The sequence below is a fragment of the Saccopteryx leptura genome, chromosome 2 (genome assembly GCF_036850995.1).
Source record: "Saccopteryx leptura isolate mSacLep1 chromosome 2, mSacLep1_pri_phased_curated, whole genome shotgun sequence".
Lineage (NCBI taxonomy): Eukaryota > Metazoa > Chordata > Mammalia > Chiroptera > Emballonuridae > Saccopteryx > Saccopteryx leptura.
The window spans coordinates 240,602,620-241,089,553 of NC_089504.1; the positions used below are offsets into that span (position 1 = coordinate 240,602,620).

At 41.8% G+C, this 486,934-nt stretch overlaps 1 protein-coding gene and 1 non-coding gene across 3 annotated transcripts; one reads left to right on the forward strand and one right to left on the reverse strand.

Annotated features, from left to right (window-relative positions):
- Positions 1-159,830: 159,830 nt before the first annotated feature.
- MED13L (mediator complex subunit 13L) lies at positions 159,831-437,066 on the forward strand. 2 transcript variants are annotated; one of them, XM_066370827.1, is made up of 31 exons: positions 159,831-159,963; positions 197,270-197,507; positions 302,536-302,620; positions 319,143-319,226; positions 382,144-382,289; positions 384,833-385,024; positions 385,407-385,595; positions 389,535-389,700; positions 391,535-391,639; positions 393,955-394,683; positions 395,489-395,714; positions 396,702-396,807; positions 397,122-397,246; positions 399,824-399,923; positions 403,165-403,385; positions 403,691-403,896; positions 408,349-409,286; positions 412,847-413,026; positions 413,582-413,805; positions 415,705-415,897; positions 416,890-417,316; positions 417,884-418,103; positions 419,424-419,612; positions 422,984-423,207; positions 423,386-423,528; positions 425,056-425,214; positions 426,476-426,652; positions 428,352-428,506; positions 431,803-431,964; positions 434,521-434,633; positions 435,472-437,066. In XM_066370827.1, the coding sequence occupies exons 1-31, from the start codon at positions 159,892-159,894 to the stop codon at positions 435,602-435,604; spliced, it is 6,627 nt and encodes a 2,208-aa protein (XP_066226924.1). In that variant the 5' UTR covers positions 159,831-159,891; the 3' UTR covers positions 435,605-437,066. The 2 variants fall into 2 exon arrangements, with proteins under 2 accessions (XP_066226924.1, XP_066226925.1); XM_066370828.1 differs by having other exon boundaries at positions 403,168-403,385.
- On the reverse strand, positions 184,326-184,401 carry TRNAA-GGC (transfer RNA alanine (anticodon GGC)). The gene has a single exon. It is a non-coding gene; the product is annotated as a tRNA-Ala (tRNA).
- Positions 437,067-486,934: the final 49,868 nt, after the last annotated feature.

Genomic DNA, 486,934 nt, shown 5'->3' on the forward strand with positions numbered 1-486,934 from the left:
GACAGACCCATCTGGGTCAGGTCCCCTGTGAAACTTACACAGCTTCCTGATTTCTGCTTTGTAACACTTATTATTCTTTGGATTAATTATTTAATATCTGTCTTTCCATTTTGACTGTAAGTTCCAGGGAGGTAGAGTCCATACCGTTTAAAAACTCACACAGCGCTAATAATAGAAATATTACATGAGCATGTATGCAATTTAAGTTTTCTTAACAGCCACGTTCAGAAAGTAAAAAGAAACAGGTAAAATGAATTTTATTCCTATATTTTATTTGACTCGGTAGATCCAAAATATTATCCTTCTAAGATATCATCAATACAGAAATGTTAATTAAGATTCTTTACATTTTTTTTCTCATACTAAGCCTTCAAAATCAAGTGTGTATTTTATATTTCAGCATACCTTAATTAGGATGCAAAATTTTCTTTGGTAATACTTGGTCTTATTTAGATTTCATAAAATGTATGGGGAGAATAGATTTATTTACCCAAGTTGTTTCAAACCTACGTAAAGTTTCCCAGTAGTTGAATGAGTAGCTTTTAACTTTGGCTTTAAACGAAATTAAATGAAAGCTACAGTTCCTGAGGCACACTATGCCTGTTTCAAGTGCTCGGTAGCCCATGTGGCGAATGGCTGCCACACTGCACAGCAAAGACGTGGAGGATGCCCGTGCTTGCAGAATGAATAGATTGATAAACCCCGATTTTACCATTTGCCAGTAAGCATGACGTGGGCCTTGGGTGGTTTTTAAATACCCGCAAATTCTTTAATACTCCTCCTTCAAGAGGTGGAACCTGATTTTGCTCCCCTTGAGTGTGGATCAGGCTTAATGACTCACTTCTAAGGAATGGAATGTGGCTAAGTGACAATGTGTGGCTTCCGAGAGTAGGTGATACAGTGCATTGTGGGTCTGTCAGCCTCTGCCCAAGCGCCCACCTGTTCTCTGTCTTAGCCTTAGTCCCCCCTCCGAGAGGAGTTCTAACAGCTCACCGGTCCCTGTGTAGTGAGCGGAGGACACCTCTTTTGGGCAGTGATTGCACACAAGCTCACCTCTGAATCTTGGTGTTTGGGTCCAGCCCATGTCTAGTCCCGTCAGCTGAGGTCAGGGTGGGAGGTCCTGAGGTCACGCGGTCAGCTTTCCTCAGACGATAGCTAAAGCACGGAGTATATAACAGTCTTGTCTCAGTCGTGAACCCTGGGTACGTCCACCAATGAACGTGGGTCTGTTTCTTCGTCTGTCAGATGACAGATGATAATTGTACTATTGTACTTGGATCACCCCTATTCCTCGCTTCCAGGACCCAATGAGGTGGCTCACAGGAAAGCCCTTTTCTAACTGAAATGTCTCATTTCAATATTATTGCTGCGACAAAGGCGACTCTCTGTGGATGTGACGCGGAAGAGCTAAGATTCTTCCTCTTCATCAGGACTGTCCAACTCCAGGAAGCCACAGAGACGTAAGACACTGGGCCCATTTTAAACACCAGCGAGATGAAGGAGATGGAATTGAGTTAAAAAAAAAAAAAAGAAAAAAGAAAGAAGCTGCTATTTCTTGCCTGTGGCATTTTTAGCTTGTGTATATCGTCCCTGTAATATTTCTCCTTCCTTTCTTGTTAATGGCTTGGGGGTTTGAACACTGTTTTGTTCAGCCACATGGGGAAATGCTTAATGAGTCCTTGTGAATATTCATTAAATGCTGTTAATATTTTCTGGGGGGGAGGTCCCGCTGCCCATCCGGTGGGTCTCTGAACAGTGGCAGGGGAAGCAGCCCACCACTGGATCCATGCTATTATTTGTTTTCCGTTTCAATTGCCCTATTTTCCAAGACCTCGGGTGGTTTGCAGGGTCAGAGACAGCTTCCTCATCTTCTTACCTCAGACTCACGCAGGCGTGTTAGAGAGCAGTAGTGTTGAAATGTGTGCACCCTACACCCTGGCAACCACATTCCTCAGGGTGTACCTTCAAGAAACCCTCATGCATGCATAAAGAAATATGCAAGGAATGTTTGTGGCAGTTCCGCTTGTAATAGGGAGAAACTATACCAACATCCGTTACCGGAAGAATGGAGAGACGTAAAACATTCATTCTAATGGATTACTATGCAGTAGTGAAAATGAGTGACCAGGAGTGAATCTTTTTCTTTTTTTTTTTTTTTTAGCGAGGGGAAAGGAGATAGAGACAGACTCTCACATGTGCCCCAACCAGGATCCACCCAGCAACCCCCATCTGGGGCCAATGCTTGCAACTGAGCTAGTTTTAGTGCCTCAGGTGGAGGCCAAGGAGCCATCCTCAGCACCCTGGGTGAACTTGCTCCAATCAAGCCATGGCTGCAGGAAGGGAACAGAGAGAGAGAGAGAGGAAGAGAGAAGGGGGAGGGGGAGGTGGAAAAGCAGATGGTGGCTTCTCCTGTGTGCCCTGATCAGGATTTGAACGGGGGACTTGCATACACTAGGTTGACGTTCTACCACTGAGCCAACTGGCCAGGGCCTGAATAATTTTTTTTAAAGACATAGTTCAATAATTCACATGTAGAAAATTCACTCTTTGAAGTATACAATGCAATAGGTTTTTCTATCCGGGGTGGGCAAAAGTAGGTTTACAGTAGTTATATACTAAATAACACAATAATTGATAAATATAAAAAGAATAAACTCAGTATTTCATGTACTCGCAACTATAAACCTACTTTTGCCCACCCCTGTCTTCACAAAGCTGTGAGGTCATACTACTATCTAATAATTCCAGAATATTTTTATCACCCCAGAAAGAAACACCATGTCCATGAGGGGTCACTGCCCATTCCTCCCCATCTCCAGCCCCTGGCATCCCGAATCTATATTCTGGGTCATATATGGCAATCCTATGTTTAACTTTTTCAGAACTTGCCAAACTGTTTTCAAGAGTAGCCACTCCATTTTACGTTCCTACCAGCAGCATCTGAGGGTTCCAATTCCTTCATATCCTCATGAGGTTGACTCTTACAGACATACTGGAGAGAGGAAGCAAGTTGCAGAAGAATCTATTCAGTGTGACTCCATCTCTACAAAGTTCAGAACATGCAAAACAATACCCTATGTTATGTAGATTGACATGGTGTACAGTTAACATATAAAGTCATGGGAAGAAAAAACACTGAACTATGGATAGTGTTCCCATTATGGGGTGAGAACAGTGTGCTCAGGTGGACATGTGGGGCTTCCATTACACAGGCACTTTTCATTTCTTTTTTTTTTTTTTAATGAGAGGCAGGGAGGCAGAGAGACAGACTCTGGCATGTGCCCCGGCCAGGATCCACCCAGCACGCTCCCAATGGGGTGATACTCTGCCCATCTGGGGCTTTTACTCTGTTGCTCAGCAATCGTGCTATTTTAGTACCTGAGGCAAGACCATGGTGCCATCCTCAGAGCCCAGGGCCAACTTGCTCCAACCAAGACATGGTTGTAGGAGGGGTAGAGAAAGTGAGAGAGTGGGAGAAGGAGAATGGGGGGAGAGTGGGGTGGAGAAGCAGATGGGCACTTCTCCTTTGTGCCCTGGGTGGGAATTGAACCTGGGATTTCCACACGCCGTGCTGACGCTCTACCACTGAGCCAACTAGCCAGGACCTACTTTTTCACTTCTTAAGCTAGGTGGCAGTTCATGGAAGTTATTGAATTATTCTTTGTCCTTTTTTTATCTATATTTTAAATATTTCCTAATGCTTATGTTTAAATTTATTTTTAGGTAGGACATGTGTTTACAGGAAGACCTATCTTTTTTTTTCTTTTCTTTTTTTTACAGAGACAGAGAGAGTCAGAAAGAGGGATAGATAGGGACAGACAGGAACGAAGAGAGATGAGAGCATCAATCATCAGTTTTTCGTTGCAACACCTTAGTTGTTCATTGATTGCTTTCTCATATGTGCTTTGACCGCGGGCCTTCAGCAGACTGAGTAACCCCTTGCTCGAGCCAGCGACCTTGGGTCCAAGCTGGTGAGCTTTGCTCAAGCTGGCGACCTTGGGGTCTCGAACCTGGGTGCTCCGCATCCCAGTCCAACGCTCTATCCACTGCACCACCGCCTGGTCAGGCACAGGTAGACCTATCTTTAAGCAGCCCACTCTGAGGGTCTTATGGAACTGGACAGTTGCCAAGTTGGAAAGCCTTCTGAGATTTTCAGTTAGCCTCACTTCCCCTGCACAATGTCCCCTGCACAAGCTGGCAGTGTCGTGTGGTGTCAAGAATAGTGGCACTGGGACCTTTTATTTTTTTATGTAAAGAGGACCCAACTGCAAATAGCTGTAGAAGTTTTAAATACAAAAATTCTTTAACATATCTTTTTAGAGGCGATGCTCAATTTCTCTCCCTTTGAGGGTGGGGTAGCCTACATGACTGGCTGTAAGTGACTAGAATAAGGCAGAAGTGATGGCATGCGACTTTAGAGACTAGGCTGTTGAAAGCATGTGTCTTTTTCCTTCTGCTCTTGGCTTAGCTATCCTGGAGAAGGGCCAGCCACCATGTTGTAAGGGCACTCAAGCTGCCCTACAGAGGGACCCACGTGGTGAGAGGAATGGGGCCTCTGGCAAGTTGCCATGTGTGAAGCATCTTAGGAAGGAATCCTTCAGCCCTGGGCAAACCTTCAGATGGCTGCAGCCTTGGTCGGCACCTTGACTGCAGCCTCGTGAAAGAGTGTGAACCAGAACCTCCCAGCTAAGTGCGCCTTGGTTCCTGATTCTCCTGACTGTGTGAGATAATAAATGTTTGTTGTTTTAAGTTGCTACATTTTAGGGTAATTAGTGACATAGCAACAGATAACTTAAATAATAAGGGATTTATTATGTCACATGACAAGTTTCTTGAGGGAGAATGTTCCAGGGTGGATAATTCAGTGACTCATTGATATCCTTGAGAACCACACACTCTTTTCATCTTCTTACTCTTGAGTGCATTTTTTTAATCTTTATGTTTGTCCCTTCATGATCTCAAAGTGGCTGCCATAGCTCCAGACATCACATCCCTGTACCGCTGCACTGAGTGGAAGAGGCAAAGACACCTTCCCTGCAAGTGCCCCAGTAGACTTCCCCATATGTCATTGGTACGGGCACATCACATACTCCTGCCCACTGCCAGGGGGAGTGGAATCACTGTGACTGACCTGATCTAGTATCATGCACCTATGGCGGCCACGGTGGTATGCCACTCTGGTCTCCCTTCCAGAGAACTTGCTGCAATAAGGGTAGTTGTCTGACAGCTTGCAGCTGCTACAGCTTCAGATCCACTGCTGTATTCTTCTAGACACCCTGCTCTCCCTGGGGTGGCTCCAAGATGGTCACTGAATATGGTCGGGGCCCTAGAGCTGGGCAATTCCTGTCCAGTGTAGGACTCTAACACCATGTGAGCCAGGCTGAGGCTTTCTCAGAGTTGCACTACTGTCTGAGGCTCCTCCTCCCCAGTCTTCCTCCCTTCCCTCTCTCCCTTCCCTGGTGTCAGCCCGCATTGCAATCTGAAGGCTCTCCTTGCCTCCTCCTGTCCCCCTCCCCCACCCACTTTGCCCTTCAGGTGTCTCTCTAATAAACCTCAAGTTATATCGGCATGGCCTCTGCTTCCCAGAGGACCCAAATTTCCACATATCCCAGTGGGACTAGAAATAGACCTCACTCCCCACACATGGGACAGTGTACTTCCCAGATACAATCAGGAGAGAGGGGTCTGGAAGGCGTGCACCACCTCAGTGGGGCCTGAGAGCCAACCCCAGCTCCTCTTGGACTGCTCGTGGAACCTGGACAGTTACTAACCTCCGTGGGTTCTACCTCCTCTTCTGCAAAAACCACGTTCCAGGACCGTGGACCTCTTGAAATAACGTGGATAAAGCTCCGAGCATATAATAATAACAGTAACGGCCATTTGAGTGATTACTAGTTTAAGGCACTTCACATTATGTAGCTCTGTTTATTTTTATTTTTTTCCCTTCGAGACCTCAGTCAAAGCTGTCGTTACTGAAGATCAAAGAGGTTAAGCAGTTTGTCAAAGACCCACATGAATATGTGGCAGGATGGCGACGGGGCAGGGACGATCGATTCTAATGCCCGCGGGTGATGCTCAGGGTGGCACCGGGCTACCCTGCACATGGTAGGTACTTGACAGATGCCACCGTTGGTATTGCGAGTTCCGTCACAGATGCAGTTCAATATGATGAGTGCTAACATTTATTGAGCGCTAGCTGTGTGCCAGGTGCTCTAAGTAAAACCGTCCCATGGAAACGTCACCGCAGTGTGTCGAGAGAGGGTTTTTGCAGCCCATTGTACCACCCAGGAAACAGATGCACGGGGAGTAAGGGGTGAAGTGGGGAGCCTGGCCAGGCAGTCTGACCTCAGCATTGACGGGCAGCCTCTGCCCTGTGTCCCATCGTGATCCGGGGCTTCCAGAAAAGGGTGGGCAGTTGGCATCTCTGCTCTACCTCTGATCTCTGTGTTGGGCAGGTGACCAAATATCCCAAGCCTCAGCCCCACCCCCCACACTCTTAAACTGGAGTTAAATAACACCTAACTCAAAAGGGGTGTGTGTATATGTGTGCGATTTCAATGAGAACACATCCTTAAAGCGAGGACAGTGCCTATAATGCTGGGAGACACCTAATTCATCAGCACGGGATTCCAGGCATTGTTGACATTTATCTCCGATTTTGATCTTTACAGAAATCATAAATCTGGTTCCGATTATCACCTCATGCACAGATTCCTCCCAAGGACTCAGAGTCTTATTCTTTTATCTGGTCTCTAAAATACGATCCAATTTACGAAACTCTGACTTATGACTTCTTTAGAAGTCCAGCTGGTGTGTAAAACGATGCTCTCTGCAGCCCAGAGCACGGCGGAGCGCCGGCCCCCGGGGACCTGGCCAGGAACGGGCTCTTCAGTTCTTTTGTACAAGAAAGCATCCTTTTGTAAATGAGTAACACCAGATCCCCGTATCTGTCGAGGACAATCCAGATTTTCCTGTGTAAAGCAGAGCCCCCAGCATCTAATTCCCACCAGGGAGGCCCGGCAGAACGGAAAAGCCAGGGGCCGCACCTCCAGCTGTCTTCCAGACCTCCTCACAGACCCGGGGCTCCGGTGCTCGCCCCTCACTCAGTTGCTTCATCTGTTAAATGGGCATGAATATTCTTCTCTGGTGTCCCACCCCAGGATAAGTGGACCCAGGCAGCGGAAAGTCCTCAGAGCCGTCCGCTTCTGTAGAATCGGAACCGATTTAGTCATGCACGTCACTGCATGAGGGCGCTTTGAGCAGTTCCTTGGATGCAGAAGAACCCCCAGACGTGATCCCGCCCTCCCAGAGGGTTCTGTCCAGTCGGGAACACACTCTGTTACATAGACCAGTGTTTCTGAAGGCTTTGGTATAAACCCCGGACCCCGGCCTTCTCTGTGTGTACTCAACTCTTTCACATTCTTTATTTCTGAATAAATGAAACCTGGCCGGGAAGAAAAAGAAAAAAGGAAGCAGGTAGAGCAGTGAATACTTTGAGAGAAATGAAAATATACGTCCATGTAAAAAAATCATACCCAAATGTTCATCACAGCATGATTCACAGTAGCCAAAGGGTGGAAAGGACCCAGGTGTCCGTCAGCGGACGAACAGATAAACAAAATGTGGCGTGGGCATACAAGGGAATACTGTTCAGCCATGAAAAAGGAATGAAGTTCTAACACCTGCTGCCACTGTGGATGAACCTTGAAAACATTATACTACATGCAGGGAGCCCTGTCCCAAAAGATCGTGGGTTGCACAATTCCATTCACACCAAAGTCCAGAATAGGCAAATCTACAGAGACAGAAAGTACATCGGTGATTGCTTAGGGATGGGGCATGTTGGTGATTGGAGAATTAAAAAAAATAATAATAAAAATTTGTTGACAATGCGTGTCCACCCCTCCCCCCATCATCCATTCCCTGAGACCCCTGCGCCCAGGGACCACCACTGAGCAGGAATGCCTGTCCCAAACATGTGAGGGTTGCCGGAGGTGCTGGAGAAGCTTGCGGGCTAAGGGGAGGCCGTGGGGAGGAGGTGGTGGGGATGGCAGAGAACGGAGGCTGCTCCCCTGGGAGGGCAGAGGCAGGTACAGCCCTCGGGGAGGAGCCAGGGAGGAGGAGCCCTGGAGGAGGAGCTCACCCCAGGAGAGGTTTGGGTCTGAGAACCACAGACCGAGGTTGGCGGGATGTTGAAGGGACCGGTCTGGTCGGAGCGGCAGTTCATTTTAGGAGGAAACTGGCAGATAAGGGCAGAGTGCTGGATGCGGTGGGATCTTGGGGGCCTACAGGTGCCATGTGAGATTTCATCTTGTAGTTCTGGGGGCTTTCAGAAGCTTCTGAGCAGGGGACTGACCTAATTTCTTGATTTAAGATTCAGTGAGGTTGTCCTTATGTCAGCAAGGCTACATGCACACACACACACACACACACACACGCACACACACACGCACACACACACGCACATGCACACCAGCAGCAGCAGCGAGCCCCTGGGCTTAAATACCCAGGCCAAGGAAGAGACCAATGGCCTCATCAGAGTGAGCAGTCCTTGGAGGTCCATTTCCAGGCCCTCCTGTCTTCAGAAATAGACAAAAAGATTAAGTTCAGCCCAAATGACTCCATCTGGACCCCCTGCACAAATAAATTCCACCCCTCCCCCTCAGAGCTGCCGCCCCCAGAGAGCCCTTGGTGCAGCGTGGGGAGGTGGAGGAAAAGCCCTACTCCCACCCTGCCCAGTGGACGGCTTGGGGAAGAGGAAGACAGGGGACTGGGCCCAAGTGGTGGCGGGGAGTGAGCAAGGCTCACCCCGGAGGCTCCAGGCAGACAGGAGGGCACAGCACCCATGGGCCAGGTGTGAACGCTGGGCTGAGTACTGAGCGCTCCTGCCGCCCGGTGAGGCCCAGGCTGATTGAATAACTGTGCTAATCTGTGCACATCCCGAGGGGCAGCCCCTAGGCTCTGTCTCTAATCAGGTCGCTACTCTCATTTAGAGGGTTTAATGTACCGTCCTTTGTAGAGGGACACGCGGTGTCAGCCCATCAGCTGCTCAGAGGAGCTGCTTTCCTGTTCCCTCCGTTCCCTTCCCTCTGCCTCTGCCCGGGAGTCCCACCTGAACCCTGGCCTTTGCCCAACCTGCCACAGGGCTCTCCCTCTCTTTTCTGAGATGCCCTTCCCTGAAGTTCTAGGGTTGGCATCCTACAGCATAAATCTGCCCCTTCCTCAAACTCTTCTGCCTCCAGGCCAGCTCCACGCTCCACGCCCCACGCTCCAAGCCAATGCCCACTTGGACCTTGGCCAGCCCGCTCCCCTGGCTTCAGCTCCTGCTCTGTTCTCCCCAGCTCTCCAGCAGGTGCCCAGCCGAGCCAGACAGCCTGTTCTGTGCAGTTTCCCGGCCTTGGCACTGTTGACATTTGGGACTGGATAATGCTTTGTGGTGGGGGCTGTGCTGTGCATTGTAGGGTGTCGAGCAGCACCCATGGCTCCTACCCACTAGATGCCATAACATCCCTCTCCCCGCCCCACCCCCCACCCCCGCCTCCTGTTGTGACAATCAAAGATGTCTCTAGATATTTTCAAATGTCCCCTGGGGACTAAATCACCCCTCCACCCACCTTTGAAAGCCACTGCTCTGTGGGAGTGGATGAAAGGGTCAGGGCCACCTGCTCTCAAGCCAGATAGACCTGGACCCATTCCTTGGCCCCTGAGCTGCACAGCACTGGGCAAGTCACTTTAAATGAAGGTGAGACAGTACTTGTCTTATGGAATCAGGCCATCGTCAAACGAGGCGACCCATAAAGAATCGCTGCACGGCCAGCACATAAGGGACGCTGCCTGGTGTTCGGATGTCCTGTTTCGTTCCATGTTCTTGGCATCATCTCTCTTCCTCTCAGCCAGCAAACTTCAGTTTGTTTGTAAGGACTCGGCCCTCACATCCGTTCCTCCAAGGAGCCTGCCTGAACCTCTCCCAAACCCGGGCCTTTTCTCCTCTCCCATGGTGCTTTTCTTATTGGACCGAAGTTGTGTGTTTAGTAGCCTGTCTCCTGCACCCAGCTGTGAGCCCTCGGGGGCCGGGGTGTCTCACCCCAGCTCCTGTATGCGTGCTTAGCTTCTGTTTTGGATAGAAAACTATATGCCAGTGTGCCGGTGGGGACACCTTCTGATGTGATGCGATCTGCTCTGTGGAGACTGAAAACCCATGTGTCTGTCCCAGGTTAGGAGCAATGAGCCACAGTCACCACACAGAGGGTCACAAGTTCATCAGCTCCCAGAACGTCACCGAAATGCTTGACCTCATCAGTTCCAGGCAGTGGTGATGCAGATAAGGTGCCCTGTCCCTGTACCTCAGGCTTGATCTCTGCAGCAGACAGAGCCAGTTGACTGTTAAAGAGTCTCAGTTTTTCCATCCATAGAATGGGGGTGATCACGGCTACCTCCCGGTGGTTCACTCTGAGGATGGGGGTGATGTGGTGAGAGCAGTTCACCTGTGACAGAGACATGCGCCAGACAGGAAGCATGCTGGCCTGGCAGAGGAAAAGGACTTAAAGAGCTTTTTCTCCCCACTAGCCACTGAAGACCAGGCCATGGTGGTGGTGTTGGGTGGTTTGTGTTTTCTCATCAGGGAGAATTTCTTCCTCCTTTGTTTGTGGTCTTAATCCAGGAGATTGAGGGGACGTGCCATGTGTTTTTCCTGTTGAGATGTGCAGCAGAGTCTCTGTGTCCACAAAGGATCCAAGCCAAAGAAAGCCACTTACATTCTGGTAGCCGATATCTAGCTTGGAATCCAGGAAGAATTAATTGATAACAAGGGTCATTAATCCCCAGAGCAGGATGTCACCAGCACAGATAATAGAATTTCAATTACTGGAGGGTTTCTTGTCTATTAAAGCCCTCCTGTTTCTACAAGGCAGTGTTTAACTACCACAGCCCCCAAGACACCTCATTGCATGCAGTTCTTATCATCTTTTGACCTCTAGAAGTACTGACTGCCGTGCCTTTTGTGTGTGTGTGTGTGTGTGTGTGTGTGAGAGAGAGAGAGAGAGAGAGAGAGAGAGAGAGAGAGACCCCAACTAGATCGCAGAATCCCTGAGGGTAGGAATCTGTGTCCTATGCTATTAAAATGCCCTTGTCAAGTATTCCATCAATACCATCCCTCTCACAGTAAAAAGAAGTTTTCAAATTGCACAGGCAGTCCATGTTCATTGCAGAAAAATTCCAACAAGCCACAAGAAACTAAAACAGCCCCCCTCCCACCACACAACGTCTCTACCCAAAAAGACCCAATGTTCACATCTTTTCTGCGGTTTATCTTTGTTTATTTCTTAAATCCAGCCGAGTATTACGTGAATACGTGCAAACTATGCCAAAGGGGGTAGACTATGAAAGAAGAAGTGTTCTTTCTTTCTCTCCCAACCCCTCTCCAGACATAACTCCTGTTAATTGTTCAGTCTGAACCTGTCCAGCATCTGTTCATGCCTTTGTAGACATGCATGTATATAGAGAGATATATGTGTCGTATTTAAAACAAAAACCCAACAACATAGACAGGAACATGCAACGTGTATGTTCCTTTGATTTGCTTCTTTTCCCCACCTAACAACATGCCTTTGGAGAGTTTTCTGTACCAACCCATTTAGATCTTCCTTATTCTCTCTGACAACAGAGTAACATTCCATTACATCAACAAACTGTAATAGATAGACCCACTCCCCCACTAACGGGCACTTAGGTTGTTTCCAATTTATCACGAACACAAAGTGTACATCTCTGTCCACATGTGCAAGTATTTTTGTGGGAAAGAGTCATAGAAACGAACTTGTAGAGTTACGTGATTCAAGGTTTGATCGAAACGGTCAAATTCCTCTCCAAAAAGGCTGCAACAAATTATACTTCTCTTTCTAGTGCATGAGAAAAGTCTGCTCTCTGGACCCTGTGCCAACACGGGAAATTATCAATCACTAATATTTGGGGCGGGGGGAAGTCGATTCCACGGCTCAACATGATATGTTATCTCAAGATGCATTTTCCTGAGGACTGTGAAGCGAGGCCTCTTTGCATATATTTATTGGCCACCAGCCTTCTTTCTATATACATGTGCAAACATAGGCATTTTTAAAATGCATTAGACTGCTTTGTCATAATCTGCCTTTTTTTCCTCCACGGTGCATCGGGGATGTCTCTCGATGTCAGCATGCCCTTCCGTATCATTCTTAATGCCTCTGTCACATGTCACTGCCACACTTTTCAATCAGTTCCTTATTGTTGGGCTCTTGAGTTGGTCCCCATCTTTTGCTGTTTTTGCCCAAACTGCAGTGATTATCCTTATAGCTGAGGGACACGTGGAACAATTTTTGATTTTCTTGGTGTGGACTCCTAGGAGCGGAAGGGCTAGCCAAGGGAGACACATATTTTTGGGCCGTTGATACTTTTGCCCAAGTGCCACCAGCAGGTTTATGTTCTATCAGCAGCTTCTGAGAGTGTCCATAACCAGATGTTGCCAAATGTCCCCTGGGAGGGCGAAATCACCCCCGTTAAGACTCACTTCTTTAGAGAAGGAATGGTTTGAATGCCCAGGCAGCTGTGGATAAACAATCTTATATATTCCCTCCTATGACTCAGTGGTTCTCATACCTGAGTGGTCTATACACAATACCATATAGATTCTACATTATGGGCAGGGAATGTTCAAGGGTAATTTGATTCCATCCATTTTTGCCTGATGTGCTAACATGAGAACCTAACCCCACCCTTAAATTTAACCTCACAGGTCCCCCAGAAAGCTCTGCAGCAGTCACAAAGGTCTTTCTGGCACGGAATCTATTGCCATTGATGCCGACCGCCTCCCGCAGCGCCGGGAATCTCGCTGCGTCCTCATGCCGACACAGCAAGTTAGGGACTATTGCTGTTCCATTTCACAGGGGAGACACTGAGGCTCACACAGGTTAAATGACTTGCCCCATATAACATCCCTCATCAAAGGTGGAACCTGTTTGACCCCAGGTTGTAGTACCTTTCAACAAAAAGTGTGCACCAGCTGTTAGAGGAAATGTCCATAATCAGCTCTCGTTAATTGGTGAGCACGCCTGCCTTCCTGATCCCCAGGCAAGTAGGTGAAAGGTAGAAGGTGCAGCCTCCGTGACTCCTTGCTGTGTGTGTGTCTGCGAGGGGGCAGAGATTGGCGTGCACAGGCTGTGGGCAGTGTGAAGGCATCCGGCTTTGCTGGCGTGGAACCAGCCATGCCCTGAGGCGGGTCACTGAGCCCATGAGCTCTTAAAGTGCCATCTGAGCACAAGATGCCGTGTGCTGTTGGAGTGATTTCCAATGTAAGATTGTGTTGACATTTTGTAAGTTGTGAGAATAAATCTTTTTCTGCGACCGAGGAAACTGCCCCTTGTTCTCGTCCCTCACCTTCAGAAGCAGTCTTGACTCTAATAAGGGTGAGGCCCTTTGCACTTCTTGCGGGAAGGTGTGCCTACAAAGCCAATGGTGTGATTAGATTAGTCAAGACCTTCCTGTTATGACCAACAGGACCAGTTGGATGATCTAACGCTGAGAACCTTTTTCTGTCATTCAGACATTATATGATGCTTGAAGCTGCCCCTATTATGTACCTTGATGGGGACAATGTCTTCTTCTAAGTCACATAGCAAAGTAACATAAATTCCCTTGACAATCTAGGAGTTAATGGTGCTGCACTCATTTTGCTGCTGGGTAGAGTGAGGCAAAGCATGGCCAGGGGCCTGCCTCACCTTACCTCAGCAGGGAGACTAGTCCACTGGGCCCATGGAAAGCAAGGGTCTTGTTTCCCACGCTGTCTGTCTGAAATACGGGCTACAGCAGAATTTCCCCAAAATGTGTTTGGTGGGGAACACTAGTCTCACAAGTTAACTCTGTGATAAGCTTAGAAAATGCTTCATTTGTAGTTTTCTATGGTATTCTTAAGAGTCGTTAGCATATCAAAGCCTCTGAGAAGTCCTGCAGTGCAGGCATCTTTTTCATTGTGATTACCCAGATATATCCAAATTTTACCTGACCAGAGAGAATCCTGCTTTCATGTAAGAGCCCATAACATCCCCTGGCTGCCCCTCTGGAAATTCTGTGTTTGATTCTTTATCTAAATGACCTCTGCTGGTTCAGAAGCTTTGCAGAGAGGCCCTTTAATCGGGTATAAGGAAACAGAGACCAGCCCAGGAGAGCAGGCTTGGTGGACAGGGTAACAAGGCAGCTGCTGGGGAATCTTGCCCCCACCCCCACCTCTTTAACAGACTTCCCATGCCTGTGAACTTGAAGCCCTAGACCTTAAAGATGCCCTAGCCCACATCAGGCCAGACACAGCTTCAGCAATGGCATATGTCAGTGTTTTCCAACCATTTTCCAACTGGGGCAGAATTATTGCCTGGCCCTGATGTTGATGCCCGTGTGACCTTGGGGACAGCGTTGGGTTGAACTGAGAAGGGTCCTAAGGAGGAAACAAAGTTGGAGCCAGGAAAACAAGGAGTGATCTTGCCCCCAGGAGTGCCAGGCGGAGTAAGACAAAGGCTCTGAGGAGCTTCTGAGACACATCTTGGGTTCATGCCAGACTGGCGCTGCTGCTATGGAAGGAGCCAAGTGTCACCTGCATTGAGGCAGTATGGCAGCACGGATGTCTGTGAGTCTGTGTGTCCACCACACCTCCTTCCGCAATCATCTAAGGCAGCTCACTGGGCTCTGAGAAATATAGCCACGTGACGGTAATGGGAAGGAAGTGAAGGGAGAAGTCAGGATAAATAGAGATGAGACAGAATGGAGAGCAGAACAAGGCTGGTACAAGGACGATGGCCACAGCGTCCTCAGCATTCGCTGTTTTGGATCCAGCCACCTATTGATTCTCACGTATTAGGTATTTGTTTGCCTGTGACTAGCCATTCATGGAGTACCTCCTATGTGTCGGTTCCTGGGCTAACCACCCATTTTTTTTCCAATAAGGAGACTAACCACATTGTATATTTTCCCCTATGAGGAAGGCTTTTCATTTTCAATACAGAGTTGAAGAAACCAAGAGACCCAAAGGCTAAGCAATTGGTCCAAGCATGCACAGCAAGTAGGGACAGAGCTGGGGTTTGAACTGGGGACTTTGTAATGCCAAAGGCATTCTGTGCTGTTCTGCCTGAGCCACGTGCACAGACAGATGACCCCTTCCCTCCCTCTGTATTATTTTACTGAGATAAGTGACCTTTATATAGAAAAGGTCATATAGAAACATGCACATCAATATAAAAATAATTGTAAATTGAGCACTCACGTGTCAACCACCTTGGGAAACAAAGAGAACACAGCCAGCATCTCAGGGGCCCCTTGCTGTATACTTCTCCTCCAGAAGTATCCACCATCCTGCCTCTTTAAATGTTTATGTGTAACTGTTTGGCCACATAAGTTTACATCCCTAAACTATTTCGCTTTGTCTTGCCTGACTTACAATTTTATATAAATAGATACATGCTTGTAAAATTCTTTCCCCCCCTTACTTCTTTGTGCTCAGCAAAACGTTTGGAAGATTCAAATGTACTTTTGGATATAGCATCATTCATTTGCTTCTGTTGCTATATGGCATTCCATTGTATGAACATGCAGCAGACCGTCATTTCCACTGTTGATGGACATCTAGGTCATTTCCAGATTTTGGCGATCATGACAGTGATGCATCGTTACACACCTGTGAGTGCATGTGGATAAGAGTTTCTTTAGAACATAAACTTAGAGTGGAATTGCGCGATCATAGACTGTGTCTATCTTCAACTTGACCAGATAAGCAGTTGTACAAGGGCCCCTGTTCCTCCACATCCTCACCAGCATTCTTTGCTGTCTCTTCTCTTTTATTCACCATGATCATCTGTCATCTCTGTCTTTCACCAATCTGTTCATGAATTTGCAAAGGCCACTGGAAAAGCTCAGCATGTGCAATGGCTGTATACGCAGTGGACCCCGTATTTACTGAATTGGAATCACCAAGGCAGCAGCCCAGAATCTTGTGTTTTTCACACTCTCCCCTGGTGGTCCAGATAATCAGCCCTGTCTGAGGACAACTGATCAAAAGCCTTGACACAATTTTTTAAGTCCTAGGGTTCTTTTTTTAAACTAAATCTTATGCAACAGGAAATATATAAATTAGATAAAATTGGAGCCGCCCTGCTTGGAGCAGGAAGTCCGAGTGGAGAGCTCCCCAGAATGGGCTGGCTCTTCACTACCCCTTCTTCTTCCTCCTGCAACAGAGCTGGACTACATTTCCCAGCCTTCTTTGCAAGCAGGTGTAGCCATGTGACCGGGGCTCTATCCAATGAATGTGGGTGGAAGTGATGAGGGGCATTTCACGGCCTGGCCCATAAAACACTGTCCCATCTGTAGTCTAACGGCAGAGGATGCTGAGCCTGAGAAGTGAACCGAATCAGAAGCTGGAAGAAACTGGGGGTTTCAAATGATGGTGTGGACGGCTGCCTGCCAACAAGCAACACCCATTTGGAATTTCACATAGCGAGACATAAATCTCTGTTGTGTTAAGTCAGAGGTATTTGGGGGTCCATTTCTTACAGCAGCTGACATGGCCTTAGCCCATTCCTGCTGACTGCTCTCAGGGCCCCTCCATGGCCTCTCAGTCCTCTGTGAAGCCCGCGTGGAAGACCGCAAGTACAGATCAAAGCGGTTGCCACGTACGGTCACAAGAATCTAGGCCTTGAATCTCTGTACTCCTCATCAGCGGAGGGAGAGAGGACCCTACTTTCCCTGGCTTTCATATGGATTTAATGAGATAATATATTTGGAAAGCACTCCGGGTGCCGCGCAAGGCGTTTCAGATGTGAGTTATATTTAGTTATTGATACCGCGTTCCTGCGGGTGTTGCTTTCACTGCAATCTCCAGCCAAGCTTCTCTCCCGTGGCTGCTCCACAGAAGCAGCAGGAGCATTAATGCAGTAAATCCCGCAACTCAGTCCCTCACTCCCTCCTCCAGGCAGGGCTGGGCGATAGTCCACAGAGCGGGTGACCCCGAGCATAATGCAAATACTGTGTTCCTGCTGGCTATTTTAGGACCGGCAAGGCGTAGGACTCCCGCTCATCCCATAAGAAATGTAGATCCTTTCCTGTTCTTTAATTTCCTTTTGATTAAAAAAAAAAATCAGCCTATCTGTAAAATATCGGCTATCTCTATGGTGAGAGAAATGAGAATTAAAAAAAAAAAAAAAAGACAAATATGCCTTCTGGCCTTCAGAGTCACAGGGACCATTTAGGTCTTTTTGCTGTAAGAATTGTGTGGATTTCTTTCTTTCTTTTCTTTTCTTTTTTTTTTTTTTTTGGTGAGTGATGAGGGTGTGGGGATTTGATTTTAATAGAGTGTCATTTAGAAGTATCTTCATTCGTTGGGCTGGAGAAAGAGGCAGGTTCAAGTTCTGAAACGTGTGATGGAGGTTATAGCCTGCAAATTAGCTGATATCTATGTGATGGTGAGGGAGAGAGCCGAGAGGGCAGTCTCTGCTTTTCTTTCCTGGCCCCTAAATCTTGACCCAGACCGCTTTACCTTCTCTCATGTCCCTCCTTTCACTCAGTCTGGCCCCAAGGTATTCACACTCCCGTTCATAGATCAGCGCTTAGTAGCACGGACAGTTCACATCCCTGTAGGCACAGCCAGAGCTACTACTGTGTGCTGGGCCCCTGCACAGCTCCAAGGACTCAGTCGCTGTTCAGGAAGCCCTGATACGAGCTCTGAGCCACAGCTGGAGGGAGAGTTTGTCCTCTGCCTCTTTCCTAGCTTTGGGTGGCTCCCAGCAATCCTTGGTGTTCCCTGGCTGTAAGGACACCACTTCTATCTCTGCCTCCGTAGTCACACCGCCTCCTCTTTTTTTCTATGTCCTCTCCTCATCTTTTAAGGACACCAGTCATTGGAGTTAGGGCCCATTCCTAACCCACAATGCTTCCATCTTGAAATTCTCAACTAGTTCCATCTGCAAAGTTCCCATTTCCAAATAAGATCACATTTTGGGCTTCCAAGTGGTCATGAATTTTGAGGGACACTACTAAACCCGCTACAGTCCACCCTTCTCCCCTCCCAATTCAGCTCCATCCCATATGTGAAATACATTCACCCTATCCTAACATCTGGAAATGAAGGGCTGGAGAGTGGAAAATGGAGATAAATGTAAACCTCCCACAAGGTATCATTTGGACAACAAACTAAGGCATCAACAAGCTTACCACAGTGCCAGGTGGATAAAGAAAGAAATGGGTGAATGAAGGGTAGTAGTAGCATTTTTTTTTTTGTATTTTTCTGAAGTTGGAAATGGGGAGGCAGTCAGACAGACACCCGTATGTGCCTGACCGGAATCCACCCGGCATGCCCACCAGGGGGCGATGCTCTGCCCATCCTGGGGCATCGCTCTGTTGCAACCAGAGCCATTCTAGCACCTGAGGCAGAGGCCACAGAGCCATCCCCAGTGCCCGGGCCAACTTTGCTCCAATGGAGCCTTGGCTGCGGGAGGGGAAGAGAAAAACAGAGAGGAAGGAGAGGGGGAGGGGTGGAGAAGCAGATGGGCGCTTCTCCTGTGTGCCCTGGCCGGGAATCAAACCCGGGACTCCTGCACGCCAGGACGATGCTCTACCTCTGAGCCAACCGGCCAGGGCATACTAGTAGCATTTATAATTATGGTGGTGAGGTACAAAAGGCTGGATTTTCCCAAGACACTACTTTCTTATCACTTTCGTTCTTCAGAACCAACCAAGGTTTCCCACTGCCTGCAGAACAAAGCCTGAGCTTGTTCTGTTGTTTATTAAGGGCTTTGCAATCAGTCCTTCATCAAAATTTCCCCTCTCTTTCTCTCTATCTCTCACTGCTTGCCCTGAAGCCTAACTGGCACCTGAATTCTCCCAGCTTTTTCTTCACGTGTCCTGTCTACTTGCTCCTGCCAATATTCCTCCACATCTGCTTAGCCGTGCCTCCTGGAAGCCTTCCCTACAGTGATGCCCACCTCCAATGGGCTCATGTCACTCATACAGGTGCTCCTTTGGGGCCATCGACCCTGATTTGTGGTTCAATTTTCCCCATGTGTGTATTTATCCGCTTCACCGGAGCCCTTGGCTTCCTGTGGGCAGGGCAGTGTTTCTGTACCAGGGGCCCCAGAGGAAAGGCTAGGGGCTCTGGTCTCACAGCTCTGCCCCTTTGACAAGAAACTGACCATCTCTGAACCTCAGTTTCTGAATCTAGAAAGTAAGGGTCACTCTCCTTGTTAGGGTTCTTGGGGGGGGGGTGTTAAGTAAAGCAACACAGGTAAGTACCTGGAATACCAGGTAAACTGTCAGTAAGTTGCCCATTGCAACTGGTACATAATGGGTGGGTGGGGTGGGGTGGGGCTTTGTAAATGTTTGTGGGTGACGGTGAGCACCAGAGGGGAAGGGACGCATTCCGGCATGAGTTAAGGCAGAGGTCCCCAAACTATGGCCAGCGGGCCGCATGCGGCCCCCTGAGGCCATTTATCCGCCCCCCACCGCACTTCCAGAAGGGGCACCTCTTTCATTGGTGGTCAGTGAGAGGAGCATGGTTCCCACTGAAATATTGGTCAGTTTGTTGATTTAAATTTACTTGTTCTTTATTTTAAATATTGTATTTGTTCCCGTTTTGTTGTTTGGTTTTTTTTTTTACTTTAAAATAAGATATATGCAGTGTGCGTAGGGATTTGTTCATAGTTTTTTTTATAGTCCAGCCCTCCAACAGTCTGAGGGACAGTGAATTGGCACCCTGTGTAAAAAGTTTGGGGGCCCCTGAGTTAAGGCATACATTTTTAGCCTAAATAACAACCGCGACTAGTTACTATGGGTCAGGCATGGTGCTAATGCTTCCCTTGCATTATTTAATCATCCTGTTTGACCAAGGAAGGTATGTCACATGCCACACCCAGTAGAGGTCCTGCTATGTGATGGTGGTCCATTGAGACAGACCTGGGAAAAATCGTCCTCGTCAGGATTGAATGGGGGTCTCCCGCCTCCCCTGTCTAAAGCCCGCTTCCACCCTGTAAAGTAATCTGCCCACCACCACTGCCAAAGATCCTTCCCTTCCCCCATCCCCAGTGCACCCTAGAGGAGTGGGCTTGGACCTTGTCACCCCCGTCTCCCAGGTGCCAAAGATCTGACCCAGGGCGTTGGGGGAAGCGGAGGGGGAAGGGAAGTGCAGAAAGAGCTTCTAGAATGGACGGTGCTGTTCCCACTGTCTGCTCGCAGGTTTCTGAATCAGACGCACTGTGTAAGAACTCCTCCGCCCCAACCTCACCGGTAGTCTCAGGAGGGGGGCAGGGAAGCTAAGACACATGATCAAGGAATGCAGCACCAACAAACATAAATGGAGTCACAATTTCTTCCATTCCTCTGGGGCTCTGTAATTGCACAAAGTGCTTTCCGGTGGAGGGCCAGGGAAGTCTGCCGCGCTGGCCTGAGCGAGGAGCTCGCCAGCCTGTGGGATCCGAATTTGGAATGTGGGCGGGACTGCTTTTTAAAACAATCCCAGCTGCCCGCCAGGTCGGTGCCAGAGTCCTTCCTGGGAAACATGCATTTTCACATCAGCCTGCAGGAGATGGCCACACGCTGCCGTTTGAGCACATTAAGGTCAAATATGGGAAGCTCAGGCCACCCTAGGCCAGCGGGAGGGACAGCTGGGGACACGCGAAGCCTTTTGCGTCCTTCAGACGCATCATTCAGATGGCCACCCTTGAGTCAGCCTGAGCCCAGGCCTGCTGATAACTGGCCCAGCTACGATTCACGGCGTTAATATTTACGGCTGGCAGTGTTTGCACACCTCGCACAAAACGCTCCCAGCAGCAGACCTTTTACTGTGCATGCAAAGGAAAATTATCGCCTTCCACGTGAATAGCTCCCCTTCCCTGGGCAGCTCTAAGGATCTGATTTAGTAAATGTTTCAACCTACTGTTCTAAGGATATAGGAAGCGCTGAAGGTAGGGTTGCTCCTTTATTGCAGAATAATCCAGTTCGTGAGAGGGTTGTGGTGAAGGGCTCAGTTACCTGAGAAACACAAACCTGAGTTTGAAGGCCCGCTCTGTTCACAGAGCTGCCACTAGCCCGTACAGTGCCACTGTGGGAATTGGGAAAGAATGCCCATTCTCCAAAGGACACTGCTGAGGTCAGCCCTCCCTCACCCTCCTATTTGACCTTGACTAAGTCACTTAGCCTCTCTGAGCCTCAGTCTCTTCATCTCTGAAATGGGTATAATCCCAGACCCTACGTTATTGGCTGGTTGTAAGGACTAAATGGCCTAATATATGCCAAGCACAAGGTGGATATTAATAAATGCTAGTAAAAATTATATTATTGGCCCTGGCCGGTTGGCTCAGCAGTAGAGCGTTGGCCTGGCGTGCGGGGGACCCGGGTTCGATTCCCGGCAGGGCACATAGGAGAAGCGCCCATTTGCTTCTCCACCCCCCCCCCCCCCCGTTCCTCTCTGTCTCTCTCTTCCCCTCCCACAGCCAAGGCTCCATTGGAGCAAAGATGGCCCGGGCGCTGGGGATGGCTCCTTGGCCTCTGCCCCAGGCGCTAGAATGGCTCTGGTCGCGGCAGAGCGACGCCCCGGAGGGGCAGAGCATCGTCCCCTGGTGGGCAGAGCATCACCCCTGGTGGGCGTGCCGGGTGGATCCTGGTCGGGCGCATGCAGGAGTCTGTCTGACTGTCTCTCCCCGTTTCCAGCTTCAGAAAAATACAAAAAAAAAAATTATATTATTATTATATCCTGCCTGCCTGGAGAGTGACCAAGCATCCTAATTTGTCCGAGACTCAGGAATTTCCTGGGACTCACAACATTTGGTGCTAAGACTGGAAGTCCCAAGCAAATGGGGGGAGTCGGTGGTCCTACTGCTGACGTGATGCACAGGAGAGTCAGGAAGGCTGTCCTGGCTCGGGCCTATACTGAGGTCTCGCATGCTGGTACCCAAGGGCTCAGTTTTTGTGTGAGGGCTCCACTTTCTGCATCTGGCACTTGGCCCCAGAAGTGGGTGCAGGCCGGGCCAAGGTGCCCATGGAGAGGTCTTGGTTGTGTATTAACACTCCTCCCTGTTCCTGTTGGGGGCCTCTCCCAGAACAGGGACTAGGTCTGTTTTGCTTAGCATGTAGTGGTTGTTCCAAAGAGTTGCTGAATTGAGTCGAAGACTGTGGATCTTACAAACACAAATCCGTTCTGTACTATCCCTTAGCCATACCAAGTCCCAGTCCATAGACTGTGTGCATTTCCTTAGCACTCCCTGCATGACCTCGGGCAAGCTCTCTGGACCTCAGTTTCCTCACCTGTGAAAGAGGGATAAGATCTGGTTTACAGGATGATTGCACGGATTGAAATTTAATAAATGCCAAGTCCTGGCATAGCTCCTAGGTGGATCCCAGTAGGTAATAATCCCCATCTGCCGAGCGCTGCCTTGTTCCTGGCCACTGGCCTCCGCTCTCTGTAGGCACTGTCTCGTTCATCTTCACAACAGCCTTGGGTGGGGAGCAATATTATTAGCAATAGTTCACAGGTGGGCAGGGAGGCGTGAACTCTGGCATTTCCAGTAAGAGTCCGCTATACTTAAGAGGATCATCATGTACATCAAGCTGTTTCTGTCTGAGGCTATGTTCAGAAGACACGTTCTGTCCTGGGGTTGGCTGGACATGGGTGGCAAAGACTCAGCTAGCTGGTGTCCACTGATGGGTCCCCGCCTCTGGATGCAGCAGCATGAGCCTGACCAGATGTCATGCCTTGAGCCTTCACTTGAAATTTCCCCTTTGACCCCAACAACAACCCTGTGACTCTATCCCTCTTACCACCTTTTGACATATGAGGAAACTAAGGCTCAGAGAGGTGAAGTCAGTTGCCTAAGATCACACAGCAGAGTGGCAGAGCTGGGATTGGAACCCAGATGTCCTGCCTCCAGAGCCATGATTGTGACTTTGGACTAGGTCAGGGGAGATTTGGTGGGTTTGAGGGAGTGTCTTTGTGCTTTTAATAGCCTTCATTTTTTTAGAACAGTTTTAGACACACAGAAATTGTGATGACAGAGAGAGTTCCCATATGCCCCACACCCATTTCCTTATAATTCACACCTTACATTACTCTGGCACGTTTGTCTCAACAAATGGCTGAATATTGAGACATTATTATTAACTAAAACCCATTCTTCATTATTCAGATTCCCTTAGTTCTTCCCAGGTATCCTTTCTCTGTCCCAGGACCCCATCTAGGACATCATGTTACATACGGTTGTCAGGTCTCCCTAGCCTGCTCTGGACCACATGCGCTCCTCAGACTTCCTTTGTTTTAGATGGCCTGGCTAATTCTGAGCAGTCCTATTCACTTATTTTGTAGGCTGTCCCTCTATTGGGATCTGTGTTGTTTTTCTTATGATTAGCCCGGGGTCATAGGTTTTGGGGAAGAATACCATAAAGGTAAAGTGCATTCTTATCACATCATATCACATCACATCACATCAAGGGTACATACTATCACCTTGATTTATCCTGCCGATGTTGACCTTGATCACCTGGCTGAAGTAGTGTTTGTCAGGTGTCCCCACTGTGAAGTTTTCCCCTCCCTAAGGATTAAGTTTTTAATCATTTACAAGTTAGCATTCTTGTTAGCTAGGAAATCTTTCTTTGTTTCCACTATATGAACTCTCATGTAGGATCACAGCTGACGAGACCCACAGCAGGGGCCGGCTGCATGGACACGTGACAGGTGCAGTCACACTAGGGCCCACACTTGGGGATTCACGCTCTGCTGTCACTCTGTTGAAATCCTTCGTAATTTTCTCTTTGGGTTTGTTTTGTAAGTGAAAGTGGGTGAGAAAACACAAAGGCACACGGGCTTGTCGCCTCAGCCTCAGGGTACGGCTCCCCAGGATGGGTTCCCACTGCCTGCTGCCCAGCCCCAACTCGCCCGGCCTCCATGACCCCTGTTGCTGCTGCCCTCTGTCCCTGGCAGACACCTGCCTAAGAGCTGGGGGGTGCATGCATGTTCTGCAGCATTGCAGGGCGCGATGGTGACCATCCATGCCCCATACCGGCAATGCCATGGTGCACTCAGCAGGCAACTCAGGGTATTCAAGCCTTGTGCCCACACCCAATCCAGGTCCCTGAACAGAGGGTACAATACTCTTGAGAGTCACCCCTCCACCATGGCTGGATGGGGATGGCAGGCTTGTGGGAAGGGAAGATGTCTGGCTCAATTTCCCCGCCAGAGCATGGAACATTGATCTGGTGACTGGCAGGAGGGGTAGTCGAGCAGCCAGTGGGCACCGTGGGCATGCCAAGACTTGAGCAGGACCCTGGGCATCTGTGAGGGTCTGCACTTGCCCCCCAAATATCCCCGTGCCTGAAAGAGCATGATATTAAATAGCAGATAAAAGCACTGACAGGGAGAGAGAGAAAGAGAGATCGTAGAAGAAAGGAAAATGTTTTTCACATTTTATTATGTTTAACAGCAACACTCCTCCCTTTTGAGCAGGACCCCACATTTTCATTTTGCACTGGGGACAACAAATCATATAAGCCAGATGTGCCCTCACTGCTCCTAGTGTCCCCACCCCACACACGCCCTGGGTCTCTCCAGAGAACCCTGCATCTCTGTGGGATGGAAGGGGAAAGCCCAGGGTGGGCGCCCTCTTGGGCCCAGCTGGCTCTGACCTGAGGCTGGCCACAGACCCGGCTGGCTCAGCTCTTCTGGGCCATTCTAGCTCAATGTCATCAAGGAGTGGAAAGCTGGAGAAACTGAGGCACAGTGAGGAAGAATGATTTAACTTCCTCCACACACAGCATGAAAGCTAGGGTTGGATTATGGGTCTCTTCCAGTGCAACCCAAGTTGGCTGACCGCTGTGGACCGACTGAGATGACCTGAGACAGTGGGGAGAGCGCTGTGTTAGGAGAAGGACAGACCTGGGATCCAGCTTCAGTGTGGCCACCTCAGGCAAGAGCTCTTTCCTCTCCAAGCCTCCACATGCTCATCTGTTGAATGGGCGAGGAAGCTTGAGGTAGGTAGGACTAAGCTCCATCAAGATCATGCCCATGGGATTCCTGGGTGCTGTCACGCCCAACCCGGACCCTACACAGCCACCAAGCATGCTTGAGTATGTCTCAGCTTCACGCTTGGGTATGTTTCACCTATTAGTGGCTGTGAGTGCCCAGGGGGTCTTTTTAAGTCCCTCTGGGTCCGGGGCCACCGAGACTGCATCTTACTAGAACCTGGGGCGGGAGGGAGGCGGAGGTTTTCTGCCTCACCTGGAGCAGGCTCCCCGGCTTCAACTCCATAAACCGGGCAGGCGACAAAGCCCTTTCTGTATTTCGTGAGAGATACAGTTTGCAAATGATCTCATTACCCCTGCAGCCATGAACAGAGCTACGTCGGGCCTGTCTAACAAGTGGCAGTGAAACATTTTATAGGCCCCTCTGCCCCCCTTTCTCTCCCCCACCGTGTAACTCGCTCTGTTTGGGGTTGGACTCCGTGTTTCCCTCTTTCCCCTCCGCTTTCTCCTTGCACTTTCTCTCATGTTAATTACATTAGTTGCCATGGAAACAGTGATGTCATTGGCACGGGAGCACTCAATGACATCCAAAAGCACAGTTTATAGCATGGCTTGAAATTTATTCCATGGCGCGAAGCCTCAAGGGGGGCGATACGGCGACTAGATCACGGGCACCATCTGGGCTTGAGGGTGGGAAGTGGTCAGAAAGCAGCTGAGTCGTGGGGTGCTTCCCAGAACCCCAGACACCTGGGGACCGTGACACTTGGACATCGTGGAGGACACTTTGGGTACCGTGAAGAGCTGTCACTCACCGCCTAATAGCACCATGCCCCACGTTTGTCCTCAAATTAGGATTTCAGAATCCTGCGTAGAGTGGCGCTTAAAAGCGCTTAACACCAAGGGGTTTGTGTATGTGTGTGTGTGTGTGTGTGTGTGTGTGTGCGCGCGCATGTGCTTAATGCACCCAAACCATGCTGTCAGTATGAAAATGAGATTGGCAGCACGCAGCACACGCTGGTTCGCACACGGAGCTCACACACACTTGCCCATCTGTACTTCATTCTAGAAGGTGCAGTTGCATCCACCTTAGTGGTTTTTGTGCCATGCCCCATTGCATTCTCCACGGCTCACTCTTTGGTGAGTTGTCCTTGACCGAGCTCCAGGGGCCGGTAAAGGCAGGACTGTACAGAGACAATGGGGTTGCCGTGGAAGTCGAGCGCCCTGTGCACCGCCTGGTGGGAGCATGTGTAGGAGTGGGCCCTGTGAGCTAAGCCCCCACCCAGGCCTTCCGTTGTTCTGTGAGAGGCCCATGTGTCTTGATCTGACACCAAGCAGACATACCCCAAGGTAAGAGCCATCTAGCCACCCCCTTTTTCTCCCTGGGGACCTGTGGATGGCTTTTCAGTTCCTTCACTAAGCATCACCCTGAGTGTGCCGAGGGAGCCTGACAAACAGTGCAGAGCTAAGGGGACCCCGGGTGTTCCTCATCAATTCTGGAGCTCCTGTGTCTGAGGTCGGAAGGATAAAGAACTCCCTCACGGGCTGGCTTGGAGGAGCAGGGTAGCAGGCACTGTTGGGCAGAGGGCACTGGTTTGGGAATCAGGGAACAGGACGTAACTGGACAAAAAGCTCCTTCTCGACAGCTTCAATGAAATAGGCAAATTATTGGCTACGGAATCCACTCTTGTGGGTTCAAGGAAGAAACTTCCAGCACCGCCTGCCCTAGGGCCTCAAATGGTGACATCCGGTCTCTTGCTGTCTTTCAGTCTGTCCTCTCTCATTTTTGATTCAATAAGGAAACACCATTGGGTTGACCTTTAAGTTCATTTTGTTCCTCTATCAAGTGGAGCCAGGTGCCCATCCATGAACCAATGACTATGGCGGGGGCGTGGCTTCCTCTGATTGGCTATGCCTAGGTCATGTAGCCACCTGGCACCCAAAGAGAGGGCAGCTGGACCATTTGGAGCAAAATGGGGTGAGGGGAATTGGAGCTGGGCAGACAGAACTCAGAACTGTCCCCATTGTAGGCCTCACCCCACCTCCTCTTATCCAAAGCTTCAGCGGTCACCAAGTCCCAACCCTGTCAGCCACTAGGACACAGAGATGAGTCAGCCATGACCTCTGCCCCACCCACCCCCAGAGTTGGGTAACAGCGGGAACTGCTCAAGTAGAGATAGAAGGCTGGGTGCAGGAGCTGGAGGGCACCTGGGCCCTGAGGAGAGTTTTGAAGAGCCAATCAGATCAGAGCCAGGTCCTGGGGCATGAGGAGGAGGAGGTGGCAGGGTGGAGAAAGGGGGCAACAGCAGGTCAGTGCGTGCAGAGGGAAGGGCAGGTACAAACGCACAGAGGCATGAAAGGGTGTGGTTTAGGGAAACCAAGACACGCGTCCGGTAATAAAAACGATGACAACCGACTTAGCATGGGGCTAAGTGGGATACTGCTTTATCACGATCAACTTAGGACAGTCCTTTGAGGTAGGTGCTGGGAAATTAGTTCCTATGTGTACACAGCATTTAACCCTGTCCCTGGCACATAAAAGGCCCTGTGTAGATGTTTGCTCTGATATTAATGATAGTCATAATCATCATTATAATAATAGGGAGCTATGGGTGATTTTAGCAAGGGAGATCGTGAGTGTGCAGGACCTAGGTAGAAGGAAACGGAGCAGAGATGGATTAGAGCAGTGGATATCAACCAGCGGAGCCCCCCCTCCAACCCACCCACCCAGGGGACTTTGACCATGTTTGGAGACATTTTGGGGAGAGTGATGCTATTGGCATCTAGGGGTGGAGGCCAGGGGTGCTGTTATAAACACCCTATAGTACACAGGACAGCCCCACCACAAAGATTTATCCAACCCAAACGTCAGTAGATCCAAGGTGGAAAATCTGGGTTTAAGTTAAAAGTGCTAACTGATGCAGAACACAGTATGGGTCATCAGAAGGAGGCTCTGGGCAGGGCAAAGGCCCTGGGGTAGCTAAAGACCAGAAGAACACCGCTTTTGTGCTCCACTCTCTGCCAAGTGAGCATCGCCTGTCCTGATCTGTCATGTGCTGGGGTGCCATGGCTCATCAGAGAGATGTATGCCACTGAAAGGTCTGCAGGCCCTGGTGGATGCCAGGCCATAGTGACCCTCTCTCCTGCTGAGTGCACAGCTCCCAACATGTCCTGTGACTGGGTGCAGATGTCCTGCGTTGGGGATAGCTCTAGTTCCTTGGAGCCCCCAGCCTGGAAACATGGACCCCTTCGCCACTCAGTTTGCAATCACAGAGCCCGGGCAGCGGGACTTCCTTTCCATCCTTTGAGTCAGAAATGTTGATTTGTTTCAGTAACATGAGAACAGGGGAAAGAAAAGAGGAAAGGGAGAGAGTCAAAAACAGTGAAACTGCCCGAGACAGAGACTGGGAGAGACAGACAGACTCAGCAGGAGAAAGAATCATCAAGAAAGAAAAACAGAGAGACTGAGGCTGAGAGAGAGAGATTGAGAGGGAAATGGGAGGGGACAGATTGAGAGTAGTGGAGAAACCCGGGGAAGCCAGACTGAGAGCCAGACAGATTGAGATGAAAGGAAAACAGAGAGAGAGAGAGAGAGAGAGAGAGAGAGAGAGAGAGCAGAGAGAGAGATTGAGGACAAGGGAAGACGGAGGGTGTGAGCAAGAGAAACATGTCCTCGCCAACCCCATGGTCAGTAACGCGCCAAGGCTTTGCCATATTTCCGCCAAGAACCCGAGCCGTGGGGGAAGTTTTCCTGCTGCAGGTCCGGGACGAGCAGGCATTGTTCACATTATTGCTGCCATTCCCCACTCACTGGACATTAGCCAACAGGAAATTCCTGGGACAAATCTTTCCACTCAGAGTCTTTTAAAACTTTTATTTATTTATTTTAATTTTCCTCTTTTCAGGGACTGGGTGGGGGGGGGGGGAGGAAAAAAAGGGGGGAAAGATAAAGAAACAAACCACCTGGTATAAGTAAAACATATCTAGCAACAGCCCTAGCCAGGCCAGGGGAGGCTTAGCATCCATTGTGTCCACGATGTCCCATTCTTCCTCTGGAAGGATTTATGACCTCACACTCCCATGACATCACAGTGTGTTACCATGGCCCCTGCTTGTATTATCATAAACAAAGGGCTGTTCCTTGGGACACTGGCTGTCTGAACAGGAGGGGCGGGGGGAAAGGGCTTGGTGTAATGTGTTTTCTTGGGAAGGCAGCTTGTTTGGAAGTCTGAAAAGCTGTGAAAATAATTGTACACACAGTCCCCTCCGTGTGGCCCTGTAGCCTCTGGACAAGGCTGGGGACAGGAATAAGGGGATGAAGTCAGCTCCCTGCAGGAGGACCCTCTGGATTGGCATGTTCTCACTGCTGAAGAACAGCTTCCCTGGGCTTCCCTTGCTGCTCCGAACAAGGTTGTCATTCATTCAGCAAGAATGCATCAAGCACCTACTATGTGCTAGGCACTGCCAGAGCTGGGCTATGGATTGATGTGAAGCAGAGATGTAGGCCTTGTTTCACCCCACCCCCATTCAGAACCTACTATATACTCAGTGAGTACTCAAATCAGTCAGCAGAAACATGTAAAATTGTAATCTGGGTTAAGTGTATTCAAGGAAGAAAGCCAACAGAATACAAAGATGAGAAGACTAGAGAGCAGATGAGCAATCTGGGAGGGCCTCTCTAAGGAGGTGACATTTTGTACTAGAAGGAAGATGAAGGAAGAGAAGGAGTCAGCTGTGAAGAGTGGGAGCGGGTGGCAGGAACTGAGCAGGGACAGCCATGCTATGCAGAATGACCGTGGGAGACTTAAGCTCCCACCAGCGGTCCCTTCCCACATGTTCTGCAGTATTTGACAAGGCCTGTAGAGAGGACTAGTCACCGTGAGTCTCACTGAGTTGAGTTTGTGGACTCTGATGCAGCAATGCCAGCAAATCCCCATCTCAGATCGTCCTGGGAGACAACAAATTAGTCGGGAGCAGAAACACCCGTGGAACCCCAAGTTAGTTGTGCAGGAAGCAGGGGATGCCTTAAGCTGAAGGAAGGGGAGAGAGGCTGAGGGAGGGAGAAAGCCTGTGGGACAATTGTGGGCACTACCAGCTATTCAAGAGGCTGGATGACAGACAGGTGGATAATTCACCCCCACCCCATCCAGGAGATGGACCCCCATGGGAGCTGTGACTCTGGACATAGCACAGGATGAGATATTTCAGATCATCAGTCCAATGAGGGGGACACAACGGTCCAGACAGGGCAAAGGCCTGGACTGAGGTAGCACAAGAAGTTAAGTGCAGACCTCTGCCCTTTGCTTACTATGTGACCTGGGGGAGCTCACTTTACGTCTCTGAGCTCCCATTCCTAGTGAATCTACTTTTCCAAGAACACATTTTTTTAAACCCTGCCAGGCACAGTGCTGTGGACTTCTCCTACAGGTAGCTCATTTATTACTAAGAGGCTGTCCCCATTTTATAGATTAGGAAACTAAGGCGAAGAGAGGCTGGGGTGGATAGAAGTGTTCTAAAAGTTGATTTTGGTGTGGGTTGCATGACTGTATATATTTTCTAATAGTTTCAAATTACAGACTTACGATGCATGAATTTGTTTATATAAATTATATCTTGATAAAGTTCTATAAGCAGCGGGAAAAGAGGCAGCAGATCTGGCCCACAAGCCAAGGCTTGCTAACACACCTGGTCTAAATGATGGGCATATCGGGACTCTTTGGATTTGCAAGTAGGCAGTGACACGAGTCAAGGTAGTTTTGGCAAAATGAGGAGTTTGTTGATGTACACAACTGAGAAGTCTAGAGAATAGGTGGGTTTCAGGTACTGTTGGATCTAGGAGTGCAAATATTACTGAAAATCCACATTGCTTTTGTTCTCAAATCTCTAGAAAATGGTGGCCAACAGCTCCTGTCACATTGTTCCAGGTTCAAATCCAGCAGAAAAGAGAGTAGTCTTTTTTTTTTTTTTTTTTTTGTATTTTTCTGAAGCTGGAAACAGGGAGAGACAGTCAGACAGACTCCCGCATGCGCCCTACCGGGATCCACCCAGCACGCCCACCAGGGGGCGACGCTCTGCCCACCAGGGGGCGATGTTCTGCCCCTCCAGGGTGTCACTCTGTTGCAACCAGAGCCACTCCAGCGCCTGGGGCAGAGGCCAAGGAGCCATCCCCAGCGCCCGGGCCATCTTTGCTCCAATGGAGCCTCGCTGCAGGAGGGGAAGAGAGAGACAGAGAGGAAAGAGAGGGGGAGGGGTGGAGAAGCAGATGGGTGCTTCTCCTGTGTGCCCTGGCCGGGAATCGAACCCGGGACTTCTGCACGCCAGGCCGACGCTCTACCACTGAGCCAACCAGCCAGGGCTGAGAGTAGTCTTTTTTAAAGGTTGTAGCAAAAAAAAAAAATCATTGTGTCCCATTGGTTTTGTTTGGACTGCGTGCTCATCTCTGTCCAATCCTTGTAGCCAGGAGAATACAATGTTCTGACTGGTCACTTTAGTGTCACATGGTACTTAGAACCGAAGGATGCATTTACTGTTGCCCAGAGCTCAAGGACTGTGCATGGGGATGATGGGAGAGAGGTGGCTCCCTAGACAAAAATCAGGGTGCTAGACCAGGGGGAGCCAATAAAAGAATTCAGGAAGCATTTCCTATGCCCATATTTTTGCTTAGGGCTTAGGCAGTTCCAAACACCAAGAGAGTTAAATAAACATGGTTAGCATGTTCCATCAGTGACAAATTGAAGGCCCCAAGAGTGAAGACAGCCTATAGGTCACTGGCAAAGCAAACCCTGCGCACCCCCCCCCACACACACACACACAGCCCTCAACTATTTCACCTTTGCTCTCAGCATGAGGTTTAACTACCTGCAAGTCAAGACAGAAGGGGTCATTTATTCAACAGACGGTTATTACCGCCAGCCATGCACACCGCATCTGTAAAACGCTGTTAGATCAGGAAATTGAAAGGCCTGGAAATTAAGGGGCAGACGTGAAGACTGTAGCAGAGCCCAGGCTGGCCCTTGAGCTCAGGGGGTATTGCCCCACTGCGGAGACGAGCCAGACCTTTATCTGGGCAGCCTCTTCCGATGCCTGCAGAGTGCTGTCTCCACCTGCCCAGAAGGGGAAGCAGGGTCAGATCAAGAGGAAATCAGAATGTTGGGGTCCTGGTCCTAACTTCAGCTCTGATGCTGACAAGCTGTGTCACCGTGGGCAGCCTGTTTCTCTGGGCCTTGGTATCAAATGAGAAGGAAGCTGTTTTCGTTCACCTTTCACCTCTGCCAGGCTTGATCTGACCCTGGCCCATGTCTATACCTGTGTTGCCTCCCACCTGCCCTGATCTCCCACCCTATCCACCCAGTTCTTCTGTTCCCTGCATAAAAGCTGCTTGTTGTCACCTCTGGGTGTTTGCACATGCTGTTCCCTCTGCTTGGAACTCTCCTTCTCTCCCTGCATCTTCCCAAGACTAGCACTTCTGAACCATGGGGGGGGGCAGCGCAGGGAGACCTTAACTCACTACCTGGACCCCTCTTGGTCCCCCAGGTCTCTCTCCTTCACATATCCAGCTTTGCTTTATGACAAAGGGACCCAGCTCCAAGATGCTCAAATATGTATTTGTTCATTGGATGGAAAGAGAAGTAGGATAGTAAGTAGGCCCCGTGTCCGTCTTTGACCCAAATGCCAAGGAAGACTCAGCATAGCTGTACCATCCCAAAGCCGGGCCCGAGCTTAGACAGTGTCCATCTGGCCAGTTACAGTTCAGCCTAGCTTTTCCTCTTCTTCATGTTGAGGCTGAGCATGTGTCTCCTGCATTGCTCTGTCCCAGCAGGCCCTCAGTCCTGCCCTTGACTGCCAGCCAGAACAACAGCTGCCTTGCCCCCAGCCTGGTAGGCACGGGGGCTTAACACCTCCCTTTAGTCAAGACCCCATTATTCCTCCACAAATCCTGCCAACTCCCTCTGTGCCTTTGCAAACCAGACTTCCTCCCTCCCTCCCCTCTCCCTGCCCATCCTGGTCTGGGCCACCTCCCTGTGGCTGGCCGTGGGCCCATGCCTCTCCACACCACAGCGCCATACCTGCATTTCCTCTGGTCGCCCTGCCTGGCTCCCTGGTTCAGGCTGATCCTTTTGTCTTAGCACCCTTCCCTATTTCTCTGACTGGCTTCAGAGTCAGCTCAACACCACCTCCTTCCAGAACATTTCCTGCCCCTCCCCAGGGCGGGTTTGGGAGTCTCCCCCCACCCCTCGCTCTCTCTCTCCCCAGGGCCTCTCCACCTACCAAGGGCAGCAACAGCCCTTCCTACACTGTGGAAATTGCTGCCCCCACTTTCTCTTCTTCCCCACTAGATTTGAGCATATTGAGGGAAGAAAAAAATATTATCTGTCTTTGCCTTTACTGCACCTAAGAGTGCCTGGCACACTGTAGGTGCTCAATAGATGCTTTCTTGAATGAGGGGATGAATGCATGCAAGTATACATGTGAGTGCTATGGGGACAAGAGCTGTGTCCAGTGTCACCAGTGCCCAAAAGCATCTGGCCTATAGTAAGCTCTAAGTAAATGTTTAGGAATGGATGGATGAATAAATGATTTCTAGAAGCAGTTGCCTCCTCCTACTGTCCCAGTTTGCTCGGGATACAGGACTTCCAGTGCTTCCCCTGGACAAGTCCAGGAGGAATTGGTCCCTGTAGTCATGACACCCTGTAACACTTGATCCTGGTTAGGCTGCACTAATCCTAGTCACTTGCTATCATTAGGTATTTTGTGGCTTCCTAAAGATTCCATATACCGTAGTTTCCCATGTATAAGATGCTCCCATGTATAAGGCAGACGCACCTTAATTTTGGAGCCTGAAATTTGAAAAAAAAAAAAAAAAAATGTATTGCATAAAGTTACTGAACTCAAGTTTTATTCATCATAAAATTCATACAATTCCTCATCACTGTCAAAACTCCCATCCATTTTGTTCTCATCTGTGTCTGATGAAGAATCACTGTCTTCATATATTGCCTCGTCCTCAGTTCCATCTATTGCATTTGAAATGCTACAACCACTGTACAAGATACACCCAGTTTTTAGACCCCAAGTTTTTTGGAAAAAGGTGTGTCTTATACATGGGGAAATATGGTATTTGCATCTAGTCTTCCAACATTGACAGAGGACATAAACCATCTTTCTTTGTGGCCCATAGTCACCTTTCAAAGTTAGACAGAAACAGGCTTGGGAAGGTCTTCATTGGCATCATTTACTGAGACCTTGTCTAAACTCCACGTGTGTGTTTTCTCCCTTAACTTTCCCAAGGACTGCACGAGCTAGGTATTTTTTATCTCATTTTGCACACGAGGCTGCCAAAGCCTAGAATTAAAGCTCTCACACCTAGAATGTTGCAACATTTGAACCCAGGACTGTCAGAGGCCATGGCCTATGCTTTAGGAGCACCGAGGGTAGCCCCTTTGCAGCACCCAGGCCCAGGTCCTGTAGGGCCTGGCAGTTTCCTGAGGCACTTTTGCCTCTAAATGTGTGGTGGGTTGAAAGCCCCTAAAGGCTTCTCCTCCTGCCACCCACCCTAGGACCCGAGCTCTGGAGAGAAGAAACTAAACATGGCTCTCAAGTAGGGAAGGGACAAGCCACTCTCCACCTCTGGAAATGTAACAGGACCGGGTTTGTGGGCCCGGGACCCTCCCTCAGTTCTAGCAGTCCTGGTATCATCCTGTCAGACCCAATAGCAGGCAGCACAGGTCCCCAAGGCCAGGAGGCTGTAGTCTTGTCCTGGGGCTGCCGTAACAAATCCCCACAAGCTGGGGGGTTTAAAACAGTGAAATTCTTCTCCTATAGCTCTAGAGGCTGGAAGTCCAAATTCAAGGTGTCAGTTGGTAAGGTCAGTTCCTTCTGGAGGGAGGTGGCAGAGAAAGGTCTGCTCCTTGCCTCTTTCCAAGCTTCTGGTGGCTCCAGCAGTTCTTGGTGTCCCGGAGCCTGTAGCCCTCACTCTGATTGTCAGATGGCCTTTTTCTCTCCTCATCTCTGTCTTCCCTTCTTATAAGATACCAGTCCTCGGATTCAGGGCCCACCCTAATTCCAGCATGACCTCATCTTGAGATACATAATTGTTTACATCTGCAAAGACCCTATTTCCAAATAAGGTCACAGTCTGAAGTTCCACGTGGACACGAATTTGGAAGGACACTCATCAACCCAATGGTTCCTGGGCTTGGGTCTCCCCTGTGCCGGCTGACGACCTTCCCTGCTTTCACCGGCCCTCCCTCTGCAGGACAGCCCTGCACCAGCTGCTGTCAGGGAGGCAGCCACATGCCTGTGCCCCCTCCCTCCAGCCCCATAGACCCTCCCAGGCTCCTTGAAAGCCTGACGGCCTGTGACAAGGCCACAGAAGCAGTGCAGGGAAAACCACAGTTGCAGAATCCCAGCATGAGGAGGAGAAGGAAAGTGCTGACTTAAAAATTGAAACCCTGACAGATGTAGCACTTTTTAACTCTGCGATGGGCCTGTTGGCACTTGTCAGATCCCAGCACGTTTGCTAATGTGCATTTTCATCAAAGGGATGAGTCTGCTCGGGCGCCCATCACTGGCCTAACCTTTCTGCTTCTGCTTCCTTTGCTTGGTAGGTCCTGCCTGTTCCCTCCCCGCACCCCCATCCCAGTTAGCCCCTCCCTTTCTTTATATTACTGTTTATCCTCTCCCCATCCCTCCCCTCCTCTGCCCTCCCTTTCCTTTCTCTGTCTCTTCTCATCATCCCTAGTCTCTCTCCCCCACCCCAGCGCCCCCCACCGCCCCCCACCGAGGCCTCTCTTCCTTCTGTCTTCTTTCCCCTCTGACCGTCTCCCCTCGCCTCGCCTTTCGGTTCAGCAAGGTACACGTCTGCGGAGCCACACTGAGTGCCGGGTCTAGACTAATGGAGGGATATGGAGAAAAAAGAGGCGGAGCTACCCTCACCTCTTCCTGCCCCACCTTTTTACTCTCTTCTCCTACCTCTTCCTCCCCTCCTCCCTTCATCTTCCTCCTCCCTCTTGGAATCTTCTTTCTCCATATTTTTCAGGCTGGGTCACCCAGCTCCTCCCACTGGGCTGTGGATGCAGACAGGTCCCTTGGCCACGTCAGAGTCTCCGGAGCTCTCGGTCTCTCTCTTCTCCTTCCTGTGTCATCCCTCCCTCTCTCTCCCTAACCCTCATGGCCATTGTCCATTCCGTCCGCCTCTGCCCATCCTCAGACCCCAGCCTCCCGAACAGGAAAGGCAGTGTGCTAATTGCCTGGCCCCCTCTGGCGTCCTCCACCGCCAGGGCCAAGCCTGGCCACGTTGCCAGGCGGCGCCGGAGCCGCGAGCCCGGAACAGCTGATGCATGTGGACAGACAGAGGATCTGAAAGGCCCTCGCCCCTGCGCCCCCGGCCCAGAACTGCTGATCAGCCGGTTATGTCTGACCGAACGGGAGCAGCTCTGAGAGGCCTCAGCCCTGCGGGCAGCCAGGAAAGGCTGATGCGGGTGGACACATGATGCGGAGCAGAACGAGACGTTCTCTGGCCCGGCTCTGAGCGGGCTCTGGGCAGGCTGATTGGAATGGACGTGCAGGTCACTGGTTAGCTGGACGCAGGGTGGGGCCGGGGGATGAGAGCACATGGAAGGCAGGTGAGGCGCAGGTGCTGACAGTCATGTTAATAAGGAAGTCGGGAGTGGGGGGAACTGGGCTAGAGATTTTCAGGACAAGCCTTGCGGGGGCTGCTTTCCTGACTACCCAAGGTCAAGGGGAAGGCAGCTCGGGTCCAAACCCTGGCCCTGTTCATTGTCGTGTCCCCAGTGCCTATTCTACCCAAATGATGACTGCAGGCAGGGCACCCCTATTTCCCTCGCCAGTGATTGGGTCACTGGTAGTCACATGACCCACTGCAGCCAAGGCGACTCATCGATAGGTCTGTCAGGGCTTCTGGAAAAGCGTCTCCTCACTTGTAAGAAGGAGATGCTGATGATCTCGCTGTGTCTGAATGTTACACTGGGCATCTTGCCACCTGAGACACAGCCAACCCCAAGGACAACAGGTCCCAGAAGCGGAGAGCTCACGTGGCTGACGGTATACTGTAACTGCAAGCCGCCCACCTGGATTTCTTACTATGTGAAATAATGGTTTTTCTTATTGTTTAATAACCATAAGAGCCCATCTAGGTTGTGTGGCCTATCGCTTACAGCCTAAAGCAGCCTGAATAACAGACGCGCCTAGAACTTCCCTGAGCATCATTGCAGATCCTAAGGCCTGTACCCCGGATTGCCTTGAGAATTCGTGAAATGATGCGTTGCGTTCAGTGACCGGCCTTTAGGACGCACCCAATAGGGATTATTGTAATTCTGTTTTACATATCAATACATTATAGTCAATACCTTATTTTCTGTCAGTCATACGTGGTAGTCCTTAGTGCTGTCTGTCAAATAGTTCTGGGTCTCTCTCTCTCTCCTCTTCCAAGCATAATGCAGTTGTATTTCTTGGACCCTTGGTTGGGGGGAGAAGCCACGTGACTATTCATGCAGGCTGCTCCCACCACCTCCTGGTACCTGCGTGGCCTCTCATTCTGTCAGCATTGCCCTCTGTCGTTGGTGCTCTGGCAGTGTGAGCAAGATGCTGCCTCCCCTCCCATGACACCTAGAGGTGTCCAGGGCAGTGCTGCCCAGACTCCAAAGGACCAGGTCCTCTCTTAACTCACACACAGCTATTTTACCCCAGGGCACCCACATGCTACCCAGGGTCAGTACAGCCCAGCAGTACCCGGCTCTTCCGATGAGATCTGTTCCTTCTAGATGATCCCAAATGGCCTGTCCTGTATGTTGGCTTTCCCAGGCCTTTCCTGTGAGTCTGGAAGACATGGCTGGCTCTGCATCTGAGCTGCAATGGCAGGTGGGGCTTACTTCGGCCCCTGTGAAAAATCAGTGATTGCTTTTTAAAAAAACAAAGTAAGTACTGGTGAGGGTCTAGAGGGCTCAGAACCCTTGTACATCATAAAATGGCACAACTACTATGAATAACAGAAAAATTCAATATAGAATTCCATCATACCCAGCAATCCCACTCATAGAGAACTGAAAAGGTATGTCCACACAAAACCTTGTGCACAGATGTCCATAATGTATTCATAAAAGCCAAAAAGTGGAAACAAACGGTGACCATCAATGGATAAATGGATAAACAAAACAGGGGAAACCCACACAATGGAATATTATTTGGCGATGAAAAGTAACAAGGCATTGATACATGCTACCGTGTGAATGAACCTCAAAAACACCAGGCTAAGTGAGAGAAACCAGGCCTGAAAGGTCACCTACGATATGGTTCCATTTATAGGAAATTCCCTGGAAGAGGTGAACCCATAGAGACAGGAAACAGATCAATGGCTGTAGGAGGCTGGAGGGGAGGAGGCCATGGGAGGGGGTAAGGGTACAGGAGTGACAGGTTCAGGGTGTCCTTTTGGGCCGATGAACATGTTTTGGGACTTGATATAGGTGGTGGTTGCACAAGACTCTGAATGTACTAAATGCCACTGAGTTGTACACTCGAACTTGGTTAATTTTGTTATGTGAACTTTACCTCAATTTTTAAAACATCACTAATTAGATGTGTATACGGAGCAGAAGAGGAAAGAAGAGCAGGCAGGCAGGGGAGAGGAGAGACATCCAGCCCCTGTTCCCCTGGCCCTGAACCCCATTCACATCATATTAGTCAAATGCAGGCTCTAACGCATAGAATATGCTGAAAAAATGTTTGTTCCTCCCACCACCAACACACACTGCCTGCTCTCTGTCAAGGGGGAAAAATTCTCTTAACCATCATGTTCTGCACTTGAACCTCTAGACTGAATCCTGCCTGCCCTTGGGGAGGGTCATGTTTACCTTTGTGCCCTGACCACAGCCTGCTCGTGGGGGTCTGTGTTACCCCCAGCATCGCAGGCTGGAGAAAACTGCGCCCAGCTCCAACTCCAACCAGCGTAATTACACGTTAGGCTGCCACTGTTTACAGAGCCGACATCATAATTAGCTGTTTATAAGGGTCTTTCAGGTCTGGCTGGATTTCCCCCAGTTGCAGAAGCTGTAACATCGCCTGGCTGCACCTTCCTCTCTATGTCAGGTCTGGAAAGACCCGGTTTTGGTGGCCCCTGGCCAGAGCCCCTCCACACTTTGGGGACAGCTTCCTTCTCCCAAGTTCCCGAGGCTCCCAGGACGCTTCTCCAGGTGTGAGGGGAAGAGGGGGCAGGGACAATAACTGTCCCTCTGGCCACCTCTGTCCCTCCTGGCCAGAATGTGAACTCCTGTGACCTGCTGGGCATGGACTCCGGTGGATGTAGAGATAAGGTAGCTGTATCCTAGATCTTAAGGAGCTCAGAGTCCAGGGAGGGTGGGAGAAAGAGAAGTAGAGATTCTGGGGGCAGTGGTGGGGGTGGGGTTCCCCCAAATCCAGATGGTGAAGGAAGACGAAATTGTAACCTAGGCCTTGGCAGAACACTCCCGGGATCTCACAGGAAAGGCTTTTTCTGACGGTCCCCTCAGACTCTATGGGTTCTCATTGTAAAAAAATCCAAAACCCAGCCTCGCCTTCCGAGAGTGAGCAGGGGTGGAGGCGGTGAGCTTGGCCCTGGCAGAGATCCTTCCCAGATGCTAGGCCGCCTGTGGGACAGTGAGCGGCAACCCAAGCTGGCCAGTGGCTCTCTCTCACATGCATGCCACCGGAGGGAGATACAAAAGGGGCAAAAGTCACTCTGAGTCAGGAATTTCCAAGAAGAGCCTGACTAGTTCTACCCCAAGGCGGATGGTTCAAACTCTTTGAAGACAACCATGCACACACCACAATTGGCTTCTTTCTTAAAAAAAAATAAATAAATAAAATAAATTAAATTGCTTTTTGCCTGACCTGTGGTGGGACAGTGGATAAAGTGTCAACCTGGAATACTGAGGTCACCGGTTCAAAACCCTGGGCTTGCCTGGTCAAGGCACATACGAGAAGCAAGCACTACAAGTTGGTGTTCCCTCTCCTCCCCCCAACTTGCCTCTATTTCCCCGTTCTGGAAATCAATAAATAAAACCTTTTTAAAAATCACTTTTTGTTTTAATATAACTTCAGATTTACAAAAAATTTGTAAAAACAGTGCAAAGAATCACCATATGCTTTATACTTTTCGCCCAGATTCCCCAAATATTTTTTAAATTTATTTTTCAGTCACAGTTGACATATAACATCATGTTAGTTTCAAGTATATAACAGAGTGATTGGGCATCTCTAGAACTTACAAAGTGACACCCCAATAAGCCTAGTACCCACCTGGCACCGAACATAGCTATTGCAGCATTATTGGCTACATTTCCTAGGCTGTACTTTATATCCCCGTGACTATTTTTATAACTGGAAATTTGCACTTTTAATCCCGTTTACCTTTTCACCCATCCCCTTGGCCTTTTCCCACTTGGCAATCATCAATGTGTTCTCTGTATCTATGGGTTTGTTTCTGTTCTGTTTGTTTGTTTATTTTATTTTTTAGATTCACATATAAGTGAAATCATATGGGACTTGTCTTTCTCTGTCTGACTTATTTCACTTAGCATAGCACCCTCTAGGTTCATCCACGTTGTTACAAATTGTAAGATTTCATTCACTTTTTATGGCCAAGTAATATTCCAAATGCATATGAAGCTATAAAGTATCCCCTAATGTTTGTGAGCAGTATATATGTACCACCTCTTCTTTATCCAGTCATCTGTCAATGAGTACTTAGGTTTCCTCCATATCTTGGCTATAAATAATTCTGCGATGTACATAGGGGTGCATATATCTTTTCAAATTAGTGGATTTTTTTTTATAAATACCAGGAAATGGAATTGCTGGGTCATATGGTAGTGTTATTTTTAATTTTTTGAGGAACCTCCATACTGCTTTCCATAGTGGCTACACCAATTTATAATTCCACCAACAATGTACAAGAGTTTCTTTTTTCTTCACATCCTCGCCAACCCTTGTGCTTGGTGATTTATTGATGACAGACATTCTGACAGGTGTGGGGGGATATCTCATTGTTGTTTTAATTTGCATTTCCCTGATGATTAAGGATGTTAAGCATCTTTTCATATGTCTATTGGCCATCGGTATGTCCATTTTGGAGAAATATCTCTTTAGGTTCTCTGCCTATGTTTTATCCAGATAGTTTTTTTAGTGTTAAGTTGTATGAGTTCCTTTGATATTTTGAAATATTCACCCCTTACCTGATGTAACATGGGTGAATTATCTTCTTTCATTCCTGTGGGTTGTCTTTCCGTTTTGTTGATGGTTTCCTTTGCTGTGCAAAAACTTCATAGTTTGATGTAATCCCATTTGTTTATTTTTTCTTTTGTTTCCCTTGCCTGAGGAGATATATCCAGAAGATATTGCTACAAGAGACGTCAAAGAGTTTATTGCCTATGTTTTCTTCTAGGTGTTTTTTGGTTTCAGGTCTTACCTTTAAATATTTAATCCATTTTGAATTTATTTTTTGTATGTGCTGTAAGAAAGTGGTCTAATTTCATTTCTTTTTTTTCACTCATCTGTCTAGTTTTCCCAGCACCACTTACTGAATAGACTGTCTTTACCCCATGTATATTCTTGCCTCCTTTGTCATATGTTAATTGTCTCGATAGGCGTGGGTTTATTTCCGGGATGTTTTTTCTCTCCCATTGCTCTATGTGTCTTGTTTTATGCCAGTACCATGATGTTTTGATTACTATAGACTTGTCGCGTGCTATCTCCAACTTTGTCCTTTCTCAAGATTGCTGTGGCTATCTGGGTTTTTTTTTGTGGTTCTCTATAAAATTTAAGATGATTTGTTCTAGTTCTGTAAAAAATGCTGTTGCTATTTTGATAGGAATTGCGTTGCAGATTCCCCACATTGTTCACACTTTACCATATTTGCTTTCTCCTTTTCTTTTTGTCTCTCTGTGTAGATAGAAATGCATAACTAGAGAAGGATGTATTCTTTTTCCCAGAACCATTTCACAGTAAGTTACAGACATAACACCTCTTTACCTCTAAACACTTCAGTGTACATTTCCTAAAAACAAATGACACCTTTTTTAAAATATATCTTACAATATTATTATCCAAATCGGGGAGTTAACAGTGGTACAGCATTATTGTCAAATCAAGAAACTTTATTTTGACCTCGCCGTCTGCCCCACAATGGCCTTTATAACAGAAGGAAATTATAGATCATGTATGTATCCTATTGTCATGTCTCGTCAGCCCCCTTTATGCTACAAGAATTACTCAGTCTCTCCATCTTTCATGACATTGACTTTTATTTTTTTTGGAGAACAAGTCAGCTATTTTATGGAATGTCCCTCCATTTGGATTTGTCAGATGTTTTCTCATGATTACATTTAGGTTGTACACTTGGACTTGGCAATGATCTATACCTGGCTGGATAGTTACATCTTATCAGAAATGTGCCGTATTCTTCTCAGTGCAGCCCAATGGGTGGCACATGCTGTCAACTTGCCCCTTTCTGGTGATGCTAATTTGATGTTTTAAAGCTAGTAGCCACCCTGGCAGGATGGCTCAGTTGGTTAGAGCATCTACCTGAAGCACATAGGTTGCCCGTTTGATCCTGGCCAGGGCACATACAGGAACAGGTCAATGTTCCTGTTTCTCTCTCCCTTCCTGTCTCTCTAAGCAATAAAATAAACATTTAAAGAAAGAAGAAGAAGGAGCCCCAACTGCTTTTCTCTACTACCAAGAAAAGAGAGATTGTTCAAGACCCAACCCTCCTCTGGCCATCATTAAAAATAAATAAATAAATGAATAAATAAATAAATAAAGCTAAAAGCCCACAAATACATTAACACAGAAAAGCTTGAATTCTAGTAATATCCTAACTTCCAGCTCAGAAGCCACAGACACCCCCTTCACCAATTATTTTTGCTCATACAGAAAAATAGTCAATGGATGAGTTATCTATTGCTGCGTAACAAAGCATCCCTAAACACAGTGGCTTAAAATAACAACTGTTCTATTGCTCGTGGACCAGGTAGTCAGGTTCACATGACGTCTGTTGGATTTGCATATGGGGCTGCATTCTGGGGCCAGGAGCCCTGAGATGCCCTCGCCCACGTGTCTAGGAGTCAGGGGTGGCTGTCAGCCGCAGTGCCTGCTTTTCCTTCACATGGCCTCTCCAGCAGGATAGCTTGGGCTTCTTTTCGTGGTAGTGGGCTTTTAAAAAAAAGTAAAAATAAAAGCTCTTAGAGCCAAAGCCTGGAAGTGAGCAGCCTCCCTTCTGCTGCCTTCCATTGTTCAAAGTAAGGCACAGGGCCAGCCCAGCATGGGAGAAGTGACAAGGTCTATTGCAACAGAGCATGTGAGATGGGAGTGATTTGCGCGGCTGTCTTTCGAAACCATCAACCCCAGTTCTCGGAGGTAGAGCACACCAGGGGTGCCTGCTTACTCCCCCAGAATGTACAACACCACTACAAATAAGGGACTGGGGAATCGGCCTTGGCCAGAATGCTCCCAGAATGTTTCCTTATCACTCTTGTTTTCAATTCGGAGCCATTCCAAAAGCCTTCCTCAGGCATCTGATATTTCTTGAGCACCTAGGCAGAGGGGTGAAAATGCGTGGGTCCTTACCCTCTGGGAATTCACAGCCTAGAGATAACACTGACCTATAAACCAACCACTGGAGATCATTGTCAAGAACTGAGGTATGGAGAGGGTGGGATCTAGACGCTAGGGATGGATACAGAAAGGACAGTGCTGGGGAACTGCCTCCCAGAGAAGTCTGTACATGAGCAGGCTGGGCTGGTGTGCTGGCTGTGGAATTACCCCACCTGGGAATGGCTACCAGCAAGGCAGGGTGGGGCCCAGGGGCAGAGTTCAAAGACAAAAGACCAAGGAGAGGAGTAATCGTGGATTAGAGCTCTACAATCGTCTATTGCTGGTGTTTCTAACTATCTTCCCTTTCTGCCCTGGGAGTCTTCACTTCTCAGCCTTGTAGTCTCCAGGCAATTCCCCATGCACTCCGGACAGACAGATGGACAGACGGGTGGTGAGACCAGGAACTGGGCCTAACAGAGGGGGGACAATGCCCTGTGGGAGTTTTGGTGTTGGGAAGGGGTGGTGGTGGGGGAAACAGGGAACAGGAGGGCAGGCTTGTGTTGCTGCAGGGTTTGGACAACAATCGTGAGCCACAGAGCAACAGTTCTGCCAATGACAGACCACATGTGACAGAGTGTAAAAATTCCCCCTGATGTCACAGCCACCCTCAAGTCATAGAGCAAAGCATTCCTCACGTGTTTGTGGCAACCCTGGTGTAAAGAGGCCCGTGCTTCCAGCCGTATAGAAGGATAGCACACACACTTATGCACAGCCCCCTATATTTGATAGTGATCAAAACAACTGTGTCACTGGCTTATGTGCGTATTATACTAGACTATTCATCTTTATTTTAGAGTATGCCCTTTCTACTTATGAAAAAGTTTGCTGTAAGACAGTGTGCCGTGTTAACGCCTCAAACGTCTCATGTGTGCCGCGTCTCTTAATCGCATCATCTTGTCTTGTGCTTGATTGAATCTCGTGTTGTTTTATACAATCACGTGCTGTACAGATGCGTAGCCTAGGAGCAATAGGCTATCCCATATACCACCTAGGTGTGCGGTAGGCTAGACCATCGAGGTTTGTGTAAGTGCACTGCATGGTGTTTGCACAAAATCACCTAGTGATGCATTTCTCAGGACACAGCGCCAGTACTGAGTGGCTCATGACTGTACACACAGTGAGAACTGAGTTACTATTTGATAGCAAGACTGCTGTTCTTTGCCTGCAACTAAGTCTATAGAAGAAACCATGTGGGGACCCATAATTTATATGACTTACATATTTTTATACACATGCACCCACAGTCACAAGGGAGGTCACAGTTTTAAAAAGGAATGTATTCTCTAAGATCTTTACATAATTAAAACCTCAAGTAATCTAAGCACACCCCGAAACGGGTGGTGAGCATGTCTCTCTATCCATTAACATGTTGCTAACACATGGCCGTAATGTACCACTGTTTAAACTTTGCCCGGGCCGCTCGGGTTTGAAACATTGCAGTTACCGATGTCTCCTTTAAAACTCGGGAGATGTACATCATCAGTCCACGTTTTGTACCTGAGGGAGGCTTTTACTTCAAACATAGGTTCATACTGCACTCTTTCCAATTTGCTGTTCTCTCTTATTGCATATTGTCTCATTCCCACATGAGACCCGCTCTCAGATAGGAAGGGAGTCACTGTGGGAGGTCGGGCAGCCTTGGGGAGACTCCCGTGGCTGAGATGAGAGGCGCAGAGTTTTCCGGTGTGGCGCTCTTGGTGAAGGAGACCACAGAGGCTCAGAAGGGTTTGCTTCTGTCCTAGATGCTGCCCTGAAAGGCAACAGGGGGAACATGCCCCTCTCTTGAACTCAGACATGTGGCCCGATGGTTCAGTTCTATCTAAACAATGGAGCCGTTGAGAACTTGGATTTGGAGTCTCTGCCACCTGTTAACTTTCTGACCTTGGGCAAGGCGTTTTTCCATCCCTCTGAGCCTCAGTTACCTCCTCTGTAAAAACTGGTTACTAATAGTCACCCCCAGGGTAGCAAGGACAGAGGACATTTTTAGCACAGGAACAGGTAGCCATCACAATGACAACATCATTGCCAAGCGGCCCTGGCCCCTCTGCGCCTGCTTTATCTGTTTATGTTTAGTCTCCCAGGGGGACTGTGAGTCCCCCCAGGGCAGGGTGTGCTTCTGGGTTCACAGACCCACTGACTACAGGATGGGTAGGGGACCCCACGAAGCACTGTGCACAGGGAAATTCAGTATGCCCTCAGGGCTCTTTACCCTCTTCCTTCTGATTCTAATTCTAGTTTTCTCTCTTTCTCTCCAGGGGCAGAGGCAGAGAGCCCCTTCCCTTCCCTTTTCTCCCCTCCCCTCCTTCCTAGATTAAGATGCACAATTTATGCGCCTCTGCACAACTTTTCTCTCTACCCACTCTTCCACTCCCAGTTATGCTGATAAAAGTTGCTTATCCCCAGCATAGGGGACACAGAGGGGCAGATTTGCATTTTAGAAGACCACTGAGGAGCAAGGGCAGTGCTAACACCCTGAAAATGCTCACTGATGCTAACACTAACCAGGAAGCTGTGGGGACTTGGGCCAACTAGCTAGAAGGACTCAGAAATGAGAACGATCACCTCCATGTACTCAACCTACAGAGAGCTGTTTCTGTCAGTACCCTAATTCTCGGTCTCTGTCTCCTCTACACAAAAGTTGACAGAAGTCAGAACTTGGAGAGGAAAGAAAATAACTTTCTCAGCTCCTATTGTCTCTGACTTCACACCTTGCCCAATCGCCAGCCCCCCCAGCATGACTGTGACCTCCCTTTGGCAGATTAGGAAACTCCTGCTCAGAGAGGTTCAGTGACTGACTAGAAATCACACAGCCTCCAGGCTGCAGAGCAGGGATCCAGACCTCAAGTTTGCGGATCCTAGGCTGGTGTTCTTTCTGGAGTCTTTCCCTCAGGCACAGACTGTGAGGCCGACTCAGAGGAATGGAATGTCTGACATTCAGTGGGCCTCTCCGACTCCCCCAGAAGCCCCTGGGGGACCTTGATTCATGCACAGAAAATCAGTCCCCTCAGCCCCATTGCCCCCAGCCTGCCAGCCTCCTCCCGGAACCCACCAGATGTCTCAGCATTCACCGAACGTACCTTGCACTCCTCGGAGCTTTGGTACACACGGTTCCTGAGTCTGGTACTGCCTTTGCTTCAATGCCCCCCCCCACCTTCTTAATGATCCAGATCAAATGTCTCCCTAACCCTAAGCGTGTAACTCATGTCTTTATTTTTCTCCCATAAAGCAGAGTTGCCACATACCGTCGTACAAGCTGTGGGCTGCAGAAACCAGAGGCGTCCTTTCGTAGACCACAGAGGCGTGCTCTACTAGTTCTTTCTTTATTAGTATTGTGCTAAAGTCAGTTTATGGCTACAAACCTGAGGGTAGGCGTGATGTCGTGTTCAGCACCATACCCCGTACCCAGCACTGGGCCAAATGCTCAATAAATGTTGAATGAATGAATGAGTGAATCCTACTAGATATGACCACCGCATACAGAGACTGCAAACAACCTAGGGCTTGCCCTTCCAAAGAAGTGTTTCCCCTGCTGTGGTCACCCCTCGGAGACCGAAGTCATTTATTCCAGCAAAGCTCCCATCGCGCAAAGCCTTTTGGAGCTTCTCTCTGAGGATTTTCTTCAGAGCCAGGTTCCGAAACACACGCGTAACCCTTGCTCATTATTTTGCAATCATAGTTCTTTGCTCACCCAAAGCGAGCCCAGCCAGCTTCTTATCCTGCCCTGTTCACCAGGCCTGGCTCCGTTTCACTTTGGGCTCTGTCCAGAAATCAAGTCCACTCTCCAAGGATGAGAAAAGTCAGGAGAAAAAGCCGAGGCACCAAAGGCTAAGCAGCGCCTGCCCCCCAGGATGCGCTGCACCATGGCAGCCCCAGGGGCCCCCGGGGAAGGACCATGCTTACTTCCATACGTATGTCCTGGTGTGTTACTTTTCAAACCTTGACTCTTAATTCTACAGTCAGACCTGCAAGGAACCAAATATTAGTTGCTGAGCATTTACCAGGTGCTCCGTGTTATGTGAAAACTGTTGCATTTAATCCTCCTAACCGTGCAGTGGGAGGAGCTAACACCCCATTTTATAGATGAGAACATTGAGGCTGGTGCTTTATTGGGTCTCTGGTGAGCTGCGGCTGGGATCCTGATCTGGCAGCCTTCAAAGCCAATGTGTTTCTTACGACAAGCACTAGCATCGGCTTCTTGCCTCGCAGACTCCGTTTTCTGTGTGGTTTTGCAACCCTAGAAGTAGAAATTGGATTTCATGTGACCTGCCCGTCATTGCCAGCAGGACATGCTGGGTTTCTGTCCCCATTCCTCCTGTAATGGGATTACTTTGTAGAAATTCCTCCACGCTCTTTTCTGGTCCTCCTTGTGACCATGGGCACCTGTGTCTCTACTTGGTCAAGGGTGCTGTCACTAGGTATGAAACCAGGGATCAAAATCCAGGCCACATTAGCCCTAGGCTCAAAACAGGTAAAACTCATCTCATAAACTTTATTTTTTTGTTTGTTTGGTTAGACACCACAATTCTTTACCTCTGTATAGTTTTTTTCAAAAGTATGGGTCACAGAGCATTAGCATGAGTTTTAATTGTTCATGATTTTCTGCTCTAGCTTGGTCCTTTGTTTCTAAGACATGGAATATTGAAGACTCAACCAACACATCCTGAGTCCTCAGGCCGTGCGGGGCTCCTTCGTGTTTTGGAACGGGAATTAGCAGTCTGCAGGCCCGGGGCCAAACCTGTTCCGACGCTGTTTTGTAATTGAAGGTTTATTGGAATACAGACACCCCCGTTCATTGTTATAACGCCCATGGCTGCTTCCCTGCTCCAATGGCAGAGTCAAGAGGCTGTCACCATATGACCTTCAAAGCTAAAAAAGAATTGCCCTCTGACTGTTTACAGAAAAAATAAAAAATCTGCAGCTCCAGTTCTGGAAGACATGGGATGCTTTTCTCTGACTGCCCAGCCTCCAAGCCCCTTCTTGTAGTTGAGGGACCCTGTTCAAAGGGGTGGCACTTGCTTCCTACAAAATGCACATATCAACGCAGTGGGTTGAATTACGGCCCCAAAAAGTTACATCCATGTCCTAAACCCCAGAGCCTTTGAATGTGACTTTATTGGGTAAAAGGTCCTTTGTAGATGTAGTTAAGTTAAGAATCTTGAGATGAGATCACCCTGGATTATCCAAGTGGGCCCTAAATCCAGTAACCAGTGTTCCTGTAAGAGACACACAGAAGAGAGACTGCGAGAGAAGAGGAGGAGGCCATGTGAAGATGGAGGAGGAGATTAGAGTGATGCAGCCACAAGGAATGCTGATGGCCACCAGAAGCCAGAGGAGGCAATCCAGGATCCTCCTCTAGCACCTCCAGAGGAAGTAGAGCCCTGCCAACACACTGATTTTGGACTTCAGGCCTCCAGAACTGTGAGAATAAATTTCTGTTATGTTTCAAGCACCTGATTGGTGGTAATTTGTTACAGCAGCCACAAGAAACTAATGCCCTCCCTTTCCCAGCTTCCCTTGCATCAAGGGTGCAGACATGTGCCTCTGCTCTACCAATCAGATGCATCGTCCTAGATAAAATGAGAAGCTCATGTTGGGAGGAATCAGGACCATGCCTTCCTGTGCCTTCTCCATGCGGATGAGGATGGCAGCTGTGTGGTGTTTTCAGAGATGTCAGCGGCTGCAGCTGTAGTGACACTGACCAGTGTCCAGAATTGTCAGTGATGATGGGGCAGATGACCGTATCTGTGCCCAAGGGGACAGCGGCTGCATCTTCAATGTTGGACAACATCTGGGGTGATTTGGGCTGTAACTCCTGGCTGCACAAACACCATATCTAATTTGCCAGCTGGGACTCCTGCCAGCTATGCCACATCCATTGGGTACGTTTCTTTCCTGATAAAAGTAGCCAGAGTGGGTGTCTCGTCCTCTCAGCTGTGAGGGCGCCAGCTCCCATCAGCTCAGGAGAGCCAGTCATTCACTCCTCTTCCCAGCTCCTCCTGCAGTGATGTCATGGTGGTAGCTTCAAGTTGGCCACAAAGGGAGTGTTTACACCATGGAAATCGGCGAGTGCTCTAAATCAAAGCTTTTTGTTTTTGAAGAGTCGATTTATCAGCAATCCCGCAGGCTGTTTCCATGTGAAATTCTGACTGATAGCCACAGAACATTTCATTTCATCCTTGCATCCAGCTGATGAGAAAGGTTTTATATTCATCTTGCTACCGTGAGCAAACTAAAGGAGGCGTAGGAGTTAGGTCAAGTCGCGCATCTCTGAGGGAGAACTCAGGGTCGTGAGCTGCTGCTTTCATACCCGCTAGGTCAGAATAAGGCTAATGACTTCTTTTTCTTTTTTTTATTTTACAAGTGAAGACTGAAAGACAGACTGCACCAAAAAACAAACAAGCAACAACAACAACAAAACTGTGCAAACCTCCCCAATACCCGAGCGACACTGTTCATTCGGCCTACACTGATCAGGTCACCTCGTGTCTTGCAGAGAAAGGGTCCTCTGGCAGAGAGCAGGCAGACCAGAGCTCAGGTTCAGAGGCATTTAGACTGGATGCAAAGCACAGCCCACTCTGCAGTTACACCTCCCTTGACGCTCTCAACACAGAAAGAGACAGCCTTCCACATTTGGAGGCGAATAGATTGCAGGTGCAATTAACAGGCTTGAGGGAGGCAGACAGCCTCACCTTGATGCTCTCTGAGTCCAGGGCTGGTGCTGTGGGCACTGACAGATTTACCATTAGCAGGACATGCCGAGAGCCTCTGCGCCTCGTCTCCAGGAGAGAGATTTATAATGCCTGCACAGATGTCTGTGCGCAGCCCCAGCCAGATAGCACATTCTGGGAGCAAGGCTTCCTGTCTGAGGACACAGCCTCGCTCCTGCCTGGTCAGCCCGGGAGCCTGGACATCGGGGATGACAGAAGGAGTCCTGTGGCTGTTCCCCGGCTGGAATCACACCTCTCTGTGCCCTTGGCTTTCCTGGACACATGCTCTCTCCTTCTGAGGAATGCCATTTCCTGACCTCTGCCCAGGCATCAGGCAGGTGCACCAGGGAAGCTGGTGGCGATGGCAGCAGGAGGCCAAGCATGTGCCCACGAGGGGTACAGGAACCACTGGTGTGTGTCTGGGTGGAAAGACCAGGTGCAAGGGGTGGGCAAGATCCAAGATGGATTCCTACAGGAATAAAGATAAAGACCCCTTCTGTTTCATGAAAACTTCTATGTGTTCAAATACATCATCTCAAATCCTTGCAATAGCTTTGCTAGGCATGCCTTATGCTCCCATCTTTCTGATGAGGAAACAGAGGCCTGGAGAGGTTAATAAAGGTACCCAAAGTCCAAAGCTTGTACATGACAAAGCCAGGATTTGAACCTAGGACTTTTATGGCTCCAATGCTTGGGTATTAAACAGGCTTGAATCATGTCCCTCCAAGTTCTTATCTACCCTGAACCTATGAATGTGACCTTTTTCGGAATTAGTTTCTCAGCAAATGTAATTAATTAATATGAGCTCATCCTGGGGTAGTGGTGGACCTAGATCATCTGATATCCTTATAAGAAGAGGGAGATTTGAACACAGAGAGCAGACACACACAGGGAAGACAGAGGCAGATAGCGGAGTGATGTAGCTACAAGCCAAGGAGTGCTGGACTGCCGTCACCACCAGAAGCTGGGAGAGGCAATTAAGGATCCTTCCCTAGAGACTTCAGAGAGAGCCTGGTCCTGCCAACACCTTGATTCCAGCCTTTTATCTTCTACAACTATGAGCTAAGTTTCTGTTGTTTTAACACACCCCCTCCCTGCCCCCAGTTTGTGGTACTTTGTCACAGCAGCCCTAAGAGACTAGTACAGGTACTTCGGTAAGATGGGCTTTCATGCCAGGGGTGGCTGGGGGAGGCAGGGAGGTTGTTACACACACTGTGTCCTCCATTGTGGTACCTTCATCCTGCTCGTCTCTCTGCTAAGACCAAACCTAGGAAGCTGTAGACCAAGCTTCTTTGGCCCCTGAATAGAGAGAAACCAAAGAGAACGCTCACTGGGCTCAAAGACCCAAGGGTGCAATGACCAGTTCTCCTTCTTTTCCTCAGGAATCTGTCCTCAACCAACCCTAGGGACCTCTGTAGCTGCAAGTTGGACTCAGGAAAGTAAAAAGCAGCCTGTTTCTGTCAGTAAATAACACTGAGGGCCTCTTGACTGGCAGCTGGTAACCCAGTGACCCTCAAGTCCATTTTGTGTGATGCTAGGGGAGTCATTTTAACTCTGAGAGGCCAGGTGATGCCATGTGCTCTCTGGGCTCCTGAGGAGCTAAACTTCACTATTCCAAATGCAACTCTCTGTCCAGGGACACTCTCCCAGCCAACAGCTTGGCAATATTTTTCTTCTTTTTTTCTTTGTTTGGGTTGGAAAACCCTCTGTGACATCTCCAGGGACTGTCATAACCATTCCCTCAAGACTCTGTGGTTGGGCCACCTCCCAGGAGGCCCATCTGCTAGGGAAGCACCTGAGAGGAGCATATTAGCCTCTGCTCGTGAGAGTGCCTCTAGGAGAAGCAAGGTGACAGATTACGTTGTCCCCAGTCAGTGGCATTCTTCTCTCCTCACTAGACAGTGGCACTGTGGCATTTACTGTTGGGTTCCCAGGAGCTGGCATGCAACTGGTTCTTTGTAAATGTCTGTGGCCTGGATGAACCCCCAACTCACAAGAGAGAATCATTTGATTGTCTCAAAACCAGTCCATTCATTCATGGAATTGATCCAACTGACAGAGCCGCCATTTTGGATCTCCTACTATATGCCTCATACTTGTCATTCCAAGATAGTATGTTGCTATGGCATCCTTTACCAAGGTCCATGCAGCTGAGATGGAGCAGAGGTGGGATTTGAACCCAGGGCTATAGAACTCTAGGGTCCCCTCCAAATTCAGTCCCTTCCCAGGTCACTTTCTCCCTCCGAGCCTGTCATCTATCTGTGGGCTGTGGACACGGAGCCAGACTTTCAGAGAGTAAATTAGAAAGCATTCCATCTTAAAGTCAAACATTCTTTTTAAAAAAAATTTTTTTTTTACAGAGACAGAAAGAGTCAGAGAGAGGATAGACAGGGACAGACAGACAGGGACAGATAGGAACGGAGAGATGAGAAGCATTAATCATTAGTTTTTCGTTGCGCGTTGCAACACTTTAGTTGTTCATTGATTGCTTTCTCATATGTGCCTTGACCGCAGGCCTTCAGCAGACCGAGTAACCCCTTGCTTGAGCCAGCGACCTTGGGCCCAAGCTGGTGAGCTTTTGCTCAAACCAGATGAACCCGCCCTCAAGCTGGCGACCTCGGGGTCTCGAACCTGGGTCCTTCTGCATCCCAGTCTGACGCTCTATCCACTGTGCCACCACCTGGTCAGGCAAGTCAAACATTCTTGACACCGGGTTACTTAGAACCTCTTCAGTCCCTTTTGCCAAGATTCCCCTGAAAACCAGGGGACAGTGACTCCTACCAAGAAATCTTGTCACGGCTTCTGCTGAGTTGATCTCATCCATCAGCAACACTGGAAGGCTCCAGGAGTGTGGGGGTGTCTTCTTAGATCTTTGAGCTTTGAGGCTCTCAGGATGCCCATGCTATAAAGTCAGCTTTTTCATGGAGAGATGGTGATAACAATATCATAACTCTAATGTTGACCGCTCTGTGGGCTTGTGCCATGTACTGTGCTCAATGTTCCCATACCTATTTAGTGCTCAAACAGTGCCCCTGTGCAGAAGGGCCCTACCCCCATTTTATGAGCAAGGAAATGGGGGTCACTCTTGCAGGACTCAAACCCCATTCTGAAATGACCAGAGAAGGGTCTTCTGGACTGTTCTAAAAGTAGCCTGCCTCCTAGGCCTGCAGATATCAACAAGAGGCTCAATTTACTCCTGTCCAGGAGCCAGCAGGGCCTCCTTGTGCCCTGACCCCAGGAAAGGGGGACCAGTGTGAGGCTGAGGCTTCTGTGACCCCTGGGGTCACCTTGGTGGGGAGGCAACAGCCTCCCTTTGACCTGTCAGTGGAATTCCTTCAAGTCACCCCAGTTTTCCTGTGTTTAAAAGGAGACTAATCACAGCTAAGCAGTTTGAAGTCCTTGTCTGAAAAGCATCATTATTACTTGCTCGAGGGTCTTGGCATCTCAGGGCCTCAAGAAGAAGAAGAAGAAAAAGAAACCCACATTGATTTCTAATGCAAATTGGGTTTGAAGAGGCTTGCTGGGCTCTCTGGAGTTCCCAGTCACCCACAGAGGAGGGCACACACCAGGGGGGATGGTTGCCTTGGGCAAAGAATTTCCTCTCATCAAGACAGAATCCAGATCCAGCCATCTCCCCCCCTCCCCTTTCAGACCCCACCCACCTCGGCCCCTCCATCCAGCTGGGACATGAAGCCTGGACGCCTGTCCAAGCAGAATTCTGTCTCCGAGCACCGGGCTGCTTCCCATTACCTCCTCCCCCATTCTCTCCTGTTCCTTCTACCACTACACATCAGTGCGGGCGCACACACACACACACACACACTCACACCTGTGTGCCCACACACAGTTCTCACACGTGCACACAAAACATTTACAGGTGCTCACAGACCCACACCCACGCTGACACACATCCACGCATGGACACTCCCGCGAGACCCAGGCACGTGTGCACACAGGATGCTCTCCGGCCCTACCTGGTCGGACTTGGTTCCCCTCTGGCATCGTTTCCCTCCGCGTTTTCCTTGTGGTGTTTGTTGCCTGCTTCGCAACCCCTGCCTCCAGACCCTGGGGTCCTCCGCCAAGATGTCACAAACCTGATGCATCCTGAGCCCTGAGTCTTGGAGATTTGCTCCTCCCAAGTCGGCTCTGCACTTCACCCTGCCCCCACCCATGCCACCTGCTGAAAAACAAAGCAAGGGAGGTAGCTTCTCAGGGCTCTCTCCATTGCTGGCACTGGGCAAAGCTCTGGCATCTCCCCCATGCTACCCCCAGAGAGAGTACTTTTCCCATGTCTCAAATGATGAAATCAAGGCACAGAAGAGTTCAATGGCTCATCTCGGAGGAATCAAGTCTTTCAAACAATATTTATCAAGTCTCTGTTGTGTGCCAGGCCCTGTTCCGGTGGCCAGGGATGCAACATTGAACAGGACAAAGGAGCTGGCCCGGCGCTCCTGAGTGGAAGCCTGAAGTCCCCCCACGCTTTTCCTCACTCCGGAGTCCCTGGTTTTTCTATGTCCCTCCAGGGACACGTGTGTGCCCCAGGCATGTTTGCCTTCACGGGCCACTTCCTCCGTAATTATATTTTATGGCTGCGTTGATATAAAGACAAATATAATCCAGGTCAAATTAAAAATTAAAACATTTCCTTGGACCCTAAAAGTCTTTTTATTCCTCTTCCTTTTGAAAGAAATGAAGACATTTCTGTGTGTCCATAATGTGTATTATGCCTGTGCCCCTAAACACCGATTACCTTAAACACCAGTTACCTCCCCTTAAAAAGGAGACCTTGAGACCATTCATTAGACCCAAGAAGTGGAAACACCCAAATATTCATCAAGGGACGGGGAATCAAAATGTGATCTCTCCCTACAATGGACTATCACTCAACCATAAAAAGAAGAAAGTATCGATTCGTGTACAACATGGATAGGCACCGAAAACATTATGCTGAGTGAAAGAAACCAGGCAAACACACACACACACACACACACACACACACACACACACATTATAGGATTCCATTTATGTAAGACGTCCAGAACAGGCAAATCCGCCGAGACAGAAGGCCCACTAGTGGTTGCCAGGGGCTGGGGGAGGGTAGGAGGGGGCGGGACTGCTAAAGGCTTCCGAGTTTCCTTGGGTGGTAATGAAAATGTTTTGGAAACTAGAGAGGGGTGATGCTTGCACAACCCTGTTCCTGTGCTAAATGCCACCGAGCTGTACATTTTTAAATGGTTAATTATATACTGTATGAATTTCACCTCCATTGAAACCAAATAATAGTGAGCTACGGGGTTTCCTGAACCGGCCCTCCGGAGGTTCAGGATATGAAGCCTGGCCTTTCTCTCTGAGTTTCCAGTCCCATTTCCTCCCTCTGGGACTCTCTCCTTCCTCCCACTGGCATGACAGAAAGCACCTTGGCCCGGAAAACCTGGCCATGCTTCCAATGTGCTTGTGGGGCCACCGGCCAGAGAGATTGCACACTGGTGACCCGTGGGCCGAGCCTGGCCTGCTGACATGTTTTCCTTGGCCCACCCATACAGTGTACTTAAGATATTCCAATTAGTTGCCAACATCTCAAAACGGGAGAGATTTCAGGTGACACGCGCAGACATCCAGTTTCTCTGGAGAATTTCAGAGGCGCTGACCAGTCTGGGTCCTCATACCCCCATGGGTGTGGGAAACAGGCTCTGCTGTCCCCTCAGAGAGGCCCCTTCTCCCCAGTTTGCCACAGTCCCCACCATTTCTTATTGCCTTAGATTAGCATCTGTTTCTCCTGGCTATGACCCCTCTGTGTTTCCTAGCTGCAAACTTGATTTCTCTAACTGTAACTTTGCTGGTCCCAGCAATCTACCTGATGTGAAAGTTTGGGGGCAGGTTGTGGGAAGTTGGACAAGGATGTTATTGGTGCCTCACCTAGGACCCCTTTACAGGGCCGGTGCCTCTCCCTTTTGGAAGTGTTGGCTGCTCATGGTTCACAGCTGCACACTGCTTGGAGAATGGTCCTCAGCCAAAGGGGGTCGCCTCACCTGGTCTGTGTCACCCAAGAGCAGCCAATGACTGACTGACAAGGGTGTAAAAGGCCCGCCCCCTTACCTCAATGGCGGGAATAACTTGTAGTGTAACTCACACTCCAGAGCTCCCTCAGGACCAGGCTGAGACCTCTCAGTACTATCCCCCAGACCCCCAGGAAGAGTGAGGGGATAGTGGGCATTAAGATTCAAGTTCAATAAAAATTGTCGAACAAGGCAATGCAAGGAGCTTCCAGGTTGATGCGCACACCAAGGGGCTGGCAGGGTGGCACGTCCCAGCTTCACAGAGACAGAAGCACTCATGCTTGGGATCCTTTCAGACCAAGTCCTGTGTACCTCTTCCACCCACTGTTCATCTATATCCTTTATAATAAACATGAGACATAAGTTAATGTTTCTTTGAGTTGAATGAGCCAGTCCATCAAACCATCAAATGAAAGGAGGGGCTTGTGGCAACCCCTGGTTGGCAGCTGATTGGTCAGAGGCACAGATGACAGCCTGGTTTTGGGACTGGTGTCTGATATTGGGGTAGTCTTATGGGGCTGAGCCCTAAACCTATGGGGCAGGCACTAACGGCAGGAAGATAGTGTAAGAACTGAATTGAATTGAATTGTAGGGTACCCATGTAATGGCTGAAGAATCAGGGAATCAGATAGAGGTGCTGAAAAAACATCCCAAAGAAGTCACTTGCCCAAAGTCACACAGCCAGTGATGGCTATGCCAGGTTTCAAAGGCAGGTCCTTCTAACTGAAATCCTGGCAGTTCAGACATGGCTAAGCACATTGTCGGCACTGGCGTACCACCGTCTCTCTGCACCAGACCCCGACCTGCTTTACTTTATATCAGGGATCGGGAACCTTTTTGGCTGAGAGAGCCATGAACACCACATATTTTAAAATGTAATTCCGTGAGAGCCATACAACAACCCATGTACGTTACGCATTATCCAATAAAAATTTGGTGTTGTCCCGGAGGACATCTGTGATTGGCTCCAGCCACCCGCAACCATGAACATGAGCAGTAGGAAATGAATGGATTGTAATACATGAGAATGTTTTATATTTTTAACATTATTATTTTTTTATTAAAGATTTGTCTGCGAGCCAGATGCAGCCATCAAAAGAGCCACATCTGGCTCGCGAGCCGTAGGTTCCCGACCCCTGCTTTATATTATAATTACTCTTCTCTGTCCCTCGTCTCCCCTTCCACTCTCCTCCTCAGCTGCCACCCCCACCCTCAGCACCCATTTATTTAGTACGTGTTCTTCCAATCTATCCAACCGCATGCCAGAGTCCAGCCCTCTTATGTGTTTATTTACCTGTGAGTGAAAATCTATACTGTTTTGTGTGCATTGACTTTACGTAGACATTACGGAGCAATGAATCCTGCTTCGTTGCCTTTTCCATTCAACACCACGCCCTTGAGGGTCATCGGTCAGGAAGCATCTCCGTCTCTGACTCTCGGTTTGCCAGAGTTAGCGAGAAACCCAAACCACAAGTGCCCAGTTCAACTGGGATTCCAGAGGAACAGTGAGCAATGTCTATTAGTATAAATGCATCCCATGCCAGAAGTGGGGTAGACTTATCCGAATGAGGCAGCTTATGTTTTATCCGCCAGCACTTCCTTTTACAGACAAGGAAAGAGAGACTGGGAAGGGCGCGTCACTTTCCCCAGGAAGCAGGGAAGCCAGGAGCCAAAGCGGGGTCAGTCCAACCCTGTGGCTTCTAAGGCTATGGGAGCATTGAAGTGGTTGACACACAGGAAACATTATTTAAAAATAGGAAACCCTACCCAGGTAGGACAGGTGGCTACTTGTTTCTTTATCTCTGTTGCTCTCCAGACGTTTCTGTTGGCTTTCCTTCCGTAGGCGCCCAGGCAACATTTTATCCCAGCCCAGCCCTGGCATCTAGCACATGGTGGGTGCTCATTAAGTGTGTGATGACTGGGTGATCGTTTTTACAAGGACAAGTGACACTTCCCTCTCTGACCACATGTCAGAGGCCACCGTACCACAGGAAGCCCACGGTGTCTGCTCGCTGAAACCCCTACATCACCGCGCACAGCATCAGCTGCGCCACCACCAACCTGTCTCTCTGTAACTTGCGAACGTTCTCTGAAACTCACTCATAATCATGACTGAAAGCAACATGTTCCCGATTTCCATATTATTAGGAAGAGGTGGAGCTCGCCATAAATGATTCAAGACGTGTCAATCAAACGACAATCCAAATGATGCATTTATTTATTTTCGCCTCTCCAAGCTGGCTGGCTTTGTTCCAGCTTTCTCCTTCTAGGGGGGAGGGGCGTTTCTTGCACCCTCCTTCTCTCTTTGAAGTGTGCTGGCTAATATTTTATTCATTATGGAATTTAACAAAGCCTGCATGGCAAGAGAATTCAGGTTGGTGTCTATAAAAAAAGTGGTTGGCAGAACTATACAGAGACCTTAGGGCTCCATCCGTCTCAGAAAATTCTGGTTCTTCTAAACAGATTCAGTCATGCGGGAGGCAGGAGGGATACAGCAGTGAACAGGACACAGACACCACACCTGTCCACATGGAGCTGACATTCTAATGGTGACAATTATTGTGTGCCCTGGCAGGAGGCTTAACCCTTCTGGGCCTTTCCCAAAGGAGAGAGGCCCCATGGCCACAGTTTTAATTCCAATTCCTGCCTCCACAAAGGTCCCAGCTAGCCCGTTTCAATCAGTTTCCCGACTTGGAAAGAGGAGAGCAAAGCCATCAAAACAGGCATCCTTGTCCATGCTAGTGTTGCCGTCCGGAGAATTTGTCCTTAAGAAACGATTAAGAATGTGCTCAGAGACTTAACCACAAGGGTCTCCCTCTCAACCCCTTTCACAGGGGAGGAGAATGGAGAACCTCTGTCCATGCGACAGCCGTACACAGTGGCTGCTATTGTTACCCTCAACGTGCTGATGGGGAAGCCACGCAAAAGAGGTTAAGCAGCCTGGTTGGTTGGCCCCAGAGTCTGAATTGGTGCATCATGCGATCTTTTATTTTTATCTCTTTGACAGCCAATGTTCTTTTATTTATTTACTTCCCTTATGCTTGAAATGAAGTATTATTTGCTATTAGTTTCAGGTGTACAGCCTAGTGGTTAGACATTTATATGATTTACAAAGCAATCCCTCTGGTAAATCTGGTACCCACCTGGCACCATCCATGGTTATTACAATAGTATTGACTGTATTCCCTATGCTGTACTTTACCTCCTGTGACTATCTTGTAACTACCAACCTGTACTTCTTACTCCCTTCATCTCCGCCCCCCTCCAGCCCTGCAGCCCCCTCCTATCTGGCAACCATCAGTCTGTTCTCTGTATCTACATGTCTGTTTCTGTTTTGTTTGTTCATTTACATTGTTCTTTAGATTCCACAATTAAGTGAAATCCAACTGTGTTTGTTTTTCTCTGTCTGACTTATTTCACTTAGCATAATACCATCTAGGTCCCATCCATGTTGTTACAAATTGTAAGACTTTATTCTTTTTTTTTACGGCTGAGTAATATTTCATTGTGTATATGTATCACTTCTTTATCCAAATCATCTAGCAATACGCACTTAGGTTGATTCTATATCTTGGCTGGTGTAAATAATGCAGCAACGAACATAAGGATGTGTGTATCTTTTCAAATTAGTGTTTTGGATTTCTTTGGATAAATATCCAGAAGTGGAATTGTTGGGTCATATGGTAATGCTATTTTTAACGTTTTGAGGAAGCTTCATACTGCTCTCCATAGTGGCTGCACCAATTTGCAGTCCCACCACCACAGCACAAGGCTTCCCTTTACTCCACATCCTCACCAACACTTGTTGTTTGTTGATTTACTGATGACCGCCATTCTGATTGGTGTGAAGTGATACCTCAATGTGGTCTTAATTTGCATTTCTCTGATGATTAGTGACCATTGAGCATCTTTTCATGTGTCTTATTAGCCACCTGTAGATCCTCTTTAGAGAAATGCCTATTCAGGTCCTCTGCCCATCTTTTAATCAGATAGTTTCTTTTCTGGTGTTAAGTTGTAGGAGTTCTTTACAAATTTTGGATATTAACCCCTTATCAGATGTATCATTAGCAAGTATCTTCTCTTAATTCCAGTAAGGGTAGGTCATCTTTTCGTTTTGTTGATGGTTTCCTTTGCTGTGCAAAAACTTTGTAGTTTGATGTAGCCCCATTTGTTTGTTTTTCTTCTGTTTCCCTTGCCTGAGGAGATAAAGCAACAAAAATATTGCTGAGAGCAATGTCACAGAGTTTACTGCCTAGGTTTTTTTCTATGAGTTTTATGATTTTGGGTCTTATATTTAAGTCTTGAATCCATTTTGAGTGTATGGTGTAAGAAGGTGGTCTAGTTTCATTTTTCTTTTTGCATGTATCTGTCCAATATTTCCAACACTACTTATTGAAGAGACTGTCTTTACCCCATTATATATTTTTGCCTCCTTTGTCGTAGATTAGTTGACCATATAGGCATGGGTTTATGTCTGGGCCTTCTAGTCTATTCCACTGATTTACATGTTTGTTTTTAGGTCACTACCAGCACCATGCATTCTTGCTACCAGCTTCTAGAAAAGTCTGAAAGGATAAAGACAAGCGTGGTGCTCTCTGATGGTTGGACTATAGGTGGTTTGATTGTTTTTTTCTTTTGGCCTATGTGTGTTCTAAGTTTGCTACCAAGACCATCCATTACTTGTTAGCCCAAATAAAAAAGCAAAAAGCCATGGCATAAATTTAAATCAATCAATCAATTGACTGTGCTATTTCAGTGTGTCTTCTGTTGTGAATGAATCATTCTATGTTGCCACCAAAGCCACTCGTCCCCAGGCACTGTGGCCGGAGGGGTTCACCTAGGGCAGGGGTCCCCAAACTTTTTACACAGGGGGCCAGTTCACTGTCCCTCAGACCGTTGGAGGGCTGGACTATAAAAAAAACTATAAAAAAATCCCTATGCACACTGCACATATCTTATTTTAAAATAAAATAAAAAACGGTAACAAATACAATATTTAAAATAAAGAACAAGTAAATTTAAATCAACAAACTGACCAGTATTTCAATGGGAACTATGGGCCTGCTTTTGGCTAATGAGATGGTCAATATGCTCCTCTCACTGACCATCAGTGAAAGAGGTGCCCCTTACGGAAGTGCAGCAGGGGCCGGATGAATGGCCTCAGGGGGCCGCATGTGGCCCGCGGGCCGTAGTTTGGGGACCCCTGACCTAGGGCATGCATCTATCTCAGTTCATGTCCTCCTGGTGCAGTGTGGGGCTTGTGAAATCAAGGTAGGTTGCATAAGGGTAGCTTGTCCTGAAGATGTGGGGCTGTTTTCACCCTGAGTTATTTTTATTGGTGTGTAAACCGAGCCGTCCTCCTTGGGAACTTCCTGGGGCTGCAGAGAATCCCACGGCCTCTGCTGAGGGTGTGCGATGTTGGCCAGAGCAGGACAGAGCCTTGGCCTGGGGTTCCACAGGGGTGTCAAAAGGAGCTTGACACCTGGCCTGGCATCCTGGGTGTTTGCTGGTGATGGTGGTGGTGGTGACAACGATGTTACTGTTTATGTTACAAATAAGACAGTCCTTGCTTTGCACAGTTGTGCAGATTGTAAGAATGACTTTGCAAGCTGAAACTGTGTGAAATGATCTCAAAAATCAATGGGATAAAACAAAATTATTCTGTGACCTTTAAGGTGTTTTGTCAAAACATTGAAAACTCTCTTACTGCTGGTTAGAAATGTTTAAAGAAACAAAATAATAGTAAAACGAACATGTATTTTAGTATACTTTAATTTTTGCGCATTGGTAACATTGAGGATGGAAGTGTTGTATTTCTTTGTATAAAAATGAGCAAGGCTAGTTTGAACAGTGCTTGCCTTCTTCTGGTTGTTTAACTAATAGTACAAGAGGGAGCATCTTTTATATGCCTTGGCAAAATGTCATACTCCTTTCTAAGACCCGATCACTTTCCAACATTCTATCCTTTGCACTTTCAACATTGTGAAATATCTTCAAGAGTTCCCGTTGGCTTTACTTCCTCTGGGACATCGTCATCCTGGTCGTCACAACTGCTTCTTTCGCGCATGTCAATAAATCTGCCTCCCCTTGGCAGCTGATCTAGAACCACTTAAACAGAGAATATGTCAACATTCCCACGATCATCTATTTCCTCTATAAGGCTATAATCAGTCCTCTGATGGTGTTTTATGTCAGCTTGGCTGGGCCACGGTGCCCAGATATTTGGCCAAAATTTTTTCCTTTATTATTAATTTTAATGGGGTGACATTGATTAATTAGGGTACATAGATTCAGAGAAAACATCTCCAGGTTATTTTGACATTTGATTATGTTGTATACCCATCACCCAAAGTCCAATTGTCCTCCGTCACCTTCCATATGGTTTTATTTATGCCCCTTCCTTCCCTCTTCCTCCCCACCCCATAACTACCACACTCTTGTCCATGTCCCTGAGTCTCATTTTTATGTCCCACCTATGTATGGAATCATATAGTTCCTAGTTTTTTCTGATTTACTTATTTCACTCAGTATAATGTTATCAAGGTTCATCCATGTTGTTGTAAATGATCTGATGTCATCATTTCTTATGGCTGAGTAATATTCCATAGTATATATGTACCACATCTTCTTTATCCAATCATCTATTGAAAGGCTTTTTGGTTGTTTCCATGTCTTGGTATTCGGCCAAATTTTATTCTGGCTATTTCTGTAAAGGTATAGTTCAGATGCAGTGAACATTTAACTTGGTGGACTTTGAGCAAAGCCTATTAGCCTCCATAGTATGGGTGGGCCTCATCCAATCAGTTGAAGGCCGCAGTAGAAAAAAACTTATCTCCCCTCCCCATATGCTTCTGCAAGGAAGAGGGAATTCTGCCAACAGATGTGTTTGAACTCTAATTGCAGCATTAGCTGGATCTCTAACCTTCCATCCTACCCTGCAGATGTTGGACTTAACCAGCCTCCACTATCTGTTGGTCTGTCTGTCTGTCTGGAGAGTGTGTACAGGGGTCCTCAGGTTATAACACAGTTTTGTTCTTATGACAACGATGTAATCCAAATTTTGGTGTAAGTCAAAACACACCCTAACCTAACACAAATGGAACACTTGCACTTTTAACAGTCCAAAATGACGTAGGGGAGCATACCAGTGGACGCCAACTCCCACACTCATACATCATATTACTGTGTATTCTTCTGCAACATGCAATCAAACTAGCTCACCCACATAGTCTGTAAGTACGACGCTAATGGCGTAAGATGAAACAATCACATCTCATTTTCTTTTAAGTTTTTATGGGAGTGAATGTAGTAAACTCGAAACATCATATGTCCAGACTGTCGTAACCTGAGGACCCCCTGTATACATATTATATATGTGTATCATAAATATGTGCATCATAACTGGCAGATAGAGGGATCAATGGATGGATGGATAGATAGATGGATGATAGATAGAGAGATAGATACTATAGATAGATTGATCTATTGGTTCTGTTTCTCTGGGGAAGCCTGACTAATACAAAGCCCATTGACCTTCCATTCCAAGTTCATTTCCAGCATCACTTTGTCTTTCCTTTGCTGCACCACACTTTCCTCTGTGTCGGCCAGTTCCTCCTCTTTACTCACTATTTGTGTAAAATGTCACATGGGTTATCACTGAGAGATAAGGAAACAGCTCAGCTCACACTCAGCTGGCTGCGTGTGAACCAAATAGCAGACAGATGCTCGGTGACCAACCCAGCAGACTTTGAAAAAAGTGACAAGATCGGTCACTGATCATGACACTCATCCATTATTTATGTAGCGATCTGTGGGCTGAGGAGCTCACAGCAGAGTTTGCACTCTATGTTAAGTACTCAGGCTTCCCAGGCTGAGGGCAAGGGAAATTCGAACCGTGGTGTTAGGGGCTGCTGTTACTTTGTCAACAACATGGTAACTGAAATGCATGCCTATCAGGACCACACAAAGGCCAGGACTGCTGTCACACTGAACAGTAGTTCACACTCCCCAGGCCTGACTTTGTGCCAGGCATCAACCCAAACCCACAGCGAACCCTAATCCTAAAGCTAAGCGCTTCGTGTCTATTAACTCATCTAATAAATGGAAAATGCTTAAGGCTGATCCGATGTGAGGCCAGAACTTGAGAGCTGGCTGCTTGCTTCACCCTGGTGGCTGGGCTTCCAGCATACTTGGTCTGCTGGGGGCCCACCGTTCACGGCATTTTCTGTTTCACCCATTCTGACTTCACCATCTCGCAAACCTCCACAACTTTGTTTTCACTGCACTGTTGGGTGAACTCTCATTTATCCGAGACTGGAAGCCCTGATTTGCCGCCTTCGGGCCACGTGACCTTGGGCAGAAGACATGGGCTCTCAGAGCCTTCCAGAGCCTCAGCTTCCCCATCCGTACAAGGAGCGATCGAGTCGGCCTCGTAAGGATCGAATGAGATAATAACACGTGCACAGTGCATCATAACTGGCACAGGGAATGTACTTAATAAACGTTAACCAGCCTCATCGCCACCGAGCAGACGTTCCAATCCTCACACGGAAATGGGATTGTTTACACGGCTGCCTCCCAGGTAGAGCCGGAGCTACTTAAGGAAAATGAACTTTGCAGTCTCTGGCCTGGGCTCCCTGCGCAGTGCCTGGCACGGAGCAGGTGCCCATTAAATGCTTGTTAAATGAATGGATAAAAACTAGGAAGAGCTTTGTTCCCAGCCTGCCTGTGTTGAATGTGGCTGCAGATAATGGTCAATAACATTTATTGAGGATTCGCCATGTGCCAGGAACTAATGGTGCCAGGCCCTTTATGTGCATTATCTAGTTCACTATCCAAACAGCCCGGCAAGGTGACTGTTAATATCCATGCATTTAAGCTTCAGAGAGCAAGGCTGGATTTCAACCAGGTCTGTGGGACTATCTATGTATAACCTCTGACCTGCAGGGGGCAGTGGGCTAGCAAGTGGTAGGGGGTGCAGGAGGGGTCAGGGAGTGACTTTCAAAGTGCGAATCATCAGTGGGATGCAACCTGCAGCGATTGTGGGGGCATACCTGACTTCGGCACTGCTCTCTGTTTGAAGAAGTTTGTTGCCGCAATCCTGCGCCTAGCAGGTCCTTCCCACCTCCCACTGAGTCCCTTGCTTCAAGCCTCCTCCCTGTCCAAACTTGCCGAGCCCAGGTTTCATCCCTCCGGGCTCCTGTTCCCTGTTGCCAATAAATTGGGTGGTGCTGGGTTACCCAGATAAACAGATCCACTCTCCCTTGACCACCCAAGTCATCGCCGAAACAGTTAATTAGGGAACCAGATGCGACCGTGGGACAGCTCATCGATGGCTAGATTGAGCCGTTATTTAATTTTAGTATATGTTCTTCAAGTTTCCACAAGTGGGTTGTTTTGTAAACTCCTCTTACACTCCTTGAAGTGATCCTCCCCCACCCCACTCCAGGCTTGAAGCACAATTGGTATTCAAGAAATTCTTGTTTGGTTTTACTGTTGTAGTATTTCCCCTGGCAAATTGAACACTTTGCACCTCTAGAGACAGAAGAAAAGGGAGAAGGTCTATCTGGTTGAGGTGTGTGGAGAGCCCAAGACCCAAAGTCACCGCCTTATCTACCCTCTCCCACCTCCCAGCACTGAAGGGACCCCTAGACCACCAGGGAACCAAGTTTGAAAAGCCCTTGACCATTTTCTCGATTGGCTGACTTGTCTGTTCTCTGTAAACTTCTCGAGAGCAGCCAGATGAACAGAAAAACACCAAGAACTTGGAGCTGGACTCAGTTTGCTTTCTGACTCTGCCACTTACTATACACTTGATCTTCAGGAAGCCCCTTAACCCTTAACCTTCTTGGGCCTCAGTGCCCCCCCCCCTGCCCGAAAATAATGGGGATAATCATAAAAACCCCTACCTCACAGCATGGTCGGGATGATCACATTAGCATTTAAGATATCTTGTCAATATGAGACAGATGTGTGTGGGTCTTTTCCCCTCAATGGTCTGTACACATTCCACACTAAACAGATGTTGGTTGAGTGATAAGGGGATTAATAGGCCATATTTCCTGGGGAGCATTTGGACGGTGGCAATCTCAGGAATGATCATGCCACTCTAGTGTCCTCAGTTGTGTGACTCCTAGTATGTTCACACATTAGACTAGTTCCATCTCCGATGACTCTTTGGGTTTGGGCATCAGTTATTCCCTAAGAAAGAAAAAGAGGAACCAGGGACTTCTTAGACAGCATCACCCCACTTCCCAGGCTCCCCCAACCCCAAGCTTCCTCCTCTTTCCCGCATATGTTGGGTGGAGTCAGTTTCCTGCAGCCCCAGGAAAAGAAAACCAGATTCCAGCCTACGTGACCTTAGCTGTCTGGGCTTTGCTGGCTTACACATAGGTGATCTTTCCCAATATGTTTTTCTCGTGAGCGGTATGAACTGAGCATTGCCTGCGTACTAAATATTTCACATGTGTTCATCAAGCCTCACAACAACCCTGCAAGGTAAGACTCATTATTAACCCCATTTTACAGCTGGAAAACTGAGGCTTAGCAATGAAAGGGAACCAGGAAGAGGCCAAGTCAGGCTCTTTGGCCATATCTCACGATGCCAGAGTCCCTTGCACTAACCACTGCCATCCACTGCCCCTAATGCCAAATCTGCCATCAGGAACTGGCACACCCCTATGCTTGCAGCATCATGGTCTGGGTGAGGCTCCCTTGATGGTTCTTATAAGAAGAGACAAAACAGGCTACTTTAGGCCCAGACTTTTTTCCGAGGAACTTAAGGCCCATCTCAGGGTGCTTTGCAGCTGGGTTCCCCTGACCCTCTGGGGGGCCTTGGATCTCACACAATAGTTTAGCATTTGACACAGTAATGGGTCTCCCATGCTGTACCACACACACGCAGTAGGAGTACTGACCTGGTTCCTGCCGGGGGGGGGGGGGGGCATGACATCGAGGGGACAGAAGAGGCAGCTGATGATGGTCTTTGGGACCAGGCTCTCTGCTGTCTCATAGGGTGGAGCCCAGGCCCACTACAGGAGACCCATGGAACCTGTACGAGTTATCTGTTGCTACATAACAATTTCCCCAGCTTAGAGGCCTCAAGCATCATAGTTTCTGTGGATCCAAAGTTCACACAAGTCTTATCACGGCTCTCTGCTTAGGGTCTCTCACGTGGCTGCCCTCAGGAGGCTAGCTGGGGCTGTGGGTCCATCTGGAGCTCAACCAGGACAAGATTACAGCTGAAGGAGAGGGGGCGAACTGCTCATGGGGTCCGACCTGGGAGGGAAGAGCTAAAAGGTATACTTTTCACTGAGAATGCTAACTCCCTCTGGCTTTCCTACACCTTACCAAGTGAAAAGGGTGTCTCTCTCCTTCCTGGCCTCGACTTACTTGACAAAATATCCTCCTCAAAATGCAAATTAAGAAACAATGAGAGGCCCTAGCCCATTAGCTCAGTTGGTTAGAGCATCCTCCCGATACACCAAAGTTGTGAGTTCGATCCCCGGTCAGAGCACATACTAGAATCACCTAATGAATGCATAAATGAGTGGAACAGCAAACTGATATTTCTCTCTCTCTCTCCCTTCCTCTGTCTCTAAAATCAATAAATAATATTTTTTAAAAGAAAAGAAACAATGAGATACCATTTCATACTCATTTGATGACCAAAAATGGACAAAAGCTGATGATTCCAAGTGTTGGTAAGAATTTGACACAATTAAAACTCTATTCATTGCTGGTGAGTTGGCCATTAGAGGTTTGGAATAGTAAGTGAAAGTAAAGATACCTTTTACCCTGAGCCTCAGCAGATACATTACTATAGGTGTGCCCTGGAGAAACACTCATGTGTGTACACAGAGACATGCACAAAGATGTTTGAGATCGATGGCAGAAATTAGGAAACAGCTGTCTCTTGTGAAGACCGTAGATTAATAAACTGTGGTTATTTACACATTAGAATACTACTCGGTGATTAACATGACTAAGCCTCAACATATAAAAAGGTAGTTATGAGCGGACAGAACAAATTGCAATACATACACAAAAGCATTTCCAGAACGGGAAAGGACTTTTCAAGTGGTGCTCCTCCGTACAGGCAATGAGAACACCAAGCAAAAATGGTCAACATCCACTTTTTCAGGACTCTGAAATTAACAAAAGGCTTATAACAACTCAAAGATAACTTTCTTTCCAAAAATAAATAAATAAGTAAATAAATAAATAATATTGCTGAGTCTCAGTATTCTCAGTGGCAGTGATGGTTCTAGCAAATGTTTGTTCAGGGTGCATGTCACTCAGTTCAACACTCCATGGGGAAAGGGTTTTGTTTGGTTGGTTAATTTTAAAAAGATGGCTTCTTTTTGTTATATTTCCAGCCAACACTCTCTCTCCAAGTGAATCTAGTCATGTATTTGAGGGTGTCCCTTGTTTATGGTCTGAGTCAGGCTGGGGGCTTGGGGCTGTTCGTGCCATCCGTGCTGAGACCACGGGGCAAGTTCTCAAAGCCCGTTAGGTTGCAGGTGGCAATCATGCAGAGGGCTTTTTGTGGCAAGCTTGTTTTGCTTGTTTTCTTGAAAAGTTGAAGATCTCCAGGCTCCAAAGGATCCGTCATAGGGAAAAATGCCTTCTTCTCTGGCTTATTTGCTCAGGGTTTAAAAGGTATTTCTGGGCTTTGGCTGAGAGGAAATTTAGCTTTCGAGCAAATCCTCATGCACTGGTTTTCTGTAAACATCTGAACACAGTCAGTGAGCTTGGGGCCTACCCTGCTTGGCTTTTCCTGGATTTGACAGCCAATCGGGATGGAATGAAGTCAGCTTGATATTTGTATAGCAAAGTTGGGTTTGACAAGCAGGTTCTAGATGTTACTGCTGGGGTTGTCACCCTGGCGCCGTCCTGGGGACATGCGGGGAGGTGGACGAGGTTTAGCTGGCGTGAGCATCTGGACAGGATGGAGGGTTAAGTGGAACGATTAAGACCTTCTTTCCAGCCCCAGCCTGTTGGCTCAATGGTAGAGCATCAGCTTGGCAAGAGGATGTCCCATGTTCAATACCTGGTCAGGGCACACAGGAGAAGTGACTATCTGCTTCTCCACCCCACCCCCCCTTATTTTTCTTTCTTTCTCTTCCTCTCTCCCTTCTGCAGCCATGGCTCCATTCAGTTGAGCACATCGGCCCTAGGTGCTGAGGATGGCTCCATAGAGCCTTTGCCTCAGGTGCTAAAAATAGCTCGTTTGCAAGCATTTGCCTAGATGTGCAGAACATCAGCCCCAGATGGGGGTTGCTGGGTGGATCCCAGTTGGAACACATGCAGAAGTCTGTCTCTCCATCTCCCCTCCTCTCACTTGGAAAATAATAATAAGAAGAAAAAAGACCATCTTTCTGCATCACCACCCAGTAAGCTTCCCTGTGAACCGAGGACCTCTGAGATGGGAGGTTCATTTGATCACTTTCACAAATATTTACTGAAGATCTACTGCATGCCAGGCCCTGCATTTGACACGGGGGACTTAACTTTTAGGAAGCTTGAGTTCTGGTCAAGGTGAGCCATTTCCCAAGGAAACCCTAAACCAGAATTTCATTATTTGAAAAAACCCTTCTGAAAACATCTGCATGAGTGAAGGTAGGCTAACTGCTGTAACAAACAGCCCCATTTTGCTGTGCACCCCAATAAAGTTGAGGTCCATATTACAGTTCAGCACAACTCAGTTGGGAGATTGGAAGAACTTGGCTCCATGTAGTCACTCAGGGACCTAGGCATCTTCCATGTAGTGGCACCTCTAACCTCTAAGGCCTCAGTCTTCTATGTAGCCTCTGCATCTGGCCAGCAAATAGAGATCATGGGCTTTTCTCATGGCCGGCCTGGAAGCCACCTTCATCATTTACGCCCTCGTTCCACTGGTCAGAACTCAGTCACATAAACCCACCTAACTGCTGCCTCTGAGACACATTTGTGTGTCTCAGAGAAGGAGGACATGGGGTTTGCTGAGTGCAGAACAGTGTCATTGTCATAGGATCTGTGTTCACAGGACCATGTGAGGATACCCAAGGGGTGAGGGCGGCTAACAAGAACAGGGCAGTCACATCCTATGCACAAGGCTCTCCATTCACACCGAGGATGGAGTGTCTTCCTGGCCCAGACTACATGCTCTCCACTCCGTGCACAATGGCCATGCCTCCTCTGGCAAGTTGCCTCATTTCTCCAAACTCCAGTTTTCTCAGCCGGAAAACAGAGATGCTAATCGCAGTCCCCACGTCACAATTCATGGGAAGAACAAGGAGGAAGGGAAAGGAGAAGCAAGTTCTAAGTCCAGTGCCTGCTATGTGCTCAGCACCTTGTAAATACGGGTCACGTTAAGAGGAAGCCGGGCTTGACTTCCCTCTGCCTCTTATCAACTGGGTAATGACTGCAGCCAGGTCACCTTGACCCCTCTGAGTTTCAGTCTCTGAATCTCTAAAATGAAGATAATAGTCATCCCTGCCCAGATAGCAGCATTAGTATTAAAGGCAGTAAATAAAGCAGGTAAAAAGCTTCCCATGCAGCCTGGCACATAATAAGGGCTCAGAAAGGATTAGCCATTTATGATGATGATGATGATGATGATGATGATGATGATGATGATGATGATTTAACCACATTTACATACATTTTCTTGGGGAACCCTCACCTCTTCTCTGGGAGATAGAAAACAACAGGCGAGGTTGCCCACGTGTACATGTGAAAGAATCAGGCACGCACTCTGAGAATTAAGGAAAGAATGGAGGAGTGAATGAATCCTCAGGATAGCTGTGTCTTCTGCGGTGGTAGGTAGGTGCACAGTCTCCATTTCTCAGAGCAGTGCTGAAGTCTGCCAAAATAAATTAACTTCCCCACATCAGTGACTCATTTGGCAGGAATAACAGCCTTGCAAACTGAATAGAGTGTAGAGGGAGGAGGCCACAGGCAGTGGTGAAGGGTAGGGGGAGGGATAGGAGAGGAGCTTTGTCATGACTCAAGATATAAGAACTAATTTCTTACTCTTTCTCTCTGTTCACTCTTGCCCTCGCTCTCCCTCTTTCTTTAACCAAAATGTAGCATTTAACCTTTTGGAGTGGGAAGGTAGAGGCTCCGAACTATTAAGTGGCTTTGGCAATTGGGACCAGCGAAAGGACGTTAGGGTCAGCCCCACTCTGGGGACAGAGTTCCAGGGCTCACCATGGTCCCGTCGTGTGTGGCAGGGGCCAGCTGGGGCCCCAGGCCACTTCGCCTGCAGCCAGCGCCTCTTCCTTATCCCACCGGTTCTCTGTCAGTCCTGGGTCTCCCAGAACACACTTACCCTGGCCCAGTGATTCTCACACCCTGCTCACACCTCCTTCAGCGGCTGGGGAAGCTTCAGGGCCAGGGAGGGGAAGATCAAAGACTGAGACCACAGGTCCAAGAGAGGAAGGGACTTAATTACCCACTTCTTGTCTGCAGGGGGTTTTATGAGGAGGCCTCTAGGAGGGGTTCAGCCCGTCTCCTAGAAAGCAGGCCAGAGGCAGTGAGCCCGGGATAAAAGAGACTGACAACAGGGGGTGGGTGGGGAAGGAACTTTTTGATCTCAGAAAGATGACTGTTCCACCTGAAACATGGCTCGGGTGGGCTTACTCTCCCGCCCAGACTTTCCCCAGCTCTGGACTGGCCACACAGTCCACTCCAGCCGTGGGGAAGAGCGTGGTCTTCAGGGAGAGCCCTGGGCTGGAGACTGACTTCACTTTCCCAGTCTCACTCTGAGAAACAGGGTACCCATTTCTTGGGCTGCCCTAACAAAGGACCACAGAAGGGGTGGCTTCGGTACCAGAAACTGGTGCCTTGCAGCTCTGGAGGGAAGTCGGAAATCGAAGTGTCTGCAGGGCTGCTTCCCCCTCAGGGCTGTGGAGAGAAGCATCTGTTCCAGGCCTTTCTCCTTACTTTGTAGATGGCCATCTCCTCCTGTGTCTCATCCCATTATCTTCCTTCTGTGTGTGTCTGTATCTGTGTCCAAATTTCCCCTTCTCATAAGGACGCCAGTCATATTGGATGAGGGCCCACCCTAATGACCTCATCTCAACTAATTGCATCTGCAATGACCCGATTTCCAAACATGCTCATGTTCAGAGGTGCTGGGTGTTAGGACAAACTCATCAACATATGAGATGGGGCACATAATTTAACCCATAAAATATAGGTGCATAGTAGAAGCTATCTCATGGGGGGGATGTGCAGAGACTAAATGAGATAGTGCTTGTGAAGTGCTTAGTCTAAAGCCTGGTGGCTTGTGTCTATAAGATGTGGCCATAAGAGAATCATCATTGTGGTCATGGACGCTCTTGGTCACTCACCCAATGTTCCCTTTTTTCTTCCTTCTTGACCAAGTCCCCTGAGGTTGTTGAGGATACCAGTCTGTCTGGGCCCAGCAAATCGGTCATGTTTAAATGGAAAAAGAAAAAGACAAAGAATGGTAGTGTCTCAGGTCTTTGCTTAGACCTGGGTCCCATGTCCACCACCTATGAATTATGGGTTACTTAGTCCAAGAGCCCCAAACTGAGCAGTTTAAAACAACCCACATTTATCATCTCATAGTTTGTGTGTGTCAGGGATGCAGGCACAGCTTGGCTGGTCCCTCTGCTTTATATCCTCTCACAAGGCTCCTACAAAAGTGTCAGCCCTGAGCCCATGGTCTCATCTGAAGGCTCGACTGGGAAAGGGTCTGCTTCCAGGTTTACCCAGTGATTGTCGGCAGGATTTCAGCTCCTCGCAGAACATTGGACGGGAGCCCCAGGTTCTCGCTGGCCATTGGCTAGAGGAGGCCTTTAGTTCCTTGTCACATGACTCTCCCACCTGGCACCTTACTTCAACCAAGTATGCAACCCGAGAGAGGAATAGAGTCTATGAACAAGATGGAAACCACAGTCTTTTGTAACTTTGTCCCAGAGGTGATACCTCATTACTTTGGCTGTGTTCTATTGGTTAGAAGCCACTCATTAGGCTCAGCCCCTGCTCTGAAGGAAGTGATTACAATGGGTGTGAACACCAAGAAACAGAGGTCCCCAGGGCCATCTTGGAAATGTCTACCACACACCTGTTCAAGCTAGAAAAGAAGTTAGCTCCTCCTCCTTACCTACAAGGATGGAGAGTGGAGGTATAATCCCCCAAGGAATACCAGGATGCTTTCATCAGAAGAAGGGAGAATGGGTCCAAGATGGACAAACAGCAATGGTGTCTAACAAAGCAACTGAGCTTTCGTAGAAAACATCATCATCTACCTGGCTTGTTTCTAAATGTTGGTACTATTCACTTTGAATGAAAAATGTCTGACTCACCAAATTCTCACCAGCATTGAGTGTTATTGGGATTTTCCCCCTCTCTCACCTTTGCTAGCTTGAAAGTTTATTTAAAAAATGATTTCTAAGTGTTGTTTAGCTTGCATCTCTGTAATATCAGCTGTTGAATGGCCCTCTCTGTTTGTTTAATATCTGCATTTCCTCTTGGTGTTCTATAACTAGTTAGCATATGCTTGCCTCCAAAGCCCCGACAAGATTATAAAATTCCCAGAAGCAAGGATCATGTCCCTCTAGGGCAACCTGGCCAAGTCCCCTGCCCTCCTGAAGGCTGAACAAGTGATATTTACCAACCGATGGGTTTCAGGCTTTTCTGATATTTGCTGAGCTCACAATTCCTTGACAAGAGGGACTTTGAATCTATAGAAAAATATGCATAGTAACGGAAAGAAGCAACGCATAGCGCCAGGCCCGCAGGGTTCGCAAGAACTGCAGTTCAGGTCTCCATTAATAAGGTTAATTTAACAACACTCCTCGTCGTTTTGAAGAGTGGCTCGATTTGAGGGGGAGGTGGGAATGTCACTTTATTCTTGGGATCAGTGAAAGATTAATTTTTAAGTCTTCTTTAAATAACCCTCAAAGAGGCGCTAGAGATGAAATTACTTTTAATTGGCCAACTTAGCAGTAGCTCTTGAATACACAAGTGAGTGGAATGAGATTTTCGTCTGTTTAAAACTTGAACTTGTCTCTCTTTTTTTTTTTTTTTTTGCTAACTCTCCCTTTTTCTCAGGCTTAGAATTTACTACTCTTCCTGTCTGAATCGGAGGCCTTCTACGTGGTTGGAGTCTCTGACGCCTGAAGCTTCTACTCATCAGGTATCAGGCAGCTGCTGAAAGTGAAGGTAGGTTGGAGAGGAGTGAGTTTCTGGATTGTTTTACCCCCGTTTTTAGCAGATACGAAGGTATATCAGTGCAGCAAAGATGGCGTAAATTGGGGTTAAATCCTGACCCCATCACATTTTAGCAGTTGACCATGGGCAAACGACTTAGCACTCCTGAGTTCCAACTGCTTTCTCTGTTCAAAGGGAGTGATAATAAATACCTCCCACAAAGGTTATGATCAGTGACGTGCAGGTTAATGTTTAATACTTGACTCTCTGGAAGAAAACCCTGATTTGTAGCATTTGCCGATGACCATGGTATAAATACTCCTGCCATGGCCAATTTCAAGCTATCAATGTGAGGCCACTAAACAGAGATGAGAAGAGGTTTGTAATAGTACATACCACTGTATAGGATCTTTACCACACTGACATAAGAGACAAATCATCATCTCAAGGGCATAGATAACAGAAAAATGTGGAAAACTGAAGTGAGGACTTTTAAGTACTTATTTTTTTTGTTTTTAATTTATTGAATTATAAGTTTATATAATTCTTTAAAAAAATAATGGTGGTACCTCTCTGCTTTCTCAAATCCTATACCTTGAGGGACATGGGGACCCAAAGTTGAGATGAAGGGGACAAGTCTGCAGGTAACTGAAGTACACCATAGCTTATTGGGAAGTTTAGGGCCCAGAATGTGAAGTCAAACAGACTTGTGCTCAAACCCTGCTTCCCCCTATGGATTAGCTTGGTCAGGTAGCTCACCCTCTTGGTAGAATAATTCTGTTGTGTAAAATAAATGTCTTAGGCTTGTCCGTAAAGTAATCCTCTTCTCTTCGAGTTATTGCCAGGTCTAATGAGTCACGTGGGAAAAGCTTTCAGCACAGCGCTGGGCACATAGTAACAGCTCAATAAATAGTAGACGCTCTCAATATTAACGTGATAATGGCGCTAATGGAGAAGCGTGAATGTCACATGGGGAGCGTGGCACAGGGTCTGGAGAAGGCGCTGGGTTCACGCCAGGCACAAGGAAGCAGGCAGGGGTGGCAGGGGGAACTGGGAAACCGAGAGGGGCTGCCTCAGGCAGACTAAGCAGCCCCAGCCTTACAAAAAAAGAACCCCAAATAGGAACTTTGAGCTCGCCCTTTGTACTGGGGGTAAGCCTCTCACTGGGGTGGGAATGAGGGTCAGGAGAGCAAATGGATGAGCTTAAAAAGTAAAAACAGGTAAACTGAGGTGAGGCACCATCTGCCCTCTTCATCAGGCGGGTGGCGGGTGTGGGTCCTGGGCCCGCAGAGTTGTGAACCCGTGGTGGCGGCAGCGAGCAGAACCACCTGCATGACAGGGGACCAGACCACAGCTGAACTTCAGAAGTCATCCGGTGCTTGAATAAGGAGCAGATTCAGTTGCTCAACCCAACCCGTCCTTATTGCCAAAGGTCAAACTCAATGTCCTCTTGGGCTCAGACAGAGCATGGGGCACTGGGAGGTGACCAGCACCTGTCCCCAGATCTGAATCTGGGGGGCAGTGTAGGCTCTGTCTCCAGTACTCCTCTACCAGGAGACCTTCCCACTGGTGCCCATAGAAGCTTAACGGTTCCTGTGCAAACAGGGGGAAGAGGCCAGCGAGTGTGGCTCCCAGCAAAGGGCTGCACAAGACTCCTGAATGGCCAAAAACCCACCGCCACCTACTTCCTGCCTCGCCTTTTGTCGAAGCCTGGGGTTTCCCTTTTCTTTTTCTTTTTATTGACTATATTGGGGTGACACTGGTCAACAAAATTATGCAGGTTTCAGGTACACAATTCTATAACACATCATCTGTAGACTGTATTGTATGTTCACACACACACACACCAGAGCCTGGGGTTTTCTTAAACAAGAAACTCCCAGTTATTGTTAACTCTGACAATACACCCAATTGGCTCCTCCCCTTGGCTAGCTGCCTTTGATCCGTTCCCAGATGCTGCCATGACTCACCTCTCTATCCCCTCACTTCCTCCTCCTGAGCTGCCACAGATGACAACAATAGTTAACTTTGCCGAGTGCCAGGCTCCCTGTGTGCAGACTCCCATTCAGTCCCCACAGTCACCTATGAGGTAAATTTCTTTCCACTGTCCCCATTTTAGAGATGAGAAAACTGAGCTCAAATCAGAGACTAGACCCATCCATGGTCACCCAGTTAATAAGTGGCTAACGGCAGGATTTGAACCCAGGTCTGTGTGGCCTTGCAGCTCACTTGCCACCAATGGCCCAGGATGCCCATCGTTCCTCTGATAAATTACCCCTGGAGCAGCCCAGGACCAGCATGGGGCAAATAGGTGCAGAATTGAAGGAGGTGCTCACCCTTAGCTTCCGCAGTCCCGGGCTGGGCACTTGCATGACCCTGTGAGTGAGTACGTGCCTCCTTAAATTTCGCACCCTAGGTTGCCTGCCCCATCCTTGCTTCCAGGTGAATAATCAGTGGGTAACTTGTTGCCCACACCAAGGTCAGGACAGCTTCCAGATAGGAAGGACCCTCTGGTCAAACCAGAGTTTCTCCCGTTTCCACATGGCTCTCCTCTGCTCTCTGCTTGCCCTGGAGAGCAGGAGACCTAAGAAGCTGGCTTGGAGGGGGATAGTGAGCTTTGAGAGTTGGTAATGACACCAGCAAATTTTCAGAAGCCCTCCATGGACTCTTAGCCCAGAAAAGGCTGATGAAGACAGCGGGTCCCGTGTCCCTAACCTCTGGCGGCCGCTTTCTTCACAGCCTGTTTTCTGGCAGCCGAGGATGCCAGTGCTTGTCTTCAACCATGTGTCTGTCACTCCTGCAGAAATGTCCCTGCTGGGTAAGCTCCCGCGGGGGTATAGACTCTGGACACTGGAGTTAGTCAGGCCTGACTTGCAACCCTGCCTTCACTTCCAACTCCCTGTGTGGTTTTGGACACAAGACTTTGCCCTCTCTGTGCCTTGGTTTCCCCATCTGTAAAATGGGATCGATAATGCATGCTCTGCAGAAGGTATTAGTTTCTTGTGACTGCACTAACGAATGGCCACAAACCGGATGGCTGAAAACACCAGAAAATTTTTCTCTCACACTTCTAGAGGCCAGAAGTTCAACATCAAGGGTGTCAGGAGTGCCTCGCTCCCTCCGGTACTCTAGGGGAGAACCCTCCCTTGCCTCTCCCAGCTTCTGGCGGTCCCGCGGGTTCCTTGGCTTGTAGTGGCATCCCTCCCATCTTGGCCTCTGCCTTCTCCCTGTGCATCAGTGTCCTTTTCTGTCTCTCATAAGGACATTCTCCTGGGATGTAGGGCCCATCCTGCTCCAGTAAGATCTCATCTCGATTCTTCTTTAGTTATACCTGCAAAGTCCCTCTTTCCAAATAAGGTCACATTTCGAGGTTCCGGTAGATGTGAATTTTGAGGGACATGATTCGCCTCATTCCGCAGAAATGGGCCTGCCCTTGACTCTTGAGCACTGCTCCTCCAACTCCCGCTCGCTCCTCTCCTACGTAGAGGCTGTAGTGTATAATTTAATATGCCAACATGACAGGGCCACAGGGTGCCCAGAGATCTGGTTAAACATGATTTCTGAGGCATCCATGAGGGTGTTTAAGGATGAGATTAGCATTTGGAGGGTAGACAAAGTAAAGCTGATGGCCTGCCCTGAGCCGGTGGGCACTGTCCAATCCCTTGAGGGCCAGAAGAGTAGAACAAAAAGATGGAGGAAGGAAAATGTGCTCTCCTTGCCCGTGTTTGAACTGGCACCTCCGTCGTCTCCTGGGCTGGCGCTCCCGCCACCAACCCTCCTGGGTCTCCACAGCTTGCAGATGTCAGAATACAGGAATCCTCTGCCTCCATGATGGCCCAAGCCAATTTCTTATAATAAACCTCTCCTTCTATACATAGGTATAAGTATAGGTGATATCTATATCATAGTTATATCTTTATATAGATTTATATCATATCTCTATATAGAAACATCTATAGAGATGTAATATATATAGAACTCTCTCTCTCTATGGATAATGGTTCTGTGTCTGTAAAGAGCCCTGACTAATACAGAGGCTTCCCCACCCCCCACCTCACCCCCCCATGGAAAGAGAAAGGCGGCTTCCAGAGCAGAGCACAAACCTGTGCTTGTCACCAGTTCTGTCTTCCTCCTCAGGCTGCGCTCTGGTGTCTGAGTAGATATGGGGGAAGGCCACTCCAGGCCAGATACTCCTCTCCTCTGACCTGGCTTTACGTAGATAGAAATAAACTTTCCCAAGGAGGCTCTCTGCCCCCTGCAATCCTTCGTCCAGAACCTGGGTACACAGCAGTGCCCTGGGAACAGGGGAGTTGCCGCTCATGCGGGAGCCTGGCACCTGTGGCGTCACATCTGGTCACCACAGACCCACTGGGAAAGCCTCGTGACGGTAATGGCAGCTTGCATGGCGAGGGCTGAGGGTCCGGGGGGTACAGCAAGGAGCAGGGGGCCCGCAGCTTTAGGGGTGGCCCATGTTTGAAGGCAGTGCTGGTGGCACTGCGTCCCAGCCCTCGCCCGGATCATTCAGGGTGACACATGCTTTGTGCCAGGCTAGGCACAGTGAAGTGCATCAGCTCACCTCATCCTCGTGGCCACCTTGCCAGGCTGTTGGCCTCAGCCTGCAAAGTGGGCTCAGAGAGGCTTGAAGAAGGACAGGCCTGAAACTGTGATCCGCTGCCATCAGAGCCTGGGTCCGACCCAAGGCTGCCATCCCCAGGCAGCCCCCAGCCCCGCCCCTCTCCCATCTTACACTTTTGTCCTCCTGATCTTTCCCTGCAGGCAGGTGGGGTCAGGGGTGGGAGGAAGGTTTCCCAGGAGGAGGAGGCCAGACAGATGGGTTACCTCCTTCCTCTGGTCTGCATTCTGCAGAGTGAGAGAGCCTGGGTGTGTGAGTGTGTAAATGGGTGTGACTGCATGTCTGTGTGTGTGAGAACTTGGGTGTTTCTGCACATGTGACTGTGTAAGCATGAGTGTGTATGTGACTGAGTGTGTGTGTGTGTGTGTGTGTGTGTGTGTGTGTGTGTGGTTTTACAGGGGGGCAGGGTGGGAGCAGACGTTTCTTGGAGGTTGGGCCAGGGCCGGGGGAGGCATCCTGCCCTCCCAGTCCGTCCTCCCTGCACTCCCACCCTGTCTCCTCCCCTTCCCCTCTCCTCCCCTCTTTCCCAAGGAGCCTTTAGGCGGCCAGGGACACAAGAAAGGAGTGCAGCTAGGGGCGGGCACATCGCAGGGGTGTCATGGGGACTAGCAGGTCAGGGTCCTGTCTCTGCCTCCCTGGGTTCCTGAGCGCTGAGGATTACAGCCTGGACTTCTGCTGTTTAATCAGCTGGTAGCAATTTAACCATTACACCCCAGTGAGAGAATCCAAGACATTTCCTACAGGAGGGGGAAAGGAGAAGACTAAGATGGGAGGAATGCAAAAAGGGGGGGGAGTGGAGACACAAGACAGCTTTATTAAAAAGAAAGGGGGGGAGGAACATGATCTGTAATTGTATCTCAGTTTGAAATAAAGCTCCCTGGACTGTGTGGGGAAGCAGACCCCCGGGGTGCTTGGGAAAGGGAAAACGGGGGGGGGGGGCTGAGACCTGGAAGGTGGGTGCCAACTGGGGGCAGGGGGCATCAGAGGAGCTTGGACGTGGGATGTGGGAAGGAGTTGTGTCTCCTGCAATGAGGGGCAGTCTGGGGGCCGGGAGTGGCCCTGCCCCTCGCAGGCCATGCTGGCTCCGGCCCCTCTGAAACTTGAAACAGCGGCCCAGTTAAGCAAGGGCTGCCGGATTTGCCTCGCTGTGCTGGGTTATGGCTAAGTGCTTGGAAAACGGGAGATTCTTTATCAAATGCATTTTCATTCTTTACAAAAAAAAAAAATTCTTCCCTAGCCCACTCCCTTTTTTTCTGTGTCCCTATGCACCTTAAGTGTCCATACCTGAACTCAGGTGGCTCTGTGACCAGGTGCTGTTCTCAGCTATGCCAGGCAGGGAGCCTCCTGGGTGGCCTGATGCAGGACAGCAGAGAACATTCTAGAAGAAAGCACCCTGGCGTTCAAGGCACAGAAAGAGCACCCAGCTTGAAATCTGGGGTTCTTCGTTTGAACTCCTGGGCCGTGCTCGGCTGGCTGAGCTGACTGGGGCATGTGGCTAAACCTCTCTGAACTTCAAATCTTTGTCTTGATTTATAGAGGCGGGCACACTTTTCTCTGTAGAAGGTCTGAATGTCAATATCTTTGCGGGCCATACCATCTCTGTGGCAACAATTCAACTTCGTTGCTGCACCATGAAAACAGCTGTGATCACGTGTGTGTGGCTGTGTCCGGTGCAACTTTGTTGACAAAGATGGGCGGCCAGCCAGAGGGCTGTAGGTTGCTGGCCCACGGACTTGTGAACAGGAACGATGGTGCCCACCTCCTGGGGTTCCACTTGGCCAGGGTCTGAAACACAGTGGCTGACTGTCATCCAAGAGGACTGGGCAAGACAGCTGAGACTTCTCTGACCAATAGGTCTCCCACTAACTTTCCAGCATTTAGTGGCAGGCGCTGGGCATACGCCACGATGAAGTAGGCAAATAAGTATGGTACCAGTGGAAGTCTAAGGACAAAAGCTTGGACACTGAGGAGCTGGGCTTTGCAAGGTGAACAGGAGTTTTCAGAGAGAGGATGAGGCAGGGAATGGGAAAGAAATGACATTCCTGCTCAAGGGAACAGCACATGCAAGACATAAAGGCCAGAGGACCCCGGGGTGGGGGTGTGGTGGGGCTGTGGGAGAGAACGGGAAGGAGAAAGGCAGGTGTCAGAGATCAGGCCTATCCCCACACCCCACCGGGTCAGGAACAGAAAGGACTGTTCCACACTGGAGGGGGTGTTCAAAGCCCAGCAACCAGAGGGCTTCTTAGCTCTGTCCACTGACCATTTATTTTTGAAGCCTCGTAGCCCTATGTGACGCTCCATTCCTTCCAGGGCGGAGGGTCTTCAGTAAATGTCTTCACCTCTCTGAGTCTCTGTTGCCTCATCTGCGAAGTGGAGGCTACAGTCTCGCCCACCCAGCAGCGATTCTGCTGGAGGATTAAATGGGATGGTGGAGTACTTAAGAAAGAGAAGCTGTTTTCATTGTAATAATTACCATTATTATTATTATCATTATTATTATATCCCCCATGCTCCTCAGCTCCCACTGCAAAGGGTCTCAATGGACTGTGGGGACACATTGGTGCCCATGTCTAAGAGGTCTGGGCAGTGGCCTCAGTCCCTCACTCTGCCACAGGGCATGGGCACTTCAGAGGCACCCAGAGCAGCCCCCTCATTGTTGGGTTGGAGAATGGGGAGCCTGCATGCTGGGCCTTGCACACACAGGTCTTCTTCTATCCCTCACATCAGTTATTTGCAAGATATGCTCTATCAGCTCCATTTTCCAGATGAGGAAACTGAGGCGTAGTGAGGGTTTAAGTGGCTTCCTCAGATTCGAACAACTATCATGGTATTGGCAGAGCTGGGGTCTGAAACTAAAGAGAGCTTTCTAGGCCAGGCTCTTTCTAGGCCACACCGAGACCCCTCATCTCCTACGAACCAGTCTGTCCAAGTATCAAACCTGCCATCTTGGTAGGGTGACCAACCATCCTGCTTTGTTCAGATCTGAGAGGGTTCAGGGCTGCCAGACTTTCAGGGCTAAAATGGGGTAGAAGCCCTAGGCAAACCCACGGTCCCCTTACATCTTGGCGTTCTTGAATACCAGGACCTAAGCCACAGTCCTCCTGGAACCCTCAAATGCCATTTGAACCCTCTTTCCTCTGTGCCATGCTGTGTGTGGGTGGGTAGAGCCTTCCACCACCATGGCTGTGAATCCCTGCCGATTTTCCAAAGTCAGTCTTTGTGAAATCACCTTAGGGCACAACGCACTAAAATTAAAGCATTAGTTAAAATACATAAAACATGAAACAGCAAAAGCAATGGAAACAGCTGAAATAGTATAATAAAACATGTCATTACAGCAGATTAGGATAAAAAACAGTTCTTGCATTATGCCCCGAAGGTTGGCAAACTGGGACTTCGTAAATATGTCAAGAAGTGTACACACAAGCGCACACGCATAGATATTTATACATGAAATCTCAGAAGCAGTGGGAGCAGCAGAAAAGGGTGGGATTCTGAGCGTTTCGCTTGTGGAGGTGTAGTGCGCATTATTGCCTGGTTTATAGAACGTGCCCGGGTCTGAGTTGAGGAGGGGACAGAGATTCTGGAACCTGCAGGGTCGCAGGGCTCCGCCAGGACTCGGCCCTCTTCCTCAAGCGCTCTCTGGGAAGTTCAATGCTCTCTGCACAGGATCAGCTTTCGTCCAGGCGCCTTCGCCTATGGGAGGTCTCTCCGGACTTTACCTTGGTTCCTGTAGCTCCCGCGCAGGCGCCACGTGACACCGCATTCCTGCTGCTAATGGGTTCACAGTCTGTGTAGCCATATGGGGCTGAGGTAGAATTTCCTAAAGGCAAGCCGCTAGCTAACTTTTACCCACCATTACTCCCGCTGGGATACTGACACTCACACTTGGGGTCCCCGGGAAGAGGCCCAAGTAGGGTGACCAGCCACCCCCATTGGCCCGGGACTAGCACTGAAAGTCCTTCATCCTGGAAATCCCGTGGTGTCCCCCAGGCAAATGAGGACAGTTGGTTGGTGTCCCTACAATAGGGTCCCAGTCCCATGGCTGTCATTATCCAACTTCCTCCTCAAATTAAAGAAGAACAAAGCCAGCGAAATCACCTCCGCCTGTTCCTGAGCCGTCCTTTCCCCCACTGGATGCAAAAAACAAGCCTGTAACTCAAGTTCCAAGAATTAGCAGAAGGACAGGAATGGTTGGTGTGTCACAGAGCCCTGGAGCCCTGCTGTCCACTGCCCATCAGCAAATGAGCCAATTGCTTCTGGGTTGATCTTCCTGGCGGGTCTTCGGGTCTGTTTTATTTAACTGACGGCATCTGTCTCTGATAGCAAGGCTCTCGCAGTGATAAATTGCGTCCATATTTACTCTTCCTCCTAAAGCTAATTGTTGGGGGTTGTGTTTTAAATACCTTTTTGATGTGCTAAGGGCTCCCTGTGAGGTAAATAAACAGACCTTTAGGTTTTGCCCAGAAGTGTCTTGCAGAAGCGAGGCTCCTAATTTGGGGTAGTTAATGGACATTAACCTCTCAGGCCTCCCTCTCCAGCTCAAACCGTCATCCTATAATCATTGTCATTACTTATAATAACATTTTACACTTGTAGGTCAGCTTTTCTTCCTGAGTGCTCAAGTCTCGCCTAATGAGTAGCTTTTGAATCTAAATAATGAAGTATTTGCCCTTCTCAGGTTTCTGCGTCTGGAGCTGGCGGGGAATGCTCTTATCCCAACCTCTGGTTGGAGTGTGTGGGCTCACACACACACACACACACACACACACACACACACACACACACACACACACACTCTGCTTTACGAACGAGAATTAATATCTCTTGTCTTCGAGATGCAAATAATCATGACAGCTACCATTATTTCCAGCACTTAAAATCTGCCCCGTTGCTGTGCTAAAGGGCCTCAGGCTGCCTTTTCTTTGTATAGCAACCCTGTGAAGAACTTACTGAGCCCATTCTACAGACAGAGAAACTGAGGGTCTAAGAGCTGCAGTCACTCCGGGCCACACAGCTGATAAGTTGTAGAGCTCTATCTGACAGTCATCAGGGGCCACACCCTTCACAACCACTGACCCAAACAACCTCAGCTGACCCTGGTCCTTCAAATGCCCTTGCCCAGTGTCCCTGGGCAAACCCCTGGGACAGAAGAGTGCCCAGGAGCCCTTTCCGATGGGTGGTGTTTTACAGCTACAGGGAACTGGGTTCTGGTTGCCCCGTCACAGGAACTACAGTTGGCACTGTCTTCCTGGACCTGGCTGAGTGTCAAGGCCGTCTGGATCTGGAGCCGCCATCACCCCGTGGAGGCTGAGGTGTGGCCTGGCTGCACCTTGCAGGCCTGGCCCAATCGCTCTCCGGTCCCCTGCCTCCCTCTGTGGATGGATACAGCACTCTCCCTCTTCTCTGCCAGGAAAGGGAAGAATGGAACTGTGGCCCATGTCACAGCTACCACCGCAGGCTAGGGACCTACAGGACAGAAGCCCAGGCTCTTTTTCCTTCCAGCCCTAAGGAGGCAAGACCATGGCAAAGAGAGGAAGATCTGGTCCTCTCAGCATTCTTTATGCCGGCAGCTTGAAGCTATTCGAGGTGTCAAACATCCCCCCTTTGGTTTTGAAGCAAATGCCACTTGGCTGGGGAGGGGCCCCATTTTCAGCAAGTGTTCTAGCAGAATGCCAGAGACCAAAATTATATGCCTTTCCCTCACGGCTTAGAAAGCAGCCTTCCAGGGGGTTCTGCCCATGTATAATTCAAGAAGCGCCGGAGCTGGAAACTGCAAACACAGGTTTTCCTTCCCCGGGAGGATCTTTGTCTCAAGCCACAATTGTTTAAGATTGCAGTGTCGCATGCGTGGAACGAAGTGGCTCTGACCCCTTGTGCAGGTGACACTTGTCAGGCCTTCCTCATTGAGGAGCCTGCAAGGGGACACAGAGCTAAAAAACCTGAGTGGCTTTGGTCTGCGTCCAAAGTTCTTTATCTGTCTCTTTCCTTTGTCCTTTTCAAGAACACAGAAACACGAAGCAAATAGCAAGCTGCTCTGCTGGAGTTTGGTGCTCCACATCCCAGAGGCTCCAAGGACACTTTGCTACCTGGAGGTGACAGCCTAAACGCCCAGAGACTCTCAAACAACCAGCCTGCACCTGTCTCCCAGCCCCCACCCAAATTGGCAGGTGACCAAGAGGCCAGGACACGGGGGTCCTGGTGATGATCACTTGTGCCTTATGGTCCTGAACATAATCGCAGTTTCCATCGTAGAGGGACAGGCTTGCTCGGGGTTTGGCAGTGGTCTCGACTATTTTACTTCTCCACGGGCGGGGGGGGGGGCAGACTGCAGCAGCAGGTGGATCTGGGTTCAAATCTCGGCCTCACTCCTCACTGGCTGTGTGATCTTAGCAAGTGGCTGAATGGCTCTGGGCCTTCGTCATCTATGAAATGGAGCTAACAATGCCTGCCTTGTGGCATTGTGATGGTTGAGCACTCACCTGGGATGCCCAGGGCGGCCTCTCTGTTAGGCACAATAAGTTCAGTCTCTGCCGCTGTACTTCTAGGAGCCCACAGAAATATTTCACTTCTTGCGAAAAGCAAGACGCAGCCCCTGGCTGGGTAGCTCATTTGGTTAGAGTGTCGTTCCAATACGCCAAGGTTGTAGGTTAAACCCCTGATCAGGGCACTTAAAAGGTTCAACCAATGAATGCATAAATAAGTGGAACAACAAACAGATGTTTCTTTCTCTCTCTCTAAATTAAAAAATAATAATAATAAAGCAAGATGCATACCTTGACTGTGTTGGTGGAAAAGTATATAATTAGGGCTGGATTGCATTCATTATAAGTATGTGGTCATAAAATATAATTTATAGTAGGTTGGTTTGTTTTTTTTAATAGGGAAAGGGGCCCATGACAGTCACTCTGTGGCCCTGCTGTTCCCTGCTCAGTGCAGGATAATTGTCTCTTGTGAAAATGGCAGCCCTTTGTAGCAGGTATGTGAGCTCCATTTCGGAGGTGAAGAATTTGGGGCTTAGAGAGGGTCGATGACTGTCAAGGCGACACTTCTGAGAAGCTCTGGACTTTGCTTGTTAGATACCTGTTTTAAATCAGAAGTCACCTTCATACAGCAAGGAACAGAAGTTAACCTGATCTTGCCTTTGCCGAAATACCCCACTCCACCAGGGTCCTGGTCACATCCACAGACCTATGTTGTTATTTACTCAATAAATGTCTTCAAATGAACTTGGTTCTTTATGTATTATTAAAGAAAAATGTTATATCCCTACCACGAATGGAAAGCTGGGATCACTTGTCATAATTTAAAAAATCAAAAACTTAAGTATGAAAATTTTAAAAGTTCGCCTAACTGGTGGTGGCACAGTGGATAGAACATCGACCTAGGACACTGAGGTCACAGGTTTAAAACCCTGAGGTCACCAGCTTAAGCATGGGCTCATCTGGCTTGAGTACTGGCTCACCAGCTTGAATGGCGTTGCTGGCTTGAGCCCAAGGTTATTGGCTTGAGCAAGGGGTCACTAGCTCAACTAGAGCCCCCACCCCATTCCAGACACATATGAGAATCAATCAATGAACTGCGTGCAGCAAGTAAGGTGCTGCAGTTACAAGTCAGTGCTTCTCATCTCTCTGTCTCAGTCTCTGTCTCTGTCTCTCTCATTAAAATTTCTTTTTCTTGGCCTGACCTGTGGTGGCGCAGTGGATAAAGCGTCGACCTGGAATGCTGAGGTCGCTGGCTCAAAATCCTGAGCTTGCCTGGTCAAGGCACATATGGGAGTCGATGCTTGCTGCTCCTCCCCCGTTCTCTCTCTCTCTCTAATAAAAATGAATAAATAAAATCTAAAAAAGTAAATAAAAATTCTTTTTCTTAAAGTTCACACGTGAACCACCTAAAATTATCTTGCATGAAGGATCAAGGCTGGGACTGTAGTAAGATGAATGAGCATTAATTAAGATCAAGTGAATGGTGGCCTCTGGTGATGCAGTGAACAGAGCATCAACCTGGAATGCCAAGGTCACTGGTTTGAAACCCTGGGTTTGCCCTGTCAGGGCACATATGACAATGAACTAGGGTGAAGCAATTGTAAGTTGATCATTCCTCCCCCCTCCTTTCTCTGTAAAATCAATGAATAAAATCTTTAAAAAAAAAGATCATGTGAGTGAGCATCAGGTCTTATGAGGATCAAGGTCAAGCAAAGAGGAGTCAAGGTCATTCACGTGATGGTCAGAGTCTGATGACTGAGGATAAGATCTTTATTGTCAATTTTGATATTTGTTTGACGTGGATGTTGTTTATTAATCTTAAATGTTAAAAATGTTGTGTTCAATATTTTATCTTGATTACTGAGTGTATTTGGCAACCGCTGAAACGGTGGCTCAGAGGCCAGACCTCAGGCCTGTCCCAGCCTGTGTTGCATACAAAAGGAGTGTGTTCCCCACTTTGAGAAACCCTGTCCTAGGTCAATGACTTCCTGGGTCAGGCAAATGGCCGGCAGACATGTGCTAGGTAGGGATGTGCAGGTGGGGTGTGAGGATCAGTGCGGGCCAAAGTGGTCCACAAATGGATTTTGAGAACTATTTTCAAGGCCGAATTAACTTCCAGGCCTGGAGGGACCATTAACTTCTGCTCTTAGACTCCCCTTAATGGACTGTGTGCTCACTCCCTACCCAAGGTAAACCCTCTCCTCCTCCCTGCTTGCTGGCCCTAGGCCTGGTGTTTATAAAGCCATTTGCACTCCCAGGAGAAGGGAGAATATATGGTGATTGTTTCGTCATTAAGTTAACTCTGCGACAGCTCAGACACAGCATGGGGGGGTGTCCCCTGTCCTGTCTTCCCGCTGACCCGCGAGTGTCCCCTGTTTATAAATACCACCCTATGCAGTGAACAGGTGTAAGATCTGCCTGAGTGAGCCCAGGCTGGGGCTGGAATGCAGAATTGCACCTTGAGTTTAGAGGGTTCTCAGGCACAGAGTTCCAAACATTTCACAGGCCCTTTCTAGCAAAGCTAATTAACTCCCCACTCCCCCGGGCACCAGTGCAGAGCAAGGCGTAGGAATTATTGATGTGACCGAGTTTCCTAACAGCTGGTGGGTTGGGGCAGCCTTCTTGCACTGATCCGAGGGGGCACTAGGACTTCGAGGTATGCACATGTGCATATGAGCGCAGACACACGTGGGCCTGAAATCCCACCATTTGATATTGTAAAGTTTGGGGGGGCACTTTCTGAAATGTGCTGTTCAGATGCAGTTCTCCTTGAATGGGCGCCCTAAGCCTTTGAGCAGACAACCTCACATGGTTGGGGTACACTCTCAAAGCTCAGGCTTGGAATGAATGGGACACCAAAGAGAAAACAGAAAGCCTGGGGAGGAAAGAGGTGCTCAATAAAGAAATAGAGTATATACTGAGAGTGTAGGCAGCAGTGTGGTAACAGCCAGTATTGACTGAGTGCCTGCCATGGGCCAAGCACTAGAGTCTAGGGATACAGACAAGGTCTGTGCCCTCATGGAGTTGGAGTTCACAGTTTAGTTGGGAGGAAAACCGTAAGCAATGTACCAACTCCTTATCTCGGTCTCGAAAGCCTTTTAGGATCTGGCCCCTGGCCTTGTCTTATCTCCTACCATCCTTTCTTGGATGCCAAGCTCCAGCCACTTGGCTTTCTTTTATCTCTTGAACCACCAAACACATTTCTACCCCAGGGCCTTGGCACATGCTGTGTTCTCTACCTGGATAACCTTTTCCCTGGATTTGCATATGACTCTTTCCTTCTCAACTCTCAGATTTCATCAAAAACATCACATCCTCACATGGCCTTCTCTGACCATCTGTATCCAAATCTCCTTTCTCTTCTCTGTCACTTTCTAGCCTTTTGCTTTATTTTCTTCTCAGCACTTATCACCATCCTGGATAAAACTTTTTGTTTCTAGGTTCAGTGCCTTTCTTCTCCATGTAAATGTGAGCTCCTTGAAAGTAAAGCCCTTGTCTAGATAAAGGTGAGCAAACAAAAAGTTAATAAATGATTGTAACTTGTGACGGCATTGAGCAGCTCCGTGAGAGAGAATAACACTGACAGGTGTGGCCTGTGGGAGCAGAGGGGATCACAGAAGGCCTCCTCAAAGGGCAATGTTTAAACTGGAGCCCGCAGGACAAGGAGGAGCTAACCTGGGGAGCAGTTGGGGGCTGGGGAGAAGGCTTCAGACAGAGGAGCAGCACATGCCCAAGACAGACAAACAGTGGGCATTTTCTACAGAACTGGAAAGACACCTCTATGGACAGTCAGGCCTGCCTGGGTTTGAATTCCGGCTCTGCTGCTTCCCAGCTGTGTGACCCTTGGGCAAGTCACCTCCCTCTCTGGGGTTTAATCTTCTCCTCCATAAAATGGTGATTAAAGTGCCTTTCTTGAAGTATATTATAAAAATGATGTAAGATAATATATCAAGAGTTTAGCAGTATTCTTGGTCAGTTGGCCTAGTGGTAGAGTGTCAACCTGGTGTGTGGATGTGCCAGGTTCAATTCCCGGTCAGGGCACACAAGAGGAGCAACCATCTGTTTCTCCTCACCTTCCCCTCCCCCTGCTCTCTCTCTTCCTCTCTTGCAGCCATGGTTCGATTGATTGAAACAGTTGGCCCTTGGCACTGAGGATGGCTCCATGGAGTCAGGCATTAAAAATAGCTCAGTTGTGAGCATGGCCCCAGATGGGCAGAGCATCAGCCCTAAACGAGGGTTTGCCGGGTGGTTCCTGGACAGAGCACATGCAGGAGTCTGTCTCTCTATCTCCCCTCCTTTCACTTAAATTTTAAAAAAGAGTTTTAGCAGAAGCTTAATATATGTTGATTTTTATTATTATTTTTTGTATTTTTCTGAAGTTGGAAACGGGAAGGCAGTCAGACAGACTTCCGCATGCGCCTAACTGGGATCCACCCGGCACGCCCACCATGGGGCAATGCTCTGCCCATCTGGGGCATCGCTCTTTTGCAACCAGAGCCATTCTAGCGCCTGAGGCAGAGGCCACAGAGCCATCCTCAGCGCCCAGGCCAACTTTTGCTCCAATGGAGCCTTGGCTGCGGGAGGGAAAGAGAGAGACAGAGAGGAAGGAGAGGGGGAGGGGTGGAGAAGCAGATGGGCGCTTCTCTTGTGGGCCCTGGCTGGGAATCGAACCTGGAACTCCTGCATGCCAGGCTGGTGCTCTACCACTGAACCAACTGGCCAGGGCCTATATGTTGATTTTTACCTCCCTTCTCTTCACGAGGTTGCCAGGAGACACTCCAGGCTGCTAGGACTGACCTCATTTAAGAGAGGATGCTGTCCATCCCTATGCCCTGTGCCTACTCCCTCTGCCCCTCTCCTGGATCTGAATCCCCACCTGCCCAGTTTCTTCCATGTGCACAGCTGGCCTGGCCCTGTGGGTCTTTGTCTACAATCCCCTCATTGACAGCTGCTCAGAGAGGGCAGTGGCGGCTTGTCCCACATTGACAGCTGAGCTGGAACCAGACCCTAGATCATCTAGGTCCAAGACCAGTGTCCCCTCCATCATACCAGATTAAAGTTTAGAGCTAAGAGGTTCTGACTGATCAATGTCAAGGATGCCCCCCCTTTAGTATAAGACCCAGGAAGTGGTAGAGCCGACCTGCTCATTCAAGCCAAGATAATAATTCCTACCAGCAGGATAATACTCACCATCAGTTACCAAGCACCATCAGGGAAGTAGGTATGCTGCTAAATTCCTTACAAGCACGATCTGATTTTGCCATCACACTAACCCCTGGAGATCAGTATTATATTCCCACTTTATAGATGAGCACATTAAACCTCAGAGGTGAAGTGACTTGCCCGAGATCCCATAACTGCAGAGGCACAAAGTTTATGATCTGAGCAGGGGCAATGTTGAAAATCTTTAATAACGGGCACAGCATGGCCACTGGCCAGTCAGAACAGACACCAGCTGTGAACCCACAGCTTAGCATACAAATACCTACCAGTTGAACATCGGCCCCTAAGAGGCTGACTTCAATCCATTATGCTGTGGGCACCCCCTGGGGAAGTTACTGTACTTGAGGTAGAAATGAGGGTGCAGACAGGACCTCTGGCCCCAGCACCAGGGTGTAGAGAGAACATTAGGCAGCCAAAAGGTCACCTCCATGAGACTAGTTAGCATACCATTGAGGGACAGGAAATCCCAGAAGTGTGGGACACATTGGCATGGTGAGCCCTGGTAGACAAGTTGAGGTTGGTGTTTAGGGAACCACGTGGGCCTGGGGGAACTAAAGCAAGTGAGGTCTGACCATCTAGGCCAAGGTTCATGTAGCTGAACCCAACCCCAATTCCTTCATGTTATTCGGCCACAACTCCTCTCCTTCCATTCAAGACAACAACCCTTTGGTCGTCGAACTGCCCGGACTCAAAGTTCAGATCCACTACTAGTTAAGCTTTGTAAACCTTGACCAAGTTGCTTAACCTCTCTCTGTCTCAGTTTCCTCATCTATGAAATGATTATATAAATTAAACTTTTTAAGCTCCATGAGCAGTATTGAAAAAAACCAATCATTTCCCCAGGATGGTTTTATTAAAGACCAATCACATGGAACCATTAGCTTTTCTTCTGACACTTTTACGCCTTGTATTGGTTAGGAATGGTGTTTGGCTGCTCCAGTAACAAGAGGCCTAAAGTGACGACAGTGGTTTAAACAAGGTAGGGGGTGATTTTCTTCTCACTTAAGAAGAAATGCAGGACTAGTGTGGTAAGTCCCCCATATTATCAATGTCCCGTGTCTCTTTTGTCTTCCTCTGTTAACCTTGGTACATGGTTTCCATGATCACAGTCACAAAACTGCTGCTGCAGCTCCAACCATCATGTGTTCATTCCAGGTATGCAGAAAGAGGAAGAGGGAAAGGCAAAAACATAAGTCAGCTGAGTCAACCCCATTTTTTAAGGTGCTTTCTGGAAGCTCCACCCAACTAACTTCCCAAATATTGGTCAGAAATGACTTGGCAACAGTATCCGCAAAGGAAACTGGGAAATATAGTTTGTTCTTGGTTGATTTACTTCCACTCCTAACAGAAGTCAAAGTTTAGTTGCTAAGGAAAAGGGCATATGAATATTGGGTGGGCAACCTGGCTCTTTTTATGTCTGTGGAGGTTTGTGTATTTGACATATTCCCAGCCTTTGAAAATCATACTGATTCTCTGAGGCTTGGTTCAAATGCCTCCACTTCCCTAAAGCCTAACCTGGAACCGTCTGTGTAGCATGCATCTTTTCCTACTTGTGTGGCTCAGCACAATACCTAAATGTGGCCACTGGGCACATAAACATGGGTAGGGTGACTAAACGAATGTTTAATGCTGTTTAATTTTAATTCATTTAAATCCAAGTGAAAAACACTAATACCACATTCACTTACTGAAAAGTATATTTGGACATGCAGATCTATTTTTTCCACCATAAATTTTATGAAATCAAAATCCAGATCAAGTATTTTTAATAGATATTTAGCATCTGAATTGAAAGGTGCTACCATTCGTTAACACACTGATTTCAATGATGTAGTCCAAAAAAATAAAATAAAATTGTAAAATATCTCACTAATTTTTATATTAGGTATTGAACTAATACTTGGGGTATTGGGTTAATAACATACCTTATCAAAATTAATTTTATCTGTTCCCATTCACGTGTTTGGTATGTCCGCTAGGACATTGAAACTACATTTGGGGCTACCAGTTGGTTTCAATGGCACACCTCTGCTTTCCACATTCTTCATTCGAGTTGATTGTTGGTATAGCAGTCTCCCTTACTCCATGTTTGGTAGGATTTATAGCTACTATTTACAGAGCACTTATTACATGCTAAGCACTGTGCCTTTCTTTTAACTTAAAATTTTATTAAATAATTATAGATGCTCAGGAAGTTTCCAAAAAAAAAGAAAAAAAAAAAAGGAACGGTGAGATCCCATGTACTCTTTACCAGTTTCCCCCAGTGGAAACATCTTATGTAACTATAGTACAATAGCCAAACCAGTAATCAACATTGATACAACTGACCAATTATTCCAAGCTCACCTGTTTGGGGTATACTCACTGTGGGTACGTGGTGTGACCACCATCATAGTCAGGAGACAGAAGTGTTCCAGCCCCACCAGGCTCCCTCCTGCTGCCCTTTATAACCATAGCTCCCCTCTTCCCGGTCCATGGCAACAATGAACCTACCTTCCACTTTGTTATTTTGAAATGATTATATAAATGACATCAGACAGTATGCAAGCTTTTGAGATTGGCTTTATTTTTTTCAATCAGCATTATGTCCTTGAGCTTCATTTGGGTCATTCTGTATATCAGTGGTAACATCCTGTTCTATGGCTGCAGAATATTTCATAACATGGATGTACCACAGTTGTTGTTGTTTTTTTAAAATCCATCTTCCAGTTAAGCTGCTGTAAACAATCATATACAGGTTTTTGTGTGAACATAGTTTTCTATTTTCTTTTTCTCTAGGATAGCTTCACACTATGCTTTTAACATAACATCATTTCATGATGTAATCCCCGTTGTGGTAGACAGCATGTTAGAGGCAAGGGAAGAATGCGGGCTTTGAAGAAACACGCCAGGGTTCGGATTGGACTTTGCCACCTGCAGCGCGCACTGCTCTCCATTCATGGCTCTGTGTAATGGGTGTGTTTAACACAATCTCAGGCTTTGTGAGGCTGGACCATGTGCATAGGCAGTGCCCACCGCTGGCGTAGTGTAGTTGTTAGTACAGTATCTAGGACAAGGAAGGCAGCAGATCAAGGAAGGAAGCTAGGGGCGGGACGTGGGACCAGCAAAGAACGGAGTCCAGCTGGGGTTTCAGAACAGATGGGCGAGCTCACAGACTCTGCATGCAGCCAGAATCTGGCCTAGAATGGAGACCGCCTCCTCTGGCTGGATTGGAATCTCTTTATGGGGTGGCAGGTGGCAGGTGTATGCTGCTTGTTTGGCAGGTGCTTGTGGCTGGCAGTGTCCACAGAGGCTCAGAGTTATTGGTTACAACCTCAGTGAAGGTATTCAGAGCTCTCCCCATTGTCCCTATATTGCACCAAAGGCAAGGAAAAGAGAACTCAACTATTCTATGGTGGGTTGTCTAGAATTAAGCGAATGGTCTCTATTTTGTAAAACGTTTACTACGCACCAGACACTTGTGCTTAAAACCTCCACAGCACACCAAGAGAGAAAGACTGGCATTCCCCCCATGTTCCAGGTGGGAGAAGTGAGGCTCAGAGAGATAATATATATTTAGTTGCTCAGCACTCTCTGATCCCAATACTCCTCATTTGATCCCTGTGTTATGCTACTCCAGAATAACCAATCTCCCCTTTCTGTCACCTATATGCCATCACACCAACCCTTCTCCTCCCCTACCAACCAAGCAGAAGGAACCAGTAAGAAACCACACAGGAGGGCACTAATGTAGCCTAAACCCATTGAGAGTAAGGCTTACCCTGTGGTTGGGTGTACAAGTGAGAGCTCTTTTACTGAGTTAACAGAAAGTCAACTCAATCTGACTTATATCAAAATGAAAATGTACTGACTTCATTAATTAATATATACACTATCTAGTTTCAGGCACAGCTGGATCCAGGTGCAATGTCAGAATCTGTCTCTTTTAGCTCTCTCTCTCTCTCTCTCTTTTTTAAAATAGACTTCGTTGTTGGATAGCCTTTTTCTTTGTAAGGACAAAGATGGTCACCATCAGCTCTATGGCTACCTCCCATCAGCTTAGCACTCTCAGTGAGAAAAGAGAGTACCTATTCCCACAGAGTTCTCACCAAAGTCCCAGGATTGACCATCATTGGACCATGTGTGTCACATGCTCAGTCCTGATCCAGTCACTGTGTAGCCAGAACTGGATCAGGTTGACCAGGCCTGGGAAACATGTCCACCCCTAGATCTGGGTCCAAACAAAGTCTGACAATGAGGGTGGGATGTTGTCCCAAAAGGGACAAGTGAATGCTATTCTCAGGAGGTAAAATGGTATATGGGCAAACCAACCAACCATACAGTGTCAAGTGTCACCCCACCCCAATCCACCCCGACGAAATGTCCCAGCTGTGCTACATCTCTGCCTGCATGATGGGGAGAGGGGACTCTATGGTGAGAGATGTTGGGAACATTCTTGGTGGCTTTAGGAGGCCAAACAGGCAGTGTCATATTTGCCACCAGACATTACTAGGGCAATTGTTTGAGAAAGACAGGCTTTCAGGGTGTGTGAAGCTTGACATGATCTATTTTGTTATCTATTAGCTTTCTTTCCTGGCTCTGAATTTGATTCTGTCTTTAACTTGAACCTGGCAAAGGGAGGTAGGAAATGTCAGGGAGGCTCCCAACCTCCCATGCCTGCATTCCTTTAGGTATTGGGTCAAAATCACAGCCAAAGACTTCCACCAGCTGACTCACAGAGTTTGGGTCAGTTTGGAGCTTCTTGGAAACCACTAAGCTGAAGAGGTTCACGAAGTCCTCATTGCTCATTTAGGATTCACAGCTTTCCCTTATGTCATTTTTGTTCAAAACATAGGTCAATCCTCAGAACCAACCAACACAAGAGAGCCAAATGCTCTTTGGCCCTGAATCCTTCGGCTCTTGCTGTATATGAACACTTTTTTTCCCCTCCCTAACACAGGAAATGCAGGAAACCAGCACCAGCTGATTTTTTTAAAAAGGTGGGGGATGGGAACACACACACACACACACACACACACACACACACACACACACACACACACACACACCACCACCACCACCCCCAACAATAAAAGCTTCTCAATTTGTCCACAAACTTGCCCACAACACATCTAGATACGTTTGGGAGGGGCCTTTGTGACGTCATACCAGCAATGAACCAATGGATGGGTGGCTTTGACTTCCTAATCTGCATATTGCCGTCCATTGGTTCAATTTCAGGGTTATTTGTATTGTGGTGGTTTCTTTACATTCAAGGTTACCCACGTCAGGCTGTGGACAAACTCCATTTTTGGCCTTCCTGACCAGCTAGATTTAAGGATCGGGATTGGCATTGGTGCAGCCAGTCCCTTCTGGGAATGGGGCCTCCTGGAGGTTATGAAACCCAGCAGGGTTTGGAATGAAAAAGTGTTGGCAATCCAGAAAGGATGGAGGCAGAGGTTGGCTCTGGGCCCCACCTTTTCTTTCTCGACCCCACCAACATCTCTACCAGTGCATTTCCTAAGCGATTTAATTATCTATTTTTAATCTCAAAAAACAGCCAGCCCTGAAGTTTGGGTGAAGAGACGTCGGACACAGGTTACTTGAATTATTATACTTGATTTTATCTTGCAGACTGGCAGCTCAGGCTTGTGAGTTGAACATGCAAATATGTGCACAACCACATGCATAATTGAAGACCCTCAAATTAACAAGGGGGAAACAATTGGGTTACTTACTGTTTTTCTCTGAAGTATGGTTTTCTGAGAATGTTGTAACTTTTCCTTTTTTTTTTTTTTTTTTTTTTAGCTGTCTGAAAGGAGGACTTGGAAAGTGGAAGGAATTTGAAGCAGAAGGGTATATGTCACTATTAGCAGCAAGAAAAATGTAGGGAGATGGTGATATTAAAATATAGCCTGACTTCACTTGTTCAGGTATCCTTTGATTTGGGTTTGGTGTACCTCCCTCAAAGGGGCTTTCCTAGACCTTGGTGCTATCGATAAATATGGCATCTATTAGAGCTTTGGTTCTCAATGCCCAAGGCTTTGATTTAACAAGTCAGGACAGAAATAAAGACATTTTAACAGGTTTCTCAAGTGTATCTGCCAGGAGAGAGCTATCCTCAAGAGATTCTGCCTTGATTTTAAAATATTTACCCCAGTGTTCTTCACAAACCACTGGACTACCTTGGCAACTAAACTATTTTAGTATGCAGACTTTATCTCCTCCACTGGCTCCTATGCCCAAAAGATGTGCAGAAGCCGTTAATTCAGACACACATGGATTTTGACCTTGCAACTAGAGCCACTGTAACTATGATGAGAATGGAGGATCCATGACAATGTGCCTGGGGGACCTCCTACCACAGGGGGGTCAATGATCAAGGGCCTGATATCCTCAGGGCTGCTGCTCCCAGCTAATGGGCAAAGCAACAGAATGCCAAGGGGCCTGCAGAGCCTTCCTTAGACTGCGTGATTACCTGGGATGCTGCCACTAGACTTCCCTTTTCTCTCCTCTCATCCAGGCGCTGAAGGTCCTCCAAACCTTCTCTGACTCCCTCTCTATCCTGTCTCGCACAGACCCTTCCTGTAATAAAACCCTCCTGTTTTAAGTCCCATTGACCTCCTCTGGGAGAAGCAGGACTAATAGAAAAGGTTTTGACACAGAGTGAATAGCGTTGCAGTGTAACGGATCGCATTTTGGACTTCCTTTTATTGAGAAGCCACTTCTCTTCTTGCACCACGACCACCTTATGTTCCAGGGGAGGGGGAGAGTAGAGTAAGTGTCAGCTCAAGAAAGCAGAGCATGTGATACAGGGGAAGCCCATCGAGGCAGGAAGAGGAAGGGAAACCACTTTTTTTTGAGGACTTTGGGCATCATTTACATAAAAACAATTATGTTTACCGGATCAGCCTTATATTTTCATTAAGTAGACTCTCCACCATGGTCTGACATGACTTTTGCTACTCTACCTTTTTTCTCCAGGTAATCACATAATTTCTTCCCAAATAAATTCTATCACTTGAGCCACTTACTTTGTTAGACTTTCTCTGCTCACACAGTTCCCATTAGTGAGTTCAGATTTCCAGATGTCATGCTGTGAGTATTAGCTAAAAATACATATGTGGGGGGGGGGGGGGAAAGAGAGCAAACCTTACTCTTAATGCATTTCTTTTGCCCTTTACTCTGACACTGTCTTACTCTGGGACTTCCATACGGTGTGTGTTTCTTGGTTTCTCATCTCATGGAGATAAGAAACCAGTTTCCTTTTAATTTTTATTTAGAATCAGAGTTCTTCTAAATAAAAGCTCTGTCCCCATTGTTTTGGGGCAGAATTTGCAATCGTGTATTCAGTAATCCCTCCAGCTCTTGCCTTTGGGGCAGAAGCACCACATTTGCTTTGGAGCAAAACTGCCTTCCAGAAGAGGGATTTAATCAAGTCTTCCTCTGTGCAGAGAGTGCCTGGCTGCCCCTCCAGAGCTTGGTTATTGGAGCAGCATGTTGCATTCCTAGTAGCTAAAGGCAGGGCAGGCCTCTTGGGCCCTCAGCACCCCCCCGCCCCCCGAGGAGAAGTGGGCCTGGTTGCCAGTGTAGGGCCTTGGGGTCATCAGGTCCCTGGGGTTTCCATTTGGAACTCATTTGGTACCTGGCACCATTTTTACCTTCCGCATTGTAGTTCTGACTTTTCCTTGTTGGGGGGCGGGGTGCTGTTATAAGTTCACAGAACTCTCATACCTCTGTTCTGGCTCTTAACATGCTGCAGTGCCTGTTGACATGTCTGCCTGTCCAAGAGGTTTTAGTGTAATGACTGTGAATGTCTAGGTTGCCATTAAATCCCCAGTCCCTGGCAAATGCCTGACACATAGTAGGTATTTGATGTATGTTTGGTGAACGAAAGCTTCCAAGAGAGATTGGGAAAGACTGGTGTTAGCGATCCAAGCAGTTCCACAGGTATAGACATCTGGCTCTAGATCTTGAGGCAGATGGACCCAGGAGACAGAAGTCTACAAGATGCTATGGATTTAGGGTCCTGGATTTGGTTAACTGTGAACCCATAGCTGCCAAGAGTAATGTAATCAAAGGCACTGGCATCAACCTTCATTGAGGAGGGAAGGCAGAGTTCAGTGACCCTTTGTCCAGGAGGGAACCATGAGATCACAGCCAATGCTGAGGAATTATAAATCAATCTGGGATTACCACAGGGATTGGAGCCAAGATACCTAAAGAATATTAGGAACAAAAGCCAAGTTATCTAGGTCAAGGCCAATGGTTCAGGACAAAGGCTGTGAATGAGTTGACAGTGTCAGTGGTTCATTTGTATTGAATGCTAGCCCTGTGGCTGGGGTGAGACCTGCCAGCTTAAAGGCACATGGCCAAGCCAGGCCCCATCAAATGTCTAAACATTGAAACAAGCCCAGAAATCAACCACCTCAGGTCCAGGCACAGAAGGCCAAGGAACCTGAAGACTGGTTGGGTGCTTGGGATCCTTTCCAGGGGAAGGTAGAGCTTATTAATACCAAAATGAACCCCAGCCCCAGTCTACACAGAAGGGTCAGTCAGTGGAGATCCAGGTGGACAGATGGTACAGGAGTCAATACATAGCAGTTATTCCTGGAGAACTGAGATTTGAGATTGGTTACCTATTATATGAAGAGTTCATGCACCCATCTACCTTTCCTTCTTTCCTTCCTTCCTTCCCTCCTTCCTCCTTTCCTTCCTTCCTTTCTTCCTTCCTTCCTTCCTCCCTTCCTTCTTTCTTTCCTTCTATTCTTGTTTCCACTCATTTTTTTATGTACCAGGCAAGCAGAGAATCAGTGCAGTATCCAGTCACTGGTATACAAACTTGGGAACCTAGTCCTCGGCATTGAGGTCCTAAAGTCTGAGCAGGGCCAAGTGTAATGTACGTCACTGCTGGATCTTTGAAGCTATGGACTATCTTGTGACTCTCAGAACAGTGACAAGATAGGTCAGAAAGTCTAGGCCAAGGCTGAGCTGGTAGGTAGGGTATTAAGTAGACCTAGTTTCCATGGGATGACTGATGCAGAAGCAGAGAACCAGGTACACATGCACATACACTCCCCATGCTTCAAATATCAGTCTTGTCGACTTTCCTGATATAGACAATTCTTGACTGCCAATATGTGGATTATCTGCTTAATGATCCCGACACTTAGCAAACTTGCCCCACTATCACTCATTCTAGGCAACGTAATTTCTGTGGCAGCCAAAGAAGAACATAATTAGGAAGGTAAATTTGCAGAATTCAAATTACATAATGCTTTCCTCAGTCAAATAGAAATTATTATGGATTAACACAGACAGCAACAGGGTGGAAGCTGTGGGGTGGCTGGTTTGTGCATTCAGTCTCTCGCTCAGCGAATGATCACATACATGGAGGGAATGGGACCCCAGCCCCACGGAATTTGAAGCCTGATGCCCTCACAGCTTTCTATCTTATTCCGAGCAGCAAGTGAACAAAGGAAGAAGGTTATAGAAATAAGACTCATGAGAAAGAATCAGAGAAACAAGATTCTGGAACCCGTTGAGGAAGCTAGGAGGGTTGGGGAGGGATAGGGCATGTAGTGGAGGGAGAACCCCAAATCCAGTCAGGTGCCAGGTTGAGCCATTCTTGTGCCTGCAGGAGACCCATTCTTCTCGCCCCAACAAGCCCCAGCCTGCCAGGTTAGATGGAGGCACTTCCTCCTCCTCCAATGAATCCGCTGCCATGTTTGTGGTTTAGCAAAGAGGGCTCAGCTTTCCTGTACCGGTCCTGGTCCCACTCCCAGGACCTAAGTTCTAAACTGCTGATCCCACCTGGTAACCTGATTTTAGACCCCAAACCCCCATGACTTGGCGCTTTGGTTGGGTGCTCTTGGCTCTGAGCCAACGCCTGTCTATGATCAACCCTGCTCAACTGGTCGGCATTACCTGTGGTGCTGTCTGTAACCAAAACCAAAACAGTGGCAAAACACACAAGGGTATATCTTTTCATCAAATAAAAACTGTGCTGTTCGTTGAACAGCTCAGTCATGTCATGACTACTGTCTCTGAGAGTCTTTGGACCACTTGCTTATGATCGCACCGTGGCTGCCACAGCTCCAGCCATCACTTTCCCAACTCAAGGCAGGAAAATGATGGCAGAGGCAATGCCAGCTGTAACCTCATTTGTCAAGAGAGCAAAAGTTTTCTGCTTAAGCCTCATTGGCCAGAACTACTAGGTCACATTGCCAGATGGGCTTAAACCCATCATGACCCAACCTCGGAGGCGGGCACATTGCTACCTCAAACAAAACCACATTCTATTAAGTGATGGTCTGACCTGACAGATTGAAGTGGAAAAATTTGGGGACTTGAAAGATTAGGAAGGGGAAGAGGAGGAAAAGGTCTGCATCAGTAAGAATGAATGAAAACTGGAAGGCTCAACGTGGGGGTTTGCTCCTCCCAGGGAACAGATGCGTGCAACAGCAGCGCAGCCGGTAGAAATTTCAGAATTCAGGGGGAAAATGCAGTGAGCACAGAGGCAGAGCGATAAGGAAGCAGCGGAGCCACAGGTTTCATTGAGTCAGGGGCTTGTGGTCACATCTGAGGCATTCGCTGCCCAATATTTGTTTTTATTTCCCCGCATGGTTAATTATCGCAGCCGGGGTCTGATAAGGCAGCGGCCCTCCTACCCAGAAAGCCAGGATTATCTGCAGTTTCACAGCCTGGTCACGCAGTCATGAAGCAGATAAGCTGCTAGGTGCGGGTGGCTGGGACAGTCATCACAGACTCTGCCGAGTAAAAACAGTGAGAGATGGGCACTATCAATGACAGAAAGAGACCAAAGAGTGATGGAGCGGAGGTAGTGATTCAGACTGATCCAACAGCCCCTCGGACCTTGAGAGCCACGTGCCTGGGACCTGGAGAACCCCAATATTGACATCCCAAGGGAAGGTTTCTGTCCCAGCTGTGTCTCCCGCATCCCCTCTTCACCACCCCAAGTAGAAGCAGCCTCAGAGAGGCCAGTAAACTCCTTTTCAGCTTAAACTCTCACTTGTCGGGTTCTGTGTGAGCACATCCCATGTCGTAACTCAGGAGCCAGAAAATGACAGCCTGTGGGCCAAATCAGGACTGCTACCTACTACATTTCACTAGTGAGTGAAGAATGGTCTAGACACCTTATACATGGGTGGAAGAAAAATCGGAGAACAATGTTTTGTGAGGCATAGAAATTACATACAATTCCAATTTCAATGGCCACAAATAAAGCTTCTAAGCAGCGTCCCTGAGGAGGGATGCACCTTATGTAAATGAGATCACATGGTGCTTGCTGTTTTACAAGGTGCCTTTCACTCGCCACCATGTCACGAGCATCTTACCATTTCTGTTAATAAGAGTCACCGCACTATTTTTAATGGCTGTGTAGTACTCCTTTATAAGAATGCAGCATTTATACAATAAGCTACCTATTTGGTTTCTATAAGAACTTTTTTTTTTAAAGAAAAATAAATCACTTCAAATTACTCCCAAACACCAGATTTCTTTTCCTTTTGCCTCCTTTTCCTGTCTGTGTGCACATGACGTATTTTTACGTGGTTGATGTCATCCTGAATGTTCCGTTTATATTCTGCAAAGCTTAATGTGTCATAAACATTTCCCCATGTTCTTTTACAGTTTCCATCCACTTTTCTCTTACTCCAGGGTCAGCGAATGGCACATATCCTTTGTTTGCTTGTTGGTTTTAACAACCTGTCAAGAATGCTTTTAAAAAAAATCATTCCTAGCTTGTTGGCCATATCAAAACAGGACTTCAGCTGAAGTTGGCCTGTGGGTTTGCCAGCCTACAGGTCACCCTGCCACCCCGTCTCTGTGCTGCAGGGAAGGTCTCTATGTACACAGCTTTTTCCTTCTTTTGAGCCATTTCCTTTGGATGACTTCCCAGGCATGAGATTACTGGATCAATGGAGAGCAATGTTTTTAATGGCCCCTGATGGACATTGCTGTATTATAAAATCGTGCCAGCCGACGACTTGTGAACATATAGGCAGGCCTCTTACAACCTCCCCAGCATTTGGTATTATCACATTTTATGCTAATTTGGCAGATATAAAAATATCCTGTTTTCATTTCCATATCCCATTGTTCTCGGAGTAGGGTTTTCTCTCTCATGCGTTTGATTGCTCTTTGTTGAGTAACTTTAGAGAAACTGGATTGTTAGGATCAGCTGAAAAGGGGCAACCCTGAGCCCCTTTCTCCAGTTCAAAGATGAGATAGATGCTCCTTTGGTTCAAACGCAAGTTTGCATGTAACTTCTCAGCGAGTTCTGCCACATTAAAATGACAGAGAGAAGCCCAGCGAGGCCTTATCACTCTGTGGCAGCGAAAAAGGACTGGAAAGTAGGTCGAGGAATTAATCCTGCTGGTTCCAGTAATTAGAGTAGACAATGGGGTCGAAAGTTCAGGCCGAGCTGGGGAAGGCAGAGAGTGCCTCTCACCAGGCCTGGACACACTGACCCTTGCCTGCGGCAAAGGCCCTGGGACCAGGCTTCCCCATCCTGGTGCTCCCAAAGTGCATTTTCTTTTTCCCTCCTTTTCTAATTTAAAGAGACATTTTTGGCTTTTCCTCCCAGGAGGAGTAAGATGGTCCCAGAGGCAGAACTGATCCCACTGAGAACCTTCTTCCCCTCCAAAGGGAATTCTTCAAGTTATTTTCCAACTCAAGCTTCAGCAACTGGTGCGAGGCATTAGTTCTCCATCTCTCTCTGAGTCCAAAACCACACGAGATGCTCCTTTTATTTTCAGTGCTGGTTTGCACATTAGAAGCATTAACATGATGAACAGGTGCTAATAAGGCTAATGAAGGTGGGACTCTGGTCGAAAGACTTTCATTGTGAGGTTAAGATTGCTCTGACTGATAGATCCTTCCTAACCCTATCTTACCAAGTGTTTCACATAAAGCACAGATGACAAACTCAATTGGCTGCAGAAGCCTGCTGGGTAATGTGACTGAAGTGAAGGAAGCTATTTGATGTGTGGCAATAGGGAGTAGTGGGGACTATGGTGCACAAAAATGTGCATTCTTGCCTCAAAGCATTTACACTCAAATGTTTGATTTTTCATGAGTCCAGCCCAACAAAACACGTTAGCCTACAAGGCTGAATTTGACCCCCAGGGACCCCAACTTGTGAATTCCAAAAGGTCCAGCAGTTTCTTCCATCTCTCAGTCCTCCTCCAATTTCACGTTACCATGTCTACACTTCCCTGTCCTTCCTCAGTACCTCTCTACCCAGGCCACCTTGACTCCACTACAAAGAAAGCCAAACCTCCCAAAGGATCGCTTTGGGATCAAGGGTGGCACTTCTCCAGATAACCACCCTATGGTATCTACTAGATACCACAGCCATGGGAAAAATTCAGAGCAGGTCCAAACATCTTCAGCTATAAGAAACAGAGATCCACTCGGGTTCCCCCAAGCAAGACAGGGTTTATTGTAAAGACACCAGCTTTTTAGATACCAAAACGGGGACTAAGATGCCTCTCAGATGATGGAAAGTTCTGGGAAGCTTTCCAAGGCTGTGACGGAGGCAGTTTCTCAGTCCTGGGACCCCTGTGCAGGCAAATATCTTAAAATGGGTCTGTTTCATGGGGTTCAGGAGCCGATACATCATTCAACTTAATAAGCTTGGGGTTTTGACTGTTTTCAACCAAGTAGCCAATGGGTGCTCATCAGGAATGCAACTTACCACAGAGAACCGCAAAGACACACCCACCCATCTGTTTTCCCAACCAGCATATAGACTTCAACTTTTCACCAAGGCATCAGAAATGAGTTGATACAGCCTCATTAATTAAGCTTAACAAGCTGTCTGTGGCCACCCATCAAGAAGTGGAGGGATTCCTGCTTCTCTGGTGCTGGACTGGAGCACCCCCCAAAATGAACCTGGGTAGTGAGAATGGGAGAAATCCCATCTTGTCTGATGCCTAGCCTTGTGTTTCCCAGAGGTCTAGGCTGGGTCCAGGCTGGTATTTGGTTCCTGGAGTCAGAGCTGGAATATTGATTGGCAAGTAGGATACTCCAGGTAGCTAAGGGATGCATGCAAGCTGAGTCCTTTGAGAGATGAATGGTCAGGGACAATGAATCTGAGTTGAATCAGCAGGTCCAAGGAGATGACAGTGGCACTAGAAACATGAGTACAAGACAAAGGATTGGGCGCAGAGAGAATGGGAGGGAACATTGTAAGGAGTCAGTACAAGGGTGTTCCAACCACGCTGATCTCCTTGCACTTTCTTAAACATGCCAAGTGAGTCGAGCATGTGGTTCCCTGTCCTAGAGTACTCTTCTCCTGATTCTTGGCATGGTGGCTTATTTTTCAGGGTTTATTATTATTTTCTCAGTAAGGCCTTTAAGAATTAATACTGATTAATTTTGTCTACCCAACATCCATACCTTTTTTTTTTTTTGGTAACAGCACCATTTTCAGTGTATCAGTCAGCTTTGCCACAGTAACAAACAACCCCCAATTTTGCAGCTGACAACAAGACACATTTATTTCCTGTTGGTCACATTTCAGCCGTTACACCTCTGCTCCATGCATTTTTTTAAAATTCTGGAACACAGGTTGAAGAAGCAACCCCTACTTAGGACAAGTTGCCCTTGTGGCTGATGGAACACAGCAGGTGACAGAACTGTATTGCACAATCTCTTTGCAAACTTTTGGTTCAGCCTTAGCATACAAATGTGAGCCATATCTGCTGACATTCCAGTGGCCAAAACAAGTCCTAAGCCCAAGTCTGTCAGGGAGGGGAAAGGCCACACCACTCCTGAGGGGTGCTGTAACTCATACGGCAATAGACAAGGTGTGTAATCCCATTATAGAGAAGGGTGCAAATAGTTGGCAACAATGATATAATGGCCCATAATGACCTAAAAAGTGGTTGGCGGCAAGTAATAGCAGAATACCTGACCAATAAAGGCTTTGAAAAAATAAAGACTTATTTTTCTCACAAACGAGGTCTCTGGTGATTCCAGAGTTCATCCAGCCACACGGCAATCTCCAGAAGAGTGTCGCTCTGTAATTCTCTTGGGCTTTCTCTCCTCATTATAAGAAGGCTGATGGCCGCCATGCTAGGCTTTATATCCAATTTCAAAATAAGAAGTGGGAAAGTGGTGGTGGTGGCCACGTTTGTCCCTTTTATTCAAAAATAAAGGTTTTTCCGGAACAACGTCCCACCCCCGCACCCCCAGCAGCTTGTCTTACTGGCCAGACCTGTGTCGTGTGGCCACCTCTTTTGGTGAGGGAGGCCAGGAAGGCAAGGATTTTCTTTTTCTTAGCCCTGACAATGGAAGTAGGCAGAAGGGAAGGAGGTGGAAATGTATATTTGTTCTGCCAGCCAGTGTGATCCCTATTTCCCCTCATTCCATGTGGTCTTGGAGGGTTGGTCAAGGTGCCCTGCCCATCCACTCCCCTCGTCCAGCAAGAGAGGGGTTCGTGACCCAAAGGAACCAGGTTGGGGAATGGCTGGCCTTGATATGTTCTGAGTATGACACATTTAAGACACTCCACTCCTTCTTATTCCCCAGTCCCCCAGGGTTTCTCTAGTTCCTGTACCTTTGCTCCTTTCTCCATGGCTTCTGTAAGCCACGCCCCATCTTTCCCGCCAATTCCCAGCATCATTTTCTGTTGCTTGCCTCCAGAGAACCCTGACTAACATGCTTTCCTCAACCACTGAGTTTAAATAGGCCCACCCCTGCTATTCTCCACTGCAGTGCCTCATTTGGTTTCTTATGTGCCTAGAAGTGTATCACAGCCATGACTGTTTGCTTGTGTTGTGTCTTTTTCTGACACCCAGTTGTAAGCTTGATGCAGGCAGGGAATGCGACAGACTTGATCATCAGGCTATGCCCTAGGTCTGACATGGGCCTGGTATGAATATTCATTAAGTGGGCATTTGGAGGTCAGTCCTGGAATCTGAATGTCATTTATGGATACCAGTCGCCTAAAGTCTGTTGTGTGGGGAAACTCATTGTGGTTTAAAGGTATGGAGTCAGGATAGTGTCAGAGCGACTTAAATGGAGAGGGTAGAAGAGTAAAGCACCCCAGAGAGAAGATTTCTGAATTTGCAGAGCCTAGAACATTGGCTCTCAAATTCATTTGCTCTTTGGCTCACTTAGACAAGGCCTAAGACCCTTGTTCCCACTTTCTGAGGTTGCACAGGAGGAGCTCCACAGTGTCGGCAAACCTGGAGCAGGAGCCAGATTTCCTGCCGCTGAGTTCGTGGCCAGCTCTTGTAACATTACTAATTTTAGTTATGACTAGTAAGTTGTAATAACTCAGTAGCTTCCTAGAAAGTGGCACTTAGTCATGCATAACGCTGGAAATCAACGGATGTATGTGGTGTTACTTGTTCCTAAGAATCAGAGGAAGAACTTTAGGCTCACTTGGTGCCTTTAGGAGGGAGCTAGTTGCCCACTCAATGGGCTGGAGGCCCAAAACAGAGAACTGCTCCATTGTGACCTGCAGACTGCAGAGGTCTGAGGGGTTGGGCTCCGGAGTCCTAGCGAGGGCTTGCATGCCACAACTGCAGCTGGAATTGTCCACAGAATGAATAAACAATACCTCCTACACAGAGACAGATGACTGAATTTTCAGCGTTAGTGCAATCAGGGGAAAAAAATGCAAATTTCTTTAAAAGCCGAGAACACTTCTTAGTGGCTTTTTGTTGTTATGCCTTTGCTCTTACAGGTTCATATGTGGGTTGGTGAGATTCGGGGAGGGTTTTAAAAGGGCATCCTGGTGCTCACAGTGGGATGGTTGGGAACCTTGGTTTGTGCCTCCCTCTGCTACGGAAGCCACCAAAGTTCAAATTCAGCCCTCACCTGTCCCGGTGGCACCACCTCCTGAGGATTGCACTTACTGCCACATTACCAAGGCAAGCAGGTAGAGTTGAATTTGCATGCGTGTGTGTTGCAACTTCATGGTTATATGTTTTTAACGCTATTTATTCAAGTTATATATATTTTTTTCTTTTTTTTTTAAATGTCATCAGGAGCCCCTTGCTGTCCATGTCTCAGTTCTGCCTTCTTTGGTTTGGCTTCCTTTGCAGGCAGGACCACCCACAGGTGGCCCCCAGCAGCTCCCGGCTCACATTCTACCAGTCTCGAAGTCCTATGAAGAGAAGAAAGCCTCTCTCCCCATGGCTTCAGCCAACAAAATAGCTGCCATTCACTGAGAGCTTCTTCAGAGCCAAGCCCCCCTCCGGAGCACGTCATGGGATGCTCTCATTATGCCTCACAATGACTCTCTGATGCCGTTGCTATTATTATCCCACTTTAAAGTGAGGAGACTGAGGTTACATAAACGAGCCCAAGGTCGCAGGGCTCCTAAATGACAGCTGGAGCTGCCGAGGCTCTTAATAGGGCACACTGTACTGACTGCTGCGACCTGGGACTTTTCCTGCAGCTGTCCGCTAAACCTCTGTGCGGTACAACAGTCAGTGAGTATCAGCACTGTTCCAGCCGCTTCATCTTATTTTTGTCCCCATTTCCCAGATGAGGAAACTGAGGCTCAGAGAGGGGAATTCACTTTCCCAAGCTTACACAGATCGAAAGTGGAGAATTAGAGATTGGAAGCCGAATTTGCAGGATGCTGAAGCTCCTCGCTTCGAGCCTTTGCTTTGGTGGTCCCTGTGCCTGGAACACCTTTACGGTTGGGATTCTGTGATAGCAAGGAGCCAGAACAGAGTCACTTGGACAAGGAAGAATTTGTTGGAAAGTTATAGGGTAGTTCTGGAATTAAGGAAGAGATGAGCACCCCCCCCCAAAAAAAACCCCAAAACGGAAAGAGGGTGGACCAAGACAGATCCGCAGCTGTTGGCTGCAGCAACTCATGACAGATGAACGCCAGCTGACTGGGCAGGTGCCCACCCTCTGCTCACGAGTCCAGCTCCTGGGTGGATTCATTTACTGGCCTTTCTTTGAGTCTCTACTGTGTTCCAGGCTCTGTTCTAGGACCTGGGAAGGCAGCTATGAGCAGGACAGACAAAAATCTCACCCAAGGAGCCTTATGTTCGGGGAAGGCGAACTATAATCAGATAAAAGGTAAGGAATTCTTAGGTCCTGACCAGTGCTTTGAAGAATAGGTTTGGTCAAGAAGAAGTTCCTGGAAGAGGTGGCATGCGGGATGGGCCTTGTAGGATTTCCATGGGAAGAGATGGAAGGAGGAATGCCCTGGACTTGAGAGATAGCAGAGTATACCCTCCAGGGATGCTCCCAGAAGGTGCAGGGCGCGTCCTGGGAACGGAGATAACTCGAGGAGAAGTGGGGGTGTAGAAGCAGGGAGAGAACGGTGGTGTCACACATACAGAGGCCCCAAGAGCTAAGGAATTTATATGTCACCTCTCAACTCAGGCAGAGCAAGTGTACAGTGTCAGCTCCCACAAAGTGGACCTCTCCTTCCCATTCTTTCAGGAGCCTGCCTTCCCTCTCATGGAATTACACTTTAGAATTACAGTTCCCGCCCTGGCCGGTTGGCTCAGCGGTAGAGCGTCGGCCTAGCGTGCGGAGGACCCGGGTTCGATTCCGGCCAGGGCACACAGGAGAAGCGCCCATTTGCTTCTCCACCCCTCTGCCGCGCTTTCCTCTCTGTCTCTCTCTTCCCCTCCTGCAGCCAAGGCTCCATTGGAGCAAAGATGGCCCGGGCGCTGGGGATGGCTCTGTGGCCTCTGCCCCAGGCGCTAGAGTGGCTCTGGTCGCAACATGGCGACGCCCAGGATGGGCAGAGCATCGCCCCCTGGTGGGCAGAGCGTCGCCCCATGGTGGGCGTGCCGGGTGGATCCCGGTCGGGCGCATGCGGGAGTCTGTCTGACTGTCTCTCCCTGTTTCCAGCTTCAGAAAAAATGAAAAAAAAAAAAAAAAAAGAATTACAGTTCCCATCGGAATTCCCCCAAGGAATGGGGTGCTGCTACCAGAAGACGGAGGACGGAATGCTGAACAGAGCAGAAAAAGAGAGAGCCGCTGCCATCTAATCCATCCATTCATTCAACAACGATGGATTGAGCACCTACTAGGTGCTAAGCTTGTGTTTGACCTACAGCCCTGCGATCTTGGGCTACAGAATCTTTCCTTCAATGCTCCCCTTCCCACTGACAGGTTAGGATTAAAGTTAGGGTTAGACGTTGAGTCCACTGATGGACACAACTACTCTCCACTGGCCTTTGATTGTTCCCATTCTTCAAGTTCAAATTCCTAAAAGAAATCTGACTCTCTGTGCTTTAAGTCCTGTCTGATCAGGGCCCACCATGAGATACAAATCAGCTGACCAAGGTTCCCCAGAGCAGGGTGGTTTCCATACTACCAGAAATTTGGTGGACAGGCTCCGTGTCAACATAACTGCTTATAGTCACAGGTGAGGATCATTACCGCAGGCCAGCCTTATACTGTCCTTTATTTAAGCCAACGTGCCACTCCTGACTTGTACCCATGGTACTGGCTAGAGGCCTGGGCCAAGGTTGTGGAATCAGTCCCATGGGCCAGGGAAAAGAGGTTATGAACTCTCCCAATTCAGATGGTGACAGGGATAGGGATGCAAATTATTACTGATAGATTTTTACCACTGCATTTGCATTACACCATTAGAATTCTGTTAAGTGATGTGTACTTTGAAAAGGTCCCCATTCCCCATTGCAGAGGACGGGAGGCATAATTAGCTAATGACTAATAATCTCCGAGGAAGAGGCAGAATGGGACAGAATGAAGAAGCAGAAATTCATGCCTTGCTGTGGGATTGTTCACTGGGCCTACTTTTCTGAAGAACGATTTAGTAATAGGTATTAAACACTAAAAATACACAGTCCCTTTGATCCAGGAATTCTAGGAATTTTCCTCAGGACATAATCAGAGGTACATGAGAAAATGTTCCCCCAAGGTGGTTTGCTGTAGCATTAATACTAAAAAATTAGAAGTAACTGAAATGTCCAACAAATGGGTACTGGTTACATGATAGATACAATTGAATCACAAAAAGTGAATAGAAATATATTAAATGACAAGGAGAAATGTAGTATGTGGGAAAAAGCAGGTCATAAAACCTCATGAACAAACTGTCATTTTTGTAAGTTTAATTTTGGAAATCTCTCGGCAGAGTGGAGGAATACTAGAGAGGATGAGGGAAGGGCTTTGAGGGCCGACAGACAGGAATTTAGTCCCTAGGTTCACCACTTGCCAACTTGAATGCGCTAATCCTCAGCTTTCTCATCTGTAAAATGGGCCTAGGATAGTACCTGGACAACACCTCAGGCATGGTGCTCACTGAATAGATGTCTCTTAACTAAAATGATGGGTGACAGTGTGTGTGTATACATGTGTGCATGCCTGTGTGTGTGTGTGGTGCTTACACAATGCATTCAGATCTTTCTGAATTGGGCAGGTATTGTGTTTTCTAATTAGGAAAAAAGTCCTTAACATAAACAAAGAGAGGCGGAGAGGAACCCTGAGAATATTATTCGACATAAAAAATGTCATCAGGACAGAAGAAATGTCAACTGTGTGATAATTTGCCATCTCCGCTGCTCTTGGAGTCGTCTGTTTCGAATCATTCTGTGGCATTGCTGTTCCTCTTTCTCTTAAGGACTTGTTCCAAGAATTTAAAAAGAAAAAAAAAAGAAAGAAAGAAAGAAAAGATAGACAGAAAAAAATCCCAAAACTTCAAGCCATGTGGGTGAGTGCAATCTGCAGAAAATATTTCCAAAATGTTGTAGCCAGTACAGGCCATGTTTATACCTCAGATATCTAAGCAAATATCTAAATTATGCTTGTAAACCACACGAAGTTCCTCTGCTTAGTAACACCTTGCCTGTTGGAAATAATTTAGACAGAAGGTCCCAAGGACTTCCATTGGTTTTGCCTGTTCAGCATCCACCACCCCTTACTCCCTGCCCCCATTGTCTGGCATCAGGGTCTGGATAGTTCTCTGGGAAAATGCTTCTCTCTCTTGATCTTTGTGGTTCAAGTGGGCCTGCTCATATCTGCGTTTTAAATGTGGGCGTGACCCAGACCTAACTAATGAGGGTACTGCATTGTTCTGGCCACTGGGATTGGCTCAAGGATGGGCATGTGGCCCCAGTAGGGCCAATCAGAGCCCAAGAATCTTAGTCCTGGGATTTTTGCTGGAACCATTAAGATACAGGTGCTCTCTTTTGACTGGGGTGCTAAGCTGGTAGCACGTAAGGCAGAAACTGCCAGGAACAGCTTTCACACCATTTTGGGGAAAGCCTGCTTGAGAAAGGAGTGAACACAAAGGAAATAAAGCCAGAAAATGGACAGATTCCTGCTGACATCCTTTAAACACAGGGATTCAGCCACGCCTAACACTAGCAAACATTCTTTTCTGTCTCAGCAATGACTTGGAGTTGGTTGTCCGTGTCTTGCTGCAACAACAAAAACACCTGCCAACTACAGGAGATCAGTCTGAAGTGTCAGATACACTCATTTTGTTATAAGTTTTAAGAGTTTACAGTGTTTATAGTATTTTAGGTGCTAATGACTCCTTTAGTGTTTTGTAAGTGGTGCTCCTCCAGGACTGGCTGTAGAGAACACCTAAGAAACCTTTGTAATTAGCTCATTAAAGAAACCCTGGCAAAGTGGCTGTCAACTTGCTTGAAAACCGTGGTCTCAAGCAGGCTAAGCCTTCCCCCTTGCTACCACGCCTGAAAGAACTGGGTTTCACAAAGTATTTTCAGAGTCGAGACAAACACAGGTCCGCATGCTACCCTTGGCCCAATTAATAGAATTCTCGCTCCAGTATTTAACTTTCTGTCTTGTAATCCTTTCACACGAACAAGCAGGAACACAAACAAAACATTGCAAAGCGGTTGTGTTTTCTATAGAGAGTCACCAGCCACTGTTATGCATTATAACACCCTCTGCAGATAATGGCGAGGCTATTTATATTTTGTTTTATCACCCCATTTCCACTCTTTTTGGCAGGTTTACCAGTCTATAGATTGCCTCAAAATGTTGAACTGTCCCTTTCCTCCTTGTCAGAAAATTTTAAAGGACTATCAACAATCTAAGAGGTTGATTCACGTCAAAACAAATCTTTTATTGAATTCCCAGTGTTAACAGGACACAGCTGGGTCTGAGGGAGGTGGGAAAATGAGGGACACTAACCCGAGTCTCCTGGGGATTGCCACTGGTTGAGAGATGAGCATGTGGTTTAGTGTAGGGGGGCTTCATCTTCTTGAGTTCAAATCCTGGTTCTGCTACTTTCTATTTATGTCCTCAGGCAAGTTACCAAATAGGCATATTATGACGATTAAATGAGTTAGTATATAGGAACTTTGTGGAACCATGTCTAGCACTCAAGAAAAAGTCAAAATGGCCTTTCTTTTGTATTTTAATTTATGTCTTTATAAATTAAAGACTGGTTTTGACATTTTTTCAATAATTCTCAGTTGTATCTTGGGATCAATTGGTGATGGTCACATATACCCCTCAAAAAAAATCCCTTAGAGTCCTGGCCAATAACTCCTTCGGTTAGAGCATCGTCCCATAACACCAAGTTTGCAAGTTCAATCCCAGTCAGGGCACATACAGCAAGCAACCAATGAGTGCTTCTCTCTCTCTCTTTCTCTCTCTCTCTCCCTCCCTCTCTCCTTTCCTTCCTCTCTCTCTGTCTCTCTAAAATCAATAAATAAAAATAAAATCCTTTAGGAAACAGGTACATTGTTTATCCATAGACCATCTCTCAATACATTGAGTTCTGCCCAGCCAGAATCCCATATTATTCTTTGGTTGAGAACCAGAGGAAGCAATCTCCTTGTATTTAGGGAGCAGACTGTATGAGGAATAATGGTTCTTAAACACTTTAAAGACATTTATAAACACTAGACTCCCACTCAGGCCTGCCAAGGTCCACAGATGAGAAGAGGCTGGTGATTGCTGAGTTGGCAAAGGATCAGCTAGCCCCAGGTCTCACCCAGAACTCACAGAGACATGCACACATCCCACAGGCTGCTATGTGAACTACCTGTACTTATTACATTGTTCCTCTCTCTCCCCAAGCACATGTGGCTGATTCCTTGTACATTAAAAGCTTGTAGGGTGCAATATTCCTATATGTAACCTGCTTAATAATAAGACAGTCCAGAAATGTTAGACATAAAGGCCAAACCTAGCACCTGAGGTCTCCAACCCACCTTTGCCTTGGAAGCCCTTGTTGTAAAAAGCATGAGATCTGGGGTTCAAAGGATGAGACCCAAGTTCAAAGCCTGGATCCATGATTCACCAACGGTGACCTTGGTCCAGGCACTTTATCTTTCTCACCTTCAATCTCTGCCTATGAAAAAGAGGATATCAAAAATATAGACCACCCACAGTTCCTGAGAATGGAGACAAACTCTGCGTAAGTATTAGGTTAAAAAGTGCATTTATGTCTTATTCACTAACTCAACACATGTAATAGAACCTAGTAATTATGAGTAGGTCAGTCCTTGACCCCAGGAAGCACCCACCCACATGGGGAAACGTATGCAGTAGCAAATGTGTAATACTACGATGATGTAGCAAGTATGATGGTGATTATTTTCCAGTACCTGCCAACACTCCGGTCTTTTTGTGGCTCTGAATGAAATGATCTGTTTTGTTTTGACAGTTGATGATGTTTGGTTAGCTTCTGTTTTGTGTTTAGGAAAAGAAACACACTTTGAGGTATATATATATACATATACATCCTGAATATCCATATCCTCGCTAGCTGTGATGTTGGGAGGATTGGACAATTCAATCAGTCTCTTTTTGATTCAGGGAAATGATTTAAAATAACTGCTCATGATCAAATTAGACAGATTTGTTTCCCACTAGTAAACTATTAACTAACTGTTAATAGTTATTGAGTGTACACTGTGCATATTTTCTATTGAAAAGCAATACAGCTTGGCATCCAGTGGGTTCCACCATTTACTCTCTGTGTGATTTGTGGCAAACCTTTTAACCTGTGTGAACCTCAGTGTCTCCTCTTGAAATGGGAGCAGTCATAGCACCTACCTCACAGCGCCAATGTGAGAATGCAGCAAGATGGCCCGATGCAATGGGATGCGTTCAAAAATGGCGGTCAGCAGCATCGGCTTCATGGGAAAAGCCCAGGTGTGAGAGAGGTTCTATGCTGTAAATACCTTTGTGACCACTGCAGGGCTCTCCGGGGAGGCCAGTGGTGTTAAATTTAAGAGAGAGTTTAGGTTCTCATGTTCCAATGTAAGGCAAAAAATGAATGGAATCAAATTCCCCTTAAAAACTCCCTGCCCCTAAAGTAGAGTATATATAGTATAGACTCTGAGTGCATAGATCATTCAGGTTTGAAAACCACCAAGTCAGACCATACCATACGAGAGAACAAAAGAATGTTTATCTATGGCTGCCTGGGCATTCAAACCATTCCATCTCTAAGGAATAGGGTCACAACTGGGAGTAATCTTGCCCTTCTAGAGGACATTTGGCAATATCTAGAGACATTTTTTCATTGTTATAACTATGGGGAGGGATGCTATGGACTTCTAGTGGGTAGAGGCCAGGGGTGCTGCTTAAATGTTATGCAATGCACAAGACAGTCCCCAACAACAAAGAATTCTCCTGCTAAGAATGCCAACAGTGCTGAGCTTAAGAGACCCTGCACTGGTAACTATCAGATCCACACTGAGAGTGGAGAGATGGGTGGAACCTGCTAGGATGTTTCTGCTTGTCATGGGGGTTTAAGAGATGCCCTATGTGAGAGCCCTCAGCACAGGGCCTGGCGCATAGTAGGTACTTAATAAATGTTTTCTGGCTCTAAAGTTAATTTTGCCCGATGGGGCCCACCCCATGTGCTCTATTTTTGAGATGTGGTGGAGAAGAGCTCAGCCACCTGCTTCCTGCCTTTCCAAGCTGGCACTTCCTGTTTTGCCCCGCTCAGCAGCGCTGGGTCCCATGGCAGTGTCTTCCATGAGGGGGAGGTTCTGAAACCAGCATCAAACTCAGTTGCGCTTCTGCTATCCCACTATTACCAAAAAAAAAAAAAAATGAGATTCAAAGTTACTGACCTCTCAACTCTACGTGGAAAGACTTCCCTTGTAGCCACATGATTAAAAAAAAAAACTAAAACGGGAGCTCTCACACACATACACCCCACTTCCCCACTAAACATGCTGGATCTGAAATAGGAGCCCATGAACCCAAAGCAAAGAAGGAGGAGCATGATTGTCACAACCTAGGAAACTCTTGAGGTCCACAAAGGCAAGAAAATTGCTTTTAAATGAAAGAAATATTTCCATTTCATTTCAACCCTTAATGTATCACATAACTCTAATATCATTCCTTGTCCTTCTGAAATATTAGAATCCAAACAATTCTTAAGTCATTTGGACTCTATTCAAATGTGAATTCATCTCTTTACTCATCCCTCTCCTTATTTTTGAAATAAAGAGGAAAATTGAAAGTTAAGAGTCTATTTGTGGATTTTTTTTTCACTGTGAGTTTTTCTTATTTCATGGTCACAGTTGCTCTTTCCCCATCATTACTATCATTACTTATTCATCAGTGTCTTGAAGATCCTCAACTTGTCCTTTTCTTTTTCTTTTTTGTTTCCTTTCATTTAAATATTGGGGACAGCAAGCCAATGAATAATGATGAATATGATTAATATTCAGACTTAGTAAGTCTTATGGAAAGATCTTTTTATGCCAAGGAAAGAAGATGTGTTGTTTTGATTAGTATATGATGTCATTGTGACAGAGTCAAATGTCAAGTCACTACATGGGTGTAAATGGTATGTTCTGGCCATGCTCACCCTGAGAGGGAGTCACACCTAAGGTATCCTATTCTGGTATATTGAGAGAAGGAAGGGAACGGCATTGTGTTTTTGTGTCACATCTGTCTTGGGAGGTTTCTTGAATTGAAGTGCTGACTTGGTGTGTCTGTAAAATGGAATGAGACATGTTATGCCTTCTCCTTGACCTTTTCTTTTTGCCTAGGTCACTTATGTTAAAGGAGAAAACCATACCAGGATCCAGAATGCAAAACACACAGCTGTTCCACCACTATCCACTTCCCTGCCTCTGGCAGACTTAAGCAATCAATCATAGTACTCTTCCAAAAACCATGCATACAGCTACTATCGGTGATTGCAAACTAGACAGACAAGGTAGGAAAGATTTTCTGCCTCTACTAGGTAAAGAAGGATACACTTAGAAGAGCATTAAAATGTCACCACCACCATATTCTTTTCCAGAAGCCTCTTCAGTGCTCCAAAACCTATTTGCCCAAATATTTGGAAGAGAAGAGGGGAAAGTCTTCGTTTTCTACACAGAAATTTGGATTGAAAAGTTTTTTTCTAGTCTCTGGGGGTGCAGAAATAAGCAAATTTAATGAATTTTCCTTGTTTTTATTTTTTTAAATATTTATTTATTTATTTTAGAGAAAGAGAAAAGGGGAGAGAGAGACAGAGAAAGAGAGAGACAGGAACATCAATCTTTTCCTGTATGTGCCCTAACCAAGTATTGAACCGGCAACCTCTGTGCATTGGGATGATGCTCTAGCCAACCAAGCTATTCGGCCAGGGCTCACCTTGTTTCTTAATAGACCTTGAGTCCATCCATAGCTTTGTAGCAAAGTGAAGATTCATTTCTATTTGACATTTTCCTCTTGAAACCATATAAGATTTATCTGCCCCCCAACCCTACAACTACTGTTTTTCCTTGAATTCCTGGTTTTATTACTATAGAAATTAAAAGGAAAAAAAAAGCCTCTGATGCTACTTTATCCATGAGGCCTCAGTCTGAGGTGGAGTTTTAGACACAATCTAGAACCAAAATTAATTCTACCATTTTATATTGTAATATGCCCAGGCAGATGCAAAAAAAAGGTATATGATCTTCAAGTACCTTCTACATTTGAGACTAAAAACAGCAGTTTTCTTATTTTCTTTAAGCAAACTCAATCCTCTGGATACTTACTGTAAGAGGATTTTAGTCATTGGAGACACTTAAAGATCTCCAGCAATAATCTTTCTTCACATTTTTTTAAAAGAAGGATATTTACTTTGAAAAATGCTACATTTTTAGAAAAAAAAATGTGCCTTGGATGACAACTGGCCCACAAGCATGATGGTTTTTTGAGGGGAAGAGTGGAGCAGAGAAGGTTGGAGGCTGTGTGACTGCCATTTTATTCACCTCACCAACCAAGCAGTATTTGGGAGTTCATTTTCATTCATTTATTTTCGTTCATTCACATACTCAAATACGTATTGAGGGTCTGCCATATGTGGAGCAGTATGCTAGACAATGGGATTACAGTCGGGAACAAAGAGAATGGTGCCCTAAAGTCCTAAGGCAGTGGTCTCCTTGGGGGATGGGGGTGTTGCCTCCCAAGTGACAGTGAGCAATGTCTGGAGACATTTTTGGTTGCCACAAGTAGGGGAGGGAGCTACAGCACTGTCATTTAGTCGGTGGAGGCCAGGGATGCTGCTAAGCACCCTACAATGCACAGGACAGCCCCCAGCACAAAGAATTACCTGGCTCCAAATGTAAGCAGTCTGGAGGCTGAGAAACCTGACTTAAGGCACCCAAGGTATGTAATGAGTTAACTTCTGGTTAATGGTTCTAGTTCAGCTCCATCCTTAGGAGCACTGAGGAAATAGTAGCCCAACTCATTCTCTATCGGACTGTTTTCTCTCATGGAACCCTGACTGGGAAAGGTTGGCACCATTGCTCTAGGGCAGTGGTAGTCAACCTGGTCCCTACTGCCCACTAGTGGGCGTTCCAGCTTTCATGGTGGGCGGTAACAGAGCAACCAAAGTAGAAATAAAAAGAGAGATCTAACTATAGTAAGTTGTTTTATAAAAATTTATTCTGCCAAACTTAGTGAAAATTCGACATAAAGTACTTGGTAAGTAATTATTATTATGTACTTTAACTTGCTGTAACTCTGCTTTATAAATTTTATAAAGTAAAGTTACTTCCCTACTTTATAAATCACCATGACTGTGGAACCAGTGGGTGGTTAGAAAATTTTACTACTAACAGAGATACAAAAGTAGGCAGTAGGTATAAAAAGGTTGACTACCCCTGCTCTAGGATGTGGTCCATGGACTTCTGGTGTTAGCGTCACCTGGGAGTGTGTTAGAAATGCATAGTCTTAGGCCCCATCCCAGACCTGCTGAGTCAGAACCTGAGTTTTAACACAACCTCCAGATGGTTCACGTGCATAAGCTTTAAGTGACAATTTTCATAAGTAATACTTCTATAGCCTGAATTTTGTGGCTCCCTCATATTTGTATATTGAGATCTTAACCTCAATGTGATGGTATTAAGAGATAGGACCTTCGGGAGGGCATTAGGTTCTGAGGGTAGACCCCTCGTGAATGAGATCAGTGCCCTTATGAAAGGGAACCCAGAGAGCTCCACTGGGGACAAAGGGAAAAGATGACCATCTAAGAACCAGGGCTCTCACCAGATACCACGTCGTTGGTCAGTGCCTGGATGTTGAACTTCCCAGACTCCAGAACTGAGAAATCAATGTTTTGTTTAAAGTCACCCACCCATGGTATTTTTGTTATAGCAGCCTAAGTAAACTAAGACAATAACAGAGGTCAAAATCAGCCTGTAAGCTGAGGGCTGGATGAGAGCCAGGAATCAGCCAGGAAAAGAGGGTTCCTGGCAGGGGGAATAGCATGAGCAAAGGCTCAGAGGTAGAAGGAAACAGGTCCACTGTAGGATCCGAAAGAAGATGCTTTGAGCAAGAAGTAAGTGCAGCTGAGACAGGCGAGGTAAGCAGAACATGTGGGACTTCTTTTCCAGGAGCAAGTGGTGATGGTTCACCGGGCTTAATCCCCAAGCCCTTGTCTGGTGTGGCACAAGTAGCGATGCCATTCATGGCCATGGGACAGGGTGAGGCTGACTCCTCAGCCCTTTCACATGCTGTTCTAAGCAGCTGAGCCAACTGGTCAGACCAGGGTTGGAATCCCATGAATGATAATTGTCCCAGGTGACCCACATCCTTCGTGATGCAGAGCAAGAACAATGCTTCTGGGAAACGCTGCTCCCCGACCCCTCTCACTTAGGGCTACAGAACCATTATGTCGATATATTTTTGTACAGATTTTGTGGTTTATGACACATTCTGGCAACATTGAGATGCAATTTCAATGAGCCAGAATGTAGTACTGTAAACCTAAAACTGGATAGCCCTTAAAGCTGCTAGAATCTGGCAGAAGACCTGCTCCCAATTACAAGAACAGTTTCCAACTTCACCGTTCCCGTCCTCGAAGCATTGAAAACAAAATCCATTTTTAATGAGGGACTACTAAACACTTTGTGTTCTATTAATGTCCCCTCTGGGCTTCCAAGCTGCAGTATGCCTTACAACACAAGGAATGGCCCCCACTTACTGACTGCAGGGACAGGGGTATCCCAGGTAGGGGTGGGAGGGAGGGAGTTGTTGCCAGTGAAAAGATGGTTACAGAATGAATGCCCATTAAGTCACTGTCCTCATCCTTGTTGGCTTTCTGTTTGCACGGGGCTAGTCTCTCGGGCTGTGTAGGGAATCCGGATCAAGAGAAGTCATTTTATCGCATAGATGGGACACACTTGGCTGGCCATCTCCTCCTCATCCTTAGCGTATTACTAATCTTACAAACCATCCATTATCCACTCGGTAACTGGCAAATGCGAACTTGGCCCGTGTCAGCGCCGAACGATGAGATCCAAGTTAGAAGAAGTGGGAGAAAGAGAGAAAGTACAAAGATGAGCCAGACAGCTTTCCAACCTGTATGAACATGTTGTATTTACCAGGCCGGGTACAAAAGCCAAATGCTGTTCCCGCTGTTTGTCTTGTGCTCTGGGCCTGGGTTATGTTTGGTGCAAACAGGTCAGCCTCCCCCCCACTTCCATCTGATGATTGGCGTATTGTTTAGAGACGATGAGGGATGATCTTGTGCTCTGGAGGAAGTTGGCAAGAAAGTTTAATTCTATAAAAAGCAACGCGCGGTCAGGATACAGTTTCCTATTCTGAGTCAAGGCAGAGAAGAGAGTCAGAAATTCCAACCCAGAGGGTCAGGACGGGCTCCAGGACCTCTTGAATCACATCTGAAACATGTTCCCCCTGCTCCCTTCTCCTCCCTGTTCTTACAACTGGCCAACTGGGATTACACAATGCACACTCACTTTATTCCACATGTGGCTGTTTCTCATTAGGAGCCTGTACCTTATTTTTTCCTGTGCCATGTCATCTCTCCCAATTCAGGTGAGTAATTCCATTTCTTAACAGGGGGATTCTGTTCACACTCTTGGCTGGACTCAAAAAAAAAAGGGGGGGAAAATGTGTACTCAAACTTTTTTATTTTTATGTTTTATTGATTTTAGAGAGAAAAGAAGGAAGGGGGAGGGAGAGGAAAAAGAGAGAGAGAACTTTGAATTGTTCCACTCATTTATGCATTCATTGTTTGATTCTTGTATGTGCCCTGACTAGGGATCGAACCCACCACTTTGTCATATCGGGACACTCCAAACTTTTTCTTAAGGTGAAAACCTTTCTATGCTTTTTAAATCCTGGAGTCTTCCTTTCTCTGTCTGGACTGTCCTGCTTCCCCATTTTGAAAAGCGCTCTCCTCAACAGGAACCGAAGGGAAAGCAAACATTTGAGTCCATCAGTGGAGTGGTTTGGGTCACCCAACACCCAACAAACTCTTTCTAGAGGCTTTTGTGTGTGTGCCTCCCCCCCCCCCCCCCCCCCCCCCCCCCCCCCGCCAACGGATGGGTACATATTCGTTTTTAAGTTGAATTGCACCAGATGTTTTGGCGGTGCAGAGACCCAGCTCTCCTGTCTTCCAAGCGGATGAAACAAGATTCAAATCACAGCACGGTGCCCCGGCTTCTCCAGCCTGGTATTGAACGGTCCTCGAGAAGAATGTTAGGGCTTGAGTTCCGTGTTCTGGAGGCTTGGGGCTCTCGAGCGAATCCAGATGTTTGCTTTTTTTTTTTTTTTTTTTTTTTTTTTTTGTGGCCTTTAAGGTCTCAGAATCGTTCTAGGGAAACCCCATGTCATGAGTAGGAGTGGATTTCCCCACAGTTACCTTTCTCCATCACTTTTTTTTTATGGCCTTGTATCAGACACTGTCATACTGCCACCCCGACAAGCCCCCACAGAGGGTGAAACGTGGGAGTGACACTCATGGGATTCGACGGCATCTGGAGAAAAACCTCCATGCATTGCCCTCTGGTCTTTGCAACGACAGCCCCCCACCCCACCCCTGCAACCCCCCACCCCAGGAGCCAAAGGGAAATAGGACTCCTGCCTTGGCCTCCCACTCCCTCCGCCTCCTGCTCTGTTTTGCTTAGAACAAGCCTGAGCATGCCATGCCACCTCGCCAGGCCTTGCCAAAATCCACGAATGGCACAGAGCGCACATTAAACAGATGGAATGCAACATACATGTAAAGAAATAAGTGCTCTGCCAGGAAAGTTGGCGGCAGCCCTGGAATGCTTTAAACAGCGTGTGTGTGGGTAGAAGCGAGTGAGCCCAGAGTCTGCAGGGCTGCCTGGCTCTCAAGAGCTGTTTCTTTTACAGCCATGACCTGTTTTGCCAGTCAAAATAAATACGGTGTTAAATGCCCCCTTTTACTGGCTCCCCGATACCTGGGCGATGCAGTTTGAAATATGACCTGGTCTCATTAGAAAAATGTCCTTTTAACTGAGTGGAGAGGATGTGCCCCTTCTAGGCAGTAGGTAGGAGGGTCATGGATGCTGGAGCCTCCCGAACACAGACACACTCAGGAATAGGAGCAGGACTGGCCATGGAGTCACAACGGCTCGCTTAGAAGTTGCTGCCCGGAGAAGTTTCGTTGCAGACTGATGTCTCGGAAGCAGGGAGCTGATTCACAAGGCTTTCCATCACTGTTGGCATCAGCAAGGAACAATAAGGCGGCAGCCGGAATGCCTGGCTATTTCACAAGGCACCCCCAGACAGCCAGGCGTTTCCTTCAAAAGGAAGAGAGAGCAGTGCAAGCCAGGCGCGACCCTGGGCTCAATCCCTTCCGCCCCTTCAGCTTTGCGGATCCCCCACAGCCACAGGCTGCTCTGTACCCACATGGGCATCTTGCCACACGTGCAGAAAGGGAAATGGATTTGCCCCAAAGAGTCACTCTAGCAGCCGTTCATCAAGCATTTTCTGCATATCAGACATATCTTCTGAATCATCCCATTATCTCCTGAGAGAGGGGTGTTACCACTCCTATTTTACATATGAAGGAACTGAAGTTCAGAGAGGTTGAGTCACTTGTCCAAGATTGCACAGTGCTTAAAAGGAAAGCTGGAATCTAAACCCGAGTCTTTTGGCTCTTAGTGATCACCTGCAGAATCATCACCTTCATCCTCACACAACTGTCCAGTGGAGGTAAGCTGTCGCATCCCCCTTGGAAGATGCCATGGCATATGTTCATTTTCTGGGGTGGCTGGAACAAATGATTTGGGGCTTAAAAAAACCCCAGATGCTTAGTCTCCCACAGTTCTGGAGACCTGCTGTCTGGAATCGAGGGCTATGTTCCCTCTGAAGGCTCTAGGAGAGGGTCTTTCCTTGTCTCCTCTGACTTCCGGTGGTTGCCAGCCTCCTTGGCTTGTGGCCACATCACTCCAGTCTCTGCCTGTCTTCACATGGCCCTTCCCATGTGCAGGTCTTCTCCCCTTCTCTTCTCCTGCAAGGACACTTATGTGGGGTTCGGTCCCCCACTAATCCAGGATGATCTCATCTTGATGCTTAATTACACCTGCAAACACCATTTTTTCCCCCAATAAGGTCACATTCCCAGGTGCCAGGGATCTGACTCTGGGTCTTTCAGGGGGCCCAACGACATGTCCGATAAAAGTCTTTATCGGACTTGCAGGTCTTGCAGGTCTACGTGGTTTATTATAAAATTTTAAAATGTTTCTGCTGTCTCCTATCCTCTCCTTATAACAATGAGTATAATGACAACCAACATGTAAGGAATTTGCACCAAGTCCTGCCACTTGGCCACGTCATGTAGTCCTCAATGATACTCTGTGATATTGACCAGTGATTTTCAACCTTTTTCATCTCCTGGTACACATAAACTAATTGCTGAAATTCTGCGACTCACCGAAAACTACATTTTTCATCTATCTATCTGAGAGAAAAAAATAGGTATAACTTCGATTCCTTCACACCAGATGGCTCTTGTTCTGTTGATTGCTGTCGCTTTTTTATTTGACAATCTGAAGGAAAAGAGGTCAGTGCCCCTGAATAAATAGTCAGGGATTGCATGTTTGAAAATTTCTTGTGGCACACCATTGTGCCACGGCACACCAGTTGAAAATTGCTGATATAGACACTGTGTTTTCCCTTGCCGGACAGGGTAGGAAAATAAAATATGAGAGGTTAAGAGCCTTGTCCAAGATCTCACAGCCAGGAACCGGTAAGGGTAGGATTGGAGCTCCACTATGTCTGACTCTTAGGCAGAACGCAAACCTGACATTTCTTAGATATTTAGGATTTGGTTGGGAGGCCTTGGTTTGGAAGGAGATGGAGGTATGGGGCAATGGGACCACTTATCCCATGGTTATCCAAGACTTAATCCTGGGCAGAAAATCCAGAAAGGCTGAAAATGAGGCATTCCAATAGGGATGGCAATTGACAAGTTAGTTGATCTGGGAGATTGAAGACCTCTGTCCTCTCTCTCACGTGACTGATATTCTCGCAGAGAAACAGGAAGAGGGAGGCAGATTTTTTTTTTTAATGCCCATTTTTATTGTCTTCTGGATTTCAGTTTAGTAACATCTGCCAATGGTTATTTTCTTATTGCCGGAAAGCTTTCACTGTTGTCGTGCAGTCATCCGACCCGGAAGACCAAGTACATCATGGAGACCAAATGCAGAGAGGCAAGAGTGGCAGCAAATGGCAAGTGACTCCTTTTGCTATAGACCAGGGATCCCCAAACTACGGCCCGCGAGCCGCATGCGGCCCCCTGAGGCCATTTATCCGGCCCCCGCCGCACTTCTGGAAGGGGCACCTCTTTCATTGGTGGTCAGTAAGAGGAGCATAGTTCCCATTGAAATACTGGTCAGTTTGTTGATTTAAACTTACTTCTTCTTTATTTTAAATATTGTATTTGTTCCCATTTTGTTTTTTTACTTTAAAATAAGATATGTGCAGTGTGCGTAGGGATTTGTTCATAGTTTTTTTTTATAGTCTGGCCCTCCAACGGTCTGAGGGACAGTGAACTGGCCCCCTGTGTAAAAAGTTTGGGGACCCCTGCTATAGACTGTGACCACATCTACTGATTCGGGCGCCCTGGTGAACATGCTCCAGTTTCTTTTTCAAGCAGAGCTGCTGGTGGTTAAGTATGTATTTTGTCTCATTGGAGCTTCTCAGTAACCCTGCGAAGCCAGATCAATAATGATCTGATCTGATGCTCAGGGAGGTCGAGTCACTTGTCTGAATATGCCAACCAGCGAGTGCTAGGACCTCCCCAAGTTGCCTGAGTCTAGAGTCTAAGATCTTAGTTGCTATAATACTGTAACAAAAATCTGCACTGTCTCATGAAAGGAAAAATAGATAAGGGAAAAAGGAAATTTACTCATTCACTTGTTCCCTCATTCATTCATTCATTCATTTGTGCATGTTTGTCTGTGTCTGTCAGCACCACATGCGGGAAAGCCCAACAAGAAAATCCCTTCCCTTATATGTGTGCACCCAGGTACTCTGCTGGACTCAGAAAGGAAGTCATAGTCTTAGCCTTAAAGAGATGGAGAAGACAAGAAGGTATATTGATTAACCTAGGACAGCATGGTAAATGTTATTATAGAGGTATAGAAAGAGAAATCAGGAGAGAAGAGGGGCCTGGCCTGTGGTGGCACAGTGGATAGAATGTTGACCTGGAGCACTGAGGTCACTGGTTCGAGGCCCAGAGCTTGCCTGGTCAAGGAACATACGACAAGCAATCAATGAACAACTAAAGTGAAGCAACTATGAGTTGATACTTCTCATTTCCACCCGCACTCTGTAAAATCAATAAATAAAATCTGAGAGAGAGAAGAGGGAAGCAGGAAAGACTTCCTACAGGAGAAGACCCTTGAGATTTGAAGATGGAGGAGGGAGGTGTCACTCAGAGAAGGAAGGGCTGGCCTGAATTTTCAGCAGTGGGTTCAGCAGCATATACTAATGCAGCAGTGCTGGGTTAATATTTGGTTATGTCCATCTTTGTTGGTTAATAGCCAGGGCCAGGGCCTGGGACCCACCAAGTGCCCCTCTCCCCACCCTCTCTCACCTGGGACTCTGTCCATCACTCTGTAATGCAGAAGCTAAAGGGTTAACACCTGGTACAGCAGGCAGCTCCAGGGCTGGGCTCCATTCCAGCTCTTTGGTCCTTTCCAGTTGGTTCTGTGATGCTATACCAGTTGTTGTGTATTCGATTTTTCACTCCTGGGCCAGGCATCACTTGAGTAAGAAGGCACGAAGGTATGGGGCATGCTGGCAGCCAGCAGGGCTAGAAAACAGGGAGCCACGGGAATGCTGGAGGTGAGACTGGAAAACTAAGAATGGGGTCCTGGGAAAGGACCTTGTGTGCCATGTGACCAAGGATGGACTTTATCTTGAGGCTAATGTGGAGCAATTGGGTTTTTTTGTTTTTGTTTTGTATTTTTCTGAAGTGAGAAGCAGGGAGGCAGAGAAAAAGACTCCCACATGCGCCTGACCAGGATCCACCCAGCATGCCCACTAGGAGGTGATGCTCTGCCCATCTGGGGCGTTGCTTCATTGCAATCAGTGCCATCCTAGTGCCTGAGACAGAGGCCATGGAGCCATCCTCAGCGCCTGGGCCAACTTTATTCCAATGGAGACTTGGGTGCAGGAAGGGAAGAGAGAGAGAGAGAGAGAGAGAGAGAGAGAGAGAAAGGAGAGGGGGAAGGGTGGAGAAGCAGATGGGTGCTTCTCCTGTGTGCCCTGGCCAGGAATAGAACCTGGGACTTCCACACATCAGGCTAACACAGCTTTCTTTAGGCATGCTATGTTTTAGCGATAATGCATCCTCCTAAAGCCTACAGGCTGATACGGTTTGAAAAACGTTTACCACCCCTCCCCCGTGACCACTACCCCTGCAACAATAGAGAACATTTCTGTTTCTCCAGAAAGTTCCCTCTGTTCCATTCACAGGAGGATTTTAAGCAGAGGAGTGACATGGTTACACTTTGCAATTTTCAAACGTCGTTTAGAAAATCCTTTTGCTCATGTCTTGCCTCCTTGGGTGCCGCACGCTTTTCTAGCCATAGAGAGAGGGCTGGGGCACATCCTGGTGGGACAACACCTTTGGGGAAAGGGAAAAGGCGATGAGAGGCACGCAGAGCTGGCTGCATGGGCGTGCGACCTATACTGTCACACGGGACCTGCATTCGGCTTAGTGCTCACTGTCACCATTTTGAAATTCTTAAATTTTGAATAAGGGGATACACATTTTAATTTTGCCCTGGGCCCCACCAATAATGCAACCAGGCCTGATGGTAGAAAGGTAATTAACAGGGAGCCTAGAGAGTGAGAGGGTATGGAGGGTCTGACAGAGAAGACCCTCTTAGAAAAGAAGCTGGACAGGTAATGAGTCAACGCCACAAGAAGGATCCGAGACCCCAAAGATCTCTTTCTCTGGATCTGTGCAGGGTGGTGGAGACATTTCCCATTTGCCACTGTTCCTGTAACTCTATCCACAGCACCCGTAATGTAGATGGGCTCAATTAATTACAATGACTAACACATTTGACAAGCCAAATATTAGCTCTGGAGACCTGAGCACACTTTTAAGTATTAAGTACAGATACAAACAATTAACAATAAGCTCGCTGGCATTATTATCTTCTAATTAACTGTAACAACAACAAAAAAAAAAGATCACACCTTAATCCAGAGCAAAAGGAAAGCAAGACTTCTGTCAGCTCAATGCTCAGGTGATAGAACGGAGAGAGAGATGGGTGGGTGGGTTTCAATTTGCACTAATGATGAGTTAAATCAGCCTTCCTTCGCTGACGTCAAAGCTTAAATCAGCGCCTTGATCCCTAGCTCTCTCCACTGGGGCCAGATGTCCGATGGGAAGAGTTTAGCAGAGGACTTACAGAGGCGGGAGGAGCCACGTTGGCATTCCCCTGGAAAAATCCATCTCTATCAGCCTTAGAAACGACCTCTTGTCTCCTCTCTGGAATGTGGAGCAAAGAGAAGGAAGGTGAGTTGAAAGGAATCCAGTTGTCTCTTGGCGATCAGTTCTTCTTCCCGACAGGACTTCCGGAGTCGAGCAGTTCAATCGAAAACTCCCAAATAAATAAGTGGGCGGTGATGGTGTCGCCAGTGAAGATTGCCAAAGCCAGGGATTCTAGAAGCAAACGTTTTCGCGACGGAGGGAGGGTGCTTTTTCTAAGCTAGGAGAGAGAAGCTTTTGCAATTAATTAAAAAACTTGGCCCTAAAAATCTCTATTTTGGTCTGACTTAATAGAGTTAGTCGGTGTTGCTTTGGGCTTCCCAGCTCTCTGGAAGGCGCCGAAACCCTGGTCTCCATTGTGTTAAAGCCTCGTTACCTTGGGTGGCCTCACAACTCACTGTAAATCACACGGGAACCTTAATAGCTCCCTCGCTCACTCGCTCTTTAGCTGCTGATCAGCCCCTGCAGGGGAACACACTACACCCACCTTGATAATAATCGTGGCTACCATTATTTTGCACTAAGTACATGCAGGCTCTGTGATAAGAGCTTTGCCTGCATTATCTTATTTAATCCTCCCAACAGGAAACTGTGTTGGCTCTACCTTCAGAATATATTCAGAGCCCAAACCTATCTTACCACCTCCATGCAACCACCGTGGTCCAAGCCCCCATCTTCCTTCACCTGGATTACTGCCGTATGCTCCTAATTGGCCTCCCTGCTGCTGTGCCCTTGTCTGTCTGTGGTCTATTTTCAACACAACAGATTGAATGATGCTTTTGAAAAAGAAGTCAGCTCAGGTCAAAAAACCTACGAGGGCTCGTTATTCCTCTCAGAGTAAAATCGGAAGTCTTCGCCGTGGCCCACAAAATCAGCTCCTCTGTCCTCCCTCGCAGATACTCTAGTCTGGGCACAGCGGTCTTCGTTGCCTTCTGTGAATGTGGCAGGACATTCTGGCCCTGGGCCTTTACATACTACCTGTTCCTCCTCCTCCTGATATCCGGATATATCTTACCCTCTTTCTTCCTTCAAGTCTTTGTTCAACTGTCACCTTCTTGGTGGGGTTTATGCTGATCATACCATTTAAAATGCAGCCCTTCCTTCAGCCCTCCTGTTCCATCATTTTCCATGAAACTTCTTACTGGCTAACTACCATACAATTATTTATTGTTGATTTTTTATTGTCTGTCTCTCCCCACAAGGGCAGGGATTCTTGTCTGTTTTAGTCAGTGCTGGTAAACAATATTGTTGCACAGTAGTTATATAATAAATGTTTGTTGAATGAGTAAACAATCCATGAAGTATGACCTATAAGCAATCCTGTATGATAGAGAAAGAGACTGAGAGAGTCAGAGAGTTAAGTGGCTTTCTCAAGGTTATGTTAATGGCAGGGTTGGGACTTGAACCCAGGTCCTTCTTACTGACCCAAAGCAATTCACCTAATATATTTTACTGAATCTAAGGTATCCCACCTTAACGCAGGCTGACTATTGCCAGCAACCATTCACGAACAGCCCATCTAGAAGGATCTGGTCTGCAGTTGGACAATTCAGGGTTAGTATCATTGTGCTTCCAAATAGTCAGAATTGTAGAATTTCTACACGTGTAACAGAAAGTGAAACTTACATGAGAAATCCCAGATGAATCATTTGAATAATAGTAGTTCCCCAATTGCTCATGTAATAGCAATATTTGGAATAGTCTAGAAGGAGCACGATCTTAGCGGAGGGTTTTTTAAGTCTAGATAAGGCAATTATATCTTATCTATGTATTTCACTGCCTAGACTCAGGGGATGTAACAGAGAAACTCGGGGGGGAAGATTTTCCCATTCATGGCGTGTCCTCCATGATCAGGGTTTTAAAAGCAAACCTTGATAAGGTTAAACATATGACCCCACAATTCTACTCCCATGTACACACATCCAAAAGAATTGAAAATAGATGTTCAAACAAAAACATATCTAGGAATGTTTATAGCAGTGTTATTCATCATATCTAATAAATAAAAACATCCAAAATCTCCATCAACTGATGGATGGATAAACAAATCATGGCATGTCCATACAATGGAATATTACTCAGCCATTAAAATGAGTGATGTACTGACACGTGACACCACATGAATGAATCTTGAAAATGTTGTTAGGGAAAGAAGCCAGTCACAAAAAGCCATATATAGTATGGTCCCACTTATTTGAAATGTCTAGAAGAGGCAAATCCATAGAGAGAGGAATCAAAATAGGGTTTCCAGGGATTGGGGTGGTGGTGGAGGGAAGAATGGAATGTGATGCTGATGGGTATGGGGTTTCCTTTCAGAATGATTAAAAAGTTTTGAAACCACATACTGCTGTCTTAACACTGTGAATGTACCCAGTGCCACTGACCTGTACACTTTAAGATGGTTAAAATGATACATTTTATATTGCAGATATTTTTTTTATAAAAAAAAATCTACTTTTTTTTTTAAAGTAGATTTTACAATTCCTATCTTCGCCAAAGGATGTTTTGGTTCGATTCTGATTGGATAAGCAAGTGGCTAAGGATGAAGTCCCTTTGTGGCAACATAGACTAAAAAGAGCTATGACCCTATACCATCAGATTGCGTTACAGACACATCTATGACTTAATGGGATGATAAGCACTGTGGCATGGAGCTCTGACCTTCCATATCCTCAGAAATAGTGGCAATCCTAGCACAGTGCTAGTCACACATGCCAGAAAGCCAATTCTTTATTTCTTTTTTCATTGCCAAAGCTATATACCCTTGTTGTAAACAAACAAAAAATCAAAATAATGTAGAAGGGAAGTTTCCCCTCTCACCTGCACCATCCCCATCCCTGTGTTTAGCCACCACCATCTACATCTTGGTGTATATCCTCTCAGGCCCCTCTCTACTCATGTACAAATATTTACATATAAATATGCACATTACTGTCAAAGAATTTTTTTTTACAAAAATGAGCATGCACTATTGCAAACTCTGCAATTTGCTTTTGTTTCCACTCAAGACCATATCACAAACATCTTTCCATATGAATGCATACAGGTTTACCTCTCTCTTCTTCATAGCTACAGAGCATGGATGCATTGTTATTTATTTAACCCATCTCCTCTTGTCAGACATTTATCTCGCCTCCAATTTTTCACCATCACAAAGCGGGTTGCAAGGAACACCCTGCTCGTATGTTCTTGCATACTCGTGGGAGTTTTATTTATTTATTTTCTCTATGGGAGAGATTCCTAGAAGTGAAATTGCTGGGTTGAAAACGAGTCCTTTCTGCTCTGTGACTTTTTTGAGAGCATCTCCATTTGGGACATGAGTATATATTGTCTCTGGCCTTAGGACAGAAAAGCTAGAGCTCAGAGCTTGCTATCGGGCTTTGCTTAGCTTGGCATTCCACCCTGCATCTTGCAACTGTAGCTATTTTCATTCATTTTATAGGCTCACTGTCTCCAGATTGACTCCAGCAGAGGGAAAAGAAATCAGGTCCTTCTGTGCCATTCTTCAAACATTTAGAGGAAATTGATTTTCCACATGGGCTGTAGCCAAGCAAGGGATGTGACGGTACAGAAGTCCCCGCGACAGGCTTTTACTACTAGTGGTTGCAACAATTAAACTCAACCCAACTTGAGATATTTTATTAGCAACTGTAATTCCTCATCAGGCTAATATTGAAGATTGCCAAAAGCAGCAGCAATTCTAAAATAGGATTTCCTCCATAATCCCTTATAAAAGGGAGAACTTGTAGAGACTTGAAGTGTCTGGAGAAAGAAAGCTCTTATTCTCCTGAGCAAGGACAAAGGCAGTTGGTCCAAGAAGGTGATGGCTTGCTTTTTCTTTCTGGTTTGATCTTCCTAAGGTGCTCCCTCATGGCATCTGCTGGGATGTTCTCACCTGCGAAGTACAGAAATGCACTCTCAAACTGGCTTCGATAAATAAGCCAGTTGGTAAATGGTAATGTCATAGTCCTCTTTAAACCTGGAAGTCCCAAGGTGAGGCAGGTTTAGAGCTGGTTGACTGAGCAGCTCCACAACATCATCGGAAATCCAGGTTCTTTCTCAGGGTGGTTAAGAGCACTGGCTCTGGAGCCAGACTGTTTGGTAGTGAATTTCAGGTCCACCTCGTAATAGCTGTGTGACCTTGGACAAATTACATAACTTCTCAGAGCCTTCGTTTTCTCCTCTGTGAAAAACAGGATGATAATGCTACACCAACTTATAGGGTTGTGAGCACTAAGCAAAGGTGGTTGGCAAGCATTCTCTATAAGGGGTCAGATAGTGAATATATTAAGCTTTTATCTTCGCAAAATGGTTGGCAGTCTCTAGCTACTCAGCTCTGCTGTTGTACCTCGAAAACAGCCATAGACAGTAGGTAAATGAATGGGCATGGCTGTGTTTCAGTTTCCATAAATACAGTTTGAGTTTCATATATAATTTTCATGTGTCGTAAAATATTATTGTTCTTTTGATTTTTATTCAACCATTAAAAAATGTAAAAGCCACTCTTAGTTCACAGGCAAGCAGAATGGTTTGGACCACCCCCCCCTGAGCTAAAACATGTAATACATTTTAGAATGGTATCTGGCAACCTGTAGAAGCTCAATATATGTTTGCTACTTTTATGGGTGGTGGAGGTGGTCGTGTTATTACCATCCACCACCATCCTCTGTCTGCTCTTCCCCTCCATGTGTTGGCTTCATCCACCAGTCTGGTAGTGAGATGACTGTTAAACTTCAAGGTGAGGAAAAAGGAAAAATATCTCTTTCTATGGTATTTTGTTAGGCACAAAGGAGTGTTCTCTTTTCCCACATGTCTCAGTGGTCAGAATAGGGTCACATGCCCTCAGCTGAGCCAATCACTGACAAGGGGAGGGATTATTCTGTAACCAATCAGGCCTACCCCTGGAGCTTGGGGGTGGGATCAGTTTGCCCTGAGTCACATGATGAACTGGTGAATACCCGACAAACAGGGCTACTGTTAGGATCAGGGGAAGTAGATCATGTATACTGGGTAAGCAACCAGCAAAGTCTACACCCACTCTTTCAAATTCCCATGAATTTTTCACAAGTAATGGACCCATTAATCCAGTTTTTATACATCATCTTATAATAAGAGCCAGCCTTATAGAGATTTGGGCTGGGAATATTGAGTCTGCTCACCTTTAAATCCTTTTAGATAGCTACTGTGGTCAAAACTCATTGGATTGTAAGAATTGCAAACAGCTTTATGGCACTTTTGAGTTTATGACACACTTTCCCAGTCTGATCCCTCCTTTGACCTTCACAGTTCCCTGAGGCAAGGATGATCATCCTTATCATCAGGAAAGAGGAGAAGTGACATGTCTAAGAGCACGTAGTTAAGACCTGAAGCTGAACCTTGAACCTTGGTTTCTGGCCTCTAGATTCCTGGCCCTTTTCCACCCCACCTCCTGGTTGCAGCAACAGCTGCTGCATCATAGAAAGAGTTGGTGGTGAGAAGGTACAGACAACAATGCAACGAAGGGAATTTTGCTGAAAGTCAATGCAGCCCTAACACCTGTGCTTTGAGTGAAGACATTTAGGTATAATTCAGGATTTTCTCTGGAATATCCACAACTGTCATATATTATGAAATCTTAGGAAACATTAAAATAACAGCAATAATTATTCAGATGGAATACAGACATGCCTTTTTCTGATCTTGAAATGCATAATTGCCCATGAATCTCTTTAGATTTAAGTCTTAATTATATGTGTGCCTCTTTACACTGAAATCCTAATTTGGGCTCACTTACCTATGAGGTGAAAAAAGAGAATCCCTCACAAACAAAAGAAATTTGGTTGAGTAAACAGGGTGTACCCAAGTGAAGAAATATTATGCCACCGTTAGCTTATGAAAAAAAATTAAATGCCTAGAAAACATACTCCCCCCCCTCTATATATATATTACTTTTTCTCACTTGAATGGGGGAAGGAAAGAGAGAGAGAGAGAGCACCAACTCGTTCCACTTAGTTCCATTTAGTTGTGCACTCATGAATTGCTTCTCGTACCTGAGCAGGAATTGAACCCGTGACCTCTGTGCACCACATGACACTCTATCCACTGAGCAACCTGGCCATGGCTGTAAAACACTTTAAAGGTACAGTGTTAAGGGATAAAAGTGGGCACACAATTATATACAGTTATGATATCCACTCTGTTTTATGATAGAAAAGATTGGCAGTAAAGAAACCAAAGCATTAACTGACTTGCCTCTGGATAGTAAGGTCATGTGTGGTATTTCCCCCCCAGCTTCTTTATTCTTTCTACACTCTCCAGTCTTTCTATAATACTCATTTTTTTTATGATCAAAGAAAAACAAAGTAAAAGCCAGAGGAAGACTGGGCAGTTTTGCCGGCTAGGGTTTCCTATTATATAGACAGATCCTGGCAATAAAGGACGAAGTGAGGCAAACCAGGGCCGTTTGCGGAGTGAAGGGATGAAAACCACATTTTGAAGAATGCTTCTCCTCCCGAGGTGGCTGTGCAGGCTCAGCACAGCTGGCTGACAAGGAGAAAATGGATAGAATCCTCCAGATATGCAGTTGGAAATTCACAATCTACATGGCTTTGAGCAAATGAACCACTGTGACCTTCAGTTTCTTCATCTGTTACATGAGGACAATAATGCCCAGTACACACAGTTGAAAAATCTTTCAATCATACAACAAATTTTTACTGAGTGCCTACTGTCCTAAAGGCTGGAGATGCAGCAGTGATCAGAGAGACAAGGTTCCTTACCCTCCAGCACATTTATTCTAGTGGAGGGTTAGGGCAGGGATTTGAGTTGCTTGAGTTGGGGGAATGGCAAGTGGTCCTGGGGCAGGCAAAAGCTTGGCACTTGATACCAGAGATGGGTCTATGTGTCCAGAGCTTAGCGAGTAGGTAGAAGGTGAGAGCAGATGCAGAAAGGTAAGCACGAGCCAAGCCTTGCAGGCCAGGGCAAGAAACTTTGACTTTATTCTAAGTACAATGAGAAGCCACTTAAGGGTTTTTAGCTACAGACTAGCATGATCTGATTTAGAGTTTATGTCTTAAAAAGGCCACTTTGCTGCCATGTAGAAAATAGATTGTAGGATTGTGTGAGGCGATCAATACATGAAAGCACTTAACATGGGGTCTGGCACACAGTGTCTTAATAAGTGGTAACTGTTTTTCATTATTATTATCATTATCCGCATTATTATTCTTACGCTTTTGTCTACCTAAAGCTGGCTCACAATTCCTGGACATTTGGTTTCACACAATATTAATAAAGCATTCTGATGAGCCACTGACTTTTTAAAATTTGTTTTCCAGGTGTTTGCACATCCTCAGAGAGGCGATGGTTAAAAGCCAAGTACAAGCTGATACCTGCAGCAGAAAAAAAGCTATGGACACATTCCTGAACCCAGTCTTCTTTCATCCTTCTTTCGGGGGTGAGCTCTGGTTATCTCATAAGCTCAAAGGAGACCCTGGGTCTTGATTACAGGTTTCAGCCTCCACCCAAGTTCTGGCTGAGCAGAGGCTCTATTGTGAAATCCAGCATATTTGGGTATATTTAAAATTACCTGCCCTCTTGCCAACTCTTCTTTCCTCAGGACTCAGCTTGGAGATGACTAGCTCTGGGAAGGAAGTCTCCTTTGACCTTGTGCCCGGCCGCACCCAACACCCAGTCTGTGTTCACTGCTCTTGGGCAGAGCCTGGATTAAGGTGAATTTTTAAAAAAATTATTGAATGTATTGAGGTGACATTGGTTAATAAAACTATATAGGTTTCAGGTGTATAGTTCTATAATGCATCATCTGCATATTGCATTGTGTGTTCACCACCCCAGTTGGTTAAGGTGAATTTCTTCACCTTGATTCTGAATTCCTAGAGCTTTGCTAGTTAATGCCATAGCCACTAGGCATGTATAGCTGGTTCAATCTACAATGAAATGAACACAAATTAAATAAAATTTAAACTCCACATTTTATGTCCTCAGTAGCCACCAGTGGACAGTGCAGATATGGACTCTTTCTTATCACTGCAGAAAGTTCTAGGGGACAGAACTGCCCAAGGAGGCAGGGGTGGGGGTGGGGGGTAGAAATCACGTGTCATTTCTTAGTTCAGAGATAGCAGAGTGCTTAATTCAAATGCCAGCTCCCAACCTCACCTGCTGTGTAACCTTGGCCAAGACAGTGACTATTATCATCCTCTGCAGCAAAATAGGCAGCACACAGTAGGCCCAGTTGAATGTTTGTTGATTGTCTGAATAAGTGACTGAGAGACTGATGCACTGAACGGACTTGACTTTTGGCTTTAAGGAGAGCAGGATACCTCTTCCGAAACCAAATATGATCACTGTTAATAATAACAGCTACTTCTTATTCAGCACTCACTGCATACCAGGTGGCCTGCTAAGTGCTTTACACACATGCCTCTCAACAGCCTGTGAGCAAGGTTCTATTATTACCCGCCTCCTTTTTACAGATGTGGAAACTGAGGTTCAGAGCTAGGAAGGCAAAGCCTGTGAAGACAGGAAGATGGGAAGCTGCATCTCCCTGCCTCAGTGGCGTCATAATAGCTTCTAGAGTCCTGGCTGCCACGGTTGCTTCTAAAAGTGTGTCAGTCTCACCCTCCTGGGTTCTGCTGGCAGAGGAGAGGTGGGGGCGGTGATGTGCCCACCCCTCCCGCCCCTCGGGGAGGACGGCGGCTCCCCATTGTGAGAACGCACCTGCACGCAGGAAGGCAGCCTGCTCAGTTTTCTTTCCTGTTCACAGAAAGACTTTTGACCCCGGTTTCTCAGATTCTTTTCTTTCCCCATCCATCCCCAGGGCGCCGGCCCTCTGGCCGTGCCCACCCCTCCCACCGCCCCACGCGCACCACCGAGCAATGGCGAGGCAGCAGACAAGGGCGCCTTTCTTCAAAGTGGTTCGCCTTCATCTCATAAATTCTCAGCCCCGGCCTGATTGGCTGCGACCAAAAGGAGCGAGGCCCCCGCTGGCTCCTCAGATACAAAGTGAGTTGTGTGCAGTTTGCCCACGTGAGGCCAATCACAGCAGCCGCGGTGCTCAGAAATCCCAAAGGACAAAATACCAGAGAGTCCCAACACAGCGACTGCCCGACTGCCCGGTCACAGGATCAAAATTATCTGTGGCAGGACAAAGGAAAGCAGATAGCTGGGGAAGCCAAGACAATGAAGAGGCACTGTGAACAGATCTCAGAGATCTGCAGTCATTTGGAAGCCGCAGACTTGAAGGACAGTTAACCCTTTCCCTGTCCCCAGCCTTTTAACTCCCAGCCACATAGAGTCTGTGCACAGATTGGGACAGGGTATTGTCCCCAATTTCAACCAGTCCTGAGGGTCTCTTTTTGCCACTTTCAAGAACTTGCCTTGCCCATAAAGCATGTGTTCAATGTTTCCAATTTTTAGGTGCTAAAATTAGTCCAACTGTGCCTTCTAATTCTGTAGACACAACCCAGCTTGTGCAAATGTCCCTCTCTTCCATTTCTGGGTGAAGTTTTGCATAGCACCGGCTGCCAATTTTGTAGTGTTCTTGGAGGAAGATAGAAGTTTAAAATCATCTCGCTGCTTACCATGAAACAAATGTTATGGAGCCCAAAGTTCTGATATAGAGAGAAGGCTGCATGGAGCACGCTCGTGAAAAGAAACCCACAGCCAAATGCCCACACGGATCACTGCTGAACGCAGCTGGAAGAATGGGAACTGGAATTTACTGAGCAAGACTTACTATGGACCTCCACATTCCCCAGGTTTGCCTTTATTTGACAGGATTTTCTCTGTCCTCACAGCAACCCTCCCTCTGAGGTAGGTAAAACTGTGACCCCATTTTACAGATGAGAAAAATCAGGCCCAGCAAGATTAAGCAACTTGCCCAAAGGAGCAGCTCGAAATTGAGCAAATTTTCGAACCCAGACCTCTCTGATGACAAAGGCTGAATTCTTTACCTCAGTGCTGAATGAGCGGAAGTCATTATTGTTAATGTCATAAAGTGCGAGGCATCATCTGCAGGAACGGCAGATGCCTACAACGTGAGCATGGAACATACAGGCGACAAGATGACACATTGACACTATTAAATAAAGACAGAGAAATTATAGGTAGGCAGGTAGAAGGAAAAAGACTATAAGAATCGTCGCCAAATACTTGAGTGATTTTCTCTCATAATTTTTCTGCTATCCACTGCCCTCATCCCAAACCACCCTATTCCTTGTTGCTTTTTTTTGTTGTTTTCCAAGTTTTTCATGAAGCATGTATAACTTTTGCCATTAGGAAAGAGGGATGTGTGTGTGTGTCTCTCTCTCTTTCTCTCTCTCTCTCTCTCTCTCTCTCTCTCTCTCTGTGTGTGTGTGTGTGTGTTAAAAGCAAGAGGGAATAGAGAAAATGTCAAACTAGGTCAAGGAAGCTGGAATCTCAGTTATTTAAATCCTGCCCAAAATTGCAATTTGGGGAGTTCAAAGTAGCTCAGAACGATGAATCAAAAGTCTGAAGCCATTGGTCCCCTAGACCAAGAGTAGCTACATGACAGTGTCAGTGAGAGAGCCCTTTAAAAGAATGCCCCAGAGGGTGTGTCTTAAGAGGGGAACATGGAATGAGGAGGAGCCATGGAGCTTACCTGGCAAAGGTCAAGGTGTGCTTCCTAAGGGGCCCTCCAGAGCCATGGTGCCAGCAGCTGTGACTCAGTTAGCTCCAGTTTTACCAAGACTGCCGGAGTGGTCGGGGGAGGGAGGGCAGAGACCTTCAGCCTGGCCCCCAAGACAAAACCCCTCTGAGCCTGGCAGGAGACAGCTTTCCTGATTCCAGGCCTATATTTTTCATTTCTTGTTTTAACAGTCATAAACGCCTTCCGATGCCAAAGCAGAACATGACTTTAATCCAGATAAAATAAAATTCCTAAACCCTGAAAATTATACGGAGATTTACAAGCCAGTTTTCAAAAGCAAGAGCCTCGGTTCCAAGAGCGACACAGTCCACGTGGCCTGCGCTGGGTGCTGCCCCGTGGCCCTGCCTCCTAGGGAAGAGACTCCCAGGACACATTGCACAGCCCCAGAACCCACAGCCCCTTGGCAGAGAGAACACAGGCACATGCTGCCCTCAACGTGGACTCTTGTCAGATGCCTGGGCTCTGGGGTCCCTTGGCTTTTGGGAGTCCTAGTATATGTTCCCGCTCCCCTCTCTCCACCTCCCCTTCACCCCCAGCTGTTGCAGAAAACCACAGCCAACCTCTCCTTGCTCTCAGCAGCCAAGTTTTCTCTAAGTAAACACGGAATGGAGATCAGCTCAGTTCCACTCCCAGCCCCGTAGGGTGGGTCAAGGCTGGTCTGGAACCAACCTTGAGACGCCAGGCTAGGGTGGGTTCTGGGGTAACCATGGACTGCCACTTTGCAAAGCCCTACTCTGTCCTAAATGCCTATGGATGTGATCTTGGTGAATGCTACTGAGCCTATGAGGTGGGGCCTTTCTTTATATGTTGGATCGCATCTCTTTGCCTTGCTAGGTCCACTCACCACTTTATCCCCATGCTCTGAGCCCAGGAGGCTGCCCTGGGTAGATGCATCAGTGGCTCTGGCCCCTGTTTGGGATTGTCCAAGAAGAGGAGAGATCAGAGGAAGGAAGACAATGACAGAGCCATTAATCCCCCCCCCCCCCCAGGTTCCTCCTTGCCCTGTTGGTGTGGGCTGGCTGTGCCTTCTCCCAAAGCCACAGCTCATGTTGGGTGACTGTCTTCATACGACCCTCTTTCCAGGTTCTGGAATTAAGCCTACCCCTTGGTCCTGCAGTCCCAGGGCAAGAACAGTGCCCTCCTTCGCTGGACCTAGGTGCTGTATGCTACCCTGTTGATCTTCCTAAACTCTGCCCACACCTGTGCAAATAATCTCTCTATTAAACTTTCCTCAAATTACCCAGTGTGAATGTGCCCTCTGTTTCCTGCCAGGCTCCTAACTGATGCATTTGTTATCATCTCCGGTTAATAGAGGAGGAAACCAAAGCTCAGAGAAATTAAGTTACTTGCCCATGGGTGATTATCTTGGATTTGAATTTGGGTTAGCCTGACTCTAGAGTCCAAGCTCTTAACCTCTTAACTACTATATACAAAATAAAATAAAATTAAGCTTTATTTGGTGCTTGCTGTGTGCCATACAGGGTGCCAAGTACTCTCTGCCTTTATTTCATGAATCCTGACACTGTTGTTATTATGTGCTCTCCCCATTTCACAGATAAGAAAACTGAGGCTCAGAAAGGGGAATTCACCAGCCCAGAGTCATGAAGTTAAAGGGAGGCAGAGTTGAGGCATGAACCCAGGGCTGTCCTAGTCTCTTAACCACCTCTGATAACTTGCATTCCACAGAGGCTGTGGGCATCAGCAGGTATAAGAAAAGAGAACAGACTCAGATTTAAAGAAAAGCTCCCAGGGTGGGGCTGGAGATGCAGATTTGTTCAGTAGGTCCAAGAGATAAGCTTGAGTGAAGACAGAAGGCAGAGCCAGAGGCAAGAGGGTTATGGGAATGGAGATGGGCATTAGGCCATCAGTGGGAAGGTGGTCCAGGTCTTTGCCAGAAGGAGGGCAGGGGTCCCTGGGTACCTGTATGTTAGTGCTGTCTGGGCGGAGCTTAGGTGGAGCCTGTTCATGTTGACAGACATTTACTGAGTGCCTACTGTGTGCCAGGCACAGTGTTGGGCTCTGGGGCCATCTTTGTTGAGGCAGACAGCCAAGAACAGGCCCATCCCATCCTGTCCATGGGAAGCCCGTATGGCTTAGGGCTCAGTGTGAGGCCGTTTGCCCTGCCCATCTCCTCAGCCCTGGAAGCCCTATTACCAGGGCTACATCTCCATACTGTGGGGTCCCCCTGGAGTTTATATTACAATGGACTTTCTGCCTTTCTCCCCTGTCCCCAGCCCAGTGGCACCTAAACCAGTCTCTACTAAAAGGAAATCTTTTCTCTTGTCCATGGTAAAATGACCCCCCCAAATGGTCTATTATATCTACATTATAGCTTTATTAAGTTATAATTGACATACAGTAATCGGCACCTATTTAACATGTACAATGTGATAAGTTTTGACATGTGTGCTCAACCATGAAACTATCACCACAGTCAAGATAATGAATATATTGTCACTTCTAAAAGTTTACTCGCCCTCCTTTGTGATCCTTCCTGCCCTGTGTCCTGATACTCAGACAACTGCTGGTCTGCTTTTCTGTCTTGGATTTTATATCCATGGAAACATACAGAAGTCTGGCTTCTTTCATTCAGCATTTTAGTTTTAGAGTCACTCAAGTTGTTGTGTGCATCAATACTTCATTGCTTTTCACTGCTAAATAGTATTCTATTGTACAGATATACCACATTTGTTCATTTGTTTTACCTCCCACCCTCCCTATCTTTGTCCCTCCTCCCTCCCTCCTTTCTTTCCTGCCTTCCTTTCCTTCCTTCCTCCCTCCCTCCCTCCCTCCTTCCTTCCTTCCTTCCTTCCTTCCTTCCTTCCTTCCTTCCTTCCTTCCTTCCTTCCTTCCTCCCTCCCTCCCTCCCTTCCTCCCTCCCTCCCTTCCTTCCTTCCTTCCTTCCATCTGTCCAACTATCTACTATCTATATATCCATTCATTCATCTACCTATATATTCACTTCCTATAAAAGTGAACCTATTTGCAAAGATGTTCATCACAGCCTTTGTCTTTAATACAAAAAGCACTTATAACAACCTCCACATCTGCCTATCAGGGAAGGATTACCTAAAGTCTCATGCTCCCCCACCATGGAACATGACACAGCCAGTTAAAAGGATGAGGCCATTCTCCATGGTATCAAACTACAACTGTCTTGCGGCCAGCCTCCACATGGTGTCACATTCCAAAGAATCACAGCCAGCCTCCACATGGTGTCACATTCTAAAGAATCACCAGTCCCTGATCCCCAAAGTATTGGGAAATTGAAATCTTAATTGAAGTCTCATTAAGACATCCTTAAGCTCTTAAGTCTCCCTGATCACAGCAGCTACTTTTGCAAATGCTTCTCCTTACTTCCTCCCAACCTCAGCCCGCGTTTTTTTTATCCTCAGGCATTCCTTCCTTCTTACTCCCTTTCCTCTCCCACTTTGGTCCGCTGTGTTCTAGCCCAGGTAGCTTGTGGTCCTTAATGATGCGATTAGTAATGCCCTCTTAGCTTTTTCCAGTCCTTGATGAGCTCCACAAAGCTCTAGGGATTAGGCAGGCAAAGGTGAATCCCCTTTAGAAAAAAAGAGTAAGGGAAAAGGAAGATGAATATGTAAGGAATATTTTTATCCCTGATATATATAATTTTTTATATATATATATAATTTTTTTGACATGGGAAGATGCCTGTGACGCATTGTTGAGTGCAAACAGCAAGTTACAAAATACTGATCACCCTTGCAATCACTCCTGTAATTTGTTTCCTCTAGCAGATTATGAAGTCCTTAAACTCAGGAACTATAACTGTACTTTGTTCCCTGTATCTTCATAGCCTGGTCCCTAATAACTCTTCTTTAAATGTATTGTTTTTATTGCCTAATTAGATATTCACCAATATGTTAGCAGTGGATATCACTGACTGATGGACTCATAGATAATTTTCACTTGCTCAATAATATCTTTTTTTATTTTTTGTTTTTAAATAAAGAGCTGTGTGTACTTTTCTCTCTCTTCCATTTATCATACTTAATTTTTTGGTATTATTTTTATAATCAGATAAAGAAAAAATGTTTTAATTTTTAAAAAAATGTGAATGGAATGGTAGGAATTTGAGGCACTTCTGGGAAGGAGGAGGAATTTGGTACCCATTAAATGACAGCCATTAAGGAATGCTGTGGTAGCAAAACCAAACTCAAGCATCATGGAATCAAACCAGTCCTTCAAGTTAGCAGGACCTCGAACTTAGCACACACAGCTGCCCCACTGAACCTTTCTCCAGCCTCCGTCACTGATTGGGACCCAGGCTGCTTGGTTCCTCCTGTTGGTGCCCTACAGCCTTGGGATGTTGTTGGAGGAGCCCCCAAAACAGAACTGTATGCCAGCTTGCTGTGGTTGCCAGGGGCTCTGTATTCTTGGTTCACCACTAACTTTCTAATGTGTCATGCTATAGTTTTTGATTGGCTAGAGAGAAAAAGCATTCATTTACACCTGGCTAGCATGCCCAAAGTGCTATCTCTCCCTGTTTCTTTGTTTTGTGTACTTTTTTTCATCCATCCATCCATCCATAGTTTCTATCCATCCAACTATCAGCTATTGTCTATTTTTCTATTTATGTATATTTTCCTCCTTTTCTCTCATCTGTCCATTGATACCAAAAAGGCCAATAGATGTTAATATCCTCCTATAACTAGAAGAAGATACAGATTGCATTTAAAGTAAGTGTGACCATCTACTGAGAACTCGCTAGTTGCCAAGCTCAGTGTAACAAAATCAGAAAGTGCTTAGCACACGGCCTGATGCATATGTGTCATGGAAAAAAAAGAAAACTTTATTTTGAGTTCCTTCCTTTGTTAGTGGTTGTAATTACAGATCTCTGCCACTGCTTCAATAAAACCTCATTCATTCATGACAATTGGTATGAAAGGCAGGTTAAAAGATCCGTCTGTATTAAAGGGGCTGTTTAGAATCCTTAAACAAAATGAACCTTTATTTCTTTTGAGAACAGAGGAGAACTTGACAAAGAAAGGGTTCCCAAGTAGCATTACTTCCTGTCTACTTTAATCAACATTTAAAACTCATCTGGATTTGGCAGGAATTTACTTGGGCAAGAGTGAGGAGGTGCTAAAAGCCTCGAAACAGTTTATTCTTTTAAAGACATGTAACACGCCTTCCACAGCCTTTACACGGCAGCTCTGACCAACTTTTCTTTGCAGGTAGGCGAGACGTACACTGTAGCTTAGACCAGGTTGAATTATAACAAATTCCATTATTAGCACAGTTCAAATTAATGAGATTTTCCTTTACTTTGGTTTCAAAAGAGGCTCAAGGCCACTTAGTAACTTGAGACCTCTTGTGAATCTCATTACTAGAATAGTTTTTTTAAAACGCATTTGGTCTTTGGTTACCATAGGAAATTGCAAAGGCCCAATGACTGTATTCTATTTTGGATCCAAGTTTTATGCTGGGCCATTCATTTAAGCTTTGATGATTTTTTAATTTAAAAAATTCCTCACCAGTGCTAAAAAAAAAAAAATCTATTAGCACACAGTGAACACATGAAAGGGATATTGACCAGTCAATTTCATTGTCCAAGTTCTATGCCAAAACAAACAAACAAACAAACAAAAAATCACACATACACAGAAACAAAAACCAGGATGAAAAGTCAACAAAACTTTCAAACTTTACAACATTTATCTTTCAGCTCTTAGTAGCCGCAGATGCAAACATTTTTCCTTGTGTTTTATGTCTGGCAACCTCCTAAATTAGGTTGGATTTGTCCCAAGGACCAAATAAGAAAATTAATTCATGAACTAGGGCCCTCTGGAATCTTTTTTCTTTTTTTTTCTTTTATTTTGTTTAGTCATTTTTATAGTCCTTTCCTTCTTCGAAGTAATTTGGATTTGATTGCTTCTTCGTGAAATTCTAATGTCAAGACTGTGTCTAATTTCTGTTTTATGAAGAAATCTGGAAACTATACAAAGGAATGAATTGAGATGCAGAGTCAAATAAAATCTGTAATGTGATAACTCCATCAACTCTGCCTAGAAAGACCCTGTATTTCAATTAGATCTTGAGACATGTTCTTACATAAACTGACAGCATCGGATTGACAGTGTTCATCTTCCCAGAAAACACAATTTACAAGGACAGAGTGGTTGAATTTGGTGCGGATTCCAAAGGTATGCTGGGTTTTTTTGCTCACTCAAGGCGTGATTTAGAAGCAAACAGGCTCACTTTGAGTGTTAAATAAGAATTGCAAACATATTAAAAATTCTCTCTCCACCCCCAAAAAAGGCATTTAAAATTTAAAGTAATAATAATAATAATAATAATAATATGGCCCTAGCTGGGTAGCTCAGTTGGTTAAAGTGTCATCCCGATACGCCAAGGTTGTGAGTTTGATGCCTGGTCAGGGTACATGCAGGAACCAACCAATGAACACATGAATAAGTGGAACAGCAAATCGATGTCTCTCTCTCTCTCCCTTCCTGTTTCTCTCTCTCTCTAAAATCAACTTAAAAAATAAAAAAATAAAATACTTAGCATTTAAACAGTACTTTACATCTTCAAAGCACTCCATAAACATTGGTTCCAATTCTCCAGGCATGCAGTGGTCTTTGATGTGGAGAAGAACTCTGTGCACAGTGGGGGAGATGCAGCCACGTTCAGAAGAACTGAGCCCAATTACCTAATTGTAACACTTTCATTTCTCACCCCCACCACCTCAGGCCCCTGTTCAGTTTAGTGTTTTTCTTTTTTTCCAGCTACCTTTTGTTGTTCTCATTTAGAGCCTTCTCAGGGTCACCTACGCAGGTCTGCTGGTAGAAACCAGGCTCCCATCCAAACCCATCCACGAGACTCGGGCGGTGTGCTTCTCTCCAATTCACAGCGAACTGGAAACACCAAGTCCAACTCTATTCCAATTAGATTGATTGTATTCTCGGAGTTTGCCTTTCAAATTTCTTAACGGATGAAGCATCCTTTTCTGTGGAAGACCCGTTGAAGCCCTAGGTTTTGTAGATAGTGGATTTGTTTTCGCCTTGATTTATCCGTCTGTTCTTAGTGAAGCAAGAAGGGGGTAGTCTGATGTCCGTCTCCACCATTCCTTCTTGGAGATTGTACCCCTGTATGGAACCCAAAAATCAGGGAGGCACTGGATTTGCTGACCCTGAGACTCCAGCAGTGTGGACTTAATGCTGGTCCCAATTGGTAGTACTCAGTGCAGGTAAGGCTGTAGATAAACAGGTAATCTCCTAACTCAGGCTCTCTCCTGCACTTTGGGTGGAAGTATAAATTGGTATGTAACCTCCTTTTGCAGTGTCTATAACCTTGCTATTTTTCATATTCATTGACCCAGCAATTCTACTTCTGGAGCTTTGTTTTAATGAAAAGCTTGCACAGGTTTGCAAAGGGCTGTGCAAGCCCATTGGTACAGCTTTGTTTTGAAATGAAAAACTGGAGAGCCCCTAGGACTCCCCCAGTAAGAGACTGATGGAGAAAAGCGAGGCACAGCCAGACAGCAAAACATGTGACAGGGATCTGTCTGCCTTCACATGGAAGGAGGTCTGTGGGGTTCAATCATCTGACACACATTTGTTGAGCACCTACTATGTGCCAGGCACTGTTCTAGGCAGAGGATGCAGCCGTGAACGAAGGAGACAGTGTCCTGGCCCTCATGGAGCTTACATTCTAATTGAAAAGTTTTTTACATATAAATACATGTTATTAGGTAATAACATATCTATTAAGTTAAATACCAAAGCAAGGTGCATGAAAAAGCCCCTTTGGAAAAGAGGTTGGCAGTTTCTTATCAAGTTAGCTATATCTTTACCGTATGACCCAGCAAGAGACATGAAAACTTACATTCACACCAAAACTTGCGTGTGAAAGTTTATGGTGGGTTTATTTGTAATTGCCCTCAAGCTGGAAATAATCCTAATGTCCTTCAATAACCCTAATGTCCTTCATTGAGTGAATGGATAAATAAACCGTGCTGCATCCACACAATGGAATATTATACAGCAGTTAAAAGGCATGGACCACTGAGTCATGTGACCCTCTAGAGAATCCTCAAATGCTGGATGCTGAGTGAAGGGAACCAGAAGCAAAGGGCTACGTACCCTCTAATTCTATGTATTTCTTTTAAATGACATTTTGGGAAAGTCAAGATACAGGGACAGAGAACAGATTAGTCATTGCCACAAGTGGGGGCATGCAGGAAGGGGTGGATTACAAGGGGGCACAGGGGAATTTGAGAGGGTGACAGAACTATACTACCCTTTATTGTGGTGATGCCTCCCTGAGTAACTGTTTTGTCATAACTCACAAAACTCTGCACTGAAACCATTGAATTTTACTGTATGTAAATTATACCTCCATAACCCAATTAAGGAAAAGAGAAAAATACAAAAGCCGTCTATGCTGTGATCCCAGTTTTTAAAATAAGAATAAAAATAAATGGTAGAGTATGTATGCTTAGAAAAAAGAAAACACTTCTAGATGAATATCTAGTATGCCAAATTAGCAGTAAATTATCTGGGTTGGGGGAAAGGGGTGTTTCATTTGCTAGGTTACACATTTCTTTGATGTTTCTATATTTTGTAGGGCATGTGTTATTTTTAAAATTAAGGGGGAAATCGAATTATACAGAATGTAATCCTCTGGGCTGGCCAGGCTGCTGTGCAGAGGCGCAGAACTCCCAACTCCGGCTCTGGGAGATGTTTGTCCACTCATGTTGTTGACGATGCACTGTGACTTTGCAGATCCTTCTAGAAGCCAGGAAAATCCCCTCCTCTTTGGCTTGGGACTTTCTCCTTTCTCTAGGCAAGAAAATATTGCTGTCCCCTCTAGGCTGCTACTGGGGGAACTATCCGTCCACGTCCCTCCCACAGGGCCGATTTTTCTGGATGGAGGTGACATGAGGCTCTGAGTGGACATGACCCTTGTTCTCCTGATAAGAACCACCTGTGGCCCAAGGTGCTTTACTGCCTCGGATAATCACAGCCAACATTTATCGACACTTGTTCTTGGCTCGTCACTAATCCCTTCATTTAACAAATATTTGTTAAGCACCAGCAATGTGCTAGGCATTGGAAACACTGTAGTGAACAAACAGGGGGAGAATAACCAACAACCCTGGGGCTTATATTCTAATGGGGGAGAGAGAGACAGGCAAAAAGAGATAAAACAGATATATGTTGGGTGATTTGAGATGCCAATAGAAACTTAAACAGAGTGAGGGGTGTGAGAGGGAGGGTTGGGGCATAGTGTTTTAGGTGCAGTGGTCCGAGAGAGCCTTTCTAGTCTGGGGACATCTGATATGAGGGCAAAAGGCTTTGCCAGGGCCGTGGCCCTGAGGGTGGGTATGTGAGCAGAGCCACAGAGAGGTCAAGAGCCTGTAGCAGAGTGGGCACTGGGTACACTGGCAGGACAGCAAAGAGGCCAGGCCACACGGGGTTCTGCTGGCCGAGGAGAAGTGTTTGGCTTTTACTTTGAATGAGGTGGGAGCCATGGAAGGCTTTAGAGCAAAGGAGTGACGTGTTCTGACTTAGGTTTGAATAGGATCCCTCTGATGCGTTATGGACAGAAGAATATAGCGGGGCTTGGGCAAAGGGGTGAGAGCAACAAGAAGACAATGGCTTAGGCTAGGGAGGAGAACATGTTGGGTATTTCCATTTCATCCTTCATTTTCCCCATCTGAAAAATGGGATAGTAATAGTATCTCCCTCAGAGGATTGTTGGGAGGATTGAACAGGAACATGATATACAATACCCGGCCATGTGCCTGGCACATGGGAAGAGCTCAATAAATATGCCTGTGCTTATTATTACTATTAGCAACCTCCCTGTGAAACTGGTATAATTATGCCCACATTATAGATGAGAAGACTGAGGCTCAGAGCAGGTGAGGCTGCTTATCTAAGCGGTCAGTGGCAGAGCCACATTACCCCAGGACCCCATAAGACATTTATGAGGAGACACACTTGGCCAATGAAGAAGACAGATGGGAAGGTCAGAAAAAGGGGCAGAGGATGTCTAAAGCAAGGAGAGGGGCTGAGCTCTAATGTCATCTTAGTAGAGGCAGTCATGGCCAAGATTTAAATTCTGCCTTACTCCTCTAAGATGGGCGACCTTAGGCAAGTCAGTTCACCTCTCTAAGCCTCACTTGTTTCATCTGTAAAATGGGGACTAGGATAGGACCAATCTCATAAGATCATTGTGACAACTAGATGAGCCAGTCCTAAGATGAACTTATTAAACACACTCAGAAAACAGCCCCCTCCTGAAAAGATGGTACAGTGAGGGGAGGGGTAATGGGGTATGTGGTGGTGGCACGTCTTACTGGCCTCCTTTGGGCTATGCCACACAGCTCTGCTGGGGATGGGGGAAGAAAGCTTTCCTTTTTGTTGGGGTTTCGAGAAGTGAGTGATTAGATTATAATGAACAGGCTGGTTGGGCACACGCATGCTACGTACCCAGCGACCTGTCCAGAAAAACCACAAATAAAGAACAATGCAAAGTGTGCTTTGAGTTATTGCAAGGTTAACACGGAATAAAGTCGGCTGGTTGGAAATCACTTTAAGGGTCTATTATTTCCTTAAAATGAGGGGAATATTTACCAAGGTATTTTGGTCGACTAAAGAAGAAGCTCTGTGTTCTGTAACCGCTGTGAAAATGCTGGTGGCAAATCCCCATAACACAACTTGCTAACATTTACAGAAGCTGTTGTGATTAAGTGGGAACCAAGCTACCGAAAAATCTACAACAAGAAGTCAGCAAAGTAAGATCAAGAGACTATAAAGTAAACAATATATAGAGAATGAAATGTAATTTATTTCCTTGGGGAAGCGATCTGTACCGACAGCAGCCAGAGAGCGACTCCATTTCCATCCGCGATAGACTATTGCAGTCAGCATATTTGAAAATTGAGAAATTGTGTCCGCAATTTGAAAATACCAATTGATTATAACTCACCAGCAGCCAAAGAGGTTGGCAAGCCCATGTTATTATTATTTTTTTAGTTTTATAAAATTTTTATTTATCGATTGATTTTAGAGGGAGAAGAAGGAGGGAACGAGAGAGAGAGAGAGAGAGAGAGAGAGAGAGAAACATTGATTGTTGTTCCACTCATTCATGCATTCATTTGTTGATTCTTGTATGTGCCCTGATGGGTGGTCACTCCAACCACTGAGATACCTGGCCAGGGCCAGCAGCCCATTTTGAAAAGGAAACACTAAGACTTAAGCCGTAGAGATGTGTTGCTTGCCTTGTTCTTGCTGAGAACACATAACCCAGCTGACCGGAGAAGCCAAGCGAATCTGTTGTGGGGACAAATGAAGACAAAGACTCAAGTTTCATGTGTGGTGTATTTTATTGCCTCCAAATTGTGGCTCACTCTTGGAGCCACACTCTTTTCAAGGGTTGCTTTTTAAATAAAATGATCTGTTACAGAAAACAAGTCTGGGCCCAGGGTGGAGAACCAGTCAGCAGGAAGACAGGACACCTGCGCTTGGGAGCAGGACAGTGACCTCTCAGACTTCAAACTTAAAGTGTCAGACAGTTTGGAGGGACCGGGTATGATCCCTGGAGGATGGCGGCCTTTGTCTAACATGCCGGGACCTGGATGTCAGTTCTCAAAAGAGCCATACCCCAGAGGTAGGTTGGTAGATCAGTTGCTTCTCACCTACCCAGACCTCAGCAGAAGTCACTGATGTAGGCCACCGCTGAAAAGACATTTGTCTTCTTTACAAAACCCCTGGATGCTCAGGTCTAGCCTGCAGCTCAAAACAGAAAGGGCGAGGTGTGTTGGCAGAATTACCAGAGAAGCTGGCATCTCCCCTCCCAGAGCCCAGGCTGGCTCGGGGCCACCCGAGCAGGCCGTTTCTTTCATGAGCATCGGATTCACACTGGTACACCCCTGGGGAGAAGGAGTTAGAGAATCCACACTCTCTTCTTTTTAAAATGGTTCTGCTTCCCCTCACACCCAAGTTGGCTGCTATATATTGAGGCTGATCAGGTTTTGTGTGCGTGTGTGTGTGTGTGTGTGTGTTCATCCAGAGGAAACAGAATTTAAGTTCATGTGATACATTTTGCTACCTGCCATGGGTACAGCTTGCCATATGTAAACTTAGCAGAGGCTGAAATATTGTGAATATAGTCAGCTGTCTTTGGTCAAGCAGCAGTGTAGTCACAGAGGAATATTAGGGGACATTGGTCACATATTTCTTTATTATTGGCTATCTGAAAGCATTTCATCGTGGGCCACTAAACTTATTCTAAAATCAGCATTACCAGAAGCAAGAGAGGTCCTGGCCAGTTAGCTCAATTGGTTAGAGAGTCATCTCAAAATAGCAAGGTTGAGGATTGATCCCAGGTTAGGGAACATATGGGAAACGACCAATGCGCAACAAATGAATGCTTCCCCTGCCCTTCCTCTCTCTATCTCTCTAAAAATTAATCAATCAATAAAAAAATTTTAAAGCAGGAGTCCTTTTTATGTGTGCAAAAAGAATAGGTAAAATACCACTGAATACCATTAACTTCAGCTCATTGGCATTTTTAGCAACTCTAATTATTGCTTAAATGACCTCTTAAATGATTTCTTATAGTTCAGTCTCCGCCTATATTTTATTTTATTTTTTAAATTTTTTTCACTGATTGAGAGAGTGGGAGGGGAAGGAGAAGAGAGAGAGAGAGAGAGAGAGAGAGAGAGAGAAGCATCAACTAGCTGTTCCACTTGGTTATTCCATTAGTTGTGTATTCGTTGGTCGCTTCTCATCCATGTCTTGACTGGGGATTGTGCCCTGACCAGGGATGGAACCTGCAACCTTGGTGTACTGGGACACTTTATCCACTGAGCCACCTGCCCAGGACCTCCTCCTGTATTTTATAAAAAGAGTTCTGAGTATTAAGAAGAGTAGCCAGCATTTATTAAATGCCTACTAAGTGTCAGGGAGGGTGCTGACTACTTTGTGTGCTGTAACTCACTGAATGTTCACAGTAGCTCTGAGAGGCAGAAACAAGGATGACCCTGTTTTAGGAAACTGAGGCACAGAGAGGATAAATCACAGCCCCAAGAGGTCAGGAGTGTTAAGGGGCAGAGTTGGGATTTGAACCAGGTTTTGTCCAACTCTAAAACTCTGGCCTGACCTGTGGTGGCGCAGTGGATAAAGCATCGACCTGGAAATGCTGAGGTCGCCGGTTCGAGACCCTGGGTTTGCCTGGTCAAGGCACATATGGGAGTTGATGCTTCCAGCTCCTCCCCCCTTCTCTCTCTCTGTCTCTCTCTCCTCTCTCTCTCTCTCTCTCTCTCTCTCTCTCTCTCCCCCCCCTTCTTTCCTCTCTAAAAATAAATAAATAAAATTTAAAAACAAAAAAAAACAACAAAAAAAAACAACTCTGGCCCTTATGCCAGACTTCAAGCCATGCTCCAAGCCGGCCACAACGGCTCTTGTTTTTACTTCATCCTCTGCACTGTCTTAGGGGAGAGGTTGGAACAATTAGGAAATCCTTGGGGCTTATGAACAAAGCTGTTATTGCCCAAGGCAGCGCAGCATGTTTGGTCTAAGACCATTCTTTCAGAGGGAACTTAAAACATCAACTTAAAAATTGAATGATGAAAACGAAGGAACGAAAAGGAAAGGGCTGCCACACAGAAGCACCCAGAAACACTGTTATGGAATCATGGAGTGAATTGCCTTGTCCACACCAAGAGAGAGTGACCAAAGACCAGCCAGTGTTTTGTCATTGTGCCAAGCCCCACACTGGTCTCACTGGGACTGCATTTAGCTCTCTTTCATTATAAGCTGCTGACTTGAGCCGTGAACGACCCAACAGGAAAGGCAGATGTCAAGACAAGGGACAGAAAAGCTCTACCTCACCAGAGTTCTGGGAAAGCAAATTTGAATGACAAGAATGTACCCTTTTTCACCATCAGTTTGGCAAAGAAATTGAAAAAGATTTGGCAACATCCAAATGCTGGCATGGTGGTGAGGAAGTGGACAGTGCTTCGTGTTGCTTGAAGTAGTGCAAATTGCTACAGTCTTTAGAGATAGTCTTCCGGCTGTATTTATTCACAATAAAAACACACATTTATTAACCATAAAAAAAAGCAATCCTATTTGGGGGGCTTTATTTTACAGAAATAAAAGTGTCAGGACATAAGGATATATGGATAAAAATATTTACAGCATTCTTCTTTAGAGGAGAAAAAATACGAGAAACCACTCGAATGTTCAGGAATAAGGGAATAATTGGATAAATTACAGCACAGGTGTTCTAGGAAACGTTATACAGCTAGTAAAAGAATGAGTTCGATCTAGATATATAGGCCTATAGGTATATCTGTGATAAATTGTTAAGTGAAAAGAAAAGCCGGTTGCAAAATAATATGCCACACAATCCCATTTTTGTAAAAAGTTAAAAAATATTTCCTTAGAAATGTGTTTGTATTATTTGTCACGAGCATGGAGAAGGAGAGTGAGGATTGACAACAATTTGTTAACTTCGGCAATCTCTGCAGGGCAGAGAGGAGATGACTCTGTTTTTCTTGGCGTCCACCTGTATTGTTTGACTTGCCCTAGCTAGTATTGTGTTACTTTTGTTATTTGTAATTAAATAAATCTAATAAAGCTTAGGGTAAAGGGGAAAAAACCTCCAAGTGATGTGACTGTGTGATGCTTTCTTTTTCCTTTCCTTTCCTTTCCTTTCCTTTCCTTTCCTTTCCTTTCCTTTCCTTTCCTTTCCTTTCCCTTCCCTTCCCTTCCCTTCCCTTCCCTTCCCTTCCCTTCCCTTCCCTTCCCTTCCCTTCCCTTCCCTTCCTTTCCTTTCCTTTCTCTTTCTTTCTTTCTCTTTGAGAGAGAGAGAGAGAGACGGAAATATGATGGGAGAGACATGAGAAGCATCAACTTGTAGTTGCGTCACCTTAGTTGTTCATTGATTGCTTCTCATACGTGCCTTGACCAGGGGGCTCAAGCCAGGCCAGTTACCCTTTGCTAAAGCCAGTGACCTTGGGCTCAAGCCAGTGACCTTCGGCTTCAAGCCAGCAACCTTTTGGGCTCAAGCCAGTGATCTTGGGATCATGTTGATGATCCCGTGCTTATGCTCATGACCTCATCCATGCTCACTGAGCTGGTGAGCTTGTCCTCAAGCCAGAGGAACCGGCTCTCAAGCCAGTGACCTCAGGGCCTCGAATATGGGACCTCAGTGTCCCAGGTCGATGCTCTATCCACTGCATCACCGCCAATCAGGCTGGATGATGCTTTCTGTTGTACAAGAAACACACAAGTGAAAGTGTGTGTTTTTTCTTTTCTTTTTTTTTTTCTTGTGTGTGTATTTTTCTGAAGCTGGAAACGGGGAGAGACAGTCAGACAGACTCCCGCATGCGCCCGACCGGGATCCACCCGGCACGCCCACCAGGGGCGACGCTCTGCCCACCAGGGGGCGATGCTCTGCCCCTCCGGGACGTCACTCTGCCGCGACCAGAGCCACTCTAGCGCCTGGGGCAGAGGCCAAGGAGCCATCCCCAGCGCCCGGGCCATCTTTGCTCCAATGGAGCCTTGGCTGCAGGAGGGGAAGAGAGAGACAGAGAGGAAGGAAGGGGGGGGGGTGGAGAAGCAAATGGGCGCTTCTCCTATGTGCCCTGGCCGGGAATCAAACCCGGGTCCCCCGCACGCCAGGCCAACGCTCTACCACTGAGCCAACCAGCCAGGGCCAAAGTGTGTGTTTTAACTTATTGTTTTAACAGGGCCAGGCTCTGTGCTAAGAACTCTCCCTGTGTTACCAGTTACCACTCTGGGAGGTCAATGCACAGGAAGCAATGGGGGTGGCTTGAGGTTAAATGACCTGCTCAAGCCTGCATAGCTAATGGGCGTCAGAACAGGCACTGGAACCCAGGTGTGTCTGACACCGAAGCCACACTCTTTAACTCCTGCAACCCGCTCCCACCCTGCAGCTATGGCTGCTTCCTGTGGTTCCTCTCTGGCCATAGTTTTGCTTCCATTTCTCTCTGCCATTACATTTGGTGACCATGAAAGGGAACTAACCTGTCATTCTCAGAGTAAGATCTGAAGTGTGTGCAGGGTGGAACATCTGCTTCCTGCGTGGGCACCAGGCCCATTCTGACAAAGGGGGAAACTAAGTCATGAGGGGGCCTCTCATGAGTCCCCCACGTGAGGACCTGGACTCCACAGTCCCAGAACCTTGCTGTGTCCTAGTAGTCAGTTGATGGGTTTTGTTTTGTTTCATCTTACTCCTCAGGCCTCTCTCATCAGCTCCCTTTGCTTTCTCTGTTGAGTAAGAAAGCTGCAGATCTCTATCAGTCATCTCAACTGTGCAGAGTCAAAGAGTTTCGTTGCTAGAAATGACTGAAGGATGGCCCGGGCTGCCCTTTTCACACATGAGGAAACTGAGGCCCAGAGAGGTAGAGTGGCTTGTCTAAGATAACGATGTTGCTCAGCGGCCCGTGTGAAACTAGAACCTGGTGCCCCTGGGCTCTCGTGCTGTACTCCCGTTGCCAGGGCAATCGCATGCCAGACTTCTGGCCTTTACTCTCCCACTCTGGGGCTTTGCCTATGACAGCCAAGGAAATCTGCCCAAATGAGGGTTGTTTTGTTTTTTTTTTCATTTTGTTTTGTGTTATTTGCTGTTAAATTTACTTTAAAAAATATTAATTTTATTTTTAGAGAGAGAGGATGGGGAAAGAAAAAGGAAGGTTGGGAGGGGAAGAGAGAGAGAGAGAGAGATTGATTTGCTGCTCCACTCATCCATGTATCTGCTGGTTGATTCCTGCATGTGCCGTGACTGGGGATCGAACCTGCACCCTGTTACATTGGAGTAATGCTCCAATCAACTGAGTTACCCAGCTAGAGCCTGGTAACCCAAGTGTGTCTGACACCGAAGCCACACTCTTTAACCCCTGCAACCCACTCCCACCCTGCAGCTGTGGCTGCTTCCTGTGGTTCCTCTCTGGCCATAGTTTTGCTTCCATTTCTTAAATGGTGCCATTTGATTATTTTGTTTTCAATTTTATTGATTTGTGTTGTTCATTACTCATTGTATTGAGTGGGTAATATACACATTTGGGAAGGAAGGAAGGAAGGAAGGAAGGAAGGAAGGAAGGAAGGAAGGAAGGAAGGAAGGAAACAGTATAGTGAAAAACAATTCCTCTCCCCACCCTGACTCCTGTCTGTGGATGTAACTGATGCTACTAGCGTCTCCTTAACTTCTGTTTTTGAGATTATCCTATATAAATTGGTACACATAGTGAAAATTTGTTATTTTTAATGGCTACCTGGGATTAAATTATACTAACTACTCCCAAAATGATGAACATGTAGGTTGCTTTCAGTGTCTGCCCTGCAAACAGTACTATGGTTCATGTCCTTGCACTATAGATCTTTATATATCTGTGCAAGTATTTCTGGTGGGTTAACTCCTAGAAATAGAATTGTTGGGTCACAGGGTATGTGCATTATAAATTTTTATATTCTTCAAATTGACATCCAAAGCTGTGGTGCTAATTTATATTCCCACTGACAGTGTGTAAGAGTTCTGCTTCCCTCCACGTTTGCCTAAGCTTTTAAAATATTGTCAATACTTATTACGCTTTTAGTTTCTGTTTTTCTTACGATGAGTGTCTTAGTGTTCTTGGGCTGCTGTAACAAATTACCATAGACTGGGTGGCTTACACAACAGACATTTATTTCTCACAGTTCTAGAGGTTGGGAAGTCCAAGATTGAGGTGCTGGCTGACTTGGTTCCTGGTAAGAGCCCTTTTCCTGGTTATGTCTTCGCATTGGGGATGAGGGAGAGCAATCTCTCTCTTGTCTCTTCTTATAAAAGCACTCATCACAAGGGTTCCACCCTCATGACCTGATTACCTGCCAAAGTCCCCATCTCTAAATACCATTACACTGGAGATAGGGGTTTCAACACACAAATTTTAGGGGGACACAAACATTTAGTCCTTAGCAACGAGAGACATTGAGCATCTTTTAATATATCTGAAAGCCTTATGTCTTATTTATGCTCTAAACTGTCTATATCCTTTACTCATTTTTCAATTAGGTTGCTCTGGAAGACTTTTAGTGTAGAATGAAGGCCTCCTGGGATGTAAATACACCCAAATATGATGGACCATAACACTGTCTTATTGCTCAGGCCTAAGCAACACCATGCATGTTGATAAAGCGCTTTGGCTCTTCTTTTCTTTCCCCTAAACATCATCACCAATACCGTCTCTTAACAGAAATGCACAACATTGGCCTAAGGTCAGTGGGTCAGCAATTAGGATCCCTTTTTTAGAGTAGGATATGAACCTCAGAGACTTAAGCAACAGTAGTCTCTTCCTTCATCCACTGAGGATACATTCCAAGACCCCAAATGGATGCCTGAAATCACAGATAGTATTGAACCCTAAAGATACTATGTTTTTCCTACATGTACATACCTGTGATAAAGTTTAATGCATAAATTAGGCGCAGCAAGACTTTTTTTTATTTTTTTTATTTAAACACCTAAAGGTCCATTTTATTTATTTATTTATTTATTTATTTATTTATTTATTTATTTATTTTTAGAGAGGAGAGAGAGACACACACACAGAGAGAGAAGGGGGGAGGAGCTGGAAGCATCAACTCCCATATGTGCCTTGACTAGGCAAGCCCAGGGTTTCGAACCAGCGACCTCAGCATTTCCAGGTCGATGCTTTATCCACTGCGCCACCACAGGTCAGGCAGGCGCAGCAAGACTTTAACAATAATAATAAAATAGAGTAACTCTACCAATATACTGTAATTTAACATGTCAGTGTGGTCTCTCTTTGAAAACAGATCTGATAACCAGGTTGACATCATATACAGCACAGATATGATTCATGTTCTGGGCAGGACGGAGTGGGGGACAAGAGATTTCACTATACTCTTCAGATTGGTGTGCAATTTAAAACTTATGAATTGTTTATTTTCAGAAAGTTTCATTTAATATTTTCAGACTGTGGTTGATAGTGGGTAATGGAAACTGCAGAAAGTGAAGCTGCAGAAAAGGAGGGACTACTTACTGCATGGGTCAAGGTAACCCAACCATGGTTGCCCAAGCCTGCTCACGGAGTCTTCTGGATTCAGGCTTGAGTTCTGGAGCTAGATAGACCCCGTTTGAGCTATGACCTAGACAGCTGGGAGGTATCACTGCACTTCTGTGACTTGAGGTATTATAGTGTAAGGACAAAAACAGTATCCTCTCTATGTGGTTGTTCTGAGGGTTATTTGAAATAATGTATGGATATTTATTACATCAGTGTCAGCAGGTAGAACACAGTGTCAGTCATGATAGTAACACACATTATAACATGCTGCTCACGCGTTTTGCTTTATCAGTTATTTGTGGTAGTTCCAAAGCTCAATTAACAGGGTAAGCCTTCTGTCTTTTTGTTACACTCCGTCTTTGTCCTATTTTCTACTCTCTTAGTCCAACCCATCTAAAACAGCTGCCTCTTCCATGACAGGGTATTGTTCGTAAAGTTGTCTTGTTCTCCCACCTTTGCAGGGAGCAAGAGCCCTGAGTGCTGGTTGAACCTCTTCCTACTGGCACTCCTCTGGACTCCCAAACCCATGCTCTCAGGAAATGTTTGTTACTGAAGGAATGAAACCAAGAGGTAGGGTCTGCTCCCAACACAGCCCTGTACAGTGCCTGGCAATTACAACACATTCTGGCACATAGTAAGAGCTCAGGAAAGATTTGTGCAACGAATGAATGAATGAATGCACACTGTGCCTAGGAGTAAGGGCTCGAAAGCATGCCTGGATTCTGTGCATAGTGCCTCCTACATAGTAAGCGCTCACCATACACATCTTTGGGCGAGGCTTCTAAAACCTAGTGCAAGGGCTCGGCTTCACTGTGCACGGATGCAGGGGTTCGAATTCCGCCTCCTTCTCGTCCCAGCTGTGCGACCCCGGCAAGTGGCTTAATCTCTTTGTGCTTTAGTTTTCTTACCCGCAAAGCGCGGACAACGTAGTGCGACCTCCACGAGACACTCCCCAGAACACTTGGACCGGCTCCCTGGCCCACAGGGAGCCCCCCGCCACGCCAGCCGGCCTGTGTCGGTCGGGGGAACACGCGAGGGAACCCGAACCTTTCTCTGTGGCTCGCCACCGGCGTTCTCGGTGTTCACGATCGCGCCCCGCAAAGAACTGTGCCCACCGAGGGGGCGGGGCGAGGTGCCTGCGCGGGGCAGCTCTAGGCAGCTTCAGGTCGGTCCGCCGCCGCCCGCACTTCTTTCTCTCCCTCTCCGCCTCCCTCCCTCTCCGGGTCGGAGAATCTGGCCCGGATCGGCTCAGCAGCGCCGCCCGCGAGCCGCCGCCGCCGCCGCCGCCGCGCCGCCGCCGCTCCGGCCCCTCCCCCGCTCACCCCTCGCCCCCCCGCGCGGCCGGCGTCCATCACGTGACGCGGCGCCAGCCAATGGCGGGCTGAGCCGCGGTCGGCGGCCGCCATTGCTGTCAGAGCGAGCGAGCCCGGGGAGGGAGGAGAAGCGAGGCTGACTGGGGAGGAGGGGGGGGTGGGGGAGGAAGAGGAAGGAGGGGACGTCGCTCGGCTGCCGGGGTCGCCCGCTGGCTTCGTCCGCACCCCCCCCTTCGCGAGTTCGCGCTCCGCGGCGGCAGCGGCACCGAGGCGGCGGCGGCTCCGGGGCTCGCCTCCCCTCACGCGCCGGCGGGGGCTAAGGGGGAGTCGGTGGCTGGAGATAAACAAGGCGGCGGCGGCGGCGGCTGAGGAACAGGGAAGGCGGAGGCGGCGGCCGGCCCGTAGCGCCAGCCCGGGAGGCAGCGGCGGCCCCGAGAGGCGGGGAGGGCGCCGGGCCGCGCGGACAGCGCCCCCCGCCGCCGCCGGAGCCGCGGGAGCCGCCGCCACCGCCGCCCGAGCAGGAAGGAGCCGCGCGGCCGCCGCGGACCCCCCCGCCGGCCCGGGCCCGCCGCCCCCGGCGCGGCGTCGCCGCGGCGCCTCCCGCCCGCCCGCCGGCCCTCGCGTCCTCCCCCGGCGGCGGCGGCGGCCCGGCCGCTCCGCGCTCCCCGGCGAGGCGCCGCCGCCCGGCCCGGCCTCGCCTCGGACGCCTCGCTCCGACATGCCCCGCTCTGGCGGCCGGGCTCGCGGAGGATCATGACTGCGGCAGCGAACTGGGTGGCGAACGGGGCGAGCCTGGAGGATTGTCACTCCAACCTCTTCTCGCTGGTGAGTAGCGGGGCGGCGGGGAGGGGGGCTGCGTTGGGGGGGGGGTCCCCGACCTCCGCCGCCGACCAACTTTCTCCTCCCGCCGCCGGGACTTCGCCCCTCCCCGCCGTTCGCCTCTTGCCGATTCTCCCCCTTTTGGATCGTCTCTCCCTCGCCTTGGATTCTATCCAGTGTTTATTTGGCTCTTTAAAAATCATTTGTGAGCGCGGCGCTCGGCGTGGAATTTGCATGTGGAAGTCTCAAAGCTGCTGATTCTGGGTCGCACTTCGAACGCCCACCCTCTGTTGCAAATCACAGCCCCCTTCCCCTCCCCTTTCCCCCCCTTACCCCCCCTAAATGTGAAAGGCTCTGCCTTGTGCTGCCCGCGCCTGCGATAAGCAGCCTGCTCCCCCCCTTGTCGGATCGGCTGCCCGCTCGCCCGCCTTTTGAATTAAAAAAAAAATTCCATAATGACACCTGCAATTTCGCCCGAAAACAGTTGATTGAATGCGATTGTGTCAGTAAAGGACTCTTGCACCCGAAGCTCCCGCGATTGTAAACATCGACAGCCGCCCGCCTCTCGGGGCTTACTACACTGGAGAGCCGTAAAGCCATTGCACCGAGCCGACGGAAGGTGGAGAAAGCTTTTTCTTCTTTCTCTCCCCCTGTGTCTTTTAAAAACTGTTTTCTCTCTCCTAACAACGAATCCACACACACACACAAAAGCAACAAGCTGGGCGGTTTGATAACATCGCTTTTATCTGCCTTAGCCTCTCTCGCGCTCCCTCTCTGATAATTGACAACTTTTCCTTTGGATTTGGATCGCCTCCCTTAATCTCGAAGCAGTTAGGGTGTCAATTGTTCTCCTGGAAGCCTGGTACCCGACGACGGCGTCTAGATTCACCGAAATTAAAAATGTATAGGGCTCCAGCAACTCTTCCCTGGCGGTGGCAGTGACATTTGGTGGTAAATGCCATCTTTGCTTTTTATTGGGTCGTATTACCTACCTCTGAAAACATTCACGTTGTTAAACCTGGCGTTTAGGCTAATAATTGCAGTGCGTGGTCTTTAAATATGTGCTTTGTGCATGAGTTACTGTATGTATAGCTATGTGCCCGGGAGACTACGAATTTGTTTAAATATTGAGCAAAGATTTGTAAACAGATGTAAGGCAATTATGTTTCAAGCGTAGAATATAATTGGAAAATTGGTTGAACGGTTTGTTTAATTTAGCCTTAAATAAAAACGCAACTTATTTTAAGTTGTGTGCCCTTTTTGAGGGAACTGCCTTTTGGACAGCGTGCATTTTGGAAATTGTTTTTGTAACCTTTGCTGTAGATAAAAACATTATTTCCTCTTAATCCTTGTTTACGCTGGATAAATAATTTAGTGTTCAAATTGTAATTAGTTACATTTAATTATGGGTAGCATAGATGCCTTTTTTCTTTGAGACTAGTGCAGAAATACAAATTCTTGCCAACTTTTCAAATGTGTTATTTTCTTAAATATGTTTCATTATGCAGATGAAAAAATCAAAACAAAAAATCAAAACGTGATTTTTATCTATTAAGACTGAGTGACACAGTATCCCTGCTTTTTACTATAGTGAAATCAGGTCAATTTTTCCCCAACATTTTTATTCAGACATTTAATCTTAAAATTCAGTTATAAGTTGTGATTCCTCCTCAGTTCTGTGATGATTTTTCTTTGATCTTTTGATGTATCAGAAGAAAACTCATTTTGGCTCCTCTTTTCTCCCCCACAGTCTACCCTTTCCTATCAGTCAGGTTCAGGGACTTTCATAGATTAGCAAATGTATTGATTAAGTGGTATTTAAGATGATTTTTGTTTGGCGGCTGGTGACCACATTGACACTTTAACAGGTAATTAAAATAACCAAGTTAGACCAGTATTAGTGAGGAAAGATCCTCCAAATTACCATATATCATGCTGACTGGTAATGTGAGTTTTTGTAGACGAATGAAAGTATATGTGTAGCCAGTCTTTAGGATATATCGTTTCTTAATTTCTGGGTTTTTTTTTGTTTTTTTCTTGAAAGTCTAAGTGAGGATGATGTTATAGAGATAAGATGTTTGAGATTCTTTTGGAGAAACCAACAGTTTTGTAGGAGAGGGTTCTGTACTTTTTGACCAACTAAGGGTTTGTGCTTTTGGGTATTCCTTTCCTGAACCTCTTTAAACTAGGAGTTGATTTTTGAATATACTTTAAAAAAATTACTCTTTAGGAAGCAACTTGGAAGTGCCGAACTGCGGGAACACATGGTGTGAATTTTTTTTAAAGGACTAAAATGTCTACATTCTTTTCTATGTGAAGTGAATAAGGTGCTAATTTAAAAAAAATTATGCATCCATTAGAAAGCTGCTAATTATAGCTTTCCTTCAAATTGAGAATTTTTCTTGAATATTGCATACAGCAGCAATCTAGAGTATTAAAAATATGTTGCCTAAAGTACATTGTATAGAATATAATTCTAAAGAAGATAAAATCATCATCTGTTCAAAATAAAGTATGCATTGTAAGAACTCTATGTACTTATTAAGAGCATATATTTTTCTTTTTGACCTGCAGATTTTTTTTGAGCAAAGTATTGTTTATAGAGATTTTAACTAGGTACTCATATTAATGTGGATTGAAATATAAACTAGAGATTAAAGTTTTCTACGACATTAATCCCCCACCCACTTTCTATTACCTTGAGGTGCCCATTATGGTTTAGCAAAAGTTGATTTTGCAATCAGGTGCCTTAAGGTTTTTATTAGACCTTTACTTATTTGGCTTTCTGATTTTTCTACTGCATTGGTTTCTCTGGCATCAGATTTCCTAAATTCTGTGTCAACCCCTGCTCCCCCCTTTCTAATGTGAAAATGCTGTTGTGTATATATGATATGGGTCATTCTGTGTGTTTCTTATTCTTACTGTTGTGAGATTTGTAGCTATTGCATTAAATGCATGCAGAGCTGTGCCTTTGTGACTCAAAACTATTTTCTCATGATGTCCATCACATTTCTGGGAGACTTGTTATATGGTCACTCAATTATAATTCAGTTAAATGTTAAATCTGCCTTTTTGGAGAGTCTAATAGTGCACCCTATGGTATGTTAAGTGATCTTTGTGGGAAGACAATTTCCAGATGTAAGTGTATCTTTAGTTTTGTTTCTCTATTGAGATGATATGGAGAAAAGCAATTTTGTGTTCCTTAACTAGATTTAGTATGTACTCTCACATGAGGCAGTCTAATTCTTGGGTAGGTTGTTTTATTTGCTTAGAATCTCCCTGACTAGAGGGTAATTGGGTGATGATATCAAATTTTTCCTCCCTGAATTGAAACACAGAATTGAAACACACATAAACACATTAGTACTTAATTCCTATCAAGGACCTATATTTTAAGCTGTTGTTGACCTGGTTCCTTTTTTTTTTTTTTTCCTTAAGAGGTTTATTTTTTTGCAGAAAGGGAATGTAGTTGTAAATGTAGAGACTGAGATCTGCTATATTGAGCTAGAACCGAATGAAGAGGACTATCAATTGGAAATGAGAAAAAGGGAATGATTTCGCTAATCTTCTCAAGTGCCAAAATACATATACAGGGTATTTTTCTAATACTACTTTCCAATTTTAGTACTTAAATTTAAAGCATCTCTTTTCCCCCACGATAGTTCATTTTCTTTCTTGAAAATGTTTATAATTTGCTAATGTGTGTTTTCTGTTTAGCCTTTTGTTATTAGTAGCACATGGTGTTACAGTATTTATATATTTTTAATAGCAATAATTGCCACCCAGTAATAGTTGCCATATTAACCTCCAATTGCTAGTAAATATTTTTAAGTACATAATAGACAGCAATTCAAGGCATAGTGTAGCAGTTTACTGGACCATTTTAAAGAGCCATTTGTAAGTGTGATGAGTTCATAATTTTAAAGAGAAAATAATGTGCCCAAGACTTGTATGCTACAAAATATGTTGCTGTGTTATTGCTTGAAGTGCTCTTTGAGAGGAAGTTAGGGTGAGTCTGTTCTTTGTGAGAATAAAGGTAGAGGTGCCTTTAGGACGATAAGTGTTTATTGAGTTTACACCAGCTGCTTAGGTAGCTTATTTAGCACTTTCTTTGGAATGTTTTGGTCATCTTTTTCATAATTGTATTAGATATTTATTAGGAAAAAAAAGTCTCTTAAGGCATTCCTTTGAGTAACATTAAGGTATAGTGTGGATTATACTAATTATGTATGGGAAAATTGATTCACCTTTTTTGTTCACTGGCTAATTTAGCCTAGTTAATTGTGAGTTAAATGTATTCATCAAACATTTTCAGAGATCTCTACTCTTGAGATTAATAAAAAAGACACTCTGTCACCAGTTTGTACAATATGCTATAAATTATAACCACTTGCAAAAATAAGTACATTCTATAGGGAGACTAGACAAAGTTTATGAGAAAAAGCAATATAGTTGAATATTAAGTGTTCTTACTGAGCTGTGCACTGCAACCATTTGTTAGAAATGGAGAAAAAGAATTTCTTCAACATTGCTGTTAGTGTCATTTGTTTAAAATGTATTGTGTGCCAATCTGCTTTCTAGACTACGTGTGGTGTATAGTGTTGGTTACCAGAATTTCGATTTTGTCATTTTGTAAACATTCCTATTTTGAGAAATTACGTTTAATGCAATGAGAAGTGAGGTATTTAGGTAGTCTCAAAATGTGCTGTGGGGAATAGTTTAAAAAAGAATTTACACACGTGCACATTTGTTTCATAGGACTTGCTTAGAGTTTTTTAATTAATGAATCAATATTTGTAATATGTTCTTGGAATTTAGGACTTTTTTCTCCTTTGAATCATTTAACTTCTTTCTGATCCTGTTCAGATAATTTCCTTTTATAGTATATGCTTTTATTGTTTATTTGAAAGATTTGAAGGTGTTAGCTTTGTTCTGTTGGTAGAATTCACTTCATTACATAGGGGAGATGATTTTCCATTAATCTTGGTAAATATTAGCATAAACGAGGAATTGTCAATTCAGGCTCATTTGCATGAATGAAATATGTATGCTTGCCCAGTTTTTGGTTAGTATAAAGTCACTTATATATAACAGCATAGTTTTCTATATTTGTGTTAGTTGATATAAAAATACTTTTAAATTCTGTAAAAATGTTATGATTGGTGTTTATTTCAGAGACAGCTCCCCTACTCTACTACATTATTTTGTTACTTAATTTTTGAAATCATCTGTAGTATAGAATAGAGTCTATTCTCATAAATTGGCTATAGCAGTCTTTCTTTATAGGAACTCCTGTTTTACTCTCATTTATATTAGTGTGTTTTATTTAGTTTTGTTGGAGTAGAATTGTTTTCCTTTTTTAAGCTGATAAAGTATCTCTTAGAGTACATTTAGATTCAGTCTGAACAAAGGAGAAAGGTGACTTTTTTTTCTTTCTTTTTAGGTGAGATTTAGGAGAATCAGTTGTGTCTAAGGGAAAATGTCTTGTCATTGGCGTTGCCATACTCTGGTTTATTATTTCTGCATGTTTACTTTCTCATTCTAGACGAATTGTTGTAGAATCTTATTAAAACTGTACTTTTACTACTGTGAAACAGCACAGAGCCCTGGTTGACAGCTCTCCACATTTTTCTAGTACAGTGAAATTCCATTACTGTTAAAGTACCTCCTGAGTTGATTATATTAAAATTTCATTTGTGTCTTTATTTTGCATACTTTAAATTTGTGATGTTAACTTAAAAAATGGAAAGGGGAGGATAAAGAAAACAAGGTAAATTTGCAGGTAAATATTCTTTTTTCTCAATCTTTTCTAGACCTTTTTACTGTAATAATTAAGTCTTAATTTGTATTAAATCATTGCATGAATTGGATACATTTAAGACATTTGGTATTAATTAAATTTGAGGTAATGATTTGTTTCAAATAAAATATAATTAATTGTGGACAGAAATTTTATAATACTGAGTGAAAATTTCAAAGACTGATCCTCTAAAAGGGTGTTAAATGGTTAAACTGTGAGAACTGTGATTAACCCCCCCCAACCCAAGAACATAAATTTCTGAGGAAGTATTTTTTTGCATAAGACACCTGAAGTTTCCTCACATAGTTCTACATTATTTAATTAAATAGTAAAGATGATTGAATCTATCTGGGCTTAATTTGAGAGCTAATAAGTGAAGTATTCAAAAAAGTATAATTGGTGTGTAAAAACGTTTTGTGTTGGCAGTTCTCATGGTTGAACTTTAATGTCCTAAAGAGAAATAAGGAAAAATACCTCCTATTTGTTTTTTTAATGTGTATATGCCTGGCATGATCCTACTCATCTTTTAAGTAGGTCAAATGTCACCTCCTCTGAAGCTTTCCCTGACTCCCACAAGTAGAACTAGTCACTCTTGCTCCTTATGTGTATCTCCTTCTATGTGCCTCTGATAAGCAGATGAGCAGGGACCCTGTCTAAGTCATCTTTGCATTCTCTTTATAGTTAGGTGCTCATTAACTATTTCTTAAATGGATGATTGCTGGACAACTATTCTCCATCTTACTCTCTATGGAAGTTCTCATTGCCCATTAGATCCTCCTCCTCATTATTACTATTAAAATTTTTTTATTTATTGATTTTTAGAGAGAGCAGGAGAGAGGAGACAGAGAAGAGAGAGAGTGAGAAGTATCAGCTTGTAGTTGCTTCACTTTAGTTGTTCATTTGATTGCTTCTCATACATGCCTTGTCTGGGTGAGCCTGGAGTTTTAAACTGGCGACCTCAGCGTTTGGGGTCGAGGCTCTATCTGCTTTGCCACCACAAGTCACACATAATTATATTTCTTAGAACTTAGATGTTTAGTGCTTGTGTTCTGAATATATACTGTCTTAGATTTATGTACAGTGACTTGGTAACATTTTATATGACTTCTAGAAAAACTTCAACTGATCAAGAGATGTATGCTTATTACACCTCAAAGGAATAGGAGTTAGTGTTTAGATTTTCTATAGTGTTAGGTAACCTGTAGATTTTGGAGTCAGACGCGCTACTGTTGCGCCACGAGGTCCTAACCTGTAGATTTTGGTTGGAGATTTTGTTTGGGGCTTGATTCAGAATTCCTTCATTTCCATTCTTTAAGCTGTATAGAAGGGCTTTTGCTCAACCTGCAAGTTTCAAGATTAAGTTTCCATGAGCCAGGTGATATGGGCAGTGAATTGGTAATAAGGAAAATAGAAAGGTATTCAATTTTTTTACTAGTGCCTATTCAGATCAGGTTAGTTACATAATGTTTTTTTTGGCCTCAGTTTCTCCTTCTGTAAACTTGATAGAAATACGGAGCGCAGGAAGTGTGAAAAATCACTTTGAGTACCTTTTAAGGAAAGCACTTTGGATGACTATGTAATGTTCTTTAATAGGAAGAGACTTCTAGCAAATTACAACTAAAGCTGTCGAGTAGCCCTAGGCAGTTAACCAGGAAGTTGGAGTGGCAAAATTACTTGTGTTAAGTGTGGTAGTTAGGTTGTATTTGTTCTTTTTGGGGGCAAGCAGGAGATTAAATTGTTTTTCTTGTGTCTGACCTCATAAATAAGCCGTGATTGAGAAGAAAAACTTGAAATTCATCTTTCGATGTTATGACTTCTCATTTGTGTGTGATTCATAGTTGTGTGGTGTCTTTAATATGCTGGGTGATTTTGCTGTACCAACTCTGAGCTATAAGTGGCTGAGACTGGAAATTGAACTGTGGCTCTTATTTGGTAGTTTAAGCTATTAATTCCTTGGCAGCTCTGGAGTGCTCTTTGAACTTTAAATAGCAGTTCTATTAACATTTTGAGATTTGTCTCAGGGAATGTCAGAAATAGTACTTAATAAATATCTTTTTCTTCTTAAAGACTAAATCACTTTTTAGTGTGACATACATGTCACAACCCTTACTATGTTTTGAACAAAGTATGTATCCTCAACTACTGGCTAATTTCTGTTTTCCATTCAGTTATGTCACAATATCTAAAAATATTATTTAGACCTTGTTGAAGGAAGGAAAGCTCCTCCCTCCAACCCCACAAATCTAGTTTTTGTATTAGTCATATTGAATGTGAATATAGTATTGTATGTTTTTATCCAGAAATTTAGAATTTTACATGGAGGTGGTCTCCAGCATTTATAAAATAAAAATTTTACATTGAAATCTAACTCTTCTATTGCTACAAATGATAGTTAGCCTATTTACACTGTATTGTACTTAAATACTTGTGCTAGAAAACTCAGATGCTATTTATGGCAGCATTTCATGGGATTGAATTTACATTTATTGTTCCTGTTTAGCATGTCAGGAGCACCTTTCCTCTGACTGTGCAGTGCTGGCAGGCAGAGCAGGCACTCCTAAAGCCTTTCTTGGCTCCAGACAGTGGGAGCGAGGGCGGCCCAGGCTCTCAGCCCTCTTCTAGGCCCAGGAGAGGATTGCTCTCTGATGGAGAGTCTTGAAGAGAGTTCAGAGGTGAGGATGGCTCCCTTTGGGAAGTGCAGCAATTTTGGAGGAAGGATTGAGGCAGATTTTCCCTTTCTTTCCTACAGGAATCTATTGCTGCTTTCTCTTTGCTGATACTTTTATTAAAACCTTGAGATAGTGGCAGGCCCTATGATGTCATCAGGAAAATATTTTGTATTTCTTTGCCTTTTAGCTCTTTCCTTACCTTTTCTTCTTCACGTACCACCAGAACAAGGTTTCTTTCTCCTATTTTGTGTAGCAAATGAGGGCTTCTGAGGCCCAGTGAAATAAGAAAGGAAACGGTTGGTGGCGCTTGATACTGGATGGGATAACCAATAAAATAATATTTAGAAATGTTAATCTTTTGTACGTTATGTTTGAGAAACTTAGGACATACAATTCATTTTCAAATAATATGCATGCATCAGAAATGGTTAAACTCTGGTGTAGGCTTACAAAAGAGCTAAGGGACTTACATGTGGAAAAAGGACCTACATATACTATTTAATTTCTGTGATGCTATGTTGTAAGTGCAGAGGGAGAGAGAGCAGCATGGACAGATAGTGTAGTACTTTGTAGGCATAAAAACTCAGAAGGGGAGTTTTAAATTGGGTCTTGAAGGAATGGATGGATGTGGCTTGCTAGAGAGGATTGGAAAGGACATTATTTGGAAGCTCAGTTGACAACGCTGAGTCTGTCCTTGAGAATAATTTACTAAAGTCGTATGTAGGAGAGCACTTCTGATTTATGGTCTTGATTTCCTTTTAAAAAATAGTACAAAAACTTATTGAAATCTAATTTTTGTTAGGTGGAAAATATGAAGTGGGGATAAGCCAATTTAGATTAAGAAATGGTGATGTTAAAATCATCAGTTTTCTAAAATAATTCTGTTCTGAACTTTAAAAAAAAACAGTGCTATATTACCCAAAATGCTAATGACTAAAGTGACAAATATTTCAGAAACTGGACAGACGTGAATCTTAAATGAGCAGATGGGATATGAAACTCAAAGCGGGAGATAATCCAAGATGATATAGAAACTATTACAAGAAATGAATTGAGGAAAAAGAAGTGTGTTAAATGCTTTCACATTTAATAATGTGTTTAAAAGCCTTTCTGGGATTGCTCTCTTACATAGACAAATTAGAATTGTTGAACTGTGTAACCCATCATTCTTTAAATTTTGTGATTTAAAACAAATTAAATTTTGATCCAGGATTACTTCTCATGAAGCCTAGGCATTTAACTCATGAATGTATATGCTGTATGTGCTTTAAATAGGCAATATAATTTTGCTTTCTTTGAAATAAAAGTATAGGGAATAATTATGGTTTTCAAAGGCAGTTGTGGTGGACATTGAATGGGAGAGGTATTGAGTGAAAAATGAGGACATTTGCTATTTAGACTGCTTGATACTTAGTTGAAATCATTACATTTGACTTTTGAAGGTAGACTGGATTATAGTGGGTTGTGGAATGAATGAGTTGGTATACTTTTCAGCTGAAGGTTGATTGTGAAGCAAGCAGGGAAGTAGGAGTGGGGAGGGTAAGAGATTGAAAGGTAGATTGAAGGAAATTTTGTAGCAGGCGAGAGCCTTTTTTAAGTTTGTGGGCTTATGAGTAACAATAGTGGAGAAAAAGAAAGAAAGATGGAAGATATAAGTTGATAGTTGATTAAACAAGTTTAGCTGGAGACAATATCAAGAATACCAGCAATGGGGTTATAGCAGTGAGAAAGAGTAAGATAACCTCTTAGAAATAAAAGATGTGAGCATGTAAGAAATGAATAAATGTGAAGGAAGTAGGGACAATGTCAGTTGTAACTTGAGTGCTTTTTAAATTCAAAGATTGAAGATTTGAGTTTGAGCCTGAATAAACATTTAAACAATTTTTTAGCTAAAAATTTCACATTTTACTTGATGTGCTGTTGTAATCAACCATTTTTATTTTCCTTTAAGGGTCGTTTTAAGTAGGTCAAATGTTATACGTTTAACAGTTATAAAATTGATTTTGAGCTAGTAATACCAGAATTAATACATGTCTACCTAAATAAGAAATATTTTTCTTTTTTTTTTCCTTTGTTTAGCGCGCGAGAGAGAGGCAGGCAGGCAGACAGGCAGGCAGACAGACAGACAGACAGGGACATAAGGACAGGAAGGAAGAGAGATGAGAAGCATCAACTCCTAGTTGCAGCACCTTCGTTGTTCATTGATGGCTTTCTCATGTGTGCCTTGACTAGGAGGCTCCAGCTGAGCTAGTGACCCCTTGCTCAAGCCAGTGACCTTGGGCTTCAAGCCATTGACCTTGGGGTTTTGAACCTGGGTCCTCAGCATCCCAGGCTGATGTTCTGTTATCCACTGTGCCTCTGCCTGGTCAGGCAAGAAGTATTTTTCAAAGGAATTCCCCTTGAAATGGATCAAATGCCAGGGTCCTTGTTCATAATATTTTTTGGTCCTTTTCTTTTGAAAATTGCTTTTAGACAGTTTAGTCAACCACCACAGAAAAATCTTATTATTTTTAGGGTGATTTTTCAAGACTTTATTTATTTTAGAAAGAGAGAGAGAGAGAGAGAGAGAGAGAAAGAAAGGGGGGGGGAGGAGCAAGGAGCATCATCTTCCATATGCACCTTCACCGGATAAGCCCAGAGTTTTGAACCGATGATCTCAGTGTTCCAAGTCGATGTTGTATGCACTGTGCCACTACAGGCCAGGCCGCAGAAAAATCTTATTTTAAAGGATGCTTCTTTGGTCAGTGTCATGTCTTCTGTCTTTGTAAATTTATTTTCTTAGTTCTATTTTTGCTCTAGGTTGTTGCCTAAATCATCATTTTAGTACCTCCTGATGGGGTTCTTACTGATGATGAGCAAAATCCCTAGGAACTCTACTTTTGGATATAGTGGCACACATACATTGTAGATGTATGTGTGTACGGCTGATTGTACGGCTGCCTCACAGATTCTGGGTATAGTGCCTCAGTGTACTTTGTTTTCATAGTTTCATTGGAGGTAGATTTAGTGGTCCATTGATTGGTAAGACTAGCTGTTGGGACAAATTAAATGGGGTGTCATTTTCACTTTCTGGAGATTGAGGCAATTATAAAGGAGGAGTAAAATAGTAAGTCGTACCCTGTGTCTATCCAGCAAATAACAGGTGTCTTGATGTCCATTTTTGGCGAGACTGAAGTAATCATTAAGAAAAGCCCTGGGCCCTGGCCAGATAGCTTGGTTGGTTAGAACATTGTTCCAAAGCACAGAGATTGTCCCTTTGATCCCCAGTCAGGGCACATACAGGGCCAGATCAGTGTTCCTGTCTCTCTCTCACTCTCTCCTTTGCTCTAAAATCAGTAAAATAAATATATAAAAAAAATAAAAATGAAAGAAAAGCCTTAGAATAAAAAACAGTATTCTATTGAGAGAAAAATTTTAGGGAGTTACAGAAAGTTGGGTCTGTGAGACCAAAGTTATTACCTTGGCCCACTTAGTGTTGCTCTTTACTCATTTGAGACTGTGTAAGCCATTTAGTGTCTGTCCCATTCATGTTCTTTCAGCAAATTCTTCCATAGTTGAAGATTAGGACAATGCAGTCATATATTTAGGGTTTTACTCTATTGTGGTCTGCCTTAATAGTGTTAGAAAGGTGCAGAGGATGTTTTACTTACAGCAACCATGCCTATATATTTTTTGTTTAGATTAAGAGTTGCAGTGACAAATATTTTGTTTTTAAAAAAATATTTTATTATTATTATTTGTATTTTTCTGAAGTGAGAAGTGGGGAGGCAGAGAGACTCCCACATGCACCTGACCAGGATCCACCCCAGCATACCCACCAGGGGGTGATGCTTTGCCCATCTGGGGTGTTGCTCTGTTGCAACTGGAGCCATTCTAGTGTCTGAGGCAGAGGCCACGGAGCCATCTTCAGCGCCTGGGCCAACTTTGCTCCAATGGAGCCTTAGCTGTGGGAGAGGAAGAGAGAGAAAGAGAGAAAGCAGAGTGGGGAGGGTGGAGAAGCAAATAGGTGTTTTCTCCTGTGTGCCCTGACCGGGAATCAAACCTAGGATTTCCACACGCTGGGCTGATGTTCTACCACTGAGCCAACCGGCCAGGGCCTAAACATACTTTTTAATTTAAATTTTTTTTAAGGTTAGAGGAGGGGAGATAGAGAGGCAGACTCTTATACGGGCTCTGACCGGAATCCACCCAGCAACCCCATCTGGGGCCAGTGCTGGAGTACCAAGCTGATTTTAGCACCTGAGGCTGATGCGCTCCAACTACTAAGCTATCCTCAGTGCCTGGGGCTATGCTTGAACCAATTGAACCACTGGCTGTGGGAGGAGAAGAGGAAGAGAAGGGGGAGAGGAAGGAGAGGAGAAGCGGGTGGTCACTTCTCCTGTGTGCCCTGACTGGATTGGAACCCAGGACGTCCATACGCTGGGCTATCCATCGAGCCACTGGTCAGGGCTATTTTCTGTTTTTTTTTGAATTCAGGAATATAATGAGATTTTTCTTAGCTTTGTTTCTCTATTCTTCAGATTACGTAGAAGATTTTATAATTTTTTTAGAGGTACAGTACTCACATTGAAAACGAATTGAAATCCTATCAAAAGTGTGGTGATGTAATTCTTGATCTGTAGATATTTCAGGAAAATTTACTTATATGATGATTCTAAACAAATTACAACAGACACTTTTTTATTTTATAGGTTTATATAACAGTTGAGTAGTTTAACATTGAGAATTTTTACCAAAACATAAATCTACATCTTCTGAAATACAAGTTCTTAAAGTTTGTTATTAAAAACATTTTTAAAAGTATATTGGTTTACATATAAAGTGTAATCACCTGCATGGATTGATTTAAGTGTTGGGGGCACAAGTAGACTAAATTCATTAGTTGTCTATAAATTACTTCAGAGATCTACGAAAGTGATACTTGTTGCTGTTTGGTGATAATCGTGGTGAAACTGAGCTTTGTAACCCAGACAGATGGTGCTATTCTTGAGTCTGTCGGCAAGATCCTATAACATTTAATTAAACAGTGTAATGATTCTCGCGTGAGGATTCATACTTTGATATGTGTAAGCTAATAAACTGGCTTTCTTAGTAAAATTTACAAATTTGATTTAAAAAACAAGTATTGTTTTTAGAAAACTTTTCTAATGAGTTTGTTAAGATAAGTAGCTTGTTCTGGTAGTTTATTAACTCAAAGACTATTCTAGACAGAAATTGAATAGGACTCAGCTAGGTGGGCACTACCTTCTAAAGTAACTTTGATTTTGTTGCCTGACTTTCTCTTATAATAGGTGTGGTATACTGTTAAGAACCCAGATAACTAACAATTTCAAAAAAACTGAGAAATTTGGTGATACATGTAAACTAACACTCATTTTAGAAAATAACTATTGATTTAGATTTCTTGTGACCCACCTTTCATTTTAATATTGGAATTAAAAATAGAAATAATTTATTTTTTGTTACAGAGACAGAGAGAGGAACAGGTAGGGACAGACAGATAGGAAGGGAGAGAGATGAGAAACATCAGTTCTTTGTTGTGGCACCTTAGTTGTTCATTGATTGCTTTCTCATATGTGCCTTGACTGGGGAGCTTCAGCAGCGTAAATGACCCCTTGCTCAAGCCAGCGACCTTGGGCTCAAGCTGGTGAGTTGTGCTCAAACCAGATGAGCCTGTGCTCAAGCCGGCGACCTTGGGGTTTCAAACCTGGGTCCTTTGTGTCCCAGTCAGATGCTCTATCTATTGTGCCACCCCCTGGCCAGGCAAAAAAATAGAAATATTTTAAACAGCCCAATCCAGTTTAATACATTATATGGCTAGATCTTTGTTTAGCTATTTTGTAAAAATCTGAGTTTGGTGATAATATTGTATGTTAAATTTAACAGTTTCATAAATAATACCTTAGTAAGTCATACAACAACATTTCTAGACATCCTGGGAAATTATCCCTTTGTAAAATATTTACTTACCTTTTATTTAATGCCTGTTCTTTAATAGATGGGAGACAAGACTGAAAGGTGATGTTTGATGTTAGATTGGATAACATGAAGGAGCTGGAAGTTTATTCTGTATGAAAAGGAAAATGCCTGAAGGGTTTTAAGGAGGATAATGACATGATCAGATTTATGATTCAAGGAGAAAACTCATGTGGATTTTGTAAAGTGTGTATTTGTGTATTGCAATAGCAGAGAAACCAAAGGCTGAGAGAAGGCTCTGGAAGGGGTACAGTAGTTAGAAATTATGCGGGGCCAGTAGGAATGAAGAGCAAGAAATGGATTCAAGTAATATTTTGGAGGTAGAACTAGCAGGACTTGGTGACCAATTATATATATCATAGAGGAATCAAATGCCAAACAGATGTTTTTGATTTTGTTATTTACATTGTTGCATATGCAAAATGAGAACAATTGACAGCACAGTTGTTAGCAGAAGACTTATGCTTTGATCATGGGAGTGTATATATGAAAGTATTCACTGAGCCTGGGTTCTTGCTGGTAAAGCCCTACAGAACTCAGTTTTAAAATTAAACATTGGCCTGACCTGTGGTGGCGCAGTGCATAAAGCGTCGACCTGGAAATGCTGAGGTCGCTGGTTTGAAACCTTGGGCTTGCCTGGTCAAGGCACATATGGGAGTTGATGCTTCCAGCTCCTCCCCCCCCTTCTCTCTCTCTGTCTCTCCTCTCTCTCTCTCTCTCTCTCTGTCTCTCCCTCTCCTCTCTAAAATGAATAAATAAATAAATAATTATTTAAAAAAATTAAACATTTATGGGAGCTAGGGGCAGACAAGACAGGGCATAGTAAAAAGGAAGTACAATCAAACATTAACACTTGGAACTTGCCTGTTTTCAGAAAATACATGAGGCAGTGAGAATAAGATTTGTCTCCTAAGTTGAGAGAATGATTTGTAAGAGAATGGAGGAGTGGAGAAAAAAGGTGGGGAAGAAAGACAGCAATACTGGTGGTGTGCATGATGGGAATCAGAATATTTTGACAGGGGAGGAGCTCATGAAATTTTAATTATTAGAAATGGACATGAAGAAACCCTGATATGAAGAAAGAAAATGGGGGAGGCTCTGTAACAGCAACTGGCTCTTCCCATCAGCCTTTGTTACATAGAGCATCTGCTTTTTTTTTTTTTAGATTTTATTTTTTGATTTTTGGAAGGAAGGGGAGCGAGAGAGAGGGGGAGGGAGAGAGAGAGGGAGAGAAAGAGAGAAAGAGGGAGAGAGAAGCAGGAAGCATCTACTTGTAATAGTTGCTTCCTGTAGGTGCTTTGACCCTGCAAGGCCAGGGATTTGAACCGGGAACCTCAGCATTCCGGGTCAATGCTTTATCTGCGCCCCCACAGGTCAGGTTAGGCCTCTGCTTTTAATACTAGTTAACTCAGAAAGAGTACATTTTTTTCTTTACAAGTCTGTTTTGGGATGTTTTCATTTAGTTTTTTCTGTTTTTAAAGGTTTGGTTTATATTCATATTGGTGATATTTTTGATAGGAGGATGAAATAGATTTTTACTCTTGTTTTTCTTCTTACCTTTGTGGAAATTGCCATTTTTAGGAATTGGCATAGTGGATAGAATAGAAAGGACACTTGTAAAGACGTAAAGACTGCAAAACATGTCTTGGTCCCTGTTTCTCATTTTGATTTTGGATTCCTTTAAATTTTCATTTCTGTCCTTCTATTCTTTGTTCCCTCAACACTTAGCTTTCCAATTATACAATATTTTTATAGGTATTGAGAGTGTAATTGCTATGCCATGCCATATTTTCTCTCACATACAGTATTAGGAGAAGTTTCCCTGCCATCCCTTTCTGCCTACTCTTCCATACCCCTCCTCTTTCCAGCACATTCCTGGGCTCCCTGTGCGCTGGAGCCTTCCTTGCACTTTTTCTTGGCATTGCCAATTCTCAGTTAAGTGCTAAAATGTACATGTGCACTTCAGAACCTTTTGATATAATCTCCTTGGTGTGTTGGGGGATCCTCTCCAGTTGTTTTGAGTGCACTTACTGGCACAGCATGTATTATCTATTGTCAATTGGCTGTAATTCATTCAGCCTTCCCATGTGGGTAGATTTTTCACTTGGCTACCCTGAAGGTAGAGAGTTGGCTTTCTTGCAGTTGTCATTTTTCTTTAATTTCTCTCCAAGTGAGGTAGTGCTAATGAAATACAAAATATTTCTAAGAAATGAAACTTCCAAGAAATTAAAACTATAAAAAAATTACCCACAATCCAAACTCCATTGGACTAGATTTATCCCAACTTTTCTATTCTTGTTAACGTGCTTGTTTATTGTACATAGATGTAATCACAATGTAAACATGGTTCTTTATTTAGCCGTACACACATTTTCCATGTGGTTGCAATTTTCAAAAGTATAATTTTAAGAGAAAAGTCTAATTTTTTATAAATTTAATAAAATGTAATTATTTTCAAATTTAATCAATATTGAAGGATGAAAGGTCCTTTCCCTAGGGGGAGTTAACTGCCAGTAGTTTAATCTTTATCATTCTTGGGGTTTTTTTCCTTGCTTTTGTGTATATGTTTGCTTATATACATACACAGTTTCAAAATTGTTTTTATTAGATATGGAGTAGATAAAAATAACATGTATAAATCATACATAGGTAGAAAGAATCACAGTATAATGAGTGCTCATATACCTAATGCCCAGAGTAAGAAAAAGAATATTTTCTCTTTTATGAAGTCCTATGGTACCCTTCCCTTTCCATTCTTTCTTCTCCCTTCAGAGGTAACTGTTATTCAGAATTGTGTGTTTTTTATTCCCTGTTAAAAAAGTTTTAATCATGAGTGTTTAGTGTATTTGTGTATATTTGTGTGTGTGTGTGTGTGTGTGTGTGTATATATATATATATATATATATATATATAGTTTTTTGTTTATGAACTTTTTAAATGGAACATATATTCTTTTGCACCTTGCTTTTTTGGTTACATATTAATGTTCCAACAATGTGCAGTCGCAATTCAGTTTTTATTTAAAAATTATTTTAAATTTAGTCATTTTAGAGAAGAGAATGAGAGAGAGAGAGAGAGAACGAGAAAGAGAAAGAGAAAGAAAAAGAGATAGGAACATGGCTTTGTTCCTGTATGTGCCCTGACCAGGGATAGAACCGGCACTCTCTCTGCTTCGGGGTGATGCTCTAACCCAGTGGTCCCCAACCTTTTTTGGGCCACAGACTAGTTTAATGTCAGAAGATATTTTCACGGACTGGCCTTTAGGGTGGGACGGATAAATGTATCACATGACCGAGACAAGCATCAAGAGTGAGTCTTAGATGGATGTAACAGAGGGAATCTGATCATTTTAAAAAAATAAAACATCGTTCAGACTTAAATATAAATAAAACAGAAATAATGTAAGTTATTTATTCTTTCTCTGTGGACCAGTACCAAATGGCCCACGGACTGGTACTGGTCCGCGGCCTGGGGGTTGGAAACCACTGCTCTAACCAACCAAGCTATCCGGCCAGGGCTATACCTTTTTCTTTATTATTATTTTTTAACAGTTGAATTCTGTTTAATATGGTGGAATGGACTATTGTTTATTTAACTATCAACTGTGACAAACATTAAGATTAATTTTTTCTGTAATGGTATAATTATACATCAAATTTTGATAGTTCTAGCCATAAATTCTTTAAAATGTTGTCAGCTTACATTTCTATGGGCAATACATAAATGGACATTTCTTCTAGGCTCGACTGTAGTGAAATTGATTCATTTTAATTCCACTCTGAGCAAAAAAAAAAAAGCCCCTCAGTATTTTAATTTGTAGTTTTTTTGAATTTATAATGAGGTTATGAGCACCTTTTCATACATATGGGTATACATATACAGTGAGTTTCCTTTTTTCCCCCAAAATATTTAATCTCTAATAAGTCTTTTGTTTACTTTTTCTATTCAAAATTTCCAGCCACTCACTGATAGAAATCTTTATTACAAGTCAGACTTTTGCATGTTCCATATGCTCAGTTTCACCTCAGACCTATTTCTTTTTTATTTTTTTGTATTTTTCTGAAGTGAAAAGCTGAGAGGCAGAGACTTCCCACATGTGCCCAACCAGAATCCACCCAGCATACCCACTAGGGGGCGATGCTCTGCCCATCTGGGCCGTTGCTTCATTGCAACTGGAGCCACTCTTGCTCCTGAGGCGGAGGCCAAGGAGCCATCCTCAGCGCCCAGGCCAGCTTTGCTCCAATGGAGCCTTGACTGCAGGAGGGGAAGAGAGAGACAGAGAGGAAGGAGGGGAAGGGTGGAAAAGCAGGTGGGTACTTCTCCTGTTTGCCCTGACTGGGAATGGAACCCAGGACTTCCACATGCCGGGTGATGTTCTACCTACCCGGCCAAGGCCAGACCTTCTGGTTTTTCTAAGAGTGCTTACTGAATGCCTGGAATTACTTCATTGCTTTACAGCTATGTGTATTTTTCCATAAAGGTTCTGTTCCCATTTTTTAGGTAAGAAGACTGAAGACATTTAAGTACCTTGTACAAGTTCACATAGCCGGCAAGTGATGGAACTGAGTCACTGACTTCAGAGCCTGAACACTTAACCAGTGCATTGTATTGTATGCTCTTCTTTCATCTGTCTAGCTTGGGGCTTCTGTGAAGCTCCCCATAGCTATTCCAAACTTTGGTCTCTTTTTTTCATGAGCCTTTTAAAAATTAACAGTGTAGACCCTTATAATTTAGCGTAAGCATGAAGGTAGAAATCACTGGAGCATATAGATTTGCTGGAGATTAATAGAGTGATAATACAGTTTACATTTTTTTTAAAGTTTCATCAGAAATTAATGGAGCAATAATGCAGCTTAAAATTTCTTCTCACAGATAGGCAAGTCGATCTTTTTTCTTTCTTAGACTGTTTTATTCCAAATTGAAGAATCGTTTGGAAATGAAAAGCTAGGGTAATTTATTTTTTTTGAACAGTGACTGGGGCAAGGTAAAAACCTGAGTAACTGTAACTGCAGAGTTAAAAAAAAATTCATCACCTCATTCAGTCTTCTTGTTTTTAAAAATAAAAAGCCAGTTGCTGAAATGCTTTTATAAAATGATTTATTATGATAACATCATATGCTTATTAAAAATAGACATATAGCTTAAACAAAACAAATTTATATTTTATATACAAGCAGCTTGGAGGGAGGCATTTCAGAACTGGTTTAGTTACTTCTCAGTCATCAAGGGACCCAGTTCGCTGGCTCTTGTTCTCCATCATCTTTAGTTTATGATAAGTAACACATTGTCCATTCAAACCCTAGTTGTCATGGTGGCATTCTACATAGGAAGGAAGAGGAACTATAGGAGCCACACCCCTCTTTTTAAAGGAAATTTCCAGGAAATTGCTTACAACACATATGGCCGTGCTTAACCTCAGGGAGGCTGGGCAATGTAGCTAAGTGGGCATATTGTTATCCCCAGCAGTGTAGAGTATAAGTTTCTGTGTAGGAAGGAGCCATTTATGTTTGACTGAACAACTAATAGTGTCTGCTATGCAGAGAAAAGAATATAAATTTCTTCTTATGCTCTGTTAATTGCATTGGATAAGAAGTCATGCTGATGTCACCAATGAACTTCATTAAATAGTTCAGTGTCCAGCACAAGTATTTTCTTTTAGTTAAGGTTAGGAAATGTAAATTATTAACCAGCATTTCGGTGTTATTAGGTATGAAAATAAAAATTTGAAAATATTATATATTTTGTAAGAGATTCAGTTACCTTGGAGATGGGCAAAATGATACTTTGGCTGTATTAAAAATAGATTTTTTTGGCCCTGGCTGGTTGGCTCAGCAGTAGAGTATTGACCTGGTGTGTGGAAGTCCCGGGTTTGATTCTGGGCCAGGGCACACAGGAGAAGCGCCCATCTGCTTCTCCACCCTTCCCCTTCTCCTTTCTCTCTCTTCCCCTCCCGCAGCTAACGCTCCATTGGAGCAAATTTGGTGGCGCTGAGGATGGCTCCATGGTCTCACCTCAGGTGCTAGAATGGCTCTGGTTGCAATGAAGCAACAGCTCAGATGGGCAGAGCATCGCCCCCTGGTGGGCATCCCAGGTGGATCCCAGTTGGGTGCATGCAGGAGTTTTTCTCTCTTCCTCCCTGCTTCTCACTTCAGAAACTCTCACACACACACACACACACACACACACACACACACAGATTTTATTTTTTCTTTGAGAGATTTTTTTAACATGGATTCTTCCATTAATATATAAAGTTTTTATTATCTTTGAGGTACAATTTGCATACAATAAAATGTACCTATTTTAGGGAAATAAGTACAGTTTCATGAGTCTTGACAAATGTATGTATTTGTGAAACTGCCACAACTCCAAATAACCATGCTGTTATAATAGATTCATTTTACCTTTTCTATAACTTTTTATAACTGGAATTATATAGTCTACAGTCATCTTTATCTGGCTTCATATTGTTGTTTAAGTGGGTCATTCCTTTTTATTGCTAAGTAGTAGTTTTTTGTATTGATATACTTCAATTTGCTTATCCATTTTTTATGATTATGAACTTTTGATGTACTGGTTTTTATGTGGGGCATTTGTTTTCATTTCTGTAAATATAGGAATGCACTTGCTGAATCATGTGGGAAACTGAGGTTTCACTTTAGAAAACACTACTAAACTTTAAAAAAATGGTTGTACCATTTTCTTCCCACCAGCTACATATGAGTTCTAATTGCTATTCTAAGGTAGTGAAGTCCCACAAGTTCCTGAAACAATTTACCCGGCAAGCCCACTAGGGTGTGATGCTCTGCCCATTTGGGGCATTGTTCTGTGGCTCAGCAACTGAGCTGCTCTTAGTGCCTGGTACAGAGGCCAAGGAGCCATCCTCAGCACCCAGGGCCAACTTGCTCCAATTGAGCCATGGCTGCAGGAGGGAGAGGGGGAGAAAGAGAGAGATAGAAAAGTGAGAGGTGGAGGGGTAGAGAAGCAGATGGTTGCTTCTCCTCCATGCTCTGACTGGAAATCGAATCCAGAACATCCACATACCAGGCTGATGCTCTACCACTGAACCAATCAGCCAGAGCCAATTTTCTCTTATTTCTTCCAGAAGTTTTATTATGGTACTTACTGGATTTTGGCCTGTGATTAAGTGATCCATTTTTATTTTATTTTATTTTAAAATATAATTTAATTTAATTTTTTTATTTTTTATGGTGTGAAGTGAGGGTTGAAATTTTTTCTGCATGTGGGTATCTAGTTCCAGGATCATTTGTTGAAAAGACTATGCTTTTCTCATTGAATTATTTTGATATCATGGTCAAAAATCAGTTGAATGTATTGATGTCTCTGGGTATACATGGATTTATTTCTGGGGTCTGTAATTCTGTTTATTTGATATATGTCACTTATGCCAATACCATGCCATTATGACTACTGAAATTTTATAGTATCTCGTAAAATCAGGGTAAATTCTCCAGTTCCCGTTCTTTTTTAGAATTGTTTTTGGCTCTTCTAGATACTTTGCATTTCAATATACATTTTAGAATTAACCTGCCAATTTTTTAAATCCTGGCGGAATTTGTTGTGATTTTGTTGAATCAGTAGATCCCATTGGGCAGAATTGACAATATAACAATTTTAGGTCTTCTAGTCTATGAATATGGTCTAGCTTCTATTTCTTTAGATCAGGGGTCCCCAAACTATGGCCTGCGGGTCGCATGCGTTATCAGACCCCCGCCGCACTTCCAGAAGGGGCACCTCTTTCATTAGTGGTCAGTGAGAGAAGCATAGTTCCCATTGAAATACTGGTCAGTTTGTTGATTTAAATTTACTTGTTCTTTATTTTAAATATTGTATTTGTTCCCGTTTTGTTTTTTTACTTTAAAATAAGATATGTGCAGTGTGCATAGGGATTTGTTAATAGTTTTTTTTTTTATAGTCCGGCCCTCCAACGGTCTGAGGGACAGTGAACTGGCCCCCTGTGTAAAAAGTTTGGGGACCCCTGCTTTAGATGTTTAGTTTCTCTCAACATTGTATGTACCGTAGTTTTTGGAATACAATTTTGGAACATATATTATTTAATTTTTCCTTAGTAGTTTATATTTTTCAATGCTGTTATAAGTGGCATTGTTTGTAAATATTATTTTGCAGTTGATTTAGAAATACAATTAAGCTTTGTATATTTCTCTTATATACTACAACATTTCTAAACTCAGCTACTAGTTTTGGTAGCTTTTCTGTACAGTCATTTTATTTTTATAAGTATACATGATGATGTCTGCAAATAAAGATGGTGTTATAGCTTCCTTTCCAATCTGTATGCTTTTTATTTCTTTTTCTTGCTTTACTGCACGAGTTAGGACCTATAGTACAAAGTTTAATAGAAACGGTAAGAGTGTACATCCACTTTGTTCCCTATTTCTTTTTACATATGTAAACAAATTTTTAATGTTCTTCAATTCTTTACCTATTGAATTTTTTTAATCCTTTTTTGTTTATAAATGATACAGTGTGATCATTTAAAAAATTCCTAAATTACCCATGAGTAATTTCCCACAGATATTCTTTCTTTCTTCTGTTTAGCAACCAAGGCCACAGTGTAACCAAACTCACTTTGTTCAAGATTTGGCAGTGTTCAATCTTCCTTCATTAATAGTTGTGTTAGCTGTAGGTTTTTGAACATTCCCTTAATCAGGTTTAGGAATTTACCTTTAATTCCTAGTTTGCTTAGTTTTTTACCATGAAGAGGTATTGAATTTTGTTAAATATCTTTTCTGCATCTATTGAAATGATCATAGGTTTTGTTTTGTTAATATGGGTAATTGCATTGATGGGATTTTTGATTCAAATTAATAGACTTTTGAACTAATTCAACTAAGTTTCAGTTCCCAAGATAAACTCCATGTTAGATTTGATTTGCTAATATTTTGTTACTGACTTTTATATCTATGTCATGAAGAATACTGGCATGTAGATTACTTTTTTATTAATGTCTTTGTCTTGTCTTAGTATTATTGGTTTCCTAAAATGATTTGGGATGTAGTCCCTCTTCTGCTTTCTGAAAAAGTTTGCGAGTAGAACTGGTAGTATTTATTTTTTAGGTGTTTGATAGAATTTTCCAGTGAAGCCATCTTGCCTTGGAGAATTGTTTGTGGGAAGATTTTACATTATGAATTCCATTTCTTTAATAGGTACAGAGCTATTAGATTTCTTCCTATTTTGTGTGTGTGTGTGTTTGGTAACTCATAGAATTTGTCCATTAGTCTAAGTAGTTATAATTATTGACATAAAATTGTTTATAATAATTCCATTATCTTTTCAGTGTCTTTAGGATGTGATGTAGTCCCTCATCATATTGTTCCTTATATTGCCTATTTGTTTTCTTTCTCTCTTGATTAACCTAGTGAGAACTTTGTCAATTTTATTGATCTTCAAAAATAACCAGACTTTCATTTTGTTGGTTTTTTCTTTTGTTAGTCTTTTATATTTCATTTATTACTTCTATGTTCTTAATATTTATTTGACTTAATTTTACATTTGGCTTAATTTACACTTTTTTAGCTCCTGAAAGAAGATTCTTAGAGCAACATTTACCTTTCTTAAAATTTTTTTTTCTGTATTTTTCTGAAGCGGGAAACGGGAAGAGACAGTCAGACAGACTCCCGCATGCGCCCGACCGGGATCCATCTGGCACGCCCACCAGGGGGCCACACTCTGCCCACCAGGGGGTGATGCTCTGCCCCTCTGGGGCGTTGCTCTGTTGCGACCAGAGCCACTCTAGCGCCTGGGGCAGAGGCCGAGGAGCCATTCCCAGCGCCCGGGCCATCTTTGCTCCAGTGGAGCCTCGGCTGCGGGAGGGGAAGAGAGAGAGACAGAGAGGAAGGAGAGGGGGAGGGGTGGAGAAGCAGATGGGCGCTTCTCCTGTGTGCCCTGGCCGGGAATCGAACCCGGGACTTCTGCATGCCAGGCAGACGCTCTACCACTGAGCCAACTGGCCAGGGCCTACCTTTCTTATATTTTATATTTCATAAACAGTCAATTCAAAATATTTTTTTAGTTTGCCTTATAATTTTTTTGGGGGGGTGTCCTACTAAGTTATTCCTAATGTATCCTAATAACTTCTAAGTTATTTAGAAGTATTTAATTTCCAGATTTTTTTTGTGTGTGGGGATGTTCTCAATATTTTGTTAATTTCAAATTTTATGTTCTTCAGAAATTTCAAATTATTATTTTATTTTTTTATTTTTCTTAAGTGAGAAGCAGGGAGGCAGAGAGAAAGAGACTCTCACATGTGCCCTGACTAGGATCCCCCTGGCAAGCCCCATATGGCAGTGGTCCCCAACCGTTTTTGGGCCACGGACCGGTTTAATGTCAAAATATTTTCATGGATCAGCCTTTAGGGTGGGCTGGATAAATGTATCACGTGACCGAGACAAGCGTCAAGAATGAGTCTTAGACGGCTGTAACAGAGGGAATCTGGTCATTTTTTAAAAATAAAACATCATTCAGACTTAAATATAAATAAAACGGAAATAACGTAAGTTATTTATTCTTTCTCTGCGGACCAGTACCAAATGGCCCACGGACCAGTACTGGTCCGCGGCTTGGGGGTTGGGGACCACTGCCATATGGGGTGGGGTGATGCTCTGCCCATTTGGGGCCACTGCTCTGCAGTTGAGCTATTTTAGCACCTGAGGTAAGGCCATGGAGCCATCCTCAGTGCCTGGGGCCAACTTGCTCCAATGGAGCCATGGTTGCTGGAGGCAGAGAGAGATAGGAAGAGAAGGGAGAAGTGGAGAGTTGGAGAAGCAGATGGTCGCTTTTCCTGTGTGAACTGACTGGGAATTGAACCTGTGACATTCACACACCTGGCTGATGCTCTTCTGCTGAGTCAACCGGCCAGGGCCAGAAATTCCAAATTTTAAAACTATGTTGATATTGTTTTATGGCCCAGCATATTGTTTCTCTTGGTGAATGTTTCATGTGCATTTGAAAAAAAATGTGTGTTCTGTTGTTGAGTGTAATGTTTTATAAATGTCAGTTTGGTTATGTTGGTTGATAGTGTTCATGTTTTCTATATCCTTATTGATTTTCTGTCTACTTGTTCTATCAGTTGCTGAGAGGAGGCCTGTTGAAATCTCCAATTATAATTTGGGGTTTGTCAATTTCTCCTTTTAGATATATCAGTTTTTGCTTCATATATTTTGAAGCTTTGTTATTAGGTGCCTACACATTTGGGATTTATGTCATCTTGAAGAATTGACATTTTTATTTATACCAAATCATTTTGTCTTTAACCTAACTTTTCTTTATATTTAAAGTGCATTTTTTGTGGGAAGATATTGTTGGGCCTTTTAAAATTATATCCATTCTGAGAATTGATGTCTTTTAGTTATAATAGACTATTTCTATTTAGTATAATTATATTGATATGATTGGATTTAAGTCTACCCTTTTCCCTTATCTGTCTCATCTATATTTTATTCCCTTTTTTTTCCTGTTTGTTTTTGGATTATTGAAGTATTTTTTTTTATGATTGAACATTATGTTCAAATTGGCTTATTAGATGTCTTTATATTACTTTTTAAGGACTGGTCAAGGGTTTATAATATGAATCTTTAATTCATCACAGTTTACCTCCAAATAGTATTACATTTCTCCATTTACAGTGTAAAAATCTCAGAGCAGTATACCTTTTGTTTTTTCCTTCTGGCCTTTGTGGTATGATTATTACATATTTTTCTCCTAATTCTGGTAAACATTTCACAATACTTGACTACTTTTGCTGTAGTCAGTTAGCTTTTAAAGAAATGTAAGAAATAAGAAAACATGTTTTATACTCTTTTTTGTTTTCCCTTCATCCCTTTTTTTTACATTCTGGGACCCTAACTACATATTTTTAGTTTTATATTTTGTTTTGTTTTTTAATTCATTTCTGTTCTTGTTAAGTTTGTGTTTTCAGTTACACACTTGACCATACTTACAATAGCTGTTTTAAAGTGATTTTTAATTCTCATAGTCATTTCTGGGTTTTTCTCAATGATTTTTCTTCTGGCCATGGGCCTTCTTTTACTACTTCTTTGAATGTCTGGTATTCTTTTATTGAATACTGGACATTGTGAATATTATATTGTTGGAAGTCTGGATATTATTTCTTTCCTTGAAAGAATTGAATTTTGGTTTGGCTGGCAGTTAATTTACTTGTAGATGATGATATTAATATTATTTTTTTTTATTTTTGAGGTTTAATTATTAGGGTGGGTTAGAGCGGTCTTAATACTAGGCCTAATTTTCTTCTTTTGAGGCATGACTCTTCTTCTATGGTCTCTGTTTAGTGCCCAAGGTGTTTAACAGTGTTTTTCACTCTGATTCTTTAGAACTAGACTCGTCTCTCAGCATTGTGTGAGCTGTTAGAACAATAACTCTCTAGCCATTTTTGCCTGGCTTCGTTGAATTTTGCTTGAATATGCAACTTAGTACAGTCTCAAAAAGAACCCGTTGATCTGTGGAGGTCTTCTTCTGCGTAAACTCTCTCCGCTCTAGTAGTGATCTGTTTTCACAAAATTCAGCTGCATCAGAGACCCTAGCTCTGTGCTTCCTGTTGTCTAATGTCTGAAAACAGTTTTATATTTTTTGTGTATTTTCCTAGTTTATGGTGAGAAGACCATTCTGGTGCTTTTGATTTATATTTTAAGTGTTGTATTTGCCCGTGTTTATCATCTTAGTTCAGAATTAGAAGACTTTCTTGTAGAACCAAGGAGTAATTGTTTCAGGCTGGGGGTCCTGAGCCTTAGGTGCATCTACTCAATTCTGGTTGTAGCATGGAAGCAGGCAAAGATAATATGTAAATAAATGGGCATAGTTGTGTACTAGTAAAACTTTACTCACCAAAATAAGTGGCCTGTCTGTGGGCCACAATTTACCAATCTCTGAGCTAGTTGACAGATACAAATAATAGTAGAGTTATGAAATCTTATGATTGGAAGGAAGAATCTTTGAGATTCATATTTCAGATTTGAAAGGAATCTTATAAATCAGTGGTTTTCAACCTTTTTACACTTGGGAACTATTGAAAATAGTATTATTTAGGGGACTGCTAAGGCAGAAATTACCCTGAGCATAAGTGAATTTGACTAAGATCATTGGGTCTATAATCTTCATATAATATCAGGAGGTCAACTCTTACAGACTGGCAGGAAATTTCTGGTGGACTGGTATACAGTCTGTGCTTGAAAAATACTGTTAAAATCATATTGTCCAACCAACTCTTTGATGTTTGAATCCACATCTGGTATTAACCAGCTTCTCATTTTCCCCCACCCCCATATCTATGATTCTCAGGGATTTCAGTCAGGGCTTCTTCTTGAGGGAGCTCTCACTGTTGTTTTACTGATCAGTTTCTCCATTTGATTCTCTGCTACCATTTGGATCTGGGCTGAGCAAATCAGTTTCATTTTCTACACATCTGTCTTTCATATAATTGAAGACATCAGATTACTTCAGAATCTACTTAATGCTATATTAAGTTTATTCAACTGAATTCAACTGTGGCTTTATTATTTTTGCTGCCATGTTTCTTTCCTTGAAAGGATTGAATGAAGTCATTATAGCCTCTAACCAAATGCGTTGTTCAGGTTCCCTCACTTACCTAGTCCTTCATCTGTTCATGTGTTCCACTTCACCTAGATTCCTTTCAAAGTATGAAGCTAAGAGCTGAAAGTGTGATATTGACTAATACTAAGTAAGATCTGTTGTGTAGGAACTAGATACTATACATTTTTTAATGTAGCTTAAGATGGCAGTAACTTTTTTTGTAGTTACTTCATATTGTTTACTTGTAATTCAAATAAAACTTCTTGAGTCCCTTTCACTCATACTTCTGTTATACACCAGTTCTCCATTTTTTAATCTTTATATTGTTAAATTAATATTAGTAAACCGAGGGCTGAAAACAAAATTACAACTGAGGGGAAAAGTTATGAAATAGCAAATATGTGTGTAAACACATGGTGCATACATACATACACATGCAGGTATACATATGTTGAAAGCATCTTTGATATACAACTTTATTGCATGGAGAGTTACCACTGCATTTCTCACAACATGAAAATAACCATGTTGATGAGAGTTTCATGAGAAAATCAATGTTCTGTTGTCCTCAGCCCCTTTGAAGAGGGAATGCCTGGCAAACCCCGTAGATTTGGAAGAGTTTGAGCAGAACAAGGTGGGAGGGAGCTTGTAGCTGGAAGTATGTCTCTGTGCAGCTGTAGTTTTAATAGTCTAAAAAAAGGAGAAAAGAAACAGACAACAGCAACATACTATTTTAACACATGGTAAATAACCTTTTGACTTTTGCAACACAATTTATGGGATACTAAGTTGTTCTTAAGCTTAGGAATTTGTCTAGAATCAGTCTGTAAAATGGTGCAGGTTCTTACGTTAGTATGCATTAAATATATAGTATTTTGTTAACACATTTTGATTAGTTCTGTTCTATTTTTGTCTTTTCTTTTTTAAAATCAAATTTGTACTCTTACCAAGTTAAAGAATCAAATAGTTCTACAAGGTCTGTAACTAATAGCATTCCCTTGTTTCTAGCCTCTATTTTACCTCCTCCAGACACACACTTTAACCCACTTTTGTTGATTATCTTGATTCTTACTTACATGTTTCTAAACACTAAAACTTACAGAATTACTTTAGGTTTTTAAATGCTGAATTTTCCACTACTGAAGATGAGGATTTAGCTCTTTCTGCTTCTTACAAAGCAAACATACCTTTTCCATCCTTCCGTTTTACCAAAATGGCTATATAGTAATTTTTCAATATTCATTGTTAGCATTCTTTGATTATGTTTATGTATGGCTAAATCATCTAGTAAACTTTGATTACTTTTTCTTTTTGTGTTACTTGAACATGGTAATTATCTTTTTTTTTTTTTTTTACTGTTGACTTTTCTGTGTATTTTTAACTAACTCATACCCAGACTTTTTGCCTATTGTCTGAATCTCCTTTTATGACTTTCAGATACTTCAGGTGTTTTATCAGTTTCATCATCTTGACAAGAGTCTTCCCTGGAGCCATCTGATCTGTCATAATCTGGATTGGTTCCCTTCTACACAGGTGCACAGTAGATAGCCTAGAATAGTGATTATTCCTGGTAATTTTAGGGATTTATTTTCTCCCTCCTGTGTTGATTGTTTTCTAAGTCTCATCTCATGGCTTCTTACTTGGTTAATTTCTTCTTTTGGTAGGGCACACGCCTCCAGTAACTTCTTGAGAAAAGGCTATTTTTTAAGACCCTGTGTATTTAAAAATGTTGTCTACTTCTACACTTGATAATGTGGATTCACTAGATATATAGTTTGGAATAGTTTTCCTTTAGAATTTTGGAGTTATTGCACCATTGCCTTCTTGTTTCTAGCATTGCAGTTGAAAAGTCAGAAATCCTAATTTCTGATTCTTTATCTGTGACCTCTTTTTACTGTCCGGAAACTTGGGTTTGTCTGCAGTGGGTTGAAAGTTTATAATAGGCTGTTTATGGATCTCTTTTAGTCTATTGTTCTGGAAACCCAGAGAGCCCTTTCTATCTAGAAATGCACATACTTTTTTTTTTCCTGGGAAATTTTCATGAATTATTTTATCAGTCATTTCCTCTTTTTTAAAATGTATTTTCACTTTCTGAAACCATTTTTTAAAAAATTTATTTTGTTTTGGAGAGAGAGAGAGAGAGAAAGGAGGAAGAGAGAGAGCCCAAGAGAGAGAGAGAGAGAAGTATTCATATGTTGTGTGGTGACTTTCCATATGTGCCCTGAGGGTTGAACTGCAACTTTGGTGTTTCAGGACAACACTTGAACTGACTGAGCTAACCGGCCAGGGCCCTGAAATCTGTTGTATTTGGTTTTGAACTTCCTGGGCCAGTCCTATAATTTTATCTACCCTCCTCCTCTATTTTTTATTTTTGTTTATTTGCTTTGCTCTCTGGGTGATTTCTAAAACTTCATCTTCCAGCCCTTCGATTGAGTTTTATCATTTCTGGCATCATTATTTAAAAATTTCCAAGAGCTCTCTTTTCATTCTCTGTTCTTTGTTTGTTTGTTTGTTTGTTTTTTTTGTATTTTTCTGAAGCTGGAAACGGGGAGAGACAGTCAGACAGACTCCCGCATGCACCCGACCGGGATCCACCCGGCACACCCACCAGGGGCGACACTCTGCCCCTCCGGGGCATCGCTCTGTAGCGACCAGAGCCACTCTAGCGCCTGGGGCAGAGGCCAAGGAGCCATCCCCAGCGCCCGGGCCATCTTTGCTCCAATGGAGCCTCGGCTGCGGGAGGGGAAGAGAGAGACAGAGAGGAAGGAGGGGGGGGGTGGAGAAGCAAATGGGTGCCTCTCCTATGTGCCCTGGCCGGGAATCGAACCCGGGTCCCCTGCGCGCCAGGCCAACGCTCTACTGCTGAGCCAACCGGCCAGGGCCTCTCTGTTCTTTTTTGAAAAAGTGTCCTGTTCTTTTTTTAATGTTTGCACTATTTTATCTCTTTAAGAATATTAATGATAGTTTTTTTAAAAAAGTTTTCTTCTCTCAGCGTAGCCTGTTTCCTTCAGGTTACTTTTCTATTTGTTTTTGTCTCTATAGTTCCTCAGTGGTTTCCTGTAACTATTTAGTAATTCCTGCTTGCCTATTCATGTTTAGGAATGGTGGACTAAATGCTACTTGGAAGTTCTGAGAATGTGAGTGGCGTTTCTTTACTGTGCACTTTGATCTAGGTGGGCTATTTATTTGGGGAACCTCTCGTATCAGTATCTTGAGGTCTTTTCTCTTGAGCTGGTCAGATATCCCAGAGAAGACTCCTTTCTGGGGAATGAAAGACTGGCTGCCAGCTTTCTGGGTGCTTAGAGGGAGAGAGTGGGAGAGGGTGGTTTTTGAGCTTCGTTCTGTAGATGCTCCCCTAGTGCACTGGTTTTACTTTGGTTCCCTGCCTTCAGTTATGCCTGTCTCCTAGCCCAGACACTCTGTCCTACTGGACTAGAGAATAACCTTTTTTTGTGTGTGTGTATTTTTCTGAAGCTGGAAACGAAGAGGCAGCCAGACAGACTCCCGCATGCGCCCGACCGGGATCCACCCAGCATGCCCACCAGAGGGCGATGCTCTGCCCATCTGGGGCATCGCTCTGTTGCAGCCAGAGCCATTCTAGTGTCTGAGGCGGAGGCCATGGAGCCATTCTCAGTGCCCGGGTCAACTTTGCTCCAATGGAGCCTTGGCTGAGGGAGGGGAAGAGAGAGACAGAGAGGAAGGAGAGGGGGAGGGATGGAGAAGCAGATGGGGAGGGATGGAGAAGCAGATGGGCGTTTCTCCTGTGTGCCTGGCCGGGAATCAAACCCAGAACTCCTGAACGCCAGGCCGACGCTCTACCACTGAGCCAACCGGCCAGGGCAAGAATAACCTTTCTTAATGGTTGCACTATTTTATCTCTTTAAGAATATGAAATTATATGCTGGCGTAAGGATAGGCAATGAGAGGGTATCTGATTTCTGAGTGCCATCTAAGCAGGCTTTCAACCAGTTTTCCTTATTTTATCTTTCTGCCTTTTAACCCTACTTCCTGAAGTTGAGGGGATTTTGTATAAATTGGGTTGTCTCTGTTTTCTCTGCAGCTGGGATTCAGCTTTCTTAAGTATTCTGTGTCTTTACCACTTGAGCATCTGCTTCTTAGTTTTCAAAATCTTGAAATGTTGATGCTCTCATATCCTCTCCTATCTACTATTGTTATTTTATAATTTAAGGAAGAAAAATTCCAAGAAACCAAACTTCTTTACTGATGGTTTTTAGAGGGATTTAAGTGATAGCAGAAGCAGATGTGTATGTTTACTCTGCTGTCTTTACCTGGAGCTGCTGAGTTATGTTTTAACAGAAGTTTTCTATTATCCTGACTTTCCCTCCCTCCTATGAATTAAGTTGAGAGGTGACTTAATATGTTTATTGTATGTTTTCTCTGATCTACTAAAGCTATAACCCTACCGTAGGAGGAAGTGAGGTGGACTTTCTTAGTATACTCAAGTTAGACCCAAATGATCACATCTGCCTTTTCTATACACCATCCTAGAATCCTGCCCAGGATTGACATTAAGCTAATTGCTCTGTAGTTTGAGAAATCTTTCAGCTTTCTTGAAAATTCAGATGTCTTCTGGTAAGCAGCCTATTCCTGCTGACCATTCTAAGGCATCTAATAAGGATTCAGTCTCATTTACAAGTTACCTTTGTGAGTGGGATGTAATTAGCCTGGGACAGGAGATTTGAACTCATTATAGTATCTAGGTCAACCATATCACTTTACCGGTTAGGAAGCTGAGGTGCCCTGAGATGGAATAGATTTCCTAATATTATATAGGTAAGTGGTTGAAAAAGCAGGACTTTAATCTAGATTGCCTGACCTCCAGCCAGTGTTCTTCCCATGGTGCTTGCTATACCTGGATTCATTGTTATTAAGGCCTTTTAGTTTGACTCTGTTCTCTGATCTCTGAATACAGTTTTAACTCTGGAGAGCCACATTGCAAGTATAGTATATATAGGCTCTTGGTCATCAGGGATCTGATTGCAGTGGTCAGTGCAAATAAATGACCTCTGTTGGGAGAATTTATCAGCCCATTTCCTAAGTGTAGTACCTAAAGAAGAGGACATTAAGAATCAATATAAAATTTCTTTAAATATACTTATTCTGTTAGAAAGTGCACTTATCCTGATTCTGTTTTAATTTATTTAATTCGAACCATTTTGAGCTGACTGCAGTGACTTCTCTTTAGGCCAGGGGATTCTCTGCCAGTTCAGTTCAATTTTCTGAAGACCTTTACTACCTAACCTGTATGACAGATAGCAGACATTGCTGAGGAAACTTCCTTCCGGTCTCGCTATTAGAATAAAATCTTGGCTTGTTATACATATCCTCTAAGAATTAGGTTGTGTAGATACAGTCTTAAAGTGGTAACATGTAAAAGAAGGCATATAATTATCTCAGTGAAATAAAAATATCTGTTCTATTCATGGGATGGTGTGTGGGCACCCTTATACTAGTTTTCTTAATACCTCAGGAAGACTAAAGAAAGATTTATGAACTTTCTTAAATTAGAAAATATGGACATGAGCTCTTGTCATTGCTAAATTGAGTTGATGACAGTTTCTTTGTACTATTTTATAATCCTCTAGAGCTAATTTTTACCGTTAGCCCTATGAAGCAGCATGGCAAGATGGAAAGAATTTATGCTTTAAATTCAGTTATATTTGGGATGTGCCATTTGCTACTTGTGTGGTTATGGGAGAATTATTTAACCTTTCTGAGTCCTAATATTTTTAGTTGTCTATGAAGTTTAGAAATTATATGTGAAGACCCTACTATGGTGCCTCATTGTGAAGACTGTCATATGGTGCCTAGTATTAAGTTGTTGATGAATAAATGATAATGGTAATATTCATTATATATATGTGCGTACTTTTTTTGTCTATAAGTACCATGTAATTTTAAATCCATATATTATGGATTGTTCAATTTTAACAATGAGAAATATTGCACTTTTGGGATAATTTGCATCTAGAAATATTTTAGAGGGTTGCTTTATAATTTTGAAATTATTAAAGAATTTTTTTTGGAGATATACATTTGTCAGAAATTGGGTCAACAGAACTTGAATTGATTTTACATGTAAATGTGATCTTAGTATATGAGGACATATTTAGTGTAATTAAATGTACACATCCGTGCTAACAATTTTTTTCTTGGACAGTTTTAGTAGAACCGAGTTGTCTTTCCTCTAGCAACATTAAAGGCTAAGTCTTCAAACATTCATTTTATATCCAGTTACCTCTGTCAGGCTTTAATGACGGTTTATTGTTACCTTTTCCAATGAACACTAGTATAATGATACTTAATTTTAGCTTTAAGGTAAAGGAACTAAACTGTTTTAAAATAATTGGACATTTTCTATTACTTTGACTGAATTAGTTATAAATGGTTAAGTTTGTAGCCTTGCTGTTATGTCACTTATAAGAGTGTCATCTCACTTGCTAAAACAATTCCATAAAGGATATAGAGCAGGTGGCAGCGGCTTTCCTTTACCACTGAGACCATAGAAGCACTGGTAGGAAGTCAGTGGAAGTGCTAGGATTAGGAAAACATTCTCCTGAGTCAAAGCCAAATACTTTGTTGAACGTGCCGGATATTACAGGTGAAAGTATTCTAGTGGATACATTTCTGTTCATAGATTTTCTTGGGAACTGACTCACCTGATGTTTAAATCTCTGATATATCTTAATTTTCTGACCTTTTGAATATGGAAGAAGTATTAGCAATTCATATTTATTGGTATCGTTTTATTTCCCCTCTTCTTTCCATTTCTCTTTCCCCCCAATCCTTAGGCACAGAATGCTAACCTGGACGATAAGAAAAGTTCATCTTTTACTTAACTTTTTTTAAAAATTGATTTTAGAGAGACAGAGAGGAAAGGAGGGAGGAGGAGTGAGAGAGAGAGAACTAGGGCGAGAGCACAGCATTCATTTGTTGTTCCCACTTAGTTGTGCATTCATTAGTTGCTTCCTGTGTGTGTGTCCTGATGGGGGACCGAACTCTCTGGGATGACACTCTAACCAACTGAGTTAACCAGCCAGGGCCTACTTAACTTTTCTGGGTTCTGCTTCCCCTTTTTAGTCTTTTTATTTAGTTTCCTTTTTGCCATTTACTTCAAAGTTGATGCTAGGCTTTTTGATTAAAGCACACATAGCTTTTATTTGAAGAAACAAAGGAACTTGTATGGCAGAAAAACATACAAAGAAAATGAATAGACAAGTCAAAGGACAGTAGTTCTACTAGTACTACTACTACTAGTAATGATAATAGAATCATTTATATTTTTTGCTGTGTACCAGGTACTGTCCCCAGGTCCTTTATATGTATATTAACTCATTTAATCAACTCTGTAAATACTGTTACCCTCATTTTACTAGTGAGGTAACTGAGAGACAAAGGTTAAGTAATTTGCTGAGTACATGCTAGTTACAGCTATGCTAGTACAAGGATTCCTTGGATTACTATAATCTCGGCATACGATGTTTCGCGTTTACGACGCTGTTAGTGTTGCACTTACGGACTATGTGGTTGAACTAGTTTTGTGTTGTGGAAGAATACAGAGTAACAGTGTATGAATGAGGGAGTTGGTGTCCCCCATTATCTATGCCATTTTGGAGTGTTAAAAGCACAGGTGTTCCATTTGTGTTAGGTCAGGGTGTGTTTCAATTTACACCAAAGTTCGGGTTACATCACTGTTATAGGAACAGAACTGTGTCGTAACCGGAGGACCCCCTGTAAGTACAGAGCTGGGATTCAAACCTTGGAAGACTGGCACAGAGTTATGCTTTTGATCAAATAACTGATAATGATTTCTTCTAAGCAGAACAAGGACTACGAATTAGTACAAGGCTATATCATTTTATTAAATTGGCAGGTATTTTAAAAGATACACAGGTAGGGAAGAGGTTATTTGTATTGGTGGGAGTAATAATCGAAATGCAATATGGTAGTCTGAGACTTAAAATATTCATGATTATTGACTAGTAATTCTGCATCAAGCCATCTCAAGGAAATAATCAGGAAGTTCACCGATTATAAGAATTATAATAGTGAAAAAAATGAAAGATTGTCTAGTTGTTATGGAATAAATTATGGTTTTTTCCCAAACAGTGAATAGACTATTGTGTAAACATTAAAATTGTTTTTGAAGAATAATTAGTGGTTTATAGAAATATTTATAAGTGAAAGAGCAGGTTATAAAATGATGAAATACAGTCCAAATTTAAAAATGTATGTGTACAAAAACTCAGGAAGAACATAATAAAATACGATTATTTTTAATGTGATTATGGAAAATTATTATTTCTGGTATGATTGAGGTTTGTTTTTTATTTATATTATTCATTTTATTTATGAGCTTTTTGGCATTGGCCATGTAGTTGTAATCAGAGGAAACCAAGTGGCATAAATAAATGCCTAAATGATGCCAATACCAACTTTTACTAAACATTCATTAAAGGTTAGCTTTGCATGTCTCATAGTGTAAAAGGATAGGTTTCTGAACTTCAGATTGTTTTAGTTTGTCATTATTTTTGGAACCATACTTTTTGAGGATCAAAGGAAATTGAAATTTTTCTTAAATGCGTTTATTACAGTGATCGATTAAATTTGTTTCGGTTATGTTAGTAAAGGAAATGGTTATTTTTCTACCCTGTGGTACTTATCTTCTGAGTAACAGCTTGTTGACGAAAATTATTGACTTGGTGGTGGTGGTGATTCGGGAGTGGGAAAATGAGTAAGAATTGGTTGCAAGGGGCACATGGACTGTTTGAACAGAATAATATTACGAATCAATTTTACTGTCAGATTTGATTACATAGTTGTCGTTTATAGCCTATTAAATAAGGAATTCAGCTGTCATTTGTTTTGAAACATCTTTGACATTTATTCCCTTAAACCTAAAATTTAAGAACTTTTAAAAACAAATCTATATAACAGAAGAAAGATACAGGTTCTGCTCCCTGCTGGTTTAAGGTTCCTATGTTTTAAAATATGTTTAAAAAATGAAAGACCAAACTACATTAGGGAATTGTTATAGAAACAAAGCTTTTCTCTGTGTTGCATGTTAAATACCATAAATAAATTGTTGATAACTTTGCATCAGTTGTGTTAGCAGCTTATTTGTTCATAATGAAGCACTGTGATACTGTACTCATACTGTGTCCTTGACTTAAAAGTATTTGAACTATAGTTTCTGGATGGGAAAAAATTGAGGAAATTCTTAGAAATCAAAACTACTGTAATTGTCTTTTTGCAGGCTGAACTCACAGGAATCAAATGGCGTAGGTACAATTTCGGAGGGCATGGGGACTGCGGACCCATCATTTCAGCCCCCGCCCAAGATGACCCAATCCTGTTAAGTTTCATCCGCTGTCTGCAAGCCAACTTGCTGTGTGTATGGCGTCGTGATGTCAAACCAGATTGCAAAGAGTTATGGATATTCTGGTGGGGAGACGAACCCAACCTTGTGGGCGTAATACATCATGAACTGCAGGGTAAGGTTTTTGTTTTTTCTTAAAAATTAATACCATCATATCTTTTTAAAACAGTGGTAAATTCCAAAGAAGTTATTAAGACTTGGTAAGAAGAAAAATTCAGGTGTTTAACAGGTGTGTCTCTTAAAGAAACATCCTTATTCTCAACCCTTTCGTTCCAAATCCCCCTTCCCCCAAATTCTCATCCTCTTCCAGTCTTGTTGGGAATCAGAACCTTGTGAGCCACTATTATTAAAGGAGAGTATTGTGCCTTTTGGATGTGTTGAGTTGGGAATGAGGCTAAGATTCACTGTTTTAAAATGATGGTGAATTGTAATTAGCAAATCTGAAGTGGACAGAGTTGTGTTTTCTTGGGCTATGGCTGTTGTGGTTCATTGCCAGCAGAACTCTGGTGGAAAATTGTAAAATGATAATAGAAACTTAATATAAGCTCTGGCCAGGTAGCTCAGGTAGCTTAGTTGGGTAGAGCATTGTCCCGATGTGCCAAGGTTGTGCGTTCAGTCCCTTGTCAGGGCACATACAAGAATCAAGCAATGAAGGCTTAAGTAAGTGGAACAACAAATCGAAGTCTCTGTCTCTCCGTCTGTCCCTTTCTCTTCTTTCTCCCTCTCTCTCGCCTGTTCCCTCCTCCTCCCGCTCTTTCTGTCCCTCCCTCTCCACATCTTTTCTCTCTAAAATTAAACAGTTAGTAAAGAAACTTTGTGCACTCCTGTTGGATAAAAGTAGGAGATGACATTGGCTAGTATTTTGAAGAAGGATTAAGTATATATAGCACAAGTTTTCCTCTGTTTTGTTCCTGTGTTTTATTTAATTAGGTGATTTCAGGAAATGTTTGTTCCAGTGTTGCCTGATTTTTAACTTCAGACAGATTATATCTGATACCTAGAAATTTTGAATAAATGTAAAGTTTCATATACTAAACTCTACCTTTTATATGTACAGATATAACTAGAGGCAAATTTATCAACAGTTTTGCATTTTTGATAAAACTTTTGCCTCTTTTCCTAAATGCTTCCCTCTGGTATTGCTAATCTGGTCTGATTATTTCTGACCTTTAGTTGGGGGCAGGGCATTAACTGTCTTTGACTTGGTCTCCTAGAGCTACCTTTTATGTCCAGACTACTCTATATTTTATAATTTGTGGTTGAAAATTTTCAGATAGTGTTTGTAATGATTTGTTAGTTAATATGTTTAATTTTTTTTAAAGAAGGAGTAAAACTAACTTTAATGATTTTTGAGACTCTATCCTGAAGCTTCTAAATTTGCCTAAAGGATTTCCTGCGAAATTTTCCTGGACCCCTTTTAGCTTTCTGTGCAGCCATTTTTATCTGTGATAACTCCTGCCACAACAGCCAGAGGGCAGTACACCACAGAGACTAATTGACCTTATGGTTTAACTTATGGTCCATTTGTCTATTCATGTCAAACCTTTCTCCCCATATTTTTAGAGTATTTGGTTTGTAAATATAAAAACCTATTCTGGATAAATTGCTAACTTAGATGGTTAATCAGCAGAATCTCAGAACTTACGTACTTCTTAGAGCTTATTTCATGTAGTTGGCAGTGAGCTCAGGTAAAATTACCTTTTAAAACGGTCTGGATTCCATTGATCACAATTTTTAAAATAAGGTACCCCCTAGAAGATAGTTCTAACATTTGTATTTGTTCATTGAAGTGTCAAAACATATATTTTAGTTGTTTAGAAAAATTTTACACATGTAGCAGAGTAATACAGCATTTGTTTACTATAGTATTTTTGTCTTTCTTTTTCATGATTGTTTTCTGACTCTTAATCTCCTTTCATTTCTCCACTCCACATTGATCCTTTGTGTTTTAACTTTTTGGTTTGTTTTTTTGTCAGGAGCACAAATTACCGTTTTATAGTGGTGATGAAACCAAATCTGTTAATTAGGCTTATTTCGTTGATGTATAAAGTTATTTATTCATACCAAGAAAGCATATGATCACGGTTCTTAGAAATAAGTTACTGTATTATTTCTCATGGACTTTATTTCTGAATTAACAAAAAGATTTTGGCTATTTTAAGTTATTTATAGTTGTCTTAGGTTGCATATGTAGATTCACTAATGTAGTAAGTACTTTTGGTGTAAAGAATTAAGCAAAGATTACCTTCTTTTAAAATTGTTTTTATAAATTACAGAAGTAGTACATTTTAATTAGAAAATTAGGAAAACAGAACTGCCAAATGAAGGGAACAAAGAAACAAAAACTCGGACTCCGATGTCTACACCAGTTTTAATAGTTGGTGTTTTTATATTTAATTGAAATTGGTATCATACTGTTTTGTAACTCACTCCTTTTCTTTAACAGTATATTGTGAATGTTTTCTCATGAGAATTTATTTTTCTTTTCTTTCCTATTGAGTCCCAAAAACTGTGTAGAGACTGTTTATTTCTTTGTGAGCTACCAGGAAAGTATTCCAGTGACGGAATAGTCATAACTTTGTTAAGTACACTTATTCTTTTTAATGTTGAATTTGTGAAGGTTATTAGATTGAAACCTCTGGAGCATCCAGTTTTATAGATGGAAGTGGTTAAAAAAGGAATTTTAAATGGTCAGCCTACTATTAGAAATTATTTGAAACTTAATTAGAAAAATGAACAGCATAAAGACAACTTTGTTTCAAGTGAGGGAGAATATGACAGGTAGAACGATCATGGAAAAGTGAAGGCTGCAAAGGTAATATTTTAATTGCTATTCATAAAATTGGGCGTTTTTGGTATCTGTTTCAGTCTCTACTAATATATGTAAGAGTCATTTTATTTTGGGTAAAATAACTTTAAGCAGAACTCTGTTAACATTAAGCAAGATGGTACCATTGTATTTTTAAGTTTCTTTTTTATAGGGGTATTTTACTTTTTCTTAAAATGTGTTTTGGCTATATCATTAGGCATTTCACTTTGTCTTTATAGTGTGCTCAAAATAGGACAGTAAAATATAATACTAAAGCAATCATCTTAAATTTAAATGTATAAAATATCTCTATAGAGAACAATCCTAGAATACACATTTGCATTGGTTTTAATATTAGACTTTTTGTTTAAATGCTTGAAATGCCTCTGAAATAGCTTGAGAGAAGGTTAAAACACATTGATAACCTGTACCTGTCACTTACTGCTGTTTATATTGTATGCATAGTGGTACATGGTTGGGCTTGAATCCTTGCTACCTGTGTATTCTTGGCTAAGTTATTTAATTTAGCAGTGCCTCAGTTTCTTCACTATAAATTGGGTTAATAAGGATACAAAAGTTAAAGTACTTAGACTGGCACAGAGAACAGTTAACCAATAATTGTAACTATTATTGAAAGTACTACTACTCATACATCAAAATTAAAACATTTTGGTATTTTTTAAACAATTGGTCTGTTTTGTCTGTATAACAGTGTTTGGTAATGTTCATCAAATACTGATTTTTAAAATATACTTTTAGGCTGAAGTACTCATATTTTTGAGTTTGAATTTTAATGTTTGTGTGAAATAACTGGGAATAATAAAATGTTAGAGCACTGAAGATAACCCTGCTCTTATGAACTTTGTCTAGACTTAGACTGTAAACAAAGTTTAATAACAAATGTTAAGTTGTGTTACAAGAGGTCAGAATTTAAGATTTAACTCTCCTGGATTTTCTGTAAGGTAGATTTGTAACTTTACTGACTTCTCCAAGTGGTGATGTTGAAGCAGGACACTTGCTGAACATTAAATACATGTATGTGTCCTTTCTTGTGTCGTACGTGGGTCCAATTATAGGGGTTTGATATAATCTCTACCCTTGAAAAGTTTATAGTCTAAAAATGGTGTAAGAGAAGCACACAAATATCTATAATGTAGAGAACACTACTCGTAAGTCTATCAGAGAAATATAGTAGATTAACTACTTTCTAAATGAGCAGACATTAAGTTCCATAAACTTCTAACTAGAACAGTGTGAGTCTTAGTGCCAAGGTTGAGAACCTTCTTGGTTTCTGGTTTGTCTATTTAACCGGTTAGGCAAGTGCTGTGATAAATCCTGGGTATGTAAGATCAGTGCTTTAAGGAGCTCATAGTTTTATTGGGATAGCTAAATGAATCCTTAATTATGATACAATGCAGTAAGCTACATGATTAAGTTATGGGATCCTGTGTAACCATGGGATTCAGCCTAAGGGCAAGAGGACAGGGAGAGGACTGGGAAGCAGTGAGGGAAGGAAGGGCAGGAAGAGCAGGTTTGCTCAGAGCTTGGGGCATGACTGAAATAATCAGGGAGACTGAAAGCCTGGGAAGGGAAGCCTAGTGTGGAGTACACTGAAGCAAGTGTGAGGAATTTGGGTTTAATTTGATACGTTTTGAGGAATTGTTGTACGTTTCTGATCAGAAAAATAGAGAATTAGGATGATTATACGTAAGATGACTATGAACAGGAAGACCTTAGTATTGTAATAAATTATTTTATACTAAATTAAGCTGTGAACTTAAACTTTCTGTTTAGGATATAGATTTATTTAAATGAAAAAATACCAGTGATTATATACTAAACTTTATATTAATAGTTTTGGCCAATTTTGTTTTAACTTTGCTCTTCTTTCTTGACTAAATTCTTTCTCACATTTTCAGTTTGAATTTTAGAGATTAATGTAGTATGCTGAATTGATTTCTTCTAATCAGTGAAGCAAAATAATTTTCTAAACACAATCTTCTGGCTATTTCATTGCCTATTAATCAGTGATAGGAAAGATATGCAGTCCTGAAACCCCAAAATGTTACAAAGCACAAACAAGAACAGACTTCTTGGGACTGGCAGTGGCTTACCACTTTAAATCATTAGGAGTCCCCAGTCCGCTTGACCAGGCGGTGGGGCAGTGGATAGAGCGCGGACTGGGATGTGGAGGACCCAGGTTTGAAACACCAAGGTTACCAGCTTGAGCGCGGGCTCATCTGGTTTGAGCAAGGCTCACCAGCTTGAACCCAAGGTCGCTGGCTTGAGCAAGGGTAGCCCCCTGGTCAAGGCACATGTGAGAAAGCAATCAGTTAACAAGGTGCCACAACAAAGTATCAATGCTTCTCATCTCTCTCCCTTCCTGTCTGTCCCTATCTGTCCCCCTCTCTGTCTCTCTCTGTCTCTGTCTCTCTGTCTGTCTGTCTCTCTCTCTCTCTCCCCCCCCCCCCCCAGTACGGAAGAAGTATCATATAGCGTCTACTTAATAATGAATGTTGAATGAATGAATGAATGAAACCTTTCTTATATGGTTCTAACAGAACATACCTCTCAGAAGGTTGACTTACAAATATACTTAAAAATTTAAATAATGTGAAGATGTTGAAATCTAGTTAAAATTGGCATTATTGCACTGTTTTTAATTCCCAAGGAGGTGTAGATATATATTTTATTTTGTTATGTTCTCTAAAGAAATTTAGCTGTTAATGTTCACTGTTTTATTTAAAATTTAATTTATATGTGCTATCCTTTTTCATTTTGATTAAGACAAATTAAAATATAATGGGAAGACTCTGCCTCTAAAAAAACGATTGTCTAGTATTAGTATTAAGAGTCTTAGGAATTGGCTTTACTGTCAGTGTAGGGACAGAATGGCAGTTGTTACTCTTTGTTGTTATATTGAGAGTTGTAAAGTATTGCATTTTTCCATTTTCCAGAGTGCTGTCATCTATGCTGGGAGGTGTGGGCCATTGCAGAAACCACATTAGACAATATAGAGGAAAAATGGATCTGGTTTTCTGTGACCAATTTAAGATGCTCTAATACTATTGCTTATTCCACTGAACTGTGTGCCAGCTTCTGGAAGGAGATGTGGGCATTTTGTAGGGATGGAAGAGGGCTGAGAGAAGAGAGTGCAGAGCCAGTTTGTTAATGTTACAATCTGTATATATAGATTATAATATATAATCTCAAATGATAGGATTGATGTAACCTTTGTTTAGATTATCTCGAAGAACTCCCTCTCCTTATTTTGAAAAATATTTTTATGCATCTATACATTTGCCTTTTTTTCTGTCTAAACCATTTGAAGATAATTTCCAGACTTCATAAATCATGCACTGAATACGTGAGCATGTAACCTTAGGAGAAGGTGGGACATTTTCCTACATAACCATTACGCTATCATCATACTCAAGAAATTTAACATTGATATAATAGAGTTATATTTAGTCTCTATTCATATTTTTTAAAGATTTTATTTTTATTCATTTTAGAGAGGGGAGAGAGAGAGAAAGAAAGGGAGAGAAGGGGGGTGGAATAGGAAGCAACAACTCCTTTGACCAGGCAAGCCTGGGGTTTGAACCATTGACCTCAGTGATCTCAACATTCCAAGTTGATGCTTTTTCTGTGCCACCACCGGTCAGGCTCAGATTTTTTTCAGTTGTCCTTATCCTGCCTGTTTTAGCTTACTTGGGAAGTCAAAGGTGACATGTTGCACTTAGTTACCTTGTCTCACCAGTCCCCTTACTTTAGCATATTTTCCAGGTTGTCTTTTGTGTACGTCCTTCAGCAATGTTGGTGTTATTTGAAGGGAGTGATTGGCCTATCAAATGTTCCATATTCTGAATTTGTCTTAATTGTTTTCTCATGATTAGATTCAAATTAAACATTTTTGGCAAAAATATTATGTAGGTGATATGAACTTTCTGTCGCATCACATGAGAGGCACATGTCATGCTAATTTGTCCCAATATTGATCCTACTAAGTTTGATTACTTGGTTAAGGTATTATCTGCCAGATTTTTCCAGTGTATACATACCCTTTTATAATGATTAAGTAAATTTTGGGTGAAACTTTTGGGACTATGTGAATACCCTTTCTCCCTCAACAAGTTTTCACTCTGGCATGAGGAAAAACCTAACTTTGAGCTTATTTGAAGACAACAGAAAATGTCTTGAACCTCTGCTTTTATAAAAGCAATTAAAAGGTCAAATGAAGACTACATTCTTAAGTCAAGAAAGTAGGGGAACAGAGGAGAAGAGAATGGAAGAAAATATTGTAGATGCAGCGAAGATGAATTTTGATAGCAAAGTCAAACTCTCAGAATGAGTAACCTCTTAATGCTTAGCATACAGGAAAGAGAGATGTTGACATTTGAATTTTGTAGAAATTATAGGAATATACTACTGTATATCTTAGTATAGTCTGAATTTTTATAGTTGATTTCTGGTATTTCTAGTTATCTTTGACTAAATGAAATAATTTTAATTAACATTGGATGAGCATTTATTCTCAATTGAAATGAAAACAATTGTTCTGTGAAAGTAATGGCCCTTTTACATATACAATTAACAGAAGTGAAATTATCTCTAGGTAAGATATTATTGAGTTTGAAAATGCCTTCTAAAGAGAAAAATCTGATCCCTAACTTTCCACCCTGGTTTTATGTTTTTTTTTTTCATTATTGGTGGTCAATTTGTGATTTGTTGAAATTAATCTCTGACCAAATTGGAAAATAATTTTTTTACATTAGATTAATTCATTCTTCAAGTATAAAATTCTGCTGATTTAAAAACCAGGTGAATTATAGCATTTTACAGCATCCAGAGTTGTAGTATTTTATATGTCAGCATTTACATGATGTTATTTTACATGGTGTTAATAATTTTTTAGATTGTTAGCACCATGCACCTGAAATTTTACTTTAACTTTCATATTTGTTACTTTGTGGGTAATAATAGAATTTGCATTTCACGAGAAACAAGCGCTTACTTACAGGGTAAATGTGCCCATTGGTAAATGGTAGATAGTTTAAAATAGTTTATAAAGTAAATATTCCTTGTTTTTACTGAGATCTAAATCATTCAAGTTTTGATATAAAATTTCTGACTTTTATAGCAACGACGATGCTATGTTGTGTTTCTCATGTTTAGTTTGAAAGAACTAGTTTGCTAAAGCTAGAAGAATAGTGTGATCATTCTCCAAATGATTGTAATGCATGTTCACTGAGATACTAGGTTTAGTAGAAAATTATAAACGATATCCTTAAAGGGGAAAATTAAATACTTATTAAGATTTTGGTAAGCAATAAATTTATATGTACAATTATGCTAAGATAATGACTTCAGAATTCTTTCATATGAAGAATAGAAAAAGATCTAATGGATTATTATTAACTAAAGTCACCTCAATAAATTCAATAAAAAATATCTAGAAAAAGAAAAGATCTAATGGATTAGATGGAATTATTAAGCTAAATGTGCTTGACATTGAGAGAACAAGCTAAAATCTAACTTTTGAATGTAAATAAAATCGATGTGTTACCACAGGCAACTTACTGAACCATGTAATTAGCTTTTTCTATGAAAAATGAGACATTTATACTGAGATTGTAGTGAAATAGCAAGTAAAAAGGCTTATGTTCTAATGAAATGAAAATTAAACAGTTGGTAAAAAATTATAATTTGAAGATTGCTGCTTTAGGGAAGAGTTAAATTTAATCAGTTGATTGGTGGAGGAGATTTATGTTTTGGTAAGTATAGTCATTATGATCCAGTGTTTTTTTCATTGATATAAAGTCACCTAACTTGTATAAAGTAAACCTGAGTAAAAATCTCAGTAGTGGAGCACTTAGTGTTGAAAATGAAAAATCTGTTATTTGGTGTAACACAGTTCTTTTTTTTTTTTTTTCCATTGATATGTAAATAAATACAAGTATTTTAGTTTAGCAATTTTAAAGATAGCCTGTTTGATTCTTCCTTTCTTTGTATATATTTTATTTCAAAATTTTGTTCTTTAATTGATAACTTTAAGATTTAGTAGAGATTCTTGTATATGGAGGTGGTGTAAAGATTTCTTTGCCCAGTAAGACTATTTCTTTGTTTTATCTCATTCAGGGAGGTTGATGTAAGAATCTGAATGTAGTTAATTGGAGAAAATGTCTAGGTATTAGTACAATTTAAGGACTTAATTAGTTCAAGAAAAGACATATTTGAATATTAAAATTGAATGTTGTAGAGATACAAAATTACATACACAGAGAAAAATACCTTTTGCTACAAAATTTACAAGCAAATTTATTGCTGACATATTCAGATGGCATCAGATCAGTGTTACTGTTTATTTTATATAGGAGGTGAAATAAAAATTCCCTAAAATAAAACTGTAATCTTTTTAAAGGAAGGAAGCAATTGGGATGCTCTCAGTGGGTCATCACTGAGAAGACTCAGTGAGGGTCTCTGCCATTTGTACTGTTGCAGTTAGCATAGCCAAAGAAAAACGGAAGCTTAGAAGAAGTCCATGACTTAGTCATGTTGCTGCTAATAGTAGAACCCAAACCCATATTTTGTATCTTTCAAAGTGAAACTTGGCTGCAAAGCTATACGTAACATGAAACTGTGATTGTGCCGTATAAAATGGGTAAATCAACTTTACTGGACTTTTAAAAATAAAGCCCACATGCTTGTTACAATTCTAGTTATGTCAAATCAGATCTGTTTTCGGTACTTACAGAAAGAACACTGGTTTGCATAATTCTGTACAGAAGACTTACCTTTATTTGATTTCAGTGTTTCTGTCACCCTTGGCAAATGTTGATTTCAATGTCAGCTCATACACTTAGTCTAGATCCTCTGAACTGAGCTCACCAAATTGATAACGGGGAAATAAAATTAAATAATAGTTTTGGGGTTATAAAAACAACACATACATTTGATATTTAAATGATAGATTAGCATTTACTTTTATGAAGTATCTTATTGAGGTCACTGAAAAGATAGGCTTACGTATCTGTTGTCATTCGAGTTCTCTTTTCCCTTAGTTTTCTTTCTATAGATCTGTTATCATAGTTCTAGCTAGATATTGAAAAATCAGAACTATATAGTGAAAGAACAGAGTAACTATGGGTGAAGCAGGGGGTGGTCTTTGAGGCTGCCATTTCGTTGAGTGATGTGGGTTTTGGACCTATTTAAAGTGTAGTAGGCTAATTGATTTGTGGATGTCTGTGCTTAAACATTCATGAATAATTGTTTGAAAAAGTATTTACAAATGGTTTCCATTTTGTTTTGTTTCTATGGTGCTTGAGCATATAGAAAGTACAATTTGATATAGAGATAGTATATCAAATATACAAGCATCACTAGGAGCTAAGATTTTAAAATTCTTTAAAAAATTTTAAAGGATGAAACGCACAAATATGATACTCGTCTCCTCTCTCAAAAGGTCCCAACAGTTTAGGAATTTGTTTTTAGCAATAGAGGATTATGAAATTGGATTCTGTTACTTTAAGTATTTCATGCCTGAGCAGCTGTCCTGATGTTACCCGAGAGATTCTCGTTGAAAATATATGTTTATATTCTCTCCCCCCCCCCCAAAGTTAGAATCAGGAAGGCAGACAGACTTCTGTACGCACCTGACCAGGATCCCCGCCCTGGGATACACCCCTTGCCCACCAGGGGGTGATGCTCTGCCCATCTGGGGCATTGCTCTGCTGCAATCAGAGCCATTCTAGTGCCTGAGGCAGAGGCCATGGAGCCATCCTCAGCACCTGGGCCAACTTTGCTCCAATGGAGCCTTGGCTGCAGGAGGGGAAGAGAGAGACAGAGAGGAAGGAGAGGGAGAAAGGTGGAGAGGCAGATGGGTGCCTCTCCTGTGCCCTGGCCGGGAATCGAACCCTGGACTTACACACGCTGGGCTGACGCTCTACTGCTGAGCCAACTGGCCAGGATCTCTCATTGAATATTATTATGGCTAGTAAGTGTTTGATAATTTTCTTTAAAGTTCCATCTATGTAAATATTTTTGAACTATTTTCCACAAGTACTGGACCACATACCTATTTTTTATAAACCTGACATTGATAAAACGTACTCTTTGTATAATTGGGTCTTGTTTTGATCCTGGCTCTTTCATATTGTGATTTGGCAGTGAGTTCAACAGAATAAGCATTATCCTCTTGAGGCCCATCTAGGACTGAACTAAAGGGCTTCTACAGTATCCACATGATCATACAATTAGTTCTTTTTGTGTGTGTGCGGTAATAGTGTAACTGAATCTGAGCTGGTTGCCAGGGTATTGTGGCAGAATAATACCCTGCAGTTTATAGTTAATCATGAAGCAGAACTAGCTTGATTTAAAAAAAAATTAGGTAAAGATGAAGTTTTTTTGTGTTGGAAAAGATTGTACATTGGTAAGATGAAGCTTAGAGCATTTACAAATCTGTTTGTTATTAGTAATTTCTTCCCCCTATTTCACATAATGTGATATGTAAAATATCTTCCATTTTACAAATTACATTTATTTGTGACTTTGGCAGCCTTGAATGGGGGCAGGTAAGACTTTTTTGCTGATCTTCTTGAAGGCTTACTTTCTGACACTAGTAGGAAATAAGTATTTGTGGAATGAGTGCCTGAAAAGGAAAGTATGAACCTCATAAAGATAAGATCTCTTCATTAAGGTTATTTTATTTTTTCACAGGTAATCATGGATTTGTTTGAATGGAAGTGATTTTGATGTTTGCTGTTATTAGAGGGAATGTTATTCACATTGAAATATGTTTATTCTGAAAGAAAAATTTAGATACTCTCAGTTCAGTTTTAGGTAGTGTATTTTAAATTTATTTTACAAGTAGTCTAGCAGATATTAATAATTGAAAGGATGCCTGCCTTGATATTTTTGAGCAAATTAAATACACCTCTGATTGTTTAGGAAGGAATTAACATTTGTTGACAACATTATGGGAAAATTTATCATGTCATTTATTGGTTTCATGAAGAGTGCAACAAGGAAAGAGGGGCTTTTGATTTGAGTGGCAAATGTGGCTGGGGCAATTATCCCCATTGCTCTAGTGAAGGCTTCATTAACCAGAACTAAATTTGAGCCCTCAAACAGATTTAAATGTACATCTCCCAGTTCCTCAACTCATCCTCCTTAAGCACATACCATTTTACAGAAAAAGGTTAAATGACTGAAATATACCATTACCAGTGATTAATTAGTCCAGACATGCACGAATAGCGATTTGTCTCCCAGTATGGTTGGGGCAATGAGCTAGAAGATGTGAAGGGGGTAGGTGGAGTGCAAAAGCATTTTCATGTGATGGCCTAGGGTCAGTACTGATTCAGTTCCAGTGCCCACACATTTAAATTTGTATTATTGTATAACTGTGATAAAGCAATGTATGAAGAATGTTTTAAAAGCATTTTTTGAGCTTTATAAAGTGTTACCACTGTTTTATAATCTTTTATATTACAGTTAACCCTGTGTATTCATTCAGCAGATAGTTATTGAGCCTACATTATATTAGGTGCTATGTAGAATAGAGAGAATCAGAACCATACTCTGTTTTTCAGAAGCTGACAGTCTCATAGAGGAGATATCATATGTACATAGACCATTATTACAGATGTCTTAAGAGAGGCACACAATATGATTGAAGTTATGTGGAAGGAGGCTGAGCTTTGAAGTAAAGTTCATTCTTGAACTGAGCCTTTAAAGAATGGGTAGAATTTTGGTATTTAAATAAATGACTATGTAAGGGCAAGCACATTTTGCATATGTGGAATTGTGTGTGGAAGGATATAGAATAGGAAAGCTTGGAATATTTATTGGAGAAGAGTTAAAGATGAGAAGTTGGTTGAAAATGCATGTTTGTCTCATGGTGATAGAGCTTGAAAAGGGCTAAGAAGTTTGGAATTAATAGGTAATTGGGAATTTTGAGAGTTTTTGATAGGATTCTAAATGGGAAACCCCCTGCAGACTATAAATAGCATGGAGGGGCAGGACCTACATCTGACTTTGCCCATCATTGTATTACACATATTTGTTGAATAAATTAATTAGTAAGTAAATTAGTATACTAGAAGTTTGTATAAAGGTTATCAGGCTAGATCTATTGCATCCCCCAGTATGGAAATATGCTGTTGTTATAAGAGACTGTTTTAGTTGAGTACATGACCACATTTGAAGATTTTCTTGAATTGATTTCTTTTTAACTGCAGATTGAAAAGAAGTAATATAATTTTTTTTCCTTTTTTGCAGTTGCTTTTTTCTATAGTCTAAAGCTTTATTAAAATTAATTATTTGTCATAAATTATTTTTATTAATGTTGTAGGTAGCAAGTAGATTGGGTAGTTGGCAAAAAGCTTGTGTTCTAATTGTCCTGTAGAACAGGGATTATGGAAGAGAGCCATTTTTTTGGGTAAAAGAGTGTAATGATATTTGTATGTCACAAGCTTTGTTAACTTATAAGTATAATGTGTATTGAATGACCTTGGCTTTCCTACTTACATTATAAATCTCCAGCCCAACACTAGAGTTGGTATTTGCTGCATATGAGTGATTAGCTAAGATTACTTAGCTGAGGCTCTTGGGGAACTGCATGTTTCACCATAGAATCAAATGACCGAAACCTTTAATTAAGCTTTCTCTCTCTCACCCTGAAATTCCAAATTAATTACTGATATAACATGGCTACTAAATACACTACATTATAGACTGAGTTAGTATATGATTTAGGCAAACATTTTCAATGAAATCCTTAATAGACATTTTTTTAGTGCTGGTATACTTTTTTGTTCTATTGTTACAAAGATAGCCTTTTGGTTTCATCTACTTTCTAAATATTTAAGATAGCAGGTTTGTGCTTTGCAAGTTTTGTTATTTTAAAATGGCATTTTCAAAGACTGTTAGCAAAACTACCTGTCCCTTCCAAAGATGCTTGCAAACATGCTTGCATATATACCTGCAGTAGCTGAAATTTCCTGTATTGGGTGTAATTTCTGTTTGATAACATGTGGAATGCAGCCATGTCTTCCAGAGGATACTTGAAGAGTCCTTCTATCATTAGTGAATCACACGTTTGTGCCCAAGAACCATCTATCATTCATTTCTCCATTGGTGATCATAGCTCAGCTGGCTTTCAGTAGAAGTATAGGTCATAGATTGTGCATTACTCTCTCCTGTTCACCCTCATGTATACAAAATGGAACAGAGGACAGGAAGAGATTTTCCATTCTTTTGTTACCTTTTACCTTTGGAGAGGTAGATACATACGTACTGTGAGAATGGTAAGTAAACTAAAAATAAGATCGAGTGTTCATACTATGCTTCCTGCAATATGTCATCATAGAGAAGTCATTTAGATTAGCTCATCTTTTGTTCTTATCTCTAGAATGGGGATTACAGTTATTTTATGATATAAAGTGAAGTGAGTATGAAAAGCTCATAGATTCTAATGCTGTGTAAATGCATTTCATAGTCATGCTTTTCCTTTAATGAACTCCACTGTCAAAATACTTAAATCTTCATCAGTTTTTTTTTACAATTCATAGTTTTGGTCATAATTTCTACCAGTAGATACAGTTTGGATCTTTTTCACCTGGGATTACCAGTATCATCTTAATTAAATTATAGGCAATTGATTTTTTTAAAAGTGGTCTCTTTAGCCTGACCTGTGGTGGCACAGTGGATAAAGCGTCGACCTATAAACATTGAGGTCACCAGTTTGAAACCCTGGGCTTGCCTGGTCAAGGCACATATGAGAGTTGATGCTTCCTGTTCTCCCCCTTCTCTCTCCTCTCTAAAATGAACAAATAAATATTTTTTTTAAAAGTTTTTTAAAATGGTCTCTTTATAAGTGACCATTTCTGGCTTTGGTTGTGCAAGGATGATTGATAATATCTATGCCATTCCTCCTGGAATGATTTTAGTGTAAAGAATTAAAATGATGTCCCATGTTGTTTTAAATAGGGATTGTGATCTAATCTTTAAAAAGTACACTAAACGTATGGTATATGTTAATTATCAGTTGGCCGGAGTGTTTGGGACTCTCTATTGACTTAAAAAAAAAAAAAGTTATTTGGCAGCTGAAGTTAATTTGAGAGGAACTTTCTGGAATTTAGATTTTAGGCATTAAAAGGTTGAACACTTATGAAAAAGAGCTATAGTGCAATTTTGGCACTAACATTTTACTCTCAAAATAATTTTGCCTTGGAAATGATATAAATTTCAAATCACAAAATTTTAAATTATATTTATACAATAGATGAATGCTTCTGAAAGTTTGGTTTGATGGTTATCCAGGGACTTTAACTCAGTTCACATTATAAACATAAATAAATCAATCTATTTATTTATGTATCCCTTTGTAAGGAAGTCCTAAAGATTACTTACAGATTCTTAAAATGAATGAGTTGGTATAGAAATCTTTTTTTTCTTTGGAAATAAATTTACTTCTTCATTTTTATATTTGTAATGCTGATCTATCTTAAGTTTATCTCAAATAGTTTGTTAAAATACTGGAACACTGGTAGAAATAGATGTTTGCCTTCACCATGAACAGTTTGCTACACTTTTTTTTAATGTGACAGAAATGTACACTAATAATAAATATAATTTAATTCTTTATATTTATAAATAGGCATCTTCTTCTTTATTTCATTTTCCTTGATTATATATTTTTAAAGTTTAGTGCTCTATAAATAAAAAATGAGTCTAATTATGTACAAGGAAAAGAAACATTTAAATGCCCATCACTTTACTATTGCTATTCCATTTGCTTCCATCATGTTTTGAACTGACTAAAATGATCTGTGGAAGTGGCTTTTATACCTTAAATATCCATTGACACTTTTTATTCTAACTTATAAGGTATAATCTTAAAGTATACATTTGTTGAGATCCTTGAAAAATTAAATGCATATATACAGTTCATTTGTGTTCCTTATATAATTGAAAAAGTCTTTAAAGCTATCCTTTGTGGGCTTTTGGATTTATGAAAATAGTGAAGAAAATATAAATTACCATTGAATTCTAAACGCAGTCATTTCTTTGGAAAAAACAGCACCGAGAATATTTTACTGCTGGTCTTAAGTGCTTTGCATAATGTTGATGTTATTAAATTACAGAATTTGTCTTGGGTTATTTGGAGAAGGAATTTGAAATTGGAGAATATTTTACAACTTCATTATCCTTTTCTCAAAAGTATGGTCTTAATGTCATAAGAAAAAATCATGGTGTGTTAAATATGAAACTGTTTTCTGAAGACTGAGTTTCTGGAAAATGCCAAAAGTACAGGGAGTACTGAACTGTGAATTCCAGAGTTAGGATAAAGGCATGTTGGATATAAAAAGCATGTTTTTTTTGTTGTAAATGTTGGCTAGTTGACATAACTATAATTGTTGGCATTGCAGAAGTTGCCTTCCAGTGCTATTGTTTGGAGCAGGGTAAAAACTGATCCTGACTGTTAAATTTAGGATCAGTGGGCAATAATTGCCGAACGTATTAAATAATAGATTTAAAGAGTTTTTTTATACACTTATAGAGCTAGATTAAGGTTAAGATGGAAGATGCTATTAAGGAAAATTTGTAAAAATTTAAAACCCATTTTTTATTCTGTGTTTCGGCCTCTTAACACATTATGTGAGGTAAATTTGATCACTGAATGCCTCTGGGTTAAAACATAATTCAGTAGTTTCCTAAAATGACCTGGCAAAGGTTTAATTAGAAAAAGGCTAATTAGATAGTTCTGTTACCAAATCTTTTTTATTTGAAGCAAGGGGGGGAAGTACAGAATTCAGCTCAACATGCATTTATTGAGTGCTAGGCACTATGTTGTGTGCTGGGAATAACATGGTCACTGCTTTCTAGGAGGTTGAAGTATATAATTAGTTGTTCACAGTTCTCCAGAAATTTAATTAGTGAAAATTTGAATTTAGTGTACCTTAGTTTGGAACAATTTTTATGATGTTTGTGAGGTTTTAAGTGGGCTTTCTTGACTTCTACTGTGTCTTTTTGTTTATTCAGTCGTTAGGTATTATTGTACTTTGAACATGGGCCAGATATGTGCTAGGTATTTGGCATTCACTGAAAAAGGGAACACCTCAGTTCTTGGATCTCTTGGAGGTTATAGTGGGACGGTTAAATAAGTATTCAATACACTGTGGTGAATGCTTGGATGGGGTACTTCCGCTCTAAGTTATTGTTCCTACTATGACATCACGGATTTGTGTCTTCAGTTTAAAATATTTAGCCAACTAAGTCTGAATTTTGTCTTTTTAAAGATGCCATTACCTTGGGATGCTAGCAAGAAAAGGTAGACATGATTTTTTTGTGTGTGTATGGGAGGGGGATGATAGGACTTGACTAATCTTATATTTAAAGGGAGTGGGGAGATAGAAGAGGGTATGAGGGGTCAAATGGTGATGGAAGGAGACTTGGGGTGTGAACATACAATACAACATATGGATGATGTGTTACAGAATTGTACACCTGAAACTTACATAGTTTTATTAACCATTGTCGCCCCAGTAAATTCAATAAAAAAGGAAAAAATAAAGAAATTTGGGGGGGGGTCATAGTTATGATCTAAGGGAAGAAAGATGGTTTTTTGGTATTTCCAATTTTATTAAATGACTTTCAGAACTGAGTTATTGCATAATAGATGAGTCAGTCCAAAAAATAGTTTAGTTTTCTTTTTTATTACTATGACTACAACATATTGGCAGGAGAAGTTTATATTTTGTAGTTGTTATTTAACCTGACCTGTTGATTAAAAAAATAATAGTAGTTTCAGAACTTTGTATCCATTGGAGTAGTTTTAACATCACTAAGGAATCCTGCACTTTACTGTGTGATTTAATTGTACTTTTATAGATAACTTAGGGTTTCTTTTCTCCAGGGTGTGCAAGTTTTGGGGGATTATAAAGGCAATCTATACAAGATAGATATGATGATGTGTTTGCTAGATAGGAACTTTAAATTCTGGGTTTATGAGCAAAGATTTCAGAAGGCATTTCTGGCTTTTTTTTTTTTTTAACTTGTAACTAAATTCTCCACCAGAAATATGCCCCTTGAAATAAAAGGATCTCTTATGTGGCAGTGATTATTATGAACAGGTAAATAAGAAGCATCAAATTTAGGAATTAGGAAGCAAAAATTAAAAAATTAAAAAAGTGTAATTTTTGTACCTCAGAAGAAACTGGCAAATAATTTTTTTTTTTTTTTTACAGGGACAGAGAGAGAGTCAGAGAGAGGGATAGATAGGGACAGACAGACAGGAACGGAGAGAGATGAGAATCATCAATCAATAAGTTTTTTGTTGTGACACCTTAGTTATTCATTGATTGCTTTCTCATATGTGCCTTGACTGTGGGCCTTCAGCAGACCAAGTAACCCCTTGTTCGAGCCAATGACCTTAGGTCCAAGCTGGTGAGCTTTTTGCTCAAGCCAGATGAGCCTGTGCTCAAGCTGGCGACCTTGGGGTCTCGAACCTGGGTCCTTCTGCATCCCAGTCCACTGCGCCACCGCCTGGTCAGCTTTTTTTTTTTTTAAACAGAGACAGAGAGAGAGCCAGTGAGAGGGATAGATAGGGACAGACAGACAAGAATGGAGAGAGATGAGAAGTATCAATCACCAGTTTTTCGTTGCAGCACCTTAGCTGTTCATTGATTGCTTTCTCATATGTGCCTTGACCGTGGGCCTTTAGCAGACTGAGTAACCCCTTTCTCAAGCCAGTGACCTTGGGTCCAAGCTGGTGAGTTTTGTTCAAACCAGATGAGCCCGCGCTCAAGCTGGCAACCTCGGGGTTTCGAACCTGGGTCCTCTGCATCCCAGTCCAACGCTCTATCCACTGTGCCACCGCTTGGTCAGGCACAAATAATTTTACTATTATTTTTTTTAAACTCCTGATTATTTGCCCCTTTGTACTTGTCTTTGCCTTTGATTTGGAAGCAGTTCAAAGGTTAAAAACTCCTGGTTTGTTTTAATATAGCTATGAGTTCTTCTCCCCTCCTTCTCTTCCTATTCTTTTTCCTATCCCCCTTCAGTCCTTTGGTCCCTCCATCTTTGTGAAATGGATCTGGTGGGAAGGAAGCTTGTTGGGTTTATTGAAGAAGTTTGAGAACTTAAGTCTAAATTCTTAAAACTTCATCAGGCAATGCCAAATTATGAAAATGATAGGCTTTATACTTAATTTATAAAATGGCATTTCTTCCAACATTAGATTTGGTTTTAGATGCTAGTATTGAGACTATAATTGACAATAGTAATTGCTTTCTTCTTTTTAGGATAGACATCTCTGATTGCCATAGCAACATCCCAGAAGACATTATTCTGCTTGATCTGATTGGAAGCATGTCAAGGAGTTGCCTTGAGCATCACTCTTGACTTTCTGAAGTTGTACTGGGAATTTTAGTTTCTGAAGGAAAGTGATAATATATGTTACACTTCTCTCTGTGTCCTTTTTGCTGTACTTTCATTGTCTGTAAGGACTATGTATTTTTAGGAATCACTTGAGATTCCTGATGTTATTTAAAGCCTGTTGTTTTGTATAATTTGATTATTAGGGAAGAACATAATTGATTTTTTTTTCTTTACATGTGTTTTGCCCTGACTGTAGGTTAAAGGTTTTGTTTTATTTTTTGTTATGAGCTCAGGAGATCCAATATGAATACCATGTAAGGTTGGAGAAGTGTATTTTATTTAACATGTTCCATATGTACTGTTATGGAATAAGTTTAACTATCTGTAATTGGCCTTTAAAAAATCTATAAAGTAGAAAAGCCAGTTTATAAGAAAATACCATTATTGTATTCTTGTATGAAAATGTCAAAGAAAACTTTAGGATCGAATTTTCTGATACTCAGAAGTTTTGATAGTTTCACATGAGAGAATCTGTTCTTGAGTTTTTGTTCAAATAGAAAAAAATAGCATTAACTTAATAATCATTATTATACAATTAGCAACTTAATCTCATGGGTTTCTAAGAGGGTTGAAGATTTCAAAATTTAATTACTGAAGGCTTCCTCAGAGAAAATGATATATATATACACATAATGTAATCAACATTTAAAAAAAGCTGTTTTTCATTATTTCAACTTATTTTAGTAGTTATTTATAGAGCTACTATTAGTTCTGTTCTCATGTTGCTTTATAGTGTCCTTAAGTCTATGTCACAATAGTGTTAGAAAATGCAACTTAACAGTCATTTGAAACATAGTTTTTAAACTGGATGTAATAGAAGATTAAAATGTGATATAGGCAGTAAGTGAGAAGGGAACTTTTAAAACTAGAAATATAGAGATTGGCAGTTTGGGACCTATGATGAGTAGTTACTTTTATTTTTTTAAATGTACAACTAAGCAAAATCTTGGAAATTTCTAGATTTATTTATTTTTCTATTTTATTCTTTTCTCACTTATCTTTGCTGTGCATCATAAAAATAATTTCTAACCTCCAAATTTATCTGTCTTAAAGTACGAATAAACCAGTTTCAGGGTATGCCTTTTAGTATTTAGGAACCTGCATGACTGACATTTAGAGAAATTCTTTTTCTGTGAGTTCATACCTAACTCAATTAGCTGCCCTTCTGTCTTAAGGTATATTTTGTTAGTAAAACTGCCTTCAACAATAGAGTTGCACCATTTGGTACAGTAGTTACTTACCATTTATGGCTATTTAAATATAAATTAAAATTAAATAAGTGAAAAATTCAAATCCTAAATAACACAGCATGTTGCAGGTACTTAATAGCTACATGTGGCGGGGGGGCTGTCCTGTTGGACAGCAGATACAAAACATCTCTTTCACCACAGAACATCCTGTTGGATTCCGTCTAAGTGGCAGAACAACAATGGTTGGAAATGGCAGAAAGGCCATTTTTGATGCCATCTTAAGAAAAAAGCAATAAGTTTTCTAATAGAAGATCATTGAGCCAGGTATGTGGTAAGAAGATTTCTTCATCTGGCTGGATTCCATAAGAGTGTCATGAAGTTTTCCCTAGATCCCCCCCATGATGAACTTACTTATTAGGGCAGGCAGCTCGTTTTCTTGATGAAAACCATCCTAGGCTTTTTTCAAGTTCATAGCTTCAGGCGGTAAAACTGAGAGTGTTTTTAGCGTCCACTTTTTGCATGATTTATCTTGATCTCCTGATGAGCTTTCATTTATAAATGCCACTCATCTTCCATTAGCTTTATTTAGAGGTTTCTTTATTCATGATCTTGCCAGTTTACTATTTACAGTTTGCCTAAACCCAGGCAGGATTTGTGGAAGCTTATTTTGGTACAGTGTTGCTTAAATATAATAGATTAATCGTGTTAGTTTTGGATTTTAGAGTCCTCAGTGGCTTTTTTTAGTGTATTTGTGCAATGATTGTTAGGCTGTTCAAAGCATAGGCATTTTCCCTAAAGGACCTGTGGTTAAATTCTAGGGCCCTATAATAGATACTATTATAGAAACGTCATATATTCATATGTTGGTTATCTTCTAAGATTGATATTAGTCTGTTTGTTTATTTTGGTGCGATGTTAAAAACACATGTGATGTATATTTTATGAAGTAAGTCCATTCACTCAATAAATATTTATTAAATACTTTCAAAGATTTGGGAGAAGTAAGAATATTATTCATACCATTTGCTTAGTAGTTTTTCTGATTTTCTTTAGGAATGTAAATGTGGAAGTATTTCAAAGGAGTCTACTTCATTGATTGTAGCTAAAGACCCAGATGTGCAATCCAGCTTAACTCTGTCCTGAAATGATTTCACTGGAGACTCTGATCCTTTGAATATAGTCTAGAGGACGTTTGTGTGCTATTGTGGCAACTGGAAGTCATTTCAGGGTGCCTCTGCTAACTAGCCATACTTATGAGATTTATTCCTTAGACTAAATCTGCCTGTCTTTCCTCCCATAATGCTGTATTTCATGTGATGTTTAACTTGCAACAGGAAGGGAAGGCTGTTGAATTTATCTTCACTTACATTGGCTTAGTGTAGTTTGTGGCATTTGGCTCTTACCATTAGAAAATTTTAGGGGGAAAAAGCTTAACTTTCTTAGAGTTTTTAGTGATATTTCAGGAGGGAACCCTATTTTGGTTTAAGATCATGGTTAAAATGTGGTTGCATTAAGGGCCTTTCCCTGGTTGGCAAACTGCAACTCGCGAGCCACATGTAGCTCTGTGGCCCCTTGAGTGTGGCTCTTCCACAAAATACCACATGTGGGCGCTACCTCAATAAGGAATGTACCAACCTATATAGTTTAAGTTTAAAAAATTTGGCTCTCAAAAGAAATTTCAATCGTTGTACTGTTGATGTTTGGTTCTGTTGACTAACGAGTTTGCCGACCATTGCAGTTGATTATAGTAGAACCACTTGGAAATATTTTGGGCCTACCACAGTTTGAAGACATTATCATTTGAGGAAATATCTTTTTTATTTTGGCTTTGGCACTATGTAGGTAGGTCTGGAACAAATCTCAGTGTGGTAGGAGGTTGGCTGTAGAAGTTATCTGACCAATCTCTCAGCCACTGGTAGGAAGCAATGAGGAACAGTAAGAAACATACTTGTGTGGGGGGCTGGATGAAGGAAGGTAAGGAGATAAAGCAAAACACGCACAGACATATAAAATACATAGAAACAGACAACAGTGGTGATAGCCAGAGGGCAAGGGGGTGGGGGTCAGTGGAAGTGGACAAAGGGGGGATAAATGCAGACGGAAGAGACTTTGCTTCGGATGATGGGCAGGCAGTGGTTTGCAGATGATGTTTTGTTGAGTTAGTTGTACACTTGAAACCTTTATGGTTTTGTGAACCAATGTCACTCCAGTAAAGTCAATAAAAGTAATTCCAAAGAAAGTACATAAAAGTACATACTATGAAGGAAAACAGTAAAGGATAGTTGGGTTAGAGTATGTAAAGGGGTGGAAAGCAGTGATTTTTGAGTCTGTATTTCTAAAAAACATGGGGTGGTACTGGTTAGCTGGACAAGGCATCAGAAAGGGCCAGAGACTAATAAAGTGGCACAATTGTAATAGTGTTGTTTTTTTAACAAAGTCATGAGTTTTTAAAGTAATAACCTCTAGCCTATGCAATTTTTCTGAGGATAATTTATAAGTATTTCCTTAGTATGGCCTTAAGGTTCTCATTTAATCCAAAGTAGAAATTATTAAAGGATGTTGAACACTGAGGTATATCTCCTTGGTTTTTAATTATTTCTCCAGTACCAGAAACTTCAAAGCCTACCATCTCTGTAATATATTTGCAGTATTTAAAGTCTACTGGTAATAGGTACCTAAAGTATTGACAATTTAAAAAGCCTCAATTTAGGCTCTCAGAACTCCCCATAATCATTGATAATTCTTGCATAGATACATTTTACTTTACTAAGACATATATATGCAGACATGTAAATTGAAGTGCACAAAATAGATAGATGACTCTTTTTTTGGGAGTTTTCAGTTTTTATAATATGCTTGACCAAGTAATAATATTTTTTTTTTCTGATGCTTTAATTTTTATAGAGAATATATGAATTAGTTTTGCTACTTTCCCCTATGATGAGAACATTTGAATCTTTGAGGTATTATTGAAATGGCAGATATGATATGACTAATATTTGAAAAAAACTTTCCAAAGACCTTTTTATTTTAGTTAACTGGTTTTTCAAAGCTGGCCTGTGAGTTTTTATTTTTGAATAATATTATAACTACCGTCTTCAATATTGTTTCATTTGATTGCAGTTGTTACCCTTCCTGATGTTCAATGCTTTATAAGTATGTAAAATGTGATTCCAAGGTCAAATCTACAAAAAGAGGAATAGTCAAAGAACTGTAGAAACAGTTTATTTTATTTTATTTTTTTTCATTTTTCTGAAGCTGGAAACAGGGAGAGACAGTCAGACAGACTCCCGCATGCGCCCGACCGGGATCCACCCGGCACGCCCACCATGGGGCGACGCTCTGCCCACCAGGGGGTGATGCTCTGCCCATCCTGGCGTCGCCATGTTGCGACCAGAGCCACTCTAGCGCTTGAGGCAGAGGCCACAGAGCCATCCCCAGCGCCTGGGCCATCTTTGCTCCAATGGAGCCTTGGCTGCGGGAAGGGAAGAGAGAGACAGAGAGGAAAGCGCGGCAGAGGGGTGGAGAAGCAAATGGGCGCTTCTCCTGTGTGCCCTGGCCGGGAATCGAACCCGGGTCCTCCGCACGCTAGGCTGACGCTCTACCGCTGAGCCAACTGGCCAGGGCTAGAAACAGTTTATTTTTAGCTTGGTAAACAGCAGGTTGTTTGGAGGATGCAGATTTATCTTTGGTTTTATCCTATATTGGAATATTTAAATAGGAACCAATATTCACTTGTGAATCAATGCCTTTGGTAACTGATGCTCAGGATCTTCAAGTACTTAATAGTAAAGAAAGGAGAGCAAGTTAAAAAAAGGGGGGAGGGGGACAGGTTATTTGCCATGCTGTTTTGTCCCTGATTTCCCTTTGCCTTACTAATTTTGCATCTCATTATAATTTTTTTTCTTTCTGTAAGTTATAGTCTTCCCTCTTCACTGATGTTCTTTGCAGAGAGAGTCTTGAATGTACTAGTATAAATAACTTTATTCCTGTCTCCCATGTAAAGAAGCATCACTCCTTCTCTGCTCATTAGAAACAGTATAGCTTGGCTCTGTTAGCTTGAGCTTATAATGTTTTAGATGTAGCTTTGCTTTGACAACTTTTGAAATACGATAATACCCAATATTGCCATATTTGTTGAAGGTAGTTCCCTAGAGGTAAGTTTCTTAATATTGTCCAACTTATCATTGGCATTTTAAGTTTCACGTTTTCTTTATACAACTAAAGAAAACAACCAAGTTCTTAGTTATGTAGTATATTTTAAATTCTTCAAAGAAAAACATATTTAATCATATTAAATATATTTTTATGGGAGATTTTAATATGTATGCTTATGATGATCCCAGTGATATATGTGTGGTTTTGATGATCCCAGTGATGGCGCTTTTATTTCCTCGAATCAGGAATTTGATTGCTTCCTCAGGCTCCAGGGATGCAGAGGACAGATTTGAATGAAAGGTCTGGGTAGGAAAATAATCTCAAATGGATTAGATCTCTGGCCATTTATCAAAACCTATCTGTTTTTATAATTCTGTTTGTAACCCAATTTCTTCTTAATGAAATTGTTAGTCAAGGGTTTCCTTCCCCGCTGGCCAAAGAAAATAGGGGAGGGGTGCTTGGAGTGGAAGAGGCTTGGAAAAAGAGCCAGCGCTTCTTTAGAAAAGACCCTGCCTTTTTTTCTGTAGAACCATTGAGAAGGTGATTTTTTGGGAGGAGCAGCAGGAAGTGTGACCATTTGCGCTTCCTTCATGGGTGGCAAAGAAGGAATCTAGTAATAGCCATGTCTTTGTTCCCAGGTAACTGATGAGAAGAGTCTAAGTCCTATTTGAGTATCTCTGAGTGAAAAGAAAAAGAGAGGTAAAAACTGACTTGGAAAAAGTTTTTTGTTACAGTACATCTTTTTGAAGTGCCATCTAATTTTTCACACATTATTGCAATACACACTTAAATGTCATTTTGAAGTGATCGTGAGGCCAGAACTGTAGAACAAACGGATGAAAGTAAAATCTGACTTCTCCCTTCTTTTACTGATACCTTTGGTGTTTCCATCACTGCTTTCCGAGTTCTGGTTAGGCTTTGGCATCGTTGTGAAAATCAACCCATGTGCCCCAGAAGGCAAACCACATATGTAATTGGATAATTGTAGGAGGCCATGTGCAGTGGGAGGAAATGGCTCTCCCTCTCCACTTACTGATAAGTCCTCGGTAGGTGTGAGGGGAGATGGTAAAGCAGTGGTATTTGTGAGTAAGTGCTAACTGTGATCACCACCAGAATGCACTGCTGCTCTTTCTTGGCTACATGTTATTCCTATTTGTTTATCTTAGCCATTTCCTGTATTCTGAAAGGGATCATGTCCTACCCTCTGCCAGGTCATCTTGGACTTTGGGTTAGCAAGCTGGAGTCCACATACAAGACAAGGAAAGTTTAGGATTAAAGAGCAGGAGCCAGGGTAGGGAGTACAGTGGATTGAAACAAAGTAGGAATAGACCAAAGAAGACACACAGAATGGAACGCAAGATAAAGAACAAAGAGGTAGCAACAAGGGCGGGTAATAGTAAGGAATGAGGCAGGCTTCTATATTAAAAGCCAACCAGACAAAAACTAGAGGTAAGGTACTGAATGGGTTAAAGGTTTATAATTTGGAAATCAGAACATCCATCTACACTGAAAAAGAGGACTATTGGGAGAACTGGTCTGAACCACCTGCAGCGTGGCTACTGAGACAGCAGTCTTTCCTAGCCTTGAAAGTTCTTACAGGTTCTTCCTGGGCGGTAGCTGCTGCTCCCAGATGACAACAGAGGATGCAGCAGTTCACTTTCCATCTGGCAGCTCATGGCTCTTGAGCAGCTGGTCTAAATCACTAGAGTTCTGTGGTAACTTAGATTCTGTTATGTTTTCTCTCTTTCAAAGTAGACAGATTTCTACATTGTGGTTCATAAAATGTTAATCTGTTTGTATGCATAAAATCTTAAATCTGTTTGACTTAGAATGACTTTTGGAAGCAGATCACCATATTATTGTGATGTAGCACATTGTTGACATTCGAAAGAGATGCTTCTTGGAGCTTTCCCAAAGTCCCGTTTTTGCAGATACCATTATGACATGTAATTTTTTTCCCTCATAAAATAAAATTTTTGCCCTGGCTGGTCCACTCACCAAAAAATATTTTTGCAGATGGCTTTCTCTTGTTTCTGACTAAGCATATGGTTCCCTGGTTTTGTTCATAAGTCTGAGTGATCCCCAGTGACTTTCCTCTTCCTATTTTTGGCTAACTGCAGGTCATTCCTTAAGCCTCTTCACTTTATCCGCGGGCTCTAGCAATTCGCTGGTTTTTATTTTTGTGACCATTTCTGGTTAAAAAAAACCCCAAAACTATAGCTTCAGGGAATTTACTGTTTCTGGCAACAAGTAAAGAAACAAACAACAACAAAATTATAAGCAGCACACATGTGGAGCTCATTTGCAAGTGAAATGACTGTTCCTTTTCTCCAGCCTCACTGTGCCCGCATTTCATTCTAGCCTCTGCAGAATTGCAGGTTACTACATTTCTGTGGCCCTTTCTTTGCATCTTGAATAGTTGAAACTGAAAACTTTACATTTATCAATGCCAAGAATCTTCTACATAGTCTCCCCTTCATATGCATTTTCTTTTAAAAATATAAAGAAATTTATTTGTAAATTAATACTAACTTTAACAATAATTGGTTTGTAGGGATTTTATGATTATAACCACATTAAATAAAATTCTTTTTATTTTTTAATTTTTATTTTGTTTTTCTTAAGTGAGAAGCGGGTAAGCTGAGAAACAGACACTTGCATGCACCCAACCGGGATCCACCTGGCATGCCTACTAGGGGACGATGCTCCGTTGCAACCAGAGCCATTCTAGCGCTGAGGCAGAGGCCATGGAGCCATCCTCAGCATCCGGACCATCTTGGCTTCAGTGGAGCCTTGGCTGCAGGAGGGGAAGAGAGAGACAGAGAGAAAGGAGAGAGGAAGGGGTAGAGAAGCAGATGGGTGCTTCTCCTGTGTGCCCTGGCCGGGAATCGAACCCAGGACTTCCACTGCTGAGCCAACTGGCCAGGGCAAATAAAATTCTTAAAAGAGGCACAGAGGAATTAAACGGCATGTGTTTTTGTAACTTCTGTGTCAGAGTTTTGGTTTGATTTCCCATTAGAACATCATGAAAATGACATTTTAGATATTACCTTTTTCAGAGTGGGCATTTAGTTCTGGGGATAAACGTAGGGGTATAATTCTGTGACATCCTGCTTACAAGGCAACATATATTTGGTTCCTTTGGGTTTTTTCTTATTTGGAAATTTCATCAGTTTATAAATAACTATAGCTGTAGTCCTATGTTAGTGCACCTTCTGTTACCTCTGTTTCCTACTTCCATCACACCACCACCAGTTTTCATAAACACTAGCAATTAGTAACATGAATTTAATTTCCTACTTGTAGAAGTGAGAAAGTAAGCACTATTGTTTGGACCTATTATAAAAGAAAGGCTAAATGTTTATTGGGTTTTCTAACACACCTTTAAAAGTGTAGTGAATCTCTTAATGTTATTTGTATTTGAGGATATGTAAATCAAATTTAGTACTACATTTGTAAACCACGATTATATATTTAATATTTTAACTGATTGAAAATTGTTCTTGATTTAGAAGAATTTTGAAATTTACATTGTTTTATACATTTTGTTGAATGAATTCAGTCATTTAGAAATTCTTTTGGCGGAATGAAATTAAATTGTGTTCATATAGTAATTACTGTATTTTTCACTTCATAAGATGCACCTGGGCCCTGGCCGGTTGGCTTAGTGGTAGAGCGTTGGCCTGGCATGCAGGAGTCCCGGATTCGATTCCCAGCCAGGGCACACAGGAGAAGCGCCTATTTGCTTCTCCACACCCCCCCCCCCCTTCCTCTCTGTCTCTCTTTTCCCCTCCCGCAGTCAAAGCTCCATTGGAGCAAAGTTTGTCCGGGCGCTGAGGATGGCTCTGTGGCCTCTGCCTCAGGCACTAGAATGGCTCTGATTGCAGCAGAGCGATGCCCCAGATGGGCAGAGCATCGCCCCCTGGTGGGCATGCCAGGTGTATCCCGGTCAGGCACATGTGGGAGTCTGTCTGATTGCCTCCCCATTTCCAACTTCAGAAAAATCCAAAAAAAAAAAAAAAAAAAATGCACCTTACCGTAAGACACACCCAGGGTTTTAAGGAGGATAATAAGAAAAAAAATATTCTGAACTGAATGATGTGTTAAAATATTTAATAAAATACCGTATTTTTCGCTTCATAAGACGCACGGGCATTTCCCCCTTTGCTTTTGGAGGGGAAAAGTGCGTCTTATGGAGTGAAAAATACAGTAAATACCAAGATTTTATCTCTCATTTCCCCTTTTTGCTATCAAATACTTTATAATTTTCAAGTTATAAACTTTCTATCAATTTCATTTTAAATGTTGTGTATCATAATGCTAAATATCTCGATGCTGTAGTTATTGGGACTTACTATTTAGTTATCCAACCATTCAGCAGTATGTGTGTGTGGACCCCTATAATATAATAACGTACAGTTCAGTGGGGCCCCCTTTAGTTGTATTGTCAGGCTTCTGAGTTTCTGACATTTTGACTTTTATTTTTCTCAGTTCTGATTGAAAAAAATCAATGAGTTTCAGTAAGAGTTTTAGCATATAATAAAGAAATGCGTCTTTATTTTACTTATTCTTTGAATTGTGTTGAGGCTTTTAATTAACTTTTACAGGTAGCACCACACCATACTATTATTTGGAAAGTAATGGTAGGTATTTCTTGCAGTGTTAAATAGATGTAGGCTATCAGTGAATATACTGCAAAGCACACTTCTATGGAACAAATACCATTTTACTGTTGAATTTCATTTCAAAATATAGTTATAAACTTACAAAATGGCAAAACTTTAAGGACTGTTGTTTTTATGCATCATTTGCAAACATTTATAATTACGACCTACTTATAAGACTGTGTCTTAACATAGTTTCACTTTACCTGTAAAACTGAAATATACATAAAACAATGCAGCTGTTATTTGTCCTGCTGTAAGGCGGTCTGGTGGGCACTTTCAGAGAGCCTGCGAGTTCAGAGGAAGGCGGTGGGAAGACCACGGGTTTCAGTCCAGCTGTCTCCTGGCAGGTGCAGAAACTCAGACGAAAAGGTCCTATGTTGAATTCTGTGGAAAGCAGTCATGAAATAAATCTGAAAGGTTTTTGCAAAGCCCATCCTCTGGTTTCCAGGAACTTAGTATTGGTTCCTGGAAAGAACAACAGTTTTTTTGTAAAGCTGTTATTTCTCTTTTTTTCATTATTTTGTAAGATGTTCTTACATTTTTGAGAATCTTCTCATTTATTTTCAAGTTTTTTGAGAAGGAACTTTAATTTTCCAAAAGCATTAAACTTGCTTTAGTAAGAAGGACTTGAGTGGGACCGTGGGAAGATGCTGGCTCTGAAAAACCTAGGAGGCTGTGGGGTAGTTAGGGTTTAGTTGTTTAGGGGGGGATTGGGGTTCTTTGTGTGGCATCGTCTCAGACAATTTAGAAATGAGTAAGCCAAGGCACTGATGGGTAAGGTAACTTGCTCAAAGTCATACCGTTTGTTAGTGGCAGAGCCAGAATCGCAACCTGATCTCTAATCAGGCTGTTCCATTGTGCATTTTCCCACTAACTGTTATCTGGAGAGCTATAATATTTGAGATGATTCAGTGTTATATTTCTCAGTAGATGACATTTCATCCTTAAATTCAAGACTTAGGTCCTATAAATTGGAGTTTTTCTTTTATCTTTAAAAAAGCCTTAAGCTGTGTAAAATGATTCTGCTTTGAGTAAAGGGAACTGAGATCTGCCAAAATCATTAACAGGCTTCTCTAGTCATTTATTTTCTTAAAATTGAAATGAAACTTTCTGAACACAGTCTTACTGAATATGGATTTCAGAGCCATAATAATGTTTCTTGCCTTTGCAGATTTTGAATTGATCTGAGTTTGGCAGTGAATTATGTATGGGTTATTTCAGGAATCTTGCACATGCCCTGCTTTAAGCCACTGATTATTTTTGTAAAATGCTGTTGTGTGGATTTGGCTGATTCCATTGACGCTGAACTCATCAGATGGCTGTATTGTTTCTAGGAATGTGACTTGAATTGATTAAATAGCACAGGCGACAACATCTGTTTTATAAAGCTAGTTTAGTTTCCTAAAACTTTAAATTTTCAAATTTGTAGCTTACAAATAGAATAAAGTATATTTCATGCTGTAAAAAGATTTCCATGGAATTTTAATGGTAGCTTCTTTTAATTTTATTCTTAATCTAATTATTCTTGTAACTTGTTTTCTTACTATGTTGTTCATTGTCAAGGAAAGTTAAGAATAGGAATGTTGGAAGCTGACAGTCTTAGACGAGTTGGTCTGACTCTTCTAGGCCATTTATCCATTTGAGATTGGCAGAAAGCTTTGGGTGGTTTCCTGAAAGAGGCATCTATGGACATGCTCCTGAAACTCCAGTATTGTTGATTGTAGGGAGATCTCGAAGTCCTTGCCTCCTGTTTGATGTCCTTTGCTTCGCATGTGTTATTAAGTACTTGGATAATGTGACTATGAACCAAAGTTACCGTTTTTATTTACTACAGATTTTAGATTTATAGACTATTTAAGTCACTATTTAAAAACTATTTTATGGTTTTGATTTATGTGTACCATTTTTATTTCCTGTCTTATTGTCTGTTTTTATTCCTTTTCTTCAGCCTTAAATTTTTTTAGTGAAAGAAACATATTCATCTCAGGCATCACAGCCCTTCTTTGAATACATTTGATGACCAAAATTTATGTGATATTAAAATAAAAATGTACAGGCCTGACCTGTGGTGGCGCAGTGGATAAAGCGTCCACCTGGAACACTGAGATCGCCAGTTCAAAACCCTGGGCTTGCCTGGTCAAGGCACATATGGGAGTTGATGCTTCCTGTTTCTTCCCCCCTCCTTTCTCCTCCCCCTCTTCTCCCCCTCCCCTTCCTCTCCCTCTCCCTCCTCTCCCCCTCTCCCTTCCTCTCCCTCTCCCCCACCTCTCTTTCTTCCCCTCCTCTCTCTCCCCCACCTCTCCCTCTCCCCCACCTTTCTTTATCCCCCTTCTCTCTCTACTCCCTCCACTTCCTCTCTCCCCTCCTCTCCCTCTCTTTCCCTTCTTCCCCTCCCCCCAACTCTCCCTCTCTCCCCCCTCCTCTCTCTCTCCCTCTCCTCTTTCTCTCCCCTTCCCTCTCTCCCCTTTCTATGTGTCCTGTGATAATATTTCCAGATGATACTGTGATTTTGGGATAGAGTACTTAAGGGAAAAGTAAGACTAAGTGTGAGATAGCCACTCTCATCAATGGGGGCTTGTTTACCAAACTAGTGGACGCCTATTATATTTAGTTGATGCAATAGTCTTGTAGAGTCAGTTTTCTTTTACAGTTTTGAATCTTGCTAGTGTCTTTAAGGCTAACATGTGTTTATTAATTACTCTTGAGAATGGCTGTTCTTTTGTTGTAACCTTCTCTCTCTGTATCATATTTCTGTTTTAAACTCAGAGGATGGGCCCATTTGTGCCCCTCTGCCCCCCCTTATAAGTTATAACAGCAGCAGTAGCTGTCATATCTACTATGTGACAAGAACTTTTATGATATACTCTATCACCAGCTTATTTTAAATATTTTACTTGCTGAGAAATATTCTCTAATTTCATCAATTAAAACAATTCAAGTGTATTGATAGAAAATTAAGGTTCAGTGAGTGTACTCTCTTTATTAGTGTACTTCATAGATCTCCGTTGTGTTATCATTGGCTTCATGCATGGAAACTGTTTGCTTGCTTTACTGTGCTTTTCCCCCTTCCATCGGGCCAAAGGCTCAATGAGAGCGGTCTCTACATAGTCTTAGCACTATTCACATACTGCCTGCTGAATAATTCATTGGTAGTTGAACAGTTGTGAGTTGACTGTATTCCCAAGAGTTTTCCAATTTAGACCTGATAAGAAAAATTATTTTTCTTCACCAATTTCTCTTGATGTTTCAAATTATTTTGAACTGCAAATGGTGTTTTACTAATAAGTGTAATAAATTTTTTGTGGCTATAAATGATGTTTTGGTTTAGCATCATTTGTAGAGTGTATGATGAGAAAAGTGACTAAAGTATATTAAGTTGTAACATTGTAAAAAGTACAAAAATGCTTTGAAAACGTTAAATGAGTGTCCTGTGGCCAGTGCTTTTTTTGTGGTCTTAGAAGGAGATGAGACACTTAAAAAAGGCAGAGGATCGGTGTCACTATCAAACAAATCTTACATTGGTAAGTGAATTTAATCACAGGCTTTTTAAAAAAGGGTACTTAAAAGATGTTTGTTTTTTTCCACTGTTTTTTCAACCATAACAAAGTGCAGGGTGGGGCAGAAGTAGGTTCATAGTTGTGAGTACATGAAACAGAGTTCATTTTTTTTTTTTTTTTGTATTTTTCTGAAGTTGGAAACGGGGAGGTAGTCAGACTCCCGCATGTGCCCGACCGGGATCCACTTGGCATGCCCACCAGGGGGCGATGCTCTGCCCATCTGGGGCATCGCTCTGTTGCAACCAGAGCCATTCTATCGCCTGAGGCAGAGGCCATAGAGCCATCCTCAGCGCCCGGGCCAACCCTACTCCAATGGAGCCTCAGCTGCGGGAGGGGAAGAGAGAGACAGAGAGGAAGGAGAGGGGGAGGGATGGAGAAGCAGATGGGTGCTTCTCCTGTGTGCCCTGGCCGGGAATTGAACCCAGGACTCCTGCACGCCATTCTGACGCTCTACCACTGAGCAAACCAGCTAGGGCGAGTTCATTCTTATATTATTATTTATTATATTATTTTCCATACAAACAACTGTAAACCTACTTTTCCCCATAATGTGTTTTGGCTAATTTAAATTATTATTACCTAGAAAACACAATCTAGGATAGAAAATGTTCATTTAACCTTCAACTTGAAAATATTTTTTTTGGGTAAATAATTTGTCCTTCTAATCAAAGCCCTTTACTGTATAAAAGGTATTACTTTTATTTGATTAGCTTCTTCAGTGTTGGAACTATCATGTTAGGGAAGATATAGTTACTTATTTTGGGGGATGAGAGGGAATGGGATTTGATAGTGGACCAAAATATTATTTCTCCTGATGCAGGTGTGAATGCAGAAAAATAGTGTTCAATAAGTATGGAGTTCCAGTCTTAAAATTTGATGACTGTTGAACCAAATGGGAACTTGTTTCCTGAAAGTGCTTTAGGGCAATCTGCACTAATTAATGCCTTTACACGCATACTGAAAGTAGGAATATAGGCATCTGATGAAAGTATTTTCTAATAAAGAATGTTTAAAAGTCAGATAAGTTTCTGTCAGGGTGACACAGTTTAGTATTCCTAAATAAGGACTTAGTGTTTCCTGGAGATGAGGGTATTGCTACGGGAAGCAATTTGACATAAAAGTAAAGCATGCATGAAGCTGCCTATATCACTTTTGTGTGAACTGTCATCTTGATTTTCTTAGGCAGAAATGGCTGAGATTATTTTACAAAATCTATTAAAATTAAGGCTTGCTATATACTGCATAGAATAAAATGTGTTTCTCTGGTTGGCCAGTATTGTATAAAGTGGGTTAGCCATCTCATGTAAAAGCTGATACAGGAGAGAAGATAGAAGAGATGAGAGAGACAGACGGGACTGGAGAGGGAAGGGACTTACGGAGGTAGACAGTATCAGATACTTATAGCAGAGAAAGAACAGCAAATAAGAAAATGATCACTTTTTTTCTGAATGGATCAGGTAATAACCTATACAGTTCCTTATCATGTGTCAAGCTGTAGATACTGTTAGTGGTTCCTAGGGAAGAGAGGTGGGAAATAGGACTTCAAGGGAGGTAGTAGTAGATGTTAACTGTGTAATTGTACTTTTAAAGGCTTCTGTTTCTTGTACCAATTTTCTTAAAGTGTGTTCATACATTCAGTTTTTATTATTCATCAAACAGTATTTGCACGCCCCACTCTGTGGAGAGCTGTGAGTGGTAACAGCTCTGACTATAAGAGGCATTTTGTTAGGTCCTGCCTTTAAGGAGCTTTTAGCCTGGAGGAGGTGCTGGAGGCAGGATAATAGACACTAAGAGGTAACTACCTCTGTAACTTAGGGCAGTATTGATACCTAACATTCAGGTTGGTTTCCAGTTGAAAAATTGCCCCGCAATCCTCTGAGTGAAGTTGTCAGACAAGTCTCAATGTGAAGAGGCAGGCCTACACTTCTGTATGGAGAGAAAGTAATTTATTCTATTTGGTTATTGATAAAAACTACAAAAGTAGCTGAAGAGTAGGATTTTACTAGGAAGGGAAGGAAGGAAAAGCTGCTCAAGGCAGACAACATAAGAAAGGCATGTTTCCTTTTTTTTTAGTATATGACCCTTACAGGATACACTGAATACTCTTGGGTCAATTGAACATAGAATTTTATGTTGGCAGGGAAGGAAGGGGCAGATTGAGGCTAGTTTGTGATGTAAGGTTGATTGTAAGTTCAGTCCTGGATAGGAGAAGAGATGAAATACTTAAATTTACTTTTGTACATGTTAGTTTTTAGGACTCCTTTAACACCAAACAAAAATTTTAATGTTCAGTAAAAAAAATACTGAGTTGTTGGTGTGTGGAAGGAAAGTCATGAATAATAGTTCATGTTTACTTATCTGCCATACTTACATAAACACCATTGTATGGTACTTATTACGGTTAATGAGTTTGTGAGTTCACAGGTATTTTCTAAGTAAGTGTTCTTTTATGTAAAAATTTCTTCTCAAAGTGATTACTTTTATGTGAACATGTTAACTTTTTTTCCCCTTTGGCTTTCTATAAAAGAGGATGGGTTGCTGGATGGTAAATGCCAATTTGAAATGTTATGCGCCTTTGATTAAAAAATCATAAAGTGTTGCTTTCTAATTTTCAAGATTTTAGCTAGCAGCTGGTGAGTAACTGCTTTTGAAGCAGCCAGAGCTCCCATTTTTGCCTCAGAAGAACATCTTATTGATGAAAATAGAGTTGTGGTTGTTCTAAATGACTGAAGAATGGACAAAGAGATAAAGCAGAGAACAGAGATAAGAGTTCCTTATAGCAAGCAGCAAGCCAGAGGCCTGCTGACATTGACACAGAACTGGAAAAGCACTGTGTTGGGCTCCTTGTTCTGTCAGATGGGTGCTGCCTGCACTGTGCAGGTGAACAGGCCAGCTCCCCTACATACACAATGCTCTTTCTTCCACTAGGCTGTGTGCCTGCTGCTGGACTCTCCTTCACTGGGACTCAGTGTAATTTTTATGCATCACCTGGGTGGAGATTTAGATTCAAGTGAATATGCTGTTTATCACCAGGCAAAGAATGTCCTTATTCTTGATGGGAACACTGAACTGATGTTCTATCTGTAATTTGTGTTTTAGACTTGTGTGGTTACTTTTCAAATGACTATACATCTTTGAAAGATTCCTAATGATATGTATCTTCTTCAAAATGAATGATTTATGTAGATCAGGGGTTGGGAACCTTTTTGGCTGAGAGAGCCATGAACGCCATATATTTTAAAATGTAATTTTGTGAGAGCCATACAGCGACCCGTGTACATTAGGCATTATCCAATAAAAATTTGGTGTTGTCCCAGAGGACAGCAGTGATTGGCTCCAGCCACCCGTAACCATGAACATGAGCGGTAGGAAATGAATGGATTGTAATACATGAGAATGTTTTATATTTTTAATGTTATTATTTTTTTTATTAAAGATTTATCTGCGAGCCATCAAAAGAGCCACATCTGGCTCATGAGCCATAGGTTCCCGACCCCTGATGTAGATGATTGTTGGAAGCCATGTCTATGTAATACTAAAATTAACGCACTTTTATTAATCCAGTAGTCCTACTAAAACATACAAACCTGTAACCACTTGTCTGTCTTAACTTGCTTAGACAAAACCAACATATTCTTTAGCCATATGGACAGCTTAGCCACTAGAAAGAGTTAAAACTTCATAGTGCAGCGGTTCTCAACCTGTCGACCCCCCCTGGGGTCGCGACCCACAGGTTCAGGTTGAGAACCGCTGTCATAGTGTAAATGGACCCTCCATTGTCAGCATTGTTTTTCTACTTCTTATATATTTAGAGGGAAAAGTTAATGGATATTTTCATTGAGTAACTTATTGACAGCACCAATTTTACTTGTTTACATGTGATTTTCATTAATAAAAATTTTAATTATTTGCTGGAAATCCAGTTATTCAGTTCCATAATGTACTATTGCTTTTCAACTACAGTCACAAGTGTTTATTACCACGATTTTGAAAAGAAAAGCACTCTCCTGCCTCATTTCTCTGGGTGAAGAAACTGAATTTCAAGGACTATTGAGTTATAGCTGAAGACTAGGCCAGCCAGACTGTTTTGTTGATTGAACCTTATTTATTGGTCCTCCTCCCATTTCAGTTCTCCTTTGTGGAAACAAGCAGAGCACTCCTGGGCAGTGTTCGTGTTAGCATGTAGGCTATGCAAATTTTTGTTCTCCAAGACTAGGCCATTTTTAAAAAAACTTTTAAAATGCAATCTAGATAGTGATTAGAGAATAGAATTTTGCTTGAAATTTTTGACAGGAAATGACTTTCTTGAATGAACTAAGCTGTGATTTTTCAAGGTAGCAGCAGCAGCATCCCATGGTAGGGAAGTCTCATATTTTTATTGACAAGGCCAAATTGTGTTGCTTCAACCAATACAGTACTACATCACAGTTTATACTGAAATTATAACAAGTGAACTTGTAAAGGCATAGAATACAAAGGAGCACTTAGTTTTGATAAATTGATTTAACAAAAAATAGGAGATTGTTTGACATGTTGCCCAAGTGATTATATTTTGAATTGCTTCCTGATAAAAATAGGGCTTGAAGCTGTTGATGTAAGGCATATGTTGTATAATAAAGAGGAATTCAACATTTATGAAGGGAGCAATTTTTTTGTGTTCAAAAGCTTCAACTTAATAAAAATGAAAAATATTGATAACTATTTCAAAGCTAAACTTCCTCATGAATTTCCTTTGCAAACTGCGACAAATTCAAGTTAAAAAATTATCTATTTATGATAAAAATTTTTAGAAAAATGCTGATGGAGGAATTTCCTCAATTTGATAAAGAACACCTACAAAAACATAGTTAACACATTTAATAATGAAAGACTGAATACTCTTCCTCTAAAATCAGGAACAAGGCAAGGATGTCTGCTTTCATCATTCTTATTCAATATAATCTTGAAGTTTTAGCCACTGTAGTAAGGAAAGAAAAAGAAAAGGTATGAAGATCAGAATTAAATAAAACTGTTCTTATTTGGAAAAACACGATTGTTTTTTGTAGAAAATTCCAAAGAATCTACAAAAAAAATAAAAGGTGAGTATAACAAGGTCATAGGATATAAGATAAATATTCATTTGTATTTTTATATATTAGTGGTAAACACATGGACAACAAAATTGAAAATACAATATCATTTATAATTGCTCAGAAAATATTTAGTTGTAAATCTAACAAAACGTGCAAGTCTCATATGCTGAAAGTTCGTGTACCTTTTTAACCATTGATAGTGGAGTCATTGAACATCCATAGGCAAAAAACTGCCTTGACCCAAGTCTCATAACTTATACAAAAATTAGCCATTAAGAAAATGCAGAGTAAAAGTGTAATCAGTTATCACTACACACCTATAAGAATGGCTAAAAAAAATAGTGACAACACGAACTGCTGGAGAGAATGTGGAAGCACTTGATTATTTTTATGTTGATGTCAGGATTATAAAATGGTACCCAGCCACTATAGAAAATGTTTGGCAATTTCTTAAAAAACTAAACATTCAACTACCGTACAACCCAGCAATTTCACTCCTGAGCATTTATTTCAGATAAGAGAAGATGTATGTTCATAGAAAAACTTGTACACCAGGGTTCACAGCAACTTTATTCATAAATGCCTCCAATTGGAAACAACCCAGGTGTCCTTCAATGCATGAAACAAACTATGGTATGTTCATACATTGGGATACTACTGGTTAGTAAAAAGGAACAACATGTTGATACACTAGAATGAATCTCCAGGGAATTATGCTGAGTGAAAAAGCAAACCCCAACAGTTATAGACTGCATGATTTCACTTATTATTAAATCCTTAAAATGACCGAATTACAGGTACAGAGAAGAGATTAATGGTTGACAAGTTTAGGTAGGGATGGGAGGGGAGGAAAGTTTGGATCTTTGTGATGATAGACATATTCGTTACTTTGATGTATCAATGCCATTTTCCTGGTTGTGCTATTGTACTATAGTTTTGCAAGTACTTAACATTGGGAGAGACTAAATAAAGGGTTCATGAAGTCTTGGTAATATTATAACTGCATGTGAATACAATATACAGTTATCTTAAGATACGATGCTTAATTAAAAACTAATATTAATTTTTTTTATTAGACAAGGACTTATTTTCTGTTTTACTTAGCTTCTGTGGCATCTGTATTGTTTGCTGGCTATATAAAATTTGAAGTCAACTCAGGATCTATTTCCATGACTGTTCCCATCCTTTTCTAGTTGTTTGAAAATTGTAGATTTGAATAATGCATATTTAATGTGGGCAGAGATATTTTTTCCCCTTTACTTTTTTACATGAATACTTACTATCCTCAAACTACTAAAAAAATGGTTTTAGAAATGTAAAATAGGTCTTGTTGGCCATAATATAATTAATTTTTCTTTATGTTTAAAATTTCTTTTTAGGAATAATAATAGCAGCTATGATATGGTGATTTTATAATTTGTTAATTATGCTATGTTAAATGTAATACTAGTGAGGCATCAGTAACACTGCACAAATTATTGTAGGCCTGAACAAACAGGAATAAACCCAGTGAATGAGAAAAGTGACCTTATTGTTGTCACTCTAATTCTACAGGGACTTACTTACATTGTAGGTAAAATCAACCTTATCTGCTTGCTGTGTTCAAGAGGCTTTTCACTGATTTCTGTTGAGAGAAAAAGCCTTTTTAACTTAAAAAAGAAAAAGAAGAAAGGCAGTACTCTCCAGGTCCTGTGGATTATTAAGATCTTTTAGCAAGCACTTGCTCTTTCTTTGGGAAATTGGCTATTAATGTCAGAAGGAATTCTTCATAGTTTGCATGGTGTTTGATTAAATGTAACAATTGCATCAGTGCAGATTCTAGATTTAATGGGGCAGATAGATATTTACCTCTCTACATCCCCTATGATTTAGCATAGTTATATTGTCTGTATTATAGAAATAAAATTTTAGCATATATATTTTGCATTATAAAATAAAAGAGATGTTTAAGAAGACCTGGTAAATTGAACTTTTTTGGAAAGACTTAAAAGTTTATCATAAAATATGATATTAATAAAACCGTATATGTCTAGCTTTGTAGGATAGTTAATAGTTCCGTGAAGATAAAACTAAACATGATACTGGAATAAATGACAATGATCGCTGCTAACATTGAAGCATTATTTGTGTCAGGCCTTGTTCAAAAGCACTTTTTTGTATTAACTTGTTTTATCATGATATCATTACTATGAGGTAGGGACTATCCTAATATTTTCTATTTATAGATGGGGAAACTGAGACACGGAGAAGTTAAGTCATCTCCCAAAGGACACATAAGTAGTAGAGAAGGGCATCTGGCTCCAGGGTCTTCGGTTTTGACCACTAGTAAAATACATTGACTTCTGCAGAGAAATGAAAGCACATATAATGAAAAGCAAAATGATTTTTTAGGTAATACAAGAGGCCGCAATCTGTGCGCTGGGGTCATTAAGACAGTTTGCCTGGAGAACACACGAAATTAGGACAAGTGTGGGTAGCAAAGTGAGAGCAGTCTGAGCACAAAACGTGTTGGGTATTGATAAACATGCCATATGTGGCCTAGCAGTAAGCAGCTAGCTGTTGGGAGCTGACATTTTGGGAAAGCATTGGAAAAGAGGGGTTAGAGTTGTTAGGGTAAGAAATTTCTATTACAAAGTGTAGACTTGGGAACACATTTTCTAGGTTGCTATTTAGAGGAACAACACAAATCTACTAGAGATGCAGTAAACATGTAGTCTTGGAATTAGAGAAGACTATAATGATTATCACCGTGTCTTTGCTCTTTAGTATGTCTGCCTGCCGTACCCCGAGTTTTATATTTGTTTTGCTAATGATTACCCAGAAGCAGGATAGTATAGTGAAACAAAAGCTTGGACTCTGGTACCAGCGTTTTCCACGTTGCTGTAATGACCTTGTAATCAGTTACTTAATCATTTGAGATTTAATTTCCTCGGCTATATAATGGGCTTAGTATCACACGCCTAACTAAGGATTTCTGTGACAATTAAGTGAGATATTCTAAAGTTTTTAATTTTTTTGGATTCATATTACTTATTCCTGGAAAAACAATATGCTATGCAATAAAGTCCCTGAGTGGGAATGAGAATGCAGGTATTGAAATCAAAATTTCCTTTTCCCCCATGGGGTCGGTAGGAAGACTGCTTTTTTTATAACCCTAATACCTAATCTCTTCTGGTTTTGGACTTTATGCCTCACTGTTTTGATTCAACAGGTGTGACTCAGTCACAGGGCACTCCATCAAGTATGGGAGAGAAAACATTACGATATATAACTAAGTATAATGTTATATACAAAATGCTATTTTGTAAAATAATTATAGCTATGTTGTAGTATTCAGAAGAGAGATTATTGCTTCTTGGGAGAAATGGGAAGGCTTTGTGGAGGAGGTAGTATTTGAAAATGATGAGCTTTTAAAGCAGGGTGTGATGAGATGCTGAAATGAGAAGATTTTATTTCCAAGGAAGGGAATATAATGAATGAAAGCATGGAGAAAGAAAAGCATGTGACCAGAAAAATCTGCCCAGTATTTTTGTAATAACTGGGCAGGGCCAGGAGTAATAGGAAGTAGGTCAGAAATGTAGGTTGGAATTAGATTACTCAGGGCATTGGTTGATGTACTAAGCAATTTTGGACACTGCATGTTATTAAATGTCATGATCAGCAATCCTGTTGATTTTCCTAAGGTATTGCCTAAGAGCAATTTTACAAAAATCTTTGAAACACCCTTGGAAAATTTGTGTTGGAAATAGCACTACAGGGATGATATTGTGTTACAGTGATCAAGTGAGTCTTGTTCTCATATTCCAATTAGTGTATAGGTTTCCTGTATTTTTAAAAATAATTAATGTGTTGTCTTTATCTGTTCTTTTTAGTCATTCAGTAGTATTGCTTTCTACTGACCACTTGGAGAGTAAAAAATTTTGTAGTTTTTCATAGTTTGATCAGATGAATTCCAGTCTTCACCAGTTATGAATTTTTTATGAAATGAGATATTTCAAGAATGAAAATGTGTGTAATGTTAAAGTTTCTTGGTGTACGTTTTGATAAAATTTGTTTGAGTTGCGGTCTGTGGATAATACAAAACAAGTCTTTTGGATGTCCTGGCTTTTCTTAGGTCTTTTGTTACTAACACTGATGACACTTCCTATGATAATACTCCTAAATACATCCTTTGAAACTCAAACACTGTATTCTTGTGAAAAATTCCTCCAGTATGCACAATACTATTTCTAACAGGCATAGGTCATAAATATTTGGTAGTGATTGTCAAATAAGCCTTACATAGTATTGAAACTTTAATAAGAATGCCTTTTAGTTCTCCTGTAAAACCTGGGATGCCAATTCCAGTGATAAATAGTTAATGGTTTTTAGATATATGATTTAAATCAAAATAATGGCTTTTATTGATTTTGTGCATATGTGTGAATATTTGACATCAGGAAGGTAGTTCAGACCTGCAGCTTTAGATAGAGGTCTGATGTAATTGACATCTCCGGAAATTGTTCAGATTTCAGGTTGGATAAATGATTTATTGTTACTTCACTGATGTTTTGAGTATTTGCCCCAGAATTTTTTCTTAAATTATGTTTCTTTGAAGCCTAGAGTTTTGTTATTCTTAATTGCTTCCTGGAAAGTCTCATTTCAGTGACAGATTTGATTCAAAGTGAGACATTGGCTAGTTGCCACTTAGCTGAAAACATCCCTCTTTTCTTTGTTATACATACAGTGTGTCCGTAAAGTCATGGTGCACTTTTGACCAGTCACAGGAAAGCAACAAAAGACGATAGAAATGTGAAATCTGCACCAAATAAAAGGGAAACTCTCCCAGTTTCATACCTATTCAGTGCAGTTCGATGTGGGCTCACGCACAGATTTTTTAGGGCTCCTTAGGTAGCTACCCCGTATCCTCTACAGACTCATCACTGACTGATGTCCTACCAGAACGGGGTTTCTCCACCAAACTGCCGGTTTTCTTCAATTACTTATCGCACTGAGTAATGCTATTCCTATGTGGTGGCGCTTCGTTATAAACACACCAGATGTTCACATTGCACTTTGGTCATGGATTCGAATTTAGCGAGCCACAGAACACACTGAACTTTCCTCTGTACCGTCCACATCTCGACTGGCATGGCCGTGGGCTGCTCTGCTGTATACACGGCGTTACGTCATCATCTGCGCATGCGCACATGCTGCCACATCATCCTACAGAAACTGGGAGGGTTTTCCTTTTATTTGGTGCAGATTTCACATTTCTATTGTCTTTTGTTGCTTTCCTCTGACCGGTCAAAAGTGCACCATGACTTTACGGACACACTGTACTTCACATTTCCTGAAAGTATACAGTTTCTATTTATGCAGTTTTAAAAACTGTTTTGCATACCATTCTTGTTCTGTAACTGCTAATTTACTTCTGTTGCTTTTCATTATTTAATATTGCAACAGAATATCATCCATTATGGTTGCTGCAGATTGATCATAATTATCCTAAAAGTTTAAGGTATAACTAAAGATTGTAGTCACTTTACCAGAGGGGTTCTGACTTTCTGAATGCTGAATGGCCTTCTTTAGTGTGTCTCTGTAGCTAATGTTGAAACCCATGTTTGTGTAATCAGTTCTTTGGATTCATTACTGAAGCAGTGGCACAGTGAGGTTAGACTGTAGGCAGTAATCTTCTTTAAATGAGGCTTAAGGGTAGTTGGCATGGTGGTTTGGAAACTGTATTTGGAGATTTGCTGGCTTTTCCGCAGTGTGATGTTGCAGTCCTTGGAGTTTTGTCCTAACCCAGTTATCTCAAAGACAGGTCTTATTTATTTTGTCAAGGCAACCTTTTTTGTTGTGATCATCTTTACACACACACACACACACACCCTTTTTTTCTACACAAGGAAAATTTGTAACCCTCTTAGAGAAATAATCTGATGGTGATTTTCCTATCTTTTATTTACACTAAAGAAGTAGTGCTATCTAATTTCATTGAGTACATTGAATTTTTAAAGAAATAAACTTTCATAAGTTGTGAACATACTGGAATATTTGTCGTACAGTTGAAAAATGACATTTTACCTTAATGAGTATCTGCTTGTATTACAGAATTGCCTTAAAGGTCTCTGAACCAAAAGACAAGTTTGTTTATAAAAACTAGAATTTGTCAGTTCAGGAATTTATAAGGTGTTTAGAAATTAGAAATTTGGTATTTTAAAATAAAATATTTTTGGTGATACTTATCATTTTATTTGGTATGCTTTTTAATACTACTTTATATATTAACTCAGTTTTATGGATTGAGATTTTAAAATGTAGCCTACAATTCTTATATTTAAGTATCACTAAACTGAAGAAGTTGATTATAGGTGACATTTCATTAAAAACTATGAAAATGTTTAATCACAGTATAGTTTGTGAAACTCTCAGAAATCTTAGTGCAATTATAATCTTCAGAGCCGCTTTAACCATTGAATATATTTCCCAATATTTATACTTAGGCAAGTAGTTGTTATAAACTTTTGTCCATTGTGGGTTTCTATTATTTGCCAATCCTTATGTGATCCTTTTAAGAGGTGATTGTCATACATTTAAATAAGCTTTTCTCTCAGTAAATTGTTGGTCACTTATTTCTAAATTTGTAAAGTACAGGAAATTCATGTAAAAAGTCATTCCTTCCTTTCTTTGATGAACATTCACCACCTGCCTGCTGTGTGCCAGGTGGTGTAGTTCCTAAAACACAGTCTTTAATCTTAAAGAGCTTAAAATCTCAAGAAGGGCGGTAAACATACATATCTTTCTGTAGCACTGAAGAGCAAGCAGCATGTTAGCAGGGTGATCAAAGTATGCTAAAGTGCCCTGCAGATACTTCGGGGTGGGAGAAGGAGGGGGGGACTTTCTAAAGTAGGCGGTTCTTGAATAATGACCAAAATCTCAGGTTGGGGATATGCATAAGATGTTTGTCGGAGTCCATTGGTTTCCATGTTGTATTTTGTGGATCTCTATTTGAGAAGGCATCTGTGCTTCTCTGTTTTTCCCTTCAGCTTTTTTCAAACTTGTTTTATGTGTTAAGAATGATAGAGGAGAGAACAAGAAGGTGTAGGAGAGGATGAGTAGACTCTCCTGGAGTAGTGTTAGGTATTCTTCCCTGAGCAGAAGGCAGTGGGGGAAAGAACAGAAGGGGGGTGGCTTTGGATAAGGGCAATTACATATCTGCGAGGATGGGAGAAACAGTTGATGGGTACAGATACAGATAGGTAGTAGAAGTGGGATGGGGAATTCTCATCAGCAGTTTCGTCATGGTGAAAGGAAGCAAGGTCATCACTGAGAGCAGAGCTAGAGGAAGAGGTGTCAGAGATGTGTGAAGATGACAGAAGAAAAGGGTTAGTCTTCTAGAAGAGCACTAAAGTCAAGGACCTAGGTAAACCTGATAAATTTTCTATACAGTGGCAGGGACCCACTTATGTTGTGGTTTTGAGCTTAAAGTAAGACCAGTTTTTCTGGGTTTCTGTAGACACATTCAATTGTACAGGTTCATATACAGATTAGCTAAGAAGTTGGATTTAACAAAGAAATGAGAGAGGACCAAGGGAGATGAAGATGTTTATGAATGGGAATGATTATAATGACTGTCCATGAATTATTTATATTTATTCATTTACTGATCTATCTATCTATCTATCTATCTATCTATCTGAGAAGAGGAGGGGAGATAGACAGACTTCCACATGCATCCTGGCTAGAATCCACCTGGCAGCCTTTGTCTCTTTGTCTGGGGCCAATGCTCTGCCCCTCTGGGGCCATGCTTGCAACTGAGCCATTTTTAGTGCCTGAGGTGGAGGCTCCGTGGAGCCATCCTCAGTGTTTGGGGCCAACATGCTCGAACCAATTGAGCCATGGCTGCAGGAAGGGAAGAGAGAGAGTGAGAGAGAGAAAAGGGGGAGGGGTGGGGAAGCAGATGGTCACTTCTCCTTGTGTGCCCTGACCAGGAATCGAACCTGGGACTTTCACATACCAGGTTAATGCTCTACCACTGAACCAGGGTCTGGCCATGGAATTTAAACTGTGAGAAGGCATGAGGGGCAGTGAAAGGTGCTGAGCCCTGTGGGTTATAAACTCCATGAGATTTCAGTTCCCCAAAATTCATTGTGGTAATAGCAATTTGAGATATGATTTTAGGGTTTAGCATTGGTAATGAGTATATTTAAATAACCAACCTCCCCCCACCAAAAAAAGTTTGTTTTGAGATTTTTCTAGTGTTTCAATTAAAAAAAATAAAAACCTATGATCTGTAGAAATGTAATCTTTTATCCCTTTTTGTTCCATCTCACAAACATTATTTTAATGAAAACTTTACTTTAAAAGAAACGACTGTTTTATACTACAGTTTGTGGTGACAGGAGTGTTTTGTATTACTGCTGTCGAAGTTGTCAGTGCCAGATTCCAACTGGATGATGTGCAAAGGAAGTTTAGGTTTAGCTGATGTCATGTGTACTCTCAAACAGAAGAAAGACTAAATGCTTGAATGAGAAAATAATTTAGAAGTTGGATTGTAACTTTTTTTTAAAAGGAAAGAATGCTCATAAATGATGTGTACAGTTAAGATTTCAAGATGAATGTTTCTGTTTAAGAAAGAACTCGTTTTCAGTTTAGAAATTTCTTTCACATATAAACAATATGATTATATGTCAAGGCAGAACTGCTACAGCCTCATTGGCCCTTTAGATCTGACTAATCAAATCTTTAGATATCTTAAAATATATGTTACTTAGAGTAAAATTTATTGGACTCATTTAATTAAGATCCTACCTTTTATTGTACACAAATTGATATAATAATGACAGGTGAGGACTGATGGACCTGTGTCCTATAGTAGCTGAGAGGGGGATGGGAGCTAGTTTATCCTCCAGGGACTTGCTTTTGATAGGAGCATGGAATATTCATCTATGCCAGGGTTTCTCAATCTTGGTGCTGTTGACATTTTGGACTGGGTAATTGTTTGGGGTACTACCCTATGCATTGTAGGATGTTTATCAGCATCCCTGGCCTCAATCAGTTAGATACCAGTAGTATACTCCTCTGCCCTAAGTCTTGACAATATAAAGTGTCTCCAGAATTTCCCAAATGTTGCTTAGAGGTCATGACTTCCCAGGTTGCGTACCAATGATTTATGGTAATAGAAGAGAGCCCCAGGTTCTGATATTTAGGTAGATGTGGAGTTGGGTGTCTGAGAAAATTATTTTCAGTTACTTTCCCTAGTGAAATTGGAAGTGAGGTCATGAGAGAAAGAGAAAGGGACAGGCAGGTGAATATTTCCTTAGCTTTGCCTTTGTTCATTGGTAGTCGACATTGAAATACTGGCATGTTAGAAATGTATGTTGATTGGTCAAGAGATGGTCCTTGGCCCAATAGCACTTCTGCCTGACACAACTGTAATCTTTGTAGACTTATTCAACACATCACATTCTTCTGTTTATATCCAGTGGTCTTACTAAAAAAAATTAAGTTCTCATTCCTTTTGACTTGACTTTGGATATATGTAATCATTTATTCTTTCCAGAAAATGTTTTTGTCTTTGGCTTCTATTAAGCCTCACATTCTAAACTTTGTGTCTTCTCTTTCTTGAGCTCCATTGCACAGATATCCAAGAACAGTAATAAAGAGTCCTGTTGTAACAGCAGTAGGGTGGGGTTTTATAACCAAGGCCGTGTGGCCAAGCCACAAAGACAGGTTAAAGCCTTTCAGTTGCTCCTGTTAGCTCAGTTAACAGTTTGGAATGGGGAAAAAAAGCCACAAAGTAAGTCACTTGGATTATAAAGATACTCAAATAAAGAACATTGACAGTCATGAAATGTGACCAGCATTTTTCTGATGATTGATGGTATATCATTGGAATCTTATACAACAACCCTTTTAGGTAATTACTTAACCTCCTTTTAATAGATATGGCCATAGACTCAGAGTATACCGAATTGTGGTTGGTAGACCACTACTAATTCTCTAATGGGGGACTATCTCTTTGGAGAACGACTATATCCATCTATGATTGTACTTCAGAACTTTGTCCAGATAACTTTGGTTTCTCCTCTTTCTCCCATTTCTTTCTTAAAGTCTTATCTCCTGTAACATTTTTTAAAAAGGTGTTCACTGATCAGGTGTGTGAATGACCCTATTACCTGGCACTACTCTTTGATCTTGAGAATCCTTCCCAGTTTTCCTTAACCAATATACATAACATTGCTTTTTAATGTGTTTATAATTTCTCTGAGTTTAAATATAGTCAGAGTCAGTTTTATATTAAAATTTTATAATTAACATGAGTTAAGAAAAAGAAATCTCTAGTATTTCCTAACACCAAAAAAATATATATTTAAATTGTTTACATATACACAGATATACACACATAAGTAAGTTGGAAATATTTAAGTCTTTTGATGGAAGCACTTTTTTTTTTAAGTGCAGTGTGAAAATATTCAGTCAACTGACCTTTTATGGGTAGTCCTTTTTCATTTCGATTTTCTGTAATTAAGGCAATTTTTGTTTTTATTGATTTGGTGAGGTGGAAATAAAAACAAATGGTTTTGTGGGTGACATTTTGTTTGCCAGTCATTGGGCTAGTATTTGGAAATACCCACCCACTACATCTCACATACACAATTTTGATTCCTGACACACACATACTTGTAAGGCTGTTGAGGAAAGGGTGTATGATGTGTTAAACATCTCTGGTTGAATTATCTTGCCATGCTTGCAGGGAAAGACGGAAAAGAATTATGAAACAGGAATGTATACTTTTCATTATAGCATAAATATTTTTTATTATACAATATTTAAATTTTACTACCCTATGTCCTCCCGTATTAATAAGATAGTTCTATGTTTTTGCCCATATCTCTGGATCATGGTGACTTAGTATCTTAATTTTCTTAGTCTCTCTGTTTGTAGTGGTTTTATTGATATATTTGATAATTACATTCAAAGAACACACAGTGCCATACCTGCCCAAGTTATGTTTAGTCATTGTCATTTTTATTTTAAGATCTTACATTTATGTTTTAAGACATGAGAAGGGAGTTTTTGATTGAAAAATTTCCTCTGGAATCTATACTTTTTCCCAGAGCTATTAGTTTTTCCCATAAGTATTAGTGATGAAGATCACTAGTTTGGCAAACCATTTTTTTTAAAGTGCTTCTGGTTTACCATGCACCTGTATCCAAAGATGAGCAAGACATTTTTTTCTTACCTCAATTATATGGCAGTCTGTAATATCTTCTATGAAAGCTATTAGGTCTTGGGCTGGGAGTGATAGCTGTTGTCTGCTGTGGGAAGGAACTCAGTATAATACATGGTTTTGGCCTTAAAATGGGTTGGAAGGAGGCATAATGTTGTAACGTGGGGATGCTTATCCCCCAGAAGACACTACTGCAGGAAGGTTGGACACTAATATATGATATATTGAGAACTTTGTGCCAAACTTTGCCATGGCAGTTTCACCATTCTCTGTCTTCATCAGAGAAGTCGAGTTATATGTTTATTTTAGAAAGTTTTGTTTTAAGAAGGATTCAAAACTGTGTTCCATGATGTAGGGATGACTGGGATGGGGCTAAATCTGGGGACCATGTCATTTGGAGAATGGTTATGACACTTGGATATATTTAGCCTAAAGAGGAAAAAACATTTTAGGTATTTGGAGACCTATAAAATCGGCTCCACTGTAGGCAAAAACTTATTTTGTGTTATTCAACAAGAAGTGGATGTAAATTACAGAATAACAGGGTTAACTCAGTATAAGAAGTATTAGAGGTCTTTATAAATCCACGGAGCCTTCATCTTTGCAGCTTAAAGAAATCTCTGGGGGAGAAGCCATTAGGCTATTTCAGGCAAAGCTGTCCACTGGACATTTTTTGGATGGTTATTCGACAAACCTTAGGCCATTAATTTTCAAAGTATACTTTGCAGTGGCAGAGGTGAGAAGGAGCCCTTTAGAGTCTTTCAGGGATTGAGAAGACATTTGTAATATTAAGAGATTACCCTCCCGTTTTTTTGTTTGTTTTTTCTGTGTTGGTGTTTGCACTGATGATGCAAAAACAGTGGTGGATAAACCTGCCAGGTATCTCATTATGAATCAAGGCGGAGACACTAAACTGTACTAGTGGTCATTGTACGCATCACTGCCACACATTCACAGAGGACAAAACCTTAGATTTCACTTAAGAATGTCCTTGTTCATGGAGAAGTAAAAATTACTAACATTAAATCCTGACCCTTGAGTATCTGTCTTTTTAATATTCTGAGAGAGGTAAGAATATACATAAAGCACTGTGTTGCACATGGCGGTTTTCTCAAGGGAACACGTTTGTGCAGTTAGCTCAGTTTTGTGTTGAAGCAGGCAGTTTTTTGGTGGATCACCACTTCTACTTGAACGAACGGGTGACAAGCTATGGTTATTCTGGCTTAGGCATTTGGCAGATATTTTCTGCAAAAAGAACAAAGTGAGCTTGTCAAGGAAAACTAACAGTATTTGTTGCTAATGATAAAATTTGTGATTTCATGTGAAAATCCGGTTTTATAAACTTGTATCAGCTACTGTGAGTTGATAGATTCCCAACACTTAAAGATTTTTCTGATGAGATCATTGATATTAATAAATACTATTTTCTGATACTATATGGTAAAATGTATCAGCATATACAAGATCTGTATAACTCAGTGAACCAGTATATTTTAAATGATCAATTCATACTATTATAAAGTTGTACCTAGGTAAAATATCCATTTAGACTTGGGTGTTAATGTGACAGAATATGGCAAGTTCATTGATACTGCTTTGAGATTCTGCAGTCCAGCACTTTTTGCATGGTGTGCCTACTGCCTAATTGAGAACATTGCTTTAGGCTAGCATTTTCTGCTCTATGGTTTCATCAGTTTTCCCAAGTTTGATGCAGCTCTAGGGACCCAAGCCATTCAGAAGTTGAGTTATAACACATAATGCTTGGTAGTTAATAAAGAATGAGGTGGATATAATTTTAGATGTTGGAAAACAATTAGGAAACCTCATTGTTTTCCAACATCTCTTTTTCATGGTGTCTTAGTATATGGGAAACTAAGGTAGGTGTCAAAAGGTTGCTTGGTGAACACAGGATCAAAGGAGTTGGGTATGTTTCTTGGATGTTTCACTCCAGTTATGGAAAGCCTGTTAGTGTGTTGTACACAGTAGTGAGCACATTTCTGTTTTAGTGCCTGTCATATTTGGCATTGTTTCTACTTTGGATGAACTCCTTTTAATTCCTTTAAACAGTACATCACCCAAAGTCCCATTGACTCATAATTCAGTGCTGTGACAGTTGTATTATAAATACTATAGTATTTACATTTTAGTAATTGTTTTTCTAAGGTCAAACTCTGATTGGATTCTGTCATACTTTGAGGACTCCTTTAGGCTTCTTCGTGTCTTCTTATTGGCTTTCATTTCAGAGGGTGGGTTTTTCCTACCCCCCTGACCTGGTCTGTAATACCTGGTGGGTTTCCATTTTGGATCATGTTCTTTCGTTAAGTATTTGAGTATCTATATTATATGCCTGGCACTGTTTATTCCTCCTTCATACAACAATTATTGGAATTATTTAAACAGCGGACTGTCTTTTCAGTGATGTTGAAGAAGAGAATTCTTATTTTTGCATCTTGCCTTGAATCACCCCTAAGTTTCAACTGATATCATAGGACTTTATAAAACAGGAAGACTTTAAGGAGTATCTGGCAGGGTTAAAGTTTTACATGTACAGTTAATTGGATTCTGCAGGCTTATGTGTTGCCCTCATTTAAAACTTGTAGTTTTCTCATCCTCTTTCTGATTGGAGGCCAGGGTGTAAGTGGGGAAGGAGCCTAACAGCGTCTCATCACAAAGATTTGTACTATTTTATTCATTCAGTCCAAAAATGTTTATGCCTGACCAGGCAGTGGTGTAGTGGATAGAGTGTTGGACTGGGATGCAGAGGACCCAGGTTTGAAACCCCGAGGTTGCCAGCTTGAGCGCGGGCTCACCAGCTTGAGTGTGGCGTCGGTGGCTTGAGCGTGGGACCATCGACATGACCCTATGGTCACTGGCTTGAAACCCCAAGTCGCTGGCTTGAGTAAGGGGTCACTCACTCTGCTGAACAACCCCTTCCTGCCCCCCTCTCAAGGCACATATGAGATAACAATCAATGAACAACTAAGGAACTGCAATGAATAATTGCTGCTTTTCATCTCTTTTCCTTCCTGTCCGTCTGTCCCTATCAGTCCCTCTTTCTGTATTTCTCTATCTCTGTCACCCCCCCCCAAATGTTTATTAAACAGCAGATCCTCCTATTCTATGAGTTAAATAAAGAGGTCTGTTACTTCTGTTTAGTACTGTACTTTTATTCTCATGGCTAATTTTAGTTAATTCTTTGTTAACATTAAGGATTTTATATTTAGGAATAAAAATTTCTTTTTTTTTTTTTTTTTTTCTATTTTTCTGAAGCTGGAAACGGGGAGAGACAGTCAGACAGACTCCCGCATGCGCCCGACTGGGATCCACCCGGCACGCCCACCCGGGGACGACGCTCTGCCCACCAGGGGGCGATGCTCTGCCCCTCCGGGGCGATGCTCTGTTGTGACCAGAGCCACTCTAGCGCCTGGGGCAGAGGCCAAGGAGCCATCCCCAGCACCCGGGCCATCTTTGCTCCAATGGAGCCTTGGCTGCGGGAGGGGAAGAGAGAGACAGAGAGGAAGGGGGGGAGGGGCGGAGAAGCAAATGGGCGCTTCTCCTATGTGCCCTGGCTGGGAATCGAATCCAGGTCCCCCACACGCCAGACCGATGCTCTACTGCTGAGCCAACCGGCCAGGGCCAGGAACAAAAATTTCTTAATTTTAAACTTTGAGAACTACATTTACATGTGGCTGTTTGTTTTATACTTTGGACAGGTAGAGATCACAGAATTAGGTTGGCTTAAGAGGAGATGGTGATAGACTTGGTACAATAGTTTAGATGATTTGTGAAAATTACATGTGAATTATTAAAAAGTATTAAAATGACTTTTTAAGTTGTGTGTTTTTTTTTAAAACTAACATTTTATCTTGAATATTTCAAATGTGGTGAAAATGTCATTTCTTTGAGTAAACATCATTAAATAAACTCATTTGTCAATTTATATGGATTTTTATAAAATGCAGTCCATCAATTCCAGGCATGAAATGCAGTATTATAGCTATTAGCATGATCAATACATGTCAAAAGAAAATGTTAGCAGTGAAGCAATAATGAACAAGAAAGTCAGGAAAATAAAAATCTTGGTGACTAAAGAACACACTGGAATATGTACATAGTGATACACAGTTTTTTTCCTAAGGTAGCTACGTTTAAATGGTTACCATTTGATATTATAATTTTGCGTCTCTCCACAGTAATTTGTGTCTTAATGGACTATATAGAATATGATGAATTGATCTCTTGATGCTTCAAAGTGATCTCTGTATAAAATAAGTACTTCTATGGCCCTTACTAAAGAACAGGATTTTTGGAAGTATAAATATTGTGAGAAAAAAAATAAGCCTCCAAATCTGTAAGTCAACATAACTAACAAGGAAGAATGAATGATATGTAATATATTTTGGGCTGTTGATTGTGACATTTGTATAATGAAGTGTTACATCCTTTATAAGCTGCCATCTAATCTGCTGCTTCCCAATTTAAAAAATCAGTTGTTTAATATGCCTTTGATGAACGCTTTTCATCTATAAAAAAAATCATAATCTTATCTTGCCAGCAATTTTATACCTTCTGTTTTTTTCTAACAATAAATTGAAATATATTATTTTCTATAAACCATTTATTCTCTTCAGGGAGTTTATTGCCTGGGTTTTCTTTTTAATCCATTTTTCTATCTGTTCTTTATCTTTACAAACTCATCTTTAATATTTTGTCGCTTTTAAGCACAGCCTGATTTTTAAAGATTAAAGTCTAAAATACACTATTATTTTTTTCTTTTTAAATTGACTTTATTAGGGTGACACTGGTTAACATAATTATACAGATTTCAGGTGCCCAGTTCTACAACATATTTCTGTACACTGTATTGTGTGTTTACCTCTCCCCTTGAGTCAAGTCTTCATCAATCACCATTTACCCCACATACCTTCCTCCATCCTCTTACCTCCCCCTCCTGACAATTACCACATTGTTGTCTGTGTCCATAGGTCTTCTTTTTTTTTTTTTTTTGACCCTTTTTTGCTATATCTTTCCACCCCCCCCCCCCCCCACGGCTCCCCCAAAGCTGTCAGCCTGCTCTCTATGAATCTGTCTCTGTTTGCTAGTTAGTTCATTTTGTTCATTGGATTCCACATTTGAGTGAAATCACATGGTGCTTGTCTTTCTCTGACTGGCTTAGTTCACTTAGCAAAATGATCCCTAGGTCCAGTCATGCTGTTTCAAAAGTTAAGATTTTCTTTCTTTTTATGGCATTGTAGTAAGAATACCCTATTATTTTTGTGATGTAAATACACGGGGTCATGTATGAAAAATTTTATCTTAATGATTGAAGTCAAAGCATGAAAACTTTGCTAAAGAGTACTTTTCACATATTTTTCACTCATTGAAAGTAAATTGTTGTGGGATTGTCATTGATAATGTAATAAATTTTCCTACTGAATGATACATACTGATTTTTAAAATTTTATTTTTTTACTTAGTGATTTTTTACAATGCCCCCTCTTCACTCATTTGTTCAGCAGATACTTATTAACGGCATGTTGTGCCAGTCACTGCTCTAAGCACTAGGGAGTATAGTGGTATGTACAAACAAATCTGACTTCCAGTTTTTGAATTTAGGTTATGGGGGAAGGGAGTAAACATTTAAAAAAATCACAAATAAGTGAAAAAATAGCAACTGAGTACAGCAATTGTGACCTGCATGGTGCCACATAGATAATATGGATGGGACTTAATAAAAGGAAATTAGAGTTATCTTAGGAAGTAATTTGAACTGAGATGTGAAAGGAGACTAGATGAGAGGTAGGGTTGAAGGAGCTGAAGAGAGGAGTGACAATGCTCTGTGACGAAGAAGATAGCATTTCTTGGTGGCAGGAGGGTTAGGAGATTACAGGAATGAAAGAAGACCAACTTAGCTCTGCTGGAGAGAATGCCGGGGAGTATGGTCATTACCTGCAACACTGAAAACTGAGGATATAAACAAATGGCTAAAAGTAAGCAGAGCTTGAAATATTTGTTAATATAGGGCAACTTTTGAATTGTGTATTATCTATATAGCTTATGTTTAAGGCATTTAAATTAATTCTTTACCCAGGTTTTAAATTCTGATTCTTGGTGTTTCTTTGTAACTTGCAACTATCTTAAAAATGTCAATTGTGATGGACAAAGTGATATTGGTTAGCAGTTTTTATTACCAGTCTGTGGTCCTATGTGTCATTCTCAGTGTATCTGTACTGAAGCTGTAGCAGGAAACTAGTGCCCTCCTTGTTGGCACATGTGACTGAGAGTGGGAGACAAGGCCTGAAGCCTTTAGCTGAATAGCCAGCCATCTGGTTCAAGTGTCTGTGTTTAAATGTAATAACTCATGTCACATCAGTTCGAAGAGGCTCCTGCAGCTGCAGCATCCTCTCTTTTGCTTAAACAAACAGAAAGTGTTTCTCTTTCATATTTTATTGCCCTATTTCTAAGTCTCTTTTTTTGTTGGCTTTTTTTTTTTTTAGACATAGGGTTTTGGTGAGGAAATTGAACTGTTTATAGACAAGTGGGGCCAGCTCATCAGTGAATGATGCGAAACCTCCACTTTGAGTAAGCTGCTCTAGTACGTGTCTTAGTAGCACTTTCTGCAACTTCCACAATAGCTTTAGCTTGTCTGTACAGTGGTACCTTGAGATACGAGCAGACCAATATACGAAAAAAATTTTTTTTTAAGATATGAGCTGCGACTTGACCTATGGTGGTGCAGTGGATCAGGCATCGACTTGAAATGCTGAGTTCACTGGTTCAAAACCCTGGGCTTGCCTGGTCAAGGCACATATGGGAGTTGATGCTTTCTGCTCTTCCTCCCCTTCTCTCTCTCTCTCTCTCTCTCTCTCTCTCTTTCTCTCTCTTCTCTAAAATAAATGAATAAATAAAAGATTCGAGCTACGATTTGGTCCGTATTTTTGAGATCCGAGTGAAATTTCGAGATATGAGTCGTGATTCGGGAAGCTGCTACTAGTTGGCGCGTTGGCACACAGGTCCAGTATCGGCAGCACAACACCAGCATCTCGTTCATTCTCACGTATTACCGCAGAATCAAGTCAAATCTCGTGCGCTGTACTCGTTCTTGCATCATTTTTGCATTTTTTTACTAACTTTTTTTGTGTGCTATCATGGGACTGAGGAAAGTGAGTGTAAAGGACAGTGGTGAGAAGAAGAGAATGATGTCGATAGAAGTGAAGCAGGAAATAATAGAAAAACATGAGTGTGGTGTACGAGTGATTGAACTGGCAAGGCTGTACGACTGTAATACATCTACAATTTGTACCATCCCTATACAAAAGGATGCCATCAAAAGCACAAATCCAGCAAAAGGGATACAGTTCTGTCCCGATTAAGGACAAATATCCACGAAGAAATGGAGAAGCTTTTGCTGGTGTGGGTGAAAGAGAAAGAGCTGGCAGGAGATACAGTGATGAAGACTGTAATATGCGAAAAGGCACGTATTATTTACTGCGACTTGAAGAAGAAAGAACCATCAACCTCAAAAGAGGCAGCAGAAGATACGTTTAAGGCAAGTCACGGCTGGTTTGAAAATTTAAAGAAGAGATCTGGCATCCACTTGGTGGTGAGGCATGGTGAAGCTGCAAGTGCTGACATTAAGGCAGCTGAGGAGTACATTGCACATTTTGCTGTGCTTATTGCAAAGGAAGGCTGCATCCCCCAACAAGTGTTCAACTGTGACAAAACAGGATTGTTTTGGAAAAAAACGCCCCGGAGGACTTTTATCACCGCAGAGGAGAAGAAGCTGCCAGGCCATAAACCCACAGGACCGTCTGACCCTTGCATTGTGTGCAAATGCTAGCAGTGACTGTAAAGTAAAGCCACTCACTGCTAGTGTATCATTCCTAAAATCCTCAAGCCTTTAAGACTCACAAGATTCTTAAAGAAAAACTGCAGGTTATGTGGCGTACCAATGCTAGGGCATAGGTTACACGGCAGTTTTTTATTGAATGGGTAAATTTCGTCTTTGGTCCTGCAGTGAAATATCTTCAAGAAAATAAACTCCCGATGAAAGCATTACTAATCCTTGATAATGCTCCAGCCCAGCCATCTGGTCTTGAAGATGACATTCTCAATGAGTTCAAATTCGTGAAAGTCCTCTACCTCCCACCCAACACGACTTCAATCTTGCAACCTATGGATCAGCAGGTCATTTCCAACTTTAAAAAGCTTTACACAAAGCACTTGTTCTGCTGCTGCTCTGAGGTGACTGAGAATACAATTCTAACCCTTTGAGAGTTTTGGAAAGATCACTAAAACATTGTGATATGTTTAGGCATTATTGACTTGGCATGGCAAGAGGTTACAAGAATAACCTTGAACTCAGCATGGAAATAGTTATGGTCTGATGTTGTTGCAGACAGGGACTTGGAAGGATTCAAACCAGAGACCGAGACTGAGGTAGAAGCATTGGAGGAGATTGTGTCCCTCAGAAAGTCGATGGGTCTGGTGGTAGATGAGGGTGATGTAAATGAGCTCATCGAGGAACATGAGGAGGAACTCTCAGCTGAGGAATTGAAGGAGCTACAGATGATGCAACATACGGAGCTTCTGCAAGAGATTAATTTTGAGGAGGAGGTAGAGTTGGAGGAAGTGATTTCTACAAGTGAAATTAAAGACATGCTGGCAATGTGGGAGAAGCTTTCAAGTTTCATTGAAAAGAAACATCCACAAGAAGTCTCAACTGGTCGTGCTTCAGCACTTTTTAATGACACTTGTTTTGTCACATTTCCATAACATTTTAAAAGGCAGGCAAAAGCAAACCTCTTTGGATAGATTTTTATTCAAAAGTCCTGCAAGTGAAAGTGCTGAAAGTGCAGCCAAAAAGGCAAGAACAGGTGGTGATTAAATGAAAAATACGTATTGTTAAGCTTAGGTTAAGTTTAAAGTTAAGAAAGTGCATTTTTTTACAATTAAGTTTTTGTGGTTTCTTTTTAAGTAGAGAAAATGCAGTTTTAGTTTTGTTTAAAGTAAAGAAAACGCAGTTTTAGTTTACATTTAGTGTTAAGGAAGTGCAGTTTTAGTTTACGGGTCTACAATACCTGCATCCATTCCTCCCTTCCTCCCTCCTCCTCTGCCATTCACCACTGTTAGCCGCACTCGTCTTTCTCCAAGGTAAGAATACAGTAGTAAATAACACTTTTTTCTTTTATTTCATATATTTTTTATGCATTGGCGAAGTATACATGTGTGTTTCTTAATTAAAAACATGTCTTTTCATAATTTAGGATGGTTTGGGGATGTTTCACAGGGCTGGAATGGATTAAATCTATTTCAGTTATTTTAAATGGGAGAAATTTGTTTGATATACGAGTTGACTGACTTACGAGCTCAGTTACAGAACGAATTAAACTTGTATCTCAAGGTACCACTGTATTGTAATTGGTTGTATCTGTTTCTCCTATAGCTTGTAGGCTCCTTTTAAGGAAGGGGCTATGTTTTATTTGTGGTTAATAAATATTTATTTAATATACAGGGAGCCCTTGGGTTATGACAGTCTTGACAAATGACATTTCGAGTTTATGACACTCCCATAAAAACATAAAAAATTGAGATAGGAGTGTTTTGGCTTATGCCATTAGCATCGTACTTAGGGACTAACTACATGGGTGAACTAGTTTGGTTGCATGTGGTGGAAGAATGTACAGTACAGTATGTTTATGTTCTTTTCCTTTTTCTATGGCTTAGTTGTGTTTTTATATTCTAGATTATGATTTTACAACTGTGTTAGGATAGGTAAGTGACTTAGACTAGGGTGTTTCCATTTACACCAAAATTTGGGTTACGTCATTGTCGTAGGAACAGGACTGTGCCGTAACCTGATGACTTTCTGTAATTGCTTTATCTGGTCTGACTGATGTTTTTGAGAGCAATAATATGTGTGCTCATGTTAATTTAATTACAGCACAAAGAATTTGGGAGTTAGTACTGGAGGCTGCTCTAGTGGTGATCCGTATTTTCAGTCTCCTACGGGATCAGGTTGCACTCTACTGAGGCCCTTGTTGCTGCCCAGAGCTGCTTCAGGAATTTACTGCTGGAGAGGGTTCAGAGCTGGTCTGTTTTCATCTATTTTATTCTGGGGGATTGAGAGTAGCTAGGATTCTGCTTTAAAAGTTTGCAGACTAAGTAAGGATCAAGTTTAGTTTGCTTCTACAGATGAGAGCCGATACCCCAAGGAGCTAAATGGCTTGATTCATTTCATGCAACCAAGTAGTAGCAGGAGAGGAAGATCTAGGTACCCATTACTTTTTGTTCTGTGGGGTAGTTATTGCAGTGCTTATAAACCTTTTTATCTTACTTATGTATGTATGTATAAATATGTATGTGACAGATAGGGACAGACAGACATGAAGGGAGAGAGATGAGAAGCACCAATTCTTCGTTGTGGCACCTTAGTTGTTAATTGACTGCCTTTTCATATGTGCCTTGATGGGGTGGGGGGAAGGGGGCTACAGGAGAGTGAATGACTCCTTGCTCAAACCTTGTGCTCATTATTTTATTATTTTGAGAGGCAGGGAGAAAAACAGGACCATCGAGCTGTTCCTGCATTTGCCCTGACTGGAGAATTGAACCGGCAGCCTCTGACGGTGCTCTGTGACAATGCTCCACGCAACTGAGCTGTCCATCCAGGGCTTAATTTTTTCTTTTTTAATTTATTGATTGATTTTTAGAGAGAGGTAGGGAGAGAGGGGGGCGGGATAGGGGGAAGAGAAGCATTCATTTGTTGTCCTACTCAGTCATACACTCATTGGCTGCTTCCTATGTGTGCTCTGACCAGAGATCCAACCGGCAGCCTTGTCATTTCGTTTTGGAAGGAGGCTTTTAACCAGCTGAGCTGACTGGCTGCGGCTGCCTGTAAACCTTCTGAACAATGAGGGCTGGTCACTATTGTGACTGTTGTGATGCTTCATGGTTTATTTAAACTGTTTCATGTTGACTAGTTTGTTTTATACAGTAGCACTGAAATGTATGTTGAAAACAAGAGTTGAAAAACTCTACTGCTTAAAAATTAGTTGTCATTTTTTAAAACTATAAGTTAATGAACATTTATTTGGACTTCTATATTCCTTTGTGAAAAATGTGAAATTCCCATCAATTTTATTGTAATGAAATTTGACCTGATGAGGTATTGATGATTTCAATTGTAATGGAATCTTTGGAAAACTCAGCTATAAAAATGGTATAAATTATTTTTTAGTTTATGTTATTTTTGTTCCTGTGCAAGTAGTGAAGTAATGTTTATGGGGAGAAGTAATCTCAGAGTTTGCATAACTGATTCCATACCTACGGTAATATTCGGGACCATTTTAGCTCTTTATTATTTTACACTGATGCTTTTACATAAAGAACAGGATGTCACACATTTATAATTCTTTCCTCTTGAGAATCAGTTAGTGTAAAGTTTAATATTTACTTTAAAAAGCAAGAGAAGTGGTTATTATAGAACTTAATATATAGATGCTGCACATAAGATCTATAAATAACTTCCTATATTTATATGTGCTCACAGAGTACAATCATTCTGATTCTTTCCAGTTAAATATAATTGTGTATATTCTTTTAATATTAGTCTTTTTACAGATGTCACTTTACAGACCACCAGATTGGTACTTTATTGTTTTTTTTTTCTCTTAATCTCTAAAATTCAATTAAAATATATGTTTAAAGTATACAGAAATGTGAATTCTGAGTTAAAATGATAATGAATTATGGGACTTTAAAAAAATTACCTGTTCACCTCTTAAGTCTACTTGTATATAAAGTAATGAGAGAGGAAATTGTATTGTGGAGTTATATAGACCTTAGTAGATTTAAAGTGGAGTTCATATCCATCCCGCTTCATTTTCTGTCCACTTGGTTAAAATGTATTTTGGCATTCTCTGGGCAGAGAGCCAATACTAAAATAAATGCTTACTATTGAAATGGTTTTTGTAATATCTACATAAGCTTGGTGAGTGGGACCTTCATTTGTTAGACATAATAATCTCAAAGTTTCTACATTGACCCTGTTGTATTCAGTGACACAGAAAAGAATTCACTTATTTTAAGAAGCTTCTAAAATATTCTATGGATTTTTAACTTTTATATGTTGGCCTTTTAAAACTTAGAAAAAACTCAGTAAAGAAAAAACCTTTCTTAGTAAGTAGTGGTGGTGGGTTTTTTTGTTGTAGGTGATGGGAACATGGAGAGGAATATGTTTTTTGGTTCTCCTAGGGCCCTGGTCTGCAAACTGCGGTTAGCGAGCTACATGCGGCTCTTTGGCCCCTTGAGTGTGGCTCAAAGGCCGGCTTAGGAGTACTCTAATTAAGTTAATAACAATGTACCTACCTATATAGTTTAAGTTTAAAAAATTTGGCTCTCAAAAGAAATTTCAGTCGTTGTACTGTTGATATTTGGCTCTGTTGACTAATGAGTTTGCCGACCACTGCCCTAGGGAAATGACATATTAATGACTGACATTTCTTCTTAAATTTCTGGCTTTGTCATAGGATAGAAAAATATTTGAATCCAAATGAACCACTCACTAGCCATGTGATCTTGCAAATATTACTTCAGCTTTCTGTGCCTCAGTATTCTTATCTGTAAAATGGGTATATTAATGATACTTACTCCATAGGGTTATAAAAATTATTAAATGAGATAATGTATTTAAAGTGACTGACATAGTAAATGTCCAGTATTTGTTAATCATTATCAATATTGTCAAAATACTAGTCACATGACAACTCCTCTTGTCATTACACTGTTTTATCTCTAATTTATCTCTACCATTTTATTAGTGTGGTGTTTTTTAAAAAACAGAATTTAATTTTTAAATTTATTTTAGAAAGGAGAGAGAGAAACAGAGAGAGAAAGAGGGAGAGAGTAAGATGGCTGGGAGGAACAGGAAGCATCAACTCCCATGTGTGCTTTGACCAGACAAGCCCAGGGATTTGAACCAGTGACCTTGGTATTCCAGGTCAACGCCATATCCACTGTGCCATCACACGTCAGACTAAATGTTCTTTCATATTTGCAAAAGTTAAATCTTTTATGAATATATTCTCTAAGAATGCATCACATATTCTCTTTTTTCTTCCTGTCAGATTCTCAAGCGTTAATATCATATATTTGTTTAACCCCAAAACTGACTTCACTTTGCCTATTATTTTTGCATACATGTACATATGGTTGTTTATAATTTTGATGCTTTGATACTTATGTATAAGGGGAAGGGTTGGTACTTGGAAACCTGACGTGCAGTGTACAACATCCTTTCCTTAATTACCACTGATGCTTGACTTGGAATGAGCATCCCTTCTCACCTGTCAGATGTATTGAACTTGATTTTGGACGTTTGAAGCTTTTTCTCAGGAATTGGAGGATCTTCACATTTATACTGTGCTTCCTTTAATTCAGTGTGCTTTCATTAGTTAATTTGGAATAAAAAATGGTATCTTAATGGATGTACTCATATATTATATATAATATATGCTGGAATATAAAGTTACAAGTTACAGCTTACGTTTGCTGGAGAACATTTATCATATAGTTGGAGAGAGATTTAGTACCACTGCAAAAATAAAGTCAAATGAACTTGAACCTTAACATACTGCTAATAGTAAAGAAACTTAAAGAATTTAACTTTTTTTTTTGAGAAATCATGACAATTGTTTGCAATAACAGATTGAAGAAAAATTCTTATAAGTAAAATGTTTAAGGAAAATCATTCTAGAGTGAATTGTCTGTAGAAACATAGAAAAGTGATGTGCAGAAATTTTCCCTTTATTCAGATGAATAAAAAATAATTGAAATGTAAATTTATATGTACAATAAAGTAAATGGCATTTTAATTTCTACTTGTTACCTTACTATTTTAATCATAAAAATATAATTATAAAAGTTTTTGTGTATAATTATATTTAATTTTATTAAAATGAAAGAATGAGTACTTGAAACTGAGAATCAATATACTTATGTTTTAGTGTTTTGAAGGACAAAATATTCTGTGACTAAAAGCAGTAAATAGTAATTAATATGTCAACAGCTTCAAGGTTGATTGTTGTTTGTGAATCTTGGTTATAGATAAGCATGCACCAGAAACTTGGTTGACATTGTGTGGCAAAATACTATTCTGACAGTTAAATGAACCTCAGCATTGTCCATACGACTAACAGGCTCAAATCAAAAGGTTTCTGCTATTTCAGGCTGTGAACATTTTCATGAGCAAGTATGAAATCTATATATTGTGACTGAACTCTGTGTTATATTTGTTCTAAGAGCCTATTGCCCTTCCTTCCTTAAACTTTATTAATTTAAAATAAATATGGGATTTCAAAGAATCAGAGCCTGAAAAAGTATTTTTTTCCAAAAAATATCACTTTTAAAAGTTGACTACTTATTTTCTTTGGTTGGAATTAAATTATCTTTCAATAGTTTTTAAAAAGTAAAAGGTGTGTATTTTTATGCAGTGTTGGTACTTGACATATTATTTTTTTGAACTAGAAGTACTGCACAAACTTCCCATTCTTCAGTACAGTAACTTTAATTGTCTGAAACTCCAGGGAATGAGTCATTCAAAACAGAGGTTTTTGGATAAGGGTGAGTTTAAACTGACAACATTGGAAAAACAAATTTAAAAAGTAGGGTTTCTCCTAAAAGTATACTGACTACAATTAGCTTTAACAGTTTTTTATTGGGATGTGGGAAGATCACTGCTTTATCATTGTTACACCACTAGTTGATGTTAACAAAGTTGTAGGTCCAGGCTATGGCAGGTGTAGGGAGCCAGGCGAGAGAGGGTCGCAGGTTAGTAATTAACAGCATGGGCTTCGGAGGGAGACTTGGGTTCAGATTTCGTCTCTCCTTGGTGCTAGTTTATGACTTTTGGCACACCACTAAATTTCATTTTCTTTGTTTGCAAACTGGGGAATTAGAGCCATAATGCTTCATTGAATTTGAGGATTATGTGTGTTAACACATAGAAATCACTTAGCACAGCACTTAGCTCATAGAAAACTGTAAGTGTAAGCTGTCGTTAACATCACTGTTTCTGTTACTGCTATAAAAACAAAGCTCTGGGCAGCTATATAACTTTTCTTCTTGTTATGTCTACTAATATTTAGTCTTCCTCTCACTGACTGATATATATGTATATGTATTATATTTTCTATTTTTTAAAATTTTATTTAGAAAATTTAATTTAATAGGGTGACATTGATCAGTGAAAGTACATAGGTTTCAGGTAAGCATCCCTATCACATTTGAACTGTTGGTTGCGTCGTGTGCCCATCACCCAAAGTCAGATCATTTTCCATCACCATATATTTGTCCCTCTTTCTCCCCCTCCCCCTCCCCCTTCCTCAACCCCCTCCCTTTGGTAAGTACTTCACTTTTATCTAGCCTATGTGTAATATCCAACCTATGTGTGAAATCATATACCTATTTTCCATTTTTAATGAAGGGGTTGTTTAGTTTTGTCTGAATGTTGTCAACTTAGGAGGGGAAGGACCTGTGAGGCCATGTTGTGAGTTAGCCTTCAGTGTGCTTACGGGCAAATGTATTCTAAATTCTAAGCACAAAAGGAAGAATTAGGCTAAATATACTCATTGAATATTTCAGTTAGAACGTTCTTCAGTTGGGTTACAAAATTTCCTGCTTTAAGGAAAATGGGTTAAAATAGAAGCAGATGTTTTCTGCCTCTGGTCTGTTTCTTTTCAAGAAGAGAGAAATATTTGCCTCCTGTGAGAAAATGCCACTGGAATATTGACCATTAGTTCTTCTAGGAGAGTGAATTTAATTTCTTTTGGCCTTTAAGTGTCCACAGCTCTTACCTTTAATTTTTTTTTTTAAGTGAGAGAGACAGAGACAGGGACAGATAGTGACAGACAGGAAGGGAGAGAGGTGAGAAGTGTTAGTTCTTCGTTGCTTCACCTTAGTTGTTCATTGATTGCTTTCTCATATGTGCCTTGACTGGGGGGCTGCAGTCACCCCATGTTCAAACCAGCAACCCCGCACTCAAGCTGGTGAGCCCGTGCTCAAGCTGACGACCTCGGGGTTTCTAACCTGGGTCTTCTGTGTCCCAGGCCAATGCTCTACCTACTGTGCCACCACCTAGTCAGGCCCTTTAATTTTTGTATGGGCGACAACAGATTTTTGTTATTAATGGCATATCAAATTATTGCTGTTACAGAAATTGATTGCTTCTGGTTTTCTTTTCTGTTACTTATTGGTGGAGGTAGGGAAGGTGAGGGACTTGTGGTAGCCACCAGTCACAGAGTACACTAGGCCTTCTCTGGCTAATGGAGGTGGCACTTTAGCTTCCTTTTTCATTGGCTCCATTTTGTGGCGTTTAGTTGCCACTCTATTCTCTTGGCAAATGTGGGACTGAAGAAAGGTGGTTGATCTTTTCTTCCAGGTACCCTCTCTCCTCCTACAGCAGTAAGTTCTATGTGCAGTGAGAAAATAAGGTTCTTTACCAGGTTATTCCTTCTTCCTGCAGGAATATTAATAATAGCTAACGTATGTTGTGTAGTTACTGTGATATCACTGTCCTAATTATGTTACACACTAATGTAATCTTTGAACAATCCTTTAATCTTTGTATTGTCTTTTTTTTTTTTATTAAATGAAGAACTAAGGCTTACAATGGTGTAACATCAATGTCTATGCAGTACATGACTTGGTTGGGACTGGAATTCAAGTTTACAGACTGAATTTTTTTTTAATTTTAAAATTCTTTTTATCTTTTATAATGAAAAAATTGAAATTTATGAAAAGTTAGATAGAAATTATACCGAACACTCCACATACTGTTCACTTTTATTTAAAAGTTAATAATGTTTTTCTGTTTGACTTATAAATTTTTTTTTTTTTTTTGTATTTTTCCGAAGCTGGAAACGGGGAGAGACAGTCTGACAGACTCCTGGACTCCCGCATGCGCCCTACCGGGATCCACCCGGCACGCCCACCAGGGGGTGACGCTCTGCCCACCAGGGGGCGATGCTCTGCCCCTCCGGGGCATCGCTCTGCTGCAACCAGAGCCTCTCTAGCGCCTGTGGCAGAGGCCAAGGAGCCATCCCCAGCGCCCGGGCCATCTTTGCTCCAATGGAGCCTCGGCTGTGGGAGGGGAAGAGAGAGACAGAGAGGAAGGAGAGGGGGAGGGGTGGAGAAGCAGATGGGCGCTTCTCCTGTGTGCCCTGGCCGGGAATCGAACCCGGGACCCCTTGCACGCCAGGCCGACACTCTACTACTGAGCCAACCGGCCAGGGCTGCCTTATAAATTTTTTTCTTGAAAGTTTTAAAACAAATCCTATAAACCGTAACATTTTTATTTCAGTATGCATCTTTAAAAAATTAGGGCACTTTCTTATATAACCACACTGCTTTGTTCACACATTTTATTTGGTATTGATCTTAAATTTATATTCCAATGTTGAACAACGCTTCTTCCCTTCTTTCTTTTTTCTGTGCCATTGGGTTTTTGTAAAGATTGGGTCTTGTGACTCCAAATTCTACCTAGGGTGCCCTTCTGCTTTCTGAGGGACCAGGGCAGGGGAAGTGGCAAGAAGAGGGCAAGAGAGTAGGAAGCCCCTGAGGTACTGTAGAAAATGTAGCTTTCATTCTTTGAGGGGTAGACATGCTGAAAGTTGAAGAAACTTTACCTGCAGACAAAATTTGACAGTTTAATCACCTACTCCCAAACAAATTGTGTGCACACATGCGCATGTACACGCGTGCACACACACGAGTATCTTTTTATTACCTCCCTTGTGTTACCAGGATATGAAACATTGTTGCTATTAACGTTAGTTTAGATACAGAACCAATATAATTATGCTAGAACATAATTATGCTAAAAATAATTTCAGACTTTGCAAAAATTTTTTATCATCTCTCTTTCATTCGGCAGACATTTTCTGAGCATTTACTGTTTTCACAACCCTTTTGGGGCTTTATAAGAACATTCTGCCCATAGCAAGTTTATAATTCAGTAGAGGAAGAGAGAACATTCATGAGACAAAATATGTTTCCATGTAATATGTAGCTGGAAGTACAAATTGAGATGAAAATGCTTAGGAGACATTGAGTGTAAAGGGGAGTGGGAAGAGGTATTTGAACGGTCCAAATGAAAATTCGGCATTCAAGCATTTTGGGCAATCTGAAGAAACCACAATGCGCAGTATAGTGCTGAGAAAGCATAAGGAATAGAATTTGAGTGTTAATGCATTATGTCCTTAGATTTAGGAAATGCCTTCCTAAAAGACCTGCATTTCCTCTGGCTTTCTCCTGTGTCTGTGTTTTCGTCCTTACTTACTATCACCCTTGGAAATGTTAACAATTGGCATACATGGGTTTATACGGCTCCCATAGCCCTGTAGGCAGAAGGCATCATTTTGCTTTTTGACATTGTGGTTAATTCTGATTTTCTAATACTTGCTGTGGATTTGTTCCTTCAGTTAGGTCTGTGATAATGTGGATTCTCGTTGCTCAGGTTCAGCCACTCAGTAGGGTATAAGGCACCTACATTTTCCTAAAGGCCGTATATAAGATAGTTTTACTATGTTTTCTAAAATCAGTGTAACAGAGGAATTCTGTTTTACATACTTATTGTTAAATCTCTGTCATGACCCCTTTATAATGTAAACTCTTTATGATACCTTTTAAAACAATTTTCTTTTATTAAGCAATTTATAGATAGGATGTGAAGAAACATTTTCACTTAAAGCATGTAACAGTTCTGACATTTCTATAGTAACTTCAGACATGTCTGATCTCTTCACTAATTATATATGAAAAATCTACAGTTGGCTTCTTCATGAAGACCTCTTTATACACATTTTTTTTGAATAATAATGTTATAACTAAACATTCTTCCCCTTCCCCCACCTCAAGTGATTCTGGTTGTAGCAAGCCTTTTTAAGATGAAATTTAAATTATGGGCCTAGTTTATTCTCTATAACTTTAGTTTTCCCACTTATTTTAACAGTAAAGTGATATGATGGACCTGTGTGGGGGTTACAAAGTTGAATGATAATGATGACTACCTTATTTTGGGGCCCTACCATAGTCCTAGGATAGTTCTAGGTGCTTCACATACACTGACTCAAATTCTCAGAGCAATTAGTAGTGATATAGATTGTATTTACAACAGAAGAAACTTGGATTGAGAGAATCGAAGACCTGCCTTAGACTGTACAAGCAGGAAGCAGCAGATCTGGGTTTCAAATCTAGACCCAATTTCTTCATTTTTTAAAAGATTTTATTTTTATTCATTTTAAAGAGGGGAAAGAGATAGAGAGAGAGAGAAAGAAAAGGGCGGGGGGCAGAAAACATCAACTCCCATATGTGCCTTGACCAGGCAAGCCTGGGAATTTAAAACCGCAACCTCAGCATTCCAGGTCGATGCTTTATCCACTGCGCCACTACAGGTCAGGCTAAGCCTATCTAATCTCAAAGCTTATATGTTTCTATTATTAACTCCCATTTAAAAAGTAAGTTTTTACTATCTTCCTGGCTTTGGAGTCCTGCAAACAGTTAACAATAAAATTAGGAAATGCCAAGTGTGAGAGTTAGTTCTGTGGGAGGTCAGAGAAATATTAGATGATGCTGAGCAGCAGCACCGCTTATGTGGGGTCCAGCCAGTGAAACTGCGCTGGAGAGGAGAGGCACATTAAAGGGAGAGCAGGGGATGGGACTGCAGTGGATGCTTGGGTTGGTTGTGTGAGATTTGGAGGGGTAGCCTGGCGAATTAAGGCTCTCTCACCTTGCTCATTATAGAATGTGGTTTACTAAATGATGACAATATCTAGATACTAATAAGAAGACTAGAAGTCATCTTAATTTTGCCTTCTTGGATTTCTTTCCAAGACTTCGTTGTAATAATTTGAGTATGTTGGTAAGCTGGCTCAACTGTAATTGAAGGTAGAAACTGGCCTTAGTCAGGCACAGGAGGACTAGAAACTTGATGGCTTGTTGCACATTGTGTGAAGCTAATGTCCAGTGACACAGACTGTGTGGTCAGCCAGAAAGATAGGTTTGGCTCAGGGTCGTCCTGGTACAGCGGCGATCTTATCAGCTCTGATTCCAGTTAGATCCATGCAAAGATTTTTGCAGTTAGACCATTATTTTGGCAGCTAATTCTCTTCATGTGTGCATTTATTAAGTGTATATATATTTAGAGTTTTTTTCTTTTTTTTTGGTGAGGGTGTATAATCTAATTTGAAGGAATTGAGTGCATCCATTTATGTCATTACTATAGTTAGTTTGTAAATGTCATAATCAGAGGCCAAAAATGAAAGAAGTGTTCTACCTTTCTCTCTGTCACTTCCTGCCTTTCTTTCTCCTTTCCCCCTTTCTCCCCCTTCCTCTACCCTTTCTCCTTTGAATGGTATTTATCATCCATTTACCAAATGTTTTTTATTGCCAACTAGTTCCAGGCTCTGTGGAGACATGGAAGGAACCTAACATTTCTCTCTCACTCGTCTCTCTTAGCCGTACTATTCTCACTGCCTGTGTTCTCTGTGCCTTTCTTCATTCCTGTTGTTTCTCCTGCTTGGGTCATCTCTGTTCCCTGTCTCTCCTTAAGCTCTCTATTTTCTAATATAAATTATTAGCTGTTTTTTAAGGTTATTAAATATTGTTGGAGGATTTGACATTTATAAACTTCTATCACAAATACCAGATATTGATCTTCAAGTTGCTTATTTGTTTAGCGACAAACCATCTGACTTTAGATATGACCTGGGTTCTTTATAAAGTTAGCACTCTTTGTTAAATGAGAATTAAGCAAAAATATGGAAGCATGGATCACAGGTAGATTCACAGATGAATCAAACATATTCATTGATTATTTAAAATGTGGAATTCTTTTTTAGGGTTGTTAGGGGTAGTATTTTTAACAATAGGGCATGATTGCTGAACTTTAGGCAGCTCCTTCTGAACTGTTGGGGTATGAGACTTTATGTATGTAGCTAAGTATAATATATGACAAGACATGACAATTTTTTTCCGAAGCCGGAAACGGGGAGAGACAGTCAGACAGACGCCCGCATGTGCCCGACCAGGATCCACCCAGCACGACCACCAGGGGCGATGCTCTGCCCACCAGGGGGCGATGCTCTGCCCCTCCGGGGCGTCGCTCTGTCGTGACCAGAGCCACTCTAGCGCCTGGGGCAGAGGCCAAGGAGCCATCCCAGCGCCCGGGCCATCTTTGCTCCAATGGAGCCTCGGCTGCGGGAGGGGAAGAGAGAGACAGAGAGGAAGGAGAGGGGGAGGGGTGGAGAAGCAGATGGGCGCTTCTCCTGTGTGCCCTGGCCGGGAATCGAACCCGGGACCCCTGCACGCCAGGCCGACGCTCCACCACTGAGCCAACCGGCCAGGGCCAAGACATGACAAATTTTATAATATAAGCATAATCAAGAATGCCTTGAGAAGTCAGGAAAGAGATTAATTTCACTTGATGGAATATGAGAGAAGTTTTATGGAAAACATGGCATATTAGTGAGCAGAGAACGGGAGCAGGATGTCCTGTTCCAGGTACATGGCACAGTGTATAAGCACAGGTATGGATGTGTAGGGCATATTCAAAGTCTCTAAAATGAATTGTTAGTGGGTGGGAACATAACTGTGGAAGTAACACAGAAAACTAAACAAATAGATGGGGCAGAGAAAAGAACAGTTCTAAGATCACTGAAGTTTATTTTTAGGCAGCAAGAAGTTTTAAACAAGGGAGTGACAGAGCTGTATTTTAGCAAGATAATGTGGGAAATGGTGAGAAAATGATTAAAGGCAGTAGTAGGGAACAAATTTATGTGGGAAACTGAAGAAGAGTAAAATATTTCAAAATGTGATATTGATGAGGTAGATAGACACTGTCTCCTGTTCTCGACTTTCTCCAGAAGGTACTCTAAACTCTAGCCTTCTCCTTCCTGTTACTCTCCTCTCCCCAAGATGATAAAATCAAAATAAACCACTTTTATTATTGTCTTAAATTCCAGGGTGGTTTTAGCTAGAAATGTAGAGCAGGTTAGTGGGCAGGCATAAATAAATAAGCAAACACATTTTTGGTATAGATTGTTACATCACTTCTTTGCTAATTTTATCTTAATGAGGTTACAATTTAAATCACTTCTTTGCTATTGACATAAGAGTTTTTCAGACTTTATTGCCTCGTTTTCAGCTGCCTCTAGTAGCTCTCTTCATTTTGCTGGAGAGAAATATAATCCACATTTATAAAGCTTCAGTAGCAACAAATTATGTAAATAATTTTATTACATATTTCATAAAAATGTATTTAGTATTTTTTCTTTTATAAAACAAATATTGTAGAGGGGAGAGTTACTAGCACATTGAGAAATTAAAGAAAAAACTTGAGTTCTTTTAATACTTTTTTCTTTCCCTCCTGAACTTTTATGTAATTAACATAGGTTAATATATGTGTTCATGCATGCATCTCATACGTATGAATGAATGAAAACAATCGACTTTTAACACTAAATCATTCCTAGCAGCATGGAGAAAATTTATTTCTTTAGCAGCATATTTAATACTTTTGTTATTCAATACCAATGATATCAATAGGGTAGTTTCTTAGATTAAGAAATCAGTTTTATGTTGCCAAATTTGACAACTATAGTGAATTGAAGTGCTGCTTTTATTTTGTAAGTTATAAAATTATGTTAGGGCTTCAGAAACATGCTATTTACATTTGTAGTAGGGGGAAAAAAGCTGTTTTTGATAACTTTTTGATTGACTACCTTTTCTGTATTTTTTTCAAAATCCGACTATATTATCTTGCATTAGCCACTCTTTTTTCTATTGTGCAAGCTTTCTAAATAAGCACAGAGTTTGTATAGTAAATAGTTGTTGAATATTAGTTTAAATGGGTATATATCTTACTGTCTCTGAGGGCGTGGGTCCAGGAGTATAATTATTTTTTTTATTTCTCTATAATACCTTCTTGGACATAGTGAATGTACCATAGGTATTTGAGAGAAAGTTGTTTTTGTTGTAATAGACAGATATTTGATACTTTTTGTCTATAATTAGACTATTGCCACTCTTCTTGAGTTGGCACTATTTAGAAAATTTACAGTAATTTTTATCAAAATGTGCTGTTTTTGTCTCTGTCAGATTTTTGTGTTGGCATTATGCTAACTTCACAAATTAAACAAGAGAGCTTTCCAAAAAAAAATTACAGTAATTTTTTTGTTAGCATTTTAAAAAACGTTTCTTGTCATAAGTAGGAAATAATTCTTTTTTTTCTTATTTGTTGAATTGTTTAGCTGTTGCAAAGAATCTGGAACCTGCTGTTAAAACTTGTTACTATTGTGTTGGGAATTTTAAAACTTTTCTCTCAATAGGTTTAGACTAATTGATAAAGTACTTTAAGCAGTTACTCAGAAACTACTATATGCCATTTACTTGGAAAACCACATAGCAGCAGGAGAGAACATAGAAGAATCTCAGGACTGGAAGGGAACTTTAAACGTGAACTAAGCCAAGCAGACAGCTAGCTGCTCTGGGACTCAGTTTCAGAAAACCTATCTTAAGGTTGTTTTCCAACCTGTGATAAGGAATTCTTTGTATGTATACCAATGGTGTCCCTTTCTTAAAGGACTTAGAGTGATGTGCGTAGAGGTTAAGTGTCAGGATTCCTTGTATCAGATAGGGATTCATTCATTGATCTCCAGATGATGGTGATAAGCCAGTTTAATTTAAAGCATATGACGATAATGGGATCATAATATGAAGTGAGTGTACTGACAACAGAGATGTGCTCTGCAGTGCTATGTTGGCAGCCACGCAGATACATGTAATTACCTTCAGAAGTGTAATGGGATGAATTAAGTGGGGCAGCTACAGGGCAGAAACCTGCAGTGATGCTGTGAAGTGCAACTTGAAGCAGTATAACATAGATGTTGACTATTAAGTAGCAAATAATTAAATCCCTGAGATATGTTAGCATGTAGCAGCCAGACTACTTATGTGCACAGACTATCACAATCTTGAATGGACCGTTTACTCTCTGCTGGAGACATTGTTTTAGGTACCTTTAAATATTATCTCAGTTAATCCTTAAATGTCTCTCCAGGAAGTAGTTGGGACTTTAGAGATCATTTATAGTGGATACTCATAGTGACTTCATAGTGAAACATATGTAGGTGCATTAATAGTTATATTAGCTAAATTGATTAACCATTAACATGGAGAATATATATTGAGACTATTTTGAGCAGAAATGCCATATTTTGGCATACGTTCTTTAATTAAACAATTTTGTGTGTATGTGTGTGCGTGCGTGTGTGTTATTTGGGGTAAAGATCCTCAGACCAAACTCAGTAATAGAATCACCCAGAATTTCAGGAAAGGTATCTAAAGTCACTCTTTATGTTGGATGTTGGGAGCTGAGTTATTAGGGACCGTAGAGGGCAGGAGATATGAGAATTTTCAGGTATATTGAGCACCAAGTGCTTTTTCACCCTAGATGAGGATGTGGCCTTGTTTGATTTAGGAATCAGGAAAGTCAAACATTAATTTAAATGGAATTGTGGTGTGAGTACTTCCAAGTGGAGAGTTAACCTTTGGGGCAATAGAATAGCAAGAATTTCTAAGCTCACCCAGGACCCTTTCTTGTGTGGCGTATGGAACCCAGGGGCAAAGGAAAAGGCATGCAAAGATAAGCTGCATGTGTGCCTTTTCTGTGGCTCTGTGTAGCACCTGGCTTTTATTAAGTTCTTTAGCATTGGCTAAATAATTGGGAATTTGAAGAAGGTGTATGTATGTGTGTGGTCTCTTTTAGCCAATCCGTAACCTGTTTTTGTCAAGGTACAAATTGCTATGATTTTCTTTTTGCTTGGAAGTAGGTTTTGTATACTCATTTTACATGATTTAGCATTTGTCACTTTAAAGTATGTCCCATTTATGAACATGAACAGTGAATGCATCTGGGCCCAGCCCTTTCCAGAGACATGAAAAAAAGAAAGAACCATATTTCCCCGTGTATAAGATGCCCACATATATAAGACGCACCTTAATTTTGGGGACTGAAATTTGAAAAAAAAAAAATTACATAAAGTTATTGGACTCAAGTTTTATTCATCATAAAATTTATATAACTCCTCATCACTGTCAAAACTCCCATCCATTAGCTTGTCCTCATCTGTGTCTGGTGATGAATCACTGTCTTCAACAATGAGCACAAAAACAAGCATGAAAAAGTAGGAAATACAAATTAAAAAATCTACAATCACTGTATAAGATGTACCCAGTTTTTAGACACCAAATTTTTCGGGAAAAAGTACGTCTTACACATGGGGAAATACAATATTCTCTGTTTCTCTTCTTTTCTTTATTTGAAACATTTTAAAAGAAGGGGGTCCCAGAGAAGAGTAATGGAGGGGAGTCAGCTCTAAGTGGAAGTATAAACTAAGGTAATATCAGCTGTTATGGGCAAGTTGGGAACCTAACTGAGATATTTAACACTGTTTCTATAGGAATACAAAGTTTTAAATTCCAGGTTAGGTCAGTTACAAATAAAATCCTGGAACACAACCCATTTGTAATTGAGATCTTTCTAAGCCATCTTTAAATAAACAAGGGAGGGGGTCGCCTGACCAGGCAGTGGTGCAGTAGATAGACCATCAGACTGGGAAGCGAAGGACCCAGGTTTGAAATCCCAAGGTCGCTGGCTTGAGCGTGGATTCTCTGACTCGAGCATGGGATTATAGACATGATCCCATGGTTGCTGGCTTGAGCCCAAAGGTCAAAGGCTTGAAGTCCAAGGTTGCTGGCTTGAGCCCACGATCACTGGCTTGAGCAAGGGGTCACTCACTCTGCTGTAGCCCCCGGTCAAGGCACATATGAGAAAGCAATCAATGAACAAGCAAGCAGTGAGTAACTACCGTAAGATGCTGCAATGAATTGATGCTGCTCATCTATCTCCCTTCTTGTCTGTCTGTCCTTATCTGTTCCTTTCTCTGACTCTCTCTGTCTCTGTCATAAAAAAGAAAAAAAAGTGTATCTAAATTTCCATGTCTCTGGTGATCATTTTCTTTTTAGTTAATTTATGACCAAGAAATAATTTTGTGTTTATTTCATTTGTTATATGCATTAAATGTAGCATGATAATTGTATTTTCTGTGTACATTGATGTGGTAAAGTAGCACATGACCTCATTTAGTTTGACACCAAGGGAGGAAGAAAAATATTTAGCATTGGGTCAATGCTAAAATTTGTGCTCTGTAAACCCCCCCCCCCCCCGCCCGCCATAGCAAAAACAACGATAAAATGGTATGAAGCAAAACAAAAACAAGAACTTTTTGCAAGCAGTTTTGTAACCTTTTCTTTGGAACATGTATTATATGTGAAAATATGCTCTTGCCACATTTTACAATGAAGATGTGACAGTGATAGCTTCGTCACATATGTGATATGTGATCAATTTAAATGCTTTCTAAAGTCACTTTCCAGGAGGTTACTCATAATAGTGGTCATCTTGACAAGGCACATATGACAATTTTAGAGGCGCACTATAGTTTAAAAGTTTCCTGAGGTTCTTTGGTATTTCCATCTCTTGTCCAGATGTTTATTATATAGTGAGTATAAATAGTAAATAAAATGAAATTAATCTGGGCATTTTATAATCAGTGGTTAGCTACTGAGGTAGTTAGAATTAAGCAAGCAGTCAACACCAATTGTAGAGTCATTTGGCAGAGAGTGAACCCGTAATTCTTTTTTGCTCTGAAGCGAGCAGAGCCTAAACCCACAAAGCTTGTCAGTAGATTAAGATAAAATATGGTAGGCAGTTTCAAATTCACCTGCTTGATCTGAGTATAAGGAAGAGCTTGACTGCTTGCAATTCTACTATGTAAAGACACTGTAAAAATAATTTTAATTTTTAAAATAATATTCTAATGTATATGATGCTCAGTGTAACACATTTGACTTCAATTCGCATTGCTTTAAAATGTTTGTATTGTAAAGGTGTTGCTTTATTTTTACACATAAACACACATGGATTATACATACTTGGACTTAAAAAGTAGTAAATAAATCAGCAGTAGGCTTGAACTTTTAATGTAGTCTTATCTTAAGTAAGAAACAGCTATAACACTACTGCTCTATGCTTGTTTGATAATAGGAGTCATTTACTGACAAATATTTAACTGCCACTATTTACCAGGCCCTGGAAATAAAACAGTGAAGAAAAATATTAAAATCTTGGTTGTTGTGGACTTTAGAAGTTCTAGTAGGGGAGATAGTAAAGACGTAAACACATAAAGTTAAGTATGCCAGATGTTGCTTAGTGTGATGAAGAACAATGAAGCAGTGAAGGAGTGTGGTTGCTGTTTTAAATACAGTGATCATAGAAAGACTCACTGATCAAAGTGGCCTTTGAGCAGAGACCTGAAGAAGATATGTGGGTGGACAGTTCTCAGAAAAGCATATCAGAAAGAGAGAATAGCAGATGCAGAGGCCCTTGAGGTGGCAAGTGCTTGTTGAGCTGACGATGGCCTGTGTAGTGGCATGAGAGTGGGGAAGAGTGGGGGTCAAACTGGAATTGGGAATATGGGAGTCAGTTCACAAAGGGTGTTGAAGACAGAGTAGAATCTTTCTCTGAACTGGAAAGCCATTAAAGGCTTCTGAGCAAAAGAATGAGGTGACTTAACTTTTTTAAAGGCTCCCTCTGGCTACACTGTGTGGACAGGAGACCGTTGAGGTGGGATGAGGAGGGGAAGTCACAGAACCAGGGAAACAGTTGTAATGATCCAGATGAACCCTGGTGGTAGTGGGAGTAGTGAGGTAAGAAATGGTCATACTGTAGATACCATTTTGAAAGTAGTAGCTGGCAACGTGGATGGTGTGGTATGTGAGAGAGCAAGTATTGTATGAAGTAAAAATTTGAATACATTTTTAGAAATTGCCAGTGCTTTTTGGTACTGCTCAATTAGTTTGTTATAGAAATAATTTGAAAAATCTAGATGCAAAGAGATAGTTATTTTTATGATTTGTTATAGTTTCAGTTCCTTTTGTGCATTTTATATGTGAGACTATAACTCCTTATGGATCAGATTTCTATATATGAGTATATAAGAAATCAATTTCAGGGTTATAATGCAGTGTACTGCTACTGCCACCTAATGTTTATAGTCATTCATTTATGTCATTACAAAAACTGGTTATGCATAGCTTTAATATTGGTTTGAAGCAGAGTGTTAACAGATTAATTGAGGCTTATTTAATTGCCTTCATATTAGGTTTCTGGTAAGGGTATTTAATATGATAATTGAATTGTCTAGAAATAAGGTTGTAGATTGAAGATTAATTTTATTGGCATCTTGTTCTGTGTATTGAATTCAATTCAGCAAATATTTATTTGTTTTGTTCAGCCCCATCGTTCTCTGCCCTTATAATTATATTCTATTAGGTAGGGGATTGGTTTAAAAAATATACACATAATGAATACTTAGCAGTTGAAGGAAACACACAGGAAAACAGAGACCGTGTAAGTAAGGAACTTAAGAGTCAAACAAAGAAGATAAATGTTTAAAGAGTAATTAGGTTAAAATGTAACTATCATTTTAGCTCCCCCCCTTTTTTTTGCTGCATATGAATAAACACTCATTAGAAACCACCCAAAATAAATTAAGATGCTGCAGGAGTTAGAAATGTTATGATTCTCAAGTCAGTACTGAGATGGATCTTAGCTGCTGCATGGCATTTAACTTCAGCCATGACCACGTGTTATTGAAGATTATGGTTTTAGACCAGTTTTAGTCATTGTCTACTTTCTGGGTTCTTTTTTTTTTTTTTTTTTTTTTGGTGGTTAGCTGTGACTGTGATGGCTTGCTGTCTCAAACATGCCCTTCTCTAGGTATCTTCTACATTTCAAAGGTAGCGATATTTCATGAGAGATGAATAGGTTTTAGTTTACATGCATAAATAGCTGTAAGACTTTACCATGTGTTAATATAAAACTGGAGCTCTAAAGATGATGCTAGAAGAAATAAGAACATTCATGAACTCTGAAAATGGACTTAACAGATACTTACTGAATGTTTAATGTATCCCAGGGAATGTTCTGGATATTGGGATGTAGTTTTCAAACAAAGCAAGCAAATCTTTGCCTTCATTGAGCTTACATTCTAGTGGGGGAGGGGTGAGACAAACACATATATGTATATATAGTATGTCAGGTGGTGGTAAATGCTTGGAGGAAAATAGAGTAGGATAAGGAGGATAGAGCATGCTGGAAAAGGGGAGAGGGCTGCTTTTTTTTTTTTTTGGTATTTTTCCAGAGTTAGAAGCTGGAAGGCAAACAGACTCCTGCATGTGCCCGACCAGGATCCACACGGCATGCCCACCAGGGGGCGATGCTCTGCCCATCTGGGGCCTTGCTCCTTCTCTGCCGGAGCCATTCTAGCGCCTGAGGTGGAGGCCATGGACCCATCCTAAGCGCCCAGGCCAACCCTGCTCCAAAGGAGCCTTGGCTGCGGGAAGGGAAGAGAGAGACAGAGAGAAGGGAAAAGGGGAAGGGTGGAGAGGCAGATGGGTACTTCTCCTGTGTACCCTAGCCAGGAATTGAACCCAGTACTTCCACACGCCGGGCCAACACTGTACTGCAGAGCCAACCGGCCAGGGCGGGGTATGCTTTTTGTTCACTTCATGCAGATTTTTCTTTGAAGATAATTTTGTTCCTAGCTGATTTATAAAAATTGTTTTAAAGGTGCTCTTTGCCTTGGAAACTGGAATAGTTCACATCCATCTATTTGTCTGGTAAATACCAAGCAAGTTTATTATCTTGTTCTAGGTACTATATGAAATAAAAGAGATAAAAGACGTGTTCTTTACCCTAAAGGAGTCTTAAATCAAGTTGGGAAGATATTAAACAAAATAATATTTTATGGTAACTGTAGACAAGACATTATTTATCTTTTTTTTTCTTGGAAAAAGGTAAGCATAACAAAATATTCTAGCTTTGACTTCGATGACAAACGATTTCACTTGTACATGGAGATCCCCTGGGTGGGATGGTACTGACCACGGAAAAGCAGTGTGTTCTCTATGAAGATTGCAGTGCTCTTTTCTGAACAACAGGAGAATCTGCATTATGATGCATTTTTCCTGCTGAGTGTAATTTGGAAAACTTACCAAATTTTTTACTCTTCATTCAATCACCCTCTGCTTTATCTTTTAGTTTATATAATCACTGAGATACTGGACAGTATATAAAGTTCCCTTTAAAGTTTGAAATGATGGTGTAGTTAAAATAGAGAAACATGCTCCGAAGGGTTGGTGTGTCATTCCATTTCTGGTGGTTGTTTTTTTGTTTTGTTTTCATATGAAAATCCAGAGTTTCATCTACAGCCCATTCTTTTCTTGATCCCTTTGTTACAACTAAGGTGGTAATCACTGTGAGTTCTTCAACAGTGTTATGGTTTTGTGGCGTCTTCTGTTAACCAAATGTGTTAATTGCTCTGAATTTCAGTAGTTTCTAGTAAAATAGGCATTTAAGGATAGTTCGATTTGAAAACACAGGCACTCTCCCCCCATTTTTAGATACTATAAAGAAAATCCTAAGGCAGAGATTTTAGTTATCTTAAAACACCTTGGACTGTAGTGCCTTGGAATCATTGGTGAAACACAACAAAAATAAAGCTACAAATAAAAAGCTTTTACACCTTTCACTTCCAGCTTGTAACCTTTGCTTACAATTTTCTGTGGGTCACAGTATGGCAAATATTTTTAAAGGAATTATGATTAGACCAAGGTGTAGATATGTGTTAATTGAGCTTCCCCAGATTTATCCTGATGGCTACAGACAGATGTCTGGTATGGGAAGACAGCAAACAGCAACTTAACTCACCACCCACCTCACTAAGTCATAAAACTAGAGCTAGATGGAACCCGTAAAAAGACGCTGTAGCTTTGGGAGCATTCCAGCTTGGCCTCCGCTTCTCTTGCAGAATAGAGCATTGAGAGAGAATTCTGGGGACCACCCAAGAGTTCTTTGGTTCTTTCACTTTCTTTGTAGTCTTTTCCTTCCAGCTTTCCATGTTATTATGATCCTTTTCTCTATCCTGGCCTCCAGTCTGTATCCGTAACAACATCAACAAACTGATAATGGTTATATAAAAAAGTCCTTGAAAACCATGGAAATTATTATTGTTTCTAAGTCTAGGGTATAAATATCAATAACGTGGGGACTATATTTTATAAAATTTATTTTGTGGAGTAATTAATCCTTTTTAGATTCTTAACTATAAAATTTAAACGGCTAGTTTTACTTATGTGAGTATAAAAGTGTGGCAACCTACGTTAAGCTCTTACTATTTTGCAAGGTGTAATGCTACATGTTTTAGATAAAGAAGATCTATATAAATGAGAAGGTGTTCCTATTCACAAAAAATGTAATATAGATGGAGGCAGAATAGCATTGGGTGCAGTGTGCTTCTTGGTTTTCAATGTACATAATAAGAGGATGCTTGGGATGCTTGTCATTGGATTCTCAAGCCCATGTCGCTGAGATTTTAAAAATCTGGCATACCTGAGAATTTCTATCTAACTTTCAAACCCCTTCTGAGTCAGTAGAATTTTTAAAGGCCTATGCTTTGATTAATACTAGTGTGACAAAACAGACCAGGACTTTTAATATCTAGCTCATTTGTTAGTTTTGTGGCCTTGAAAAAATTACATAAAAGCTGTCACCTCAATTTCCATATCTGTAAAATGGAAATTTTTATTGAAAGTGAATTTTGTGCTTGGAACTTAAATTATCATAGGTAAATGATAGCTGCGGCCATTGTCATCATCACACCACCTCCCCCACCCATACCATTGTCATCTCGTCATTAGCCACCATGGTGATAAGAATGCACAAAATAGTTAACAGTTAGGTAGCCTGCATAGGAATGGTGTAGACCAATGGTTTTAAACCGCTAGTCCACCAGAAATTTCAGGCCAGTCGCAAAAGAGTTAACCACCCTGATATATGAAGATTATAGACCCAATGATTATATACTCTAGACTCTTTCTTTAACCAGTACCATTCAGTGGACTGGTGGTTGAAAACCACTGATCTAGAAATATCTGGGAATTTAGAGGTTCTCAAAGAAATTTGGGTCAAATAGTTTGGGATGTTCATATACAGAGATGGTACTTGAATTAGGCTTTGAAGAGTGAAAATGATTTTGTTAACTAGAGACAAAGTTGGAAGATGAAGGCTATTCCTTAAAATACAGAATTGTTTCAAAATGACTTCTGATTATTTACCTCAGTTATCTTCTGTTTATGCTAATTTAAAATAATTGACATAGGTTATTTGGGATCTTAAGTTTAATCAGGAAAATAAAATGTTGAAAATATACATATCACATGTTTATACTGTATGATGTTGTAAAAGTCACCAATTTATATACATTGTTGTTAATAAATGTCTTACGCTTATAGTGTAAATAATTATAAAACTGAACCAAATTTGTAGGTTAAATATAACTATAAAACTATATAAGCGGTCCTGGCCAGTTGGCTCAGCCTGGTGTTTAGATGTCCCAGGTTGATTCCAGGTCAGGGCACACAGGAGAAGTGCCTCTGCTTTTCCATCCCTCCCCTTCTTGCCTCTCTCTCTCTTTCTTCCTCTCTTTTCCTCCTGCAGCCAAGGCTCCATTGGAGCGAGTTGACCCCGACACTGAGGATGGCTCCATGGCCTCTGCCTCAGGCACTGAAAAATGGCTTCAGTAGCAACGGAGCAAGGACCCCAGATGGGCAGAGCATCGCCCCCCGGTGAACATGCTGGGTGGATCCCAGTCCGAGTGCATGCAGGAGTCTGTCTCTGCCTTCCCTCCTCTCACTAAATTAAAAAAAAGAAGACAAAACTATATAAGCCATAAAAATACAGATTTACAATGTAACATTTTATGCTACCTGGTATTTACCTGTGTGCTTTGAAACAGATCCGTTTAATTTTGGCTTGCCTGTTCTACTGTGGATGGTGTGATGACTCGGTTCTTCCACCATCTTCTCCTGTTTGAACTTCTGTAAAAACTTCCTTTGCACAGCTCACTGTACCTTCAGTTGCCCTCATTTGGTGTGAATTCATCACACATATACTAAGTTTTGGGGGAAAAAACATTGATGCATCCACACTGAAATTTGTGGTAGCATTCAGTTATGAGGTCATTCTGATGAACCCAAATAAGCTTTAATTTTAAAAAATGACTTAGTTTTGTAAAATACAGGATAAATGTGTTGTGGAGAGTTTAAGGATTTTCTAGAGACCTAATTTGAGAAACACCAAGTCTTTGCAAGATTAGGTCAAAAGGGGCCATAGTATTTAGTTCTGTTTTCTTATTTAACATTAAGAAACAAACAATAGCCAAAGGGAAATTTGAAAAACTGTCATACTTAAAGCATTACAGCGGCTTCCTCGCACAGTGAAAATAGTTTCTAAGTAACTCATCAAGCGCACAAAATTCTGCATCATCTTTTGCCATCTGATTGACTTACCTTATGCCTCCAGCGTCCTTCCTGCTTTAAGTACTTGAACTTGCTGTCCTTCCTTTTTGGACAGCTTTTCTCTCACGTCCTCCAGAGCCCGGCTGTTTGATAGAGTTGGCTCTCAGGACAAATGCTGCCTTTTTGAAGTGGTCTTCCTGTTATTACTCCTTGCTCCAAGTATCTATTGCTGTGTAACAGACCACCTCAAACTTGGCAGTATGATGACAACCGTTTTATTATGCTCATGGATATGGTTTGTCTGTGTACCATGATTTCTGAAGCCTCAGCTGGGGAACCAGAACAACTGAATGGCTGAGTTGTATAGTCATCTGGAGGCTTCTTGACTCATTAAAGCAATCACAAATCCTCCTTGCTTCAAGTGGGAGAGATACAGACCCCACTCCCCAACGGGAGCAGTGTCAAAAAATTTAGGGTCATGTGTTAAAACTGTCGTATTATGCTGTATAAAGAAGCATTGCAGTCCTACCTCCATTGACCTTCATAGCAATAGTTATTTTGTCTTTATAGTATTTAACATGGATTGGTATAATTAAAAAAATAAATTTTTTAATCTGTTCTGCTCAATTAAAATGAAAATTTTATGAAAATAGGGACCTATTTCCTTCACTGCTAAATTTTTAGCCCTAGAGTAGTGCCTAGCTCATCATAGACAATAAATTCTTGCAGAATGAATACGTGAACTAAAGCCACATAATCCAGTTCATTTTAGAGCTGTGACCATCCTAGTATCTTTTCTATTATATCATATTTCTCATAAATATTTCCTATAATCATATATAATGTAAATTATAAATTCAGTATTTCATTTCACTGAACCTTTATATCTCTGTTGATATTGTGCTTAGTAATGAAATCATATAACTTTAAAATTCAGTCTTTTTTACTGTTAATATACCCCTTCTACCTTAATGATTTATCACCGAGTGATTGTGCTATAGCACAGGTTATGCTATAGCAAAACTAGTGTGAAGTAATATGATGGTTTTGTTTTTGTGAATGAGGTTCTGAATCTACTCTGCCTGGGACAATGCTTATACTGGATGAGTTACTTGGTGGCAAAAAACAGCTCTTTTATCATGCCCATGGACTCTGTGGGTCAGAACTTCAGACATGGCAGCAAGGAAGGCCTACCAGTTTGTGCTCCAGGATGTCTAAGGGCTCCTCTGGAAAGACTCCCAGTCTGGCAGTAGTAACTCTATGGTTGGAGCCTGATACCCTCTGGAGCTGTTTTTACTCACATAGCTGGTGGTTGACGCTGGCAGTTGGCTGGGACCTCAACTGAGACAGTTGGCTAGAACAGCCACATGGGGCCTTTCCAGCTCAGAGGTGGATTCCAAAAATGAGCCTTCCAAGAGGCAGGATATGGAGAGTCAATATCTGAAGATTTGAAACTGAAGACTGGCTTAGTGTCACTTTGGCCAAATTCTGCTTGTTGAGGCAGTCCCAGAGAGCCACCTAGGTGCAGGGGGTGGGTGATGGTTGGGACATAGACCCTACCACTTGAGAGCAAGAGTGACAATATCACAGTGTAAAAAGATCATATAAGGTGGGATATGTTGTGGCAGCCATCTGTGAAAATTAGACTGTGTCAAACTGGGCGAGCTGTAAGCTTGAGAGCCTGTCTGTTTATATCCAGAGGCCTCAAATTATTCACCATGGTCCCGGAACCTGTTCAGTCTGGTTGTTTGAGCAGAGCACAAGTTGTAGTATCAGCTTGATCTACAGCCATGCGGGTTCTAACTCTTCCACATATAGGCAATCCCAGATTGTTAGGCGCTCCTATTTCTACTTATTAAGATTGAGCCTTTGCATTAGGAGGCCTATAGGGAGGAGGACAGGGGGACACTTAGTTTTGGGTTCTAGTCGAGGGAGTGTTGACTGAAGGGTGTGTTTCAGGGTAAAGTGCTGTGTTTATGGGTGCACCTTGGGAATTTGAAAACAAAGGCTGCTCATTTAGTAAAGAAGAGAGAGAGGTGTGGGAAGAAGAAAAGCTGTAGGGACTCTCCTAGTTGGAACATTTTCCCCCTCACTAATGTTCCTTCTATCAAATGACCAAGGATTCGTCTGTTTACACACATATCATTAGTAAAGCAGATTTACTCATGATGTTTAAGAATTTCTAGTTGATATTTTTCCTTATTAAAGAATTGGTACTGGTACTGGTACTGGCCCTGGCTGGGATAGCTTCAGTTGGTTAGAGTGTCATCCCCTTACACAAAGGTTTGTGGGTTTGATCCTGGGTCAGGGCACATATAGGAACAAATCAATGTTTCTCTTTCTCTTCCTTCCTCTCTCTCTAAAATCAGTAAATTGAAAACAAAAGAAGGTAATGTTGAATACTTTTCCCTCAAATAGTCCCCCACCCCTTTCTCATCCACCTTGTAGCTCAGGATTGGCAAGTAGTGAAATTGTAGAAGGAGCAGGCAGAAAGAAATGAGGAGAAAGAGTACCACATTTCCATGTACTTATTTACTCTGTTAGTATTGTATAGTATTCTCAAACATTATTTTAAAGAGATTTTTGTGCTTGAGACTAAGAATAGCATTCATTACATTAGAGTTGTTGCAAAAATGACAAATCCTCTTCTCCAAAACTTGAGTACGTTTGGCAGGTTCCAGAGATGTGCAAGTAAAATAACATGGCCATACTTAATTTGTTGCTGATATTTCTGAAATGTGTTTGCATTGGGATTCTGAATATATACACATGCACACACACTTGTATGTATATGTGTATAAATGAAAACATTCAAAACCCAAAGCTGAAGCCTATAGAATTTTATCTCTGAGCATCTATTAAAGTTGACAATTCTATAGATCAGTGTCCTGTATAGTGTAGTTTATTTGATGAGCATGTATGAAGGAAGTATTATCAGTATCATTTGTATACAGTATTGTAGCAGAACTATGCTTGGTTTTTTTTTTCTGTTTTGCCGAGAGAATTAAGCACACTTCTTATGTTAATGACAGTTGCTTTTCTAATGCTGAATATTTAGATAGCCTTTCCTTTCTTTTAGTGATAAGTGCTTAGCTGGTTCTTACTCTATATATAATATTTGATTATTTTGTGTATAATTTCCATAAATAATCACTCCCTTACACTCTCTTAGTCCCCTCCAAAATAAACATCAGGATTGGAGGGATACAGTTCTAGCTTATCTTTTCCAGTGGTTCTTAGCTGGGGGGGAGGCGGAGTGCAGTGGAAGGAGGGGATTTTGTCCCTGTGGGAACATTTGGCAGTATTTGGATATATTTTTGGTTGTCACTACTCAGAGTAGGGTGCTACTGGGATCTAATGAGTAGGCCAGAGATGCTGCTAAACACCCTTTCATGCACAAGTCAGTCCCCTAGAACAGTGGTCCCCAACCTTTTTTGGGCCACGGACCAGTTTAATGTCAGAAAATATTTTCACGGACCAGTTTTTAGGGTGGGACGGATAAATGTATCACATGACTGAGACAAGCGTCAAGAGTGAGTCTTAGACGGATGTAACAGAGGGAATCTGGTCATTTTTTAAAAATGAAACATCGTTCAGACTTAAATATAAATAAAACAGAAATAATGTAAGTTATTTATTCTTTCTCTGTGGACCGGTACCAAATGGCCCACGGACCAGTACCAGTCCGCGGCCCGGGGGTTGGGGACCACTGCCCTAGAACAAAGAATTATTTCACCCAAAATGTCAATGTTGTCCAAGTGGTAAAACCTGAAAACCAAGCCCACAGTTGATACTTTTTCAGTGTATCTGGTTATTTCTAGTTAGTCTGGTCATGAAACTCTAATTAAAGACCTTTTCTTTTTAAATTGAATTTATTGGGATGGCACTAGTTAACATAGTTATACATATATAGGTTTCAGGTGCCCAATTCTGTAACACATTTCTGTACACCATATTTTGTTAACCCCTATCCCCAGTCAAGTCCTTGTCCATCACCATCAATGCCTGCATACCTTCTTTCAGCTTTCCACCCCCCCTGCAATCACCACACTGTTATCTGTGTCCATGAGTTTTTTCTTTTTTTTTCAGTAAGACCTTTGACCAGCAATATACATTTTAAGTGAAAGATGCCACTGTAAACATAGATATATGTTCTTTCCTGTTTTTCTATTCAGTTCATAGATTGTCCAGTTTTTAATTTTTTTTTTTTTACAGTGGCATAGATACTTGCAGAGAGCTTACATTGTACCATAATCCACATATTCAGCACCTACAGACTGTCAAAGGACTGCATGCAGCTACTTAACTGAATGCCAGGATTGCTTGCATTGTCTGTTGTAGGACTTCTCTAGTCACTAAATTATCAGTCCCCATACAGTACATCACAGGAAGTTGGCAGATACAATGATCCATCTGTTATCACACCCATCAAGTGCATTGGCTCAGAGGGAAATGGCTGCAGATTGGAGCTCAGTGTGTGAGAAAAGTAGTGAGATTCCAAGATGCTTATCATTTTTTCCATAAAGTCCTTTCTGGCCTTTTGACGAGATTGACTTGCTCATTTCTAAAACTGGCTTTCAGTTTATGCTACCATTACCTTTTCATTAATATTTTCAGAAAAACTGGATTTAACTATCAAAGATACTTGTTTTTCTGAGAATGAGGTTTCAGAATATCATCTCCCCTTCTCCCCAGGGAAATTCTTGGTCAGATTGTCATACAAATGAGCAGTGGAAAATTGAAACTGCACAATCTGGAGAGTTTTATTTTTAAAATACTTGTTCTTAACTTGAATTATAGTAAAGCAAGTATAAAACATTTTTATGTTATTCCAATGTGGCAAAGAGTTTTAGTGTTTTTTTCCCCTTAAACTTGTACAGTGTGATCACCTTCAAAGAATAAGGCTGTGATTTATAAGGAGTATATAAGGAGTGTTTAGGCATTTGCTTGTGAGTTTAAGAAACTCTTTTGTTTCCTGAAAAGTCACAGATATTTAATGATACAGCGACCACTTACAGTCTCAGATCTTTTAGACAAAAGCACCTATGCAGGGCTCAACGGTACTTTGATGTTTTGGCAGCTACCCTGGAGGTGAATGGGCAAGAACTGATGCTTCCTATCTTGTGAATAGTCTTATTTATACAGAGTTTCTCCCTTGGCAAGGCACAACGCCTGGTTTGGGGAGGCAAATATCCACTTCCAAATAACTGTCTGTGTGTTACATGTCTTTGACTTAGTGTAAGTTCACCTTCAAAAAGGTGAAATGGCTAGAGAAAAAATTAAACAGGACAGTGTATGACTAATTAGAAGTTAGAAGGGTTCTTGCCTTGCTTTTATCCAGGATACAATACAAAATGAATTGGAATAATGAATAGTCGCTTAGTCAGTTTTGAAAAGCCATTGTTTTCTTTTCTTCTCTATTTATCTTTAAGCATTGCTGATGAAAATGTGTTTTTAATAATCTAGTACAGAGTATATATAATATTTGAGTTGTCCTCAAATAGATAAAATATATCTTTTAAATATTGTCTCTCAGATTAAGACTTTATCACTGATTCTCATAGATCTAAGTTATACTTGATTAAAAATAAATTTAAACATTTTTTTTGACAAAGAATTCACAAAAATTGAGTGTCCATGAATAAGCCAGAGACAGTTGAGAATAATGATATTGAAGCTGATTTTCCAGGAAGATCGTTGTATAAAATTGCTAAGACCTATACAGAAATGATTCTATAATATTTTTCCATAAATTTTTTTCTGTTTTCCTCTGTGTACCCCTCAATTATGGAAGAAAAAGGTTTCCCTGGGCTTTTGTAGATGTGGTTCAGATAACTACAAAGAGACTTTTGGCTAGTTGTACCTAATAGAATGGAACAAATAGCACATTTATGATATCTTACTGTATGTTTATATACAGCATATCAATATAAAATATGAATTTAACAACTTAATGTTACTCCATAATTATGTAACATTATTTTGTTTTTCCAAATTTGATGGACACTTCTGGTAGTCATTAGAAATTAGAGGACATTGTGAATTTAAAGCAATGAAAAGGCCTCATCAATAATAATAATAACAGCCTACAGTTGATAACTAAAATCAGTTATGTCTAGGTAAGACAAAGAGTTAATTCTGTTTTTAAATACTGTTTATTGGGATAAAAGTTTTATAATTTAGAAGTGTTTGATTTTAACACACAAAACTCATAGGAGACTTACATTATGACAGTAACTGCTTTAAAATGTGATAGTTCATTGTCATCATTATAAAACATTTTAATTTAATGTAATTTTTTTTATTTTCCCCTCAAGAATTTTTCTGATTAGTTATTCTAGTCTTGCTAATTATCATAGGTTCAAGTAAACTGGTCTTATTTTCATCACATCTTTCATTTATACTTGTTTCTATAGAAATGTTTCTGTGCTTTAATTATTACCTTGTTAGGTTTCCATGGAAACAATATAAAATCACAGCTCTGAGAATATATACAACTTTCTTTAAGTTATTAGTAGGAAAAAGCTACGTCTTTTATAGAAGTGTCTGTTTTGCTGTTTTGTGTAGTGTCAGAATTTTTCAACTCATACTCTACTATGTTGCCATGTCATGTATAAAGTTTAACATTAAATTGTCCTTGGGTGGTAGGTTGCCAAACATACGAATAATTTTATATGGTCACATACTACACTACAATTGACAAGAAAGTGAGTGATTAGGAAAGGGTCACTTTCATTAGGAAAAGCTTCTAGGAGGTGATGACATTTGACTTGAGCCCTGAGAATAAGCGAGCCAGACGCAGGAAAACAAGGGCAAAAGCCTTGCGTTCACTATGTTGGAGAAGCAGAAACAAGACCAGTGCCATTGAAACAGGTAAAGCAGTGGGAAATGGAAGAGACAATTTGAGATGAGGTTCAGTGGGACCTTGTAGGCTGCCACGGTAAGGAGTTTAAATTACTAATGCCATATAAAGCTGTTGGAGTAGAGTTTTAAGCAGAAGAATGCTGTAGAGTGATTTAAGTTTTGAAAAGATCACTTTGGCACTCTCATGGAAAATGGACTTGAGTGAAAGCAGTGAGAGCAGTTAAAAAGCTTTTGCTTCTTGATGAAGCAGGGCTGTAAAAGAACTTAACAACATATCTGTACTTTACAGGGTGTTAGTATATCTTCTGCCCAAACAACATCTGTTTCATGTTTACTGCATTTTTTCTTTAGGCTGTATTCTTTATCTGATGAACATTTGAATTGCTAAGTCATTTTTGGTGTAATATTCCCTTTGATATATGCATATTTTAATTAGGGTGTTCATTGTTATTTTAAGGACTGAATACAGGTACTTAGATTTAAAATGTATTATAAAAACTTTGGTGAAAATTTATAGCATTTATAAATCCTATTTCATTATAATTCATATTTGAAAATGATAATCTTAAAAGTTGTGTTTATAGCATATATACAATTGAACTTTTAACCTTGTGTTATTCTATATGTATTTTTTGTTTTTGAAACATAGTTGAGAAATATACAAAATAATAAGTTAGGTTAACAGCCATCTAGTGTATAGACCCCCAAAATAAACAGGCACTATACAAGCTTCCTGAGTACTCTTTTACTAACAAAACTCTCTCCTTTCCCCGTAAATGGTTCATGCTAATTAAAGTAACTTTTAATTGTTATACTTTATAATAGCTAGTTATTAAACTGTGGAAAGAAGAATCAACATGAGCCAACACCAGTTAACAAAGCAAGTCACTGTTAATACCATTCCTCATGAAAAATATATGCTAACTGGTGGATAATTTCTAAGGCTACCCAATAAAAAGCTGATTTAACACATAATACTTAAAACTTTTCAGTATTGGTTTGGGTTCTGGGTTTTGTGATGAGAATTGAGTGAATTGGCTAGGACTTTTATCTTTAAATATCTTTAAATATGGAAATCCTCACCATCTATCTTGGAAGACTTTTGCACATTCTAGTGCACCTTGTTAGAATTATGCAATTTAAAAGCTGGAAAGCGTCTCAAAGAAAGTAGAAATAACTGCTGAAGAAGCTGCTGAGCCAGAGAAGTGTTAGTATTGTGGAGAAACCCAAGGTTTCTGGTCCTGTTTCTTCCTTTTCCTTTTCTAGTGGTTTGCAAGTTTTATCCTCTTTGTAAACTATTTATTCTTTCAAATGAACTCTGTAGGACTCTATTATTTATAATAAATAAAAGTATAACTGGAGAAAACTACAGCCATGTTAGTTGAGATGTAGATACGGGAAGGGCTCTTCCTCAGGACATAGAGGGCCCAGGACCATGGGGAAAAATCACTGCCCTGAGTATGACTGAACCTACTGGCCCTTCTCTGCCCCAGATTGTGCCCTGTCCAAAATTACTGGGTTACTTCACTCTCTAATCAAAATGCCATTCTGGCCGAGTTTAGAAAGAAACGATTGCACTCGTTCACACCACTGAGGAAATAATTGATCAATTCCTAAAGTACTTGGAGTTTGTTTTTTTTTTAAGATTTTAGAATTTATTTATTGATTCTAGAGAGAGGAGAAAGAGAGAGAAAGAGAGAGAGCAAGGCAGTGGTGTAAGGGGGGAGGAGGAGCAGGAAGCATCAACTCATAGTTGCCTCTCATATGTATCTCAGCATTCCAGGTGGACGCTCTATCCACTGCAGTACTTGGAGTTTCTGAAATTGAATTGTGTTAATGTGGAGGAATCTAGTAGTGTTTAAACACCTATATGAAGTAAAAATGTTGACAGTGTTGTAATATATAGGTTATTTATTAACTTTTTGCTTATGAGTTGGAAACTGTTTAGCTTGTTAAAAGTTTTGGATAGGACAACTCTTTTCTGGAAATGTTTCAACTTAAAGTTTTGAGAACCATTTATTGCTTTCCAAAAGGTTGTTTTGAATTTTAAAAAAAGCAAATTAATTTTGAGGACTTGATGGGAGAATTATACATTCTGGCCTTAAAAGTGAATAATAATAAATTTGTGATTCTTCTAAGTACCAACTGAATATAATAGAAACTCATATGTGAACCTAGTAATCATTTATTAGAGTAAAATATTCTGATTAAGAATTCATTTCAATTAAAATTTTTAATAAAGTGTTTTTGTGATGACACGTTTGATGTTGATTTTGTATCTTCCAAATAGAGATGGCAGAGAAAGCTTATAGAAGTAATTTTTTTTTAATTTAATGAGAGGAGAGGTGGCAGAGACAGACTCCTGTATGCACTTGGACTGGGATTCACCTGGCAAGCCCACTAGGGGGTGATGCTTTGCTCATCTGGGGCTCTTGTTCCATTGCGACTGGAGTCATTTTTTTTTTTTTTATAGTGCTTGGGGCAGAGGCCATGGAGCCATCCTCAGCGCCTGGGCAAACTCCTCATTCTGATCAAGCCATGACTGCAGGAGAGGAGGAGGAGAGAGGAGAGAGAGAGAGAGAGAGATAAAGTGAGAGGGGAGGGGTGGAGAAACAGATGGGCACTTCTCCTTTGTGCCCTGACCAGGAATCAAATTCAGGACATCCACACACCAGGCCAACACTCTACCACTGAGCCAACCTGCCAGGGCCTAGAAATGATTTTTGATTAGTTGAGGTAGAGTCATGGTTTTTTATACAGTACAAAGCCCAAAAGAAGAGAGAGGGAGACCTGCACATTTTTAGAGTAGGAATTGTATAGATGTTAAAAGATTTGTTACTTTATTCCAAGTGATAAAAAAATTAAACGTGTAATTCTCATACAGTTGTGGTGCACATCTGACTTCTCTTAAGAATATACTGTGTTTAATTAAGTGCACATTAGAGCTCATTGGGTCACCTATAGGCACATGAAAGATAGCCTGTGGTTTCCTAGTTTCTAACTTGGTGTGATAGCACAGGTCAGAAAGCTCTAAGGTTCGACAGCTAAAAGTGGCCCAAGCATTTCCCTGTTTACCAAAATTTGTTCTACATAATTAGTTTTTAAAAAACTATTTTAGCCTGACCAGGCGGTGGCACAGTGGATAGAGCGTTGGACTGGGATGCGGAGGACCCAGGTTCAAGACCCCGAGGTCGCCAGCTTGAGCGGGGGCTCCTTGGACCCAAGGTCGCTGGCTCAAGCAAGGGGTTACTCAATCTGCTGAAGGCCTGCGGTCAAGGCATATATGAGAAAGCAATCAATGAACAACTAAGGTGTCGCAACGCGCAATGAAAAACTAACGATTGATGCTTCTCATCTCTTTGTTCCTGTCTGTCCCTGTCTGTTCCTCTCTCTGACTCTGTCTCTGGGGGGGGGGGGGACTATTTTAAGTCTCAAGAGTTTTGTGACCCAGACTTACTTTATTTTTTTATTATTTGCTTATATTTGGTCCTTGACTGTTTTAACAGAATTTTGCGTGTGCTAATTGTTTTGCTAGTTTTTATTTATTTTATTATTATTATTTTTTTACAGAGACAGAGAGAGAGTCAGAGTGGGGGATAGACAGGGACAGACAGGAACGGAGAGATGAGAAGCATCAATCATTAGTTTTTCGTTGCGCATTGCGACACCTTAGTTGTCCATTAATTGCTTTCTCATATGTGCCTTGACCATGGGCCTTCAGCAGACCGAATAACCCCTTGCTTGAGCCAGCGACCTTGGGTCCAAGCTGGCGAGCTTTTTCCTCAAGCCAGATGAACCCGCGCTCAAACTGGCAACCTCGGGGTCTCGAACCTGGGTCTTCCGCATCCCAGTCTGACGTTCTACCCATTGTGCCACCACCTGGCCAGGCTGTTTTGCTAGTTTTGTAGCATGTTTTTAGTGTAAGATACAGTAGTGCTATAGAAAGCTTAAAAAAGAGACTGACCATTTAAAAACATGTTTAATTATACAGTTTGCTAATCTTGTTAAACTACTTTGCATTATTTTTGTTTAACTATAATCTCTCACATATATTTTCTGTCAACTATGAAGCTCACCATAAGCAATCACCCAGTAGCATATGTGTGAACCCACAAAAGACTGCAGCTGTATGGGTGTGTGCAGAAGTGGTTCACTTTTTCAAATCCCATAAAAATTTGACTGCATGTTGTCAGTATAATACGGCTTTTGCCTTTTTTCAAGTTTAAGTTAGGGCTTTTATATTTATAAATTTGAACCTTTGCCAGATGCAGTGATTGATATAAAATAATTATTTTACATTTCTGTTTTAATCGGAATTATATTTTTAACTCTTATTTAAAATAGGCAGCAAGTGTTCTGTTTTGGTCTAATATTTTATGTAAAGGGAAACAAATTATTTTGTAATAAAGCTAGATAACAAAAAGTGGAGAGCACAATTTATTTTGTAGTGAAAGTATAGATAATGAAAAAGGAGAAAGGGGTTATAATTTTGTAGTCCTGTGGCACAAAAAAAGAAAAAAAGAAAGAAGATAGGTCTTTAAAAATTACAGTTAAAATGACATAAACATTCTGTAATTTTTACCTCCAAAGAACTGGATATATAGAGTGAGATTCTTTAATAAGGGTCTGGTCTATTTGTCTAGCTTAATGGGCCAAGGTACCCATTAGGTCTCAAGAATATGGCACTGAGCCTGGTCCAGAAAAACCTTTGTGTCTTCATAGTAGTCTTTCTCTCTCTCTCTCTCTCTCTCTCTCTCTAAAATGTTATTTTTGCTACATTTGCTATTTTAACCTGCAGTTAAAAAAATAATTACTGTGTCAGTATAGCTGGCGGCTCATGTAGGAAAAATATGCTGTCTCTTAATCAAAGGTGATTACACTTTTTTTCCTGTCTGTAAATGTGCTTGTTGTGTAACGAGAATGCATTAGTCTCAGACTGATGTATGAAATGAAAGGCAGCAAGAAGCGGCACCATTGTTGTCACTCCAGGCGTGTCTAATGAATCGTGTTTCCATGTTCTCTCGGTCACGCCATAGAGTGCCCTCAGCCAGGGCTAAGCCTCCTGTAAAATGCTCTTTAAGATTATTGTAGCAAGAACAGAAATGCTGGATGAGTGGGACTGGGGAGAGAATACCAACAAGACAGCTGCATTTCAAACAGTTACAGCTGCAAGGATTATTCACTGTGATCGCAGTGACTGACAACTGTTTGAACTTTAGTTGTAAGAGGCAATTTGGGGACTTGCCCTGTCAGAATTTTAGTAGCAATCAGAGTCGTGTGTGTGTGTGTGTGTGTGTGTGTGTGTGCACGCACGCGCACACTCATGTGCCATGTTTGTATATTTCAAATCAGGTTATGTCTGAAGAGTGGAAGGAAATATTTTTAATTTTTACCGCTCAGTTGTGTCAGTGTTGAAATCAATAGTTGAGTCATCCTGATGAAAGTCATTGTCTTAGAGGAAGTTTATAAAATGTTTATTTTGTAGCATTGATGGATATAAATATAACTGTTGTAACTGAACTACGTCTGGTTTTCTTTCTGCAAATTGAATTTTATCCTGTGATTCCTGTCCTAATAATGATCTTTCTTTCTTGTAATTTCTGAGCATGTTGCTTTTTTAAAACATGTAGCTGTTTAATAAGTAACAGTGTAGCCTTATTTAATAGATTTAAAACATCTAAAATATGATGAATGCTTATAAAGGAAATTCATGTTCATTGAAGAAAATCTGGAAAATACACAGGGGTAAAGAAAAGTAATTGTTCCAGCAACTGCAGAAACTGTTAATTTTGATGGCTGTTCTGCTAGGCCTTTGTTTATACTTATTCTGTAATGAAATTAAAAACATATTAATAGCTTTAAAAGGTAAACAAGTAATGATTATTTTAAAATCTTTAAAAGGAGTAGCAAATGAGGTCAAATTTTGTTCTTAGTAGTCAGTAACAGGCATTGTACAAGTTTTCTTTTTCACTATGTAGCTATTAGAGTAACATTGTATACTGACTTTTCTGTAGCACTTGTCTTTTGAAGGTCTTGTTCAGTTTATCTAGAAATTCAGTTTTATGGTCTCCTTCATTTAAAGTTTAGTGACTTTGCATGGAGTCTTGCAATCCATTGAAATGCTAACTTGGGTCATGTCTCAACTGCTACAGTACTGTGTGGAAACTGTCATTAAAATTCTGGTTATCCTGTAACTGGCAGAGAACTCATGCTGTCAAATTCCTTAGTAAGACATACTGTTAAGATTTGAATCACAACTCTGCTGTCTGATCAGTATTACTAATGTTCATAATCATTTAAAATTGGAAATAGGTCAAAACAAACGGAGCATTTTGATATACATCTTTTATTCCTAATTCTCATTTGATGAATTGACATTGAGAAAGTTAAAATCCATTTTCAACATAGATTTGTTAAGTGATACCAAATATGCTACACCCACAAGCTATTCAAGGAAGCCAGAGCTCTTAAGTGGTTGAATTTGATATAAGTAATAAGTCCATTTAGTTATTAATGACTTAAAATATAGATTTTAAAAACCAATCAATGTTGACATAGCAGTGATCAATCAACAGTGTTGTACGTAATTGGATTTTTTATGGATATAATGTTATATTTCAGAATTAATGTAGCATTATTCTACTTTGTTACTCAATTTTTTGTAAGTCAATTTTTAAAAAGCAGATACTTAAAATTCTCTATATATTTATCTTTAAAGTATTTGATTTGATGCCACCAGTAAAATTAGATTGATAAAATTAAAAATAATAAAGTTGAGAAATGTTTTCTTATAATGTCTTTGTAGTACAATTCTTAGGTAGTTCACTTAATAGTTTAAAGCATATTTTAAAAACTAGTCTGCTTTATATATTGCAGATAAAGATGAAAAAGGCAGTGGGGCAGATTGGTGTCAGAGCTCCTCTGTCTTTAGCAGTTTATCACTGTAATCTAACTGGGAAATAATCTTGTTTCATGCGTGCACTTTGTTTTAACCTATTTGTATTTCTGGAGTTGGGAGCAAAATTTGATTTTCAGTAATTTTAATGGCTGAATGAGGAGTGCCATCCTTGAAAGTGCCCCTCCCCCTCCAATATTTGGAACGGCCAATGTAGTTACTGAACTCAATGTTCTGGATAATAGGTTTCATTAGTTTTGATGCCTGAGGTAAAAAAAGCAGTAGGTGGGAGTACGAAGTGTTTTTGATGTCTAGACCTTCATTTCAGCTGTTGCTGCAATATGATACATTAAAAGGAAATATGTATCATAGCTCAGAGGAAATATGTATTCTTTGAAAGTAATTCTACTTTTAAACTGTGTAAGGCAGGGTGACCTGAATTCTAAAAGGATGAGCTTGAATTTCTTGAAGGTTTCACAATCTTTATGCTCCTCCCTACCCTATTCCATTCTTCTTCCTCCCATTTTTCCCCTTAAAGTCAAGTATGTCAGTTTCGTGTGTGGAATTAGAAAGGGATATCTTTCCAAGATCTCTGCTGGGAAACACAAAATCAGTGAAGTATATGCTGCTTTGATATTTTGCCATATTGACTTTTCCTGAACCTTCAATATGGCTTTTCTTTCAGAGAAGCTTATTAATTCTGTGAGGAGCCATGATTTGCAGAGTTGAAAATTTTGTTTTACAATTTATGAGGAATCTGAAAAATAATTTGGGCACTGGTTAGTCATAACTGCTATTTAAATTTTCCTTTCTAAAACACTGTTGCTGCCAAACAAATTTTGTGGTACTTTTGCAATTTAAATATTTGATATGAGGATTACTATATTAAAAAGATTGAATAACAGCAATTTAAAAATGTTCTGATTATAGCTTTTATAATATAAGTGAGATAACTTTCATTCTCAGAATAGTTATTCTTTGCAAATAGGCAAACGTGGTGGTACTTAGTTTCATTTTTCATTTTTAGTGTGACTGTCATAGACCACATTAACAGCAGGGGATACTTTACTTTAGGAATTTTTTGTTTTGGTTGATTCTTGCCATTCCTTTATTGTACACACATCTTAGATGTCCCGGTGCTTTCTTTTCTGAGCCTGTTAACAAAAAATTTTAAAAATTATCTATTATATGTAATTAGATTTATGAATATAGTCTATAGAGATAGTCTTCTTGCAGCTTTATATTCCGAAGTAATAAGCATTTAAGTTGAAAATTGAAAGATCAAAAGAACTAGAAAGGCTTTAAAAAAAATAGACCTTATACCCTGGGGATGTGCGGTGTCATAAAGACAGGCCCCAGCTCCCCAGGCCTCATAAACTTCTTGGCAGTTGCTTTTCTTCTCAGTCCACCTTGGAAGGGAGATAGGGAATTAAGAAATAAGTTCATCTTATGTCATTTACAGAACCTTAACCTACACTACTTTCTGGACTCCCCAACCCCCCTCCCATCCCAAAAGATGCTTTCTGAAGAATCTCAATATCCAGCAAATGAAGTGTTGGTTTCAATTCTACCCCAGGAGGAGAGTGTCTCAGATAAATTATTAGTTTAAAAGCTATTATGTGATTTTCTCTGACTTTACCAGGGAGCTATCCAAATAGATTGCAGAAGCAATTTCAGTTTTGTTTAACTTTTGAAAAGGTTACTTGCAGCTATTTAGAAAACATTAACGTAAAGTGCAAATGGTGGATCCAAAGGATAATTTAACTTTGGTATTGAAAGTTGCCTCTCCAGCCAGTACTGAGAGTAAAAGAGGGTGGTGAGGTAGGTTAAGATTAACTTCACTAACCCTATGGAGAAGTATAGTTTCCTGGAAAGAGCATGGGTGTTAGAATGAGAAAACTTGGGTTTGAATTTGTATATTTACTATTTTTAAAAGTAGATAATAAAATACATTTAATCCTGTTAGCTGCTGAATGTAGTAGCTATGTTTGACTCTAGATTCTTGAACTTAGTTATGTGACCTTGGACACGTTTAAGATTTTTAAGCCTGCCTGACCAGGCGGTGGTCAGTGAATAAAGTGTCTGGGAAGCGGAGGACCCAGATTAGAGACCCTGAGGTCGTCAGCTTGAGTGCGTGCTCATTTGGTTTGAGCAAGGCTCACCAGTCCAAGGTCACTGGCTCGAGCAAGGGGTCATTCACTCTGCTATAGCCCCCTGGTTAAGACACATATGAGAAAGCAATCGGTGAACAACTAAGTTGCTGCAACAAAGAACTGATATTTCTCATCTCTCTCCCTTCCTGTCTGTCTGTCCCTCTCTCTGACTCTCTCTGTCTCTGTCACACACCAAAAGAGATTTATTTATTTATTTATTTTTTTATTTATATATATATTTTTACAGGGACAGAGAGAGAGTCAGAGAGAGGGATAGATAGGGACAGACAGACAGGAACAGAGAGAGATGAGAAGCATCAATTATCAGTTTTTCGTTGCGACACCTTAGTTGTTCATTTGATTGCTTTCTCATATGTGCCTTGACCGCGGGCCTTCAGCAGACTGAGTAATCCCTTGCTCAAGCCAGTGACCTTGGGTCCATGCTAAAAAAAAAGATTTTTAAGCCTTAGTTTTCTCATTTATATAACGGAGTTTAAAATAAATTGTGTAAATCATTTTTTTTTGAGACTGAGCAAGAGAGAGACAGACAGGAAGGGAGATGAGAAGCACCAACTCATAGTTGTCGCACCTTAGTTGTTCATTGATTGCTTTCTTATGTGTGTCTTGACTGGGGGGTTCCAGCCAAGCCAGCGATCTTTGGGCTCAAGCCAGTGACCATGGGGTCATGTCTATGATCCCACGCTCAAGCCGGTGAAGGTCAGAACTCTTCATTGCAAACTAAGAAAAGGAGTAGGATAAAAGAATATTGAGTGTTCACAGAACTCTTTGGCACTTCTTAGGTAAGTGCTGCAAAATTGGTTGGATGAGAAACTAGTGCTATAACCAACCATCAAGCTCTAGATGCTGTGGTACCTATCAGACTTCAGCAGCAAACTTGATCTTTCAGCCTCTATTTCTGGTACCCACAGAAAGATCTTTCCTTCTACTCCCTTTTGTGTCACTAGATCCAGAGTCAGAGAGGGGATGCCGAAGAATTTAGTGGAGTTTAGGATGTACATGTTTGTCCACATTGCAGGAGGGTATAGAGAAGAGAGAATCAGTGTTTTAGCTCCCACTAGGGATGATCATCTTTGATCCCAAAGAAAATTCATGAAGTAGGCAATTCCCAATGATGGGAAGAAGTCAGATGCTGAGTGGCTACAGTGAGTGCCACATTTCCCCCAACCCCGCTTATTTATTGTGCTTGATTCAAAACTTGGCAGATAGAATAAAACCTCAGAAAATGAGAAAGATTATTTTCTGGACAGAAAACCAATCGTAAAAAATAGAAGTTATTTTATTATCATTTTGAAATAAAAGACTTTTTATGTGTTCCAAAAAATATTCAAGGTAGTTTTTGCCTGCCACTGACAAAAGTTTTGAGTGGCAGGCAAAAACTTTATTAGCTTTTTGAGAACATTCCTAATTTCTATCCTGGTGCTTGATGCATAACAGCCAAGAACTCTCACCCAGTAAATGTTAGCCAAATTCATTAGATTCTAAACATGTTCTAGATTTCAACTCATTTTGGAATTTTAAAGATTCATTGAAATATATATTACTCATATATTTCTGGAAATTTTGTGCATGAAGTGGGTAAGAAATAAAGTATGGTCCAACTTAGGTTTCTTTCCACAAATATAGACGGTAAATTAAAATGGTTAGCATATTAATGTGATATCTTTAAATTCATAGCCTAAATTGATAATGTTTATTAGAGTGGTTAATCTTCGATCACTCTTGTTGACTTCTGGTAAATTATTCACTTTTCTTGAATCTTTACTATAAAATATCTAAGACTTAGGAAATTTAAATGTTCAATAAAGTCCACTTTTTAATTACCTCTACTGATTTACATTTTTAATTTTATTGGTTGACTTTTAGGGTAATTCATATTTTTCTATTATTACTTTTATTTTTTTTAAATTTTTTGGGGTATTTTCCCGAAGTTAGAAGCAAGGAGGCAGTCAGACAGACTCCTGCATGCGTCCAACTGGGATCCACCCAGCATGCCCACCAGGAGGTAATGCTCTGCCCATCTGGGGTATCTCTTCATTGTAGCAGGAGCCTTTCTAGAGCCTGAGACAGAGGCCATGGAGCCATCCGCAGCGCCCAGGCCAACTTTTCTCCGATGGAGCTTGGCTGCGGAAGGGGGAGAAACAGAGAGGAAGGAGAAGAAGAAGGGTGGAGAAGTCGATGGGCGCTTCTCCTGTGTGCCCTGGCTGGGAATCGAATGTGGGGACTTCCACACGTCGGACCAATGCTCTACCACTGAGCCAACCGGCCAGGGCCTATTTTTTAAGCTATAGTATAGTTTCCTTAAGCAAGAGCTTTGGAAAAGTGTCTGTTCAGATCTCTGGTCCATTTAAAAAAATTTTTTTTCTTAGGGTTGAGTTTTTAGGATTAAAAAAAAAATCAAATTAGCATATTCTGAATACAAGTACTCTTCAGATACATGATTTGTAACTGCTTATTTCCCATCACTGGCTTGCCTTTTCCATAGCCTAACATAAATTCATGTTTTTTGAAGAGCAGTTTGTCATTTTGATGAAGCCCTATTTAACAATTTTTTTTCCTTATGGATAAGATCATGTTTTGGTGTCATATCTAAGAAATCTTTCCTTAACTTAAGCTTAGAAAAAGTTTCCTATATTTTCAAAATTTTAATAGTTTCTGGTTTAGCGTTTTGTTCTATGATCCATTAGAAGTTAAATTTCTATATGGTGTGAGATGGGTTGAGGCTCTTTTTTTTGTATAGGGATATTTACTAATTCTAGCACCATTTATTGCAAAGACCCCCAACTGGATTGTCTTTGCACCTATGTGGAAAATTGGTTGACCTTATATATACTTATGAGTCTATTTCTCGACTCTTTTGTTCTATTGATCTGTATATCCTTTGTCTTGTACCATACTGTCTTTTCTAGTTTTTTAGTAAATCTAAAAATTAGGTAAGTCAGCTGTACAGGGAGGGGTCCTCGGGTTACGACAGTCTTGGTACACAACATTATGAGTTTACGCCGCTCACTGCAATAAAAACTTGAAAAAATTGATATGTGAACATTTCAGTTTACGCTGTTAGCGTCGTACATAATGGACTACGTGGGTGAATTAGTTTGGTAGTGCATAGTGGATGAATACACAGTACAGTGTACAGTACAGTATTTTAGGTCCTTTTTCTTTTTCTGTGGGTTAGTTGTGTTTTTATGGTCTAAATTGTGATTTTACAACTGTGTTACTATAGGTAAGTCACTTAGGCTAGGGTGTGTTTTGACTTACACCAAAATTCAGATTATGTCACTGTTGTAGGAACAGAACTGTGTTACAACCTGAGGACCCCCTGAAATTTTTTTTTTACATTGTTACCACCATTCTGGTTTCTTTGCCTTTTTTCACATAAATATGTAGATTCAACTTGTCTATTTCTATTAAAAATGCTGCAGAGATTTTGAGTGCAGTTCAGTTGACTCTAGATTGGGAATAATTGATATCTTAACAATAATGATTTTCCTAATCCACAATCAATATGTACCTCTGCAATTATTTTTTTTTATTTCTATTTTTAGTATTATACTTTTTAGCATATACATTTTGCACATAATTTGTAAGATTTCATGGTTTTTAATGCTGTTGTAAACGGTACTTAAAAATTTTTAGTTTTTAATAATTTATTCCAGTATATAATATGATTGTTTTGTATCTGTTGAACTAGTATTCTGTGATCTAGCTAACTAAGTTTTAATTTAATAGCTTATTTCTCTAGGGTTTTATGATGGTCATATCTTCTGTGAGTAGAGACAGTTTTTTTCTTTCATTTTAGTCAGTATGTCTGTTTTTTTTCCCTTGCCTTATTGTGTATTGGCTGAGACTTCCACTGTAAGTGGAATAGGAGCGATGAAAGCAGTTGTGTTTCCCTTGCTCTTGATCTGTTAGGGGGGAAATAATCAGTTTTTTAACATTAATTATGCTGTTGAGTGTAGGGTTTTTTTGGAATTGCTCTTTTAAGATTTTTTTCAAACAAAAAAATATTTAATTGTTGAAACCAGAATAAAATCATAGTGGTATTGTAAAATTATGATGTAATTGGCCTTACCTATCAATGAATTTGTTTAATATTTCACATTGTTTGACTGGACAGCTTCAACATTTCCATTAACAAAGTATTTGAGGACCATTTGGGGAAGAAATAAAGAATCCTGGTTGCTGTCTTGAGAATTCACTTCATTTGATATCTCCTGTTAAGGTCAAAGTATCACCAACATTAAAAAATGGTATTAAGGGGAGATATTCTATAAGACAGCTTATCTGGTTTCTTTAGTAAATTAATGACATGTTTAAAAAAGAAGATGAGCTATTGTAGATTAAAGAGACTTAAGAGATATAACTTGAGAGGCAATTGATAGATCTTGTTTAGACTCCGATTCACTATATATCAGAGTACTTAGAAATGGGATCTGCTCTAAAGTTTTATCAAAAACAGAAAGAAAGGAAAAAGAAAGCAGTGTGGTTGAAGCAGATGACATAGAGTTGATAATTTGGTTTAGTATTTTGGGGGGCTCGTTACTCTATTTTAAAATGTTTGAAAATTTTGATTATGAAAGTTTTTTTGTTTTAAATGTGCAGAATAGGTGTTAGCAACGTGGAAGAAGATCTTGGAAAGAAGAGCCAGATACTCATTTCATAAGCACTGTATCACCAGCACTTTTTATGGCATAAGGCAGCTATATAGAGAAACACTGACCCCAGTGACTGAGTTAAGAGTTGGATTTTGAATATTGATGAAGTATTAGGAATTTTAACTAATCTCTTTGAATATATTAATTGTTTTATGTATATACAATGAACGATAATTGAAAATATATCTCAGTAAATCTAAAGGAACTCTTTAAATAAAAATTAAAAATTTGAAGTGTTAAAAACCATGTTATAATTTAATTGGCAGCTTCCTCCCAGCCCACACCCTCAGTGATATATAAAATAATGATATGTCTTACAATTGATGATGTATTTGACAAGCACATTAGGAAAGAAAAACAAATTCATATGGGGTATTTCTTTTATTGAAATGTTAGTTGTCTTTCTCACCCAGGACAAGCTCTATGTGTGAGAACAGAGATTCATGACACCTTTAGAAAATGTAGATAACTTTTTGATGCTTTGTCTTGAACTGAGGTAGTCTGTTGCTAGCAGGAATGTTTGCTTATTTATTGTATTTTCTTTTCTCTAGTTATAAATAAAATGGAATGTTTCTGTAGATTGTTTTGATAAAATTTGGTAAATCATGATGAGCTACATAGGCAGGAAAATAGTTATCTGACAGACGAAGACAAATATTTATCCAGTTTTATCATTTGAGAAAAGTCCTATAAATCAAATCCATGAATGTAAATACACTTCTTTCAATTTCTGACTGTTTGGAGAATATATATGGAGGTGCATTTTGAGATGTCAATTAATGTGATAAAAACATTAAAATGCATTGTGTATTTAATGTGTTTTAATTCTGTCAGTTTTCTCTGGTGAATGCTTTTTTGTCAAGATAACAAGTGAAAGAGAGAGGAAATTTTTTTTCTGTAAATGTTTCCATCCTTCCAATTTTTTGCTATCTTGAATTGAACTAATACAATTTAAAGGAAAATTAGCTATCTTCTGTAGGGCAGTGGTCCCCAACCTTTTTTGGGCCACGGACCGGTTTAATGTCAGAAAATATTTTCACTGACCGGCCTTTAGGGTGGGATGGATAAATGTATCACGTGACCGAGACAAGTGTCAAGAGTGAGTCTTAGATGGATGTAACAGAGGGAATCTGGTTATTTAAAAAAAAATAAAACATCGTTCAGACTTAAGTATAAATAAAACAGAAATAATGTAAGTTATTTATTCTTTCTCTGCAGATCAGTACCAAATGGCCCACGGACCGGGTACCGGTCCACTGCCTAGGGGTTGGGGACCACTGCTCTAGAGTGTTTTATATCTTTTTAATTATGAAAAGAATGATAGGAATGCAAGGGGCATTGTTAGTTTATTGGATTCTCTTGGTGTTAGAGTTACTTGTGGCTCAGTGTTATATTTCAAAGGCAAATATGGCATTTTTCCAAATGTCAAACATTAATGAAATTACCAATTAGAAAATAAGTTAATGTTATATTAAGATTTAATTTCCTGACATTCACCCTAAAATCATGTCCTTAAATTCTAATCAGGTACTGCCTTTGAAACATTTAAAAATGTTTTTGTAATTCTGATGTTACTAGGTATTTTTCCTTTTGATTATTCATGTGAAAATACATATGATAACCTCAGTATTCTGTGTAAATATTTTTAAATAGAACTTTAACAGAATTAATTTTTGTGACACTGTAAGGTAGAAGGACTGATTTGAGAATTTCGGATTTTAAACTTGGAATAAGCAGGTTAGGAAAGACTTTTATGGGAGAGGGAGTGTGCCATGCCTATATTTCTAAACTCATTATTTCCTTCTATATTTTGTATTTTATGACTTTGGTTAAGTACTTGAACTCCTTTCTTTCTCTGTTTCAGTCTGAGATAATTTATTTACATTTAATCATTCACTTTGCTTTAGAATAATGTTTTTAAAGTTTGTTTTTATTTGGATGCCCTGCTTACTGATTCATTTCTTTTTTTTCAGTTGTGGAAGAAGGACTCTGGGAAAATGGTCTTTCCTATGAATGTCGGACGCTGCTCTTCAAAGCGATCCACAATCTGTTAGAAAGGTAAGAGAAGGAACAACACCAAGGTAGTTTTGAGAAACCCAAGTATAATGCTAGATACTCAGGGCTTCCTGTAGTTCTCAAAAGCTTTTCCACACAGTTTTATAAAAATAAAATTATATACCTTTCTACTTTTAATGTTGATATAATTTCAAAGTTAGAGAATTTTCAGGAATAGCACAAAGAACTTCATAGATCCTTTTACACAGATTCATCGGTAGTTTTTGTTTGCCCAGTTTGCCTTATAATTATTGTGATTACTTGTTCCTCCCACCCCTAATGAGTGTGTGTGTGTGTGTGTGTATTTATTTTAATCATTCCCTGAACCACTTGAGAGTCATTTGCATCTCTGCGATTGTTCTTATTTTTAACTCTTAAGTATTTAGGTGTACATTTCCTAAGAACAAAGGATATCCTTAGTACAATTAGGAAAATTAACATTGATAAAGTGCCATTATTTAATCTGTAGTTCAGTTCAGATGTTATCAGTTGTCCCAGTTAATGTTCTTTATAGCTGAATCTCCATTCCCCCAAGATCCAATCTACGATTATACATTATATTTAGTTTACTACATGCCTCTTTAAATCTAGAAGAGTTCCTTAGCTTTTCTTTTTTTCTTCCTTGACAATGACATTTTCAACGATTTCAGGCCATTGAATGAGGTACTATAGTATCCTCATGATTAGATTAGGTGATAGTCTGTGCTAGCAATACCACAGACGTTATACAAGTTCTCAGTGCATCATACATAGTAAGAGGCCCATGTTTTCAATACCCCATTTTTAATGATATTAACATTGTTAATCATTTGTATTAGGTGATATTTTGCCATGTTTCTCCACTGTAAATTAATAAGTACTTGTTAACTATGATCTTTGTTAATTCTGTCTTTATAATTAATAAGTAATTTGTGACCAAATCCAATGAGATTGTGCTATTAAATTTTGATTTACTTGGTTTGGCCTCTATTGGTGGTCATTGTCTAAATCAGTCATTACTATTATGGCTGTAATGTTAATTTTCAGATGCCACCGTTCCTTCTACTTTTATCAGTTGGCATTCTTTTCTAAGGAAGAGCTTTGCATTTTCTCCCATGTATGCATGTATGTATTTACATATTTCTCTCCCTTAATCTTTATATCTGTCCAAATGTGGAAAAATGGGTTTTTGTGTTACTCAGTGGACTATATAATTAATTACCACTGTTTATTTTGATGCTTAAGTTCTTTCAGATTGGGCTAGGGGAAGCTCACTCATTATGGCTCTTACGGATTTTTGACTTGTCCTCATCATTGTATGAGCACTCGTTACTTCCCAGCATATCAGTATGTTCAGGCTCTGGATGGTGTTTTAAGGGAGAAATAGATGTGAAAGAATGAGTTTGTTCTATGGAAAATCTTTTCCACTTCTCTCTCTGCATTTATATGTAGTAATTCTATGTGATCAAAGCTGTAAGAACATTCCAGTATCACTAAGGTTCTTATCTAAGCTGTTATATAGGGTAATATCACTATAGTATCAAAGCATAGGATTCTTAAGCTACAGTTGATAAGTTGTCATCAATTAAGTTACTCAGAAAGACTTTTTCCACAAAATTTTTTATTCTGAACTTCAATTCTACTTTTGATTTGGAGTAGATGTAGGGGCCATCTGTTATATCTTTTCAGAAACATTGATATTTAAGAGTTGAATACTCTTAAATATTCCAAATATTTGATCATTCTCTCTCCTTCTGCAAAACAGAACAAAATCCAAGTGCATACAAAGTCTTTTCAGGGAAATGTGGAAATCATACTGTTTCCATAATCTTATGTCAGGATCAAGCTCTTGTATCTATAAAGTAATTAATGTATCTTTAAACACAATCCTTTTTACATAAATTTTTTTAATGTATGTGGAACAAAGTACTTTTTTTTTTTTTTTTACTGAGACAGAGAGAGAGTCAGAGACGGACGGTTAGGGACAGGAAGGGAGAGAGATGAGAAGCATCAATTCTTTGTTGTAGCTCCTTAGTTGTTCAGTGATTGCTTTCTCATATGTGCCTTGACTGGGAGGCTACAGCAGAGCGAGTGACCCCTTGCTCAAGCCCCAGTGACCTTGGGCTCAAGCCAGCTACCTTTGGGCTCAAGCCAGCAACCATGGGGTCATGTCTATGATCCCATGATCAAGCCAGCGACCCTTTGCTCAAGCTGAATGAGCCCATGCTCAAGTAGCGACCTCAGGGTTTTGAACCTGGGTCCTCTGCATCCCAGTTCAATGCTCTATTCACTGTGCCCCCGCCTGGTCAGGTCAAAGTACATATATTTTTAAAAATGTGTAGTTCACTGCTACTTTTTATTATTTCTTTTCAGAAAAATACTAATGAATTTGTGGTTGAATCGTATTTTTATCAGCTTTTTTGTATTTTAAATGTTAGCATGTTTTTTTTGTTGTTGCTGGGAGAAATTATAAGAGCAGAAAAACTGGGAGAAAATAGAAATGCGAATAATTAATTTACTCAGTACTCCTCATGAATTCCGAAATTGTGATAAAAACTAAAGTTCAGGTTAAGACGAATTATTTTATAAGAAAGGTAATTGTGACGAATGCAATATGTTTTGCAATAAAAGCTTGAGGTAGTTCTAAAGAACTTTGGGTTAGACCTTGGCTTGATTTCAGGATCTATTAGTTGGGCCAGTTATCCCAATCTCACTAAGCCTTAGTTAATTAAGAATTAGCCTTTGAATCAAGTATAGGATACTGTGCCCCTTGAGTTTTTGTTAGACGTATATGATGTTTGTTTCATAATACTGGACCTTTGGTTAATGTTCAGTAATTGTTAATTCCTTTACTCCACAAATTTATTATTTTGCATATGTTGCTTTGAATCATTTCATCAAAGTTTATTTTGAAACAAAACAGTGCTTATTTTAGAATATAATAATACAGTTATTCAGCTCTTCTCTTACAATTAGAATGAATACATTGAGATGTTTTTTGAAGAAGTGTAATAATGCTTTTGTCCTTTAAAATGACTAAGTAACCCTGTTCTGTGAATGAAAATTACCCTACTCATGAGGCAGGGAAGCATTTTAAATGGTTGTTTTTAGCTCTCTTTATTCAGTGTCAATAGAAAGTGGGTTGGCTAATGCATGCTTGCCCTTTTGTTCTTCTCATAGCTTAGGTCAGTGGTTCTCAAACTTTGTGAAGTCGGGGAGCATTTAAAATCCTACGATAATTGTAGGCACACTATATACAAATTTCTGAGAAATATGTTATAATAATTGTCAAATATTAAAGAAAAAAATATCAAGTCCAAACATGCCTTTATGGTAATTAAATGAAATAAATACAACAAAATTAAATTTATTCTGACATTAAAAAAACATTTTTATGTTACATTTTTTGTTATGCTTTTTAGAATTCGTAAAGAAGAGGGATTAATAAAATAAAAAAACAACAAAAGTTATCTTTTTATATATAGAGAGACATTCTTAGTAAGATTTAGTAAATTCGGCAGGTCCCGGTGCAGATATGTTGTTTTTTTATTCTTGTGTTTATGAGAAACATGAACCTGATGTGTCCTAGCGATTTCTTCAATGTTTGGGCATATATTTGAAAGGCAAACTCTCATTTCCTCGTCAATACATTGAAGAATTCCTCTCTTTTTACTCTTGTGTTGAGGGTAGAAAATCCTAATTCACATAAATAGGATGTTGAAAATTGTAGTAAAATGTTCAAAGCTTTTTTAGATATTGCCATATATTCTTCTTTTATAGAAATCCAAAAGGCTTCAAGAGACAATTCCTTACGTTTCATCATCAATTCAAAACCCTCACCATACATATCATCTTAACGTTACACCAAACAAAGGATAGAAGAAACTTGCCTCCAGTCTTTCCTGGGAACATGGAGGATAGTGTAAACAATCCAGCTCTACAGCTTAACAGCCGTTTGCAAACCTAATCAGGCAAATGAGATGAGGGGTTGTGCAGACTGTCAGCATTCAGCCAATTCCCCACACCTCTGTCCCCAAAAATCTAAACTCCAAAAACCCTGTTGGTTTTTTGGTCCCCAACAGGTACATATTTCTCTGGAATACCATAGGGTGCACCTGGAAATCTTCTAGGGCGCACCAGTGCATGCTGGTGCACACTTTGAGAATCACTGGCTTAAGTCATTTGCTGTAACTTAGTTATGTATATATAGCCTCAGTTTATTGAAATACAGATTACTCTCTTATTTCCAGCAAATTTCTGTAATGCCATTCCATTTCTATTCAGATAAGATCGATGTGAATTCCCAGTGTTGATGCTTTGAGTTTCTAGCATAGAAAATCAGGATTGTGGTTATTAAAACAAGATTATAAAGGAATGTATCACTTGAATGGTGTTTGTGCTTTCTGAACCATTTTTTCTTAGTTTGCATATTAAAAGCTTGTACAAGTGATTTATCTTTTGCTGCTTTTTCTTTTTTTTAAGCATATGGATTTTTTTAATTCAAAGGGAATTCCAGCCTGACCTGTGGTGGCTCGTTGGGTAAAATGCCGACCGGAAAGCTGAGGTCGCCAGTTCGAAGCCCTGAGCTTGCCTGGACAGGACACATACAGGAAGCAGCTACTATGAGTTGATACTTTCCACTCCTCCCCTCTCTTTATCTCTCACTCTTAAAAAACAAAACAAAACACAAAACAAAAAACAAAGGGAATTTCATGCATGACCTTGAGAAGTTCTCCCTTATATCTAAGCAGTAGTCATATAAATAAATCAACCTTCCTTCCAAAAAGTGGTAGTTGCTAGTGTGATACAGAGTCATGAGTCGCAGCATTGGTTTATTAAAATAATTTCACTACAGAAATTGAAGTAACATTGTGAACTTCACATAGAATAAGATAATTTCTTATTATTTGTTGGTAGAAATACTACATTGATGCTGCATAGAATATTTTAAATTCTAGGGTAATATGACTTTAAATATTTTATCATTCACTTACTCATTTCTCTTCTAGCTCTTCAGTATTTGTGTAGACTGTATTGTATACATCTAGCCAATGTCATCTACCATTAAAAAACACCCCAGTGCTGCTTATTCAAGAGCATTTCCATCAAGATGTCATGGAAAAGTAATATATCTGACTTTAACTTTATATATCTGTACAGGGCTGTACATTTCTGGAAGTCCAATTTTTCACTGCCTTCAGAGAGACAGGAGATATTTTGGGTCTTGGCTCAACCAAGTATGTAACTATGTGATTTGAGAGAGTGACTCAAGCTCACGGGGTCCTATTCTTTGTTATAAAGTGGTGAAGGATTGTTTTTCTCAGCACAGTGCTTTCTTGTTATAAGAACTCAATAAACGGTTAACTGCTGTTAGTATCAGCTGACAGAAGTATGATACACTACTTTTGGAGTTGGGTACAATATTAAAAATCAGAATTACCCAGGTGATTCTGGAATCTCATTCTGTACTATCCTTTTTATGTGGTTACCTATTCTTTCCTTATATATCATACTTCTGGTTATGTGAGCACAGCTTCCCAAAGGAAGATCCCCCCCCCCCCCCAAGGAAGTCTTTTCATCTTTAGGGAACACTCTATTAGAAAGTCTTTTCTTTTCTTTCTCTTTCTTTTATTTCTTTAAAAATTTATTCCCTTTATTTATTTATTTTTTTCCTTTTTCCGAAGCTGGAAACGGGGAGGCAGTCAGACAGACTCCAGTATGCGCCAGACCGGGATCCACCCAGCATGCCCACCAGGGGGCGATGCTTTGCTCCTCTGGGGCGGTAGCTCTGTTGCGTCCAGAGCCATTCTAGCACCTGAGGCAGAGGCCACAGAGCCATCCCCAGCACCCAGGCCATCTTTGCTCCAATGGAGCCTCGCTGCGGGAGGGGAAGAGAGAGAGAGGAAGGAGAGGGGGAGGGGTGGAGAAGTAAATGAGTGCCTCTCCTGTGTGCCCTGGCCGGGAATCCTGCACGCCAGGCCGACGCTCTACCGGTGAGCCAACCAGCCAGGGCCTATTCCCTTTAATTTATCAGGGTGACACTGGTTATCAAAATTATGCAGGTTTCAGGTGCACATCATCTGTACACTGTATTGTGTGTTCATCTCCCCAGATCAAGTCTCCACTTATCACCGTTTATCCCCCCTATCACCTCCTCTCCTTCTTCCTAATTCCCCTTCTCCCAGCAGTTATCACATAAACAGCACTCCGCCTTCTCTCTATCTAGAAAGTCTTTCTAATGCTGAGCAGAAATCTGTTTCTTAATCTTAATTCTTTTCTTTGGGGGTTATATGTAATTCAGTTCATTCGACTTCCATGTGGTTCTTATCTTACAATATTGAACCCCCACCTACTCACAGTCTTCCAGATATTTCTCTTGTCAGTCCCATTCTCTTCCTTTTGATGGCTACTGGCCTACTTTTACAATACGTGTGTTTGGAGAAGTATTGCAGTGGCCTCTCACAAATCAGGCTAGGCTTAGGTATGCTCCAGTAACAAAAGACCTGAAAGATCCTACTCTCTTACAACAATTGAGGTGTATTTCCTGCTTCTGTTGCTGGTTCACTGTGAGTCCCTTACTGCAGCACTCTTTCCTGCGAGCAGGAATGATGCTGACAGGGCAGGCCTGTCAAGATTTGATGGGCTCCTTGTGGAGGGCAGCGGTAAAATGTATAATAACCCATCAAAGCATCTGTTCAAAAGTGGTGTGTGTCATTTCTGCTCACATTTTACTGGCCAAGATATTTACCACCAAAGTCAAATAGATGAGAAAGTAATATCCATTTGTGGGAGGTACCAAAGTCACATGGCCAAGCTTGATGTCAGTGGGAGAGGGAGGGATAGCACATATTTGGGGAAAGGATGCAGCCTATCCATATCTGTCAGTTGAGGTCTTCTCCTTTCTAATAATATATTCTCCAAACAGGTGCTAGTTATATTACTTAAACACAGATATGTTTCTAAGAAAATTATGGATGTATTTATTCATGTTTTTTAAAACTGAGCCATATTGGCCTCTTTTGGTATTCATTTGTGATTTCTTAAGATTTCAATATTTGAATATTTAGGCCTTCCAACTTTTATAATTTTAGATCATGCAGTCATGGTTATTTTTTCTTTTGAGAAAGTAACCATGCTTCCTATTTTCTTAATGGTTGATTATCCCTTTTGGCAAATTGCCTAGAATGATAAAAAATCATTAATTAGGATTTTACTTATATAGAACCTCTGTTAATTTGACTTGGCTTTTTCCTCCCTACTTCCCTCCCTTTTTCCCTCTTTCCCTCCCTTTTTCCCTCCTTCCCTCCCCTTTTCCTTTCTTCCCTCCCATCCTCCTGTTGCACTAGTTCAGATTATTTTTCACCGGTCTTTGCAATTTAGTGGGATTTTGTTATATATATTTATAATGAACTTTTCAAAAGTTGCACTTAGTATTTTGAGTTTAGGTTGTGTCACACTCTTCACTAATGGAAAAATTCTTTGACTGGGGCTAGATAATAGAAAACAAATTTATAATCTTTTTTGAGGGGTTTCTTCATTTGGTGTTTTTAGTATTATAACTTTAAAGTCTGTTACTCTTGTTATTCTAATTGTATAGTTTTTATAATACGCCATATACTTCTACCTAACTGTCTAAATGAAGTAAAACGTTGGTTTTAACAGTTTAAAAAAATAAAAACCCAGGAAATGTGTGCACTTCATATAACTCAGTTTTTATTGCCTTAGTGATTTGCACCACTTGATAGGACTTATGAAAATCTTGTTTTGTAGAAATATTTAAAATGTCTGTTATAATACTGTCAAATTGGCTCTCTTGTGTTGTAGACTTTAATTTTAATTTCCTAAGTTTTTAGAATAAAACATAAGCTGATTTTGATGAAAAGGTATTTTTCCCCCCTAACATGCAAATCATTGCTTTGCACACAATAGAAGATTATGTGGGTTGTTTGAAGCTGTTATGCTCTGTCCTGTTCCTGCTTACTTAGGGAGAACTTAATCTGTGAGTATTTGACATTTGTAAAGCATAATGCTCTTCAGAGTAGTCCACTGGTGCTGTTCTCCTAATAGACTGTCAGCATATTACCCCTTGGTAGTTTATAACACAGCTAGAGAATTGCCTTGGGCTCACAGCCTCTTGGTTTGCCAAGAGTTGCTGTTTAGAGTGAAGATATTCATTTGAAAAAGTAGAATAAAAATAACATGAACCTGACCAGGCAGTGGCACAGTGGATAGAGTGTCGGATTGGGATGCAGAGGACCCAGGTTCAAAACCTCGAGGTTTCCAGCTTGAGCACGGGGTCACTGGCTTGAGTGTGAGATCATGGCTTGAGCTTGAGATCACAGACATGATCCTGTGGTTGCTGGCTTGAGCCCAAAGTCACTGACATGACGCCCAAGGTCGAGGCGTCACTGGCTCAGGCTGTAGCACCCCGGTAAGGCACATATGAAAAAGCAAAGAGTTGATGCTTTTCACACCTCTATTCCTGTCTGTCACTATCTGTCCCTCTCTCTCTCTCTCTTTCTGACTTGGTCTTTATCTCTCTTGCTAAAAAAGTAATAAGCTGAAAATTGGAGTTATAATCATGATAACAATAACATATTTGTAAATTACTAGCTTTTAATGTCTGTGGTAGTATGATCCAGTAGAGGTGGTCATCGGAGGTCAAATGAGCAATGTCCTTGGATGTGGTGGGCCAGGATTTTCAAAATAATAAATGTAAAGGACTGGGCAAAAGTAGGTTCATGGCTGTAATTCAAATAAGTACAATAATGAATAAATAATAATGCAAGAATAAACTCTGGGTTTTGCATACTCACTGTTGTAAACTTACTTTTGCCCTCCCCTGTGTTCACTAGAGTATGGTGAGAGGTACAGCCTTAGGTGAAGAAATGATGATGTTACATTGCAATGTTGAGAGTCCTTGAGTATAATGTGAGGACAGAAAAGGACATGAGTAATGAATAAAGCCCCATTTTATTGAATTGTGACGGTGTGTAGTTCTCTAAAGCAGTGGTCCCCAACCCCCGGGCCATGGACCGGTTCAGGTCCATGGGCCATTTGGTACTGGTTCGCAGAGAAAGAATAAATAATTTACATTATTTCCATTTTATTTATATTTAATGATGTTTTATTTTTAAAAAATGACCAGATTCCCTCTGTTACATTCGTCTAAGACTTACTCTTGACGCTTGTCTCGGTCACGTGATACATTTATCTGTACCACCCTAAAGGCCAGTCCGTGAAAATATTTTCTGACATTAAACCGGTTCGTGGCCCAAAAGAGGTTGGAGACAACTGCTCTAAAGGGCAGTAGGAAAGTGAGTCTTTAGACCTAAGTAGTGTATGCTTTAAAGGAAGAGACACGAAACATTATAGACACACATGAATGAAAGCACATGTCTTTTTGTAAAGGAAGAGGGAGAGAAACATACTCACCCTAAGACTAATCAACTTATCTATTTACTTAATATTTTTAGGATAAGGAAAAATTAGGACTTTTTAATTTATTTTTTATTTTTTTATTTTTTTATTTTTTTTGTATTTTTCCAAAGCTGGAAATGGGGAGAGACAGTCAGACAGACTCCTGCATGCACCCGACCGGGATCCACCCGGCATGCCCACCAGGGGCAACGCTCTGCCCACCAGGGGGCGATGCTCTGCCCCTCCGAGGCGTTGCTCTGTCCTGGCCAGAGCCACTCTAGCGCCTGGGGCAGAGGCCAAGGAGCCATCCCCAGCGCCCGGGCCATCTTTGCTCCATTGGAGCCTCGGCTGCGGGAGGGGAAGAGAGAGACAAAGAGGAAGGAGGGGGGCGGGGGGTGGAGAAGCAAATGGACGCTTCTCCTATGTGCCCTGGCCGGGAATCGAACCCGGTTCCCCCGCACGCCAGGCCGACGCTCTACCGCTGAGCCAACCGGCCAGGGCAGGACTTTTTTAAAAAGTAAAAAAAATTCTTTTGTGGTTCTCTGGAATTGTACTAGAATGGATGTTTCAGGTGAGACTAGGCCTACAAAGGAGCCTGACCTTACAGATTAGAAGATTTTGGAAAGAGGAAGAATAATAGGGTTTGCTTGGCTAGAGGAGGGAGCATTCACTGGGGTGTAGTGGGAACCCAGTGTAATGGAGATAAAGGAATCAGTTAATAAAGATTTCTTTAAGTTTAACCCCTAAGCCTGACCAGGCGGTGGCATAGTGGGTAAAGCGTCGGACTGGGATGCGGAGGATCCAGGTTCGAGACCAGCTTGAGCATGGGCTCATCTGGTTTGAGCTAAAGCTTACCAGCTTGGACCCAAGGTTGCTGGCTTGAGCAAGGGGTCACTCGGTCTGCTGAAGGCCCAAGGTCAAGGCACATATGAGAAAGCAATCATTGAACAACTAAGGTGTTGCAGCACGCAATGAGAAACTAATGATTGATGCTTCTCATCTCTCCGTTCCTGTCTGTCTGTCCCTGTCTATCCCTCTGTCTCTGTAAAAGGAAAAAAAAAAAAAGTTTAACCCCTAAATTACACGGGTTTCTGTTATCTAGTTGAGAATTGGGAGCACTGCAGTTTTTAGAAAGGAGACTTCTTTGCATATGTGTTTGGTGCAGATTAGAGTGAAAAGGTAAACGCTTAGATGCTGGTGAGGTGAAGTTATGTAAAATTTAGCCTACCTGAGCAGCTCTGTAGAGGTCCTACTAGAAGACAACATAAAGTGCAGTTTGGTTCAGGGTATGGGAGAGGAACACTATCTTTGGCTTTTTACTCTATGAAAACTGTCATACCTACATAGTTACATAATTTGAGGGGCACAAAAGGAGCCCCTTCTAACCCTAATTGTCCATTTGGGAAATGGCTTGGTGAGTTAGGCTGTGGCTGCTGTGGTGGCCCCTGTATGCTTATAGGAGGTGCGCCAGTGGCTTTAGGGTTAGACATTGGGACTGGCCAACTCTACAGTCAGCTTGCTGTTATTTGGGGCCATATGGCATTACACACACACACACACACACACACACACACACACACACACCCTGATTTCATTTTTATTTTTCAGCAGCTGTTTCTCCTTGAAACAGTGATAGGGATTTGGAAATTATTTCTAAAGAGAAATGGTTTCTTAGGACTGTTGCTTGAATGTTTTATAAAGATGGAATCACGTAGTGATCTTGCAAGATAATTTATAGACTTATTTCAAATCTTAATAGTAAAATAATTTTGAAAATCTTAATATTGACTGGGATTACTGAGTAGATGACCAGGATTGACTAGTATATATTCTTAGCACTATTTATGATGTTGATTTAAAGCAATTTTTGGCAGATGGAGTATGTCTGCTAGGTTTATTTATTGAGTTAAATATATTTTTTTGCTCAAAAGTAATAAAATAAAGATTGATAGGATATATAGTGTGTCCGTAAAGTCATGGTGCACTTTTGACTGGTCACAGGAAAGCAACAAAAGATGATAGAAATCTGAAATCTGCACCAAATAAAAGGAAACCTCTCCCAGTTTCATACCTATTCAGTGCAGTTCGATGTGGGCTCACACACAGATTTTTTAGGCCTCCTTAGGTAGCTATCCCGTATAGCCTCTACAGTCTCATCACTGACTGATGGCCTACCAGAACGGGGTTTCTCTACTAAACTGCGGGTTTCCTTCAACTGCTTATCCCACTGAGTAATGTTATTCCTATGTGGTGGCGCTTCATTATAAACGTGCCAATATTCATGTTGCACTTTGGTCACGGATTCGAATTTAGCGAGCCACAGAACACACTGAACTTTCCTCTGTACCATCCACATCTCGACTGGAATGGCCGTGGGCTGCTCTGCTGTGTACACGGTGTTACGTCATCATCTGCTCATGCGCACATGCTGCCACATCATCCTACAGAAACTGGGAGGGTTTTCCTTTTATTTGGTGCAGATTTCACATTTCTATTGTCTTTTGTTGCTTTCCTGTGACCGGTCAAAAGTGCACCATGACTTTAAAGACACACTGTATAAAAGGGAAATTATACTTCTGATATTTTTTATCTTAGAATTATCTCTTTTGAAAAGCTTTACTGTATTCTCTTCTTTAAGTATAATTAAAGCCTATGGGCAGTAGTGCTAGTCTTTCAAAGCATTTTTTAGCATCCGTGTGATTCCTAACATGTTGAATATCTACTATGATTTTAGTCTGGAGTGAGAGTTGTTGGGCTATAAAGAAGTAAAAATATGTTGATCATCCCCCACCCCCTAAACACATCCATCCGTTAGGTCTGTAGACTCACTAGTGAGAACACATAAACTGAAGAAAATTAAAGTAAAAGTATGAGGCTGTCTATGATTAGTGGTTACGAAAAAGAAGAGTAACGATATTATATTGTGAATAGGAAAATGCTCCTTGTTACATATAGTAGCATTCATTTCTCAGGTATTTATTGAGCACTTCCTAGTCCAGAGCAGAACATAAAGCATATTACATAGTAGGCACTTAACTATTTGCTGAATATTGTTAGTGAAAAAGATACTGTGTCTTTCCCCAAATTGCTTGTATTTTCTTGGCAGAAAAGAGCCATAGAAATGAATGATTACAACTCAGTTTTGAAAGCACCGATTTGTAGTTGTTAGAGTACTGAGCAGGCTGATCTGGGACAGGGAAGATGAATGACAATAGATTAGATGAGGAAGGGATATAGATTGGGACAAGAGAAGGATTCCAGGCCAAAAACAAGGTTAGTAGTGATTAATGATAGTATTTAGTACAGAAATTCTTCATCTAGGATTAGCTTTAGAAAGTTCACCAATTCTGTGGAATTGTATGTGATGTTTTGCTCTTTTGCACATTTTTCAAGAGAACGAATCTATAATAACATAAATTTTGTTAGTGTTTTTAGAAAAATCAGTACCCCCAAGTGATTGAGAACCAAGGGCTTACTACCTCTGTCTAGTCTGCTGTTGAGCCAGGTAGTCCCAAATATCAGTCAGATAGCAGAATTGTCTTCCATAGCAAAGACACACCCACTTCTCATTTCTTCTCATAACTCAGAATACAAATGACCAGGTTCTCCTAGAAGATCTGTCTGTTTCTCTCTCTTTCTCTCTCTCTCTCTCTCTCTCTCTCTCTCTCTCTCTCTCTCTCTCACACACACACACACACACACACACACGAGAAGGGGTTAGGGTGGAAAAAGAGAATGAAATTTCTGTTGTGGACCAGCCAGAGTTGAAACTTAGGAAACTGAAGAGTGTAGAAATTGAGTGATAGTTGCTGAGTTCTTTTTACCTGTTTTCTTGAATAAAACCAGACTTTGTCATATTTACCTATCTTTCCATCAAACTGAGCAATTAATTCTGTTAGATTGGAGGTCAAGAGAGAGGAAGGCAGCACAGTACTTATTACTTTCAGTAATTTATAAGGTGCTTGGTGACTTGGGTAACTTTCTGGTGACTTGGGTAAGGTATGTGGTGACTTGGTAACTTTCTGCCATATCACTGATGACAGCATGACTTGTGACTGCTCCATTATACAGAGATGTCAATTACAAATCAGTAATTAGAAAACTGAGTAAAAACATTACTTCATCCAACACAATTGTGTTCTCATGTTTTCCTTTCAGAGTGTAGGAAAGCCTTGATCACATAGAAACTGATTAGCAGTTGAAAATCACATATGTAATTTATGACTGTCATTTGGAACCAGAAGGTTTTGGATTGAAGGATCAGTAGTTTCCATGACTGTTTTATGTATTAGTGGTAATAACCTTTTGTTGACATTGCTTGACCAAGAAATATCTATAGTGGGAACTACAGGAAATACATTAGCACAGAGAGTTAGAATCTTAGCATTTTCATGAGCTTTTTGCCTTTGTCCTTGAGTATCTGGGCTGTGTGCTGCTCCTCCATCCCTTATATTTCCTCTTTGTTTGTTCTGGAATGAAATTAGCAAATAAAACTTGTGGCTATTACTTCATAAAAGGGCAAGGGTTTTGAAACAAACTTTGTATGTTGTCTTCTTTAGTCAGAGATGTTTTTCATAATATATTGTCTAAAGCCTTAGGTTTCTTTCTATCCATAAAACATAAATTAATGTTTCATCTGTTATTGAATAAATGATTATTTTTAATTGTGACCTTTAAGATATAATGGGAATGAATACTTTATTTAAAGTGGTATTTATTAAGTGGGGATGCATGTTGGTGGAAGACAGTGTTTAGTGTTCAATGGGATTCTGTACCTGTTACATGCCCTATTGCTTTCATTCTAAGCAATATTGATTTTAAGATATACCTTCAATTTATAACAATTTTGGGGGAATAAAGAAACATTAAATAGACTCATCAATTATAAGATGCATCTGGGTTTTAAAAATGAAAGAATTGAGGAATGTGACAACATGAGAGTCAGTATATGGTAATAGTTCAGCATCCTGTCTCTGTGATCAGATATACCTGGGCTGAATCTCAGTTCTGTTTACTTTGAAATTATTATTTTCATTGTGAGCAAGGAAGATTGTTGTAGAAGTTTATTTTCAAAATGAAACCAGTTGAAACCAGTGAGGTTTTTGTTTGTTTTTAATTCAGTGAGAGGAGGGGAGGCAGAGAGACAGACTCCTGCATGTGCCCCAACCAGGATCCACCTGGCAAGCCCCCTACCAGGTGATGCTCTACCTCCCTGGGCAGCTGCTCCATTGCTCAGCAACCAAGCTCTTTTCAGCGCCTGAGGTGAGGCCATGGAGCCATCCTCAGTGCCCAGGGCCAGCTTGCTTCAATGGAGCCATGGCTGCAGGAGGGGGAGAGGGAGAGAGAGACAGATAGAGAGAGAAAGAGAAAAGTGAGAAAGGGAAGGGTGGAGAATCACATGGGTCCTTTTTTGTGCCCTGACTGGGAATTGAACCCGAGACATCCATATGCTGTGCCAACGCTCTACCGCTAGCCAACCAACCAGTATAAAATCAGTGAGTTTTTAATGCAGCATTGCTCCAAATTGGCTCTGGCCATTGGGAGTGACACTGTAACCAGCAGAAACCACTGCCTTTGACCTATCTAACCTGTAATGAGTTGGGTGAAGGATTGAATTGTTTCCATTCTCCTTAATGGTGTGGAAATTACAGAGGCACAAACCATATGCAGAATTGCCTGAATATTGAGTAAAGAATTGCTACACAGCTCTTTTACTGGTAGGTAGATCTTTTTATAGAAGAATTACATCAAGCTTTCTGGCAAAGTCTGTGTCATTTCACTGAATAATGTTAGAGATTACTATATCAATTTCAAAATGTACATTTTTCTCCCACAATTTTATATTTTTAAAATCAGGGATACTCCTTACAAACGATGACATCTTATAGTTGGCTAGATTGTAGTTATGACGTAGTCATTTGACTGCACACAAGTGAACTTGGTCAAGGCTGTCTGTATTGTTGTCACTTCAGTTTAATTGTGTGCATTCTTGGTTGAGTTCAATTGCCATTTAACATGTCTTCAGAAGGATTACTCTGATTTGATACTGAAACACAATGTACTCAAAATATCATGGACACAGAAGCAGGGCACAATTTAATTATGAGGATAAGTACTTGTTATTGAAGAAATAACTGCAGTTCTTGCCGAGCCACAACCAAGTTCTTTTGCCATCCCTACACAAGGAAAATACCTAAGTAGCATAGGCTCTGCTATGCTTTTCTTTCTTTTCTTCCTTTTTTTTTTCTTTTCTTTTTTTTTCATTTTTCTGAAGCTGGAAACAGGGAGAGACAGTCAGACAGACTCCCGCATGCGCCCGACCGGGATCCACCCGGCACGCCCACCAGGGGGCAACACTCTGCCCACCAGGGGGCGATGCTCTGCCCATCCTGGGCGTCGCCATGTTGCGACCAGAGCCACTCTAGCACCTGAGGCAGAGGCCACAGAGCCATCCCCAGTGCCCGGGCCATCTTTGCTCCAATGGAGCCTTGGCTGCGGGAGGGGAAGAGAGAGACAGAGAGGAAAGCACGGCGGAGGGGTGGAGAAGCAAATGGGCGCTTCTCCTGTGTGCCCTGGCTGGGAATCGAACCTGGGTCCTCCGCACGCTAGGCCAACGCTCTACTGCTGAGCCAACCGGCCAGGGCCCCTTTTTTTTTCAACTAAGATCCTTGCTAAGGATTGCCTATCCCATGCCAATCAAGAAAAAGCCAGCATTAAAACTTGCAAAATGGGCATCAGTTACTTGGAAGAATATCTCTGAGGTGTTCTTAAGAAATGCTGCTTGCGTTCCCAGTATTCTTGGTGACACAGAATTGAAGTAATGCAGCAGAAGTGTGATTGGATTTGGAGTAACTCAGAAGTGTAAGACGGTTCAGGAGTGTACAACCAATTAATTTGGCTTAATTTTTTTACATGGGCAAGAATAATATATAATAAAAATCTATGTCCAAAGTCGGAAAGTTCTCTAAGTATAACCTATAAATGTTAAATGATAAGGAAACATTTTGACAGTTTAATTGGTGATGTTTTTATTTCCAGTGGTGTGTAACATCTGTGATTATTGATGCAGTGACTTCTTAATTTGTTACTTAAACTATGAAAGTAATTCTTGATGTAATTATCATAGGTGCCTAATGGATAAGAACTTCGTTAGGATTGGGAAATGGTTTGTCAGACCGTATGAAAAGGATGAGAAGCCAGTCAACAAAAGGTGAGTATTTAGAATGCTCTTGGTTTTTTGGTTTCTTTTGCTCGACTACAGCTATCTTTGAGGAAGATGTGGGTGGGGGAAGCAGCTTATTTATTTTCTAATATTGTTATTAGTTTAGGTGTACTGAATAGATTCCTGGATCACATTTTATTAAGTAAATACTGCATTACAGAATTTTGGGGGAATATTAAAAATGGTACCAGAAAGATGATTCTCAGTAATACTTATATGTGAGCCCCTTATTACCACACTGTTTGAATTCAAATATTTTACATTATTTTTTTATTATTATTTATTTTTCTGCCTTAAAGTATTATATGGTATGACCTTAAAAAGTCAAGTGAATTCAAATGGTAACAGTATTTATAGAATTGATGTCTCTTAAAAGTCGGTCAACACATCCTTGATAATTGTCAAACTAGAACTGTGAATTACTTCTAAACAGTGCTGAACTTAAAGGCATTTCTTGATACTAAGCAAACATGGAGGTTTAGGTTAATCAAATCAGAATCAAAAAACAAAACCCCCAAAATCAAATATTTACCGCACTCACCCCTGAACACAACATAGCCTTAATTGGAATCATAGGTTGATGGTGATTGTTTATTTCAGAAGAGCAGGGCACACACCTTTATCCTATTTTACTACTTGTGAACTTACCGTAAGCTATGGGTCCCAGCTCCTGGCCGCCAGTAAGAGCTCTTGTTGAAGCCTTTTATGATAGCTCTAAGGTTAGATCTTTTGGATAGTTTGCCAGAATTTTTGCTGTAAGCTCTTAGCTCTTTTAGAAACTTTACTACTTCCTTGTTCCTACTAGAGATTTAATTAGCAGTCTTCTCTGCAACCTTCATGTCTTAAAGCTGCAATGAAGTGGTTGTGGAATCTCATGATCATTTATGATAATTTGGATTTCTTTTTTTCAAATCAGTTAAAATAGGGATTGCCCCTCCATCACCATGCACTTCCTTAAAGTATTTTTCTTTTCTTGAGTACATTTAAAATCCTTTAGGATTAGTTTAAGAATGGTATTTAAATAGAACATAGTAGGTATCGTGTATATCAGAGTTTGTTGGGAAAGTAGAATGGTACTCTTAGAGTGGTGCCAGTGTGTGTGGGTGTGTACAGATACTGGGATTGATGGGGAGGAATTTTGCTTTTATTGATTTGGTCTAACTAATGCATATGTTCCAAGGACATAATTAGTCTTAGCATTTTCCTTCAATTTTCTGAATGGTTAAAATTGTGGCTTTTATGTTGTTGAGTCTGAATGGTTAAATATGGAATTGCTTTAGCACAGTGATCTTCATACCATTCTTAGTGTGCCTCTCCCTGCTGAGTGACATGGCATTCCCACAAATGCTCACTAGTGAATTCACTGAATCTGTCCTAAATAGTTTGATCAATCAGTAGGTACAGGTGTTTGTGTGATGATGTGACAGGAATTTGAGGGATGAAGAGGAAATATAGAAATAGTGATTGAAGGAGTAGCAATTACTATTTAAATAGTAAAAAATAATGTTTAAAAGTCAAATGTAGTTATTGCTGTATTTTATATATAGTTTCTATACCATTATATTTTAGATTCCAAAGTCTTCCCTAACTTTAGCCAACCAGGTATAAATAATTTGAAGCAGTGTAATAGAATTATTTCATTATTTTTAGATTTTATATTCATGATTGAATGTAGAACTATTTTGTAGTATAGAAATGTTAATGGTATTTTTATTAAGGTAATATTGGTTAATACCATAAATTTCAGGTGTACATTAGAATTTGATATCTGTTCACTCTATTGCGTAGTCACTACCAGAAGTCTAGTACCATATGTTTTGCCCTCTCTCTACTCCTGTACATTTTAATGATTTACAAAAATTTTAAAACACATTAACAGTTGGAAAAATTTTAAACCAATTATTGAATTTAAGTAGTTGACATTTACTATTAAAACTTTATTAAGTATAATGACTTCTATTTTTATTCACTGAGTAGCTAGTAGAGCTTGGTAGATGTTGAAAGAGGATCTCAGTGATTGTCATTTTGGATGGACAGAGTGACACTGGAGAAGGACATTTGGAATTATGAGATGTTGGATCACAGTACATACCTTTCTTTACAAGTTATTTGCCTTTGGACAAAGTGTTCTTCTTTAGCTAAATTTTGTTTTTTGTTGTTACTGAGTTGCAGTTACTATTTTAGAGATAATTGTGAGAATTAAATGAGATAATACATGTGATTAACTTATAATTTAGTTGGAGAAAAGCAAAAATAAATTTTTTATAAGTTTGTTTTTAAAAAGTTTTGTACAGCCTGACCAGGTGGTGGTGCAATGGATAGAGCATCGGCTTAGGACACAGAGGACCCAGGTTTGAAACCCCAAAGTTGCTGCCTTGAGCGTGGGCTCATTTAGCTTGAGTATGGGGTTGCTGGCTTGAGCATGGGCCATAACCCCATGGTCGCTGGCTTGAGCCCAAAGGTTGCTGGATTGAGCAAGGGGTCACTGGCTTTGCTATAGCCCCCTGATCAAGGCATATGTGAGAAAGCAATCAACAGCTAAGGTGCCACAACAAGAATTGATGCTTCTCATTTCTCTCCCTTCCTGTCTGTCCCTATCTCTGTTTCTCTTGCTTAAAAAAAAAAAGTTTTGTATATGTTAGTTTAGTGACCAATGGAGAGGAAAATTTGCTTCCCATTGCTAAAGAAACTGTATGCACAAGTTATTATTTTTTAGGAATGCTCTTAGTTCATGGTATTAGATACAAATAAAAGAAATATATTTTAAATGATAGTATTCTAAGTATATAGTAATACTAATATATATTTTTATTTAGTAGGCTAAAATATGATTGAACACATGGCATATTTTATGTAGCTAAGTAAATCTAATCGTGGGGAAAATAAACACACTGATGATTAGTTTTCACCTGTTGGATTAGTAGCATATAGTTTCTTGAGTTATAATTTCTCTCCATATTGATAGTGAAACTAAATCATTTGCTGGTGGACTCTAAATTAGAGTTTTGAATGTTTGATAAGAGATGATGCTCAGGATAATTTTAGAAAAATATATAAAATAAATTTGACCAGACAGGTTCATGAAAATGAAATAAATTCATCTTTTTTTTCTCTATAATGACATGTCTTTTGTTGTTGTGTCATTGGGAATATAATAGGTAGGAAAGAAAACTTTGGCTTTGTCCTAAAGAGTTATGACAACTGACATCCAAACGTTAAAAAGACTGGTTTCTAACATGTGTTGAACTTGAAAAAGCCTTGCTTCTGTTATATGCTTAAAAATAAACCAGTGAAAAATATGTTTGTGAAATGATTTTAGAAATTATTCCATTCATGGCGTTTCTTTGCTTTTTAATTTTTTTTTTTTTTTTTTTTGTATTTTTTTGAATTTGGAAACGGGGAGGCAGTCAGACAGACTCCCGCATGCACCCGACCGGGATCCACCTGGCATGCCCACCAGGGGGCGATGCTCTGCCCATTTGGGGCGTTGCTCTGTTGCAACCAGAGCCATTCTAGTGCCTGAGGCAGAGGCCAAGGAGCCATCCTCAGTGCCCGGGCCAACTTTGCTCCAATGGAGCCCTGGCTGCAGGAGGGGAAGAGAGAGACAAGAGAGGAAGGAAGAGGGTGAGGGGTAGAGAAGCAGATGGGCGCTTCTCCTGTGTGCCCTGGCCAGGAATCGAATCCGGGACTCCTGCACGCCAGGCCGACGCTCTACCACTGAGCCAACCGGCCAGGTCTGCTTTTTAAATTTTTTTAAAATTGATTTTTTAAAAGTGGGGGGAGAGAGAGACATCAGTTTGTTGCTCCGCTTATTTATGCATTCAGTGGTTGACTCTTGTATGTGCCCTGACTGGGGGTAGATCCTGAAACTTTGGCGTATGGGGATGATGCTCTAACCAACTGAGCTACTTGGCCAGGACAGAGTTTCTTTCTTTTAGAAAGGTCTTTATTTTCTAATTTAGTCTAGTCACAGCCCATACTGCACATTTTTTTGTATATGCTTTAGTTTTTGAATGGCATTTTTAGCAAAATAATTGATTGCCCCCAATAACAGTTTGGCCATTGATCTTTTCTAGGTATCAGGTGTATATAGTATTTAGTGGGGTAATACAAATACTGGTTAACACAAATAACCCACTCGCCTAGTTCATTTTTAAAATTAATTAGCTGTCTCCTCTTCATGGGCAAACCTGCCTGCTTTTGGATGATATTCCAAATAGCCTTATATATATATATGTACTTTCAAATATTGTAATTATTTGCGTCACACACACGCACAATTGGAAATATATTATTTTGACTGCTTTTGTGTTACTCTATATGGATATTTTCTCTACCCTTAAGCCTGGGATTCGTTTTATGTCCTTACACTACCTAATGTGCATGCTCAAGAAATGCCCTGTCTTATGTTTTTAAGAGCAAAAAATATATTTGTATAATAAGATGAAATATATTGATGTAGAGAATATTCTTTTAGCACTTTAAAACTTCTTTCTTGTCTTTTCCTTACCCTCCACTTTCTCTTTACCGCTCACTTTTTTTTCCATCTCCTCTTTCCTTTTAGAGGGGCAAAGATGAAAAGGCAGGGACCAGGGATCTCTTATCTAGAGGGTAAGCAGACATGTTAAGAGATACTTGTAGTATGAAAGGAAATCTTCTTCCCATGTTCAGAAAAGTAAGATCAGTGCTGGTAATTTTTCAGTTTTCCTCATAAGTTGACTTTGCACATGTAGTGCTTTTTACCACTTATCTGTTAACAAGGGGTAGCTGAGGGGCATTCCATAAAAGAATATTAACAAGAAAATTTCGACTATCTAATCATCAATCATAGTTTCACAGCCTTTTTTCCATAGTTATATAAAATGTATAGTCATATTCTGCTAGTTTATCTGATGGAAGATATATCAAAAATACTACATATTTTGTCACTTGAATGTACTTGAGAATTGTGTGAAAAGTGCGAAGAGAGATGAGGTTTAGAGTTCTGGGAGCATCGACATTTACCGGATGGGTAGAGAGGGCGTATATAACGGAGGCTAAGGAAAGTCAGTGAGAGATGAGACCAGGATGATGGGTGTCACTAAAGTCAGGGGCTTTTACAGTTTAAAGATGAATAAGCTGTGTCTTCCATAGAAGCCGTATAAAATCCATACTAAGAAGACTATTAGATTAGGCAATTATGTAGACATGATGAGCATAACACGAGCAGTTTCAGTGGAGCGGGGAATTTCAGGTGGTAATACTTGAGTATTCAAGGGGAATTAAAATGAAGATACTTCATGTAGAATTCTTGCTATTTTGCTACAAGTGACTGCAAAGTGAAAATTGTGTATCTAGGAAGGGAGGAGACAAACATTTAATAAAAGCCTATGATAGAACTAAGGGTTACTGTCAGTGGTTTTTAAGTTTCATGTATCCAGCACTCTGCTTTGTATTTTCACAAGTTATATGTATAGAAAATATTATCTGTTGGTTTGTTCAAATTTCAAGTTTGAGCAGTTGGGTTCTTTTTTTTTTTTAAAGAAAGTTTTTTTATTTTATTTTTTACAGAGAGAGAGAATGAGTCAGAGAGAGGGATAGACAGGGACAGACAGACAGGAATGGAGAGAGATGAGAAGCATCAATCATTAGTTTTTCATTGCACGTTGCAACACCTTTAGTTGTTCATTGATTGCTTTCTCATATGTGCCTTGACCGCCGGCCTTCAGCAGACTGAGTAACCCCTTGCTGGAGCCAGCGACCTTGGGTTCACGCTGGTGGGCTTTTGCTCAAGCCAGATGAGCCCGCACTCAAGCTGGTGAGCTCGGGGTCTTGAACCTGGGTCTTCCGCATCCCAGTCCGACGCTCTATCCACTGCGCCACCGCCTGGTCAGGCAGCAGTTGGGTTCTTTGTGATGGTTATTTTAGTTAAACTATTTCCTAGAAGAAAGCATACATTACCCTGTTGGAGTTTGTTCCCCATTGTTGGCCTATACATGCGATTCTTGTTACTAGAAATAGCCAGCCTCAACACATTTTGAGATCTTAACATTCCTCAAAGAGAGAAAAAAGCCCTTTCTAATTGGTTGCACACAGAGCTGCCTAGAGCAGGGGTCGGGAACCTTTTTGGCTGAGAGAGCCATGAACGCCACCTATTTTAAATGTAATTCCATGAGAGCCATACAATGACCTGTGTATGTTACACATTATCCAATAAAAATTTGGTGTTGTCCTGGAGGACAGCTGTGAATGGCTCCAGCCACCCGCAACCATGAACATGAACGGTAGGAAGTGAATGGATTGTACTACATGAGAATGTTTTATATTTTTAACATTATTTTTTTATTAAAGATTTGTCTGCAAGCCAGATGCAGCCATCAAAAGAGCCACATCTGGCTCTCGAGCCATAGGTTTCCGACCCCTGGCCTAGAAGGAACATTGTTGGGCAACATTTGAAGAATTATGATGTACTACTGAAATTGAGCAGTATTGTTGACTGAGTGTTATCTGGTACTGAGAATGTAAGCAAACAAAGGAAGTCTAGTATGTATAATTGAAGAGAGTTGTCTAGTATTTTTATGTGAGCTGAGATAAAGATTGTGTAGAACAGGGGTCCCCAAACTTTTTACACAGGGGGCCAGTTCACTGTCCCTCAGACCGTTGGAGGTCCGGACTATAAAAAAAACTATGAACAAATCCCTATGCACACTGCACATATCTTATTTTAAAGTAAAAAAAAAACAAAACGGGAACAAATACAATATTTAAAATAAAGAGCAAGTAAATTTAAATCAACAAACTGACCAGTATTTCAATGGGAACTATGCTCCTCTCACTGACCACCAATGAAAGAGGTGCCCCTTCCAGAAGTGTGGCCGGGGCCGGATAAATGGCCTCAGGGGGCTGCATGCAGCCCGAAGGCTGTAGTTCAGGGACCCCTGGTGTAGAAGGTAAGTTTCAGTGAAAGACAGAATTGTACTATTAGCTGGAGAATTTTGAGCTTTGTTTCAGTGGTCTTTAAGTAAGTAGTATTATCAATTTCAGTATAGTGTGCCGCCTTCCCTTCTTTGTTGTTTATTTATAATGTCTAAATCTAGAATTTAAGGTTTATACTGAAGTAATGGTTCATATCTCTGAAATAAATCTTTTTTTGTGTGAATGATTTGTGCCCTTGAGTAAGTAATATTTCTAGGCTTTAATGTTACTATTGAAAAGAAATACTAGGCCCTGGTCGGTTGGCTCAGCAGTAGAGCATCTCCGTTCCTATGACAGACATGTAAAGCGAATTTTGGTGTAAGTTGAAACACACCCTAGCCTAGCCTAAGTCACTTACCTATTCTAATACAGTTGTAAAATCATAATCTAGAACATAAAAACATAACTAAGCCACAGAAAAAGGAAGAGGACATAAATATATTAGTGTAGCAACAGAAAAATGACAAAAAATGAACGACACCAACTCCCTCACTTATATGCGACATTACTGTGTATTCCACTGTGTGCAACCAAACTAGTTTGCCCATAAGCCGAAACACTCACGTCTCAATATTTTAAAGTTTTTACAGGAGTGAGCGTCATAAACTCAATATGTCATATGTTGAGACTGTCATAACCCAAGGACCCTCTGTATATGTATACATTTTTACTCTTTAACTTGATATCCACAGCCTTCTCTTTACCTAGTTTCTAGAAGCATAGGATACTGGTTTGGAACACATGATTATGATCAGGTTTTAAGTCAGATATGTACTGTCTTGCATTATTCCTTGATCATTTTAATCATGTTTTGTGAGTTCAGAAAGGTAAGTTAATAAAGCACACCATAGGCAAGTCCTCCCACCCCCAACCCTTAGAAGCACATGGTGCTAAACATATCCAGTGAAAATTCAGTGTAATACTTGTTTGTACATTTCAACCAGAAGATTCTTCAGTGAGGGATACTGCCAGTACATCTGAACGTGGCTCAGTGTTTGAAGTACAATACAGGATATGTTCTGTAGATGCTGTAGGGCAAAGAATTCTGTTTTTGTGCTTTGATTTTCTGTAAACTAAGCTTTCCAACTTTCAGAGCTGTTTTAATTCTTCTGAGTACATCATGGAGAAGCCTTCAGTTGGGACATTGTATTTCTGATCTCTTAAGGAAGAATGCAGTACTGTACACTCTGTGTCTCCTTTGAACAAATCAGGTATTTTCAGAAACTGCTGAAGTTACTGAGGAGCCCACTTGGAGCTGAGGCTAGGGTGACATCCTGTAGGGTGAGGCAGATTAGTATTTAGGGTTGTAAATCTTGTGTTCAGGAATTAGAACTTTTTGTACATGCAACTTTTTCAGGAAAGTGATGCACATAAACATTTTACAAGGATCACTCATGAGCCAGAAACTACCACCCAATAGATTTCTCCTTTGGAAATAAATGATAGAAGTTTAGGACTTTATTATAACTCCTGTTCTAATCATGCTCTTGGTATATACATGGTCCATCCCCCCAGTCTACTCACTGTTTTCTGTGTTTCTGTTTCTGTGCTGCTGTTTTTCTAAATTCTGAGTTGGAATAATAGTAAAGGTAAAAACAATTATGTCTACTTTATATAGGTTGTTTTGAGGAATAAAAGAGATAATTCATGTAAATGGCTGAATGAATGAGTAGATAGATAATTTAAAGCCTGTTTCACAAAGTTTTTTATAGGTTGTCATGACACTTTATACTATTCACTATATTATGAATGATACTGGTCAACTTTTCAAAATTAAGTGATTATAATTCAAGAATAGCATTGTATATAATTTTATTTTTCCTCATTCAGATCACTTGATTTTATCAATATACATTGAAATCTTATGTTTTATTTAAACTATGCATTAATAGTAGATGATGGACTTTCCATAAAATTCACCCCATTTTCCCCAAGTATTTTCATAGGATTGTTTTTGGCCTCAGATACATACAATGTTAGAAAGAGGTCTTTTGACCTAAGGTTCACTACAGATGTGGTAGTCTATTTTTGATATTTCACTTAAAAAAGAGTGCCAAATAGTGTTAGACTAAGTAGGTATCTTTAGTAGTGAGATAAGATAGCTACTCTGGGTAATAAAAGGAGGCAGCAGCACAGGGGAAAAGTGGCCCAGACAGAAATGGATCCAGCAGTCACATTTATCAGATGAAAAAGAAGGAGGCTGCTTAAAACCGACACCTGTAGAATTTTCTTCTTATTTGGACGAGCATCATTCAGCACATTTAAAAACATATTTATGCACTTGCTTTTTTCCCCTGCCATTCCTCATAAAGGTACCAAAAAGGGAGAACTTTTCCCCATTGTTTTAACTTCGTAAATACATTTTTCACTTCTGCAGCTGAAGCAAGAAGAATGATCTAGATAAGAATGTTTGACATGGAATGAAAAATAAGTGAGAGGTTGATGGCAAAATAAATTGTTATTTATATTTTTGGTTTACTGGCATTAAAACTTGCCAGTTGTACAAATGTGCCCATTTGTTCTTTTGTCCTTAGTTTAATAAAATATACTAAACTTTTTTTGGAGGGAATTTAATACTACTCATTCACTTTTTATACTGCTTTTTTTTGAAGAATGTGTTCATAAATTATCCCAGACCAAAAAACCACAAAACACCCTAGAGTATATTTTTCTGACTACAAATGATTGATACATTTATTAAAAATTAGAAAATGCTTTAAATCACATAGAATTATGAGATGGTATAATTTTATTCTAACACATAGATATGTCCTTTAATTGAATATGAGAGTATATATGAAGTCTTTTTTGATACTTCATGTATTCCTATACATCCCTTCACAGTAGTTGATGAATAAGTGGGATCTTTAAATTTTAGCTTTTAAAATAGAGCTATTCCTAGACATGCCAGGAAATGACTTTAGTATACTAAAGTATAAGGTACAAAAAGATAAAATTGGGACTCTGATGCAAATATAAAATGGACAAATGCCAAACATTTTAATCAGTTCATTAATTAGTAAAGGTCAGAGAATATTTGAGTAGCTAGATTCTTATAGAAAATTAATAGTGTTTATGTACCTACACTTGCAGTACCTGTTTGAACAAATAATGCACAATTGAAAGACTAAAACTTATTTTATTCTTAACCACAATTGCGTATTATTAGGATGTGTTTGCCTGTTGGACATTGTACAACTTCTGAAACCTTGCAATCAGATTGGATAGCTCTATTCTTATTTGGCTGCCCATATTGGTTTTACTTTATATTAGTCACCACTGAAAACCCAGTTTTGCAAAGATTTGACTGTATTGCAGGGAATGTAGTACAGTTGAATGTTGACTACCTTTAGCTAGTAGTTTGCATATTCTCTGACAAATGTTTTGTTGTTTACCCTCCAAAATTAAAAATATCCTTCCACACCCCTGTGAATTTGCTGCAGTATTTCGGGTTGTGGTCACCATTGTCTAAAGAAGACAGTAGCTCATATGGATGGGCATTGCTGTCTGACACTGAAAGGACTAGTTGTCCTATTTCAAGGTTTTAAATAAGAATTTTTTGTTTGTTTGTATTTTTCTGAAGCTGGAAACGGGGAGGCAGTCAGACAGACTCCCACATGCGCCCGACCGGGATCCACCTGGCACGCCCACCAGGGGGCGATGCTCTGCCCATCCGGGGCGCTGCTCTGTTGCGACCAGAGCCACTCTAGCGCCTGGGGCAGAGGCCAAGGAGCCATCCCTAGCGCCCGGGCCATCTTTTGCTCCAATGGAGGGGAAGAAAGAGACAGAGAGGAAGGAGAGGGGGAGGGGTGGAGAAGCAGATGGGTACCTCTCCTGTGTGCCCTGACCAGGAATCGAACCCGGGACTTCCGCACGCCAGGCCAACGCTCTACCACTGAGCCAACCGGCCAGGGCTTGAATAAGAAATTTTAACAAGTACTCCAGAGATCTTCTAATTAGAATTGTTAAATTTTTCTCCTTCAGGTGCCTGCCATTTGGTATGGTGTTATTGATGTCCTGGTAGGCTCTCTACTCTGTGTTTCTCCAGACTGCTGAACCCAGAGGCTGTTCTGGTTGGCCAGCTCCTCAGGCCACTCTGATGCCTTAGAGCTGTGGTGTAACACGTTCTTAAACTTTTTGGTCTCAAAGCACGTATGAACATTATTGAGCATACAAGAGAGCTTTTATTTATATGGGTTAAACTTAGCAATATTTACTCCAAAGAGTTAAAACCGAGAAATCTAAAAATAACAATAATAAGTCCATTTTATGTTAACACAGCCCAATTTTAACTAGAATAACAATTCTCTAAAAGAAAAAAATATTTAGTCAGAAGAATAAAGTGTTTTTTCAAATTTCTTTAATGTCTGGCTTGAGGGAGAACAGCTGTATTTCATGTCTGTTTCTGCACGTAGTCTGTTGTGACATCACACACACCTTGTTGCCTCTGGAAAACTCCATTGTGCACTTGGGGAAAATCAGATGAAAAAGATAAATAATGTCTTCATGTTACTCTGAAAATAGTTTTGACCCGCTGCCTGCTCAGAGTGGAGCTTTTCATTTTGATGCTTACCAAAAATTTTAGCATAGTTGCGGTTTGTTTGCATTCTGCTCTTAGGCAGGGGTGGGTAAACCTTTTTTGGGAAGGGCCAGGTAGTGAATATTTTCAGCTTTGCAGGGTGTATGGTCTCTGTCAAAACTAGTTAAGTCTGACATTCTGCTGCAAAAGTAGCCACAAACAAAATGCAAATAGTTTGTTCCAGTAAAACTTTACAAAAAATAGATGACAGGCTAGAACTGGCCCTGGCCTCTGCCCTTCAGAAAAACTGCTGTTCAGATAGGTTAAATGATGAGCTGATAGTCACACTCCTCGAACGTGGAGGGTTCAGTTCCATGGGTTCCTAGTGTCACAACCCTGTCTTTCTCGTTTCTCCATGCCATCTTCACTGATGAGGTTAATGGTTACAGATTTAATGTGGAAGTGATTATTGATTATAGGTAACTTTTTAGTATAAAAATTTATCTAAACATAAAGTTGTATAGGGATTAGCATATAGAACCTCCTAGTTACCCAAGAAATGATTGGATGAGTGTCTTTATCATAATGAATTATATGCATAGCAGAGCATTTTAATTCTTGTGTTAATTTACTAAAATGTACATATCTAAAAATGTTTTCAACAGTCAAGCTTTCTACATAATAATTTAATTTAAAATATTATTTGGAATGGTGAATACATGTATATAGTATAATTTTTTTTAGAGGGGGAGAGAGGCAGGGTGAAAGAAGGAGAAGCATCAACTCATTTCACTTAGTTGTGTGTTATTTCTCACATGTGCCTTGATCAGGGATTGAACCGGTGACCTCAGGTGCAAGCCAGTGATACCTAGTTCACACTGGCCACTCAGGTTCAAGGTGGCAACCCTTATAGTATAAAATTTAAATAACACAGAATAGTGTTGGTGAAAAAGTAAGTCTCTTCCCAGTATGCCAATTTTTTAGTATTAAATCATATTACCAGTTTCTTTTTAGCTTTCCAGAGATTAGTTTATGCAGATATATGTGAGTATGCATGTATATATTTCTCTACCCATTGTTCCATTGCTTTAGTTTACTTAATAGGTAGGTAGTGATGATATGTTGAAGATCAGTCCAAGTACATGCATGTAGGACTGTTAACTGTTTGAAAGCAAAACCCATGCATTATATTTACTTAGAATGTTTGTTCTATCAGACTTACTAATTTTAGAATTTATTTGTTATGTTATTTATATTCCATGATTATCTTTTCTAACATTTTTTAAAAATGATCTTTGTTTGGTATTTGGTGCATCTGAGTAGAATAATTTGACAAAGTTATGCCAAATAATTTAGTAGTATTAGGAAAGTAAGACGTAAACACTTAAAGCAATAGATAATAAGCACTAAAGGTGAAAACCAGGAGATTTTGAGTTCTAGTGAAGAGAAGACATTTGTGAGATTAAATGGATTCTGACAAATCTAAATTTTGGATGGCCTGCGTTAGACTTGGGAGGAAAACAATATAGGAAAGACACATCGCTATGGTGTCTCAAGGAAGGACTTGGCTGAGTAGAGAGGAAAGTCGTGCTTACCAGCACTGGAAGATAAGAAGAGGTAATTTCTAACAGGAGGACTTCTCGAGTGACCCAAGGAGTTATAAATTATTTTTATGCCTTTTTCTCTGCCATGGGCCTAAGATAGATGAAAGATGATGAGTTACTTTGTGGGACTTGTACATGGCTACAGTCATGTGTTTGTACTAAGAATCACCTATAGACTGTCTAGATCAGGGGTCGGGAACTTATGGCTCGTGAACCAGATGTGGCTATTTTGATGGCTGCATCTGGCTCACAGATAAATCTTTAATAAAAAAAATAACATTAAAAATATAAAACATTCTCATGTATTACAATCCATTCATTTCCTACCGCTCATGTTTATGGTTGCAGGTGGCTGGAGCCAATCACAGCTGTCCTCCGGGACAACACCAAATTTTTATTGGATAATGCCTAACGTACAAGGATCATTGTATGGCTCTCACGGAATTACACTTTAAAATATATGGCGTTCATGGCTCTCTCAGCCAAAAAGGTTCCCGACCCCTGGTCTATACTCACGTTCATATGTGGTGGAGAGCTGTGGTGTGTAAACCTTGCTTATAGGCTTTATACTGCTGTACACCACAATGACAGGCTATTGAGGTTTTGTTTAGGTATTTGTGTGAATGAATGTGGGTAAAGAACATGCTCTTTGGGAATCCATGTAATATCAATAAGGAAAGTTTAGAACCATGATAAAGTTCTGAAGTCATGAAGCTTAGATGAATTGTGATAGTTCATAAGGATAGAGACTTACATTGTTCTAATAATGACTAATATTCAAATAGTTGCTTGTCAGAATTTAAGAGTTGTAAAATTATTGTCTTGAGAATTAAAGATGAACAAAAAAGCTTCAGAAAAACCAAAGCTTCTTTTGAGGGCCCAGTCCAAACTTGCCACTAAATTATGGCTCCATGTATAACTTTTCCCTGTTGCTGCTGACTCCTTGCTTCTGCAGGTTTTACTAGCATAGCATGGGACAACTATGTTTAGTCAGTGTCTTTTATATTGTCTTATGTAGTCTAATGCCAAGAATTTTAGCATTTACAATCTTTAGGCTAATATCTTTCATGTTAATTTATTTAAAGCTGGAATATATCTCATATTATTGCACTTGAGAAGCACCTAAACCCTATTAATTAGCATTAACCAGAATTTCTTTATAGTACTCGCTGGTGCCACTTATAGCCTGTTTGTGTTTATTCATTTGGCATCAACTTCAGCCTTGAAGGGAAAGCACCAGCAGAAGGGCAGTCCTGCTTCCTGGAGCCCACAGTGCAGGTTTGCATGTGGATCGCGGGATGGTCGAGTGATAGAGAGAACAACAAACTTAGGGATCCTCAGCAGCACAACTTCCAGGACTGACATTTGTTGAGATACTGTGCTGTCTGCTTTACATAAATTATTTCTGGTCTTCACCTACATACCTAGAGCTTTGTGTTATTTTTTTTTGCTTTTACAGATGAGAAACTGGAGACCTAGAAAGTTTCAGTAACAGTGAGAAAATGCTAGAGCTAGGCACGTATGTTCCAGAAAGGCAGAAGCTTTATGCACACTGCTTGTTAGGGACTCTGTCGCAGCAGCCCTGTGAATTAGTGGCAGGCCTGGTGATGGTCCAAGTTTTAGAGGAAGGACTTGAGCTACAGAGGGATAAGTAACCTGCCCTAGGTCAAAGCTGGATCAGTCTGTTTCCAAGACTCTTGCCTTGTTTCTTAACAAATAGTAAGTACTGTCTTTCTTTAAGAAATTAAAAAGTTAGAGAAGCGTAAAATTTGAGGCTTAGTGTTAAGTGTAAAATAATAAAGAACAAACAAATAAAAAACAGGACGATTCACTCTTTAGCTGCTAGAAAGTCTTAACTGCAAACAATGGAAAAACTTATCTGTGGAGACCAGACTCAAAGAGAAGGCCTCAGAGATGGTAGTGGTCAGGCTTTGAAGGAGATTCCTAATCATGCTTTTTATTTGTGAACCTTGCTTGCACAGTAAAGCCCCAACTAGGCTATTTAAATGCATATTTGAAGGAACAAAGAGGTTTCCATGGGGGGGGGGGCACTTGCCCTAAGGGGCTAAGCTGGAAGCTACTCCACCAAGCGGCTCCCTGGTGGTAGTCACATGGTTTGCATCTTACACTGGAGCTGCCTAATGGGCAGTCTTAGTGTAGTCAGGTAGCTCAGATCAATTTGAATATTTGGGTCAAAGGGATAGAGATGAGGAATACAGAGAGGTGAGCGTTTCTGTCTGCCCCTTGAAGGTGTACCTAAAAAAAGAGCAGTGACTTTTGGTGCTTATTAGTGGCATTTAGCCTGACTTAGAATTATGGAAGAAAAAAATGTTTTCCTTCCTTTTATCTTATTTGTTAAGCGAAGTATAAGAAAAAGTGTTCTTTTAAAGCTGAAAAATCAGGCATACCTGATTTAATGCTTATGAAGACTTTAAGTTTTTATATTTAACAATACAGTCAAGTAGTATGAAATGCAGGAAAACTACAAGAAGATACATGTTAATGATAAACTATGAGAAGGTTGCTGTGGTAATCACATTGCCCTGTTAGTGGCTGCTTAGCTAGGAAGAAAAATGCAGTGACAAACTTTATTTTTCTTGATAGTGATGAATGTTAAGCTACAAAGAATAATTTTAAGCATTCAGATCCATCATTTGGGAGATCAGTGAGGTAGTATTTAGAGACAGAAAGTATGACTTATCAGTTAATTAGAAAGAGAAGACAGTATTATAAACTCAGCAGAGTTGTAATTTTCGTGATTGAGAAAAAATTTTATTTTATTTTTAAGACTTTATTCATTTTAGGAGAGAGAAGGGGGGGTGGGGAGCAGGAACCATTGACTCTCATATGTGCCCTGACCAGGCAGGTCCAGGGTTTTGAACTAGCGACCTCAGCGTTCCAGGTTGATGCTTTATCCACAGTGCCACCACAGGTCAAGAAAAAAAAATTAATTACTGACATGTGTTTGGAAAGCATTCTAATAAAACATTCAGGTCAAGGTCTGACTATTTATTTACCTTTCTCAGTAATAGATTTTGGGTTTTTACTAAGTTTATCTTTTATCCCCTTTGTCTTTTTCTTCAGCAAATAAAACATTTGCATAATTGATTTGGGGGACTTTAAATTATTTTTAGTATAGGGAAATTAATTTGCACTTTGTCTTTTATTTAGTCCCTGTTGTTCTATCAGTGTTTGATGTCTGCACTGAATGACGAAATGGGAGAAAAGTAACCTAAGACCAGTTAGTTCATAGATAGTTGAGTCCCGAGGGACAGTGATGCAGGGAGCAGTATGTTCTCATTTTTCTAAGAAAGCTAGAATGCTGTAACTCAGATATTCTTCCCAAGGCCATAGAACCACACAGAGTCAGGCTAGAAATCCTTTCTCTCCTTTTCTAGTTCATGGTACTTTCTGCTGTATATATACTATTGCCTTCTATGATTTAAGTGCTTGTAAGTTTTTAAATTGTTTTTTAATAAGTTACACATGCCAATGAAAAAATTAGGTCATTCTGAAGGCAACAGAAATGCCCTCTCTACCTTTTTTGCTCCCCTTTGACCCACTCACACAAGATGTTCACTATGAATGGTCGCATATATATTCTTTTAGAATTTTATTGAGAGGATTCTAATATTGAATCTGTGTGTGAATAATTTTTCTTTAATATACCATAAAATTAAGGAAAAGTAAACATTTTCTATTCTAATCCAATTTCCTAGTATTAAAGTATGGACTTTCAGACTACTCAGTGCTACTTTTCAACAAAGAAATCTGATTTATTATGTTACTGGAATTTGAAAGATCTATGATGTAAGACAGTCAATCCCTTAACTTATTATTTTATTTATTTATTTATTTTGTGGGAAATACTATGTACTTTTATTTTTTTAATCAAATTTATTGGGGTGGCATTGGTTCACAAGACCATACAGGTTTCATTTGTACAGCTGTACAAAACATCTTCTGTGCCCTGACCATGCACCCATCACCCCAAGCAGTGTTTTTCCGTCCCTGTACTCTCCCCCCTGCCCACTACTTTTCCCAGTAATCCATACTGCCTTTAAGTTCATTTTATAGGCTCACAGTGAACTGTGTATCATAAACAAGCATGTTTCATGTGTGTGCTAAAGAGTCTAATCTACCAAATCTAATCCATGAACTGTACTCAGCACATAACAGATCCTTAAATGTTTGGATTGCAATAATTTAAACTAATTCTTCACCACAGTCCTTAAAGAAAAGTGAGGGAGTTGATCCAGGTCATTTTAAGGACCTTTTCACAACAAATGTCTATGATTTCAGTTTCATTCTGTTCTCAGGGAATCAAACTTTATTTCTTTAGGTTCAAAAGCAGTTGTATTCTGGGGCTAGTCCTGACTACAGTTCCCAGCAGGCATGAGTCTGCTTTTTTCCTGCAGGGTTTGGTGCACACTAGTGCCAGGTTTTCTAGTAATCCTTTTCCTTCAGTTGCTGGTTCCAATTAAAGGGAAATTTTATAAGTGTGGAAAGTTGCAAAACAGAGTCAGGATTGGTTAGGCAACATCCAGTATGAGTATAAATCTAATTCCACACATTTCAGGTCAGTTCCCAATTTTCTGCATACTTTGGTGAATGAATGTATAAGCCAGTAGTGTCTCTTATACCAGCGGGTATTGCTGGAAATGGGGTGTGAAGTTTGGGGCAGAAAGCTGATTGGTGGTGGTGTAGTGTGAGGGTATGAAGTGTGGCCCACGTAAAATAATGTTCACTGGCCATGACTTGGCAGGAATCTCTCTACCGTTACCTTGACATAGCACAATGTAATATAGTATTCTAATCAGCCATGGGGACACAGACATGTGAAGTTTATGGGAACTCTAGGTTTTATAAAATTCAGCTAAAGAATTCTTGCTTTGTTTCATCACTATTAATGAAATATAATGAGAATATTCTTCATGCTATAACACTGCTTTAAAAGGGCATAAAGAGTTAGTAATAGGAGTACCTGCAGAATGGCAAGCCTGCTTACTCTACAGATAGCAAATCAACAACTTGCTTAGAAACCCACTTGATCATATAATAAAAAAACTAATGCTGGTTTGGTGAACATTAAATCAAACAAGGTATAGAAGCTGAAAACGTTTGCATGTTAACTTTCCTGAGGTGTAAGGAGTCACTTTGAAAAACTGATGGAGATACTGAATTACCACAGTGTTGAAGTGCTTTTTTACTAAACTGATTTTTCAGCTCACTGATTTGATTAACAGATTCGAAATGACAAAAAAGAGTTACTTATAAGGATCATCTTAAACATTAAGTATTGTTACTAGTTTAGAAAATTGAAAGGTACATAAAGAGTCTTATGTGCTCTGTAAATTAGAGCAGAATGAAATAATATTTAAATAAGGCTTTAGGTTTTGTGATAGAAAACCCAAGAACACTATAAGGCTCTCAGGGTATGGGGGGAGGGGAGAAGGGCAGTCTATTTCTCTGCTTTGTATCATTATTTTCCTTGCCTTTAATTGGCTGATATGAGGGTGGAGGGTTTACTGTTGGCCTTTGGACGCTATTGATATAATACACTGAACATGTAGATGCCTTCCAAAGGTGTATTCATCTAAACCAGGGTTCCCCAAACTACGGCCCGCGGGCCACATGCGGCCCCCTGAGGCCATTTATCCGGCCCCTGCCGCACTTCTGGAAGGGGCACCTCTTTCATTGGTGGTCAGTGAGAGGAGCATAGTTCCCATTTAAATACTGGTCAGTTTGTTGATTTAAATTTACTTGTTCTTTATTTTAAATATCGTATTTGTTCCCGTTTTTTTTTTTTTTTTTACTTTAAAATAAGATATGTGCAGTGTGCATAGGGATTTGTTCATAGTTTTTTTTATAGTCCGGCCCTCCAGTGGTCTGAGGGACAGTGAACTGGCCCCCTGTGTAAAAAGTTTGGGGACCCCTGATCTAAACAGTCCTGGTTTTGCGTGAAAGTATGTTTTCATAGGACACTAGGTTTATAAGAATCAAAAGTTACTTTTCTTTTCCAATTTGTTAGTATATCTGGAACCAAGCTAAAACATGTTATGCTTCAGTGATATCAATGGAGTGGGTTGGCCTTATCTGTGCTATGGAAGAGAATGAATTTTAATTCCAGCATTTGCCATTAATTAATAATCAGTTTCTAAACATATGACTTATTTTATCAAAATGTGTTTAAAACATTTTTTTAAAAAGGTTTTAGTTTAATTCAGTCAGTTACGTCTTTTGACTGAACTTAGTTTACATTAAGCATAAGAAGTGGAGAAAGCTTTCATTATTTAAAACAATGATAAGTGAGCTAATGTTTCTCACGTATTTGAAGAACATTTCTTTCTTGAAGCACCTTGACAGTAATTACTTTGGTTCATGAAATTTCATCTGTTTTCTGAATTGAAAGAAAGAAGCTGTCATCTTCTGAAAATTGCATGTCTCAAACTACAGTGAAAAGTAAAGACGATGCTGTTACCGGTGATGGTCGCTTTCCTCTCCTTACCCTTGCACTTCTGTTTTCTCAGTGAACATGTGTTACATTATTAATCTGATAAATAATATTACCTTTTCTAAAAATGTAAATATAATACATTTAATTTTCTTCCAATACTTTGCACTAAACTGCACTTTTAGTACTTAAAAAAAAAAAAAACTAGCAATGTTGAAAGGACCAAAATATTAACTGCAATTACCTGGCAAGATTTATTTAACAATACTAAGAAAAAAATCCAGGCTCTCAGTGCTGGGAGAGTGATTTAAAAAACATTCCTAAAGCAGTTGTAGTATTTGTATTTTTAGAGATTTCTATACTAAGTAAACTTAACCTGGAAGTACTTGTGTATTTTGTGTCATCTTAACACTGTGGCCCCAGCCGTCTTTGGATTCCTAGGGTGCTGCACGCCTCTGTGCTAGGGCCCTGTGTGTTTTATTATCATTTTTATCATTCTGCTGAGTGCCAGGCATGTGCTCTAGGAATTTTGAGAGGCATTTTGGGTGGTGCTTAGGGCATGGACTTTGAGGTCTGGCTTTGCCACTTAGTAGCAGTGTGATTTTAGGCAAGTAAAAGTTACTTCATCTCTTTGTTTCAGTTTATCTGTAAAAGTGAGGTAATTACTGTGCCTGCTTCATAGAATTGTTGTGAGAATTAAATGAGTTAATATTCACAAAGTGCTTAGAAGAGTGCTTTATGCTTATTAGTCAAATAAATATCTCATTTAATCCTCATAACCTTTAGAGAGAGATGATAGCATTTACATTTTATAGATGTTAAAAGTAAAGCTCAGAGAGATTATGTAATTTGCTTAAGGTCACACAGCTAGTAAAGTGGATCTGGGATTTAAATTCTGGGCTGTCAGACTTCAAAATATGTTGGGACTGTTAGTGCCTATCTTATAATAGCCCTCGTACTTCTGCATGCCCCTGGCGGTTATTTTATCCATTCTAGCCTTCAGTACATCATGTCAAGAGTGAATGATTCTTATGCTTTGTAAAATGTGACATAATTATAGTCAGGTATGTGTGGAAAAATAATCAGACATGCCTCTAATGGATAAAAAGGCTCTACGTGGGATTGCCTTACCTGTTTCTATGTTAGAAACTGAAGGTTGTCTAATATCATATTTATGATCTCCCCACCCCAGTACAGTTAAATAAGATACATAGTTTAGAATAGAGTCAACTTTATTTGACTATAACAAATACCTGTTTGGGTAAAATGACATCATTGGGAAAGGAAACGTTACAATAATTATTCTGGGGAGATTTTATGTTAATATGGAAAAAACCTAAAACTAGTAATTCAAACTATATGTACTGAAGTCAAATGTGGAATGAAACATCCTTTTTAAAAGCACATGCACCAGAAGAATTTATCTTGTCTGTGCTTTAAATGCTTTTTTAAAAAAAACTTACGTTAATAATAATTTATTTGTATTTTGGCAGTTTTATTAAAGTTTTTTTAAAAAGTATTTGAAAACCAGCAATACCAAGAAAAGCACAGACTGATCATGATAAATATATCAACTACAATAGCTAGAAAATACTGAAGTTGAGTACATTAATTAGACCCTTCTCCTCTGTGCGAGAGGTTGATTGATAAAAATAGCCAATATTCATGAATCAGAGACTAAGTTTCAGTTTTTACAAGAAACTTGACAATAAAAGAATTCTGTTCACCCATCTATTAAAAGAAGTGCGGAGGAAGACAAAAGGACGTGCAAATTCACATCTACTAAAAAAGCAAACAAAAAACAAAAGGACAAAAGAGTTGGTGACACTTAAGGGTAACCTCCAGGGGTCCCCAAACTTTTTACACAGGGGGCCAGTTCACTGTCCTTCAGACCGTTGGAGGGCTGCCACATACAGTGCTCCCCTCACTGACCACCAATGAAAGAGGTGCCCCTTCCGGAAGTGCGGCGGGGGCCAGATAAATGGCCTGCAGCCCGGGGGCCATAGTTTGGGGACGCCTGATCCCTGACCCATGGCTGCTTTGTGAGTGAACAGTGATAAGGATCCATGAAATGAGAACTATGAAATTCTTACTTTTTTTCCCCCTAATACCATTTTTAACAAATGGTACTGTGGAAAAAAACATTTTTCTCAAAGGTGTTTCTTGTTGTATATTTTATAATTAGCCAATAACTGGGAACCCCCCCAACTTTTAATAACTAAGCGAAAGTATTTATCCAAATACGGATTTATATTTTTATTATCTAGATTCCTTAAATAATACGTATAATGTACTTCTAGGCAAGATTAGCAGATATATGTAATGCTTAGATTAATATAAAATTGTTAATAACGATAAAGGTTCTATACAAATATTTTTTCTTTACCTATAAGATGAAAGTGTGAGGCAGAATTATCCCTGACACTGATTCTATGAAGTTTGTGAACCAAGAACTGTCTGTGAAGGTCTCCCTTCTCTGCTCCCCCACCCACACCCCTAAACCTATTCAGCAGATGTTTGACTAACAGCTAATGTGTTCAGCACAGTGCCCCGTCTTTTGTGTAGGATCTCAAGTCAGTGGAAGGTAAGCGGATTTATGAATTAATGCTTTTTCCTGTGATAGTTTTTTGTTTTGTTAAATATTTTTCCCTGATTTTATTGAGATAGGGCTGACATATAAGTACTTATTATTTCTTTTGTAAAAGAGACAAATAAGCAACAAGTGATATTCTTGCAGTATTTTTCCGGTAAGCCTGTGGTTCTTACAAAACTATAAATGAAGTAATATAAATGAAATTATAGTATTTATTGATCACTTTCTGTATACTACTTTTCTAAGCATTTTAAGTAGATTGCTTATACTGATAACAATTATAATAGGTATAATCATCTTATATATAATATAAAATAATAATTTATGAATCTGGAAAACCTAAGGTGCCAAGAGGTTAAATAACTTACTCAAAGTTAGACAGCTAGCAGCTTAAGGGGGGCTGGGCTCTGAGCCTTGCAGTGTGGCCCCAGAGCCTGCCCTCATCCCTACTTCTGTCACAGCCTCTCATACCTCAGCTTCCTGAACTTGGTGGGTCTGACAGCCACATGTTCAGACTGGTGGCCTGGGCAAGAATATGGATCAGGGCAGGTTGCCACCAGACCAGGCAGTTCACATGCTGTTTGAAAATGGGGAGCCCAAGCCCATTGAAAAAACTCGTCAAGACTTTGAAGAGTGAAGGAAGGTAGTAGGCTAGGCAGCATCTTTTGGAGAAACAAACAAAAGCTAGTATTGTTCTAAATGGAATATGCATTCAACCAATAGGCCTTATTTCCAAGTATCACCCTTAATAAGGCTGTGTAGGATTCTTTTGTCATTATTTTTCATTTCACCACTAGGTGTCTGGCTTACAAGCATATAGTTTATGGGCTGTTGGCAATGAGAGGATGTCGAAGTCAAATGAGGTAGACCTTATGTATTCCTGGGACCCTGATCTCTTCTCAGTCACTGTTGGGAGGCAGCATCTTAATCATTCCTGTGGACTAGGTCATGACCTCAGTGCTGCATTCCCTTGAGTACCTGGACTCTTGTATTCAGATCATTCCCTAGGTGTCCAGAGCGCTCAGATCGTGAACCTCAGATTGGAGCCCTGACTTTTCTCTGTGCCCCCCATTAGATTTTTATAGTTTGGAGACATACTCTTTTTTGATATGGGCCGCCATGAGTGCATAAAGGCTAATGCCAGTGCTAGCATATGGTTGTGCACAACAGTAATAGACAAGCATTATTTAGGTTAGAATCTTAACAGTTTCAGGAAGAACACAAGACTGAGCATCCTTAAAATGTAAATGAGCAGTTCAAATCCAAAACATTCCGAGAAAGCATACATGGAAAGTCAATTTGAGGTAGTGGATAGAATTCAGATTTCTTATTCTGAGAATAGCTACCAATCCTAAGGCAATAAATAGAGCCAGGCAGGGGTCAGGACACAAATTTTTAGCCAGTGATTCTAGTGCCCTGTTTACCACAAATATTGTCAGTATTTTGCCATCCTCACTGGGGATTATACCACACTAGAATGCTGCCCTAGTTGATCATTTTGGAAATCTTATACAATATATCAGGAGTGTTTGTATTTGAAAGATTAGTTAGTGTTTGAAAAGTGATCAAAAGAAGACAGTTTTAGAGAAGAAATTATTAATAGAATATTATTTACGCTGGTATTTGTTTTAAAAGCACTGGTTGAAAACACTGTATCCTGTTAAAATAAGCTTGGCTATTTTGGAGACTCCCTTGGCTTTGTGCTGTCGACAGTGTGCTTTGCTGTGCCATTAGCATTGTCAACTGTCAGACGCACCTGAGGCCCAGAGAATGAACTCCCCAGTGCTGGATTAACAAAGCACCTCCCCACCTGAACCTGATGTCAAATAAAGAAGGCAACCTGTAATTTTTGGTGTATTCCTTTATTTGATCTTTACTAAAAATTTATCAGCAAAAATGGATTTTGATCTTGAGGGTTCATCCCTTACGTATTTGTGTGTCACATTCAGTGATTGTGACATCTGAAAATGGCCTTGGTGAATAAAACTGGCTTTAAGTCAAATACTTTCAAATATCATCTTTCTGTCTAATACCTCAGATGATCTAAAGTAATTTAATAGAGGGAATAAATTCCCACGAACTATTCCTTTGTTGCCATTTATTGAGTCATGCTGTGTTCTGAGCATTTACTAAAAGCTTTATGTGCGTTTACTCACTTACTCCTCCATTTTAAACCCTGTGAGGTAAGAACTGTTCATCTTAATTCTATAGATGAGAACACTGAAGTGGCGCAGTGTTTTTCATAGTGGGTGGCACAGTCAGGCTACTACTGATCATAGTTGGTCTGCTTTAAATCTGTGTCCTTTTCCTCTACAGTTAACGTTAGTCTGATGAAGAACTCTGGGGAGCAAGGGGTTAGTTTATGAGAAATATTTAGTGTCTGGTTGGTTATTCTTGTTGAGTTTGTCAGAGATCACGTTCATGTGATATATAATAAATGTTATATAAGAGATAAAAAACATCGACTTATTTTTTCAGGTGTTTATTGAGATCTGACATTGTCTTCTACCAGTCCATTCTTTCCTCATATCCTGATAATGGATCTCCGGATTGGTGTGCCAAAGACAGTCTCTTAAAGTACTAGAAAAAAAATGTTACTTTGTGTCTTTTTTTTCCTATTAACAATTCCAACTTTGTTTTTTAGAACACACAAAATGCTTTAGTAGTAGTCAAGTACTATACTTCATTGGTTTTTTTTTTTTAATTTTTTTTTTTTTTACAGGGACAGAGAGAGAGTCAGATAGAGGAATAGATATAGACAGACAGGAACGGAGAGAGATGAGAAGCATCAATCATCAGTTTTTCGTTGCAAAATCGTAGTTCATTGATTGCTTTCTCATATGTGCCATGACCGCGGGCATTCAGCAGACTGACTAACACCCCCCCCCCCCCCACTCGAGCCAGTGACCTTGGGTCCATGCTAGTGAGCTTTTTGCTCAAGCCAGATGAACCTGTGCTCAAGCTGGCAACCCCGGGGTCTCGAACCTGGGTCCTTCCGCATACCAGTCAGATGCTCTATCCACTGCGCCACCGCCTGGTCAGGCACTTCATTGGTTTTAAAATATATTTTTTCTCCACATTTTAGCATCTCAAATTGTGATGTTTCTTACATAACAAACATAATGAATACATTTTCCATTAGTGGTTAATAAAATGTGTTTAAAATGACGATATCGTAGACTCAAATATAGAGAGAGGTACATGTAGAAAATTTGAAAACAAATAGCTACATATTGGGGAGGTGTGCTCATTTTTTACTGATGGGAGTATGTAATCAAAATGATTTTTTAAAATTTTATCTCCCCTGCTTAGAATTCCTTCCATCATAAATGTTACCAGCTATGCTCTGGCCAGTCAGTGAGTTTGTTCTTGGAGAGTCTTTTCCTAAGGCAGTGGTCCCCTTAGGAAAGTGCTGTGGAGAGTCTTTTCCTAAGGCAGTGGTCCCCAACCCCCGGGCTGCAGACCTGTCCTGGTCCATGGGCCATTTGGTATCGGTCCGCAGAGAAAGAATAAATAACATATTATTTCCGTTTTATTTATATTTAAGTCTGAATGATGTTTTATTTTTTTAAAAATGACCAGATTCCCTCTGTTACATCTGTCTAAGACTCACTCTTGACGCTTGTCTCGGTCACGTGATGCGTTTATCCGTCCCACCGTAAAGGCTGGTCCGTGAAAATGTTTTCTGACATTAAACCGGTCCATGGCCCAAAAAAGGTTGGGGACCACTGTCCTAAGGCATACTACTGTTGGCCCATGTTAGAGTTGTTGAGGCAGGTGGTGAGCAACAGAGGTGTCAGAACAGTGTTGCCTTAGCACTCATTTCAGTGTTGTGCAGATTTCATTTGGCCTTGAATCTGTTCATTGAACTTTTCCTCTATCGCTTTTTGATCCTGTTGATCTTCTAAATTCTCCTGGTTAATATTGTTAGGCCAGTAAGCATTCAAACACTGATTGATGCTGATCATAATGTCTTCCATCTTGTAACTTCTTCCTCTCTTGTTGATTGTTGTTGGTTATTTCTAATACTGCCGGATTCAATTTGCCTTCCACAATTATTTCCACTGACAAATATTCCTCATTTTCTCATCACTTTTAATTGTTAAGATCTCTGATTTTATTTCTGTTGCGTAGACATTTCTTATATGTATTGCTTTTGTGTTTGTTAAACATGACAGGGTCAATTATCTTATTAAGACTTCATAAAACTAAGCATGGCTAGCTACTACAGAGGATGATACAGCAGGTACTGGAGTGGAGGCCGGTGACCACTGACGCCATCTGCTGGAAGCTGGTAGAGTTGATTCTTTAGCTCTAAGGTTTTTCTTCATGCTGGAAATTTGAAAGTTGAAAGTTCCGAAAGAGGGATTTTCTGTATTTGTCACAGATTAAACTCTTACATGATTTTGTAATGAGATTCTGTATACAATTGAAAGTAAAGCTCTTACATTGTTTGTAAGTATAATGCTAAATGGTTATCATGCTTTTAAAGTTAACAGCATAGACGTGTATAAAATAAAATTCTCATACAGTACCTTAAAATTGCACAATAAAGAGGTTAGGGGATAAAGCAGTTATCTTTAGAAGTAAATGTAACATTTTACAGCAGCCTTCAAGCAAGTTTAAAGATAAGAATCTAGTTTTATTCTCTGAATCCCAAGAAAATAAACCACGTACTCTTACTATTAACCTGTACAGGATACAACACAAATTAGTTTTCTTTGCATAGAAAATTGTTTTCTTAGATTACAGACCATGTTAAAGCATTATCTATTTTAGAATTTTTTTTTATGACTTAGCATTTTCATGGTACATTATTAATGTTCCCCTCAATACAAAGTGTTTACCTTTTTCACTTATGTGTTCCCAAGGGGTATGTGTTTTCCATTGTAGCTGCCCATACATCTCTCTTGTTTAGAACATGGGGATGTGTGTGAGTGACCAGATCTGACTCGCGGTGCCTTTTATAAACTGTGCTTACACTGCTCTCTCACCTTTCTCCTGCTTGAGCCTTGACCCCCGGATTCCCCGGATCGTGTGCTTGTGTGGCCCCTGCTCACACGTGGCCTAGTGCTCCCCTTGCGCAGAACAACCACAATTGGCACTCTGTGTACGCAGTTGTCCAGCGCTGCTGCAGTCAGCTGTCACTGTTTTGCACAGTTCTGTTTTTCCTCCAAAACTGCCTGTGGCAATTTGTACTCATTCTTTATTACCCAAGGGCTTTGCAAGCAATAAAATAGTGTGTCTGACTACTTAGTGGCCTGATGTGATTCCCTTTTCAGAGAAGCAGCATGGGAGGAGTCTCCTCTCGCTGTTAGCTCGCTGGCCGTGCACTCCTGGCCGGTGGCGCCGGCTTTCGGTGTGCTGCCAGGTGCAGGGGGGGGTCTGCTGGACTGCAGTCGGGCTTTTGTTTTTCAGAGCCCTCTAAACTGGTCGTGGGAATGCTCAGATCTGGTCAGAAAGTGTCTTAAATGTTCTCCCTCTAATCCTGCCTTGTTGAAAATCTTATTCATGTGAGAAAATTAACTGTTTTAAAACTATCTTCAGGTCATAGTGTAAAAAATCAATCTGACATCGTGATGGTGAAAGTGAAGATGCTTTTCTTAGTCTTGCCATCCATTATTATATTCACCACTTGTGTGTACACACTCACACACATTTTTTCTCTTTTTTTCTTTAAAAGACCCTACTATATGTCATACATTTTCTAGATGCAAGGGACATATAGCAGTGGAGAAAATTGATGTGGCCCCAGTCCTCATGCCATTTATAGCTGAGTAGTGCTTGCAGAGTGGAGATTGGCTGTGTGGGATGTGACAAGTCGTGGTACTTAGGGGCGTCAGAAGAGCTAGGAGAGGAATCTGCTCTTGGCAGTGTAGTACTGTGGGAGACTCACTTGCTTTGCCGTGTGTTTAAGCAGTCTTCCTGTCTGCCTTTGCCAGAGCAGCCCTCCAGACACTGAGCGTTAGTGAGACCCTGGGGACACCCTGCACAGTCTGAGACGCAGCTAAGCCGTTTGTGTCAGAGCCTGTACTTTCCCACTCATGCTCTCTCCCCCAGGCATCTGCGGCATTGGGCTCCAAGGTTTTTAAGAGCAGAGAGTTTAATCAAATTAACCTCTCTCCATAAGAAATAAATACTGTTTATATTTTTGTGTTAGTAAAATCATAGCAGTATCATAATTGGTGGCACTAAGTATGTGTGTGTTTGTGTATTGTATATGGCACAATTTTAAAGCTATAAATTTTAATTAAAGATTTTTTTTTTTGTAGTGGCTAAGAGCTTTTGCCTGATTAGTCTTAGGTCCTGCTGATGTTAAATTTATCTAGCTGATGACAGTCTGTTTTTTAGATATATGAAACTAGACAATATATACTGTTTGAAGGAAGCAGTAGCTTAGATAATACAAAACAATGCTTAGTTAAAATGACTGATTTTTTTCTTCCTCATCTCACACTCAGTGATTAATAAAAAAAAAAGTGGTCTTTTAGGTCCTCTTCAGGGCTTCCCAGATGCTAACACATCGCTTCCTCTCATGGGTGGGACTAGGTTGGACAGAAGACAAGAAATGCCCTGAGTTGAATAGCACCAAACAGTATGCTGTCCTTAGGGTTCAGATGAGAGATACAGAACGAGTGCTCCAAGTTCACTGTTATTCTGGCCTGCATCCTTGTAGTCTACAGGAGTAATCTAAAACTTACTTTTGGAAATAATGTGTCTACATGATTATTTTATTTTAGAATAGGCAGGAAAGGCACAAAGTGCATTCACTTTCTGTATGGGAGGGACATCACATAGCCAGACTTGATTGGCTGGAGAAAGGAGCTCTCAAGCAGAGGTCTGAAGAGCTCTGGGACTCAGCATAAGGTGCAGGGCCGTGAGGCCACCTGAGTGAAAATAGCTGTCTCTCCAGTGTGTGTCACTGGATTTTTTCCTTCTTTTCTTTCTTTTTTTTTTTTTTTTTTGTATTTTTCTGAAGCTGGAAACTGGGAGAGACAGTCAGACTCCCGCATGCACCGGATCGGGATCCACCCGGCACGCCCACCAGGGGCAACGCTCTGCTCACCAGGGGGCGATGCTCTGCCCCTCCGGGGCGTCGCTCTGCCGCGACCAGAGCCACTCTAGCGCCTGGGGCAGAGGCCAAGGAGCCATCCCCAGCGCCCGGGCCATCTTTGCTCCAATGGAGCCTTGGCTGTGGGAGGGGAAGAGAGAGACAGAGAGGAAGGAGGGGGCGGGGGTGGAGAAGCAAATGGGCGCTTCTCCTATGTGCCCTGGCCGGGAATCGAACCCGGGTCCCCCACACGCCAGGCCGACGCTCTACCGCTGAGCCAACTAGCCAGGGCCTCCTTCTTTTCTTTTTAAAATATACTGAGGCACGTGTAAATTTTTATGAAAAGAGCACAGTATTGCTGGGAAGAGTTGAACACAGTGAAACAGAACTGGTTAAAGGTATTACTGTTTGTATGTGGCTTTGCCATACTTTGTTATTTGGAGTTTTAGAGTGGATTTTCCTTTCTAGTGTGTTCTCTTATGTGTTTATTTGAATCGTAAGATTTAAATTATATCCCAAACTCACATTAGGTAATTTGGGATGTTTGCTGATGAGTAGATAATTTTGCTTTGATTTGTGGTGGGGACTTCAATTGATTTTACTAACTGTTTGATCAAGAGCATGATCACATCTTGTTTAATGTTTATGTTTCCCTGAGTTAGGCATTATTATCTCGATTTTACAGCCTTGAAAACTGAAATACTGAGAGGTTAATTAACTTAATGTTGCTAATAATGACTCACTTGTGAACTCAGGCCTGCCTAACTGCAAGGCCCTCTGACATTGCCTTTTTCTGTGTTGAACAATTGAGAATTGATTGTATTACCTTACATTAAAATAAGCATATTATTTTAACTATGGTTTATTTTTAAATAGCAAAAGAATACATTAGGGTAAAAATGTGTATGTGGACAACTTTACAAGATGTAATTTAAAAGAGAGAATAGTTAGTGAAAGTTTAGTTTTGGAAATAGGTGAGTCTTGTGACCTGAGGTGGGGGGAACCTTTCCTCTCAAATTGCTTTAAAATGACTGACTTGAATTTTCTAAATTAAAGATGAACACAGTAATCTGTATTTTCATCAAGGTATTTTTCTAAGACTTCATAAAGAACCCCGGGGGGCTGATGTGTGGTGTGCTGCTGAGTGTGAGCTGAGCTCAGTGATGGTGGGAGGGGCTGACAGTGCAGAACACCAGGTGGCACAGGCTGCACGTCTTCAGCTTCCACTGCCTCTTTTTAAAGATGATGCCATGGTAACTTTCTTCTCATCTCTCTGCTTTCGCTTCCATTTATCTTCAATGAATTAATAATTCTACAAAAGTTAGCGCTTCATAAAACAGTGTCACTTGAGTGTTTGTGTGTAAACTTCTAATACGGTTGTTCTAAAATCCACCCCCCCCATGCAATCTAATAATTTTAATCTGTGGTTAAATTATCAGATTATGAGTGTGCATACTGTTGCAGTTAACATTTTAGGCCTTAAAATAGTTCTAATTTTTTTTTTAATTTTTATTTATATATTTTTTACAGAGACAGAGTGAGTCAGAGAGAGGGATAGACAGGGACAGACAGACAGGAACGGAGAAATGAGAAGCATCAATCATTAGTTTTTCATTGCACGTTGCAACACCTTAGTTGTTCATTGATTGCTTTCTCATATGTGCCTTGACCGCGGGCCTTAAGCAGACCGAGTAACCCCTTGCTTGAGCCAGCGACCTTGGGTTCAAGCTGGTAGGCTTTTCCTCAAACCAGATGAGCTCGCACTCAAGCTGGCGACCTTGGGGTCATGAACCTGGGTCCTCTGCATCCCTGTCCGACGCTCTATCCACTGCGCCACCGCCTGGTCAGGCAGTTCTCTAATTTTTAATACTAATTATATTTAACACAAAATAGCATGGCCACTTAATCCTGATCTGCAAAAATGTACCTGATCACTATTTTTTACCTGTCTTTTTGAGTTTTTCAAAATTAAATTAATTTTAAAAATTTGAGGCTTATTAGAAATGTGCCTAATTGTGTTAAAGTTGGCAGCACTCCAGATACTTTTAGTGATACACTGAGAAATACTCCAGGTTCAGAGAAGCTGATCTTATCCTATTATCCTAGGCTGTCTCCTGGGGGACCTACAGGAGCAATCTGGAACTGATTTTGCTTTCCTTTTACAATGTATGAATTTCATTTGTTGAATTGTGTAATGTAACTAGCATTTGAAGGGATTTTTGCCCAGTGGTTAAGAAAAGACAGGACCTTTCCCAGTATTTTGTTTACGGTGATAATGTTGGATATTATGACAGTGATTTACATTTGCTACTTCTCTATCTTAATTTTTATTATGTTAGAAGTAATAAGACATACATCAGATTTAAAACAATTTTAAAAAGAAAACATGACTTTAAGCCTTTTTCTTGGTTTCCCATTTATGTTTTTTGCTCCTTAATCTTTTTTTCCTGTTCCATTATTCAAATATTTTGCCCCAGTATTGACCAATTACATTTAATGTATTTTATACTATAAAAACATTTCTAATCATTTAAAGCAGGTGTCTCCAAACTAAGGCCCCGCTGGCCGCATGCGGCCCCCTGAGGCCATTTATCCGGTCCCCACCACACTTCCGGAAGGGGCACCTCTTTCATTGGTGATCAGTGAGAGGAGCACTGTATGTGGTAGCCCTCCAACAGTCTGAGCGACAGTGAGCTGACCCCCTGTGTAAAAAGTTTGGGGACCTCTGATTTAAAGTGTAAAATTATTCTGCAGAGTCTGATTTTGGGGGGAGATATTGCCTGTGAAATCAAGCTTGCTGTGGCAGACTTGACATAACAAATGGGTATCTTTTATCCTATTACAACTATAGATGCTCCTCAATTGGGTTACCTCTCAATAAACCCATCATAATTTGAAAATACTGCAAGTCTAAAATGCGTTTAATACATTTAATCTATCGAACATCGTAGTTTAGCCTAGCCTACCTTAAATGTGCTCAGAACTCTTACATTTTGTCAACAGTTGGACAGTGATCCTGAGTTACCTCTTGAGGCTTTGCCTTCTTCCTCGTTTCACCAGAAGTAGGAGACGTGGATGGGTGTTTTGTAAACATGATGGGATGTGAAGACATGAACATAGTATCTGAAAAGGCTGGCCACGCAGAACGCTGTAAGGCAGCGATTCTCATGAAACACACAAACTAATTACTAAAAGTCTGTGGCACACCGAAAAATATATTCCTTGGTGATCTGACAGAAAAAAAAAAAAGATATAATTTTGATTCAGTTGCACTGGATGGCTGTTTTGTTAGCTGTTGTCCTGTCCCCTCCCCTCCCCTATTCCCTCCCCTCCCCTCCCCTATTCCCTCCCCTCCCCTCCCCTATTCCCTCCCCCTCTCCTCTCCTCCTCTCTCCCCCTTCCCCCTCTCTCCCTCTCCTCCACTTTTCTCTCCTCCCCTCCTCCTCCCCTCCCCTCTCCTCCCCCTTTCCCCTCTCTCCCTCTCCCCCCTCCCCCCTTCTTCTCTCTCCCCCCCTCCCTTCCCCTCCCCTCTTCTCCCCTCCCCTCCCCAAAGGAAAAGAGGTCAGGGACCCTAACTAAATAGTCAGGTATTGCATGTTTTAAAAATCTTCCAGCATGTTGATTGTTTACCCTTGGGATCCTGTGGCGGACCGGGAGTCGAGGCTCACTGCCACTGACCAGCACACACAAGGGTCACACCTCCTATCGCTAGTCCAGAAAAGAATCAAAATTCAAAGTACGCTTTCTACTGAATGCGTATTCTTTCATACATCATAATGAAAAATCATAAGTAGGAGACCATCTTCTGTATTTAATATAATCTATAAATGGAAAGGGTTATTTCATGTGATATTTAAAGGCATAATGCCTGTAACACTTTATTACTTTAGATACTTGTATCATACTATGATCTTTAATTAATATATTTTACATTTGTGGTTATGATTCCATCTACTAAAAGGCATGAACAACTGCTTATGTTTTAGAATGTTACTGAGGGGGGATGAAGGAGTATGATAATGTTGGAGAACATATAAACCACTATGTATTCTATTAAATTCTGTCATTGTTTTGCATTTAGCTAGATTGTTTTAAATTCATCTTTCTCTATTGGATAGCATTCTTTTTCTAGCAACATTAAGAATGATTATTAGTAATTTATCTCTGAAAGAAAGTTTTCCCATTTCATCTTTTGATGATCTTCAAGAAAATATTTTGGATGTTAAAAATAACTATATATATGGTCAACAAGATAGTAGATAAAATACTGTTTCTTTTCCATTATGGATAAAGATTACAAAATGAAAGGTTTTATTGCTAGTTTATGCTATAGTATAAACCTCTTTTTTACCTTTTTTTTTTTTTTTACAGGGACAGAGAAATAGAGAGAGGGATAGACAAGGACAGACAGACAGACAGGAACGGAGAGATGAGAAGCATCAATCAGTTTTTTGTTGCGTGTTGCGACACCTTAGTTGTTCATTGATTGCTTTCTCATATGTGCCTTGACTGCGGGCCTTCAGCAGACCGAGTAACCCCTTGCTTGAGCCAGCAACCTTGGGTCCAAACTGGTGAGCTTTATGCTCAAGCCAGATGAGCTCGCGCTTAAGCTGGCGACCTCGGGGTCTCGAACCTGGGTCCTCTGCTTCCCAGTCCAACGCTCTATCCACTGCGCCACCGCCTGGTCAGGCCTCTTTTTTACTTTTAATAATCTCAACATTTGTTTTAATTTTATTACATGTATGAACTTTGAATTCAATAACTACATAGACTTTTTACCAGAATACATATAAGGGAAATATTATTACTGTATTGAATTTTAGAAGTTTAATATTGCCTAGGTTGAAAATAAACAAGTAAAGGTATGTTTTCTTTGTGTCCTTGTTCACTTCTTAACATGAGAAATCAGGTCAGCTAGGTGTGCCTCAGATGGAATAGCAAGTCTTAGCATTCTGATTTTCAGTCTGATACATTTCTTTTAGAACTAGTTAAATAGGAAATAATCACTACTTTTCAATTTAAGCGCATTACCTAATTCCTTTCCTTGATCCAAGAGAAAGTATATTTCCCATCTTTTGTTGAATTTTTTTAGTACTTTAAAGAGTTTAAGACTTCTTCTGTTGTATTTCTTGCCAGAAATAAGTAACAAAAATAAATAAATTTTTATTTGAGTCCTTGAATAAATGATAATGCTGTCTCAGATTATATAAAATATTGGCTCCAGAAACATGAACTAATACATTAATGAACTGAATCTTACTTATAAGTGTAACAGGTAGAGATAGGTCATTGGTTTAAAATAAGCCTTTAGGGTTTTCTTTTGTAACCATCAGAGCTTTTCAAAAATATACTTAGTCTCTTTTCTAAATTTAGGCATTTTGAATACCACATTTTCAAAATCAGGGCATATTTTTGAACAGTGAGAGTTAACTTTAATAGTTGAAGAAAATGATCATATTTTGTAGATGGATATAAAAGTATTGAAATTGACTACAGTATACAGTGTGTCCGTAAAGTCATGGTGCACTTTTGACCAGTCACAGGAAAGCAACAAAAGACGATAGAAATGTGAAATCACCAAATAAAAGGAAAACTCTCCCAGTTTCATACCTATTCAGTGCAGTTCGATGTGGGCTCACGCACAGATTTTTTAGGGCTCCTTAGGTAGCTACCCCGTATCCTCTACAGACTCATCACTGACTGATGGCCTACCAGAACGGGGTTTCTCTATCAAACTGCCGGTTTTCTTCAATTGCTTATCCCACTGAGTAATGCTATTCCTATGTGGTGGCGCTTCATTATAAACGCACCAGATGTTCACATTGCACTTTGGTCATGGATTCGAATTTAGCGAGCCACAGAACACACTGAACTTTCCTCTGTACCGTCCACATCTCAACTGCTATGGCCGTGGGCTGCTCTGCTGTATACATAGTGTTATGTCATCATCTGCACATGCACACAATGCTGCCACATCATTCTACAGAAACTGGGAGGGTTTTCCTTTTATTTGGTGCAGATTTCACATTTCTATCGTCTTTTGTTGCTTTCCTGTGACTGGTTAAAAATGCACCATGACTTTACGGACACACTGTATTTCAGATAGTCTCTTTCCATCATGTGTAAACTGTTGCTGAGACCATAATAAAGAAATAAAGACCATCTGAGTTAAGGGCAGACTTGGCTAATTCAACAGGAGAAGAGCAGTCACTAGCATCTCATAAACAGAATGCCACATCTTCATTTATTAGAGCTTTGCCTAGAAAGCTCTATCTGGAATTTAGGTGCTGATGGCAGAGTGCTCTGGCACCAGCCAGTCAGATGGTATGCAGCTCTGCATGTCATGTGGATACTGAGCCACTTAGGGTGCAACTAATGAGCTCTACCTCTGAACAGGAGAAGTGATTTATGGAACCTTGGAGTTTGGGTGCTATAGATTGGGCATCTCTTCTCAAGTCTACTGCTACTGTCTTTCTCATCTTTTAAGAGTATGTCATACCTTTCATGTAGCATATGTGTCTGCCATTTCAGAATTATTATATCTAATCTCTTTAGGACTCTTGTCTGCCTTGTAGGGCTTTATTTTATAGGCTGTAGTTTGAGAAACTTGGAATAATTTATTATGATTATTCCTTCAGGTGATAGTCAACTTCATTTTCTGTTAAATGACTCCACTAACATTCTTCAGGGATTCACTGCTGGTCACTTTGGTTCCTAGGTTAACTTGGTTTTACACAAGTATATATTTATTTGGGGGGAGGGAAGAAGATAATCTTGATTCCTTTATGAGATCTATGTCTGTTGTGGAGGAAATACAGTAACCAAATACTTATAAGTAACTGCAGTATATTTCAAATTTCAGTGAATCTGCCAAGTTAGAAAGGCAAATTGAGGTTTATTAAGTTTTAAGGAAAGAAATAAAGATCAGAAACCAAAGAAAAATTTATATTTTACCTATGGTAATTTAATTCTCTAGGATCATTTAGTGCAATTTGAATTAGTGCCCAAGATACTAATTTTATCCTATAATTATACAATCATTAAAATTAGACAAAAAGTGATTTAAAGAAATTTAGAGAATCTTATCTGATGACAATTCTCATATTTCTTTTTATTGCTACATAGAGAATTAAAAAAACAAACAAAAAATAAATGTAGTTAGATTGTGAGTTTATATCACCAGGAATAAATAGAAATGATTCTCATATATAATGTGGTCTTAACTAAGGTTCTTTAGATCTAGATAAGCATTATGAGTAAAGAAATTTGATTTACTAATCTGTTAGGAAGTATATGCACTTGTCGGTAAACAATTATTTAGTCACTGTGGTGTAATACAGCCAGATTATAGTTCTATCTTTATGAGAGTTCTTAGAATTGTTGCAGACACAGTTACTTACCTGTTTTCATGCCCTCTCTGACAGTAGAAAGTCACTTTAAATAGTAGTCACTGTTTTCCCAGATTCCAATTCTTTTGGACTTGTATCTTATATTCAGAACACTGCTACCACTGACTGCATCATCATGGATTATTGCCATTATCACCAACATAGCCACTGTGTACTCTGTGAAAATACTTTTCTATGTTATTCCTTTAAACATAATAGTTACCATGGGTTATAATCTAGTATGTAGATCTCATTGTATTAGTTGTACAGATAAGGATAAAAAGTGGTTTATGCAGAGCAATACATTTAATTAGTGACATAGCTTGATCTGAAATTTGGGGCTGATTCTAACACACTTGCTTGTGATTTCTATACTTTACCACGTTACTGTCTTCCTCAGAGTGTTGTTGGTGTTGTGGTCAGGGTCCCATTCTAACAAACTTATCTTTGGGCTTCTGACAGCTCACTAAACTGCCCACCAGATCTTGTTTTAATCATTTCCTATAGTTGTCTGCTCATGGAACTCATGATTAGCCTTCCAGGTATTTAAAGAAACTTACTACAGTTGGTAAGTTAGCTCTTGTGTGGGTACCATTCACATTTTCTAAGGGCTGTCACAGTGATATTAAACTACTACTTCTGTGACTCTTACGTTGGAAGGCCAACCAAAAACATTGTTAAAATATTGGTCTTCGCAGGATAGAATGTTTTTTTTAAAGAATTAACTTGTCATGTGAACATGCTTGTTGCTTCACTTAGTCTCACTGAAAATAGGGATCGTGAGATTACATGTTAATATATTATTCTCAGTGGCATATATTTTAATTATTCTACTTGTAGTGGGCTTTCTATAAATAGTTATATTATTCTTGGAATTTTAAAAATCTTAATTGAAATATATACACGTAAGATATGTTTGCTCCATCCACCTTTTTAAAATAAGTACACCGTGTCTAGCATTCACATCAAGAAATGAAACGTCACCAAAATCCATAGAAGCTCTCCTTGTGCTTCCTGTATGTCAACACTGCCTCTCACAGGATCTAATGTCCCAGTGATACCAGATTAATCTTACATGTTTTTGAGTTTTATTTAGATAAAAATCATAGTCTGTTTATATTGTTTTGTGTCTGGCTTCTTTCTCCCCAAACTGTTTTTATGAACTTCACCTATGCTGTATGTTGCAGTTTGTTTATTTTGTTGGTGTACAATCTATGTATAAATATACCACAATTTTATTTATTTATTCTATTGATTGACATCTGTTTATTGACAGTTTGGAGCTATTATGTTTTATCTGTGGCCGTATTTTATATTTTGTCCTATAGTGTGAGTTCCTTGAGGACAGGTTTTATGTTTTATTCATGTTTTAAACTCCCTAATTATGTGATATCTTTCCAAGAATTTAGAAGTCACTCAATAAAAAAGAAATTCTCTTTTAATAAGAAACTCTAAGATTAGCACTGTGGTTTTCTTGATTTCTTATATAGTGCGTGGCATGTGGAGAAAATGTTTTCTGTAAATCTTTCAGAAAGATAGATTTTTACATAAAAAAATGAAGATTGGATTATATATTTTTTCTTAGAAAATGTTTTACACATTTTCAGTGCTTTTGCAAGGTATTAATGATGAAGCTTAACTTACTACATTGCCTATTGTTTTATTGAAATGTATTTGACTTCCTCATTTAATCAAAGTACACTAAAATCTCAGTTATTCATGTATGGATTATTCTTGTAAACTCAATCTTTTATACCTGTTTAGCTTCTCCTGTGCACCCAGCTCCTGTCCCACTGCCCTCTCTTCCCAGTCTCTGAGTATATAAGCAACCTGTAATATTAGCTTAAGCAAAACAAGATTGGAATGGTTCATTTGTCAAAACCGTGTAACGCAAACCAGAGTCCAACAAACGATTAGTGACTTCAGTTCTTAACCGGCTGACATTTAAGAGTGAGTGATGCTTTCCAGCTTTTCTCTACAAAGATTACAATTGATTTAACACTTTTTTTAGAATGACACCAAGGCATTTTTCTAATGATGATGAAGCATTAATTTCTACAGCATAGCTCAGTAAAATCTTGGAGCAGTTTTCCCATTAGTTAATGCCTGTGGGTCGTACCTCCTGCAGAACCATATTCCTTTAGGCATCCAAAATTGAGTTCTTAGCCCAGTAAAACCCACATTCAGTGATATTGGACTTAGCAAACCTTCCCTTTCAACCTTCATTTCATAATCTTTTTATTCTGACCTTTTTGTTTCTTTGTCCTGTGTATCAGGCAGTCATTTTGAGCTAACAAAAGACAAGTCACGGCCCTGGCCGGTTGGCTCAGTGGTAGAGCGTTGGCCTGGCGTGCGGAAGTCCTGGGTTCGATTCCCGGCCAGGGCACACAGGAGAAGCGCCCATCTGCTTCTCCACCCCTCCCCCTCTCCTTCCTCTCTGTCTCTCTCTTCCCCTCCCGCAGCCCAGGCTCCATTGGAGCAAAGATGGCCCAGGCGCTGGGGATGGCTCCTTGGCCTCTGCCCCAGGCGCTAGAGTGGCTCTGGTCGCAACAGAGCGACGCCCCGGAGGGGCAGAGCATCACCCCCTGGTGGGCAGAGCGTCGCCCCCTGGTGGGCGTGCCGGGTGGATCCTGGTCGGGCGCATGCGGGAGTCTGTCTGACTGTCTCTCCCCGTTTCCAGCTTCAGAAAAATACAAAAAAAAAAAAAAAAAAAAGACAAGTCATTCATAGCTTTGAATTCTAATTCTTGCTTCCGAATGACTTGGTTGCATTGTGCAAGACATTTACCCCAAGAAACTCTGCTTCTCAGCCATATGAAGTGTGCTTTCCAAAATTAGTTAACTTTAGACTTCAAAAACAAAAACCAGTTGGCTACTGCTATTAAATGGAGGGGCAAGCTAGAACTTGATTGTGGCTTTTTGGCATGTGATTTCTTAATGTATACCTCTCCTTAAGTGCTAGAAGTACGGCTGTGGTTCACCTTATTCCTTCATATCAGTCAATGTGGCTCCTCGGTGCCTCTTTTGATACTGTATTGCCATTTATCCTTATTCTTTGCATATGACCGTATAGGTCATATGCAGTGAGGACTTTTACTTCTCATTGACAGAGTTAATATATTTGATACATACAGTTTGATATAGTATATTTTTTAAGTTTATTAACTATTTGAAAAATGAACAGCTTTGTTAAGTTTGGAGAATGTACATTTCTTGAACTATAAACTTAAATGAATTTGGATATCTAAAATTAAGCTGACATAAATATTGAACAAAAAAAATTACTATCTTCTAAGTAGGATGTGCTTTTCATTCAGTGGGACAAGTCTTTAGTTAATTTTACTGTTTTTGTATTAGGCTTGGCTTCCTGCTACTGGTTATTAGAACGTATCATGGTGTTCGTTCTTCATTTCACATTCAGTAGATACTTTAGTTTACAGGGAGTTTTAATATTGATGGGGCCTGTTCCATGTGTACACAGAGAAATTTTATAACATGCACACTTGTCTAATAAAGTTTCGGTGCAATTATTGTTTCAGTTTTCAGATTTTGTGCGTCTTCCTAATTATTCCTTAATGCACATATTGTCCTGACATACTAGGGGACCAGTATTAGGAAAGCTGTTATGTCTTGTATGTATCTTGAAGGAGTCAAAATTTTAACTTTCAGGGAGTTATACTTGAAAGAATATAGTTGTGAATTATGTTTCAGGGCTTTAACAGGACATTTTAAAAGGCCAATATAATGAAAAATCTTTTTGTTATTGAGATACTAAATTGAAGTTTATTGCAATATTTGATATTACAAGAAACATTCAAATTTTTCTTGACTACGTTCAAAGAAATGGCTCTTACATTGCAATCCAGTATTTGTGTTTATATGTTTGTGTCTCTCACTTTCTTAAGCTTGAAATTGTTTTCTGTTTTATTCTATCCTTATAGAAGATTCTATTCCATTTTTATATTATATACAAATTATTGGTTGAAATCCACTAATTGATTTCATGATCCCTACCATTTGATAAACCCTAGAATTTTATTTCCCAGGTATTTTCTCAGTGTTTATTTTAATTACTTCAAGTTTAGTGTTAAATGAGGCTGATTTTTCAGTTAGCCAACCTACCTTTGTCACTTGACTATTTTGGGCAAAACAAAATGTCCATGCATGATATATTTTTAGACCCAATACTGATTATGTTAGAATTGCCTAGATTGAATATTTGTAAATCTTCAACAAAAATCATTTATTTATAAGTGTAAATTAGAAATTTTGATAGTGTTTGTGAAAAAGAACTCTTCATATCACATTTACTTTTTCCTGTCTCTGCAGACAGTTGAAGTATCACTGTGTCTTTTGCTATGCTAAAACTTTTAGTACTTTCTTTAGTTAAAGGACTGGTTACACAAGGTAGGGAGAGTTCAAGATTTATTATTATTTGTTGTGGGTTTTTTGCTAATATAAAAAGTAAGTAAGTTTGAATTTAAATCATTTAAAATCACTTTGAATTAAAATCATTTAAATGAAACCATTTTCTTAAGCTCTTTCCTTAATTTTGAATTTTTAATCACTAACATTATTTAAGGTCATAGGAAATATGTTCATCCTTGATGGTTTATGCTTTAACCATCCATTTATGCTTTAACATGACATCAGAGCTGAGCCTCTTCCAAAAGAGGCTGTTACTACTAGTGCCTAAAAATAAAGGCGGTTTCAGTTGTCTTTGTCTTAATCTAGAATAGAATGCCACTGAAAATAGTAACATTTTGCTCCCATGGACAGGTTAAGTAATGAAATTTATTCTTGTCAGCATATGCTAGTAGAAAGTGCTGGTCTCTGTATTAAAATCAGAGACCTTTGTTTGATACCAAGGCAAAAAAGAAGCCGGTCATACTCATTCTACTAAAGTGCAAAATGTCTCATTGTAGCATACTTCCTTTGTAGTTGATTATTATGCAGCATCTGATATTGGATAGTTAGCTGTTACCTTGGGAACAAGTTTTAAGTAGAGGCAATGCAAGAATATTAGAATATCATTGTCTCCCCTCAGTTTTAATAAAACTATTTAAAATACACAATGATTTTAAAAATAGAAATCAACATTAGTAATGGTTGTCTGTAACTTGATTCTCTGCCCCACCTCCTAGTTTAAAGGTATAAGAAAAGACTCCAAGTCAGATGTAGATAACATAGAGCTCATTTTTCCAGAAAAAAAAAAATGGTTTTTGTGGATTTTTAAAAAGACAAAACTTCATTTTGATTTTATGTCTTAAACATTTCCAATTGAAGAATGTACCCATATGGTATCACAAAGTGTACTTCTTGGTTTGACTACTTGTAAAATGTATTTTTTTTCAATTATCACTGTCATGTTTTAATCTAAGTCTTTCATCATCTCACTCTGAGATATTATTCTAGTCTTTTCGTATTTTGACTCTCTCTTCCTCTCCTTATACCTCATCACTGTCAGCCCCTATTTCTCCCAATTATCTTAATCTATTTTTCTTAATTTGGAGTTTTTAATCACTAACCTTATTTTACTTACCTTCAATTTTATTGAGTATCAAGAACATGTCACTTATACCATAAAACTAACCTATGCAAATTAGTTGCATAAAGACAACCCCCTTATGAGATAAAATGAAAGCAATTTTATTTCCCATTATCAACAACTTTCTTGCATACACATCTGCGAAACAGCAAGCTTGATGTTTTTGTCTTTAGATTTTTCATGTTTTTATAAGATGTTTTCCTTGGGTAGGTGTCCTTTTAAATGGCCGTTCTTGCTATTATTTGGGGAAATAGAATTATTTACATCCATTTGGCTTTGGATTTTGTATCACAATATTAATTATTTCTTTTGTGACTTTCTTTTTTATAAATGGGTCAGTAGAGAGGCATTACAGTGCTTTTCATGTTGCTACTCAGTGTGTTTTTTTGTTTTATTTTTACAATTGCTATTTAAAATTGTCTGATTCAACTTGTAAAAATAAGAGAATAATCAAGAATTCTTCCTGTTGTATGAGTGATTTACTTATAAGCCACTCTATCATATTTTGACTTAGATGTGGTATGTTAAAGAATGTAGGAGTAATAAGACTGAATTTAATATTGGCTTACAAATATGATGCTTAATGAACCTTTGTTTTCTTTTTTCAGCATTAGTCTCTTTCTAGAGTAGGTTTTATACATTGACTTAGAGACAAGGGTAGTCTGACATACATCTGCATACTGTGTCAGGGACCCTTACTAAGTACCTGAGATCCCATCCAGAAGCCAAGTGCAGCCTCTGCTGCAATCTGATGGGTGGGAGGAGATTGTCCAGAGCAGTACAAATGGGAGCTGGGCCTTAGAGGAGCACTTTGGGGCTGTGATGAGGTTTTCATTGGCTGTCTCAGCCAGGGGGAGTCAATGCTGTCTGGGCTCAGACTTGTGACAGCTAGATTAAAAACAGCGAAGAGAAAAAAGGAAAGATAACACCAGTGTTCAAATGACTGTTTATGACATTTTATGATCTAGTTTTGAACTCTATCCTAAACTAAACCCAGAAAGAGTATGTAGCATTTTTCATCTCGGGATTCTCCATCTGAGAGGTACAGTCACTGAAAGGTACAGTCACTGAAATAGAGAGTGTGCTTTACCCAAACACACCACACACACACACACACACACACACACACACCCTTGCATGTGACTGCTGGCATTTGTGTCTGTGTTTTGTAGGGTCTCTTACCATCTTTGTGTCTATGTGTCACACTTCAGATTCTTGCTTAACAAGGGGAAACTAGACAGGAGTGTGAATGAATCCCTATGTACTTATTTGAACCACCGTGAATTTGACGCAAGACAGACACATCCTGCTGATGGTGGCTTGTTAGCTGGTGTGACTTCATATTATAGGGACAACGGTTTTTGATGATGAGCTTTCGTTTTCTTGTTTAATGTTAAGTAGTGTTCTGTTCTTTGAATTAAAAAGAAGACAAAAGACTTGTGTTCTTTCCAGATGTCTCTTTGATGTGACTATTCTGGGGATTAGAGAGGAATGACACTAAATATTTCCCACCTGATGATTAACTGTAGGTCATAATTGTCAACCAAATTCTCAAAGGTGTCACAGTTCACACACCCTGAGAAATATACCTTCCGTGGGACAGTTAATGTAGTCAGGCTTTTGAACTTCTGTCTTTAGATGCTGTATGCTCTTCTGAGTTTGGATTACTGCCTATAGTGTGGCCTTTTAAAACACTTCCCACTACATATCACAGAGCTGATCTTAAACGTTTATAGTCAGATTTCTCTGTGTCAGTGTGAAGAGAGCAGAGCTAACATTCACCATGGGCTTCCCTCCCTTTGCACTTGTCTGACCTGGCGGAGTCCTGAGTCAGCAATGCATCTGTGTGTTATGCCAAGATACAGACTCCGCTTTTCTCAGCACTGCATCTACACCCAAAGTTAATCGGTTAAACTTTTTTTGAAAACGCTTACTCATAGACCATTTGAAAAGTGCTGATACTTGCTTTGAAATTTCTGAAGCTAAATCATTTGTAATCTATAGTATGGCCACTAGAATACAAAGTTGACTTTTTCTGTGGTGGATAAGATCTTTCTCTTGATGTGGGTCAAAGTAAGAGGTAGCATTTAGCACAATGTTGTCATTCTTAGTCACATGGACTCTTAATGGTTTCTTGACACATTTGTTTAAAGAAAATATTCTTAAAACATGGACACCTGCTTTATAAGCAGTGGTAAAAATCTTTAGAAGACACATCATTGTTGCATTGAATTAACCCTATTAATTAGGCTTCAAAGTATTCAAGGAAAAGTACACAGCTTTGTGGCAAGGTGCCAAACACATGCCAGTTTGAATAAAATACATGCTCTTCTGTTACTGTCTGCCTTTCCCACTGTTTGAGCATCATCGAGTCATTCTGCTCTCGGTTGGGATGGGGAAGAGGAATCGGTAGTGTGGAGAGGAGTTGTGTAGAACAGTTTTATTCCTGGACACATATTTTTAGATAATCAACGTATATGTACGTGCATGCTCACATACTGTGAAAAGTGAGATGAAGGGGACGCTTTTGGCTCCAGGTTAATGTGCCTGTTTTAATTAAGAAAATGATGACATATACTAGATTATGCTAACATGTTGTAGAGCATGCCCTACTTTCGGTATGTGATTTCTCTGATAATACACTTCTTTTGCTATTATCAAGCATGATTAATATGCCATATAGGGTTAACTGTGCTCTTTCCCCAAAGACATCAAATGGAGGCAGCTTGTAGAAGCTAAATTATTCCATTCGGGGAGGAATCAGTGATTGATTTAAATATAAAAGGATTAATTGGTCCCTGAACCAGACTATTAAACTGTACTGTGATCTTGACTGAAAGTGGAAGAATTGCAAGTGCATTGGGTAGAATAAATTACTGCATTTTTATGGCTTTAATTCTGTTTTTCTGCATGCTTATTGTGGTTTTATATACTGCACTGTATTGTATGCTTAATTGATGTAGAGGGTACTCCATGTGGAATGATTAAATGGGATAGAGGGATAGAACCATCCACTGAGCTTGGATAGTAGTTCTTCCAGGGTAGCTGACAGTATATCTCTAGAGAAGGAACATTTCTAGAAACTCTACCAGTCAGTGATGACCCCAGGCACTAAGTGTTACTGAATAAGGAATCTAAAAGTTTACAGTCTGTGAGTACATCGTTCAAGATGAACATCAGCTAACAGTCGGTAATTACAGCCCTGTATCCTCGAAAGAATTTGAGATTTCAGTTCTTGTGAGTAACTAGTGTAATGGCACCATACTCGGGGACAATTTTCTTCTTTTATAACTTTCTACTCAAACAATATCAATTTTTCTCATACCAACTCACAGACTGATACCTTCAGTCTGACAGGATGCTGCTCTTGAAGGTTGTCAGCCTCATGTCTCCTTTCCAGGCTGAATACATTTATGTTTGTTCACCTCTGTTACTTGCCGCTTTTATAAATAGGTATTCATGTAAGTTGTGCTTTCAAATAGTAATCCTGGTCATAAAGGGATAGCAGAAAAGTTTTGGCTCATTGGATTGATGATTTAAGAATTCGCATATTTGAAGCTTTACAAGCAATACACATTTCAAGTTTCAGAATGATGTTTTTAGGATACTACTTGTCAGCCCTGGCCAGTTGGCTCAGTGGTAGAGCATCGGCCTGGCGTGCAGGAATCCCAGGTACGATTCCCGGCCAGGGCACACAGGAGAAGCGCCCATCTACTTCTCCATCCCTCCCCCTCTCCTTCCTTTCTGTCTCTCTCTTCCCCTCCTGAAGCCAAGGCTCCACTGGAGCAGAGTTTGCCTGGGCACTGAGGATGGCTCTGTGGCCTCAGCCTCAGGCTCTAGAATGGCTCTGATTACAGCAGAGCGACGCCCCAAGATGGGCAGAGCATCTCCCCCTGGTGGGCATGCCGGGTGGATCCCGGTTGGGCGCATGCGGGAGTCTGTCTGGCTGCCTCCCCGTTTCCAGCTTCAGAAAAATACAAAAACAAAAAAGAAAAAAAAGATACTACTTGTCTTTACCCTGTGTCAGTATGTCTTTCCCTTAGAATTTGTTGTACTTTGCCTTTCAGGATTCTGTTGGCTTCTGAGTAATCATTATGTATGGGGTATTTTAAAATAGACAACAGTTTATCTGAGAATTGAGATTCAGAATCATTAGAATCTCAGACTTGAAGGCACCTTAAAGGTCATCCTGTCCCTCACCCCTTTCAATACACTTGAATTTCCCTAACACATCTTCAGGGGTAGCAAATAAATCACCTTTCATGTAAGCCCATTTTTTTTTAAACAACTCTGTTAGAAAGTCTTCATGTTATATTGAATTGAAATCTGTTTTTCTGCATTGCTTATGTACATTAGTGGTGCTTGACTGTTGTACCTGAGTTCTGTGCACCTGGTGTACATTATTGTGGTGTACCATGATGTATTGACCAGTAAGTATATAGCTACATTTTGACCATTGTGTGCAATTGATATTTACCACAAGGAGAACAGCATGTACTATTCCAACAAGGATTGTAAAATACCATGCTAAGCAAAATAGATTTCATGGCACAGTGTAAAATTGAATGTAGCTTGTGCACCAAAGATAGTTTAATCTCTTCCCTAAGTTGTCTCATCTCTTGGTTAAATATCTACGCTTCCATGTTGTCATATTAGGTGGTTTTAAGTTCTTTCACTGTTCTCTTTTGAACGTGTTCCAGTTCACTTAATATCCTTTTAAGTGTGTCATACAGAATTAAATCAAACACTTGAAGCATGCTCTGACTAGCTTAGTGCTAGAGCAGAGTAGCTCGTTAGCTTCCTTGTTCTTAACTGGTGATTTTTAACATTTTCTTCGCAGCCTATCTGATATACAGGGCTAATGCCAGGGCTCTTTAGGGGAGATGGGCTTGTCTGATTTGAAAAGCAGCCCCCCCGTGGGGATTCTAATTACCATCCACTCCCGGACACTAATGTTGTGCACATTCTGCATCTAATTCTATGGTGGCCTCTGATGATTGCCATAGCTTCTTTTGCCAGTTATATTTAGATGCCTCATGATATCAGTTAAAATCCTCTCTAGTTCTTTGGAAAGTCCGAAACTTACACAAGCTATGGTTGAATTTTAGGCTAATTCCATTTGTATTTATTACACATATATTGTAAGTATATATAGCTCAATGAGTTTTCCCCAGTTGAGCACATTTATGTAACCTGCGCTCAGATCAAGAAATAGAAATCAGTACCCAAAAAATTCCCTCTGTCTCCTTTCTGCCTGTCCCCTCCGAAGCTTAAGCAATAGTCTGTGTCAAACAGTTTAATTGAATTTGTTTTTGCATTTGGTATAAATATCATACAGTATAGCCTCTATTGTCTCTGTCTTTTCTCGTTCAGCATTGTTCATGGTGGTCAGGTGGTTGTGTGTAGTTGTAGATCATTATTCTGATCACTGTACAGCAGCAATCTATTGTGTGACTACTTCCAATTTATCTATTCTGTTGATGGAGTTTGGGTAGTTTCCAGTCCTGATAAATATTTAAAATTCGTAACTACAACTTTGCCAGAGTCATTTGGTGAGGAGGTGGGTAGATCTGGGAGAGTCTCTCTTTCTCGTGAGTGTATGGCCCAGCCTCATCCGGAGAAATGCCGCTTACATTTCTCTTCATCTTTATTAGCACTGTGAGAGGGAAATTGTTTTAAGTGGAAATCTTTGAATTTAATGTGAAATAGATGTGTGAGTGCTTCATTTATTGTTCAGATTGTGATATTAATCAGATTCATAGGTGTGATTACTAATTAGAAAAACTGGTATTGATTCAGATGATAATTTAATTCAAATAGTATAACTTCATTTGTGTTCAGTGTATTTTGTTATTAAACTTAGTGAATTCTACTTTTAAAAAATATAGTTCTAAAAGGAGAAGCTACAAATGAGTTTGGTTTAGTTAAATTTATTAAACTCCAAATGGAAGAGAGAGAAGTTGCAGTGGGGGCAGGCTTCTGTCTCAAAAATTAATCAAAACCACACCTTTTTTGTTTTTACCTGTTGTTAAGAGATATATTAAAAGATATGCTTCGCATACTGGCTTACTGAAAATATAGTAGCATACCCCCCCCATTAAAAGAACCTCAAAATGTCAAAGCAGAAGTTCAGTTGTATTACTTTTCTCTATCTGCAGTCTCTCAAACTTAGACCTAGGTGCTCTCACTCACCCCCTTGGCTTTAAATACAATTTACAGTATAAGCAAGCATCTCTAAAATGTGGCATCTCACCCTTACCTCTTTCCTTACTGATGTATTCAACTTCCTTCATAATGTCTGTACTTGTATGATTTGTCCGCTCTGTTTCTAAAATTCCTCTCAAATCCATGCTCCCTCTGTCTCCACTGCCACGGACCCACTCCAAGCCATGTTTTTCTCTCACTTGGGCTGCCAGATACCGCTTGAGCTGTTCTCCCTGCTTAACACCTTCATAACAAGTTACGTAGAGAGTAACTCAAGTGAACTTTTCAAAATATGAGACCTTGACAATTCTTTTGCTTAAAGTCTTGCAGGGTTTATCATTGTATATAGAATAAAATTCAAGACCCATCCCACTGTTGAAATGCTTACATGATCTAACCCCTGCTCACCTCTTTGACATCATTTTGTACCTGTCTCCTTCCTATTTATAAGCTTCAAACATAGTGGCTATTCTGTTCCTCAAGCACATTAAGCTTGTTTCTATACTTCTGGCCTTTGTACATGGGCTCTTCCTAAACCCCTTCCTCTTAGGTCTCATGGGGGAGAGGGGACTGACTTCTCTCCTCTTACTTCCCACCTAAAGTGTCACCTCTTTGCTTCACTTTCCTTCACTGCCACTCTCAAATACATCATCTTGTTTTGTTTTCTTTATAGCTTTTTCCCCTGTAGTCATCTTTTTAGAAAACTTTTAAATTGTCTTACTGCCCCCGCAGAACGTAAGCTCTGTGAGACTTAAGACTGTGGGCCTTCTCCACTGGTGTACATGGCATTTAGGGTTGTGCTGACTCATTTGTTGAATGAGCAAATGAACTAAAAGTGGCCTAAGCTACTGATTCTTGATAATGAAAGAAGATTCTCGATCAGAATCTTTTAATCACTAACCCTTGTCCTGCAAATTGGTGCTCTCAAAAAAAATTGAACATCCATAATTTTAAGCATTAATATTTCTTTGGTAGTGACCAGATGCTGATTATACATTACTGTCATTAAATAAATACCTACCTTACTACTATACATTAGAATAGTTTGAAGAGCGGGTACCAACTTTTTCGCTGCTACATCACCTGAAAGACCTCATGTTTTCTGTTTGTCCCTTTAATGAGATGCTGATGCCATCCTTATGGTGAATAAATACCTTTCAGATTCACAGTACCTAATGACTCTGTTAGTTCCAATATCTTTTTCTTTTATAGCTTCTTAGTTGAATCTTACTTCCTTAAGAGAAATTGCTTTTAACATTTAAGAATCAAAGTTAATTCTATTTAGAATTTGTATAAAACATATTGCAAATCATGTACTGTGTTTTTTGTTCCTGACCATAGACACACCTAGGGTTTTAAGGAGGAAAATAAGAAAAAAAATATTCTGAACCAAATGATGTGTTAAAATAATTAATAAAATACCATATTTTTCGCTCCATAAGACGCATGGGCATTTCTCCATTTTGGGGGGGGGGGGGAAAGTATGTCTTATGGAGTGAAAAATATGGTATGTAGTTACCCTGACTTCATAATTTTAAGTAGACCATAAGAAAAATTTAAAAGTATTTTATGTTTATTTTTCTGTTGGTTCCAGCCATAAGATTTATTTTTTTTAATATTAGGGATAGGAGTGTTGTTGGGATCATAAGCAGTGCTGTGGATTAAAGGCTACATACACTGTGTGTTTAAAGAAAAATAAAACCTATCTGTAGGCCCGTGGCCTGGAACGAGTATGGAAGATAAATACTTGCTGATAACAGCATTCTGCCGAATAAGTGTCAGCTCCAATTTTATTTTCCTTTTGCTGGGAAAACTGTGACCTCTTTTGAGTACTGGTGAGTGAGACATTTTGCAACAGTGCTGAATAAAAAAGGCTCTGCTCTCTGCTAGGGCAATGCCAAATGGTGGGAAGCCTTTAAAGAACTTGCCAAGCCACACTGAGTGTCAGCTGCTAACTCTGAAAGGGAGCAATATAAAAATGTAGAACTTTTCCTGCTTGTTTGTTGTAGGCAGTGTCTTTTAAAAATATGACTAGAACCTCTACTGGGAATAGGATCATAAAATAATTGTCTGCTGTTGTACTGTTTATATCTCAGCTCCCATTAAATACATAGTATAAAATAACACCATAACACTATCAGCTCCTTAAATAGAATTGGGGTATGAGAGAGAAAGAGAAAGAACATCTCAGTATGTACCCTCCTCTCTTTTTCCTGCCTCATCTCATTGTAGAAGTTTTTAAGGTAGTTTACATGTAATAAATACAATGAGACAGGAAAAATTGTAAGGCTTTGATACTCATTTGTGATGGAAAGTGCAGTCGTGGCGCATGGAGAAATAGCATTATAACAGCAAATGCTACAGACGTAGCACCCAGTTGAACAGGTTTCCCTTTTTTTTTTTTTTTTTGGCCATTGTTTGACCATGTCGGTGAAGTCCTACTTGCTATTGTTCACCTGATTGATGAGTGGCAGCATATCGGAATTCCCCTCTACTCTCCACATTTTGGTTGGTTGTTTCTCCCACTGGGAGCTGGGTGTGGGAGTCCAGGCAGATGTCAGAGGTCTGTCCCTGTTTCTTTCAAGCTGGCAAAGACTCCACCCTGTCCGCACTTAGGCTCCTCCTCAGAAATCTGTCATAGTGGCTGGGTGTTTGTGAAATGGAAGCAAACGTTCATGGTATAAAGATGGACTTCACAAATATATTCTGTAATCTGGGATGATAATAGCATTTTATTTTAGCAGTAAGGAGCAATGGAGGAACTAGTTTGTACTTTCAGTCAGAGAGGCAAAAAGATATATCAAGTCTCAGCTATTTTGGTGTCAGTTCATTATTTTTGCTTCTTAGGAATATATAATGCCTTAGTAGTTTTCATGAGAAAAGTGGTAGAAAATTTTATGTGGTTCTCCATTACTGCCCCCCCCCCATTTCTCTACTCCCCACTTTGTTACTGTCTTTTAAAGTAACAACAACAAAAAAAAGGATGAAAGGATTTTTGAATACTATGAGTTGACTGACTTACGAGCTCGGTTACAGAACGAATTTAATTAGTATCTCAAGGTACCACTGTACTTAAGAAGAAAAAGGTACCCAAGCATGTCTTGAAGTGACCAATAAAATGACTTTGGTAATTATGAGTTACCTAATATAAATATCACTTGAATCTGTATTCTCTACCAGGCACATTCCCATTGAATTTTCAAAGGGCTGTTCAGAGACTGACTAAATAATCTGGCCTAGTTTAGTAACCTCAAGAGAGATTTTAACAAAATGACTTTCAAAAACCTCCTTAAATTTTGTGTATGTTGGCTTATGATTTTCAAGCGCATATCACTGAATAGAGGAGCTCCTGTGTCTCTTTTGGCATCTTAAAAATTATCTGACATGGTTTGTCCCATCAGGATGGGAACCCTCACATTCCTCTAGCCTTTGGATCAAGGACACACTGGTCATAGCCTCTGCACTGTCTCTGGCTTCGAGTAGTGAGGCACCCAGGCAGAAACAGAGAGTGCTCCAGGCCACCAGGGCACTGTTCCATTAGTGCAAGATGTGCTGCCGTTCTGTTACCACTGCAGTGCGAGCACTGGTCCCTTTGTGACGGAGGATTAATGCACTACCCCAGTGCCAAATACACTGCCCAAGAACAATGCTGCGTGGAGGATGGAGAGGTAGAAAGCAGTCATCCAGCTTGCTTATTTAGTTCCATGTGTGTGTAATACATGTATGTATGGAGGAAAATTGATCACTGAGGCAGTTTTGTATTGTAACAATGTAATTAGTACCATTTTCTTCTTAGAAGGGTGATGATTCATAGAATGGTAATGCTAATTTAACAGTTCTAAGTACTGTCTTTTATTTTAAAAAACATGTATCATTAACTTTCCTGGATATTTTCATTGCCTTTGTAATTAACTTATAATTTGAAGGGAAGATATGTGGAATAATGAAAACATTTCAGAGTTTCATGAAATAATCTAATCAGTTCTTATTGTTTGAATGTTGTGCCTCCACTCTCTTAAAAAAAGAGAAAGTGACCGCCAGTCCAACATGAGAAAGGAAAGTATGCTAGTGAGCAAAGGCTCTCCACACAGTCTGACTGCTGCCAAAGCAAACGGTCTATTTTTAAGGAAAGGAAATGATAAAGTACCATTAGCAGAATATTCCCAAACAGGACCTAGAGAGAGAAGGAGACTGCTCATTGACAGAGATTTGCTTCATGACAACTTGGAAAACTTTAAGATAATAAGTTTATAACACAAAGCATTTAGATAAAATTATCTTAAATGTGTTCTATGTTGTGAATTTATCAAAACACCTTTACACTATGAAAAGTTTAATATCCATAATGCATTTTTAAAGCGTATTGCATTCTGAAAACTCGACATAAGTAAAAAAAAAATCTCCCTTTTAAAAAGATTTAGAATATTGTAAGGGAATAAAATGATGTGGAATACTAGTCGTTCGTGGGTTGTATTTCTGCAAGTTCTTTCCCAACTGCACAGGTGCAACCCACACCAATCCCTGTTTCCTAAGTAAACAGTTTAAAAAGTTGCCTTCTTTTTCCTTTCACTGGAAATTGCATACTACTTCCTATTAATAATTAAGCTTCTTCCCACTTTAAAAATATGCACTGCACACACCAACTATTCTTGTTCTCCAAGTGATAGAACTTTCTAAAGAACAGAAATTTGATCTTTGGTTGTGGCTAAAAACTACATTCACCGATTCAGTCACTGTTAAGTTTTTTGTGGCTTGAACTGTTCTAGGTTCTTGGGGATACAGAGGCCAGTGGGACACACATGGTTCTTCTTAGGAAACTTAAATTTTGGCGGAGAAAATCATCAAAATAAATGATTGCCAGTTTTGACAGTCATATTTTTTTCTATGAAGGAAAAAAATTGTGTTATAGAAGCATTAGATGTGTGAATTAATGTAGCAAGAGATGACGGAAAGATTGAACAAAACCACATTTCTTTCCTTATTGTAATATAGTTTTGTTTATTGGATCTCTGAGAATATAGAATTTTAGCCAAGTATGACAATAAGATGGATCATAGGATATTTTAAAAATAATAGAAAAACTTCAGACCTCCCCTTATTCAGTAGGTTCATGTCATTCCTTACCAACTAATAATTCTTTAAGATTGCACAGGGTACAAACCAATATAAAATATATATGACGTTTTTAAAAGGTTTAATATTAAAGTACAGAAATTTTGACTCAGGGATACTACCAGAATTTCTCTATCTTTATGTTTTTATCCCATTTAAATTCTTTGGGATCTTGCTGGGCATGTTAGTGAGTGTCATAGTTCCATGTCCGTATTTTTGTTTCTTTTCTAGTTTTTAAGTACTTTGCTTAGGAAACTGTAAATGCTCCAGGACTGATTCTGGTCTTGTTTATTTCCGTATCCCTAAATCTATCAGTGTCTGGCACAAGATAGAGATGTGCTTAGTAAATATTCGTTGATTAAAGGAGTTCCGATATTATGGCTGCCAAGGAAGAAGTAAGGGCTCTTGGTAGTAGAGAAGAAATAGGTCTCTTTGGGAAGAGCTAAATGAAAAGGCTCTCAAGGAGAAAGTAGACGTGACACTGCACTTGAAAAGACGGGGTTTGAGGAGAGTGAATGAAGGAGTGGAAAGCTATGTGGGGTGACAGGAACGTAGGCGGGATATGCACGCTGTGCTAGCCCAGGCATGGCCAACATAGGGCCCGCGGGCCACATGCGGCCCACGTAATGAGTTTATGCTGCCTGTGATTAAATTTTTAATATTCTTCGCTACTTTAAAATCTCAGCTACTCAGAAGCGGAAGCATCTTTGATTATTGGAAATTGAGATATTTAAGAAGATAGTGATGCGCGGAAAAGAACTCCCTGTGTGTGACTAATCTAGGGTTAACTTCCAATAATTGGTCAAATGAATTTGCGATACTTCTTTATTTTTAAAAAAAATTCCATTATAAAGATTTACAATGTTTGTACTCCTCTGTGCTCGATATGAACTGTTTGACATTTAGCGGCGGTGTGAAACCCACATTCTTTTGGCGGAGTTTGCCAGTGCGCATCCAAGGTCAAACACTTCGTTATTTTTCTGGTCAAGTGTACTGAATCAAGTGGCATTGTAGCATAGACAATAGCTGCAGTTGATAACTGAAAACGTGTCCAGGCTGTTTGTAAAACAAAATAATTGTTTTATTTGCGATATAACCCCTTTAATCTCATTCTATTAATTAAATATTGTTTCAATTGATTGCGGTAGTTTGGATATTTATACGGTATGTAATTATATTTTTATTAAAAAATATTTTTATTAAAATAATACTGTATATTAAAATGTTTTTCACTCACATTTATTCATAAACAAATTACATAATAAAATTTTGTTTACGTAAATGAATCATTTTTGTATTTAACATTTTTAAATTTTAATATTTCGTCTGGCCTGTGAAAATGTTTTCTTTCTAATCTGGCCTGGGGACAAAAACTGTTGGCCACTCCTGTGCTAGCCATTCCAGACTGGCCATCACTGAGAGTTTGTACAGGGAAGTTACACCAGAGTAAGGAAGACCTGGTTTTGATTTTTTTCCCCCTCTGGACAGCAGGGGACTATGATGTAAGATTGAGTAGTATAGATTTTGATTGCCATTGTGTTTTAGGAAGATTGATTTAACCATACTACTTAGGGTGTGTAATAGAATAAAGGCACAGAATTCCTTAATGGCATTTACTGAAGAGAATACCCTTCTAATCTTTATGTGTAGTCCTTATTTATTCTGTGCTATTCTCCTTTCTTGTTCAGAGAATATAAATTACTTTGGGTCCAGAGAAAGTGATGCTGTGTTATACTCCATGGCTGTCAGCAGTGTGCTCCCAGCAGGATCCCTCCGGAAGAGCTATTAGCAAGACTATCAGAAATTCTCAAGACCAGGGATAGGTGTCCCCTAGTATATTTCTGGGTGGAATATTGTAGCTTTGTGCCCATGCTTTTCTGTGGCTTGTGACTTAGGGTTCCAGGCTTATTTCCCAGTCTCCCAGCATAGTACCCAGAACATCTTAGAGGGAAGCTGTGAAGGATCACAAACTTACTAAGTATGAATGCAGTACCTGCCCATAGTACATACTAAGTCCTGGGGTCGAAAATGATAGATAAAAAATGGTTTCAGTCTTCACAAAATTTAGTCAGACGGACTAGACATAAAACTTATGAATACTGAAGTGCTTTGACTGAGACATACCTAGAGAAGTATGAGAGCGTTTAGCTGCTTCTGAGACTTTATAAAGATGATCTCTTGGAAAAGATGAGTAGAAGTTAGATGGAGGGCAGGGGTAGTTTATCTAGACAAAAGAACAGCCGGAGCTTGCCCGTAGTTTGTGAAGCAGCAGGGCACGCGTGGGAAGAAGTGTCCAGCCTGGAGTCAGACTGGCCGGGGAAGCTGCGGGAGCAGCTGACGGCGCGCTTGTGTGCTGGCACCACATTGAGCATGTCCTTCTCAGCCTTCTTCCTGCACTGATTGCAAGATGCTGTGCTTAGCTCTCCGGCCCTGCACAGCAGAAGAGCTTTCTCATAACACAGGGTGTATCTCTATATAGTCCTCATCAGTCCTAGTTTAGAGAAATGGAAACATGTGGCCTAAAACCATGATGGCTAGAAAGCTCCAAGGTGAGGTGGGAGTCAGTTGTTTTGACTGCTCACAAAGTGACATTGCTCAGGAGATCCTTAGAAACAAAATATTTTGGTGGGTTCTTCCTTAGTTCAGTTTGGAAAGAAATAGGTCTTTGAATCTTGGAATAAAGTGTTAGAATTAGAAACATCAGGTGAAATGTTTTGAGGTGTACTTGTAGCATAGGTGATATAATAAAGTACCCAGAGGGAGAGTGAGTAGGGAGAGGAGGTGAGGGAAGGGGGAGGGGGAAGGATAGAGGAGGAAAAGGAGAGGGAGAAGGGCAGAGAAAAAGGGAGAGAAAAGGGGAAACAAAAAAATTTTAAACTTTAATGAGCTTCCTAAGTCATGTTACATATGATACTTAAAATAAGAATTAGTTTCGTATTTTGAAAACAGTTTAATAAATTGCTACAGTGATTCTTTATCTCATCAGTAGTGTTTGTATAGGGCACTTAAAATGACATTCTTGTAAATAACTTCTAGACATAAGCCCATTTTTTTTTTGTTTGTTTTTTTTTTTTTGTTTTTTTTTTTACAGAGACAGAGAGAGAGAGGGATAGATAGTACAGACAGGAATGGAGAGAGATGAGAAGCATCAATCATTAGTTTTTTGTTGCGACACCTTAGTTGTTCATTGATTGCTTTCTCATATGTGCCTTGACTGCGGGCTTTCAGCAGACAGAGTAACCCCTTGCTTGAACCAGTGACCTTGGGTCCAAGCTAGTGAGCTTTTGCTCAAACCAGATGAGCTCAAGCTGGTGACCTTGGGGTCTCGAACCTGGGTCCTCTGCATCCCAGTCCGACGCTCTATCCACTGCGCCACCGCCTGGTCAGGCCCATTTTTTGTTTTTGTTTTTCTCTGAGACCCAGACAGACAGACAGGAAGGGAGAGAGATGAGAAACATCAATTCATAGTTGCATCATTTTAGTTGTTCACTGATTACTTCTCATATGTGCCTTGATGGGGGGGCACTCAGGCCAAGCCAGAGTTACCCCTTGCTCAAGCCAGCGACCTTAGGATCATGTTGGTGATTCCACGCTCAAGCCAATGACCCCACAATCAAGCTGGTAAGCCTGTGCTCAAGCCAGCGACCTTGGGCTTTCGAATCTGGGACTTTGGCATCCGAGGTCGATGCTCTATCCACTGTGCCACCACCAGTCAGACAAGCCTGTTTTAAAAAAACTTCCTTCAAAATGGCAAACTCTTTAACTCATACTTTTGCACATATACGTAATGTTCTTTTTGTGGAATGGCTTTTACTACTTTTCTCTTTCTTAAGATTCAAGCCTTAGCCCTGGCTGGTTGGCTCAGTGGTAGAGCATCGGCCTGGCGTGCGGAAGTCCGGGTTCGATTCCTGGCCAGGGCACACAGGAGAAGCGCCCATCTGCTTCTCCGCCCCTCCCCCTCTCCTTCCTCTCTGTCTCTCTCTTCTCCTCCCGCAGCCAAGGCTCCATTGGAGCAGAGTTGACCCGGGCGCTGGGGATGGCTCCAAGGCCTCTGCCCCAGGCGCTAGACTGGCTCTGGTCGCAACAGAGCGACCCCCTGGTGGGCAGAGCATCACCCCCTGGTGGGCGTGCCGGGTGGATCCCAGTCAGGCGCATGCGGGAGTCTGTCTGACTGCCTCCCAGTTTCCAGCTTCAGAAAAATACAAAAAAAAACAAAACAGATTCAAGCCTTACTTTAAATGTGTCCCCTTTTTTCAGATAAGCTCATCTCTGACCCTTCTCTTTCTAAAATAGCACTCATCATTATTTTCTATCCAGTACCGTATTTTTTTATAACACGTTATAGAGAATTTAATATTAACATTAATACTATATTATACTAATCATTTTACTTCATGTCGACTATTTGATATTAGTACAGGGAGAAAGATATGACAATACCCCTAAAGGGGTAACATGATCAACAGAAGGAATTTCAGGGTTGCAAGCCTGGAGCCAGTAGAGAGACAGAAAGACTTCTCAGGAGGGGAAGAGAATGGTGTGGGAGTGTTGTGTCAGAGCAAGGCAAATAGCAGTCCTCTAGCACTCTGGGCAAGGGTGAGGCAGATCCAGCTGCAGACATGTTTTAGGTGAATAGGTTAAATAAAGAATGATCTGAATCGGTCCTGGGTTACTGAGTAAAAAGTGGAGAATAAACGGAGTTGAGAAGGCTTGGAATACTTGTCAGGCGTAGTGCCCTGGGAGACTAGGGGTGAGCCATCAGTTTTAGTTTGATTGAGTGAAATTACAGTGTTTTGGGTTCTGTGTATTCATTTGATAGTACCTTCTAGTCTCTACCAGTAGGGTGTTAGCAGAAATGATGCAAGGACTGGTTTAAGTTACATATGTGATCTTGTTCATGAGTATGTGTATTCTGTAGGAGTTAATGGAACGTTGACCTGAGGTAGAACGCCATGAATGTACTCTGAGCACTATGTTAAGAAGGGGGCCTGAATTCTCATTCCAACTGTGCTCTGAATTGCTTGTGTAACTTTGGGCGCAGACCTGCCTTCCCCCTGAATTAGGAAGGCATTGAGCTTTATCATCTTCATATCTTAATTTTCAAATGATGAGATCGTATGAAAGAGATGGAGTTGACGGATTAGAGGTTTAGATAAAAAGGGTATTGGGTGAGAAGAAATAGGAACAGATATAGAGTTCGTAATAGCGTTTCCCTCCTAACTTTCTAATAACACTGTTTAACAACATAGCTGTAATTGTATTTGTAGAACTCTTTGTTTTTAATAGCCATTCAAAAATGCAATCTCATTTTACTTATATGAAGTATAAGGTGGTAGGGGTAATAATTAATATCCTTATTTATAGCAAGCTAACTAGAGAAAAAACATTACATTTTAAGCCTAGTTCCAGTTGTGCCTCTAAGACTGGCAATGGCAGACCAGACTTTTAGCCCTGATTTCTCATCTGTTAAATGAGGGATCGGGTGGCTTTCAGATTAGACTACCTGAATTTTACCTTTAGTCAGGCAGATTTGTAGATCAGAGAAATATGACAGTTATATATCTGCATTTTATCAAGACATTTGACAATCTTTGTGATTATCCTTTGTAGACAAGAGATAGTAGTAAATGAGTGAATTTGTAACTTGGGAATTACCGGATAAGATGAACAAGATTCTGTTCCTCAGTGTAGTCTCTTTCACCATTTTAAACAGTGACATGGATACAGATATTGATGGTATGCTGATGAAATAGCTGTATGTTGAATAACAGAATCATAATCAAAGATGGTCTCAGCACGCTTGAACTAAGAGCCAAATATGACAACATGAAACACCACAGATTCTTCTAGTGTATTCCTCTAGCTGGGCCAGCAAGCACAGGACAGGAGGTGGGGGCTTCCTTTAGCTCTTACCTCCAGTGTGTTCTGTGTGACATAGGGCACCACATTCAAAAAGTGTTAGACTCCTGTAATTCTCTCTTTCTCCACCAGTCTTGCCCTTTTATTCCCCAAGGACAATCAAGATTATTAGGTTTTTAAGGTATATCATTTCAGAGAAATTTTATGCCAATGTAAGCAAATTTTGTATGCATATATTTCCCCCCTTTCCCGTTTTTATACAAATAGGACTATATTATTCACACTCTTTTGTGCTGTTTTTTCCTCTTTTTTATGAGTTTATGTTGGGGATTTTTTCCATAAAAGTATGGTCATTTTCTTTGTAGAGATATATCATAGTTTAGTTAACTAGTCCTTTACTGATCGACATATTGGCTGTTTTTAGTTTTTAACTATTACAAGCAATGCTGTAATCAGTGAGTGTACAATAGTTATTTCCTGTGGAATGAAGTCTTAGAAATTGTATTGCTAGGTCAAAGGAGAGTCCTATTCTAGTCACAGTGCTGTCAGCCTTGCCCTCTGGCGTCACATAATCTTAGAAAAAAAGAATTTGCTAGCTGGGAAGGGATTTCTTCATAGTCAGATTCAGTGGTTGTCAAGGTATGGCCCTTAGATTAGGAGCAGCAGCAGCATTTGGGACCTTGATATGAAAGCAGATTTGCGAGGCCCACCCTAGACCTCCTGAATCAGCACCAGGGCCCGCGGTTTGTGCCAGCAGCTGATTCTACATAAGGAAACTGGAATCAGAAAGGTGAAGTAACTTACCAAATATTATGCCATTATTGGTGATCTCTGTTATATTTCAACTATAACTTCCTGTTTTTCTTATGTTTTAGTTTAAAAAAATTTTTGTTTTTAAAACATCTTGTTTTTAATTAAAGTTATCAATATAAACAATGGGTCACTGATTCAATTCCTACCTTTTTCATTTTTGGGTTTCTCTGTGTATTTTGGGACATAGCAAATTCAAATGAATACTGTATTGAAATTTTCACCAGGATTCTTTAGATTTAGCTGACTTTTTAAAACCAAACCATAAATTGGCTCCTTGTTATTTTTTCACATACAAGTCTCTTTGTTGTCTCAAAAGGGTGACCTCTGACTTCTTTTTCAGACTCCTTTGCCATCATATCACACCATTCTTCCTTTTAGAATTTCCAAACTGTATTCTGCTCCTACCTACACGACTCCTCGCTTCATGCTTTCTCTCTGGCCTTTTCTTTTCTCTGTGTGACTGAAACTCTGTTTTGACTGGTTCTTCTTGAAGCATTTGGATCTTCCAAAATGAATAGATCAGTACACCTTAGCCTTCCTATAGCATTCTGTTTTTCTTCTGTTTTCTGTATATGCCTGGCTTTATTTTATTGATATGTGTTCATATCGCTCTTTTATTATTAGGTTATATGCTCTTCGAGGGCAAGAACCATGTTTTATTCAGTATCACTTCAGGCTCCTTGCACCTCTCTTTGCTTTTACTAGTTGATAGATAAATATTGGTTACATATTTGTTCTTATCTACAGTTGGGAATTAGTGAAAAATAGAACACATTCTGTGCTACCCTCAGTATCTGTCACTCTAACCAGTTAGTTGCTTTATAAATATGCTGTTGACTACATGGGATAGTAGGCATGAATAGGGTAAGTCAGCTCAAACCCCTACACTGAAATATACAAGTGGAAAATTAACCAGCCTGCAATCAGCAACTTATATTTTGATCCTATTTGCCAGGTGTAATATTGTTTATTTAAGATTATATGTGTCTAACATTATTTTTATAAATAAAGGATAGTTCATTATTATTAGTGATACTGTTTTATACCTGATATGCATTGTTTTCTCATTGTGAACTTGGAACTTAAAAAGTACAGTATCAAGGGGATGTTTAAATTTTTAAAAATTCTTACAAAATTGTAGTTACTGTTGTAAGTTTTACTATATTGTGCTAAAAACCCATATGCTAAGACTAGGTGTTTCCTGTTGATGAAACTTCCATTCTAGTGAAACAACGCTTTCTCAGGTTATCTTAATGTACTTGTCAAGGAAGAATATATATGCTTTGCTGTATGATAGAGCAGATGTTTTATCATTTTTGTTTCATTTTTCCTTAAAAGCTTTACAGTTTTTACTTTAACAAAATTTATTTTTTTTTTTTTTTTTTTTTTTTTTGCATTTTTCTGAAGCTGGAAACAGGGAGAGACAGTCAGACAGACTCCCGCATACGCCCACCAGGGGGCGACGCTCTGCCCACCAGGGGGCGATGCTCTGCCCATTCTGGGCGTCGCCATGTTGCGACCAGAGCCACTCTAGCGCCTGGGGCAGAGGCCACAGAGCCATCCCCAGCGCCCGGGCCATCTTTGCTCCAATGGAGCCTTGGCTGCGGGAGGGGAAGAGAGAGACAGAGAGGAAGGCGCGGCGGAGGGGTGGAGAAGCAAATGGGCGCTTCTCCTGTGTGCCCTGGCCGGGAATCGAACCCGGGTCCTCCGCACGCTAGGCCGACGCTCTACCGCTGAGCCAACCGGCCAGGGCAAATTTAATGTTTTGAGTAGTAGTCAAAATACACTTTATAATATTTTAAAGAACTTTTGAAAAGAAGCAAATCTTGGACATTTTTTATTTTAAATTTCTTTAATTGAATTTATTTGGGGTGACACTGGTTAACATTGTCATATAGGTTTCAGGTCCTAATTCTACAATACATCTCTGTCTACACTGCCCTTTCCCCCCCAAGAAAAGTGGAGATGATTTTTTAAATGGTGGTTGCCTGGCTTACAGTGATTTGACTCATCAGCTTGTGTTCTTATAAGCTGTATTGAGAAGTGGAGTTGTATGGCTGGCTCAGGGCCAGGTTAACAACTTTGAAATAATGTACTACTATAGTAATTTTGAAATTCTTTTTCTCCAAGACACACAATTTTTGTCAATTTTTAGCTAATTGTGTAAAAAAATGGGATGTGTTGAATGCTCTAATGAGGTTTTGTGATCAGAAGTAAATTGTGAAAATAAATATAATAGATTACCAGCTAATTTAGATACTTGTATCATTGTAGCAGTTGTACAGTGGAAATTTATATACAGCAGTGTCTCTAATTGCTGTTTTAACATCAGACATTTCAACCTCACTGTAATGTTGGAAGCTTGTAAATTCGATGTTATTTTTATGTCATACCAAACCTAAGCAAAACTATTTTGTCATTGTCCCTAGAATCAGTTAAAAGCCTGTTCAGTATATGAGAAGGTAGGAAAATGCCATTCTTTTTCTGTTCTTAGGTGTTTTGTAAGTCAGCATACGAGACTTTATGCAAATGAAACAGAAAGCTTTCTGCACAATAGCTTTCAGAATTTCACAATGCTGCATAACTAATTTTTCAGATTTATCTGACAGCTTTAATTTAGTTTGCCAACACGTTATTGTTATATTACTTGTCCACAATCAACTGGAAATTTATGCTGTTAATATCATCAGAGGCAAGCATTGCTGGATGGTTGATAAAGTTAAGCTGTATCCCATCTGTAGTTCCTGTGTCTGGCATCCATTTTTTATTACAATATAGAGCTGAGTTTCACATTGTTTCTTTTTTAGTGAGCATCTGTCCTGTGCTTTCACATTCTTTCTTCACGGGGAAAGTAATGTATGCACAAGTGTGGAGATTGCCCAACACCAGCCAATTTATTTGATCAATGAGGAGCATATACACATGGCTCAGTCTTCTCCTGCACCATTTCAAGGTAAGTGAATGGTGTTGCCCTCGCTCTCCACCCTTGCCCCTATTCAGTGGATAGCTACCTTGCCCAGTAAGGTTTTGTAGAATGAGATGTTATCTTAAATGGACATTTTAAAGGTAAGTGTAAGGGTCAATTTCTCAAGAAGAAAGACCAATATTTCACAATTAATTATAGCTTGGTAGGGTTTTTTTGTTTGTTTTCCTGAAAGTTTATCACATATACAACATGGTCTTATGTGAAGTTGTATTGAGAAATAAAATGTAGAGAATTTCCTTCAGAATGAAAGAAGATCAATAAGTATTTGGAAAATATAATCCAGTAAGTAATCGACAAATCTTATAAATTAAAGGTTTTTATTGTTTTGTTTGTTCCATGGTTTCAAGAATGTAATAACTTGCGGATAATTACTATTAGATTTAGTATTTGAAATTTCAACCAAAAACAAACTTCTATAGTTGTATAGTGTATAGTTTCTTCGGGGATGTTATTAACTTTATTATTTTTCTTTTAATTATAGAACACATTGACTGTCGGCATTTGATTGTAATTTAACATACTCATATTTTTATTAATTCTCAGCTTATCATCTAAATATCACTAAAATAATTCCATGTTTGTTTTCTCTAATTGTATATTCTATGGATCTTTGGTTTTCTCTTTGGAATTCAAAATTTTCTGTGAATAACTTCTAAATATTTCAGTATTAGATTGAACCAAATGGAAAATATTTTTATAGTTCAGTCTAATTTATCATTACTAGAAATGTCTGATTAAAATAGTCTTAATATAGCACATAGTGTAATTTTAAAAACATATTTTAACAGACATGACTGGAGCGTTTTTATTGATGTAACAGCCTGTCATGAATGTTTTTCCTCCATATTATTTATGATTGCCTTTTGGTTTTCTACAGATGATTCTGATTTAATTTGATGAAAGCATCTGTTTCTTGCCCCAAAGATAATTAAGCCTTTTTTTTAAGGTAAAAAAAGAACATTGAATCCTCATTTAACTGTGTCCTAATTATTACCTACTTCCCTTCCCCCCCTACCTCCCACTTGCAACACATTTTAAGCTATGTTCTTTATTATTCTGTAGTTTGGGGTGATGTTTTGTGTATGAACTACTATAAAAAAAAAACACCCAGTTCTCAAAATGTACACTTGAGAGTTGTACAGGAGGTGCATATTATGGGTTGTCAGAATTATTTAAATACTGTTTCCTTGACTGTGAGGGTACCGAGGACCATCTGACTTCATTCTAGACTTTATCACTCAAAATTTATTTATGATAACAAAAGGAATAACTAGTCATAACGGAAGGTAACTAGTCTAAGTTGGTAAAGATACTTTTAGGAACACCAGGTCCCTATGGGCCGGTTATTTTAAATCTTACTGGTTTGTTACTATGGCAACTCATAGGAGACTTTTGTGAGACATTGTCCTGCTTGTTTCCCATGGCCAGTGTCGGAGGTGCATTCTCAGGACAGGTGCTGGGCTACAGATAACTGTAGTGAGCACAGCTATATTGGAGTGGGAACTTCCTAGAAGAGTTAATGTGGGAAAATTGCCTGTGATTAATTGTGGAGGTTGCAGTCACTAATTTTATCCCTTTGAATCAGTGAGGAACAGCAGAAAGGCACCCAGAAATAAATATGTGATGTCTACAGCTATCTCTGTCTTGATTGATGTGATGATATATTATCCAGCTGTTACAAAATAAAGCCATAAAAAAAAGAACAACCCATTTAATAACTATGTGGAGGTTTTTAAAAATTAGGAGTAAGAAAAAGTGACCTTTATCCCCAGAAAAGTGTTATTTGGAAGGTTGAAATACTCACCCTGAGGCTTAAAGCTGTGTGGACTACACACAATTCTCTGTTAACTACATTTTTGTGTCTAGTTCAGTGAAAATGACATCAAGGTCAAATACTGACAGAGAAAAATAGAAGGATTTTGAGTCCTTTTGTAAAGTAAATTTTATTTAGAGTTGTTTCAGCTATAAGTCTGTTGATAAAACAATCATAACTGAAATTATAACTAAGTAATATTTTAGAATTGATAAATTAGGACTTTTCTGCTATTAGTAGTTTTATTTATACATTATTTTTAAATTACCCCAGATTTAGGAAGTCTCAGGAACCATACGAAGAGTGTTTAAACTCTTGGCAAACTTTGGGGTTGTATGTATTAAATGGTTTTCTACTGTTATGGAAGAGTCAGTATTTACATTGTATAAGCTATTATCAAACAGATGGATATAAGCTTTAATATATACATAGTTATATACATTATGTTGATATAGCTGTCTGATAGTATTAAATCTTCCCCATTCCATTTTCTTCAAAAATTGATTTGAGAGGTATATAAATAAGAAATAGTAAAATGAGAAACTTTAAAAAAATTACACTTCGAAAGGAGATAGGAAATAAAGAGCAATGTCCATGAAGTGATGCTGTGCTTTAACCTAAAATTACCACGTACGTTGCAATTCATTTAGGTAGGGATTACTACTGTGATCTGTAACGAGTCTCCTTTCTGCCCCAGTCCTGGTAAGTCCGTATGGATTGAATGGCACGCTGACAGGCCAGGCATACAAGATGTCTGACCCCGCCACCCGCAAGCTGATGGAGGAGTGGCAGTACTTCTACCCAATGGTGCTGAAGAAGAGAGAAGAGTCTAAAGAAGAGGAGTTGGGGTATGATGATGATTTCCCCGTGGCAGTTGAAGTCATTGTTGGTAAGAAAATATTTTGCCTAAAGAACTTTATACTCTCTTTATTTTCCTTAATTTAAAAAGATAATCACTCAGATTCATCAAAAATAATCTCTATAATTTTCCCATTTTTTAAAATTCTCTCGACACAGTGGTATATACTGAGTAGTTATCTTGCCTGCAGCACCAATGGTCCCTGTATTCCAAATGCTATTATTGTAATGTTGGAACACATGGTTAAACAGCTATTAATTTATAGAAGAGTGAAAATATCACCTTTTTCAGCACTTCATGAGTATCTCATTTTCACTAGAGAGCTTTGACTCTGACCACTGGAATAGTCAAGTTGACAGTCTAGAGTGAACTCTTTCTCAGGCCTGATTTTCTCCTTGCTCTTTCCTTATAGGTGGTGTTCGGATGGTTTATCCTTCAGCTTTTGTTTTGATCTCTCAGAATGACATCCCAGTTCCTCAGAGTGTTGCCAATGCTGGAGGCCATATTACAGTTGGGCAGCAGGGACTTGGTAGTGTGAAGGACCCAAGTAACTGTGGAATGCCTCTGACCCCCCCCACCTCTCCAGAACAGGCTGTCATAGGTGAGTCCACACCAGCAATGTCCTGGGTGGGGGAGATCCCAGAAAGGGGCAGGGGGAAACTCACCCTGAGAAATTCCTGGTGGGAACTGTACAAAATGGAAAAGGAAAATGTAAACAATTTATGTGCTTCAGAATTTTAGTCTTTACTCCAATTAAATGATTTAGTTGTTTCTCTTATGTTCTACACATACATCTGTCCCTTTATACAAATGTGCATGCATGTGTGTACATATGATCAGGATACAAGATGTTGGCTGCTTTTAATTTTACACCAATGGAAGACGCTAAATCAGAGAATGGCTGAAACGTTTGCTCAGTCTGCCATTGCCACCCAGGGACTTGTTTTGGATAGCTCTTTTCCTCTTCGATTATAAAGTTAGGCTAGCATCCAGGAGCTATGAGTAAATGCTTTTGACTTATCAGTAATCTTTCTACGTTAATGATAAATATCAAAATGTGAATAATTTTAGAATTAAACAGTTTTTCTTCATGATAAAATTCAGAAATTGTTTAAATTGGAAGGATTTTGCCTTCTTGTTGAGTAATATATTTCATATTAAATTTTGTGGTAGTTGACTTTAATTGGAAATCTAGTCACTAAGGAAAAGATATTTCTCATACTTGAGCTGAAATGAGATTGTTTATAGGCACTTAACGTGGGCCATCTTGGCAGGGACATCAGAGTGAATGAAGTCTTGGCTGCTAAACTCTGAAAACACTCAAGCATGATACACACTAATGTGGTAATTTTCATGAGAATTAGATAAGAGATATTTCAGTTTCTAGCATAGTGCTTGGCACATGGTAAGCATTTACTAAGTGTTCATGGTTAAACAATATGTTGGGAAAAGTATAGACTTTGTGATTGAACACACCTAATTTTAAAACGTTTATATCGCCTTTAGTAGGTGAGTGATGTTATTTAATTCTCATACTTGTTCTGAACCTCAGTTTCCTTCTCTGTTAACTGCTACATCCTTTATAAGGTTGTTACATGTATTAGGTATTGTTCTTGACAGTGTTGTGTAAACAATTATACAATATAGAAATAGAAGTGTAAAAACTGAAACCAGTGCCTGACACTCCAGGTTAGCACACATTATGTTATCTGGAAGGAATTACTCAGGTACCATGTGGGGGACACAGAAGTGGACAGCACGTAGCCTCTGTGTTTAAGGCTCATGTAGTTGCTAAGGTGGGGAAAATATACACACAGTCTAAAAAGGTAGAGCAGAGAATTTGGATGTTTCCTTGTGAAATTATTCAACCAATTGTTATTAAAACTACTTTAAACTGAAAAAGAAAATTACTTTTTTAGTCTTTTATAATCATTGTAAAGAAGATTTATTAAAGAAAGACTAGAACTGTAAGTATATTGAAAAGTTTTAGTAACATATCTTATACAGGTCTGTAATTTTTAACAGTTGAATTATGTACATTGTCATCTGTATTTATTTGTTTATTTTGCCCGGTATTTAGTGAGGATTTGTATTCAACTTACAATTGAAGGCCTGCTGTATGTGTAATGCCTTGTCCTCTGATGGATCAGTTCAGAGCTCTAAATTTCATAACTCAAAACCAAGAAGTTTTGCTGATGGTGGGTTTCAGTGTGGGTATCATAATAGTAGACCTCCCAATTCCTTCCCTCTAACTCTGTATGTCATTATGCTACGCCCTGGGTATATAAACCCTACCTAAAATAAGGAAACAGACAGACTCAAAGCTACTGGATTCTTTGTTGTAAAGTGAATTTGTCCAAAGTTTTACACCATGATAAGCTGTTGAATTATAGCTGAGAACTCCTAATGCTCCATTGGAAAGAGTCCTGCTCAGCCTTGTCATTCTGCAGTTGACTAACATGAGCATTGCCATGTTTTTCTATATATAGGACAAAGTGCCCCCTAAAATGGCCAAGGGTGGCCTAGAGTAGCAGGGGACCTAAGAGGGCCACTAGTTTTGGTGAAATCACTCATGGATAGGCACAGCAGCTTTAACCCTTCTGTTTATAGAGACAATTATAAGAAATAACATTCAACATACATTTAACAGCATGGAGTACAGTCTTGTTTAATTCCATATAAGCTATCACCCACATTTTAGCTAAATCTTGAAAAGCTACTAAGCAGCATTAACTCAACTGGAATCAAAAATAGACTCTGGGGCTTGTTTTCCCTACTCCTTTCCTGTATTGGTCATAAATTACTCCCTTTAATACCATGGGCATGTGATCTCTTTTGCTATATTGTAAGGCAGGGGTCCCCAAACTATGGCCCGCGGGCCACATGTGGCACCCTGAGGCCATTTATCCGGCCCCCGCCGCACTTCCGGAAGGGGCACCTCTTTCATTGGTGGTCAGTGAGAGGAGCATAGTTCCCATTGAAATACTGGTCAATTGGTTGATTTAAATTTACTTGTTCTTTATTTTAAATATTGTATTTGTTCCCATTTTGTTTGTTTTTTTTTACTTTAAAATAAGATCTGTGCAGTGTGCATAGGGATTTGTTCATAGTTTTTTTTATAGTCCGGCCCTCCAGTGGTCTGAGGGACAGTGAACTGGCCCCCTGTGTAAAAAATTTGGGGACCCCTGTTGTAAGGTGTTGGAGGTGAAGTACTATGTTACCAACCTCTGCTATTTGTTTTTTCACTTTGATTAGTTTTAGAGTAGGCATTTGAAAGTCTACTCTAAAATCGAAGTGAATTGGTTCCATGAACCAAGTCAGGGAACGTTTAAGGTAAAAGGTAGCAATGAAAGACCATATTTCTTGTCTTATTTAATTTATCTCATTTGTAATATAGCATTACTTTTTTGAAGAACAAGAAAGCTTCAGTTTCTTAGAGTGTAAACACTTTGGGTTGATTTCTTTCTTAAAAAAACAAAACAAAAAAAACCCCAACATAGCTGAGCCTAACCATTCCACTCATAATGGTTTTGTTGCATTGATACCAAGAATATTATATATAGTTTGTGATATAGATTGCTTCTTTATTTTTCAGATGAGAGGGAAGTTTTTCATAGTTCTTAAAATTGATTATTTCAGTCAAGATGGTTTGCGTCATATTTCTATTCAGAGTAAAACCCACAATAAATTTATGCAATCAAATAGATGAATGTAATTGAAATTTTATACTGGAAATTGACTTCAGTGTTTTTTTTGTATGAGATAGAAGTTGTAAAATGCTCAGGACATAACCAATGACCACTGTTAGTAGCAGTCATAATGGGCATAATAGAAATAAATGGATTACGTGCCAGCTGTAGTTGGAGAAACATAGTGAAGTTAGAAACCAGTGAGCGTGTAAGCCTAGGATATAAAATGTCAAGACAGCCTCTTTCAGTGTTTTAGTACTGAGTTTTCAGGAATAGTATCAGGCATAAGGACACATAGTTCCACGCACAAATTTGAAATTTGACCTTATTCAGAGCTTTGTGCCATTAAGTTTTTTCTCCTACCTAGGGCACTGGGTACAGCTGTTATACAACCATTTCACTAAACAAGCATAAAGCACCCTCTACTGTTTCACTGTACCTTGAAATTTATTTACTGCATTGGGAATTAAAATTCAAAACAGTCCTTGCATGTTTATACTTTTGATATTATGATGTATGAACTTTTCTGTATAAGTTATCTGCAGTACCCATGGAGCAGTAGGAGTGCCTCTGAATGGGCATGCCTGTGAGGATTGTGCATGTGTAAGGATTGTTGTGATTAACTATTTTAGGGAGAACACAAAGAATTATACAAATTCTCCCCCTGTCTCCCCCCAAAAGATTATACTGACACAAATTATACTCATAGCTATAGTGTTATTGTAAGGGGTTAAGGGAAAAGCTACATGAATATGAGTTTCAGCAATTAAAATTTTTATGTTAAATAAGCCAGCAGTCTATGAACTAGAAGACCTTCGCAGGAAAATGACATTCCTACCTGTCTTTTCCAGGTGAGAGTGGAGGCCCACAGAATGCTGTCAGTCACTTAGGTTCCCAGGACGGGGGGATGATAGCTATGCACAGTCCAAAGAGATCGGGGAAGATTCCTCCAAAGCTCCACAATCACATGGTCCATCGAGTCTGGAAGGAATGCATCCTCAACAGAACCCAGTCCAAGTATGTTCTTTGCGTTACATCTGGTTTGTGGTCTAGTAACCATCTGTGATGACTACACAAAGAGCATCAATTGTATTGCACAATGTGTGATCAAAACTGAGGGGTCATTGGATTGGTATCTCATCTCTTTGAACATAATTGGGTAAAATTTAAAACAAATGTTCAAGATAATAACTTTACTTGATTTGATTATTTAGGAAATATTGATTTTCCTCATCATCTCAATATTGGCATGGTGTTGACCTGACTTTTTTTTAGTATGAATGTTCCAGGACAGTAGTCGTGGGTTTGGGGTTTTCCTTTGTATGCTAATTTATGAATGTTTTCTATTTACAGAGGGAAATGACCTTCTTTGCCTTCCCTCTCTCTCTCCCTCTCCTTCCTCTCCCCCTCCCACAGGCAGTGATTCAGTTGGTTTGAGTGTTGGCCTTGGGCACTGAGGATAGCTCAGTTGGTCTAAGTGTTGGCCTCAGGCACTAAAAATAGCTCAGTTGATTTGACCGTTGGCCCCAGATGGTGTTGCTGGGTGGATCCCAGTTGGGGCGCATGTGAGAGTCTGTCTCAATATCTCCCCTCCTCAAAATGAAAAGAAAAAGGAAAAAGAATAAATTACTGGTGATTATTTTAGTCACATGAATGATAATGACAAACAGTAGTCAATAAATGCTTTCTTACCAAGATTTATATAAACATATTTAACATAATTTTATATCTGTTTTGATAGGATTGAGATGTCCATTTTCTTAACTGATGCAAATAAACAAATGAGTCTTGATTCTCTGGAACAGAATAAATATGGACATTTTTGCCAGTAACTGCTAAGAACTGCACTCATTCAGAAGTCAGATGTTTCTTTCTAGTCAATATTTTATATACAGATTTAAAACTTTTGGATTAAGCTGTTAGCAAATTCATATTATATATTTATTTCTCAATGAATTGCTTCTAGAATAGACTGCTGAAGAAGATGTAGAAGGTAAACTAAAATTGCCTTAAAAAGTCATTATGTCACATTCTAGAATTAAAAAATTATCTCTAATCACTTAAAAATGATCCTTTCCTTTAGGATAATTGATACAGATATTTTCCCTTCTATTTGCAAGGCCTAGAGTAGAAAGTTTCCAAGTTAACATTTTCTTTTTCTTGGTTTTTTTATTTACCATTTTTTATTTTTATCGCTACTAACCTTTCATCTCCAAATCTAACAGACCGTGCCCACCCCCCCACCCCCCCAGCAGCACAGAGCAGAGACTTGAGGTGCCCAGAAAGGCAGGGAGGGTGCAGAGCAAGAGAACTCCTTGCAGAGTCATCATTGAGACACTTTGCAGTGTCAGCTACAGCAAAATCAGCAATAAAAAATTTGGCCCTGTGTTCTTTTTCACTGTGGAATAATAAGCATCTAGTTTTTGCTCCCAGTTGTCAGTGACATGTAGGAAATATTTTTGTTTCTTGTCTTTTAGTTCACATTAAAAGTTTGGATCTGAGGGCATATAATTCACAGATGCTATGAAAAGATAATTTTTTACAAATTTAGATTATTTCTGCAAAATTTAGGCCACTTTTTAAAAAGCAGCGATAAATAGTGCCAGATATTGTTTTAGTTGCTATGTGTATCATCCATATTAAAATGCACATTAAACTTAAAAAGATGTATTTTGATTCCTGTTTCTTTTGGTGCATAGGACAAGTATTAGCCCCCCTCCCTTCTGAGGTTGCTCTGAACTATCTGTCTGTAGGGCACTATTACTATGTAAAATGTGTTTGAGTATTTTTAACTTTTCTTCTCCAGAGATACTATGTTTAACACAAATCACGTTTTTAACCTTTTTTTAAGGAGGAGCCAAATGTCAACTCCAACCCTTGAAGAAGAGCCTGCCAACAATCCTGCTACTTGGGATTTTGTGGATCCAACCCAAAGAGTCAGCTGTTCGTGCTCTAGGTAGGCAGAGAGGAGACAGCCGGGCTGATTGGGAGAATGGGGCCCAGTGCTCTAGCTGCTTTCTCCAGCCTCTCAGACCCCACTTCCCCTTGTTTCCTTTAAATCTTCCTCCTCCCGCAGGGAAGAGAATAGGTCTTTTCTTGTATGCAGACAATACAGTTTTATTGTCAGGACTCAGAAAAGAGCCCTTTTAGATGACTGTCCCTGATAGCAGTTTGCTGCCACAGATTTCCTGGGTGGCTGTGTCAAAGCTAAAGGCATCTACTTGACAAGATAGTTTCTTGTCCTTTAAATGAGTTTATTTAACTACTCTTAATTTTAAAACAGAGATAACTATATTAAACGAGTTGGCTTGAGTTAATAGAATTTGGATTAAATAGACCTTCCGCAGATAATCTGTTTTGTTGTAGTTGGTGGTTTTTGATGACCGAAGCAGGTATTTGTAACAACACCTGCCAAAAGCTAAGATTGTTGCTCCTTCATTTGGATACTTGAATAACCCCAAACTGTTTCCTGTAGAAAACTTTTGCACTCCTTGTGGATATTTCTTTGACTTACCCTCTTTGTGGTGGTGAAGAATCTTACTGTCACGGGTTCTCATTAGGATTCTTAAATACCTTACATGTGTGTTAGCCATACCCATCTCCGTCCTTTGAAAGGTCTGCTGTCGCCTTCTCCTTTCCCCCTCTCTTAGCCTGCGTGTCTCAGCACTGTCTGGCCCTGCCTCTCCTTCCTTCACTGCGGGGCCACCCACGCATTAGCCTTCTGGGGCTGATCTTCCTGCTGCCCACTTCAGTGAGGTCCGTTTCTGCTCAGAAATGTGCAATACCTGTCTGTTTCTTGCTGCTGTATCTAATTCTAACCATTTCACAATGTAGCTGAGTCATTAAATACAATGGGGAAAAATGACTTTATAAAATTATTCACTTTGCAAAAAACCCTTACTTTGAAGAGGCTACCATAAAATATCTATCAAGGGACTGATATGGTTAAATGTTCTCTGAGAAAATCCAAATCAAGAAGTTTTATGTAAGGAACTTTTAGCACTTTGGTTTTAAAGTAAGTATCCTTACAAATTACAATTGAGCTACTCTCAGATGAGACAGTCTTCTCTTACTGTGGTACTGTGCCCCAGGGACTTAAGGCACAGTTTTTGCCTTGTTGACAATAGCTTTATGCTTAGACAACCTTTTTCAAAGTCGGGATCTTTGTTTTTTAGTGGAACAAAGACTTTGGCATGAGTGTTTTCAGATAATCTACTGCAGAGTTACCAAACGCATTATTGAATGCTCCACTCCTCACACTGGTTAATGGCCTTATGGGGCAGGGTGGCCATCCTGCTGTCCCACTAAACCGTCCCATTATGCCACACAAATCCATTTTACTGCCCACAGGGGCATCATTTAGTGCAGTGCAGCAGTAATTTAATGCCACCCTGGTGGCCTCGGAGAGTTACTGGAGAGCTTACATTTTTCCCCGGGAGTGATTTATATATTGGGAGGAACTGGCTGACCTGCTGTATACCGTGGTTGCACAGATTAAACCTTGGCATCATCCATGGTTCTTACTAAGCAGTTTCTTATAGCTGTTCTTGCCAAGAAGTGTGTCAGGATGTGAGCAGCCTTGCTGCTCCCGCCTAGACACTTCCTGTGTGTCCGGGATGTGCTCACTCACACCGCCTTTTCACGTCTGTCTCATTGTAACCTGTGTTTGCAGGACCCAAAGTTCCTTCCCCTTCTCTCTTAGAAGTAGTGGCATGTAGAGTCTGTTATATTTTGGGTATTATATGTTCTTTGAATTCATCATCATTATCTTAGTTTCATGGTTTAGGGAAGAGTTACACAGTTATTTTATTCCTGATCTATAATAATACAAGTCATTTTATAAATCATTCTATATTAGAGTTAGTAAAGTGTTGTGAAATAGGAATTAGAAGCTTCTTGGGGGGCAGCTGATCTCATGACTGGCTTTAAGATGCCATGTAAATACAATATCTGAGGCCCTCACCAAATTTGAAAGATTTGGGGACTTTTTTCAAGTTAGTAACTTTCTAGGGGTTATCAATATATGAGTTTCTGTTTCATAAGTCCATCTCTTAACTTGTGTGTGATTGATTTATTGCTTCTCATCAGGGTGTTTGCAGTTTTTAGTCATTAAAAATGTAATTAACACCTAGAGTCCTATTTCATGTATTAGTGCATCTAATGAGTACTTAAAAAGACATAACCTCGTCTGAGCATCTCTTTTGTAATGTTATAATGATGCAGTTATTTTCATTTGTGTGTTTGTTGACTTTATTTTAATTCTCATTTCAGGCATAAACTTTTAAAACGTGCTGTAGGACCCAATCGGCCTCCCACAATTTCTCAACCAGGGTTCAGTGCAGGACCATCATCATCTGCATCTTTACCACCTCCTGCTTCTTCTAAGCACAAAACCACAGAAAGACAGGAAAAGGGAGACAAGTTGCAAAAGAGACCCTTGATCCCATTTCACCATAGGCCCTCTGTGGCCGAAGAGTTATGCATGGAACAGGACACACCAGGACAGAAGCTGGGGTTGGCAGGGATAGACTCCTCCTTAGAGGTGTCTAGCAGTAGGAAATATGATAAGCAAATGGCCGTGCCTTCCAGAAATACAAGCAAGCAAATGAATCTGAATCCTATGGATTCACCTCATTCCCCTATTTCCCCTCTGCCGCCAACACTCAGCCCTCAGCCACGAGGTCAGGAAACGGAGAGTTTGGACCCACCTTCTGTCCCGGTGAATCCAGCCCTCTATGGAAATGGGCTAGAACTCCAGCAATTGTCGACTCTGGATGACAGAACTGTCCTCGTAGGCCAAAGACTGCCTCTGATGGCAGAGGTCAGTGAGACAGCCTTATATTGTGGGATTAGGCCCTCAAACCTGGAGTCATCGGATAAGTGGTGGCAGAGTTTTCATCTCCCGCCCATTGATGACACTGAGTTCCGGCCTCCAGAGCTGCAGGGTGAGAGGTGTGATGCCAAAATGGAGGTAAACTCAGAGAGCACTGCGTTGCAAAGGTAAGGCGGCTCCCCTGGCCACCCATCTGATCTCCCCTAGAGAGGCCAGGGCTGTCAGCGTGAGTTGGGGCTTTCCTCCTCACCTCTCCCTGTTGCAGCTTTAGGTCCCAAATAAAAGAGGCTTTCTTTGCCATTCTAGACTCTGCCTTTGGAAAATGTTTAAAAGTCAAATGCTTTGTTGTTCGTGAAGTTGAACACACATATCATTATTTAAACATGCTGGCGTATAAAGGTCTCATTGTGGCATTTAATATGGTAGCATTACTTTGTTTTGGGTCTGCTGTTTGCTAATCAAAGAGTATAGCTTTACGAGACTTTTCACATTCCGGTCAGTGTGTGTGGAACTTTTGTGACACTTCTGTGTTTTGTGACACTTTTAAGGAAGGCTTTGTGTCTTCAGTTATGTCTTCTGTTTGAGCTACCCATTATCCTTAGCAGTTTACAGACTATCTCACTTAATCTTTACCACAACCATATTACTACCTTAGTTTCATAGCTAAGAAAGAGACCAGGGTCATGCAGTTGGTAATTGGCACAGCTGGAATTGAACCTAGACAGCCTGTCCTACAGTCTGCCCATCTGTGTTGTCAAGTGGAATCCATGGACTCAGACACAAACATATATTCCTGACAAAGGCTGATAAGTTTTACTTAATTGTGAATATAGTCATTGAAAGAAATCACTATGTAGATGAATTTTGTTTTGTTTAAGCTTGAAAAATGCTTTAAATCATAAATGCTGCTGTTTTGAAACATCAGTCTTTTTACTTAATCTTGCCTAAGCTGTCATTTATTTTCCCTTTTAGACTCTTAGCACAACCTAATAAACGGTTTAAAATCTGGCACGACAAGCAGCCCCAGATGCAGCCACTCCACTTCCTTGACCCGTTGCCTCTATCACAACAACCTGGAGACAGTCTGGGAGAAGTCAACGACCCATACACTTTTGAGGACGGTGACATAAAATACATCTTCACAGCAAACAAGAAATGCAAACAAGGAACGGAAAAAGATTCCCTGAAAAAGAATAAGGTACCAGTGAATATAGAGAGCCCAACGTGGTGTGGGTTTCGATCTATGTCAGTACAAAACTTTTGAGGCAGAATGTTTGAGATAGTCTTGCCTGATTGCTCTGTCCCCACACTCATGCTCTTGGTACTATCGTATTGAACAGCGTATTGTTCCCTTTTATGTCATGGCTCACCTTTGTTTAAAAGTCAGCCGAACATAAATGCAGCCTCATATTTTCCAGGCTGGAGCTTGTACAGTGCATGTTCCTCTCATATGCTAATTCTTGTTGGCCTATGCTCCCTGCTTATTTTTCTAATTATGACTCCAAAATACCCAAAATGTAAAGAAAAAATGTTGATAACAGTAACTACTGTTGATTGAGCGCTTACTATGTTTACTGTGCCAAGCGCTTTACTTATATATTTTATCTGAATTAATATCAACACCACTCTTAGACTGTGTCATTACTAATTTTACTGGTTTCTTTGTCACAAAAATGAGTACTGGGGGTGTCTGCTGTCTTTAGCCTTAAATTTTAAAACATTGTAAAATACTGAGCCATTTAAAGAGGCATTCTTGAACATAGAGGAAATAAGACAATGAAAAGAGGCCAGTATAATTCAAGAGACTACTCCTTAGAGTCCTTTACAGATATCTATCTAAATCTGGAAAGCATAAACCACAATTCAGCATCCAAAATGTTATTAAAGGCAGCTTTTAACACCATGGCAGGTCTGTAATCACATGCCACCAGTACCATTTAGGCAGCAAACCCTGATTGACTTGGAATACTCCATAGAATTGAAGGGAATGTGTGGGAGTTTTTGGTTCTGTTTAAATTCAGAGAAAAGGACATACCTTTTACTTCTTTGGTTGCATAGACCATGGTTTATCATACTTGTGCTCATAACAAGTTCCATTCTACCCTCTAATTCTTTGTGTTCTCCCTCATATTCCACACTTTGGGTTGGTGTTCATGTGTTTTGTTTGGCTGAATTTATTATACAGTCAGAGGATGGATTTGGTACCAAGGATGTCACTACACCAGGTCATTCCACGCCGGTGCCTGATGGGAAAAATGCCATGTCTATTTTCAGTTCTGCTACTAAAACAGGTGTGTACAATGATTATTTGCCTCACTTGGATTGTTGCTAAAATAAAATGCGAGGAAGATGCTTCTCAATTTACAATTATATTCTTATTGTAATAGCAATCATTTGATCTCATCTTTAATATATTTTTCATAGTTTGTTTTTCAGTTGCTTTCAAAACTGATAAACATATTTGGAAATAATTGTCTCTAAATTTAACTGAAGACATAGGGAAAAAATTCACAGGCAGGTGTTGCTCATTGAGATCCGTGTCCTCGCCTCACTTCTTCTCCCTGAACGAAGACACTCATTCTGTCTTTTGTCTCCTTTCCCACAGATGTCCGGCAAGATAACGCTGCTGGCAGAGCTGGCTCCAGTAGCCTTACACAGGTGACAGATTTGGCACCTTCCCTGCATGACTTAGACAACATCTTTGATAATTCTGATGACGACGAACTTGGGGTGAGTCTGCCATGGCTACACAGACAGTTTCCCTAAATGGAAGGACTTAGGTCGGTGTCTCAGCATTTCTTTATAGTTCGGTCTGCTGAACTTGGGGGCTTTCAGGTTCAGGGTCACAGGTGTTTATCAACAATGTGTGTATACTTTGAAAAGGTTCTAGAAGTTATTAGTGTAGTCTGTAACATTCCTTGGGGTTTATTTGCTTGTTGATGGCATTTTTTCATTAATGTTATTTATTCCTGGTGTAAATGTTAAAATCTTTCACATTTATTTTTTAAAATCCTTTTAAATGTCAAGGGACTAATAGAAATGTATTGTATAGTCCCTTTAGCTCTCCATTTTGAGAGATATACAACTATGCTCTATACTTTTTAAGATTATGGCACCAAAGTAGGGAAATAGAATTTATGCACATAGAAGTTAAATAATACAAGACATCATGTGATTACAGTGACAGATAAGAATTACAATTCTTTGGAGAACAACTGAGCTGAGTCAGGAAATTTGTGTCCTTGTCCTCCTAACCAGCTCTGTACCTTTGGGCATGTAGAAGTGCCTGCTATTTCTGGGGTACCTAGAGACTAGTGAGACAGACTCTTTCTTCAGGGAATTCAGTCTATTAGGTTATTTTCTTTCATTTATGTATTTATCTTTCTTCACATCCATTTATTTTACAAATTTGATGATTATTTCCTTGTGGCAAGTGCTCTCAAGGTTACAAATATTAAATTTCTATCCTTACACTTCAAACACCACAGATTTCATGAGAAATACTATGTAAATAAAGTTAAAATCATACCTATTGCTATCAGGGGAGTAATTAATCTGAATCTAAAGATGCTGGGCGCTCAAGTATAAAGTGACAAGCAGGCAGTGTTTAACTTAAGAATTGAAAGTTAAGTAGGAATCAGATTTCTAAAGCTCTTTCTCACTTTAAAATAAAGTATATCTGATTAACAGATATTATGTGCCATTAGGATTATAAGTACTTAGAAGATTCTGAGATCACAACGGCCTCGAAGAATGGATGTGACATGAAATGTGGAAAGACTGGGCTAGTGGGCGGTGGGAGGGACGTGCCCAGTGTGAGCCTTGGCTGTGCAACCAGAATGAACTAGTCGGGCTTTGGGGGGCACTGAACAGACTGTTCTGTTGGTTTGTTTTCTGAATGGTGGGTAAAGATCATACGGGCTGGGGGTTTAGCCATGGTTAGTGCTGTGGACTTGGAACTCTACCAGTGACGTGTTCCTCCAACGGCACCAAGAGCAGATGGAGCGGGTAAAGTGAGCGCCGGTTTCCGGCAGTCTGATACACGAGGCAGGAATGCACTAGAACCTCCATTCAGGCAGCATTTGAAGGAAGAGGACATGACAGTGTGGCAAACTTGATAGAAATGACTCGTTTCCTTATTATTGATCCAGGCATGGTGAATATTTTTAACTTGATGATCTGTCTGAAACCAAGCACCATCTAGGCTTGGTTTCAGTGATCCTGAGGGTTAGTTTAGATGCTTTGCTGGTGATGGTGAGAACAAAGTATGAAAAGAAAAGGAATAAAAGAAGTAGTAGAAAGGGAGAAGTAAGAACAGATAAAAAGCAAGCACTGTGGAATACCCCGGTAGTGTTCACAACCACCATCTCTAGTGGTTGTGAACCCCTTGTACTTGCTCTCTGTATAAATTATGTTATTACTATGGGGCTGAATGAAGCAGTGTTTACTTTGTTTCTTTTCTTCATAATGTCACTATACAACAGAGAGCTGAACATTTTTAATTTAATTTTTATTTCTCTGAAATGATTGTTTCTACTTTACTCTGATATCTACCCTGACATTTACTCAAGGGAACAGTTTACCTTAGAATCATTCTGCTTATTCACTTTACTAGTATCTGAATGAAGTTGGGAGGCTGCTGTCCAAGTTTTCATCTCATATGTCTTTGAATTTAATTTTACATTTCAATTCACTGACATTGAATAAGTGTGCATAAATAAAGGGGCCTCTTTTTGTGAGAATCTTTGTTTTAGTTTATCTTGCCACCAATTTATTTGAGTTATTAAAGATAATCTTGCCTACTAAAGACTTAATTTGTTTTGAACAACAAATAAAAAAGCTTTCTGTATATTTCAGTACCTATCTTATGAGATAGGCTTTTTTTTTAGTGAAGATGAACAATAACTGTGGAAATAGGAGCAGAAGATATATGTTGTTGGGTATGCGTGTGTGTGTGTAAAATAAAAGAAGAGTTTGGGATGGCTTGAAATCATCTCTTTTGACTGCTTTCTTCCAAACAGAAGGAAAACAAGACTGATAGCCAGTTACTACTTGGAGGCCCCGCCCTAATGTAATTATTGTGTTCCTGAAACTACTTCTCTAATGCCCTAGGAGGGAAGATTGGCTTAAGCCTGCCAGCTCTGTTTGGATGACCCAGTCTGCCCTCACCAGATCCATGACAAGACTCTGTTTCACTCAGTTTCTCATACTTGATAAGCTTGTATCCAAGCTTTGTTACTGCCTGCTGGTATTTTTAGAAATTCACCTGGTGACCACTCACTAAGAAAGTATCTTTTCTGTTCTTAGGCTGTGTCACCTGCACTTCGGTCATCAAAAATGCCTGCGGTTGGGACTGAAGACCGACCTCTTGGGAAGGATGGAAGAGCCGCTGTTCCTTACCCACCAAGTAAGACAAGGAAATTGAGCTTTGGCTTACTACTCACAATTTAACACATAATGTTGTCACCCTGGGCGGTGCCTTATCTGAGATCACCCTCCTTCTTTCTATCATTTTAACAAAATGCTAACTATGAATTGAACTTGTGTAAGTTGGCGTTCGGAAGACAGCAGGCAGCTACAAGACCTATCTTAATTTGAATTCCGTTGCCCTTTGTTTCCAAATTAAGAATTAACTTTTATGGTTTAAAATGTGGAAAAACTTGTTCTAGGTTTGTGTTTCTAATAGCCCTTCACTAGTAGGATAAGTGCTGTGCGGTGAATTTCAGAGCCATATTCTACTATACGAGCTTGTGTGACATGTTTCAGTTTTCATAAATTTAATTTATACAAGCTTAATGAGTACTGTTTGTTTTCTGTTCTTTTTCTGATTCATAGTAAAGTTTTTGTGTTTCCTTTTGTGATCAACTAGCTTTATTATGCATGCTGATGAGAAGAGAAACTTTTGTTTTCTAGTTATTCTTTGCCCTCAGAAACCACATTATTCCAGAAGAGAAAAGAAAGTCAGGGTAGCTTTGGGGATACTCTGAAGCAGAAACATAATTCCATTGCAAATCATTCTTTAATACCTTCTCATTAACTTCAGCTGGTAATGAGAACAAATTGAGGGGAAAAACCACCATGTCAGAGGGATGAGTCAAAAAGTTTTATGAACCTATAAATGTGGAGCTGATTTACTCAGATGGAGAAGTGTGAAGTATACGGAGATTGGATTTTGACAGCTTTAGTGGATCCATAGCTTTTTAAAATATGCAAAGCTTTCTCAAGCATGACATGTATGAAAATGAATAATGATAGCCAGCCAGTTGCAGTGGTTTTTTTAATTAAACATTTTTCTTTTTTTTATTACTCTGCACTGCAGAATTTTACAAACATGGAACTCACAGATTAAAAGAATGATTGTTAAAGCAGATACGTACAGAATAGGTCAGATGAGTGAATTTTCCCCTCTTGTATTGAACCAATTAACCCTTTGCCTTCTTGACATTAAGTGACAAGTAGTGATGTTACATGTTAACGTGTCTGATAACCCATCCAACATTATTCACTCAAATCGTCCTGCTAGTTAATGTTATTCCCTAGTAAAGTGGTATACTCTTTTCCTTATTTTTATTCAAAATGGAATTATTTTAAAAGGAAGCCACTTAATATTTTATGATAAAGTACAGTTTACACAAATTAATGAATGTGAAATATAGCAAAAATATTAGCATCAGGAAAATGCAGATATATGAGGCAAGAGGATTGTTTTAATGTGTACAAGTGTGTGTTATGGGCATACACACAATATTTCCTCCCAAGATGTAACAATGAAAATAGCATGGCGAGAAGTTCTCATTCTGCAGTAGTACATTGGTGTGGAAAGATATAAAATGTAATGTCTAGAGCAGCAGCATCCTGGAGAAATACAGGGTGAGCCCCAAATAAGATCCACATAAGTAATTTTAAATTTTCTTCTAGTTACATTTAAAAACTCATTTGAAATTAATCTTAATAATATTTGTTAAATAATGACCATATTCAAAATACTGTCATTTTTACATGTAATCAATATAAAAGATACTGAGATATTATATATTTTCTTATGTAACGAACTCTTTGGAACCTGGTATTTTACACATGTAAGCATAGCTCAATTGGGACAATTCCCATTTTGAGTGTTTTGTAGCTATTTTGAGTGTTTTGTAGCTACGTGTGGCTAGTGGATCCTGTTTTGGACAGTATAGGTCCATAATAATTCATTTGGGGTTGTAATAATGAAGAAAGCAACACACAGTAACAAGTAGGTATAGTTTAATATCAAGTTATATATCTGAGACCAAGAGAGGGTGTCATTCAGAATTATATAATTGTTTAACGAGGAACTATGGTAAAGATTATTGAATCCAGAGGTTCTCACCTTTTTTTCTGCCTCCATATAGTGGAGTCTTTCCCCTGCCCCTAAAAAAAAAGATAAAAGAAAGCCTGGTGAGGATCATACATCTAATCAAGTTCCTTTTTAGGTGAAGGAGCTGAGGTCCTAAGAGAGGAAATCACCCGAGCACACCAGGGCTGTGCTGGGGGCACCTGGATTGTGAGATCCAGCCTACTGCTGCTTCTTTAGACAGTTGTGCCTTAGACTCTAGGCCAGGGGAGAGCATGGCGCAGTTATTCTTTATTAAGAATTTCTGACTTAGAGCCAGAAGTCACATCTTAATCTAGTCAGTGGCTACTGTGTGCCTGTTTAAATGTTGAGGATTCTAGAAAGAGCAGTATGATTGGAAATTAGGGCATCAGATGCCATTCCATATCACTGATCCAAACTTGTGTCTCCAGATTTGCAAATGAATTTGCTGTACAGGGCATCCCCTAGCGGCCACATTGTACAACCACAAGTTGTGTTTCATTACATATACACATACTTTTAAGAATCAGTCCCTAAATGAGTCACTCTTAATGTTGATAAATAACCTCAGGTATATTAAAATAACTTTTTAAAAAAGGGTTGAGAATCACTGTTGGAAATATTTTTTTAAAGATACTTTTTTTTAGTTAATTCTCAATAAACTGTCTTGATTCTAGGTAGGTTTGTTCACTATGAAGTTTCATTTTACTGTCAATTTGGAAAGAGGGTATAGAACCATTTTCAGAAAGAGCAGTGAGTGTTTTGGGATTGTCAGACTAGCTGAGTAATCCTACTACATATAAACCGTCATTATAGCTTTAAGCAATTTTTTTCTATAATATAAATTCCTGATGGATTTTTCCATGTAAAATTTGCTGCATAACAATTATATAATTCTGAAAGATTTCAGACATATTTGCAATAGAAATATAATTTTTAATAAAGTGCCTACTCTATCTAATTGCTTCCAGCTTCATAGACTTCTCAGGGAATCAGGTTGTTGGAAGAAAAAAATATGTAGACTTTGTTCCTTTAATTAATGTGAGGTCAAATTATAAAGGATTTAGAGGATAGTGATTAAGTTCCAGAAAAGGATAATTCTCTGCTGATGATTCTTCTTAGAGACTTTAATTATTAATATTCTGTTGTATAACTGATGTGACCATTCAGTTAGCATTATTTCTGATGCCAAGTAGGGTTTCTGGCTATAAACTGGGAATTTTTTTTTTTTTTGTAAGTCTTGCCTGTTAAAAGAAATGGCTTGATCTTTCTTTCTTTTTCTTTCTTTCTTTTTTTTTTTTTTTAGCAGTTGCAGACCTGCAAAGGATGTTCCCCACCCCTCCTTCTTTGGAGCAGCACCCTGCATTTTCTCCCGTCATGAACTACAAAGACGGAATCAGCTCAGAGACAGTGACAGCATTAGGCATGATGGAGAGTCCTATGGTCAGTATGGTTTCCACACAACTCACTGAGTTCAAAATGGAAGTGGAAGACGGCTTAGGAAGTCCCAAGCCAGAGGAAATAAAGGTATTGCCAATATGTTAGTTTTACCAAGGCAGAGTGGTGGTTTTCAAGGGGATTCACTATCTCGTCTTTAAAAGAGTACTATCTCTATGCCATGTATACATAAGTTGCTAAGGATCCTCTGAATTGGATCGTGAGGTACATTGCTTCATATATTAATTACAGTGTCTTTTGATCAATTTAGAATTTTGGCATTAGCATTTTCTGCTGGTCAGATAAGAGAAATAGTTACAGTCATTTTTGTCACTATGTGCTGTGTCTTAAATTATTTTACCAACATTATCACTGATGTCACTTTGTCATCACAGGACTTCTCATATGTGCACAAAGTTCCAACTTTTCAACCTTTCGTGGGATCCTCCATGTTTGCTCCACTGAAGATGTTGCCGAGCCAATGCCTGCTACCTCTGAAGATACCAGATGCCTGTCTGTTTCGGCCTTCATGGGCAATCCCTCCTAAAATTGAACAACTGCCCATGCCACCTGCAGCCACTTTCATTAGAGATGGCTACAAGTATGTGCCAGATTTAGTGTGATTTTTATCTCAACTATTTAAAATGATGACAGTAACATTATTTGGAACTTTTATTGACCATTTACGTTTTTGTGTACATTACTTTGTGTTGAAAACAAATTCTGTGTACATGCAAAAAGTAAGGTTATTTGTGTAGTGAATCATGGTGTTCATGCTTATTCTCTGTCAAGTCACGTCTACCACAGAATCAAGCACTAGATTGGATTGCTAATACTCTTGGAGTGGTGGTAGTGAGTACTTTGTTTCATATAAATTTATGATTAAATGTGTTTACTTAAGGCCCTTTAAAATGAAGTATAAGGTCGGCCCTGGCCGGTTGGCTCAGTGGTAGAGCGTCGGCCTGGCGTGCAGGGGTCCCGGGTTCGATTCCCGGCCAGGGCACACAGGAGAAGCGCCCATCTGCTTCTCCACCCCTCCCCCTATCCTTCCTCTCTGTCTCTGTCTTCCCCTCCCGCAGCCGAGGCTCCATTAGAGCAAAGATGGCCCGGGCGCTGGGGATGGCTCGTTAGCCTCTGCCCCAGGCGCTAGAGTGGCTCTGGTCGTGACAGAACGACGCCCCAGAGGGGCAGAGCATCGCCCCCTGGTGGGCAGAGCGTTGCCCCTTGGTGGGCGTGCCCGGTGGATCCCAGTCGGGTGCATGCGGGAGTCTGTCTGACTGTCTCTCCCCGTTTCTAGCTTCAGAAAAATACAAAAAAAAAAAAAAAGAAGTATAAGGTCTACCGGAAAGTTCTGTCCGTTTTGGAATAAAACAAAATACAAATTTTTCTTACCGTCAATAAACTTAATTAAATATAATATTAACATAGATGATCCCTCAGTCACTGACCCCATGTCTTATGAGAAAGCAGCAACAGAAGGGGGTGTGGTGTGGGAAAAGGAAAAGGAGGTGTTTATTGTAGCTTGCACATATTTCAAACTGTTCAGAAAATAGTACCTAAATCAACAATGTAGAATCTGTTTGCTATATGATTAATAATTTCTTAGTAACTTAAATGCAAAAAATAAAAGACCACAATCTCAAATTTCTATCAGGACCAGGTAAGCAAAGTAGGGGAGAAATGAACTGAGAATAGCAGAGACTGGGCACTGTTGTGGGGCTTGTGAGGGACAGGGTCTGTGAGGAGCGGTTGCAAGTACATCCCATTTAAAGTGACGTGTGCTATTGAATCACGAGTGGTTCACGCAGGAATGTGGGCGGCTGGAGATGTGGAGTTCTGTGTAAATTTTCTTTTTAAATATGTTGACAGTTAATTCAAAGTTTGTTGGCAGTTAGTTCAAAGTGGCATTTTAAGAGCCGAGAAGACAAATTTGTGGTTCACATCCAGTCTGTGGGGTACTTACTTGGAACCTCATATTAAACCTTTTGTGATATCAGCTTTCATGTCATAAACAGGCTTGTGCTCATGTATGTAATATCAGTATCAGAATGAAACACTGGGACAGAGACATGTAGTATAAAAACCTTACCTGGGAATGTATGGCTACAGTGTCAGAGGACCTTCCTTTTTTGTTTATTTTGTATATGGTCTTAAGTGACCATTTTACCTAGTCTTCCTTTTTTAAAGTGGGATCATCCTGCCCTACTTCTTACATAGACTTCTAAAAGATCCCACCAACTACTGGTTGTGAAAGTACTGCGGAAATGACAAGTCCCCAGTAGTATGAAAGAGCGCAGAGCTTGTGGTGTGAGTGCCAACCTGTCATCTGGGCTGTGCGGCTGGCTCCCGACGATTAGACACAGACCCTTGCGTGGCTTCACAGTCCCCTCAACACTTCAGTCTCTCACAGGGGCGCGCCAAAACAAGTGACATGTGGCCCTCTGCTGTGTGATGGGTTTAATATGTAAATCATTGTTTAGATCTATGAAATCTATCACTTGCCATCCGGAGGATCTCGTTGTTCTAAACCAGTGCTGTGATAGAACTTGCCCTGATGACGAGTGTTGTGACCTGTCCTTCTAACATGGCACCTGCTATTCTCATGTTGTAGCTGTGCCCACTTGAAATGTGGCTAGTTGAGCCTGACCTGTGGTGGCGCAGTGGGATAAAGCGTTGACCTAGAACACTGAGGTTACCGGTTCGAAACCTTGGGCTTGCCTGGTCAAGGCACATATTGGAGTTGATGCTTCCTGCTCCTCCCCCTTCTCTCTCTCTCTCTCTCTCTCTCTCTCTCTCTCTCTCTCTCTTTCTCTCCCCCCTCTCTAAAAATCAATAAATAAAAATTAAAAAAAAATAAATGTGGCTAGTTGAGGTCAAGACTGAATTTTTTGTTGAAGTTAATTTAAATTTAGCACATGGAGCTAGTGCCTACCTTATTAGACAGTGTGTTTCTGCACTATGCGAGGTCCTCCTGCTGTGATCTCTATCACATACACCCCTCCTACCCCCAACCACCACACATCCCTACCCCCCATACACAACCCTACATCCCTACCCCCCGTATACATCCCTACCTCCCACACACATCCCTACCCCCACACACACATCCCTACCCCAACACACACATCCCTACCCCCACACACACATCCCTACCCCCCCACACACATCCCTACCCCCCACATATCCCTACCCCAACACACACATCCATACCCCCACACACATATCCATACCCCCACACACACATCCCTACCCCCCCACATATCCCTACCCCCATATCCCTACCCCCCCCACACACACATCCCTACCCCCCACATATCCCTACCCCCCACATCCCTACCCCCCACATCCCTACCCCCCACCCCTACCCCCCCACACACATCCCTACCCACACACCACATACCACACCACACCAGCACTCAGCCTCACTCAGCACACAGCTCTCATTTACAGCTTGCCTGTCACACTTGCTGTGAGCTAAATGTTCTTCCTCTTTGTCACTGTTGAATATCCAGAATCTAGCATAGCGTTGGTACTCATTCCATTTTTACTGACTGGGGAAAATCAAGTTACTATGCAGGATAAACTATTCTTACTACTTATGGGGAGCAGTTTAATTATTTAGGTTTCAGTTAATAGTCATAGATTATGATCTGAACTGCATAATAATTTTAGGATTTTGTTGAACAGGAAAATTTGAAAGGAGTTCAATTAGAGTAAAGATCATTATTATATAAATTATTTTGGTCCCTGAGATAGCAGTGGTTGCTAATCAAGGTTTCTGGGTCATTTTTTATCTATGCTCAAAGATACCAATGTACCTCTGATTTGAAATTTCTTTACAGTGCCTGATTCAGATCTTCAGGCTGGTCATTTAGGCATAGCTAATTAAAAATCACAAACTTATTTGAAGAGCCATTACTTTATGACATTTTTCTCTGAAATTATAAGTGAATGAATATGTAGTTTAATGGAGGAACATTAGTTTAAGTGTGTTATTAATAGATTTCCAAAGAATACTAAGCATTAAAAAAAAAAACTATGTTCTTTTTGATTCTTTTTAATTGAACAAATGGTCTCATATTCTGGTTTACATGTATCTAAGAATGTACATCAAGAAAATATTTTACAGTAAGAAAACAGCAAAACGATGCAGATATCATTTTGTTTCTATGTAGCTATTCCAAAAAGAAGTCACTGCTTATAAGAAAATAGCATAAAGTGATCAAGTCTCAGGGAACTAAAAATAATTGTGCTATAGGTAATGCATAGCATATTAAAATTAATCTGTGAACTAGAATTGCCTTTCATCCCACAGAAATCTTCCAGGTTTGGAAATTAGAATACAATATGTGTATTTCTGTGTGGCCACCTAATTAATACTGAGGCCTCTCAGCAGCATATGTAATATTTTTATTAGCTGTGGTGCAGTACCGGCCAATGGGTTTCCTAAAATAGAATTCCCTCATGGTCACACATTGCTATTAAAATGCAAGCCTAGATAGGACTGCATTTTAAAAGTTAGAAAAATGTGAAATTTTCATGTGCATTTGATTATAACTACTTTAGAGTCATATATAGATTATAGCCTCAGAGAACAAGTATGCCAACAGACTTTTCAATTTCAAAAAATGACAAAAATGTAATTGCAAATTAGATGGAAATTTTATCCTATGGTCTTCTAGCTAATTTAGCATCTGAACTCATGTGTTAAAGTTCTATTTAGTGCTTACAGTTTTTCAGATTTACATTGACGAAACTCAGCGTCATATTTTCTGTAAAATACTAAAAATTCCCTCAAAAGATTCAGATGAGGATTGCTTAAATGTGGAAGGAGTGGAAGGGACGGACCATATTGATGTGTTCTTTGTTCGCTTTCCCATGCACTGCACTGACTCCTTTGAACCCCCCCCCCCTTTTTTTAAATGAAAGATCTGAGTATACCAAGTGATAGCACACATAAATGATAAGTGTACAGGCCAGGGTGGGGTGATGTGTGTGCATTCCAGCCCCTGTGACGTGCCCTGATTGTCGCCTGTTGCTGTCTGTGTTGCAGCAACGTGCCTAGCGTCGGGAGCCTAGCAGACCCAGACTATCTGAACACACCGCAGATGAACACACCAGTAACGCTGAACAGTGCTGCCCCAGCCAGCAACAGTGGAGCAGGAGTTTTGCCATCGCCAGCAACCCCTCGCTTCTCTGTCCCCACGCCACGAACTCCCAGGACCCCAAGAACTCCCAGAGGTGGGGGCACTGCCAGTGGTCAAGGGTCTGTTAAATATGACAGCACCGATCAGGGGTCACCAGCCTCCACCCCCTCTACCACGCGGCCCCTGAACTCTGTGGAGCCCGCCACCATGCAGCCGATTCCTGAAGCCCACAGTCTCTATGTCACACTGATTCTTTCAGATTCTGTGATGAACATCTTTAAAGACAGAAACTTTGACAGCTGTTGCATCTGTGCCTGCAACATGAACATTAAAGGGGCAGATGTTGGGCTTTACATCCCCGATTCTTCCAACGAGGACCAGTACCGCTGTACCTGTGGGTTTAGTGCGATTATGAACCGAAAACTTGGCTACAATTCAGGACTCTTCCTGGAAGATGAGTTGGATATTTTTGGGAAGAATTCTGATATCGGTCAGGCTGCAGAGAGGCGCTTAATGATGTGTCAGACCACCTTCCTTCCTCAGGTGGAGGCAGCCAGAAAACCCCAGGAGCCACCTGTCAGCCTTCTCCTCCTCCTCCAAAATCAACACACACAACCTTTTGCTTCACTGAGTTTCCTGGACTACATTTCCTCTAACAATCGCCAGACTCTTCCCTGTGTAAGCTGGAGTTACGACCGGGTGCAAGCAGATAACAATGATTCCTGGACGGAGTGCTTTAATGCCTTGGAGCAGGGTCGGCAGTATGTGGACAACCCCACGGGTGGAAAGGTGGATGAAGCGCTGGTGAGGAGTGCCACTGTGCACTCCTGGCCTCATAGCAACGGTAGGTATTCCAGAGACAAACATGCTCCGAAGGTTACATTGGTGTGGTGATCGCTTACATGCTCTCTTTACTTTGTTTTCTGACATTTCTTAAAAAAATAAGACAACTGCCTGAGCAGTAGTGGCACAGTGGATAGAGCATCCACTTGGGACACTGAGGACCTAGGTTTGAAATCCTGAGGTTGCTGGCTTGAGCTCAGGCTCATCGGCTTGAGCATGGGATCACCAGCTTGAACACAGGGTTGCTGGCTTGAGCATGGGTTCATCAACATGATCCCATGGTCGCTGGCTTGAGCCCAGAGATCAGTGGCTTGAAGCCCAAATCACTGGCCTGAGCAAGGTATCACTGGCTCGGCTGGAGCCTCCTGGTCAAGGCATGTATGAGAAGCAATCAATGAATACCTGAGTTGCCACAGTTATGAATTGATGCTTCTCATTTCTATCCCTTCTATGTCTGTCTGTCTCTGTCTCTCTCTTCAATCTCTCTGGGGGGAAAAAGACAACTAAAGAAAGAGCTATTTATATCATCCTAAATTTAAGGACTGGGAGAATGTTTTATGTCGAAATACCTTTGGAGAGGAGTAATTATTTTTCCTCTGGTACTAATTCATACAGGTATTTCATATTGGACACCTGTGCCTGCTGAGTAGGAGGGTCTTCAGGAGCACACAAACTGATAGTTTGCACAGCCTTTCATGTGGAAACATTTAAAAGATGTTTAGGAAGTAGGGCTTGGTACTGGGTTGAATTTTGGGGGTTCAGGGAGGGTGAGATGCTAAGGAAGACACCCAGACCTGGGCAGACAATGGTCATTCAAAGATAGGTGGACTGGAAGAAGACCAGTTTTGAAGAGAAGGTTCATAAATTGAGTTTGGGAAGTTGTAACAAGATCTCTTTGAGATATCTAGATGAAGATGTCAAGTAGACACTTGGGAGTTGATGGGTCTGAAGCTCAGGGTAAAGGGAGTAGTGGGCTTGTCGATGATAACTCAGGGGCGTAGAGGAGGAGAAGCAGAGAACGAGGGGAAGGCCTGAGGCAGGCTTTGCTAAATTCTGCCGAGTCACCACATTTCAAGTAAGAGACTGGTGCACAAGCAATGAAGTGCAGATGAGCTTTTAAGGTAAAGGTGGTCTGGTACCCGTAGTGAGAGTTGTTTCTGCAGAGTAGTGGGAACAAAGGCCAGGCTGGAGGGGTTACATACATGTAACACGAACCTTGCTCTGAACAACTCTCAGTCTTGTAGGAGAGAAGGTATATGTGATTCTTAAATATAGTTTGAACTCTGGAATAATAAAAGTATGTCCAGAGGACAAAGATCAGTGGTAGGGAGTGACAGGTTGTTTTCTGAGTAGGCTAAGCAGGGAGAGTTCTTGGAGGTGGGGACCCTCACAAAGTATTCAGAGGTCACGCTGTTTTTATGACTGCTTAGGTTTCAGCACTGTGCCTTGTACTTAACAGACATTTAGTCATTGTCCGCTTTGGTGTGTTTATGAATTAGAGAAAGGACAATCTCTCCCCTAAAGAAATGTGGACGATTATCTTGATGGCTCCTTTCCCTGTATAGAGGCCTTTATACAGAACAGTAGTCTGCGTGGGAGGAGGAGCATCATCTTTGGATATGGAGAATAGCGCCCTTGATTGCAGGGAGCATCCAAGGTCAGATGCTCAGAAGTACCGGTCAGAGCATGTAAATGAATGATGCGAGGGGCGACGTTTGCAAAAAGCAGTGCCCTGAATTGTGTCCTTCCACAGCACACATGTTTTGTATGCACAGGAATAGAGCTCACAGAGGTCTATGTCGGCTTCTAGTCTGGTTCTCTGGGTCTGTTGTTTTCCTGCTTTTGATGTGAGCCATGGGTGGAAGAAGTACTTGACTGTTTTCTTTCCTCGTAAGAAAAAAAGAAGCCCAGACTTGAAAATAAGGACGATTGCCCTGGCCGGTTGGCTCAGCGGTAAAGCGTCGGCCTAGCGTGCGGAGGACCCGGGTTCGATTCCCGGCCAGGGCACACAGGAGAAGTGCCCATTTGCTTCTCCACCCCTCTGCCGCGCCTTCCTCTCTGTCTCTCTCTTCCCCTCCCGCAGCCAAGGCTCCATTGGAGCAAAGATGGCCCGGGCGCTGGGGATGGCTCTGTGGCCTCTGCCTCAGGCGCTAGAGTGGCTCTGGTCGCAACATGGCGACGCCCAGGATGGGCAGAGCATCGCCCCCTGGTGGGCAGAGCATCGCCCCTGGTGGGCGTGCCGGGTGGATCCCGGTTGGGCGCATGCGGGAGTCTGTCTGACTGTCTCTCCCTGTTTCCAGCTTCAAAAAAATGAAAAAAAAAAAAAAAAAGAAAAGAAAATAAGGACGATTAACCCTGCTTCAGTCTCCTGTGGGCAGCAGAGAGGGGACCACAGAGAGCTGTCTGACGGGACAGCTGCTCCTCAGCTCCAACAAATGGTGTTCATGCAGGAATATGGGTCTTGGCCCGGGAACGCCAGGTTGCCCAGGTTTGCACGAGAAGCTAGAAATCCAGATTTGTGTATGAAATTTCTTGGGGAGATTCATTCCAAAATTTAAAAAACGTAACTTTGTGGGCCACCAGTTTACAACTTGTGTTTGATATAAGGGCATAATCTAAAAATGTCTTAAGAACTCAAACACCTTGTGTTTCAGATTTTTGTGGTAGATAAATCTTAGATTTCCATGCATGCCCCTCTCCTAATCAGCAAGAAAAGTAAGAGTCAGGAAAGGTCTTCTGGAACCCAGCTGTGCAGATTCATAGCTGAGCACCTTGAACTTCATTAGTTCTTCAGACTGTTTTGAGAATTTGATGAGAGTTATGGACTTTCTCTACTGGGAAAACATACACATATGTTCATGCAAGAATGCATACACAGTTTTGCCTGGAGTTTCAGAAGTTTTTCAAATTCTAGGTGAGAACCCGTCCTGCTAACGGGGAGAACATTTGTTCTGAAACCATGAGTCCCCTCCCTCCCTCTGTGTGCAGGTGACTTCCAGTCCTGGCCTTGCTTCTACTACCTGTTCGTGCGCCTCTACTGGCCTGGAGGCTTTTCTTTCTCATTATGTGTTTTCTATTTTGTGAAAATATTTTACAGTAAGTGTTTTTTTTAAGTTTTCAAAAGTTTTAAGTTCCTTTTTCCCATTCATCATATAATCATACCATTGATGTTTATAAATCAAAGGTATACAAAAATCAAGAAACATTTACAGCTCTTTTTTCTTGTGAGCACCCTTGGAAACAGGTTTGTGTGATTTTAAAAAGTCAAGCCTGTCTTTTCACTTTAAAGTGATTCTACAGTTGACCTCTTTATTTATATAAAGTAGCCTATTTTCCCTTGTATTATTTCCAATAATAAATAATAAATTGCTCTTTCCACTTTAGTAGAAGACTTTCCTTCTGACTCCTAAGTCAAGTATTTTAGAATTCACTACAAATAGACTACTACCAATAATGTCTTTGTCGTGGACTATAACTGAGGTCCAAAATGATGGCAAAGAAGAGGAGAGTGCCATGGAGTCCTCCTCCATGATCTGTTTCTCTGTTTACTGTCTGTTCCAGTGCTGGACATCAGCATGCTCTCCTCCCAAGATGTGGTCCGGATGCTGCTGTCCCTCCACCCCTTCCTCCAAGACGCTATCCAGAAGAAGCGCACGGGCCGGACTTGGGAGAACATCCAGCACGTGCAGGGGCCGCTCACCTGGCAGCAGTTCCACAAGATGGCGGGCCGCGGCACCTATGGTAATCCTGCCCTGTCCAGGGTCCTCCCAGCTTTCTGTTCCCTGGGAAGCAGCTTTAGTGACTATTAAAGCCTTGCTTCACTGACAGAATAGCATCTTTTTCTTAAGGGCTTTAAAGTTTATTATTCTGTTTTCCTAAAGTCAATATTGGAGTTTTCTAAACATTGGTGGCATAATCAGGGTCAATGAGGAAAGTAGTCACTAAATATAGGCTTTATTAGATGCTCATCTTCCTGATCCTCTTTGCATTTTCACTTGGATGAACTTCTGAACTAGTTTTGTCAGCTTCTTCATAGTCAGGATTTTGCTGCTTATCTTCAAGGAAGTGACATGGTGCTGCTTGGAAAACTACCAAACTACCGTTTACCTGTTTACTTTGCCCTATGATTTTATTGAGCCTATATAGCCATGTTCTGACTCAATTAAGTTCTTCATCAGGGACCACTTAATGAGAGGATTTGGAGGATACATTTAAGAGCATCATGGGGACTTTTGCATTGTTCGGTTATGAGGATCAGGCTCTCCGGCTCATTCCTGAAGTGTGGTGTTGTTTCAGGTTCAGAAGAATCTCCTGAGCCCTTGCCCATCCCCACTCTGCTGGTAGGCTGTGACAAGGACTTCCTCACCATCTCACCATTCTCCTTGCCATTTTGGGAGAGGCTGCTGTTGGACCCATACGGGGGCCACCGTGATGTTGCCTATATTGTGGTGTGTCCAGAAAACGAGGCCTTGCTCGAAGGAGCCAAAACTTTCTTCAGGGACTTGAGCGCTGTATATGAGGTGAGAAAGGTCTGAAAATAGTTTTTATGACACGAGTCCTCAGATTGTTCCTGGCCGTGACTAAGTTTTAAAGAATAAATATCTCCAAAGTGGAGCTCGAGGAAAATCTACAGTTAGTTGGAGGATGAAGGAAAGAATTAAATTGGGAAGTTTTTCTGGAAGTAAACTGCTTTCCCATCTTGGCTTTATGTTTTATTAGGTTAGACTTTCCTGCACCCGCCGTATCACACATCTCCAAATCCTGTCAGCCATTGGTGCCAGGGTGCGTGCTCAGGTTTCAGTGCTGGTCACCAGGGGAGAGTGACTGTTCAGAAGATGAGCCTTATGAAAAGAGACACAGCTCCTCTTTGTGGAGAAAGGGGGGGTAGCTTGGTAGATAATTTTATATATGTATATTTAGTACATAAATTCCTGTTACTTTTGAAAAATTACAATCGTCCTATCTTTGAAGAGGAAGTGCCACATTTCTTTTGCCAAAGTACACATACACAAGTTCTTTGTGCTTTTTACTTTTAATATAATTACAGTTGGCAAGATTAAATTAGTATATTTTTAAAATTAAATTTATTGGGGTGACATTGTTTAATAAGATTTTCTGAAGTGTTTAGAACTGTGACAGACATAAGTATTATAAATGTGGTGGTTAAATAAGCGTGGTGCCAAGTTGAATTTCAAAAATATCCTGTAACAGAACATCCACTCTGTAAATATATAAGTGCTCGTGAAGTAGTCAACTTGTGTTTTTCTGCAGAGAAGTAAGGAGACGCTCACTTCTCCTCACTTAGGTGATAGCATCGGTTAAGCCACCGAGGAAATCATTGGATACAGTAACTTCTAAACAGTGCCCATGGATACCTAATAATATTAAATCATACTTGCCCTAACACGGAACACTTGTCCAAGATGTTGCCGAGCTCAGCCATTCTCTAGAATGGAGCCTTTACAGACATTACAGAACAGAAAAGGCTTGCCGGATCTTGTAAATCTCAACAACTTTAGTAGGATTGCCCACTTGGCAGTAACGCATACCTGCTTAAGATTTTGTAGGGACTTGGTAAGGCTTCAGTTTAATCAACTCTAGTAAGAGGTAATAATATGGGCTCTTCTGCTGGTGAAGAGGTAGTTAAGTAGCTTACTTTTGGCAAGTATATTAATTCTCTGACACTTAGCATCCTGCAGATTAATAACATAATCTTGTGCTAAAACAACCATTTACTTTTAATATTTTTTTTATTTATTCATTTTTTGGAGAGGGAGAGAGAGAGACAGAGAGGAGAGAGAGACAGAGAGAGAGAAGGGGGGAGGAGCTGGAAGCATCAACTCCCATATGTGCCTTGACCACGCAAGCCCAGGGTTTCGAACTGGCGACCTCAGCATTTCCAGGTCGACGCTTTACCCACTGCGCCACCACAGGTCAGGCCAACAACCATTTACTTTTAAAAAGTGATCCTGTACTTCCCTGGCCTCTGCTATTGGTGATTGTCAAATGTCTGTAACGGTCTAACAGATGGCCCATAAAAATTTAATGTTATCTTATGTAAAACCATTATGAGTAGGGATTACTTAAAGAGGTTTTAGTGGACATATGTCTCAGTCAGCCATAGGCAGGAATCTGGTAAGTTCTTTATTTGACCACTAGCAATAAGGTAGTGTTCCCAACTCTTCCCTTGTGTAGGAGGAATGAGCTGGGGTGTAGAAAGACTTCTTTTTCTTTAGAAGTAACATTTTTCTGTAGAGAGAGAGAGCAGGCAAAAGGTATGTGATAATTACCAGACAAGATCCACTTACAGTGTTGATTTGGTTGTTTGTGGTCACACTGGAAAGAGTCTCCCTCACTTACACTGTGCCGAACAAAGCTGTGGCTCCTGCTGTAAGTAATGGTCTCATTTGTGGTGTCAGATGTGTAGGCTCGGGCAACACAAGCCCATCTGCAAAGTGCTCCGTGATGGGATCATGCGTGTGGGGAAGACCGTGGCACAGAAGCTGACGGACGAGCTTGTGAGTGAGTGGTTCAACCAGCCATGGAGCAGTGAGGAGAATGACAATCATTCCAGACTCAAACTTTATGCGCAAGTTTGTCGCCATCACCTAGGTAAGAGGGAATTTATTTTGTAAAATAGAATTTGACAAGTAAACAAATTGCCCCCCCCAACGTGTTAGGGTGCACCATTATGCTTCTTTGTCTCATGTTCCATTACTGTAGATCTAATTTTTATGTACTAGGTAGTTAAATGCTAACTTTTATGTGCATGTATATTCTTTAAAAGGTATTTAAAGTTGGCTAAAGAAGTCATATTAGTTTACTCCAGAGTTCAAAAATTCAGCAGCATGACTTAGTTTTAACCACTCAATATTAACACTGATTCCCAAGAGAATCTAAGAAGCTTGTGAAGCCATATATGCATAAGAGCATAATGTACCATGATGGCTGTCGGATATATGTATGCCCTCTATTTTTCAGTGACAGCAGATGGGATCACTCTGAAAGGAAAATGTTACAAATGGTTAATTTTCTTTCTTTTCTTTTCTTTTCTTTTTTTTTTTTAAGTGAGAGGAGGGGAGATAGACTCCTGCATGCACTTCAACTGGGATCAACCCGGCAGCCCCATCTGGTGCTGATGGTCAGATTAACCGAGCTACTTTTAGCGCCTGAGGCTGATGTGCTTGGACCAACTGAGCCATCCTCAGTGCCCAGGGCCAATGCTCGAACCAATCGAGCTACTGACTGTGGGAAGGGAAGAGGGAGAGGGGAAGAGGGAGAAGAGAAGCAGATGGTCGCTTCTCTTGTGTGCCCTGACTGGGAATCAAACCTGGGACATCCATATGCTAGGCTAACGTGCTATCCACTGAGCCAACTGTCCAGGGCCTCTTTTCTTTTTCAGTATTTATAATGAGTAGTTCCTTGTTCATTTCTGTGTTTGTAGTGTATATAAGCATATATTCTGATGTGGAGATAGCTTTTTGGGAGTCATCACTAGAGTATTGCAGGCTGAAAGCATAATTTTTAAAAAAATGCCCATTCTTCTGATTGTCTGACACTACAGACCCTCACTGAAGTCACCTCTCTGCATGTACTCTTTCCAGCACCTTATTTAGCCACTCTGCAGCTCGATAACAGCCTGTTGATACCACCTAAATACCAGAGCCCACCAGCAGCAGCACAGGGACAAACTGCTCCTGGGAATGCTGGGCCTTTAGCTGCAAATTCAGGATCGGCAGCCCCCTCCACCGGCAGCGCGTTCAATCCCACCTCTAACGGCAGTTCCGTGAACCCTGCAGCAAGCGCTTCTGCACCTGGGTCCTCCATGGCACCAATCTCCTCTGCCGCCTCTGCTCCCGTGGCTTCCCAGCTGAGCACTACCTCTTCGGCAGGATTCAGTGGTAGTGTCAGAGGGCAGAACCCCAGTGCCGGGGCCAGTTCTGCTGACAGGACACAAGGGAACATAGGCTGTAGCGGAGATCCTGAGCCTGGGCCGAGCTCTTCTCAGCCCCCACAGGACGGACAGGAAAGGTACGTCACTCACCCATGAGATGGTGGGCCAGCCGACCCCTTGTCTGCTCGCTCCCCCCCTTTCCTTCCCTCAAGCCAGGAAAGGGCTCTGTTTTCCTTCTTCCCCAGAGAAGGGAACACCTTCAATCAGTAGCTTCAGTGTTAAGAAATTTGAGATCTTTCAACCTAACTTACCAGCTTAACTTATTATTAAACATATTAGCTTAATAGTAAGCTATTACTATAAATACTAATATTGTTATATGAATATAAAATATGGATACCAGTAAGCTATTGCTATTAATGTAATAGTATTATAAACCATCTTTGCAGACTATAACCACAGGAGAAAAGGGTCGTTGAAAAAGAGATCTCCCCTTTTAGAGGCAGTTACTGTCATTTATATCTGTTTGCCTTGGTTATAGTATAACTGGTTTGGTTTGCCTTCATTTCAGTAACATGACACATGCTAATGTTATGTGTAATCTGTAATCATCGTCTAAAGATTCAATGTACTCTATCTAGAATGATTATATTTTTATGTAATTTGTATTTATTTCTGCATCTCATAAGTGACTTTCCCTGCAGTGTTACAGACAGAGAGAGAATAGGAATTCCCACGGAGCCCGACTCCGCCGACAGCCAGGCGTACCCCCCCGCTGTCGTCATTTACATGGTGGACCCCTTCACCTATACTGCGGAGGAGGACTCCACATCTGGGAACTTCTGGCTATTGAGTTTGATGCGCTGCTACACAGAGATGCTGGATAACTTACCTGAGCATATGAGAAATTCTTTCATTCTCCAGGTATTGGCAGGTTTATTTTTTACTTTTGTTGTTTTTGTTTTTATGGAAGTTCATGATTTTTTTTTTAATACTTGGAAGTACATAAAAATATAAAAGAATATTCATAATTGTACCTTTTTGGTTCAGCCATTTTGGTGTATTTCTAGCCTTTTTGTGTGTGTGTGTGCATTAATTAGTTTATATACTTTTAATATAATTTATAGTCTTTTTGTACTGAATGTTATTCATGAATACTTTTCCATTTTATTTAAAATTTTCACAAACGACATTTTCAATGACTGCCTATCTTCCATGTTTCACCATTCCTGTACAGTTAGATACTGAGATTGCATTCATTTTCCACTGTTACCAATAATTCATAACACACATCTCTGTGAGCACCCCCATTTTTACTGCGTCCTGAACAGCTTTACAGCATAATAATTTTTAAAAACTTTATAATTTAATAGGGGAGAAACAAAGCCTTGATTGTTTGGGTTTTGTTTTACTGTTATTTAACAAAAACTATCTTATAGAATTAAAAGATTGAAATGGAAGTTCCTAGAATAGGTTAATAGTTTTTTATTGTGTTGAAGTTTGTCTTTGCAATGATTAGACAGTAATTCTGAAGATGCTATGCATACTATGTGTATATATATTTTAAAAATGAGAGATCTATTAAAAAACAAGTTTTTAAAGTTTGGGGCATAGAAACAGTACATTAACTCTAAAATAGGATAAGGGTGATTTATAAGTTACAGTGTACCTTGACTGACCCAGTGACAGCTGTTTTTAACTTGCTGGTGTACATTGGGGTCCAGGATTGTATGTCACTGGATGTAGTTAAGATTGGATCATACTGAGTTTGGCATTCATACATTTTGTGTGTGTGTATGTGTGTGTGTGAGAGAGAAAGAAAGAGACAGAGACAGAGAGGAGGATAGGGACAGACAGACAGGAAGGGAGATGAGAAGCATCAGTTCTTCATTGCAGCACCTTAGTTGTTCATTGATTGCTTTCTCATATGTGCCTTGACTGGGGGGCTACAGCAGAGCGAGTGACCCCGTGTTCAAGCCAGCGACTTTGGGCTCAAGCTGGTGAGCCTTGCTCAAACCAGATGAGCCTGTGCTCAAGCCAGCGACCTAGGGGTTTTGAACCTGGGTCCTCTGCATCCCATCTGATGCTCTGTTCACTGCGCCACCACCTGGTCAGTGGCATTCATACATTTTACAACTCAAGTTTCCTTCCCCATTCAGGTTGACAGTTCATGCCATTTCACTTTTCAACTGTGTGAGCACATTAGGTCTCAGTTTTCAGTTCTGCTTATGTTTGTGTCTGTAGATTGTGCCTTGCCAGTCCATGCTGCAGACAATGAAGGACGAACAAGTTTTCTACATTCAGTACTTGAAGTCCATGGCGTTTTCAGTATACTGCCAGTGCAGGCGGCCCCTGCCCACCCAGATCCACATCAAGTCCCTCACCGGCTTCGGGCCCGCCGCCAGCATCGAGATGATACTCAAGAACCCGGAGGTCGGTAGGGGCTGGGCAGAAACCTGAAGAAAGAGGGCATTTATGCTAAAAATGCATGCCAGGAGAGTTGATGGCTTGGTTGGTCTACTTTTATTTTAGAGTGGTAGACTTCTTTAGTCCTTAAGTTAAAATAGAGGAGATACTCTTCTGAACTTATAAAATTTTTTGAGAAAAGAGTCAAGCAAAAAAGAGTCATCTGTTTTCTGTGTTAGCTTCTCTAGAATTTAAAAAAATCAGTTTGTTTCTACTTGTTTATTTTTTTGATGTGGAAGCCAAGGCAACAATGTGCTTATCACTTTTATGTTCAACTTTCCTATATTTATTTTGTTCTTTATTTTTTTACATTAATCTCCGTCTTCAGTCCCTGACGTTCTGCCTTCTCCATTATCTCTCGGTCAGCATGGTGTGGTAGTCATTCGCGGGCCCCTTTCTGGTGCACGTTTTTATGGGGTCGCTTTCTTCTCCTCTTGTCTCAGGGCTGCTATAGGTAAACGAGTGCTTTCTGTCCATCTTCTGAAACCTCCCTCCCGCAGACAGTCCCACACGGGAACTTTCAAACCCCAAAGCCAGACCGCTTTAAACAAAAGTGTGCAGCTTTGTGTTGTGCCAGTCACCTTACCCTGAGGATGGACATGCAGGGCAGCGTATAGAATGTTCAGAGCCTTCAAACAGCACTCCCCACAATTTTATTTCCTGGAAGATTACCCATTAATAAGAGCCAACAAATACTTCATCATAAGAGAACTTAAAATACCAGAACTGCTGATTTTAGTTGGTAATGAAAATTTGTTTTGAAAAATTCTTTAAAATGCTTATCCGTTCTACAAGAACACCTTAGCACGGGAAATGATGCAGCTACCAAGTCTGTGTGACTTGGTTCCCGTTGGCTGGCCCCAGGAGAGGGAGCTGCTTAGCTGACAACCTACATTCGTCCTGGGTTATGTAAAGTTGCTATATTTGGCACTTTTAGGTTAGTTTATTCTTTTGAGTTTGAATTTTTCACTTTTTTTGTTTGTTTGTTTTGTGGCAGAGACAGAGATGGTCAGAGAGAGGGAGAGATGAGAAACATCAATTTTTCAATGTGGCTCCTTAGTTGTTCATTGATTGCTTTCTCATATGTGCCTTGACCGGGGGGCTACAGCAGACTGAGTGATCTTTTGCTTGAGCCAGCGACCTTGGGCTCAAGCTGGTGAGCTTTGCTCAAACCAGATGAGCCTGCGCTCAAGCTGGTGACCTTGAGGTCTCGAACCTGAGTCCTCTGCATCCCAGTTTGGCGCTCTATCCACTGCACCACTGCCTGGTCAGGCTCATTTTTCACTTTTGTGAGCAGTTCATCTGTTTTCTGTGTTAGCTTCTCTAGAATTTAAAAAAATCAGTTTGTTTCTACTTGTTTCTTATTTTGAGTTACTGCTTTTCTTAATAAACTCAATTTATTACTTTTTGTTACCACAATTTCAGATGGTAATTAATAGTTATGCTGCATTTTCATAGAGGAGAATAAAGGCTGCCTACTTATATTAAAGTAGCCCAAGGCATGACATAATGTTTTTAAAGATTATAGCATTCTGGCAGAACACCATCAGGAGTTCATGAGATAGAGTGAGGCATAGATGAAAATAAATGGCAAAAATGTGCTTGGTTCCCTTTTGCTTGGGCACAGCAAAAGAGAAATAAATCACCTGGCCTTCTGACTGGTTTCCTAGGTTTGTGTGTTTTTACTTGCAGTCAGAATGCTGCCCTTCCGGTCAGTTAGTGCAGTGGGTGTCAGCTGTGCGCCGAGCAGTGGGTCTGGTGAGGAGGCTGCAGCTGGGCTTCAGACCGCGGCCCTGCATCTGGGCACTATGGTTCTCTACAGCGCAGTCTGGTGCCCGCACATGTTCACATCTCCAAGAATGCATTTCCTCATCTGCCCTGCAGTTTAAGAAGAAAGCCTGTCACTAGTATCACTTATGTTTTTCATAAAACATCCAGTTTCCCAAAAACAGTATTTGGGAAGAATGTGTTACATAATGACTTATCACAGGCTATCTATGGCATCTACAATATTTGACATTGAACCCAGTGTTTCACACAAAAAACTTTTCAGGCAACCTCAACTGGACTTCTTTTTAGCAACATGGTTTATTGACACATAATATACCTATTGTTAAATTCACCCTTTTAAAAATTAAATAGTTCAGTGATTTTTTTAGTTTATTCACAGAGTTTGCAACTACCATCATTTTCTAAATTTAGAACATTTCTTCAATCCAGAAACTTTACACCTGTTAAGCAGTCACTTCTCATTTTGACCTTCCCTGGCTCCTGTCAACAACTGCTCCATTTTATGTCCCTGTGGGGTGGCCTGCTCTGGACATTTTACATAAATGGAGTTGTATACTATAATCTTTTACGTCTGCTTTTTTCATTTAGCATAATGTGTGAGATTCATTCATGACATAGCATAGAAGTTTGCTGATTCTGCTATAGTGTATTAAATAGTGTATAATAACTGTAAGCAGAGACGACATTAAATTTTGTCACAGTTTATCTAAAATGTTGATCTTAGGTAATAGCTATTGCTTTGATTTTGTAACTCACACACACACATACACACTTAAGTATAATATACAAACTGAAAAGCACTGAATTATAAGTGTACTGTTTGATGACTTTCGCTCAGTAAAAAATACCATATAATCACAAGAAACAAAACAAAGAGCATCCAGAAACCTTACTTCCTGTGCATTCCAGCCAGTCCAGTGCTAATCACTGTTCTGATTTATAACAACATAGTTTGGTCTGTTTTTTTACTTTTAATAGAAACTGAATCATATAATTTATAATCTCTTATATATGGCTTCTTTTACTCAGTGTTGAGATTCATCCCTTTTTGTTGCTTTTAGTGGTAGTTTTTTAAATTCTCTTTGCTGTTTAATATTCTGATTGTGTGATTGTAGCACAGTGTATCATCCGTGTTAGTGTTGCTGGGTATTTAGGTTATTTTCTGTTGGTAGCTAATATGAGTCACACTGTTGAGAATAGTCCTGGGTGTTGTCTGTCTTTTTTATTTCAGGCAATCTGGTGGGTGTGTATTGGTGTCTCACTGTTGTTTTAATTTTTATTTTTCTAATGACCAATGAAGTTGGGCCAGTATACTTTCTAAAATAGTAATCTCTTTTAATAAGAAAATATTGACTTGGTTGGGTGACTAGTTTATATCATTTAAGCATTTGTTTTATTACCTGTGTTATCATTGCTATTTATATATAGCGCTGGTGGGGCAATCTTTTGTCATTCCCTCTTGGTTTCATTCAGTGCCATTCTGGGTTTTGTTGTAAACATGAAGTTGAGTGGCTTTGTGTTGATACTGATTTTTATTTTGATTTCAGCGGCCCAGCCCAATTCAGCTTTACTCCCCTCCTTTTATATTGGCCCCAGTCAAAGACAAGCAGACCGAGCTGGGAGAGACGTTCGGTGAAGCGAGCCAGAAGTACAATGTGCTCTTTGTGGGCTATTGTCTGTCTCACGACCAGCGCTGGCTTTTGGCTTCCTGCACTGACCTCCATGGGGAGTTATTAGAAACTTGTGTTGTAAATATTGCTTTACCAAACAGGTGAGGATGTGTGCATGTGAACTGATGCGGTGCCTTTCCTTAGATAGAAGTCTTTTTGGTTTTTCTTATCTAAACGCAGTGTTTACTGTGTGGGTGGGGTCTTTGGAATTTTCTTGGTTTTCTGTAAGTGATAACTTGGATTCATTTGGGGTCCTCTCCTCCATTCTTTCTCTCTTAGATCGCGGAGGAGTAAAGTGTCTGCACGTAAAATGGGCCTGCAGAAGTTATGGGAATGGTGCATAGGTATTGTCCAAATGACGTCGCTGCCCTGGAGAGTTGTCATTGGACGGCTGGGGCGGCTGGGCCACGGGGAGCTCAAAGGTGAGAAGTTCTGGAAGCAGCACACACAAGAAACGGGGAGAAGGTCTGAGCTAATGTCATGAACTGAGCTGAGAGAGAAACGTTTACACTTGGTAGTAAGAATAAAGCAGGCTATATTTTCACATTCTTTTAAATGTTTAGGAAAGCAGTGGTTTTTAAACTTTTCATTGACCACAAAACCATTTGTCCAAAAAAAAAAATCTTAAATAGTAACCACCAGTATATAAAATAAAGACAATATTTTATTTTATTTTATTTTATTTTATTTTATTTTATTTTATTTTATTTTATGTTATTTTATTTTTTTTTACAGAGACAGAGATTCAGAGAGAGGGATAGACAGGGACAGACAGACAGGAAGGGAGAGAGATGAGAAGCATCAATCATTAGTTTTTCCTTGCGACACCTTAGTTGTTCATTGACTGCTTTCTCATATGTCCCTTGACTGTAGGGCTACAGCAGAGCGAGTAACCCCTTGCTCGAGCCAGATGAGCCTGCGCTCAAGCTGGCGACCTCGGGGTCTTGAACCTGGGTCCTCTGCATCCCAGTCCGACGCTCTATCCACTGTGCCACCGCCTGGTCAGGCAAAGACAATATTTTATTAATATAAAAGTGATACTCAGTGTATTAGAGTTTTTAACTTTTTATATATTGAGTCAAAGAAAAGAGCAAATCAGTTTTAACACAAAAATTTTGTGTTAGAGATTATGGATGATAGAAGTCATACATGCACAGCCTTTAGTTTCTTTCATTCATTCTTTTCGGTGGTTGATGGTGATAAGTTCTGTATTTCTATTTTTGCTTTGGTGGCACAGTGGCACGTTAGTCCTGATTCACAAGGACTAGTAGTTATAAATTAGAGCAGTCTTTATTCACATTGCCACTGTCTGATATCCTTTAGTATAGAAGTGGAAGAGAACAGATATCTTAGAAGTTGAATCCCCAAATACATCTACCAGCTGCTTATATTTCTTATAAATATAACGGTCAGTCACAAAGCACTAAAAGTAACTAATTTATAACTGGCAATGCTTAAGCCCAGCTCATTTACTAACCTAGTGTAGCTACTTGTACAGTTTTAAAAGCCTAGATTGTTCTTTTAGAAGTCTTATTAATTAATGATATAAGCAAAGCTGAGGTTCTCCCAGCTGTGCTCTTCTCTAGAGCCCAGTGCTGATGGGCCAGGCCATGAAAGAACCAGGCCAGGGAAAGGGGAGCGCGGTGGTGTCATCAGCACAGAGCAGTGGCTGAAGGGCCTGTATCCACCTGGTCCATGCTGGTCTCACAGGTCATTCCAGACCTGACTGCCATCTACGGAATAGTAGGCTTTTGTTTCTTTGTTAATGAAGTGCAAAAAGGTCAAGTAACATTTTCTTTGTAGCAAGGAGGGGAAACCTGTATAAAGCCACATTCCGATTGGGGCTCAATCCTGAAAATTCACTTACCAGGCAAACCTGGTAAAACACTCAAACCTCATAGCAACATGGATTTGTAAAGACTGCACATAACTGTGATGTTTGATTTCAGACTGGAGCATCCTCCTTGGAGAGTGTTCACTACAGACAATCAGTAAACGGCTCAAGGACGTGTGCCGGATGTGTGGAATCTCTGCCGCGGACTCTCCTTCTATCCTTAGTGCCTGCCTGGTTGCCATGGAGCCCCAGGGGTCCTTTGTGGTGATGCCAGGTAAATCTCTTCTTGTGAGCTCCATTAATGAGGCGTTGCATCAGGTCAGCTCACTCAGACTTCAGTCCACAGACAAGTGTAGAACGTATCTTTATTTTTTATTTGTATAAGGGAGGATTGTATTTAGGGCTCAAAATGGAAATCATTTGGTCTCTTCCAAGGGGAATAGTTTGTGATTTTATTAGCTTTGTTGACATTAGCTTGGGCGAGAGCCTCCATTCTGGATGTGATGAGAAGGCCCAGAGTCATGGCTAATTACTGTTGCCTGACCCCGCCTTGTTGTTAGGTTATCAAGATCACCTCCAGAATAGACTCACATGAACACCAGCATGATACATGTTTGAGTGTCCTTTTGAAGACAGGTGTGTGACAGACTCTAAGCAGCCTCGAGGGGGCTCATTGAGAGCCTACTTATGGAGCTGAGGAGAGTGAGGCGCCTGACAGGGCAGGGCGTTCAGTGCGGCTCTGGGCCACGCTGTTGTTCCCAATGTGTGTCAGCATGTGGATAGCCAAAACATGGTGGCTGCAGATTTTTTTTTTAATTAGCAACTAAGCTATTTTATAATTTTATAACAAAGCAATTTTATACATTTAAGCCTGTTTTTACCGCCCAGATATTACTCAGATGAAATGGGAGCCCCTGCCCACTCAGTCCTGGTGAAAGTCAGGAGTGCTGTGGGAGACGGACGCCTGTATGGGCTGTTCCGGGGGCTTAGGTGGACTGCTGCCTGCACCACTCGGGTTTCCACACAGTATGGCTGTGCTCTGTCCTCATCACAACATGGGGATAATAGTCCTTACCTCATAGTGGCCATGCTTGAAAGAGATGACATGAAGGAAGAATTTAGCACAGAATCTGGGATTTAGTAAGCATTCGATAATTGTTGTAACAATTATTAGTTGAATGGCACCATTTCCACAGAATTGTATGATTTTAGGAGAATACTACTTTATAAATTGTGATCAACCACGAGAGGAAGGGACATGGGAGATTTATTTTCAGAAATACTTCTTATATAAGTAATTAAAACATATTTGGTAGAATCAGTCCCATTTTATCTTAAGCTTTCTGGTATGAAATGAGGCTTGGTCATTGTGGCCACATACTCTGCATTGGTTTTCTGAAGATATTTAAACACTTGGTATTAATCAGGGCAGAGGTGTCAGACTCCTACCTCTCCAGCTCAGGTCCTCTTACAAATGTCATTTCTGGAATCAGTTACAGCTGCACAAAAGGAATTGATACATTTTTTTTTTTAAGATGCTGTCACAATGGGCTCTGTTTTTCGCCGTAGTACTGCATTAAACATGCAGTCATCTCAGCTGAACACCCCTCAAGATGCTTCTTGTACACACATCTTGGTGTTCCCAACATCGTCAACCATCCAAGTGGCTCCAGCCAACTATCCCAATGAAGATGGGTTTAGCCCCAACAATGGTGAGTGCAGAACCACGAATGCCCAGAGTTCAGCTTCTTCCACCAGACACGAGCTAGAGTAGGGTCGTTGAACTGCCGCAGGCTTTTCTATGTTGTAATAAACAACATGTGAAATATGAAGAGGGGCTTGAAGGTTAGAAAAGTCTGCTTTATTAACAAGACCAAATAAATACTCTCCTCTTTCAGTTGATTCACTTTCTCTTGTTTTTTATTAAAGGCAGAAATCAATACCTGCTTGGTAGTGTAGTATATACATGGGTGCTACTCTTTCAATAACTATTTCTCAATATGATTTGAAATGTATGAAGACAACTAGGCCGTATAATGATGGCACCTGTCTTTAGCTAGTCACTGGGGACCTAAATTGTTCTAAAACCACTTTTTACTTGATTATTCTTAATAGATCTTTTGGTTTGAATATACTAAGGCATTTATTAAGAAGTGGTTATTTAGGCCCTGGCCGGTTGGCTCAGTGGTAGAGTGTCGGCCTGGCATGCAGGAGTCCCAGGTTTGATTCCTGGCCAGGGTACACAGGAGAAGCGCCCATCTGCTTCTCCACCCTTCCCCCTCTTTTCCTTTCTGTCTCTCTCTTCCCCTCCCACAGCCAGGGCTCCATTGGAGCAAAGTTGGCCTGGGCACTGGGGGTGGCTCTATGGCCTCTGCCTCAGGTGCTAGAATGGCTCTGGTTGCAACAGAGCAATGCCCCGGATGGGCAGAGCCTCACCCCCTGGTGGGCATGCTGGGTGGATCCCGGTTGGGTGCATGTGGGAGTCTATCTGACTGCCTCCCTGTTTCCAACTTCAGAAAAAAGAAAAAAAAAAGTGATTATTTATAAACTGTAAATTCTCAATATTATGCAGTCATTTACATTGTTTCTTTAAGAATTTTTAACAGCTACTGGCATTTACTCCTGTTAAAGGAGGAAAGTTAAAGGACACCACACTGTATGTATGAATACAGGGTGGGCAAAAGTAGGTTTATAGTCTGAGTATGCAGAACACAGAGTCTATATTCTATTGTTATTTATTCATTATTGCATCATTTTCCACTCTTTGGCCCCTGTGTGTGCCATGTATAGTATGATCACAGTGGAGTAACTAACACCTCAGAGAAAATAATCAGAACAGATATTTGTGGTGATTGGCTTATGGGTAATGGTTTTCCTCTCGTACTTTTCTTTCCAAATGTTCTGCTGTGCTACCTTACTTTTACGATGTGGGAGAGGATTTCTTAATGAAAACGTGGTGCTTTGATCTGCTTCTGGAATGGCCTTCCAATTTCGGGGCAAGTTCATACCTGTTAACATGCATTAATTCAGCTCCAGTATTTTAAATGCTAACTGGTTGCATAGATGGAGTCTGCTATTTTCTTAGATGGTGTCAATTTTAACTTTGTTTAATAATTAAATTATTTCTTTAGCTATTTGCCATCTTTTTATGTGCCTTTGGAAGCTATACAGACTGTGGAGTTTTATTTCATGTTCTTTATTCATTCTCCACATTAGGAAATGACTGGAGAGGGTACAGAAGGAAAGGAGAATTTGCAGCACCTTGCACTCAGTAGGCACACATTAGATCTTACTAAGTTGTTAGCAGCACCTGCTTGTAATAGTTGGAGCCCCCCAAAAGAGTGTTTTGTTTAAACTGGGATGTAGATCATTTTTTTAATTTTTGTGCTTTTTTCCCTTCCTCTCCTCTAGATGACATGTTTGTTGACCTTCCATTCCCAGATGATATGGACAATGACATTGGCATATTAATGACTGGGAATCTCCATCCCTCCCCCAACTCCTCCCCAGTTCCCTCCCCAGGCTCTCCTGGGATCGGCGTGGGCTCTCACTTCCAGCACAGTCGGGTAAGGATGGTCTGAAGGAGGCTGTTGAAAACAACCTCAGCTTTTAGGAAGATAAGCCTTGAGAAGTGTGGTGGTCTTTTCACTGTGTGCACTTTTCTTCTCAATGGTCTTGGTGCTGGAACGAGAGAAGTAAGTGTGGGAAGGTGACCCTGTAGTTGTGCTATTTTGAATAAAGGCAGGAATTTGGAAAAAGTGTATTATTCCTGATAAATATGTTTTTTCAGAGGACTAGTCCTATTAAAGCTGCAGAGGTTGTCTGCAGTTACTGTTTTCTTAGCAAACATTAATTTTGGTTGCTTTGTTTCCCAGTTTTTTAATTTTTGCCAAAATAGTGGTTTTTCAGAGACTAGTTCAGCAGTTCTGCTTATTTAGATGCAAAGTAATTATTAATTGAAAAACACATTGTTGAGTGTTCTGAAGGTAGGCCAACTGCTTTGTGCCCTGCACGGGCCTTTATTTCCGTGGTTCCCACGCCCTCCTCTCCACCCGCAGGAATGGGAGAGCCCACAGGAGGCTGGGTCGGAGAAATGTTCAGATTGATGCCCGAGTGTTAAGGGAGGAGAAAAACAGAGCTTACAACTAGTGTCATCTTTAAATATCATAGAGATGTTGGAGGTGGATTAACAAAAGATTGAAGAGTAAAAGCTTCTGTCATTACTCATGTTAACTTTGTTTAAAATAATGCTAGATGATTTATGCCTTTTCACTGTCTTGTACTTTTTATTTAAAATCTTAAGAGACTGAGGGAGTAAGACAAATTACTACGTATGTTGTATTAAACTGGACAAGTATAAGCAATCCTGTTCACGCTCATTCAGACACAAAGATGCATTTAGAGGCCTGAGGTTTCTGTCAGGTGGGACTTATATTGCCAGCCCTGAGTTTGATCACGAGAAAGAAGATTTAATACTTGAGTTACAGAGCAGTTGAGAAACCAGGGCAGGTCAGCTCATTGGGCTTCCCCTATTACTGCCCATCTCTGTCCTCCTCCGCCTGGGAGGAAGAGACTTTAAATGTCTTTATTTCCTCCCAAATCATTTGCCAGTTAATGACTATTTCTTAGTTCATTGGAAATTGTTGTGATAGGAACCAGAAACACAGATTTTACATTGGATAATTTAAATTTAGGATTAATGTGAAGTCTAGAGGCAGACGGCATAGCAGCTAAGAAGGCAGGAGCTGGATAAGTGCAGCTCTGAGTTGTGGCGGTGCGGTGTACTAGCTTTGTGAGCTGGGACAGGTGGCCGTTACTTTCTCAGCCTTGGTTACCTTGTCTGTGACATGGAAATAATGGCAGCTACCTCCAGTACTGGTTGTTGTAATTCAGTTTATCCATTAACAATGCATTCGCAATTGAATTCTAGTGTTAGTTCTATAAGAAACGGAGGGTGCTGTATTATCGTTCTTTGTTGGAGCCTACAGCCCTGAAGTATTTCGTTGAATGTCCTAGTATTGCCGGGGGGGAGGGGGGGGGAGGAAGTGGGGAGAGAAAGGGTGAATGGTGATGGCAAAGACTTGACTTGGGGGGGGTGACACACAATATGGTTTACAGGGATATCTTGTAGAATCAGGTTCCTGAAACTTGTGGAATTATGTTAACTATTGTCACCCTAATAAATTTAATTAAAGATAAAATAAACAGCATTGTTTTGAAGGTAGCTGGTCAGGTGGCCTGGTGGCATTTATTTATTTATTTTTAAGATTTTATTCATTTTAGAGAGCAGAGAGAGAGGGGGAAGGGGGAGGAGCAGGAAGCATCAACTCTCATATGTTCCTTGACCAGGCAAGCCTGGGGTTTCAAACCAGGGAGCTCAGCATTCTAGGTTGATTCTTTATCTATTGCGCCACCACAAGCCAGGCCCAAGTGGACTTTTTCAATTCAGAGCACCTGTAAGCAGGTGATTCCTGAGAGGTTTTTAACATTTCCTCTTTCTGAACCATTAAACTTTTTTTTTTTTTTTTTTTTTTTTTTTTACAGAGACAGAGTCAGAGAGAGGGATAGACCAGGGAGTTACTAAGCAGACCGAGTGACCTTTTGCTCGAGCCAGCGACCTTGGGCTCAAGCTGATGAGCTTTGCTCAAACCAGATGAGCCCGCGCTCAAGCTGGCGACCTTGGGGTCTCGAACCTGGGTCTTCCACATCCCAGTTCGACGCTCTATCCACTATGCCACCGCCTGGTCAGGCTAAACATTCTTTGATATTCAATTAAGACATTACTACAGGGGAAAGAAATTTGTTCAAGGTTGTGATAAGTTTTTGCTTTTTAACCATTTCAGAACTAATGCAACTTGATGTAGTAGGTGAGGATTTTTTTCCCTTGAAACAGAAGACTTTTGAAAACAGTTACTTACTATTGCTTACATAAAAACTGGATTTTTAACTCTTGAAGCTAGCTAAAAGAATCAAAGGTGAGGAACGTGCCAGTTTCAGAAACGCACAGTAGGTCCCTTCCAGGAGCCCGTTATGGAGGGGATGGCTGTAGATGGAAACCAGGCCTGCACGAGCCAGCCTGCACTGGCAGCAGGCCGGTGCTGTGTCCACAGCCCTGGCGCAGGGCTCCATCTTCCCGGCCAGAGCTGCTGGTGGGAAATGTCAGGGCTCTGTGTACTGGGGTTGGTGGCTGGTGAGAGCACATGAGTATGGAGATCCTTTCAGCTATCACAGATTGACTCTCTTCATTTTAACTTTGATACCTACTAATGCCACACAACACAGTTGACATCCTGCAGAAGAGAAACCAAAGGAAATAAATGTGTACTTAATTGACTGGTGTCATTAGTGTTGCTGGGACCTTCTGCCTGAGCCATGCTTCCATCAGCATCAGGGTGCAGTGGGCCCAGGGCCTCCCCGTTGACCTTTCTCAGTCACTGGGCATTTTTCTTTGTGTGACGCTGTCAGAGGGGTTGCTCACTGCCGTGTGCCAGCAGGTTGATAAAACACTGGAGGTCATGAAACCAGTAGGTCCTAGGATAGAATGTGCAACATGGTGACTGTAGTTAACAGTACTTGTTACATATTTGGAAGTTGCTACGAGAGTAGATGTGAAACATTCTCATTGTTAAAAAAATTTTACAAAAAAATTTTTGTCACTTTATGGTGATGAACGTTAACTAGACTTACTGTGGTGATCACTTTGCAATATGTAAAAATATACAAATATGAATTACTATGGTGGGCACCTGAAACTAATATAAATATTTTATGTCAATTATATATCAGTTTTTTTAAAAGTTGATTTTTTAAAAAGTTTTATTTGGTGGTAGATGCTGATCACGCTTTGGGCCTTTGATTTCAGAGCCAGGGCGAGCGGCTCCTATCTAGAGAGGCGCCCGAGGAGCTGAAGCAACAGCCACTGGCCCTCGGGTACTTCGTCTCGACCGCCAAAGCGGAGAACCTGCCCCAGTGGTTCTGGTCATCGTGTCCCCAGGCGCAGAACCAGTGCCCCCTCTTCCTGAAGGTTGGTGTGGCATCACATGGGAGGAGGAGGGAAATAAGTGAATTATGCTTCGAATCCATTTTGTTTAGAAACTTCTGTCACTGTAGTATTATATTTCCTGTTTCTCTCATGTCTGCTTACACTCTGAGAACATCTTAGTTACAGTTAGAGGTGGAGAATAGAACTTAGGAGAGGAACCCAAAACCATGTCACAAAGGAACGAATCACATTGACCCAAGGAGGAGACTTTTTTTTTTTTTTTTTTTTCCTGAAGCTGGAAACGGGGAGAGACAGTCAGACAGACTCCCGCATGCGCCCGACTGGGATCCACCCGGCACGCCCACCAGGGGCGATGCTCTGCCCACCAGGGGGCGATGCTCTGCCCATCCTGGCGTCGCCATGTTGCGACCAGAGCCACTCTAGCGCCTGAGGCAGAGGCCACAGAGCCAGCCCCAGCGCCCGGGCCATCTTTGCTCCAATGGAGCCTTGGCTGCAGGAGGGGAAGAGAGAGACAGAGAGGAAGGCGCGGCGGAGGGGTGGAGAAGCAAATGGGCGCTTCTCCTGTGTGCCCCGGCCGGGAATCGAACCCGGGTCCTCCGCACGCTAGGCCGACGCTCTACCGCTGAGCCAGAGCCAACCGGCCAGGGCCTAGGAGGAGACTTTTTATCCAGGATAGACACGTGTTCTGGGTAGTGGGCTGTCCCCAGTCTTGCTGCGGAGCCGTCATTGAGGTCAGCCTGGGGGAGGTGGTGCCCGCCGCCCTCCTCCTCCCCTGCCACAGCCTATCACGTTCTTCATTGGAGCAGGGCAGGTTAGCTCAAACGTTCCACATTTACACCCTCTCCTTTCTCTGTAGTTCTTAGAAACTTGTAATCTAAACTAAGGGTTAAATATAAGAGCTCTCCCACATCCACTTGGAGTGAAGGAAACTGGAAAGAAATCCATTTCACCCCCACATATGGGCAAAAACCCAAAGGTTTGACCACATCACTCTCTTGGCAGAGCTAGAGGAGAGGCTGGCTTCTGCAACCCTGCACACTTCCCTTTTGATGCCACAATCCCAACTCTAGAAATCTGTTCAAAAGACACTTTGGCAAAAACAAAAAATGACATATATAAAAGATTAGATACAATTGAAGTGTCCACCAGTAGGGGATCAGTTGAATAAACTGTAGTAGTGAGTGTTAGTCATCCATAACAAAACGAGAAACCTTTTCATACAGTCACCTATGGAGGTTAGATTACTGTGCAGTAATGTATAAGACACATACATCTGGAATGTTAGAACCAAAAATAATTGCTTTTCTTAATGGCTTTAACATATTATGAAATCAAAGAAGTTACGTAAAATTTTATGTAATCTTTATTTTTGAATTAAAATGGTCAGAATGAACCTAGAGTTATTGTTTCCTCTTAAGAAATGTATACACTGTTACTGGCTGGGTAGCTCAGTCGGTTAGACCATTGTCCTGACATACCAGGATTGCGGGTTCAATCCCCGGTCAGGGCACGTACTAGAATCAGCCAGTGACAGCATGAATGAGTGGAACAACACATCAATGTCTCTCTCTCTCTCAAAATGTATATACGTATTTTAACTCTGTTTACTGAAAAGGCTTGGAGCAATGACAATTTAGTAGCAGTGAACACCACTATTGCCACGACTGTGGTTCCTAAGTACCATTTATCATTGAAAGGAACAAAATTCTTTGAAGAAATGACAGATTTCAGGTCTGAAGTAAGAATTATTCAGGATGAACTGGACATCTTGTCATCCTTAAAAGCAAAGAAGTTTCCTAAGATCATTATTAGAGTCCTGTCAAAGGCCCCAGTAGCCAAAGTGGAGGGGTTTTCGTTGCCCAAGGGTGGTACCATTTGGTCATCAAAGAGAGAATGATGGTGGCAAAAAACTGAAATACATCATGGGTTCTTAACTGCTGAAAAAAAATCAATCAACTATTGAAGCTGCTAGAGCAGCAACTCTAACCTAAAAATTGAAAAATAAAGAGAACCAAGCATTTATAGTGCCTTTCTTTTATATATTCAATAAATAAAACCATTAAGTTAAAAACTGATGGACACTTTATAGTGGATGGAGCGTGCTGGTACCTCCTCAATCCAGAGATCCGTCACAGTCTGTGGGACAGCAGACCTTACGTGCCTTCTGATGTGACATGATTAGAACAGCATGGCACCAGTTGTACAATATCTTGTTGTCGTCGTCTCCCCCCCCCCCCCCCCCCCAATAATTAGAACCTATTTGAGTCTCTAGAACTATCAGTTCATGGAAATCAGGTAGAAGAACACCACAAGGACACTGGGCTCACACTGTTTGGGTCAGTCATTACAGATGAGGACCTGCAGGGGCATGTTATTTAATCATTCATAGTTCTGGCTTTTTTTATTTTTTTCTTCAACTTGAGGAAATGGAGTTTTGTGGGATCACATTGGGGTTACCGAGCAGCTTAAGAATTACAGACTCACAGAAGGGGCACCAGCTTCAGGCAGGCACGGGCCGCCTGTCTGCTGCCCCATGGCTGCCAGGCAGGACAGTGACTGTCTCTGTTCCTCCGCCAGGCTTCCCTGCATCACCACATCTCAGTGGCACAGACGGACGAACTTCTCCCTGCCAGGAACTCTCAGCGGGTTCCACATCCTCTTGACTCCAAAACCACATCTGATGTTCTGAGGTAGGCTCAGTCCCGGGCAGCAGAGCAGCGCAGTTTGAAATGATATTCCTTTGCTCTTGTTTCTCCAGAGTTTTAATTGAAGTGTGGTATTCATGGAAGGGTGCCACCTTTGTGCAGTGGAGCACTGATGACCAGTCAGAGCCGCAGTCCCCCCGCCACATGCAGAAGGCAGACAGTGTAGTGGACTTTGTTAAAGTGGACAGTCACGTGCAGGTGGCTTCCTGTCAAAAGAGGCATTTTCATGGTAGTGAAAATAGATCAGAATTCAGGGCAGGTGGTTAGAAGAGAGTCTGGAACTTAATGCAAATGTCTTTTACCCTCTCTCATACCAACTTTATAAATGAAATTACAATATAAATTCCATAATTGGGGAATACCTCCCAGAAGTGTGTACAAATTCTCTGGCATTTTAGGAGGCCATAAACATTCTTCAGGTACCTTAAGGAAGGACACAGTCTTTTCCTAATGTTTTCTGACTCAAATGATTTGGGAATTACAGTTAAGCAGGAACCTGCTCACTGTGATTTTGGCTTTTGTGCCCTTTGGATCAACACTATCCAGTAGAGATAATAATGTGAGCCATTCACCTAATGAAACTTTTCTGCTAACCACATTAAACAATGAAAAAAATTAGTGAAGTTAATTTTAGTAGTAAATTTATCAGTTGTATCAAAGTATATCAGAATAACATCAAATATACCCAAAATATTTCAAGAGTAATCAAACAAAAATATTCATGAGCTATTTTACATTATTTTTAAATACTGAGTCTTTGAAATCCAGGGCGGTCGCCTTGCCTGTGCTGCGCCTCAGCCCTGACCCTTGTCCCCTCCCGCAGGTTTGTTCTGGAGCAGTACAATGCCCTGTCCTGGCTCACGTGCAATCCGGCCACCCAGGACCGCACCTCCTGCCTTCCCGTCCACTTTGTGGTGCTCACTCAGTTGTACAACGCCATCATGAATATACTGTAATTGGAAAAGCACTTGTTCTCTCTGGCTCAGTTCCTTCTCCCTGCAACCTCAGTCCAGGAGCCTGCTGTACTCTGCGGACATCCCAGCCTCCTCCTGAGACCACTGTCCACAGTCCTGCACTGGGGCCCCTCCTTGCCAGGCACGTGTGGTTTCTGCAGTGTTCATGACTAGAGGGACTCACTGACACTTCTCTCCCGGACCCGGAACCCTCCGTAAGCAGTGACTTTCCACCGGTGTGCGATGTGTGCAGCCCCAGACCACTGGTGCACAGGAAGTTCTGGTTGGTGTTGGTTTTTAAGAGGGGAACAGAAGAGACAGTATCCTTTTGCACAAGAGTCTGTGTTTTCAGTCTCTGTTTAAAAATAAGGGTCATTCAGCCCTTTGGATGAAATCCTCTAGTTATTGGTATATGGCCTGTGGGTTACCTGAACTCCATATTCTGGGACTTTTTAAAAAATCAGAGCCAGCTCAAGTACCTGATTTCACGTGGGGCCTCTCCCTCCCTCGTGCGCCCGTCTCGACTGGCTGAGTGCTTTGGTTACCTTCATACCTGTGTATAGATACAAAAGGTCTGAAGACATCTTCATTTTGTTTATTTATTTTAAGTTGTTTTGTCATACGGTTTTTGTGACTTTCTTTTTAATTTTTTGTTTAATTCACGAGGACCAGGTACAGTAGCTGAAACCCAACTCAGATCCACCGTAGGATTCTTTGACTACATACCTCTGTCCTAGAAAGCCGGAAAAGGAGTGAGAACAGATTGGGAGCTCATGCTTAAAAGTCATGTATTCCAGACCCCCAGCCTTAGGCTTCGCTAAGAGCAGCCTGGGGGCACGTTCTGCCGTGTTCCCTAGTGAAAGTGGCCCGCGGTTCACGAAGGACGTCGTTTCTATACAGAAGGCAGTCCCACTTACCCAGAGCCATGGAGGCAAGTACCTTCAGTCATTTCTATAGTCACAGGAAACCTATTTTCTAGGGAATTCTTGCTGAAAGCCAGGTCTCTCCTCTCATTAGATCAAAAGGGACTCATGTACATACTACAATCGAAAGTGTTTGCTCATAAAATCAGTTATAAATATGGTGAATTTTTTCTGGACCATAGGAATATTATTTCAAAGAAATATTACAACTTAACCATTAAATTAGTACTTGAAGTTGAGCCTTCGTGGTGGGACTTTTTTTTTTTTTAAATGCCTTTTTAAAGCGTTAATGGCTAATTGAAGTGTTTTATGACTCCTCATTCCAGGCCCGGGAGGGTTGTCTGTAAGACCCCGCTCTAGCCCTCCCTGGCTGCGTCCGTGGAGGGCGTGGCGAGGGCCCGTGCCTGCGCCTGTGCACTCTCCTTGGGCTGGTGGGCTCTGGTCATCTGTGGAGAGAATCATACAAATTTTAAAAGTTCTTCCAAGAGACTACCATATCCTGGTTATTAACAAAAAAAAAAAAAAAAAAAAAAAAGGAAAAATGTAATAACTGATATGATTTTGTAAAAGTATTTTTCTTGAAATAATCTAACGTTTAAAACATTATATTAAAAAAAAAGCAGTGTGGTGGGAATGTGAAAGCAGAGAAATAACTTGTAAATGGATAATTTTGTTCTCTGTTCCACCGATTGGGGGGGTGACTTTCGCAATGTATAGGTAAAAAAATCTGATATATCAAAACCATTTGTATCTAATGTGTACAGTGTAAAATTGACTTTAAAAATATTGCAGTGCTATTTTTTCTTAATCAGAAAGGAAAAATTCTCAAGGCCTTTTGAAGAGCATAAGATGATGAAGATTGTAAACTTGTATAAAATTATCTTGGTGAGAAGACAAATTGTAAAGTAGATATTTGTAATCTTTTACCACTTTGGGGTTGCTTTTTTTCCCAGAATTCATCAGAACTTTGAATTTTTTTTTAATGGGCTGTTTTTAAATGCAGGGGGCTTTTCTTCCCTAGAAATCCAATTCTAAGCAAAAAAAGGAAAAAAGAAAAAAAAACACAAAAAAGAAAAAACCCCTACAAAAATTTAAAAAAAAAGGCAGCAAAGGGTAGTTTTCATCTGGTGTCTTTTATTTAAGTTTTTTAAGTTAAGAAAAGCTGGTGACATATTTATACGTTTTTGTGCAAAAATAAATGAATGGCAATAGATTTTAAAAAATCTTATTATGTACTTCTGTGTGAAAAAGTCTGTATAATATTTCCCTTAAATATGCATTATTTTACTTGTGAGTTTTTTACTGAATTAATCTGAAATGTACACGCCCTGGATTTGCTACAGAGTGAGAAGTTATTTTATTTTTTTTTTTTATTTTTAATTTTTGAAATTCTGCAGAAATCAGAACTCTTACCACGGTTTGAACTAAAAAGGGGGGGACGCGGGCGGGAGGGGGCGGGATTGTCCAGCATGCTTGTATGTCTGTCTCAGAACCTTTTCTACATGTAAAAGCTGTACATTTCTGGGAAGTTCTGAATTTCTTTTGTTTCCTTTTTTCCTTCAAGCATTTTGCAGTGAGCTTCTTTTATATATAGCAAACAATTTGAAAGAATACGAAAATATGTGAAGTTCATTTAAAAAAAAACTACAGTATAGCGCTGGTACAGTACACTAAGACTTTGATAAAAAGAAACAATACTAAAAGGCCTCCATTTTAAATGTCATTCATATATACCTTGTGAATGAGAGCTATATACTTTTACACACTTTTTTAGAGGAATAAATTATTGAATTACTGAAACTTTGAGTGGCTTTTTTCCCCCTCCTATCCTGCCTTTGCAACAAAAATGACCCACACCTATTCCAAAGGGGTCAGGATGATGGATTGGACCCTTGACTGGGAGCTAGGCGCTACCCTCCAGAGTAAAACGGACATAGACTTTTAAGGCCCCTGATGACCCTGTCTGACAGCTCTCCCCAAACAGTATGCTCATGCTCCGGGGTACAAGTTCACTTCTAGATTATAGAACACACATGCGCGCACCATTGATCGCGGAGCCTTGGTGTTCTTGAACTGTTTTTGCATAGGTCACATTTGATGGTGCCTCCCAACTCTAAGATTGTGCTCAATCCTAGAGCTAATTACAAGTCTGTAATTCTTCCTTTCTCTTGACAGTCCTAGCCAGGTTCTCTTTGAGGCTGCTTGGAAATGACAGACACATCGCCCTTTCATGTTTCCCTGCCTTACAGGCTGGTGATGGTCGCAGGCCATTCCACGCACCCCACAGGCAAGGCATGTGGGCTGCAAGGTACCCACCATGTGGGTCTCCTTGCATCCGTCCAGTAGGAAAAACTACATGCTTTCGGGGTGGAAAGTCTCATTAACATAGCAAACCCCAGGATTTGGGAGAGCTTCCTGTCCAAATTGGAATAGATCAGAAGCCCTTGCTTTTTAATCTTCCTCCATCTATTGAAGAAATAGGCATTGTTATGAATCTAAACTTATCTGAAATCTAGAGAGAAAGCTGTTGAGACTCCTCAGCCTCCGTTGTTTGATCTGCCAACAAGGATAAAGGCATTGCCCTGAGGAGTCCTCTGCAGACTGAAACACTGTGTGCTTGTCCTTACAGTCACACCACTGAAGAAGGCTGAGAAAAGGGAGGCTGCATTTGTGGCTCAAAGATTACATTGGCCTCTGCCTCATCCAGGTGCCACTACACCAAGGCCACTTGCCAAAACATTATAAAGAATTCAATACATTACTAAAGAATTTTAACACATTTCCTAGACCCTATGCAATCAAGTCAGTCCAGTGATTCCCTGTGTCCCCTTAAAAATCACAATTAGGTGGTATTTTTACAAGCGTTCATTAGCTTGGATGGTCTGCTCTACATTGGGTGATACTTGATCCAACAATCAGTGAATGTTGGTTTTATTTGTACGAGGAATTTTTTTTTCTATAACCACTCCTTGCTGTACCAATATGGCAACAGGAGCTCTGACTCTCTTCCAGGTGGGAAAAATTCTTTGTCAAATGCACGTAAACATTGTGCAAATTAGATGTGCATGAATCTGACCTGGCACTTGGAAACCATCAGCTCTCAGCCCCTTGCCTTGCTCCGATTCTGCCAAACCCTACGTTGTGTGTCATCCCCCCCCCCTCCCCCCCGTGATGCTATCGCGTGGTTTTATATCCCTGCTGTTCAGGAAGTCGTGGGGCCAGGGATTTGTTTCCTACTAGTATCAAAGAGCCAATAAAAATCTTTGTAGAAAGTGCAGTTCTTCAATAGAAGTTTTTAAAAGCAGACTTTTTTTAAAGGACTTCATACCCAAGCAGGAGCCACCCGCTGAAAACAGTCCTTGGTGCTCTGGTGGTTTATGCAAAGCCAGCCATTGCATGAAGATTTTCACCTTCAGATTTACCACATGCTAAAATCCTACCATGGTGCAGTTTCAGTGTATTGTGTTATCTTGGTGTTAAATGATTCTGCTTGTTTATATCTCCTTGACAAAAAGGTCACTTTAACAGTAATTATTTCATGTCATTAATACCTAATGAGACACCATTAGACAATTCTGTTGTGCCTGGTAATTATAAGGTTGTAACTATGGCCCCAGGCATCGTACTCTGCTCAGAAACAGATGGACCAGGCTCTCACCACTTCCCTTGACATTCTCACAGGTAAGGTTTAAAAAAGATTTTTTGACACTTAACTGCTTCTGCTTAGAACTCCGAAGTAATGAGGCAGGTAAGACTTAGAAGTAGATGAGGAAGAAAGTTCAATCCCCAGGAAGGAGCCTGGCGAAGACTAAAAGGGGTTGATTTTTCTCTGGGAAGGTGATTTTCTCAATGAGCATTAGTGCCTGGATGCTGGGAAGATGCAGACAGACACGGGTCCATCTCACAGTTTTTTGTTTTGATTTGTTTTTGAAGCACATGTTTTGTTTTAATAACCTAAAAGGAGCATTTGTCTGGTTTGTTACTAAACACTTCATTTATAGGCAGCAAAGCAAGTCTATTGTAACAAATGCTTAAAATGACCCAATGCACAGAACAAGCCAACACAGGGCAGTGCACCGCCCCTCTCCACCTTTCCCCGGTGTCTGCTGCCTGGCTGGGAGGCCAGGCGAGTTTGCATCCACCTGGTCAAGTCCGAGGGCATCCAGGAGCATGGGCCCGCCAGAGCAAAGCTGAGAGGGCTGACTCAAGGGACTGTTTGCTGTGGGGAAGGGGGAGGGCCAGTTTCAATAGTTTAACAGGCAAGAAAGTAACTGTCTCATTTAATTTGAGCGTGAGCATTTTCAGGGAGCATATACAATTAGCTCCTCTTCCTTAAATCTTACCTTGTTCACGGAGAGGTCTCGATGTTGTTCTTACTAACTTAACAGGCATCATTTTCTTAAATTTCTGTCAGGATTCCTTGTAATTTTAGAGTATATCATTTTGAGTTGAAGAGAAGATAATGTTCACAAAGTTGTATCAACAACCCCCCCCTTTTTTATTTTGTTTCCTGTGATTTCTTATATCACCGCAAAGCTTAGCAAGTTACCTTCTTAATAGGTCTAGGGATCAAGGTCATGTTTGCTTCACAAGATATACCAGTGACCTTGCAGCCATTTTCTGTCACCCAGGAGTTTCCCTTCCACGACAGCAACATGGCACTGAGCCGACTAGACTCTCTGGGCTGGAAGTAGACATCCAGCAAATGTTTGCTGCCCAGACTGTTGAGAGAGCGGACGGCACCTCAAATCTGAAATCATGTACCAGCAAGTTCATCCTATCCTGATGCCCTTGTGGGGAGCACGAAAAATGCTTTTTTACTTGTTAGAAAATACAGGGCCTGACCTGTGGTGGTGTAGTGGATAAAGCATCGACGCTGAGGTTGCTGGTTTGTAACCCTGGGCTTGCCCAGTCAAGGCACATATAGGGAGTTGATGCTTCCTGCTCCTCCCCTCTTCTGTCTCCCTCTCTCTTCTAAAATGAATAAAGTCTTTTTTTTAAAAAAAGGACTTTTTGTTGTTTTTGATGGAGGTTTTCTGTCAATTTGGGTAATTCAGATTTTTATAGGAAAAAAAAAATCGTTTTGCCAACATAGGTCAATGCAAGTAGGATTTAATTCCCTGGATTCTGAAACTGTTGTTTTTGGAAATGAATGGTCTTCCTCAATTCTTGTAATTTATGTGGTGGTTTCCTTTCTTGATTTTTTTTTTTTTTTAAAGTTTACTGTTTTTTAGTTGTGTTTGATTTTTCCAAAGAAAACTCGCAGATTGAACAATTCCACTGTTTTAATCCTGGCCTTTGTCCTGCTGTTCCTTTTCCCTATTTCCTGGAGGATTTTGTTTCCTTCTCCTTGAGTCTTAATCACCTGGTTAGTTCCTTTATTTCCACTTCTGATGCTACTGGCCTAGGTTGCCCAGGGGCTCTGTGCCTGGGTGGCCCTCCTCAATTTCTGCGCAAAATGCTGTCCGTGTGTTTCCTTCCAGGGAGAAGGGCCTGTTGCATGAGGTTCTCAGAGGTGTCTGACCCTCAAAACACTTAAAAAGGACTGATTTGGGACGATGTTTAAAGTTGATTGCATTCTACAACTTTGATGTTTAATGTTTTCATTTTTATTTTTAGACTATTAGTTGTTTTTCTTTTTAAATGAAGTTCTCTTTGGATGTGAAGTCTCTCCTGCTATAATTTTCTCTTATGACTGTAATTTGATCATGATTGCTTTTTGCACCAGTTCCCTGATACGTCCTATTAGCAATACAACGTGAGCCATTAAGGAGAAAAAAGGACCCCAGGTGAAATTAATTTTCATGATATAGTTTATATAATCCTGTATATCCAAATTCTTATTTGATTTTAACATGAAATAATATAAAAATGATTGATGAAGATGTTTGGTTTTCTTATTTTTCTAATAAGTCCTCAAAAGCCAGTATTTATTTTTTCTTTATAACAAGTCTAAATTTGGATGCTAAATTTTCAGTGGTTAAAGCAAAAGGCAGTTCTCCCAAAAGCGTAAAAGTCACATTGAATAGAAAAAAATATATTTTGTACTGCTTCAGGTTTTAAATGGAAACTTTAATTGAAATAAAATACAGCAGGGAGCCTCTCAGCCACGCTCACGGTGTCTCAGAGCGTTGAGCAGACAGGCAGCTAGCCTTGGGACAGCGCAACCTGAGGGTGGAAGGCCTGCAATGGATTATGTCTGTCTTGAATATATATTCCCCATCTTCTGTGCCTCCTGTCTGGACTTCAGACATCTCTGAAACAGGCCCAGTGCAGGAGTTAAAAGTTCCCACTGTGATTTTGGGCTGCCCTTTCTTCTGTTGCACTCCATTATGAGTGCCTCAAGATTTCTGATGTATCTCAGTTATGTGACTTAATCTCTGGATAGTGACCCTTTATTCTGCATAATACTTTTTGCTTTCAATTACTCTTTGATATTTATATCACTATCTCTGTGTTCTTTCCTTAAGAGTTCCTGGGCCCTGGCCGGTTGGCTCAGCGGTAGAGCGTGGGCCTGGCGTGCGGGAGACCCGGGTTCGATTCCTGGCCAGGGCACATAGGAGAAGCGCCCATTTGCTTCTCCACCCCCTCCCCCTTCCTCTCTGTCTCTCTCTTTCCCTCCCGCAGCCGGGGCTTCACTGGAGCAAAGATGGCCCGGGCGCTGGGGATGGCTCCTTGGCCTCTGCCCCAGGCGCTAGAGTGGCTCTGGTCGCGGCAGAGCGACACCCCGGAGGGGCAGAGCATCGCCCCCTGGTGGGCAGAGCGTCGCCCCTGGTGGGCATGCTGGGTGGATCCCGGTTGGGTGCATGCGGAAGTCTGTCTGACTGTCTCTCCCCATTTCCAGCTTCAGGGGAAAAAAAAAAAAAAAAGAGTTCCTGTGTTGTATCTTTGGCCAACCACTTATTTTCACCTGTTGTCATTTTGCATTCGGTGTTCTTTTTGTGCAAGTTGTTGACTTTTTACTTATTTACAGCGTCATAAATTCATTTTTTTTGTCTATCACTATCTCTCTCGCTCTTTTCTAAATTTTTTTTTACAGTTGGCTTTTTTTAAATCTTATTTTAATTGGGTGACATTGACCAATCAGAGTACATAGGTTTAGAGAAAACATCTCCAGGTTATTTTGACATTTGATTATGTTGCATACCCATCAGCCAAAGTCAAATTGTCTTCTGTCACCTTCTAGCAAATTCATTTTAATAGGGTAATTCTCACCTTTAGCATTTCGTATTTCATGTCACACTTTGTCAGCCAGCTCTTACAAATGCGCTTAGGTATTCATGTATTCATTTGCTTCCTCTTTTCGTGTTCTGTGTGTGTGTATGTGTGTGTGAATGGACTCCGTTGTTCGCTTTTATTTTTTAAAAGCTTTTTGAAAAGAAACCTTCATTTTATTTTATTTTATTAGTAATTAGCTTAAAACAGTCCACAAACACACATGATGCCCATCATGTTCCCTATGTACCCATTCTGATAAAAAGTCCTCTCGTACCTACCGACCTGACTCCATTCCCGTTCTTTCCTGACATCATGGTAGTGACCCCCCTTGCCTGTGCAGCGACCTGCAGTCAGAATTTTTTTTCACCTGTTGTCCTTCTTTGCTTTGGGAACCCTGGAGTCTTGCTCTGCAGGTCCCAACTCCACCTTGCATCATAGCTCACACCTGGAAAGTTCTCTGCTTGAGGCGCCTCTCACTTGCCCCTTCTGGGTGCAGACCAAGTCTTAGCTTTCTGGTCTCTCTGCCTCTAGGCTCCCCTCGCTTGGACTGTCTCCCTGTCCCTCCCAGAACTCCACACTGGCTAGTGTCCCACCAACATGACAGTGACCACGCTGCTACCAGGCGACTGCTTCCCCCGTGGACCCTGCCTCTGCCACACACAAGAGATCTGATGCGCCAGCTAGGCGAGCCATGAGCCAGGGCGCGACGAGCTTGTCTCCTGTCTCACCTGGCCATTTTCCTAGAACGTTCTACACTTGAAAGGACTCTCGTTCCAGACGTCCAGCTCAAGCTGAACACCTTGGGGTTGCTCTAGACCAGGGGTTGGGAGCCTGTGGCTTGTGAGCCAAATATGGCTCTTTTGATGGCTACATCTGGCTCACAGACAAATCTTTAATAAAAAATTTTAAAAAACGTTATAAAATGTTTTTTATAATTATAAAATTTTATAAAAAATATAAAACATTCTCATGTCTTACGATCCATTCATTTCCTACCGCTCATGTTCATGGTTGCAGGTGGCTGGAGCCAATCACAGCTGTCCTCCGGGACAACAACAAATTTTTATTGGATAATGCCTAACGTACATGGGTCGTTGTATGGCTCTCACAGAATTACATTTTAAAATATGTGGCATTCATGGCTCTCTCAGCCAAAAAGTTTCCCGACCCCTGCTCTAGATGGAAATCCTTTCCTCGCCCTCCATATTCAGTCCTTTTTCTTTCAATTTTGCAAGCCCACCTGTAAAATGAACTCAAGAGTCTGCGTTCTTCCCACCCAGACTGCTCCCACCCAGACGGGAGCCGAGCCCTTACCCGTGTGGACCGCCCTGGAGCTGTCACCTCGTCCCTCAGACCTCTGCATCTTTGTCTAGCATCCAGAGGGGTCTCTTAGAAGAGCGAACCACCCCCTCCCTGCTGCCACTGTGGAAATAAACTCCGAACCGCTGCCCGCGGAGCCTGACATGCTCTGGCCCCTGGCCGCCTCTTGCTTGCCTTGGATCCGGCGCCACCCACCTCCCCCGGCCTCCCCGCCGGCCCTGGCATCTGCCAAACACTCTCCCCTTCCTGGCTGGGTCTTCTCACGTCCCGTACCTCCCACCAGAAACTCTCACTTCTCCAGGCCTCTGCTTCGCGTGCCCAGCAAGGCCTGTGTGTCACACACGCATGTGCGCACACATGCACACACACCTTCCCACGCGGCCAGCCCCCTCCCACTTCTTGTCCATAGCACTGAGCACGGTTGAGCACGGCGTTACTCATTGACTTCCTTTCTAGAAGGCAAGGACCTAACACAGGCAGACTCAGGACAACAGCTCTTGAATGGGGTGGGGGGTGGGGTGGGGGGGATGGATGAGTGTGCAGGGCTCACCCTCATTCACTTAGCTCCCCACTTCAGTCATTTCACAGAAAGCTCGCTTCTGACCCAGACCTCACCAGCCACCCCTTCGTTATTCCTGATTGTGCTGTGCTCTCTGTGCTACTCAGCTCACACTCGCCTTTGTGGGTTGTGTATGTTCTTTCCTACTAGGGCATAGGTCCGCGAAGGCATGAACATCCAGTCCAGGACCCCCATTAATCTACTCATTAGGTCTCTGCCTCTTCTGGTCTGAGATTGTCTTCCCTTGTTTCACGATCTTGACGTTTCTGAAGTGTACCAGTTCGTTCTTTTATAGCATGTTCTTCCGGGGGTTATAACCGGCTGTTTTCTCATTAACCTTGATCACTTGGTTAAGGCAGTGTCTTCCAGGTTTCTCCACTGTTAAGTTTTCCTTCTTCCCCCAAATACATATTTTGAACTCAGTAAATTCTACAAACAACCCTCAAGCACAAACATGTATTTGTTATATCCCAGATTGACCACCAGGGGGCGAACTTCACCAACAAATCTCTTATGGGCCAAAGTCAGGGGTTCTGAAAGTAAGAGGTCAAGGCTGTGGAGGGGCAGGTAGGGAGGACTGATCTGAGTCTCCCTCCCAGGGGTGCCTTCGCTTTCGTGAAGACTCCAGCTTGGACGTTGGGACCAGGTGTGGTGATGGTTTTGAAGAGCAATATGGCTTTTACTTGGCATATGTGTAATATGTCCTAAAGTGAGCAAAGACTAGGCAGCTGCCCTGGGGGTGTGTGTGTGTGTGTGTGTGTGTGTGTGTGTGTGTGTGTGTGGTGGCGGCGGCACAATACCTGGGCAGCCGGTTATACATTGAGAAACCAAAATAAATGTTCTTCTACCCTGTCCCACACAGGCCCAGGTAGAATGTCCCCCACCCCACCCCACCCCACCCCTGGCAAGTTTGAAACGGTTTCTTGCAGCCACAGAGAATTTGGCTTGGCCCAGACCCCAAGGCAGTGGGGATACCACTCATACTGAACTAAACTTTAATTTAGCAGAATGTTTAAGACCAGTCTAGACTGTCGAGGGGCATGAGAAAACTTTCTAGAGTGAGGGCCGTGTTTCTCTTTTGACTGGGGAGATGTTCTAGTTGATAAAGTCCGAGGAGCCTTACACTGAGAATGGGTGCCTTCTTTTGACATTTTGTTTTATTTCCTTTTCTCTTTTTTTTTAATTGAATTTATTGGGGTGACAGCAATTAATAAAATTATTTGGGTTTCAGTTGTACAATTCCGTAATACATCATCGATATATTGCATTGTGTGTTCACCACCCCAGTTACATTTTGATTTTTAATTGTGAAACACACACAAACACACACACACACACACACACACACACACACACACACGACATAGAATTTACTACTGTCTTAGGCATTTGGAAGAGTCCGGCTCAGTCATGTCCAGTGAATTCACTTTGTTGTACAAGAGAGCCCCAGACCTTGTACATCTTGCCAAATGGAAACTCCATGGATTGTCCAACTCCTCGCTTCCTTTCCCCTACCCCTTCCACCCCCGGCCCTGGCCTCTCTTGTCTTCATGAATCTGACTCCTGGTACCTCCTATAAGTGGGATCACATACGGTACTTGTGCTTTGTGACTGGCTTATGTCCCTGAGGATAATGTCCTCCAGGTCCTTCCGTGTTGCAGTTTGTGTCAGAACTTCCTTCCTTGAAAAGCTGAATAGTAATACCCCATTGTTTGGATAGACTGCGTTTTGTTTGGTTTTTTAATCCACCCATCCATCTCTTCCACCTTTTGGTTATAATGAATGATGCTGTTACAAACATGGACGTATAAATATCTCTTCAAGACCCTGCTTCCAATTCTTTGGGGGTAGATACCTAGAAGTGGGATGTCTGGACCCTACGGTAGGTCTAGGTTTAATTTTTGGAGGGATGGCCATACTATTTTTCACAGTGGCTACACCAATATGAGTGTGTGTTTTGAAAATAACTTACACCTCGGGAAACGTGATTTGAAAAGGAGGTTAGGAAGGGGGGTCGTGATGGAAGGCGCCTCTTTTTCCTTGCTAGTTCACATGGGCAGAGCTTTTCAATATCTTCCCCCTGTCCTTAGAGTGTCAGGCTCATTTCTGGCTCTAATTTTGTCCACTGAGATCAGCAGGAAGATTAATAGACATTTTTTAATGGCTCCCAGGCCGACAGGCCCCCAAAATAAAAATAAACATCCCTATCCTGGGCCAGCCCCACACATCTGCCCATTCTGCCTCCTGCCTCTTGCAGCCATTTCCGGATTTTCGCATCTTGGTTGGATGCTGCCTTGGAGACAGTTGGCAATGAAACCCTAATGGGCTGGGCCCCTGGTCTCCGCCGGAAGAAGGTCATTTGTGAGAACAGCATGGGCCTTCCCGTAGCGTCAGCTCAGAGGGACCAGCCTCTGGGGGCCTGTGTTGCTTGGCCATCTGGGGACCTGAGGTCAGGTGGCTGGAGGAACCTTCTTGCTTTATTCCCTCCCAAGTCCCAGGCAAAGAAGCATGACAGGTTAGTTGTTCTTGGCTGAACTCTCCTCCATCAGTGTTCTTGACCTTCCCACCAGTCTGGACTTCCAAATATGGAGGAAAAAAACCAGCCCCCATAGGGTGAGCTTCTACCAAGAATCTCTGCTTCCACAAATTTCTAGCACAGTTTCTGCAATGGAGCGGAACTGGGAATGTATGGGCAGAGTTTGCAAATAGGTGGCCCTTGGGTCTCATGTGGCTTGTGGCCATGTGTGATGAGATTTGGGCCACACAAAAAAGTTGGGAGTTAGTAGCCAACATTTCAAAAATGGGTGATTTTTTTTAAAGCACATTCTCTTGAACATCTATTTTTATTTGGGAGCAAGTTGGTCTGGGTTTCTATCTGGCAACAATTGGCCAGATGGAAACAATTGGCCACCCTATCCCCTTTTAGTCAAGGCATAGTTTCTCTAGTTTGCCACAATCCTCACCACTCCCTAATGCCTTGTGATGGCTTTTGCTTTGCTCACTCATGTTACCTACCTGGCCCTTATAGGTATATGTGCTTGTGAGCTTGAATCTCTGAGAGGTGCCTTTTTCAGAGTTCTGAAGAACTGGTGATTGTCAGATGCAGGGGTCAGCAGACTGCAACGGGAGGATGTAGTCCAGCCCACCATCTGTTTCTGTAAATACAGTTTTATTGGAACACAGCCATGCCCACCTGATTAGATCTGGTCTGTGGCGGCTTCCATGCTGCAACAGCAGAGGCTGGTAGTTGAGATCGAGACTAGGGGTTCGCAGAGCCTGAAATAGGAACTATCTGGTCCTTTCCAGAAATGCTTTGCTGACCCCTAGGCTCATCCCAATCCTTTTGTTATCAATGAGCAAACTGAGGCCTAAGGAGGGAAAGATTGAGCCAGGTCGTTGTCAATGGCTGACACTAGACTCTGAGTCCGGAGCCCTTCCCACCAGCTCCTACCTGGAGAGGCTTAGGGCACCCCTGATACCTGGAGGGCCACCCCGAGATCCTTGAGGAACCGAATGGTCCTGTCTGCTCCAGCGTGGGAAGCCCCAGGCCTTCTGCCCGCTCTCTGCTTCCTTCATGAGCCGATGGGGCCAAGCTGTCTGGTTCCCATCATCGCTGACAGTCGGCCCTCCGCACCGGAGCAGGCCAGGAGTTTGTCTGTAAACCCTGACATCATTAACACCCCATCAATCGTGTGGCCAGAGCGGGCTGGTGAGGCCCCCATCTGGAATTCGGCCCTGGCAGAGATCAAAGCCTGACTGTCTGGAGCCCTGCCTGGGGGGGTGGAGACGGAGGGCTCAGGGGCTCCGCTCTGTGCCCCATAGGCTTGGCCTGCGGCCTGGTGCAGAGAGGGCTTCCTTTGGGCCTGGGGGTCATGACAGCTCGGTGCCAGTCCCATTGCACACCTCTGTCACTTTGGACAAGAACTTCACTTTCCTGAGCCTCAGTTTCCACATGTGTAAAATGGGATTATAAGACCCACTTCTCAGGGAGAGGCTGGTGGGTGTGCAAATCCCTTAAAAGTCATAAAGTTGGATGACACAATCTGATGTCTGAGATTTGCTTGAACAGGCTCCTGGGAAGTCAGTGGGTGCGTGGGGAGAGCCAAGTGTAGCTGCGACAAGATTGGCCCAATGCTGATAATCGCTAAATCCAGGTGACGGACACATGAAGGTTTGGTATGCTCCTCTCTCTACCTTTGAGATGCTTGACGTTTTTCATAATAAAGAGTTAAATTTAAAAATCTGTAATTCTGGAGAAGTGGGGGGGGGGCAGGGTTTTTTCCTTGCTTTTTTTGTTTGTTAGTTTTATGTTTTTTATTTTTTTTTTGTTTTGAAAGGCAACTATGTTTCCTGATTATAAACAAAATGTCCTTTGCCCCTACTGATCTCGGAAGATCGTGTTTAGTGTGGAGAAGGCAGACTGGGCCTCGGTGTGTGTGTGTGTGTGTGTGTGTGTGTGTGTGTTTTCAGCTGAATGCACCATTCTTTATAAAAAAAATTTCCCATTGATTTGAAAGGGAGAGAAAGAGAGAGAAAAGCATCAATTCATTGTTCCACTTAGCTGTGCACTCATTGGTCGCTTCTCGTATGTGCGCTGACCGGGGATCGAACCTGTGACCTCAGTGCTCAGGGTCCATGCTTTATGCACTGAACCACCCAGCCAGGTCCTGAGCACACCTTTCTTGAGGAGCTTGTTCTATTTACAAAGGCTGAGGAAGGTGTTTGACCCCAGGCCCTTGGCCACCGTCCCTGGGTCAGATACTTCGAGATCACACTTTAGAATTCACTTTGCTTGCCGGTGACTTGACTGCAGTGCCCACCTCCCTAGCAGGCAAGCCCAGGCCCACATTAAGTTTGACCTCTGTCACCGCTTCCTGTCCCTTGCTGCTTGCTGCAGGTGCCTCTGCCAGAAGGTGGCCAGGGTTAGCAAATAAAAATACAGGCCGTCCTGTTAAATTTGAATTTCAGATAACCAAGAAATGGGTTTCAGTGTAAGTATAGCTCATGCCATATTTGGGACATACTTGTACTGAAAAAGTATTTTATTATTTATATAAACAAAATACCATGTGGAACTAAATATGATCGCAGAATAATCTGAACAAAACGGTGCTGAGTCTTCGTATTGCTGGAGAGGGACCTCTAAGTATTGGCGAACTCAATTACCCACAGTTAGCGTGAAACCAAGGGGACAAGTTAAAAATGTAAGTGAAATAGATCAGAATGGTAGCTTCCAGCCCTTGAGAAGTAAAAGCGGGAAATAAGAAACTCAGCCCATCCGGTCCAAGGCAGAAAAGGGGGGAAATACAGCTGCATAGAAAAAGCATAATAAATAGTAAAAAAATAAATAAATTGTAAGATGTTAGATACAGATCCAAATGGATCAGTAACACCAATAAGAAACATTCTTACTGGATCAAGCACAAAACTAAAAATAATGATAACCAGCTACTCATTATTTATAGAAGACACAGCTAATCCTGGAAGGGCGCAGAAAGATGAGAAATACAAGGGTACTAAACTGGGAGCCCGGCAAATGCCAAGAGCCAGCTTTGCATGACTGTATTTCTAGCCGCCCAAAAAGACTTCCTGGCAAAGTGCCCTGTCAGAAATGAGAGGCTTCCAATACAATGTTCGAAGCCTTAATTCACAGGAAGTTCTAATAATTTTAAACCCGTGTGCACTTAACATGTCCCCAGTCCACAATTACAGTGGAAGATCTTAGCACGCCTCTCTCAGTGTTTGAGAGCTGTAGAAAGCCTAAGACTGTGGCAGGTTGGAACCACACAATTCACAGCCCACATCTAATGGACATGCGTAGAGCCTCACAATTAGAGGAGGCGACATATTCTTCTTCAAGCACAGGGACATTGGCAAAAATTAATGATGGGCGTCTGCTTTCCGGGAAGGGAGGACGTGAAAAGGCTGGAAAGGACCAAGTTCCTTTGGGGGGGTGAGGGTCGGCCTGGGCAAACAGGGTCCTAAAGCTGGGTGGGGGTGTTACTCGGGCAGGGAGAGACTCTTCCTGGGCCCCACCCTAGAGTTTCAGATCCAGAATTTGCATTTCTAACAAACTCCTGGCTAATTAAAATTCCCAGGACCAACGTTGAGACCTCGGACACCAGAGATTCAGATTCCTCGTCTCATGGTTCGCACGGCATGCGTCTCTCAAAATTCTCTTCCTCACAATCAGAGGTGACCTCCATTGCACCAGCTTGAAGTGACTCGTTTAAACATCACCTACCCCTTCTGTGAGCTTTCCTTTGGGTGACCCAGCCTCAAACTATGATGCTGGACCCAGGGGTGGTGATTAATAAACCTGCTTCAGTTTTAACCAATCAAGGACTTAAGAGCTGGTTCAGAATACATACATTCTGAATGAAGCCACTGATGATAAATTCTGTTTGAATCATGACAAAGAAGAAGAGGCTGGTGGCAGGTGACTCTAGCCCCATCAGCCTGACCTGGGCAGCGGAGACTGAGGACTCTCTTGTGAAAGGTAGAGGACAAATCCTCTTGTCCGAGAACTGGTGTGAGCTCTTTTACTAAGATACTTCCTCTGAGCTTAATCTGCCACCAGGATTTTGGCAGCTCAGCAGAGGTCCTGCTCAGTACCCCAAATTGTCCTTCTGTGACGTAAATTTTCACTTCTACAAAAAAAAAAAAGTGGAGATAGAGAGTAATTAAAATAATTTTTTCCTGTGGTATGCTTGGAAAAATGCTAAAATATCTCGAGGGGCAGATGCATTTGGGACGACACTAGAATCTATGTAAACAGAATAAATTAAAATCAATAAAAAAATAAAATATCTCCTCTACTTGTCTCAGATTTCCACCATTAGAGATTCATTCCTTTGTGGTTACCTTTTGTGAGGGGAAGGTGAGACTTCTCTAACCTTCCTAGTCTGGTTAGATGCCCTCACTAGATTAGGAACATCTCAATAATATGTCTCATTTACCATTATGCCCTTAATGCTTAACACAGGCCTTGGCACCTAACAGCTGCTCAAGAATTTTTTTCTTTGAATGGATGGCTTATTGAACACCAATAGCAGTGGAGGCTGGCATGGAGTGGTGGAAAGAGGTCTGGACTGGGAGTCAGTCCACTACGCTTAACTGTCACTGCTTCACTCTGTAACTTAGGGCGGGATCTATCCTCTCCAGGGAACAGGGAGAGCACGGATACAAGCTCTTATCTGGTCTGTACCTACTTCATCCCACATCCACCATGTTCCAGCTCCTGGCCTTTGTCACATAACTTAAATGGCCAGGTCCCTTCCTTTCTCAGGGCCTTTGCACAAGCTATTTCCACTGCCTGGATTACTCTCACCCCCTTCCTATGGTGTTTAGGAATTAACTTGTGGAATTGAAGACGCTAGTAGTCGGAGCAGAGTTTGTGTCCCTCCGAAAATGGCCAGCAGGTGTCGCCACAGACCGGCAGGAGGCGAAGCAGCGCGTCGGGCGAGCCTCGGGCAGAGCGGCCTCACCTGGCGGCGGCCCCACCTGGCGGGGCCGCGCCCGACCGCCCCGCACCCCGCGGAAGCCGGGTGCCCGGGCGCTGGCGTCACCTGAGCAGTTGGGAAAGCAGCGCCCGGAGCCACGGGGAGGGAGGGTGAAAGCGGGTGGCGGGTGTGGGCCGCCTGCAGTGCCAGGAGAGAGCGGGAGCCCCGCCCCGCGCCCGCGGCCCAGGTGAGTCAGGGCCCCCGGCTCCGCGGGAGGGGGAGGCGGCCGGGCCCCGCGCCGGAGGCTCCCGCGGCCGCTTGGCTCCTGCTCCGCGGGGTGACTGTGCACCAGTCCCCTTCCTCTCTGGGCCCCAGTGTCCCCGGTCTCCTAAAACCCCCGAGGTGCGACCCGGTGGCTCAGAGGAATAACTGCAGTCATTCACAGTGTATCTCATTTAGAGTCTCAGAATAACTCACCGAGTTCCTAGCTTCCTTCTAGTTTAGAAGGCACCAGAGAGGAACAGAGAGGTGAGGTCACTCGCTCAGGGTCACAGAGCAGCCAGTTTGCGAGTTGCCCAGTGGGCATTTGAACTCCGATTGGCCTCCAGAGGCCAAGCTCTGCCCTTTTGTGTCCTCTTGCTTGACCACAGCATTCTGACCTTCCAAGAGACAGATCTTATGTTTAATTGAAGGGCTTGATTTCTATTTATTTATTTCTATCTTCTTGATTTTTTTTATCATGATAAAAATATTCATAACAAAGCTGATCATTTAACCACTTTAACGTGAACCAGTCAGTGGCATTTAGTAGACTCACCATGCTGTGCCACCCCCCCCCCCCAAAAGTGAGCGCGCTAAGCAGTCCCTCCCCATTCTCTTACCCCCCCTCCCCCGCAACCACTAATCTGCTTCCTGTCTCTCTAGAGTTGCCTGTTCAGGACATCATTCTGGCTCACTACCTTCGTTCTATTCCAGACCATCCTCACTGTTTCGTAGGAGGCCAGGAAATTGGGATCCTTAGGCCAGTGGTTCCTCAACTTCATTGTATGTTGGAATCACCTGGACACTTTGATAAAAACAATACAAAACAAACAAACCCCTTGCTCCCACCCCCGACATTCTATTTAATTGGCCTCATCTGGAGTTTTAGAAGGTCCCCAGGGGTTTCTAATGTGCAGCAATGATTGGGCTCCACAGGCTTAGAGCCTCGTATCTCACAGAGCTCTGTGTGTCCCTTTTACAGATGGGAAAGCTGAGGCCCAGAGAGGGTCAGGGACTTGCTCAGGGTCACAGAGAATGTTTGTGGCCGAGCTAAGATTGGAACATGGAATTCTTGCCCTTCAGTGACACAAGCCTCCCATCCCGCTGCCTCTTTAGGTACGTAGCTTCTCCGTGCCTCAGTTTTCTCATCTGTAAAATGTGGGTCTTCATGGTACCCACCCGCAGTGTTGTTCTGCCGATCAAATGAGATTATGTCTGTGGAGTTCATAGCACACTGCTATGCTTACAGCAAACACTATCCATTTATGGTTGCTGTTGTCATGTGCTGGGACACAGAAGTGAGTGGGGTGACGAGGGACTGTGAGCTCACCGAGGATAGGGATGGGGAGTTTTCTCTCGGCACCTGCATCCAGTGTGAACCCTGACATTTAGTAAAAGTGTATATTCAGGGTGGCAGTGAGCTCTCAGCTGGGATCGCTACCTGCTCTCGGCCTCTGCTCAGGCTGAGCCGCTCACCTGGAAGGCTCTGGCCTCTCCCACCTGGCCGGGCCTTGCCCGCTCTTTAGGACCAGGGCAGAGAGACCGCTAACTCTGGCCAGCTGGGAGCAGTTGAGGGGTCCACCCTTTAGGCAGCTGTGTGTGTGCATGCACACGTACACATGTATGTCTTAAATCTATGGCTTGGCAACGTCCTTTGCAGGGCAGAGCCAGTGTGTCCTGTTTCTGCCATGGTGTCGGGCACGAAGCTGGGCACACAGGAGGCATCTGATAGGGTCCCGCTGAGACCTACTGACCTTCAGCTCCTGGGGGGTTGGGCACACAGGAGGCATCTGATAGGGTCCCGCTGAGGCCTACTTACCTTCAGCTCCTGGGGGGTTGGGTACACAGGAGGCATCTGATAGGGTCCCGCTGAGGCCTACTTACCTTCAGCTCCTGGGGGGTTGGGTACACAGGAGGCATCTGATAGGGTCCCGCTGAGGCCTATTGACCTTCAGCTCCTGGGGGGTTGGGACAGGACCCTCTCTGCCGTGTTGTTTGTTATTTCCTTCCACTGTATGATCCCAGGGAGGAAGACCCTGGTGGGCACACCAGCCTCTCCCTGTGTTCTTATTAATAAAACCTCATTGTCTAAGGGGTCAAGTGGGCAGTGTCTAGTTGTTCACCAATAAAGATAGGCTGAACATCCCGGTGTTGAACTAAGTGTGTGTGTTGGGGAGCCATGGGTAGACATGGAGAAAATGGAACTGGTCCTCAGTAAAAAGAACAACTCCCCTTGATCAAGGGCTTGCTAAGTACCAGGCACTGTGCTTTGCATACTTTCGTTTAGGGCCTATGAGAGCTCTGTGGAGGGGGTCTCCCAAGAAATCAAACCATTGTGAGGTCAAATAAATTGCCTAAGTTCCCCCAGATGTGTCTGGCTGGAGCCTGTGTCTTCACCTGGAGCAGAGAATGTACACATGTCAACTGTCGACGGTCCCTCACCAGAGGGGGCGGTCCTACCTCTTTAAGGGAAGGTTCCTTGGGAGGAGACACCTGAGCTGAGCTTTGAAGGACAGGCAGGACCCCCAGAGCAGGGAGGGACATCGTTCCTAGTGTCAGGAAGGCCTTGGGCAGGTGCGGGAGATGGTGCAGAGTGTATTTCTTTGGGGAGCTGGGGATTATACCGTATTTCCCCATGTGTAAGACGCACCCTTTCCCGAAAAATTTGGGGTCTAAAAACTGGGTACATCTTATACAGTGGTTGTAAATTTTTTTTTATTTGCATTTCTCACTGTTTCACGCTTGTTTTTGCACTCATTGTTGCAGATTTTCTTACTTGCATTTCCCTCAATTTTGTGCTTGTTGTCTTTTTTCAAATTATGGGGCCCAAAATTAAGGTGTGTCTTATACATGGGGGCATCTTATACATGGGGAAGTATGGTAATTAGAAAAGCAGAACAGTTGGTCCCCACTAGCTCCTCAGAGGCTGGTGGCCTCGGTCCTGGAGTGCCATTGGCCTCTGAAGGGCACTGCCCAAAAGAGTGCCAGTCCAGGCCCTGGTTGGTTGGCTCAGTAGTAGAGCGTCGGCCTGGCGTGCAGAAGTCCCGGGTTCGATTCCCAGCCAGGGCACACAGGAGAAGCACCCATCTGCTTCTCCACTCCTCCCCCTCTCCTTCCTCTCTGTCTCTCTCTTCCCCTCCCGCAGCCAAGGCTCCATTGGAGCAAAGATGGCCCGGGCGCTGGGGATGGCTCCTTGGCCTCTGCCCCAGGCACTAGAGTGGCTCTGGTCACAACAGAGCAACGCCCCGGAGGGGCAGAGCATCGCCCCCTGGTGGGCAGAGCATCGCCCCTGGTGGGCGTGCCGGGTGGATCCCGGTCGGGCGCATGCGGGAGTCTGTCTGACTGTCTCTCCCCGTTTCCAGCTTCAGAAAAATACAAAAAAAAAAAAAAAAGAGTGCCAGTCCCCTAGGCTCTTCTTGAGGAAATGCCTGTCCAGGTGCTGGTGACACCGCCACTTAGACGGGGCTGATGGCCTCCTGGGTCAGTGGAGCAGAGAAAGGCAGCCGTGCATCCCTGGGGACTGATTTCCTTCTGGTCCAACAGGCTGAGCACCTACTACATGCCTGGTGTGGTCAGGCTGAGGACCTACTACGTGCTGGGCATGGTCAGGCTGAGGATTTGTCCTCAAATTTGGGTCACTGCGGGGATCTGGGCTGGGCCGGTGGTGGCTGTCTCTCGGCTCCCCCGCCCCTCCACCCTCCAGAGCTTTCAGGGTGATTAGTTGACCACATACAGGGATCCTGTTACGGCTCTCTCTCCCAGGAGGGCCTCTGAGCCTCCTACCTGAGATAAGGAGTCTGCCTCTCATCTAATCTCCCAGCTTAGAGGCCACGCTTTCATATTTAAGAAATGGTTTCCAGGGTCGGGTGGGGTTGGGGAGTGGTAGGCAGGCCTGGCCTAGTTGGGTTTTGAACGTGCACACGTGTCATTCAAACGCCCCTTTCTGCTCATCGAGCCCAGTGGGGGTGAGGGGCAGAGTCTTTCCTTTAGGTTGGGTTTCATTTGGACCAGGGATGCCTGATGGGGTCTGCATTAATGGAGAAACCCCGCTGGATGCAGGCTGTGTGCTGGGAGCAGCCCCAAGTCCAAGGATGGGCTGGGGCCTGCCCCCACTCCCAGCCCCGAGGGCGAGAACAGTTTCGGGCCTGTGAGCTTGGCCATCTCCCTCTTCCTCAGCTGACATGCTCCTGGCGGGACCCACTGGGAGTGGAAATGCAAGATGGGAACGGGTCCTGAGTGAGCACCTGCTATGTGCGTGCGCCCCAAGTGAGTCAGGCTGGCCGTGCGGCTGAGGCAGGCGCGTCTCGTCCCCACCGCTCGCTCGGTGCGTGTTCTGCACAAGTCACTCAGCTGCACTGAGCTCCACCGTCTCCTCTGTGAAATGGGTGATGTGGTGTCTACTTCCCATGACTGTTTTTGAGACTTTAATTAACCCTTAAATGCCTGGTAATAGGTTAGTTTGTTTTTTTTTTTTTTTAATGAATTAGTTCAAGAATAAGTGTTAATCATAACACTGGCTGGCTGGAACTCAGATCTGTAGACACAGACCCGTAGCCTGGATTCCTGAGTTCTTCTAGCTTTGCCTGGAATAGTCAAGACTCTGAACCATCTCTGAGGGGGATTGATTTTCGTGTTTTCCACGTTCACAGGGAAAGAGGATTTGTAAATAGTGATATGATGAAAATAACTGGCCAGAATAAACTGGATGAGTTTTTACTTCAAGCTACACCACCTAAGAGTTGCCCCAAATTACAACCTTCTACTAAGAAAAAAATGACATTTGATGTAATGTTGCATGATAAAAGTTTTTGTTTTTTGTGGGGTTTTTTGCATAAAAACAAAGCATGGCGATATGACTGTCTGTTTAGCTTCTTATCCAGTGTAAACTTGCTTCCGCTTCTCTCTGGGCTAAGGCGGTCCTTCATTAGATGGTGTCCTTTTGATTTGTCCTTTGGTAACTAGCGAATGCCCTTTCTCTTATGAAATGATGGAAATGGTAGTGGCAATGGTTTTCAGTGTTTAAGACCTATATTTGAATAGGCGATACATGTCCGTAGTTCAGAGGCTCAAAAGCGAAGAGTGAAGTGCCCCTCCCCCCCGTCAGCAGTCTCTCTCCCTGACGGGGACAGCGTCCCGTGAACCATCTGTCACTTCGTCCAGTCCGCAGTCTCTTGGAAAGAGGGAGCTGTCATCCCCAAAGGGGCAAACATTAGTTCTTTGGAGGAGAGTAGTGAAAAGATCTTAGAAATTATTTAAATTTTACAATTGTATACATGGTGCCACTTTGTTAAATGTTGCTTTGCTTGGGGCTATGACTCAGCCAGGTATACCAGTTGTAACATTGTTTCTTTTTTCCCCTGTTATTTATTTATTTTATTGATTTTAATTCATTGTGTTTACATAGATTCTAGTGTCGTCCTGACTGCATCTCCCCTCCCCTGTATTCCCCTCAGCATCCCCTTGCCCCCCTCCCCACCACACCCTCCCCCCTTCCCTTCAGGTTTATCCCATCCTATCATCCCCTTTCCCTCTGTCCTCTTGTCCTCTGGTCCCTTTGATTCCTTCTCTGTCTCTGTTCCGTTCCTCAGTTCACTTTGTTCATTGGGTTCCTCAAATGAGTGAGGTCATTCATATGATATTTTTATTTTTCTGCCTGTCTTATTTCACTTAACATAATAGTTTCCAGGTCCATCCATGTTGTCACAAAAAGTAAGATTTACTTCTTTTTCACGGCCCCATAGTATTCCACTGTATATATGTACCAAAGCTTTTTAATCCACTCATCCACTGACGGACACTTGGGCTGTTTCCAGATCTTCGCTATTGTGAGCAATGCTGCCATAAACGTGGGGGTGCATTTCTCCTTTTGAATCAGTGCTATGGTGTTCTTGGGATATATTCCTAAAAGTGGAATGGCTGGGTCAAAAGGCAGTTCTATTTTTAATTTTTTGAGGAATCTCCATACTGTTTTCCACAGTGGCTGCACCAGTCTGTAACATTGTTTCTGTGGGGAGGCAGGATCTACTTTCTGTAACATGTCACTTCTGTCTTTGATGCCACCTTTGAGATCCTTACAACGAGCTGTATTCTGCAATGGGTGTTTGTACCAGCCGCTGATTTCCCTCTCTCGTAGCCTTAGGTCACTGTCCTCAGTGTGCTCTGTGACCTTGAAACCTCCTGAACCTCAAGATCAGAGCCATAAGTGTGTATTTGCTGATAATAATACTTATTAAAGATGGCAGGTACGTGGCAGCTAAGGCTTGACTCTGACTTCCCGTACCATGCAGACATCATTAATCGATCATTGCACACTTCCCTGTGAGATCAGACTGGGCCTCAGAATCCCACTTAACACGGTGCTACAGGGTGTGGGCAAGGAGGATGACATGTATTGACAGAGTTATTATAATACCTTACCACATCGGTTCCCAGACTTTGGTGGTATTTTATAGATGAGCATAATTTTTGAAAAGTTACAGTAACATAGAAGATGGTCAACTTTTTGTTGGGCAGAGATTAAAAACCAAAAAATCCCTGACATTTAGAAATCACCATTTCTTCTTCTTCCTTTTTTGTCTTCTTCTTTTCTTTTTTTAAGAAAGCACTTTTTTTTTTTTAACACCAAAACAGTTGGAAAGACAGTTTCAGAATACAGGACAATGAGTCTGCTTAGCTTTATTAAAGACAAAATTTTTTTTGTTTTTCTTAATGTTCTCATTTTGGTCCAGACACGTCACATCTTCATCACAAGTTGACACCAGCTGGTGGCCCAACGTGTGTGAAGGGAGAACTGGCTGATACATGCAGTGTTCAACTTCCTCTCTGTAAAAATCACTTTCCATCTTAGAGTTTCGTAAAGACTCCTCTCTGTGGACTCAATTAAAAATGAACATCATTATCTTTGTGGATCAACTTGTATATCTCAGTTCCTACTGGAAATACACTTAAAAAGACAGCAAAATAAGCTTTGAGAGCACAAACCTATAAGTTCAAAGAGAACAGGAGAGGTGAGGCTAGGTTGTGAGAGATGGTGACACCTGCTCTGGGCACTGTTTTTGCTTACTTCCCGACTGGAGGCTCAGCATCAAGGCATGTCAGAAATCTAGTGATAAAACAAAGGTTGGCAAACTTTTCCTGCAAAGGGGTGGACAGTAACTATTTTAAACTTTGCAGGCCCTGGTTTCTGTTGCAATTCGCTCACGGGAGAGCTGCCATAGACAATATGTGAACCAATGGGCATGACTGGATGCCAATAAAACTTTATGAACAAAATCCATTCGTGGCCTTGCTGGTGTTGAACCTACTGGGACACTGACCCTCTCCTGACCTCTGACTGTCGAAGTCAGCGGTCCACAACGTGAACCCCTGGCACCAGCATCACCTGGGAACTTGTTAGAGATGTAAATTCTGGGGTCCCCCCTCAGACTTTCATGCTGAAATTTGAGAACCCCTGATCAAATTCTTGCTCAGGATGAACCCTGGCTGCCCCCTGAGGGTACCTTCCCCTCCAGCCCTCTTCAGTGAGGTTGTCATTCCCTCCCAGCTCCCAAGGATGTCAGCCCCTGGCGGTGGCTAGGTGTCCCCTGTGCTCCCCATTGACACTTTGAAAGAACCTGTACTCCTCCCCTCTTTTAAATGCTCCTGCTGATTTGAAGGGCCTTTCCATAGACTCCTGCCTGGCTTGGCAGCGGGCTCTCCAGCCTGCCTTCCATCCTTTCTCTCACCATCATGCTGGCTGGCTTCAGCCTTGACATTGAAGATCTAGCGCTCACACTCTTCCCTCTCGGTTCCTAGGCCTTCTCAGCCCCTGTGATCATCTTCCTTGTCCCACCTTACCCACCCTTTTTGGGGCTCCCTAGCTACCACCCCGAGCCAGTCCCTTTGCAGTATCGCCATAATTTATCTCCTTCCTATCAGCAGTGCGCACATGAACGTGTCTCATTGAACTATAGATGTGCATGTCTGTAGTCTGTGGTCTTCGGTCCAGCTCCCTGAAAACAGTGATGAGAATGTTATCCAAGTGATTTGAGAGAGTGCCCTCGGGAGAGGAGGGTGAGGGAAACATGTCAAGACAGGAGAAAAAGCCAAGTCAGACTGATGTCAGGGAGGGACAAACAGGTCCATGGCACAGAACCTAGAACCCAGACATTGATTCCCACCCATGTGTAATTTTCAACAAACGCCCAATTCCATTGGAAAGGAAAGTCTCTTCAGCAGCCCTATTGGAACAACTAGATACATGTTTGAAAAATTAACCCCAATCCCTACCCTGCATTATATATAATACAAAAGCTAATTTGAGAAGGCTCGTGGACCTATACAAGAAGACTAAATTATAAAACTTTTAGGGGAAAACATGGGGGAATATCTTAGCCCTCTTGGGAGCAGCAACCCCGTTGCACCATGTCCTCTTAGAAAAGGCACAGAATATAACTAACTGTAAAAGAAAAAAATATGATGAATTGAGCTTCATCTAGATAAAAATTCCTGTTTAACAAAAGACCCCATTAAGAAGCCAAGCCACGGATGAGGAGAAAAATACTCATAACACATGTGTCTGTTGTGGACTCGTATCCAATGTATATTAAAAACACCCATAAGTCAACAGTAAAAAGACAAACTATTCAATAAAATGGACACAAGGCTTGAAAGGATGTTTTAGGAGAAAACAGGAATGGCTTTTGGACAAATGGGAAGGTGCTTACAATCATAAGCCTTTGGGGAACTGCAAATTCAAACCACAATGAGAGATCATTTTGTACCCACCAGAATGGTTAAAATAAAAAACCTGACAACACTAAATGTTGGCGAGGATTTGGGACAACTAGAACATTCAAACACGGTGGGTATGAAATGGTACAACCACTTTGGAAAACTTTTGGAAGTTTCTTACAATGTTTAGTTGACACCCACCTGATGACCCAGTCATTTCTTTTCTAGGCATTTTTACCCAGGAGAAATGAAAACATATGTTCACACATACACAGAAATATCTCATGCAAGAATTTTTATAGCAGCTTCACTGATGGTAGCTAAGCATTGGAAACCCCGATTTTCACCTTCAGAAGAATGGATAAATAGATCATTGCCAGCCCAGTGATGGCTCTGCCTGCCGGCCAGCTGCCATGAATGAGTTGCCCAAAGCAGCCAGAGGCAGCCATAGATTTGAGTTCACTGGGGTCACGACTGAGTGCTGTGGTGGAAGCATACTCCCTGCGGGTCCTCTGGTCTCTGGACCCACGGAGCTTGTCAGTGCAGGGACAGAAAGCACAGACTCCTCAGGCAAGTCTCTAGAAGGTGCTGGTGATCAGAGCCATTCCTACGCCGGTCTTCCTGCCATTAAAACGTCGGATCTTCGAGGTCGGCTGCTCTCCATCTAGTTCGCCGCCGTATCTTCCGTGCCAGGAACAATGCCCAGCACACATTTAACACTCGGTTTATACCTACGGACGGATGGCCAGGAATGGGCTCGAGGCTTTACGAGGTACACCGAAGGGAACGTCAAACAGTGCTCGTTTTCTCTAAGTCGTCCAATATATTTTACAGTTGCAGACGTTATAAATGTTCATCATCGAGAATTTCAAACAGAGAAGAGAGCAGGAGGGAAATCAAAGTCACCTGTGTGAGCCAGAACGGGACCGTGAACTTGGTCAGCACTAGTAGCTTTTAAGCAGCTTTCCAGAGCTCGGGTGTCTCGGAGTGGGTGCACCAGGAAACCTCCCAAGAGGAGAGAGGATGCTGCATTTCCCCCAGGTCAGAAATCCTGCTCCAAGTGGTCTTTCAATTTAGTTTGAAACAGAGGGTTTGCCACCCACACGATTAAAAAAAAAAAAAAAAAAAAAAAAAAAGGGTTGGACCCCACCGGTGTACACCGTCTAGCTGGCGGTGTTCCGTCAGCTGATAGCCCAGGCTGTATCAGCACCAATAAACAGAGCAGATGGTCCGGCCTCTGCTATCGTGCATGGCAGTTCCTGGCACTTGACCAGCCCTTGGTGGAGACGCCCCTTCTCCTCAGAACACCGCAGAGTTATGTGACAGACAAAGGGAACCTTGAACTGCAAAAAAACAGATGTTGCTGACTGGAAGAGCCCAGCGGTGGTTGAAAACAGAACCATGAATGAGTCATGTTCAATCATCTCAGACAAGCATAAAAGTATATAAAAGATTAGTGCGGGAGACAATTTATACCAGGCTCTGTGATGTCTGGGAACATGATTTAGATTAAAAGAGGAGGAAAACACACACACACACACACACACACACACACACAACGTATCTCCTCGCCACCTGGCGCACCGTAGTCCGAGGGCTTTTAGGATTTGCATTGTGATGATATCCATCACTGTAACATCTGAGATTATTATTTATTTTATTATTATTTTTGTTGTTAACACCATTTGGATGTGTATCAAAACAACTGGGCCCGAGGGAGGCTTTATGTGGGTCTGATTCAGGCAAAATACGTCAAAGGGATGTGGGCATCTGCGGACCCACTGGTGTGCCGGGCTCAAGGGTCCAGGCTTCAGCCTCCTCTCTGGTGACACCTCCGTTCTCTGCCCTTTGGTTTGGAGCCAAAGGTATGCCCTGATTCGACTCTACTTGGGTTTATTGTCCTAACAGGGAAAGCCGAGTGGCATGGCGGCTCAGGGGGGAAAATGCAGGGCTGGTGACTTTGCTTGGCTGGTGTTTGTACTCAAGAGCTACTTTGTGGATCTGACGTCTCTTTAATCCCCCGTGGTTCTGGGCTGCCTTGGGTTTTGGTGAACATACTCAGCTTCTCAGCCAGAAACCTGGTCATCACGCAGCTTGGCGTGTGGAAAGAGCAGCCCCATTGCACTGAGTCCTCCCCAATGTGTGGTATTTTCCACCTTTTTTTTTTTTTTTTTACATATTAGCCATTCTAGAGGGTAGGTAGTGGCAGTCTCTGCTTTTGTTCTTTCTTGGCATTTCCCTGGTGATTAATGATGCTGAGCATCTTTTCTTGTGTTTATTGGCCACTTGGAGAAATGCTTTTGTGGCCTGCTTATTGACCTGAATGTCCATTATACACAATTGAATAGGAAATTGGGTACATTTGTCTCATGGAATACTATACAGCAGTGAAAATGGGAGGCCCAGGCCTTTATACCCTGCACGAGCCAGCCATGGTGGCACAGACCATCCTGTGTTATGTCGTTGTTGTTGTTTTCCCTGATGCTTTGCTATCTGGGCCCAGCTGACCCTGCAGGGACTGCCCCCCCCCCCAGGGTTGGCTAATCCTAGGGATAGTGGATGACCCGCTACAAGTTTGCTTTTTATATGCAAACCATCCAATCCAGAGTCCATGCACCCAAGAACCTCCTTTACTGGGGTATCACATACTGGGGCCTCTATTGACCTGCCCTCATCACGCCAGGGCTGGATACCAGGCACCCAGAGACAGCCCCCACATCCCAGAGACCCCCAAAGTTATTCAAACGTGATGGCCCATCTAAACCTGCCTACCCTGCCTACCCATTCCTCCCTGTGGGAACCGTTCCCTGTGGCTTCTGACTGACCCTCGTGTTTCCCTGTGTAGCCCCCATGGAGTGGCAAGTCGTCTTCTCTTGGGATTGTGAGTGACATCACAGCTGTCTTTTCAGTGGCAGTCATCACCTGATTGGTTGGCACCACCATCCCTGGATAATAACAAGATCTAGATTTCCAAGCACACCCTGGAAAGGGGTGCGGCCCTGGAGGAGGCAGCGGTCGGCCTCTAGGGCCATCTGGGAGGGGCCCTTTGCCGACAGCACCTCGTTTGAGGCCTTGCTGGGCGGGGTTGTCAGTATACAGCTCGGACTCTTTACCTAAAGGTCGGAGTCACTCTTCATGGGGGGGGGGGGACAGGGTGAGGGGAGCAAGGCATTCAGCAGCCCAAGAGTCAGTTCTGACCTTTTGTGCATTACATGCCTCACCCTAGACCCTGTCTGGCTTCTCTGTCCCCTACGTGGCAGCTCAAGTGATCCTGTGCCTTCTCTGTCTGAAGCCCACCCAGTGCCACCTTCTCAGAGTAGAAGCCCAAGGCCTTTCTTTACCCCACAAGGCCCTGTGGGGTCTGGCCTTTGTTACCTGTCTGCTCTTTGCTCCCACCAGCCTCCCTAGGCCTCCCCCGATCTGCTCCAGCCACACTGGCCTTCTCACTCTTCCTACACAAGAATGTCCCACCCCAGGACATTTGCACCTCCTTTGCCCTTTTCCTGGAATGCTCTTTCTGCCTAGACCCACTCTTGGCTCCCTCCTTCACGTCCCTCAGGCCTTTGCTTGTCTTCCTTCCCCTCCTAGGCCACCGGCTATAGAATTCCAGTGCTTCCCCATCCCTGGTGCTTCCTGATCCCCTTCCCTGCTTTATTTTGCTCTGCCTCCTATAGTGTGCACGTCACTGATTTCATTTAGTGTCTGTCCCCCACCCATACCCCCCAAGTGAGTATAAGCTCCAGGGGGAAAGGGAGAGATTTTGTCTTTTTTGTTGTTATTGTTCATGGCTGGGTTCCCAACACCTAAACCAGTGCCAAAGAAAAGTTGTCGGATGGGTGCAAAGCAAAGGCACAGGTCTTGGGAAGGTGTTCAGGTCGGCCCCGGGTGCACCCTGGAACTGAGGCAGCTCTGACACCCCGCGTTCTGTGTACTTAAACAGACGCACCCTGGGTCAACCCTCTCTGTGCGCCCATCCACATCCCTCTTTCATGTGCACCCCCGCCCCCGCCCTCTCCTCTTTCATATCCATTTTCTTTCTTTCTCCCACTCCTTCCCACTTTTTTGGTACTTGATGGAATCACATTAAACTAATAAAGCTTTCATGACTTGATTGTGCCCGTAATTACGCACACTGAGAGCCGGGCTTGTTTTGATTTTCTGTGGACTTTTCGGCCGCTGATGCTTTTGAACACTCGCTTTTATTCCCCGGTCACCACTTATCCCCCCCATGTTTTTTAAAAAGGATGAAAAGCTTAGAAAAACATCAGAAATATCCTTTATTATTTTTTCCCCCCGCAAATTGATTTGGAGGGTTTTGTTTTGATTTCCCTCTTGGAGATGGTGGGCATTAAGAAAAGGATCACACATTTCTCAGCCGGCCAGCAGGCTGCGGGTGCTGAGATGGGGAAGAGAGGAAGTTGTTGTTTATTGGCGGGTGGGGGGGCTCGGAAAGTTGGATGAGATCTCTACACCCCTGCGGAGGCTGGGGGAGGCACGACCTCCCAGCACGGTGACATTTGGGGTCTGGATGCTTGTGCATCATAAGGTGTTGAGCAGTGTCCCTGTCCACCTTTTCCTAGAGGCTAATGGCACCTCCCCTCATTTGTGGCAATCAGCCACGTATCCGGACATGGCCAAACGTTCCCTGGAGGGGCACAATGACCTTTGGTTGAGAACCACTGGGTTCAGTCAAAACTCATGGTCATAGCAGCTCTTTTCGCAACAGCGAAAAGGTGGAAACAGCCCACATGTCCATCTGCAGAGGACTGGGAAGGCAACACATGGCCTGTCTGGACACAGGCATATTTATTTAGTGGTAAGAAGGCATGAAGTGGCGGTACATGCAATAAGGAAAACTCTTGGAAACATTACGCTCACGGCAAACGCCAGACCTGACCCATCAGCTATCGTGTGATTGGTGCACTGACGGGAAGTGCCCTGAACTGGCAAACCCACAGAGGCAGGAAGTAGACCCGTGGCCACGTGGGGCAGTGAGGAGGGGAGAAGCAGGGAGTCTGCTGAACGGCCTGGGCTTCTGTTTGATAGGGATGTTCTGGAACTAGATAGTGGGCAACATTGTGAATGGGCCTAACGTCACTGAGAAATGTGCGTGTAAGAACGGTTACAGTGGCGAAGTGTGGGTTACATGTGTGTTTTTTGTTTGTTTTTTTTACAGGGACAGAGAGAGTCAGAGAGAGGGATAGATAGGGACAGATAGACAGGAACGGAGAGAGATGAGAAGCATCAATCAGTTTTTCATTGCGAGACCTTAGTTGTTCATTGATTGCCTTCTCATATGTGCCTTGACCGCAGGCCTTCAGCAGACTGAGTAACCCCTTGCTCGAGCCACTGACCTTGGGTCTAAGTTGGTGAGCTTTTGCTCAAACCAGATGAGCCTGCGCTCAAGCTGGTGACCTCGGGGTCTCAATCCTGGGTCCTCTGCATCCCAGTCCAATGCTCTATCCACTGCGCCACCGCCTGGTCAGGCAGGTTATGTGTGTTTTACCACAATCAAACCACAACTCACATGAGCTGCTTTCACAGGCTTGTAAGACAGCTATTCACACACATCAGGACGCTGAAAGGTACAAGGTTTGGTCCTTCCTGTCCCCTTCTGGGAAAGGCTCTCCCACTCCACTCCCCCATTACTCCCCCAGGGATAGGGGTCAGCAATTTGCATTATTCAGATTCTAACGCCCTGACTGGGGAACCCTTTCTTGGGATGCATATTTATAGGGCATTGTCTCGGTTATCTCTGGCTGTAAACATGTGGTGGTTTAAATAGCAGCCATGATTGGCTCTCAATTCTGTGATCTGTTCATGGCTCAGCTGGAACCATTCGGTGGGGAGGGGGGCATTGGCCAGGGCCACCAATGCGGCTGCACTCATCTGGGGGCTCGGTCACCTGGCATGTCCAGGGCGGCTTCATTCACACAACTGGCAGTTGGTTCTGGCTCTTGGCTGGGGCCTCAGTTCTCCCTGTGCTCCCTCTTCCCTGTGTGCTGGGCCAGCTTCTTCACGGCGTGGGGGTGGGCCCCAAGAAGATGGAAGTGGGAGCTTAAAGTGTCTTAAAGCTTAAGTTCTGTAAACACCCCCCCCCCCCCACACACACACACAGACACAGACACAGACACACACAGGGTCACTCTTACCATTTTCTCTTATTCCAAGCAAGCGGCAGGCAAACCCAGACCCAAGGGGCGTGTTGTAGACTCTACGTCTTGACGGGAAGAGCTGCAGCCTGTCGCTGCCACGATGCCCAGTCCTCCACAGGAATAAAGACACGAGTGGGTGTGATGGTTTTTAGAAGAACCCGTAATCTATGGCCAGGTGAGATGGCTTGCAGGTAGCTCTTATAATGAAATTCTCTTTCTCTTCCTCCTTCATATGTCCCTGTTCTCCATACTTTAAGACAGACAGAGAGAGAGAGAGAGAGAGAGAGAGAGGAGTTCTCTGTATTCTGCTCTTCATCTTTTCCTCAGTCAGGGTTGCCTGAGAACCAGCCTGTGTTGGGCACTGTTCTGAGACTCGGAGGATGTCACAGAGAGTGATCCAGACAAAGTCCTTGGACGCAGAGCTCCTGTTTTAGTGGCAGAGCTAGGCTATAAAGAAGGCCACAAAAATTTTTTTTTTAAAAAAGTCTGCAGGATAGTTCAAGAAGGTGATAAAGGCCCTTCTGGAAATAGAGCCATTGGGAGAATTGGAGGCAAGTGCAAGGACCCAGAGGTGCGAGACAGCCTGGACTATTTCAAAACAGCCAGAAGGTGGTCACAGGTACATGCTGCCAGTTTTAAAATGAGTCAGTCCTGGGGATGTAATGTACAGGCTGGTAGCTACAGTTAGTAATACTGTATCGTGTGTTTGAAGGTGGTTAAAGAGAGCAGATCTTAAAAGTTCTCATCACAAGAGAATACATTTGTAGCCAATGTGTGGTGTTGGATGTTCACTAGACTTTAGGGCTGATTATTTCCTAATAGATACATATATAAAATCATTAAGTTATACACCTGAAAGTAATACAATGTTATATGTCAATTATATCTCAATAAAAATAAGTAAATAGCAGGAAGGCTAGGGGGCCTGATTAGAAGGAAGTCAGTGGGAGAGTGGAGGAGATTGCCTGGATCTGTGGGTTTGAGTCACAGGGTTTGGTTAAAATATAGATCTGACTCAGTTGGTCTAGGGTGATGTCTATAGTTCCAAGTCCCAGGTGTTGATTCTGTTGGTCCATGGACCTCACTTTGAGTAGCAAGAGTCGAAATCAGGGTCTGGCAAACCATGGCTTACGGGGCCAATGCAGCCCACCATTTGTATCTGTAAATAAAGTTTTATTGGAACAATGCTATGCTCAATCAGTTACCCATTGCCTATGACTGCTTTTGTGATACACAGCAGAGTTGAGTCGTTGCAACAGATGCTGTGTGGCTCACCGATCTGAAAATATTTTTTATGGGGCCCTTACAGAAATCTGTAACCTCCTGGTCTAGACCCTATAGGGTTTTGATGGAATTTGAATTCTTTTCTACATGTGACTGACAGGAAATCACTTTGCGGTGGGCAGGGCGGGGGTGGGGCAGGGCTTTAAGCCGGCAATACAATCTAAGTTATGTTTTGAGAAGACCACTCTGGCTGCTGGTGGAGAAGGAGTGCAGAGGACGAGAGTGAAGGAGCCAGGCCACCAAGAAGCAGAGATTCACTGGGGAACAACTAGACCCCAGGACCTCATCTCTCCTCGTGAATTCTGCCAGAACCTCATCTGTGTCGTGTCTGCTTCTTCCCTCGGTGTTTCTACTTCTTAAGTTACAGAAACTTGAATAACTAAGTCGTTCTTGGGATATGCTCTTAGGTTAGAATTCATGTGCCTCTTTCGCAGATCATCCATTTTTGTTTAAGGATGGCAATGTTTTTAAAATTTAAAAACCTGTTAAGATGGCTGTCATCAAAAGGACAAACCATAAAGCGCTGCCCAGGATGTGGGTGCAGAGGGAACCCCCTTGTACGCTGTTAGGAAGGTAAGCTGGTGCAGCCACTGTGGAAAGCAGTGTGGAGGTTCCTCTAAAACTTTAAAGCAGAGCTGCCATGTGACCCAGAAACCCCACGTCTGGGTATGTGTTTGAAGGAAATGAAGTCAGAATCTCACTAGAGAGATATCTGCACCCTGATATTCCTTATGGCATGATGGATAATAGCCGAGAAGTGAAGGCAACCTAAATAAATGTTCACCAGCGGGTGGCGGGATAAAGAAGATGTGGTATAGCCTGACCAGGCGGTGGCGCAGTGGATAGAGCGTAGGACTGGGATGCGGAAAGACCCAGGTTCAAGACCCTGAGGCCACCAGTTTGAGCGCGGGCTCATCTGGTTTGAGCAAAAGCTCACCAGCATGGACCCAAGGTTGCTGGCTCGAGCAAGAGGTCAATCGGTCTGCTGAAGGCCCGTGGTCAAGGCACATATGAGAAAGCAATCAATGAACAACTAAGGTGTCACAACGAAAAACTGATGATTGATACTTCTCATCTCTCTCTGTTCCTGTCTGTCTTTCCCTATCTATCCCTCTATCTGACTCTCTCTGTCTCTGTAAAAAAAAAAAAAAAAAAAAAAAAAAAAAGATGTGGTATAGATAGACTCAGCCTCTATATAATATAACTCAGCCTCCAAAAAGGAGGGGATCCTGCACCATCACGACAACGTGGATGAACCTAGAGGACGTGAAGTGAAACCAGCCAGACGCAGAAAGACAAATACCATGATTCTGCTTGTATGTGGAATCTAAAATAGTCAAATCCACAGAAACAGAGAGGAAGTGGGTGGTTTCCAGGGGCTGGAGGGGAGGGAAGAAAGGGGGGAGATGTTGGTCAAAGGGCACAAAGTTGCAGTTGTGCAAAAGGAGTAAGTTTTGGAGCTCTAATGCGCAGCAAGGTGACTAGAGTTAGTAAGACTGTAACGGGCACTTGACTGTATATACAAGGACGTAGGTTCAGAAGCCCGGAAGGCTTTCCCTGCAGTGGGGGTCACAAACCGGTGGCCCTCAGATTTACGTGTTCTGTCCCCCACAGGGGTGGTTTTGCTTTGATTTACTTTGGTGGTGTTCACTGTGGCAGTTGCTTTCATTTCAAAACAGGAAGATTTCACACGCGGATCTGGATTTTTGAGCTCTCATCAGAGAATCGGAAGCGCGAGCTCACTAGCTTCTCCAAGCTGCGTGGTTCCAGTCGGGAGGGGCTGAGAGGCAGAGGGCTGTGCTGTCACTTCCGTTACTGTAATCTCAATGCAAGGAACATTATGGACTCTGCTCGCTGGAAGGAGCTGTGGGAATGGTGCATTCCCCCCGCCCCATCTAAATGCTAGAGCAGTGCCCAGTTTGTATTTGTTGAGTGAATAAATGAAGCTCTTCAATTAGGGACACCTCCCCTTTTCATACCTCTTGCCATAGGGAGCTCATGACCAGAAAAGGTAGCTTTTTATTTTACCTGTTGGCTGTGTTAATTCCGCCAGGAAGAGGAGCAAATGCAGGACAGGTAACAGTGTATTTTGTGGATTGTGGCTGGGTAGGCTTAGGGGGCAGGGTGGGGAAGAGGCAGCAGTCACAGAGACCGTGTCAAAGACAGACTCTCATCAACCCATCCAGGATCCTCACACAGCTCAGGAGGAAGAAATCAGCCCCCGACTCTGTCTCCGCCAGAACCTCCTGGGGAGTCTGGAGTTTGTGTGTGCCCCACAAATAGTCCTAACATTAACTTGATTCCAACCTAAATTCATGGGAGACTCTCTGATGAGAAAAATGACTTCATTGCAAATTGATCTGTCCAAACTAGCGCCCAAGGTGATAAAGCAGACTGATAGATGAATGTGTTGTTAATTTGACTCTTTTATTTTTTAGCAAGAGAGAGAGAGAGACAGTGAGACAGAAAGACAGAGAGAGGGACAGACAGACAGGAAGGGAGAGAGATGAGAAACATCAATTCTTCGTTGCGGCTCCTTAGTTGTTCATTGATTGCTTTCTCATATGTGCCTTGACTGGGGACTACAGCTGAGCTGGTGATCCCCTGCTCAAGCCCAGTGACCTTTCGGGCTTCAAGCCAGTGACTATGGGGTCATGTCTATGATTCCATGTTCAATCCAGCGACCTTGCGCTCAAGTTGGATGAGCCCATGCTCAAGCCGATGACCTCGAAGTTTCAAAGCTTGGTCCTCTGCGTCCCAGTCCGACACTCTATCCACTGCACCACCGCCTGGTCAGACAAGTTATTCTGACTCTTATAGGGCTGGAAGATACCAGAAGGGGCCCTAAACTGTTCTTATAGACTCTTAGTGATAACCTTCATTGGACCTGTCACGAAGTGGGCGCTGCAGATGCCGGGGCCAGAGGGGGAAATAAATAAATAAACACATATGTACAATCAGACAGCATCTGCCCGGCTGCGGGTTCCTGAGGCCCCAGGTGCAAGGGGCCGGAGCGTCATTTTGCCTTTAGATCACAATCAATGGGGCAGGCAGGAAATGAGAGAAAATTAATTCCCCACCCCCGTGTCCTCCTCTTTTTTCCCTCCCTTGCCATCCCGCCTGTTTTTACACAAGGACCTTTTAAAATGTTGGTTACTCTCTGATTATAGCACAATAGAGGTCTGCAACAGCCTCTTCTCGGCTAAACTCCCTCTGCCCTTAACCAGAACGATTGGCCGGTTGCCTTGGTAATTGTCCTCATTCGCTGTGTAGAAGCCACAATTATGAAGCTTTTTCTGGGTACTGATCTTCTTAGTGCCTTTTTCTTAGAAGTTCACGACAAGACCGGACAAAGGAGTCCTAATAGATTCTATTGCTCCGGCTCCTTGGAGCGCACTCACCGGGCCCATGACATGCGGGCATGAACGGTGAGTGCCATTTAGATTGGTCGGCTGTGCCCGGAGAGAAAGCTTTATGCCCAAGAGAGTGGCTAAGGTTCTATTAGCAGGAGGGCCAGGGCCAGAGGCTGAACTCGCAGACCCGGATCCTGCAGCTCGGCTCATAATGGAAGCCCGAGATGGGCGTCTAGGGCGGAGGGCCGGGGCACTTAACCTTTCCCTGATAATCGAAGAAAATGGACATGTAACTGCTCTCTCAAAACTCCAGCATGATTCAGGTCCAAGGCAGAAGAGCTCCGTGCGTGGGCTGTTGAAAAAAAAAAATACCCAAGCTGGAAATGTTTGGGGCAGAGGCGGCTCTCCACCCTCTGAAGAGAAACAGGGCTCCATTAGCCGGGGTAATTGGAGAGGAGACAAAGGGAAAGGAGAACAAGCTTGATGACGTTGATGATCACGGTCGCCACAATCATATCATTTAGCTGGAAAGGGTACAGGGTGCTTACATGCGTTGCTTTACCTTAGCTGGGGGGGGGGTGGTGCTGCTGTTAGCTCCTTTCTGCAGATGGAGAAACCGAGGCACAGGAAGGTCAAAGCAACTTGTCAGGGTGGTAGGTGACAGGTGTTATTCATGTGCGTGCGCGCGCACACACACACACACACAGATAACTACTAGAATCTTCCTACCCTAGAGAACCTCCTTTTCCCACAGTAAAGTCAACTCCGTGGTTTGGGACAGATACAGAATTCAAGTCTCTGCGTGGCCGTTTCAGTCTAGCTGGGTGTTCCAAGGGGCTTCCTTAGAAAGGCTTTGAATCTCGATGAACCTCCCCCCTCCCACCTACTGAAACAGAAAAACGTCTAAGAGGGGTCGAGTGCATGGCTGTTTCATCCAGACAGCCCACTCGGTGTGGTCAGTAGGAGCTGTGTAGAGAAGGATGCTGAGGCTGTCTGGGCTGGCCGAGCACAGGTGCCCCCTTGGTGAGCCATGTCTGCTGCTGTGCAGGTGGCTTTTCAGATGGGACGATTTCGTGCCAACCCAGATCTCTAACAAGGTGCCTCCAGAGTCTCCCTGTGATTGCAGACATCTTTTCACTTGGGAAAAAACTGTCAAATGTCCAGGAGAGTTGCAAATAGGACAACAGCACAAAAACATTCATATGTCATGTGTCCGGGGTCACCTATTGCTAGCATTTCATTCTGCTTTTTCCTTTTCTTTCATCAATGTAATTTTATGAGACATTTGAGAGTAAGTTGCTCATTTTATGCAAGGCCCTATACCCCTAAATAGTTCAGTGTTTACTTCCAGAGAAGACAGATAGCTTCATGTACAAGCTTCAGACAATTTGACATTGATACAATACTTTCACCAAACATCTGTAGCCCAGCTTGTCAATAGACCCGACTGTGTCCTTCTTAGCACCCAGACAAGTGTCAGGTACAGCAGATCCCCGAGTGACTGACATCATTTTGTTCAAACTCGTTTCACTGTAACGTCGATGAGATACTGCAGGAACTTAACTCTTGTTTCTATCAGTTTGTCAATTGCAAAACTGATCTCATTATACATCACTTTGCTTCAAGTCACAGGACCCAGGTGAGGACTTCATGTACAGCATTTAACTCTCATGTCACTTTAGCTTTTGCTATGACACACAGTTGACTTTTCTGTAATTTTGAAGTGTCCTGGTAGAGCAATTCAAAATATCGATTTGTGTATTGGCTATTTTTTGAGACCCAAATGTGCACTACGCTAGGTGCTGGGCCTTGCGAGATAGTTTGACACTCCTTGTCCTAAGACAACACCGAAACAATAAAAGCTAATAGTTATTGAGTATGTGTGCTGTGCTGAGCACTTGGGGTGCATTATTTCATGTAAGCCTGCAAGAGTCATGCGAGGTGTGGGCAGTAGGACAGTTCTCATTTATAAGTAGGAAAGCGGAGGCTTAGAAGTGTTAAGGAGTATGCCTAACATCACATGGATGGCGAATAGAGTCAAGATTGGATCTCAGGCAGGACTGTAGAAACCACACTTTCAGCCACTGCATTATTCTGGCTCTGGGAAATAAGATCAGTAGTCCGGTATAGATTGGATATAAAGCATAAATGACTAATTGGGTGATTTCTTGATTAGTTCATTGATTTACTCATTCATTCATTGTTTCATTCACAGATTCACTGAATAATTTATTGTGTTATTTGACCAGTCATTGATAGAGCCATCCATCCATCCATCCATCCATCCATCCATCCATCCATCCATCCATCCACTCATTCATCTATCTACCCACTCATCTATCCATCCACTCATCCATCCACTCATTTATCCATCTATCCACTCATCTATCCATCCACTCATCTAGTCACTAGTCCATCCACCTGCTCATTCATCCATCCTTCCATTTATTCATGCCTTCTATGGTCAATACACTGCTAGGTTCAGAAGACACAACAGTGAACCAGAACAAATTACATAGTCTCTGTCATCATGAAATACTCTCTAAAGGGGTATGACAGGTCATAAAGTAAAATCAGTGTTAGGAGAGTAAAAGCATAGGGAATAGAAAACTCTAATCTTGTCCACAGGGTCAGGGAAGGCACCCCTGACACAGTGACACTTAAAGTCCCAAAGGTGGTGTATTGAGTTAGCTCAAAAGAAAAAGGGATTGCTTCAGTGCTGAAAAAAGCAAAGAAAGCTTCCTGGAGGAGATTGCATGGGAGGTGGGGTTTAAAGTATGGGTGGGGAGCAAAGACTCAGAGCTGGGTGAATCATTTTCCAGGTGGAAGTAACAGAATAAACAGAAGTGGGAGAGCATAAAGGAAGTCCCACATTTTAGTCAATTCTCCTACTGCACAGGTTTCATCAGTAGCCATCCACCTTGCTGGGACTGTTCATTGAGAGGCTGTGACTGGATAGCTCAGTTGGTTATAACATTGTCTCGATATGCCAAGGTTGCGGGTTTGATCCCCAGTCAGGGCACATACAAGAATCAACCAATGAATGCATAAATAAATGGAACAACAACTCGATGCTTCTCTCTCTCTCTCTCTCTCTCTCTCTCTCTCCAATCAATAAATTAAATACAAAGAGAGAGGCTGAGAAATAATCTTTAGTGCAAATGAAATTTATTGAGCATCTAGATCTTTTGTTTTCTTGCCTCGGTCCCTGAAATAGACACCACTTTGGGTACAGAGCCTACCCTGCCCTACCATGCATCTGTCCAGTCCAGGGACAGTCACTCCCGAGAGCTCATTCCTCAAAGATGTACTGTCTACTATATTCCAGCTGCTGCTCTAGGGCCGGGGGTTATAGTAATGAACAAAACAGTAGAGAACAAAGCTTCCTGGAGCTTGCATTCCCCACATATAATGTGTCATTTTAATTACAAACTTTTTTACAGTTTACAAATAAAGGGCATGTTGGAGTTTGAAAGTCCCTCTGTTTGAAGTACAATGGTCCAGATAAACTTTACATCCAGTGGACAGGTGACCTGTAACTGAATTCACAGCTCATCAGCCCCACCCCTTCTGAGCCTGGGTGTCCCCATTTGTCAAATGAGTGAGCTCAGTTAGACCTTTCAGACTTCCCCAGCTCTGAAATTCCCGGATTCTACAAGTTGGAGGAGCAAATGCACCTGGGAGCCACGGGTGTCTGTGTCTGAGCAAACCTGGGCATTGACGGCTGTTGGGGGCTGTTTTCACAAGGGCTCCCGGGGCCCTTCCTGACAGTTCACCCCTCAAAGGCTAATCAGAATTCTCTTTTCTGTCTGCCTTGGCTTTCTGCACTTTGACTCGCATCATAAATTATTCTTTCTCTAAATGGCAGGCGTAGGTAAGTTACCAAAAGGTCACTCAGAACCCCAATCAATCCCAGCTGCTTTAATTACTTTAGTACTGTTTGTGTGTGTGTGTGTGTGTGTGTGTGTGTGTGTGTGTGTGTGTGTGTGTTAACAACCCAGAAGAGAGGCTCCAGAACCATCTTCTGCCCAGGCAATGGAGTTCTCCTTAATGAAAGTTAATTGCATTGGCTTCTGTAGGTGTTAGGAGAACCCCTATCCAAACGGACCTCAATCGATACACAGATAAAAGAGAACATATTTGCTGAGGGCATCCTTGACCTCTGACAGACTAATGGCAAATTTTGGAAACAAAATAAAGGATGAAACCAATGTAAAATTAAGAGGAGAACCAAATAAAAATCATCTGTTAAAATAAGCACCCTCCTTTTTTTTCCTATCTCAGAGCTTGGTCTCAAAGTCCCCACGGAGCTTCTAGATGTGTTTCATCTTGAGTAGGAATTCAGAGGCCAAGCTCGGTGTGCTGGATATAATTGGGCTGCGGCCTGTTTTGTCTCAGTGTGGCTGTCTCCACATTGGCCTGTGGGTGCAAAGAAACACGTGTTTACAGTCACTGTCTTTGGCACAAGGCTCAAGTCTTAAGAGCTTCTAGAAAAGTCAAGACTCTTGGAGCTCTGTTATCTGTGTTTGCGAAGCAATTTGCTCCTGGGCTTCGTAGATGCAGTCTCTTTCCTGCGAGAAGCTATGTGATAAAATAATATAATAATAATAATAAAAACAATTTATAATCATCCTATCAAAACAAAAATAACTCAAGCTGACTTTTGAGTGCTTTTACATCACTGTTCTAAGCACTTCGTACCTACTGTCTCGTTAAGTTCTCACGACTGTTATTATCCCACTTTACAGACTGGAAACTCAAGCACAGAGAGGTTACCTCACGAGCCCACAGTCACCAAGCTGGGAAGGGGCAGGGCCGTGGTCAGAACCTTGGCAGTTTAGACAGACAGTAGGAATAGCTGACTTTTATGGTATCTGGAGCTCCAAAAATGGTGTGAGATACTTTATACTTAAAATGGAAGGATTGGCCCTGGCCGGTTGTCTCAGTGGTAAAGCATCGGCCTGGCGTGCGGGAGTCCCGGGTTCGATTCCCGGCCAGGGCACACAGGAGAAGCGCCCATCTGCTTCTCCACCCCTCCCCCTCTCCTTCCTCTCTGTCTCTCTCTTCCCCTCCCGCAGCGAGGCTCCATTGGAACAAGGATGGCCCCGGCGCTGGGGATGGCTCCTTGGCCTCTGCCCCAGGCGACAGAGTGATGCCCCGGAGGGGCAGAGCATCGCCCCCTGGTGGGCAGAGCATCGCCCCCTGGTGGGCGTGCCGGGTGGATCCCGGTCGGGCGCATGAGGGAGTCTGTCTGACTGTCTCTCCCTGTTTCCAGCTTCAGAAAAATACAAAAAAAAAAAAAAAAAAAAAAAGGAAGGATTCTCACAGGAACACCATAAGGCTGGTGCTGTTATTTCTCTGAATTTGCATATGCGGAGGCTGGTGCTCAGAGAAGTTGAGTGACTTATGCAGGGACACACAGCACATTGGGGCTGGATCTAGATCTGGGGTTCATAACCTTATATATAGCCCAGGTGCCAAATGTGGCCCGTCCCCTGTTTTTATAAATAAAGTTTTATTGGCACACAGCCAAAGCCATGTGTTTGTGTGTTGTCTCTGGCTACTGTTGCATATTATTGCAGAGTTGGATAGTTGCCACAGAACTGAAAATATTTATTTACCATTTGGTCTTTTACAGAAGTTGACCACCCTCACTCCATGTCCAGGTCTCCCAACTACGTCTGGCCCCTGCTAGTCCAGGTAATTATAATACTGTATACCAATAAACATAACAGCTAGTTCTTGACTTATAATCACGATTGGTTCCGACAGACTGGTTGTAACACAATTTGGTCGTAAGTTGAGTAGGTTATATGTACAGTACTGTGAAATGATGTTATAAAAATCTTTAAGTCAAAGACAAAGACAATTTCCTCTTGGTAGACATCTTGGGAGGGGTTTGATGAAAAATATCCAAAACACAAAACACAAATTGCTGGGATAACAGTTGAAATGGTGCACGCGGAGGTGGTAGCGCTGCTGGAAGCTGGTCCGCACTGTCGTACGCCGAGCTGGACAACGCTTGCGCTGCCAGATGTGGAGCAGTTGTGGCTAGTGATTGTGGTCGTAAAGTCGAATGGTCGTAAGTTGCATAGGTCGTAAGTCGATCAATATCTGTATACGCTGTGGGAATTGCCTACTGCATCCATCGCTGTCCTCAGAACAATAGTAGAACTGAGCCCCGGGTAGCTTCTAACCAATTGTCCCTTGAATCTCTCTGCCAATTCTTCCTTCCTTTGCCTTGAATTCCAATTTGACCTAATATTCCATGGTCATTCCTGATTCTCTAAACTCTCTGCCTCACAGACTTGCCCTGCCACAAACACCCCAAAGGAATTTTTTTCCCCAAAAAGGAGGCCAAGGGCTTTCTTGTTTCTACTAAAACATTAGTGACTGCTGATTTATGTGTTTGGGGGTTTACTGCTCAGGACAGGTGCTCACTGGTTTATAGACCATTATCTCTTCATTTACTTCTCCCATCTTTATCAAGTATGCTCTATTGCTAGCTCTATTTTACAGGTGGGAAAACTGAGGCTCAGAGTGGTGAAAGCCATGCCATGGGCACACAGCTGTGCAGGGGCAGAGCTGAATTTAACTTGGTGATTCTTGTGGCTTCATTGTCAACCCCTGGTCTAAGTTACATTCAGAGGTGGCAGTAGAGCCTCTTGGGGGAATTGCCCTGGACATTGGTGAGACCTGGGGCAAGATCCCACACGCTCAATGCCTAACACTTATGATGTTATAATGCAACCTAACCCACTGGTAAATAGAATTCGTCCTGGACTCCAATCTTGACATATACAACTCTTAACAACAAAATAAAAAAGAACTTTTTTTGTGTGTGTGATAATATAAGTTTTAATAACCACAAGTCTGCAAACTATCAGAGATGACCAAATTTAATTATTAGAATCACGCAAGACTTGGTCTCCTGTTAATGGGTTGGTGATGTTTGGATGAGCACTAAAATAATAGCATAAATAATTCACAAATTGCTGTATATCCATAATGTAAAAATGTGTTTTTTTATTTTCAGCAAAATGACTATGCATGTGATTATAATCAATATTTTCCAATAATGTGTGACCCATCAATGCTGTCACCAAATTAGAAAAATCTTTCTACAGGCATGGTGCTTCTTAGGTAGTTTGATTCTGAAATGAGTTTTTATTTTTTTTTTAATTGGGTTGTAATTTGCATGTTTGACAAAACACGCACATTCAGAGTTGTGACAAATGTATACACGTGCATGTAACTACCACCTCCACTAAGATTTTCATGGTTATTTCAAATCAGTTTCATTCTGGAGAAACTTCGTTCTGCTAAGGCAGCAGTTACTGGAATTGTCAATAAAGTTTTAAAGCAATTCTAATATTTGGAAGTGAACCACGGATTTTAATTTTTATGTTTAAATTGTATAATGGAGGCACAGAGGATAAATTATTGATATTACAGAAACTGTTATGTCGTTATTTTATGTTCTGTTTCTCCCTAGCCAGTCCTTCTGGTCCTGCCAATAGATAGTGAGTTCTGTGAGGGCAGAGGTTTTACCTTTTTTCTATTTTCTTTAAATTTTAAAAGAATTTTGGCCCTGGCTGGTTGGCTCAGCAGTAGAGCGTTGGCCTGGTGTGCGGGGGACCCGGGTTCGATTCCCGGCCACGGCACATAGGAGAAGCGCCTATTTGCTTCTCCACCCCCCCCCCTTCCTCTCTGTCTCTCTCTTCCCCTCCCGCAGCCAAGGCTCCATTGGAGCAAAGATGGCCCAGGCGCTGGGGATGGCTCCTTAGCCTCTGCCCCAGGCGCTAGAGTGGCTCTGGTCGCAGCAGAGCGACGCCCCAGAGGGGCAGAGCATTGCCCCCTGGTGGGCAGAGCGTCGCCCCTGGTGGGCGTGCTGGGTGGATCCCGGTCGGGCGCATGTGGGAGTCTGTCTGACTGTCTCTCCCTGTTTCCAGCTTCAGAAAAATACAAAAAAGAAAAAAGAATTTTTATTAAACATATTGGGATAATATTGATTAATGAAGTTATGTAGGTTTCACATATACAGCTCTATGATACGTCATCTGTATACTGCATTGCGTGTTTTCCACCAAAGTCGAATCTTTTTCCGTCCCCATGTATTTGAGCTCTTTGCCCTCCACCGTCATCCTTCCCTGTGGTACTCACCATTCTGTTGTCTGTGTCTATGAATTTTGGTGTGTTTTTCTTGTTTGTTCATTTGTTGCTTTTAGTTTTAATTACACACAGGAGTGAACTCATATGGTTCTTGACTGTTGCCACCTGACTTATTTCACTTAGCATGATATTCTCAAGATCCATCCATGTTGTTGCAAATGGCAGTATTTCATCCTTTCTGAGTAGTATTCCCTTGTCCACATGGATCACATCTTCTTTATCCAGCCGTCTATCAAAGGACACTTCAGTTGTTTCCTATTTCTTTTCTTTTTTCCTTTAACGGTGGTTTCCGCAGTGCCTAGCACAGCACTGGAACTAAGCAGATGGTCAATAAAAATTTGCCAGATGAAAAATGTACCTTGGGCTCCATGGCGTCCTGAGGTTTGTGGATTCCACCTAATCTCACCAGGATGCCTTCATTTTATGAAAGCATGTGTAGCCAGAGCTCAGCCTGCTGTTAGGAGAGACACATGAGTGTGCATGTCAGGGTTAAACTGTTCGAGGACAGGACGTTGCATATGCTGGTGATTTCCAGCCGGTGGCCTGCCTAGGCTGCCATGTTGTGGGTGGGGGTGGGGAGTCATACGGCCCGCTCCTGGCTACAACCTATGACTTGCATCTCACCAATGGGATATGGAAAAGGTGGTAGGTTGCCATCCCCCTGGTTCCATTGTACAAGACTGTCACCTCTCTCTTGCTAGCAGACTCTTCCTTGCTGGCTTTGATTAAGCAAGTTGCCATATTGGGGAGGCCCACATGACCAGGGTTTAGGGGTGATGTCTGGCCCATGCTCAGATGGGACCAAAGCACATTAGCCCTGGATTCAGATCTCTTTCTTGCTCTTTCTCTCTGTGTCCTCTTCTTTCTCTCTCTCTTTCCACATGGTGGTACAATTTACATAATCAAATGTACACATCTTACAAGTGTTCCCAGGTGAATTTTCACATAAAGTTACACACCCATGCAACCACTGCCACAGCCAGATATGGGACGTGTCCATCACCCTGGAGCTTCCTTCACTGCCCTTTGAGTGACCCTCCCCCCTTCCTGAGGCAACCACTGGCTTTGATTCCTATTGATGTCACTTAGTTGTAAAAAAAACTTTTTTAGTCCTGGCCAATTGGCTCAGTGGCAGAGCATTGGCCCAGCATGTGGATGTCCCAGGTTCAATTCCCGTCCAGGGCACAAAGAAGAAACGCCCATCTGTGTCTCCACCCCTCCCCCTCTCCTTCCTCTCTGTCTCTCTCTTCCCCTCCCGCAGCCAAGGCTCCATTGGAGCAAAGTTATCCCAGGCGCTGAGGATGGCTCCATGGCCTCTGCCTCAGGCGCTAGAATGGCTCCGATTGCAGCTGGGCAACGCCACAGATGGGCAGAGCATCGCCCCCTGGTGGGCATGCCAGGTGGATCCTGGTTGGGTGCATGTGGAAGTCTGTCACTCTGCCTCCCCACTTCTCACTTCAGAAAAATAAAAATAAATTTTTATTTTTGCTTTAGAATATTATGTAAATAGAAGTATACAGTATATATATCCTTTTGTGGCTGATTTGGTTGCTTTTCCTCAACATAGTATCTTTGAGATGCATCCATATCGTTGCGTATAGTACTTGTGACTTTTTATTGCAGAATAATATTCCATTGTATGGTGACATCACAGTTTTTAAAAAAATTGATTGACTTCTTGACAGGCACTTGGGCTTTTCCCCAGTCTCATCTCTCTCTCACTCCCCATTTCACTGTCGAGCTGACTAAGATTCCTCCCTGTTCTCCAGAGACAAAGCATGCCTCGTAGCTCCTGCCTCACACTTTGCTGTTCTCTCTGTGGGAATTCCTATCTCTGTCCTTATGTGGCAAACTCCTACTCATTCCTCAAAACTCAGCTCATGTGACACCTCTTGAGAGCCTTTGTCAAACTCAGGCTGTTACTGGCTTCCTCCCCCATTAAAACATCACGCTGTATGAAATTATTCATGAGTCTGTTTCTTTGATGATCTGGTGAGTTCATGGAGAGTACGCATCTAGAACATGGTGGGAGTTTAGTCAATGTTTGCTGAATGAATGCTGTTCTACAGAGGCAGCATAGCTTAGGAGTTCCAAGTTCAGATTCTGGGGTCTGGCTGTCTAAGTTTTAAAATCTTATTTGTGTCATTTACGACTATGTGAGTTTAGGCAGTTGACTCAACCTCTCTGAGCCTTAGAACTTACCCAATGAGGCTTTTGTGAAGGTTGGACAATGTGTAAATACGATGCTTAGTTGCACAGAGCTTGACACAGACTAAGCACGCAGGAACACTGTTGGCTGCTGTTACCATTACTGTGGTTGTTATTGTTGTTATTTGAAAAAGAAGGGCTCCAGAAACCAGTCTGTATTTGGGTAAGACACTTCCCGTTTGTGTCTCAGTTTCCATGTCTATAGAATGAGGAGAGTTGCTTCTTCTAAGTTACTAGCCAACACATTTCTCTCCTCTGTGTTTTCTACCAACTCAAACATTCAAGTGGTGAGTCACTATTCATCGTGTGGGTCCTTCACAATAGGACCCCGTTTGACCAGTTCATGCCTGTCGGGCACCTCCTTCCCTGAACTGTGCTGGGAAAAGCAAACAATGCACAAAAGTACCCTTTCCCTCCAATCTGGGCTCCTCCAGCCCTCAGCCCCAACACCCCTACATTTCCCAACTGCTAGATTGCAGCCGTTTCCTCCTAGTCTTGTGAATAAGGCTGACCTAGATTTAGAGACCTGGGTTCAAATCCCAACTCCACCCCTTACATCGCTGGATAACTTTAGGCAACTGACTTAACCTCTCTGAGCCTCCACTGGAACGTGTGGAATCAAGTCAATACCTCTTAGAGTTGCTGCATTCAAGGAGATAATGTGTGTAGAGTTGAGCAGGGATGTCTGGTAAATCTGAAAGTGGTTTTCAAAGGCTCTGCTTATTCAGGTCACATACGTCCTCAACCATCAGGCTGGGATTAGAGATTATAGTTCAGGAGCTTGTGGCTTCCGGTGCTATGGCAGAATTCCGTTTGGTTTTTCTCCAAGAGAGTGGCCCCAAGTCAGCCTCAGTCTCCCCAAGCCCCAGGCGGCGCTTCTAGTTGCAGGACTGGCATCCTCAGGTCATGGGCAGTCCCGGGCTCCCCTGACCTGCTGCTCTCATTCTCTTGGAGGACAAAGCACATTGTTGGTGCATTTAGAAAGCCATGCTCATCCCTGAAGCTCTGTTGATCACAATCCCAGCAGCACACCCTCCTGGGTCTCTTGATTCGTGACCTTTTAAATGCCCTGGAGCCAGCCTGTCTGCTTCAAGTGGCCAAAGCTCCACTAATGGGTAAACAAGGCATTCTGCTATAAGAGGGATTGGGCCCGATCCCATCAGAAAGCCTCTGCTAGCCTCTGTGGGCACCGTGGCCCAGAAGGGCGCCGCTTGTTCTGCAGTTAGAAAGGGGCCATGCGTCCTCAGCCGGGGGACACGCGGAGAGAGCTGGGAGATGTGGGGGATGTGAGAACGCTGTGGACGCCGGCTGGGACATGGGAATACCTGCCCCCGGGCCACCTGTCCACCCCAGGTGCCAGTGAGACATGCAGGCAGTGACGGGCACCTCGGCGTGACAAGGAGAAACGGATATCCGCCTCCGTCAGTGATTAGGCCTTCTAGGGGGTCCTCGGTGAGACCCTTCCCACCTTTGGTAGAAGTACGAGGGCAGCCTACCGCATCCAGCAGGGGCTCGATAAATGTTTTGTGGGCAGAGAACTTACGGGGGGGGGGGCTGCCACAGAAGCTGGGCTTGGAGAAGGGTGTTCTCTGAGTGGGCACCAAAATCGAGGCCAGCCCAGTTGCCATCACTGTCTTCATCAAACTCCTTCCGTGCCTTCCAAGATCGGGGGCCAAGCTTCCTTCTGGCTGCGACTTTCCCCCATGTGCCTCTGACCAGAGGATGAAGAGTTAGTAATTTGGGGCCAGCGTCCACCAAACCCAGTTCTCAGAAGCCAAGGCGAGAGTGTGGATCTCCGGCAGGAGCTGGGATAGTCGAGGACTTCTGAGCAGCCGCCCTGGGTCAGTCAGACCGATGCGTCGCACCTGTCCGTTAGGATCATGGGTTGGAGGTCCAGAATCCCGAGTTCCCGTCTCTGCTCTTCTCACTTGAACGTCTCTGAGTCTCTCTATCGTCATCTGGAAAGCAAGGATAAGATTTCCTTCCCCCCTAGAGTTGGGGGGGGTATTAAATGAGGTCACCTACATTCAGGACCTAGCCAAGTACCTGCTGCAGAGCAGATACTCCAAAGGGAGGGGGTGCTTTGATTGTGTCATTATTATTTCTGTTGTCATCATCATTCACTGTTATTTAGTATGCGTTACCACTATTCCTTTTTTAGGGTAACGAGTGTGGCCACGCCCCTCCGAGAGCAAACCGCAAGTCCCCGCCCCCTCTGCTGGGAGGCTCCCCTAGGTCAGAGGTTGGATGAAGTAAAGGTGCTCGGGCCCCAGAAACAGATGCCAGGAAAAGGGTGCTGACATGAACAGGGCACCGCGCCTGTTGCTGGGACTTAGTCTAATTATACCTGACAGCTCATTGCCCCTCTCGCGGTGCGTGTCCACGGGAGGACAGATGGATCACTTTTCTGCCTTCTGAGTGAGCTGTCTGTGTCATCCTGAGTCCCAGCCTCCGCCCCCACCCCATCTGCTGCATTCTGGCAGCTGAGCGCTCCCTCTCTCTCTCTCTCTTTCTCTCTCTCTCTCTCTTTCTCCCTCTCTCTCTCTCTCTCTCTCTCTCTCTCTCTCTCGGAGCAAGGAGAGATGAGGGGGGTGAGCATGGGAGAGGATGCCGTGGGTGGACTTTGCAGGCAGGGAGAAGTTGCTGAGCCCCTGGAAACAACTCCTGGAGTGGAAATAGAATGATTGGGAATGTTCAGCTGTTTGCGGGTCACTCTGACCTCCTCCCAGGTCAGGTCACACATGTGCTTCTTTCGGCTGCACACGCCAGCAGAAATGGGACACCAGACACGCTTCCACGCGTCTATCTGGTTCCAGGCAGTGCTCTGGCCTCTTCATGGGATCTATTTCCACACATGTGCTTAATCTCTCAACATCTCCCTCCCTCCCTCCCTCCCTCCCTCCTTCTCTCTCTGCTAGGTAGGGAAGACAGTGTCTCTCACCTGATTAAATCTCTTCCAGGATTGACTATTGCCCGAGTTTCTTGGTCAGGTTCATGTCCACGGTCTGCAGGTCTCCGCATGGCCTGGCCTCAGCCAACCTTTCCAGCCCCACCTCTCACCACTTCTGTCCACCTCAAACCCCACCTACCTTCAGGCCCAATGACCTGTTTCAAGTTAATGTGCTCTGTCATGCCTGCAGGACAGGGACCCTGGTCTTCTGTCCCTTCACACAACTCACTGCCCTCTTTCTTCCCACCCCAGGTGGGCTGCCCTCTCGCTGGGAAGTGGTCCTGTAGGCCCCAATGCTGGGGGCCTGCTGCGGGCTTGCACGGCACCCAGAGCTTTCCGTGTCATTGGGCTTTTGCCGCTGTCTGTCATCTGTGTCCTCCAGGACGCTCAGGGCTCTGGGGGAATGGGGACCTTGAGTGGCACTAGATTTTGCTCATATGTTCTCGTCCAAGTCCCTTCTCTTTCACAGGCTCGGCGTTTGCCACAGTAAGAATGATCACTGTTGGTCACAGCCTGAGAAAGAACAAGTAGAGGCATGGCACTTTCAGGGTTTGGGGGTCCCTGAGCAGCTGGGGGTCTTCTGTTTGCCCCTGTAGACTTCCCCATCGATGCTTCCCTGATTGCCCTCTGCTCTGGGGCTGCCTTTCATCACTGCAGGGACCAGCTCCCATGCTCTCTGGCTTCTCGGTGGCCTCAGCCAGTGGGTCATCAGCAGGGAGTCAGAGGAAGGAAGGACGGTGGGGCTGGGACATTTATTCTCCTCTCCCTTCTTGTGG

Bases quoted from the DNA above. Each gene is read 5' to 3' on its own strand.
- MED13L (XM_066370827.1), top strand. From the start codon at position 159,892: ATGACTGCGGCAGCGAACTGGGTGGCGAACGGGGCGAGCCTGGAGGAT. The intron at 159,964-197,269 runs GTGAGTAGCGGG...GTCTTTTTGCAG, and splicing joins ACTCCAACCTCTTCTCGCTG to GCTGAACTCACAGGAATCAA. The intron at 389,701-391,534 runs GTATGTTCTTTG...CCTTTTTTTAAG, and splicing joins CTCAACAGAACCCAGTCCAA to GAGGAGCCAAATGTCAACTC.